This window comes from Aedes aegypti, chromosome 1 (assembly GCF_002204515.2).
Source record: "Aedes aegypti strain LVP_AGWG chromosome 1, AaegL5.0 Primary Assembly, whole genome shotgun sequence".
NCBI classification, from domain to species: Eukaryota; Metazoa; Arthropoda; class Insecta; order Diptera; family Culicidae; genus Aedes; species Aedes aegypti.
Window position 1 is genome coordinate 298,644,110 of NC_035107.1, and position 576,716 is coordinate 299,220,825.

Below are 576,716 nucleotides of genomic sequence, written 5' to 3' on the forward strand. Positions count from 1 at the left end.
ATTCCAACTTATTTCCGAAACAGTCCTTACTCGAAAGCGGATGAGCTTCGATGTCAAAACAATGTTTTCCTTTGGACGTATTCTAATCATAATTATAAATATTTTGTCTCATCTGTTTGTAATTTTTTGAATGAAATCGAGGAATAAAAATTTTAATAAAATTTGATGAAGTGTCGCGGAGCACTTGTTAAGGGTTCGCGGATTACCAAGTGTTTAGGGCAGTTAGATCTGAAAAAAAAAAAATATTCCTTACGAGCTGGGTCTATGAGTTTCCTAACTGTACCCTGGAATACCTACCTTAGGTTTTAGAAGGCTTCTCAGAATTTCAAAAGGATTCTTGAAGATGTCAAGACATTCTTAGCGGACCCTGGGAGTTTCTTGTGGGATCCTGCGAATTTATTAATACAGTCGACTCTCCACAACTCGATATTCTATAAGTCGATATACTCCTTAACTCGATGGATTTTAGGTCCCTTCTAAATTCAATACATCTTGCTCTCCATAAGTTGATATTTCTATAACTCGATATCTCCACCAGTGCTGGGAATGGTAATAGTAGTAGGCTTGAATTTTCGCGAAAATCACGTGGCTCTCCAGTACGATAGTTCAAACATTTGAATCTCATCAAGTAGCCTATGTTTGGTGCACGAATTTTCTAAATCATGAGTGTCATCGAAGGCTCTAAATGCGGGAAATGCAGCGGTAAATAGAACATTTTCCTACAGTAATTCTGGGTTGCCCTTTACAACGGGTGTTTTGCTATTTTCAAGGCTTTTTGCCTACAGCAGCGATAAGCGTGAGTTTCACTGGCTTTGCTGACTGTGATTGGCTTTGCTTGGCTACTGTAGCGTGAATTTCAAGATTTTTCCCAACCCTGATCTCCACTAGTCGATGTCACGTGAGAGGTAAATTTCTCTCCATAACTCGATATCTATTTTAAAATCCTTCTTATTTGGGGTAACTTGGTTTTATTCTTGGTTAGATGTGACTATATTCTTGCATATTGTAATAAAAGTTGAAAAACATGATAATAATAAAAAAATATTGTCAGTACAAATAACGTGATTTTTCCAGCATTTCGAAAAAAATGGTAAATAATAGTTTGTAAAACATTATCAACAAAATAATATTGCTTAATTTCAAAAGTGATCAAATATGTATTGGAAGTATTGTATATCGAGTTATGGAGAGTCGACTGTAGTTATTGGGGATGCTGAGTGGAATATGATAAATCATTAAAACTCTAAAGATCTTTTGGGCGTCCTATGAACTCCTGCCGGGATACTGTGGATTTTTAGTAGTATTTAGAGTATTTTTTGCGAAATCTTGGGTATGTTGAAAAAGTTTCCAGTGGAACTTAAGGAGTGGTAACTTGGGACAAAAAACTTTTGAAAACTTTCTAGAGAGACTTGAGAATTTTCACCAGTACCGCAGCGGAATCTAAAGATTTTAAATGATAATCTTAAAAATTCTAGCTATCCTTTCGGCAAATATAAACTCCTATTGGAATCCTACGCGAAATCCACTCCTAGTAAGATGTTTCAGAGTCCAGCGCGCTCCTCTAGTTTCCTTACGAGCACCTCAAGATTTATTTATTTTAACAAAAGTTTTGAAAGAGGGAAAAGTCTTTTGAGTGATTTTCATTAAAAATATTTCTCAAAGGGGCGCAAAACTTCTTCGAGCTCCTGAAGATTTCTTTCGAGCTCTTGAGGTTTCATATTAAGGTCCTGTAAATTTCCGTTGATTTCATAAGGTAGGTTTATAACATATATTAAGCTCAATTAAAAAAAACCTTTTAAACCTCATTTCAAATATATATTATAAGAAGCTTAATTGTGTATTCTACGGAATTACGGGCCGCATTAGATATAGTTGTTTATGTTTGCCCATTTGACTGCAGTAAATTATCGTATCAGAAACATAAATTATAGAAGCTATTCTAACTTACCGAATTTAGTCAAATTTTAGTTGAGGACCATAAAGTTAAGCTGATTTTTAAATGTTCAATAAATTAAAAAAAACTCTTGCAGTTTTGCAAAACCCAGAGCATCGTATTTTCTTGATAATACATCTTTGTGAAAATATAGTAGTCAACTTTCGTTCGTTGCACTAAACCTGTAGCTCACCTAATGAAAGACTTTCACTAATCGGGCTGAGTCTTCAGCTGTTAAAATATCAAATACAATAGAAATTCAGAGCTACTAACATTAGTAAATTGAGCTGTATATCAAAAAGTGAAGTTTGTCTTGGTTTAAATGGGCGTCATTGATTTCGAAATTTTTGAAAGCAGCTTTTTCGTTCAAAATTAAGAAAACTTACAGAAAAATGTGTTCACTGTATTATATTCTCCAACCGAAACACAGTGAACACATTTTTAACAAATAATTTTTAGTTTTGGACAGAAAAACTGGTTTTGAAGTTTTGATGATGACGATGATTACGATGACGGAGCGTTGAACGTTAAAGCACACCGAACTGGAGTCCAATTTAAACGATATTCACCCAAAGATAGTGCAACGATCGAATTTCGGTGGTCATTTGGCATAAAGTCGTTTGGTATAACGGTCAAGTCGTTTAGCATAATGAGTCTGAAACCAAGGATTTCTTAAGATTACATTCGTTTTTACGTTTCAATTGAATCCCTCTGACGACATCAGGCTTATTTTGGAGTCAATTGATACAAAATGACACTTTATTTAACAATCAAATGCTCTTGATTAAACTAAAGCATATTAGGCAAGTTGTTGCCAATAGAATTTCATTATTTATCCTCAAATTACACTTTTTTTTAAATATTATTCTTCTTTTGAGTTCCGCTATTGAAATAATTTTTTGCACTTATGATTTTGATATATTTAGCACAAATGTACCCTTCTTTCAAACATTGGATGTTCTTCCTAAATATAACGTAACCACTGTAACATCAAATTATTTAAAATTTAAATAAATTTCACCTTCTTTTATACATAGGCTTTCTTTCAATTGTTGATGTCTTTTCGTTTTAGTTTGACGCAATAATCATTGGCGTTCAATCTTCTATTGTTTTAATCATAAATTTTTCCTTCTATTAATAATAGGCTGTTCTTTATATTTATACTGCTATAAGATAAAATTGAGTGAAGCTAATTGTTAACCATTTTTATATTTTGCTATTTTATCAATTCTTGCAAGCTGTGCTGTTAGAATGATCATTACTTTAAAACCTGCAAATATGTCTATATATTAAGAAATCAATCACATGATTTTGATGATTAGGAGTTGTGCTGGAGAAATATTGACCACTTTTTGATTGATGGAAGGCACTTCTCGGACATTATCGACGTCAGAACCTATCGGGGCGCAAACATCGATTCGGACCGCTACCTTGTGACGGTTACAGTGCGCCAAAAACTTTCCATTGTGAACAACATTCGGTACCGACGTCCGCCACAGTACAATCTGGAACGACTCAAGATACCCGAAGTCACAACTGATTACGCGCAAAGCCTTGAAGCAGCACTGCCGGAAGAGGGAGAGTTCACCGAAGACCCTCTTGAGGACTGCTGGAGTTATGTCAAAGCAACCATTAACAACGCAGCGGAAGGTGCCATAGGGTTCATGGAAGGAACATGAGGCATGTTCGTCCACCGGTGTGGTGCGGTATGATGCACCCCGGTGGCTTGTTGTTGGTCACAACAACGCTAATAAGACCGGTAGTCCTCTACGGACATGAGACGTGGACAATGCTCAAAGAGGACCTGCAAGCGCTAGGAGTTTTTGAACGACGTGTGCTTAGGACGATCTTCGGCGGAGTATGTGAGAACGGCATATGGAGGAGAAGAATGAACCACTAGCTTGCGCAACTTTACGGTGAACCCAGAATCCAGAAAGTCGTCAAAGCTGGAAGGGTACGATGAGCGGGACACGTTGTGAGAATGCCGGACAACAATCCCGCAAAAATGGTGTTCACCTCGAATCCGGCCGGTACAAGACGAAGAGGAGCGCAACGAGCTAGGTGGTTTGACCAAGTGGAGCAGGATCTTGGTAGTGTGTGGCGATCGAGAAACTGGAGGTTAGCAGCCATGGATCGAGTTAGTTGGCGTAACATTGTGGCGCAGGTTTTTTTTTTTTTTTTTTAAGTGAAAAATATTATTTCAATCACAATTTTTTCCTTCTTCCGATAATAGACGGTGTTTTTGACTTACACTTCCAAAACTGAAATTATTATTGAAGCGTTCAAAAGTTTTGCCAAAAATATTTTCTTTTAAAAATATGTTGTTCATTTCAGTTATGTTGTGAGAAGAATTTTTTTTTTCCTTTCAATTTAACAATTTAAACGAAAAATAATCTGCTTTCGTAAATAGGCTATTTTTGCATTTTACTGCAACAATAGATCTTTGGATTAGAGTTTTCAATATTTTGTAAATAAGTTTTCCCTTCTTTTACCAAGTAATTTTCATCAAATGTTACGTCTCAACTGGGACAGAGCTTGATCCGCAGTGAAATGTTAACTGCCAACTTTCTTTGCTAGTTTAGTATTTTCAAAATTATATCACAATAAGCTAAAAGATACTCTATGATCTGGGATACAGAGAAAATTATTATTACAAAAATATTTTCCAGTTTAGTTACGTTCTCTAATGCGGCAACCAGGAATTGAACCCAGAACTTCGCGATCGATAGGCCCGTGCGTACACCACGCGCCTATAGCCGCCTTGATGGTTGGTGATGCTAAAACGATACATACATAAGGCAAAATATATGAATTTCGATAGTCTAGTTCACAGCGTTAACAGAAATCGGCTTCAAAGTGCACTATTCCATAGTCTCGACATAACATGATTTCACAAGGATGATGTAACAACATTCTCATAATGTTTTAAATCAATTATTGACGATTGCACGAATTTTTATATTCTAATGAAATTTTTCATGTGCTATAGACAATTTGCACACTCACTAACATCAGCAGGCGTATGCCTCGAAAGCTATGACGTTTCAAAATAATTCCAAGCAATGAAATAGATTGCATGAAAACTACTTTTTAGCTATGTTCATTAGAAAGTAACCAGCATTGGTTTAGAAAAGTGTCTACCGTATTGCCAGCTACACCCCACAAACAAACTTAATTTCCCCTGTCCCTTTTCCTGGGTTCATAAAATCGCGAACGGCAACCAATAGCCAGCAGCTGTAATGGGGATGGGCACATTTTTTGTGAAGATATTATCTGATGATCCACAAGCATCATCTAAATCGTCTTCGGAATCATAGCCGTTTCCGCAGATGCAGGACGTAATCGATTAGCGATTCAGCATTCCTTCTAGCGGAAGAACTTTTAGCAACTTGATTCTCGTCGCCGTCCAACGGCTCACCCATCTATTTCACGTTGAGGATCGAACTTAACTAGTCATCTAGAGGTTTACCGGGTATACATTCTGCACAAGCCATTTTCTTTGGGGCATATCTGGCAATGTGCAGATTGCATTCCTGGACCGAGTAAATTTAGTTCATCAGTTGAAATGTTATGCTAACCATTCTCCAAATCAAAACAAAGACGAAAAAAGTTAGTATCAAAGCATGCTGTCAAACTCTAAAGAACGTGGATGTGTGAGGTGTGCAAATGTTCACTGTGCAAATATTTTCTGCACAATGGACCAGTTCACGAGTTCACTACTTTGACGTTTGAGAGGTGCCGAATTCACTCGTTGCCATGGTCACGTAAATAACACGGCACCGCTCAAATGTCAAATAGTGAACTCGTGCATCGGTCCATAGTCTAATAAGGTGCGAAATGCTCAATATTTAAATATAAAATTTGAAAAAAATGGGTTAAAATTTTGGCACGATTCCGTTTTAGGCAACTGAAAATTTCGGCTTCGTTGCCACAAACGGAATCCCACTGAATTTCATTCTAAGGTTAGCACCATGACTTTTCGAACCCCGATATTTTGGGACACTCTAACGGCACAGTCACCGTAATGAGGAGCGAAGGAGGCAGTGGCCTGACGTGGCGTGGGGCGTTATGCGACATACCTAACAACAATCGAAGCAACCTACTCCGAGTCGTCGACGACGGCGACGACCTGTTGACAACGGCGATGATCAATGTTTTCGCGACTCGGAGGAAAATTGAGGCAAACGGAAAAGAAAATATTTATTGCCATTGTCAAATGGTTGTGTGTTGCCCCCGAGAGAGCTGTCTGTTCTTGTCTATTGTCTTCCTTGCCTTGCCGCCGAAGAGCTCCGGAAGGGGATCTGCGAGTACGGAAGAGGCCAAAGAAACCGGCCGCAATCTGGGTCTGACGTGAGGCGGTGAGAGCAACTCTTATTCATACTTTTCAGCATATCTACCGACTTAATCTGTATTTATTGCTATTATGGCATCATTGATGTTTCATTATGTATTATTTATTGCCGGTTAGGTAGGTATTTATTTCGTTTGACATTTCGAGCGTGTAAGTCGTAAGGGCGGCTGCTCCCGCGGCAGCTAGTTACCTGGAGGGAAGGGTTTTGCTACGATTTTTTGTTGTCAACTTTGTTGTCAGGTGTGGAAGTAGGCTGTGATTGCTACAGATGGGGGCAGAGGCATGGCAGCTGTGCTTCATTTACTCTTATTTTAAAAATATACCCATCAGAACTATGAACGCCTGTTTACCTATTGAGTTGCTCTACAACTCGGGCCCATTTGAAAAAAAAAAAAAAAAATTATTAGACACTACAGTAAGGACCCGATTTTGTCAGCCCCTCGATGAATTTTAGGCTGACAAAATGGGGAACCTGACAAAATCGGGTCATTTTATTTTGTTCCTGTTTTTCAAATTTTTATGTGTTACATGGTTACATAGACTTTTAAGAGGCCGATGGACATGGGCGTAGCTAGTTTTTTTTTATCAGGGGCTCCCCTCTCCCTTATATTGGTAATATCGATTTTTAACACTTAATAAAAGGCATTGTCATTGCTCCCTCTGGCTACGCACATAAGTGCACGACATCAAACATCATCATCAATTTAAATGTAAACGTGGTAGAACATGACGATTACAATTTTTCGACAAATTTAAAATAGGCTGACAAAATCGGGTCAAAAAGCTGACAAAATCGGGGGTAGACAAAATCGGGGGCAGACATAATCGGGGGCTGACAAAATCGGGTCAGTACTGTATTTTGAGTTACCTACGCTGCCGTGAATAGCAAGTCAGTCCCATCTACATTTTTGTCAAAATTGAGTTGAGTTCAGTTTTCAACATATCTTCCAATGCTCTTTCAGCTGCCATAATGAGATAATGAGATTTGTTCAGAAAAAGTAGGAAAAAACAGAAAGTCAAATTATCCCATGATGAAAAGTAATCGCATATCAGTCCCACTACAGATTTCCGCCCCGTGTAACACAGAAATGAATTGTGTTTTGATCATCTTTATATTTTTCTAAGTAAGATATCTTAGTGAAAAGCAAATTCTGAATGTTCCATTAAGATTGTATTGAGCATTTTGCACCTTATTAGACTACTGTGCAGAACATTTTTGCACAGTGAACATTTGCACACCTCACACATCCACGTACTTTTGAGTTTGACAGCATGCTTTGATACTAACTTTTTTCGTCTTTGTTTTGATTTGGGGGAATGATTAGCATTACTTTTCAACCTGAGATTTTCATCCGATGAACTAAATTTTCTTGGTCCAGGAATGCAACACCGATATACCTCTAGATGACCAGTTAAGTTCGATCCTCAACGTGGAATAGTTGGGTGAGCCGTTGGACAGCGATCAGTTGCTAAAAATTCTTCCTCTAGGAGGAATGCTGAATCGCTAATCGATTACGTCCTGCATCTACTCTGATTCCGAAGACGATTTAGATGATGCTATCATTGTGGATCCATCAGACAAAACCTTCACAAAGAAAAAAAAAATATGCCCATCCCCATACAGCTGCTGACTATTGGCTGTCTTTCGCGATTTCAAGAACTCAGGAAAAGGGACAAGGGAAAAGAAGTTTGTTAGTGGGGTGTAGCTGGCAATACTGGTTACTTTCTAATAAACATAACTAAAAAGATGTTTTCATGCAATCTATTTCACTGCTTGGAATCTTTTTGAAACGTCATAAATAGCTTTCGAGGCATACGCCTGCTGGTGTTAGTGAGTGTGTATCTAGCACATGAACAATTTCATAAGAATCTAAAAATTCGTGCAATGGTCAATATTATGTTACAATCCTCTGGAATTTTTTGAATATTCGTATGGAAAAGGAGTTTGGAAACATCACACCCCATTTTCTCAATGCCTAGTTTTTACAGATGGGACTGACTTGCGATTCACGGCAGTACGCCCTTTTAAAGCTGAATATTCCTTGCGGCTCATGAATTTTTCGAAATTGGTGAAGAAATTTTCAACGGCAAGCTTAATCTGAAATGATATTTCTTTTCATATTCATATTTGAAATGACATGGATTTTCATATTCATATTCATACTGCGATCAAAAAATAATGTTTTACTTGTCCATTTCTGGAAAGGAATTTTTCACGCATCGGGATACGCGCTTACGCTTCTTTTCAGGTGCATAGTCCTAATAAAGGCGTAACCATCAAATTCCATGATTTTCAGTATTTCGACATTGAATTTCAATACAAACTATCAATCGACAGCTAATGTTTTCAATCACATGAAATAATTTAATCATGTGAAGAATTTGCATAATTATATCTTTATTAACAGACTCATGCGTTATGAGGCAATTCGGATCCAATTGAAATTATAATTATATGCCAAACCGGTTCAAACCATAAAAAATTAATTTTGAAGAATCCAGCTTTTTACGCTGGCTTTAAAAAACAAGGGATGATTCGATTTTGACATTTCTTGCTCACCTAATTTATAGCTAAATTAAAGCTGGCCATAATCTGCGTTAATTGATTGAATTGTCAAAAATTTTCACAAAATTTGCTATGGACCTATGCACGGGTTCATTATTTGACGTTTTAGCGGTGCCGTGTTATTTATGTGACCATGGAAACTAATGAATTCGGCACCGCTCAAACGTCAAATTGGTCCATGGATTTGGCCGTTTTTACGCATTTATCGATTATATTCATTTTTACAGTATTTTAAGTATATCGTTTAAATTTTATTTCATATTTTAGGTTAGCATGTGGAAAAGTGACTGGTGCTGATGAATTTAATGAGATCGTTGCCCCAATGAATGGATTCCTAGAGTAGGGAAACTATTGCAGAAGAGTGATTTTGCTGGGAGCCCGCCTTGATCTTCCAAAATTAATTTCGAAGAAAATGATGCAGTTTCCGAGTAAAGGCTCCCCCAAATCAACGCTATTTTATACGGCGACAGTGACAAAAAATCGCCGCCATTTCGCTGCAGTTTTATGAGCGTGTCTAAGCCACAGCTACGCGATTTTGCAGCGATTTTCGTCTCTGTGGTCTGGATGGTTCCATATAAGAGTGCTTGCAGCGACAAAACAGCGAAATGCTATCGCTGAAAAAAAAAATCGGGTTGACTTGGGGGAGCGTTAATATTTGCCAAATTCTGTCCCTACAGAAGCAGCTCTTACTATAGACAATAATAATTTTAATAGGTGGTTGCAGCCGTATCCAAAACGTCAGAAACTGGTAATTGACTCCTTTCACCCTGTGATATAATCATGAGGACTTCATACTTATAAAGTCAAACCTTATTTAAAATGGAATGATGTAATATTATAATGAATCTTTTTTTACTGAAAATCTCATTCTGAACTCAATGCTAATCATACTTTTGAAGAGGTTTTTGGGAAATCTAATATGATCAGGCCTATAGAATTAATCGGTCATCACAAAACCTTAGAATTCGGCAGAGCAAACGGTGCTGACGAGAAAACAGTTATGTCAGAAGCAATGAAGATAATTGCCAAGATATATAATTTCTTATCTATTAATTTTTTTCGACATTCTTCTCTACATCCCTGAGATCCCCCTCACAATGACCCGATTGTAGAAAGCAGATTTACGGTTTGTTCTCCAGCTGGTGGCAAATAGCTAATCGATCATTAAGAATTTGGCTCTGCAAAGCGTCACTCAAAATTTGTAGCTCTGGCTAATATTACCTCCAACTCCTTGTTTAGCTGAAATAGATTGCAAAGGTTAAAACATGATTAAAAGGTTCCTACTCAAACAGTCTGAATACACAATTTATAAATTCTCACATTGAAACGTCAACAAATAAAAATATCCTCCAACACAAAGCTTGCTTTGACTTATCTATAAAAATTATAGTGTAGGCCAAGGTATCTAGAAGGGAGGTAGCTCAATGTGTCAGATTTCCTATACCGCCATTTTGAAATGCCAAGTGACAGCTGGCTAGTTTGTTTTGATTGTTTGGATATCAGATGCATGGCGTGACAAAGTAGGTATAGAGTGTTTCTTTCACACCCACATCTGTGTGGTATACGCGGCAAAGTATCTGAATTTACTTCACTGTGTAATGCACTGATAGAAGAATGACTTAACTTACGAGATAAAGTTACAAGAATACAACCGCCATCGTCAGACGGCGGCACCGTGGCTCATCCTCTCTTTCATCGGTAGACCATCGGTGGTGGGTGGCTCTCACCCGCTGCACTATTCGAAATTTTCACATTTACATGCATTACATGCAATTGTAAACCAATTTTTCAAATAATCTGCTTTTCTTCGACACAAAACACCGGAATACTACATTAAAGACAAAAATTTGATTCGCGACAAAATGCTGGAGAAAATTTTCACTTCACTGTGTTTATGTTTGTTGGAATAAACATTCCCTAACAACCCCATAGAAACGGTTGAGTACACAAACCCGCCAGCTAGCCAACTCGCCAGCTGTCACTTCCGCCTTCCCCGCAGCTAACTACACCGCGCACCCACTGACTGCTAAGATCGGTAAACCTGTCATTATAATAATCTTGGTGTAGGCCTAAGACAAGACGTGACAGGTCAAAGTACAAAAACGAAACCAATTGCCTGTCAAAAAAGACCACTTCTCATTGGTCGTTTTGGCAAAGGCCTACTTTCACATCGTTGAGTTGGATTGCAACAGGGCACTTTGTTGCTAGCCCGGCCGTGTTGCTAGTTCATAGATGTAAGTTTCCATCAAAAGTTTGGAAATTTTTGATGGAATCTTTTTGTTTCAAATGTATTTATATTCGTATTAAGTTCAAAGCATGTGCTCCTACAATACCAAGATAATTTAAGAATACCTGATTAAGACCAATATAAATGAAATTGTTTCAATTCTTTCTAAAATTTCACCGGTTTTGAATTTTAAACTGATTTTTTAAAAACATAGCATCCTCTATAGCAATAAATGGATGAAGCGTGCAAGAAACAATCAAATTAGGAGCCTTCTTGATATTTGAATTTGTTCACAAGGTTTGCCTTAAAAGGATACTGGTAACACTGGCTTCTGTATCGTCAAGGTTAGCGACTGAAAAACAACGAGGCAATCTTAGTTGAGCTGTCACGTCCTGTCCTAGGTGTAGGCAAGCAATTTAGGGGGTGATTCAAATTTTATGGCATGTTAGCGTAAAAAGCTGGATATAAGTTTTTGAGTTTACATCATATTACAAAGGGTTTGTGCACCTAAATCCAAAATTAAACCCTCTATAACTCGATATTAAAGAGATCATCGGGTTAGGGAGGTATCGAGTTATAGTACACGAAACCAGTGTTGACGTGATTCATGTGACCATCGAGTTAGCAATTAAAACTAACTTGTACTATGGTTCTCTAACTGGATATCAAAATACGAAATATCGAGTAAGGGTGAACTTACAATAGTTGTATCCAATTTTGTAGAAAAAAATCTATCCAGTTTTTAACGATCGCTATAAAACAATGAGGGGTTGTTAACATTTGATATATCTTGCCTACCGATTTTATAGCTGTGTCTTAGTAGGCTGTTATCTAGGATTGTTGATTCAAATGTCAATTTTTTTCAGCGATCGGTTTCTCGTTTTGTTCGTTTTAATAATGCTTTTCATTTTTAGGTGCCTTCAAAAATACATGTCTATTCTTCAAGCTCAGTTGTGGAATTTGAAGTCAGTCTACGACTCGATGTATTCAAGGTACAAATTAGAATAACGAGCGAAACTAAGGCCACTTTGTATCAAGTCTTTCCGGTGTAAGAAAATCTAGTCCGGCACGTCAACTCTAGTGTAGTTTTCATATAAAAATCACGAACCTACATCTAGTAAAGTAAAAGTTTTTGGATTGTCAAGAGGGATTTGGTTCAATTCTCTAGGTCGGTTAAAAGTCTGTTGAAATTTTGAATATCATACAGTGTGATCCATGCACTTTTATTCACAGCATTGAAATACGCAAGTAAATGAAATAAAATATACAACTTTCCGTCGAGCTATAAGAACAAACTCATTTGCTTTGCTTTAGAGAGAGTTTAATTCCCTAGAATACGTATAATATTTGATTACTAAAAAATATAGTGTTTGTCTTATAACTTACGGTGAAAGACTATGATTACGCCCAAAAACGTAGCAGAACCTCAACAAATTCCAATATACATTATTGGACACGTCTATCTTATCGAGTACCCAACAAAAGTGAAAAGTATACTTTAGTTATTATAGTTTTCGTCAGACGTAATCCTCTTTGAGCCTAAGGTCACGATTTAGATCACCAGTAGGGGTCTAAATGTCCACCACTAAAGACGACCGAAGCTTTGAACATCCATTTCCAACTCATGTCATTTCCCTTAAATAAAGCTGAGTTGTTCCGAAACCTTGATTCCGCTGAAATAAAGATTATTTTGTTCAAAATCATTCGATAAATTAAATACAAATTGAACAAACTATCGAACGCTAAAATAAGTAGACATTTTCTATGTTTTCGTAAATTTTCCGGTCAGGCCCAGCTTGCTGTGATGCTGCCATAATAAATTATGGTGTACGCAGCATAAGTCAAATAGGGGTGATTCAAAATTTTATGGCAGCCAAGCGTAAAAAGCTGGATATGTTGGGTCCATAAATCTGGTTTACCGTGTATCATTTTTAAGTAACAGTTTGGAATTAATTATAAGTGGCGTATGGTAACGGCAAGAACAAAAATTTAGGGCAAAACAGTAGAACTCGTGAAAAAAAGTGTGGTACATCAGTAGCTCAGTGAAGATGTCTTTTTGGTTGAAAAGTTTCTTCAAACTGGATCAGGAATCGAACCCACACTCCGTAGCGCAATACGACTAAATGACTGACATCTCTAGCCGCACGGCTACGAAGCCCACATGGAGATGGGCACAATAACTATGATAAGTGACTTTTTTAAAAATACAAGCTATTTTTTTCAAATCTGAATAATTTTGCAAATATTTTTCAGGATTGTTAATTTGAAAGCAACGTCTTGTGTCTTCTTCTTTAAATTTTTGTGTCTTCATCAACAAAAATTGTAAAGGAACGATACCTATCAGTTTTGCATAATGATTTAAATTTCTATTACCAATCAGGACCTGTCAACCTCCAGTAATCTGTTAACCACAGGAGGGGAAACCGGTGCAGAGGCTCCCAAGCAATTATCCCTATTTGGGACATTTGCTGCGACTGGGATACCCTCATCCCCTCGGGCGGTAATCGGCGCAGCAATCGAAGCCCATAATTTCATCGACAATTCTATTGTTTAGTCACATTTAGTGATAAATTAGCACAGTTGGCATTGGCTGTTTGTCGGAGGATTTGGATGAGGAGTAGGCCGGGAGCTAACGCAACGACATCAAACGCCATGCTTGCTGTGTTTTATTTCGTGTTTTGCTTCTTTTTTTTCCGGTACGTCTTCCGTGCCGACGACGTGTCGAGTGTGAGCTATTTGTAACCATGGTAAAATATATGTACTCCCGGGAACGTTTGCTAAGCACTTTGAACAAGCGTGGTGAGTAATGAACGTTGGGTCGTCCGGGGCGCTATTTATGGCCGTTGTTCGGTGGCGCAGCGCATGATGAGCGGCGGGCTTTTGGAAGACAAAAAATCACGGACTGCGGCACCATTAGGGTTACCAGATGTAGAGTACATACATTTACCCTTTTCTGTCATAAAATGTTGTGTATTTTTCTTTTTGCTAAACGTGCAAAAGTTTACACTTTTCCATGTATTACTAACGACTACCGAACAAATCAAATAACCTGATGAAGAAACAAACCAACAAACAATTTTATTGAATATTAAATCACTAAATTGGTACAATCAGCTCAATAATGATTAGTAAGGATTTGTACGCTCATTGATCTTACACAATACAGGAATGAGTGGCTTAACGGTAGAATAGTTGATAAACAATCAATTAACTTAAGCTTCCTTAGTCCCTAACACAAAGTTACAAATTGTGACTTTGGGTCGTTTTCGATCCGAAAATTCAAACAGCTCGTTAAAATCAGTGTGTTGAACGAATTAAGTTCTGTTGGGCTTAAATGAAAGGCACACATGACACATGTCAAATTTTAGAAACCTGTAGTTTCGTTATATTGTTGAATAGGTATTTACGTGGACTGTGAATAGAGATTCTCAAAATGATTTAGGGTTTCGTTCTACTTCGTCGTAAGAGCTACTATTCGTCGTATCAAACTTAAAATGTTCCACTACGGCGGATATTCCAACTTACCTGCAACATAGATTCGTTTTCCAAATGTAGTTCTATGAAAGCTTTTATGATTCGTCCACCTGTACACCAAAAATGCAATGAAACTAATGTATTTCGATAAATAACTTCAGTTCAATTATCCACTTTACACTTTTTCACCGAAATCGCATGGACGAACACGATTTGAGAGAAATGCTTAGAGATCGACATCAGTCACACCACTTTCCAACACAAGTTTCTTCCTGCTCCCGTGGGTGACTTACTTCGCCGGGCACTTATTTTCACTATGAAAAACCTTCGTACTTCTTCATTGAAGGTTCTCATTCCAATCACACGCCGTAAAACTACAATAAATCTCCAAATTTTACGAAATTTCCTCAACCGCCGCGTATGATTGAGAATGTAAACAAAGTTCTATCCGTCGTACTGAGAAAAAAAGCTTGTGCGCATCAATGTGTGCGCGCCGCTCGACGTAAAAATACTGTTCCTTTGATTGTGTTGCTTTCGCTGTACTGTGAGCAAATTCCATAATTGTACGGTCAAAAGGAATTGTGTTCATATGTTTGGGCTGAATTTTGATGACGAACAATTAATTTTAAAGGAAATTAGTATATTCCAACATGCTGAAGGAATGGAGGGAGATGCCCGTAGATCTGTATAATCTGGTGAAACATTTTATTATAGCGTTGATATATTATGTTTTAACCACTCAATACATCACAGTGAGCCGTAAGTTGTGAGACGAATCTGGAAACTGATTGCGACGGAGTTGAAAACGATACGACGGATTGAGAATACGATAAGATGCACTTTCTTTGCATTATTTCCAAAAACAGATCAAGATTTATCAAAATGTTATTGTACAATGCTAAAGCCGTTTTGAGAAAGAATTGTTTGACATCGGTTTGTATCAGCATCATTCACTGCAATACTGGGAAAATTGCAGTTCTCACTGATCAATGCTTAATACGATGGACACTAGCACATCACCCTATTCATACCCGGTTCCAGAAACCCGGAACATCCGAAAAGTAAATTTCCATCGTAGTTTTGTATATGTAATTCACATCGGTACTATTCGGTGGATGGATATTTTGGCATAAAATTTCTTTGCAATAAGGAACCAATTACCGGTGCAAATACCCCGAAAAATTCGGTCCAGTACGAACCACGTGGAACCGGTTCCTGGCGTCCCGGAAGGTGGCCAATCTGAAAAATTCGATGTAATTACTCGGATTTCCCAACTAACAATTTTAGCGCTATAAGCCAAGATTATTTGCTTTGTGCTGTATAACAGTTGAATTGAAGCAGCGAACGCAACAAAAAATAAAAGCTGTCAAAAATAGAACGATTAGCGTTAATACAGCTGTTACGCAAACGTTTTGCAGCTACAAATCTTAGCTGAATAAATTTCATCAGTTATCGCTTTTGCAGCTTTCACTAAGCTATAACTCAACACCTTGAAGGATAGCAACCTAATGATGTGGAATAAAACTCGCCATCATCAATCCGGCTGCTTCTATACAATATGATTTGTTATGCTGCTCAATATATATTTAAGAAGCGCTTTGTCGTTAGTTATACAGCGAGCATACAGCAGTATGCAGTAAAACAACAACTTGTGGCGCATCTACTCAGCTTGTTGGATGTAAACATTGCGTTTGACGTTTCGCACCCTTTTACAGCCTGATGAAGTGGTGTAAGCGTGACTATGGCATCTTTTACGATCATTATAAAATATTGTGTGAACCGTGTTCGATGTAGAACAAAACGGTGTGTTTTCTTTGCCTTTCGATATAGACTGTGGTGGCAACAAGGACAGCGTCGAGACTTGTGGATGCAGAGATCGTGAGTTCGATTCCAAGCGGTGGCAGGTAACGTTGGGAACATTAAATTCAGATACTTATGATATGAATTCCGAAAGCTGTAAAACAACTTGAAAATAATATTTAATCGATAATACAGCGAAGCTGTATAATAATTATTCAACAGTTGCAAAATGGTTGAGAAAGCGCCTTCCGAAGATGTTACACAGCTATTTGTCGTATAACTGTCGAGATAGAGCAATGATCCATATGAATAAGAGCTGCCAACACAGCTTAAAAGTAGCTGAGTAGTTTCGCCAGATTTGTTGGTAAAAGGATCGCATAGAAGCTTTCGTTCGTATGTACAGCGCCTTTACTCAGCATAAAGCCGTATAAAAAGGCATAGAGAATGTTTACATTTGCACTAAATGTTAGTTGGGTAGGCATGCGACGGCACATACTTCATTATTTTGAATTGCCGTGCCTCTTCTAGTTCAATTATAGATAAATTACCACTTTGGTTACTCTAAACCAACGAAATAACCCAGGAATGACCACCGGAGATACCCGTAGTGTGCGATATTTGGGTTTTTGTACCAAAACTAGGCATGCAACGGTTCATTGTTCATGATTTTGAACACCTGTGACTCTTCTAGTTCAATTATAGCTGAATGAGCACTTGTTCACCATTTACTAACCCATCCTCAACTGAACAGTCACAACTTCGTCATAAACGAGGCTGAGTACACAATAGCTCCGATGTCGTACGAAAACGATCCTGGTTGCTTGGGCCTTCACAATGAATCGCCCTAAAAATGAAGCATGATCCGATAACACCTATACAACAAACCTTATGTGAAAGACTATATTATTTTGTAAAGTCGAACAATGTTTGTGTAATATGCGTTATTATAGTAAGCAAGCATATTCCAAAATAGGATCATTAAGTCCTGTCCCAATTTTAGTACTAAACGCTTAAATTTAGGCCAAAACCACAACTTTACCAAATTTTTTAATGTTTATCGTTGGTCGAAGTCCACCAAAAAATTTGTTCCTGTTTTTGAAATTTTGTCACATTTAAGGGGGCAGGATACGTCATTGATTTAAGAATTATTGTTCCCGTAGGGAAACCAAAATTTTCCAAGAGTAGCTGACTGGTTTCCAGCAACGCTCAAACTTAAATTTTATTCAAGTCATCCAATCATTTTCTACTCATTCGATCTAATTCTACTTACAATAAAGTGATTACCTCTTGCCGTTTTACAAATACTTTTCAATTCAGTTCACCTTGGAACCAAACTACGCTCATTTACCCTAGTACATCCAGTGGTTGTCGTTGTTATCTTGGAATCTATATGCAATCACAACACGGCAACGCGGGTCTACTCAAATCTGAGTTGTTTCAACGCAAAACCGTAGTTGAGCCCAAATTTGGCTAAATTTCCAAGGCCTCCGTTAGGTACTTTGTCTTTGAAGCCAAAAGAAAAATCAACTTAAATTTGGTTTGATTCAACGAAAAATTGAGTTCATTCAACCCAAGCTTGAGAATAATACATTTACCCATATGACGGATTCCATGTCAAATCGGTCAGTCACAGAACTCGACCATCTTCGATTTGGATTAAATTTTGAGCATGGTTTTGGTATGGTAGAATAAGTGTTTTCCATAGAAAAATTAATCATTTTGACTCAAGTGCAACTTTTGAAAATGGCCTATAAATTTTTGCATGCAACCTATTTGATTTTTTTAGTGAAAATGGCCTATTTTGATATTTAAATAATATTTTTTGCATTTAACTCGATAAAATTCGAAAATGGCTACTTTTAGAGAAATTATTCATATAATCATCATGGATTAGAATCATTTCAAGATGCTTACAGTATCATCAGAACGTATTTATTTTGACAAAAATCTAAATTTTAAAAACCGACCAAAAGTTGTTTTCAGAAAAATTGTTTTATTAAAAATGTCTCCTTCATGAAACTTTGTCCCAAGCATCTGTTTACTATCAAGATTCTATGGCAAAAATTTAAAAATATTAAAAATGGGATTTTTATGTAATTTGAAATTTAAGTTTTACTATTGAATTTTCTATGAAAATAAATAAAATACACTACAACTTCTTCATAGAAAATTTTTCTCCAAAATCAACAGTTTCGGAGTTAGAATTTTTCAAATAAGTTGCATGCAAAAATCTATAGGCCATTTTCAAAAGTTACACTTGAGTCAAAATGATCAATTTTTCTATGGAAAACACTTATTCTACCAAACCAAAAACATGTGCACAATTCAGTCCAAATTAAAGACTGTCGAACACGATTTTTATTTTTTTTTTACTTATTCTGGATGGACTTCGTCATATCTGGCTTATTGGGCCGAACTACCCCCAGTGGGTAAGTGCAGCTCTCTCTATTTTTGACAACATTGGTGGGGAAGAGAGAGAATACCGATAGATTTTGGGTTGAGAGAATAATCGAAAATTCATATGAAAATGTGAACATGTTTTCATCGAATATTTTTAAATTTTGAACACTAAAACTGCTTTTGAAGTTTCGATGATGACGATGATTACGATGACGGATTTCGTTTTCCATGTCCTTGTTGTATCAAGTCATCTAGAATGTAGATGGCAGCCCCATCATCAACGTGAAGTAGATAGCGCGACCCCGCTAAGGTAGCATACTGAATTCATTAATCACCACGCAAAATGAAGAAAGAAGAAGAAATGATCTTTATCTTCGGCTACTGACCTGGCAACGAAATAATGACAATGAATGGAAACTTGGTACCTGGATTGTCTGGACGTTATATGAACCCAGACGAGCGAGCCTTTTGGCTCGTGAACTGCAGAAGGTTGGAGTGGGCGTGGCCGCCATTCAAGAAGTGCGGTGGCCTACATCTGGAGAACGTGAATTCCGTGCGGTTGATTCCAACACAACGTTCAAATATAACATCTACCACAGCGGCGGCGATAAGGCAGAGTATGGAGTCGGTTACAAAGTAATTGGGAAGCAGATGAAACGCGTTATGAAATGGAAACCGATTAGCGAGCGAATCTGTGTAATTAGGATACGGGGAAAATTCTTCAACTACAGCCTGATCAACATCTATGCAACGACTCGATGACGTAAAGGACGCGTTCTATGGAGGCCTTGGTAGGGCTTATGGAGAGCACCCAAAACACGACGTGAAAATCGTTCTCAGAGATGCAAACGCTCAGCTCGGAAAAGAGGACTTTTTAGGTCCAATCATCGGTAAGGAGAGCCTTCACTCCGTTACCAATGACAATGGCCATCAGCAGCACCTACTATTCCAAAGGATATTCGGAAGCCCACCTGAAGGCACCCAAATGGTGATATTTGCAACCAGATATACCATATTCAGATGGATGGCCGACATTTCTCAAATGTCAACGATGGTAGGAATTCCAGGAATTCATATATTGACTCGGATCACTATCTCGCTGTCAGTAAATTTAGCGGTTTTCAACTGTAGCGAATACAAGGTTACAGCAAACAATGCAATTCAATATCCAGATATATGAGATCAAAGTGAGCGAATATCTCACAGTCTATGGAATTCAATCCATGGAGTGGTGAGAGAAACAGCACGAGAAGTAATAGGTACTGATCGAAGACGCCCCAGAAGCGGATGGTTTGACGAGGAGTGCTAGAGGGTGACGGATGAAAGGAATGTTGCCAGACGTCGGATTTTAGTGTCTGGTACCTGGCTGAACAGAGAGCGATACAAGGAAGCAAGATCAGCCGAAAAGCGAATCCATCGTAGAAAGAGAAAAGAGTACGATGAAAATGTGACAGCCGAGCCGCAAAACTATATGGAACAGAACGATATGCGACGATTCTGTGAAACTGTAAATGGTATGCGGAGAAAGTCTCTCGTTATGTGCAACGACCGTGAAGGTAATCTGCTGACAGATGAAACGATGGTGGCTGCCAGGTGGAAAGAGCACTTCTAAACGTTACTGAATGGTGGGAACAAAAGAGCATCGGAGAACAGAATAAACATCGAAGATGATGGTCAAGCATTGGAACCTCTATCACCAGATGAGGTTAAGAGGGCGATTAAGGAGCTGAAGAACAACAAAGCTGCTGGGAAGCTGCATGGAATAATTCACCATATACTAAGGAAATGGGAGAAAGAAGAACTACCTGCTACCTAGATTTGCCTTCTCTTATATTGGAGTGCGTCAATTACCGAGGAATAACGGTCCTCAAATCTGGGTACAAAATAATGTCACGTATTCTGTTCAATAGATTGAGACCGCTTGAAGAGTCCTTCGTCGGCAAATACCAAGCTGGTTCTCATGAAGGCCGATCAACGTCCGATCAATTGTTTACCCTGCAACAGATCGTCGATCAATTCCGGGAGTACAACTTGCAGACTCATCATCTGTTTATTGATTTTAAGGCGGCGTACGATTCAGTGAAACCAAACGAAATGTGGGAAATAATGATGGAACATGGTTTTCCGACGAAGCTGATTAGATTGATTCGTGCAATGTTGGAAGGATCGACATCAAGTATACGGGTTGCGGATGAGATTTCAACCTCCTTGGCAATCTTAGACGGATTGAAGCAGGGCGGTGCACTCTTTAACCTTCCGTCAGTCGCTCAAAAAAAAGTTACACCAGCGGTCGCATCGTGTACTGAGTACACGCGGAGCAATTTTGATTGTCTATCTAAAGCTAGGCAAGATAGAGTATTGATGTCTTCGGCAAATTTCTTCAGTTCAGCGGTACCAATCGGTCAGTGGACAAATAAAACTTTGGAAACATCCTCGCCCTTCAGTGGCCATCGGAATGTCTCCCGGGGGAACCGATGAAGTGGACATTTCGCAATGCAACATCTCGAACACAAATATCTCAGGATCTAGATTTTTTAGCAAAATGGTGTCTTCGGCAAAGTTGTTCAGTACATCAAAAACTAACATGTGATAGGCTGCTTGTTTCGGAATTCTGCCACCAGTTGGCGCTAGTGAGCATGTAATTTTTCAAACACGGATATCTCAGGATCCTGATTACCTAGAAAGATGCGGTCTTCGACAAAGTTGTTTAGTAGGTCAAGAACTAATATATTATAGGCCATCTAACTTGAAATTCTGCCAAAAGATGGCGCTAGTGAGCATGCAATATTTCAATCACGAATATCTCAGGATCCCGATTTTTTAGCAAGATGTTTTTTTCGCCAAAGTTGTTCAGTAGTTCATGTGATGGTCTATTTAATTCGGAATTCTTTCACCAGATGGCGCTAGGGCGGCGTCCACAAATTACGTACCGCTTGAAGGAGGGAGGGGGTCGGCTCGAGCGTTGCGACTCATACAAATTAAAACAAAATCCATACGCTTACGCTTTTATAACGGAGGTGGGGAAGGTGTTCAAAAAATTCCAATTTTAGCGTTACGTAGTAAATGGATGCCGCCTAGTGAGCATGACGTTTTTCGAACACAGATACCACAGGATCCCGATAACCAAGAAAGTTGATGTCTTCGACAAAAGTGTTGAGTAGGTCAAGGTCTAGCATGTGATAGACTACCCAACTAGAAATTCTACCACCAGATGGCGCTATTGAGCATGCTGTATACTGATCGCGGCAAGATTAGGGCTGTGCACTTTGAGGATTTATCGGTATCGGCGATATCAAGTTGATTCAATATTGATATCGGCGATATATCGGATTTGACATGATCGATATCGAACCGATATTCGATAATTCTTACAAGATATGACTAAAATCGAAACCGCAAATGTCGGCGATATTCAACATCAACTAATGCATTATGGAGTTCATAACATGAATTTTGTATTGATGTTTAGCTATATTCAACGGATTTCTAAAATTCCATTGAGTGTATCAGGCAAATGGACTATCGAAATACATAGGAACCACTTATGAAAATTCGCCACAATAAATCGGGTTGAAATTCATAGCTTTGCCTTATGAAACAAAAATTTGAAAACAAAAAAATGTTTTCGCGGCAACCTAGAATCGAACCAGGGACCTTGCGATCGATAGGCTCGTGCGTACACCATGCGCCTATCGACGTCTTGATGTGAGTTGATGCTAGAACGAAACATAAAGCGTTTGTATTGCAATAACCGATCCACCTTTCATAAGGCAAAATGTATGCATTTCGATAGTCTAGTTCACAGCGTGTACGGTAACATTTATATAATATAATCAATAAATGTTGTTCTGGTTATCGGATTTGTTATCGGACCGACTAATATCGATATTTGCACAGCCCTACACGGAGAAATATTTTTACCTAATTTCTGAGTTTACTTTACCCAAAATTAAGTATATCGATTATAGCTTCAACCCAAAATCTCTCGGGTTTCTCTTTCTCCCACACGAATGTTGTCAAAAATAGAGAGAGCTGCATCTACCCAATGGGGGTACTTTGGCCCAATAAGCCAAATTTGGGTAAATGCAACTTTTCTTATGTTTGGGTCGAAAGAACTCAATTTTGCGTTAAATCAACCCAAAATTGAGTGTATTTTTCTAATGGAATTAAAGCCAAACTACCTAGTGGGGACCTTGGAAATTTAGCCAAAATTGAGTTATTGGGCTCAACTACGGAATTGCGTTGAAACAACCCAAAATTGGGTCCTAAAATTTTTAATTAAATTTTGTTTTTATTTAATAACATGAAAAAGCATGTTACTGTAACTACTTTAGCATTTTTTCCCGCTCAAATAATGGCTATATCATGTTTAAACTTTAATCTAAAAATTTGGTCCATAAATGAACCTTGACACTTTTGATCATGTTTGACGTTCGCTTAGTCGACAAAAACACCACAGGGGTTTTAGATCGACCACTGGGGTTGTTCCTATCTGACGTTTCGTAAGGGACACTGAAAACAAAATACACCCAAAATTTGAGTTTAAGCCAATGGATGTGACAAAATCTAAAAAAATGTTTTTTGGGCTTAAACCAACGGAAAACATTAGAAAATTGAGTAAACATGTGTTTTTGGCCTAAACTTAAGCGTTTGGCACTAAAATTGAGACAGGGCTTTAGGACCCTATTGAGTTGAATTCCGTCTCCGTGTAGGCAAGATAGTGTCTTCGGCAAAGCTGTTTAGCAGATCAAGGACTAAACATATGATGTGCCGTTTGATTAGGAATTCCTCCACAAAACGGTGCTAGTGATCATTGAATTTTTCAAACGTAGATATCTTTGGGTCCTGATTCCTAAATAAATGTCCTGAGATATCCTCATTACTAAGAAATATAACATCTTCGGCAAAGTTGTTCATTAGATGAAAGCCTAAATGCGAAGGACCTCAAGTTTTAAAATTCATCCAACAGGTGGCGCTAGTGGGCATGATTTATGATTGTTAAAATCTGAGGATCCTGATTACATCGAAAGATGAAGTTTTCAGCTAAATGGTTCAGTAACTATAATCGATATACTTAATTTTGGGTAAAGTAAACTCAAAAATTAGGTAAAAACATTTCTCCGTGTAGTATAATCATATTTTCTGAGTTTATCATTAAAGTCAACGCTCCATGATTGCTCTGATTATTGAAGGGATCATCGAATCATTGTAAAGTCAATATCGAGTAGCGAAAAATAGACTCACGGAGGTTTCACAATATACCAGTGCAGCAAAATTCAATATTATTTATGTTGCTATAAACGAAGCATGCCGAAATTAAACGATCTTTTTGTGACTGAAATAGTAAATCATCCTATAACATTTTGTTATATACATTGTTCATAATTGCTATATCATAACATATTGAAGAAACCCTTTGCATTGGGGTCGAAAACGAATATTACCAGAACCAAACAGTACTTATGTTGTGAAAAATTCGGTTTGCCGATATCTTGGTAGAATATGTTCCGAGATTCGATTTTGAAAATAATCGAATTCTAAGCTCTTGGGTTCTTGGCGAAATGTTTCACTAAGTTCGGAGACATAATGAGGGTGTGTACAGATCTCCATTTACCCGGTCCATCGTATCATGAGAATTTCCGAGATGATTCTACCTGTAAACCGCGTAGATATAGTGCGTTTTATGTAAGAGCTTCTGTGCGTTTTACGAAATCTTTTCCGCAAACACTGGCGTCGGGTAACATAATTCCAAATATAATTGCCCATCAAGTTTAAAAATAATCGGAAACTCGAGATTTTGTTTTAGAAAAAAATTAATCAGGACCTCTAGTGTAGCCTGATGTAAGTATTTGAAACTAGCAGCCCACTGTATTTTAAATTGAATGTGGAAGAATTTCAAGTATATTTTACCCCTCACACGTTGGCCCGTGATATACAGAACAACTTCATCAAAGACATCATTTCTCTAATCAAATTTTATTTTCCTTATCAGGATCCTCATTTCTAATCAAATGGCACAGCACATGTTTAGTCCTTGATCTACTAAACAGCTTTGCTGAAGCTCATGCTATAATATCGCTATCCTAAGATTGCCGCGATCAAAATACAGCATGCTCACTAGTAGAATTTCATGTTGGGTTGCCTATCACATGACCTATCACCTACTCAACACTGCCACGAGATCGTGTATTCAGGGCGACCAGAAACCCGATTCTTACTGGAAAGTGCACTATACACGATCGAGAAAAAGATGTACTTAATTTGTAAGACGTTGTTGATATGTGAAATGAACATATATAATTTACGACACGAATGCACTCTTTGAGTGTAAAGTGTCTTAAATAAACAAAAAAAAAAAAACACTTTTGTTGAAGACGTCAACTTTCTAGATAATCGGGATCCTGAGATATATGTGTTCGAAGAATGTCATGCTCACTTGCGCCATCTGGTGAAAGAATTCCGAATTGAATAGATCATCATATATTAGTCCTTGAACTACTGAACAACTTTGCCGAAAACACCATCTTTCTAAGAAATCAGGATTCTGAGAGATTCGTGATTGAAATATTATATACTCACCAGCGCCATCTGATAGCAGAATTTCAAGTTAGATGGTCTATAATAAGGCTAGTGCATGACCTACTAAACAACTTTGTCGAAGACCGCATCTTTCTATGTAGTCGGGATCCTGAGATATCCGTGTTTGAAAAATTACATGCTCACTAGCGCCAACTGGTGGCAGAATTCCGAAACAAGCGGCCTATCACATGTTAGTCCTTGATCTACTGAACAACTTTGCCGAAGACACCATTTTGCTAAAAAATCTAGATCCTGAGATATTTGTGTTCGAGATGTTGCATTGCGAAATGTCCACTTCATCGGTTCCCCCCGGGGAACAATCCGATGGCCACTGAAGCTGAGGATGTTTTCAAAGTTTCATTTGTCCACTGACCAATTGGTATCGTTGAACTGAAGAAATTTGTCGAAGGCATCAATATTCTATCTTTCCTGGTTTTAGATTTATAATTAAAATGCTCCGCGTGTACTCAGTACACGATGCGACCGCTCGTGTGACGGGCTCAGCAAAAAAAAAGTTACACGAGCGGTCGCACTGGTGTACTGAGTACACGCGTAAAAACTTAGGTTAAAAACACGATGTTTTCGAATACTTTTCGTTGATTTTTTCGAAAAATTTCTTCTGTACAAGCAAGAAGAAGAGTAGATCTTGGAATAGGACCAACACCCGGATCGATTTGAAGAGATTTTCAACGTGTTTTTCGGCTTTTCGCAAAGTGCGTGTACTCAGTACACTAGGGCGACCGACGGTGGGTTAACTTATTTTTCAACATAGCGTTAGAAGGCGCAAGAAGGAGAGCTTGCTTGCATAGAAACGGCACTATTTTTACACGTTCGTATATGAGCAATTCTCGCTGAAACCAGGCCGCCATCGGCACCCATCGTTAGAATTCCAATTTTATGTCACTGATCGCTAGTTTTCGATAAAACTTAAGGGTGGTCCTTTCTGTTTTCTCAAATTGGTGGACCCCTCGTACGCCAGCCAGCTGAACAGTTTGCGAAAAAGCCCATTTTTTGATAAATCTTGGGTATTTCTTCACGGGATATGTCTCATATTTTGCATGGAACACATAGCAAACTTAGTGACATCGTATAGAGAAAGGATATAGCTTTCATTTAAACTCGACAAAATTTCGGCGGCCATTTTGAATTTGGCCGCCATTTTGAATTTTGTTAGAAAAATCGTTTTTTCACCATTAGCGCGCCGCTAGTTTTGAATTCTGAGATCGCCATCAGAAAGCTGAGGAAAAATTGCGTAAGATAGGCTACAGAAACTAGGTGAGCAATGGTATTTACCCTATCAAATGAACGATTTTCTAAATCATGTTATACGATTTTGACGTATATGGCGAGTGCAATCAATAAAAAAATCTTTTTTTGTACAAGAAGAAAAAAGTTTTCTACCTTTGGTGTTTTATTTGAGTCGAGTGAAGAATAAGAATATTATTTTGAGTGAAACAATCTGGCGGCCATCTTGGATTTCGACGCCATCTTGATTTTAGGTAGAAGCATGAATTTTTCACCTTGATAGCACTCAGCATGTTGAATTTAAAGGCTATCAATATAAAAAAGTCACGTATACTCTTCTTCTTATTATTCTTAAATTTTCTGACGTTACGTCCCTACTGGAACCGAGCTTGATACTCAGCCTGTTTTAATCATAAATCCAGGTTATTAAATAGGAATTTTCTTTTATAATGTAATTTCTGACAAAAGAATAATTCTTTGACATATCTTTGAATTCAGTAATAATGAATGTATAAATTCAATAAATGAAAACCGTCCAAAAACATTGATTATATTAAACAAACATTTTTTTACCATATGCATTGTTGTTCATTGAATGAAGTTTATAGATTGCGCATCGGGACATTAGTAAGTCTTGTGGTAATATCTGTAGTTTTAACGTAAAACATTGACAAAAGGGCATTAATATAATCTTAAATTTTGAAGCAAAAAAACATCCTTGATTTTCTGAGCCATAAAGTATTGTTTTTAGTACCGCCCAACATGCATGTCAAAAACAGCGAGATTGAAAGATGAGAAGCAGGTTTTGTTCTAATGTGGGCGTAATGCCGAAACGCAGGTGTATTATTTCAAAGTTGGAAAATCTGGCGGCCAGCTTGGTTTTTAGCAGTTGAATGATATTTTACCATCTCAGTGCTCATCATGTTGAATTATGAGGCCTCCGATAAAAAAACAATCAGATTCTATTTTTTTATCTTATTTTAGCTGTTCAACTGATTGTTCATTTCTATCAATGGTTTTAGACCAAATAAATGAAAGAAATAATGCTATTTTTCAACTCGAAGATATGCAGAAGAATCATTCAGGTAGCAAATAAGCGTTAAAAAATCATATTTGATAATTTGTTTTCAAAGCTAGATAAGCTGAGGGGCTGGCTCTGTTCCAGTAGGGACTTAACGTCAGGGAAAAAAAAGAACAAGAAGAATAATAAGTGTAACGGTAGCATTAAAATTCAACATGTTGAGTGCAATCAAGGTGAAAACTCATTCTACTATATAAAACCAAGATGGCGTCAAAATCTAAGATGGCCGCCAGATTTTTTTCACTCGAAATAATACTCCTATTCTTCATCTGTCTCAAATAATACACCAACGATTGAAAACTTGTTTCTTTGTTGTACAAAAAATAATGTTTGCATTGATTGAACTCGCCATATACGTCAAGAAATTTTTCCTCAGCTTTCTGATGGTGATCTCAGAATTCAAAACTAGCGGTGCGCTAATGGTGAAAAAACGATTTTTCTAACAAAATTCAAAATGGCGGCCAAATTCAAAATGGCCGCCGAAATTTTGTCGAGTTTAAATGAAAGCTATATCCTTTCTCTATACGATGTCACTAAGTTTGCTATGTGTTCCAAGCAAAATATGAGACATATCCCGTGAAGAAATACCCAAGATTTATCAAAAAAATGGTCTTTTTCGCAAACTGTTCAGCTGGCTGGCGTACGAGGTGTCCACTAATTTGAGAAAACAGAAAGGACCACCCTTAAGTTTTATCGAAAACTAGCGATCAGTGACATAAAATTGGAATTCTAACGATGGGTGCCGATGGCGGCCTGGTTTCAGCGAGAATTGCTCATATGCTTCTTGGTTTTGCGGACGATATCGGTATAATCGTGATTGATCGTCGAGCCGTGGAAGAGGCACGTGCCTTTCAGAAAGGAGATTACGCAAATCAGGATCATTATGACTACCACAAAGGCAAAGTACATGGTCGCTGGTAGACATCGTGGGCCTACAGGTGATGTTAGGTGGTGATACTTTTGAAGTAGTTGAAGAATTTGTGTTCTTTGTAAGTCTAATGACTTCTAATAACTTGCGACAATGATGTTATCCCTGAGGTAAAAAAGTATAGTGCAGCTGCAATTAGGGCTTTTTACGGACTTCGTAACTGTGGTAGCTAGAGCTGGTTTATTGAATTTCAATTGAAATATTGCTTGGGTTTCGTTGAGCGTCTATGTTGTATATAAGCACTTCTTAATTTGTGTGTAACAATTGACAGTTTGAATAGCTCGAATGAGCGCGCAAACAGCTTGCAGGCTTGTCTTGTGCTCGAGACTTCAGTTTAGTGAAGATTGTTGTGGATGATGGTGGTGGCAGAAAACGGCAGTGGAATTTTCAGGCCGATGGCCGAATCGGCTGAAAGAAGTGCATGTCAAAAATTCGGACACTACAGTAATCAGCTAAAGGCCCGCAGCTTACAGACGAAAACCAAACTCTCGTTACTCAAGACTCTCTCGATTGCTCTGTACAGTCACGAATCCTAGACGTTGAAAAAGATCGACCGGTGAGCTTTTCTAGTCTTTGAACGTAAAGTGATGAAAACAGTACAAGGCAATAAATTGGACTGTGACATATACCTAGTCTACCGAGAAATGGATATTGTGGAGCGTATAAAACACAACAGTCTGTGGTGGGCTGTGCATGTAGCTCGCATGTCGAAGGAACGTCAAGCTAAACTAACATTCACCAGAGAACCAGGGAGAGACCGGCACCTCCGTGGCAGACCACGCATCAGATGGCTTTTTGCAGTTGAGAAGGTTTCAAGTTCGCTTTAGGTGAAGATGAATCGAAGCCAAACTTTAAACTTTCAAGTGTACAAATCTGGAGCACTAAGCATCCGTTTAAGCTGAAAACTCAATCGATTAGTCATCAGCTGGTGGTGACCAATTGATTAAGTTTTCAGCTCAAACGGGTGTTCTGTCATCAAAATTTGTGCTTGAACATTTGAAGTTTGGCTTTGATTCATCTTCACCTTAGTGACTGGAAGCGATTGGTCCAGGACAGGGTTCAATGGAGAAGGCTTATTTTTATGGCGTAGATTCAAGGAATTGTTGCTCATCAAGTATCAAAAAAGTAAGTCCTTTCTGAACCTCAGTGGTAAAAAAATAGAATCCTTGAAGCATTTTTGTCGACAAAGCAAACGCCCAACATGATCAATGGTGTCGTGTTTCAAATTCGGATCCGTTTGTGAAATTGAACTTTGAATATGGTATTGGCAAAAATAAGATTAAATTTATAGCGAAAAGTTAAAAATTATATCTTCCTGACAAACTAAACTATGATTAAGAGGAAAATAACCATCTTACAAACTTCCAAAATCAGTTTTTTTTGCTCAAAATTGAAGCAATGTTCATGAAAAACTATCATTGCACTGCGCTTGCTATCTGTAATGGGATGATGGATTTTAATGATGATTACCTAAAATTTGAAGAAAAAAACTGGTTTTTGATGTTTGATGATTGCTGATGATTGAATGGAGGATTTTTGAGCCTTAAAATGTACGAAAAGTGGTTGTGGATCAACATTTGTTAATTATTTGCATTATTTAGGCGGGAAAAGTTCATAATTAGTAAATACTTTCATATTTTCAAAGTTAAACTTTTGGCTTCAATAGGCTTCATTTAAGCAACGTCTCTAGAAGTTAAGTAGCCCGTCGTTCATTTTTGCAACCATGTTGACTTTGCGGATCGCAATATAAAAATATTTCAACTCAGTCGTTATATTTAATATTGATTCATACATGGGTAGAAATCAGAATCCAAAAACAAGATAAAAAACTCATGATTTCAGAGTGTTTTCAGCTTATGAAAACACACCATGATTTGGACTCATAATATCATGAGTCAAATGGCCGTAACGTAACACACGCGTTATTCTTTTGTTACGGATTGCTCGGAATCATGAATCACATGTCTGAAATCATAAGCCGCGCATCCGTTTATGATCGACAACATAAAACAAATAAAAAAGCTAGAGAGCGAGATTCGAACCTAGAACCTTCTGATTGAGAGTCCCGTATCACACCACACTACCGCCTTATCATGTTGAAAGGAGATCGAAACGAATGAAATGATGCAATGCATCCGATTAGTGCTGTTACTCTGGATGTTACGCATATGAGGAATCATGATTATGACTCCAGGAACCATCCAAATTATGAATTTCATGACTTGTAAATCATGGTTTGGGAATCAGATTTTTATCCGTGTAGAAGTATCACAAGGTGCGCTTGTATGCTCATATTTTTTAATTTATATCAATGCACAATAAATCACTTTTCATTACTTTTAAAAAGCGAGGCGAATTAGCCAAAATCATCAATTACACGTACAAAAGTCAATAAAGGCCTACTTTGCCAAGGAATTACAAATACAGTAGACACTAGAAAAATTAGGCAAACAATTAGTAAAATGTGCATTTTCAGGTTAAGTGTACTCTCTTGTACTCTTTACATAGTTGAAAAAATGTACTCCTTCCGGTGAGTGTAAATATTGGTAACCCTATTTCTCCATTCACTTGCGGTGGTGCATGGATGATGGTATGGATCCCTTTTCAGTTCAGGCAGCGAAGCGGAAAAGTACCAACAGTAGCTAGCCACGTTACACGAATTCGAATTCCGCTTATGCAAATATGTGCAGCGGAGCGGTGCAGGGACGGCAAAAAGCTACAAAACGATTCGGTCGTAAAATAGTCGAAAGAGCTAATTAGCAGCAAGTCGACCAGGTGGAGTACGTATCGGAAGGGGGCGGTAAACCTATTGGCGGTTGTTGGACTCGATCACGACCGAAGATTTGTATGCGCGCCACAGAAGACGACGAACCGTATTGTGTCAAAAGGATGACAGGGTGCGCTGCGCACCACTGACTGCCAGATAGTAGCAACAGTCCAAGTGTGCCTTGAAGAAGGTTGACAACCCTACACGAAAGCGAATGTCAAAGGTTGCTTAGACAAACAAAAAAATGTAAATCATATCGAAAAGCTCACAGATTGATGAAGCTTACCGGTTTGACATTTCTGGGGATGGCCTACCACCGCGAACAGCTCGAATCTATCCCCACATAGGTCATCCTAATGACGTAGGCACGCAAGACGCTCGTAAAATTGTTTTCCGCGTGCTCGAGCGACCGCGCAACGCGTAGCGTTTCTTTTCGATAAAAGGGCAATAAAATTAGGAAATTAGACAAAAAAGTATAAAACCTCAAAATCTGGTACCGCAACTTTGCGACCTTTCGGGCCTTGCTTCGAGAGTTTGATGGACTGCTTTACATAAATGGTTGCTTTCTCCCGCTCATTCGATCCGTAAATCACATTCGGAGAATAAAACAGTCGAAAATGTGCACTCGGCCATTGGAAGATGACAAATTTACGACGGACTCCACTCAGGTCCAAATGACGGCCGAGGGGACAGAAACAGTCGATCAATTAAAAGCCACTAATCAGTGATCGATATCGGAAGACGACAGATCTTTGTTGAGGTTTCTCACCGACCGGATCTGACCCACTTGGCAGACGGGGACCGTCCGTTACGTGACGTTAACTATTGCCATTACGATCACTGATACGTCGCAACCTACGAAATGAAGACATTAGCGCAAAAATTATCGCCAATATGACCCCCGGGTCCGAAAACTCTCGCTGTCGTAGTAGGCGGTGCGGAATCGTGCAGAAACGTCAAATCGCATCATCATATCGCCTCCAGCCAGCGCTCACTACGACTCACTGGATCTTCATCGATGGCTTTCCATATGTGGCATAAAAGTTTTGACGAGATTATTACCACTTTGGGCTATTAAATTTATGACTTATTTCTTCATTTGAATAATGGGGCCACAAGACGTTTGGACATTGGAAATAATAGCAACGACACCAAACGGCACTCGATAATGATGGCTCTAATGGCGTAATCATCTGTTTGAAAATCCGATTCAATATACATCGATTTGAATACATGTGAATGAATGAAGAATTTTACGAGCATGATGGGCTATCAGCCTTTCAATTTCGTAGAACCATTTCAATGGATTAGTCAAAACTGATTCGATTATGAACAGTAGAACTCATATTGAGTTTTGATTGGAAACCAATGATCAGATGGTCGTAATCTAAAAATATTTGGAATTTAAATACCACTAATTTCAAGTAGTATTTTACTGATTGGCCTTGGTTTGCATTTGATTTGATGGATTTCGCTCTCAGTAGCTTTTGGGAATTTAAGTGACCATTTGCATATGTGTATTAAAAAGTGTGTTTTGTTTTCTACGTGGTACCGATCATTGACATTCTGATTCACAGCATTTCAATTAAGAAAAGGTCATGATCATGGAATCGAACCCAGACACCTTCAGCGAGGCCTAACGGAAACTGCTAAGGCCTAACGAGATTCTGCTATCACGAACTGTCACTGTGAGCCCAGATCTTGAAGATTGGACAAACTTGATAAAAGCGCGTAATTGATCAAAACAAATTTTTGCATTCCAACAAAGTTGACAACAGTCGGTTGAAAATCAATTCCTGCAACACCCAAAAGCAATGCCACGATAGTACCTTTTAATTTGATCGAATATAAAGTAATGAAATACGCATCTTTTTACTGTTTTCCAATCATCATTAAAATTGAATGCACCTAAAACTATGGCCCTTTTTCCAAGTATGTTCAGAAAGATCGAAGGTACACAATAAAAGAAAACTAGCGATTTTTCCCAAGCCTGCCTTGATTGTCGTTGGTGAGCGCGAGTTATCTTGCAATTTGGAAAAGTGTTGTGTCATATTTCGTGTGTAGTTACGGTGCCTCCCTCCCAGGTACTGGGTATCGATGATTGTGGCTAATTCGTCTCACGATTGCGAATTGAAGAAAATCACTTGGTTTTGCACTGACATTGCTGAAAAACTAACAGCATAATTTCTGCATGTAAGCGCAAGTAGTGATACTTTTCTGAATCAATATAATTTAAGACGACTGAGTTTTATCACTTTGAAGTTGCAAGCTGCAAAATCAAAATGGGTGCCAAAACGAATGACGGGAGCCCCATTGGATCATAGCAACCTTGGCATAAATGACAGGATTGAAGCCAGTTTTAATTTTGTTCATTACAATTCCAACCACCGAACAAATCGGACCTTCATATGAACTCTCTACCAATCCACAAGCGATTCTTAAATTCTTACCACGGTCCTAAAGATTTTTGTTTTAAAAGTCAGAAAAATTTGTTATGGACCGATGCACGAGTTCACTTATTTGACGTTTGAGCGGTGCCGAATTCACTGGTTGCCATGGTCACATAAATAACACGGCACCGCTAAAACGTCAAATAGTGAACTCGTGCATAGGTCCATAGTTCAAGATTTCCTCATAGAAATTCCTCTATCGACTGATCCAGAACAACATCCTAAAATCTCGACCGAACTCATTTAGGATTATTTGGAGTTGTTTGGCTTCTGTTGAAATATCTGGAGGCTTCCCCAAGGTGTTGTTTGTTGAAAACTAAAAGGAAACCTTCGAAGATAATAATATAGTGATAACCAATGGAAGATTGATTTTTTGGGAAACAAGGAGGATTTTTTACAGAAATGCTTAAGTAAAGAAATCTTGGTGAAATCCGAGAAAGAATGGGACTCTGCACATAAATCTACCTCTTTCTTTCACTTTTTCATAAAATTTTCAAACCCAGTAGACGCTATAGAAATTTTATCATTATTCTTTGTCCAATATTTCCAGCTGATTCCATAAGAAAAAACATTTAGGTAGTCCGCCAAGGAATTTATGAAAGAATTGCACACTCCGAAAAAAGCATGTGATTTTACGTCTTCTGCATGCACATAAAAGAAGCGAGCCAAATGACGTGAATTTGTGTCACATTTTGAATACGATGGTGTCTGATTCGGGAAATGTCAATCATAGTGGCATCGTTTTCATGTCCTTTATTATATAAAATTACATTTTTTGTTCAATAAATCTCTCAGAACACATGTTTAGGTCATTTCATCACTTACATCATGTGTCATTCAGTCATAATGTGAATAACGTCCGCAGTAATTTTCATTATTTTTAAGAGTGTAGTGTGAAGACCATCGAGGTGGTATCGAATTACAAAACACAACATCATTGCAACTGCAATCAAACTGAAAACTAACTTTTACTATGGTTCTCTAACTCGATATCGAAATACGAACTATTGGGCGATATGAACAAAATGTATTAAAGTTGAGTTTACTACATTTTCGGTAATAAATGCTACATGTGGAACACGAGTGGAACATGTTTGTGTCATTTTACATCACTACACCTTTCGAACATACTACAAACGCGTTGGTATGAAAAAAAAAATAGCATTTACTACAAAGTTACTGGTAGTTAGCTTCAGATGTTGCTACTCATGTATTTTAAGCACGTAGCGGAACAATTGCGAACCCAACCGTCTGTCTTCCGAATGTCCTTTATCTGTTAAACAACTCTGCTGAAGATCGCACCATTATAGGGGAACTTACGTATTGTCGGCAGCCTAAGCAGCTGAACTTTTAAGAGGGCAATTTTACGCAACAATAGAGCACAACAATTAGCAGCAGACACCTCAACTACACTTGAGCACTCTTCATTTATTAATAATTATTCACAAAACCCTTTTTAATTCTTTTAATCTTCTATTTTTCCTCACGAAAGTCACGAGGCACTTGTTCTTTTATCGGCAATGCAATTACTATTGTCGGCAACAAAAATGTTCACTTCGGCAATCCAAAACTGCGCAAAAACTAGTTAATGTATTGGTAACATTTCGTATTTGTTGACAAATCCTGAAATTAAACGTCACTCATTATGTTCTACTTGTTGAAAGGGCCAATGCAGAAAAATACAGACTACACTGAGAATAGAATTGCAGTTATAATTAGAATAGCAGAGAGTCAAATTGAATACACAACGCCACTAAATGTATGCAGACTAAGGCAACGTCCACAAATTACGTAACGCTCGAGGGGTAGGGGGAGTAGGCTCAAACGTTGCGGCTCAAACACATTTTTTTTCATACAAAGACCGTTGCGGAGGGGGGAATGGTTGAAAATTGTACATTTTAACGTTATGTCATCAATGGACGCTGTCTTATTTCGTTTTCATTTATTTTATCGAATATTTTTTGTATTCAATCTCATTATGGCAGCATTTCGGCTGTAAAAATTGCCTTGTCATGGTCTTGCAGCAAGTGCGAATCCAGCCTAGAAGTTGCAGCGTGACGTCATGGTTAATTGATTCATAATATTGTGCTCTGCAAGAAAAATCCACGGAACACGATTATCGGATTACTGGAATTTCAGAGTTCCGTTTGAATGGGTTATACGCATGCCCCCATTCGGCTCATTTTTCAAAACCTCTCAAAACCAAAAATTCTTGTACTCTTATGAATTTGAATCATATTAGAAGAGAAACCTCAAAGTTTGAGCTAAAAATATTAAGATTTGGAGGGGGGCAAGCGTCTTGAAGGTAAATTTTCAAATTATAAAAAAATGGCCTTCAGTGAAGTCACCATAACTTCGGTAATTTCTAACCAATTTTGAAACTGTCAGCTCCATTATCTTAAAAACTGAATTTATGAAAACTTTGTAGAATATCAAATTTGGGTAAAATCAAAACTAGTTTCAATAAAAAGTAGTTTACTCCAAATGTTTCCTCATTTTAATAAAATAATATCTTTGTTTGATCAGAACTTCATGAATACTCAACCGATTCCAAATCTTTTTGCATGGTTTAGAAGCTTACCTAATTAGTTTCATACTTTTCATTCGACACATTTCACTAAAAAAAAATGATTTGACCAAGTTATCTAACAAAAACTGCACAAAACCATGATTTCTTAACAAAAAACGTCAGTTTTTTTATTTTTGTCAGTTAAACAATATTTTCAAAGCTGAAACTGGTTTTCCTCATTTGATAAATCTTTGGAAAGGACTTTTCAATAATTTTTAAATAATTTTGAAACAACAATATTTTTGGTCATGTTAAAAAAATATATGAACTTTTCAACTCGTAATTGAAACAAAATGCTTTATAAACACAAGTTTTGTAGGAAAATGTAATTTCTGGCGAAAACAACATACATAATCCAAAGAAATTTGATTTTTTCTTTAAAAAATCATGTTTTTGGGTAGTTTTTGTGACAAAACCAAGCCAAAATCATTTTTTAGAAACATATTTTGTATGAACAGTATGGAAACAACTATTATTTGCTTCAAAAACATGTACAGTCGAAGCTCGTTATAACGACCATTTTGATAGCGACAAAAGCTCTCTATAGCGACATTTTTCGGTCCCTTGAAAAAGATTTTAATGTTATCACTATTTTCTATAACGACATTTCTCTATCACGACGCTCCCTTGCCATGTCGTTATAACAAGCTTCGACTGTACAAATATGGTCAAACAAATATGAATTTTCCAGTAAAATGATGAAAAATTTCGAGTAAACTACTTTTAACAAAGATTTGTTTCGATTTAAGACAAATTTGATGTTCTTCAAAGTTTTCATAAATTTTATTTTAAAAATAATGATGCTATAAGTTTGGTGAGAAATAACCGAAGTTATGGTAACTTCACTGAAGGCCATTTTTTATAACTGAAAATTCACCTTCAAGACGCATGCGCCACCCCTAAATTGTTAATAGGATAAGAGATAGAATTTAAGTAAAGTACATAATATTAAGTTTTCAGTCTGTGTGACCTGTAGTCAAAGATGGTGAATAAATAAATATTGCGGTTTCTCTTCTAATATGATATGAATTGATAAGAGCACACGAATTTTTGGTTTTGAGAACTTTTGGAAAAAAAAGCCGCACCCTAGTGTCTATGTGCAAAAAATCGCTAAAAGGTAACGCGAAATTGAAAATTCTACAGGCTATTTTCACATTTTTTTTACGTACGTATATTTTTTAACAGTGTATGAGAAAATCAGAATAGGCCCTTTGCAAATCAATGCACTTATGACTTGACACAAAAACATCATCCTCTGATTGCCTGTAGAACAACAGGAGTGTTGCCAAAATAGTTTACCTATCGAAAGACGTATATTTTATATATTTCTTAGTATATTGAAGTTTATGCGCTACAATCTTCAGAAAAGGAAAGTATTGAAAGGCTCAATTATTACCAATGCATGCTTTGTTGCCTAATTCCAATGCATTACATAGTTGTGTTCATTTTTTTTTTCAAAATTCAAAATTAAATCGTGAATAAAAAATACACCGCAATTGAATATGGTTTTCTGGCAACCTATACCCGTAATAAAAAGTTATTGCCGAGGAAAGCAAAGTGCATTAATTTTAATTTGTGATTTAAAGCATAAAAATTCAGTATTTTCGAGTGCTTTATAGACAAATCATAAGTTTAATAGTACATGAATGATCGGTGCGTAGCTTTTGTGACAAATTGGTATTGAAGCGGAGAAATGGACCTTTCAAAGTGGTGAGTTTTTCTTAAGCTGTTCTTGTGTTGTTTAATTCGGCAGCTGACGAATGACGATAATTTCGTAAACATTTATTTCATTCAATGATAAAACCCATGTTATATCATATTTTTGTGAAAGATGAAGTTTACATGGAAGATTACAGTTCAAGGAATATATTGAGTACATTGAAGGTAACTCTTGTTCCGTAGATAAATTTTAACAAGGAAGATGAGTTAGTGCTGCCGAAAATACCCTCAGGGTGCCGAAGTCATCATTTACCCTAGATCATCATCATTTCAAGATTTAGCGTCATGAATGTTCCTGTTTTTAGATGATGCTAAATTTTTCAGGGTGATTCAATATTCAGCTGAGTGTTGCAATACACACAGACAAACAGACTTAATACTGACGAATTTTTATCCATTATCGTTATTCTTCGTGTTTGACGTTTTACACTACCGCCATCTGCAGGCATTGTTGCACGAAACAGTTCTTCGTACAACATGCTCACTAGATGATGATGGTGTGAACTGGGTGATGAATTTTGAAGAAATTTGTTCTAAGTGTTACGTCTGTATTTTTGTGCTTTTTCAATTGATTCCGTGTTTATGACGAGTAGTGCACAGCATGCTATGATCAATCGCGCAACAAACGGAATGTTAGTTATTAAAATGATTATTTCTATAAATTTTGGTTGTAGAGAAACGTTTCTGAAAGGAACTTTCTCGGACAGTTTTTGAAAAGAGGAGTGTACCCTTCCATATGCCGTTTGAAAGAATTGGAATTGACTCCCAATCGCAAAAGCTCCCTTTTCTTCTAAAGGCCACCAAAACTCCACGACTGCTGCGTTCAGTATCGCCTAATTTTTCAACACGCGCACGCTTGGAGGCACCCCGGGAAATCAGATTATGATTTATGAGGTGGCCATGAGGTTCCTCGCCCCAAACCCCCTCTAGAATGTGGGACTTCTGCGGGTGAACACACTCTGCGGGAGCGATGAATCAATCAAGCCCAGCTATGAAGCGCCAAAAGAGTAGGCAAATGGTCTCCGGCCAGGGGGCGCTCCAATCATTTTACAATCAATCAAAGTGGGCACTGCTGATTGGAATCCGCGGAACCTTCCGGGCCCAGATCTCTGACACATAGAGGAGCACTTCGTGAGCCCACCGTTGTCAATTAGGCTTCGTAATTGCTCTAGTTGCACCCCTATGGCCCCTAGGGGCGCCTCGTGAGCGACTTATTGATTTGATTAAATAATCGTTTTTCGGTGTTTGTTGGAGTTTTCGTTGTTTTCGCTACGGGTCATCACCGCCACCACCATGGTGGATATCACGTCGTGCTCGATAATTGCGAACAAAACGGCCTGCTGCGATCCACGGCGGGCGTTGGCCCACAACACCGCTTACTCGGATGCGTTTGGAAACGATCTACTTCCCAACCGTTTGATGGATTGGTTTAACGTTCAGTACGCCACACGCTGCGACCATTTTTGCGGCTGTTTGGGTCAAAACGTGAAAGTCGATCCGATGGTTAGGATAATTGTGTATGGGCGGGGCTTTATTAATTAAATGGTCTAGCAGCTGGGTTTGTAGGTTTGCTGTAAACCTACCATCTCTGACAGGTCTTGATTATGATATCCAAGCGGACCCAATCAGTAAACCAAAGCACATTCCGACCCTAGATCAGGTCCTGCACCGGCATTCACCTGCGATGACAGTTTCATAACGCCCGACAGTGCTGTCGATCGATTTCTCCCAAGTCCATTTTCCAACCTGATTCAGTCGATTCCAAACAGGCAACTCTGCTTCGCACCCAGCAGGATTGCAAATAAGATCTCTGTGAGTGTTTGATTTGTTGAACCTCATTACCTTGGATACCGCCGGTCAGAGCCTATGTTGTTGGTGGACCTGCGTGACGCATGCAGCTTCAGCGGCAGCGACACCCAGCAGCCAAAGAATCTGCTCCAAGCCGTGCACTGTGCTGAGCGCAGTGCACTGATAGCGACAAACATGTGCATTTTTCATTTTACATTTCGTATAATTTATTTTTTGCTCCGCACTTTGACATGCTCTCTCGCGAGTCGCGGAGGAATGTTTTCTGCCGCGGCAGATAATAAAAAAATGCGAACAGTAATATATTAAATCTCAAAAACGTCACGTTTAAGTCAGCGGCTTTTTACTCCCCGGACACACTGACGGACGGCTAAAGCTGAGTTGGCGTAATGTAGTAAAAAAACGACCTGCATCGATACAAGGAGTCACAACTCTGAACCGAACCCAATCGGCCTCTACGTCTCGATCGCCAATCGATTAGAATTCAATTAGAAGGTTGAGCAAATTGTCAGCCTTTTTCGCACTAAACGATTTCCACTTTATTAGGTCAACTAAGGCCACCATCTATCACGGAATGGGAAAATATGTAGAACTAGGACAAATAGTTCAAACATCAGCAAGCTATGAATTTTAACAAATTGCTACATTGTCTCGATGTTGGGAAGCACAAGTTGAATCAATTGAACTGTAATAAGTTTATTTAGGTCCACATGAGCATATGTGATTTCCTTGGCTGAAACTTGTTGCCACAAGAATTTTGTTTCGACAACGCCTCTCCACATCTCGATATCGAAAGGACCATCGAGATATGGAGAGATCGAGAAATAGAACATATTTTTAATGAATACTAGATTGAAACACCGATCCGTTGTTAGGAAAAAAGGAATAATAATAAACAAGCAGACGTCATTTCATGCTCCTTGAGGTTTTAAATCACGAATACCTGGTCTAGTATCCTTTGATACAGTGCTTATCGACATACGGAGAAAAAAAATCAACAAAACCTCATCGATATATGGATATATCGAGATAAGGATGATATCGAGATATGGAGAGAAAATTTATATGCAGATTTATGGGACCGAGAAAATTATCAACATAAGGAGAGATATCGAAACTCCTCCAGTTGCCCCGAACGTTTAGGGTCGCCAGGTCCTCTTCCACTGCGTACAGCCAGCGTATTTGTGGTCTTCCCCGAAGCCACCGACGTCTACCTGGATCCCTGCTCAATATTATTTTCCCAATTCTTTCTTCCGACATTTGCACTAAGTGGCCAGCCCACTGAAGTCTTCCGTATTTTACACGCTTGATAATATTCGCATCTTTGCACACTTGATAAAACTCGTGATTCATGCGTCTGCGCCACACATCATTTTCGAGTTTCCCACCGAGTATTGTCCGCAGCACTTTACGCTCGAAAACACCGAAAGCTTTCCGGTCTGCCTCTTTCAACGTCCACGCTTCGTGCCCGTAGAGAACCACCGGAAGAATCAATGTTTTATACAGGGCGAATTTTGTCTCCGTTTGCAAGCTGCGGGACCTAAGCTGGATACGTAGTCCGTAAAAGACCCTATTCGCATCCGCAATACGTCTTCTGGCTTCGCGGGAAACGTCGTTGAGAGATGAGAGATGAGAGATGAGAGATGAGAAATGGGAGATAAGAGATGAGAGATGAGAGATGAGAGATTAGAGATGAGAGATGAGAGATGAGAGATGAGAGATGAGAGATGAGAGATGAGAGATGAGAGATGAGAGATGAGAGATGAGAGATGAGAGATGAGAGATGAGAGATGAGAGATGAGAGATGAGAGATGAGAGATGAGAGATGAGAGATGAGAGATGAGAGATGAGAGATGAGAGATGAGAGATGAGAGATGAGAGATGAGAGATGAGAGATGAGAGATGAGAGATGAGAGATGAGAGATGAGAGATGAGAGATGAGAGATGAGAGATGAGAGATGAGAGATGAGAGATGAGAGATGAGAGATGAGAGATGAGAGATGAGAGATGAGAGATGAGAGATGAGAGATGAGAGATGAGAGATGAGAGATGAGAGATGAGAGATGAGAGATGAGAGATGAGAGATGAGAGATGAGAGATGAGAGATGAGAGATGAGAGATCAGAGATGAGAGATGAGTGATGAGAGATGAGGGATGAGAGATGAGAGATGAGAGATGAGAGATGAGAGATGAGAGATGAGAGATGAGAGATGAGAGATGAGAGATGAGAGATGAGAGATGAGAGATGAGAAATGAGAGATGAGAGATTAGATATGAGAAATGATTGATGGTTGATAAGGGATGAGAGATGACTCAGGAATCTCCTCATAATCGTGCTCCGAATTCTCCTCGGAATCCTGCTTAGGATTATCCTAAGTGTCATGCTCAGGATTCTCCTCAGAATTTTCCTCAGAATCTTGCTCAGCATTCTCCTCAGAATCCTGCTCAGGATAATCCTCAGAATCCTGCTCAGGATTATGCTCACAATCCTGTTCAGGATTTTCCTCAGAATCCTGCTCAGGATTCTCCTCAGAATCCTGTTCATGATTCTCCTCAGAATCCTGCTCTGGATTCTCCTCAGAATTTTGCTCTGGATTCTCCTCGTAATCCTGCTCAGGATTCTTCTCGGAATCTTGCTCCGGACTCTCCTCAGGATCCTGCGCAGGATTCTTCTCAGAATCCTGTTCAGAATTATCCTAAGAATCCTGCTCAGGATTTTCCTCAGAACCCTGCTCATGATTCTCCTCAGAATCCTGCTCAGGATTCTCCTCAGAATTTTGCTCTAGATTCTTCTCGGAATCCTGCTCAGGATTCTTCTCAAAATCTTGCTCCGAACTCTTCTCAGAATCCTGCTCAGGATTATCCTCAGAATCCTGTTCAGGATTTTCCTCAGAATCCTGCTCAGGATTCTCCTCAGAATCCTGCTCATGATTCTCCTCAGAATCCTGCTCTGGATTCTCCTCAGAATTTTGCTCTGGATTTTCCTCGGAACCCTGCTCAGGATTCTTCTCAGAATCTTGCTCCGGACTCTCCTCAGGATCCTGCGCAGGATTCTTCTCAGAATCCTGTTCAGGATTATCCTAAGAATCCTGTTCAGGATTCTCCTCTGAATCCTATTCATGATTTGCCTCAGAATCTTGCTCCGGATTCTCCTCAGAATCCTGTTTAGGATTGTCCTCAAAATCCTGTTCAGGATTGTCCTCAGAATCCTGTTCAGGATTATTCTCAATATCCTGCATCTGAGGAGAATTCGGAGCAAGATTCTGAGAAGAATCCTTAGCAGGATTCCGAGGAGAATCCGGAGCAAGATTCTGAGAAGACTTCTGAGCAGGATTCTGAGGAGAATTCTGAACAGGATTCAGAGGAGAATCCTGAACAGGATTCTGAGGAGCATCTTGAATAGGATTCTGAGGAGAATCCTGAGCATGATTCCGAAGATAATCCTGAGCAGGATTCCGAGAAGAATCCTGAGCAGGATTCCAAAGAGAATCCGGAGCAAGATTCTGAGCAGAATCTTGAGCAGGATTCTGAGGAGAATCCTGGGTGGGATTCTGAGAAGATTCCAGAACAGGATTCTGAGAAGAATCCTGAGCAGGATTTTGAAAAGAATCCTGAGCAGGATTTTGAAAAGAATCCTGAGCAGGATTTTGAAAAGAATCCTGAGCAGGATTCCGAGGAGAATCCGGAGCAAGATTCTGAGGAGAATTCTGAGCAGGAGCGTAGTCTTTAGCAGGATGAGAATAATCTTTAGCAGGATTTTGAGAAGATTCTTGAGCAAGATATCGAGGATAATCAGGAGCAAGATTCTGGGGAGAATCCTGAGTGGAATTCTGAGGAGAATCCTGAACAGGATTCTGAGGAGAATCTTGAACAGGATTTTGAGGAGAATCCTGGATAGGATTCTGTGGATAATCCTAAGCAGGATCCTTATGATAATCCTGAGCAGGATTCTGAGGAAAATCCTGAGCAGGATTCTGAGAAGAATCCCGAGTGGGATTATGGGGAGAATCTTGTACAGGATTCTGAAGAGAATCCTGAGCAGGATTCTGAGGATAATCCTTAGCAGGATTCTGGGAAGAATCCTGAGCAGCATACCGAGGAGAATCAGGAGCAAGATTATAAGGAGAATCTTGAACAGGAACTTCGTAACGTTTCTTTGGACAAATTTGAAATTAGAAGTTTGGAGCATATTGTAGTCGCGAGAATAAAGACCCGAGAATGTCTGCTGGCGATTCAACAAAAATTCGAGAATGTTTTGCTTCGTTCCTGGAAAACTGAGTTACATCTGCTGATGAGAGATGATTTTCATATTCTTTTATTTTGCTCCGCTCAAACGCCAAATTGAAATGTTAAGCTTGGTGTTTGCAAAGAAGCAACGTCCAGACAATATGTATTAATCGAGACTTTTATTTGGCATTCGAGGTATGAATTGAGATCCTGAGAAAAAAATTCACTCATGTACTAGCGTTAATTTGTCTATAAGAAAAGAAAATTTGATAACAATGATCTTGCGCCAATCCTCTAAATGGTATGTAAGACTAGCCGAGATATGGTATGATTGGTATATGGATTGATGAGATGATTGGTGGGTTAAAGAAGAAATATAATTTAAACAAAGATTTGATTTGATTTGATTTGATGAACAAAATAACTGAATTTTTCTTCAAAAAGTGTGAAAATTCACTATTTCATTTTTCGAAATTTAACTGCGATTTCTTTGCAGCAGAGGGAGAATGTGAGATAAAGAATCCATTGCGTTGAAGTATGACAATAGAATTTATCACAGCAGTCGGTTTCCTATGTGAAGAGCAACTGTCACTTGCACACTTGCATTCATTCTGCACTTGTGAACTGGCACTTGCCTGGGTAAGTTGTGCGTGCATCGCGTGGAGGGTGATTCCTTTTCTATCAATAATTGAAATTCCACAGGAAGGTCCTGACATCCATGACATCGCCCATCAACCATTCACCTGCTTATAAGGGAAAAATAAAACGCCTTGAATTCACTTAACCTAAATATATAACGCATTATCCGGGCAATAGAAGATTGCAACGATTTTTGTCTAAAATTATGAATTATTTTATTTGACATTAGTTCCAATGTTTCAACATAGGATATTCTATGAAACTCATTGGTACCGTCAAACGGGGTAACTTGCAACAATTTTCAACTTCAAAGCTATATGGACGAAAACATTGAGGATTCAGGTGAGACAAAAACCATCTGGTACCCTAATCGCTACGTAAAGAATACCACGCGGTATTAATTTTATCAGTATTTAGTTTTCTGGAATCAGGAGAGACGAAAAATATGCATTTTTAATGCTACCCCTGATGTGGGGTAACATGCAACACACAATGGTACCTGAAGTACACTATTAAAAATGTATCCTATATTGTGTTATTATGGTCATTTAATAATTGTCTACAGTAAAAGCATGACAATTATCAGAAACAGGCTGCTTTTCTCTTAGAAAACTAATTATTATCGATTGTATTATGAGTATTGAATCAATTTGATTGAAAGCTTCATTGGCATTGCATAGGGTGTCTACCCTGGAAAATTCTAGCATATTAAAAGTCTTGACAGTTATTGGAAAGCCATCAAAACGTTTTAATGCAACTTTTTTACAAATACAATGGTATTTTAGGCATTACTTCACAAAACTAATTTTTTAGACATATTTAAATCAAAGCACGTATAACATATTGATATGTAAAATTGGTTTGACACAATTTTCATCATATTTTATGCAAGAGAGTTCCCAATGACTGATCTGTAGGTTAATTTTTTTTGCAGATTTTCTAAATTATTCTTTATTTTCATGAAAAAATAAGACTAAATCTAATAATAATACGATTTATTTAAATTTTTCAAAAATTAATACAAACAGTGTATTGAATTGATTGAGGTACAAACATTTTAATGTTACTGTACAAATATATGTTCAATTTTGTCTTTTCATGTGTTTTCGATGACAAACGGCAGGAAATATCAAACAATTGAGATCAAAATTGCTGTTGCAAGTTACCCCACAAGGGTAGTCAAAAACGTTTTTGAATTTTTATAGTGTTTAAGCAAAAAATTATCAACACTTTTATGTTGTCAATTTGTACACTACTAAGTACTGTAACTAATAGCAAATGCCTCGAATGACATATTTCTACCGTTTGTGTGGTACGAAGAACGTTTTTCAAGATTAGTTTTATACAATCCAAACTTTAATATGATTTTCACCTCCAGCAAACTCACCAAAAAAGAAACGATACCCAAACCCTTGTCAGAACCTTCTGTTGTATACCTAAGGTCAATAAACGGTGGAATAAATCATAATAATTCAACTCAATGCTGAACGAAACGACTATTCGGTTACATGTCGAAGTGTTGCAAGTTGCACCCCTGTTGCAAGATACCCCGTTTGACGGTACTATACCAGGGACGAAACTTCAGAATCATTTTCAAAATTTTATTTTCTTCCTGGTATTGCAACAGCTAGTCCATATTGGTACAGGCAGGCCTGAAAATTTGTTAAATATCAAAAGCTTGTTCCTAAGAAAAAGTTTTGATTTTCAATTAATACGTGGATACAGACATTTTACTTTTTTACATTTGGCTTGAATGTCCTCAATGTGATTTTTGAAAGTTAAATTCTTATCGAGCATGAGTCCTAGATACTTAACTTCATTTGGCCAATTTATTGGAACTTCTCTCATCGTGACAACATGTCTACTTGAAGGTTTCAAATAAAAGCTTTTGGTTTATGTGGAAACATCATTAGTTGAGCTGTTGAAGCATTCTAGATAAGATAGATAGCTCGAGTCTTTGACAAAGTTGATTATAAGGTCAAGGACATCTGATGATCCATATCTGATTCATTTCATTTTCAACTGTTTCAGTTTTGATTCACTCAATGTTCAAATGATTTTGAGGGATTCATATCTGTTCACTTCATTTGTTTGTGTTTCAGGCGTTTTATGTTTGATGAACTTTATGTTCAAGTGATTCAGTTCTGATTCCCATTATATTCTAATGATTCAGGACTGATTCAATTCATATTCAAGTGATTTGGAAGTGATTCACTACATATTCCAGTGATTCATGGAAGATTCGCTCCATATACAAGTGAGTTATGTCGGATGAATTGCACATTCAAGTGATGCAGGTTTGAATTATTTTATGTTCACCTGTTTCAAGTATGAGTATCAGATATTCAAGTAATTCAGGTTAGATTCACCTAGAACTTAGGTCATTCAGTATTGTTTGTTTCACTGCATTTTCCAGTTGCTCAGGTATGATTCACCTCATGCTCATTCACCTGCAGTTTAGAGCTCAATCACTTCATTTTCAAGTGAACCAAGTCTGATTAACTTTATATTCAATTGTTTCAGGTACGATTGACTTCATTTTCTAGAGATCTACTTCATATTTGAGGACATCATTACTAATTCAATTAATCTTTGAGGGATTTCGGTCTTCTTCTTCTTGGCATTACGTCCTCACTGGGACAGAGCCTGCATCTCAGCTTTTAACTGAGAGCTTTCTTTGCCTAAATTGCCATTTTCGCATTCGTATATCGTGTGGCAGGTACGATGATACTCTATGCCCAGGGAAGTCAAGGAAATTTCCATTGCGAAAAGATCCTGAATCGACCGGATATCGAACCCAAACACCTTCAGCATAGCTTTGCTTTGTAGCCGCGGACTCTAACCACTCGGCTAAGGAAGGATTTAGGTCTGATTCACTCATTTATAAGTGATTCATGTCTGATTTATCTAAATCATTTGAAATTGAAATTACTTAATTTTCAAGTAATTAAGTTATGTTTTAATTTTTGTTCAGGTGACTCAGGTCTGATGCTTTTGATTAAATTTTCAAATGATTCAGATCGCAATCTCTTCGTAATCGAGACTGATTCACTATATTCAAATATTTCAGGTCTGTCATACAATCGCCTACCCACATCTCGATATAGAAGGGACCATCGAGATAGGGAGAGATCGAGACAAAGAACAATTTTTTGATGAATACTAGATTGAAAAACACTCCGTTGCCAAGAAAGTAATAAACAAACAGGTGCCAGTTTGCACTCCTCATTTGTTTTGAATCCTAAAACTTTGGTCTAGTAACCTTCGATATTGGTCATATCGACATACGGAGAGAAAACTGGGAACAAACAATCAACAGAAACACATAGAGATATGGAGATATCGAGATAAGGAGGATATCGAGATATGGAGAGAGAAAATGTATGAAAACTGAAGGGACTTATGAAATCTTCGACATAGAGAGAGATATCGAGATGTAGAACGTCGAGATGTGGAGAGTCGACTGTATTCAAGTGAATCATGTTAGATTCGCTCCATATCCAAGTGATTCGTGTTGGATTTATTGCGTATTCAAGTACATCAGGTCTGATTCACATTATAGGTCTGAATAACTTCACATTAAAATAATTCATGGCAGATTCAATTCGAGATTAAGTAGTTTATTTTTGTTAAACTGTATTTTCCAGTGATTCATGTGTTCAAAGCTGTTTAGGACCGATCCACTACATTTTCTAATGATTCAGATCTGATTCATGTTCAAATAAGGTTGATTTAAGGTTGATTCACTTCATTTTCAAGAGATTCTAAACTGGTCTACTTAATTTTTAACTAAGCATATTTAAGAGTTTCAGGTTTGATACACTTCATATTCCGTGATTCAGTCCTGATCTACTTTATTTCCTAGTGATTTGGGTTTAAATCATTGGATATTTAAGACTCCTTGCTTTAAGTCCTTAATTTAATTTGCTGGTACCAACCGGAATCCGGCTTTCCGGATGTCCTTGATACTCTAAACAAATTTGCCGAAGACTCGAGCTTTCTTCTATGTAAATCACAAGAGAGAACTAGCTGAGCACGCTCAATTTTAAATGCTCACTACCGTCACCTAGCGTGGAAATTGCGAACCAAACTGTCTGTCTTCCGAATGTACTTGACTTAAGTGACTAGACGTCCCGCGTTTCGCGGGACAGCGCAATTTTTAAATGGATATTATAGCGTCAAATCTGTTTGTTTGACTGAAAAAGCATCTAGATCATGCTTGAGCCCTAAAATGATTAAAGAATACATATCCAATACGGAAAATGTGTGATTGGGAACGAGATCTGACAGGGTGTCCCGCGTTTCCCGGGACATATATGGTTGCTTTATACTTGACCTTTCGAACAACTTTGTCGAAAACTCGAACTTACTATCTCATGTGGATCACAAGATAGAACTTGCTCAAAATGTTGCGAACCAAACTGTTTGCTTTCCAGATGTCCTTGATCCGCTGAACATTGATTTTTTGCAAATCATAAGGATCTCGAGATACACAATCATAGGGTAAATCGCCAAATGTTGAACGGTTAAGATAAACGTTTTTATGTTATTTGATTTTAATGGAAATTCTGATAGAAAGGTTGCTAAAAAAAGCATTCAACACCGTAGGCGATTGTTTAACATTATTCCTGTTACATTTTTGGTACTGTAATATCCATTTTGAAATAAAAAAAATATATATTTAGAAATATAGTTCTACACCCAATTGTTGAACACATACATAACCCATCTTATCCTAATGTTGAACGATTGTCGCTAAATGTTGACCGCTTTACTCCCGCGTTCATTCAACTTGCAAGTTCGCGCTCCTCGTCGGTTGTGAGGACAGGGTAAGGTCCGCGAACCACTTTCCCTGACCACTCTGGGCTGAGACGGAAGTGGATCGTCCCCTTCGGCACTCCATAGACTTTAGCGGCTTCTGCTAATGTACATTACCTTCGACATTACAGCATCAATCGCGAGATTGAGGTTATACTCCGGATAAATCGGCAGTCGATGCGCAATTTCAATCATGATGTAAACAAACAAACGGTGATGGCATTGATGCCATAGTGAAGATAGTGAAATTCGAAGATAGATTCAGGATATAGCCAGGGTTGCAATTAATTATACTTTACTGAATCGCGTTTTTCATCATTGCAACAGACACCATTATAGGATTTTTTAATAATAATTATTCAACAGATATTTGAAGCAATAAACAATACTATATTGTGTAATGAAATATTCCATTTCAATATAGGTGTTTGCTACGAAAATCAAATATCTGGCAATTCTGTCGAAGAAACCAAGACTGTCATGTTATGCTAGTGTTCAACAAATGGAAAATGTACGTAAAACGAAAGTGCAATTGAAAAAGTTTTTATGTAATTAATAGGTACGAGTAAATTGTACGGATGTTTAGAAAATAACTAAAGCAGACTTTTACTGATATCGTGAATAGGTGCTTAACCCAATATACGTAGTATGTTTTACTACACAGCTTATTTCATAGCAGCCCCAGCTTAAATTTTTTTTCCTAAGGGCCGATTTCTTCACCTTCGCTTAAGCCGTAAACCACGTTTACCCATACGATTAAACCAGGTTTAAGGCCTAAGCGGTGGTGAAGAAACCGCTTATAAGAGAATTGAAATTTTCGTTTCACCTACCGATAAAAATTTTCAATAAATATTTCGTTTAAAAAATTAATGTGCTAATTAAATTTATTGTGTCCAATAGTACAGCTATCTTACAAAATAATCTGTATAATATATTGAAACTGTTTGAAAATGGTTCAATTTCCTGTTTTAACATGGTTTCTACAGATCGTTCAACATTTGGGTAGCGTTCAACAATTAACGCATTACCCTAAATGTTCCTATTTTGAGGTGATGCTAAACTTTTTTGGGGGTGATTCAATATTCAACTGGGTGTTGCAAAACTTATTTTAGTGAGTTCGTAGTTATAACGGGTAGTAAGTCTCGAACAATATTACGCCAATTCACTCGGTTCATGGCCGCTTCTCTCCATCCTCGACTGTGACCCATGCTCTCCAGGTCCTGGTGTACCTGGTCAATCCACCTAGCTCGCTGCGCCCCACGCCTTCTTGTTCCGACCGGATTCGTAGCGAACACCATCTTTACAGGGTTGTTGTCCGGCATTCTTGCAACATGCCCTGCCCAGCGTATCCTTCCAGCTTTAGCTACCTTCACGATACTGAGTTCGCCGTAGAGTTGAGCGATCTCGTGGTTCATCCTTCGCCGCCACACGCCGTTCTCCTGCACGCCGCCGAAGATCGTCCTTAGCACTCGGCGTTCGAAAACCCCAAGAGCTTGCAAATCCTCCTCGAGCATAGTCCACGCCTCATGCCCATAGAGGACTACCGGTCTTATGAGCGTTTTGTACATCGTGCATTTGGTGCGGGGGTGAATCTTTCTTGACCGCAGTTTCTTCTGGTGCCCATAGTAGGCACGACTTCCGCTGATGATGCGCCTTCGTATTTTCCGACTAACATTGTTGTCAGCCGTCAACAAGGATCCGAGATAGACGAACTCGTCCACCACCTCGAAGGTATCCCCGTCTATCGTAACACTGCTTCCTAGGCGGGCCCTGTCGCGCTCAGTTCCGCCAACCAGCATGTACTTTTTTTTTCGACGCATTCACCATTACCCCGACTCTTGTTGCTTCGCGTTTTAGGCGGGTGAACAAATCTGCCACCGTTTCAAATTTTCTCCCAATAATATCCATGTCGTCCGCGAAGCAAACAAATTGTCCGGATCTCGTGAAAATCGTGCCTCGACTGTTAAGTCCGGCTCTCCGCATGACACCTTGAAGCGCAATATTGAACAACAGGCATAAAGTCCGTCGCCCTGTCGTAGTCCCCGCCGAGACTCGAACGAACTGGAGTGTTCGCCCGAGATCTTCACGCAGTTTTGCACACCGTCCATCGTTGCTCTGATCAATCTTGTGAGCTACCCTGGAAAGCTGTTCTCGTCCATGATTTTCCATAGCTCTACGCGGTCGATACTATCGTATGCCGCCTTGAAATCGATGAAAAAATGGTGCGTAGGGACCTGGTACTCACGGCATTTCTGGAGGATTTGCCGCACGGAAAAGATCTAGTCCGTTGTCGAGCTGCCGTCGATGAAACCTGCTTGATAACTTCCCACGAACCTGTTTGCTATAGGTGATAGACGACTGAAGAGAATCTGGGATAGCACTTTGTGGGCGGCGTTTAGGATGGTGATTGCACGATAATTTTCACACTCCAGTTTGTCGCCCTTTTTGTAGATAGGGCATATAACGCCTTGCTTCCACTCTTCCGGTAGTTGTTCCGTTTCCCAGATTCTGACAATCAGCCGATGCAGACAAGCGGCCTACCTGTCCGGGCCCATCTTGATGAGTTCGGCTCCGATACCATCCTTGCCAGCGGCCTTGTTGTTCTTGAGCTGTTGAATGGCATCCTTAACTTCCCCCATCGTGGGAGCTGGTTGGTTTCCGCTGTCCGCTGTGCTGACGTAGCCATCGCCTTCGCTGTCCTGACCTTCTGTACCGGTGTTCTCTGCGCCATTCAGGTGTTCATCGTAGTGCTGCTTCCACCTTTCGATCACCTCGCGTCCGTCCGCTCGCGGCACGAAGCCTTTGCGGGATGTGTTGAGCTTCTGATAGAACTTCCGCGTTTCTTGAGAATGGTACAGCAACTCCATCTCTTGGCATTCCACCTCTTCCAGGCGGCGCTTTTTGTCCCGGAATAGGCGGGTTTGCTGTTTTCGCTTCAGTCTGTATCGTTTCACGTTTTGCCGCGTACCATGCTGCAGCATTGCAGCCCGCGCTGCATTCTTCTCCTCTAAAACCTCCTGGCACTCCTCGTCGAACCAATCGTTTCTTTAGCTCCGTTCCACATATCCGACAATGCTTTCGGCAGCGTCGTTAATGGTTGCTTTGACTGTCCTCCAGCAATCCTCAAGAGGGGCCCTATTGAGCTCGCCCTCATCCGGCAACGCTGCCTCAAGGTTCTGCGCGTACGCATTGGCGACATCCGGTTGTTTCAGCCGCTCGAGATTGTACCGGGGCGGGCGTCGGTACCGTACATCATTGATGACGGATAGTTTTGGGCGCAGTTTCATCTTCACCAGGTAGTGGTCGGCGTCAATGTTAGCGCCACGATAGGTTTTGATGTCGGTTATGTCGGAGAAGTGCCGTCCATCGATCAAAACGTGATCGATTTATGATTCTGTCTGCTGTGATGATCTCCAGGTGTATCGGTATGAAAGGCTGTGCTGGAAGTAGGTGCTACGAATGGCCATGTTCTTGGAGGCGGCAAAATCAATTAGTCGTAGGCCGTTCTCGTTCGTCAGCCGGTGGGCGCTGAACTTTCCAATCGTCGGTCTGAACTCCTCCTCCTGGCCAACCTGAGCGTTCAAATCTCCTATGATGATCTTGACGTCGTGGATTGGACAGCGGTCGTACTCGCGTTCGAGCTGCGCGTAAAATGCGTCCTTGTCATCATCAGTGCTTCCGGAGTGTGGGCTATGCACGTTGATTATGCTGAAGTTAAAAAATCGGCCTTTGATTCTTAACTTGCACATTCGTTCATTGATCGGCCACCACCCGATCACGCGCCTTTGCATATCACCCATCACTATGAAAGCTGTTCCCAGCTCGCGTGTGTTGCCGCAGCTCTGGTAGATGGTATGATTACCTCTAAACGTTCGCACCAATGCACCTGTCCAGCACACCTCCTGCAGCGCTACGATGTCGAAACCGCGGGTCTTCAGTACATCGGAGAGTATGCGAGTACTTCCAATGAAGTTGAATGAAGTTGAAATGAAGTTGAAATGAAGTTTTTCCTTTGTGGGGACATGATACCACTGCGACCATTAATTTGATCTATTGTGGTGTTATCCTCTTTGTTTTTGCCGTACTGTAGAAATATATTACTATATGAAGTAACTATCTCCACAGCTATTGGCGTGCATCCCAATTAGGTACTACATTTCGGATAAAATTTAGTACCTGTTTTGGATGGTAGATTCGAATTTCATTAGGCTCTAGCAGGCCTTTATCTAAATGTTTGCAACGCTTGTGGTATAGTGCAATACACTTGTACAACAAATGTTCAGTGCTCTCGCTTTCTAATTTACAGAAACGACACATATCTTCTTGCAAATTACCTATAATTTTGAGGTAACGTTTGCTGGGGCAGTGGCCTGTTAATAAGCCAGTATAAGTACTTAGATCGTGTTTATTGAGGTTTAATAACCTCTGTGTTTGATAGGCATCTGGTTCAATGAATCGTTTGGACTGGCGAGAGTCCATTGCGTTCTTCCAGTTGAGTTTAATTTTTGCTTTCATCCAGCTCTTTAATTGCATTTTCAGAGCACAAGAGGCCATTCCGAAGAATGGCTGAGGCCCGATAAATTGCATGGAAGAACCTTGTTTTGCTAACTGATCAGCTTTTTCGTTTCCTTCTATTCCGCAATGGCCAGGAACCCAATATAGATTAACCTTATTACGAAAGGACAACTGTTGCAGTTGCTTGGCACACTCCCAAACAAGTCTTGATGTGTAAGTTCTAGACTTCAAAGCGTTCAAGGCTGCTTTGCTATCCGAACACATACATATATTAGCATTCCTATAGCGCCTTTTAAGACAAATGTCAGCGCATTCAAGAATGGCATAAATTTCTGCCTGAAAAACTGTTGGCCAACTTCCCAGTGCATAAGATACATTAACTCCTGGGCCAAACACTCCTGACCCTACCATGTTTTCACCATCAGTGAAAAAAATTAATGATCCATATCGGAAAGTTGGTCCTCCTGTATCCCAATCCTGACAAGTTACATCAGCAACCCAAAAACGATGATCGAAAAAGTTACGCTTCAACATATAATCTTCATTCACTAAGTACACTGGACTTATTTTGAAGTGCTTCAATATAGTCATATGTCCTTTCAGTTCATTATCAGCGCTATCTAAGGACCTTCTGACTCTGATAGCACTCTTAACTGCATCCATTTGTATATAGTCATGAAGTGGAAGAAGATTTAACACTGCGTCCAACGCATTTGATGGGGCGTTTCGTATTGCCCCAGTAATTGAAATAGTAGCAAGCCTTTGTAGTTTGTTTAGCTTAGCTTGAGTAGCGACTTGTTTGGTTTTTTCCCACCAAAAAATAGATGCGTATGAAATAATGGGTTTAACAATGGCCGAATAAATCCAGCATATCATCTTCGGTTTCAAACCCCATTTTTTACCAAAGGTTCTTTTGCAGCCCCAGAAAGCATTTCTTGCTTTTTCTATCTGTTGCTCTATATGCTTATTCCAAACAAGCTTACAATCTAATATAACACCTAAAAAGTTGGCACTTAAAGATAAGGATAGTTTAGCATCTCCTATTTTTAGAGCTGAAATGCAGATTTTACGTCTTCTTGTAAACGGTACTATTGTAGTTTTTTAGGATTTATACTTAATCCTTCATTATTGCACCATGCTAGAGTTAAGTTGAGTGCTGTTTGCATTCGCTCGGAAACAGTTTTATCGAATTTACCGCGGACTATAATAACAATATCATCTGCATACCCAATTACTTCGAATCCTTGATGCTTTAGCTTTATAAGTAGGTCATCAAAAATCAGAGACCAGAGAAGAGGGGAGAGAACTCCCCCTTGTGGACAGCCTTGAACAGCTGTTACCTTTAAAACTGAATCTCCTAGATATGCTGATATTTCCCTTCTAGATAGCATCTCTTCTATCCACACAATAATTTTTTCAGGGAAGCCTCGATTTCTCATGGCGTTTTTCATCGATGTAAAACTGGCATTGTCAAACGCGCCTTCAACATCGAGAAAAGCAGCCAGTAGTATCTCCTTAGTGTTAAAAGTTTTTTCAATTTTTGAAACCAGCGATTTACAGTTCCACGTACCGAGTTTCCAATCGCTAGTCCTTTTTCGTCGCTGTGGTCTTTGCCGATTATTCCGGTCCGTATTCTCTCGTTGACGTTCCAAGACAAGGCAAGGTAATTCAAGGTAATTGAACAGGGTTGAATCCCAAAGAATTCTTCACAAAAGTCCCCAAAAAAGACTCCAAATTCATTGAAGAAATGGAATCATATATGGAGACCTTCTTAACAGTGCTACCAAAAATCTTGGATTTGTATTTTGACTACGGTCCTTGCATTTCACGAAAGCATTGCTCAACCTCAATTTCATAACGACCGCTTTCTTTAACGACCATCGTGAGAAGTGATCAAAATTTAATTTAATTAATAAAGGAATCAACAACTACGTTCAGTCGGCCACCCGCTCAAAACTTACTTCCATCCCATCCAAAGCAGCAGCTGAGAGTTTCAAAAATTAAAATAATGATAGATTGAGCGTTGAAAAATCGCAGTAATGAAGATAATTGGAGCTCTCTCTTCGCATTATTCCCTGATCTAGGCAGCGTCTGCTTGTGATGTGTCCCACTACTCCTTTGGTTCGGTGGATGCAGTTGTTCTTGGGTGAGCCATTGATCATCATCGTAGTAGGCATTGGAAAAATTAATTAGGTCTGGACTGCTCGCAAGATGGACCGCACCGAAACACTGAAGGAAAACTATGCGGAGCAAACGTGAACGAAATCAAAGGCAAGCACACAGGTTGATGATCGAATGGATGATCGCTCGATCGTCGTCTTGGTCCCGTAGTGGTCCAGAAGTGGCGGTCGGAATCCAAGAAAGAGAGAAGCCCAACTGTTGTGACATTTTGAGGTCACCCCGGACACGTGATTGATTCATCTGACTGACGGTTGTTCGGTTGCCGGTTCCGGTCTTTTAATTAGGCTGAACCCAGTCAACTCTCTGTTATTCCAAGGCACGCCAATCCGTGTTTGTTTTCCTCGTGAAACTATGCGCGATCGGTCAAAACCGAAAACGATGAAAATGATTGATTGGTTTTGTGTTTTTCCAGAAGACGGAGGCTCCGGTTTTCGTCCCGTACCGATAGAACACATAGATCATTAGAGCGCTGATGATCTTCGATTCGAGACGGCGCGGCCAGAACTAAGTCGATAATTCCTAGTCCGCGTAGTGATTCGAACCGCTCATCAATTCGACACGGTTTAGCTCAGTCCCGAAATGGTGAACGAAATCAGGGATCAACGATCGCACACGCGTTCTTAAACGGCGCACAGTGGCCAAGTGCTGGCTAAAAATAAAGAAAGTGTACTTCTTCTTGGCATTACGTCTTCACTGGAACAGAGCCTGCTGCTCAGTTTAGTGTTCTTATGCGCACTTCCGCAGTTTTTGACTGAGAGCTTTCTTGGCCATAATTGCCATTTTCGCATACGTATATCGTGTGGCAAATACGAAGGTGTTCTATGCTCAGGGAAGTTTAGGGGATTTCCATTACGAAAAGATCCTGGACCGACCAGGAATCGATCCCAGACACCTTCAGCATGGCTTTGCTTTGTAGTCACTCTAACTCTAACCACTCGGCTAAGGAAGGCCCAAACCGCACATAGAGAATACGAAAAATGTCTCGAAATACTTTTGGCCAGCTAGAATGTCCAAATATCTCATAGTGCTGCGCGAGAGAGTTAGTGTGTGAAAATCCCTTCCAAAGGGGGAATGATCCTTTGATGAACCAGTTTCGGGCCAATGTTGCGCGGGTGGTGAACGGACGGACGGTCCCAGTCCAAAACCGGATGACCCGCCGCCGGGGTCCGAGTTTGATGATTATGATGATTGGTTCGCATATTACTCGCGGCAGGAGCCCAAAAGCGCGGATCGTGGATCCCTCCTGCCGCGGGTGTCGACCACGAAAAATTGGATTTTTATTTAAATTATTGGCCTAATGTTATTGGTTTTTAATTTTTACACGTCTCTATTTTGGACTGCACCCATTCATGATTAGGTACCGTTTTGCCTAGATATGGGTGTATTTTGGTTACTGATTGGGCTGCGGAGCACTCGATTAGCTGCCAGGGGGCGCATCTGCGGTGGGTCTCGCGTGGAACAACCTGATTCCATTTCTCTAATCACTTTCCTGTTGTTTGACTAATTTTCCAATTCGAACTCGTTTTCTTAGTTAGTGTGTTTGCAAACAAAAATTCTCCGCTGGAAACGAGTTCGGATTGAGATATCGATTTGATCTGTGATTGAGTTTCTCGATTGGTTTGAAGAGCAGGTCATGGTTGATACGATGAATGATATGTTCACGTATTGATTTAATCACCTCGATGGTCCTGTAAGAGCTGGTGTTGCTCAAGATTATACAATATTTTAACACCCGTATCAGATTCCGAAAAAGTATGGATATGTTTTCTTCACACTTGCAAAATTGGAAGATTTCTCCTAATGGTTCCAAAACTTAACTTATAATATTCCCACATAAACCAAAAGAAAATTATCTGAAACCTTCAAGTAGACATGTTCTCGTGAGAGGGGTTCCAATAAATTTGTCGGATGAATTTAAGTATCTTGGACTCAAGTTAGATAAAAATTTCTCTATAAAGAATATATAAAAGGCATTCAAGCCAAATGAAAAAAAAATATATAAGATGCCCTCATCTACTTATTCTTAAGAAATTAGTCTTAGGAACAAGCTTCTGATCTTCAAACAAATTTTCAGACCAACCATATTGAAGGCTATACCAATATGGACTAGCTGTTGTAATACCAGAAAGAATGCTTTGTAGAGGGTTCAAAAAAAATAAATCGTGATGATTCTGAAGCTACCTCCCTGGTATAGCACTAATGAGTCAAATAGAATATCCAATGTTGAAACATTGGAACAAATGTCTGATAAAATTATTATTAATTTTAGACAAAAATCGTGGCTATCTTCTATTGCCACGATAAATGCGTTATATATCTAGGTTAAGTTAGGTGAAAGCGTTTTTTTTTTCTCTGATAAACAGGTGAAATTAACTCAACTGTAAAAGTTCTGAACTTCTACGGCAAATGATATGTAATATTTTGTTAAAAAAATGTTATTAAATGCTTAGTTCAGTTTTACCAAACCAGGATAATATTGTTTATCTACACAGAACACATAGATATAAAGAAATAATGTGATGTTTGGAATGACACCAATAAAGAATTAAAAAAAATTACGGTTCTTTCAGTGTTAAATGAAGTCGTTTTGCTTGTATTATCCTCTAAAAGTAGACAAGTTACGTTCAACGTTTAGGATTTTGTTAACAATGTTGGATAAAATAGCCATTTTGTAGGAATTATCATTGAATAATGCATTGAAAATGACTTTACCCAATTTACCAACACATTCAGCCTTATGTTCAAATAATTCACAGATAGTATACAAATTATCTCAGAATTTCCTCATACTATAACCCCACAGTTATGGATCAATTGGTTTTGAGTCCAACCTATAAAATTCAATAAAACAATATAGAAACATTTTAATGTAAAAGCACGAATTGCATCTTTTCAAATTGGAACTTCGGTTAATAGTTTTTTGAGTGCAATCTTCACTTAGGATTGCATAAAAATTATATCAGTTTCTGAAAACTCTATTATGGATTAATTTTCATATTATAGATCAAATTGCTCAAATCAAATTGCTGGAAACAAGGGTAAACTGTGATTTTAGTAACAGACTGGAATTAGGAATGGATCAATAAATAAAACCTGAAAGCGCTTTTCAGATAGTTCACATTTTTGAGAAACCCTTCTGTGACCATTCCACCATGGTAATTGTCCTTGTTTGGAAGCATATTTAATCTCTAAATATTAGAGTGGTTCAAAAAATCGTTTTTGCTCAGTGTGGAGCAGTTTTCGTTCGAATGAGCTCAAATTTTGGGAGGATACCCAGAATTTGATCTAGAATTGAATGAGCGGTGTGGAGCAAAAACGATTTTTGAACCACTCTACTAAATATGTTGCTGCTTAAGTTGTTGTAGTAATTGAGACATGAGCTGTTTTCACTCCACACCAAGTTTTTGACCCATACGTATTTGATAATGAATGAAATTTACTATAGCTTGATGTTTGCTGAGTTTTATCCTATTGCCTGAAAATGTCGAATCCAATGCCTAAAATTACAAAAATCAACATTCTTTGGAAATGGTCCATAGGCGTGGTAAACAATCATTTCCTGACGTATATTATGTATCACTAGTAAGAACTGCTAATATTCAGTATTTAGAATCAAAAATCAAGAAAAATGTTTTCCAAAGATGAATTCATACTGAATACAAGCGAACGAGTAATTTTTATGTTCTACCAATTGAAAGTTACCACTTGTAGGAGCTTATGAATGCTGACGGCATTTCATACAGAAAATTACCATATATCGATAGCTGTGTGGTACCAACTCAACATTTGTCAAAAACACCGTTATTTAGTGGTTGAAAATTGTGCCTAACATTACAAATGGTGGAATCCACCCCAAACCCCACCGGTCGAGGATCTTTTCGTAAAGGAAATTTTCTCGACTTCCCTGGGCATTCAAGTTTCCGTAAGGGAAAAATCTATAGTGTTTAGCATTGAGCCTTAATGCTCGCGGTACCGTAGCCCGGGGTAACATTGATCGAACTGATCCTCCTCGTAAAAAGTTCGAAACAATATGTATCGATGGAACTTCTTCAATGCATGACTGCTGCTTCTCTTTCTTATATTTATGATCTAAGGAAAGGTCGTTAAAATATAGTTTTGTTAATGTGTAAATATTTCTACTTTTCAAAACAACGATTTCCATGATAATGGATGACACTACCAAAGCTCAAAAAGTAAAAGAATTGAGTTTGGCCCTCATATTGTAACCGCTGGTGCCAGATTTGCGGCTTGTTGGTTCCTCCACAAGCTTCCTACTCATTCAACCCACATGTCAGTGGGCATCAAAAACCTTAATCCGACCCTGTAAACAATATGCTGACAGCCTTAGTTGTGCTGACGGCTGCATCAAAGACAAATTAAAGACCTCCATGTCTCATGCAGTTGCCCAACATTTTATGGCCATGAGGTAATCTAGAATGCCGTGCAAAGTGTACTGCGATTTGTCAAACTTGGGTACCTTTTGCACTACCGAGGGACCAAATGCAGTACTAGAAGTGGTACCAAATCTGAGCCCGAGTGTGACGGACCTGGCTGCATCCTTAGATGTCAGTCAAAATGTGCAGAGCCATTAGATTATTTTGTTAGCACTCGTTCCAAGCAGTCGCACTCACACTTATTGAGAGCGGTTTAAGGCAATGAGAATATATACCGAGGTGAGGAAGAAGACATTTAGTGTGCGTGATATCCGTGTACGGTGCAAAATGTTTCACTACTACAAGCGAGCGAGCTTCCATAAGAAGCAATGTAAATTAGTGACGTAGTTATTTTTGTTTACGTTTTTTTCTCTTTACTAATACATAGCCTTTGCTTCTTCTTCCACACCTTAGTATATATTCTCATTGGGTTTAAGGTGAAGATGAATCGAAGCCAAAGTTCAAATTTTCAAGATCACGGATCTGGAGAACAAAACACCCGTTTGAGCTGAAAACTTAATCGATTGGTCACCACCAGCTAGTGACCAATCAATTTAGCTTAAACGGATGTTTGGTTCTCCAGATCCGTGCTCTTGAAAATTTGTACTTTGGCTTCGATTCATCTTCACCTTGTGAAGATCAAAACCATACTGTAGTAGTTGAGATTGGGAATTTGATGTACGCAAAATAATAAATGAATAAATGTGAACCTCTAACCATGACAAACCAAACTAATCGAGCCCCAGCCTTTTCCAACCACGACTTGAATGACAGGCAACCGAATAACGACTAACTGCCCCGTATTTTATTCAAGAGTGGTAGTAGACTGAGCGATGACTTAACACACAGACTACAGACTCGATTAGCCAGTGTAGGGATGTGCAAAATAATTACTACAACCAGAATATAGTCTCTACAGGCCTCATTTAGACTTATACTGGCTTACATAAAATAAATAAATTGTCGATTTTCAATGCTACAACGTTGTTCTGAAAATATCGGAAAGAAAAAGAACCTTTATCGTCTACCTTTCGTTAAAATGAGCACATAGAATGAATAAAATGATATCATAAGTGCGGAAACAATTATAATTTCCATGCCTGATATGTATAACAATGCGATACACGCCACATTCTTACAGAGCATCAAATGACTGGGCGGATACAAACAAAGCAGGCTCCTCTTCGTATAAATAGGGGTACACTGAAGTTCTGGCGTCATTCGTGAAACGGACGCAGAACGTGCAACAACCGGAGCAGCCGAGGAGGAACAGCAATTATAGCAGCAAGATCTTGAGTTGCTACTTGCTGCTATTGTATTCACCGCAAAACGGGCAGAGGCTCGAATTGAGCGCCCATCCGTCGTTGCGTATCAATTCGCAGCGGCCGTGTGCAGCAAACGATGGATTCTTCAGATGACGGTCGCGACACCTACGAGTTAAGTGAGTTGACCTAACCGCTTCGCTGTGTGAATGAGTCTCTGTACGTGCCATAAATTCTTTTGTTCTTTTGACTTTTACTGTGCTGTCTCGCTCTCGCTCACGGGCAACTTGAAAACAACGAATCGCGATGAGAATCTCTCATTCTGTCGAGGATTAGTTTAGATGCGCCGTATAAAAGTAAAAAGTAGGGTTAAGAAAAATTTATATAGTGTGTCTAATGTTCTTGCATTTTTTATAGTTAAAAATCCATTAAGTCAAAAAAGACGTTACAAACAGATTAAAATTGTTTAATTCTAAATTCCTAAATGCTATTAGTACGGCTAGTGTTATTCAGATAATGTTGCTAAATCGTTTAAAAATCCTTCTCAACCATGAAGTCTGCAGCTGTCGCTTGCAAACTTTATCGTACGTATGATTGAATAATCCTGGTAATTGAGCACAAAACTTGAAGATAATGTCTTACCGAGCCGTCTCGTCATGGAAGTCACCCGTAAAGATTTACTGGACAAAAAATGTCAATAAATCACCTAAAGAGTAGATTATCATCTCATCTATTATCATAATTGGGTCCTCATACACTCGTTGTACCAATTATCACCATAGTGGATAGAACACGATTTCCAACTTAAAACGGTAATTTTTTTTTTGCCCATCCGCTAAATTTGTTAATTTGTTTTCACTAGGCAACAAAAATTCAACCATTGAAGTAGTTTTACTGGATGAAAATGTTAATTTCGTAACTTGGGCCTTTTTGCAAACTGCTAAGAAGGTTTAAAATATTCATTTTTCGAAGTATATTGCACAAATGTTCCTATTAAGGACTAGTTATTACCAGAAACACATAGTTCCATCATTCTTGTTAATATTGGTCGTTATATTCTAGTGAACAATAAGAAAAATCTCTTTTTGTTCTTACTATTGCCATATATGGTATTTCTACCCTACTCGTACTGCAAAGATCATCAATTTACAACTTGTTGCGTAAACATTAATTCAACTCCCAACAAGAACTAGTTTCTCCGGATAAGAAGGATTTTTAAATATATATTTCGAGTTATGGAGGGGAATTTAGCTCTCAGAAGACATCGACTAGGGGCGATATCGATTTATAGAGAAATTACGCAATGCTATGTCATTACGCAATTGTTTTGAGTTGTAAAGTGAATTTTCAAACAATGTTCAGAAATTTGCATAATACTGGTGAACGCATCTCAATATGATTTCTGAAACCCATACGCAACTCTTTGCAGAACTTGTTTTTTATAGCACTGTATAGGGTAAATGATCCATTAGTTGTGGGTGTTCCTATAGTTGCAGTAGTGCCATTTTCAATATTTTTTTTAAATTAGCCACAGAACCGACACTGGCAATCGACGCATTGGCTTGTTGATAAACGGAATAGGGGAAGAGCACCAATTTTCAACCCATCACTAATGTTTAACCCATTCATACTGCTTTGTATGAAAATCCGAAAATTGGCACAGACTTCTTGTGGATCGAAAAATAGTGCTTTTTCCCTAGTTGAAAAGAGCGTTCAAATTGTCTTTAAACTGATGAAATGCCACTTAATTGCTAAAACTTTATTTGCTTGTATCAATCGTTGCGGTAGAGTGTTCCTGTAGTAGAGGATCCCATAAGAAAACAATGGAGACCGCAACTATAGGAACAAAAATTAAAAATATACCGCAACTAAAGGAACTGTGTACCAATAGTGGAGGTATTATTTTTCACTGACATGCCGTGGGTTACTGCGGTAAAATCATGTTTCTTATTAGGTCAATGGTTTTTACTTCCCGTTACAACATTAACATGTACATTAATTGCTCTTCTTGAATTAAGGCGGTTAAATGATGTTCAATCGTGCTTAGTTTCTCCGCTATTGGTACATCCACCCTTAATGTACGACGCGTGACAAATTGAGTGTAAACTATTACGTAGTTGCGTAGTAATTAATTAGATGATTCTAAAGTGCATGAAACTGGTAGCAAAACTCGAGTTTTTCAGCACTTAAAACTTCTCTTGAATAATACCTTAATTTTTGTTTCAAATTTTTTCTAAGAATTCTGATTCATCGTGAAAAACACTGAAAAATTTCTTCAAATTTCAACGAAATCATTTTTGTCTAATTTCATCTAATATAAACAGCCAGTACTAGAAAGCATCCTGGAAAATATTTAAGTTAGACTACGCACAATTGTTTTTCTTGAAAATATTTGTAGCATATTAAAAATGTAAAACCAATGTACAAGAGAATTTCAGAATTTTTGTTTTATCTACCCTTTAGATGGGAATTTTAAAGGGTAGATGAAAAAATAATTCTGTAATTGAGAATCTTTTCAAGAGGAGCGTATCACAACAAGTTTCCTACCACCAAGTTGAATCGCACTGACTTCACAAATATTGATCATTTCCAAACTAGCCCCGTCCCAGATGCTTCGGTTTATGGCCTTCGAAAATCCATCGATAAGTCGATTAAATGAACCCCATTAATTAGCCATCATTACACCGAGCTCCGGCCGCCAGTAACCGATCGCTGCAGTGCACAGACCTTGGATCACTTCCAAGCTATAGCATTACAGGTACCAATAACGTAATGCCGAGGTAAGATAAAAACAGTAATAATATGATATGATAAATAATTAATGCGTCCTCGCGTCACTAGGATTCTTCTTTCCCTGGATCAGGTTCTGAACGGATGAATCCACCACTGCACGAGTAGATCGCAATCGAACCGCTCTGATCGCGAATATATTGAGAAGAGTGAAAAAGTAACCCAGCACTTATCAACGGGAGCATTCCAAACGGCAATTGAATAAAAAAAATGATCATAAGAACTTACAGCGTCAAACAAGATCCGTCGAGAATAAAAACTTGGAACTGCATCCGGTTGCCCGGCAGAGCTGTCATTTGCCAGGTAGAACGTAGAACTTCATTCCCAACGCCAAAGCCTGCTTGGATGCTTGAGGTCAAAGGCACCATTACTTTCCCAGGGCCTGCTTCGGTTCTAATCTCGTCCAAAATTTCACACTGACGACTGTCTTCTAATCTGGCACCTGGAGGCACGTTCTAGCGCAGAATAATCGCGGTGTCGAGCAATTTCCGACACCATCCGCGTACCGAGTTCGTGTTGACCTCGGCCACCGATAACTGTACTCCCCACTGCGGCTTCGTCACACATATTGGCGCCGGTTCTGCAGCAGCAGCAGCAAAAACAAACGAAAACCCAGTCAACAGGCAGCGGTTTCTGCTAAATTTCCACATTTCCGTGATTTCGAAAGACGGAAAAGAAGCGCGCATTGCATTTTAGATGAGTCCCGACCCCGTTTCCCTTCGTCGCACAAAACGTTCTTCACCAATCGAAACGTCAGCGAGTCGAGATTCTCCAGGCCTCCTGAGTTGGTTCGCGTGTATGTTTCCTGCTCGTTTTGAGAGACAGAAGAAGATAAGACAAGTGCATAACACAATAACACAGCCAGCGCTTCGGGACCCAAACGAAGCAATCGGGCGCAAAAAAAGAGGTACACAATCCAGTCAGTGGTAACCGAGGCAACCGCCCGACTCGCGTGAATCTGTTCCTTCCTCGAAACGGTGATCCCGAATTTCGTCGCTATGGATGCATCTCCGTCGAAGAAAGACCGATCGGTGCAACATGCATCCTTTGCTTTGCCTGACCTCTCTCTCTTGTTCCGACCACTGAAAAAATAAAATATTCACCACATGTAACACGTGAATCGTGATGAAAATCCGATATGAATCGTGTTGTGTTACGAACATTTCACTCCATTGCTTTTCCCGACCGACCGACTGGCCGAATCGAAGGAATTCCTGCTCGCGGACCTCATTCGGTGCTCAATGGTTACCGAACTGTGTGTGACGAGCGAGAAAGAGCGCGCGCGGAAGCGCATTCCCAATTCGCGAAGCGACCCAATCTCGGATGTTTTATCAGGAACGGAACGGGAGATACTTTCATTCATATGTTCGACGACGACGACCCGCTCGGGACTTGGGACGTGTTCTCGTCCCGATCCGACTTCAACTTCTTCCCTTGGGGCTCGGAATATTAATGTATGAAGCGCACAAAAAAATATTTAGTTGTAAAATGGCACAATAGATAAGATGATGTGCAACGTCGACGATGCCGAAGAGTGTCGCAGCAGGCGAGCATAGGTGGGGAACGAGGTAGGCGGCGAGGCATTTCGGTCGTGTCGCTCGTAAATCGCAGCAACCCGATAAGTCGCGGATGGGGTTGAAATAAAGCTAATGTAATTATGGTGTTTAAGATTAGGTTAGGTTCGTTTGTCGAGAAGATGCTCGAGTCTCGTTGCATTCTCCGTGATGACAGATCGGAGATTTGAAATTGGCTGAAATGTGTCAATGGATTTGCAAATATTTACTTACAAAAGGTGTTGACTGTACAAATAAATAATCAAGGATTCAAAGGGCATCTGTGCCAGTACTGTTTTTAAGATGAAAGAGCTGGAAACCAAACTTATTTAGCACGAAAACTAAGAGGCTCAAATCTTACGAAAGAAGCATTTTAGCTTTGTGCACTAGTAAAAGGCTTAAACTAAGAAGGACCCAAGTCAGCCATTGTGACGGCCATGTTTGGATTCCAAGATGTTTTACCTGAATTTCGCTATCGAAGCCATTACATAATCTGGAAGTGAATTAATAACATAAAATGCAAATATTTGAACAAACCAACGCTCATTCTTTTTAAATAAAGCAGTTTCCATGGTGACACCTTTGGCCCGTCATCATCCTCCATGCTCGAAAAGAGAAAGGAAGGTGTGAATGATTGCGTCCAAATTAACGGGTATTATTTCAATCAATTTACCTTTCCCCTGGTCAACCGTTGCGTTGGTTGATGTGCAGCTGAGGGTCGGCCACTTTCAAAAGCGGACGCGGATATTTTTGACAGTTGTACGGATGCCGCTACCTTCACTGCTCTGAAACTGTCAAATTTCGAAGCAGGCTGCGAGATCGATCTGCAAGTCGCGTCCATCTGGTTCGAGTTGAGTTGTTAAGCAGTTTATTGCAATCTGTTGAGGTCCCTTCCAGTTTGGTTTTGTTGATTTGTTTTTATATTTTGTTTACTGCTGAATCAGTTGAAAGCAAGTGTTGGTTAATGTGAAAGGATTGTACAGAGGTTGCACACATTGTTACAAATAAGTCACAGCAACGGCTGCTCGACATATTCGGTAGTTGCAATAGGATACATTTCAACATGGAAAAACGGGAGCGGGTCATTTGGCATAACGCCATTTGACATAAAGGACATTTGGCATAACGGTCAGTTGGCATAATGGACATATGGCATAATTTTTAACTAAGTGAAAGATGAGGGTCATTTGGCATTACGGACATTTGGCATAATTTCAATATATTTTCTGTACATACTTAAATGGAAGATTTCAGCATTTTATTACCGTTTTATTTTAGTAACAGCTGAATCTGATTTATAATAATTTATTATACTCTTGTCCGGCAAGAATTCAATAGGACTGTAAACTTTGTAGATGTATTTTATACGACTTATGTTGACTTCCAACCCGATGATCTCGCTTACGAACATACGAAATACCGGTGAAGGAAAATATGATGAATTTTTTTCAGAAGCTTCCAAGTTAATCGAAAACAACTGAAAAACAATGTAGTTTTTCTTTATACAGTCGACTCTCCACATCTCGATATCTCTCCCTATGTCGATGATTTTTTCGGTCCCTTCAGGTCCGTCACACTCGGGCTCAGATTGGGTACCACTTCTAGTACTGCATTTGGTCCCTCGGTAGTGCAAAAGGTACACTTTTCACGGCATTCTAGATTACCTTATGAGCCATAAAATTTTGGGCAACTGCAAGGGACATGGTGGTCTTTAATTTGTCTTTGGTCCCTTCGTTCTGCATACATTTTCACTCTCCATATCTCGATATCCTCCTTATCTCGATATCTCCCTATCTCGATGTGATTCTCGTTCCCAATTTTCTCTCCGTATGTCGATATGCCCATTATCAAAAGATACTAGACTTGATTTTAGGGATTCAAAACAATTTGCGAAGACGAAATGACATCTGTTTGTTTCTACAAATGGTTCCTTGAATATCGAGTTATGGAGAGGCGACTGTATATAAATACACGGTTTACCTTTGATTTGATGTGCTCAGGTAGACATGACTTTTGGGAGTTGAGCATGTGCGAATATTCAATTAATATGGATTTATCTCTTATCGTCTATTAGTAAAATCGATTTTAAACAAGATAGAAAAATATCATCTTCTCCTAATTATGATCAGAGGTATTCGAAAGGCTGCAAAATCTTTGGGTGGGAAGATTTAATTTGTCCAGGAGTTCAAAATTGAGATACAAGGCATACAAAATATCAAATTTTAAGATGAAAAACTCAAATAACATGAAAACTATAAGAAATATAACTATGGTATGTTTAGCAAAGTTGTAGCAAATGATAAGTGTAAAAACTTTGTATAACATAGTTGGAAAATAAAACTAAAAAATAAAACATTTAAGAGTGAAAAACGATTTTTTTTATTAACCTTCCTAATGCATTAAGAAAAAGTTACACATTATGCATTAGGGGTCAAAAATGACCCATGACTTCAAAACGCTCTCAAAAATCCATTTTTGAACCGATTTTGGTTCTTTTAGCTTTATATGAAAGATATGGAACTCAAGAATGGAACCCTGGAAGTTGTTTGTCAGCATGGCCATTCTGGGCACAAGGGCACAAGGGAACCTGGAACCTGTTTCAGAAAGATCTGGCGTATATCATATTCAGCAGTTCATACACATGTATGTAACGACGGTTCGAATGTCATGGTTTTTCATTCCGATTTACAAGAGCACCAAGAGGACCAACATTGAGATTTGGCCGGTATTTCGGAGTGTTCCGGAACCGGTTCCGCTAGGGTGTGATGTGGACATTTTCAGACCATCATATAGTACCATCATTCGACGGCTCAAAATACATGATTTTTCATTTAGATGTAAATGGACACCATGCCATATACCTGGCGTTACGCACCTAGTGGAACAGAGCCTGCTTCTCAGCATTTATAAACGGAGAGGTTTGCCATCTGACTATTTTTGCCTATGTATATATGCCAAGGCATGACGATATTGTATACCTGGGAAGTCGAAAAAATGTCCAACCCGAAAGGATCCTCGACCAATGGGAATCGAACCCATGCCCATTAGTTTTATCTTACTGAAAAGCTGCGCGTTTACCGCTGAGGCTATATTGGTCTCTTAAACATAAAGTTATCATACTTGAATATTATTTCCGTTATTACCAAATTAGTAAAAAAAATGTAATATAAGGAATCGAAATCATTCGACATAATTCTAACTTATAACTATTATAACTTTTGACATAAATCGCAATTTTGAGACCTGCTCAAATAGGGCACCAGACATCCTTTTAGGAAAACCTTCAGATATTCCTTCAAGAATCACTCTCTAAATATCTTCAGAGGTTCTTCCAGAGAATTCTCCAGGAATTATTTCGAAAATTCCGTCACGAATAATCTCTACCGTAATTCTTACAGCAATTTCTTCATTAGGGCTTTTGCCAGAGATTGCTCCAGGAAGAAATATTGTTTTCCATGATACATTTTACACCAGTTTTGATAGGGCTCTTGATAGGCTGAATATCTTAGCAATTCCTCCTGGAGTTTCTCCAGGGATTCGATAAGCAATTCGTCCTAGGATTCCTGCAAACAATATTTACAGGCATTTAATTTGGTTTCCGGCATATCGGTCTATTTTACTTGAAGTAAGAGGGAGCATGGAGTAGAAAGCAATGAATACTAGATGGATAGGTACCGTAAGGGAACGGCGAGAGAAATTGGATTAGCTGTTGAAGAGGGCATACCATATAGAACAGTATTACTTGAAACGTCCTTTTTTTTGGCTAACGTCCCCTATGGGAACGGCTTGGCGTGTTGTTCGAATTATACTACCAAGACAGCCAAGACATTTACAGGGATTCCTTTAGAGATTTCGCAAGGAGTTTCTGCAAGAATGTCTCTAGTGATTACTAAAGTAAATTTTTTACTGGAATTCTTCCAGGAGTTTCTCCCAGAAATCCTCCAAGATCTGTTCCAGGAATTCTTTCATGAAAGCTGCGGAATTTCTCCAGATAATTTTTAAGCGATTTTTTCTGGTATTCTTTCAGAGATTCCTCTAGAAAATCAAGGATTCTTGCAGAGAATCTTCAAGGTCACACTATTTTTATGAAGGGATTGTTAGAGTATGTTAATGTTCATATCTTCAAGGTTTCCCCCAGGAATTTCTCTAAGAGTTACACTAGGACATTTTGTTTCAATGCTTACTCAAGATATTTATCTAGTGTTTTTTTCAGAATTTTCTCTAATGATTCCTCCACGGAAACATACAAAGATATCTCCAAGTAGTCCTCTCAAGATGCTTCCAGGAATTATACCAGGAATTTTTACAGGTGTTTCTCAACTTACAAATTCCTCAAGAATTTCTTGAAGGAATTCTCCCAGAGTTACCACAAGGAAAATCGCGACATGAATTATTTTATTAATTTCTCCAGACTGACTGGGACTCGTTCTGAACCACCAACAGGGATTCCTCTAAGAGTTCTTCTTGAAATTCCTTCAGTGATTCTCCTATGAATTCCTGCCGGAATTAAGTCATACATTATGCTAAGAACTACTTCAGGAATTATTTTACGAAAATTTCTACAAATATTCCTCCAGTAAATGCATTACATTGATTTTTTTGTAAAATCTCTTCATGGAATCATGGATTTCTTTAGTAAAACCTCTACAGCGATTCATGCAGAGATTTCTTCAGCTTTTTCATCAGGAATATCACAAAGGAATGCTTTAAAAAAATTCTTAATGATTTCCTCTAGAAATTGTCCAAGGATGGGCTGGTAGACAATCAACTGCACATTTTAATGAAATATGCTTTTCGTCTACGCAGTATTTATTATAAAAAAAAACGGTTAAAAAATAAACAGCGGAGCCAAAAAGCATATTTTATGTTCCAGGGATTTTTTCATGAATTCCTCTAGAGAATTCTTCTAAGAATCCCTCGATTGGCTCTTGCAAGAATTACTTCAGACATTTTTTCCAGGAATTTAACCGGGGATTCTTCAAGGGATTACTCTATTTTTTTTTCTAAAATTACAACGCATTTATCCGCATCGACCAAGGAGTGTGGGTTCGAATCCCACTTCAATTAGGAAAACTTTTCGTTAGGAACGTGTTTCGATTGTGACATTGGGCGTTGCATGCTAGTCCGTGGTCTGTTGTGGTGCTTCTTTCAAAGGACAAAAGGTCCACTGGAAGCATTTACGTGAAGGTGTTTTTTTTAAGGTTTCTCCAGGGATTGCTCTTGGAATCTTTTCAGGACCTCATCTATTTTCTTTCAAACATCTTTTTTGGAGGCCCAAAACGAGTCTCTAAAGAAATTTGAAGGGGAATTCCTGGAAGATTACCTGAAAAAATCCTTAGAAAAATTCATGTAGCGATTTCCTGGATGCATGCCTGAGGGAATTCCTAAAGTAAACTTTTAAGGAATCCCTAAAGGAATTCAAGAAGCTATTTATTGTAGAATCCCTTGATGAATTTCTCCAGGAGAATTTTGGGAGCGATCCCGGAGGAAGTCTCAGGAATAATTCGTAGAAGAATCTCGAGAAGACTACCCGAGAATATTCTGGAGAAACAAATGGAGAAATATCTGGAGTAATGCTTCAAGAAATCGTTGTGTTGTAACTTGGAGGAAGCCTTAAAGACATCACTGCATAAATCCTTGTAGAAATATCCGTGCAGGAATGCTAAGAAGAGTCCCCGACCAGATAGAAGAAACAAGATTATAACAGTTTTGCTCTTATATGATTTTATTATAAGATCAGTTGTTATAAAATATATACCGTTAGTAGTTGGAATAACAAATTTAACGCCAAATAAATATAGAATATAATAAATCCTATTAAAATTATACCAATATGATTACAAAACGTTTTACCGACCTGTCATAACAAAACAACATTATTGCAAATTTTGTTATTGTTCATAACTTTAGATGTTATTTACAACCAACTTACACATGCAATGTAAGAAATACAACAAATGTCATGTAATTATTCTGATACAAAAATATGTGACAAGTTAAGAACAAAGCCATCTTGACAAAGTTATATGAACTTCTGTTAATTTAATAGCTTTTGTTACAATATGTCATAATCTTGTTATGTGATTCTAGACGGGTGTCTGAGAAGCCTGAGTGTCCCAGAAGTAATATCTGAAAAAGTTCCCTGAGGAATCGTTCGAGAAATTCCTGGGAAAATTCTAGTTAAAATTTTACTGGAGGAATCTATGGAGGAATCACTGGAGACATTCCCGCAGTAAGTCTTGGCGAAATCCCTGTACAAATATCCCTGCACAAATTCCTGGAATAATCCTTGGAAAAATCCCTGGAGGAACTCCTGGAAATATTCCTGATGGAATTGCTGGTATTTCTGGAGTTTTATCGGAAACGGTCTGGTAGCGAACAAAATTTGTTTCTTGGAGAAATCTCAGGGTAACCGCTTGTGGAACCCATGGAAAAATCGCTGTAAGGATTACAGTAGAGATTATCTTGGATCTTATGGCTCCTGCACATAAGGCTGCAGCACGTGCACAGAATGCAATCAGTGGATTACAACAAAATGGTATCACAATTATATTAAGATTTGCAACAAATATCAAATTTTATTTCATTTTGTTCATGCACGTTGAGTTGTAAGAATGTCCTTTATATCAAGATTTATTACAAATATCAAATTTTGTTTCCTTTTTGCAAGAAGTACTTTGAATTCATGGAAGTATTTAAACATAATTGAAACAAAACCATATTAACAAAAGCTGCTTCAAATTGGTTACTAGTTAGAACATAATTATAACACATTTTTCATAAAATTTGTGAGAGCAATTGCTTATAACAAATTTTGCTATAATTCAGTAATGAAAAAAAAAAAAACAAAATGAGTTATATTTGTGTTTGATTCAAAACATAATGAGTTACATATTTTGTTTCAGTTTAGTTTAGTTTAGAGTAAATTGTGTTATAATTTTTATTATTTTAACTACTAATAATTAAAAATTATAACATACTTTTTTAGAAAAAACGCGCTAACGGAATAGCAAAATCTGTTTCAACTCTGTTGTAATTCACTGGTCAGGTTACTCTAGCTTTTATTGTATACCTCCCATGTTCCCTGGTCCGTTCAAAATCCAGTTATGCTGAGTTGACTGTATAATCATTTTTTTTTCTAATTTGGCCGAAACGGAAATGATACTCTAATATAATATTTTTATGTTTGGGAAGCCCAGCGGTAAACACGCAGCTTTTCAACTAGACCAAACTAAGGGGCATGGGTTCGATTCCCACCGGACGAGGATCTTTCCGGGTTGGAAATTTTTCCGACTTCCCAGGTATACTATATCATCGTGCTTGCCAAGCGATATACATAGGCAAAAATAGTCAGATGGCAAACCTCTCCGTTAATAAATGCTGAGAAGCAGGCTCTGTTCCACCAGGTGCGTAACGCCAGGTATATGGCATGGTGTCCATTTACATCAGGATGAAAAATCATGTATTTTGAGCCGTCGCATGATGGTACTATATGATGGTCTGAAAATGTCCACATCACACCCTAGCGGAACCGGTTCCGGAATACTCCGAAATACCGGCCAAATCTAAATGTTGGTCCTCTTCGTGTTCTTGTAAATCGGAATGAAAAACTATGAAATTCGAACCGTCGTTATATACATGTGTATGAACTGCTGAATATGATATACGCCAGTTCTTTCTGAAACAGGTTCCAGGTTCCCTTGTGCCCTTGTGGCCAGAATGGCTGACAAACAATTTCCAGGGTTCCTTTCTTGAGTTCCACATGTTTCATATAAAGCTAAAAGAACGAAAATCGGTTAAGAAATGGATTTTTGAGAGCGTTTTAAAGTCATGGGTCATTTTTGACCCTTAATGCATAATGTGTCACTTTTTTTGTAGCGCCGCTCCTAGAGGTCGCTGAAAGCTTCTTTTAGCACGAAAATATTCGTTTTCAAAAGTTAGGAAAAGTCAGAAAATTTCAGATTTGTATCTCTTTTCTCTACAAAGTTACAGCTTATTTACCGTGCCGATTAGCCAAAAATGACCCCAATGCACAAGGAAGGTCAAGAATTGCTCAAGTACAGTGCATGGGCTGGTTTTAGTGGGTCGTCGTTGGTGCGTAGTCTGATTGCAGATTTCCGTCTTGTAAAATAAGTTGGTGACTCCAAACTTTTGCACCGGAGTGCACTTATTGTCTAGCATTTATTTTATTGAAATTTAAAACATAGTAAAAATTCAAGCATGACAAATTAAAAACATGTTTTCCCAAAATTGCGATATTGTTGGAATCTTGTACGACAACTGTATGTATAAATCAACAAATAAACTAGTACAAGGTGTCCGCAAATTAACCGTACAAACTTTGAAGACATGGCTCTATACGATCAAGCATAATAAATTCAATATTCTTGCATGGTTTTAAACATTGGCTTATTATATTCTTAAAAAGTAAGTTTGACACATTTTCGATTTCAAATAATTGCCAAACCAACCCAAATGTATTGAGGTGTCTTAAAGGGAGCTGTTTTTCGAGCTTTATGACGGAAGAGAATTGTCCATGAAACTCACTGGATTTGAACCGTATAATTTTCTATTTCCAGTCTAACTTGAAGCCACTAACCTGTAGATTGCTTCAAATAATAATAGGACATTTAGATTCATCTCTTTTAGGTTTTTAAGATAACACATCTTCAGTATGACTAGCGGCCCTCAGGAAAAACGTCTCCGAAAAATGTAAATTTGCCTATCTCAGTAACAAGCAATCATTTCGAAATGTTTTGAAGTTGTATTTTGGGTTAACATGTATATGTATTATAAAAGGTACATGAACATTGATTTTTCATTGTTTTCAATGCGAGATCACCATTCCAATATTTTGCTGTTCGGATAATTTGCGGACACCCTGTAGTGCTACAAACCAACAATCTTGTTGAGACTGGATTAGTAGTCTGGATTAGTAATCTAATCGTATTGAACGAATGAAATCCACTCAAAGTCAAACCAAAACGTGCGAAACATTTCACCTGATTCACACGACCTGTAGTGTGTTTGACCGCTTCTGCAATCGGAAACCCGCTCCACGCTGCCACGCCAAGCATTTGCATAATATTTCAATATTTCATTATAATATTTCATCGCTCGTGCTTTCGGGGTCCATCCAATATGTGTATTGATAGGAGCGCCCGCGATTCACCGCAGCGCCTTCGGACCCCATATGGATACCACAACTTTATTTACGATTCCTGGCTCATCCAATAACGGAATCCTAGGACTCGATCCGTTGTTGTGGAAGCTGCTGGGCTGGGTGGCCAGAGACGGGAGCTGAATTGTGATTTATAATTTGATATTTCGCACTTCACGAGCGGTGGCGCGGCGGTCGCCAATCAGGAGGGGGTTCCGTTTAATGTGTTTGCTTTTGATGACGAAAACCGGCAGTAGGTCATTCCTAAAGTGCCTCTACGGATGGAAACACGATCGCTAGAAAGTGGGCGTTGTTTTTTTGGTTTGGAAAACAGCAAGCATTGAGCTAATGGCGTGCACTACCTCTCATTTCCTGGATGCTGTTTTAGTACTTTATGGTAATCGAAGTATGCTCTGTATGACTGTGTGCTCGCAGCAGGCTCTACAAATGACTCTCGCTCCAAGAGAGGAGATCAATAATTTTGAACATATTTATTACACGCTGGACCTACGGTGTGGGTCGTGTTTCTAAATCACTCTGCAGAACCTGTAAACATGACTTTTCGAAATCAGTGGATCTGTTCTTTCGTCATCGGGACCCGACCGTGTTGTAAAGCTGTTCAAAATCGACACGCTTGTAAACCAATAAGTGCACTGACAACGACAACCCGGATGGATCTGAAGAAGATCGAACGGACGACGACAACAGCTGTCCAGTATCCTCCAGCAAGTGCCATTAAGATGATCGAAATGCTTCATTTAGCCGAACAAGTCCTACTAGGATGGAATGTGTCCGAGAAAAGTTTCCCACCCCATCTACCAGTTGTTCAAGCAAGCCATGGTTTCACCGTTCTTCATCTCCAATCAGCGCACAGAAACAAATCAATGCCTACTCAGAACCAACCCGCAACTCGCTTTATTTCGAGTGAAATACGTCAAAATTCGCGTGCAATTTTCCTGTTAACCTATTCCCGTCTGTTCGTGACTATCACTCGTCCACCGACTAAATCAGTTTAATAACCTGCCATATAAGGCACTGTAGGGGGCGCCTCACTTGCTGCGGGTCATTATCCGCTCGACCTTTTCCCATTCCTAGCGAATCGGCCCGTTTAAATCTAATTAACCGGAAAAATTTGCCATTCATCAGTCCGGATTTCATATTGTAATGCCCGGCCAAGAGACGACCGAGGACGATCGCAGCGCCCGGAGAATCGAGGAATTTAACCTTCATTAGGCACGTTGTAAGTCTTCCGTTGAGCTTTCGTTGTCGGTATCGGTGGCATCACTTTTCGGGATGGATTTATCTCCGACGACAGATCAGAATGGTTTCATTTAACTGACAATCACTGTGCTTTAGGCTCGGTCCCCGGAACGCGCGTACGGATCGGTGGAACATATTGGGTGCCATCCACGCCGTCGTCCACGTTCATAGGATAGGAGCGATCCGTGTCCTGAGCGATTCACTGCGCCTCGGCGCAATCAGTCCTAAATTGCACTCACGGCGCTTAATTATGTGAATATTGCACATGATGTAGCTTCCACAAAGTAGCAAAGCGGCGTGGCTGCTTTGGGGCTGCGAGGAAGCTTCTAACGGTGGTTTAATCCAGAAAGATGCAAAACGACTTCAGGATGAGATGCGACGATGGCGATGGCGGTGTTATGTCCCGGGTATTCGTGGTTTTCATCTCGCACCCGGGATGCGCTACAGAAACGCAATCAGTTGGGATTGTGGCTTGAGGGTGGTATGCAACGTCGCGCCGGCATGGATGGTAGATTTTCAGATATTCTCAATTTTGCTTATGTTGCATGATAAGATTATCGTCTATAATCACCGATTCTAATTTTGCATCACATTTAGGTATTGCAATGTTGCAAGTTTTGTTTGCAAAGAAATGTTAACATCAAGATTACTATCGATGCATGTTCCATATGTATTCCAGGCGGCTCAAAAATAGTTCAATGTGGAGCTGATTGGATTGAGACAATAGACAATAGAAATATTAGTAGTAGAACGCTAATGGCGTAGTCGTCACAAAACTGATTTCAATTTTTATTACCTTAAATCATGGTTCTTCATTGTTTGTTCTATACCATGATGTTGTTTTGTTTCTTAAAATTAATCTGACACTTTGAGGCTCGGTACTCACGCTGTCAGTTCGTGGCAAACTAGATGTTGGTAACACGAACAGCAACGACATTAGCATTCTTAGGTTAATGCTTCTACTCAATAGACATACAAATATTAGACCGCTATTGTCGCTGCTAATCTTGTGACCAACATCTAGTATGCGCAATTTGGAGGTGGTACTTAAAGTGTCAAACGTCTATCCATAGCAACCTGTTTTTGATATCAAAATATTGATTCTGTCATTTTTGACGTAGGACTACGTCTTTGTTTTCTATATTGGGGTACACTTTAAAAGTACGGAAAATGCGACATGTAACGAAATTAGGGGAGATTTTGAACGTTAATAACTTAGTTGTTTATGAACCAATTATTACGATTTTAGTATCATTCGATCAGAAATGTATCTACGCATCGTTAGCAATATATCCGATAAATGAATTTTGTTGTTAAACTATTGAAAATTTGATAAAAGTTGACCCCTTTCTTATCCAACCAATCACGTTCGAGCACTTTTCGACGGTGTCGCTTCCCACTATAAAAGCAAACGGATCCCTGCTTCTTCCCTCAGTCTTCTTTTTGCGGTCGGACTGTGAACACGGTCGGGCGAGTCATTCTCGCTTTGCTTTTGCACCCGCGTCACAGTCCAGTTTGTGTCGTCGGAAGAGGAAGACGCAAGATTGATTTGCGGCGGCGATGACGATGGCTTGGGCGCTTCTCCGAGCGGCAAACTACTGCTGCTCGGAGAAGCGTCCAAGCCATCGTCGTCGCCGCCGCAAATTTATCCGCGCTCCCAGATTTCGACCCGTGATAAATTCAGCATCGGCGGTCAAGAAGCAAGCCCGTTAGGAGCCAATTATCAGAAGCCCCCAGAGTTGCTGATCCGAGGAGTTGCTGCTAATCGAGCGTCGGAATCGCTCGAGATTCCAAGAGTGAGCATCGTTTCCAGATTTCGACTTGTGCCCGGGGATCCACTGCCCGTTGCTGTTGCTGTTTGCGTTGAGGATTTCCCGTTTGACCATTGCAATCAAGTGCTATTTATCTGCCATCGGACCTTGTCAGGACCATCGAATTTGTGGAGAAGAGTTGAAGGAATAATATTTCCGACCTTATTAGATCTTATATTTCTCAATCAATTTCGCAGCTTCATACAAAATTGAATTTGTCATGAATAATTGACTATTCGTGGACGCTGCTGCAGTGCCGTCTCATAGCATCATGCAATAATTGATTTATTACGAATAATTGACAATACGGCAATTTGAGGATATTTCCGAGGACGCTGCTGCAGTGCCGTCGGGATGCAATAACAGCACAATGTTCATCTTGTACATCCCTTATCCAGACATCAGTTTCATATAGCCTATTTCCCAGATAAGAAAACGAAGAATTTGAAAGGAGGAGCATAATCCGCTATTCTAAGGGTATAAAGCATCCCTCCTTCGTTGAATTCTGTTTCATTCTGTTTTCGCTTTCGAGCTGGTAAGAGCTCCTCCAAACCTGCTCAGCTCCTCGCTACCAGAGGCAAGCTGTTGATCACCAAGCGGCGGCAAGTTTGTACGAGATGGCTGAAGAAAATCGACCAAAGCCGCTTGTTGAAGCGCACATCGTTATCCGCACCGCAAATCTCATCGGGCGAGGAGGATTGCAACCAGTGCGCCGCCAAAATGTGTCCGTGTTACGCAAATTCAACAATTCAATCGGCCCTTTCCAGAGCCAACAAATGTGTTTTAAAGAGTTAATTGTGTAATATTCCGTAATGTGTTTACCACATACTTGCTATAATTTCTTAATTCATCTCATAGCATCATACAATAATTGATTTATTACGAATAATTGACAATACGGCAATTTGAGGATGTTTCCGAGAACGCTGCTGCAGTGCCGTCGGGATGCAATAACAGCATAATGGTAATCTTGTACATCCCTTATCCAGACATCAGTTTCATATAGCCTATTTCCCAGATAAGAAAACGAAGAATTTGAAAGGAGGAGCATCACCTGCTATTCTAAGGGTATAAAGCATCTCTCCTTCGTTGAATTCGGTTTCATTCTGTTTTTGCTTTCGAGCTGGTAAGAGCTCCTCCAAACCTGCTCAGCTCATCGCCACCAGAGGCAAGCTGTTGTACGAGATGGCTGAAGAAAATCGACCAAAGCCGCTTGTTGAAGCGCACATCGTCATCCGCACCGCAAATCTCATCGGGCGAGGATTGAAACCAGTGCGCCGTCAAAATGTGTCCGTGTTACGCAAATTCAACAACTCAATCGGCACTTTTCAGAGCCAACAAATGTGTTTTAAAGAGTTATTTGTATAATATTCCCTAATATGTTTACCACATACTCTTAATTAATCTCATAGCATCATACAATAATTGATTTATTACGAATAATTGACAATACGGCAATTTGGAGCTGTTTCCGAGGATGCTGCTGCAGTGCCGTCAGGTTGCAATAACAGCATAATGCTAATCTGTACATCCCTTACCCAGACATCAGTTTCATATAGCCTATTTCCCAGATAAGAAAACGAAGAATATGAAAGGAGGAGCATCATCTGCTATTCTAAGGGTATAAAGCATCCCTCCTTCGTTGAATCTGGTTTCATTCTGTTTTCGCTTTCGAGCTGGTAAGAGCTCCTCCAAACCTGCTTAGCTCCTCGCCACCAGAGGCAAGCTGTTGTACGAGATGGCTGAAGAAAATCGACCAAAGAGCCGCTTATTGAAGCGCACATCGTCATGCGCATCGCAAATCTCATCGGGCGAGGAGGATTGAAACCAGTGCGCCGTCAAAATGTGTCCGTGTTACGCAAATTCAACAATACAATCGGCCCTTTTCAGAGCCAACAAATGTGTTTCAAAGAGTTATTTGTATAATATTCCCTAATGTGTTTACCACATACTTGCTATAATCTCCTAATTAATCTCATAGCATCATACAATAATTGATTTATTACGAATAATTGACAATACTGCAATTTGAGGATGTTTCCGAGGACGCTGCTGCTGTGCCGTTGGGATGCAATATATTTTCTATTGTTACGTGGTCCTACGTCACCAGTTCGTACAACCCCATAGGGATGTAACCTTATAGTTTTTTTTTCTAGCCTCGGTTGAGCGTGTTGAATGGATCTTTCGTGTGGTTTGAGTGCCTTAGAGAATTTTGACTCTTAATACATTATCGTCTTGGCGTGTGATTAATTTTGAATGGAAGACTATAAAAATACGTTGTTGAGCTGCTGCCAGTTATCCTTGGTTAATCATAAATTTAGTGAAGGCTGAAGGGTAGATTTGAAGTACCAATGCAAATTGCGTTTTTAAACTAAGTAAAGGTATGCTCCCCGGCACACATCAACCTGCAGCATCATGAGTATTGGAGCAAAAAATCCAGTGATATATGACGGGAGGAAAATTAAAGGTGCAGTATCGGCACTGAGTTGAAGTTGTAGTTGCCATGTAGCTGACTGCGGAAACTTGTGAATCGTCTAAGATTCAGCTACGATACAAATTTATTCGACACATTTAGAGCAGTTTTCTCACTCCAATGAAGGAAACCATCGTGTTGTTTTAAGAAGATGCATTCAACTGTCGTTCTTCTTTACTTACAGAAGCACCATAGAGTCCTGTAAGTTGAAAACGTATTGCTTGCATTAGTGGGTTACTTAACAAATCCTGTATAAGTTAGATCCCGACCAATTGAATTTATCGAACAGCGATTCTCATTAGGTTGGTTTTTCTTTCTTAATTGTCCCAGATACTAGGCTCTTTTCACTCGTTTCATTTCCTTTTTCAAATATGAGAAAAATCAAAACAAACGATTTGACAGTTTGAGTACCGGTTGATCGCGTCGGTAGAAATTCAAGGCTACTGTGGTTGATTCATCTATATCACAGCCAATGTATGTAGGAAACAGCGCCTCTAGCGTTCTATTTCTAATACTTCTATTATTGAGACTCGCTTCACTTCGGACTAGACGATATTTTGGCGTTCTAAAGATACGATGAGAACTCCATAAAATCTCATTTTTCCGATGCTCTATTGGCACAGATGTAACATCAAATAGATAAGTTCCATTATTACAGTAAATAATGCAAACATTTTGATACATCGAATGCCTGGGGTACGTTTTCCTGAAACCATTGAAATACACTTGGTTCTATCTGTCTGAACACCGACCAATTGTAACATTAGAATCAAAATCACGTAAGCCACCAGTTGGCTACAAAGGTGACTAGAGTCGGTTAAGACCAAATCAATCATGGATTAGTATGGGAGTCGACGGGTGACATCTGAAATATGCATGCTTGCTTTGATCGACAATTAATACAGACGAGTCACATGAATCAGCTCGATTTACAAAATAGGCCCCTAAGAGTCACTCACTCTTGCGAAACGAGCTAGGATAACAGTAGCTGTTAACAAATTTTGTTCAGTTCCAGTAATATCGTGAATTGATCTAGGAGTGAATATGTTGTGCATCGCATCACCAACCATAGGTTACTCTTAGATCCTTACCTTATCCAACTAACAAAATATCCTTTCCATGTGAAGATGCAGAGGTATATTCGGCTCTAGTAACAATGGTTTTATACAACTAACATTCCTTCCCTTCTCCGACGACGGTTGGGATGTGGCTGACTCTATTATTGTATTTTAAATTTTGAGCCCTCGATTTCTGCACATTGAGAATGGTACGCTAATCCCAAGCCTCTTTCAGTGAATCTCTTCGCAACTTCGATTGTTCTGGTCAATCACGGTTTACCAACTACGAATTGTACGGTCATCTGTGTCCATGCTTAATTTTATCCATCAAAATGTTTTGAAAAACTGTTCGTAGAATTTTTGAAAAAAAAATCTGTTAATTTAACATGTTTATAATTAATGTAAGCTGAAATTTTCAGTTCAGGAAATCACTATTCCTTGACGTGAAAAATGGTTAAATCGCCAGGGTATCGTTGCTACTAAATAAATTACAAAAACTATGACGCAAGTATAACACAATTGACTCTGGAGACTTCTATAAGTAATTTTTGGACACTTACAGAAGGCTTCAGATGATTCCTAAAGAAGACTGCCAAAGTTCTATAAAATACTTCTATAAATTACCAGAAAACTTCTTAATTTTTTTTTCAATTTCAAGGTCTTCCTATTAGCTTTTAGTTGACTTCCAATATAGGTTTTGAGAGACTATAAGAGAAATATTATGTGTCTTCCAGAAGAGGTTTTTTTCTCTGTAGATTTCTGTAGATAAGAGGACCTAAATCCGAAATAGTCTTTAGGAGACTTCGAAAAAATGCTCATTATCAGATAAAACTTCTTCAGACATCCTTCAGCTTCCAGAAAAACTTCAGTTGGCATCATGTCATGAGGTCTTTTGGTAACGGTTTTTATTAATCCACGGTTTTTATAAATCCAAAACAGGCCTCTGGAAACTTCTGAGAGACTTCCATAACAAATATTTTTACAGAGAGTCTATTCTAATTTTTTAGAAGATGATTCTCTAGAATTATGTAATAGACTTATGATAACGCGGACAATGGACAGTACGTCTATCCGATTTGAAAATCGTGCACAGAATCTCGTTTCACGTTTCTGTTCGTAAGAACAGCCTCCTCAACTTCCATCTGTCGGAAAGCCAACAAGAGGAACACATACACATACCAGAACTTGTTCACAGTTCTTCTTGTTTCCTTCTATACACATTCCATTATTCGCGCTAAGCATTTCCAGCGTGAAAGCAAGAGTGTGTGTTGCAAATATCGGACTCACTGGCCTGATAATGCACTAAGAAGAGAAAGCCCGCTACGATTGAATGATGCTTAGCAGTGACCTGAGAGAGAGGAGACAGCTCACTGACAGTTGACATGTTTTCTTGCCTTCTTTGACTTCTTTGTTTAATTCTTGGTCAGATGAACTTATTCTGGTCAAAATCATATTCACATATTGATGTTCACAAAGAAAAAGGATATAAATATATGAAAATCAATAGCAGTTTGCCAACACTCAACTATATTTAGGTACTAGTGGTCCCGGCAAACTTCGTCTTGCCATCAAGTAGGCTGTTGAAAACCGCTATGAATTGTCCCATACAAAATGACAGTTCCGTTCAGTCCCGTTTTTCCTACTTTCCCGGTGAACATCCTGGAACTTTACACAAACACGTCGGAACCCTTGACGAACAAAATGGAAAAAGAATCATCCAAATCCGTTGCCCCGTTCGTGAGCCATTTCGTGACATACAAACACCATTCCATTTTTATTTATATAGATTTAACTTTTTAAAATGTGAAACCATCGAAAAACACCTAGAAATTTTAGGTACGTTTCTTGAGTTTTGACGGTTTTTCACGCTCTGTCCTTCGAATGTGCGGTTCTCCAGTGACAGTCTGTGACAGGTTCCCTTGACTTTTGTGAGCTCGCAATCTAAGCCAGCTGTCTCCTCTCTCTCAGGCAGTGACGTTCTAGTGACGATGCACCCTAAAATATATTGGGGTAATTCGCTAATTGTTGAACGGTACCCAAATGTTGAACGATCTGTAAAAACCATGTTAAAACAGGAAATTGAACCATTTTCAAACAGTTTCAATAAATTATACATATTATTTTGTAAGTTAGCTGTACTATTGCACACAATAAATTTAATTAGCACATTAATCTATTAAACAAAATATTGATTGAAATTTTGTTATCGGTAGGTGAAACGAAAATTGCAATTCTCTTAGAAAAAAATTTAAGCTGGGGCTGCTATGAAATAAGCTGTGTAGTAAAACATACTACGTTTATTGGGTTAAGCACCTATTCACGATATCAGTAAAAGTCTACTTTAGTTATTTTCTAAACATCCGTACAATTTACTCGTACCTATTAATTACATAAAAACATTTTCAATTGCACTTTCGTTTCACGTACATTTTCCATTTGTTGAACACTAGCATAACATGACCGTCTTGGTTTCATCAACAATATTGCCAGATTTTTAATTTTCGTAGCAAACACCTATATTCAAATGGAATGTTGCATTACACAATATATTATTGTTTATTGCTTTAAATATCTGTTGAATAATTATTGCTGGAAACAGGAACAGAAACAGGAAAGTGCTTCGCGGACCTTACCCTGTCCTCACAACCGACGAGGAGCGCGAACTTGCAAGTTGAATGAATGCGGGAGTAAAGCGGTCAACATTTGGCGACAATCGTTCAACATTAGGATAAGATGGGTTATGTATGCGTTCAACAATTGGGTATAGAACTATCTTTCTAAATATATATTTTTTTATTTCAAAATGGACATTAAAGTGCCAAAAAATGTAACAGGAATAATGTTAAACGATCGCCTACAGTATTGAATGCTTTTTTTAGCAACCTTTCTATCAGAATTTCCATTAAAATCAAATAGCATAAAAACGTCTATCTTAACCGTTCAACATTTGGAGATTTACCCTAACGCACGTTATTAGCACCATACTTTCTCAAAGTTTTTGTTGAATCACTCAGATCTTTTTTTCCAAAAACCTCATTCTCACTACACAGACCAGGTCCAAAGTCTTCACGGTGGCAGAGCATCCATTTCGAGTAACTTAAACATCAAACTCTTTTAATCATGCTCTACTTCTAAATTTCAGCATCCAACACACTCCTCAAAAAAAAAAAAAACGCTCTCACCACGGTCTTATCTTAAGATGTTCAACGTTTCTTCTCTTCAAATCTTTCACTTCAAGCTCGTCTCACGACTTAAAAAATTGTTCATTAGTAAACTAAATACACCACAGTGTAACATTTCAAAAAGGATTATCCTTACGTTACATGAATAAAAATAAAAATAAATAAATAAATAAATAAATAAAACTCTATCTCAGGATTATCTCAGAATCCTGCTCGGAATTTTCTCAGAATCCTGGTCAGGATTCTCTCAAAATCTTGGTCAAGATTCTCTCAGAATCCTGCTCAAGATTCTCTCAAAATCCTGCTCAAAATTAAATCAGAATCATGCTCAAGATTCTCTCAGAATCCTGGTCAGGATTCTCTCAGAAACTTGGTAAGGATTCTGTCAGAATCCTGGTCAAGATTCTCTCAGAATCCGGCTTAAGATTCTCTCAGAATCCTGCTTAAGATTCCCTCATAATCTTGCTCAAGATCTCTCAGAAACCTTATCAGGACTCTTTCATAATTCTGTTCAGGACTCTCTCAGAATCCTACTCAGGAATCTCTCAGAACCCTGCTAAGGATTTTCTTATAATGCTGCTCAGGATTCTCTCGGAAATCTAGTAGGGATTATCTCAGAATCCTGCTCAAGATTGTCTCAGAATCCTGGTCAGGATTCTCCCAGAAACTTGGTAAGGATTCTGTCAGAATCCTGGTCAAGATTCTCTCAGAATCCTGCTTAAGATTCTCTCAGAATCCTGCTTAAGATTCCCTCATAATCTTGCTCAAGATTCTCGCAGAATCCTGATCAAAACTCTTTCATAATTCTGGTCAGGACTCTTTCAGAATCCTGCTCAGGACTCTCTCAGAACCCTGCTCTGGATTGTCTCAGAATCCTATTCATGATTTTCTTATAAACCTGCTCAGGATTATTTCAGAAATCTTGTAGGGATTCTCTCAGAATCATGCTCAAGATTGTCTTAGAATTCTGATCAGGATTCTCTCAAAATCCTGTTCAGGCTTCTCTCAGCATCCTGCTCAAGATTTTCTCATTATCTTGCTCAAGATTCTCTTAGAGAATCCTGCTCAGGAATCTCTCAGAATCCTACTCAGTTCCTTTCAGAACCCTGCGTACATTCTCTCAGAACCCTAAGTAGGATTCTCTCCAAATTTTGCTCAAGATTCTCTCAGAATCCTGCCAAAGCTTCTCTCAGAATCCTGGGCGGGATTCTCTCGGAATTCTGCTCAGCACTCTCTTAAGTTCCATCCTGCTCAGGATTTTCTAAGAATCCTGTCAAGGATTGTCCCTGAATCCTGTTCAGGATTTTCTCAGAATCCTGCTTACATTCTCTAAAAATCCTGCTCAAGATTCTCTCAGAATCCTTTTCAGGAGTCTCTTTGTATCCTGTTAAGGATTCTGTTCAAATCTTTTCCAGAATTTTGTTCGAATCCTGTTCAAATTCCGTTTAAAATGCTGTTTGAAGTCCTTGTAGGTTTTTTTAATTCTGTTCAGGTTTCAATTCGATTCCAAAAATCAATTTTGTTTTTTGTTTTGCTTTAAGGTGAAGATGAATCGAAGCCAAACTTGAAATTTTCAAGAGCACGGATCTGCAGAACCAAACTTCCGTTTAAGCTGAAAACTTAATCGATTGGTCACTAGCTGGTGGTAACCAATCGATTAGGTTTTCAGCTCAAACGGATGTTTGGTTCTCCAGATTCGTGCTCTTGAAAATTTGAAGTTTGGCTTCGATTTATCTTCACCTTAAAACACAGCAATATCTGTCTCTCAGTTGCATACCATCCTAGGTTGTGAAACATGCGATTCTCCCAGTTTGGTCCCCTTGTTGAGCAGAAACGCGCAGCCAGACAAAACGTCTTGATCGGCTTCTTTCAACTCGAAACGGCGCGGCGGCAAGCAGCAGTGCTCATCTTCGTTCAGTTTCAGTCGTGCTGATGTCGGCCGAATGATGACGATTCCATCCCTGCCGTCCCATTGCTTCCTTCAGGAGAGGAAGTCTATTGAATTGGAATCGCTTTGCCAAACCGACCCGAAAGAGCACCACAGCACGAATCATCAGAATGGAGCGCGCTTGCCCAAAGAGAGTACTTACCAGAAATTTATTATTCCAATTCATTTGATTTAAATTTCATATTTATAACTAGTTTAACCACTTCTAATAGTGCTCCCGGCGGCGGCGATTGGAGTCCCGGAGCCGAGAGGCATTGGAAGTGATTCCTGTTCGTGTGTACTGGGAAAGGATTCACCGGGCGAGTTGGATGATTGGCTCACGACTTCTGGTGGCGGCTTCTCGCCAAGGCATCTATGAAGGCATCCCGTTTACGGAGCGTGGTGCTATTTAGCATGTCACTTTATGCGGAATGGCAGCGGCGCTGCGACAGCAGCCCTACAAGAACTCTACTCACAGCCACTGCTTCCTAGAAAGCCGATTTAATGAGACTGAAAATTATGGAATTAGACGACGGACGGGAGTAATTATGATTCCCATTTTTCATCCGCTTCAACGCCCAGCAGCCTATCTTGGTGAAGTCTCGGCATGCTTGGATGCAGTTGGATGGGAAATGTACTCGCTCCATACAAAGTAGGCGCAGGGCTCTTAAAAAGGGGAAATTTGTCAGTTAATCAACCGTTCACACGGCTTATTAGATGACATGGAACATTTCACGCACCTGACTCCGAAAAAAAAAAAATAAAGAGAAAAGACCGAAAGGGGCGCAAAACTTCCGAGTCATTCCGCACAATGAAGAGAAGAATTCCGCTGGAACATCCTTCCAGGCAGATCTGGAAGCCGGAGGGCGAAATGATGATGATCATTATGAGTGTATGAAGGGAGGAAGATCCTTGTGTCTTTTGGCTCCCGGGGCGTGTTTTTTAAACTCTCCTCCGCTCCGTTGAGGGTATAATAATTGAGTCTTCTTTCTCCTCCGGGGTCGATTTCTTTGATCTGGAAAGTTTCATGCGATCGGGAGATCGTCGTCGAGAGGCCGTTTTTTTTTGGTAGCATCATCATTATCGTCCAAATTTCCTCCGAGTCCTCCTGCATGAGAAAATTAGTTTCTTTTGTGGCTTATCGTTACCCCGTTTGTTACACTCTGACCATTCCGGAATGCCAGGGTAGTCCTCAGAGCCGACGCGGCAAACCCGTCGCCGAGACTTTTTACTTTACGCTGGCGCTGAAAAAAATGAATCGTCTCTTCGAAATGTGGAGGTTTAAATCTCTTTTCCACTGCCATGCCATTGCCATTCGATTGCCATTCGATTGCTCTTCCGTTGACATTTTATTGCCAATTTATTGAGATTCCTACAAGATATTTCGCTGATATTTCTTCATATGTTTGACAAGAGATTTGCAAAAAATCCTTAAAGTAAATAACCATGTAGTCATCCTTGAGTTTCTCCAAAGACACTTTCAAAAATTTCTCCAGTAAATCAAAAAAGGATTTCCCCCTTAATTTGGTAAACTGTCCTGCACATAATTTTCCCTGTAATTTTCCATGAACACCTCCACAAGTTTCCCTAGAGATGTCTCTTGAAATTTTACCAGTAGTACTGTTTGGATCCTTTCATCCGGAGATTGCGCAAAGGAATTTTCCGAAATTCTTCAAAAAATAAAAATAAATGAACCCTAAGTACAGTAAAACTTCATGTTGATATTGAAGGGACCATCGACACATGGAATTATCGAGTCATGCAACAGAAATTCTTTGGAAAGCTGTTCCACGCCAAATCGGTAAACGATGAAACTCGACTACCTTGGATTCAAATGGAATTTTGCACATAGTTTCGATATAAAAGAATAAGTTTTTTCCACTGGTGGAGAGACCATTTAAAATCAAGAGTAACTTCTGATAAAGGCGTAAGTATTTTTAGCATCACCATTAAAAAAATATGTACCTCGGAAACCGTTTGTTATAGAGAAAAAGTGTCTGAGGAGGGATGGTAGACAATCAAATAGGCTTTGTAAAATAAATAAAAAAAAACTTAAACTTTCATGAAAAATTCGAAATTAAACCTTAAAGCACAAATTGCAAAAAAAGGTATCTTCGATTTTTTTCAATTTTTTTCTAAAAAATTTCAATGTAAAACCAGATGTTTTAAGCACAGTTTCAACATGGTGCAATCTAAAATAAAAAAGTTTTTCTAAGAGCAACTTTTGGTGCATTTCTGAAAATTCAATTTCTGGCCGTAGAAAAGACGTTTTGATGCTGTAATATGATTTTTCATCAAATAAACAATTCAAAATGCTAATAACAATGATCTTCCTAAAACTAGCCGTTTTCTTGATATTTAGGATTAAATTATATTAATATCATAAAACTTAAGAAAATACGCCCGTTTCATAAGTTACTCCAGATGCTCCACCAACAATGTTACGTTTATCTCTTTCCACATTAATATCCCATGTTTTAAGGGCAGTTTCAACATGGTGCAATTTAAAATAAAAAAGTTTTTCTAAGGGCAACTTTTGGTGTATTTCTGAAAATTCAATTTCTATTTATAGAAAAGGCGTTTTGATTCTGCAATATGATTTTTTATCCAAAAACAATTCAAAATTCTAATATCAATGATCTTCCTTTAAGTAACCGGTTCAAGATATTTGGGATTGAATTCTATTAATATAATAAAACTTAAGAAAATACGCCCGTGTCTTGCATTATTCCAGATGCTCCATCAACAATGTTACGTTAATCTCTTCCCACATTATTGGGTATTTCGTTCACCACTGGACTGCGCAGTCAGTTTTCATAAGTGCGAGAGTGTAAATAAAAGTGCGATCCTGCATCAAATCTTGTTGGTGTCTTCAGCGCACTTATTCTACGATTTATAATGAATGAGTGCGCTGAAGACATCAACAAGATTGGATGCAGAATCGCACTTTTATTTTCCTTCCCTCACTTATAAAAACTGACTGCGGAGTCCAGTGGTGAATGAAATGCGCAATAATATCCCATCAACTTTATCTTTGACACTTACACAAATAAACGAATTGTTGAGAAGCAACAATAACAATATGTAACAATATTATTAGCCGCCACCAATCCCTCCAAAATGATCCGTCAAACAAACCAAGACAAATACGGAGGCAATGAAAACAATAGTTGATCAAGCGCTCGGCTCGCTCGGGGCACATTCTCTGTTTCGTTCGAAACACTAGCGGGTACATAGCGATACATACATTCTTCAACTAATGCTTTGTTCTCTTAGTGCTTGAACTAGATTTTTTATATGCGTTTCCTATCTAGGTGTCGTGACCGTACGTCACATCTCGACCACAATCGACACAAGAATGCCCAGAGCCTGATCGTTCCCTGCCTTAATCGTTAGAATAAATAAATAAGGTTAAGAAGTTTAAAGGCGTTTTTCCTTCTTCCCCTCCTTAACATCATTCATATTATCATCTTCCATCGTAATACCACAGGCAAACAGAAGTAACACCTAGAACATTTTTCACAAAATTCTCTCGACCACAAATACTACCACCATCTAGTGAGCTTATTGAACGAAATAACTTTTTGTGCCACATGTCCAACAGGTGGCGGTAGTGTGAAATGTCAAACACGAAGGAAAACTAAGCGCGCGCATCTAGTTGTGAACTTGACAACTGTTGTATTTTAAACTGATCGTTAAATTCGTGGGCGATGGAAATTTATCCAGTGTTACGTCTGTTTGTCTGTGGTAATACTTATATTAATTCTCAACAATATTCCAACAATCATCCTGTATCTTTCGAACCGTCATCCAACCGTCTAAATGTCAAAGAAAAAGTAGATGGGATATTAATGTAGGAAGAGATTGACGTAACATTGTTGATGGAGCATCTGGAATAATGTAAGTAACGGGCGTATTTTCTTAAGTTTTATGATATTAACATAATTCAATCCCAAATATCTTGAAGCGGTAACTTATAGGAAGATCATTGATATTAGAATTTTGAATTGTTTTTGGATAAAAAAATATATTGCAGCATCAAAACGCCTTTTATATAACCAGAAATTGAATTTTCAGAAATACACCAAAAAAAGAAACGGGCTTATTTTCTTAGGTTTTATGATATTAATATAATTGAATCCTAAATATCTAGAAAACGACTAGTTTTAGGAAGATCATTGTTATTCGCATTTTGAATTGTTTTTTGATGAAGAATCATATTACAGCATCAAAACGTCTTTTCTACGACCAGAAATTGAATTTTCAGAAATGCACCAAAAGTTGCTCTTAGAAAAACTTTTTTTATTTTAGATTGCACCATAAAAAAAAATGCTTAAAACATCTGGTTTTACATTGAAATTTTACAGAAAAAATTTGAAAAAAATCGAAGATACCTATTTTTTGCAATTTGTGTTTTAATGTTTAATTTCGATTTTTTCATGAAAATAAAGGTATTTTTTTTCAGTGTATATTTTTTTTTACAAAGCCTATTTGATTGTCTACCATCCCTCCTCAGACACTATTTCTCTATAACAAACGGTTTCCGAGGTACAATTTTTTTTAAATGGTGGTGCCAAAAATACATACGCCCTTATCAGAAGTTACTCTCGATTCTTAACGATCCCTTCTTAATCTTAATCTTAACGATATGAGATAATTTTCGTCTCATATAGTTAATACATATGCGCAGTTTCATCCAAATCGGAATGGTACATGTCAGATTTCAGCATTTTATGGACGCGTGGAACCGCTCTAGTATGGTTCCATTAGTCGATATCGAATCATGAAACATCAACTCATGAATGTTTCACTGAGGTTCTGAAATTTTTTCAAGAATTTTTTTAACGATTCCCGAATAAATCATATAAACATTTTTCCAGAAGTTTACGTTATTTATCCAGGAATCACCTTAAAAATTTTACCATGTATTTTTCCAAGAATTTCGGTTTGATAAATTCCTTTGAGTATTTTGAAATTTTTTGAAGGTATTTTTTTGTCAGTAATCTATGGATTTTTTAACAGATCCTTCGAAGAGCTCCTTTCAGATTTTTTTCAGATATTCTTCCAACAATTAATACATTGCAACTCTCTTTCCTCTCCATACATTCAGTAAATTTCCTTCAGAGATACCTCTTGCAATTTCTCCAAAAAAAAATCTACAATTCCTATTGGCAATTCTCTAGGAATTCCTCCAGAAATTTCTTCATGTTTTGGATTCATTCATAGATTCTTTCTGATGCTCATTTAGGAATAATTCAAAAGTTTTGCCGGTGATTCCTCCCCAAATAGTATAAATAAAATCTTTTGAAATTATACCAAGAAATCTTTTATGAATTCTTCCGAACATTCCTATAAAGGTGCACAGGAAGTAGTGCAGAGATTCCTCTGAGAATTCTTCCAGATATCCCTACAAGGTGTTCCCAAGATTTATCAACGGTTGTCCCACAATTCAAATTTCTCCATCAGCCGAATTGCAACAGGAGTAATTCCAGCGCAACTTCATCGCTCGCAACAATCTACAAGACTGGCGTGTCTTTCATCTCTTCCCGTTTGCTTAGTTTTTCATTGTTACTAAAATTATATGCCCTTCTGTTTAGTTTATATCTTTTCTACATAGTATCCCGCTCAATCCCTACAATCTCCTCCTGATCTACTCCTATAATAATAAGAGTGTTTCTTCTTTCGACTTTCAATAAAATAAATTGATTCATATTATCTTTTTTTCATCCTTTACCGCCCAGTGGATTACAACAAAATTGCAGCATAATTATATCAAGATTTTTAACAAATAACAAATTTTGTTTCATTTTTGTTAGAGGCACATTGAATTGATGGAGGAAATTATAACATAATTAAAACAAATCAGTTATAATAGCATAGGCTGTTTCATCTTTTTTTTTCAATTTAAAACATAATAGAACACAATCTGATATAAAAATTTGAGAGCAATTTTTTATAACAAATTTTGTTATAATATAGCTATGTAAAATTACAAAATGAGTTATATATTTGTTTGATTTGAAACATAATGAGTTACATTTGTTGTACATTGTGTTGGGGCCCAGATAGCCCTAGCGGTAAACGCGCAGCTATTCAGCAAGACCATGCTGAGGGTCGTGGGTTCGAATCCCACCGGTCGAGGATCTTTTCGGGTTGGAAATTTTCTCGACTTCCCAGGGCATAGAGTATCTTCGTACCTGCCACACGATATACGCATGCAAAAATGGTCATTGGCATAGTAAGCTCTCAGTTAATAACTGTGGAAGTGCTCATAAGAACTTTAAGCTGAGAAGCAGGCTCTGTTCCAGTGGGGACGTAACGCCAGAAAGAAGAAGAAGAGTTACATTTTTGTATAATTTTGTTTAAATTATAAGTTTGTTTCTATTTTGTTAAGTGTAGAAGAAATTGTGTTACTAATCAGCCAACATTTTAAAAACGTTTGTTACAAAAAAAGTGCTAACTGAGTAACCAAATCTGTTACAACTCTGTTGTAATCCAATGGTCGGGTTGTTGCCCATGAGTTCTTTCATACTAAAGATATCATACATCCTCACTTCTCACTCATCAGTCCTCATAGCTCACTCCTTATTCCTCATTCCTCATTCCTCATTCTCCACTCCTCATTCCTAATTCCTCAATCTTTGCTCCTCATTGCTCACTCCTCACTCCTCATTCCTCATTTCTCAATCCTCAACCGTCATTACTCACTCCTCATTCCTCGTTCCTCACTTTTCGATAATCATCATCATCATCATCATTATTAATCCTAATTCCTTATTTCTCACTCCACACTCTTCATTTCTCACTCCTCATTCCTTACTCCTCATTCTTCATTCCTGACTCCTCACTCCACATTCTCCACTCTTCATTCTTCACTCCTCATTCCTTACTCTTCATTCCTTACTTCTCATTCCTCAATTCTCATCCCTCACTTTTCACTCCTCCTTCCTTGTTTCTCATTACTTACTCCTCAATCCTCACTGCTCACTCTTCACTCCTCAATCCTCATTCCTCTCTCCTCATTCCTCATTTCTGATTCCTCATTTTTCGCTCCTCATTTCTCATTCCTTGTTCCTCATTCATCACTTCTTATTCCTTACTCATCTCTCATTCCTCAGTCCTTACTCCTCATTTCTAATATTTTATTCCTCATTCCTTACTTTTCATTACTCATTTCTTACTCTTCGTTCCTCATTCCTCACTTCTCACTCCTCATTTCTCGTTACTTACTTCTCATTCCTCATTGCTCACTCCTTATTCCTCATTTCTTACTTTTCATTCTTAAATCCTCACTCCTCACTCCTGACTCTCCACTCCTCATTCCTAATTACTCCTCATCCATCATCACTCCTCACGCCTCAATCGTCATTCCTTACTCCTCATCCCTCGTTCCTCACTCCCTTTCCTTATCAACATCATCATCAGTGTTCTTTAGTCCTCATTGCACACTCCTCATTTCTAACTACTCATTCCTTCCACCTCATTTAACATTCCTCATTCCTCACTCCTCATTCCTTACACCTCATTCCTCATTCCTTACTACTCATTCTTAATTCCTCACTTCTTATTTCTCATTCCTCATCCTCCTCTCCTCATTTCTCACTCCTCATTCCTGATTTCTCATTCCTTACCCCTCATTCCTCAATCCTCATTCCTCGTTCCTCATTTCTTTCTCCTCACTTCTCATTTCTCATACCTCGTTCCCTATTCCTCACTCCTTGATGTATTTCACCACATAACATACCATTAAGCATAACTCAATAAAGTCGGCTTTATATGAAGAATTCTCAAAATACTGTTTTCCAATTGTGTTCCGTCAGTTATTCACTTTGCACTGATTAATACTGTGACGTTCATAAACATAAAATCAACAAATATTTGTACCAAAACATGTCCTCCGCCTAGTGCCGAATATATGACGACTCACCCTGAACGTAAAAACAACAACCAGCATCGACTCTAGTCGTTCTAGTCTGCTGGATAACTTTTCTGACGACAGCAAACTTCTAGCTCAACAGGATATTGAAATATCCTGTTGAGTGGATGGTACGGCCAATTTTGGTACACCAAGATAATACGACATCACTTGGACTTGGTTTCCAATTTTTTTGTACCGAAAACATCAACACTATTTTGAAATTTATAAACCAGTTTCTCGGGAAGTTCTGAAAATGCCTATAAAATTAATCAAAAAACTTAAAAACTATAAACAGTTCAAAGCTCTTTCAGAAGCTTTTGAAAATCACTTTCTGAAGCTTCTGGAAAGCTATTTAAGGAGCTTCTGGTATGCTGTTCTAGAAGTTTCTTGGAAGCCTTTTCTGAAGCTTCTTGGATGCTCTTTCAGAAGCTTCTGGGAAACTTGTTCAAAAGCTTGTGTGAATCTTTTTCAGAAGCTTCTGGGAAGCTTTTTCAGAATCTTCTGGGAAGCTCTTTCAAAAGCTTCTGAGAAGCTCTTTCAGAAGCTTCAGGGAAGCTTTTTCAGAAGCTTCTGGAAAGCTCGTTCAGAAGCTTGTGTGAATCTTTTTTCAGAAGCTTCTGGAGAGTTCTTTCAAAAGCTTCTCGGAAGCTCTTTCAGAAGCTTCAGGGAAGCTCTTTCAGAAGCTTCTGGGAAGCTCTTTCAGAAGCTTCTGGGAAGCTCTTTCAGAAGCTTCTGGGAAGCTCGTTCAGAAGCTTCTGGGAAGCTCGTTCAGAAGTTTGTGTGAATCTTTTAAAGAAGCTTCTGGGAAGCTCTTTCAGAATCTTCTGAGAAGCTCTTTCAAAAGCTTCTGGAAAGCTGTTTCAGAAGCTTCCGGGAAGCTCTTTCAGAATCTTCTGGGAAGCTCTTTCAAAAGCTTCTGAGAAGCTCTTTCAGAAGCTTCTGGGAAGCTTTTTCAGAAACTTCTGGGAAGCTCGTTCAGAAACTTGTGTGAATCTTTTTTCAGATGCTTCTGGGAAGTTCTTTCAAAAGCTTCTCGGAAGCTCTTTCAGAAGCTTCTGGGAAGCTCTTTCAGAAGCTTCTGGGAAGCTCTTTCAGAAGCTTCTTTGAAGCTCGTTCAGAAGCTTGTGTGAATCTTTTTCAGAAGCTTCTGGGAAGCTCTTTCAGAATCTTCTGGGAAGCTCTTTCAAAAGCTTCTGAGAAGCTCTTTAAGAAACTTCTGGGAAGCTCTTTCAAAAGCTCCTGGAAAGCTTTTTCAGAAGTTCCTGGGAAGCTCGTTCGAAAGCTTGTGTGAATCTTTTTCAGAAGCTTCTGGGAAGCTCTTTCAGAATTTCTGAGAAGCTCTTTCAAAAGCTTCTGGGAAGCTCTTTCAGAATCTTCTGGGAAGCTCTTTCAAAAGCTTCCGAGAAGCTCTTTCAGAAGCTTCTGGGAAGCTCTTTCAGAAGATCCTGGGAAGCTCGTTCAGAAGCTTGTGTGAATCTTTTTCAGAAGCTTCTGGGAAGCTCTTTCAGATTCTTCTGAGAAGCTCTTTCAAAAGCTTCTGGGAAGCTCTTTCAGAATCTTCTGGGAAGCTCTTTCAAAAGCTTCCGAGAAGCTCTTTCAGAAGCTTCTGGGATGCTCTTTCAGAAGATCCTGGGAAGCCCGTTCAGAAGCTTGTGTGAATCTTTTTCAGAAGCTTCTGGGAAGCTCTTTCAGAATCTTCTGAGAAGCTCTTTCAAAAGCTTCTGGGAAGCACTTTCAGAAGCTTCTGGGAAACTCTTTCGAAAGGTTCCGAGAAGCACTTTCAGAAGCTTCTGGGAAGCTCTTTCAGAAGCTTCAGGGAAGCTTACTCAGCAGCTTCTAGAAAACACTTTCAGATGCTTTTGCAATAGCTCTTTCAGAGGCTTTCGGAAAGCTTTTTCAGAAGCTTTTGGAAAGCTCTTGCAAAATCTTCTGGGAGGCTCTTTCAGAAGCTTCTTAAAAGCTCTTTCAGAAGCTTCTCAAAAGCTTTTTCTGAAGCTTGTAGAAAACTCTTTCAAAAACTTCTGGGATGCTCTTTCAGGAGCTTCTGGGGCTCTTTCAGAAGCTTTTAGAAAGGTCCTTCAAAAGGTTCTTGGAAGCTCTTTCAGAAGTACCTGGGATGCTATTTTAGAAGTTTCTGGGAAGTTTTCTCACAACCTTTTAGAAAACTCTTTCAGAAGCTTCTTAAAAGCTCTTCCAGAAGGTTCTGAGCAGCTCTTCTAGAAGCTTATAGGAAGCTCTTTAAACACATCTGAAAAGCTTTTTCAGAAGCTTCTGGTTAGCTCTTTCAAAAGCTTCTGGAAATCTCGTTCAGACACTTCTGAAAAACTCCTTCAGAAGATTCTGGAAGGCTCTCTAAGAAGCAGTTTGGGAGCTCTTTCAGAAGCTTCGGGGAAGCTCAGTCAGAAACCTCTGGGAAACTCTTGCAGAAGTCTCTGAGAAGCTTCTGGGAAGCTTTTTCAGAAGCTTTAGAGAAGCTTTTTCAGAAGCTTTAGAGAAGCTTTTTCAGAAGCTTTAGAGAAGCTTTTTCAGAAGCTTTCAGAAGATTTAAGGAAGCTCTTTCAGAAGCTTTTGGGAAGCTCTTTCAAAAAACCCTGGAAGGCTCTTTAAGAAGATTCTGGGAAAAGCAGTTTGGAAGCTCTAGCTCTCTCCAAGAAGCTTCTGAAAAGCTTGTCCAGAAGCTTGTGGGAAGTTCTTCCAGAAGCTTTAGGGAAGCACTCTCAGAAGCTTCTGGGAAGCCATTAAGAAGCATCTGGGAAGCTTTTTCTAAAGCTTCAGGGAAGCTCTTTAAAAATTTCTCAAAAGCTATTTCAGGAGGTTCTGGTCAGCTCTTTCAGAAGCTTCTGAGCAAATCTTTCAGAAGCTTCTGGGACGCTCTCGGAAGCTATTTCAGAAGCTTCCGGGAAGCTATCCCAGAAACTTTTGCGAATCTCTTTCAGAAGCCTCTAGAAAGTTTTCTGAGAAGCTCTTTCTCAGAAGCGTCTAAGCAGATTTTGAAGAAACTTCTGGAAAGCTATTTCAAAAACTCCTGAGAAGCTATTTTAGAAGCGTTCTGTGAAACTATTTCAAAAACTTTTGGGAATTTTTCACAAGCCCATAGAAAGTTATTTAACAAGCTTCAGGGGAGCTCTTTCAGAAGCTCCTGGAAAGCTCTTTCATGAGCTTCTGGAAAACTCTTACAGAAGCTCCTGGAAAGCTCTTTCAGATGTTTTTAGAAAGCTCTTTTAGAAGCTTGTAGAAAGCACTTTTAGGAACTTATGATGAGCTTTTTCTGAAGATTCTGGGAAGCTCTTTCAGGAGCTGCTGGAATACTCTTTTAGAAGCTTTTAGGAAGCTCCTTAAGAAGCTTCTGGGAAGCCCTTTTAGAAGATTCTGGCATGCTCTTTAACAATCAGTTTAGAAGCTTCTTCAGAAGCTTCTAGGAAGCTCAGTCAGAAAGCTCTTGAAAACTCTTGCAGAAATCTCTGTGAAGCTTTTGGGAAGCTCTTTCAGAAGCTTCTGGGAAGCTCTTCATGAAGATTCTGGGGAGCTGTTGCAGAAATTTCAGGGAAGCTTTTTCAGAAGCATATGTGAATCTTTTTCAAAAACTTCTGGCTTTCCGAAGCTTCTGGGAAGCTCTTTCAGAAGCATCTGGAAAGCTCTTTCAGAAGCTTCTGGAAAGCATTTTCAGAAGTTTCTAGAAAGCTCTTTTAGAAGTTTCTAGAAAGATCTTTCAGAAATTTCTTGAAAACTCTTCCAGAAGCTTCTGGTAAGCTCTTTAAGAAGCTTCTGCGATGCTGTTTTAGAAGTTTCTGGTAAACTCTTTCAGAAGCTTTTTGTAAGGCTCATCAGAATTATCTTTTAGGAGTTTCTTCCACAAGCCTCGAGAAAGTTCTGTTAATTGAGCTTCTGGCAACCTATTTCAGAAGCTTCGGTAAATCTCTTTCAGAAGCTTCTGGAAAGCTGTTTCAGATGTCTTAGGGAAGCTTTTTCTTAAGCTTCTGGCAACCAGTTTCAGAAGCTTTTGTCAATCTCTCTATGTTTTGTTCTTTTGGGAACCCATTTCAAAGGCTTACTGAAAAATTTGCTGGAGGTTTGTTGAAAGGCTTGCTGGTAGCATTTTGAAAACCTTCTTGAAAATACTTTTAGGAGTAGCCCGTATGTTCCTTCTGAATGCTCATTAAAAAAACTACTGAAAAAGCACCTCAAAAGCTTCTGCAAAGCTTTTTCCAAAACATGTGGATGGCTGTTTCGAATGTTTCTGGGATGCTGTTCCGTTATGTTTCAGCTACCTTGCACTCAACAATAAACGAAAAAATCAGGATTTTGGGTTTTTATTTGTCTATTTTTAAGATTTGCAAATATTCCTAGAAATACCATGAGACAAACTTATCTCATTTTTTTTTCTAATATTTCCAAACAAGTAGTGTATAAACTGTGGTTTTTCAATTATCCATAAATTTCTCTCAGCTTACTAACTTAATAGCTCTTGAAAGAGTCTCTTCAGAGATGATCCCTTGTATTTGATATCATGATTTTCTTTATTATAGAGGCTTCCAGCCTTAGGCGGGTTCAACTCTTATTCCTTGTATTTCTGCAGTGTTTTTTCCAATACTTCCTCCACATACTCCTTAATGAGATGGGCCTGGTAATCTTCCGGAATTCCCTGTTATTATTTATCTAATTATCCAGCTCATTGAATTTCTTCAATGGCACTTCTAAATATTATTCCAAAAAAAAAATATAATAGTTTTCTCCAGATAACTCAGCAAAAGTGACGTTTGATGTCAGCAGCATCCACAGGGGGTCCTACAAACAAACTTGATTTTTTGCTGACATATTAGCTAAAAATATGTTGCTGACCGCTCGGCTGTGCCGATCTCGGCAAAAAAAAATGAAAATTAAAGATCAACTGAGTGTGTGGGTTCCTCTTCGACTTCGTTCAAAAATTTCACTAGTAATTCTTGATAAAAAATTGATCCAGATATTGATTTTTGCATTCCTTCTTCCTCTTCTTTTTCTTCTTCTTCTTGGCATTACGTCTGCACTGGGACAGAGCCTGCTTCTCATCTTGTGTTCTTATAAGAACTTCCACAGTTATTAACAGAGAGCTTTCTTTGCCAAAGTTGCCATTTTCGCATTCGTATATCGTGTGGCAGGTACGACGATACTCTATGCCCAGGGAAGTCAAAGAAAATTTCCATTACGAAAAGATCCTGGACCGACCGAGAATCGAACTCAGACACCTTCAGCATGGATCCTTCGAAAAACTTTACTCGGATTTTCCTCATGAAGAGTTTCAGTAATTCATCCATAAATTTCTTCACACAGATCGTTCTGAAATTTCTTTACTTGTAGTTCATTGTCAACAACAATATCAGCATTGCAGGCTTCAGTAGTGAAAATATTCTAAAAATTATTTTATCACAGCCGCCGTAAGTACAAAAATGCTCCGGCGCACAGCCCTACCGGTGATGTATAGGGTTATTTTTCCAATTCATTCCCGATCGAGACGCTTTCTGTTCTGTGGCAGCTCCTTCTATTATCCCAAGAAGCTTTTTGTTCTGACGAGCAGATGCGGGCCAGATAGGAAGAAAATTAAAATTCGAAACGCTTATTACGATTAATTGGGAAGATTTCTGGGGTCTGGAATCTAACCTTGCTCGGTTCTCGCTCGGTTGGTCTCGGAGGCCAGAGACTTTGACATCGGCGGCTTCTCAAAGTACTCTCCGGCTCATCAACATTCAGATCACCGTGCAAAGTGGAACGATCCTAGGAAAATTGCCAACCCAACACGGCAACCTCTTCAACTCGATCGTAGTTGGCGTCGTCGGTCGTCGTTGTCTTCATCGAGGTTCGTCGCTCGTCATCGCAGTTTCAATCGCAGTTAGCCGCGCGCCGATCGCATCTTAGAAGAGACAGCAGTTAGTTGTAGTAGGCGGATTCCGTATCAAACTGCCCCTCCAGTTCGAGGCTCCAACATAAGTAGACACGGGAAACCATAACCTGGAACAAAAGTGCCGTTCCAAAAGGGCAAAATCGGTTTAACCCGCTGTCTGTGCCTTGAAGAGTTGTAGCTTTTTTTTAGAAAATATTCAAAAAATAATAGAATAAATGAAAACTTAGATTTCTCGTGACCCATCCAACCCATCAAAAACCTCCTGGGGTCGCGACCCACAGTTTGGGAAACTATACCCTAGCCTATTGAATTTGGGGTCAATATGACTCCAAGGCCCAGACAACGTAACCTCGTTTTAGCACAGACAGAAGGCTAAGAAAGTAATTGCATATTTGCTCATATTTTGCTTCGTTCCTTCTTTTCGCCTTGCTCGTTACATTTTAATCTAGATAAAGAACCATTGCACCGTTTGTTTGTAAATGTTGTGTAAGTGTGTCGGTCCAGGGTCCAAAGAACCAAAGAACCGTTTCGAAGTGAGGTGCGAAAACTTCTCTACCTCCTCCCCCACCCCCACCTTGCGAATCCCGACGAGCAAAAATCAATTTCAGCCCGGTTCGATCCTTGACTAATTTCCAATCGTAAACCCTGATTCGGCGCGGGGCCAACCGTCGGGATCGCAGCAACCCTCCCGATCCCGATAAAAAACAACGCAAAAGCACTTTACCGCCTACTTGGATTCCGTTCCGTGTGTGAGGTCCTCCCTCTCTCTCTCTCTCTCTGTGGACGTTACAGTTTCCGAAGCCAGGACCAGGACCTTATGGGTGGACTCGACCTGGCTTCGTCTCGGTCTCATGCCATTATTTATTACCGCAATCGCAAGGAGTCGGGCGAGATATGAAATTTACGATTTCATTAAGTTTTAATTAACTTTTTTTCTCCCCAAGACCTCAGAGCTGAACAGTGGACTTGCTGCGCGAAGCGCAGCCCTAACTGTCAAATTACAATGGATTTCGAGGCTGTGACTACTACACTGAACGGTATCTCCCGCCACAAATTGAATGATTTTTGGCTCATCCGAGCCCCAAACCTATTTTCAGACACATTCAAGATGATTTTCATCTCTGTGGAAATCATCTGTTTACAAATCGCGCTGAATGAAAATCATCAAATCTTAAAATGAATTTAGGCTTTCTAGAAGATGGATGAAATTGAATGATTTTCATATGAACATGTAATCAAACCCTGCTATGCTAGTTAATCATTTAGAATAATTTGAATTCCAAAAATAATGACCAATATTTGATGGTTTTACGTAAGATTAATAAGTTTATTCTATAGTTAGTATCAAAAACATCATCTAAAATCGCCTGCAGGAGCATAAGCATAGTCCAAACACAGCTCCATGATTCAATCCAAAACATAAGCATTATCTATATCAGCGGGTTGTGGGGTATCAGCGAATCGTGTGTCCTATAGGTTGATAAACACATGCTAAGAAAAGATAATGTTGTACAATTATTACAAACAGCATGCACTTACCTAGTTATATTCGCTCATAAATACCGACCGCACCACGTTGCTACCACCATGTTTGTTTACAGTTTACAAGGATGATTTGATAACTTGGATCATTTGGTATCCATATGTCATTTTAGACGAAAATTGAATGATTTTCGATATGGGACATGGAAGAAATTAAAATCCGTCATAGAATAGATGTTTTTCATCTGTGTTATCATTATTCAAGGATCTACTTATTTTCATTCGTATGTAAATTGAAAATCATCCTAGAATTGGATGATTTTTGTTCAATGGTCGTTGGATGCATCATATGTTCTCACATTCATTCAGTTTGAGGAATATGGAGATTTGCAGCCAAATGAATTAGGAATCATTCAATTTGCGGCGGGAGATTCCGTTCAGTGTAGATTCGTGTGCCCATCGTAGTCATCGTCCTCGAACCAATCGGTAAATTACTCAAATTATCGTTTCTTCTCCGGGTTGTTGCGCGGGAAAATTACCTCGAGACATGGCTTTCGCGTGGTCGAAACAATTAGTTTCACTGGTAATATGCCACACGATCTCCACGATTCAAAATGCTGATTGGATGGGGGATTTCAGTGGAATTAAATTCTAATACAAAATTGAAACTGTCTACACGGGGAATGATGAGTGGTTTCGGTTTGTTCTTATCATGATTTTACTTTGTTTGGTGGTTGAGAAATTGATTGCGGAAGTATCAAATTATATCAATCATCTGCTCTATATGGCCAATGACAATTTGTTTCAGTAGCAGTTTACTGCGGGACCTGTTTGCTTTTCGTTCAACTTGCAATATACATATCTCGCAGAAGCGAGCCCAAAGGAATCGATATTTTTTTATGTAGCTTCGCCATACTACATACTATTCAAGTAATAATTTCGACATTTTATTAGAGTTATGTCTCCTTCTCTCAACTTGCTACAGCAGGGAAACTTGCCAAACATCGACATATTACCAGATTTATGTTTCTTCTAATGTCAAGTAGATTTACTGTGATCCATCAGTTATTGACTGTAGATATTCAACAGCAGGTTCTACCCAGGTAACCATAAGTCGTATATCGGGCTCAATCCCCCATATACGGCTTATATAGTGCTATTTAACGGATTATTAGCATTATATCAGCCGTAAAACAACATTTTGGCCCAATATACGGCTTATTGGTTACCTGGGTAGTGCAAATATGGGTATTGCTTCTGATTGGTAAATGGCTGGGCATGGCGTACCATTGGTACCTAGCGTACCCGAAGGAATAAAATAGACCTGTCTGTGCGTCTGTCCTTAGCCTCCTGCCCAGCAACTCCTGTCCCTACCTTCTCGTGGTACTGGCCGGGGTACGAGCAACCTTAGGAAAGATCGGGTAACCAACTCCGATGGTAACTTTGGTCGTATGCTGACAGGGAAGGGGAAGTCTGCTTCTGCAAACCTGGAGCGTCTGTACTCCATGTTAGGAGCGGCTAACAACAGCGTCTGTTTCCCATGTTACGGGCGGCTGATCATCGTCCAAATGCCAGAGAAGGACTCTAAGCTAAACTGCGCACTATGGCCATCCGATCATTTAGTTGGAATGGTCCTCCGGAAATCTAGGGAGTTGGTGTCAGGTCCTGCAAGCCAACCGTAAAAATACACCAGCACAGGAACGTCAACGAGAGAATACGAACCAAAACAATCAGCAAAGACTACAGGGACGGAAATGGACTAGCGATTGGAAACTCGGTACGTGGAACTGTAAATCTCTCAATATCATCGGAAGTAGAGTTTCCAAATTTCCCGGGATTTGACTTCCCGGGAAACGGGAAATAAAAATGCCATTTCCCGGGAATTCCCGGGATCCCGGGAAATTCTCGAGAACATGAAAATAAAGCAAATTAGATAGATTTGTTTTGATTATTCTTATTTCATGTACCATAAAACGGGGTATCTTTGAGAATGCGGGTAACTTTGATAGTGCGTTACCCACCAAATACAAAACAAAATATAATTTCTGTTAATCGGTTAATCGAAACGGATGCAAAACTAAACAATATCAGTATGACTCTTCATGTAAGAGCAGTTTTCATTTGAATCAATAACATTTGTGGCTTTTTATACGAATATTAAAAATTGGTACGATTTTAGCATTTTCGAAACGCTTACAAACAAGCTGTTCTACGATCACCATTTGATGTAGTTTTGAATAGTTGGTCACTTTATCTTTGACAGCCTAGTTATCATATAACTTGAATATGGTCTCAAATCTGTCAGCGAAAAGCATTTTTACAAACTGTAATCTAAGTCAGAAATTTCCATTTAACGTTAATCGCCTAGAAGTATGCAATGTCCTATAAATGATACGTAATTCATTCAATTTTGTTAGATTTATACTCCATTATCAAAGTAACCCCAAAACAGAAAACCGACTTTCGATTATATGAAAAATAATATATCCATTCAAAATATATCTTTTGGCAAACTTTAATCGGAAGCAAGGATGCCAGTACTTATTTTAAAGATACAAATTATAATTCTTTGGAACTGTGCATGCTGTTTAAGTTTTACGGTATTTATTTATTTTATATCATTACATATGAATGGGATTTTCACTTTTCTGTGAGTAATTCATTCATATTTCTTAAAATAATATGCTGGCTACATTTTGAAAGCTGGTCTTCTCTGCAAAATGTTTCATAATATTGAGCAAAATTCCATGAGGAGCTCATTTTTGATATATTGTATAAAGTTCAAACTATATTTGGCAACATTAAATCAATCTTTCCAAGCCCTAGAATAAAAACCGATTACAGTTTTACGTTGACCGTTATATTGAACGGAATTAATTAAAAACTTTAATAGCCTACACATTTGAATTAGTTTACCGTAATCCGTGAATTTCACCGTAATCTCAACAGTTGAACAGTTCGGTAGAATAGAACACCGTAATTCCATCGAATTTTAACGGATTCCGGTGAAATATTACCGAAAACTGCAAAAATTTTCCGTACTCTGTTAATTTATTTCACTGAACTTTTCAGCTGTTGAGATTACGGTGAAATTCACGGATTCCTGTAAAATAATTTAAGCGTGTAGTCAATTCATGAAAAAGATCCATCGAGAGGTCTTTTATTTTGTTTTGCTTATAATCTTCCTTGGTCAAACAAATCCTCGAAATTTTTAACCATTTGATTACCAAAAACAAAAAATAAACATAATAAAATAACTGGTGATCTAAATATTTAGGACATTTGTTCGTTTGGTTTGAAAAAAAAAATTGTGATATGGTTTTTATTTGGATTTAGGAGAAGCTCCCGGGAAATACGGGAAACAGAAAATCATTTCCCGGGAAACGGGAATCCCGGGAAATGATCCTGGGATTGAAAACTCTAATCGGAAGCACACGCATGTGCTCCGATGTACTGAAGATCCGCGGTGTCAGCACCGTAGCGCTGCAGGAGGTGTGCTGGACAGGTTCGATGGTGCGAACGTTTAGAGGTAATCATACCATCTACCAGAGATGCGGCAACACATATGAGCTGGGAACAGCTTTTATAGAGATGGGTGATATGCAAAGGCGCGTGATCGGATGGTGGCCGATCATCGAAAGAATGTGCAAGTTGAAGATCAAAGGCCGGTTCTTCAACTTCAGTATAATAAACGTGCATAGCCCTCACTCCGAAAGCACTGATGATGATAAAGACGCTTTCTACGCGCAGCTCGAACGCGAGTACGACAGCTGCCCAAGGTTCGGAGATGAACCAGCCTAGGGCTGAAAATCTCCTTAATAAAGCTATAATAATAATAAGCTGCCCAAGCCACGACGTAAAAATCATCATAGGAGATCTAAACTCTCAGGTTGACCAGGAGGAGGAATTCAGACCGACGATTGGCCCACCGGCTGACGAACGAGAATGGCCTACGGCCATTCGTAGCATCTACTTTCAGCACAGCCTCCCGTATCAGTACACCTGGCGATCACCACAGCAGACGGAATCACACATCGAAGAGGGCGAGCTTAACAAAGCCCCTCTTGAAGACTGCTGGAGCATCACAAATGCAGCCATTAACAACGCAGCCGAGAACATCGTCGGGTACGTGGAAAGGAGGACATGTAACGATTGATTCGACGAAGAATGCCGGCAGGTTTATCAGGAGAAGGATGCAGCGCGGATTGTAATGCTGCAGCAAGGAACGCGATTAAACGTGAAGTGATATAAAAGGAAACGAAAGCAGCAAAACCGCCTGTTGTGGCCAACAACAAGCCACCGGGGTGCATCATGCCGCACCACACCGGTGGACGAACATGCCTCATGTTGAGGCCACAAACACTCCATAAATTCTGCCATTCTGGCAACACTGAAACTACTTACATGTAGAGCATACCATAACAATCGAGCATACCTGAAACAAAACAGAAAACATCAGTAGGGTGATGTGCTAGTATCCATCGTATTAAGCATTGATTAGTGAGAACTGCAATTTTCCCAGTATTGCAGTGAATGATGCTGATACAAACCGATGCCAAACAGTTCTTTCTCAAAACGGCTTTAGCATTGTACAATAACATTTTGATAAATCTTGATCTCGTTTTGGAAATAATGCAAAGAAAATGCATCTTACCGTATTCTCAGTCCGTCGTATCGTTTCCAACTCCGTCGCAATCAGTTTCCAGATTCGTCTCACAACTTACGGCTCACTGCGTGTATTGAGTGGTTAAAACACAACATATCAACGCTACAATAAAATGTTTTACTAGAATATATAGATCTACGGACATCTCCCTCCATTCCTTCAGCATGATGGAATATACTAATTTACTTTAAAATTATTTGTTCGTTATCAAAATTCAGCCCGAACATATGAACACAATTCCTTTTGACCGTACAATTATGGCATTTGCTCACAGTACAGCTAAAACAACACAATCAAAGGAACCATATTTTTACGTCGAGGCACACATTGATGCGCACAAGCTTTTTTTTCTCAGTACGACGGATTGAACTTTGTTTACATTCTCAATTATTCGCGGCGGTTGAGGGAATTTCGTAAAATTTGGTGATTTATTGAAGTTTTACGGCGTGTGATTGAAATGAAATCCTTCAGTAAAGAAGTACGAAGGTTTTCCATAGTGAAAATAAGTGCCCGGCGAAGAAAGTCACCCACGGGGGGCGGGAAGAAACTTGTGTTGGAAAGTGGTGTGGCTCAGTCGATCGCTAAGCATTTCTTTCAAATCGTGTTCGTCCATGCTATTTCGGTGAAAAAGTGCAAAGTGGATAATTGAACTGAAGTTATTTACCGATATAAAGTAGTTTTATTGCATTTTTGGTGTACAAGTGTACAAACCATAACAGCTTTCACAATATTACACTTGGATAATGAATCTATGTTGCAGGTAAGTTTGAATATCCGCCAAAGTGGAACATTTAAAGTTTGATACGACGAATAATAGCGCTTACGACGAAGTAGAACAAACCCCTAAACCATTATAATTTCATCATAAGCAATCAACTTACCTTTCGATCTTTCCAAACCGAACACAATCCAACGATTGTTTATTTACATTTTCATTCTCTCTTTTGTATGACAGTTCCAGAATATTCAGTCCGTCAATTGTATAACAGTTTAGACACAACACATTATTGTATATAACAATGCACATCGAGAATATTCTATGCAAGTACAACTCTTTCGTATAATTATTCCCTACCGGATCGTATCCGCGGAAACACCGCCTATTCTAGGACAAAGAGCGCAGTTTGGAAGAAGCAGAATGTGAAGAAATGGAGCAGCTGCATCGTTCACAAAAAACGCGAAAGTTCTACTAGAAGCTCGGTGCATTCCGAAAAGGCTTCGTGCCGCAAGCCGAAATGTGTAGGGATAAGGATGGAAGCATCTTGACGGACGTGGGGTGATTGAAGGGAGGAAGCAGCACTACGATGAACAACACCTGTTGTTGATGCTATGTTTGACCTTGTGTGATGCTGTTTGACGAACCAATTTCTAATGGTTGACGAATCGATCGACCAAAAACAAACAAGTTTGATTTTGCTTAAACCACCGATGCGCGGAGCCAACGAACTGATCGTACTGTCTGTAAGGATGTTGCAGTGTTGCACGAACAACGACATTCATGTGAGAATTCATTTAGAAATTCCTTCCGAAAGTTCAACTGGAATTCCTCATAAGTTTCCACCATGAGTCCCTCAAGGGATTCTATCAGTAGTTCTTCTATTGATTCCTTGAAAAGTTCTTCCAGGGATTCCATAAGGAGAACTTCAAAGGTGGAAGTTATTGTGAGGATCCCACCAGGAACTCCATCAAAAGTTATTCTAAGAAAGTTCTAGGGAGTTTGTCCAGGAATTCCATCAGGAGTTCTTCTAAAGATTCAATCAGAAATCCCACGAAGGATACCATCAAGAGTTTCTCTAGGGATTCCATTGGAAATTCCTCTTGGTATTCCATCGGAAGTTCCTCGAGGAATTCCATCAAAGGTTCTTCTGGAGATTTCATCATATGTTTTTCTAGGGATTCCATCAAGAATTCCTTCAGGGATTCTATCTGGAAGTCCTCTCGAGATTCCATCAAGAACTGCTTCAGGAATTGCACCTGGATTGCATCAGAAGTTCCTCTAGTAATTCCATCAGAAGTTTCTCCAGGGATTACATCAGGAGTTATTCCATAGATTCCATCAGGAGTTTTTTAAGGGATTTCATCAGGAGTTCCTCCAATTATTTTATGTGGAGTTCCTTCAAGAATATCTTTAGGAATAGTGTTTGATCCTACGAACTTGACGCTTGCTCCTGTGAAGGGCGGGCGACGAGGGCAGGATTTAACATGTCGCGCGTCGTTTGCGTAATGAAATGAAGAAGCGCCGCGGATGATTAGCAGTGTTTGATCTATTGATCGCGTCGCTTGCTCTTGCAGGGGCGAGTGATTATCGTACAATATCGTGCATCCGGTTAGGCGTGACTATATAATGGATCGCATCACCAAACATTTGTAACTCCCAGATTTCTACCTTGTCCCACTAACCAAATATTCTTTCTATAACAACTGTGGAAATGCAGAAACAACGGTTGTCTGATGACCATAAGGACGTGGCCGGCGTCGTTATTGACTTTTCAAGTTCGAGCTCTCGATTCGTGCACATTGAGAATGGTAAGCTAGTCCCAAGACCCCTTCAATAAATCCCTGTGCAACTTCGATTGTTCTGGTCAATCACGGTGTAGCAACTACGAATTGTAATGTCATCTATGCTCATGCTCATGCTCAGTTTCTTCAAGAATATCTTTAGGAATTCCTCCAAAGATTCCATCAGGAGTTCCTCCAGGGATTCTATCAGATTACACCTGGAATTCTTCCGAAATACTATTAGGATTTCTTCCAGAAATTATATCAGGAGTTCCTCGAGGAACTCCATCAGAATCCCTTCTAGGGGCATCATAAGGAATTAAACTAGGGATTCTATCAGGAGTTCCATCAGGAATTTTATCAGGCATTCCTCCAGGGATTTCATCAGGATTTCCTCCAACGGTTTCATCTGGAGTTCCGTCAAGAATATCTTTAGGAACTCCTACAAGGATTCTTTCAGGATATTCTCTAGGGATTCTGTCAGGAGTACCTTTAGGGCTTCCATCTGAGTTCTTCTGGAGATTTCATCAGAAGTTTCTATAGGGATTCCATCAAGAAATCTTTTAGAGATTCTACCTGGAATTCCTCCAATGATTCTATCAGGAGTTTCTCCAGTGGAAATTCCTCGAGGTATTCCATCACTATTTGTTCTAGGAATATCATAAGGAGTTCCTCTAGGGATTCTATCAAGAGTTCCATCGGGAATCTTATGAATTCCTCCAGGGATTTCATCAGGAGTTCCTAAAGGGATTTCATCTGGAGTTCATCTAGGGATTTCATCTGGAATTCCTCTATAGATTTTTTCAGAATATCCTTCACAGATTTAGTCTGGAACTCCTCCAGAGATTATATCAGGTGTTCCTCGAAGATATGCTCCAGGATTTCATGTAGAGATTGCATAAGGAGTTCCTCCAGGGTTTCGATCAGGAGTTCTTTCAGGAATCTCATCAGTAATTTCTCCAGTAGTTTCAACAGGAATTTCTATGAAGATTCCATCATAATTCTCTTCATAGATTCCACCTGGAACTCCTCCAAAGATTTCATCAGGAGTTCTTCTGGGGATTAGTAGTTCCTTCAGGGATTTCATTAGCATTTAATTCAGATATTTCAACTGGAATTCCTCACGGGATTCAATCAAAAATTTCTGTAGGGATTCCATCAGGAGTTCCCAAGGGATTCTATGGGAGTTCCTATAGGGATGCAATTAGGAATTCCTACAGGGATAACCACAGAAGTTCTTCTAGGGATTACATCAAAAGTTTCTACAGAGATTCCATCAGGAGTTGCTTCAATGTTCCACCTGGAATTCCTACAGAGGTTCTTTCAGAAGTTTCTTTATCTATAGATTATATCAGGGGTTCCTCAAGGAATTCCATTAGGATTTTTTCTTGGGATTTCATAAGGAGTTCCACCAGGTATATTTTCAGGAATCCCTCCAGGAATTTCATCAGAATTTCCTATAGGAATCCCGTCAGGAGTTCCTTCAGTGATTTCATTAGAGTTCCTCCAGGAATTACATCAGAAGTTCTTCTTGGGATTACAGCAGGTGATCCTCCATGGATTCCATCGAGAGTTCTTCTAGGGATTTTATCATAAATTTCTCCAGGGTTTCCATAAGGAGAATCTTCTGAGATTCCACCTGTAATTTCTACAGATCTTCTATCAAGAGTTTCTCTAATGATTCCATCAGGAGTTCCTTACATCAAAAGTTCAATCAAGGATTCCATCAGTAATTATTATAGATTATATTTAATAGATTTTATAGGGAGTTTCTGCAGGGATTCCATCTGAATTTATTTCATGGATTCCATTTGAAATAATTCTAAGATTTCCTCCGGGAATTCCATCATGAACACCTTCTGGGATTCCATCAGAAGTTTTGTCTGGGATTCTATCAGGAATTCTTTTAAAGGTTCCTTCAGGAATTCCTCAGGTCAGGCTATTTATTTCGGGTTCCTCCCGAAATTTATTAAGGGATTCTACCGGAAATAAATAAATGAAAAAATACTGGAAGGAATTGATGGATAAGTTCCATTATTAGTCTTCCGAGAAATTTCTGGTAGATCCTTGAAGTTATTCCTGCGGTAATCCCAGGACGAATGCTTTGTAGAATCCATTCTAAGACACAAGCAAGTATCTTAGGAAACACTGATTGAATTTATAAAACAATTTACTGAAGATTCCATTGAAGAATAACCTGGGAAAACCTCTCAAAAAATTGCAAGTGAATTCTCTAAAGGAATTCCTGGAAGAAAATTTAGTGGAATCCCTAGTATAACCCATTGATTCCAAGAAAAAAAATAAGAGTAGAATAACTAGAGGGAACCTTGTATCACAGGAACGGCACATTTTTATCCCTCACTCGCACAGACTGCTCTCTTCACTGCCGGACAGTGGGTGTTAGATGGAATACACACACACACTCACACAGACTGCTCTCTAGTGATACCATTTTTTTTTTCATTTACCCTCCGAAATTTTATTTATTTACACATTTAAACTTTTAGGTTTTTTGCAAACTCTAAAGACGAAGCACCTCTAGAGTGCAACACGGACGCCCGATGAGAGAGCAGATACTAGCAAGCATGTAATGCTAAATAGATGATAAAATAAATACATTTCAGATTTAAAATTGAGATATCGAAAGTAATGCTACAGGATACATTATTGGAACATAGTTATAAAATAGAAAGAATTATAAATTTTCCTTTGCGAAAATTTATAAAATATCCATACTTGCACCGCAGGCTTATTAAAGAAGGGATAACATATCGCCTGACTAATTAATTAATCTATATAAATAAAAATGGAGTGATGTTTGTATGTCACGAAATGACTTGAGAACGGGTCAACGGATTGACGTAAGTTTTTCACTGTTACACTCCACAAGGGATGCGACGTGTTCGTGCGAGGAGAAAGTTCAGGAAAGTGTCCAAAATAATTGGGAAAACGGGAGAAGACTAAGGTGTAATTTTGTATGGGGGGATTCTTGACGTTTTCAAACAGCCTACTTGATGGCAAGACGAAGTTTGCCGGGACCACTAGTATGTAATAACTTCTAAAAAGGATAACTTTGCTCAAACTTTTACTCCCACCGAACCATACCGAAGTCGCAACGACCAATTCGACAAAGCAAGCTCTGCTCTATTCCCACAAACCGATCGCGCACTCTTCACCTCTGCTGCGAACGCAGCAACCTACACCTCCACCACCACTATAGCCATTGTCCGACTAATTTTCCCAATTAAAACATGCGTTCCATCCGCCCGCCGCGATTACGACGTTCTGCTCCGCGTTCCAACAACCTTAGTTAGGGCAGAAGAACGCAAGAAGCCGAACACGGACTCGTACAAGGGAATCAATAGCTATTGACTATGGATCACAGCAGCGTCCACCCGCGACTTCTCTCTCCTCAATCGCCCCGAATCGTCGTCTTCGTCATCATCCGAGGGAAGCTACTTATTATCGGCGAGTACCTATTAGACTCCTTTGTGTACATGACTTGCAGGTCGCCCGACTGACTCTCGAGATAGGAGTCCCTCGTGTACTTGCGCGACCATGACGGGGCACAATCAGTGCTGCCTTCGGCCGATTCCAAACGCCAAGAACAAGAATTTTGATGGTTCGGAACACAAAAAAAAAATGAAGTCAAATGGCAGCCTAATAAATGCACACAATAAAAAAAATAAAGGCGAAGTCTTCACAGTCACTTGGGAAGGGGAAGGAATGTTTGTGTGTAATGATTGTGCTTCTAGAAACCCGGAATACCTCTGCATCGCCACAATCACCACGGGAAGGGTGTTCATTAGCGAGAAGGAAAAAATCTGGAAGTCACTTGTGCTCGGTAATGGATAAGGCAGTGAATTATTACAACTCGAACCATACGGTCGTGTATGCTATTTCACTTAGCAAAATATTACCGATAATTCGCGTGTAAACGGTCGGAATTATTCGCAGTTTTCAGCAAATTGTGCTTATTAGTAATATTCCATCACATTCGAAGTGCTAACCATCGATTTTGAGACTTTTTGGTGTAGTTTTGCGATAAATTGCTAGTGTTTTTGTTTACTGAAAAGGTGGCGTGCTTGACTAGCACAGATCCCGTTGGATTTGTGGGCTCTCGTCGTTGAGTTATTTTCAGTGGATTGTAGGTACTGTCTGGGACCATCCAAAAGAAGCGAGCGATTGTAGTGTTGAAGTGAGTTGTTGTATGGAAGGAAGGCCTGATGGAAGGCCGCTCTAGACCACCACCGTGTGATCCACCGGACCTCGCTCGATGCCCGGCATGGATGATTGGGGATGATGAGTTACTGCATACAATTGTACTGCAAATGAAAGTGAGACCCAAAGATAATGAAGGCGCTAATGAGGTTCGACTCCCTACCGACCCGTTTGTTGTTGGCAATGCAGTGCTTTTGGCACTAGGAACAGCAAATGCTCGAAAAGTGTCAGCATCAAAAGAGGCTCGAGGTGCAAGATACATTTTGCGTACCAAATCCAAAATCTTCAGTGAAAAACTTCAGAAGATAACTGAGTTACCTGACGGTACCCCAGTTGAGATCACTCCTCATCCAACGCTTAATTTTGTGCAGGGAATTGTGTATGACCTAGACACAGTCAACCACACCGAGGAAAATATCCTGACAAATCTACAGTCGCAGGGCGTCTGTAAGGTTCGGCGTATTAAGAAACGTGATGGTGAAACCTACCGAAACACGCCACTTTTGGTTCTATCGTTTCAAGGATCTGTGGTGCCACAGCATGTTTATTTTGGACTGCTGCGGATAGCCGTGAGAACGTACTATCCGTCGCCATTACTCTGTTTTCGTTGCGCCAACTACGGACATACAAAAAAGACATGCGACAACGCCAAGTTCCCTCAAATCTGTTTAAACTGTTCCGAGTCTCATACAGATGTTGTTGAATGCCCTAACCCCCCTTATTGTAAAAATTGTCAAGGGAGTCACAAACCAATTTCGCGGGTTTGTCCGATTTATCGGGAAGAGGATGCAATCATTCATACTAAAGTGGATCGCAATTTGTCGTATGCGGAGGCTCGAGCTGATTGGCGTGCAGCCAACAGATCTCGTTCTTATGCCAATACAGTTCAAGATCGATTGCGTCAAGACGACTCTCAGAAGGATAAAATTATTAAAATGCTGCAGGAAGAGGTAGAATCTCTGCGTAACGTAATCCTTGAGCTCAAAACACAAATAGCCAACCTCAGCAACAACAACCAACCCAACGTTTCAACAAGCACTCAAGCACAAGTCCGCAAAGACAACTCGTCGACTGGGAAGGCTCCTACTGTAGCTCTGACACGATTGTGTGCCATGGAACAATATATAAAAGCACACAGCGTTGAAAAACCACAACGATCATCCAGTCCTAACTCGAACCAAAGTATAGATCTGAACGAAAGTATGGAATTTGAAACGACTACGCATAAAAAACGGAAAGGGAACAAAAATAAATCTGAACCGGACTCTCCAGAACGTAAAAAAGGGGTCGCATCCAGTACCAAAAGAAAATAATGGCCCAAGAACCATCATTCAGTAAGCAAAACTTCGCTATTGAGCCGGACACGATTTTTGGACTTTCGGAACACTCTATGATAAATAACTCAACCAACAATACAAATTCACACTCAACTACTGCATCGACGTTTAATAATGTAATTTATGCAACGAATACTGACACGCAAACCGAACAATTTTCGAAAACTACAATTATGGAACACAAGGCTTCTTCAAGATTCATTGCTCCATCAAGGAGCAATTCTGATTCGCCAAGCGCGAGGCTTCCCACGTCAGCCCTGACCAGAGATGTTCCGGACGAGTCCGATGAGCCTCTGGCGGCAGCTGACGTGGATTGCCTACTCACACAGGCAAGTACAAACACGGTGTTTTTTACGGACGAGAACTTTCGGTGTCTTCAACCTATTCCAGGCCCTTCTCATGATGAATGCAACTCACAAGCACCTTCTCCGAACTCCTGCTACCGAACCACTGCAGTAAGGATAGCATCTGATTCGCCAAGCGCGAGGCTCTCCACGTCGGCCCTGACCAGGGATGTTCCAGATATATCTGATGAGCCCCTGGCGGCAGCCGACGTGGCTTGCCTCTATCCACAGGCAAGTAAAATATTCCATTTTCACCATGAAATAGTCTCTCCTCGTATGCGGTTTTTTCCAGATCCGACACAGCTTGACGCATTAGCTTCTCTTCCTCGAGAGGCGTTGGTCAATGCCGAGTTATACGATCATTTCCGACAGGCATTCGTTCTTCCTTCAACCAGCAGTTGTAATAATCGTAGCGGAGTGGCAATATCACCCTCGAACGATAGCAGCAACGCCGCCAATGCAGAGAATCCCACATCGCAACGTGATCAGGAGACGGTTCAGTCAACTCATGACAATTTCTTGGGAATTGTTGTACCGCACGCCTCTCAAAAGCAATTAATGCTTCAATGGAATATAAGAGGTCTATGGGCCAATCACGCAGAATTGTCCAATTATGTCATTCAGAAGAAGCCGATCGTTGTGAATCTCCAAGAAATGAAGACATCAAACACTGAAATCGCACTAAAAGGAAAGTATGACTGGAAGCTGGCCGACCACAATATTCGCAACGGAAAAGGAATTGTAGGATTGGGTGTTCTGAAGGAAGTGCCTCATTGTTTCTACGATTTGCACTCCACCATCCCGATATGTGCTGTTCGGTTACATAGCCCGTATAATGTGACAATTGTTGCGTTTTATTTTCCAAACAATGCAAACGTTAAGGATATTATTGATGGGCTGAATCTGGTCCTGGAAACCACGGATCCTCCGTATGTCATAGGCGGTGACGCAAATGCTGCTCACGAGGCTTGGGGCAGCTCCAAAACATCGGTGAGAGGGCGGTCGTTACTGTCTTGGATTGTGGATAACGACTTTATAGTGCTAAATAATGGTGCTCCAACTTTTCTAAGTGATACGCATTGCTCTTTTTCTTCTATCGACATAACTTTTGCTTCCAAATGTCTCGCTCCCAGATATCTTTGGGAGGTTTTGGAAGACACAATGGGAAGCGATCATTTTCCCATTATAACTTATCTCGACGCAACTACTGCAAAAGAAGGTTGCCGTAAACGATGGCTATACAAAGATGCCAATTGGAAACATTTTGAACAATGTATAGACCAACTCCTTCAACAAAATTGTGATTTGGACATTGTGCAATTAGGTAATCTCATTAGGGAAGCCGCAGAAATGTCAATTCCAAAATCTTCTGGGAAACTAAATGGGAAATCCGAAATTTGGTGGACTAAGGAAGTCGATACAGCTGTCAAGCTACGCCGGAAGGCTCTACGAGCCATGAAACGTCTGAATGCTGACGATCCGTTAAAAGAAGTTTTGAAGAAAAAGTTTCAAATAGCAAGAGCCAATGCCCGAAAAGTTATCCTAAGAGCTAAACAAGCTTCTTGGGAACAATTTTGCGAAACATTTACGCCTTCAACGAGTTCATCACAAATTTGGACAAACTTCAACAGACTTTGTGGAAAGAAAAAAGCCGTTGCTAAAACTATGATCATCAATAAAACGCACGTTACCGATCCAAATGAAATCGTGGAGCACTTTGCGGAAGTTTTCGAATTAAATTCCAGAGCAAACTACAACATTTCTAACGAACATGCTGAGGCTGGAACAAATGAACAATCTTTCTGTACCGTAGAACCATCTGTGTTGGATAATAATTTCACAATGCAAGAATTGCTTCGTGCAATCGATTCAGCAAAAGGGTACTCAGCGGGGATCGACGAAGTGGGCTATCCAATGATCAGGCATTTGCCGCTGCACGGAAAAATGCGAATGTTGATGGCATACAACACATTATGGAACGAAGGTCGTTTTCCTGAGAAATGGAAGGAAGGTATAGTGATACCAATTCCTAAACCTGGACAACCACAACAACATGCAGAAAGTTATCGTCCAATAACTCTCCTTAGTTGCATTGGCAAAATTTACGAACGACTAATCAATCATCGACTCATGGTTCATTTAGAATCAAATGATCTCTTGAACCAAAACCAGCATGCGTTTCGAACTGGAAAGGGAACCAATACCTATTTTGCTGACCTGAATGAGATCATGACCGATGCTCTTAAAAGAAAACTTCATTGTGAGTTTGCCCTGTTGGATCTACGAAAAGCTTACGACACGACATGGCGTCCTCATATTATCCAGCGAGTACGAGAACTGAATCTAGGGATCAATATGACGAAAAGTATTGAAAGCTTCTTGAAAGATAGGAAATTCCGTGTCAGTTTTGGGGGAGCACTATCTTCTTCAAAGACTCAAGAAGATGGAGTCCCACAAGGGTCGGTGTTGTCCGTCACACTCTTCATTATAGCAATGGACACCGTCTTCAACGTGATCCCATCAGGGGTGACAGCACTCATTTACGCCGATGATATTTTATTAGTCACTGTGGGTAAGAAGGTCAGCAGTACCAGAAAGCGTCTAAGCCTTGCTGTTAAAGCCGTTTGTGAGTGGGCAAAATGGATTCATTTTGAAATTTCACCCAACAAGTCTTCACTTCTGCATGTTTGTCGAGAAAAACACAGAAATTGGAAGAAAAACAGGAAGGAAATTAAGATTAATGGAGAGAGCATACCTGACGTCAAAACAGCGAGGATACTGGGAGTTTGGATTGACAGCCGAGTAACTTTCAAAAAGCATTTTAAAAATACTTTGAATGCAATACAAAGTCGGATCAACTTTCTTAAAGCAATAGCAAGTCGTGCAAACAGGGAAGTGATCTGGAAAATAGCTAATGCAACTTGTATCTCCAAATTACTTTACGGGATCGAACTCTTTGGTTTAAGATGTATTGAGCCATACCAATCATCTTTCAATCAACTGATTCGCTTGGCCTCTAGTGCGTTTAGGACTTCACCATCTCTGGCCTTGGCTATTGAGAGTGGGGAACTTCCTTTCAAAGAAAGGGTTGCATTAGCGTACATTCGTAGTTACTGTAAAATTGAAGAAAAAAGCCACCAATATCGAACAGCCTTTCGCGAAAACATCGAGCAACTTTCAACAACCTTCTTTGGGGAAGCTTTCCCTCAAATCAGTAAACTCCATCGTTTTGGACAGCGACCTTGGTATTATGCTCGACCGAAAATTGATTGGACGATAAAAAGGAATTTCAAAGTTGGAGAAGGAGCTCATAAAGCTCGTGCTTTCGTTAACGGACTTTTGAACAGTGAATATAAGCAGTATACGAGAATTTACACCGATGGATCTAAAGATGAAGTAGGTGTCGGATGTGGTGTAATTGGTGTCGATTTCATCATCGAAGGTCAGCTTCCTTCCAGCAGTTCCGTATTTTCAGCAGAAGCAGCCGCATTAGCAATTGCCGTTTACCACGCGGATAACACACCAACAGTTATTTTAACAGATTCTGCAAGCTGTCTTTCTGCTCTCGAAAAAGGAAACATCCTCCATCCGTACATTCAGGCGATTGAGACATTTTCCGAAAACAAACATGTAGTTTTTCTTTGGATTCCTGGTCATTGTGACATATCTGGAAATGTAAAAGCCGATCAAGCAGCAAAAAGGGGTAGAACAGGACTAGCTTTAGAATTTGAAGTACCTGCGAAAGATTTAATATTGTGGGCTAAGCATAAGATGAAAGATATTGTGCAATCTAGATGGATCGGTAATACTACCGATCAATTAGCTTTAGTAAAGAGAAGTATTGGAAAATGGAATGACAAAATGAAGAAGAGCGATCAACGAGTGCTCACCAGGTGTAGGATTGGTCATACGCGCTTAACAAAATGCCACTTGTTTTCAAAAAATGATCCCGATATTTGTGATTTGTGTAACAGTTCTCTAGATGTTAAACATATTTTATTAGAATGCCGAAAATTTGATGATATCAGAAGGAGATTAGGAATCAGCTCGAATATTAGTATAGCTCTAAGTAATGACCAAAATGAAGAAAACAAAATTATAAAGTATCTCAAAAATACCGGATTATATAACCAACTTTAAACTAAAACAGAGGCGAATGAATTGTATTTTAAAGCCTCTTTAATAAATAAAAAAAAAAAAAAATGGATAAGGAGAAACTTACGATATATTTTCTCCACGAGACTATGGAGCATTTTCATTTTCCTTACAGTCGCAAAAACCTTTCGCCTAGTCAAATTCGTCGGGGCAATTTTTCGACCGCGCTTGGTCCGGTTGGAAATTGAAATTTACACGCCGCGAAACACCGTTACAATCGGTAATTGTGTGACCCCTCGGCCGGACAAAATCGGCGGCCAATAATGGCATTGGCGACGGTCGATCAACCTCAACCTGAACCGAAATGACAGCGAAAGGAAATGGACATTTCTCAAATCAATCAATCAAATACCCGAAACCCGAAGCCCGAGTTCAGCGGTTTCGCCGTGTGTACTTTGCTAAATTGAAGTGTAAAATGCAAATTAATCAATTTCTTATCCAAAGGGGAGGAGTCGTTTCTGCTGTCAAAGGATTGCTTTGATAGAGCGCCGAATCGGCAGCGATATTTAAGAGGTATCTTTATTAGGTCAAGTAGGCCTAGGTTCGGCCCACCGTCGACGGGTCCCATGTCAGTCAGTCGGAGTCAGAGTCAGGTGCGTGTCAAAAGTGCAGCAAACCTGTCCGTTCGCTTCTAACGTCTTTTTTTAACGACTGACTTTGAAACGTTCGAAGCTCCTGGGTGTCTAATTTTTATTACCATTCGATGTCAGAAGTTTAGATGATGGGTGAGCACGATCTCCCGGAGAATGCAGCTGCCACTACCAAAACCAGACGGCGCTGCCTAACATCGGGTAGCAAATTGGACGATCATTCGTACAAATGTATGCAAATTAATTCTACCGCTATGAAGCCATTAATGTCCTTTTACCAGCAGTTAATAATAATAATTTTATAACGAGCACTTTTCAAATTGGACTTGGCTTGGGTTTTCTCCCGCGGGGCGCGATGAGCGAACCCGAAAAAACCCCTCGGGGCCCCCTTGGCCAAGCTCTGTGAATGTAAATTTAAACGTTAATGCAGCAACATTTATAAGACTAACTGCATTTCCCCCGGCAGCTTGCTTCGACCAAACGAGAGGACGGCTTTACCGGTGGACAATGTGAGCAATAACGCGAAAATCGCGAGCAAACGAGACAGTAAATGCATGTAAAAATGTTTCTCCTGGGCGGTTTGCTGCGATGCATTGCTCACTAGGGCGGTTCAAATTTCTGAAATGTTCGAAAATTCTGTTTCTCACATCTTTTTCATAATACTGATCATATAAATAAGGTTCTGTCAAAGTTTAACCATGGAAACCAACATTTACTATGGTTATGAATATCGATATACTGAATATCGAGTAAGGGAGAATTGAAAATTTCACCCTTAAACATCCATATAAACCTAATTTGTCTTTGGGCCACCTGAAAATCACGATATAAAATGCTGAAAATCTCACAGAACATTATTTTTATCATCAGAAATGTAACGAAGTTATGGACAAAAGTATTTTCAAACCTTTTTTTAGAATTTGAACCGCCCTAAAGCTCACCTGATCGCGATCCAACTTGCTACAATCTGTACACCGGCTTTTTCCATCCGTAACGCAGCGCAAAAAGTGAGTGTATAAATTTCATACTCTAAGGCTACGTACCTTCTTTACACACATGGCCCACAATCACGGATTGCGTTTCGGTGGGACGACGACATGGTGCTTGAAAGCAGCTCTGAGAAAACAGCTCACAAGTGAGTGCTGACATTGCACAAATCCTGTCCATCGTCGTCGTCGTCGTCGTCTTAGTTGGCGTAGTCGAGGGATTTTGTGGGAAAACAGGTGGATTGCTGCGATTTGAACATGAGTGTTAACGAGGTAGGCAGAAGCATACAAGGAAGGTTTTTAGAAGAAATTGGAAATTATCCGACTGAGGTAGTAATTCTATATATCACATTAAGCTTATTTAACGGATTCCGATCGATTTTCATAATACACTAACCTATAAAAGTCAAGCAAAATTTCCTTTAGAACATTTCCAGCCTTAAGCTAAGTATGCTGTTTCTCTCAAGAAAAGTAAAGAAATTCCTTGACTGAATGGGTCAAGAAATTTCCTACAGAGAGCCCAATAGAAATGACATTACTTCTCAACTGAGTACTTCAATCAGAAAAATATGATTTTCTGAACCATTTCTGGGAAGAAATTTTCCACGCATCGAGATAGGAGTTTGCTTTTCTTCTCAGTAGCAAACCAGCATTGATTAAAATGACATTTTTGCATTGTTGTGCATAAGGCCATCTTCAGCTGAGTGATAAGTTGTATAACAGGGATTCTATCACAAGCCCCGAATTAATTCGTTCAGGACCTCCTCGATGATTCTCAAAGAATTCGCTATGAGGATTCCCTAAGAATCCCTAATAGATATTCTCTCAAAATATCATTAAGAGTTCGCCCAAGGAACTGGTTCGGAATTCTCTCAGAACACCCCCTCCTCCAATGTTTTCTTAGTATACCACCCTGTCAGGGATTAATTCGAATGGGTTCTCAGAGAATTTCAATTAGAGGTTCACTCAAAATTTTCCAGTCGATTCTCTCAAAATCATTTCAATTTGTCAAAATTTCTCCGTGGAATCTCAGTTTGAAATTCTTACCAAGAACACTATCACATTCCCTCAGTAGTTATTATTTTCGAATCTTCATTAGGAATTCTCTCCGAGATTTTTTTTCCAAATTCTTCCAATGGAATCTATCAAATTAAAAACCCTACCGAACCCCTTAAAGGATTATCTCAGAATAAATTCAAAATCCGCTAGGGGCCCAGATAGCCGTAGCGGTAAACGCGCAGATATTCAGCAAGACCAAGCTGAGGGTCGTGGGTTCGAAGCCCACCGGTCAAGGATCTTTTCGGTTGTAAATTTTCTCGACTTCCCAGGGCATAGAGTAGCTTCGTACCTGCCACACGATATACGCATGCAAAAATGGTCATTGGCACAGTAAGCTCTCAGTTGAGCGGTTCCACAGAAAATGACGACTTTTTCCCAAATTTCATTTTTATATTTTTTGATTTGGATGAAATTTTGCACATGCTTTCTTTATGGCCAAAAATGCCTTTTTGAATCATCGGCTCGCCATTTTGACTCAAGCCTTACTTTTGAGAAGGGCCTAAGAAAAAAATCCTTAATAATTTTCAAAAAATTATAACTTAGAAACGATTTGTCCGATCAGTTTGGTGCCTTCCGCAAAGTTTTAGGTTATTGTTGGGACTATCTGGAAAAAATATACACTGTAAAAAAAATGTTTTAATTTTTTGTATATCGTATATAAAGCTTAAAAATAAATTTTCTCAAAAATCGTATTTTTGATTTTTTTTTATTTTTTTATATGTTAAAGTAGACAAAAAATGGAGTCTTTTGCACAGTGGATCAAGATGGAGAAATCATGGACAAAAAAGTTATGATTTTTTGAAAAAAGGTGAATTTGTTGAAAATGGTCATAATAAACTTTTAAAATATTTTTAAACTCGATTTTATGAAAGTTCGCAAAATTTACAACAAAAAAGGTACACGGAAAAATCAGGCTAACTTTTACCGTTTTAAAGATACAGCGATTTTAATACAAAATTATCATATGATTTTCAATTTTCGGTCATTATAATATAACTTAGAAACGGTTTGCCCGATCAGTTTGGAGTCTTCCGCAAAGTTTAAGGTTATTGTGGGGACTATCTGGAAAAAAATATACACTGTAAAAAAAATGTTGTAATTTTTTATGTATCGAAAATAAAGCTTAAAAATCAATTTTCTCAAAAATCGTATTTCTGATTTTTTTTATTTTTTTATATGTTAAAGTAGACAAAAAATGAAGTCTTTTGCACAGTGGGTCAAAATGGAGAAATCATGGACAAAAAAGTTATTCAATATGGTCTAAATAAACTTTTTGAATGTTTTTCGACCCTATTTTATGAAAGTACGCAAAATTTTCAACAAAAAAGGTATATGAGAAAATTTTGCTAATTATTATTATGACCATTTTCAACAAATTCACCTTTTTTTAAAAAAATCATAACTTTTTTGTCCATGATTTCTCCATCTTGACCCACTGTGCAAAAGACTTCATTTTTTGTCTACTTCAACATATAAAAAAATAAAAAAAATCAAAAAACGATTTTTGAGACAATTGATATTTAAGCTGTATTTTCGATATATAAAAAATTACAACATTTTTTTACAGTGTATATTTTTTCCAGATAGTCCCAACAATAACCTAAAACTTTGCGGAAGACACCGAACTGATCGGACAAACTGTTTCTAAGTTATATTATAATGACCGATAATTGAAAATTATATCATAATGTGTATCGGTGTATCTTTAAAACGGTAAAAGTTAGCCTGATTTTTCCGTGTACTTTTTTTGTTGTAAATTTTGCGTACTTTCATAAAATCGAGTTGAAAAATATTTTAAAAGTTTATTATGACCATTTTCAAAAATTCACCTTTTTTTCAAAAAATCATAACTTTTTTGTCCATGATTTCTCCATCTTGACCCACTGTGCAAAAGACTCCATTTTTTGTCTACTTTAACATATAAAAAAATATAAAAAATCAAGAAAACTATTTTTGTGAAAATGGATTTTTAAGTTTTATTTTCTAAATAAAAAAAATTACAAATATTTTTTTACTGTGTATATTTTGTCCAGATAGTTCCAACAATAACCTAAAACTTTGCGGAAGGCACCAAACCGATCAGACAAATAGTTTCTGAGTATTATTTTTTGAAAATTGTTAAGGATTTTTTTCTTAGGCCCTTCTCAAAAGTAACGCTAGGGTAAAAATGGTGAACCGATGATGCAAATAGGCATTTTTTGGGTATAAAGAAAGCATATGCCAAATTTCAGCCAAATCAAAAAATACAAAAGTAAACCGACATTCGAATTCAAATGGAACCGCTCAGTTAATAACTGTGGAAGTGCTCATAAGAACACTAAGCTGAGAAGCAGGCTCTGTCCCAGTAAGAATCTTTATGCCAAGAGGAAGAAGAAAAAGAAGTAATTCAAAATCCGCTCAAAATCTCTTTAAGAGTTCCCTCAGGGATTATCTAAGATTCTATGCGAATCCTCTCATGGATTCTCTCAGAATCCGGAGAGAGATTTTCTCAAAATAGTTTTTAAACTCGATCTCAAAATCCTGAAAAGAATTCTCTCAGAATCCTGGGAGAAACTTTCTCAGAATCTTGAGAAGGATTCTCTCAGAATACTGAAAGGGATTCTCTCAGAATCTCGCGAGGAATCCTCTCAGAATACTGGAAAGGATTCTCTCAGAATCCTGAGAGTGATTCTATTAGAATCCTGAGAGGGATTCTCTCAGAATCCTGAGAGGGATTCTCTCAGAATCCTGAGAGGGATTCTCTCAGAATCCTGAGAGGGATTCTCTCAGAATCCTGAGAGGGATTCTCTCAGAATCCTGAGAGGGATTCTCTCGGAATCCTGAGAGGGATTCTCTCAGAATCCTGAGGGTGATTCTCTCAGATTCCTGAGAGGGATTCTGTCGGGTTCCTGAGAGGGATTCTTTCAGAATCCTGAGAGGGATTTTCTCAGAATCCTGAGAGGGATTCTCACAGAAACCTTAGAGGGATTCTCTCGGATTCTCCCAGAATTCTGAGAGGGATTTTCTCAGAAGCCTGAGAGAGATTCTATCAGAATCCTGTGTTAGATTCTCTCAGATTCGTCAGAGGGATTCTCTCAGAAACCGCGGAGGATTCTCTCAGAATCCGGGGAGGGATTCTCCCAGAACCCTGAGAGGAATCCTCTCAGAATCCTGAGAGGGATTCTCTCAGAATCCTGAGAGGGATTCTCTCAGAATCCTGAGAGGGATTCTCTCAGAATCCTGAGAGGGATTCTCTCAGAATCCTGAGAGGGATTCTCTCAAAATCCTGAAAGGGATTCTCTCAGAATCCTGAAAGGGATTCTCTCAGAATCCTGTCAGAGATTCTCTCAGAATCCTGAGAGGAATTCTTTCAGAATCCTGAAAGGATTTCTCTCAGAATCCCGAAATGGATTCTCTCAGAATACTGAAAGGGATTCTCTCAGAATACTGAGAGGGAATCTCTCAGAATCCTGAGAGGCATTCTCTCATAATGTTAAGAGGGATTCTCGCAGAATCCCATCGAGAACTCTGTCGGAATCCCATCAGGATTTCTCTCAAAATCCTGAAAAGGATTCTCTCAGAACTCTGAGAGTAATTCTCTTAGAATCCTGAGGGATTTTTTCAGATTTATGGGAGAGAACCTCTTTGTATCATGAGAGAGCTTCTCTCAGAATCATGAGAGAGATTCTCTCAGAATCCCATCGGGGAACCTCTCAGAATCCTGTGCAGTATTCTCTCAGAATTCTGAGGGGGATTCTCTCAGAATCCTGAGAGGGATTCTCTCGGAATACTGAGAGGGATTTACTCAGAATCCCATAGTGGATCCTCTCAGAATCCTGAGAGCGATTCTCTCAGAATCCTGAGAGAGATTTTCTCAGAATCCTTAGAGGGATTTTCTCATAATCCTGAGAAGATTATCTCAGAATCCTGAGAGGGATTCTCTAAGAATCCTGGGAGGGATTCACTCAGAATCCTGAGAGGGATTCTCTCAGAATCCTGAGAGAGATTCTCTCAAAATCCTGAGAGGGATTCACTCAGAATCCTAAACGGAATTCTCTCAGAATTCTGAAAGGGATTCTCTCAGAATCCTGAGAGGGATTCTCTCAAAATCCTGAGAGGGACTCACTCAGAATCCTGAGAGGGATTCTCTCAGAATCCTGAAAGGAATTCTCTCAGAATACTGAAAGGGATTCTCTCAGAATCCTGAGAGGGATTCTCTCAGAATACTGAGAGGGATTCTCTCATATTTATGAGAGGGATTCTCTCAGAATCCCATCGGGGATCCTCTCACATTCCTGAGAGGAACTCTCTCAGAATCCTGAAAGGGATGCTCTCAGAATTCCGAGAGGGATTCTCTCAGATTCCTGGTAGAGATCCTCTCTGTATCCAGAGAAAGCTTCTCTCAGAATCATGAGGGAGATTCTCTCAGAATCCCACCAGGGATCCGCTCAGAACCCTGAGAGGGATCCGCTAAGAACCCTGAAACGGATTCTCTCAGAATCCTGGAAGGTATTCTCTCAGAATCCTGAGAGGAATTGTCTCAGAATCCTGAGAGGAATTCTCTCAGAATCCTGAAAGGGATTCTTTCAGAATCCTGAGAGGAATTCTCTTAGATCCGGAGAGTTCTATTGGGAATTCTCTTAAAATCCTATCTTGAATTCTCTCAGAATACCGTGGAGAATTCTCTCGTAATCGCAACAAAGAATCTCTCAGAATTCCACCGAGGATTCTGTCAGCATCCAGAGATAGATTTTCTAAAAATCTTGAGAAAGATTCCTTCAGAATCCTGAGATGGATTCTCTCAGAATCCTGAGAGGGTTTCTTTTCAGAATCCTAGGAGGGATTCTTTTCACAATCCTGAGAGGGAATTTCTCATAATCCTGAGAGGGATTCTCTCAGAAACCTGAGAGGGATTCTCTTAGAATCTTGAGAAGAATCCTTTTAGAATACTCAGAGAGATTATCTCAGAATCCTGAGAGGAATTCTTTTTAAATCCTGAGAGGAATTCTCTCAGAATCCTGAGAGGGATTCTCTTAGAACACTGAGAGGAATTCTCTAAGAATCCTGAGAAGGATTCTCTCAGAATCCTGAGAAGGATTCTCCCAGAATGCTGAGAAGGATTGCTCAGAATCCTGAGAAGGATTCTCCCAGAATCCGAAGAAGGATTCTCCCAGAATCCTGAGAAAGATACTCTTAAAATCCTGAGAGGAATTCTCTGAATCCTGAGGAAAATTCCCTCAGAATTATGTTGGAAACTCTCCCAGTATCCTGGGATCTCTCAGAATTCTGAGAGAGAGATTATCTCAGAATTCCATCAAAAATGATCTCAGAATACCACCGACGATTCTCTCAAATTCGAAAGGCGATTCTCTCAGAATCTCGTCGGGGATTCTCTCGGAATCCCATCGGGGGTTCTCTCAGAATGCCATAAAATATTCTCGCAGAATAACACCGATGATTCTCTCAGAATCCCATCGCCGATTCTCTCAGAATCTCATCGGGGATTTTCTTATATCTCATCAGAGACTTATTCAGAATTCCATCGAAAATACTCTCAGAATAACATCGCGGATTCTCTCGTTATTTCATCGTGAATCCTCTCGAAATATCATCAATGATTCTTCCAAAATTCTCTCAGGTAATCTCACAGATTTCAAACAGAGTTTCCTCAAAAAATTTCTGGATTTTTTCAGATTTTCGTAAGCGATCCTCTTGAAATTCCTTAGGGGATTTTTTACAACCTTTCCCATGGTTCTTGCCCTGTAAGATCCGGTTTATCTGACCAAAAATGTATTTTAGATAATTGTACAAAAAGGTCTGAATATTTGTAGATCATTACAGTGATATGAATAAGTATACAAATAATCGAATAGAATTCTATAATTCAAAATTCGCTATCCGGTTTCCCTTTCAAATCGCAACGTTTCCACCAACCATTTCACATTTCATCCATTTTAACGTCACCTCCGAAAGGCGAACAACCTGCTTCGGCCAGCCTCGTCGTCCTTGAACGGTAGCGAATCCTTTTACCCACACGCACTCACTTTCCCTCCGGGCCGAATACGCAAACCCTGTTTTCATTCAGACATCATCGCATCGAAGTAGGCAGACTATTGCATGTGCACCATGTGTTTTTCCTAGCCTCCATGAGCAAGCATGGCCAACCTGGATGATGATGGACTTTCATTCATCCTTCCACTGCGAAGCTCATTCAGAGCACTACATTTCGGGTCAAAACCAGCCTAATAACCGTTCACTTCTGGGCAACTGTTTTTGATTAGTCCCCCGAGGGAAGATATCCTTTGCGTGATCGCTCTCCTCTAATCGCGCGCTCGGCGATGATGATGCTGATGTTGAAAAGTCAGTGGAACATCCTCCTGGTCTGGCTGGCCGTTTGTCTGTCTGGGCGTGGATCCTTCCTACCGGGAGCAGCCAGACGGAAGAAAATTACTTCTTCGCCACAGTTCGCATGTGGATGAGCTGATTTTTTGTTTTGAGTGCATTCGATCCTAGTGGGTTTCTCTCAAAGGTCGTAAAATGAAATCAACTCTTTCGACACCATAAACGATTGCACGGTGTATCTGGAATCGTTATCAACGAAAAAAATAAATAACTTCAGAAAGAATAAAGAAAATTTTACAAGTTAAAGTTTAGTTGGAAACGGTTTCAATCAAACCGTGACTGCTGGCTCGACTCTGCGGATCTGCAACGAAAAAGCTCGCTCCGATCCCGCGAAGAACAGTTTTATTGTTATATGAGTTTACGAGGTTATATGCGTGATTTTTATTGCGGCAGCGAGTCACAAAAAATTTAGCATCAATTTATCTAGGTGGAATCTGAACTACGGTGAAGAGGCTGCGGAAACGAGGAACCAAGTCAAGTCAAATCATTCAGTCAGTCAGTGTGGGCCGTGGAGCCTATTTTTCCCTTTGATTTGAGTCGCTAATTGCCGTTCTCCGTGGGCGATTTGTGATGTTCTCTTGCCGAAGCACTCTAGCTTGGGGGTTTTGTTTTAGCTAATAAATCACGCCGAGCTAATTTTATTGGGTGTGTTTGATGGATCCTACGCCCGACCTCCGCCCGGTTTATTGGTGAAAATGTCAACCACGACTGTGACACAGAAAGCAGAACAAGCGACCGGATTCAGGTTGTGATGAAACTCTGGTTTTTAATGGAGCTGAATCATCGTCGCAGCATGCCTTGACGATGAGTTTCGCTCACTCCAGGATAGATATGAGTAGGTCAAACATTTTTTGAACACACTATTTGTAAATTTCCACTCAAGAAAAGCAGTAATTTCTGCGGAAGAAATGGTCAAGAAAATTTCTACAGTGAGCTCCATTTGCACTGCGATAAAAATGATTTTCTTGACCATTCCAGGGAACCAAGTTACGCTATTCAGGATCAGTGGCATTTTTAATGTGTAAATACTGGTGCTCTCGTTATTAACAATAACGGCGCCGATTGCGTCCGAATGCAGGTCAATTTGGGGATGGGAGTTTTGTTTTGATAAACGATAAAGATATAATTTGAAATGCATTCGTTCGCATATACATGAATAAGCGATACACAAAGTGCGGTTACTACGCAAACCGCACACGATCTTGATGTCGTTGCTCTGGGAACATGTAACAGATTCAACGGATCAAACACTCAATGCTCGCTAATCACACTTGAAAGGGTCGATCTACCAATACCGCATAGCTAAGAACATATATTCGTATAAAATCGAAACATGAAGCCAGCGGCATTATTTTTACATCACTTCACTTATTTGGCTTTACATCAATTATCTTGATAAATATCGCCAACAATAATTCGCCAATTCAATCGGTTCATGGCCGCTTCTCTCCATCCTCGACTGTGACCCACGCTCTCCAGGTCCTGGTGCACCTAGTCAATCCACCTAGCTCGCTGCGCCCCACGCCTTCTTGTTCCGACCGGATTCGTAGCGAACACCATCTTTACATCTTTGTTGTCCGGCATTCTTGCAACATGCCCTGCCCAGCGTATCCTTCCAGCTTTAGCTACCTTCACGATACTGGGTTCGCCGTAGAGTTGAGCGAGCTCATGGTTCATCCTTCGCCGCCACACGCCGTTCTCCTGTACGCCGCCGAAGATCGTCCTTAGCACTCGGCTTTCGAAAACCCCAAGAGCTTGCAAGTCCTCCTCGAGCATAGCCTCATGCCCGTAGAGGACTACCGGTCTTATGAGCGTTTTGTACATCGTGCATTTGGTGCGGGGGTGAATCTTTCTTGACCGCAGTTTCTTCTGGAGCCCATAGGTGGCACGACTTCCGCTGCGTCTTCGTTTTTCCCGACTAACATTGTTGTCAGCCGTCAACAAGGATCCGAGGTAGACAAACTCGTCCACCACCTCAAAGGTATCTCCGTCTATCGTAACACTGCTTCCTAGGCGGGTCATGTCGCGCTCAGTTCCGCCAACCAGCATGTACTTTGTTTTCAACGCATTCACCACTCTTGTTGCTTCGCGTTTTAGGCGGGTGAACAAGTCTGCCACCGTTTCAAATTTTCTCCCAATAATATCCATGTCGTCCGCGAAGCAAACAAATTGTCCGGATCTCGTGAAAATCGTGCCTCGACTGTTAAGTCCGGCTCTCCGCATAACACCTTCAAGCGCAATATTGAACAACAGGCACGAAAGTCCATCGCCTTGTCGTAGTCTCCGCCGAGACTCGAACGAACTGGAGTGTTCCCCGAGATCTTCACGCAGTTTTGCACACCGTTCATCGTTGCTCTGATCAATCTTGTGAGCTTCCCGGGAAAGCTGTTCTCGTCCATGATTTTCTATAGCTCTACGCGGTCGATACTATCGTATGCCGCCTTGAAATCGATGAACAAATGGTGCGTAGGGACCTGGTACTCACGGCATTTCTGGAGGATTTGCCGCACGGAACAGATCTGGTCCGTTGTCGAGCGGCCGTCGATGAAACCTGCTTGATAACTTCCCACGAACTCGTTTGCTATAGGTGATAGACGACGGAAGAGAATCTGGGATAGCACTTTGTAGGCGGCGTTTAGGATGGTGATTGCACGATAATTTTCACACTCCAGTTTGTCGCCCTTTTTGTAGATAGGGCATTTAACGCCTTGCTTCCACTCCTCCGGTAGTTGTTCCGTTTCCCAGATTCTGACTATCAGCCGATGCAGACAAGCGGCCAACCTGTCCGGGCCCATTTTGATGAGTTCGGCTCCGATACCATTTTTGCCAGCGGCCTTGTTGTTCTTGAGCTGTTGAATGGCATCCTTAACTTCCCCCATCGTGGGAGCTGGTTGGTTTCCGCTGTCCACTGTGCTGACGTAGCCATCGCCTTCGTTGTCCTGACCTTCTGCGCCTGTGTTCTCTGCGCCATTCAGGTGTTCATCGTAGTGCTGCTTCCACCTTTCGATCACCTCGCGTCCGCCCGTCAAGATGCTCCCATCCTTATCCCGGCACATCTCAGCTCGCGGCACGAAGCCTTTGCGGGTATCTCGGTAAAATTTTTGCCGAGATGCAGAAAATATTTTACCGAGATTCGGCTGTTGGATTCTCGGCAATCCGTTTTATCGAAGTCGATTTCAGAAATTAAGTGTGTAAACGACCTAAGGTAGTGAAGACAGTCGAGGAACTGAAGAAAGTATGGGTTTACATGCAAAAAACGGTTGATTCACAGGTTGTGCAGAATCTCATGGCCGGGGTTAAGGCCAAGGTGCGGGCATTTCCGTATGGACTGTTAATAAAATACGAGTTAAATGGTAAAATGAAGTTTAATAGTTATTTCTCAAACCCTGAAGTTTTGATGGCAATCGGATGAAAACTCGAATTTTGCGAATCAATTTTGTGTGTTGCAATTTCATCGTGGACTCCCTTTACTCTATGCCCAAGGCAGTCAAGAATATTTTCATTACGAAAAGATCCTGGACCGACCGGGAATCGAACCCGGAACCCTCAGTATAGTCATGATGAATACCCGCGTTGTCCCCGCGGATACGATCCTGTAGGGAATAATTACACGAAGAGAGATACGTTCGAATTCACGGTTTATTTCAGACTGATTTTCTATAGCTAATGATGTCCTATTTATACTCCACTCTTCCCTATTTACTTGCATGGAATATTCCAGAAGTGTATTGTTGCATACAATAACGTGTTGTGTCTAAACTGTTATACAACCTATTTGTACTGCTGAATCTTCTGGAACTGTCAGAGAATGATACAATACGAAGGTAAACAATAACAATGCTTTTCAATGTTGTGATCTGGAATGATCGAAATGGCAAGTAAATGCTCTGATAAAACTCTAATGTTTTGCTAATGTTTTGTTGTTTTGTTTCAGGTATGCTGAATGAATGATGAGAAACAGGTAAGTAGAGTGTTTTACAGAATAGTGCGGACGTGAAGAGTACGATTTGGGGCCTCAGCATGAGGCATGTTCGTCTGCCGGCGCGGTGTAATGAAAACACCCCGGCAGCTTGCTGATGGCCTCAACACGCGTCTTTACAGCTTCGGCTATGGGGGCCCTATATAACCTGGTAGATTATATAACTGAACTCTGTTTAGCGAAAAAAAAAAACACTGCCACAAGGCCAGATTTGAAGTTCTGAGCTCCAGGATAGTTTGGAAAAGTTTTTGAGATTCTCAGAGGTCAATAGATTCCGTTTGAGTTGAAAATATTATTATTTGCAGCGTTGCCAGATCTACGGAAATTTCCCTAGATCTACGGAATTGTGCACTTTTTACGGATCCGTAAGATAATTCTATGGAAAATGTATATTTTCTACAGAAAGCTACGGAAATTCTCATTATTCTACGGTAATTTACGGATTTTTGCAACGGAAATCTACGGAATTGCAATGCCGGGGATCACTCCCCCCCGCTTATCACATTTCGTCTACGGAATGATTTCCAAAGAAATCTGGCATCGCTGATTATTTCTAGCGCAAGCAACTACTGCTGTAAATTTCGAGAATTGAGCTTCGGGATAGTCTGAACGTCGTAGGATATCCCATGACATGAAAAGGCATGTGAAGCAGTGTTTTTCTTGACATAATAGGTATGTATTACCAAGTACGAGCATCAATTGTATTTACAAAAGGCATTTTAAGCTACTTTTATACTAATTATTCTATTTGTCAGACTTCTGCATGTTCAGGATGTTCTAGGTTGCCAAGTAGGACATTAAGGCATACACCTAAAATTTTTCCCTGACAGCGAAGTATATTTGCAAGGACTTTTCCGAAGACAGTAAATTTTATTTATTGGTAGCCGTATAAAAACGGCCATTTTCCGACTGCGGTCATAAATGACCGTGCCGGCCCCAAAGGGAAAACTTTGATCATTTTAGCGAGAATAGTTACTGGAACAAGGGTATACCTGAACTCCAGGTAAATTGGAGGGCCTGAAATATCACCAACGTTCCTTGAAATTGGTCTGTGAGAAGGTTCAGTGAACATGGTAGATTATATAACTTCACTCAGTTTAGAAGGAAATATAACTGGAAAAATAGTAGACCTGAAGTTCTGAAGTCCTGGGGAAATTTTGAAGGATCTGCAATACCTCAATCGTTCCTTGAAACAGCATATTGATCCATGAAAAGGTTCAGTCAACATAGTAGATTATATAACTTCACTCAGTTTAGAAAGAAAAATTACTAGAACAAGGGAAGACCTGTAGTTCTGAACTCCAGGGTAATTTGGAGGGCCTGGAATACTCCAAACGTTCCTTGAAATATCTTTTTGATTCGTGAGAAAGCTCAGTGAACATTAAATAGCTTCATCGTTCAGTAAGAAACATTACTAGAACAATTGTAGATCTGAATTTTTGAACTCTGGGGTAATCTGGGTGGCTCGGAATACCCCAAACGTTCCTTGAACCAGCTAATTGATCCGTGAGAAAATTCAGTGAACATGTTAGATTTTATAACTTCACTCAGTTTAGCGAGATAAATTACTTGAACAAGTGCAGACCTGAAGTTCTGAACTCCAGGGTAATTTGGAGGGCCTGGAATATCCCAAGCGTTCCTTGAAAGAGCTTATTATTCCATGAGATGGTTTAGTGAGCATGTTAGATTATATAACTTCACTCAGTATAGTGAGATAAATTACTGAAACACATGTAAACCTGAAGTTACGAACACTAGGGTAATTTGGAGGGCCTAGAATACCCCAAACGTTCCTTGAATTAGCCTATTGATCCATGACAAGGTTCAGTAAACTTGGTAAGTTATATATCTTTACTCAGTTTAGCAAGAAAAAATACTGGAATAAGTGTAGACCTGAAGCAAGAAAAAATACTGGAATAAGTGTAGACAAGGTTCAGTAAACATTGTAGATTATATAACTTCACTCAGTTTAGCGAGAATAACTACTGGAATAAGTGTAGACCTGAAGTTATATATCTTTACTCAGTTTAGCAAGAAAAAATACTGGAATAAGTGTAGACCTGAAGTTCTGAACTCCAGGGTAATTTGGAGCACCTATAATATCCCAAACGTTCCTTGAAACAGCCTATTGATGCATGAGAAGGTTTAGTGAACAGGAAAGATTTTATAAATTCACTCAGTTTAGCGAGATAAATTTCTGGAATAAGTGTAGCCCTGAAGTTCTGAACTCCAGGGTAATTTGGAGGGCCCGGAATACTTCCAAACATCCTATTGATACGTGCGAAAGTTCAGTGAACATGGTAGATTATATAACTACACCTAGTTTAGCAAGAAATACTACTGGAATAAATGTAGACATGAACTTCAGATTTCCAGGGTAATTTGGAGGGCCTGGAATACCTCAAACGTTTCTTGAAGTAGCCTTTTGATCCGTGACAAGGTTCAGTAAACATTGTAGATTATATAACTTCACTCAGTTTAGCGAGAATAACTACTGGAATAAGTGTAGACCTGAAGTTCTGAACTCCAGGGTAACTTGGAGGGCCTAGAATATCTCAAACGTTCCTTGAAATTGCTCTTGAGATTCTCAGAGGTTGGTAGATTCTATTTGAATTTGCAATGTTATTGTTTTTAACCCAAACAATTACTGTTACGGTTGTAGATTTCAAAGAGTGTGCTTCAGGACAGTTTGGACGTCCTAGAACATCCCAGGACATAGCAAAACAAGTGAAATAATGTTTTTGTTAAAAGAGTAATTCTGTATTATCTAGCCTGAACATCATTTATGTTCACAAACAGCATTTCACGCTTCGTATGTAGTTATAGTTCAATTTTCCAAACTTCAGGATGTTCAGGATGTTCTAGGTTGTCAATTAGGTCATAAAGGCATATACTTCATATTTTTCTCTGATAAAAGAGTATATTTGGGACAACTTTGCCGAAGACAGTATATACATTTGTTCATTGGTTCTTTTTTTACAGCCTTTTTTGTACTGCGGTCATATATGACCGCGCCGGCCCCAAAGGGTTAATTGTATCCCGGAATACCCGAATTATCACAAGAAATTCAGGTTATTTTATAAGGAGTTTCAGAATAAAATCACTGGAGTGTTTGCTCAAGTAATTTCTGAAACAAATATTTAAAAAACCTCTTTAATAAATTCATTGGATATCTGCTGAACGCATTTATGTAGAAGATTCCATTTATTCTTAAAGGAGTCATAAAAATCTTTGAAGAATTCTTCGGTTCTGGTTAATCTGCTGAGTGAATTCCTGAAACAATCTCAGCAGCAAAATTTGAGCATATTCTTTATTTGTTTTAATTTAACTCAGGGAGCAATCAAGCTACATTTCCGTGTAAATGTATGGATTCAATCCCTAAAAATCATACAAAAATGTTTGTTTATGTCCCTGTATTTACACGCCTGTTTCAAAATATCTTCAGCTCATTCGAAAGCTCATGCAAATGGCATCTTTGGAAATGCCATACTCTTATTACTCCGGATAGTGTCAAGAAATCCTTCTGGAATTTCTTCAGGAGTTCTATCAGGAATTCCTCCAGAGGTTTCTTCAGAAATCCCTCCAGAAGCATTGCAGAAGTTTCTTCAGGAATAATTCCAGGCGTTCCTTCAGGAATTCCTCCAGGAGTTTCTTCAGCAATACCTTCAAGAATTCCTTTAGGAATTCCTCATAAAATTCTTTCAGGAAGTCCTCCAGGAATTCATCCAGAAGTTTCTTCAAGAATTCCTTCAAGAGTTCATTCAAGAATTGCCCCAGGAATTCCTTCAGGAATTCCTCCTGGAGTTCCTCCTTGTATTCCTCTATATATTCCTGCAGGCGTTCCTCCAAGAGTTCCTCGATGGATTTCTCCAGGAGTTTTTCCAGGGATACTGCCTGGAGTTCCTCCATGGATTTCTCCCAGGAGTTGCTGGAATTCTGTAGGAACACCTGAAGGGAATCAACTTTTGGTAGAATCCCTGATAAGAAAATTCTCGGAAGAATCCCCAGAGAAATTTTCAGGTGTATCTTTGTGAAAATTTCCCAGAGGAATCTCCATTTTTATTTTTGTATTAATCCGTGAATGAATTCTCGTAGGAATACTTGAGGAATTCCCGTAGCCATCTTTGAAGGAATTCTCGTTGAATTTTCTTTAGAAAACCTCTACATTTATTCTGGGGATTCCACATAGACTTGTTCAAGTATTCCCAACCATTGTGATTGTGTCCTAGACTACACCCAAGAAATCATTTTGCGAATTAATTCAAGAATAACCTTATATTTTTCAAGGCATTACTCGAAAATTCTTCCATAAATGAATTAATTTTTCAGCATTCATTCAACTAAAAATTACACAATATAAGCATTTATAAATTACTTCAGGTATTCCTCTACAAGTCCATCCACTACAGGCTCGAAACCAAAAATGACTGTACAAACTGTGGCTTCTGTCTTAAATTACTGCAAGGGTTTAAAAAAAAATCTGGAATGATTTTAGAGTTTTTCCCTAAATTTCGTCAGAAATTTTCTAGGGTTCCTTGCAAAACTCAGGCATCAAATATGAATATGGCATCTTCAGGAATGCTTTATGAAATTTCAACCTGGATCATTGTAGTACGATGATAATAATAGTATGAGCGTTGCAATACGCTATTCCACGATGGGCAAAATTTATCCAGATATTTCTCTTCGCGGTTTTAACAGGAATTGTTCCAAAATTCCTTCAGGAGTTCATAAAAAAACAGATTCCAATTATTACTACAGGAATACTTTAAAATTTCTTCTAGTTGAATTTTTTGCATCCCAATATTGACTGTAATTTGTGGTATTGTTATATGCATGCTTGATGGAACCGTCGAATGTTTGCTTTAAGAAAACCTTTGATTAGTTCATGATCGAATCATTGTACTGGATCATCATAGAGTATCATAATGTGTTTTCAAAGCAGTTTATTTTAATAAAAGTTTCAAGTAATTTCTTGAGGAATTCATAAAAGAGGAAGGGTACCTGTAAAATTGCTGAGAAGTATTACCAGAATATTATATACTGGTACGTCAAGAAATAAGATTGGAACAATACCCACATGGTTTCTAGGAACAACCCCCAAATAGTACTTCAGATATGCCAAATTATTTCTACATAGGAACGCTGGTGTGTATTTGAAAGAAAAAAAAACGAAAAGTTTCGCTGCAGAAAAAAATATAAAGTTGAAAGCCCTTCTTATATAATCCAGTAATTGCTAACTGGAGGGAAATCAGATTGATCCAGGAACATCTACTAACCTAGGCAGAAATCGCTATTAACTTGGGGTTTTTGTTTTCGTAAGAAATTTGTTATCAATGTTTGAGGTCGATCTCCATAACCACCCCGTAGTTTCCCTGGTCGAATAACTCCGTTTTTTTTTTCCAAATTGCAGAACATTGCCAAAAATCTAACAAGAATATCAGAAAAAAGTGCGCCAGATATACAAAAACCGCACCGAAAATCTTTAACAAATCCTGCAGTAATTCTTATTTCTGAATTTCCACAGTAACATACATTTTAGAACTGAATCAATAATCTCAATTTGAAAAAAAAAAAAAAACAGAACCGTTTGACAGCTTCATCGTAGTGTGCGTACAATCTCGCATCAAGAAAACCCGGTTCACGCCCGGTAATCACGGTCGCAGTGTGAACAGAGCAAAATGCTCCGTCGCGAAATGCTCTTTAATTCTACCAAATCGAGGTAGGCTTGTAGGTGTAGGTTCTGAGGTAGTGTTTTAAGTTGTTGAAGAATTAGTTTATCTTGGAACACTTGTGACATCTGACAAAGGCGTTTCCCGCGTAGTGAAAAGACGTGTTGCGACAGCGAAAAGAGCCTATTACGGACTACGCAACCAGCTTAGGTCCCGCAACTTGCAATCGGAAACATAATTCGTCCTGTACAATACATTGGCTCTCTACGGGCACGAATCGTGGACGTTGAAAGAGGCAGACCGGAAAGCCTTAGGTGTTTTCGAGCGTGAAGTGCTGTGGACAACACTCGGTGGAAAGCTCGAAAATGGTATGTGGCGCAGACGCAAAGTGTATAAATATGCGAATACTATTGAACATATGAAATACGGCGAACTTCAGTGGGCTGCTCACTTAGTGCGAATGTCGGAAGAAAGAATTACGAAAAAATAAATATTAAGCAGGGAACCAGGTACAGGTCGGCGACTTTGTGGAAGACCACGAATACGCCAGCTGTACGCAGTTGAAGAGGACCTGACGGCCCTGAACATTCGGGGCAGTTGGAGAAGCATCTCCCAAGACTGACGAAGATACCGTTTTGATTCATATTACAGACACTCAATGGGTCTCAATGAAGTATAATTCGTCAGGAAGCATATAAAATAATTATTCTGTATGATTCCTCCACGTTATCGAGCCATCAAAACACTCAACTTTCAAATGGTGCGTGAAGGTTTTGATTCCGCAACATGAATGCTTTTGAATAAATCGAAATTTGTGAACTTTCAATGATTCTTATTCCGGACGCTTCCTTACATTTCTTCCTTACATATTTCGGACATTTTGATCCTTATTCTGGACAGCTCATGAGAATCATAAACGGAAGAGTCAAATCATCAATTGAAATCGTCAAACCACTTAAGAGACGCCTAAGGCAGTTGTGCATTATAAATTTACATAGACATCTATGAAAAATGCTTATTAAAACGAGCCTTAAAAGTGAGAACTTTTTAGCGGTAAAAAATGAAATATTTCGAGGGAAATGTTTCCCATACAAAGTAGAGTGTCCGGAATACAAAGTACAGTTGTCCGTAATATGAACCAGAATGGTAGAGCTCTACAATACGCCCGGTAATGACGTGATGCTACGCTGTAGCCATCAAGATAGATATACCTGTATATATCGCTTCAGTTTTTTGTTCTGGAATTTCTCCACTTGATCATCCATAAATTCCTCTAGTAGTACTTCTAGGGATTGCATATTAGCTTCTTTCTGCAATTTCTTAACGGACTACTGTAGGTACTCTTCCAATCGTCCCTCCAGAGATTCTTTCAAAAATTCTTTAAAAATAAGTCTACCGATTGTTACAGATTTCCTCCAGAGATTCTGAAAGTAGTTCATTTAGGAATTCTTTCAGAAATTCTTCCCGATAGGCTTTAAGAGTTCATTCAGGAATCCCTCCAAAAACTCCTACATGAATCATTACAGGTTCCCAGATATTGCTTTTCGTATTTGTTCAAAACGTTTTCCAGAAGTTTCTTCATGGTATTCAATAAGTTTTTCAGAACTTCCTACATGAATTTCTTGTTTCTTGTTGAATTTCTACTGAGATTTCTGTAAGATGGTTACAAAGCGAAGCCAAACATCTAATTTTTAAGAGCACTAGTCCAGAGAAAATGCTTAGAACTGTAAATCAGGGATACATTTTGAATCGAATATGAGCTTGGCTCTTCAACAGAACACAGTTTGTGGTGTGTTCAGAAAATAAGGAGCAAGCAGAAAAATTTCGATATCAATGAAACCTTAAATCAAAACTTTACGCGTTACAATCAAGCATGCCAGATTTGCAATATTAAGACTTAGAAGTCATACAGTTCAGATTGACCTGAAAATGTATAAACATATGCATATCAATTGATATGCATAAAGTATGCTGATACTTTTTTCAGATGAGTCAGCCAACCAATTTTGTCATTCAAAATTGTGACATGATTTAGCAACAATCATCAACGACGTGTGCAAATTTTAATGACGATCTACTTAGCCTTAAGTTTATCACTTTATTCCATATTTTTTGTGATTCTAGGCTAGATTGCCAATTGCTACATAGCCCATGTTTTTCCTGTTCAAAATCATTTTTCATAATATTTTTACTGCTGTGCATATAATTTGGCCACTCTCATAAGAAGGCATTGCAGATCTTGTTCTCAATTGATTTCTAAGCACGATCAAAGCAAGCGAAGAAAACATCACCTATGTATCGGTCCATGATCGGCAATGTTTCACAAGTTGTCACTAGATCCATGAATAACAGCAGCGAAGACCAAAAGCATTTAAAATCCATTTTTCTTGCGAATTTACCATTGAGGGTAGGTGGTTTCTTTACTGACATGATAGATAATCCCTGAACATCTGATAGCAATAGCTCAAAACTTGGGCTTGTTTAAATGCGTTTAATTATGCACTGTAATCCCTCCCGACATAATCAGAGCTGTAGCATGATGTGTTGCGGATCATGATTGCTACAGAGAGCGACAAGTGAGAGATACTCTCAATTTGCTCAGAATTCTAACTCTGCTCATACGAAATCAATGTTATTAGCCAATTTAGGAGCCGAAGTTAAATATATGAACAAAACTGGTTCGGGTGGCCTATATTGCCCATCATGATTTTCAATGCGATAAAAAGGATTTCCTCAGATTTCATATTTTTCAAACATAATTTGGATTGAAGGCTTTCATTTACGGTATTTGTGGCTTTTAGGGTGGCCAAATACGATGCTTTTTGGATTGGTTTTTAACAAAAAGGATTCCAGTTTATTTCAGCTCCTACTCTATTGATAGAAGAATCTTCTAATCACTAACTGTTAGTAACGAGATAATTTCGTAAGCTGCAGTACGGGACTTTGACTTTTAGTAGCCTTGCTGTTTACAAATTTTGTAGAAAAATAAAAGAGATTTTTTTATTAGTTTAATATTTTTATGCATACAAAAATGGGTTACTTTGTATTACATTTTTTTTCGTGTATGCAATTTTCATTGTTGAAAATCTCCCCTTCCCCTTTCTTTTCCTATCGGGAAGACTCAAATATGGCAATGGCACAGATCTTCCAATTGACAAGGAACGTGCCTCTGGAGTCAGTCTTCAGATATCTGTTATCTGATCTCGGGGCTACAGCCTTGTGGGTGCCTTTTTACTAGAAAACTTTTTTGTACCACAGAATGGACTAAAAGATGATTTATCTAAAATCTTTTATTATCAAATTTTTTGGATGAAGTTCTAATTATCCGCAGCACCCCCCACCTTCGATAATGCGGCCTTACTGATTGATACCTGTTTCTTGTTGGAGCTGAATCATCATCACAGCATGCCTCGGCGTTCCTTAGCCGAGCGGTTAGAGTCCACGGCTACAAAGCAAAGGTGTCTGTTTTCGATTCCCTGTTGTTCCAGGATCTTTTCGTAATGGAAATTTAATGGGCTAAAACTATCATCGTACCTGCCATACGATATTCGAATGCGAAAATAGCAACTTTGGCAAAGAAAGCTCTCAGTTAATAACTGTGGAAGAACACTAAGCTGAGAAGCATGCTTTGTCCCTGTGAGGACGTTATGCCATAAATAAGAAGAAAAAGCATACCTCGGTGGTGGGTTGGCAACTGTGGCAACGCGTGTCACTCATCGAGAAGGCGTACGACAGAAAACTCTCGAAGCCATATGTCATTACGAAAGAATATTCAATCCAAACATCATCTACATCTGCACCACTTGATCACTTGTCATTCCTTAGCCGCTACACTTGTCCACCAAAACCCGCACCCCAATTATGAAAACTATCCACTTCTCATCGTGATCAAATGAATTCATAATCCGGAAAACGGTAGCAGCCGGAAAATTCGACATGTGCAATCGAGCTCGTCATTCATTATCGGATGAGCCGCTGCGCTAACAAAAGAGCACTTGATTACGCCAGAACCGGAACATAACTCATATCCTTTTCCCCCTCCTCTAAACCACAGAATAATCAATTTGGCCCACGAAAGAACGCAATAGAGGAAATTGTAACCGTATGCAGCTAATAAAAATGTTTGCCCTCGCCATAATCCTTGTGGCCGGAGAGATCAAATCGGAGTAGGTACGGAAATGTTCGAAGGGCGAGGGCACCAAGAGAAACAAATATTTATGTTTCTAGGTCATTCCGTTCATCGCAGTAGGCTTGATTCGGGAGAATCGAGAATCCTTTCTCGGTGCTAACTCTGCGTTCTCGTTGTTTCGCTTTTCGTCCCCTCTGGCAAAGTGTGCAACACCATCTGCGAACAGAGAACTATATGAGGTAAGATTCAGAGGGCTTTTTCGATACTGGACAAGTGGTTAATGCAATTTCAGCGTTTTGTGGTGCAATTCGGAAGATGAGTGAGAGAAGCCATGCGATGATAAAAAAATAACTTTCAAATAACACATTGAGGGCATTTAAGCCAAATGTAACAAATATATAAAATGTATGTATCCACTTATTAATAGAAAATCAAAACTTTGTCTTAAGATCATACTTTACATCTTCAAAAAAAAAAAAAAGTTGTATGCTGTACTAATATGGACTAGCTGTTGTAATACTAGGAAGAAACCTCTGCAGAGGATTCAAAATAAAATTTGGAAAATTATCCTGACGCTCCCTCCCTGGTATAGTACTAATGAGTGACATATAATATCCAATGTTGAAACATTGAAACAAATGATGAATAAAATTATTAATAATTTTAGACAAAAATCGTTGCAATTTTTAATTGCCACGATTAATGCTTCATATAGGTTCAGGTTGTTTAAGTTAATTGAATGCGTTTTTTTTTTCTTATAAACAGGTGAAATCAACTCACCTATAAAAATTCTGAACTGATACGGCAAATGTAACTTTTCATTTGCCGTAGCAGTTCAGAATTTTTATAGGTGAGTTGATTTCACCTGTTTATTAGAAAAAAAAACGCCTTCAATAAACTTCAAATAACTTATAGTTGTTATCAAAATGGTAAAAAAGAGCTTAATTCAGTTTCACTAAATTAGAATGATAGTGTTATAAGATATGTTTGGAATGATACTAATAAAAAAGGAATTGTGCAGAATATGTTTTCAGAATGATTTGAAGAACCTCTGCTTAAGTTTTAAGTTACTTCAAATCTTACCAATTATTACGTAACATCCTACAAAATGGGGATCGGCTCCGTCAAACTTAAACAACATTGCCAAAAATTAAACGAGTCCTCCATTCTCCACCATTTCATTTCACCACAATCAGCAGGCAAACAACCTGCGCCCTTTTTTTGCGAGAGACAACATATTATAAATCCCCTCGATGACGACGACGCAGCGTAAGAGGATCATCAAACAACGCAAGGGGTGCGAGACGAGAAACGTGACTTGCTGAGAGGCATTTCACACGCTCCAAACTGCCCACCATATAGGCAACCTCGGCAAACGCATCACAGCAAACCATGCATCAGCCGTCGTCGTCGTCGTCGTCGTCCGTTCCAATCCATTCCATTCACAGGTCCCGGCGACGAGTCCACTCAGCTGCAGCTGAGATCCATTCTGCTCTCCTTCTCGCCTGGAGTAATCCACTTGGCGCGCACAAGTCCCCGATTGCGCAACTCTCCTTTTCCTTCGAGCTAACATCACTCTCACGAGTCACGTTTGTCGGCTTCGCGAGTGCCCCGCGGGTATCCCGTTCTCTCTCGGGAGCACCCGTCCCTAGCGCGAACGGATTATGCTCGTCGTAACGAGAACATATTGTTGGCCCGATGATCGGAAGGGTGAGTTGCATAGCGCTCGCAGCATAAACGGCTCCGCCCCTTGGCGATAACTCTCACCATCCGGCGGCAGCGCGCATTGAGAGCATATGCGGAACTCTCAATGAGTCCCCGGGCTCGGCAGACGGAACGTTCGCACGAATAGACCCAACAGCATTGCCGCGGGTCGTTTGGAGAAACAGTTCACGTTTCAACGCTGTTCGGTTAGTATCGCGCGTGTTTATGCTCCGCGGCGTTTTGTTCTCTGTGAGTGTGTTGATTTTTGGTGCGGGCTGCAACAAACAGCATTGACCCGGGCTTTGACGGAGTTCTGGGCCCATAATCGCAGCAGGCGGGCCGTGCGCTCGGAAGTGAATAGAGAGATAGAGCGCGGCAGCAGTTGACGCGGAATGTGTGTGTGACAATAATCGTAATCATAATCATAGCAGGCTAATTTATTGGATATCTTCCGACTTGTGTATTGTGTGTTGTATTGTTGTTTGGCGCAAAGTGGAGAGGCTCGCTCGTGTAGATGATATGCGCACGAGCGGCGAGGAGTGCAGCGCGACGTTTCTTATCTCGTGATTTCCTTTATTGTATTACTCTGTTGCCGCCCAGAAGCGTCCAGCTTGCCAAGTCTCCAGAGTGTCGTTGATGTGTGAGAAAAGCAATGCAATCGAATTAAATTGTTACTCTTATATCGAAGCGAAGGAAGAAAAGTGCCGTCGGCGATCGTTCCAAGTGAAGGCGCAGGTGATCGCGCTTTCTTACGGATTGTCCTCTGTACTCCTGCGAAGAAGCGAAGCCTGCGACATCAGAAGAAGAGCCGAAGCTTGTAATGACCATGTGTGATAAGTGACGGTCGCCACAGCCTGCTGCGCCATCCAGAGTGTCCTGCGTAAATTATACAGTGTATACAGTGAGTTGATTGGAAAAGTCAATCGAAACGGGGAAGCGAAGTGATTCTCGAATAAAAGTGCCCTCAATTACGTTGGGCGTAATCTAGAGGTGTAGCAGAAAATGATAATAAATTTGGTGGAACCGCTCATTAGTGGGCAAGTGACGACAGTTTGCTGACAAGTGGGCAACGGTGGCACACGATCTAATTGAATTTAAAAACCCCGGTAATGGTTCCGGCGTTTTTCTCAGCGCCTGCTATTGTCGGAATCTAGAAGAAACCCAAAAAACGCCCATGAATCGCAGGAACCGGCACAAGAAGAGGCGGAAGAGTTTCGTGGAGAAGAATGCTGCGGCACATTAGAAGCATAATCAGAGGCCGAAGAAAAATGGGTGTTTAAAACAAGGGGCGTCAAGGAAAGGTTGTGTCGTTTGAAGTGAAGAAAGATCGAGGGTAGCGAACAAGTGATGAATTTAATTCCGTTCGGAACAGCAAACTGCAACAAGTGGAAAAAGTGGTAGCGGAACTGTGCGTTGCGACAACGACGACGAACAACGACTGCTGCCCAAAGGCTGCTCAACGGCTGGATTTAGTGCAAATCTTGGCGGAAGCAGCGAAGGAGGCAGTAGCTGAAGCCGATTGATTGTGCCCTAGTAGGAGGGAGAGGGAAGTTTTGGAAGAAGAAGAAGTTGACAGTTGTATGTCACTGTTCGGTCGGAGGAGTATGGGAAAGATGGCCATCTGTAGTAGGTTACACACGTGGACCAGCGTCTTCATCGTACTGTTTTCTGTGATCTCAATGGTAAGTGTTTTTTTTTGTCACCTGATGAATATTTTAGATATTTTTGCAATTCGGTTGCATATCAGTCTACTTTTTATCAAGGGAACGAACGAAATGCATCATTGCTGAAAAGTACTATTTTTCAGCACTGTTAATTGTGCTGAAAAGTAATTATTTTCAGTTCTGTTTCGCTTTTTGACAAATTTATATCTAAGTGGTCCCACACGCCATTCAACGAATTGCTCGATGACTTCTGATTTTAAATTCGTAGGACGATCCGAATCTGACTCAAGGATTCTGAATTGGAGTTCATATTCCATCATGCGACAGTAGAGTCGGTCTTTGAATACAGAATCAGCTATGCAGGTATGAAAATTTGTAATAGCCATTATGTATCACGCATGTATTCATGGATGTCCGTCCATATGCATTCTCGTGAAGTATGTTTATGCTTCTAGGAATAAATCGAATATAATAACGGCAGTTTTCAAAATGGCAAAAATGTTGCATGCAAACAACTTTTTATCAACGTGTCTAACATACATTCCTTGACCCAAATAAAAACAAAATTTATTTATTTTCAATTTGTGAGATACACGGGGTTCGAATAGCCGTTACGATACACGCACAATTATTCAGTTTAACATGGTCGGTTCAAATCCCGGCAAATGGAGCTTGTTTAGTTGATAACTCATAAGATGATTATTGTACGCAAAGCTAAGGAGCAGGTTCCGCTTCAGTTGAAACGAAGGTTCCCCTTCCTATACTGTAAAGGTAAATATACCACATATTGCAAAAAATATTATGTAACATGTGTGAAATCATCTCTCCTACCCAACTGAAATAGTATGCTTGAATGGTAATAGTAGTAGGCTTGAATTTTCGCGAAAATCACGTGGCTCTCCCAGTACAGTAGTTCAAAAACGCGAATCTCATCAAGTGGCCTATGTTGGGTGCACGAATTTTCTAAATCATGAGTGTCATTGAAGGCTCTAAATGCGGGAAATGCAGCAGGAAATAGAACATTTTTCTACAGTAATTTTGGGTTGCCCTTAGCAACGGGTGTTTTGCAATTTTCAAGGCATTTTGCCTACAGCAGCGATGGCCGTGAGTTTCACTGGTTTCGCCGACTGTGATTGACTTTGTTTGGCTACTGTAGAGTGAATTTCAGATTTTTTCCCAACCCTGATCGAAGCTGCGTAAAGTCGTTAAGAATTAAAACAAAATAAAAGAACTAAAACTAAAAGATTTACAGATATTAGACTTAAAATTCCTCAACTGAGAAACTAACAGAATCCCGCTCAACTTAACTTCCTACCAATTATTTGTTCATTCTCCTTAGAGGGTGAATAATCTCCGATGGAAAACTGCTGCTTTAAGCACTCTCACATAGGATTAATTTTCCTACATTTAATTATTGATTTAGCTGTGGTGTACCTTTTTTATATTTTTATATATTTCACTGTAGATCTATCAAAAATTTAGATTTCAGTAGTAATTTCAAGTTCCTGGCTAAACCATTATGCATTTTTTTTTTAGAAACTGAAGAAGTAAAGAGAAAACTTCACAAAAACATGATGGAAGAAACCTGTGCAAGTTTCCAGTGGTAGTTTGTCACTTGCTGAAACTTTTTGGTTTCCGTAAGGATATACAAATCTTTAAGGTTGCTAAAAAATATAAATTTGGAATAATTTTCATAATCTTCATCCAAAAGTTCCACCTGGAACAGGATTTGAAGTGTTGTGCTGAATCCCCAAATCTTAAAAAAAATCGCAGGAAATCATAAGCATCATATCGGTCATGTCAACCACACTTGTGTTGGGCTTCTCGAGAAATTATCCAAAAATTTGACAACTCTTACTTTGTGTGTCAGGAGCAAAGCTCTCATGACAAATAATCGGAGCCGCATAGACGCCAGCCTTCATTAACTGGTTGAATTGTCCTCTAGTAACAGTTTTACTTTGTCATAGGTCCGTCAAAATTTCCAGTTGACAAGTTATCACCGTTTGTGTTGATCAAACTTTTTTGCTTCTTTTTTCCAGAAGATAGCCACAAACTTGTTTCGAGTAAAGAAGTTTTTTTTACATTTTTACATTTTTGTTTTTCAAATAGTAACTTATGTAGCACACTCAAGTAGTCTCGCGATAAGATTTCTTTCTAGCGTTCGGTTTTGCAGTCTCATTTTTTTCACAAAAAAAGTTCTCAATCCGATCTAACGTTTCAAAAACCTTTGTCGTATCGTAGTAGCGGAAATAATCTTGAAAAGCCAAATTCTCCAGTTACGTATCATATCAGCCAGACTCTCAATTTTTCTAAAGTTCTTTGACATATTCCTGCAGTGATTATTCCAGATTTCTTGGATTAATAATTACAGAGTTTTCTCAAATAATTAAATAATTTCACTAGGTTTTATTTGTCATGAGTCTTTAACCTGATATTAATATTTTTTTTAAGAACGTCATTCATAATTATTATAACGGATTCGGATTCATTAAGTTCCTTTGTGACAATGTTTTCACTTTGTTTGATCTGCAGCTCTTTTAGGAATTTAGGACCGTTGTTGAAAACCTTCCCGAATTTGCATTTAACACAAATACTTTCAAGAAGTTCCTCATATTCTTGAGAGCAAAATTTTTGAATTTTGATGAAATACTTCCGAAGAAAATCGCGAATTCAGCGAAACTGACAAAATGTACACTAGTGCTTTATTGACTTTATTGGAATTTTAGCTTCAATTGTCTATAAGCTGCTCACAAAGTTTTCCCCTATAGGTAGTGTAACTACTAGAAAAACCGAAACTTGTTGAGCACGAAACTTCACTTCATGCAAAACAACATACTTTATTGATTACGGCTATATTTTTGTTTTTCGAAGTGACGGACGAATCTTCAGTAAGCATTTTTTTATTGGTCTAAATAGCGAAAGAAACCTGAGAAAATATGTGTGGTATGCATAGGGGTTTCAAAAATAGGTTTATGAGATGTGAATTTCATTAAGAAAGTTTAAGTTTCAGGATATGTTCTCTATTTAGAATTTTCAATTGCACTTGGAAATTCCTTTTGTTATTTTCTCTTTGTCTGATTTGTCAGATGAGCCCTAATCGCAAATCCTTCCTGACTTGTTATGAGTCGTTGAATACGACAATGAAAATTATGAAAACATTAAGAATAGAATAAATTCAATCAACTGGCAATCACTGATCAGAGATGAAAAACAATATTGAAGTAGATGTTGATATCTTTTATAGCTTACTAAAGCTTTATAGCTCATTAAATATACTTCTCGCGTTGAGTATCAGACAGGCGTATCTGCAGTTTTCGATTTCTCTTCGTCGATTTTCTCTTTGCATTATTACACGAAATTCAATACATTTTCATAACATTTTAAGGTGCAGAACTATGAAGGGTCATGAGTATTTTCTACTGAGTCAACAACAGCAGTCGAAAAAAGATGAAAATCGATGAAGAGAAATTGATTACTGAAGTTACGTCCTTATGATACTGAATGCGAGACTTTGATATATACCTGGATATACCCCTGGACTTATGTGTACAGTTGAACATGGCTATAAATTCTGCACTTGAAGAGTATCATAAAAAAACTGAAAGCGATGTAAAGTCAAGCCTAAGAGTTTACTTAACTATGCTAAAAAAAAGTTAAAAAAAAGTTAAAAGTTTTTCAAGAAAACTCAGGAGAGGACCGGGACGTAAATCATTTTTTATTCTTCCTCTTCAAATGATATTAGTTTACCCCAGATAAATCTACAAGACATTTCATCTGGCTTGAAAGAATTAGATGCTACAGTATTTATGAAAAAAATTTGGAAAAAGTAGCTGTTTACAAATCGGGGAAGAAAGCTCATATTCGTAATCAACGTGGAATCGCTATAATTCCCTGTATTGGATCTTTGACGCTACACGGTGTCTTTGTGGATGAACTTTATTACAAAAAAATAGGTAAGTCTGAAATTTCGAACTAAAAACAATTAGACTTTGCTCTTTCATTTGCGACCAAAATCAAAATAATCGGTCGGGGGGTCCAGAACATTTTTTTTTTTATTTTGTGTGAAGTATTCATGGATATGTGTTTTTGTACCGACACACATTGCGTTGAACATATATACGGGACAAACTGCAAGATCAAACAATTTGAACACCTTGGCTTGGAAGGTAAAGTTGTTCTTGCTCAAAAGAGCTGTAATAAGCATATATGACATATGATATACGCATAATTGCAAAACTGTCTCAAACGTCATTTTAGTTATTGTCCACAAAAAACCTTGAAAATCGTACTTAAATTGGTCATAATGATGTAAGAAGTTATTAGGAAAAATTTTTAATAGGTGAAGATGCATCGATATCAAACCTCGAACTTTCAAGAGCTTGTTTGTAGATTTGTATCTTGAGAACCTGACAACCTTTTGCGTTGAACATTTTATTGATTAGTCGCCTCCAGCGAGTGACCAGTGAGTTACCGGTTGTCTGCTTCTCGAGTCCTCCGATAATTTTGTAAGGCTTGTCACGCATAGCTTAAAACCCTCCCCCCCCCCTTGGAGCGTGACGTAATTTGTGCATGACCCCTAGATACAAAAGTGACTTATCCACCTTTCAAACAACACAATTTCAGTTATTCGAATTAACTAGTAGAGGGCTTCGCATGTGATAAATCTTGTTATAAGGCATGTAATATACTTGCCCCATGGTGCTGAAAAATACGCTAATTAGGATGGTATTTGAGATGTTTCAAATCTTATATTTTTTATGTTATTTTCTTAATGGCACAGTGCTTATGAAAAGATAAGAAAAAAAGATTATGAGGCTAAAATGGGTTTGGGATTTTTGTACTTGTTTGCAGTACTATAACCGCATATTAACCCATCTACCGGCAGCTTCATATTATCAAAATATTCAAATCGCGATAACTTTTTTTGTTTCTCAATATTTTTGAAAAAAATTTCCACAACTTCTCAAAAACTCTCTTATTTTCAGAATCTGTATTGGTTTTGAGCATTGGTCATCTATAGTCGGAGATATTCCTTGGGGGACCGACGCTTAGCCATAACTCTCGTAATTATCTTTGGCTACAGATTTTTTCTCATATTCGGTTATTTGCTTTTCAAAACTGAACTTTGATGAAAGTCTATTGTGAAGAAATTAAACAAATCGGTGTAACTGTTTTTGAGCAATGAGCTTTTATATTTTTGGTACCACTCTAGCCGTAACGAGATCTTGAAAATTTCATAAAACATCATATTGAAATTTTATATGGGAAGTGTCGGTCCCCCAAGGAACACCGAAATATTTTTAAAACCAGTTGACCAATGGTCAATACCGACATAGATTCCAAAGGTAGAAGAGTTTTTTGAGAAGTTGTGAAAAAATGGTGAAAAAATATAGAGAAACAAAAAAGTTATCGCGATTCAAATAGAGGGGTTAAGCTAAATAATAGCAAACAAACTCATGAATACCTCTTCTGCTATCTGTCGAATTGAATTTCTCTCTTCAGCAAGTTTCTTTATAATGGTTTTAAGAAAGAGCTCTTACAATGGGATAATGAGTTTGTATTTACATTACAGTACAAGCGAGTTTGGAACAAACCTCAAAATTTCTTCATAGTAATTTCCATATAAACCTACATTGTCTTTGGGCCACCTTAAATCACCACCTAGAAAGCTGCGAATTTCACAGAACACTATTTTTATAGTAAGGATAGTAAGGAACATATGTGAGATTGAATTCTCAAACATTTTTTAATTTTGAACCGCCCTAATGTACATAAACACATAGATAGGCAAATTCAAACATATGTGCAAGTCTCTCGAAATCAAACAAAAAAAAAAAAATTACTCTGGACCCCCCGACCGATTATTTTGGTTTTAGCAGCAAATTAACGCGAGAAACCTAAACTTTATTGTGGAGAAGTTTCAGACTTACCTATTTTTTTGTAATAAACTTGTTCTACGAAACACACCGTGCGCTAATTATTGATGAAAAAAAATGGTACGGTTATTTTCTGCAAATTTACTACAATTCATCTTTTTTCGATTACTTTTTCAAATCGACGTAAGTCACTTTCAAACGGTTTTGAGAAAATTAATTAAGAAGAAAAACAACCTATTTTCTAAAACTGTTTTAAAAATGAATCAAATTTTTAATATTTTTCGCCGTGTACATCGCATCAATTTTGCATACAATCAGCTTGCATTCTAAAACAGAGGAGTTTCTATTGTTTTACACAACAATTTCATTACAAAATGATAAGCCGTTTTATTCAGTCACTTGCGACGTTTTTAAGCCAGTGTAAAATCGACTCAAGTAGTGTTTTGTTTTGATTCTTGGTTAAGTCACTTTGTCTCTCCATACAACGGAGTGGTGAAAGTAGCGGTTAAATTGTGAAAATTGATAATCTTACTTACGTCGTTTTGTAAATCCGGAATTAAACGATCTAAAAGTAATAAATCGAGTTGGTTTAGAGTGGAACGCCTTAAACCACCCGCAGTTAACTTTGAAAAGGTGCCAGTTATTTTCCATAAAAGGCCAATGCTGAATTCGAAACAATGCCGGATATATTCCAGGTTGTACTGAGGTCAATAGTGTGAAAAATTTGAGAAATGAGACTATTTTTAATTTATTGTAAATGCAACTGATTGTCATGCCATAGTGTAATAAAGGCCTACTTCGGTTAAACACACAAGGAACAATTACATCTAGAACAGGACGTGACAGCTCAACTAAGACTGCCCCGTTGTGTTTCAGTCGATAACTTTGACGATACAAAAGCCAGTGTTACCAGTATCATTTTTAAGCAAATCTTGTGAACAAATTCAAATATAGAGGCCCATAATTTGGTTGATTCTTGTACGAAGCATTCATTTAGTGCAGTAGAGGATGCTCTATTTAAAAACAAATCAGGTTTTAATTCAAGACCGACGATATTTCAGAGAGAATTGACACAATTTCCATTATATTGGTCTCAATTAGCCATTTTTTATGTATTTTAACATTGTGGGAGTACATGCTTTGAACTTTACGTTGAATATAAATAGATTTGAAACAAAAAGGTTTTATTGAAAATTTCCAAATTTTAAATGAAAACTCTAACCAATGAACTAGCAACACGGCCGGGTTAGCAACAAAGTGCCCTGTTGCAATCAAACTCAACGATGTGAAAGTAGGCCTTTGCCAAAACGACCAATGAGAAGTGGTCTTGTTTTGACAGGCAATTGGTTTCATTTTTGTATTTCGACCTGTCCGGTCTTGTCTTAGAATTATATCATTACAACACCATCATACATATAGCAACAAATATGGTCAGTTCTATCAAACGCTTCAACGATCTAAACACTGTGAAAACTTTGTTGCTTACGTTAGGTCAATATTATAACATTGTAGTATTGTATTATGTCTTTTTATGAAGACACATGAAGAGCGTATTAAATCAGTTCAAAAGCAATTACTGTTAGGGCAAATGCACAAATTTTCGACCTCCAAGAATGCTGTAACAATATTCGAATTTACACACAAAGTAGGCCAAAATCATATAAGTGGGGCGAAAACTAATGCTGGGTCGAAAATTTGTACTATTCCTCTATATGCTCTTCGTAAATTGAACTGAACTGCATTCCCTTTCCCATCTTATGAATTAAGATACATGCTCATTCATATTCTTACATTGAAAAAAAAAAAAAACGACGTGTTAACGCTTTGATTTCATTCGTAAACGATATTGATTCGTTCAATTTTCGTACTCCTTTTCGGTAATTGAGGAGGACAAGAACAAGGAAAACAAGCAGAGTTTTTGTGGTACTGTACTTCTCCTTGAACTATTGCGATTTTTTTTTTCGGAAATTTTTAGACGGAAATTCGGAACCAATTTATTGTTCATCATATACATTGTGAACGTTTTTCCTCATAAAATTTGTTCCATGAATGTCTTTACTTAGTTTTTGGATTAGGGAAATTCTCATTATTTGCTGTAAACTTTGTTTATGAACAACTAACTCCTATGATCACGTAGTTAGTGTCAGACTCAAATTGTTAGAGACGATTGTAATTACTAGAAAGCAAGATGGGACATCGGCAGTTTAAAAATTTAGGAAGAACTTCGTTTTAGTAGATCATTACTAAGGCTGAAGGACTACTATCCCTTTATCCGACAGTGGATTTGTCTGTCGCTTGGATCATATTATGTCATATTATTGTGACGTCTTTTTATAGGATTGGTTATCAAACAATCCAAACTTCTCCTCTAAAAGCGTTCTATTTCATTTGAGACCGTTTCTGAGTTTTTATTTCCTTGTTTGTGTTTGTTTACAGCTGTTGAGGATTTTTTTATACGCCAAACCACTGTTTACATGGAGAAACTGTCAAAATGCTTTCAAATTAGCTGAATTGACACGCCTCATGAAAAATCCTATTCCTATTGTAACTCTCCCTTACTCGATATTCCGTACCTAGATATCGAGTTAGAGCTTTTACTATGGTAAAGCTGGTTTTCATGGCTACCTCGATGATCCCTCGTATTCTGTAACTCGACACCTCATCATTTCGATGATTTCTTCAATATCAAGTTATAGAGAATTGGCTTTATTGGCATGATGCATCATGGTTTAAATGCTGATTTTAAAATGCAAGCAAAGAAGGAGTGTGGTACAATACGGAACCATAACTTTAAAATAAGTTCGAAGCTGTCTCAGCTGTATGCTGCATGCCAAAATGAGTTTGTGACCAAACTCAGTGATCAATTAACCATGATCAATATTATGGCATACCCGCAAACCTGAGCTTTTTATGCCGATGTGCATGAATTCATATTTACAGCTTAATAATCCCATTGAAAAGATCAATTTAACGAGTAAGTACTCCACATGCAGCCAAAATTAGCCCAAATGAAGGCCTCAAAGTTGATTACGAAACCAAATAACCGCTCCTTTCGATCATAAAACCACAACATGCAATATTTTATCACTTATTCCGCCCGACTTAAGGTGCTTACCGAGCCGCTCGCTCTCCTTAATCAGTGAAAGTAGTTCTGTTTTTCGAGCGCAAACTTATTGTCCTCGCGCCGCGCAAAACAATCTCCTTCTCAATGTGAGGGCGACCGAAAACCCACCGACCTTAATGGCAAGCATCAGTCCACAAAGAAATAAACGTCCAACAAAAATGACTCAATCTGCCACCCCGAAAGTGCCTTTGGAGCACCCAAAGCGCACCCATTCTCCCCCCGAAAAAGTGAAAGCCTCTTCGACAACAATCCCATTTTTCGCGGCGGCGGCGGCTGCAGTTCGAAATCAGAGCGCATTCACTTGTTGGCATCACAACATCATAATATCGCATCAGTCGCCTACTACGCCGCGACGTGACGTGACACCGAAATTGGGTCACCTTCGCCTCCTGCCTGGCAACCCGAACGACGCACACACGCAGTTATAATCCCAGCAGGCGACCCGACCGACCGATGGCCGGAACGCTGAACTGGGAATAGTGCATTCACTTGAATCCCATTCCCAGTAAACCGCTGCATTTTACGATTCGCGGAGAGCCAATTTTAATGAGTTTCATTTCAATCCGCCATCAATTTTAACTGGATTAATTTTTAACTGCGAGCGAGGTGGACCCGGCCGAACTGTTCCCGGGGTCTCCCATCAGTATTGATGTGTGTGGTTCGCCAAGCCACCGACGTCGTCGTCCTCTGAGTCCAAATCCAACCAGTTCGTGGAGGTTTTTTTTTTTGGTGTGTTATGTTGCGCATGGTTGATCTGCCATTTGGCAACTTCGCCGTTTTCTTCGCCGCACTTGGATCCCGTTGGTGGAACATCTTGTGCCGGGATGTGTTTAATTTTGTGCTTGGCGTGTTTGCGTTGGGCTTTGAGAGACGGAGAGAGAGAGAGAGAAAGGGAGCGAAGATGATAATGAAATCAGCAGACGTTAGCCGCCCCTAACCTGTGTGCGATTTGGGCTTGTGCAGGGTTGCCAGATTGGAAAGTTTGTTTTCAACTGGAAGATAGTTGAGCAATGCGGAAAAAAATGGAACTTTTTCTTCTTCTTTTTGGCATTACGTGCTTCTCAGCTTAGTGTACTTATGAGCACTTCCACAGTTATTAATTGAGAGCTTTGTTTGTCAAAGTGACCATTTTTGCTTTCGTATATCGTGTGACAGCTAGGATGATACTCTATGTCCAGGGAAATCAAGGAAAGATCCTGGACCGACCGGGAATCGGGGCCAGACACCTTCAGCATGGCTTTGCTTTGTAGCCACGGACTCTAACCACTCGGCTAAGGCAAGCCCTCAAATTTGGAAAATATTTCAGTTAAAAACATTTTCAATTTATTATTTTGCGTAATTCCTGGATTGAAAAATATCAATGAGAAGACAATTGAAAAAACTTTTCTAGAGATCTCCTCAAAATTTCTTCCCAGTCTTCCTTGAGATATTCATGAGGAAGTATAGATATTCGTGTAAAAATTCTGTCTCGTGCGGAAAGATTCCATCAGATATTCGTGTAAGAATTCTGTCAAGAATTTCTTTCAGTGCTTTCCGCATTGATTTCTTAAGAATATCTTAAGAATATAAGCATAGCATAAGCATAAGCATAGATGACCGTACAATTCGTAGTTGCTACTCCGTGATTGACCAGAACAATTGAAGTTGCACAGGGAATTAATGAATGGGACTTGGGATTAGCTTACCATTCTTCAATGTGCACAAATCGAGAGCTCAAATTTTAAAAGTCAATAACGGCGCCGGCCACGTCCTTACGGTCATCGGGGAAGGGAAGGAATGTTAGTGTGACTACCGTTGTTACTAGAGACCGGTTCATCTCCACGGTTGTCATGGACAGGATATTAGGTTAGTGGGTAAGGTATAGATCTGGGAGTCACCAATGGTAGGTGATGCGATCCATGATATAATTACGCCTAACCGAATTCGCGAAATAATTCGATAATCGCATTGTATGCCGGACAAGTGTTCATCGCTCGCCCTCGCAAGAGCAAGCGATGCGATCAAGAGATCAAACACAACTAACGGATCACGCCACTTTTCACTTCACCCGACCGACGCGCGACATGTTTGATCCTGCCCTCATCGCCCGCCCCCGCAGGAGCAAGCGTCAAGGTCGAAGGATCAAACACTCCTTTAGAATATCTTAAGAATATTCTTATAAAGTGTTTGAGTATTATTTTAGAGATGTATCAAAGAAATTGACAGATTTTTCATAAAATATCTTACAGTACTCCCCCTAAATGTTTTTTTCCCTCTTGAAATTTCGGATTCGTTCAAGAATCTCTTGAATTGTTTTTAACTCTTGCTACTGATTGAACTTTAGAAAGAATCCTTGGAAAACATGTAGATACCTTTAGAGGAATCTTTTTGAAGAATCCTTGTGGAAAGACTGCCGAATTCATAGAAGAATCTTTGAGAAACAAAACAATGGAATTCTTAGAAAATTTGTAGCCGCAATTTTCTAATGTATGGCCGTAGAAATAAAATGATTTTTTTTAAGGAATAGGTTTTATTGAATATCACGATTAAACGTGCTCTAGCCACTACTTTAGCTAATTTTCCTGCTCAAATAACGTCTAGGTGTATCATATTGGAACATTAATTTAAAAACATGGTTCCAAATTTGAACTTTGACACTTTTGATCATGTTTAACGTTCACTAAATCAACTGGGTTCAACTTTTTAACACTGGGGTTGTTCCCATCTGACATTTCTGAAGGAACACGGAAACCAAAAATAAACCCAACATTTGAGTTTAAACCAAGGGGTGTGATAAAATTGCAAAATTCTAAAAAATGTTATGTGAGCTTTAACCAACGAAAAACATTTAAAACTTGAGTGAACATGTATTTTTGGCCGAAACGTAAGCGTTTGGTACTAAAATTGGGACAGAGCTTTAGCTTTAGCCTGTTCATGGGGCTCCAATTAGAAATTGATGATGTTCGTATGGAAAGACTTAGATAAAAATCCATGAAACCTTATCACAAATCAGAAAAAAAAACAACGAATCATGAACGTAGCCAGAGGGAAGCGAGAGAACAACGTGTCTCCGTGGTGTATAAACAAACCAATTCAATCAAATATACTTATAAATATAAGAAATGTTTAAACGTTTCAAAGATTTTCTCGCTCATGTATCTTACAGAAATTATTGCTGCATGGAAACTTATTTGAGAATTCTTGGAATTGAAGGGAGCTTTGGATATGTACCAAAAATGTCATCAAGAATTATCCACCGATTCCATCCAGAATCCACCAAAGACCTTGTTGAGAATCTATCAACAGTATATTATAAATATGCCCAAGTTTCTGCCTGTGATCTTTTGACAATTGGGTCCAAAATTGTTTGATAAAAATTCTTGTTTTATTTAATAACACGATAGCGCGTGTTCTTGTCACTTCTTTGGCAAATTTTTACTGCTCTAATAACGGCTGTATCATATTTAAGCTCTTGTTTATAAAAAAAATGGGTCCGAAATTGAACCTTAACACTTTTGATCATGTATCATGTTCACTTAGTCGACAAAACTGCCAAAGGGGTTAAACTTTTTAAGACTGGGGTTGTTACTATCTGACATTTTGGAAGGGACACGGAAAACAAAATAAACTCACATTTTGAGTTTAAATCGAAGGGTGTGACAAAATCTCAAAAAACAATAATTTTTGGATTTGAACAAACGAAAAACATTTGAAAATTGAGTTTATGTCTCTGACCTAAACGTAGGCGTTTGATACTGAGACTTAAGACCCTATTGTCAGTAAAACTTAAAGATAAATCTGAATAAATTTTTTGAGACCTCTCAAATTATTTCAGGAATATTTTAAGGTGATACAACTCATATGAAGATAGCCATTACAATGGCCGACTTGTGCCCTACTCACAATTTCGAAGGCGCTTAACTGGAGGAATGATAGGATTACGTTTCAGATATCCTTTTTTACAGCTTTCCGCTAGTGCACAACGCCAATATAAAAAGCACTGTTGTTGGATGCTTCCTGCCCGAGATTAGTGTCTTTGAAGTTTCAGTGTAATCTTGTTAGTTGGATTCCAAGTTTTTTCACCTTACGACAACTGTGTAAAAAATCTCAACGATTTCTTCAAGAATTTTCTTAAGAATCTCCACAATTTTTTTTACAGATTTTTCTCGAGTTTTTGTTAACGAATTTGATAAAATGTTGCAAACAATTTCGAGGGAATTTATCAAACACATTTCCCAAAAATCTTCTAAACAATTTCAAGCGTTTTCCCAAAAGTTTCTCAGGAACTTCTTCAAATATTCATTTAGTAATTCCATTAATCACTTTTTAGGTGATTTCTCTAGAGATTATTCAATAACTTTTTGAAGAGATTCCTTCGTGACTTTTTCATGGAACAACACTCACATTTTTTCTTGTGAATATCCGGAATACTATCTAAGGCTGTTCAGAAATCACTTGAATAAATTATCCAATTTCTTTTCGTGAATGATTTCTCTGATTGCAGATATTTGTCGTGTTTTTTGTTAACAAATTTGAAAAAATGCTACAAAAAATTTGAAGGAAATTTTTGGAATACATTTCCCAAAAATCTTCTGAACCATTTCAAGCGTTTTCCCAAAAGTTTCTCAAGAACTTCTCCTAATATTCATTCAGGAATTCCACTCATTACCTATTGTGGTGACTTCTTTGGAGATAAATCAAAACAATTCCTCAGGGATTCCTACTTGATTTTTTTCCAGGAATAATACCCATTTTTTTTTGGGGATGTGTCTGTAATACTATCAAGGATTGTTCAGAAATCACTTCAATGAATTCATCAATTCCTTTTAGAACAAATCGTCTAAGGACGAGTGAAGTTCAGATCCTCCAACGGATAAAGATTCATAAGATAGTTGACCAAGAGGGATTCTGAGTTGGAATAGGATCGTCTTGTAGACAGTGGAGGTAGAGTTTGTTTGTTCATCCACTAGGAAAGTCGGAGCTTTATGCGGCGATTAGTGCAGGCTTCAGCACATGAAGAATATTCAATATTCAACATATTAATATTGTAAAAAAAATTATGCTTCATCTTATCTGGTCTGTCCTCAATAGCCTACCTAATTGAGAAATACTAAGCTATTTTAAATGCATGTATTCCCATTTGGATTTCCTTGAAATACATTTATTCTTCAAGTAATAATCCAACTGCAACAACATTTTTCGCAATTGCAAAAAATGTTGTATGCAACTCGTTGCTGCAAAATTCTTCTTTTTCAAATCATTGTTTTGCAACTTTTTGCAAAAATAACCATTTTGGTGTAGTCTTCACACTTACCCGAACTAAAATACATTTTTTTTCATAGATGGTTTTTAGTAAGCTTTCAAGTAGTGTTTAAAGATCTGTATAAAATATTGAGAATTTGCAATATATTTCATTCAACGCACATCTTGTGTTTGCACTGAATTCATAGAAAGAAATTCTAGAAGTTTCTTCAGCTAATGCTCTACCCAAGTAACCCAGTAGCACTTTAATTCTCCCTCCGTGCTAATATATGGCTTCTATAGAGCTGGCATGCCCAATTTTAGTCGTATAACAGCTCTATTAGAAATCTCATTGAATCCCACAAGGATGTTTCAATGATTCATATAAATTTGTACCAGAATTCCGGTGGCTTTATTTTTTTTAAGGATCCAACAACAAAAATCAGCATTTATCAAGGAGTTCTTCTTGAAATTTATTTAGCAATTGCTCCTGGCATTACTTCTTGACACGGCTTACAATATTAATGAGGTGATATATTCCGAAATCTGACACCAACTTGACGACGTTTTTTTATCCACCTCGCAGAAATTTGTTGAAAAAATAATCCAGTAATTCAGATTGTATATGCTACGATAGAAATTACATTACATGTTTAGAATAAAACTTGATGCTTACACAAGTAAGTATACTGCCTTGTCATGTGTATGTCGTGACTTTTTTTTGAATCATGTTAGGATTGTTTCAAAGGATACTAGGATTTAGCCGAGAAAGTTGGCAATGATTGCTAAAATGCTGGTAATTAACCTTTTTCTTCCCTGTGGAACTCTCAAAGTCGTCATCAGAAGATTAACCGCACCAACAATCGATCCAGCACATCTTCGTATCACTCATAAGTTTGCCACTATGCCAGAAAAAGTAGTGGGAACAAATTTTTGGAAATGTTTCAAACACCTTCCTCTTTGAAGACAGGTTTTTATCTTCACCTTGAAGACTGGTTTACTACTGACAAGAAAAGGAATCGCCTATTTCGATGCGTGAAAAATCTCTTCCCGGAAATGGTATAGAAAATCACATTTTTCTGACCGCAGTAAGCAGTTGAGCAGAAATATCATTTTAAAGGGGACTCTCTGTAGGACCCATTCTGTCAAGGAATTTCTTAACTTTTCTTGAACGAAACAGTATACTTAGTTGAGTTCTTTTGAAAGTATATCATAAAGGTACTCCACTTGCTGCTACTACTAGATAAGACAGAATATGTTTATGCTTAAGGTGAAGATGAATCGAAGCCAAACCGCAAATTTTCAAGAGCACGGATCTGGAGAACCAAACTCCCGTTTGAGCTGAAAACTTAATCGATTGGTCACCACCAGCGAGTGACCAATCGATTAAGTTTTCAGCTTAAACGGATGTTTGGTTCTCCAGATCCGTGCTCTTGAAAAATTGAGGTTTGGCTTCGATTCATCTTCACCTTAAGAGAGGAATCTTTTGAGGAATTTGCATAGAAATTTTCAACAGTTTAGAAGAAGTTATAAAAAATGACTAAGTAATGTATTGGGTATTGTTTGAAGGAATTTCTGGAGAGCTTTTAAAGGAATTTGTTTGGCGGACCCGAATTTAAATAAGCCATGGGCAACAAATCTGGAAAATGTTTCGGAAGAATTTCTCACTAGTTCTTGGTTAAATTACTATCGAGCAATATTATGGCAAATTTCTGAAACAATATTTCAAAAAATGATTATAAAGTTTCCTGTTGCCATTTATTAAAAGTTCCCTAGATTTTTTATTGTGGAATTTAAAAGAATTCTAAAAATAATTTCTGGGCTACCTTTAGGAGGAATTCCTGCAAATATTTGGAAAGATATTTGTGGAAGAAATAATAATGATTTCCTAGGCTAATCTCTCAAAATTTCTAAAGATAACCTATGCCATTTTTGACATTTCATTAGCAATGTTAGCATTAGCATTAAGCTATTAGCACAAATTCATATGTGTTACACTCCTAGACCATTGTATGAGGCTTGCCTCCTTCAAGACCGTTACCAAAACCAGAGATTTGGGACTTATCTCTGACTCTTCTACAAGATTGACGCTTCCTCCAACTGTCGAGAGCTGTCCTGGCCACGTCCTTGAGAATGCTAGGAAAAAAAAAGGAGGGGTTAATTGAACACCTACTTAAAAAAGATGAAGATAACTCTACGACCTCTTATAGCTGTTACGGGATATTGTGGAGTGTTAGTGGGAAGGGTAGGCAGGCTTGATAATTCTCCTCAACATCATCAAAGTTCGGCGATATACTCTAGAGCAGCGTGCTGCCTTTGCCTCTTTGCGAGGGAGCGAAAAAATGCTAAGCAGAGAGGCAACGAAAAATGAGCGTGGAAGATGCAGCACAAAACACAACAGAGTAAAATTCCATCAAAAAAAGGTACTCTCACAACTCCCCGAGGACTGTCTGTTCGGGCGGCAGACTCAAGAGTCGTTTTGAAGTGTGAGTTATGGTGAGCATCGCAACGAGAGAGAGAGAGTACCTGAACAAAAATCCTCGCATTTTTTTTTGCACTCTCACTCGAATCGCTTGAGGATCTGTGTTGAAAATTTTGAGTTCATATTTTTCTCCTCAGAAAATCGGCAAAATCGCCTCCTCTTTGCCTCGCAGAGGAGTTTCTATCAAGCCTGAGGGTAAGGCCATAGGATACGTTTGCTAGACGTTTTGGCACAAACTCACCAAGTTTCTCCTTCGGAACACCTCTACATCGTTCCTCTCTCAATGAGCACATTGAGATGCACTTGCCATCGCAAAGCATTGATTTCATTTTCTTCGTTAGAAATGTGTAGAAAAAACTTAGATAGAGTTTCCGAAGATTATCCATGAACAATCTCTGAAAAAATCTTTGAAATAATGGATGGAAAATATGCGAAGGAATGAATCCGTGCAGAAATTTGAAGAAGAAATACTGGAGGAGACAACCTTGGCTAATAGATTAAAAAACTTCAAAATAAATGTTATGAGTAAGTTACAAAAACTCATTGGAGGTATTTCAAAAGAAGGCATTGGAGGAACTCAGTAGAAGAAATTGTAAAGAAATTCCGGTAGTCATTGAATTTTTTGTATGAATCTTTAGAGGCATCCAATCGTAATTTTTGAAGGAAGTTTTTGCTAACGTTATTGTAGAATTTCATTACTATTCATCTATTACTGAAGAAGTCAGTGGAAAAGCACTTGGATAAATATTTATGGGAATTTATGAGGCAAGTGGAATTTCAAGTTAAAATCCTGGGGTAATTTCAGGATAACGCTTCAAACGCAGGCGAATTCCAGCTATATTAAATCACGCTCGATACCCATAAATGGGCCAGCCTTTACGTGACACTCACCGCGGATGGAAAGGAATTCCTGAAACAATCCCTAGGAGAATTTCTGGAAGAATCGGATTATTTTCTCGAACAAGCCTTGTATAATGATTAAAAAATTCAAGAAAACTTGTATTAAGAAATTTCTAAAGTTATCTGTGGAGAACTATTGTAATTTCCAGGATTCTGATTTTGCCTAAAATTTTCACCTAATTTAGATTGCTGTGTAATATTACCCTGATAATGACATCACCTGGCATCCCTGTATTCTCGTCCGAAGCAATGGGTCAACGTTTTGGTGCAGCATCCAGCACAAAGCAAGCCATGCATGGGATGAGTTGCTCCAAACACACGACGGCCTGCTCGCACGTCCAGTTTCTTTATATTTTTACGTGTTTTTTTTTCGTAACAGAAGAAAAAAACACGGGGGCAGCGAGTGGACGCGGCAGAGGGCAGCAAAAACGAAGATTCTAATTAAGATAAAATTGAAGGTAAAGGAAAAGATTTCTGGCTGGGTCTGTCTGCGCGCGAAGCATCGTTTCGTCGTCGGCTGCGGTTGCGTGTTTTCGCTGGCATTTTGGAGGTTATGTCTGTGTGCAAGATGGACTTTCGGCTGGAGCGGCGACTGCGATGGGAGCCGAATCCGAAGAGGAAACAAAGATCGATTTTATTTTTCGGATGGAAGTCAGTTTAAAGTTTTTTTTTCTTCTTCGGTATGTGTGATGGAGCGCGGAGGTCGGGAAGGTGCAGATAAGCGGGTGACTGCGGTTCGGGTGGGGGGTTGCCCTGCGACGAGGGTGAACGCGCACGTAATGATTCAACAAATTTTCTGATCGGTCGAGCTGAGATTTTTTAATAAAATCATCTTTATATGAGCGCACTCTTGGATCGGCTATTATTGGCCTGCTTGGATCGTGTTGTTTCTTCTGCAAAGAAACACACACACTTGGCCCAAACTCGCGCGGATGATTCAATCGAAGAGGCTTGAGAATCTTTAACCCGTTCCCTCACCCCTTCCACCGACCCTCGATTGGAATCCGCACCGCTTCGTCTCAGCATTCCTCTTCGGGGCTTTCGTAGCGTGTAGCGACTTCCTTTTTCCGTGCCTTTCGGCGTGGCCATAATTCGTTAATTCTGGTTTTGATTTTATTAAACAATAATAGAAAACAAAATTCTCGCGCCTCGCGCTTCAGGGAAGAACCGAACCAGTCACGGTACGATTTATGACCGAGCGCTTGTAAACCATCGGAATTCGATTCGGGGGCCCTCCGAATCCGAATCACGGTGCGCTCGAAACGAAACGAATCAAAGTAGCCATAATCCAAGCTCAAGCGAACACTTCAACCGACGCCTGCTTCAATCATTATCAAAAGCCTATTGTTCGGTTCGCCGCGTGAATTCGGTGCCCAGTTGATAATCAATTACCGACCCCGTTTAGCACCCCGTTCGGAGAAAGAGCCCCCGCTCTCTATAATCAACCCATCTCATTTCTCCCGAGCGAGCGCGATTTTATAGCTCCAAAATTGCTCATCAAATCGCACCGCTAACGAGAAAGGCTCACTTAGCCGAGCATTGCGTTTGATAATAGTCAACCATCATCTTACACACCGAAGAAAAAAATGGCACAATGCTTCGGGTGGTGGTGCGGCACCCCCCGCGCTCCCCGCGCAAGAAACAAAAGATTCCACCACTTGGCGAGCACAATTGAGCAGCTTCGCACACACAGTACCCGCTCATTACGACCGAGAGCTCGCTCGTTCTGCGTCACCCCTAATCGGCGGGCCCGAATCCGAATCGCCTATCAAATTCGTTTCCCGGTGGGGAGGGGGAGGAGGTTTCAATCATCTGCTCTCGTTAAAATGGCCCTCGCCCATTAGTGGGAATCGCGAGGAGCAAATGCAAATCGCTCAAAGGGAGCAATTTTTTCGATACCTAATCGTTATGGGGCACAAAAAATGAGGGTACCTATAGCGCAGCAGGCTGCGGCTGCTGTTTGAATGGTGGAAACGAATCTTTGTGAAAAAAATGGCAATGATGAGTTGATGCCCCGCGGGAAACTTGGCGGTGAGGTGCATACCGTAGTGTGTAAGCTGGAAGCCATTTTTTTCGGGCGCCTCAGCACAGTTGGCCGTGACATTTGATTGGGTCGATGCTCGGTGTTTTCGATTGTTGACGAAGTCATTGACGAATTTGGACCACAAGTGCAAGATAGAAAATCTCGATGGAGGCGTTTTCCGGCGATGAAATCTACGGAAAGATCTGAATTACAGTGAACTTTATACCTCAATTGTGTCACTCGAAGAAATATTCTGAAGACACGATTAAGAAAACGTTTCTTAGCTCTTAACTCCTCTGACAAGATTATAGAATAGTCAAAGACGAGTAGAGACGTAGTAGTCGGGTTTAGATTAGGTACCACTGCATTCGGTTTCTTGGTACTGCAAAAGGTACCTAAGTTTGACAGATCGCAGTATACTTTTCACGGCATTTTAGACTTTGCTCTATCACTTTATGTGCCATACAATTTTGGGCTACTGCAAGGAACATGGAGGTCTTTATTTTGTCCTTGGATTAGCTGGAAACGATAAATTTAGCTGAAATGATACATTATTAATTGTACTGAAATACGACGATTCTGTGTTCGAAAATAAAATCCGATCGTCGTCTGTTCATAAACACAACCACCTCTGCAAGGTTTTTAGAGGCATAATTCTCAAAGCTTACTTTTTTAAAGCTAGAATCAAATCAACTCCAAAATTACCAACGGTTTAATCAAAATGCCATTCAAAATTAATTCAGGTCAAAGAGAAATGTTTATCAACATTAGGAGCAATTTTCTAGGATAAGGTTATACCATAGGCTCTGTTACTTAAGGTGAAACATCTCGGAATCCAAAGATGGCCGTCGCAATGGCCGTCGCAATGGCCGTCGCAATGGCCGACTTGTGACCCTACTCACGTTTTCAAAGGCACTAAACTGGAGAAACAGTTTGCAAACGTTCCTAATCTTCTTATTTTAAGCTTTTTGCTAGTGCACAAAGCCAACATAAAAAGTACACAGTTGTTGGATGCTTTCTTCGCGAGATTTGTGCCTTTGAAGTTTTAGTGCAATCTTAGAAGTTGATTCCAAACTGTTTCACCTTAAGTACGAAATATTGCAGGTATATCTCCAAGAATTCCCAAAAAGTGTTCTACTGTCGGAATTCTTTGGAAATAGCCCCAAAGATTTTCCCTGAAATAAGCCATAATAATAGTGTCAAAATTTTCTCCACGGATTGCTGGAATGTTTTCAGGAATTCCTTCAAGTTTCAATTCCTCCAAGAAATCATTGGTGGTTTCAAAAAAAGTTGTATGCACTACCCGTCATAAATACGGACTCGCTTGAAAAAGTATTGCAACACACAGCTGAATATTGAGTCACCCTGAAAAGTTTAGCATCACCTCAAAACAGGAACATTCATGATGCTATATCCCGAGATGCTGATGAACTATAATGGTGCGGTCTTCAGCAAAGTTGTTCAGCAGATCAAGGACATTCGGAAAGTGAATTGTTTGGTTCGCAATTTTGCCGCTAGCTGGCACTAGTGAGCATGTACAATTGTGTATTTTAAGCAAGTTTTATCGTGTGATCCATATGGGATAGAATGTTCGAGTTTTTGGCAAAGTTGTTCGGAAAGTAGAGGATATCCGAAAGGTAAACCGTTTGGTCCCTAACAAGCGCTTTTTACTGAATCTCTTTGTTCTAATGAATAACTTTGCCGAAGACTCGAACTTTCTATCTCATCTCCATTTTTCATCATCATAGATAGCTCATGTTGATAATGCTCAATTTGACATGCTCTCTAGCGCCACCTAGCTGAAGACTCAAACTTTCTCTCTCATGTGGTTCACAAGATAGCTCATGTAAAAAATGCTCAAATTGACATGCTCACTAGCGCACCCTAGCGGCAAACGTTCGAACCAAACTGTCTTTCTTCCGAATATCCTTGACTCTCTGAACAATTTTGCCGAAGACTCGAACTTTTTAGCTCATGTGGATCAAGAGATAGAGCATGCATAAAATGCTAAATTTGACATGTTCACCCATCTAGCGGCAAAAATATGAACCAAACTGTTTGCCATCCAGATGTCCCTGAACTGTTGAACAACTTTGCTGAAGGTCACTTTTTTGCTAACCATAAGGATCTCGAGATATTGCAATGTAAATTTACCCGTTTCAAGGAGATGCAGAAACTCATGAAAGAATACGTTCAGAAGCTCTTCCAAGCTTTCCTAACACCATGATCATCGATGGCCGTACAATTTGTAGTTGCTACCAGTGACGGAAACTGGCGAACATAACTGCTGAACCGGAACAAAAACTAAACAAAATTCTCGCAAGTATCAGAGTGCTGATTTACTCTCTTCTTTCGTGCTCGCGAGTAAATGAAGCTTATGTGATTCGCGAACGTTTTCGGAGCTGTTCAGAGTAATTTACGTTTTTGGGAAAACAATCTAAATGACTTCTCCCAGATTTCTGGGTTTCAAGGGTTTTCGACTACAAACTGGCAGTTTACTGTCGATTTGATGGAGATACAATTGATTTGTCTGTTAAGACCGTAAAATATTACACCTTTTTCAGTTAGTCGAGGTTCGCGAAATTTTTGCAGGCGTGGTGTACACTTACTCACACCAAGCATGTTTGCGAGTCTGTCATGTTTGTTTTATCACAAGCATGAAACTAGCTCACCATTTGGGAATCCATCCTCGACTGAACACTCACAATCTCGGGCGGACGGAAACGAATTCGTCAGCTTGGGCCTTCGAAAAGCACTCCTTCCAAGGTTCCTTATACTCTTACAAGCGGTTAAACTCATGACAACCTTTTTTCCTGTGTGGACCTCTTCTCAAGCAATACATCTACATTAATGCAGGATTTTTTAAATATCCAACTTTTCTTTAAGGATTTTTCTAGTAGCTTATTTAGGGTTCGATTGGCAAGTTCTTCCTGGAATTTGTTTTAGAAACTGCGCAGGAGATTCCTACAGTAATTCTCTCTACAGGTTGCTCGACGAATTTCTCTAACGATTTATTCAGTTCCACTTTCAAATACTCAAGAGGCGGTTTTTATGCTTATTAAATTAAACATTCTAGTCCAGACGGCTGTGATTGTCTGGACATTATCATTCAAATTCGAAGCATTTCTGGCAGTATTCATAAGAATTACTTGAGAAAGGATCTTGCTGGGGTTAAAATCGTTCAAAAGGGTCCTTAAACTTTTGATTACATCTTCTTTTTTATGGAATAACACGATAGAGCATGTTCTTCCTATGAATTTGACAAAATTTCCCGCTCAAATTACGTCTATATCATATTTAACCTGTAATTAGAAAAATGGATCCAAATTTGAACCTTGATACGTTTGATCATGGTTTACGTTCACAGTGCGTTCTAAAACGCCACAGGGGTTTTACTTTTTAACACAGGGATTGTTCCTATCTGACATTTCTGAAGGAACACGGAAACAATATACACCTAAAATTTGAGTTTAAACCAAGGGGGTGTGAAAAAATCACAAAAACAAGAAAAAATGTTTTATTTTTGGACATAAACCAACGGAAAACAATTAATAATTGAGTAAACATGTGTTTCTGCCCTAATCTGCAGCGTTTGGGACAAAGCGTTCTTTTTGCAAGTCCTTCCTGAAATTTGTTTTAGAAACTGCCTAGAAGATTGCTTCAGTAATTCTTCTTTAAAAAAATGGATAAACGAATCGTTCTGAAATATGTCTCAAATGGTTCTGTACTACTCTTTCAATAGTTTGCAGTTGGCCTCTCTGGTCCTTCTTCCCACTGCCTTTTTTGGAACGATGTGTAACCATCCAGCTGCGGTGTATTCTTCCAGTCCTTGTACTGGTTACAGATTTCACACAAAGAAACGTTTCACACACTCAATCACCGGAGCGGTTTCATTCGGCCATCCATTGACGAGGTACTGCTTCAAAATTTGGCACGTTTCATCCTTCTTCGTAGCTTGCCGAATCCGCTCCCACAACTCTCGATGTATATCGATGCTCTCCAAGGCGTTTGCAGCCATGAACAAATCCTTTCCGCACTGTTCTGTTTCAATGTCCGCTTTTCCAACTAGCTTTCCTTGCTTTCTAGTCTTCTCTAACTTCCGCTCATCACTTTGTCTGGAGTCCTCGTCAATTAGCTTTACTTATATCGCACTTTTCTGCTTGCTGTTCGAAGCTTCTCGGAATCCATCCGCTTTCTTGAACACTCTGTCTTAGTGGTTTTCTTTGCCACACTATCGACATGTAACTCCATATGCCGGACAGTTCTCTCGGTGTCCTAGCTTGCGGTCAAACTTCTTCCGTGCACTCTTATCTACTTTTGCGATCATGGTTTGGGACCGCAGGCCTCTTGCTCGATGGTCATGACTACCATCCTATCTTCCATCAGTTTCTGGACTTGATAGATGTCGGTCGCACCACCATTTTCAGATTTGTCGTCTTCAAAAGCGCTTTCCGTGCTTCATTCGAGCGAATCCCTACCACGATATGGTCTCTGATGAGGGAATCTTTCAGCTGTCCGTAGTTGCACCTCTCTGCCAGCGTCCGAAGTCGAGCGACACCACGATAAAAAAAAAAACAGTTTCAAGTTACAGCTGAAGTTCCGGGCGCTGCTTAGTAAGTTAACAGAACTCTTGAAAACCTTATTTTTCCCATCTTATTCCGAGAAGCATCTTAGCCAGTTTTCAGGCCTGAAAAGTAGTTCATGAAGATATACTTAAAAACTTCGCAGAGAAGTTCCTAGCAAGATTCACAATCTCGCACTCTATCCACTATACCGTTGCGGTGTTGGTTGGTCAACGCAAAGAGCAATTCTACCAAAGGCTAGATTCTCGAATTGGGTCAGTTACAGAACCAATGCAATCCATTCTTTTCCATTTTTGTTTTCATTGTGATACAGTGCTAGTGATTTCACCAAGAAGCCATTATAAGAGAACTCTGTCATAAGTACGCCTTGGAGTTTCTCTAATAACTTATGTATCTCTCAAAATACACCCGAAAATGATAAAACGTCTGACTACAATACTGGGAATAATTTCCATTGGCGTAGCTAGGATTTTTTTCTGGATGGCCAGCGTGTTCGGATGTCACAAATGTAATATACGTCGCAATAATCATAGTTTTCACAAATATCGTATTTTTCATGGATTTTTAGTAATTATACTTTTTTATGATCCGAATGGAAATAAAAGCATTCCAATTCACATTTAGCGGTTTGATAGATTTCAATTATGATTATGGCCAACGTTACTTTTTAATTAGTTTAATGTACTTGGTTTCTTCAAATAACTTCTTTCGGAGAATTCTTCCAACTAGGAACTTACTATCTCTGATTATTTGTCTTTTGAAAATTCCGCTAAGTACTCCTTTAATGTATCTTTCCCATTTTGTTTTGTTTGATTCATAACGTCTTCTAAGATATTCTTTAGGAATTCTCTCATGTATTTCTGGGATACCTTTAAGCATTTAGCAAACTAGAAATGTTCAGAAATTTAATCAGTCGTTCTTCAAAAATTATCTTCTGAAAAACCTCTTCAGGTCTGATGTAAGTTTTTTCAAAAGTTAACGATTTGCACGGTTTTCCAGAACCAATTCGTAAAAATCTTTCCTGGATTGTGTTGAGTGTTGCTGACATTCATTAAGAAATTTCTATAGGGAATCTTGGAGAATTTTGTTCTAGGAATCCTCCAAGAGAATTTAATTATTTGCTTCAATTGTTTCTACAGATTCTCCTAATAATTTTACATATATTACTCCTTTATTTCCTTGAGTTTATTGAGTGAATTAAACATTAATTCTCAAGTAGATTTCAAGATTGCTTCTATCATGAACATTTGATAAAAATTCTGCATTTTTCAAGTTGTTCTTCCGAACTATGGAAATTTGCACAATATTCCCTAGAATTTCGTTCCAAGTTTCTGCTATAAATACATCGATCATCAGACTCCAAGAAAGTAATAATTTATTCTTGGGATCCTCCATCAATGGCTTCTGGGAATTCATCAGGAATACTACCCTTTCCAAATTCATAAATTAATTCGGCTGTTCCTTCAAACACTATAGTAGTTCTATGATTTTTTTTCTGGAATTTATCTAGGAGTCATTCTATAAATATTTCACGATATTTCTACAGAGCTCTTTTCTGGATTTTTTCATGGAATAATTTCAGTTATTATAATCAGAAATAATACAATACTTTAGTGATTTCTACAGGAATTATGATTAAAAGTGGTGCCAGATGTGAAAACATGCTGTGAGAAGATTAGTAATTTGCAACAGAATTTATGGAGATTTTTATATTTTGCATGAAGGACTTAAAGGCGCGATCAAGATTTATTGAAGGTAAGTTCAGCAATCTAAGCAGTCAGTGATTGCGAAGTGATCAGCTGCAGGGGATGTGGAAGTGACAGCTGGCGAGCTGGTTATGTGGCTGGTTTGTGTACTTTGTTCTTCAATCTACCGTTTCTATGGAATTGTTAAGGGTTGTTTAGTGCTAGTAACAGCAGTTGAATGAAAATTTCCTCGCGCGTTGGAATTTCAACCAAAACAAAGTCGCCAGCTGTCACTTGTTGTTTCAAAATGGCGGATTGAAGAATCTGGCAGAATGGATTTCCTCCCTTCTAGATACCTTTTGCGCGATGTTATTCCTGGCATAATGCCTGAAGAAATGTTTTGTATGATTCAAAGATTATTACCAATGTAAATTTTCAATGGAACTCATTAAAAAAATGTTTGGATTAATATTGTTTTTGTCTTTGAGCAATAGCTGGCGTATTAATTAATTCGAGATTTTTTTTCACATTTTAGCGAAACATCTGGGAGAATTTTTGATGAAACGTCAGCTTGCAGACAAATCTTGCTGACATTATTTTTGACACAATTACTGGCGGTATGCAGAAATTAAAATGGGAATTTAAGAAGTTAGTTTTAGTCAAAACTTTTTTTATCATAACTGTTATCTGATTTTTATTATATTTGTATTCTGAATCTTGGAAGAATTTGTTATTAAGCCTAAGGGAAAAAATTCACGATTTTCATTTCAAATATTTTGATATTATATGGGTATTTTTCGGCAAGAGCATATAAATTAATCTAGTGAAATTGAACAAATTTATTGGGGAACGGTCTCAGAAGCTTCTCGATAATTTATCAGGCGATCTTTTTCTCAGTATGTTGACGGAATTTCTGATGGATATTTGTATTTATTCATTGTGGGAAAATCTATAAGAGAACAGTTGACAAAATTCTGCCAATTTTTATACAGAAATATCGTATAAATTTCTTGTTGAAAATTTTAAAAATCTAAATGGAATAAATAAAAAGTAATTCTTAAAAATCTCATATAAAATGAAATTATATTCTCTTTAATTTTCTTGTTTTAGCTTAAAGCATTCCATTTAGGATTATTCTTGAGTTTTCATTAGAAGTGGCTTCCTCAGAAGTTCTGCCGAAGATTTCTTCAATAATTGCATTTTGAATTACTGCAAGAATACGTCAGTTATTACTTCTCGAAGTTCTCGAAGGCAGATATCTTGCCAGAATTTCTTCATTGAACTTTTGGGTTGTTTAATGATTTATCAGCAATTATTTTAAGCATTCCGCCAACGAATTTTACCATAGTCTAATCCCAAAGAGTTGGTAACTATTCTAAAAAATATTTCCATAAAGCTACATCTAAGAATAACTGTAAAATGAATCTGCTAAGAAATGCTGTGAGAAATTCTTAAACATCCCAAAGAAGATGTTCGCAAATTTCTCTCCGAATGCCTTCATAAGTATATCTGTGAATTCTAGTAGAAACTCAATTTCCATTAATTATTTTGCCAAACGTTCCTATAAGAAGATTTCATTTTCCTAATTCAAGTAATTTAATCAAATTTTCAATAAGGATTCTTAGATACATTGTTATTTAAATGTTACTTATAAATAAATTCTTTTGATGTAGAAGAAAATATTGTTGTAGAGCAATTTTTTAACATATTTGATAAATTTTGTTTTTCATGAACATATTATAAATTATTTTTCATGGCTTTTGTCATAATTCATTAAGAAATTTTTTACTGTCTGGCAAAAAACCTGGAATAATAATGTTTGGATTGAAAATTTTAACCTCCAGCATGTATTATTCTTACACAAGTTTTTGGAAGTTAAAACGTTGTACCTGGGAAAATCATAAGGTTGTATCTAGAGGATTTTTTTTTGTTGAGATAAAAAGTGAAAAAAACTTTTAGGTTTGTAGTAAAGTTTCTGGAACAATTTTCAGAAGTAAATCTTTAGAGCTTTTGATGAAAATCTTCAAAATCAAATATTGGTGGGATTTAGGAACTTCCGGTGGATTTCCTTGAATGATTATAGTAGAAACTTAGGAATACACTACACTTATACACTTTCTGGTGGACGTTCTGATAATATTTGTGAAGGAATTCTTAGTGGAATTTGGAGAAATATTCAAAGGAATACAAAGAAGAGTTTTTTTTTTCGTAAAATATATCCGGTAGAATAATTTAAGCAGTACATTGTGGAATTCCTAGAGGTAACATGTGATATAATTCATGATAGAATATCGATCAGAAATTTCTTAGCATAATATTGGAGGGATTCGAGAGAACAATTTTCGAAAGATTCCGGTACAAAGTTATGGAAAATTATAGTTAAAAGGATTATTGTTCTGGATTGGCACTCCAAATGTTCCATCAATGTTCTTAAATCAGAAAATAAACGAAGACTTGTTTGTGGTTAGTAAGATATATTTGAAATATGTATGGGAATTGTGGGTTTGAGTCTCGCCACGGCTCGTAACATAATGTGGTATAAAGTTACCATAAATACATTTGATGTTGGTTAACATGGTTATATCTGCCTATATTAAACACGTTTCTTTAAAAATATTTTTTTATTTCATATATGATATCCTAAAAAATTTCTGGAGGGGGCCTGGAGGATTCTGGAGGGAGCTAGGCCCCCCTGCCCACCCTGTTCCTACGCCAATGAATAATTTCATATGAGTCGGCTAAAATAATTCTGAAATCTGACTAGAGTGATCTAGGATGTCTTCAAAGAAGTGGTATATAATCTCATGAAGGATCTTTTTTAGTTTTTTAGTTTTTAAAAGCATCTTGAAATATAAGAGGGTTTCCCAGTAGAATAGATTTTCAGCAGGTAATGATTCAGATACTCAGAATGTTTGAAAAAGTTTCGAAAAAGTACTACCTACTCCGAAATTTGTATAGAAGCTTCTCAGCAACAGTTGAAACAGCTCTTCAGAATCTTGTTGTCTGATAAGTTTGCTTTTAGCCTGACTGACTTTTTTTTATTAACGAGATTTTTAGCCCTGGGCTAGTTCATCTCGGGACCAACGGCTTTACTTCCCTTCTGAAGGAAGTCGTCACTATAACTTTTTACGTCATAAGTGACTATGTCGGGAATGGGATTCGATCCCAGGTCCTCGGCGTGAGAGGCGAGTGTTCTAACCACTACATCAGGTCCGTCCCCGAAGTTGCTTTTAGCTCTAAAATGATTTCTCAGAAGTTTCTGCAAAAACTTCTGAACGAGCTTCCTTGAATCTCCCAAAAAGATCTTCCATAAGCTTCTAGAAATGATTTTCTCCATGAGTTCATGTTTTGGATGACCTACCAACGTGCCCATTCTAGTTTCTATTGAAGTCAGTTCTCATCATCCAATACACTATAAATGCTGAGTGTTTTCACAACTTTTGCCTTCAACCCGTCAGATCGCTTCTCGACGTAACTTCATCGGCTTTGGGCGACAACAGTACAACTAATTCACAGCCCATTCTCACCTCTTCATTCTTGCGTTGAAATTCAAATGTGGCATCGCTTCACAAATAACGTCTCCCACTCATCGGTGCTGCGCGCTGATGCAATCCGAAGCGACATGTGACGAGCGATTGCTATTAAGCTATAAAATTCCGTTTCATTTGCTACAAACAATTTAGTGTGTATCGATGTCGGTGGCGGCCGACGACGACGTGCGGCGTCATCCGAAAACCCGATGTCGCAACACACGCGCGCACGGCTTGCTTGACGATCGATGATCCATTGCTATCGGAAAGATATGCTAACTAGATTGCATCGCTGCGCGGTGCGATTGACTGTGTGGGCGTACAGCAGATTCCACGTCGCGTCGGTACGGATCCTCGGATCGGATTGCATGCAAAGCAACGGCTGACCTTTCTCCGTAACCTCACGCTCGGAATGGAATGAATGGGGCGAGATTATCTTTATCGTGCGCTTATCGGCTCTCCGAGTGCGGAACATCGGCTGCTGGTCGCGCTCTTATCCGAGCCGATCATCACGCAATCGGGTCCTAGTTGGCTGGTAGCCGTCCGTCCATCCCATCTAGCAGTGGGGCGGCTGCGCCACTCTAGTGGTATGTGATTAAACTAAAATAAAACAGGAAACGATGTGATAAACGATTGTGGCTCTCCGCTTTCTGCTTCGGCTCCTCAGCGGAGTGTTTATGTTTGCGTCAAGTTTGGCCTCTTTAATCAGCTGACAAATTATGTCTAATCACAAGCTTGCAATTCTCGTGCGTTGATAAGGGTTCAGGAGGGGGCAAGAGGAGAAAGCCCCCGCCCTGGATCCACTTCACAGCGCCAAGTGCAGATTTTGATTTACGGCTGCGGGAAAAGAAGAAGCAGCCATGAACTCCCCCCGAAGGGGATTACTGAAGTAGTGTGTACTTACAGATTACTGCGAACTGCCGACCGACGACGGATCGACGGCCGAGCAGACACAGGTGGATGGATGGCGGGCTCTCCATTAAAGCCGCTGCAGGCTGTGGGTCGTAAATTTAATCCGCAATACATGCGGCGGCGGCCGTCTACGGTACCTGCCTTCCTAAGCACACACAGCCTACTACAGTTTACTGAAGAGAGAGAGCCGGTTCCTGGTTGATGCATACAGCAACGGTTGCGCGATCGGGGCCTGGTAACTGTTCCGGGGTCGATCCAGGGGTTAGGACGCTTCCTTCGGAGCCATGAGAAAATGTTGTTGCGTTGCGTGTCGGTGCGCGGTGGGTCACTCGTTCGGTCGGGCAAATCCGGATCAGCTCTAGAGGGATTCCTGACCTGTTTCGGCGAGGAAAAACAAACAGCGATTTCCGCCGGGGAAGGGCCAACATTTTGCAAAGAGCAGCATTACCGTATTAGGGCAAACTTCACTAGTAAGCCATTTTTGGTTAAAATTCATATCATATTTTGATTTAGTTTGTAAAAACTTGCTTAAGTTTGAACAAAAAAAATCAAATTTGATTAATTGATTGGCAAAAACATGAAGAAACATACACCTGGGAATCCAGGAATCCTTACAAGATTACTAGATATTTGAAAAAGGAAAATATTGTAAGAGCTTTCATGCTTCTGAAAAGATCTTTCAGAAGCTCTTCCTCTAAGCTCATTTAGAATCTTCTGGGAAAATCTTTCAGGAGCTTCTGGGAAGCTTTTTCAAGAGCACTTGGGAAGCTTTTTCAAAAGTTCTGAAAAGCTATTTCAGAAGGTTCTGGAAAGCCCTTTCAGGAGCTTCTGAAAAACTCTTTCAGGAGCTTCTGAAACCTCTTCCAGATGCTTCTGCGAAATTTTCTTCAAACGCTTCAGGAAAACTTTTCACAGGCTTTAGGAAATTCTTTCAGAGGCTTCTGGAAAGTTCTTGCAGAGGTTTCTGGAAAACTCTTTCACAAGCATCTGGAGAGCACTTTCAGAGGCATCTGGGGAGCTCTTACAGAGACTTCTGGGAAGCTTGTTCAGAAACTTCTGGGAAGCTTGTTCAGAAGCTTCTGAGACGCTTCTTGAAACCTCTTGCAGAAGTTTCTTGGAAGCTCATTCAAAAGCTTCTGAGTAGCTGATTCAGAAACAACTGGGAAATTCTTTCAGAAGCTTCTGGAAAGCTTCTGGGAAACTCTTTCTCAAGCTTCTGAGGAGCACTTTCTGGAAATTCTGAGAAACTCCCTCAGAAGCTTCCAAATAGGTCTTTCAGAAGGTATGTTTTTTTTTCTGGGAAGATCTATCAGAGACTTCTGGTAAGCTCTTTCAGAAGCTTCTCAAAAGCTCTTTCAGATGCTTCTGGGAAACTTTCTTCATAAGCTTCAGGGAAACTTTTCACAGGCTTTAGGAAATTCTTTCAGAGGATTCTGGATAGTTCTTGCAGAGGTTTCTGGAAAACTCTTTCACATGCATCTGGGGAGCACTTTCATAGGCATCTGGGAATCTGTCAGAAGCATTTAGGAAGCTCATACAGAAGCTTCTGGGAAGCTCTTTCAGAACCATCTTGGAGAGTCTTTCAGAAGCCTCTGGGACGCTCTTTAAAAAGTTTCTGGCAAGCTCTTTCACAATCTTCGGAAAACTATTTCAGAAGCATCTGGGAAGTTCTTTCGGAAGCTACTTATCAACTTTTACAATAGCTTCTGGGAAACTCTTTCAGAAGCATTAAGCAAGCCCATACAGAAGCATCTGGGAAGTTTTTCAAGAAGCTTTTGAGAAGCTCTTTCAGAAGCTTCTGGAAAGCTCTGTAAGAACCATTAAGGAAGTTCATACAGAAGCATCTGGAAAGCTCTTTCAGAAGCTTCTGGGAAGCTCTTTCATTACTTTAGGAAAACTATTTCAGAAGCTTCTAGTTAACTCTTTCAGAAGCACTTTTAAAAACACCTAGGAGGCTCTATCGGAATCTTCTCGAAAACTATATCAGAATCTTCTGGAAAGCTCTTTCAGAAACTTCTGCGAAGCTCTTTCAGAAGCTTCTGAGAAGCTCTTTCAAAAGTTCTGGGATGCTCTTTCAAAAGCTTCTGATTAACTCAATCAGAAGTTTCTGGGAAACTCTGAAGCATTTAGGAAGCTCATACAGAAGCATCTAGGAAGCTTTTTCAGAAGCTTCTGAGGAGTTGTTTCAGAAGCTTCTGGGAAGGTGTTTCAGAAGCTTCTGGGAAGTTTTTTTTAGTTTCCGGGAAGCTCTTTCAAAGGCTTCTGGGAAGCTTTTCCAGAAACTTCTGTGAAGCTTTTTCAGAAGCTTCTGAGACGCTCTTTCAGATGTTTATGGGAAACTATTTCAGAATCTCCTGGGAAGGTCTTGTAGACGCTTCTAGGAAGCGATTTTAGTAACATCTGGTATGCTTTTTCAGAAGCTTCTGGGAAGCTCCTTCAGAAGTTTCTTGGAAGTCCATTCAGAAGCTTCTGAAGCATCTGGGAAGTTTTTTTTCAGAAGCTTCTGGAAAGCTCTATTGAAAGCTTCTGGGCAGCTCTTTCTTAAGCTTCTGGGAGCACCTTATGAAGCTCCTGAGAAGCTCTTCAAGAAGCACTCAAGAAGTTCCAGAAGATTCTGGTATGCTCTTTCAGTGGGTTCTTGGAAGTACGATCGAAGCCTTCTGGGAAGCTCTTCCAGTGGCTTCTGGTCAGCTCTCTCAGAAGCTTCTGGAAAGCCCTGCAGACGCTTCTAAACAGGTTGTTTAGATGCTTCTGAAAATTAATTTTTAGACCACTTTAATTAGAATCATTTGACACATGTTTTAAGAGTTGCTAGGGAATTTTCTGATTTATGTTGGCTAACGTTTCTGAAATGCATTTCGAATGCTCCTGAGAAATTTCCATATAGATCTAGAATATGAAAAAACTTATTAAGATATGTTCAAGCAAGCTTATATGAAAAAAAAACGCAAGGTTATAAGGAACTTTCTTAAAACATCTCTTTTGTTTTCGTATAGTATGTGAAAAGCTTTTGAAAAGCTTGTTTGAAGCAAAGATTCTTCCAAGCTGTTGTCCAAGCTTATCACGAACGATTGGAGAAATCCAGAAACTGCTCTGAGGTCACCATAGAGCTTTTGAGGCTCGTACATGTAGGTTCAGATACGCTTTTAGAAAGGTGTGATGAAACCTTGTAGAAGCACACTGAGTTCTATGAAAACCCTAAGAAAATTTTTGAGAATCCTTTTTAGCACTTTGCTAGTGCACAATAAGTTATTTTGCAATACTATTTGAAGCTTTTTTGAATATCTTATGAAGTTCTAAGAACTTCTTTGTTGCTTACTCAACTTTCCAAGATTGTGAGCATCTCATATTTTTTGAGAACTTATTGGATAGTTCTCAAAAAACATGAGATGCTCACAATCTGGAAAAGCTGAGTAAGCAACAAAGAAGTTCTTAGAAAATTTTTCGGAATATTTTAATAGACTTTTTTGAAGCTTTCCTACAGCTCAAAAGCAGCTCAAAAAAAGTTTTAAAATGTTTTCAGAAATACTCCGGAGAACCATACCTGAAAACTTCTTAGATTTTCCTGAAAAACTTTTAATATGCTTTTAGGAAATGTGTTAATTGTTTGTAATAACCAAAGCAGCCGTATATCGGGCGAAAACTAATCAGTACGACTAAAATAATGCAAGTATAGAGCTCATCAATGTATCTGCCATAAATCAGCTTAAAGGCCCAATATACGGTTAATTGGTTGGTAAAAGTTTCTGAAAAGTTTTTGGATAGATACACTAGGGAAGCTTCTGGAAAAGCTCATGGAAAACTACAAATATTTTTCATAGAAAGCATTTCATAAGCTGCTAGCTAAGAAAAGTGAAGGAAGCTGTAGCGACCGGCCATTTTTTTCTCACAAAACACGGGTTCTATTGAAACACGTTTTAATCTTCAAACCAAACCAGCAAACTGAGTCTCGAAATTTGACATTTTCTTGACAGCCTACTGCTATTCAAAAGCCTTTTTATTCGCTTTCTGCTCATTTGAGTCTATTCTATGTTTCTATCTTTTTCTATTATATTTCCCTTTGCCGTAAAAAGTGAGGATAAAATAAAATAAAAAGAAAAGTCCCCTGAATGGGTAAGCAAGAGGCTAAGTTAGAGTAAAAACTGTTCCCCGAGAGGATAAAATAAAATAGTTCGCTGAGAGGATATATTAAAATGAATGAGTCCCCTGAGAGAGTAGGCAAAAAAGTCCCCTGAAGGGTACGTAAAATAAAAGAAGCCCCCTGTGAGGGTAAGCAAAAAAATCAAAAGTCCCCTGAGAGGATAAGCTAAAAAGTCCCCTAAGAGGGTGAGCAAAAATAGGCCCCTGAGAGGATTATCGAAAAGAAAATGTCCCCAGAGAGGGTAAGCAAAACAAAAGTCCTCGGTAGGGTAAACGAAAAAAATAAACATGAAAGTCCCCTGAGATGGTAAGCAAAAACAATAAAAAAACAAAAACATAAGTCCCCTGAGAGGGTAAGTTAATATAAAAAGTCCCCTGAGAGGCAAAGTTAGAGTAAAAACTGTTCCCCGGGAGGATAAAATATAAGAAAGTCCCTTGAGAGAGTAATAAAAAAAGTTCCCTGAAGGGTACGTAAAATAAAACAGCCCCCTGTGAGGGTAAGCAAAAAATAAATAAATAAAGAGTTCCCTGAGAGGGTAAGCAAAAAAGGGAATTCCCTGAGAGAGTAAGCAAAAACAAAGTCCCCTATGAGGGTAAGCAAAATACAAATAAAAAGTCCCCTGAGAGGGTAATTGAAAAAAAAAACCCTTGATAGGGTAAGCATAAAAAGGCCCCTGAGAGGGTTATCGAAAATAAAATGTCCTCAGAGAGGGTAAGCAAAACAAAAGTCCTCTGTAGGGTAAACAAAAACAAAATAAAAACGAAAAGTCCCCTGAGAGGGTAAGCAAAAACAGAGAGTCCCCTGAGAGGATAAGCTAAAAAAACCCCTGAGAGGGTAAGCGAAACAAAAAGTTCCCTGAAGCAGTATGCAAAAATATAAATAAATAAAAAGTTCCCTGGGAGGGTAAGCAAAAATAGCCCCCTAAGAAAGTAAGCAAAAAATAAAAAAAAATAAAAGCAAAGTCCCCTGTGACGGTATGCAGACAACATTAAAAAGTCCCCTGAGAGAGTAAACTAAACAAGTCTCCTAAATAAGAATGTCCCCTGAGAGGGTAAACAAAAAATAAAAAATCATCTGGAGGGTAAGCAAAACAATAGAACAGTCCCCTGAGAGGACATGCAAAAAAAAAGAAAGTCCCCTGAGAGTATAAAGAAAAAACAATGAAAAGTCCCCTGAGGGTAAAATAAAAAAATTCTGAGAGGGTAAGCTTAAATGAAAATTAATAGCAAATTCCCTTAGAGGATTGATCATACAATTACACAGAGTCGATCTCCTGAGTGAGGTGGGTAAGCTAGAGTAAAAAAAGTTCCCTGAGAAGAAAAGATGGAGGATTTATTCCTCTGAGGGCAAAATAAAACCGTTGAGAGGGTTAACTAAAAAAATGTCCCCTGAGAGAGTGACTGAAAATGAGAAACAATTTGAGCAAATTTGGATGTATTATTTAATCCAACAGAGTAAATCTCCTGAGTGAATAAGCTAGAGTAAAACGATTCCCCTGAGGAAATAAACTAAAAAAGATATTTTCCCCGAGAGGGTAAGATAACAAAAAATAAGTCCCCTGAGAGGGTACACCGGAATGAAGTGAGTAAGTGAGCTTTCAATGAGAGGGTGGTTTAAACAACAAAAATTAGTCACTCGAAAAAATTCTTTAAAAACAGAATGTCTAATGAAGTGGTTTGTCTATAAAGGTATATAAAACAAAGTGGTTATAACGGAAGAAAAAAAATCTATAAATAATCATTTTAAAATATTAATAAAAATATAAGAAGATCTTGATAAGCTTCCAGAGAGCCTTCGAAAAATATCGGCAAAGTTATTCAGTTATTATTTCTGTAAAGAACAGGCTTTTCCCAACCAGACTTTCAGAAAGCTCTTAAGAAGTAAACTTAGTATTTGGATTTTTGTTTTATTCAAGGAACGCTATCAAGGTGTTGGCAGAAAAATGCCATGGTTATGCTTATTAGTAATGTTTCGCATTGGATATGCATCATGAAGATTTTACACCTCATTTCGATCCCTGTAGATTCAACTTCAGTTCACCGCATTCGCCTCGCGGATCGTTTCCCACACATTCATCCCAATTGAGCTATTTTACGATTCCGTCGGCGATCAGCTCCAATTGTCGCATTTTACGTTTTGCATATCCCCAGAGCTTACTTCGATCGAACTTCAGAGACATCTTCTTCATCTTCCGCCCTTCCAATGCCCCAGCGCGCGTCGATGGTGGCAACCAAGACGACAACTACCATGATGATGTCATCCCTTCCAGGAAATTCTTGACTCTCGGATGCGAACGCATGCATCTCTCCATCGTCTGACGGTGTGGTCTGCTCCTCTACGCCCCGTTAATTGGCCGAAGTCTCGATCGCCCGGAGCAGATTCTCATTTGACTGCCGTTTGTCGCACATCGCCCATCAGCTATCGATCGTTAACATCGATCGGTTGGACGTTGGATGGGATCTCAGGCTAATTAGGAAATTATTCATCGGTTGGTGCTCCGGATTCGATCAGAGTAGTCGTTATCGGATCGGCTTGGTGGCGGCGGAGTGGAGGAAAGATCAATATTTGGACATCGAAGCATGCGCGTTAATTGGGTTGAAGTTGTCGCCGTCGTCGTTGCCGCGGAATTTATGGTTCATTTCAATTCAATCTTCGACGAATTCACAGACGGATTTTCGGGGAGGTTTATAATGAGACCGCCGAGACCCGAGGTGGCGATAATGATCTTCGGCGAATCATCGTCGCGCGATGGTGTTTTCGCGCAAATCAGGGGGCCGGCATGATGGTCATATTTTGTTGCCTCTTATCGAACGCAAGCAGTGCTCACCAATACTATTACGCTATAAGCAATGCAACTGGTGTGAATGTGGGAAAACGAACCTAGGCACACAAAATCTACGTATATTGTTCATCATTATTTCCATTCCAAAGTAAGTTTCATTTCTATTATCGTGAAAAGCACAATGAAGTGTTGTTTTTCTTCTTGCGGTGACGATTTTCATAATCAGAAGAACAATTATCACGATGATAACATTTCGCATCATGAGTTTCCAATACATACGGATGCGAGGAATCGATGGCTAAATGCCATTGCTAACGCGGATAAAACCACTCATAAGAAAACCGAAGACTTGCAATGCATATTCTAACATACCAGCTTTGCGCAGTTTTTGTCTTGTTTGGCGCATTTTGTCCCATTTTCACTCATACGGAAGGTAAACATTCAACAAATATATGAGTGTGCGTGAGAATTGCAACTGGAGTATAAATTTATGCTCCCGATAAGAAGGCACAACAAAACCTGTCAAATACCATATTGAAAAACTATGATGTCATCCCTCTGGCGCAAATGGATTTCGTGAGAAATTGCTCTGAGGCATCGGCTCCAAGGTTCCGGAAACGCTGATCATTGCTGAAAAAATCGAGTAAATGTCGAAAAAAACGTAGTAGGCGATGGTCTTTGTAGGTCGTTATGAAAACGGGGCTACTTGGATCGATACGCAAACGGAATGTTCCGAAATTATTCAAATCAGGTGTGCCAGAATTTAAATCACCTCGTCACTTCCAGACATGCTCGATTTCCGACAATTATCGTGTACGAAGAAAAAACGAGTGTCCGAAGCGTGGTGGGCTATGAAAATTTACGACACCCCGAAATCGAAGCCGAATTGGGAAATCGTGTTTTCGAGCTGTCGTCGTCGTCGGGGAGCTGCTTAGAAATTCCTAGTTGCAAGTGTGAAGTAACAATTTAAATGCAAATGACATTGTGTCGCACCGAGGAGCGAGATGTGTCGAGACATTTTTTTCTATTGAACTTGAATTGCAGCTCTAATGAGACGGGTCTGTCCGCGGACCGGCGCGGAATACTAATCACCTCGCGGAGGGTCTTTCCCACACGAATACACGAGGTATGCGCTGTCCGATCGACCTGACCGTGAGTTCTCGGAACTGCTGCCCGAGCGAGGATCAATAACCTGCCGATTGACTCTTCGTGAGTACTCGGCTGGACATTTAATTACTTCGGGACCTAAAATTTATCGACGACAATAAAGTTCTTTCGAGAAATAAAAATCTACTGCTCACCGAGGTTAAAGGCGACAAAATCCGATCGCATCATCAATCGATCAAATCGCAGTAACCATCGCCGTTCGTCGTAAAAGTGGGTCTCGGTTCCCATCGTCACCATGACAACGGACAAGCTACTCGAACATGGCGGGCGACAAACAGCTGCGCGCGATTGTGGCGCTATCTATGTAGCTGTCAGATTCACCATTGATCGCTCGTCGTCTGAGTCGGAGACCGAGTCTGACGAACCTCGAATCAAACGACCGATCGGATCGGATCGAACCCGTTCCTCACAGCACGTGAGAAAAAATGCTTTGAATCGATCATCTCTCCTGATGGGCGAGGACGGCGGACATGGGGCGGATAAACCTGTTCTTTCCCCCCTCGTCGCATCCTCTTCACCCGCCCAATCGGCAACACTGTTCTAGTTCGTCGCTCATAAAAGGGAGATGACGATGACGACGACCAGCACCAGCGGCAGCGATATCACCGTAAGTAACCATGATAGGCTCCGATCCGAACTCCGACGACATATGTGACGACGATCAAGCACCACACAGAGACCCGAACAGGAAGGAACGAAACAACAATTAAACGTCAGCGGTTGTGGTTTGTTTTGCTCTTCTCGTCCTCGTCGTCGGATCTCCAATCGGATGACCGACGACAAACCAGTTTCGATCGAGCAGCCAGCGGTGCATATTACAACAAGCAAGTGTCGTTCCCCTTGGGCTGTTTGTGTTTGACTTTTTGCATGCATAAATCTGTCAACTGGGGTTTTTTTTTGTCCATCATCGTTCGGGTGCACGCCGCGAGCCTACTTTGATACCACTCGGAACTGGAGCAGTCATCGGCGATGCAAGTTCTACGAAATAGGGTCCTAAAGCCATGTCCCAATTTTTATACCATACGCTTGAGTTAAGGCCAGAACCACATGTTTACTGAATTTTCAAGTTATTTTCGTTGGTTTAAGGCCAAACATATTTATTTAGGTTTTTGAGATTCTATCACATCCTTGCATAAAACTCAAATTTTTGGTATATTTTGTTTTCCGTGTGCCGCTTGAAATGTCAGAAAAATGTCAGCCCCAGTGTTCATACTAAAACCCCTGTGACATTTTTGTCGACAAATCATGATCTAAAGTGTCAAGGTTAATTTTTGGAACCATTTTTTAAATAAAAGTTTAAATTTAAAGTCGTTATTTGAACTGAATAAACTGATAAAATAGTTGCAAGGACATATTATTGAATAAAAACAATAATTCATTTTAAAATGTTGTACTCAATTACCGTAGGTGTACGGATTTGAAGACTACGGCAAATTTGATAGTTTCGTAGACAAAATCAAAGAAAAATAAATTTTGCAATGAGTTTTATAGAATTCGAACTGTTTGTTGAACAGGATTATTATGATAGTTGACATGTTTATGGGTTCATATCTATCTACAAATGGAATGGTGTTTGTATGTCACGAAAATGCATTTGAACGGGGTAAAGAACTAACGTGATCCCTTCACTGCTGCATTCATCAAGGGTTTCGATTTTGCGCAAGGAAAAAGTCCAGGCAAGTCTCCGGAATTATTGAGAAAAACGTGGAAAACTTAATCCATCTCTTTGCATATGAATTTTTCATTGTGTTTTTCAGAAGCTTTAAATTTAAAGGTAAGACAAAGTTTGCCGCTACCACTAGTACTAAATAAAAAAGAAAGGAATGTAAGTTGAAAAGATAATAATGCTAAATGTTTGAGATTGTTTTTCTGATTTCCGCAAAACATACTGTTGAAAATGGCACTCAGTTGAGCCTTAGTTTCAGATTTTCCCAACTTACGAAATGTATTCTCAGAAGGTTTTAGAAGTGCTTCCCAGACACTATTGCGAGAGTATTCCAGAGGCTTAAAGAGCTTCCTAGAAGCTTCTGAAAGAACTCCCCTGAAGCCTCTTGATGACCTTCTCAGTAGCTTCTGAAAAAGCTTCCCAAAGGATGATTTTGAACGAGCTTTCCATATGCTTCCGAAAGAGCTTCTCAAAAGATTCTCAAAAGCTTCTGTACGCGCTTCCCTGAAGCTTCTGAAAGAGCTTCCCAGAAGCTTCTAATAGAGCTGCTCAGAAACTTTTGGAAGAGCTTACCAGAAACATCTGACAGAGCTTCCCAGAAGCATCTGAAAAAGCTTCACAAAAGCTTCTGAACGAACTTACCAGAAGATGTTTCTGAAAGCTTCTCAGAATCTCCTGGAAGACCTTTAAAGTAGATGCTTCTTAAAAAGATTCAAGCTAATTCTCAGAAGGTTCTGTAAAAGCCTTCCCGAAGTTTCTGAAGAGCGTCCCCGCAGCTTCGAAAAGCGCTTCCTAGAAGCTTATGAAAGAGCATTTCAGAAGCTTCTGAAAGAGCTTCTCAGAAATACCTCAAAGGCCTTCCCAGAAGAAGCTTCTGGAAGAGATTCCCAGAAGCTTCCGAAAGAATTTCCCAGAATATGTTTCTGAAAAAGCTTTCCAGAAGTTTCTCAATAGCTTGTAACGGAGGGTGGTAGGTCATTTGGCATAAAGTCGTTTGGCATAATGTCGTTTGGCATAATGTCATTTGGCATAAAGTCGTTTGGCATAATGGTCGTTTGGCATAATGAGTCTGAAACCAAGAATTTCTCAATTTTTGTTTTTACGTTTCTATTGAATCTTTCTGATGACACAAGGCTTGTTTTGGAGTCAATTGATACAAAATGACACTCTATTCAACAATCATTCGCTCTTGAATAAATTTAAGCAAATTAGGAAAGTTATTGCCAATAGTATTTTATTATTTATCCAGAAATTACCCTTCTTTCATATATAACAATTCTTCTTTTGAGTTTCGCTATTGGAACAAATTTTTGCACTGAAGATTTTTATATATTTAGCACAAATTTACCCTTCTATTAATTGTTCTATTTTTTTCCTAAATATGATGTAACCATTATTTTAGGAATGAAAACTGTTGATTTTAAATTTCAATAAATTTCTCCTTCTTTAATGCATAGGCTGTTCTTTGGAGCTATATTTTTTAAGTATTTTTGTATACAACCGACAAAAAGGCGGCAATCGATAACATTGATCTGCTCAAATTATCAGCGAAAAGAGAAATCGCTTACTGCAGTTACTTTGATGGGTTGTGCTACTTTTCCCCGAATGTCGTTTCCCCGAATGCCATTTCCCGAATATCCCATTTCCTCGACTAACCCACTTCCCCGGAAAATTTTTAGCACCCATAATTGTCGTAACTATATACATTTCAGGGGGGTGAACGAACTGACCATCTAATATGCACCCTTCTTTATTTAATTGGCGGTTCTTTCGAGTTTTACCGTCTTCAGCATTTTTGCCAACATACTTCCTTCTTTTGACTGTTTATCATTCTTTCTCGTCACCACTTTTCGGGGGAACCAGTCATTGCCGCAATAATTTTTGGCGTCAATTCTTGTATTGGTTTAATTGTAAATTTTGCCTTCTTTTAAAAATAGGCTGTTCTTTATGTTTATACTGTTTTAAATTTTATTATTTAGTAAAGCTAATTGTGAACCATTTTTATTATCAATTCTTGCCAGATGTGTTTTTAGAATTATAATTATTTCAGAACCTGACAATATTCAATATATACTTTTTTTGGGGCAAACGCGTGATCTCCTTACGAGATATGCTGGGAAATATATTATTTCAATCACAAATTTTCCCTTTTCTCGATAATAGACGGTGTTTTTGATGTACACTTCCAAAATTAGAATTTATATTGAACCGTTGAAAAGTTTTGCCACAAATATTTTCTTTTAAAGATGTGTTGTTCATTTGAGCTGTGCTGTGAAAAGATTTTTTTTTTGCGTCAGAGTCTGAAACATTTTAAACGAAAAATAATCTGCTCTCGTATAAAGGCTATTTTTGCATTAAGTCACATTAATAGATCTTTTGATTAGAGCTTTTGATATTTTGCAAAAAAAAAATCATTCTTTTATCAAGTAATTTTCAGCGAGTGTTACGTCCAAACTGGGACAGAGCTTGATATGCAGCGAAATATTCTATGAACGTTCCCTTGATGAATAACTGCGAACTTTCCTTGCCAATTTACTGTTTTCAAATATGTATATCGCAACAAGTTCAAGGGTACTCTATGTTCTGAGATGTAGAGACCCGTCACGAGTTTTATTTAGTAATGCTCTATAATGTCACAACATTTTTTGAAATTCTTAGCTCGGATAATCTCTGAACGAACACCACGCTTATTTAGAACCTACCAAATTTTTTTGCTGTGGGCTCGGTGGTGTTGATCTCGGCAAAAGCTTAAAAAATGCCGATATTCATTTCAAGTCAATCATTATGCCAAACGGCCATTATGCCAAATGACCATGATGCCAAACGGACATTATGCCAAACGACCATTATGCCAAACGACTTTATGCTAAACGGCTTTATGCCAAACGACCTTATGCCAAACGACTTTATGCCAAACGGGGTACAATCGTAACGGAGCTTTCAAAAAACTTCGGAAAGAACTTCCCAGAAGATGCTTCTGAAATAGCATTCCAGAAGCTTCTCAAAAACTAGTAATGGATCTTCACATGAGCTTTTGAAAGTGCTTCCTAGAAGCCTACTCAGCAACTTCTGAAAGAGCTAATCAGAAACATCTGCAAGAACTTTCCAGAAGCTTTTGAGAGAACTTCTCAGAAGATGTTTCTGAAAGCTTTTCAGAACCTCCTTGAAGACCTTTTCAGAAGATGCTTCCAATAGAACTTTCAAGAAGCTTTTGAAAGAACTTCCTGACGGAAGGTTTCCAGAACCTTTCAGGAAGTTCTTTCCTTCTTTCAGACCTTCTGTAAGAGCTTCCCAAAAGCTTCTGAAAGTGTTTCTCATAAGCTTCTGAAAGAGCTTCGCAGAAACTTCTAAATGAGCTTCTCAGAAGCTTCTGTAAGAGCATCCCGAAAGCTTCCGTAAGATCTTCCTAAAAGCTTCTGTAAGATCTTCCCAGCAGCTTCTGAAAGAACTTCCCAGAAGATGTTTTTGTAACAGCTTTCCATAAGTTCTCTATAGCTTGTAATAGAGCTTTCCAAAAGCTCCGGAAAGATCACCACAGAAGCTTCAGAAAGGGTTTACTAGAAGCTTCTGAAGAGTGTCCCAAAAGCTTCTACGAGAGGTTCTCAGAAGCTCCTGAAAGACCTTGTCGGAAGATGCTTCTGAAAGAGCTTTTCGGAAGCTTGTAATAGAGCTTCTCAGAAGCCTTCCTAAAAGCTCCTAAAAAGCTTCCCAGAAATTTCTGTATGAGCTTCCAAAAAGCCTTTGTAAAAGCTTCTAATAAGCTCCTGTAAGAGCTTCCTAGATGGTTCTGAAAGAGCTTCCCAGTAACTTTTGGAAGAACTTCCCAGTAGCTTTTGGAATAGCTTCCTCGAAACTTCTAGAAGAGCTTCCCCGAAGCTTTTGAAAGTGCTTTTCAGAAGCCTCTGAAACAGCTTTACAGAAGCTTTCCAGATACGCCGAAAGAGGTACACAGAAGCATCTTGAAGAGCTTCCCAGAAATTGAAGACTCTTCCGATACAAAATCACATGAGCTTTTTGAAGTTAATTTTATGATTTTCTGAAATGACATCACAGACCTTCCTTGAACAAGATAAAATATCTCTTAGCAAGTACTTAAATTATTCTATGTTCTTCATGCAAAGCGCCTGAAGAGCTTTAAGCATCATAGAAGCTTTCTAAGAGCTTATTAGGAGATCTCCGAAAGTTTCTAGAAAGATTCTTGTGAACTGCTTTTTAGTCACTTATGGGGTATTTTTCATAGAATCTTGATATTTTCCTAAAATAATTGTGCTAGATTTTAGTAGTTTTCTGTTGAAAGCTTCTCAGAGCATTTCCTAAAATAGTATACACGATTATCTGAAGCTCAATAGGAAATTTTCCAAATGAAGTAACTGTACACATTCAATACGGATTTCATCACCCTCTCATGTCACACCCAAATGATTCCAATTATGTCATTGATTGCCCTCGACCGCCGCCGCCCGATCAGTACCGTTTCGATATCGGTCGATCCCACACCGAAAAACCCATTCACCATGACGTAACGGACCGCGTTGAGCTCCTCTCTTGAACTACATTCGTCACCTTTTCCCGGCTCATTCGGCTCGGGAACCTCGCTCTCTCTCCCCTTCGTCGATCGTCGTGTGTGGCGGCCCGGGCCTGGGCACAGGTTGCTTCGATTCGGACCAATTCTCAGCGCGACAGCAGCAGCAGCTCCGCTTAATCCGCGCGCTCGATCGGCTTACTTTTGCTTTATTGACTCTTGAAAAATCACACATACTTAAAGCGCATATGCCTGTAAGTTAATTAATAATAAATAAATAACTGTTTGTTTATTTAAATTACGGTGCGCTGCAGCGGAGGTACCACAACCAGCAAACCGGTTGTGGCGATCGACGGCGGCGGCCTTATGGGGCTGGTGCGAGGACGTGGCCGACGTCGACGGTGGGAATTTCTGGCGCTGCGCGCGACACGTCCGATCAAGTTTTCGCTCTCACACCCCAGCTCTTCGATGGGGATTGTACGAGGCGGTGCGATTGCACTTGCGAGGCGGAATTTGCATATTTATAGCGGGTTGAGTTGGCGATCAGAGCAGGCTAAGTAGTGTCCAGCGACCGTAGTAACCTAGTTTTTGGCCTGGATTTGGGCAAATTTCGCGAATTTCTTGTGGAACAAGGGCGAACGCATCTCCGCCTTCTAATACCGCTGTTTTCACGCCGTTATCGCTGTGCGATTCAGTTTTAATTAGCGACGTGAATATCATTTAGAAGCTCGTCGACATTCTGTAATTCGCACTCTTGCTGGGCAGTGGCGAGGCGTTTTATGGCTAGTCGTTGAGCGGTTTCCGGGGGCAGATTTATGAACACGCGTCGCCTCCGTTTCGTCTGAATGCCGAGCAGGTTCCCACGGGCATAATCCGGAACGGTTTATTGGGGCGCTGACAGTAGCGTTAACTGCTTCTCCGTTTAGTGAGTAGTGGTATGAGAAGCTATTATTAGGAGTCCAGTTGCTGAACGCACGTGCTGATAAGGGCGTGTGCTAGAACAGCTTATCATCTAAAGGGGAATTGCCGGAATTCCTCGGATTTACCCACTGGAGACACAGAATGGGCAAACTGAGGAATGTTTGGACGGTGACAGATTTGACGAACAATTGACAGATTTGACAGCGCAGTGGCAGCGGCGATTCATTCACTTTCACGGTCGCTCGATTCACTCGAAAAGTCACACCTACGCGCGTCACACAGTCGAACATCCATTACAACGGTTTACATTGTTGTAGCAGCGCGGCCTGCTTTTATTACCCAGCAAGAGCTATACAGCAATAAATTCCACAACCGGACTGTGATTTTCACAGTTTTATCTCATCTTTGTTTTGATTTTCGTTGAAGTCGAACAAAATGCCGCCGTTCGTTGGTTGCCAAGAGCAACGACGACAACTCTATCGCCTTGGACACGACGTCGCCGCCGCCTTCGCCTGCCTGCTATGATCCGCACACGTTTTGTAAGCCGTCAGTAAATGCGACGAAGCAAAATGAAATTACTGCGCTTTCAAGTGCGACGGGGGACTGTACCGGTCTGCCGTTCTTGTCTGCTGGCCGCTGCGTCCCGGTCCGGTGGTGGTCATTTCCCACAATGGCAATTAAAGTGAATCGAAGGAGCGAAAATTAAGAACTGGTCGTCGGTTGCCACCAAGCCTCCAAGCTCTCATAACGCGACAATAAAGTAAAGCAAGCGTTAAATTACTTCTCTCCTCCTGCGTCTGCTTCACGGGACAAGACTTGTTCTTCCAGCCGGTCCCAGACGCAAAGTACCATACAGCAGGTCCATGCTCCTCGTGCGTCCGTCCGTCCCGGTGCGGAGAAATTCTCCAAGAAGGGAACTTGCTTCTTGCGCGCGTCGCTTTTGCGCACTCTTCGTCGGAAGAAGTCCCGCGGTGTCACACAAATTACGAATTCTCCTGGAAATGAGCTATGACCATTTGGAGAGCGTCGTTCTTCGGTGCTCAATTGTTGCGCAATGAAGCGCGACCAAATGGTTCCTCCATGGCCACGAGGTGACGCGGCGGCGGCGACGACTCTCACACACAGCCGCCGCATTCCTCGGTTCGGGTAGTCATCGCCTTCTTTGACGACGACGATGCTGTTGTCATGGCGATGGAACGACCTGCTGCAATCTCGGTTTCGCGCAACGACCAGACCCGAGTCACACCCCGAGAACATATTCGCACTAAAAACGAGGAAAAACGCTGCCTTTTCGGCTCGATCAAGTTACCCGGGGGCGACAACGGGTCCGTCCGAATTTTAGCAACTTTTTCGTTAATCTACACCGTATGACGACGAGGAAACGACGTCTGCTGCGCGAGGGGAACTGACAATAAAAGAGATTTGTGTAATCGCTCTGTTGCGGAGAATCGGATTTCACTGCGAGCACTGCGATTTTCGTTGTCATCGGGTCGCCATTGCCGCCCATCCCACACTTCTCAGCCAGCGTCGGATCGAATTTCCTTCGGCCTTTTGGCTTCGTGCTTTTTATTATTGCACACTAGGTACGTGTCGACGATCAACAGCTCGAGAATTCGGCGAGGCGGCGGCGGCCGTCCTAATTGGACGATTTATGGCACAGTTTTTGTCCGATTTGGGAGCTTTCTAAATTTTTAGAACCGACCGACGACGCACGCACGCCCCCTGTATCTCAAAGGGGGTGGGGGATCCAAGCAGCCGAGGTGGTTGTCATCGCAATCATAAACATCGCCCGAAGGAGCGGATAGAGCAATAAAATTCATCAATCGTGAATAGAGAGAGAGATGGGGAATCGCTATGTGAAATGAATAGAGGCGTCATTAGAGAAAGTGTGGGTGTGAGTGAGCGTGGCCGAGCGACAAGGCGTTTTGGCGTTTTTAATGACTTTGTCATACATCATTTGGTCGGATGCGAGGGCGTGCAGGACGAAGGGGGTAGATGAAGAAGAGGCGGCGGTGGGACTCAAGCTGAGATTGACGTTTGGCGATAAGGAAGCAGCTAACGGCATTTTTTCTTTCTAATACATTCCGATGTGATTTGGTCCAGTAGAAAGCTGATTACTTCCATCAATATTTGAGATTTTATTTACTAAATTCAAGCGGAATTCATGTCAATCAATTATAGAATGTTCAGAATTTGAAGTAAGGATGTTTGAAGGAGGAGTCAAATTGAATGCAAATTTTAAGTGGAAACTGAAAATAATGTATTGAGTTACTATCTAGATCCTTTAGAAAAATCTCAGATAACCAGAATGTACGTATAAAGAAATCATCTTTTGCGTTATGCGATGCTTATATGTGCACAGATTCCGTCAAAAAGCCTTATGCGTATAAAAGTGGAGGCGATAATTCATATGATGGAAATTGACATACAATGCGAGTGTACAGATTTCATAACGACTCATATACGACTTAGTTTATGATAACAAAGTTGATTTGACAGCTGCTACGGATTGATTCGACTATACGTTTGTACGTTTATACAGGAACAACACAAAATGCACTGATGAACTCAGAAAATAGCGTTCTGTGCGATGAAATTCATCAATCAATCAATTTCATTCACCATCTTTGCGACGTAATTTGCACAAGTAAACGACATTTGTCGTCAATTTTTATGCGACTTCTTGTTGTCTGGGATTGAAATATTAGCGTAAAAGTAAAGTTCAAGTAAAAAAAAATAGAATATTTTTGAGCAAAACATCTTAAAGGCTTTCCATTCCTTGTCTTTCAGAGGTTTTTGTAGCATCCCAAGCGCATCCCATAGGCTACTTAGATGCATGTATTTTTGATGCACTTAACATGCTGTTCATAGTTTTTCAATTCTACAAAGCGTTTAAGAAGCTCATGCGACATTTTTGTAGCAAACTGGTGGAACGTTCTATAAAAATAGTGGCTTTTAAGAAACTTCGACGCAGCTGATTCAGCAGCTCTTAAACTCTCTTCCAAACGTGTAAGTAAATTTCAGAAGGTTTTTTATATGTCGTTAAGAGACGTCTTCAGAAGCTATGGAAAAGCACTTAAGGAGCTCTTTCAGATAAAGAAAACTGGTTATTTGGGGTCGCGACTAAGATTAAGAGGCTTATTGAACCAAGCCAACAAATCTTTTAATGCAGCTTAGTAGTTGTATACAAAGCTACCCGAAAGGACTTTAATAAACCTCCGAATTTGTAGATGCATTCTGAGAAACTCCCAAAAAAAAGTGTATTTTAAAAGATTTTGATCATCTCTAGCATATAAAAATATTTATTGATTATTCATGGTAAAAACTTTAAAATAGCTTTGAAATAAAGCATCTGGAAATATCTGAGGAAGTTTTTTCTAAACTTTTCTAATTATTCAGAGTAACCATTTTAATAGATTCAGAGAAGCTCTTGCAGAAGCTTTTAGAAGTCTTTCAGAAGTTTCTGGAAAACTATTTGATAAGCTTCTGGAAAGCTCCTTCGAAAACTTCTGGGAAGCTCTTTCAAAATCATCTAGGAAGCTCTTTTAGGAGCTTCTGGGCAGCTCTTTCGAAATTTTCTGGGATGCTATTTCAGAAGCTTCTGGAAAGCTATTTCAGAAGCTTCAGGGAAGCTTTTTCAAAAGCTTCAGTGAAGCTCTTTCAGAAGCTTGAAGGACGATTTTAAAGAAGCTTCTGAGAAGCTCTTTTAGCAATACCTGGGAAGATTTTTCAAAAGCTACTGGGAAGATTTTTCAGAAGATCTAGAAAGCTCTTTTGATATTTTCTAGGAAGCTTCTCAAAGAGCTTCCCAGAAGCTTCTGAAAAAGCTCTTTTAAAAGCTTCTGGGAAGCTTATTCAGTCGCATCTGGGAAGCTCTTTGCTCTTTCGAAAGCTTCTGGGATTCTCTTTCAGACGCATCTGGGAAGCTCTTTCAGAAACTTCTGCGAAGCTCTTTCTCAAGCTTCTGGGAAGCGCTTTCAGAAGATTCTGTGGAGCTCATTAAGAAGCTTCAGGGAAGCTCCTAAAAGCTTTTCTAAAAGCTTCTGGGAACCTTTTTCACAAGTTTTCAAAAGCTCTTTCAGAAGCTTCTGGGAAGCTCTTTCAAAAACTTCTGGGAAGCTCTTTCAGAAGATTCTGGGAAGCTCTTTCAGAAGCTTCTGGGAAGCACTTTTAAAAGCTTCTGTGATACTCTTTCACAAGCTTCTGGAAAGCTCTTGCAGAAGCTTCCAAAAGCTCTTACAGAAGCTTGTGGGAAGCTCTTTCAGAGCCTTCTGCGGAGCTTTTTCAGAAGCTTCTGGGAAGCTCTTTGAAAAGCTTCTGAAAAACTCTTAAGAAGCTTCTGGGAAGTTCTTACAAAAGCTCCTGCAGGCTCTTCTTAAAGCTTCTGGGAAGCTCTTTCAGAAGCTTCTGGGACGCACCTTCAGACGCTTCTGGGAAGCGCTTTCAAAAACTTCTGAAAATTTATTTCAGAAACTTCTGGGAAGCTCTCTTTTACAAGCTTCTGGGAAGCTCTTGCAAAAACTTCTGGAAATTTCTTTTAGAAACTTCTGGGAAGCTCTTTCAGTAACTTTTGGAAAGCTACTTCAGATGCATCTGGGAAACTTTTTTAGAAGCTTCTGGGAAGTTCTCTCAGAAGCTTCTAGGAAGCTCACTCAGAAGCTTCTAGGAAGCTCTTTTAAAGCTTCAAGGAAGCTTTTTCAAAACTTATGGGAAGCACTTTCTGGGAAGTTTTGCAAAAGCTCTAGGAAGCTTTTCCAGAAGCTTCTGGGAAGCTCTTCCAAAAGCTTCTGGGAAGCTCTTCCAGAAACTTCTGGGAAGCTCTTTCAGAAGCTTCTGGGACGGTTTTTCAAAAGCTCTTTCAGAAGCTTGAAGTACGCTTTTAAAGAAGCTTCTGGGGAGCTCTTTTAGCAACACCTGGGAAGATTTTTCAAAAGCTACTGGGAAGATTTTTCAGAAGATCTCGAAAGCTCTTTCGATATTTTCTAGGAAGCTTATAAAAGAGCTTCCCAGAAGCTTCTGAAAAAGCTTCCCAGAAGCTTCTGAGAAAGCTCTTTCAAAAGCTTCTGGGAAGCTTATTTAGTCGCATCTGGGAAGCTCTTTGCAGTTTCGAAAACTTCTGAGATGCTCTTTCAGAAGATTCTGGGAAGTTTTTTCGGAAGCTTCTGGGAAGCTCTTCAAAATTTTCTGGGAAGCTCTTAACGAGCCTTCTGCGGAGCTTTTTCAGAAGCTTCTGGGAAGCTCTTTCAGAAACTTCTGCGAAGCTCTTTCTCAAGCTCCTGGGAAGCGCTTTCAGAAGATTCTGGGAACCTCTTTCAGAAGCTTCAGGGAAGCTCCTAAAAGCTTTTCTAAAAGCTTCTGGGACCCTTTTTCACAAGTTTCCAAAAGCTCTTTCAGGAGCTTCTAGGAAGCTCTTTCAAAATCTTCTGGGAAGCTCTTTCAGAAGCTTCTGGAAAGCTCTTTCAGAAGCTTTTGGGAAGCACTTTTAGAAGCTTCTGTGAAGCTCTTTCACAAGCTTCTGGAAAGCTCTTTCAGAAGCTTCTGGAAAGCTTTTTCACAAGCTTCCAAAAGCTCTTATAGATGCTTCTGGGAAGCATTTTCAGAGCCTTCTGCTTTTTGAGAAGCTTCTGAAAAACTCTTAAGAAGCTTCTGGGAAGCTCTTTCAAAAGCTCCTGAAGGCTCTTCTTAAAGCTTCTGGGAAGCACTTTCAGAAGCTTCTGGGAAGCGCTTTCAAAAACTTCTGAAAATTTATTTCAGAAACTTCTGGGAAGCTCTCTTTTACAAGCTTCTGGGAAGCTCTTTCAAAAACTTTTGGAAATTTCTTTTAGAAACTTCTAGGAAGCTCTTTCAGTTACTTTTGGAAAGCTATTTCAGATGCATCTGGGAAATTTTTTTAGAACCTTCTGGGAAGCTCTCTCAGAAGCTTCTATAAAGCTCTTTCAGAAGCTTCTTGGAAGCTCTTTTAAAGCTTCAAGGAAGCTTTTTCAAAACTTATGGGAAGCACTTTCAGAAGTTTTTGGGAGACTCTTGCAGATGTTTTTGGAAAAATCTTTCAGAAGATTTTGGGAAGTTTTGCAAAAGCTCTAGGAAGCTTTTCCAGAAGCTTCTGGGAAGCTCTTCCAAAAGCTTCTGGGAAGCTCTTCCAGAAACTTCTGGGAAGCTCTTTCAGAAGCTTCTGGGATGGTTTTTCAAAAGCTTCTTGGAAACCATTTCAGAACCTTCTGGGAAGCTCTTCCAGAAGCTTCAGGGAAGCTTTTTAGAAGCTTCTTGGAAACTTTCAGAAGTTTTTGGGCAGCTCCTTCAGAAGTTTCTAGGAAGCACTTTAAGAAACTTTTGGCTAGCTCCTTCAGTAGCTTCTCTTTAGTTTTTTCAGAAGCTTCTGAGAACCTTTTTCAGAAGCTTCAAGGAAGTTCTTTCAGAAGCTCCTGGAAGCTTTTATAAAAGCTTCTGGGAATGTTTTTTACAAGCTCCCAAAATCTCTTACAGAAGCTCTTTAAGAAGTTTCTGGGAAGTTCTTTCAGAGCCGTCTGTGGAGCTTTTTCAGAATCTTCTGGGAAGCTCTTTGAAAAGCTTCAGGGAAACTCTTAAGAAGCTTCTGCGAAGCTCTTTCCGAAGCTCTTTCAGAAACTTCTGGGAAGCTCTTTTAGAAACTTTTGGGAAGTTCTTTCAGAATTTCTGGGAAGTTATTTAAGAGCTTCTTGGAACGCCAGAAGCTTCTGAAAAGCTTTTGGAAAGCTCTTAATGAGAATCTTTGATGCCATGTTTAATATCACCATCAAATATCAATTGTCTGTATTTGGAGACACTAAGTTACGCAACAATCTCCACTTTCGAAATGTTTTTGTTTTGTTTCACACAATTATTATACATTTTCGCATTGAAGATGACGCGTCTTTTTCTGACAGCGTCAAAACCCGTCACATCCACGATAATGAATTCCGTCCCAATTTTCGCTACTCCCAATGAGCCAAACTCCATCAATCACCGCTCATTCGTCTCTCTCCGTTACGCAACCCATCCGCTAACCATTCCAAAAGTGAAGCGTCTCCGTCTTCATCAGCATAAAACTAAATTCGTCCTCAATTGGCTTTATCCTGAAGCGCCCTCTCTAATCCATCGCTTTGTCGTAATCCATCAAAATCCAGCGCCAGAAGCCTTGGCCAAACCAAAGCAACCCAGTTTCGGACCACTCAGTGGCCATTTAAAATTGCAAATGCCTACTGCCTTCGCACCCGCCAAAAACGGCACGAAGCGGCGTGAGAGTAAACACATCTTGCCGATCTGTCGATCCATCCCGCATCCATCCATCCAAATCAGCTGCCCAAATTGGGCTTCAGCAAACCCGCCGACCGACCGACAACGAGTAACGAGCGAATATCCGAAACTGAAAGCGAAAACCACTCACTCACGATGCACTCGGCGGCGAGTGGAGCTCTTAATTTGAATAATGAAATCATCACACCTCATCATTATTACCGGCCGATGTGTGATTCTCCGACAAGAAGCGGTCTGGGAAAATTTTGCTCAATCACCAAGAGCAGCCGAAAAGGCTCTCTTAACCTTGACTAATTGATACTTGTGTCGAACGTTGGTTGGAGCATCATCGAATTCGTCACCCGAAACGGGACGCCGATGAATTTTTAAATTGCCCGCTACGAGCTAAAATAATAACCGTAACGAGTCGCAGCAGCAGGCCTTGACAAAAGCTCGGGCCGCGAAAGATGACGAAAAGGGCGGACCGACGGTTTTCGGCTCGCGCTCGTGCGACGACCGTGAAAAGTAATGATGATGTCGCGCGCTAAAATATAGGGTTCGAATCGATCGCAGCAAGCGAGACACGATCGCAGCACCCGAGATGACACAAATTTTCTCCGTGATGACGAAACAATAAGGAAAACAAGCAAACGCATACGAACAAACAGCGCGAATGGTCTCGGTGACCGCGAAGCTGATTAAGGTTAATATCTGTAATTATTGGCTAATTAATTGCGGCGTAATAAATAATGATTTTCTTCTGAATTGGTGGGCCTTTTAGGCGATACCAATCTTGATGGTCGTCGCATAAATAATCGCCGCTCGGGTTGCAGCGGGAAAAATGCGGGAACTGTGCCGTTTTGGGGCTGGGAAAGATAAAAAATTAATAACCATTTTTTTCCGTGTCGTTCTCTCGGCAATCGGGACTCTCTCTCTCTCCCCTTTCTTCGCTTTCTTTTGACCCTCATGAGTATGCGTGCCTTAACTAATCGGTGTCTTCTTGTCCGATTTTTTTTCCAGGTTTCCTCGTCGGGCTTCTTCGAGATGCAAATTCTGGAGATAGCCAACACCAATAGCCATCTACTGTCCGGATATTGCTGCGGTCTACCGGCGACGAAGCAGCGATTACAGACGACCGGTAACTCTCCAACGAAAACCCGACTAGCAGGCCTGCGGTTCCATTCTAACCTCAAACATTTTTCTCTGTCGTTTTTTACCCCCACGATAAATAGGATGTCCGGCATGTGCAACGGCTTTTAGGTTGTGTCTCAAAGAGTACCAGGGCACGACGTCATCGAGCAGTGGCCAGCAGCAGCTGAAGTCGCAGAAGCAGCAGGGCAGTAGTAGCGCAGCGGAAGCCCTGCTGCTGGCCGACGAACCGCAAACGGCTGCCTCGTCGGCCATGTATGGGTGTGCCTTTGGCAATGCCAGCACCCCCACGTTAGGGGGCTCGAGCTTCGTCCTGTCCGACTCGGAAGTCGGTCGGGTCACGCTGCCCTTCACGTTCCGGTGGACGGTGAGTCATTGTTTAGAATAATAAGTTGAACAGGGCTAATTGGGGCAGAAAGGTGTTCGTCGCCTGAGTTTTGGGCGGCGAAGTAGGCGTTGATGTTTTTTGTAGGGAAATGGCATGAACATTCTCCTTATAAAAGTAAGAAAATAATCGTTACACCTTATATTTGCTTGAAATTTTTCACTATTGCGCCGAACTGTGACATTGATATCACTCTTCCAAATATTCTTTCCCATTCTGTCAAACTGTATACCGAAAATCGAGTGGAACTGATGAACGTGTCACCATTGCTTATAGAAAAGGTTTCAAATTTGAGCCCATTAGAGGAAGTCGTACGAATTCGTACATTTTGTTCTCATTCCACATCTTGTCATCGAGATAGAGAACCATAGTAAAAGGTATGAATACAGTTTGTTATTGCCAAACAATAGATGACACCTATAACCTTCATTATTGATAAAGTATATCGAAGTCCATGCACCATATAATAGTTTTATACCAACTTGATATGAAAACAGTGCCCCGTACGAAAATGAAATTGAGCCACTGTATATTTCTGGTACCACCCTGGATAAATAAAGATCTTGAAAACTCTAGAAAACCTCATATCGTTATTTTCAGGCTTCTCCAAGAATGCTGAACAGATTTATATGATTTTTTCAGAGTAGCTCTTTATTACCTGGTATTGTTTAGTACAATTTTTTTTTTTTTGATATATTGACCAAAAACACAATGGCCGACAAATACATTTTTTATGAAGAATGTCGGTCCCCCAAAGAACATCGCCAGATCACCAATAATTAATATCGACACTCCTTAAATTAAAAGAGTTTTTTGAGATCTTGTGAGAAAATGGTACAAAAATCTCGAGAAACAAAAAAGCTATCGTGATTTGAATTTTTTTTGACGGTGAAAAAAGAAGCTGCCAGTAGAGGGGTTAAGTTTTGACTATTCATCATAACTTTAACATAACTTTCCTTCAATTTCACTCCACAACAAAATTTATTAATTTTCATTTTAGACTAGATTTTTTTGACAAGAATTGCTCAAGAAAGAAAGTCGATTAATTTAACATATTTCCAAATGCTCATTTTGAAGCTTCTTGAAAATATTTGATAAATTTTTATGACAACGGAAATTTTCATCGAAAGTTTTACATATTTTTAAGCACTTTTAAAAGGCCTTTCAGAAGCTTCAGGATATTTCTCAAAAACTTCTGGAAAGTTCAGTTGGAAGATTCTGGAAAAAGTTTTCAAAGAATTTCGAAAAGCTCTTGCATGAGATTCTGGGATGCTCTTTCACAAATTTCAAGAAAAACGTTATCCCGAAAGCTCTCAGAAGGCATTCCAGGAAAGCCTTTTCATGAAAAGATTGCTCAGAAACTGATGTGAAGCTCTTTCAGGAGCATTTGGGAAACTCTTTCAGTATTTTCTGATAAGCTTTTTCAGAAGCTTCTGGGAAACGCATCTTAAAGCTCAAGGGATGCTAGTCCAAATGCATTCAAAGGGTTCATTCAAAAGCTTTCGGGAAGTTCCTTACGAAGCTTCCAGATTTTTTTTTTGTTGAGCTTCCTGAAAGATCTTTGAGATGCTTTCGGGTAGCTAATAGAGAAACTTCCTGTCAGCTTTTAACGAAGCTTTTCGAAAGATCTTGAGAAAACTTCCAAAAGTTCTTTTCAGTAACTTTTAAGAGGATTGCATTCCAGAAGTTTTTAAAAATCTTTTCCAAACGCTTCTAGAAAGTTGTTCCATTGCTCACTGTGAACTAGGAACTTTATCAAAAGCTCTTTAAAACATTTTTGGGAAGATCTTTTGAAAGGTTCTGGAATCACATTCAAAAGCTTCTGGGAAGCACTCTCAGTAGCTTCTAGGAAGCTCTTCAAAAGTCTTCTGGAAAGCTCTTTCAGGAGTTTCTAGGAAGTTTCTTGGCAGCTCTTTCAGAAGCTTCTTGGCAGCTCTTTCAGAAGCTTCTGAGAAGCTATATCTGGAGCTTCTGAGGAGCTCTTTAAGAAACTTATGCGAAGCTCTGTGAGAAACTGCTGGAAAGCTTTTTAAGATATTTCTGGAAATCTGGTTCAGAAGCTTCCGGGCAACTCTTTCCGAAGCCTATGGAAGCTCTTTTAGAAGCTTCTGGAAAGCTCTTTCATAAGCTTCTGAAAGCTCTTTCAGAAGCTTTTTGTAAGCTCTTTCAGAAGATTCTGGGAAGTAATTGCAGAAGCTTCTGGGAAGTAATTGCAGAGCTTCTGGGCAGCTCTTTCCGAAACTTCTGGGAAACTCTTTCAGAAGCCTCTGGAAAGTTCCTTCAGAAGTATCGGGTAAGCTCTTTCAGAAGCTTCAGTGAAGCTCTTTTTGAAGCACTTTCAGATGCTTCTGGGAAACTCTTTCAGCAGCTTCTGAGAAGCGCTTCCAGAAGCTTCTGGGAAGTTCTCTCAGTAGTTTCTGGGAAGCTCGTTTAAAAGCTTATCTGGCTCCTTAAGGAGCTTCTAAGAAGCTTTTTCAGAAGTTTCTGAGAAGCTCTTTCAGAAACTCCTGGAAAGCTTTTCAAGAAGCCTCTGGAAATCTGTTTCAGAAGCTTCCGGTAAGCTTTTTTAGAAGCTTCTGGAAGTTCTTTCTGAGAAGTTTCTGAGAAGCTTTTGGAGAAGTTTCTGGGATGATCTTTAAGCAGCTGCTGGGGAGCTTTTCAAGAGACTTCTGGGAAGCTTTTTCGGATGCTTCGGGGTAGCTTCTTCAGAAGCTTCAAAAAGCTTTTCCTGAAGCTTCTGGAAGTCGCTTTCAGATGCTTTTGAGAAGCTTTTCCACCAGTTCCTAGGATCTGCGATGCTTTTTGAGAAGCTTCTGGGAACCTCTTTTTAAAGCTTCTGGAAGCCCTTTCAGAAGCTTTCAGGAAGCTTACTGAAAGACTTCTTAGAAGCTTTCTAGAACCTTATGGGAAACTCTAATGGAAGTTTTTAGTAAGCTTTTTCAGAAACATTTTTACAAACTTCAGGGATTCTCTTGCTGGGAACCTCTGTAGCTTCTGGGAAACTCTTGGAGAGAATTCTAAGAAACTCTTGGTGAATCTTCTGGGAAGCACTTGGAGAAGTTTTTGGGAAGTTCTTTCAGAAGTTCATGAGAAGGTCTTAGAAAAGCTTCTGGGAAACTCTAGATGAAGCTTCGGAAAAGCTCTTGGAGAAACTTCTGAAAAGCTTTAGGAGAATATTCTGGGAAGCTCTTGAAAAAGCTTCTGGGAAGCTTTTGGAGAATCTTCTGGGAAGCTCGTGGAAGGCTCTAGGAGAAGCTTATGAGAAGCTCTTTCAAAAGCTTTTGGGATGCTCTTGAAGAAGCTTCTGGAAAGATCTTGGAGAAGCTTTTGGGAAGCTCTTGGAGAAGCATCTGGGAAACTCTTGGAGAATCTTCTGGGAAGCTCTTGGAGAAGCTTCTGGAAGGCTCTAGGAGAAGATTATGGGAAGCTTTATCAATGCTTCTGGAAAGTTCTTGGAGAAGCTTCTCGGAAGCTTTTGGAGAATATTCTGGGAAGCTCTTGGAGAAGCTTCTAGGAAGGTTTTGGAAAAGCTTCTGGAAAGGTTTTGGGAAAGCCTCTTTGAAGCTCTTTCAGAAGCTCGTGGTCAGCACTTGGAGAAGCTTCTGTCAAGCTATAGAAGAAGCTTCTGGGAAGCTTTTGGATAATCTTCTTGGTAGCTTTTGGAGAAGCTTCTGGGAAGGTTTTGGAAAAGCTTTTGTGAAGCTCTTTCAGAAGCTTCTGGAAAACTATTTCAGAAGCTCGTGGGCAGCTTTTGAAGAAGCTTCTGGGAAGCTCTTGGAGAAGCTTTAGGGAAGATTTTGGAGAATCTTCTGGGAAGCTCTTGAAGAAGCTTCTGGGAAGCTTTTGGTGAATCTTCTGGGAAGCTTTTGGATAATCTTCTTAGAAGCTTTTGGAGAAGCTTCTGGGAAGCATTTGGAAAAGCTTCTGTTAAGCTCTTTCAGAAGCTTCTGGAGAACTCTTTCCTAAGCTCCTGGGCAGCTCTTGGATAATCTTTCGGGAAGCTCTTGGAAAAGCTTCTAGGAAGCTCTTGGAGAATCTTGTGGGAAGCTTTTGAAAAAGCTTCTGAGAAGCATTTGGAAATGCTTCTGTGCAGCTCTTTCAGAAGCTTTTGGGAAGCTCTTGGAAAAGCTTTTGGGAATAATTCAAAGAAACTTCTGGGAAGCTCTATTAAAAGCACCTGGGAAGCTCTTTCAAAAGATTATGTGATGCTCTCTCAGAAGCTTTTGGGACGCTCTTGCTGAAACTGTTAAAAAAGCTTCTGGAAATCTCTAACATAATTTTTGTGAAGTTCTTTCAGAAGCTTCTGGGAAGCTCTTTCAGGAGCTTATAGGATGCTTTTACAGAAGATTTTTAGAAGCTTCTGGGAAACTCTTTCAGAAGCTCTTTCAGAAGCTTTTTAAGAAGCTCCCAGAAAACTTTTTCAGAAGTATATGAAAAGTTCTTTGAAAAGCTTTTGGGAAGCTCTTTCAATAGCTTCTGTGAAGTTTTTTTTTCGAAGCTTCTGGAAACCCATAGAGAAGCTTCTGGAAAGCTTTTGGAGAAGCTTCTGGTAAGCAGAAGCTTCAGAGAAGCTGTTTCAGAAGCTTCTGGGATGCTCTGTCAGGATTTTCGGGAAAGCTCTTTCAGAAGCTTTAGGGAAGCATGTTCAGAAGCCTCAGAAAAACTTTTTCGGAAGCTTTGGAGAAGCTTCTGAAAAGCTTTTTCAGATTTCTTTGGGTTACTCTTCCAGAAGCTTCTGGGAAATTCTTGGAGATAGATTTCAGAAGCTCGGAAAGCTTGTGTGAACTTAGTTCGGATGATCTTCAGTAGTTTTTTAATGCTTATTTAATTTTATGTCTGCAAATTTGTACCTAAATAATCCATAAATTTTCTTATCTTGGAGTAAAGCACTATACCTATAATTCTTTCAATAACCAATTGTGTTCGTTCCGCTGGCCGAATCGAACACACGTCACGTCGTCATCATCTCGTGCAGCACCCGATTGTTCTCAGCTTATCCGACAGATGTTCCCTGCTGCTTACCAGCGCCCTTCGGCCACCAACCCTTCCCGATCGGATACCCAGCAGCTCCCACGAGAAACCGCCTTCCCGTCTGAAAAATTGTGTGAATCAAACTTTTCGTGTAAAGAGGCGCTTTTAATTCTCGGCTCCTTCGTGTTCTCGTGCTCACCATGGCAACCTGGGCATCGCCGTCGTTTCGACCATCCCGCCAGACCCATGGCTTGCTATTCGTGTTCGTGCTCTGCATCGCGTCAGATGCCAACCATTGGGGAATAAAGAGATGAAATATAAAATATAGTTGCACAAAAGGCAAAATTTTACGCTGCCGTTCGGGTTCGAACACCATCATCATCTCCGTGCTCCCCTTTTTTTCCGATTTCTGCCACGGCAGCATGGAATCTGATATGATCATCCCTTCACGGTAGGGTGCGGCTTATTTTTTGGAAGTTGTCAAAACCAAAGATTTGGGCGCTGTTGTGAATTCGAATCTTAGTTGCGCAGTTCATAATGGAAGCTTTCCTGTTTTTGCTTTCTCAATCCGATTCCGATTGTTCATAGAGGGTTTGTGGGAACGGATAGCCATCCTAACATAGTTCAGATTTGAGATGACATGACACCTTCCATTGCCGGCCACGCTCATCTTCTCCGTTGCTGAGGTCTAAAAGGCTCTTATAATAGCCTAGGCTTAAGCGCCATTACTTGCTCTTTATTCTCAATCAAACCTTGTGAATTGAATGTCATAAAAGAAAAACCTCAAAGTTAGTTTTTAAGAACATTTTTAATTCTAGTTTTTTAAACTAAATCAAAACGATAATTTAACTACACTCAACCCTCCATAACTCGATATTGAGGGGATCATCGAGCTAGGAATACAAAAAAAATGCAACTGCGATCGAGGTAGCCATGAAAACCAACTTCTACTATGATTCTCTTACTCGACATCGAAATACGAAATATCGAGTAAGGAAGAGTTGACTATATTATTGAGGCTGTTCGCAGATAGCACACGAATGTTTAGTTTTGAGAACTTTCGAAAAATAAGCCGCACCCTACTCCCCAGCGACCTGGACCGGGATTGGAAAATTAGTTCGCGTCGCGCCACTTTGGTTGCTTAGGAAACGCGATTCAGCGAGCGAGCGACCGACCGACCGATGCAAACATGCGATGCAGTTTTAATTCACTTTGCCACGGTCTCCTTCGAGTTGCCGGGGATGGATTCTGAAATTAATAAGGTCTCCCTTTCCCTTCGATGCCGGTTGCTTCTCATGCTGATGAGTGGAAATTGATTGCAACGCCCGCTGGTTGTGGCCCAAAGCTTCGATAGTGGCCACGGAGGCGAATTAATTTTGCGCAAGGGATATTTCATTTTCGAAATTCGAACGGAAAGTTCAAACCCATTTTGCGATGATAAAGCGACGTAGTAGGCGACCGGGGGTTGCTTTGTTGGGTTGCGAAATTTATTGCAGTACTAGATCAGGCGGGGGAACGTTATTGGGTGATCTTCCCGGGGGCCAAGAGGTCAACTGTGTTGGTTTTGTGATGGATGTGATTAGGAGTGAGGCAACTGGCGTGATCTGGTTTCGGGAAAGCAGGCAGTTGGCTTTTGAACTTGTCGGAGGGTTGGGTGAGAGTTTTCCCAGCTTGTTCGTTTAGTTTGTGACAGAGAGGTGAACGGAGCCGAACTTCCGTCATTTCGACAAATCATGCCCGAACTAGCAAAAGGGCAAGAATGATTATTGTATTTTGCTAGTAAATTGGATCTGTAAAACTTGGGTACATTTGCAGTACCAAGGGACGAAATATCTGAACCCATCTGAAATAGCTTCTCAAAAACTTCTGAAAGAGTTTCCCAGAAGTTTCTGAAAGAGCTTCACATGAGCTTCTGAAAGATCTTGCAAGATACTTCTGAAAGAGCTTCCCAGAAGCTACTGACAGAGCCTCTTAGAAGCTTTTGAAAGGGTTCCTAGAAGCTTCAGAAAAAGCTTCCCGAAAGCTACATAAATAATAAAATAATCCCAGATGCCTCCGACAGAGATTTTCCGATAGAGCTTCTTTGAAGCTACTGGGAAACTCTTTCAGAAGCTTCAGAAGAAGCTCTTTAAAAACTTCCCAGAAGCTTCTGGAAAATCTTCTCAGTGTCTTCTGAAAGAACTTCTCAGATGATTATGAAAGAGCTTCCCAAAAGCTTCAGAATGAGCTTCCCAGAATCTTCTGCCAGAGCTTCTCAGAAGCTACTGAAAGGACATGCCAATAGTTTCCGGAAGCTTTTGAAAATATTTCCTGGTAATTTTCGAAACAGCTTTTCATTAGATACTGAAAAAGCTTTCTTGATTCCCTCTTAAACTTTGATTTTCGAATGCTTTTAGAAAAGCATTGGTGAAGCTCTCCAAGAAGCTTTTTCTAACTTTCATCCTATCATTAAAAGTTTCTCGTTTTGCAGAATCTTCGAAGACATTCGAATAAACCACTTTACAACTCTAATTGAAAGGAGGTCATGCCCAGTGCGAGACCGATCAACGCTTGCTCCGTTTATGGCTTCCCTAGCTCCAATCGTCCGTCACCGCGTCATCTAGTTTTCAACTCGTTTGCTCATATCTCACACGTCAATCACCGCTCCGAGCAACTCCTGTTCCTCATTCTACACACACTCTCTTTCTCCCAATCCAATAAAAGAGCACGAGTTTAATTTAAATTTTTCGGAACCCCACCGCGCCGCCAACAAAACAGACAACAGGGAGCTGTCACCCGATTTTTATCGAACCGCATTCAGCTGTTCAACTTTAATTAGATGAGGGGGTCGCCAAATCCAATACTTCTTGGAATCGGTCGTCGTCGTCGTCGTCGTTCGGTCCTGTCCATCCAACTGTCGACGAATTGCCAATCGACGACGGACGACGGACCGGTGACGGATTGACTGACGTACGAAAGGATTTTCTGGAGCGGCGGTTGCGGTTGAGCTCTACGGAAAAATAACGCTTACGGTACTGTCTGTAGAGCATCCACCAGAGCGTAATTACCGGCAAGAACAAGGTTCTCTCGTCCGAAGAACAAACCGAAGCACATCCGCCCATTTCATAATCGGCGAACTAACAAACGGACATCAATCATTCTTCCCACGGATATACGGCGGAATGGCCTACTACCTAGCTACTTGTTCTCGCCGAAGCCCTTTGCCCTCCCGAAATTCGCTCATCCAAGCAACCGTTCGCTGCCACCTGGGAGACAAGATCGCGCTAAATTCACGCCTCTTAACAATTCAATTCCATTGTCGTCGGTCGGTCCGTTGGTCAGTTGAAGGCCCTTCTGCTCCCAGATTGCATTCTTATTGTTGAACTGCACTTGTTCCTCCACTCCAAACCGAAACAATGGGTCCCCAAATAGTTTTTAATAAGATTTTTATTGATATTGATACGACTTTTTAACGGTCCTCGCGGACGAGACTGCGCCCTGGCGGCGGACTGTGGATCCCTTTCCTGAGGGGGCATTTTGCAAATTGCAACTTCATTTCCATAGAATGGGTGTTTAAAAAGCGCTGAACGGTTGGCGGCCACGAGGTTTCGAGGACCCAGAAGGGAGGACGCAGATTTTATGTGTTTGCTTCGCTTACCGGTTCAACTGCGAAACGGAGGAAAAATGTGACGGTCGATTTTGGGTTCACCTTCCCCGCGTGCATATTTATGGACTTTGAGCACCGCAGCAAATGCAGCTCGTCTGTCCATACATACATGTACGTGGGCGTAGCCAGGATGTCCGTCAGGGTGGAGGGGGTTGTAATATCTCGTGGGAGATCGGGTTCTAAATGGTAAATAATCACTTATGACCGAGACTGTGAACTCCTTCTTGCCTCGAGCTTCTCCTGTCAGCTGCACCATCCTCACCTTGGTCAACTGCACATTAATCCAAGCTGCTCCTTGTTATCAAGTTCCTTCAGCTATTGCTAGCTCATCGTGCGATCAGCCAGCGCAGCTCCTGTTCAGCCTCGACCGAATCTTCGCCTTGGTCTTGGTCATCTGGTCCAAGTCACCTCCCGTCTAGGCTCTACCCCCTCGATTATGCCTCCTCGTCCAGGTCCTGATTCATCGTCTAGGTCAAAGACAAATTGAAGACCCCCATGTCCCTTGCAGTTGCCCAAAATTTTATGACTCATAAGGCAATCTAGAATGCCGTTCAAAGTATACTGCGATCTGTCAAACTTGGGTACCTTTTGCACTACCGAGGGACCAAATGCAGTACTAGAAGTGGTACCCAATCTGAGCCCGAGTGGGACGGACCTGGTCTAGGTGCTTCCTCGTGATCCCTCTTTGAAGCCTCGCCTTAACGTCCTCCAGGCCTTCCTGGGCCCATAACCAAAATAATAAACAAAACAAGACTCATGATCCAACCGCAGACTACTGACTGATATCGCTATCACGTCAGCACCTCTCTATTATCCCATGCCTGGGTATATATTACAATTTCATTCGTTCATCTCTATCCTACAATATCTTTACTTCTAGACAACTCCGCTGCATAAACTTCAGACATCTCCGCTGCTGGGTCAACAGAACCAATCTGTAATATCCATAGTCTACCGCTATCAATGCACTGATGAGAAAATGAAGAACAGTGCCTTCCCGGTTTTGGCAACACCCGATTTTGTCTACCCCCGATTTTAGCAACACCCGTTTTTGGAAACAATTTCTTCCCGATTTTGGCAACACATTGAAAAATAGTTCCCATTGATTATTAGGTACCGTAATTTCGGGTGAAATTGATCATTTTTCACGGTTTTTCTCGTCCGTTTTCTATGATGTTGACAATGCCAAACAATTGAATGCAGGAAAACAAGTACGATGGTGAGTCTTATTGACTCATGTACCGAAATTTTCTAACAAATGTCATTTTAGTGCTAAGAAATATCCCTAAAATAAAAAATCGGGAAATCTCATTTCGGGGTGAAATTGATCACTTGTCAACGCGATTATTTGAGGTCCCTGAATCCGAATATGCTTGCTAAATTCTTAACAATACAATAATTATAGAAATAATGAATAGTTAAATTTCAAGAATTACGCAGAAAACGCCCAAATGTATGCAGTTTCCTAAGGAATTTCTCGATATCTAACAGAAATTCAATTATTTCCACCGAATGACCAAATTGGTACGAGTTTTGGTTATGAAATCTGGTTTGGGGATATATCTCAAGCATCTTCACAAACTTTCAGGTTTAAACCATGTTCAAATCCTTGTTTAGAATTAGAAGTTTATGGATGTTCGTCAATATTGCACCGCACATGATATTGGAATGTTACATTATTTTCATAGAAATGAACATTCTTTAACGCAAAATACTTAACAAAACACAATTCAACAATAGTTACGACAAACAACGTTCATTCACTGCAGGTTACATTGATATTTGTGCTCCATTAGGAAGAAATAAAATCGAGTGACACGATGATCAATTTCACCCTACTGATCAATTTCACCAGAATTTACGGTACTGAACCCTTACATTTTGAGTTAAAACAAAGTGAAAATGAAACTTGTGGCGAACATGAGCGATGGCGCGCAATGAAATGTAATCTGGAACGTTGTTATGAGTAGAAAACGCATATTTCAAAGTTATTGTTTAACGTTAAGGAGAAGTCTTATGAACCAGGCAAGCTGTATAAACTATTGCTGAATTGGTTAATAGACATTATACCTTGGCGAAATAGAATGGTAGTCAACAGTAAAAGGAAGTATAAGGTACCCCGGGGCAAGTGGGACATAAAAAAACGATAGTTCAAACAGATTGTTCAATATAATTCAAAAATGTCAATATTTTGCAAATCCAACAACACGGTCACATTTTGGCAACATATTTGCTGGTGTGTGCATGAATTAGATAGACTAGTGACTTGTGAAAACCTTAGCAGAAAGATGGACAATGAGCCGTTAGTCGCAGTTACCTCGCTAAACGGGGCAAGTGGGACACATCCAGTTTCATGCGTCAAACCACATCAGTAAGTCAACCATTGCAATGATAGGATTGATAAATCAGAGATTTTCAATTTTGAGTACATATTTGATGTTCATAAGGGATTAACCATAAAATACGTAACGTTTTAGGAAGAAAATGTAAATGTAAGATTATGTCACATCGCATTTAATTTTGACTGAAAATTCCTCACTTAAAGCGTAAAGAGGTATAAAACATGTTCAAAATATATAATTTATAAGTTATTAATCGAAATGCAGCTCGTAAACCTTCAATAATTGACGAATTTTTAAATATTTTATTATTATTTGTTATTACTGTTATGCATGGCGGAAAACCACTGAATGGGATGGAACTGTTTTTCGCTACTACTGAATTTGGTAGAAATATCAAATAAAGTTAAACAATGATAGTATAGTAATCGTTCTCATGATGTATTTTAAATTCTATTTCTGTCTTCGTTCAATTTTAAACTCATATATCAAAAACAAAAATAAAAGAAAAATATTTAAAAAAAACTAGTCATTTTTCCCCTACTATTTAAGAATTACGTTGTATAAGATTTATTTATTTATTTTTTTTTTTGTTAAAATCATTTCTTTGAATGTTTTAGTGCTACTCTCCAAAAAAATTTTGAAACGTGTAAGAAAAATTTTAATTCTGGTGCTTGTTTCGATATGTCCCACTTACCTCGGGTATAAAGATATTTTGGGGTAAGTCAGACTATAGAAATTTTCATAAGAAATGAAAACAAAATACCTGTTTATCGTAAGCAGCTTGTAACAATACTTGAAGTTGTAGCTCACCGATGGTAATTAGATTTAAAGCACAATTATTTTTTGCGAGAAAATGCAGAACGTGAAACGTGTCACAATTTATCATGCAAGTTGAAAATAGTGCTGAGCTGACAACTGTTACATGGAGCAAATGGTAATAAAAATAACAATAATTTTTGTACTAAATACTTTCCTTATCATTGTATCTTCAACTTTGTAGAAGAATACCCCCTTGAAAAACTTTTCTTTAACGAGCTATACTGGAATGTCCTACTTACCCCTGATTCTCACTTGCCCCGGGGTACCTTAATAAAAGCATCAAATGTTGAGGTGATCAGCTTTACTGTGTTGATCACAAATGTTTTGTTGTTTTGTGTGTGGCAGTTTGAAGAGCTCAAAAATGTTTTTAAATTATCTCGTGATCATTAATTAGTTAATCCGTAAATGGTTTTATTTAATAATTGGTGTAATTTCTATTAGGCATTTCATTACCACTTGTTAAGAAAACATTGCGAAACTTTGATAATAACTCTTGATGACAGTTTGGGAAAATGTTGAGAATGGGTTTTGATGTAGTCATTGAAACACGTATTTAATGGAATTCTAAGAACGAGTAAAAGAAGAGCCTATGTTTAAAATTCTTTGGACATTTTTTAAACTTGTGTGGCTTCCTTCTTTCTGTCGCATTTATCCAACAGGGTGCAGAGCTACTTGGGCACTTCCATGATTCACTTTGGCATGGGGGGTTTTCTTGGTCAAATTGTCTGAAACTTTGCAACAAGGATCGCTTCAATACAACGCATATTTCGGCCACATATGAGCCCAGTAGCTTTCAAAAATCCCACTGCCGAAGTGAATCAACAGTGCCAATAATAGGATCCGGCTCCCTACACGTTTAGGAATTATTTCTAGCATTCTAGACCAGATTGTTGCGTCTTCAGCATTAAAAAGTTTTTCTGACCACAATCTTGCGACTATCGAAGAGAGGCATAGGATAATATTTGGGTGCCTACTCTAGGCACCCCTACAATTTATAATTTCATCAAAAAAATGTTTACTGTAATCAAAAATTTTGAAGCTCACACATTATTATGCAAGAAGGAGAAATTATTAAGGCTAAGTAGCCCGTCATTCGTTTTGACAACCAATGATTAATTTGGCCGTCAATGATTGTTCATTTTGTATCTCTCAATTTCAAAGTGATAAAAATAGGTCAACATAAGTAATATTGATTCAGAAAAGTGCAGAAAGTATGCTGATACTTTTACAGCTATTTTAGTGAAAAAAAAACAAGTTTTCAATTCGCAATAGTGAGACGAATGAGCCACTATCATCAGGCCCGGATTTGGGGGGGTGCCGAGGAGGCAAATCCCCCGGGCCCCCAGATGAAGGGGGCCCCCCGAGAAGAGAATACTGTTCGTTGAATTATTTTTACATTAAACATTTTAAATTGAAAATACAAATCCGATACCATTTCTAACAAAGATATTATGACATGAGATTGTTTTTTAAGTGAGTAGCTAATTTAATACGATGTTTGTCTCATTTTTCCAGTTCCAATGAAAATCCTTTTATGTATTCACTAATGAAAATCATCAAGATTATATCGAAAACTTTCGTGGGTTAATGATAGCAAACTGTCGCAACTTTTTGGAAACTGCCAAAATTACAGTGCTCTTTGTCCTGGAATGATTTGTCAAAGACGAAGATACTCGATAATTCATTGATTTTCTTGATTTTACTATCACAATGCTGAAGCTACTATTATATCAAAAACATCTGAAATCCTACCGGAATTTCGATATTTCCATATTCTAATGTAGTCTTTTCGATTTGTGCCATATTTTAATAAATTTGTATTATTTTTTTTCTTGGTTTTCTTGTAATATATCAAATTTCACTAGAAGCTTAGAATTTACTACAATTTTGACCCAAATCCACATATTTTGTTTGAATATTGCAATTTTCACTGAGAGTTTAGAATGTATCATAATTTTGACCATAATATACATATTTTTGATACAATTATATTTTCCTTGATTCTTAAATTATTAGCTTAATTGATATATTATCAAGGTAATTTTGCTATGGTCACTGCAGGATTTCCGCTTAATGGGCTATTTACAGATACTAAAATTATAATATTTTACTTGCAATAATGATAGGAGATCAAAGATTTCTATACAATTGAACTAATATTTAACGATTTGCTGATTGTTTCAAAAACGACTTTCGTTCAAGTTCATTAAATAGAAATATCTGTAGCAAAATTGTTGAAATAACAAAATAATCTTTGATATTGTTATTCAAGTCTCAATGAAGCATATAGTATTGATTTCAACTGGAACATTTTTAATTTTGAACTTGATTGAGAATTATTCAGTCAAAATTCAATCTCATCATCCATGACTTCTCATGTATTTTATACCGTAAGGGATCGAAATCCGTACACCTTAGAAATGAATCTAAATCCGTCCATATCATACAAGACGCCTACTATTTGTATGGAGTGTATGGATTTTGAGCCTGTATAGATTTCGGTCCCCCACTGTACAGATGATTTATTTTACGCAACATTTACGAAGTGATATGGGTATAGTCAAATTCAAGTATTAATAATTTTTTTTTGGAGTTTTCAGAATATCTTATTTTTATAATATTAAGCTTTCCCGCCCAGATAGCCGTAGCGGTAAACGCGCAGCTAATCAGCAAGACCAAGCTGAGGGTCGTGGGTTCGAATCTCACCGGTCGAGGATCTTTTCGGGTTGGAAATTTTCTCGACTTCCCAGGGCATAGAGTATCATCGTACCTGCCACACGATATACGCATGCAAAAATGGTCATTGGCATAGTAAGTTCTCAGTTAATAACTGTGGAAGTGCTCATAAGAACACTAATCTGGGAAGCAGGCTTTGTCCCAGCCTGGGACACGGTTATATGAAAAATTTAGATTCTCGCTCCAGTCCACTTTTTGGATTGCGTTTAGGTCCCATAAAAACTGTGCAAAATTTCAGCTCGATCGGAGAAACTATATATTTGCGCCAGCCGTTCAAAGTTTGTATGGGATTTACTATGGGAAAACTTACTTTTGCAAAGAAAAATCGCCAGAGGCCGCCCATTGAACTCTATAAAAATTCTGAACACAGATCTCGATAGGTATTTCTACGATGAACAACATTGCCGAAGACCGCAAAGCAATCCGATGCTTGTGTAAAAAGTTATTAAGCATAGACTATTCGGAAATTTTGCCCGATTTTGTTATTATTGTTATTCCTTTACGTGTTAATCAACGTCGCGTTGCCAATAGGTTTTCATTGAATAAGTTTTTTCACAAGTGTCGGATTGTTTCGCGGTCTTCGGCAATATTCTTCATCGTAAAAATACCTATCGAGATCTGTGTTCAGAATTTTTATAGAGATCAATGGGCGACCTCTGGCGATTTTTCTTTGCAAAAGTAAGTTTTCCCATAGTAAATCCCATACAAACTTTGAACGGCTGGCGCAAATATATAGTTTCTCCGATCGAGCTGAAATTTTGCACAGTTATTATGGGACCTAAATGCAATCCAAAAAGTGGACTGGAGCGAGAATCTAAATTTTGTCCCACACTAGTGCTCATAAAGAACACAAAGCTGAGAAGCAGGCTCTGTCCCAGTGGGACGTAACGCCAGAAAGAAGAAGAAGCTTTCCCGCATCCAAGCATTTTGTACCAAGGGCCCCCGTAAAGAGATGTGACCCCGGGCCCCCCGAAGCCCAAATCCGGCACTGACTATCATCGATGATCAGTACAAATTTCAATGACGGCCTACTTCGCCTTAATGTGTACTACAATTTTTGATTCCGCGAAATTTAAGGCAAAGTAGGCCGTCATTGAAATTTGTACACGTCGTTGATGATTGTTGCTAATTCATCTCACGATTTAGATTCAAAGAAAATCAGTTGGTTTTGCACTGACACACCGAAAAAGTATCAGCATACTTTACGCATGTTAGCGCGTACAGTGATACTTTTTCAAGGCAATATAAACTATCACGACTGAGTTATATCACTTTGAAATGCAAGCTGAAAAGTCATCATTGTTGCAAAAATGAATGACGGGCTACTTAGCCTTAAGCTACATTTTTTCTGCTATCGGTTTTCTTTCTTCCGGATATTACAGAAAATCCCACATAAAGTAGAAAATTGCTTTGAATTTGCAAGCAATTTCCTCAAGAATTTGTAAAAAAATCTAACTGTATTCTCGTGAAAAAAAAAAGAAACACAATGAAATGAACGAAAATGAAATACAAACAGCAAAACTTTCAAAAATTTTCAATTCAAATATTACTTCTCACGTTGCTTCAACATATCCGGCACACATTTCTTCTTTATCAAGTTTTACTTTCTAAGAAATTCTTTTCAATCCTCTAATTATTCATTTTGCAACTCTTAGCAAAATCTTACCCGAATCCCACCAAAAGAACATAATGCTTGGTGAGATCTCGTAATTAACTCTATTTAACTACGCCGACGCCAAGTAATTTTTTGCATTTGAATTTTAGTCGATTTTCATAGTTGCAGCCTTCCTTTGGTTCAAACTCTAACATAATATCGTGACGGTCGCAACATTTCAGATTTTTAATTTACACCCAGTATATTGCCGTAAGACGTAGTTAACGTCAAAAGAAGAATGCGCGAAGAAGCAGAAATTGGTCTGCTTTTATAGTGCACTAGCCAACCTAAAGGAATCGTGGAAGACATTATGAACGAGTTTGGTTGCGTAAGAAAGGGGTCGACATTTTCCCAATTTTCGACAGTCTTTCGTCAAAAATCAAAAGTTTTCTCCATATGAGTAAAATGTTGTATAAATTTCCGACCGATTGGTGGGAAAACATTGAAAATCTACCGATAAATGGCTGAGTTATTACCATTAAAAATCTTACATAATTTCGTGACGGTCGCAACATTTTGGATTTTCAATAGGGTAACTACTGTTTATTTCGTTCATAACCGCTAACAGTTGACGCCACCGGTAAAAATTACAGACAACAACCTTTCGAACATTCAGTTTCTCTCACTGGCCGCCGAGCAGCGACACTGATGTTTATATTTCACTCACTGATCGCGCTACGCTGGATTCTCAAATTTCTCAAACTTCCAACACAAGCGCATGGAAGAATGGTAGTCGAGAGCTGTCAAAACGTATGAAAAATAATGAAAAACGTAAATTACTAGCAATTAAGAAACTGGATCGAAAAAGTAGTGATTAGAAATCAAGCGTAATGTGAATAGATAACTTTTTGTGTTTAGTTCATCTGCTTTGGTGCTTTCTCTGCTTCCTTATTTCGATTTTACTACCAATGAAAAAGAGCCATCTATTGCCTTTTCAGTTTTGAATATCGCCCTATTGACACCCAGTATATTGCCGTAAGACGTAGTTAACGTCAAAATAACTCAAAAGTTAAAAAACACTCAAATATGGGTCTTCCGTTTCCTCCGTGTAAGCTTTTGACGTTCCACGTTTGGAAGGATCGTTCGACTACAAGGGAAAATGTAAACCTACGATACACTTTTAGTTGTCAGTTCTATCGCAGAAAGTCCTCATGGGTATCCTTAAAGAAAGCATGAAGTTCACTTAGGCAAATGGACTATCGATAAACATAGTGTTGGCGAGGCCAACTCCGGTCGGGTCGGGTGGACTGTATATCGTTGGTCTGAATTCGGAATGAAAACATAACACCACACTTTTCAATCACTACTCACTACTTTTTATTCCACTATGCACTTTCATTATTTACACTTCACTTTTACTTACGCAATTATACACGCGCGATGGTTACAACAAGACTGATTTTGCTGTCGAAACGTTCACATATTCATAGCAACGCGCACACGTTCTAGAATGTTCGCGTCTTAACGTGTTCGACACGTGTTCTAGACGCGCGTGGAACATTCGCGACGCGTCTGCAATCATCGTTTCGCTGCTGTTGTGGTGAGTTCCTATGAATACCTTGATGACGATGGCAATGATGACGGGAATCAGTCTTCCCAAACGAACACCGAACACGTTGGTTCAGTCGGTTTCGTATGTGTAAAATGAACATCAGTGCAAACGCCGGTTCGAAAACCGGTCCATGTGTACCTCGATTGCAACCGCGGTTCAAATTTTGGTTGCATCGGAGGTTCAGAACGATGACACAAACCGACAGACAGAAAATAGTTCATATCCACGCTTATCAATTTCTACTCATCGTGTCTTGTTGTTTGATATAGTAAAATCCTTGTTTTTTTTTCATAAAGTTACCGTTAGATGTTTTTAAAAGTATTGATCTTAGTTGATCTGCTTAAATGAAACATTTATTCAAGTCTCAAGGGTCTTGCGATTTGAACCAAGAAGTTCCATATATGATCGTAGAAATTTATCCGCGTGGATTTCAACCGTTCCCTGTCAGCCAGCTTTGTGTCATTATTTGAACCCAATTTTGAACCAAAGTTTGAATCGAAGTACACATGTACCGGGTTCGGTTTGATACACTGGTACAGAGACGAAGCGCGTTTGCGGTTCAACACAAGTTGCAAGGTTCAAACCAAAATTGCACATCGGTTCTGTTCACTGACGGGAATCTCTCGCCAAGCACTCACGAGTGTAACTCACGTCAATCTTGGTAACTCGCGATCTCAGTGACGTAGGTAGACTGAGTCACGCTGGGGGCTGTATTCGGTGAGCGTTTTATTGCATTTTGATTGGGTTTGCGAACGGATCGTCGATTGCGCCTTTTCCGCACGTTCCACATACATTCAGGCAAATGGACTATCGAAATGCATTAGAACCACTTATGAAAATTCGCCACTATTGTGGCGGGTTGAAATTCATAGCTTTGCCTTATGAAACTAAATTTTGAAAACAAAAAGGGTTTTCGCGGCAACCTGGAATCGAACAAGGACCTTGTGATCGATAGGCCCGTGCGTATACCACGCGCCAATCGACGCCTTAATGTGAGGTGATGCTTAAACGATATATAAAGCGTTCGTATGGCAATAAACGTTCCACTTTTCATTAGGCAAAATGTATGAATTTTGATAGTCCAGTTCGCTGCGTGTTGATGTGATACAGAATGATCCAAATATCTTGATCTGAATCTTTTTGGCACTCATCCCATCAAAACGACGACCGTATACTTATTTTTATAGGCTTTTTCACGAGACGTTTCAAATCAGCTGATCTCGAAGTATTTTGGCAGTCCTGGGATGACAGTCCCTTGATAGCACCGGTCCTCCACTGATGTTAACAAAGGCCTATATGCCTCTGCACTGTTTTGATTTTGTATGGTATTTTTACCGGCCTTGTTGCTTACAAATTTGATGAAAGAGTGAAAGAGAGAGGTACAACATCATATCCAGCTTTTTACGCTAGCTATAAATCGACAGGGGGTGATTCGATTTTGACAATTCTTACGTACTTATTTTATAGTTTGGTCAAAGTAGGCTATGAATTGAGATTGTTGATTCGACTGTCAAAAATTTTCACTCGTGTTTCCAGAGCATTTGTTTTGCAGATAAGTTTCCTGCTAATTTCAGTATTCAAAAATTCATAATATATTTATAAATTACTAATATAGTACAATTTTAGGCACCATAAAAATCCCGAAGCTTGTGAAAGAAGTAGATATGGCAAAGGCAAACTCCACTGAACAACAGTATACTCCATCGTTATGCTATCTGCCAACCATCTCGACGTTTTCTGCTACCACGGACAGCTTGAAGCTTGAAAAAGTGCATACAAACCACATATATTACAGAAAACATTAGCTAATAAAGTTGTAAACAAATCTCTAGAGCAATTCATAAATAGACAATTCAGGTGCTCAAAACTTGTCCATCTTAATTCAATCCTATATTATAAGCAGCAACACATATTGATCTGAGACGAGACTCGCGAAGACGGTCTTCTTTTTCTGTGATTGCTGATTTTTTTTCTTATTCCACTTTGTGTTTATACTAATTATGCGCATGCTGCTCAAAACCTCACATGAACCTCTCAGCAAAAAATGATTGAGTATGCATCACATCGAATCATAAATAGCCGTTTGAGGGAAATTTCACGCCAGCAAACGTAGCAGACATTAGAAATAATTAATCTTCTGCTTAGATTTATCTGCAACTTTGGAAAAAACTGCTCCGCCGACTGAGGTTTTTAATAACAGTTTACTTTGAACACAATACTTTTCACTTTTACAGCCACAAAAACGGTGGGCTGCATTTGACGTTTCGTGAGAGGGGAATCTGGGCTGCATATGACGTTGATATTTTTCCTCTTCGCGAGTCTCTCTCAGATATTGATTATCCTTATATGACGTGTTTTTTACCATGCAACGTTAGGGCGTTTTCAGGCATGGGCTTTTCCATTAGTTGCATCGCACAGAAATGTGGTTGTGCATATGTTGAGTACAAATAAAATGCTCAACCGTTGGGAAAGGAGAGGTTTACATGTTTATTTCAACAAATAGTAATTAAAAATCGCAATATGGTATGGAGCCAAGAGGGAAATATCTTATGAAATGGCACCTCAACAGACATCAGACTGTTGAATTGTATTTAGTTCCATCTCCTTCTGCTTTTCAATTAGCCCAGGATTATGTTTGTAGTTCCCAAACCACAAAGATGATTCCTATTGATTTGTATCCAATGTCGATCCTTTATTCCGTTGATGGCCGCATATAATGAATCTAAAAGAACAAATATTAAAAAAAAAGTATGAAACTAGTTTTCAATTGTCGTTCTCAACACACAAAAGTGAAAACTTTTCGCGTTCCAGTGTCAACACAACTGTTTTTATTTTTTCAAGCTCAAGTAAGCTCTCTTTGATTCAGATATAAAAAATTATAGTGTTTGCAAGAAATGTCAGGAAGGGGTGATTCAAAAATTATGGCACGCTAGCGTAAAAAACTGGATACAATTTGTTTTTGTTTTCCTCAGCGAAACTTGCACACGCTTTCCAGACTCATCAAAATGCATTTGAAAAAATTACCCAATTTGTTTTTTTTACTCAGATTTAGTGGGTAATATTTCCATATGCATTTGGTGAATCTGGAAAGCGTGTGCAAGTTTCGTTGAGGAAAACAAAAACAAACTGTGTTTGATGAGCGTATACGATTGTTTGTGTGTGTGTCACTAAACTCTTTGGGAGTGGACGTGCGACATCTGAAATCATGCGTGTGCTAGACTAAGGGCGTAAGCCACATGGTCGAATTCTCTTCATCGATCCTCTCTTCTGTGAGTAAGGTGATAAGGTACACATTTTTTAGCAGTTTTTTAATTCAGGATACCAGGCGGTGATGCAATCATGCATCCTAAGAAAAAAAAAATGCCAACAAACTTGCATCTTATCACCTTTATTTACAGAAAAGAGGGTCGATGAAGAGAAATCGATCATGGGACTTACGCCCTTACTCTAGCACACGTTTAAATTATGACTGCTCACTTTGATCGACAATGACTACAGATGAGTCACAATTATGTCAAGCGTGTGCTAGAATAAGGGCGTAAGTCGCATGATCGATTTCTCTTCATCGACCCTCTTTTCTGTAAATAAAGATGACAAGATGCAAGTTTGTCAGCATTTTTTCACCTCAGGACGCAAGATTGCATCGTTGCTTATCGGTCTGAAGTGAAAAAATGGCAACAAACCCGCATCTTGTCACCTTTTTACATGGAAGAGAGGATCGATCAAGAGAAATCGATCATGCGACTTACGCCCTTATTCTAGCACACGCTTGATGTCTTCGATTTAAGTTATAGACCCCTACATATAAAGTTATGATAATTTTGAGTGCCAACAACTTTTCAGGGAGGGGCTAAGATGACCGTAGCGGTAAGCGCGAAACTGTTAAGCAAGATCAAGCTGAGGTTCGTAAACACAAATTCCACTGGTAGAGGACGTTTTCGGATTGAAAATTTTCTCGACTTCCTAAAAAGTATTTTTGTACCTGTCACACGATTCGTGAAAAATTGGAAGTAGGCATACAAGAATTCCTCCAAATATTGATCCATAGATGCCATAGAGAAAACCTCCAACAATAAGTCCAAGAAATCATAAAAAAAAAACTTTTGGGAAAACTCATAAACCAATTCCCTCAGAGAAGTTGTTTGTTTGTTTGTGTATTTATGACACTTTACACCACCCAAGTAACCAATAAGCCGTAAAGTTTGGCAGAAAATCGGTTCTATAGTCGTATAAAAAACATGTCTAACAGGGCTAATAGGAACTATATAGTAAGTAAGGGCTGTTAAAGAGCCACTTTTGGCGAATTATTTGGCTGATATACTGCCTACTCGTACCGTATATCTGGAGCGAGAGATATCAAAATTTTATAGCAGGTTGGTTGAAGAAAAAAGAAAAAAAAAGTTTGTTTATCTCTTGTATTTTTCTCTCTTTCTTTAACCTTTTTCAAGTTATTTTTTTTTTGTTAAGTATCTTAGACTCGAACTGATATTATCCAGGCTCCTATCAGATGATTCGGTCCCCTTTTCCATCTGCTCTATCTATGCTTTTATGAGTTGCTTTGCTCAACATCGTTTATAAGGCAGAGAATTATTGGAGGCTGGAAATACCAGCAGGTTAATTTGGATTAATTTGTACTTTATTGCGAAAGGAGTCAGAAAGGATGTTCCCCATACTTCATATTAAACTCGAGTTTAATATAAAGTATGGGGAATGTTTGGGAGAATGAAAACTTTGAAAAAACCGAAAAAGTATCAAGTATAATTGCTTGCATTCATATTTCCAGGCCTCGTAAAGTAGATAGTAGTCCCTGAAATCCAGATGGCCTCCGGGACCAATACAGCTTGAGTTTCGGCTTGTTTTGCCTTATAAAAGGACTCCCGTCGTTTCGGAGACCATCAGGAAACAGAAGATCACGACAATGCGCAAGTATTTTTCGATAGCAACGATCCTCCTGCTCAATTTGTATCAGCTCTTATTTTGTAATTCTGAATGAATTCAATCATCACGGGATTTGTTTTGGGTGAAGCCATATTTGATCCGATTGACATAAACGTCACGTATACCAGCCTTTCAACAGCATTGACAGCCGTTGTATGTGGCTTGTGGGCACAGGGCTTACAAGCACTGCGGTATGGCATTATATACGCATATACGACTTATTTCAGTGCTCGAAGGTGACAGTACCTAAAAGCACTTGAAAATGTTATATGAAGCCTGTTGGCACTGAAAACCTGTTGAGCGGCTCATATGCCGCCTATGACAGTGCTTATTGGTTACCTGGGCAGAAGGGTGCATTCGTGTCGGACTTTAAAATTCAATTTAATAGTTTACATTATACAGTCGTCTCTTTCTAACTTGATATTGAAGGAAGGATGGTAATAGAAATATTCAATTGTCAAAGTCACGTGATATTCATGACATTTAACAGGCCTGGTTGGTTCCACTGAAAATGCCAGAAAACAAACTTTGTGGAATAACCATAAAAATCAGTAGATTCTTTAACAAAGTGCTGGAACGCTAGAAGTGGTGGCTATCATAAGTTTCAAAGGAGTGTCATTTGGAATATCTGCAGAAGTTTTAAGATGAATCCCTGATGGAATACTTGAAGGTGATTTCTCATAAATGTCAAAGTAATCTCTTATAACTCATGTATGACTCTTAGCAATACTTGGGAAATTAGCTCTGGAAGAATTCCGAGTGATTATAGGAAACACGAATTCAAAGCAGATTATTCACGAGATTCGCATTGGATTTCCAATTGAATCTATAAGGCCCTTAGCAGAAATCTGGGATTTTTCGGACACCAAGAACCATCGAAGGATTTTCTCTTATTTCATTATGATAATCCAATTTAAATTTCCGTAGTACCATTTGCCTGCCCTCTGGCTACACCCATGCATACACACATATCCATACGAACGCGGGTTTATCCTTTCACGCGGTCAGTTTCGTTTCCGAGCAGGAGAATGTTCTCATGGGTCTCGTCGATCGCATAAGAGAAAGAACGTCCGTAGAAAGGAAGAACGAAAAAAAAAAAAACTTTTCGTCTCATTAAAATTCCTCAGCAGGCGAAATACAAATGAATTCGGTTTGGGCCTCCTGCACCTTCACCACCTCCTCCGCCACAGTCGTCCAAGGAGGCCTTGCCCAGTGCTTAGGGTCAAATTTTTCCGGCCTTGCGACATCCTGTCCGGTTCGGCTCGGCTACTAGGATGAAGAGGATGACGACGACGACGACGACAGCCGAGTGAATGAATCCCCGGCAAACGGACGGACGACGTCCCATTCAATCGGCGATGTTATGCTCCCGAACCGAAAATATTCCGAATTCCAGTTTCAGTCCGGCGATGTCGCGCTGCCGAAACGCGAAAGTGGGAAAAATGCTCATTAAAATTCTCCTCGGCCGGCAAAGTTCCCGATCGGCGAACAACACGATGACGAAATACTTCTAATTGATCGGCTCTCGCGGGAGATTTTACCTTTGCTCTTGTTGTAGATGTCGTCGGTTGCACGGCCTAATGGGCGCAATTGAAGTCGCAATTACCCTCTTGTAACTGACGACGACAAACCGAACCCGATCGCAATCGATTGGGGTTTCGAACGAGGGGTATGCCAACAGTGCTTAGAGGAGCGAAGAGTGACAGCTGTCGCAGCAATCGTCGTCGTTGTAGTCGCCTTTGCCACTCCGATTACGCCGCGCCAGGCGTATTTATGGCCGTATCCATGGGAACACGTCGTAAGCTTTTAATACTGAAAATATTTGTTCAACTGCATCTCTAAATCACTTTCTCTCTAATGCGCGAATTGCCATGGCGAAATTTGCATGGCCTACTAGACTGGCAACCGTTCCGTCACCTCCGCTGTCAGGCAGATGAGCTTCAGCGCGTGGATACAAATGTGAACTGTCTGTCATCCTCACTTCCGCCTCTCGTCCCTGATAAAACAGCCAAATCCAATTATGCAGATATCTTCTGGGCCCAGCGTCTTTCCTTTCTCCTGCGAGTTTAATTTTACGACACAAAGGCCTTTAAAAATTCGGCCATATTTGGGGCGGCGGGAAAATTACAATAAAATTCCCATCCGTTTGACAGTCGAACCCGGCGAGCTGACATTTGTCAGCGGACTGTAAATTATGCACGCGAAAAGCGGTGATTAATCGCTTCGACGGCCCGAAGAGGCGCGATCGCGAAAAGAACCGGTTCGTGACTCGTCTTCCCATCATCGCGCGCATAGGTCATTCGGCAGCGGTTATTGGACCTTTTGATCGGAATCGCCCCGAAGTTGGGCTTTCGCCGTGCGGATGAAGCCAATTCGTTGGTTGTTTGTGTTTATTTTTTGGGAGATTAGCTGACACACTTTTCCCTCTATTTTTGGGTGGATTTGTGACGGTGCTATCTGTCAGTTTTATTGGGTTTCTGAAGAGGTTAGATTATTGAATGTGAAATGCTATTATGCAGATGGGACGAAGTTGGCCATGTCGTTGAAAGCTAATAATCACGTTATTAGGGTTGGTTTCTTCTAAAAAAAACACACACAAAGATCAATGATTAGCCGAAATAATCTGTCAGCAATACAATCAAAACATATCGTTTGATCCTTTTCACAAGATGTCCCCTTTTTAAAGGACTGAATTAGCATTTTAAAGATTTGTCCATCAAAATCCTGCATTGCAATTTCAGGAACCATTTGATTAATCTTAAAGAAGCTTTCGATAAACCATTTTGAAACTGTCTATGAAAATTATGTTTTACTCAAGGGCAATTCATCTTGTATTCTATCAAGAGTATCTTTCTGATCCATCTGGGAAGCTCTTCCAGATACCTCATGAAAGCTCTTTCAGAAGCTTCTGGGAAGCTCCTGGGAAGTTCTTTCAAAAGCTTCAGAGAAGCTCTTTCAGACGTTTCAGGGAATCTCTTTCGGAAGCTTCAGGAAAGCTTTTTCAAAAGCCACTGGGAAGCTCTTTCATATAACTCTTGAAAGCTCTTTCAGAAGCTTCTGGGAAGCTCCTGGGAAACTGTCTCAGAAGCTCCTGGGAAGTTCTTTTAGAAGCTTCAGAGAAGCTCTTGCAGAAGTTTCAAGTAATCTTTTTCGGATGCTTCAGGGAAGCTCTTTCAAAAGCCTCTGGGAAGCTCTTTCAGATACCTTTTGAAAGCTCTTTCAGAAGCTTCTGGGAAGTTCTTTCAGAAGCTTAAGAGTAGCTCTTTCAGACGTTTCAGGGAATCTCTTTCGGAAGTTTTTGTGAAGCTCTTTCAGAAGCTTCTGGGAAGCCCTTTCAGAAGATTTTGGGATGCTTTTTCAGACACTCCTGCGAAGCTCTTTCAGAAGCTTCCAGGTAGCTCTTTCAAAAGCCACTGGGAAGCTCTTTCATATAACTCTTGAAAGCTCTTTCAGAAGCTTCTGAGAAGCTGTCACAAAAGCTCCTGGGAAGTTCTTTCAGAAGCATTAGGGAAGCTCTTTCAGACGTTTCAGGGAATCTCTTTCGGAAGGTTCAGAGAAGCTCTTTCAGAAGATTTTGGGATGCTTTTTCAGACGCTTTTGCGAAGCTCTTTCAGAAGCTTCCAGGAAACTCTTCCAAAGGCCTCTGGGAAGCTCTTTAAGATAACTCTTGAAGGCTCTTTCAGAAGCTTCTGGGAAGCTCCTGGGAACCTGGGAAGTTTTTTTGGAAGCTTCAGAGAAGCTCTTGCAGAAGTTTCAGGGAAGCTCTTTCAGAAGCTTCCGGGAAGCTCTTTCAGAAGATTTTGGGAAGGTTTTTCAGACGCTCCTGCAAAGCTCTTTCAAAAGCCTCTGAAAAGCTCTTTCAGATAACTCTTGAAAGCTCTTTCAGAAGCTTCTGGGAAGCTCCTGGGAAGCTGTCTCAGAAGCTTCAAAGAAGCTCTTTCAGACGATTCAGGGAATCTTTTCCGGAAGCTTCAGGAAAGTTCTTTCAAAAGCTTCTGTATAGCTCTTTCAGAAGTTTCTGTGAAGCTTTTTCAGAAGCTTCTGAGTAGCTCTTGCATAAGCTTCTGAGAGGCACAGCACGTAGCTAAATTATTTATCAATGCTTGATTTATCAAGTAACTTAAAGACCGTAAATTTGATTCATGCGATTGCATAGTTTGAGAATTTCTCCAATCGAATAACCTAAATGCCTACCGATGGAAAACAATCGATGAACCTCCATTGAACCGAACAAACCACATTTCATTACCCATAACCCTCGTCAAGCATCGCGAAATTCCTCGGAGTCCCTTTCGACGCCCCTTTGCATTTCGGGTCTTCTTTCCAAGCAAACGCAGCAGGCGAGCCGAGAACTGTAATAACTGAATCACGAAAATCCACTTCACCGAGAAACCAATATTAAAGAGCCACTTTTAGATCAATAACATTATCCCGAATCGTAGTCGGCCGTTGTTCGGTGATGATGATGATGATGGTGGTTACCGAAGATGGCGACGACCGTGCCAGACAATGAAAGCGACAAAAACCCGGAGAGGAAAAATGAATGCTCGGCTCGTCGCTCGGCACCGTCCACCGCTTCGGAATGCTCTTCTATTACATTACATTATATCTTCCATTATTTATGATTTTTACAAAATGGACCGCGCGCGCTCGTTGATCGCAATCTCGGCGCGGCACATCAGCCGAACGAAGTCACGAACGGTGCATTTAGGGTGACCAGGTCGGTGTTAGATCTGTGCCGGGATCACGCCTGGAAGCAGAAGGCTGCCTTAAAACCACGATAAAGCCAAATCGTCCAGGAGGGAATCAGAATTCCGACTGAGTGTCAAACATTTTACGAACTATGGACCCATAACCCTATGATTCCTAATGGACTGGAGGAAGCAGGGTCGGAAATAGCACGCGGATGAGATGCATTGGATAAATCATCGATTCCGCTCGGGTCGCGTCCGTCATCACCGTCCTCCGTCAGAGACGAGGAACGCTGGTCCGAGCGGAAGGAAAGAAAATCGATATTTTACAGATGTATAAAGTAACCTCTGAGCCGCGCGAACTCGCCGATCGCTTTCTTTCGCCTTCCCGGCCTACTACAACTCTGCGCATCGAAGACATGAGGAAGGCCAGCCCAGTACACACGTAAAATGATTTCACAAAAATACAAAATTTATTGCCGCGTGTGTTCGCGCGCGAGTTTACGGTGCAGCAAGTAGAGCGTCCGGGCGGAGCTCTCTGGTCAACTCGGTTCGAGGCAGTGCTTCTGATGCTGAAGCCGTTGCAATCGATCCCAATGGGGGGTCGCACGATAAGCTTCGGAAAGGAGGAGAAATAGGGAGGATGATCGGGTACAGAGCATGATGCATTCGATCGAGTCTCGATTCTGGTATTATTACATCTGTTGCACTGCGCGGGGTTCGATGCCGGAGCCTTACATCGGTACGACGACGACGACTCGGTATAATTGTCCGTGAGCCACCGCGCAGAAAACTCGAATTAGAAGTGCACCGATGAGGAAAAGTATAATTTTATCACATCGCAGCCCGATATATAATTGCGGCCAGACGCCGTCCCGTCCCGCAAACCTACAGGCCGCCGAAGGGTTGTTGTGTAAGGAGCCGCCGCTCGCGCGACTGAAAGAATGTAAACCACCAGAGATAAATTAAAGATGAACTTTCTTCGGCAGAAGGGGCAACGTGCGGTGGAGACTTAGAAATGAAATCACGAACCGATCAACCGATCGACCGTCGAGGAGCTGAAGGAAGAGAAAAATGATAATTGCTTTCCATCGCAGACTCGCGTCCATCGCAATGACCGAGTGAGCGCGAAAAAATGCTGCACAGAATCGATGCGGTACGCCTGTGCCTTCCCCGGCACTTGCTCTTATAGACGCAGCATTGCACTCGGTTGAGCGGTGATTGTTCCATTATCGATGGATAGACGAATGCGAGGTGACACTTGTAGGGTTCACCGCTTGGGCTTTCGGACGGCTTGCTGCGATTGTGCGCTTGGGACGACAGCAGTCAATCAACGCTTACAGGCGTGTGAGGCCTCTGGGGATCGTTATGATCGTTGTAATTGCAGTGTTGCCAGATACATTTGATCGAGAACTGGTAAAAATTTCGATAAAATGCAGACCCTTGACTATCCCGACTCGAAAGAATTCTACATATTACTGCGAACATTCATGCTTCAAATTCTGGTAAAATTGAAGAACGTTCTTAAAATTATTCTGAGAAAAAAAATCTTTATAATCCTGCACAGGATTCGCCGAGAATCAGGATTCAAGAGATAATTCAATCCTGCAAGGCGTTTGAACTGCATTCGCAAAGTCTCTCTCAACAGTACACCCGATTCTGTTTTTGCACGGGAGATGCGTACCGTGCAAAAAAGTTTTTGGTTCAAAATTTTGAAAAACCGTGCAAAAGAAGTAACACCATTTCTCGACGTTTCATGCAAAAATAAGGTTTTGGTGAAAAAAAAATGTATGGAATCATTTTTTTGCACGGCCGTGTAAAAAAAATCCGTGCAAAAACAGAATCGGGTGTAATCACGTTGGAAAAAAATCTTAAACTCTAAGACAATTCTACACAGGGATTGAAAAGCTTTTTGATCAGGGTGAGTGGAAATTTGCGATGCTCAACGACGGTTATTAGTAGTGAAATGTGGTTTGCTCGGATCACTGGAGGTTTATCAATACCATTCCAGAAGCTCTTGAAAAAACTTCCAGGATGCTACTGGGAAAACCTTGTCAGAAGCTTCAAAAAAAGTTTTCAGAAGCTTCTAAAGAAGCTTCTTATAAGCTTTTGAAAGACCTTCTCAGAAGATTTAAAAGGAGCTTCCCAGAAGTTTCTGAAAGATCTTCCCAAAGCTGAATGAGCTTCCCTGAAGCTTAAGAATGAGCTTTCAAAAAGCTTCTGAAAGAGCTCCCCAGAAGCTTCTGAAAGAGCTTCCAAGAAGTTTCTGACAGAGATTCCTAGAAGTCTTTTAAAGAGCTTTCCAATAGCTTCTGAGAGAGCTTTCCAAAAGCTTCTGAAAGAGTTTCCCAGAAGCATCTGAAAGAGCTTTCAAGAAGCTTTTGAAAGAGCTTCCCAGAAGCTTCTGAAAGAGTTTCCCAGAAGCTTCTGAATGAGCTCCCCAGAAGATTTTTAAACAGCTCCACAGAAGCTTCTGAGGGAGCTTCCCCAAAGCTTCTGAAAGAGCTTCATAAATGTTTCTGAAAGAGTTTCCCAGAAGCTTTTGAAAGAGCTTCCCAGAAGCTTCTAAAACAGCTGCACAGAAGCTTCTGGAAGAGTTTCCCAGAAGCTTCTGATAGAGTTTCCCAGAAGCTTCTGATAGAGCTTCCCAGAAGCTTCTGAAAGAGCTCCCCAGAAGCTTCTGAAAGAGCTTTCCAGAAGCTTCTGAAAGAGCTTTCCAGAATCTTCTGAAAGAGCTTCCCCAAAGCTTCTGAAAGAGCTTCATAAATGCTTCTGAAAGAGTTTCCCTGAAGCTTCTGAAAGAGCATCCCAGAAGCTTCTGAAAAAGCCTCAGAAGCTTTAAAAGGAGGTTCCCAGAAGTTTCTGAAAGATCTTCCCAAAGCTGAAAGAGCTCCCCAGAAGCTTCTGAAAAAGCTTCCCAGAAGTTTCTTACAGAGCTTCCCAGAAGTCTTTTAAAGAGCTTTCCAGAAGCTTCTTAGAGAGCATTCCAAAAGCTTCTGAAAGAGTTTCCCAGAAGCTTCTGAAAGAGCTTTCAAGAAGCTTTTGAAAGAGCTTCCAAGAAGCTTCTGAAAGAGTTTCCCAGAAGCTTCTGAAAGAGCTTCCCAGAAGCTTTTAAAACAGCTCAACAGAAGCTTCTGAAAGAGCTTCCCAGAAGCTTCTGAAAGAGCTCCACAGAAGCTTCTGGAAGAGCTTTCCAGAAGCTTTTGAAAGAGCTTTCCAGAATCTTCTGAAAGAGCTTCCCCAAAGCTTCTGAAAGAGCTTCATAAATGCTTCTGAATGAGTTTCCCAAAAGCTTTTGAAAGAGCTTTCAAGAAGCTCCTGAAAGAGCTTCTCAGAAGCTTCTGAAAGAGTTTCCCAGAAGCTTCTGAATGAGCTTCCCAGAAGCTTTTAAAACAGCTGCACAGAAGCTTCTGGAAGAGTTTCCCAGAAGCTTCTGATAGAGTTTCCCAGAAGCTTCTGATAGAGCTTCCAAGAAGCTTCTGAAAGTGCTCCCCAGAAGCTTCTGAAAGAGCTATCCAGAAGCTTCTGAAAGAGCTTTCCAGAATCTTCTGAAAGAGCTTCCCCAAGCTTTTGAAAGAGCTTCATAAATGCTTCTGAAAGAGTTTCCCAGAAGCTTTTGAAAGAGCTTTCAAGAAGCTTCTGAAAGAGCTTCCCAGAAGCTTCTGAAAGAGCTCCCCAGAAGCTTTTAAAACAGCTCCACAGAAGCTTCTGAAAGAGCTTCCCAGAAGTTTCTGAAAGATCTTCCCAAAGCTGAAAGAGCTCCCCAGAAGCTTCTGAAAAACTTCCCAGAAGTTTCTTACAGAGCTTCCCAGAAGTCTTTTAAAGAGCTTTCCAGAAGCTTCTTAGAGAGCATTCCAAAAGCTTCTGAAAGAGTTTCCCAGAAGCTTCTGAAAGAGCTTTCAAGAAGCTTTTGAAAGAGCTTCCAAGAAGCTTCTGAAAGAGTTTCCCAGAAGCTTCTGAAAGAGTTTCCCAGAAGCTTTTAAAACAGCTCAACAGAAGCTTCTGAAAGAGCTTCCCAGAAGCTTCTGAAAGAGCTCCACAGAAGCTTCTGGAAGAGCTTTCCAGAAGCTTTTGAAAGAGCTTTCCAGAATCTTCTGAAAGAGCTTCCCCAAAGCTTCTGAAAGAGCTTCATAAATTCTTCTGAAAGAGTTTCCCAGAAGCTTTTGAAAGAGCTTTCCAGAAGCTTCTAAAGGAGCTTTCCAGAATCTTCTTAAAGAGCTTCCCCAAAGCTTCTAAAAGAGCTTCATAAATGCTTCTGAAAGTGTTTCCCAGGAGCTTCTGAAAGAGCACCCCAGAAGCTTCTGAAAAAGCTTTCCGGAAGCTTCAGGAAGAGCTTTCATGAAGCTTTAGAAAGAGCTTCCCAGGAGCTTCTGAAAGAGCTTTCCTGAAGCTTCTGAAAAAGCTTTCCAGAAGCCTCTGAAAGAGTTTCTCAGAAGCTTCTGAATGGGATTCCCAGAAGCTTCAAAAAGAGCTCCCTTGAAGCTTCAGAAAGAGCTTTCCAGAAACTTCAGAAAGAGTTTCCCATAAGCTTCTGAAAGAGTTTCCAAGAAGCTTCTGAAAGAGCTTTCCTGAAGCTTCTGAAAAAGCTTTCCAGAAGCTTCTGAAAGAGTTTCTCAGAAGCTTCTGAATAAGCTTCTGAATGAGCATCTCAGAAGCTTCAGAATGAGCTTCTCAGACGAAGCTTCAGAACAAGCTTCCCAGAAGCTTCTGAAAGAGATTCCCAGAAGCTTCTGAAAGAGCTTTTCAGAAGCTTCTGAAAGAGCTTCCCAGAAGTTTCTGAAAGAGCTTACCAAACGTCTTTTAAAGAGATTTCCAGAAGCTTCTGAAACAGCTCCCTAGAAGCCTCTGAAAGAGCTTTCCAGCAGCTTTTGAAAGAGCTTCCCAAAAGCTTCTGAAAGAGTTTCCCAGAAGCTTTTGAAAAATCTTTCCAGAAGCTTTTGAAAGCGCTTCCCAGTGGCTTCTGAAAGAGCTTTCCAAAAGCTTCTGAAAGAGCTTTCCAGAAGTTTCTGAAAGTGCTTCCCAGAAGCTTCTGGAAGAGTTTCCCAGTGGCTTTTGAATGAGCTTTCCAGAAGCTTTTGAGAGAGCTTCCCTGAAGCTTCAGAAAAAGCTTCCCAGAAGCTTCTGAAAGAGCTACCCAGAAGCTTCTGAAGGAGCTTCCCAGAAGTTTCTGAAAGAGCTTCCCAAACGCCTTTTAAAGAGATTTCCAGAAGCTTCTGAAACAGCTCTATAGAAGCCTCTGAAAGAGCTTTCCAGCAGCTTTTGAAAGATTTTCCTAGAAGCTTTTGAAAAAGCTTTCCAGAAGCTTTTGAAAGCGCTTCCCAGTGGCTTTTGAAAGCGCTTCCCAGTGGCTTTTGAAAGAGCTTTCCAGAAGCTTCTGAAAGAGCTTTCCAGAAGCTTCTGAAAGAGCTTCCCAGAAGCTTCTAAAAGAGCTATTTAGAAAGTTCTGAAAGAGCTTCTTAGATGCTCCTGGAAGAGGTTCCCAGAAGCTTCTGATGGAGCTTCCCTAATGCTTTTGAAAGAGTTTCCCAGAAGCTTCTGAGCGAGCTTCCCCCTAAAGCTTCTGAAAGAGCTCCTCAAAAGCTTCTGAAAGAGCTTCCCAGAAGCTTTTGAAAGCGCTTACTAGAAGCTTTTGATAGAGCTTCCCAGAAATTTCTGAAAGAGCTCCCAAGAAGATTCTGAAAGAGCTTTTCAGGAAATTCTGAAAGAGCTCCCCAGAAGCTTCTAAAAGAGCTTCCCAGAAACTTCTGAAAGAGCTTCCCAGAATCTTGTGAAAGAGCTTTCCAGAGGCTTCTGAAAGAGCATTCCAAAGGCTTTTAATAGAGCTTCCCCAAAGCTTCTGGAAGAGCTTCCCAAAAGCTTCTGAAAGAGTTTCCCAGACGCTTTTGAAAGAACTTCCCAGTAGCTTCTGAAGGAGCTTCCCAAAAGCTTCTGAAAGAGCTTCTCAGAAGCTTCTGAACTAGCTTCCCAGAAGCTTTTGAAAGAGCTTTCCAGAGGCTTCTGAGAGAGCATTCCAGAGGCTTCTAATAGAGCTTCCCCAAAGCTTCTGAAAGAGCTTCCCAATAGCTTCTGAAAGAAATTCCCAGAAGCTTTTCGAAGAACTGCTCAGTAGCTTCTGAAGGAGCTCCCCAGAAGCTTCTGGAAGAGCTTCCCAGAAGTTACTGAAAGAGCTTCCCAGAAGTTTCTGAAAGAGCTTCCAACAAGAATATGAAAAAGCTTTTCAGAAACTTCTAAAAGAGTTTTTTAGAAAGTTCGTAAAGAGCATCTTAGATGCTCCTGGAAGAGGTTCCCAGAAGCTTCTGATGGAGCTTCTCTAATGCTTTCGAAAGAGTTTCCCAGAAGCTTCTGAGTGAGCTACCTCCTAAAGCTTCTGAAAGAGCTCCTCAAAAGCTTCTGAAAGAGCTTCCCAGAAGTTTCTGAGAGTGCTTCACAGAAGCTTTTGAAAGCGCTTCCTAGAAGCTTCTGAAAGAGCTTTCCAGAAATTTCTGAAAGAGCTCCCCAGAAGCTTCTAAAAGAGCTTCCCAGAAACTTCTGAAAGAGCTTCCCAAAAGCTTGCGAAAGAGCTTCCCAAAAGTTTTCGAAAGAACTTCCCAGTAGCTTCTGAAAGGGCTTTCCAGTAGCTTCTGAAAGAGTTTCCCAGATGCTTCTGAAAGGGCTTCGTAACTCTGGAAGAGCTTCTCAGAAGCTTCTGAAAGAGCCTCCCAGATGCTTCCGAAAGAGTTTTCCAGAAGTCAGAATCTTGACTACCTTCTAAAAGAGCTTCCCTCTGAAAGTTTTACTCAAAAGCTCCTGAAAGATCTTACCAGAGCATTCTGAAAGAGCTTCTCAGAATTTCTTAGAAGAGCTTTCCAAAAGCTGCTGAAAAAGCTTCCCGGGAGTTTTTTAACAGGATCTCGAAAAAAATCTCAACAGAATTCTGAGAGTAGCCTAAGCACCTGATAAAACCCTTAGATGGATCTTGTGGAAATCTTCAGAAGAATGCTGACAGGATTTGATGCAGAGAATAAGACTTTTGAGTGATTATTCTTCTAAAAGATCTTTGATTTCCTGTTTCGAATTGTGGGAGAATCTTGCTCAGGATTCTGATAGAAGTTTTGTCAGTTTTCAGAGTGATTCTTGGAATAAAGTGGGCTGATTTATGAACCTTAGTCAGTCTTTGAGAAGGGGTTTGAATATGTTCTGAATAATTTTGAAAGATCCCTGGTTAGAACTCCGATCTTTGATATCCAGCTGACGATCAGGATAGAATTCTCGAGATTTTCTGCTTTAGTTGACGAAACAGAATCATCTGAAAAGAACTGCGACATAAACGTCTGCAGGATTCCGACATTATAGATATTAGGGATGGTATAAATTTTCACTGAAATCAAAAGCAATAATCTCATTCGAAAACCTAAAACCACGATTCCTGAGGTTTAACAGTCATACCGTGTACCAGACCCCGAAAATCTAAGCTTACTCCGAATGGATCTCCGGCAAACAAAAACATTCCGCCTCGACTCGAATCCCACTTCACCCGGCCTACTTGTTACAATTTTATCCCCTCTCTCTTTCTCTTCCCCAAACACTCATCGCCAAGAAGCCGGGCGCACTTCACCCAAGCGAAAAGTAAACAAACTCAAGTTCTACCACGAGCTCACCTCCCGAAATTTGTCCGTCCGATTTCCATATGAATAGCGAGACCCCCCTCTCGAAAAATGGATTTCATTCTTTGCGCCAACCTCCTCAACCTGACGAACCTGAGAGCACGCCAAGTGCGGGGCTTAACCTCGAGAGGCCAAACTTATCTGGACTCTTCAGGTCACTTCACTTCAGCGCTACACAACAGAGCTTCTTGGAGGAAGGGTTCTGGAGCGCTGCACGTGATGTGTCGCGGTTGATGAATTCCCCCCTGTACACTTGATCTCGTTCTCCGGAATTGAATCGTGGGAATTTGGCACGCACACCCCTGTCAAAACATACGTCATCGGGTACGAGGGGTGATTCACTCGCATCGGAGCAGGCGATGCGCAGGGTTGCTGCGATCCCCAGTCTATTCGGCCGAGGCGATCCAACACGAGAAGCCACTTGTCCGGCGATGATGATGAATAATGAATTAAACGTACTTAATCGAGCATTCACATTTTTTCGGCGTGTGAACGCCATAATGATGATCGCCGACGAAGAGAGCGGCCGAGAGTGAATTGAATCCTACGGTCATAATTTCGCATAATCATCGTCGTCGTTGTCGCTGCTGTCGACAGGGGACGTCGATTCTCCGAACCGAAACGAGTCATTTTCGGAGTCCCATTTGTGCGCCGGGAGATTGTTATTGTTACACTTTCAATGGAACCGAGCCAATGGGCTGACACGGCTCTGACAGGGCTGGACAAGGGCCGAAGCCCCCCGAAGAAGAGGCGGATAGTATGAATAACAAATGAGCTGCCGTTGGGCTTCTGGATTCCGGTTTTTGTGTTCGAATTTCTGGGGGGATGGTTTGAGGGTCAGTGACTGCGAGAGGATCGGAGGATCGCTTCTGGTGTATTCTAACCCATTTCTTTCTCAGGCCACGTCAATCCAACTTGATCGGGTGAGACGAAGGGAGAGAGCGGTAAATATCTCGACCGCCCAATCTTCCGAGGGTGAATTAATTGAAGTGAAATCTAAACCTCGAATGATCTTCGGAGCTGTCAGGAAGGGAAACGATGACGACGAAGAAGCTCCGATTCGAGGCGATGAGGATTCCTCCGGTCGGGTGTTAATGCTCCGCGAGTGAGTGCTCGGAGCTTTTAAATAAATCAACAAATTGACGAACAAGCGAGCGATAAAAATCTTCTCCTTTCAATTCTTTTGGACGTCCATCCGAGGCAAATCACAGTCCCAGAGCGGACAGCTTATGATCATAAAATTTCATTCATAATTTCCTGAATACACGACGTTCGACCATTGTGCGCAGGGGTGGCGAAACAGCGGAAGGGGTCAATCGTTTTGTGCGCTTGGAGCTGTCATTTTCGTTACTCGCATCGCTCACATCGCAGCAGCCCTGCGCGCGCGGGTGCACACGGAAAATGACGATTAGCACGTCGTCGCCGTCGGGGTTCGTGTCACCTCCTTCGGCTCGCGTCGTCACATCTAGGGTTGTCGCAGAATCTCAATTAATCGATTATTTCGTTATCGATTACAGTCCAAGAATGCCAATTAATCGAAATAATCGTCATTTTTCTGTAGAAATGTGTTCTTACCGCTATTTGCATCACTATAATCACTGATTTATCTTCATGTTGCTCCTATTTTGCCGAAATTCAATAATAACAGTAAAAATAATCCCAATAAAGAAGGCGCCTCAAATTATTAGAACTAAACCAATTTTAAAACCATGAAGATGAGATGATGTTTAGTAAATTGTTCCTTGATGTTTTTTCTAATTTCTTTCGAATTAAGATGATTTTTAACATATTATGGATAAATTGATTGTACTTATCGTAATTTATTGGTTCTGCAGTAATCCCTTTCCTATTTCATGTTTTATGCAGAACATAAGCCAGGAGCCCCGAATTTCGAAGGAAACATCTTCCTTGCATTTTTTTTTTAAGAGATTTCCATTAAAAATATGAATAATAGAACTTAAACCATGCAAACATCTAAAATGATACATTCATTGACAACAGAGTAGTTATTTGGCAATTGTTATTATGCGGGTTCAGATTTTCGATGCTCTCCTTGCCTTCCAATGGCGTTTTGTCCTTTCCGCGAACTCCCCATCAGGTTCGATCTATTTCTGCTCAAGCTGAGAGTACCCAAACAAAAATTTACCAGGATTAGCGACTAATTATAATATTTAAAGTATTCACAATTAACGATAAGTTTTCCAGAAATGCCTTCCAAAATGTATTCAGGAATTCCTCCAGAATTTATAAAAAGTTTATGAAAGAGCTTCTGAAAAATCTTCCATAAAGCTTTGGTTCGAGTTTCCCAGAGATTAAAGAAACTGCTTCCGAGAAGCTTCTGAAAAATCTTAGAGATTACAGAAACAGTTTCCCAGACACTTTTGAAAAACGTTATCGTTAGACTATACATTTTAAGACTTAAGCTTTGATTACACAGTGCGTGCAATACACGAACATTTGTGCAAGTTGTACGAATGTTTGCGCGAACTGTATAATGTATGCACGAACTACTAGCAAACATTTTGTAGAGACATTTTCGTGCATTTAAACATGATGGTTCGTCGAAATTATGTCAGGAAAGAATTTCTCCAGAGTCTCTTCCAAAGATTTCTCCAGAGATTTTACTAGAAATTCCACCAAGACAATTTCTCCAGTTATCCAAAAATAAATTTTTCCAGGGATTCCACTTTGGATTTCGTCAGATATTCCGCAAGGAAGAACTTTTAATCGCAACCAGATTTTTTTTTTTCAGACCAGTTCAGATAGGTCCCCAGGAGTACCTTCAGCAATTCATCTGATTCCATCCAGGGATTTCACGAAGAGTTATTCGAGGGATTCTTCCAGGAAAATAGCTAGACGAAATTCACTAGAGATTTCACATGGAGTTTCTTAAGGAGTTCCTGCAGAAATGCCTCCCGTGATTCCTCCATGGATTCTTTCGGTATTATTTTTAATGAGATTCAATCAGAAATAAACCTATGCACGGGTTCACTATGTGACGTGTTATTTACGTGACCATGGAAACGAGTGAATTCGGCACCAAAAGTCACTTCAAAATAATGAACTCGTGCATCGGTCCATTGCTGCAACAACTGGTCCCAGGATTCTTTCAGGTATTTTCAAGCGATTCAAGATTTCTTAAGAAACTCTTCCAGAGACTTCTTCTTTGCAAAAATGTCACCAAGAATTTCTCCAGGAATTCCTCCAGGGGTAGCATTTGGAAAACTGTTTCTAGGACTACTACAGGCATATCTCCAGAAATTCATCCAAGGAAATAATCCAAAGATTGCTTTATGGATCGCTCACACGATCCATCGCTCTAGAATTCCTACAAGAATTATATGTGTAATTACTTCATGAATTCCTCAAGAGTTTCATCCATGATTTCTCCCAGAAATACCTTCAGCGAAATCGTTACGGGAATCACTCCAAGGATTCTCCAATTAATCCTCCGGGGATTTACCCAAAAATTTATCTTGAGAATTGTCCTGAGTATCCAAAATTATTTCCGGGGATTCCTCCCAAAATTCCACTAGAAGTTCCTCCAAGTTTTTTATTTACTAGCGATCCGCAGAAGAACCTCTATATTTTGTGCTAAAACGATCTTTATACATTGCCTCGGACCCTCTTTTCAGGAACCAAAAAAATATCCTGTATAGTACCTTACTTTTTCACCGTAAGCAAAGAAAGGTCCTAAACGCGTCTTGAGTAACGGGTCCATTTAACGTCTTGGAGAATTACTTATTGGAAAAATTCTGAAGATTCGATTCGTTGTAATTGCTTCGAAGCTCTTTTTGGAATTTCTTTACGTATAATTCATAGAATATTTCAACTGGAGATTGCTATATAGATTTACCTAAAAACATTTTGAAATTCATCCAGAAGTGTCATGTTATGCACAAATTACGTCACGCTCCGAGGGGGGGGGAGGGAGTCAAGCCAAGCGTGACAAGCCTTACAAAAATGTTGGAGAACTCATACAAAAAAACGTGACAAAGGGGGGGAGAAGGGGTCAAAAAAGTTGAAATTTAGCGTGACATAATTTGTGTACTCAGGGAAAATCCTGGTCGAATTATTGAAAAATCTCGTGAGAGGATTCTTGTAGGAATCCTTCAATTATCTTAGCAAATGAATGAATGAATTGTCTTTATTACCGAGACTTTCAACCCTTGGCTGGTTCGTCTCTTCGCTTATCTTAGCATTTTTTTTTAATTCATTCAGTTTTTTTTAGTTATTCTCTCAAATTGTTCATAAATAATTAAAATATTTGGATGAGTATCTGAAGAATTCCTATACTACTCGTAAAATTTCATAAACATTTTTAAAAGAATTTTGAAATTTCAATTTATTTAAAAATATTTAAATGAAAACTAGGAAGAATTTGTGAAGCCAACCCTAAAGAAATCTGCGAAAAAAATTCTTTTGGAAGAATTTTTGAAAGATCCCTTCTAAATATATTGTAAAACTCCATTGATTTTAGAGTAATTTTCAGAAGAATACATGGCATTAATTAAAGGAACCCGGAAACGTTTCCTAAGAAAACTTATGAAGCATTCCAGAAATAAGATGTAGAATGTAAGAATTCTCATTAAAAAAAAATTCAAACTGGAACCATTCCTACATTTTCAAATAAAAAATTATTTGTGTTGTTGTTGGTAGATGATGAGAAGCTGTACTGTTAGTTGACTTTATTATTTTTCACGTAAAAATAAAACAAATGAATTCTTCTAGGAACTCATCACAAGATGCACTCAAACATTTCATCTTTATTTAGTGCAGTGATTGTTTATATATTTTCCTGCAAGAATTCCATTAGGATTTTTTTCAATATTTCTTTAGGAATCCTTTAAGAAATTTCACGTGTTTGAGAAATTTCCTTATGAGTCTCTCCAGAGATTTTTTTTTTAATAATTTTAGTAATTCATCCAAGTGTTGTTCAGAAATTCTACCAGAATTTTTCTCCGGTTTTCCTGAACCATTTTCTACAAAAATTGATATGGTTCCTTCCGAGGATTCTTCCAGAAAATACTCCCTCCATCCCTGATATCGTTTGGAGATTATTTTATGAATTTGAAAAATCATTGCACCCCGGCTGGGACAGATCATTCTATCATACTTCCGCTAATCTCTTCCATAGAAAGTTCCCTAGTAAAAACGTTCTAGGCCAATTCATTACAAATTCACTAATGACAAATGCCAGGAATATAAATTACAATAATTCATGAAAAAATCATTGACCGAATCTCTGGAACAATCCACCTAGCAAAAAAAAATTTGGGGAATCGCGAGGAACCATTTTTTTTAAGGAATGTATAGAACAGTTTGTGTAGGAATTCTTGAAAGTATTTATTTAATGAAGAATTCCTATAAGCTTTCAGGAATTAATTGTAGATGTATTCGTGAAAAAAAAAGTCGAGAAATTTTAGAAAATTTTTATGAAGAAATACTTATAGGAATTCGTGAGGAAATCTTCTTTATGAACTTTTAAATCTGTTAACGTTCAAGAATCCGTCATCGTAATGATCGAAATTCCAAAAGCAGTTTTTCCGCTCAAAAGTGGCTCAAACATGGTCGATGAAGATTTATTGACTAGTGTTTCGGTTCAAAAGAATAGTATTTAATGATCACAATTTCATGCAAACGTTTTCGGAAAAAAGGGCTTTTGATGATTTTAAAATTATTGACGCATCCTACTTTAGGATTCATAATAAATTCGTGATCTGCAATGTTCGACTCTTTATATCAAATACATTTAAAAAGACATCTTGACATCTCGAGACATTTTGTTGAATTGAATTGAAGTTGAATTGAAAGTGAGTAATTCATTTCTGAAATAAAAGTCACACTCTAAAAAAATACCAGTAGGTTTTTTGGTTAAATGCCTGGTAGTGGAATTCAAATCATCGTAGAATAAAATCCTAGAGTAGTTTTTCTGTAGCAAACTTAAGGATTTATAATGAAAAATGCTTGAAAGAATTCTTGTAATGTTTTTGAAAGAAATTTGATAAGGAACAATGAAAGCAACAATAGGAAGCATTGGGAGGTTTTCATCAAGATGGGCCCGGACAGGTTGGCCGCTTGTCTGCATCGGCTGATAGTCAGAATCTGGGAAACGGAACAGCTACCGGAGGAGTGGAAGCAAGGCGTTATATGCCCTATCTACAAAAAGGGCGACAAACTGGAGTGTGAAAATTATCGTGCAATCACCATCCTAAACGCCGCCTATAAAGTGCTATCCCAGATTCTCTTCCGTCGTCTATCACCTATAGCAAACGAGTTCGTGGGAAGTTATCAGGCAGGTTTCATCGACGGCCGCTCGACAACGGACCAGATCTTTTCCGTGCGGCAAATCCTCCAGAAATGCCGTTAGTACCAGGTCCCTACGCACCATTTGTTCATCGATTTCAAGGCGGCATACGATAGTATCGACCGCATAGAGCTATGGAAAATCATGGACGAGAACAGCTTTCCCGGGAAGCTCACAAGATTGATCAGAGCAACGATGGACGGTGTGCAAAACTGCGTGAAGATCTCGGGCGAACACTCCAGTTCGTTCGAGTCTCGGCGGGGACTACGACAGGGCGATGGACTTTCGTGCCTGTTGTTCAATATTGCGCTTGAAGGTGTCATGCGGAGAGCCGGACTTAACAGTCGAGGTACGATTTTCACGAGATCCGGACAATTTGTTTGCTTCGCGGACGACATGGATATTATTGGGAGAAAATTTGAAACGGTGGCAGATTTGTTCACCCGCCTGAAACGCGAAGCAACAAGAGTCGGGCTAATGGTGAATGCGTGGAAAACAAAGTACATGCTGGTTGGCGGAACTGAGCGCGACAGGACCCGCCTAGGAAGCAGTGTTACGATAGACGGGGATACCTTCGAGGTGGTGGACGAGTTCGTCTACCTCGGATCCTTGTTGACGGCTGACAACAATGTTAGTCGGGAAATACGGAGGCGCATCATCAGCGGAAGTCGTGCCTACTATGGGCTCCAGAAGAAACTGCGGTCAAGAAAGATTCACCCCCGCACCAAATGCACGATGTACAAAACGCTCATAAGACCGGTAGTCCTCTATGGGCATGAGGCGTGGACTATGCTCGAGGAGGACTTGCAAGCTCTTGGGGTTTTCGAACGCCGAGTGCTAAGGACGATCTTCGGCGGCGTGCAGGAGAACGGCGTGTGGCGGCGAAGGATGAACCACGAGCTCGCTCAACTCTACGGCGAACCCAGTATCGTGAAGGTAGCTAAAGCTGGAAGGATACGCTGGGCAGGGCATGTTGCAAGAATGCCGGACAACAACCCTGTAAAGATGGTGTTCGCCACGAATCCGGTCGGAACAAGAAGGCGTGGGGCGCAGCGAGCTAGGTGGATTGATCAGGTACACCAGGACCTGGAGAGCGTGGGTCACAGGAGAGGATGGAGAGAAGCGGCCATGAACCGAGGGAATTGGCGAAATATTGTTGGCGAGGCTTTATCAAGATAATTGATGTAAAGCCAAATAAGTAAGTAAGGAAGCATTGGAGGAAACTTTTGAAATAAATTGTATATTTATCAATATAAATTTGTAGCAATGCGATGTAGTTAAAATTACAAGATTGACTAGTGTAACTTTTCTTCAGATCTTAGAAAAATTGTCAATGACTTAAGAATGCTCTAAAAATATATTTTGTTTTGATTTCCATGATTTTCCCTTTAACAAAAATATATGTGGTCTTCAAATGGAATCCTGCACAGTTTTTGTAAGTTCGGCCATTCTGGCCACAAGTGAATATTTCAGAAGGAATCGGTCATTGGACAGTTCGAAATTTATGATTTTTTATTCACATTCATGATCGTGATTTCCTGCCAAGCCAGAAAATTTTTATGTAATTTATCATTCGGCGGATCGAAATTCGTGGTTTTCTGTTGCAGAAGAAAAAAATTCTAGCAGTGTCATCAGAGAAAATTCTACAAAAATATTGCTTTATGATTTTCACTAGGGGCTACTCCAGAAATTCCGCCTAGGACCAACAATTCCTCCTGTAATTATACCAGGGATTTCACCAACCATTCCTCCAGGAATGCCACTACATATTCCACCAAGACTTGCTCCAGGTATTCTATCAGGGATTTCATACAAAGCTACACCTTTGTTCATGTTTCCAAAGATTCTTTCCGAATGCTTTCAGATTCCTTCATGCATTTTTTTACTATTTGTTCCAAATACCTTCCAGAGTTTCTTCAATATTTTTCTCCCAGGCTCCCTCAGATTTTTTCCTAGAGATTTTCTTGCGATACCCTAAAAATTCCCTTGAAATTCAGAATCTGTTGAGAATTTCTTCAGGGAGTTCTTTAGAAATATTCTTGAGATTTCTCCAGTAAAACATCAAAGGATTCTTCCTGAAATCGCTCCAGAGTTTCCTTCAAAAATTGTTTATGGTGGTCCTCGAGGAATTTTTGAACAGATTTTTTTTTTCTAGAAATCTTTAGGAAAAATTCCAATGATTCCATTAGGAATTGTTCAATCATTCAATTTGGTTCTCTAGTGATCCCTCAGAATCTTCTTCTAGGATTTTCCTATGAATTCTTTTCAAGGTTCCTCCGAAAAATCTGCAGGCATTTCAAGAATCCCTCCAGGATTTCCTCGATTAATTTTTTTTGTAATACTTCTAGGCATTATTTTTGGACTTCCTTCTGAAATTTTATCAGGGAAGGCTGGTGGTATTTGGCTCGAAATCAATCTATGGATTCCTACAAGAACTCTTCTCGAAATTCACCAGGGAATCGTCCAATTATTTCTACGCAAATCCCACAAGAGGTTTTGCACGGATTTTTTCCTTTAAAAATAAATCCAAAGCTACATCCATAGATTCTTTTAAGAGTTCTTTAAGAATTATGCCAGGGATTTCTTCGGGGATTCCATTTGACATTTATCCAGGGATTTCTCCAAACCTTACTCTAAGAACTGTTCCAGAAATTTTTCCAGGGATTATACCAAGAATTTTTCCCAGAATCATCCAGAATTTCTTCACGGTTTTCCATGAAATCTCCTGATAATTCCTTAAAGGATTCTTCCTGAAATTCTCTCAAGAGTTTCTCTAATAATCTCATCAGTAATTAGGGGTCTTCCTTAGCCGAGTGGTTAGAGTCCGCGGCTAAAAAGCACAGCCATGCTGAAGGTATCTGGGTTCGATTCCCGGTCGGTCCTGGATCTTTTCGTAATGGAAATTTCGTTGACTTCCCTGGGTATAGAGTATCATCGTACCTGCCACACGATACAATACGAATGCGAAAGTGGCAAGTTTGGCAAAGAAAGCTCTCAGTTAATAACTGTGGAAGTGCTCATAACACTAAGCTGAGAAGCAGGCTCTGTCTTAGTGAGGACGTAATGCCAAGAAGATGGAGATCAGTAATTATTTCTGAGATTTTAACATAAGTTACTCCATTGATTCGTGAAGATACATCTGGAAATATCTCCTGGTATTCTGCCAGGATTCTTTTCTTTTCTCCTGAAATGTCTCCAGTTATTCATCCTGGGATTCCTTGAGGGTTTTTTTTTTCACAGAGATTCGTCCAGGGATTTCTCCAGACATTACTCCAGAAATTTCCATTTAGGAAATAATTTAGAAATTTCTCCAATGAATTCCAGAAAAAGTTTTTTTTAAGATACCACAGAAGAAATACTAGAAGGAATGTCTAAGGAATTCCTGGAGGAATTCCCAACGGAATACTCGCAGGAATCCTAAGAGGAACTTTTTGAGGAATCCTTTGAGGAATTCCAAGAAATATTCATGAAAAATCCTTGGATAATTTCTGGTGGTATTTTCGTAAGGAGTTTGAGAGAAGCACTGGAAGTGCGCAAAGAGGACGCCGACGCGAATTACAGTCATTGACAAAAGTTAGTAATCAAATGCTGTTTTTCCAAACAAAACGACCAAGTTTAGGGATCTGTATCTCATCTGGTAGTCCGAATTGGCTGAAATTTGGATAACGAACTACAAATAACCTGAAGTTTTGTATATGCTGAGCTCACTAAGTTTCAGTCATTTCCCGAGGGGTTTCAGAGGGTTGGTCAAAGAGAAACGTAAGCAACCAAGAGATTTTTCGATTTAATTCAAAAACGTTAAGTTTTGGTTGGTTAGTTTCTTCGGAAAAGTTATTCACTTTTGGAAGTGATAAAAACTTGCAGAACACACCAACCACTTTTAACTCACCATTTTTTAATTTAATCCATTAAAACAATTTTTAAAAAATATCTCTCGGTTACATACTTTTCTCTTTGACCAACCCTCTGGAACTCAAAAAAAAAAAAAATTCAATGAGCTCAGTATACACAAAACTTCAGGTTATTAGTAGTTCGTCATCCAAATTTCAGGAATTCATGAAAATGGAATCCTAGAGGATTTTCCGGATGAATTTCTAGTACAATTCTGGTGGAACCATCAAGGATTGCTTTGATAATTACAGCAGAAAATCATGCAGTAATTTTGGAGATAAGCTCTGTGCGACGTCTTAGTGGTATTCCTGTAGGATCTCCGGAAGGAATCCCTGGAGAATTTTCTAGTAGATTGATTGGAAGGAGTTTTATGGCAATCTCTAGAAACTTCATAGATAAATTCCTAGAGGCGTATTGGAAAAAATCCTGAAAGAATAGATTTAGGGAGGTGACATTTACAAGGATTACTCAGCTGTAGATCTTCATCTTAATTGGCTCCGATGTACGAGTGGCAATCAAAAGTCGTAGGTTTAACTTCTGGATCATAAATGTCCATCTATCTTTATGTTTTATTGTAAAATAGTCCTGATGTTCCAGGATTTGGACTGGTCCTGGGAATCCGGATATAACCTTTTTATTGTTGGCTCGCTGGCGATTTCATCAAATAAATAAAAAGTCCTCCAGGTTTCCACCCCGATTTCTGGAATTACTTTTCGGAAGCAGTTTTTTCAGAAATCCCTGAATAAGTTCCTGAAGGGATTCCTGGAGCTATCTTTGAAGGAGCCTCTGGAAAAAAAATCTAGAGTAATCTCTCTAGAGGAATCATCGGTGTAATATTCGTATATGAGCCTATGAAGTGATTCCCGAGGAAATCTCTGGAGAAATTCCTGGAACATAAAATATGCTTTTCGGCTACGCAGTCTTTATAATAAAGACTGCGTAGACGAAAAGCATATTTCATTAAGATATACAGTATATTCTCTACCATCTCATCCCTGGAACTGGAATTTCTACAGAAAACCATTAGAGATTTTCTGAAGCCTCGAAGGAATTTACAAAAAAAACTGGAGAAATCTCTGCCCTTTAGAGATTTTGCTACAGTAATCCCTGGAGTTTAAATAAAGTTAATTATTGAGGGACTCCTGGAGACATCTTTGGAGGAATCCCTGGGGAATCCTTGGAGGTATCCCAGGGAGCATCGCTGTAGAGATTTTGCTTGACAAATCCCTAGATAAATCCCCGGGGAAAACCCCATGTAGATGTGCTTATTCTTACCGTAAGTGATGTGAGACGACTAATTTTAATCAAAAGGGAGCGAGTCGACAATTGTCATCTCATTCGAATGCGCAGAAAAAGCATAAGAGATTTTTCTGAAACCCTGGGACTTTCATTAGAGGAATCCATTGAAATTTAGTTGTAAAAATCCCAAGTGAAATCTTCGGAACCATGAAGAGATTTTCCAAAAAAAACGTAGAGATTTTATTGGAGGAATTTTTGTATGCAATTTCCTATTGTAATTCCTGGATAAATTGTTAGGATAATTTCTGATGACATGTATGCAGGAATTCATGGAAGAAGATGAATTCCAAGAAGAACTCTTAGAAGAAATACAGGGATTCTTGGAAGCTTGGCTTTTTGGAAGCCTAGAACGAATCTCTCGAGAAATTCTTGGGGAATCCCTGTAGGATTATCTGAAGAGATCCTTGGAGTAAATCATCCAGCAAGTAATATCTTGAGTAATGCTTGAAAAGATTATCCTAGTGTTACTCCTGCAACAATTCCTGGAGAGTTCCTTGAAGATATCTTTGCAAGAATCTTTGTAGAGATTTTACTAGAGGAATCCTTAGAGAAGTCCTGATAGATTTTCTAGAGAAATCTCTGATGGAATACAAGGAAAAATCGCTGGAGAAATCTCCGTTAAAATTCCTATAACAAATCCTAGAGGAATCCTTGGAGGAATTTCTGGAAGGATCCCAGTAAAGATTTTCCTGGAGGTATCTATAAAGGAATCACTGGAAACATTCTAGCAGGAACTCCTTACGCAATCTCCAAATAAAGGAATCCCTGTTGAAATATCCCTGCAAAAGTTCCTGGAAGACTACGGGAGAGATTATCTTGGAGAATTTTCTGATAAAATCCCTGGAGGAATCTCCGAATGAATTGCTGGTGACATCTCTGGAAGAGTCTATGGAGATATTTCGGGAGGATTTTTTGAAGAAATCCCTACAGATTTTCTTGGAGGAACCCCATGGAGCCCCATTTTAACTGGTCATTTGATTGCTGACAAAAGTTATGATTCGTCAGCGATTAAAGGCCCAGAACAGTTCTCTAAAATAAACTTTTAGATGAATCCCTGGAGAATTTATTAAAATAGTTGGGTAATCCTAAATATCCTTTAATTCCTTTGGCGATTTTGCTAAAACTATCGCTAGGAGAGTCTCTGGAGAAAACTCTTGAGGAATCCTTTTAGGAATTCATGAAGTAATTGCTTGTGGAATCCCAAAAGAAATTCCTTGTTGAATCCCTTCAGGAATTCCATGTAGAACCTTAGGAGCAATCCGTTGAGAATTTCTGAAGAAATCTCCGGAGTAATTCCTGTTAGATTTTTTTGAGAGGACTACCTGTGAAATACACTGAATGCATCCTCGAAGGCATTTCTGAAGATGTATCTGGAGTAATCCTAAAAGAAGTTGTCCTTGTTTAACGCCAGCAGGAATCCCTGGAGAATCTGCAAGAATCCCAGTCGATATTTTTCTGGAGGAATGCTTGGAGAAGTCTCTGGAAGAATTTGTGGAAAAATCTCTGAAGATACATCATGAGGAATCGCTTGAAAAATACCAGGAAGAATCTCTGGAGGAATCCCTGGACCAATCCTTGAAAAAGTTTATGCAAGCTCGACGAACCAATATATATGTTCGCGCAAACATTCTGCAACTAGCATAAATTTTCATGTATCGCATGCACTGTGTAATCAAAGCTTTACGGTGTTTTAAAGCAAAACGTTACAGTAGCTTGAATTGAACATTTTCCTGTTATAATCGACAAAATAAACGGCGTCAGTCAATCGATCATCTCGATTATTCAGCAATTCAGCTATCGATAAAAAATAAATCGATTAGTGAGTCGATTAATCGATTAATCGAAAAAATCGATTAATTTGCGACAACCCTAGGCCCGGTCTCTGGATGCGAGCGATCGATCGTGCGGGAACGCGCAGGGCCAATAAATTTAATAGATTTGATGAGGTTATAGTTAATTTTCTCCCATTTTTGCGTTTGCCCGTGTGTGGTGTCTATTTTTCGGGTCGCACGTGTGGAGATTCGTGACGGAGAAGATGAGACACCGGAAGGGTTCGTGCGGGAGGCACAAGACGTCGTCCGACGTCCGTTTATTTTGCTTTTATGTCTTGTTTGGTGATCTCTTAATATTTGATGTGATGCTTACCTTCTTCGGAGACGGATGACGAAGCCACGACATCGAGACTTGTCTGGCTGTGTTACGACATGACACAGAAATTTACATTTGTGTCCACTGCGGGTGGAGCGATAGACGTTTTGAAGCTACATCCCGCATCTCCGCGGCGAGGAATGTAGCAATTCGATTTGAATATAATATAATGGGTTTATTATGATTGAATTAAATAGTTTGCTTAGGAAATACTCGGGATACGCTGATATCACCGCAAATGGAAGCGTTTCACAACGCCATTGTCGTAACTCACAGCCTACTTCGTCAATCATCGCCGGTCGAAACGTTTTGACAGGAAGTGACCACTTTCGTTCCGCTTAGCCACCGCATTAGTTCCTCGGAGATTTCTAGGTTACGGCGCAAAGCCCGCATTCAGGTCAGCTTCCACCTCGCGAAAGGGCGAAAGGGAAACCGAACAGCCGACCGGAAGCACTTGTCCGACGTAAGACGGCAGCCCCCGCGAATCGCCTCGTCAACAAACCTCCAGCTCCAGCTTAAATCATCCCATATTTCACTCACGATCCGAGCGCAATTGACTTTCGCTTCAAAACCGCCTTAAAACTCACTCGGGGCGTCGATTCCCATGGCAGCAGCGAAGCAATTAGGCGCGGGATTGATGCTGCTGGGCTAATTATTGGCACTATTTCCGCCACTTTATTGCGCTCGCGATCGAACGCGCCCCGTAAAGATTCACATTTTTTTTTGCACCACGACGATCCGGACCCCGCACATCGCAGTTCCATTTGCCATTTTTCATAACCCACCCCTGCGTTTGTGCGCCCCGTCTTTTTGCCCGCTCCTGAGCCGTCGCGGGCGGGCGGTAGAAAAATGGTAATTGCGAAAAAGTAAAACACCGGCAGCCGCGCACTGCATATAAAACGTACTTAAATGAGCGAAAAATATGGCAAGTCAAACGGAGGAAACCGAGAGGGGGCACTCGACGCGGGGAAACATTCATTTGAAAAATGATAGCTCTTCCAATCCCTGGTTCTGCCGCGTCGCCTCAAATCACTGCTCCTTCGCTGAAGCGTAGGGCGTAGAATCAACAGTGTTTCCAGAGCAATTACAGGCGATTCACGACTTCTGCCTCGTTTATTATTGGTTCGGTGCGGGACGCCCCCTCGTTCGCTTCCATCAAGCGAGCAAGCGTGGAAGTTATGAATATTCATCTCGCATTTCTCCATCGTCGGTGGCTACATGCTGCAGCCAATCAATCCACCGCCAACTACGTCGACTGATGATGCGCAGCAGGCGAAAAGTTTCCTCTCCCAGAAGACGACCTGCTCGCATGCAAATCCACAGTGCATCACTCGACTGCGAAAAGTCGTTGGATCGCAGTAGCTTCTGCCCATCATCATCATCAACGTTGATCGTTCGTTACCGTTGAAGATCGCGTGTAGGATCCCAAAACCGGCAGCCTACTTACTCCGCATCACGCTTTTCTCAGGTGGCGTGCATGCAAAATTTGAACCCTCTCCACCGGACGTATTAATTACGGAAATTTAATAGAAGATATGATACTGTAGCAGCACATGCTCGTTCTTGCGATCAAACGATCGAGGCAAAGAATCTAATGAAGTTTCGCAAAATTGCTCGGACGAAAGTGATCGCCTCCTGTTCAACAGGAGAGCCCGCAAGATCGAGATCACGAACTGACGATCGATTGAGCGAGGAGAGCAGATGCCGCATCGATTATGAAAGTCAGTTGCGCCTGGGCAAGGAGCAAAAGTAGCAGCTGAACACGCCTCATCACTCATTCCTTAGGCCGATGCGGAGGAGGTGCAGCGGCAGAAGAGACGATCGGCAGCAGCGTGGTGAATACGTAATGATCCTTACCGGATCGTGAGAACTTTTGCTGAGACGTCGTCCAACTGCTGCACTGCCGCTACCGACCGACTCGTCTCGATGCAAAAGTGGCGAGACGAAGGATAATTGGTCAATCCGAGAGTGATGCGGTGCGTGAGTGAGTGTGTGTGTGTGGTTTACTGGGATGCAATTTTCGGAAGGAAGGAAACTTACAAATGTTAGGAATTTGGACATCAATAAACGATCAACGATAGTAACGATAGTATTCGATATTGAATTGTGAAACTGATTTTTTTAACCACTTGAACATTTTGAAATTAAATCTTTTCATTATTTTAAGTAGAATTACTTTCAAAATCCTGCTTAGGATTGTTTTAGAATCTTGCTTAGGATTCTTTAAGCAGTTTTGATAGACTCACACTCAAATCTCAATCAATACGCTCTCCCGTGAGAGCAAACTCATTAGAGATCTGCATCGCAAATCTCACGCTTGAGATTTTGATGCAAAATCACTCAATCAACTCATACCGTGAAAAATGATTCAGTCTCAAAACCCGTCAAAAACTCATGAAACCTGTATGTTGTTGCTTACGTTAGAAAGGGTTACTATAATTTTACCAGACTAACAAGAAATTATTGCCGTAAGTGAGTAAACTGTGGAAATACGAGACAATGAGTCAAAAAGATGAGCCAACTGATCCATGACTTTTTGACTGCTGATTTGCGTGATTGACAATTCACGCATGAAAAATCTCAAGCGTGATTTGTGAGAAATTGAATTTTTCACAACACTGTCTCTCAGAATCCAGCTCAGGATTCTAATAGCATCCTCAGGATTCTATCAGAATCCTGCTCAAAATTCTCTCAGAATTCTGCTAAAAATTCTCTCAGAATCCTGTCAGGATTATCTCAGAATTATACTGATGATTCTCTCAGAGTCCTGCTCAGGATTATCTCAGAATCCTGCTCAAGATTCTCTCAGAATCCTGCTCAGGGTTCTCTCAGAATACTACTCAGGATTCACTCAGAGTCCTGCTCAGGATTATCTCAGAATCCTGCTCAAGATTTTCTCAGAATCTTGCTCAGGATTCTCTCAGAATCCTTTATTATTATTATTATTATTATTATTATTATTATTATTATCATCTCTATTAACGAGATTTGCAGCCCGAGGCGAACTCTCAGAATCCTGCTCGGGATTCTCTCAGAATCCTGCTCGGGATTCTCTCAAAATCCTGCTCGGGATTCTCTCAGAATCCTGCTCAAGATTTTCTCAGAATCCTGCTCAGGATTTTCTCAGAATCCTGCTCAGGATTCTCTCAGAATCTTGCTCAGGATTCTCTCAGAATCCTTTATTATTATTATTATTATTATTATCATCTTTATTAACGAGATTTGCAGCTCGAGGCGAACTCTCAGAATCCTGCTCAGGATTCTCTCAGAATCTTGCTCAGTATTGTCTCAGAATCCTGCTCAGGATCCTCTCAGAGTCCTGCTCAGGATTCTCTCAGAATCTTGCTCAGGATTCTCTCAGAATCCAGCTCAGATTTCACACAGAATCCTGCTCAGGATTCTCTCAGAAACCTGTTCGGGATTCTCTCAGAATCCTGCTCAAGATTTTTTCAGAATCCTGCTCAGGATTTTCTCAGAATCCTGCTCAGGATTCTCTCAGAATCTTGCTCAGGATTCTCTCAGAATCCTTTATTATTATTATTATTATTATTATTATCATCTTTATTAACGAGATTTGCAGCTCGAGGCGAACTCTCAGAATCCTGCTCGGGATTCTCTCAGAATCCTGCTCGGGATTCTCTCAAAATCCTGCTCGGGATTCTCTCAGAATCCTGCTCAAGATTTTCTCAGAATCCTGCTCAGGATTTTCTCAGAATTTTGCTCAGGATTCTCTCAGAATCTTGCTCAGGATTCTCTCAGAATCCTTTATTATTATTATTATTATTATTATCATCTTTATTAACGAGATTTGCAGCTCGAGGCGAACTCTCAGAATCCTGCTCAGGATTCTCTCAGAATCTTGCTCAGTATTGTCTCAGAATCCTGCTCAGGATCCTCTCAGAGTCCTGCTCAGGATTCTCTCAGAATCTTGCTCAGGATTCTCTCAGAATCCAGCTCAGATTTCACACAGAATCCTGCTCAGGATTCTCTCAGAAACCTTTTCGGGATTCTCTCAGAATCCTGCTCAAGATTTTCTCAGAATCCTGCTCAGGATTTTCTCAGAATCCTACTCAGATTTCATTCAGAATCCTGCTCAGGATTTTCTCAGAATTCTGCTCAGGATTCTCTCAGAATCCTGTCAGGATTATCTCAGAATCCTGCTCAGATTTCACTTAGAATCCTGTTCAGATTTCACTCAGAATCCTGCTCAGGATTTTCACAGACTCCAGCTCAGGATTTTCTCAGTATCCAGCTCAGGATTCTTTCAGAATCCTGCTCAGGATTCTCTCAGAATCCGGCTCGGGATTCTCTCAGAATCCTGCTCAGGATTCTTTCTGAATCCTGCTCAGGATTCTTTCTGAATCCTGCTCAGGATTCTCTCTGAATCCTGATCAGGATTCTCTCTGAATCCTGCTCAGAATTCTCTCAGAATCCTGCTCAGAATTCTCTCAGAATCCTGCTCAGTGTTCTTTCAGATTCCTGCTCAGGATTCTCTCAAAATCCTGCTCGGGATTACTTTGGGATGCTCTCTGAATCCTGCTCAAGATTCTCTCAGAATCCTGCTCAAGATTCTCTCAGAATTCTTGTTCAATTTTGTTTCCAAACTTCCGAGAAGAAGCTTTCCAAGCTTCTGAGAGGAAGCTTTCCAAGCTTCTGAGAGGAAGCTTTCCAAGCTTCTGAGAGGAAGCTTTCCAAGCTTCTGAGAGGAAGCTTTCCAAGCTTCTGAGAGGAAGCTTTCCAAGCTTCTGAGAGGAAGCTTTCCAAGCTTCTGAGAGGGATCTTTCCAAACTTCTGAGAGGAAGCTTTCCAAGCTTCTGACAGGAAGTTTTCCAAGCTTCTGAGAGGAAGCTTTCCAAGCTTCTGAGAGGAAGCTTTCCAAGCTTCTGAGAGGAAGCTTTCCAAGCTTCTGAGAGGAAGCTTTCCAAGCTTCTGAGAGGAAGCTTTCCAAGCTTCTGAGAGGAAGCTTTCCAAGCTTCTGAGAGGAAGCTTTCCAAGCTTCTGAGAGGAAGCTTTCCAAGCTTCTGAGAGGAAGCTTTCCAAGCTTCTGAGAGGGATCTTTCCAAACTTCTGAGAGGAAGCTTTCCAAGCTTCTGACAGGAAGTTTTCCAAGCTTCTGAGAGGAAGCTTTCCAAGCTTCTGAGAGGAAGCTTTCCAAGCTTCTGAGAGGAAGCTTTCCAAGCTTCTGAGAGGAAGCTTTCCAAGCTTCTGAGAGGAAGCTTTCCAAGCTTCTGAGAGGAAGCTTTCCAAGCTTCTAAGAGGAAGCTTTCCAAGTTTCTAAGAGGAAGCTTTCCAAGTTTCTGAGAGGAAGCTTTCTAAGCTTCTGAGAGGAAGCTTTCCAAGCTTCTGAGAGGAAGCTTTCCAAGCTTCTGAGAAGAAGCTTTCCAAGCTTATGAGAAGAAGCTTTTCAAGCTTCTGAGAGGAAGCCTTCCAAGCTTCTGAGAGGAAGCTTTCCAAGCTTCTGAGAGGAAGCCTTCCAAGCTTCTGAGAGGAAGCTTTCCAAGCTTCTGAGAGGAAGCTTTCCAAGCTTCTGAGAGGAAGCTTTCCAAGCTTCTGAGAGGGAGCTTTCCAAGCTTCTGAGAGGGAGCTTTCCAAGCTTCTGAGAGGGAGCTTTCCAAGCTTCTGAGAGGGAGCTTTCCAAGCTTCTGAGAGGAAGCTTTCCAAGCTTCTGAGAGGTAGCTTTCCAAGCTTCTGAGAGGTAGCTTTTCAAGCTTCTGAGAGGTAGCTTTCCAAGCTTCTTTGAGAAAGCTTTCCAAGCTTCTGAGAGGAAGCTTTCCAAGCTTCTGAGAGGAAGCTTTCCAAGCTTCTGAGAGGAAGCTTTCCAAGCTTCTGAGAGGAAGCTTTCCAAGCTTCTGAGAGGAAGCTTTCCAAGCTTCTGAGAGGAAGCTTTCCAAGCTTCTGAGAGGAAGCTTTCCAAGCTTCTGAGAGGAAGCTTTCCAAGCTTCTGAGAGGAAGCTTTCTAAGCTTCAGAGTGGAAGCTTTCCAAGCTTCTGAGAGGAAGCTTTCCAAGCTTCTGAGAGGAAGCTTTCCAAGCTTCTGAGAGGAAGCTTTCCAAGCTTCTGAGAGGAAGCTTTCCAAGCTTCTGAGAGGAAGCTTTCCAAGCTTCTGAGAGGAAGCTTTCCAAGCTTCTGAGAGGGATCTTTCCAAGCTTCTGAGAGGAAGCTTTCCAAGCTTCTGAGAGGAAGCTTTCCAAACTTCTGAGAGGAAGCTTTTCAAGCTTCTGAGAGGAAGCTTTCCAAGCTTCTGAGAGGAAGCTTTCCAAGCTTCTGAGAGGAAGCTTTCCAAGCTTCTGAGAGGAAGCTTTCCAAGCTTCTGAGAGGAAGCTTTCCAAGCTTCTGAGAGGAAGCTTTCCAAGCTTCTGAGAGGAAGCTTTCCAAGCTTCTGAGAGAAAGCTTTCCAAGCTTCTAAGAGGAAGCTATCCAAGCTTCTGAGCGGAAACTTTCCAAGCTTCTGAGAGGAAGCTTTCCAAGCTTCTGAGAGGAAGCTTTCCAAGCTTCTGAGAGGGATCTTTCCAAACTTCTGAGAGGAAGCTTTTCAAGCTTCTGAGAGGAAGCTTTTCAAGCTTCTGAGAGGAAGCTTTCCAAGCTTCTGAGAGGAAGCTTTCCAAGCTTCTGAGAGGAAGCTTTCCAAGCTTCTGAGAGGAAGCTTTCCAAGCTTCTGAGAGGAAGCTTTCCAAGCTTCTAAGAGGAAGCTATCCAAGCTTCTGAGAGAAAACTTTCCAAGCTTCTGAGAGGAAGCTTTCCAAGCTTCTGAGAGGAAGTTTTCCAAGCTTCAGAGTGGAAGCTTTCCAAGCTTCTGAGAGGAAGTTTTCCAAGCTTCTGAGAGGAAGCTTTTCAAGCTTCTAAGAGGAAGTTTTCCAAGCTTCTGAGAGGAAGCTTTCCAAGCTTCTGAGAGGAAGCTTTCCAAGCTTCTGAGAGGAAGCTTTCCAAGCTTCTGAGAGGAATCTTTCCAAACTTCTAAGAGGAATCTTTTCAAGCTTCTGAGAGGAAGCTTGCCAAGCTTCTGAGAGGAAGCTTGCCAAGCTTCGGAGAGGGATCTTTCCAAGCTTCTGAGAGGAAGCTTTCCAAGCTTCTGAGAGGAAGCTTTCCAAGCTTCTGAGAGGGATTTTTCCAAACTTCTGAGAGGAAGCTTTCCAAGCTTCTGACAGGAAGTTTTCCAAGCTTCTGAGAGGAAGCTTTCCAAGCTTCTGAGAGGGATCTTTCCAAACTTCTGAGAGGAAGCTTTCCAAGCTTCTGGGAGGAAGCTTACCAAGCTTCTGAGAGGAAGTTTTTCAATCTTCTGAGAGGAAGCTTTCCAAGCTTCTGAGAGGGATCTTTCCAAACTTCTGAGAGGAAGCTTTCCAAGCTTCTGGGAGGAAGCTTACCAAGCTTCTGAGAGGGATCTTTCCAAGCTTCTGAGAGGAAGTTTTCCAAGCTTCTGAGAGGGATCTTTCCAAGCTTCTGAGAGGAAGCTTTCCAAGCTTCTGAGAGGAAGCTTTCCATGCTTCTGAGAGGAAGCTTTCCAAGCTTCTGAGAGGGATTTTTCCAAACTTCTGAGAGGAAGCTTTCCAAGCTTCTGACAGGAAGTTTTCCAAGCTTCTGAGAGGAAGCTTTCCAAGCTTCTGAGAGGGATCTTTCCAAACTTCTGAGAGGAAGCTTTCCAAGCTTCTGGGAGGAAGCTTACCAAGCTTCTGAGAGGAAGTTTTTCAAGCTTCTGAGAGGAAGCTTTCCAAGCTTCTGAGAGGGATCTTTCCAAGCTTCTGAGAGGAAGCTTTCCAAGCTTCTGAGAGGAAGCTTTCCAAGCTTCTGAGAGGAAGCTTTCCAAGCTTCTGAGAGGGATTTTTCCAAACTTCTGAGAGGAAGCTTTCCAAGCTTCTGACAGGAAGTTTTCCAAGCTTCTGACAGGAAGTTTTCCAAGCTTCTGAGAGGAAGCTTTCCAAGCTTCTGAGAGGGATCTTTCCAAACTTCTGAGAGGAAGCTTTTCAAGCTTCTGAGAGGAAGCTTTCCAAGCTTCTGAGAGGAAGCTTTCCAAGCTTCTGAGAGGAAGCTTTCCAAGCTTCTGAGAGGAAGCTTTCCAAGCTTCTAAGAGGAAGCTATCCAAGCTTCTGAGAGGAAACTTTCCAAGCTTCTGAGAGGAAGCCTTCCAAGCTTCTGAGAGGAAGTTTTCCAAGCTTCTGAGAGGAAGCTTTCCAAGCTTCTGAGAGGAAGTTTTCCAAGCTTCTGAGAGGAAGCTTTTCAAGCTTCTAAGAGGAAGTTTTCCAAGCTTCTGAGAGGAAGCTTTCCAAGCTTCTGAGAGGAATCTTTCCAAACTTCTAAGAGGAATCTTTTCAAGCTTCTGAGAGGAAGCTTTCCAAGCTTCTGAGAGGGATTTTTCCAAACTTCTGAGAGGAAGCTTTCCAAGCTTCTGACAGGAAGTTTTCCAAGCTTCTGACAGGAAGTTTTCCAAGCTTCTGAGAGGAAGCTTTCCAAGCTTCTGAGAGGGATCTTTCCAAACTTCTGAGAGGAAGCTTTTCAAGCTTCTGAGAGGAAGCTTTCCAAGCTTCTGAGAGGAAGCTTTCCAAGCTTCTGAGAGGAAGCTTTCCAAGCTTCTAAGAGGAAGCTATCCAAGCTTCTGAGAGGAAACTTTCCAAGCTTCTGAGAGGAAGCTTTCCAAGCTTCTGAGAGGAAGTTTTCCAAGCTTCTGAGAGGAAGCTTTCCAAGCTTCTGAGAGGAAGTTTTCCAAGCTTCTGAGAGGAAGCTTTTCAAGCTTCTAAGAGGAAGTTTTCCAAGCTTCTGAGAGGAAGCTTTCCAAGCTTCTGATAGGAAGCTTTCCAAGCTTCTGAGAGGAATCTTTCCAAACTTCTAAGAGGAATCTTTTCAAGCTTCTGAGAGGAAGCTTGCCAAGCTTCTGAGAGGGATCTTTCCAAACTTCTGAGAGGAAGCTTTCCAAGCTTCTGGGAGGAAGCTTACCAAGCTTCTGAGAGAAAGCTTTCCAAGCTTCTGAGAGGAAGCTCTCCCAGCTTTTGAAAGGAAGCTTTCCAAGCTTCTGAGAGGAAGCTTTCCAAGCTTCTGAGAGGGATCTTTCCAAGCTTCTGAGAGGAAGCTTTCCAAGCTTCTGAGAGGAAGCTTTCCAAGCTTCTGAGAGGAAGCTTTCCAAGCTTCTGAGAGGAAGCTTTCCAAGCTTCTGAGAGGGATCTTTCCAAACTTCTGAGAGGAAGCTTACCAAGCTTCTGAGAGGAAGCTTTCCAAGCTTCTGAGAGGAAGCTTTCCAAGCTTCCCAGCTCTCCCAGCTTTTGAAAGGAAGCTTTCCCAGCTCCTGAAAGAAAGCTTTTTAAGATTCTAAGAAGACTCCGGTTATTTATGTTGCATCCCCTTTTTACTTTCCGAATTTAACCTAATTAATTTAAAGGAACTACGCTGAGCTACCTGAAAAAAAACTCATCTCCCTGTGGCCATTAATTTAAATTCCTTTCTTCCGCCCTTTCCCCCTGTTTTGGGACCTACAATCAGCCTCTGCACCGGTGAAAATTTGCATAAGCCAATAGAGAACTGCAAATCTTATCGCCCCTTTGCGATCTTCCCGGCGGATTTGTGCGTTTTTCACCGGATTTTGGAATTTCTCTCGCGCTTCTCTGTTAAGTTTTTTTTTTGCGAAATTCCGCATAAATTACCACCGATGTCTCCGTAGACCATTTAAGCTGCACACGAAAAAACAGCAGAGAAACGAAACACACTCGATGACAAAGTGGATTCCGTCGGATGGATTAATTTGCGACCATCTAAACAACGGCGCTGTCGCATTCGATTTTTCGACTTCTGTCGGATTATCGTCGGAAACGAAAGAAAAGTTGCGAATTTATCAAAGTAGGCTAAAATTATCATTATGACGACGCTAAGTAGACATCGGTAACCGTTAAAATTAGGCTTCCGTGGCAACCGCGCTTTGGACGGGGGTCGTTCTGAAACCCGTTCTAGTTAATTTAATCCGCGGGAGCTCGACGTGGGTGGTTCTCTTCTGGACTTCCGAAAACAATGGGGGAAATTAATTAACCGCCTAGCACGCAACACCCCCAAGCCTCTGGTTGCGTTCAGTTTTCATTGAATTTTAACTAATTGCCCTTGTTTCTAATCGGAGTGTTTCATTTTCTTCTTCTACCTTTCCCAGAAATCGTTCACGCTCATTCTGCAAGCCCTGGACATGTACAACGAGTCCTACCCAAGTAAGTATTCGTGCGATCGGCATCATCGCAGTAGGCAGGGGTGTGAAAAACACATGTTCCCACTGCATCGAACCCTGATCGCGAAAAATCGCACCATTCTGGGTCGATTTCGTGAGCTGTAATTCGTCATTTTTCGCTTAGCGAGAGCGTTAACGGCGAAATTAGCATAAAGATCTTGTTACGTCGCCCTGCGCGGTCGGTTGCCTCTGCGAGTCGATGATGCTCTAATTTGTATGCCCTTGCGAGAAAACCAACATGGATGCTAATTAAGGATTTCTGTTCGTCTTTCCAACAGTTGCCGACCGGTTGATCGAGGAGACTTCGTTCTCCGGTGTCATTCTGCCGTCGCACGAGTGGAATACATTAGATCACACGGGGAAGAACGCCCGGATCACGTATCGGTAAGTTTCGTCCCGTGAAGCAAAGCCCTGCGCATTTTTTTTTCGGGTTAATTTATTTTCCTCTCTTGTTTTTTTGCTCCGAAAACAACAGGGTCCGAGTGCAGTGCGCCGACAACTACTACAACACGACCTGTACGACGTTCTGCCGGCCCCGGAACGACCAGTTCGGGCACTATACCTGCGGCGAGCAGGGCAACAAGGTGTGCCTACCGGGCTGGCAGGGCGCCAACTGTGAGCAAGGTAAGCCCATTTCATAACCAAACAACAGTGACGAACTGACAGTTCGTACGGCGCCGCCGTCGGTGATCGATTAGTAGACAGTGCCGACGCCGCATCAAACAACGGTGGTCAGTTAGCTTGTCGTAACGTCGGTAGTAGGCCATGGTTCACAAATCAAAGCCGATCCGCGGTGGAGAAGAGCTCTGTGCTCGCGACTGTGACTTATGACAGGAGAAATCCGCCGTTGTTGTTTCTTATGTAAAATCGGTCAGAGAAACGAAAGCGCCATGCGGCGTCGCTATCTTTCTCCGAATGGCCCACGATTTGATTGACCCCGAATCGACCCGCGACGAACAACCGCCGTCTACCGAGTTTTACTGCCTCTAATTTCCCAATTTTATTGCTCCTTATCGGGGTAGGGAGATTTCTAGTCGGTCGGCTGCTTTTTTCCGTTAGCTAACGGGTCAAAAGTCATCAATCTAATTAAATGGCCACTCAGGCAAGCATATTTGGCAACACTGCGCCGATCGATCGCCGACCGCGGTGACATCTCGAAAGTCGTAGACACATTTATGATACACCCCTGACTAATTCCGCCTACTAACATAACTTTCTCTTTTGTTTCTTCTCTTCCGAAAAAATCGAACAGCAATCTGCAAGCCGGGATGCGATCAAATTCACGGCAAATGTGACCAGCCCGGGGGATGCGAGTAAGTATACCCAGAAAAACCCACATTATCTCAATTTAATTAGCCCGGAGTGACAATGTTGTACGTCGGAAAACAATCGCAACCGCTCCCGTGACAACACAACCATTAGACAAGTCGATTCGGGCAACTCCGCCTCGGCTCGAGTCCCGACCAATCGCAGTAGGCCGCCCGACCGACTCGATTCGGTAGCTCTAACGGCAACGGAAAACAAGCCATAGACAATCGCGCGCCGATGTTCGCTCGTTCGGTCGTGATCTGGAGCGCTATTGGAAAATATTTTACCCACCCCTGACTCCCGCGCTCCCTCTCCCGCAAATCGCCCGTCTAATTAGCTCTTTCTTCTATTTTACGACCTCCCGATGCACTTTTTTGCATCCAATGTCTTTTTGTCGAATCCGTAACTTGTGTTCGTGTTTAGTTTTGAATTCGCACAAATGGGGGCTTCCGTCGTGAGCTATCCGTGACTTGGAGGCCCCTCCTCCTCCTTGGACGAGACGAGGACGAACCCGTTAAATGGTTTTCGGTTCGCCGTCATCGTGGGCCACGCGGGGGTCACAGCCGAGGAGGAGCCGAACACCATAAATTACAACCACTTTTGCCTACTGTTTGCCGTTTCGTGCCATCGCCCGCGCCTGTGTTCAAACATTCACAAACAGTACTACTCCGAGGAGGACATATATTAGTAGAAACAAATAGCATTGTAACATTACATGGCGTTTGATGTTGTTTTGCGGTGAGAACGGGAGAAGGGGGCGCATTTCAGGAAGAAGAATGGGAGTAATTTATCACGACTCAAATGATCGTAGTAGACAATGGGAGTTTTGGTCGTGGTGCGGTTTTTCGTTTGAAAACTGACATTTGTCGGTTATTGTGGGGAGGATCATGGCTTGCTGCGGTGGGATCGTTTAGTTGAAGAACTGATGTGGTGGGATTTCAGAATTTCGCATCGCGGGATGGAGTTTTCTGAAAAAGCTTCTTGCAAGTAGCCGCAAAAGCTTCTATGAAGCTTTTAAGAGTGCTTTTTCGAAACTTCTGGAAGAGAAACTCTTGGAAGTTTCTCACAAGCCTTTCTAAATGGCTCCCTAAGGCACATAGAAATGTCTCCAAAGAAACTACACTAAAATGATACTACTCAAACACGTCTGCAAAGTATTTCTGAAGGTTCTACAAGGAATATTTCAAAACATTCTTTAACATTTTTCCTGAAGTTTGGTTGCTAAAACTCCTTACTGGAAAAGCTTCCGGTAAGATTTTCAAGAGTCTTTTGGATAGCTCTTCAAGAGGCATCCAGCTAGCTCTTCCAGAGGAAGCTCTGGAAGAGGCTTCTGGGATACCCTTGAGAAACTCTTTTAGAGGCTTCCGAAGGCTTCTGGGAAGCTCTTCGATAGGCTTCTAGGAAGCTGTTTCGGATGATTCTGAGAAGCTATTCAAGAATTTTTTTGCCAGCTCTTTAATGGGATTTTGAAAACCTCTCCCCGAGGCTCGGGGAAGCTCTTTAAGAGGCTTCAGGATGCTCTTCCAGAGGCTTATGGAAGGTCTTCCAGAGGCTTCTGGAAGCTCTTCCAGAGACTTCTGGAAGCTCTTCCAGAAGCTTTTGCAAGCTCTTCCCTAGGCTTCTGGAAGCTTCTCCAGAGGCTTCTGGAAGATCTTCTAGAGGCTTCTTGGAAGCTCTTCCAGAGATTTCTGGGAAACGTTTCCAGAGACTTCTGGAAAGCTTTTCCCGAGACTTCTGGAAAGCTTTTCCCGAGGCTTCTTGAAGCTTTTCCAGAGGCCTTTGGAAGCTCTTCCAGAAGCTTCTGTCAACTCCGATAGAGGCTTCTGAAAGCTCTTACAGAAGCTTCTAGATGCTCTTCCAGAGGCGTCTGGAAGTTCTTCCAAAGGCTTCCGAGAAGCTCTTCCAGAGGCTTCCGAGAAGCTCTTCCAAAGGCTTCCGAGAAGCTCTTCCAGAGGCTTCTGGAAGCTCTTCCAGAGGCTTCTGGAAGCTCTTCCAGAGGCTTCTGGAAGCTCTTCCAGAGGCTTCTGGAAGCTCTTCCAGAGGCTTCTGGAAGCTCTTCCAGAGGCTTCTGGAAGCTCTTCCACAGGCTTATGGAAGCTCTTCTAGAGGCTTCTGGCAACTCTGATAGAGGCTTCTGAAAGCTCTTACAGATGCTTCTAGATGCTCTTCCAGAGGCGTTGGAAGTTCTTCCAAAGGCTTCCGAGACACTCTTCCAGAGGCTTCCGAGAAGCTTTTCCAGAGGCTTCCGAGAAGCTCTTCCAGAGGCTTCTGGAAGCTCTTCCAGAGGCTTCTGGAAGCTCTTCCAGAGGCTTCTGGAAGCTCTTCCAGAGGCTTCTGGAAGCTCTTCCAGAGGCTTCTGGAAGCTCTTCCAGAGGCTTCTTTAAGCTCTTCCAGAGGCTTATGGAAGCTCTTCTAGAGGCTTCTGGCAACTCTGATAGAGGCTTCTGAAAGCTCTTACAGAAGCTTCTAGATACTCTTCCAAAGGCTTCTGGAAGTTCTTCCAGAGGCATCCGAGAAGCTCTTCCAGAGGCTTCCGAGGAGCTCTTTCAGAGGCTTCCGAGAAGCTTTTCCAGAGGCTTCTGAGAAGTTCTTCCAGAGGCTTCTGGAAGTTCTTCCTGAGGCTTCTGGAAGCTCTTCCTGAGGCTTCTGGAAGCTCTTCCTGAGGCTTCTGGTAGCTCTTCCAGAGGCTTCTGGAAGCTCTTCCAGAGGCTTCTGCCAATTCTGCTAGAGGCTTCTGAAAGCTCTTACAGAAGCTTCTAGATACTCTTCCAGATGTGTCTGGAAGCTTTTCCAGAGGCTTCCGAGAAACTCTTCCAGAGACTTTTGGAATGCTCATCCAGAGACATCTGGGAAGCTCTTCCAGAGGCTTCTGGAAAGCGCTACCTGAGGCTTCTGAGAAGCTCTTTAGAGGCTTCTGGGAAGCTCTTTTAGAGGCTTGTGAAAATCTCTTTATTTTAAATGCTCTTCCAGAGACTGCTGAAAAACTCTTCCAGAGGTATCTTGCAAGTTCTTGCAGACGTTTCTGGGAAACTCTTCTCGAGGCTTCTGGGGAGCTTTTTTAGAGGATTCTTCGATTCTCACTCTTCACACCTCACTCTTTATTCCTTATTTTTCACTCTTCACTCCTCATCCCTCATTCCTCACTCCACATCCCTCATCTTTCATTCCTCATTTTTTATTCCTCATTCTTCACTCATCATTCCTCACTTCTCACTCCTCATTTTTCACCTCTCACTCCTCATGCGTAGTTCCTTTATCTTAACTCCTCCTTCCTCATTCCTTGTTACTTACTCCTCACTCCTTATTCCCTATAACTCACTCCTCATTCCTCATTCCTCATTTTTCACTCTCAATTCCTAAATTCCCAATCTACAGACATCACTCCTCATTCCTCGTTCTTCACTCCTCACTCCTCGTTCTTTACTCCTCACTCCTCGATCTTCACTCCTCGTTCTTTACTCCTCACTCCTTGTTACTTACTCATCACTCCTCATTCCTCAATTATTACTACTCACTTCTCATTTCTCATTCCTCACTCCTCATTTCTCATTCCTCACTCCTCATTTCTCATTACTTACACCTCATTCCTCACTCCTCATTGCTCACTTCTCATTCCTCACTCTTCATTCCTCATTCTTCCTTCTTCATTGCTCATTCCTAACTCCTCATTTCTAATTCCTAACTTCTCACTTTTCATTCCTCACTCATCACCCTTCACATTCACTCCTCACTCCTCATTTCTTACTTCTGATCCCTCACTCCTCATTCCTTACTCTTCACTCCTCATTCCATATTCCTCAATTCTTATTCTTCTCTCCTCACTCCTCATTCCTCATCTCTCATTCTGCATTTCTTACTCCTCACTCTTCATTCCTGATTCTTCACCTCCTCACTTCTCATTACTCAATTCTCGTTCCTTATTCCTCACTCCTTACTCTTCACACCTTACCCCTCATTCCTCATTTCTTATTTCTCATCTCTCATTGCTCAGTCCTCATTATTCAATAGGTTTTCCTCACTTATCACATCTTATTAGTCACTCCTCATTTCTTATCTCTCATTTCTTGCTCCTCATTCCATATTCGTCACTCCTCATAGATTTACCCACTCGGGGGAATCGCTTTACCCTTTCGGGGGATTTACTTTACCCTCTCGGGGGAATTACTTTACGATCTTGGGGGAAATGCTTTACCCACTCGGGGGAATTGCTTTACCCACTCGCTGGATTCGCTTTACCCTCTCGGAGAAATTACTTACCCTCTCGGGGGGAATGCTTTACCCACCCGGGGGAATTGCTTTACTCACTCGGGGGAATTACTTAACCTCTCGGGGGAATTGCTTTACCCTCTGAGGGGAATTGCTTTACCCTCTCGGGAGAATTACTTTACGATTTCGGGGGAAATGCTTTACCACCTTGGGGGAATTGCTTTACCCACTCGCTGGATTCGCTTTACCCTCTCGGGGGAAATGCTTTACCCATCCGGGGAATTGCTTTACTCACTCGGGGGAATTGCTCTACCCTCTCGGGGGAATCGCTTTACCATCTCGGGGGATTTACTTTACCCTCTCGGTAATTCCCACTCGCTGGATTCGCTTTACCCTCTCGGGGGAAATGCTTTACCCATCCGGGGAATTGCTTTACTCACTCGGGGGAATTGCTTTACCCACTCGCTGGATTCGCTTTACCCTCTCGGGGGAAATGCTTTACCCATCCGGGGAATTGCTTTACTCACTCGGGGGAATTGCTTTACCCTCTCGGGGGAATTGCTTTACCCTCTCGGGAGAATTACTTTACGATTTCGGGGGAAATGCTTTACCCACTTGGGGGAATTGCTTTACCCACTCGCTGGATTCGCTTTACTCTCTCGGGGGAATTACTTACCCTCTCGGTGGAATTGCTTTACCCACTCAGGGGAATTGCTTTACCCTCTCAGGGGAATTGCTTTACCCTTTCGGGGGAATTACTTTACGATCTCGGAGGAATTGCTTTACCCTCTCTGGGGGAATTGTTTACCCTTTCGGGGGATTTATTTTACCCTCTATGGGGAATTGCTTTACACTCTCGGGGGAATTTCTTTACCCTCTCAGGGGAATTGATTTACAGCGGGGATTCGCTGGTTGGAACACGACTGCCTTCCATCTAACGAATCCGACCCGTTAGTTGGAACGACTGACAGCTGATGAAAATGCTCCAGAAAAACTCTCGGGAAATTACTCAACCCTATCGGGGGAATTTATTTACCATCTCGGGGGAATTACTTTACTTTACCCTCAATACACTTACCAACTGCGCCATTGTAGTGTACGGAGCAACCGGCACATGCAAAGCTAATGACTCGAGCAGCCGGATTGCAGCAGGAGCAATTCCAGCACAACCTCATCGCTCAAAACACTTTACAAGACTGGCGTGTCATTCGTCTCTTCTCTTTTGCTTAGTTTTTCCTTGTTACTGATACTATATGCCCTTCTGCTTAGTTTATATCTTTTCTAATACCCCTCTCAATCCCTACAGGTAGCTCTTCCAGAAGCTTCTGGTAAGCGCTTTCAGACACTTCTAGTATGCTCTTTCCACAAGGCTTCTGGGAAGCTCTTTCAGGCGTTTCTTGGAAGCTCTTCCTAAGGCTTCTGGGAACCTCTTCCAGACGTCTCTGGGAAGCTCTTCCAGATGTTTCTGAAAAACTCTTCCAGAGGCTTGTTGGAAGCTCTTCCAGACGCTTCTGGGTTGCTTTTTCAGAAGATTCTGGAAAGCTTTTCCAGAGGATTTTGGGAAGCTCTTTCAAGCGCATCTAGGAAAATATTCCAGAGGCTTTTGGGAAGCTCTCTTGGAGCGTTTCTTGGAGATTCTTCCTGAGACTTCGGGGAACCTTTTCCAGATGCTTCTGGGAAGCTTTTCCAGAGTCATCTGGGAATCTCTTCCAGGAGCTTTTGGGAAGCTCTTCCAGACGCTTTTGGGAAGCTCTCCTAAAAGTTTCTGTGAACCTCTTTCAAAGTCTTCTAGGAAGCTTTTTCAGAATCTTCTTATCGGATTTTTTTTTTCCAGAGGATTCTGGAAAGCTCTTCCAGAGGTTTCTGAGCAAATCTTTTAGAGGCTTCTGAGAAGCTCTTCCTGAGGCTTCTAGGAAGCTCTTCCTGAGGTTTCTGAAAAGCTCTTTAAGAAGCTTATGGGAAATTCTTCCAGATGCTTATGGGAATCTCTTCCAGAGGCTTCTAGGGAGCTCTTCCAGAGACTTCTGGACAGCTTCAGGAAAGCTCTTCCAAAGGCTTTTGGGAATATTTTCCAGAAGCTTCTGGAAACTCTTCTAAAGCTTTTAGGCAGCTCTTTCAGAGGCTCCTGGGAAGCGATTCCAAAGGCTTCTGGGATATTCTTCTGAAGGCTTTTAAGAGGCTCTGGAAAGCTCTTCCAGAAGCTTGTGGGAAGCTCTTCATCCTGAGGTTTCTGAGAAGCTCTTCCAAAGGCTTAAGGGAAGCTCTTTCAGAGGCTTAAGGGAAGCTCTTTCAGAGGCTTAAGGGAAGCTCTTTCAGAGGCTTCTGTTTAGTTCATCTAATAGCTTTTTGGTAGCTCATCCAGAGGCTTCTAGGAGGTTCTTCCAGAGGCTTCAGGGAAACTCAACCAAAAGCCTCAGAGGCTTCCAGGAAGCTCATCCACTGGCTACTGGGAAGCTCTTCCAGAGGCTTCTACGAAGCTCTTCCAAAGGCTCCTGTGAAGCTCTTCTTAAGACTTCTGGAAAGATCTTCCAGAGGCGTCTAGGAAGTTCTGCCAGATGATTATGGGAAGCTTTTCTAGAGGCTTCGGGACACCTGTTCCAAAGGCTTTTAAGGAGCTCTCCCAGAAGCCTCTGGGAAGCCCTCCCAGAGGCTCTGTGAAACGCTTAAGAAGCTTCTTGCCTGATGTTCTTCCTGAGGCTTTGGAGAAGCAGTATCATGAGCTCCGAACTGCTGGGGACATTAATCTTAACTTTATAAGAAATTTTTAAGTCAGTAATCGCCGTCGATAAAATCTGGCTACCGCTCTGTTCTATAATTCAGCTATTCACCTTGTCGCATCTATTCCACTAAAAATTACAGATCCTGCCGGTTGCCAAGGTGAACTTCTCCAGATAATTCATTTTAAGCTTCGGCCTACTACATACCCGCATCGGATCAGCGCCAGTCGCATCGAACGGAATTCCACCCATACAGCCCAATCATCAGCCGGGATCGATCGAACGGGAAGTTCCAAGGTCTCTAGCCCCGACCACCACCACCGGCCCTTGTCCGCCCCTTTGTTTCCCTTTTATTCGAAGCTCACCAGTAACTAATTGAAAATTAATGGTAAATTACATAGGAGTAATCAAATCTATTAGATAGCAACTTCAAATTTTGACCACTCTCTCTCTCCCTTTCTATCTGTCTGCTTCTCCCTCTTGCTCGCTCATTCTTCGCCGAAGGGGATCATCGGGATTAGCTTCCGAGGGGCGGTGGCGGAGGAGCCGAGCAAGGCTTAGCCGCCGAAAACAGGTTCTACCGGATTTTTTTCTTCTGTTTTCGGTTCTTGTTGAACTCGACGCGCGGAGAAACGCTCATCATCAGCAACAATAACAAAAAGAGTGTGAGAAGCACGGTCTTGAAATCAAAATAATAGCACAACACGGCGAAGTCCACGACCACAACGGGGCCCGAAAGCCCCTGCACAAAACCCAACGATAATGACCTTAACTAATGATAAACACAGTGGGAAGGTGAGTGTGTGTGTGTGTGCGCGCGCAAGGGGGAAAAGGGCGATTAGGTAGATGAGGTGGAGGATTTTTTTTCTTCGGCTCAAGTGAGTAGCGCGTCCGAAATTGGGGAGACGAACGAAATCGAATTAAAACAATGTTACGCCGGCTTCGGTACGGCTTTTGGGACCAACCGAGGGAGCTTCTCGTGCTGTGTGACGTGTCAGAATCCAACCAATTCACAGCGTAATTAATTTTTTCCGATCAATTTCGTCGAAATTCCGAATGGGAGAACTGCTGGAACAGTAGGCCTGACGGAGTGTTCTTGTGGCTACTGCGATGCGAGTGCTTCCTCTGGCAGTGTATGCAAATTCGGCGTGAAGTCCCGAAGATCAAAACAAAAGAGCAGCAGGCCACGATTGTGCGATCGGGCGGGCGAAGCGCGGCGGCGCACACAGAACATCGGACACGTTTTCCACCTCATTATTTCGTAGAAAACACATGCAAAGAGCTTTCCGAAGCCAGTACCTGTTGAACATGGCTCGGCGGTGGTACGAAGAGGACGACGACGACATGCCAATGCGAACCGAGCCGAACGTTTCGGTAGACAATTAAAATAGCTGAAGCCGTGTCTATCAACCATTAGCATTTCACGAGGAAGAAGATGCAAATTTCGCCACTTCTCTTTCACCTGACGACGACGGAGAGTGCGCGCGCGGTAATGCGAGTAGGCCTATCATTTATCATTGTCGACCGACTCCGAAGCGAGAGGCCTTTTTCTGCAAACAAAGAAACAATCGAAGCAGGCTTCGCCTAGCTTCGGCCTAGAATTACGTTGCGTTGACGAAATTCGGTTCGCAATTAGTTTTCGCCGTGCGGTGCAAGGCGACAACGCGAAGGGTCTTTCTCATGACCTCATGGTGGTTAGGGTGCAACGCGACGCGAAGGGTGTCGCCATAAGTCACCTCCCGAGCGAAAAGTGTTAAGGTTCGGCTGGCGGCAGAGAAGTTCACCACTCCGGGGACGGGGCCAGATAAAATAATTAAGGTATTTTGCCCGGTTTGTGCCCGCTGTAACACGATCAATTTTCTCGCTTCCCTTTTCGGCCTTTGGAGAGGAGCAGCGGGCGATTCAGGCGAACCGATAGCCCCGTTGTGTTGTAGCCTATTTGGTGTTTCTTTTAATTAACTGCGTGATTTTAATTGTGACTCTGTTGCTCTTCCCCGTGGTCGAAGGTTTTTGGCGAGAGGCGAAGTGCAAAGCAGGAGATCGCAATTTAAAGATTGGACGAGGGACCCATCCAACTCCGGTTTCTGCTGCATGGGCTTTTGCTGCGAAGCAACCGGCCACGATCCGGGAATGGCACTGGCAAGGAAACGAGGTGAACAAATGAAATATGGTTGTTGCAACTCGATTTCTGTGTTGTGTTTCGGTTTCAATTGAAGTAGGTCCCATCTGTCGATCCATAGGCAACCATAGGCGCGTTGGACGGTAGGCAATTTAAATTGTTCGATTAATTAAGATTCTATACAAAACGTTGTCCTATGTGTTTGTCTGCAAAGAGGGGGAGGAGAAATTGCCACGATCGGTTTGAAGTTCGGAACCGAGCAGTCGAATCGAGGTGATGCTTGTTTTTCTTTTTGGAACAAAGTTCACAACTGGTCATAAGCTAAACATCGACGAAAACGTGATGAGGGGCTCTCTAACTGGTTCTCTAAATCTGGCGAGTCTTGTCGAGGCGTTTGCCAGGTCCGAAAGGGGCACAGTCGTGGAACTGCATAATGGGACAAGGCTTCGCAATTTATAATTCAATTTCCTCTCGTTTGCTTCTCTCTTTCCGCCAAGAGGCTGCGCAGCAATCAACGACCCTATCAGGAGCGTAGAGTCTTCGCAACAACCATAGATCTACCAACGACAAAGTAGGCGCCAACAAAACACGGTGACTCACGCGAAGCGCCCTTTCCGATGGTCATCGTCTAAGTAGGCCTCCTCCTCCGCCTAATAAAGATGTCCAAAGCCTACTAAAATACCCACTTTTCGACGAGCTTATGGAACGAAAAGAAATCTGACTGTTATCTCATAATTTTATGAGCCATTTCACCGTCCGATTCTTGCTGCCCGCATCTCCGCTTCGGGCGGATTATGAGCCCGTTTGATTTTTCCCCTAATACTTTTAATAGCTGTATTAAATTTTATAAGGAAGCAATCATTTCAATGCTTTCTTCTCTCATTTTCTCCCGTTCCGTACCGGTCCGTTTCTGCCGCGGCCACGTCCAAAGAGTACCGTTATGGAAGCGCACTTCGCAAACTCGTAACGCGCTGTCCACGGGAAACATTCTTGACCGCTGATCACATTTTCCGGATATGGTTAATCGAAGCAGGCGTTTACCGCGCAGAAGACGATCCCAAAGCCTCCTTCGCTCGGTTTTCCGCTGGCATCCACTCGATTTAATTAATAGTGCAACATTTTTTGCCTTCCTTCCACCTTAATCGCGTGCAGCAAATCCTCGGCTTAATCCAGGTGGCAAAAACAGGATCCACCAACATTTTCACAAACACTCATGAGCGAATAATTTTTGTATTTCCATATTTTACTCCTCGCGGGTTTCGCCAGCTAAGCGTGACTTCGCTTACTGCGCGACTACTTCAAGGCTTCCTTGGATGCCTCCTTCTCCGGACCATCGGTAATTAAGTTCACCTCTTTGTTCCTCGCAAGCTTCAAGGTAATTTCTTGCCAACTTCACCCCGTCCGAGAAAAACCATTAACATCCGCGCGAGAAATGGAAAACGAAGCAGCTAATAATAAGTAATGATATGTTTATATTTGTACTCTCTTTTTCCCGGAGCCCGGATTCGCGCGCGGCTTGGACAAAACGTTCGCCATTGCTGCTGCCGAACGTTGTTATAAAGTGCATTACATCGTTCACTGGTTGTATAGTTGCAACGTTGCAACAAGCGGTCGTCCTCCTCCGGAAAGCAACGACGACAGTCATTATTATTACATCGGTTTTGCTGCCCGTGGCGTGCTGCGAGCGAACCACAAGAACATTGTTGAAGCCAACACGATTCGCGACCGAAGATAATTCAATTAATTCCGAACCGGAGTCGACTACGGCACGGAATTTTCCCATCAGCAGCGCCTACTTGATAAAACTTCATCGCAGTAAGCCGTCGCCTCGTCAGACTCGTCACAAAAAAGGTGTCACTCCAATTCGGGATCTTAATTGACATCTCCCGGAGCAATTTAGAGTAAACTGTGCGCTGTCGCAAATCACCGACCGATCGATCGTTCGCCGCGATTCGTGTGAATGTAGACCCGAATCGACGGACCGATCGGATTGCGTCGGATCCAGTTCGGGAATGGTGGCGTTTGGCGTTTGTCATCTCTCACATAATTATCGTCCGAAGCTACGAAGGCACGCAGCGCCGCCACTCGGGCAGTCCTTTTACGACATAATTAATTAATTTAATGAATTGGAAACGCGAACTATTTCTCTCCGTGCCAGCGGCGTTCGATCCAAGAGGGCTGGCTGCCAGTTCATTAGGGAGCGATACCGCGTTGCCAGCTCGTTACGAGGCAACGTTGTGTCACCTTGATTAGGACGCGTCATTTCGGTTTTGGGATCATTGGGAATTGAAATACTTTCACACCCCAAACCGAAGCGCGTCGGACTCTGCGGATTTTTGAGCCGCAGATGGCGCTGTACGGGACTTTTGTCCATAAACTCTGTCGTCGATCTCCGTTAGTGGACGTTGTCACATCATCGTGTACACGGAGGCATGTGGCGACTGTTCGCAACTTTGGCGTTAATGGTTGCCAAGGGATACTTAACGGCGCGGTTGGTTGATAGCCTTTTTCGGCGATCAGCGATTGCTGCGATTCGAAAAGTGATTTCCAAATGGAACGCTTTATTTGTAATTAACTTTTCTGATTGCGGTGAATTGATAGGTTGATTCTGGGACAGTTGGAGACATTGTATGAAGTCCGTACAACTTCGATAGAGATATTTGCGTATGACATAGATGGGAAGATTTAGAAGCTATTGGGAAGCTTCTTCAGAAGTCTCTGGAAAGCTCTTTCAGAATCTTCCAGAGAGTTCTATCAGAAGCTTCCGAAAAGCTCTTTCAGAAGCTTCTGGGAAGCTCTTTTAGAAGCTTCCAGGAAACTCCTTCAGAAGTTTCTGGGAAGCTCGTTTAAAAGCTGATTGGTAACTCTTTCAGAGGCTTCTGCTTTGCTCTTTCTGAAGTTTATGGGAAGTTCTTTCAGAAGCTTCTGGAAAGCACTTTGAGAAGCTTCTGGAAAGCACTTTAAGAAGCTTCAAGGAAGCTCTTTCAAAAACTTCTGGACTGCTCTTTCAAAAACTTCTGGACTGCTTCTGGGAACCTTTTTCAGAAGCATCTGGGAAGCCTTTTCAGAAGCTTCTGGGAAGCTCTTTCTGAAGATTCTGGAAAGCTCTTCCAGAGGCTTCTGGGAAGCTCTTTCAGAAGCTTCTGGCAAGCTCTTTCAGAAGATTCTGGAAAGCTCTTCCAGAAGCTTCTGGGAATCACTTTCAGAAGATTCTGGAAAGCTCTTCCAAAAGCTTCTTGGAAGCTCTTTCAGAAGCTTCTGGGAAGCTCTTTCAGAAGATTCTTGAAAGCTCTTTCAGAAGCTTCTGGAAAGCTCTTTCAGAAGATTCTGGGAAGCTCTTCCAGAAGCTTCTGGGAAGCTGTTTAAGTAGCTTCTGGGAAGCTCTTTCAGAAGCTTCTGGGAAGCTCTTTCAGAAGTTTCTGAGAAGCTCTTTCAGAATCTTCTGGGAAGCTCTTTCAGAAGCTTCTGAAAAGCTATTTCAGAAGCTTCTGGGTAGCTCTTTCAGAAGCCTCTGAGAAGCTCTTTCAGAAGCTTCTGGGAAGCTCTTTCAGAAACTTCTGGGAAGCTCTTTCAGAAGCTTCTGGGATGCTCTATCAGAAGCTTCTGAAAAGCTATTTCAGAAGCTTCTGGGTAGCTCTTTCAGAAGCCTCTGAGAAGCTCTTTCAGAAGCTTCTGGGAAGCTCTTTCAGAAACTTCTGGGAAGCTCTTCCAGAAGCTTCTGGGAAGCTGTTTAAGTAGCTTCTGGGAAGCTCTTTCAGAAGCTTCTGGGAAGCTCTTTCAGAAGTTTCTGAGAAGCTCTTTCAGAATCTTCTGGGAAGCTCTTTCAGAAGCTTCTGAAAAGCTATTTCAGAAGCTTCTGGGTAGTTCTTTCAGAAGCCTCTGAGAAGCTCTTTCAGAAGCTTCTGGGAAGCTCTTTCAGAAGCTTCTGGGAAGCTCTTTCAGAAGATTCTTGAAAGCTCTTAAAGAAGCTTCTGGAAAGCTCTTTCAGAAGTTTCTGGGAAGCTCTTTCAGAAGCTTCTGGGGAGCTCTTTCAGAAGCTTCTGGAAAGTTCTTTCGGAAGCTTCTAGGAAGCCTTTTAAGAAGCCTTTGGAAAGCTCTTTCTGAAGCATCTGGGAAGCTCTTTCAGAAGCTTCGTGGAAGCTCTTTCAGAAGCTTCTGGGAAGCTCTTTCAGAAGCTTCTGGGAAGTTCTTTCGGAAGCTTCTAGGAAGCCTTTTAAGAAGCCTCTGGAAAGCTCTTTCTGAAGCATGTGCAAAATTCTTCCAGATGCTTCTGAGAAGCTCTTCCAAAAGCTTCTGGGAAGCTCTTTCAGAAGCTCTTCCATAAGCTTCTGGGAAGTTCTTTCGGAAGCTTCTAGGAAGCCTCTGGGAAAGCTCAGAAGCTTCTGGGAAGCTCATTCATAAGCTTCTGAGAAGCTTTTCCAAAAGCTTCTGGGAAGCTCTTTCAGAAGCTCTTCCAGAAGCTTCTGGGAAGCTCTTCCAGAAGCTTTTGGGAAGCTCTTCCAGAAGCTTCTAAGAAGCTCTTTCAGAAGCTTCTGAGAAGCTCTTCCAGAAGCCTTGGGAAGCTCTTTCATAAGCTTCTGGGAAACTCTTTCAGAAGCTTCTGGGAAGTTGTTTCAGAAGCTTCTAGAAAGTTTTTTTCAAAAGCCCCTTGTTAACTCTTGCAGAAACTACTGAGAAGCTCTTTCAGAAGCCCCTGGAAAGCTTTCTCAGAAGCCCCTGGAAAACTCTTTCAGAAGCTTCTGGAAAGCTTTTTCAGAAGCTTCTGGGAACCTCCTTCAGAAGCTTCTGGGAAGCTCTTCAAGAAACTTATGGGAAGATCTTTCAGAAGCTTTTAGGGAACTCTTTCAGAAGCTTCTGGAGAGCTCTTTCAGAAGCTTCTAGAAAGCTCTTTCAGAAGCCTCTTGGAAGCTCTTTCAGAAGCTTTGGGGAAACTCTTTTAGAAGCTTTTGGGAAGCTCTTCAAAGTCTTCCAGAACCTTCTGGAAAGCTTTTTCAGAAGCTTCTGGGAAGCTCCTCCGGAAGCATCTGGGAAGCTCTTCAAGAAGCTTATGGGAAGCTCTTTCAGAAGCCTTGGGAAGCTCTTTCATAAGCTTCTGGGAAACTCTTTCAGAAGCTTCTGGGAAGCTCTTTCAGAAGCTTCTGGGAAGTTATTTCAGAAACTTCTAGAAAGCTCTTTCTGAATCCTCCTGGAAGCTTTTTCAGAAGCTTTGGGGAAGCTGTTTTGGAAGCTTATGGGAAGCTCTTCAAAGGCTTCTGGAAGCTCTTTCTGAAGCTCCTGGGAAGATCTTTAGCAAAACTTTGACAAAGTTTGACATATCCAAATTTGACATGTTTCTAATGGTTTTCAGCGATGACCTTCTCACATTTACGTAACTCTGCTCCGCCTCACTCATCGCACATGCTACGATTTATACTAACAAAAACACGCCTCGCCAACAAATCACCTCAGCTGCCTCTGGCCCCGGACCCAGAGAAGGGCCCATAAATTGCGTCCACTCTCCGTCGTCCAATTGCGGTGAAGATCGCCCCGCAAGACAATAACTTCTAACAATTGTAAAATAAATTTATGGTTTATCGAATTGTCATCGGCTTCGCTACGTTGCTCCGTGGCGACATTCGTTACTATTTCTCCGGGAATTTCTCTCCTCGCGTTCCGCCGCACGGCGCGAATGGCACCGACCGCCGGAGCCCGAGGTAGAATTAATAATAAATAAACACTTAATCATACATAATTGAACGAGTAAAACATTGTTAAAAAATTTTAATTCTGCAATAAATCTCGGAGCGCGCGCGATGCGGTTTACTGCTGTCTTGCTTGGACGTTGCCGGTGCACGAGGGCGAGGGGGAGCCCGAAGAAGAAACCCGACAATCCAAGTCGGCGAGTCAACGCGAGGGCTGCTGCTGCTTGCTTGCCTGCTGATGGGGGATAACGAGATGCCAACGGGAAAAGCAAACATTGGTTTATTGTTATTGTTGTTGCTGTTGTTTTGTTTATGCTTGGATTGCTTTTCGTTTGCTCCGTTTCTCCTCTCGCGTCCTTCTCCTTCTTCTCCTCAGCGATTGATGGATAGAGTCTTGAATGGGTTAATTGGATTTTTTTTCGGATTTGCGTGACAAAACTAGCGTTCTCCTTTCGTGGTTGGAATCACGAAAGTAAACAGAGCTTCTTTTGTTGTCATCGAATTTGACATTTCTGGCTTTGTGGAGGAATTTTTTCATAATTCGTGGGTAAAGGGAGTGAGGGACAAATAGCTTTCCAACGTGGAATCTCGGAATCGTATCACAACAGCAACATCGGCTTCGGAATCAGAAGTTGCCGCTGCGCGATGATCGCGCGCGGCGGTCAATATTTGACAAGTCATTACCGCCGAGCGTTTCTTTGTTTCGTTTGCGCAGCACCTCCCCTTGACAGCTATGCTCACTGACGCGCGGACGTTTGATCAGTCTTCGGACGGAGGTTTCGGCAAACAATAGCGGTCTTCTTGAGTGTATTTGTGCGCTGCGCGCACTCGCGCTTCGATCGTCTCCCAGCTCTGAGGACGAAGGGCGAAATTTGAATAAATTCTTCCCACGCTTCGAACGAAGTTCGAGCGGATTTGCCGTGGCCTTGCACATTCTCGAGATGGCCAGACTTCTGCCGAATTCCGATAAATCAGCGACCGAATTTCTACGTCCCCAAGACTCTAATTAACCCGAAGATCGCCCCGTCGTCGATCGGTCAATCGAAGCAACCGACGACGGCCGGCGGTCTTGTTGACATTGCGCAGCAGCCGAAAACGAAAACAAATGGCGGCGGTCCGATTCGTGTCGGCACGGCACTCGGCTGTCCAAAAACAGTGACACTTCAACGCTTCGACAAGGGCCACTTCACCTCGTGGGGCCGGTCGGTGTCGCGCGATAGTTTTTAGCTGTCACCTGCGGAGCGTCGCGTGACACGTGATCGAGCATAGCGAGCGAGCTAGTGTCAAAACACACTTGACATTTGTCAAGTGGGGGCGCTCTCACTCTAGCCGTAGATTTTGGGCGATGATTTGTCAGTTTTTTTGTTTATCACCAGATGCTAATAACCGTTTTTTTCTTCTACTTGCAGATGTCGGCCCGGATGGCGGGGGCCGCTTTGTAACGAGTGTATGGTCTACCCGGGCTGTCGCCATGGCTACTGCAATGGTAGCGCCTGGCAGTGCATCTGTGATACCAACTGGGGCGGAATCCTGTGCGATCAAGGTAAGTCTAGAGGGATATCATAAAATTACCAATAATCGATTAGAGGCACGTCTTATCGTTTAGATATACAGTCAACTCTCCATAACTCGATATTGAAGGGACCATCGAGTTAGGGAGGTATTGAGTTACATAACACACAACCAGTGCAACTGCGATCCAAGGGACCATCGGGGTAGCCATGAAAACTTTTACTACGGTCCTCTAACTCAATATCGAGATACGAAATATCGAGTAGGGGAAAGATGACTGTACAATCTAAAAGTATTACGCGATTAATTGAAATATGAGTAAATCGTTCTTGCAGTGTAACATTGAATCTTTTCTTCATAAAATGCGGACTGTATGTGGTAAATCATCGTTTTGTATGAGCAAAAACTGCGTTGCGAAATGGAATTTTCAAGATTGTTTGTATAAAAAATGACGGAAAATGAAAAACAAATGAGGAGCTTTTTTTTAAAGTCTATCTAACGTTAAGAGCTTCTCTTTGTTTACTTTCTTTTTCATCAACATCTAGACCGCGTTTACATCTTCCGATGCCTATTTTTGTATGATTCCCTAGCCAAGGGTATTGTCTTTCGATCTATAGTAAAAAAAAAACTATCCAAAAGCTTCTGTATTGCACTGTCCTTTTTGATACTTAGGTCGTTTAGACCTCCAGCATTCAGCGAGTTGAATGATGATTTTATCTCCATTATAAAAAAATGCTGATCTCTAGCACTTGGTCACTTCAAATTCTCTATTTTTAATAGAGTGTCTTTATTTATAAAAGTGCCCTCAAAAGTCACTTATTTTCTTTTTCTTTTTGTGAATGAATCTCCATGCAACATTCTACTGACTTCAGAGATACCTCCAGATATTCTCACGCGACTATTCCACAGGCTATGCAGCAATTTTTTCAATGATTCGTTGAGAATGAGCTACAGGTATTCTTCTGGTGATTGTACCAGAAGTTTCTTCTGAAATACTCTTAGGAATTCCTCTAGAAATATCTACAGAGATTTTTCCACAATTTTCAGCAAAATTTGTTTGGGAATTCTTCAACATTTCAACGTTTCCAGCAATTATTCGTTACTCATGTTACTTTTCCCATTACGCCTCCAGTTGATACTTCTAAGAAGTATCCTGAACTGCATTCCAGAAGCATCCTCAATAGGATTTGTGAAGGAACTTGAATTGGAATCGAAAAGAATCCCTAAAAGGATTTGTGTGGAATTTGTCTGGATTCAATCACGATCTAGCGGATATAAACAGAATCCTGATCATAATTTAGGTGGATCTGAATTCGCTCTGAATTTTCAATAGAGTTGAGAAAGATTCCTGTCCTCGACGCACGGAATCCCGTCTAAATTCCAGAGTTGTCTGTCTGTCAGTAACGCTTTGAAATGTGTCATCGAAATGTTTCATTGAGCGCTACAACAGCAATTATAGAGCACTGCAACAGTTAATTTTATTATTCGAACAATACAATTGCAAATTGTGGAGCACCACAACAGCTTTTTGACAGAATTTTCTAGAGTTTTGTGGAACAATTCGTAGAAGATTCTAGATTTTTTTACCATTGTCGTGTTTTGTGGTCTGTGATTAAAACGTAAAAAAATCAATCAAGTTGTAGTTCGGTCAAACTTGAATCGGTTTGGGGTTGAAAATGTGATTCAAAACGGGTTTCGCCAGTTCCAACACATGTTCAAAACCGAACTCCACATATTCAAAAGCAAGATAAACATGAATGAGTTTAATGTTTTTGCACTGGATTTTATCGAGTTTTATTAAATTACAGCGAACCCACCATGAGTCGATTTTCCATGATTCGATATCGAATTATGGATTCAAAACTAAATTTTATGCTTGCCATGCTGGTCCCCTATACAGCATTCCGAAGCATTCCTGTTTCACGACTCGATATTTTCATGAGTCGTTCCCTTCATCACAACTGTGATTTTGAAAGACGACACTAAATTTTAATACACTGCAACAGCTATTCAGCAGAATGTTCTAGACTTTTCGATAAGATTCTACTCGCTAATTCATAGAATCGTCTGAATCTTATGAAATGTTTCTCAACATAGGAAACACTACAACAATTATTTCAGATTGGAACATTACAACAGCATTAAAGTCACGTTCTTGAAGGAGTATGGTCAAAACAAAATTAAGGCGATTTTGCGGTCATCACTCATCAGTATCATGTGCTTTGAAGGAGTATACACAGCTTTTCGCTTTAAAATTTCGTTGGAACGTGGCTAGCCACATAGGGTAAGCTAGTATATATATAAAATCCCAGAGTTGTCTGTCTGTCAGTAACGCTTTGAAATGTTTCATCGAAAAGTTTCGTTGAGCACTACAACAGCAATTCAAAAAACAATTTTAATGTAAGAACATTACAATTGCAAATTGTGGACCACTACAATAGCTCTTTGACAGAATATTCTGGAGTTCTCTGGAACTTTGTTTATTTCAATTTGTAGAATATTCTCGAACCCTTTGTCATTGTCGTCTGTTTAATAATTTGGTTGGTGACTAAAACGTGAACAAATCAACTTCAAGCAAATTGTAATTCGGTCGAACTTGAATCGGGTTGGAGTTAAAAATGTGAAATAGGTTTCCACAGTTCCAACTCAGGTTCAAAAACGAGCTGTGGAACCTCTATGAGTCGATGTTCAATGACTCGATGTCGACTCATGGATGCATACTAAAAAAAAAAAAAAAATTATGCTTACTATGATGATCCCTTAAAACAGCTTTCCAAAACATTCCTGTTCCATGACTCGATATTTCCTTGAGTCGATAGTCTTTTCACCACAACTGTGATTTTGGAAAATGACAGTGAAGCATGTTCAGGATTCTGATCGAGTTATGATCAATACTTGTTTCAGTTGAACAATTGAAATACTACACTGCAACAGCTATTCGGGAGAACATGCTAGAATTTTAATTTTTTTTATTTTATTTTATTTCACAACAGAAAAAATACTACAACAGCATATAAGGCTCTAATTGTTTCAAAACAGAACACTACAACAGTTTGTAGGCCACGTGCTCTATGGAGTATGGTCAGTGCATAAATTTAGGCGATTTTGCACTCATCAATATCATGCAATTTGAAAGATTTAATCGTACGTATACGTAGCTTTTAACTTTAAAATTTCGTTGGAACATGGCTAGCCACGTCGGGTAAGCTAGTTTATACATAATTTTGACCAGGATTCTAACAGAACTCCGACTAGGATCCTAACAGTATCCTGACCAAGATTCAAACAGCACCATGACCAGGATTTGAACAAAATTCGAGAAGAATTCTGACTAGGATTCAAACAGAACTGCGATTAGGAATCGAATAGAAACCCGACTGAATTTCGAACAGAATCCCAATTATTACTCGTAAAGGATTCAATCCACGATTTCAATTGTTCAACTGAAACAAGTATTGATCATAACTCGATCAGAATCCTGAACATGCTTCAATCGGTTCAAACAAAATCCTGACCAGAATTTCAACAGAATCCTGACCCAGATTTGAAGAGATCTTTTACCAGGAATCGCACAAAATCTAGACCGCTATCCGAACAGAACCTTGATTAGGATTCGAACAGAGTTTTGTTCAGGATTCTAATACAATGTTATCCAGGATTTTAATAGAATCCTCTTCTGGATTCGAACAGATTCCTCTCAAGTATTCGAACAGAATTCTGTCCATAAATTGAACAATAATTAAGACCGCATGAAACTCATGAAGTCCCTCTAGAAATCTATCTATGAATTCTTAGGCATTTCCTGAAGTTCTTCCAAACATTTTTCGTGTTATTTCTCTTGTCATGTCTCAGTGGATCTTACATTTAAGATTTCACACCAGCAAATAGGACAGCGATTGTTTGAGCAATAACTGAAAAATATTGGTTGATTTTTAGCGGAAAAGAACACTTAGAGAGGATGTTGGATGACACCTTGACAAAATTTTTGGAGGATATTCTGAAGAAAATCTTAACGTAATCGCTGGAGTAATTGACATGGTTATTCGTAGAAAACAAATTGAATTCTTAAAGGTATCTTCAATTGAAATCGTGTGTGAAATACTAAGGAAGTAGCGAACAAACACTAAAGAAATTCCTGTCGAATTTATATCTGACGAAAATAGCCAAATTCCTGAGTAAGTTTCTCTTAAAGTCTTTACAGTCAAACCTCCATGAGTCGATATCTGAAGGGACCATCGACTCATGGAAGTATCGAGTTGTGGAAACAAATGCCTTCGAAAACTGTTTGAGGGGATCATCGCAGTAACCATTAAATTTTGGTTTCAATATGGTTGCATGAGTCGATATCGAGTCATGGAACATCGACTCATGGAGGTATCACTGTAGTAATATCTTGCAAAATACAGCAGGAAAAATCCAATGTACACCGTCTCTAGCTTACACAAAAATATTTCGATTTCAGTAGCATCCACCAAGCTCTCTCTGAAGATTCCAGGAAACTCTTTCGGAAGCTCTTCTAGAATCATCCGTAAAATTCTCCAGAAGTTTCTGGTTAGGGCCGACTTAATTCTTAAAACTGCTAAAAATGTTGAATAAATGATGAGTGATCAGCCCATTTTCGATTTTCAGACAGGCATTGGCCCTTTTCTATAGGGCAAATTGAATTTTGTTAGCGTGCCTTGGCCCAAGGCTAGACCCTTTTGGTTTTCTACGAATGAGCAAGAGAGTGCCATTGGCCTCTCTCCAAGCTAAGGGGTCGTCCATTAATTACGTAAGGGGTTATGGGGGGAGGGGGGGGTTTGAGATTTCTTACGCGCCATACAAATTATATTTGGTTTTCATACAAAAAATCTTACCATGGGGGGAGGGAGGGTCTAAAAACCGCCAAAATTGTCTTACGTAATTAATGGACCGCCCCTAAGGCCAATGACAGTTTGCAAAATTTTCCAATTGTAGGCCCACTTGATGGAGAGAGATCCGATCATTGGCTGTTTCAAGTAGGGGCCATTGAACGATTTAGAAGAAAGTGGTTATTTGCTGTTTTGAAAATCGAGATTATAACGGTAAGTTTTATGTTTATGTTGACGATGTTTGCATAGTTTGTGGGTGTTGGGAGATGCTTTCGAATGATATCAAAACCTGATTGGTTTACAAATTGTTCAATGGCCCTTTAGAATTGTTACGCGAGAAGTCTGTCATCTTGAGCTCGATGCGGCTTCGATCAAAGCTAAATAAAAATCACGATAGGGGTGTTCAGATATTCTCAACAGATCGTGATGTCGATACGTTTCCTTAGGTATTCATTTCTTTTGTAATTAAACTTAAAGTGGATGGAATCCAGTTCCAAAATCGTTAAATGCATTTTTCATAGGGGGCATACCTGATACCAGAACAAGCGTAAGGGGGAAAGCAGATTATTCAATTCCTTAGCATCCCTCATTTTCAACAACATTTCAATTATTACTTTATAGATAATATTCGCTTAAACCAACTTTTCTATCGCATCGAAAAATTTGGAACATCAGGGCACCCTCACAGCATGATGTGAATCCAACAGTGCATTGTACTTCAATATTTTTGTATTTCTTTCTGTTCCTCCCTAACGTATTTGCTCATTCTGTTCCGTTCATTTTGCATTTTGAATAAGAACTGTTTTTGAATGCTTCTCAAAAAACAATATTTTACGTCGAAAAAACTTTTTCCAAGACAAAGCTTTTGAAGGAGTTCCCTAGAAGTTTCTGTAAAATATTCCAAGAGGCTTCTGAATGAGCTTCTGAAGGAGCTTCCCAGAAGTTTCTTAAGGAGCTTTTCAGAAGCTTCTGGAAGAGCTTATCAGAAGCTTCCGGTAGAACTGCCCAGAATCTTTTGAAAGATCTTTTAGGAAGCTTTAGAAAAAGCTTCTCAGAAGCTTCTGGAAGAGTTTTCCAACCTCCTAAAAGGGCTTATCAGAAGCATCGTTAGAGCTTCCCAGAAGTTGATGAAAGAGCTTCCGAGAATCTTCTTAAGGAGCTTCCCAGAAGTTTCTGAAGGAAACCTTTTGAAAGAGCTTCCCAGAAGCTTCTGAAGGAGTTGACTAGAAGCCCCTGAAAGAGTCTCCCAGAAGCTTCTTATAAAGTTCTTCAGAAGCTTCTGATAAAGCTTCCCAACAGCTTCTAAAGGAGCTTCCCAGATGCTTCAGAAGGAGCTTCCCATATTTTGGTGTCTAAGGCAAATTTCTTGTGGCGGAGCCTTGGGGCAATCGGGTATATGGGGTAGCTAACAAGGGAAGGTCACGATGGTGTTACACGGGGTTTTCAACCGGACTATTTTTGTTGGATTCAACATGTCGAAATATGTAAAACCCCAAAGCCTTTTGGGTGATGAGCCAGGGAGATGTAGTATGTTGTTAACAAAATGTTAATAAAATCTTAAATTTGTTTTACCAAATTAGGATGATAGAAGAAATGAATGTAATGTTTGGAATGATACTAATAAAGAAAATAAAAAAAAAACATGTACATCGTAATGTTCTGAATGGCTTCAACGGATGACGCATGAGTTTGGATACTAAGTTCAAATAATGACTTATTCAGTAGGTACAAGAATGTTGACACTTTTGACCGGGTTAAATCCGCTCGATAAAGGTAATAAATACATTATTTAGAAAAGAGATAACTTAACTTTATATAAAATGAGTAGTAGAAAATCGGTAAAATAGAATGGTGTTTGATTTTCGATGATGTTATTACTTTTAATAAAAGTAACATTGTTGCTAAATAAATAACTTAACTCAAGAAAATTGTTTTAGAAAGAACAAAATGTATATTAGGGGTATTCACTTAAAGCTGCGTAAACTTTGTATTTGCGTAATAGATCAATGAATTATTTCAAATGAAATATTCCTGTTCTGACTCAGAGCATTGACAGATCAGATTGTAATAATCTAGTTATCCATGACAACCTATCAAAAACGTCAGACATTTCGTAGATTGTTTTTGTCTGAGAGAGACTCGCGAAGAGGAAAAATATCAACGTCATATGTAGCCCAGATTCCCCTCTCACGAAACGTCAAATGCAGCCCACCGTTTTTATGGCTGAGAATGTGAAAAATATTGTGTTCAAAGTAAACTATTATTAAAAACCTCAGTCGGCTGAGCAGTTTTTTCCAAAGTTGCTTATAAATCTAAGCAGAAGATTAATTATTTCTAATGTCTGCTACGTTTGCTGGCATGAAATTTCACTCAAACGGCTATTTATGATTCGATGTGATGCAAACTCAATCATTTTTTGCTGAGAGGTTCATGTGATGATTTGAACAGCATGCGTATAATTGGTATAAACACAAAGTGGAATAAGAAAAAACACAGCAATCACAGAAAAAGAAGACCGTCTTCGCGAGTCTCGTCTCAGGTTTTTGTAAGAGCTCACTTTAATAAATATTTGTTGGTTTAGTTTAAAAACCGTTAAACAACGTGCCTCGTTCCTTGACCATTACTGAAAATCAAAAACTTTGTTGAATATTAGATAAATGAAGAGCATTATTCCTGATACTCATGTGGTGGTTGGTTAGGAGTCATGCACAAATTATTACATGCTCTAAGGGGAGAAGGAGGAGGTCAAGTCATGTATGATGAAATTTTCAGAGGACTCATACAAAAATCGTGACGATGGGGGGGAGGGAGGGGATTCGTAAAAGTGATATTTAGCATGTCATAATTTATGTACCATGCTTTATAACCCACTGAAACCAATTGATGTGAAACGATGCTGGTATCTTTCAATTGGGTTGGGAATTTACCATTAAACTTTATTACCACGCATGCAGAAACTTAGATACAGCATATTAGTATCATTGATATTGGATGGTAGCTCTATAGGTTACTAAAAATGAGCAGTACATCTTGGCTGTAATGGAAAAATGGATGAAACTTCTAACTACTTATTCTTGATAGAGCTCCCACCGGGATCAGCTCAAGCACTGATCGCTCTCTGGTAATTTCCTGCGAAACTATTGGATAAACCAACTACAATTATAGCTCCAGGCGTCTCATATGCCTCGACATACAATATAGTCAAGATATTGACATGAGAATACCTATTTGTTAACTTTTTTTAAATTCCCGTTTTCGTAAATGGAACGGTGTTTGTTTTTCCAATGATGACAAACGGCAATAAAAAACTCATTCTTGGATTGTAAGACTGCCAAACTCCATCAAGTTGTCTTTGGTTGAAATGTTTCGTGCACAATTAACACATTTCTGTGAAAGATTTAAAATAATCAGTTTAGCACGAAATACGCAAAGAATTACGCAGTTAAGTGAATCCCCCTATTATTTATGTGTGATTTTTTGTGTATTCATACACTAACAAAAGAGGCCATTTGAAATTACAGATCTGACTGTTATTTTTTTAGTTTCAGTTCAGTCATTTAAAACGACAATATTTTCACTTGTCCCACTAGTTTCCATTTTCAATATTTACCTTGAACTTTGGCACAAACATTAAATTTAAATATAGCATAGATTTAGTAGGAAACAATCTGAAAAATATAGTAAATCTTATTCATTTTATTTTTTTTAAGAACCCTCTCTATACGATTTCCTTTACCCATTTGTCACACGGTAGCTTATTTCGATAGTCACTCAAGCAAAATGATTATCTAAATACAGGGACCGGAATCTATTATGATAATTCGTCACACGAAAACGGGTTGAATTTCATAAATTTGCCTGAAGAACCAAAAAATAAAAACAAAATATATACCCGCGTTTATTCAGAATCGAACCAAGGACCTCCCGATTTATAAACCAGTACTAAATCCACGAACCTATCGACGTCTTGATGGGAAGAGTGACAAAAGCAATATATAAAGCGTTTTATATTGCAATATTCATTCCATTCCTCTGACATGTCCACCATCCAATAGGGTCCTAAAATGTTTAATGAAATCTTGTTTTCATTTAATAACACGAAAGAGCATGTTACTGCAACTACTTTAGCAATTTTTCCCGCTCAAATAACGGATATATCACATTAAAACTTTAATTCAAAAATTGGATCCCTGAATGAACCTTGACACTTGAGATCATGTTTGACGTTCGCTTAGTCGACAAAAATACCACAAGGGTTCAACTTTTTAACACCGGGGTTGTTACTTTCTGACATTTCGGAAGGGACACGAAAACAAAATACACCCAAAAATTTGAGTTTAAACCAAGGGGTGTGACAAAATTAAAAAAAATCTTTATAAATGTTTTTTGGACTTAAACCATCGGAAAACATTAGAAAATTGAGTAAACATATGTTTTTGGCCTAAACTTAAGCATTTGGCACTAAAATTGGGACAGGGCTTTAGGACCCTATTGCCGCGTGACCATTTGCCTAAGTGTGCGTTTCCGATGCCATCATTTGGCTTCGGATTGGTTGTGCAATTGTGTGGGTCGGGCGTAAACATTTAGATTGCTCGAATTTTCAAGTCCAATGTGCTCGATTTCAATTGACGGGTTTGCCCGTCTACGCTTAGGAGGCGAATCTTACCATCAATAGGTGGATTTAGCACCTAATACGCTAGGAGGGAAATCCGCCATCCGATTTATTTTGGGTGCAGATGCATTAGAAAGAGCTTCCCAGAAGCTTCTGAAAGCGATTCCCAGAATCTTATGAAAAAGTTTCCCAGAAGCTTCTGAGAGAGCTTTTCAGAAGCTTCTGTAAGAGCGTCCCAGAAGCTTCTGATAGAGCTTCCAAGAAGTTTTCGATGGCGCTTTCCAGAATGTTCTGAAAGAACTTCCTAAATGCTCCAAAAATAGATTCCTGCAAGCTACCGAAGAAGCTTCCCTTCAAGTGTTACTCAAGTTTTAAACTCTTGCAGAAGCTTCCAGGAAACCCTTTCAACAAATTTTAGGGAGCTCTGCACGAAGCTTTGAGAAATTCTGTCCACTTGGAATACATCTTCAATAAATTCAACATACATGAAGCGAGCTGCACAATGTTAATACCTTAGAAATTCGGTCCGGATCTCTCCGATGATCCACTTGAGTTAATTTAATGTTGCTTTGATCAATACGGATTACGGTAGACTGGTTTTCCCAATACAGTTTCATAAAGTACCGTTTCGTCAAAATTGACGTTCCATTATTTGGGAGGTCCAACAATTAACCTCTGCACCCCCCCCCCATCCAGAATTAAGAGCAATGAGTGCGCAATGCATCCGACCATCGAATGAACCCATCAGAAAACCGCACCGGATGCACCGTTTCAAAAGACCAATCGTTACCCAAAAAATTTATAATAACAATCAAAAGAAAGCCCTTTCCACTCCACGATCGTGGATCAAGGATCGCGACCGCCATTGAGTTGATCCACCCGGTAATAATCAGCGTTAATTTCCTTCTCCAATTCCTCCTCGGCCCTCATCGCCTCTCACCGAATGTATGATGATGCGTTACACGCATTATAATGAGAAAAAAGCGATCAATCGATACAAATCTTTCACCGCTGATGCTGCCGACGAAGAAACGCCTCGGCAAAGATTTATTACGAGCGGCGATTAATGGCTTCATTATGAAATTTAACGATCCGTCATTGTTCCATTCGAGCGGTGCGCTATCTGGATCGAGTCAGAATGACAGCTTTCCTGCTCATACTCGCTCTGTCTGGCGGGTTATGGACCCATACCGTCAACGACGACGAGGGGTGTATCACTTACACTTGAGATTTATTCTGGGCAACGAAAGGATTGTGACATGTGTGTGTGATTTATGAATCGTGTAACCGACACTTCCACTTCGGTTGAGGTGACTTTCTGTGCTTGACACGAGATGACAGAATTTCGTCTCCCTGCAGTGCACACGATGAAAAGAATCAACAGCGCGCGATAGGGTTAGGGTTACATCTCGGCTGCACCCCTCGTTTCCGTTCCGAGTTTTTTTTTTCATTTCGCTCTCAATCTGTATCAAATTGTGTTTGCCTTTCCCTTCCGAGTCGAAAAAGTTCGCTTAATTTCGGCTCGGCTGAAATTAAACGATAAATCTGCTGAGGAGCCCCGCTTTTTACGAAACGAAAATAAACGACTCATTAATCGATTTATCGAAATTAAGCGGTTGCTTAATCGCTCTCAATTTCCCTTCTTTTGTTTCGCCTTTCGCGCCACTGTCGTGTCTTTTTCAAACAGAGGGGAAATAATAGCTGTAATTGCTTGCCACACACACTCACAGAAGGCGTTGCGCCTACTGTTGCTATCACCCGATTTAATTGTTTCGCAGTCGAATCACAGTCGGCGCTGCCATTCACCGAAATCCACCGCCGCTAACGAGAAGCAAATCGAAATTGATCCAATTTTTTAGCTTAATGAGTTTGCGATTAATAAATTATGCCGATTCCACGCCGCCAGCAGCGGCGAATGGAAATCAAGTGAATCGCCGAAGAGAACCGCAAGAGAGCGAAAGGAAGGAAAAAAAAAACACGAATGCAAAAGCCGCACACCGCCCTCGTTGGCGGGCATGCGGCGAAAAATGTTTCAAGTTGCAATATATCTTTTTATTATGCCAAAATTGAATCTTATTAATCTGTTAATTAGCTATCATTTTGCATGTCTTTTTTTTTCGTTTTCAGCGGCTTTCGGGGTGGCGGTTACGACTTAATTGATGCGCTAATCGTGCGCTACTGTCAAAGTGACATTTCGAAAGGAGAGAGGCACAAATGTCACGACTTGACCCCGAGATGTCGCAAAATAATCGATTTGCAATCAACCTCTATTAAGCTCGTTCAGAAACTTTCGAAAAGCTCTTTTAGAACCTGGAGAAGAAATCTTTTTCAGAAGATTCCGGAAGGTACTTGCAGAAACTTTCGAGAAGTTCTTTTCAAAGCTTTTTTCAAGACTTCATGAAGTGTTTTACAAGCATTCAAGCTTTCTTTTTGATGCTTTCTAAACAGTCCTTCAGAAGATTTCAGAATGCTCTTTCAGAAGCCTCTTGAAAGCTCTTCAAGAGTTTTGGAAAAAGCTCTCTCAAAACTTACAAGAAAGTTTCTTCAGATGATTTTGAGAAATTGTTTCAGAATTTTTCGATGGAGCTTTCGCAGAAACTTCAGAGAAGTTCTAACAAAAGCTTCTGAGATGCACTTCTAAACGCTTCTGAAAACTTTGTCAGAGACTTCTCTTTAATAGAACTTCAAAGTAGCTCTCAAATAATCTTCAGGGAAACTCTTTCAGAAGCTTCTGGAAGGTTATTTCAGAAGCTTCTGGAATTTTTGAAGGATTATGAAACATCTTCCCAGAAGCTTCTGAAGGAGCTTCCCAGAAGCTTTTAAAGAAGCTTCCCAGAAGCTTCTGGAAAAGCTTTCAAGAAGCTTCTGAAAAAGTTTTTCAGAAGCTTCTGAGAAGCTCTTTCAGAAGCTTCTGAGAAGCTCTTTCAGAAGCTTTTGAAAAGCTCTTTCAGTTACATCTGGAAACCTCTATCAAAAGCTTCTGGGAAACTATTTCAGAAGCTTCTGGAAAGCTCTTCCAGCAGCTTTAAGGAAACTATTTCAGAAGTTTCCAGAAAGCACCTTCAGAAGCCTCTGGGAAGCTTTTTAAGAAGCTTTCGAGAAACTCTTTCAAAAGCTTTTTGAAAACTCTTTCAGTGGTGGAAAGTTCAGAAGCTTCTGAGATGCTTTTTCATAAGCTACTGGAAAGCTCTTTCAGAAACTTCTGGAAAGCTCCTTTAAAACCTTCTGGGAAACTCTTTCAAAAGCTCCTGGGAAGCTATTTCAAAAGCTCGTGAAAAGCTCTCTCAGAAGCTTCTGGGAAGCACTTTCAAGAGCTCCTGGAAAGCTATTTCCAAAGCTCGTGAAAAGCTGTTTCAGAAGCTTCTGGGAAGTACTTTCGGAAGCTTCTGGGAAGCTCTTTCAACAGCTTTCAGGAAACTATTACAGAAGCTTCCAGGAAGCACTTTCAGAAGCTTCTGGGAAGCTTTTTCAGAAGCTTTCGAGAAACTCTTTTAAAACCTTTTGAAAACTCTTTTAGTGGTGGAAAGCTCAGAAGCTTCTGAGATGCTCTTTCATAAGCAACTGAAAAGCTCGTTCAGATGCTTCTGGAAAGCTCTTTTAGAACCTTCTGAGAAGCTCTTTCAAAAGCTCCTGGGAAGCTATTTCAAAAGCTTGTGAAAAGCTATTTCAGAAGCTTCTGGAAAGGTCTTTCAAAAGCTTCTGAATAGTTCTTTTAGAGGCTTTTGGGAAGCTCCTTAAGAAGGTTCTGGGAAGCTCCTTCAGAAGCTTCTAGGAAGCTTCTTCAGAAGCTTCTAGGAAGCTCCTTCTGAAGCTTCTAGGAAGCTCCGTTATAATCTTCTGGTAAGTTTTTCAGAAGCTTGTGGGGAGCTCTTTCAAAAGCTTTTGGGAAGCTCTTTTAGAAGCTCTTAAGAAGCTTCTGGGGAGCTTTTTAAGAAGCGCTTTCAGAAGCTTTTGGGAAGCTCTTTCAGAAGCTTCTGGGAAACTCTTTCAGAAGCTTCTGGCAAGCTCTTTCGGAAGCTTCTGGGAAGCTCCTTTTGAAGCTTCTGGGAAGATGTTTCAGAATCCTTCAAAAAGATCTTTTAGAAGCTTCTGACGAACTTTTTCAGAAGTTTGTGGGAAGCTTTCTCAGAAGCTTCTGGAGAGCTCTTTAATAAACTTCTGGGTAGCTCTTTCAACAGCATGGGTTTCAGAAACTTCTAGAAGACACTTTCAGAAACTTCTGGAAAGCGTTGTTTAACGTTTCCGGGAAGCTCTTCTGACATCTCTCAGGAAGCTCTTTCAAAAAAAAACTTTTTGAAAAAGAAGCTTTTTGTGAAAGCTTTTTTGAAGCTCTTTCAAGCATATGAAGAAAATTCTAGATGAATCTTTCAGAATGTTGTCATTTGAACGGTTTTTTCTTACTGAAAACTCTGTCAAGGACATTAAGTATGGTGTTTCAGAAACTTGATTCACTTCTAACTATATTTTATTATTATTATCATTATTATTATTGGAGCGGCAAAAAACCGATGGTCGTGGAATTCCTTTTGAATCACTTCTCCCAAAGGCACAAAACCTACCCTTCTTTTTTATATTATATCTATAATCTTCGTCATATTTGAGAAATCGTCGGTTTTTTTTTCCAAATTCTCATTTCTGGCTGTAAAAACTATATTTTTGCTTAGATTACCTTATTTCTAGCTCCATGATCACATCCTTAAGGTTTGTACTTAGAATTTCTATGTTTTTCTGCTCAAAATTTTAAAGTTTCTCTTCAAATCTCACAATTTTCCTCTTGAATTTTCTGCAGTAAGCTTTCCATACATATGCATTTTCCAGAAACTCTAGCTATTTTTCAATGCTTCATCTTTAAAATTCCAACTCTGTACCGTTGCATTCTAATGGAATTACTATTTGAGCTCAATATTTCTTTCTTAAATCCCTTTTGACTGTTCTGAATTTGTGGATAATGGAGAATAAGTCTTTCTGATAGACAGTTTATCATATAACCTCGATTATTGCAATAAGAAGAACTGATTTCCATGTTTCAAGGGGCGCTAGAAGCTTTAAAGAAGCTATTAAAAAATCTCCTGAGATGTACAAAATAACTAGTAATCTGTGAAGCTCTTTCAGAAGTTTCTGGATCCTAAAGTCATATCGCGAAGCTTCTTCACAAGTTTCTATGATATTCTTTCAACTTGTTGTGATATATTGAAATAATCAAATGACAAGTTCACACATTCGAAAGGAACTCAATCACCTGTTAGATTGAATTGATCAAAACAGAGCAAAACCAACAAAAAAGTAACAGTAGGCGAACGAAACACCCAACCACTTCAGCTCAATCGCACGCGGCCTACTGCGTGCGCGCACTTGTTCCCACCGAAATAAAAAATCTGTTGTCTATTTTCCCATATGCCAACTTCAGCTACGATTCCGCCGTTTCTTTCCACTTTTCAATTAAAAAACAACTCGAAGGGGTGGCGCTCGCAAACCGGCTCGATTAACCCTCTAGAAATGAATACCCAAAAGCCGAAGGGTTCTCAGACAAGAGTGTACTCGAGAAGAGTACCCTCGGCATTCAGCCAATGATATCCGCTCTCGAAGAATGCAGAGGGTTCGCTGGCGCGCGCGCGTGTAATTGCACGTGTCTGTTTGTTCCTAGAGAAAATACGAACAAGTGTCCGGGACCTATTCACCAACTGTTTTTCCCCTTCCGTTCCGCTTCTTTCCAGATCTCAACTACTGTGGAACGCACGAGCCCTGCATGCACGGGGGAACCTGCGAGAACACCGCTCCGGATCAGTACCGGTGCACCTGTGCCGAGGGCCTGTCGGGGACACGCTGCGAGATCGTGGAACATCCGTGTGCTCCGCAGCCGTGCCGAAATGGCGGGACCTGTACCTTGACCGGAAGTGGTCTGGGTCGCGGTTCGGCGGCGGATGACAAGCTGGCCGCGGCGGAAGCGACGAGCACTACGCCGATCATAGTGCGGGGGATGCGAGGGATGAGTTCGATGGGGAAGCCGTTCGGGAGGAGTAGCGGAAGTGGGGGAGGGGGAGTGAGCGGGGGAGGTGACGGGTCGTCGTCGAGTAAGGAACCATTGTTGCAGCCGCAGCCGGTCAAAGATTTCATCTGTAGCTGCGCGCCCGGATGGACCGGGCCGACCTGCGAGATAAGTGAGTATTCAAGATACAAAAAGGGGGGGATGGGGACCGGGTTCGGGACCATTAATTATCTATGCGTCGTTGTTCGGGTTCGGGTTTTCTCACTTCTCCGTGTGTCCGTCCGGGCAGGAGTAGGAGTCTCCGGGAGAAAAGCTAACTGTAAGCTAATTATTCCAAATTACTAGTTCCAACAAGACGAACCGGTCGGGTACTGTGGTCCAAAAGATGGGGGGCGGGGGAGCCATCAACTTTTAGGGGCTCACACACGCTTATTATTTAATCGTTTTTGATTATTGTTTAAACATTACTGACTTCCTACATTGTTCGATGGGGGAGAGGGGGCTTCGCCGGGGATGAAGCATAGATAAATTCTTTAACGAACGAACATCTTTTTCTACGCCACAGTGATGGAAGAATAAAGTGGATTTATTAGAGATTTCACGGCTTACTTTGGCTTCGGTGTTGGTCGACTTCTTCTTCGAGGCCTTCACATGGCCTGCTCGGTCTGACACGGGCAGCAGCCAGCGAACGTTGCTGAGTTGTGATTAGCTTGCGCTGCATGGGCGTTGCCAGGATTGCCATCAGGGGGACGAACGATCTCGAAGATGTTATTTAAAAAAAACGGGACACATTTTGAAAACTTCCGCATTTTGTGCGTGGATCAGGCATTGCAGAATTCGTTCTCATTTGAGTTTGAAGCAGGGACGAATATACCCTTGCCTATATTGACGCTTGCTGGATAGAATCTTCGTTGATTTTTATTTGTTTTTATCCTCACCTTGACAGCACAACAAAGATTGGCAAAGCGCTTGCCGCAAGATTGTCAGTTTCGTTTTAACCTGCTGATGCTCAACCGCTTTGTGATAATCGGAAACAAAAATGATATTCAATCAAACCAGGTTGTTTTTTTACATTGCTGAACCTCATTGATAATCAATTTTCTAAAACTGACACTCTTTTGCTTCTGATATTCAAAAACACCAGTGATATACGAGCATCTTCATCTACTTTTGTGTCATCTTCATTGATATAATCATATTGGTGGTGGTGCGGTTACTTTGATGGTGGCATAAATGTCAGTGAATTGAGTATGGACCAATGCACGAGTTCACTAATATGACGTTTGAGCGGTGCCGAATTCACTTGTTGCCATGGTCACGTAAATAACACGGCACCGCTCAAACGTCAAATAGTGAACTCATGCATTGGTCTATAGTGTGTATGTTTTTTTTCGTCCCTGGTTTCGATCAAAGCAAGCGAAGAAAAGCATCACATCTATATCAATCCATGGTCAGCAATGATAATTTTTGACACCCACCCGCCCCTTCGTAACGCTTTTTGTATGAATGAAATTTGTATGGACTGTAACATTTCGAGGACACCTACCCACCCCCTTTATCGTGATGAAATTTGTGAACAGGCTCCAAAGAGAGAGCGATGATAAAACTCATTTTTCTCGCTTAGTCACCATTGAGGGTGGGTTGTTTACTTTTTACTCTCAAGTTTGGAGCTTGCTTAGAAGGGTTTTATCAAGCACTGGTATAGTCTTATCGAAAATTCTCGAATATTCTGCTGTAGTGTTTATTATTATTCAATGTCGTCTTTCAAAGTGACAGGTGTAGTGCTCTATTTTTTGTCATTGTGCTCGGAACGTGGCCCAACGGACTTTGAAAGTTTTAAACTACACTGAGGAAACAGAACGTAAGAATTTCATACGAATTTCTTATGGAATAAAGAAATATCTCCATCGATCATTGCGTTCATAATATAAATGGGTATAATATCATAAGATACTCTTATGAAGGTTCATAGATATCAATTATGAAATTCTTTACTACCATTATGTATTTAGGGTCTGTCCCAATTGGGCTATTAAAAATAATTCGGACTTAAACTTGACAGTTCACAAATCATTCCACCCCTGATTTCGATCTGTCAAAAATAAGTCTGCTACAGAGCAGACTTATTTTTGACAGAAGGATAATCATTCGTCCCTTCGAGTTTGTTTACCCACATTTTTGAATCCACTCGTGATTAACGTGTTGGCCATCGGTTCAATTTGCCCGTTCCCTGCAGAATGTAATCAAAACCAAGATGCTAATTCGCATCAAGTAAGTTAACATACGAATAATGATTCTAATCAGAATATTTAATAACGATTAACAGCGTTTTCTTCTATCACAGTGATTGCTGTTGGTTTTGCCAGTTGGTGTAATGGAATCTAATTTTCACCAGGTATGTTTTCTCAAATACTTCCTTCGGTAAATTCTATTGATTCCAATAATCTGATTCCGAATGTTTTCTAATAATAGCTAGTCCTAATGGCTACCGACACATCACGTTACCTCAAGCGCAGCATGATTATTCGCACGACTCCATTCTGGCTGGGATTAAGGGCGCTTACAGCGCTCAGACTTGAATCTGCAGGGTGCGTAGTGCAACAACAGCCAACTTCTGACGTCGCCGCTACAACTGAGCTGCCGGAGATAACTCAAATGGACACGCACCGGTGTCGACAATGTTCGTGACATCCCCGCGCCTCACCCCAACGATTTGAATATTTGATTTCTATTTGAACAGTTGTTATGTAGTATAAAACATACTCAGGTTCTTCAAGCGTGGTCTGGCGGTGTTAAATAAATATTAATTAATTTAACGTGTACTTATTTCATACGTTAACTTTTTCAAATGATTACGTACTCAAAATAATATTTATTCAGAGGTCAATGATTGAATTCGTTATAACATATCACATTGGATACTCAGTATGGAATGCTAACTAGGTTTCATCTGTAGAGTAAAGTGGGGCAAAAGTTCGAGTGGGGCAAGAGTTTTTTTTTAAGATTTCTAGCTCAAATCAAATCAAAACTTAGAAATATCATGGTGGTTCGAATGCTATTGAAGTAAGAGACTTTCACTCCAAATATCATAAAAATCGATTGAGATTTGGGAAAGTTATGGCTATTTGTTGTTTTTCGACATAAATATTGTAATATTTGGTCAAACTTTCGATGCATAGAACCAAATGAAGATAACATATTTTTCAATATTTTATGTAAGGGCGTTTCTAGGCCTATCAGTAGGATGCTTTGACGTGTATTAGTTTTTGCATAAATAGTTGAAATCAATTTTTGGCCCATAGCGGGGCAAAAGTTCGAATCTGCGGGGCAAAAGTTCGACCCATGTATAAGTCCACGGAAAATTTTCAAATATCCCGAAATCTACATATTGTATTGAAATTTAGAGAAATTTGCCTGATCGTGCGAAAAATGTCACAAAAATTTTACATTTCCACTTAGTTTTGCGAAAAATTGCTATTTTTTGGGTGTATTACAATTAACCTTGTTTTGGGCATTTTTTGATGAAAATTTAGTGTGTTTTTTTCGGCAAACATAAGTTTACGGCTGGTATAAAGTATTGATGTTTTGTCTTTTAGCCAACGAACTTTTGCTCCACACTAGATTCGAACTTTTGCCCCACCGGTGATGCAAAAGTTCGTTTAAGACAATCAATTTTGAAACTTTTATAACTAAAAATGGGTAAATAATTTAACACAAGTTTGTTCAGCAAAATTATAGCCAATATGTTGAATGTTCGTTGTATGGCATTTGTTTTCTTTCATCTGCTATTATTTTCCTGGAAACTTTGATTATACCACTAAGGTCGAACTTTTGCCCCACCTTACTCTACTGTATTTTTAACTAGAAACTGTAATACTTTAAGACATAGTATTTAAAACTGTGGGTCGCGACCCCCATTTGGCCAATCTTCGAGAAGCTTCCAGCTTGTTTAAAAATGTATTCGTACCTACATTATTGACTAGTTTCAGTCAATCTGACCGACTGAAATCCCAAAGTCAAACTTAATCATGAATATGCCCAAGTAGTCATTCACCTTATCTTATGCATAATCAATCGTTTCGTTTACTCCGTCTTGTGGTTGAGATCTGTGAAATATCCTAGTTAACCCTGCCGACCAGATAACTGGTGCAACTAGCTATCAACCATAAATGTGGGGGGTTCCTCATCACCTTTAATCAAGGTTGCTTCATCAATTGCAAACAAATGACTATTGATCACGCAGGTTATCTTTGATGGTGATGGGACACTCCTGGCATATTTGCATACCTATTGTTCCTTAGAATCAGTGTATCCAACAGAAATAACAGCAACCACAAATTTGTAAAGCAGAAAATATATTGTAAAGAGTAAACACAATATCTACAAAAGCATCTTGAGTGTCTGTCTCAGCATCTTGGAATAACTTTCCTGAGGCGCCAATTTTTGAATTGGACCAGAGAAAAATTAAATTTGACAGTTCAATGATTAATTGGTGGGGAAAAAATTTTCGAACTGTCAAATTTAAGTTTGATTCAATTTTAATAGCCCAATTGAGACAGACCCTTAGAGAATCGATCTTTGAATTTAGGAAAATAAAGATATTCATAAGATCTCTAATGATAACGACAAGAATTTCTTGTGAATATCGGACATTTTGTGTTTCATAAGAATCTTATGACAGAGAGAAAACCAGTCAAGAAATCAATTCACAAGCGTTCTCTTATGAAATTCGTACGCAATTTCTGGCTCCGTGTATGCCTGACCTGAGAGAGACTCGCAAAGAGGAAAAATATCAACGCCATATGCAGCCCAGATTCCGCTGTCACGAAGCGTCAAATGCAGCCCGTCGTTTGTATGGCTGAAAAAGTGAAAAGTATTGTATTGAAAATAAACTAATATTAAAAACCTCAGTCAGTGGAGCAGTTTTTCCAAAGATGCTGATAAATCTAAACACAAGACTTGTTATTTATAATGTCTACTATGTTTTCTGGCATTAAATTTAATTAAAAATGCCGTTTATGCTTCGGTGTGATGCAAACGCAATATTTTTTTGTTGAGATGATCATGTGAGAGCTTGAACAGCTTGCGCAAGATTGATATAAGCACTGAATGGAATAAGAAAAAAAAAACTCAGCAATCACAGAAAAAGAAGACCGTCTTCGCGAGTCTCGTCTCAGGTTATCATTTTTGAAAGCCTTATACGAAATTTCTGAAAGCCTTACCATTTAGGCAGCCGGGTCAAAACCTGGCTTTTGGTAACATTTAAGGCGCATACACGTCTTGCTAGCATTTAATGAATTGCAGTAAAGGGGTATATACTGCCAATTACTTGTTTTTAAGTGTTTACTGGTTATTTGGGCGTTATGTCACGTCCATCAGAGACATCTTTCAAAATGTTTACCATTAACAGGTAGAGCTGGCTCTCTTCTATCTATTTGTAGAACTAGCTTACCCAGCGTGGCTAGCCACGCTCTAACAAAATTTGGAAGGGGAAAGCTATGCATAATCTTTCGAAGATTGATAATGTTTATGTTTAACTGCAAAATGACAATATGAACTAATAAATTGCTCTGTTCATTATCGTGAACGTGCCCTATAAATATTAAAACACACTCCGTCCCAGTGGAGCTGTAACGTTAGAAGTAGAGGAAAATGGTTGTAATTTTATTACCATGACCCGACATTGACATGCATAATACTAAGGGGCGGTCAATTAATTACGTAAGACAATTTTGGCTGTTTTTAGATCCCCCTGTGTGTGTGTGTGTTTTTTTTTTTTTTTTTCATGCAACTAGGAGTTTAAAAATCTTCATAGACTGGCCTGTATATGTTCATGCTCATGCCAGTGTAATTTTTGGCGCGGTGTGGGATCCACTTAGTGCCTTCCCCACTAAAAACACTCTCCTAGGTATAGTACCATCACCATCACCCTCCGGAACTACCTTCCGGTATTACTTCGAAGGGGAGGACAACGTGCTGAGCGCACCACTTCAATTTGTTATTCTACATGCTGAGCCCTTCGGCTCCTGAGCCCTTCGGCTCCTGAGCCCTTCGACTCCTGTTAGCAGTTTTAAAACCGTTCAACGACGTGCCTCATGCTGAGCCCTTCGGCTCCACTCGTTAGTAATTTGTTAATACCTATTTTCGCCCTTTGGCGACCCGTCAATTTGTTAGTACCTACATGCAACATTCTGAGCCCTTCGGCTCCAGTTTGTGCCAGAGTTGCTTAATATCAATCATATCAGCTGATGGCTGATGGTCTAAAACTATCAATATCACTTGCGAGCTATCAATATCACTTTGATTTGACAACCAACAGCAGTGATGCGACATCGCACTCTAGATCAAAATCACTGCAGAATGAGTGATCACGTGTTTATTATCCATGCTATTAATGTTTTTCAGTGACCAACATATAGTTTCAATCTATCTGCAAAACTGTCGAAAATATCGTACCGATGAATTGCCATTTTATCTGCTTAATTTAAAGCTAAACTTAACCCATCAGTGATATCCATAGTCTATCGCCATCAATGCATTGGTGATGGAGTAGACAGCATGATGTTGATGTGATATGCAATGATCCGATTTGTATCGCAGTCGGCCTGTACAAATCAGCAAATTTTAAGCATTGATAGTGACATCGAGCAACTCTGGTTTGTGCACCACTCTGAGCTCATACAAAGCCCGCACTCGTACGGTTACGGCGACCATCTCCTTTCCATAGTTCAGCTGGTAAGATGCCGAGGTCGGTCCAACGATTCCGGTTGAGCATAACTTCCGGTTCGAAGGCGCCCCGACTATTCAATACCAGCGTTCCGACGTATTCTACTCGACCAGTCCCCGACGGTGGACCTAATCTACACCGACGGAGAGTTCCCCGGCGGTGGAATTTCTCCCGACACCGATTCTTCTACTTCTACGATACGAGCCGACCGGAGGGGTGCCGAAGTCAGTCCAGCGATTCCGGTGGAGCCTAGCTTCCGGTTCACTGGTGCCCCGACGACCCTCAACCGTCGCTATGACACGTCTACTCAACTAGTCCCCGGCGGTGAACCTAGCCTACACCGACGAAGAATTCCCCGGCGATGGAAGTTCTTCCGATACCGATTCTTCTTCTGATGCTGCTACTGCTGCTCTTCAATTTTTTACGGGCCGACCGGTAGGGTGCCGGAGTCAGTCCAGCGATTCCGGTGGAGGCTAACTTCCGGTTCACTGGTGCTCCTACGACCCGGGACCGGTGCTACGTCGCGTCTACTCAGCTAGTCCCCGGCGGTGGATCTAGCCTACTCCGGCGGAGAGTTCCCCGGCAAAGGAATATCTCCCGGAACCGAGCAGTATCACTTTCCCTTCGTCCGCTCTTTTAGAGTGTCGAAAACAGTCCGGCGCCCTTCTTCGTTCGGCAGGGCTGCCTACGTCATCTGACGCTGCTCCTCTCGCCATGTCCGCTGTAGTGTTGACATAATCTGAACAACAGATCGGTTCACCGCGTTCCACTTATCTTCATTACTACACATCTTTAAGACGATATTTTCCACGTTCACGTCGTCTCCGACGATGGCAGTCATTTCGCTTCGCTGCTGTGCAAACCGTGGGCAAGTAAAGACTACGTGCTCTGGTGTTTCTTCTATGTCTCGGCATTCAGGGCACAACGGTGACCTTGCGTGGCCGAACCTGTGCAAGTACTGCTTAAAGCAGCCATGACCAGACAGGAATTGCGTCAGTTGAAAATTAATCTCGCCGTGCGCTCTAGTGGTCCATATCGACACGTTTGGAATCAGTCGGTAAGTCCACCTGCCCTTCTCTGCGTTGTTCCATTGCTGCTGCCATTTACTAAGCGTGTTGGCTCTCGCTCTGTTCCGGCCTCTCCCTGTGGCTCGATCCCTGTAGCACTCGCTATCCTCCTCCAGTAGAAGGCAGATAGGAATCATTCCGGCTATTACGTGCACGGCGTGCGATGATATCGTTCGATACGCACTCGCTACACGCATTGCCATCAGCCTAAACGTACGGTTCAACTGGGCACGATTTCGTCCTGTCTTCAGTGCCGCCGACCACGCTGGAGCTGCATACCGGATGATCGACGTTGACACGCTCGCCAGTAGCCTCCTCTTGCTACTGGTAATCGCAGAATTGTTAGGCATAATTCGGGATAAGGCCGATATCACCTTTGTCGCCTTATTGCAGACGTAGTCGACGTGACTGTTGAAATTCAAACGGTCGTCCAACATCACGCCCAGGTGTTTCACTTCTCGCTTCGAGTTTATGATGCACTCACCGACCATGATGCTCACATTTTGTACTGCCTTCCGGTTACTGATCATAACCAATTCAGTCTTTTGATGGGCCAACGCTAGCTTCTTCTCTCGCATCCAATTTTCCACGGCATCTATCGCCTCCGTTGCCAGTACCTCCACCTCTTCCCGTGATTCGCCGATCACTACAAGCACTACATCGTCCGCAAAACCGACAATCTTGACTCCTCTGGGCAGGTTCAGCTTCAGCACTTCATCGTACATGACATTCCAAAGGGTGGGACCCAAGATGGATCCCTGTGGAACGCCCGCCGTAACCAACAGATTTCTGATCCCGGCATCTGTTTCATATATCAGTGTCCGGTTCTGAAAATAGCTTTTCAGAATCTGACATAGATACTTAGGCACCCTCAACCTGTGCAACGAGTCGGCAATTGCTACCCAGCTGGCGCTGTTGAAAGCGTTTTTAACGTCAAGAGTGACAACCGCACAATATCGGTTCCCTCTCCTCTGCTGCTTCTGTGCCGTCTCCATAGTTTCCACTACCATTCGGATGGCATCTATCGTAGATCTACCTTTCCGGAATCCATACTGCATGTTCGATAGACCGTTCTCGTTCTCCGTATACTTCGTAAGCCTGTTAAGAATCACTCTCTCCAACAGTTTTCCGACAGTATCCAACAAGCATATCGGCCTATATGCAGAAGGATCGCCGGGCGGCTTACCTGGCTTTGGTAGCAGCACCAGCTTTTGTCGCTTCCAAATGTCGGGAAAGTTTCCGTCCTCCATACATTTTTGCAGTGTAGTCCTGAACATGTCTGGATTCTCCTGGATTGCCGTTTTAAGGGCCAAGTTTGGAATCCCGTCCGGACCCGGTGCCTTCTTCACTGGTAAGGCTTTCGATACCACGACCAGTTCCTCGTTCGTTACACGGGTTTCTTCGTCGTGTACATCCTGTTCATCGTGTAGGTGGCCAGACCGTAGGCTCGTGCGTCGGAAAAAGAGTTTCGATAATAACCTTAATTTTCTCCGGACATCTGTCGGGTGGTATTGCTGGACCTTTCATCTTTGCCATGGCCACTTTGTAGGCATTCCCCCACGGGTTTTCGTTGGCATTGCGGTAGAGCTCTTCCAGGCACGCTTTCTTGCTGAGCTTGATTGCCTTGTTGAGTGCGGCCCTTGCCGCCCTATAGGGCAATCTTCTTTCTTCTCTTTCGACGTTGTTGCTAGCCCTCTGCATCCTCCTCCTAGCTTGGAAGCAATGTGCGCGTAGGTCACCGATCGTCGAATTCCACCAGTAGGCTGGTCGTCGACAGTTTCTAGGTTTCCCCATCCTCGGCATAGTTGCATCGCACGCCCGCGATAGGGCTGCAGTCAACTCCTCTGCGCTTAGGTTTACTAAGTTATTCTCACGCCTCATCGCTTCCACGAACACGTCCTTGTTAAAAATCTCTGTTTTCCACCTCCGCTCGTATATCTGGGCTCCACTCGATTCCATCTGCAAACAGCGCCCAAAGCGGTACCGAATCGCTTGGTGGTCGCTGTGGGTGTAATCCTCGCATACTCTCCAGTTCATATCACGTATCATTCCTGGGCTGCAGAAAGTGACATCGATGATAGACTCTCGACCATCCTTACGGTAGGTGGTGGTGGTACCGTCATTGGCGAGATCGACGTTCAACTTAGCTAGGGCCTCCAGAAGGCTGCTCCCCCTTGGGTTCGTGAGGCGGCTGCCCCATTCGACCGCCCAAGCATTGAAGTCTCCAGCTACTACCACTGGTCTTCGGTCGGTTAGCTCTTCCGTCAGTTTGTCCAACATCCGGTTGAACTGTTCGATCGTCCATCGTGGAGGTGCATAACAACTACAGATGAAGACACCGTTGATTTTGGCTATAACGAATCCTTCATCTGCGCAGTGCACCACTTCTTGAATGGGGTATTTTCCCACTGTCCATATCGCTGCAGTTTTGGTTCCGTCTGATATCCAGTTTCCATCTCCGGGTGGAATTTGGTATGGCTCCGAAATTATCGCAACATCGCATCTATGTTCCGCAACAGATTGCCGCAGAAGATGTTGTGCCGTATCACAGTGGTTGAGGTTGATTTGCACTACCTCCACTGGGACTTCGTTGCTCTCGCTCGTTTGGAGGCTGGGCATCTGCTACCGCCTGTAGGGTGTTCGTTATCCCCCGTAGCAGCGCAAATTAGGCATTTCGGAGGCTTCGAGCAATCCTTTGCCTTGTGACCTTCCTCGCCACACCTTCTGCATAGTTTGCTCCTATCAGGCCCTTGGCAATTCCGTGCGAAGTGACCAAAGCCAAAGTGTGTGTGTGTGTGTGTGTGTGTGTGTGTGTGTGTGTGTGTGTGTGTGTGTGTGTGTGTGTGTGTGTGTGTGTGTATACAATCCACCTCCCACTGACCGGCAGTGCTTTTATGGAAGAAAATTGTATGCATGTATTTATTGATACCCTTCGATATCTTTATATCTGCAGACAATTTTAGCCCAGGAGATGAAAGGTGATAGCTCTACTGAAATTCCAACGACCCATTTCAAGAATGGCAGTAAATACACACACATTCTGAGGTCATTTTCATATACAGTAAGCCCCGCATAAAAACACCCAGATATCAAATGGATATCTGAAATATTTTTACACTTCCCGAATCGAAATTAAATTTTCGACCCTGGCACGTATTTAGTTTCGCATGGTAATTGGTAAGTAAATAATAATAAAGAATGATTTTACCAGGATGTAATGCTGTTTCTTCCGTCGCCACACTGTGTTTACCGCAAAATATTACACACTTTTTCACTGCACTACGCACGTAACCTGATCGATTCTGGCCGCATCACCCGCCCCCACAGGAGCAGGCGTCACGGTCAAAGGATCACACACTACTAAACAGGCCCCCCTCTTCTCCCCCCCACTGCACTGCGCGCGAAACACGATTAATCCTGTTTGACCGCTTCACCCGCCCCCGCAGGAGCAAGCGTCACGGTCAAAGGATCACACACCACTCTTGGCGGTTTTTAGATCCCCCTCCCCCAATATTAAGGTTATGTGTATGAAAATTAAAAATAATTTATGTAACGCGTAATAAATTTAAACACAGCCCCCTCCCCCATAAACCCTTACGTATTTAATGGACAACCCCTAATGACCGCCAAATCGCCTAAATTTATGCTCTGACCATACTCTATTGAGCACGTGACCTTAATGCTGTTGTAATGTTCTAGTTTGGAATAATTACAGCTCTAATGCTGTTGTAGTGTTTCTTCAGCTGTGAAACTTTTCGGAAATTCCGGAACATTCTATGAATTATGTCGAATTCGTTTTTGAACCTAGGTTGGAACTGGCGCAACTCATTCTGAATCACAGTTTCAACACTAACCCGATTCAGGTTTGATCGAACTACAATTTTCTTGATGTTTGTTTGTTTATTTGTTGATTACCGACCCAGTACCTAAAAACGAAAACGACATTAGAAAGATTAACCCAACCTCGAATATACTACTGAATAGCTGTTGCAGTGTTCCATAATTTATTGTTGTCGTTCAAAATCACAGTTGTAATGACGCATGAAAGTATCGACTCATAGAACAGGAATGCTTTGGAAAGCTGTTATGGGGGACCATCATAGTAACCATGAAATTTTGATTTTAGTATGTTTTTAGTTTCACTGTAAATTAAATAAAAACTCGATTTGGTGAACAATAATCTGATTCATGTGTATATTGCTTTTCCACATGTCAAACTCGTATTTATAAGTTGGAACTGTTGAAGGGGTTTCTGAATTACATATTTAACCTCAACCAAATCCAAGTTCGACCGAACTAAAATTTGTTAAGATTTGATTACCTAACAACACGTTCAATCGAAGGCACACAAAACAGAGAACGATTCAAGAAAAATTGAGCTTTTCAACCAACACATCATGAACAACAACACATTCTGAAAAACTGCACTTATGTTGATTTCTTTCGCTTTGCAATATGAAGCTTTTCAATGCAACATGAAATTTTTGAAAAATAAGCATATATTGATAGCACAAAATTGATTTTGCAGCATCAGTGAAAATTACACATAGATATATTAAACCAGAAGAGCTCGACTTTTTTTAAAAGAGGAGTTCCCAAAAATGAAAACAACAACTTTTAAAAATTCTAGAACATTCTACGAATGAAGAAGAAATGTGTTCCATGAAATTCTAGAATATTCTGTCAAATAACTGTTGTAGTGCTCTACAATTTGAAATTCCAATGTTATAGCAATCAACTTAACTGTTGTAGTGTTTTAAAATTGCTGTTGTAGCGCTCAGTGAAACTTTTCGGTGAAATATTTCAAAGCGTTACTGACAGACAGACAACTCTGCGATTTTATATATATGATAAGTTTGCTAGAATTAATCGAAATACTCCTTGTGGTTTTGAAAAATTTGTTCCGTTTCTTCACAGGTTTGTCTAGAAATATGACTTTCCTCGCTTTTTTCTATGAAAAAAAACTGAAATTTCAAATGCTGTTGTAATAAAGGCATATTGATCATTGAAATATGGATTGGAAATACACTGAGTAATATACAATCCTGAATGGTATTCGTTGTGGGTGGAATTTTAATACAAATTGAGCATATTTCTTGAAAAATCTTCGGTAAGGTTCTCACAAAATTTTGGACTTGATTTCCACGCAAAACTTTGGCAAAAATTTCACAGAATTTGGGCAGACCTTACAGCAAGTATTACTTCCAAACTCAAGGCATAATTATAATCATAATTATAATCCTTTGCAGGTTCAGGAGATTGTGACAGAACCTTTGGTGGATTTCCAATAGGATTTTTATAAAATCTTCCACAACATTCTTACTATTTGTAACAAAAACCATTAAAGTCAGTTTGTTAACAATATTTTCTTCTAAGGTTGGGATCTGATGATAAAAATCGATTATCTGAGTTAGCTTCTCAAACTGAAACAGCAAGACGTAAATTTTCGTTATTTTAGAATTAAACATTTTTTCTGACCTCGAGATCAAAGAGTCAAAAAGGGAGAGCTTTCTAGCAAACTGACCGATAAGTTAATCAGGATCTACATATCTGGATGCCCCGTGGAATTATACAACTTTATTTTTCTCCCATACTAAGGTGGGCCAGTCTAGTGGTGGGTCACTGGGTCAAGTCGGGTAGAAAAAGATTTTTAGGGACATGCCAAGTTATCTCTATTTATTTCTAACGGCAATCATTTTATATTGTATAAATCATTAAAATCTGATATTCAAAATTATAAATTAATAGTTTTGCACCGTTTAGAATGTACCAGATACGGCCCCTCGGATTTAATGTCCTGAAGAACCGGCTCTAGATTTGTTAGGTATTGATCCGTTTCAAAGTTCCAAAAGAATAGATCGAACATAATAGTTCACTAAAGTGCATTCTCATTAGCTTGACTTAGATGTTAAGATACAAATTGTGCACTTTATCATAAATTTGAGGCATCCCGGGGACCCGAAAATGGTCATTTGTAGGGTCAATCAAATGCAGTTGACATAATTATTCAATTTAATTGATTATCAGAAGGATTACACTGATGCGTTTTTCTTAAAACTCCTTGATATAGTGGCCATATTATATCCGATTCTGGAAATTATCTGTGACTTGAAATTTGCCTACCTCCAGGGGCACAGAAGCACAAAACCCTTGTCACCCGACCTGACCCAGTGACTCACCGCAATAACTCCGGCCACAGGAACATTCCCGAGATTCTTTTACCACTTTTAGAAACTAGAGATGTGTACGAGTATACTGACAAAAAATAATTGAAATCCGTTAAGTACTCGCTGAGCGGTGAGAGTTTTAGTAATTTTTCTTTCACTCAGGCCTATACGGGTTAAGTGTGATGAGCGGCTTTAATCTAAATTGTATGTTTCCAAAGGTACAAATTTCTTTTCCAAAAAGTTTGTTTAAACCTCTGTATCTAAGAGAGAGAGAGAGAGAGGAGACAGCTCACTGACAGTTGGCATGTTTTCTTGCCTTCTTCGACCTTTTTCTTTCATTGGGTTCATGGGTTGTGCACAACGGTCAGATGAACTTATTTTGGTCAAAATTATATTCACTTCTTGTTGTTCACCATGAGAAAGGATATGAATAAAAAAAAAATCAAAAGTTAGTTGCCAACACACAACTATATTTAGTAATTCAACTTTTTAAAATGTGAAATCATCGTAAAACACCTAGAAATTTTAATTTAGTTCACTTGAATCTTGACGGTTTTTCACGCCCTGCCTTTCGAATGTGCGGTTTATCAGTGACAGTTGGTGACAGGTTCCCATGACTTTTGCCAGCTGTCTTCTTTCTCTCAGCTCTGTATTTCAGTTTTATAAAACTTTGCAAAATAATTGAGGCACTTTAAACCCAAGAGACGTAATTGCTTCCAAAATCATGACTCTCACAAAATGTTACATAGTGACCATGAAAATCAAGTTCTCTAAGACCTCAATCCTCTGAGTTAAAAGTTGATCACCAGAGTCTTTTTCTAACTAGTAGAAAACGAAGTCTTTGATCTTTCTAGATTTAGAACATTAACTTAATTAGTAAAAAATGACAAAAATTATCTAACAGAGCGAAGTAGTTAGAATGTATTACAGTAAACAGAAATTGCACTCTCCTGCGAAAAGAATACAAATAACGCTTGTGAGTGCTAAATTCAAGTTCTATATTACTTCTCGATTTTTTCAAGAATCCAATGTTTTTTGTAAGAATGTCTTCAAAACATATTTAACGAAACTCTTTTTTCAGAAAATTGTTGAAAAACAAAATCCAAACATTTGCCCAGAGATACTTTTGAGATTATCTTCTTCAGTTTATTCAAAGATTTGTTCTTAGATTCTTCCAGAATTAACATCAGTAAGATAGATCTAAATACTTCCCTCAGTTCACGGAAATTCCGCCAATGACTCATTCCAGAGTTACATTAATAATTTCATCCAGAATTACTACAGAATTTATCTAGTAATATTTTTCGGAATTCAGTAAATTATATAATGAGGAATTCCTTTCTCTTTATCTGTTCCTAACGTATCCAAAGATATTTTTTGCAGGATCCTCAATTTGTAACATGCATCCCTAGGGAAATCACTAGATTAGTTCCATAACAAAATCTTGCAGCAAAAGTTAGGAAAACTTTTGTATAAATCCTGGAGAAAATTGAAACAGAACTTTTGGAAAAAAAAACATATCAAAATGGAACTTCTGTACAATTTACTGGATTGATTCCTGAAATCCTTTGAAATTCTTAAAAAAAATTTAAAAAAATCCTGAAATAACTGAAATAATTTTTCGAAGAACTTCTGATGGGTACTTCAGAAGAGCTTTAGAAAAAAAAACCTGCCCCTCTCTGGCTACGCCCATGTTGCATTCTCTCTCCTCCACCACCCAAGCCCAGAGAGCTCTTCGACGAGAAAAACGAGTAATAATTGTGAACTTTCTTTCACCAAATCTAATCGAATCTTTTTTCTTAAGCGAAAGGGTGAACGCGACGGACGACGTGTGGGAGATTCTCGGAAAGTCAACGGTCGGAATTCGTCTTCGTCGCCCTCGGAATGAATGTGCGCGGGAAATATATGTTTCTTGACGGAGTTGCGCTTTTGTTGTCAGCTTCTGACGAATTTCTTTTCTTCCTATTGGAAAGACATATTTGTCGGAGCGCGTTCAGGTGTGAATTGTTGTCAACGGGCTTTTTTGAAAAAAAAATCGAGCCTCAATTTGTCTGGATTATCTTCTGAATGGTCTTGCACCACGAAAATCGGGCTCATCATCGGGCACAGTTTAATTCTTGTTTTGAGAACCGCGGCGGATTATGGCAGCTTTGCTCGGGCGAAAACGCGATAAATCGAACTTAGCTGGCCATGATTGTTCGGGTGGAATTAACCACAGCAAATTGATTACCGTGGCGAACTAAGCAAGCGTCGACCAGAACTAGAACCATCGTGACGGGGCTTGGCGCAGTAATTATCCGGTTAGCTATGGTCATCGTCCGGCTAGATAGGGATTTTAGCTGGCGCCGAAACGGTTCGGAATTTTATGCTCTCATGACGTCCATCTGACATAATCATCAGGATGAACACAAAGCAGGGAATGCTGAATTCATAGGAGGATTATATGGGAAAAAATATTTCTTGAAGCAAAATATCTGAAAGAGTTCATGGAAGCCGGAACCTTACAGAAGAACGGAAAAAGCTTATGAAAAAGTTTCAGAACAGCTTCTAGGAAGTTTCTGAAGAGCTTCTAGGATGCTTCTGAAGAGCCTCTCAGAAGCTTCTAAAGAACTTCTTGGAAGCATCTGAAGAGCTTCTAAGAAGCTTTTGAAGAGCTGATAGGAAGCTTCGATGAGCTTTTAGGAAACTTGTGAAGAGCTTCAAGGAAGTTTCTGAAAGAGCTTCTAGAAAGCTTCTGAAAAGCTTCCCAAAAGTTTCTGAGAAGCTTCGAGAAAGTTTCTGCAAAACTAGTAGGAAGCTTCAGAAAAGCTTCTAGGAAATACTCTTAAATAAAACAAACCACTTTGAAACTTTGACTGAATCCTGACTGTTCTCTTCTTATTCACAGACATCGACGAATGCGCGGAAGGACCCTGTCAGAACGGTGGAACCTGCATCGACATGGTCGGGAAATTTCGCTGTGAATGCCCACCGCAATGGACAGGGGAAACCTGCAATATCGGTAAGTTTCACTGCATCCCAGGTCGGCAGACAATCTAACCTCAAACACGTTTTCTTCAAATCTATTCAACAGACGTAGACGAGTGCGAAACGAACGTCGCCTCCGGGCTGGGGCCGTGCATCAACGCCGAGTCCTGCCGGAACCTGCCCGGATCGTTCCAGTGCAGCTGCCTGGAAGGCTGGGGCGGACCGACGTGCGCCCAGAATCTGGATGACTGCGTAGGCCGGTGCAAAAACGGTGCCACCTGCATCGATCTGGTCAACGACTACCACTGTGCGTGCTCCGTCGGGTACACCGGTGAGTATCCAATCAATCCATCAAATACTTCGTCGCCGGTCGGTCGTTCAATCGGTCGTTAGGTAATTGATCGACCGATGGATAGACGACCTCATGCGCAGCCAAAGTAGGCCACGATCACGACGAAATCCTAACCTCCATGGCTTTTTCTCTCTTTCCGTACCACCAGGTCGTGACTGCAGTACCGATATCAACGAGTGCGCCAACTTCCCCTGCCGCAACGGGGGCGAGTGCGTCGATCTGATCGGCAACTTCAAGTGCATCTGCCCGCTCGGCTACTCCGGGACGCTGTGTGAGGTAAGTTTTCGCTTTACTCAAATATTGTCCGGTAAATATGGGCATTTGGTCAGCTCTCTGTTCCATGGTGTTCTCTAGAGCGTTATTATTAAAACAAATATCTCCAGTAATGGAACTACAGTCAACTCTCCATAACTCGATATTGAAGGGACCATTGAGTTAGGGAGGTATCGAGTTATAGAACACAAAATCAGTGCTTATGCGATCTAGTGGACCATCGAGGTAGCCATGAAAGCCAACTTTTGCTATGGTTCTCTAACTCTATATCGATATATGGAGTATCGAGTAAAGGAGAGTTGACTTTAACTTAAATTTTTGGTGGAGATTTTTTTTTTGAAAATAATAGTTTAAAGATCACCGTGTCTCCCCCCGTTCAAAGGCTGATGCAGTATTATTAACAGTTATTAATGGTTTCGTCATTTTCCACCTTTCTTCCCTCTTTGGAGTCGCCTAATCTCCTCTCCATTATGACAGCTGTGTCAGTTTAGTGCGGGGGAGGGCATTGGGGACTGAGAGGAAACCCAACAGCATCGTGACCATTAATCTGAATAAATTCGGTTTGGATTTTTTCGATTCTGTTCAGTCGGAATGAGATGCTTAAAATGCTTCGAAGCGGTGGTAGGAGCCAGAAGCCAGTAGTTTTTTAATCGGTGTACAATGAGCTGAGAATTTGGGGATTGTGATACAGGGGGAATGTCGAGCATTGTGAGCGTTGACATCTAAATAAGCTGGTGAGCGAGCAGGTTGCTTGGATTGGTTCGCTTCGCTGATGAAGGTTCGTTTCTGATCACGCGCATTTAGGTCTTTCTCATTCTCTGGTGGCTGTGAATTAATTGGAACCATTGGGTATCGAAGGTGGCTGTGAAGTTTGGACATTTTGGGACAGCTTTTCAATGTAGAATTTTGATTTACCGTTTTGATTCATATTACGGACAGCTTCAAATTCCGGACACTCTCGTTTGTATGGGAAACATTTCACACGAAATGTTTCAATTTTCGTCGTCCAAAAGTTCTCATTTTCGAGGCTCGTTTTATTAGATTTTTTCCATAAATATCATTGCAAATTTATAATGCCCAACTACCTTAGACGTCTCTTAAGTGGTTGAACGATTTCAATTGATGATTTGACTGTTCCATTAATGATTATCATGAGCTGTCCGTAATTCGAATCAAATCGTCCGGAATATGAGGCAAAAGTGAGGGAGCGTCCGGAATAAGAATCATGAAAAGGCCACACGTTTTGATTTATTTAAAATTATTCAATTTGCGGACGCGTATTCTTTACCCACCATCCGAAAGTTAAGGGCTTCCGACGCTCGATAACGCTAAAAAATCATACAGAATGATTTATTTTGTATGGTCCAAGCTGGGTTATACTTCACTGAGGCCTTAAGTGTCCGTAATATGAATCAAAACGGTACTTCTTTTCTGTTTTAAAATACCCTGCTCCAAAGCTTTACTAGATGCTTCTTAGGACCTTTTGAGAAAACTTATAGAAACATACCTCAGAGGCTGATGTGAAAAAAAAAACTTAGAAAAGCTCTTGGGAATCTCTTCTAGAAGCTTAAACTCTTTCAAAAGCTTCTAAGATGTTCTTACAGAAGCTTTTGGGAAGCTCTTTCAAAAGCTTCTGAGAAGCTCTTTCAGCAGTTTCAGAAGCTCTTTGAGAAACTTTTGTAAGCTCATTCCAAGTAACTTGATGGTAAGCTCTTTCAGAATCTCCTTGGAAGCTCTCTTAGAAGCTTCAGGGTTGCTCCTTAAAAAGCTTCTGAGGAGCTCCTGCAGAAAATTCTGAAAAGCTTTTTCAGAAGCTTCTGGAAAGCTCTTTCAGAAGCTTTGGAGAAGCTGTTTAAGAAGCTTCTGAGCAGCTTTTTTAAATGCTCTCTTTCAGATGCTTCTGAGAAGCTCTTTAAGAAGCTTTTGGTGAGTTCTTTCAGAAGCTTATGTTCAGCTCTCTCTGAAAATCTGTTTCAGAAGTACTTGGGAAGCTCTTTTAGATGCTTCTAGGAAGCTCTTTCAGAAGCTTCTGGGAAGCTTTTTCAGAAGTTTCTTTGAAGTTTTTTCGGAAACTGTTGTGAAGTTTCTTCCAAAGTTTCTGGGAAGCTCATTTAGAAGCTACTTAAAAGCTCTTTCAGAAAATTCTAGGAAGCTTTTTCAGAAGCTTCTGGGAAGCTCTTTCAAAAGCTTCTGAGAAGCACTATCAGAAGCTTTAAGGAAGCTCTTTCAGAAGCTTTTGGGAAGCTCTTTCAGAAGTTTCTGGAAAACGCTCTCAAAAGCTTCTGGGAAGCTCTTTCAGAAGCTTCTGGGATGTTCTTTCAGAAGCTTCTGGGAATCTCTTTCAGAAGCTTCTAAGAAGCTCTTTGAGAAGCTTCTGGGAAGCTCTTTCAGAAGATTTAAGGAAGCTCTTTCAGAAACTTCTGGAAAGCTCTTTCAGAAGCTTCTGGAGAGTTTTCTTGGGAGCTTCTGAAGAGCTCTCTTGGGAGCTTCTGGGAAGCTTTGTCAGAAGGTTCTAGGAAGCTTTGTCAGAAGCTTCTGGGAAGCTTTTTGAGAGGTTTTTGGAAAGTTTTTTCAGAAACTTTTGAGAAGCTCTTTCAGAAGATTTGTGGAAGATTTTTCAGAAGCTTCTGGGAAGCTCTTTCATAAGCATCTGAGAAGCTCTTTCAGAAGCTTCTGGGAAGCTCTTTCAGAAGCTTCTGGGAAGCTCTTTCAAAAGCTTCTGGAAAGCTCTTTCAGAAGCTTCAGGAAAACGCTCGTTCAGAAGCTTTAAGGAAACGCTTTCAGATGCTTCTGGGAGCTCTTTCAGAAGCTTCCGGGAAGCTCTTTCAGGAGCTTCTGGAGAGTTCTCTTGGGAGCTTCTGAAGAGCTCTCTTGGGAGCTTTTGGGAAGCTTTTTAAGAAGCTTCTGGGAAGCTTTTTCAGAGGTTTTTGGAAAGTTTTTTTTTTCAGAATTTTTGGGAAGCTCTTTCAGAAGCTGTGTGGAACATTTTTCAGAAGCTTCTGGGAAGCTCTTTCAGAAGCTTCTGGGAAGCTCTTTCAGAAGCTTCTGAGAAGCTCTTTCAGAAGCTTCTGGGAAGCTTTTTCAGAAGCTTCTGGGAAGCTCTTTCAGAAGCTTCTGGGAAGCTCTTTCAGAAGCTTCTGGGAAGCTCTTTCAGAAGCTTCTGGGAAGCTCTTTCAGATGCTTCTGGAAAGCTCTTTCAGAAGCTTCTAGGAAGCTCTTTCAGATGCTTTTTGATAAGGTTTTGAGAAGCTCTTTAAGAAACTTCTGGGAAGCTCTTTCATAAGCTTCTGTGAAGGTCTTTCAGAAGCTTCTGGAAAGCTCTTTCAGAAGCTTCTGGAAAACGCTCTTTCAGAAGCTTCTAAGAAGTTCTTTCAGAAGCTTCTGGGAAGACCATTCAGAAGCTTTAAGGAAACTCTTTCAGAAGCTTCTGGGAAGCTATTTCAGAAGCTTCTGGGAAGCTCTTTCAGGAGCTTCTGGAGAGCACTCTTGGGAGCTTCTGGGAATCTCTTTCAGAAGTTTCCAAGAAGCTCTTTCAGAAGCTTCTAAAAAGCTCTTTCAGAAACTTCTGGGAAGCTCTTTCAGAAGCTTCTGGGAAGCTCTTTCAGAAACTTCTGGGAAGCTCTTTCAGGAGCTTCTGGAGAGTTCTCTTAGGAGCTTCTGAAGAGCTCTCTTGGGAGCTTCTGGGAAGCTTTTTCAAAAGCTTCTGGGAAGCTTTTTCAGAAGCTTCTGGGAAGCTTTTTCAGAGGTTTTTGGGAAGTTTTTTCAGAAACTTTTGAGAAGCGCTTTCAGAAGCTTTGTGGAACATTTTTCAGAAGGTTCTGGGAAGCTCTTTCAGAAGCTTCTGGGAAGCTCTTTCAGAAGCTTCTGGGAAGCTCTTTCAGAAGCTTCTGGGAAGCTCTTTCAGAAGCTTCTGGGAAGCTCTTTCAGAAGCTTCTGGAAAGCTCTTTCAGAAACTTCTGGGAAGCTCTTTCAGGAGCTTCTGGAGAGTTCTCTTGGGAGCTTCTGAAGAGCTCTCTTGGGAGCTTTTGGGAAGCTTTTTAAGAAGCTTCTGGGAAGCTTTTTCAGAGGTTTTTGGAAAGTTTTTTTTCAGAAACTTTTGGGAAGCTCTTTCAGAAGCTGTGTGGAACATTTTTCAGAAGCTTCTGGGAAGCTCTTTCAGAAGCTTCTGAGAAGCTCTTTCAGAAGCTTCTGGGAAGCTCTTTCAGAAGCTTCTGGGAAGCTCTTTCAGAAGCTTCTGGGAAGCTCTTTCAGAAGCTTCTGGGAAGCTCTTTCAGAAGCTTCTGGGAAGCTCTTTCAGAAGCTTCTGGGAAGCTCTTTCAGAAGCTTCTAGGAAGCTCTTTCAGAAGCTTCTAGGAAGCTCTTTCAGAAGCTTCTAGGAAGCTCTTTCAGAAGCTTCTAGGAAGCTCTTTCAGAAGCTTCTAGGAAGCTCTTTCAGAAGCTTCTAGGAAGCTCTTTCAGAAGCTTCTAGGAAGCTCTTTCAGAAGCTTTTTGAGAAGCTTTTGAGAAGCTTCTAGGAAGCTCTTTCAGAAGCTTTTTGAGAAGCTTTTGAGAAGCTCTTTCAGAAACTTCTGGGAAGCTTTTTCAGGAGCTTCTGGAGAGCACTCTTGGGAGCTTCTGAAGAGCTCTTTTGGGAGCTTCTGGGAATCTCTTTCAGAAGCTTCTAGGAAGTTTTTTCAGAAGCTTCTGGGAAGATCATTCAGAAGCTTTAAGGAAACTCTTTCAGAAGCTTCTGGGATTCTCTTTCAGAAGCTTCTAAGAAGCTCTTTCAGAAGCTTCTAAGAAGCTCTTCCAGAAGCTTCTGGGAAGCTCTTTCAGAAGCTTCTGGGAAGCTTTTTCAGAAACATCTGGGAAGCTCTTTCAGGAGCTTCTGGAGAGTTTTCTTCTTGGGAGCTTCTGGGAAGCTTTTTCAGAAGCTTCTGGGAAGCTCTTTCAGAGGTTTTTGGGAAGTTTTTTCAGAAGCTTTGTGGAACATTTTTTAAAAGCTTTTGGGAAGCTCTTTCAGAAGCTTCTGGGAAGCTCTTTCAGAAGCTTCTGGAAAGTTATTTCATAAGCTTCTGGGAAGCTCTTTCAGAAGCTTCTGGGAAGCTCTTTCAGAAGCTTCTGGAAAGCTCTTTCAGAAGCTTCTGGAAAGTTCTTTCATAAGCTTCTGGGAAGCTCTTTCAGAAGCTTTAAGGAAACTCTTTCAGAAGCTTCTGGGAAGCTCTTTCAGAAGCTTCTGGGAAGCTCTTTCAGAAGCTTCTGGGAAGTTCTTTCAGAAACTTCTGGGAAGCTCTTTCAGGAGCTTCTGGAGAGTTCTCTTGGGAGCTTCTGAAGAGCTCTCTTGGGAGCATCTGGGAATCTCTTTTAGAAGCTTCTAGGAAGTTCTTTCAGAAGCTACTGGGAATCTCTTTCAGAAGCTTCTAAGAAGCTCTTTCAGAAGCTTCTGGGAAGCTCTTTCAGAAGCTTCTGGGAAGCTCTTTCAGGAGCTTCTGGAGAGTACTTCTGGGAGCTTCTGAAGAGCTCTCTTGGGAGCTTCTGGGAAGCTCTTTCAGAAGCTTCTGGGAAGCTCTTTCAGAAGCTTCTGGGAAGCTCTTTCAGAAGCTTCTGGGAAGCTCTTTCAGAAGCTTCTAGGAAGATCTTTCAAAGGATTTTTGAGAAGCTTTTGAGAAGCTCTTTCAGAAACTTCTGGGAAGCTCTTTCATAAGCTTCTGGGAAGCTCTTTCAGAAGCTTCTGGGAAGATCATTCAGAAGCTTTAAGGAAACTCTTTCAGAAGCTTCTGGGAAGCTCTTTCAGAAGCTTCTGATAAGCTCTTTCAGAAGCTTCTGGGAAGCTCTTTCAGAAGCTTCTGGGAAGCTCTTTCAGGAGCTTCTGGAGAGCACTCTTGGGAGCTTATGAAGAGCTTTCTTGGGAGCTTCTGGGAATCTCTTTTAGAAGCTTCTGTGAATCTCTTTCAGAAGCTTTGAAGAAGCTCTTTCAGAAGCTTCTAAGAAGCTTTTTCAGAAGCTTCTGGGAAGCTCTTTCAGGAGCTTCTGGAGAGTTCTCTTGGGAGCTTCTGAAGAGCTTTCTTGGGAGCTCCTGGGAAGCTTCTTCAGAAGCTTCTGGGAAGCTTTTTCAGACGCTTCTGGGAAGCTCTTTCAGAGGTTTTTGGGAAATTTTTTCAGAAACTTCTGAGAAGCGCTTTCAGAAGCTTTGTGGAAGATTTTTCAGAAGCTTCTTGGAAGCTCTTTCAGGAGCTTCTGGGAAGCTCTTTCAGAAGCTTCTGGGAAGCTCATTAAGAAGCTTCTGGGAAGCTTTGTCAGGAGCTCCTGGGAAGCTCTATCAGAAGCTTCTGGGAAGCTATGTCAGATGCTTTTGGAAAACGCTCTCTGAAGCTTCTGCGAAGCTCTTTCAGAAGCTTTATAAAAGCGTATTTACAGGAACTTTTGGGAAGTTCTTTCTGAAGCTTCTTTGAAGCTCTTTTGGTAGCTTCTTTGAAGCATCTGGAAAGCTATGTCAGAAGCTTCTGGAAAGCTCTGTCAGAAGCTTCTGGAAAGCGCTCTCAGAAGCTTCTGGAAAGCTCTTTCCAAATGCTTTTGGGATGCTCCTTTAGAAGCTTCTGGGAAGCTTTTCCAGAAGCTTCAGAAAAACGTACTCAGAAGCTGCTGAGCAGCTGTTGCGAAAGTTTCAGGTGGGCTGTTTTCAAAGCGTCCGGAAAGCTCTTCCGGAAACTTTTTGGAAGTTCTTACAGAAGATTCTGGGAAGCTCTTTCAGAAGCTTCTGGGAAGTTTTTTCAGAAGCTTGTGGGAAGCTCTTCCAGAAGCTTCTACGAAGCTCAATCAAGAGCTTTTAAGAAGCTCTTTCGGAAGCTACTTGAAAACTCTCTCAGAAGCTACTTGGAACCTTCTTCAGAAGCTTCTGGGAAGCTCCCCCAAAAGCTTCTAGGTTGCTTTTTCAGAAGCTTTTGGGAAGCTCCCTCAGCAGCTTCTAGGAAGCTTTTTGAGAAGCTACCGGGAAGCTCTTTCAGAAGCGTCTTAAAAGCTCTGATAGGAGCTTCTGAAAAGTTCAGTTCAGAAGCTCTTGGAAAGCTGTTTCTGAAGCTTCTGGGAAGCTGTTGCATGAGTTTCTGAGAAACTGTTACAGAAGCTTCTGGGAAGCTATTTCAAACCTGGAAAGCTCTTTCAGGAATTTCTGGGTAGCTCTTTCAAAAGCTTCTTTGAAGCTTTTAAGGAGCTTCTAAGAAGTTCTTTAAGAGATCTCTAGGAAGCTCTTTCAAAAGCTATGGGGAGCTTTTTAAGAAGCTTCTAGGAAACACTTTAAGAATCTTTTAGGAAGCTTTTTCGGAAGCTTCTAGGAATCTCTTTCAGAAGCTTCTGGTTAGCAATTTCAGAAGCTTCTGGCAAGCTCTTTCAGAAGCTTCTGGAAAGCTCTTTCGGAAGCTACAGGCATGCTGTTTCAGAAGCTTCCGGAAATCTCTTTCAAAAGCTCCTGGGAAGTACTTTTAGAAGCTTTGAAAAGCTCTTTCAGAAGCTTTCGGGAAGCTCTTTCAGCAGCATCTGGGAAGCTTTCTCGAAAGATTCTAGGAAACAAGTACAGAAGCTTTAGAAAAGCTGTTACTGAAGCTTCTAGTAAGTATTTTCAGAAGCTTTTGAAAAGCTCTTTTAGAAGCTTCTGTGAATCTTTCTAGGAAACTAGAGGGAAGCTATTTTACAAGCTTAAGGAAGTCATATTGGTAGCTTTTGGGAAGCTCTTTTAGAACTTACAGGTATGCTCTTTCAGAAAATTTAAACAGTTTTTTCAGAAGCTTCTGGGATGCACCTCAGCACTCTCAGAAGCTTCTGGGAAGCATTTTCGAATCTTTTGGGAAGCTCTTTCTTATGCTTTTAGGAAGCTCCTTCAGAATTTTTATTGGAAGCGTTTTCAGAAGCATCTGGGAAGCTTCTTCAGAAGGTTCTAGGAAGCTCTTTTAGAAGGTTTTTGGAAGCTCTTTCAGAAGCTGCTTGGAAGTCCTATCTTAATTCACTGGGTTGGATTTCCAGAAGCTTTTTTAAAGTTTTGTCAAAAGCGTTACCGTCATGCTTCCACCATAAATTTTCTCAGCAGTTTTTTCAGTACTTAAACTATCATGGGTCACTCTCTATTATGGGTCGTTTGATTTTGCATTACATTTAAAATAGAGTGACTAATAAACGTGAGTTAGTGACCCATAAAAGTGTGAGCAGTGTTGATCGTATATTTAAAAATGAATCTCTGAATGAATATCAAGTAACATACTCTCATATGTTTACATTCATATTTTAAAAACTTAAAAAGTTTAACAGTTCTTGACTCATAAATTTCAGTTAATTAATTGCACTGCAAAAGCGTAAGAAGACTGCTTTTGTCGGCATCTAACTGAGTCAGAACAATCTGATGAGATTAAATCTTAAAATAAGCACACGTCATTCGCGAGATTTGGGCATTTTCTTCGGTGACGATCAGAACCACTGACTGTCTCGACTGTCAGGCAGGCAGGTGAAAGGACCGTGCATCAAAGCAACCCAGGATCGTTCTTTGTCCGAGTGATTGCACAGATTGCTTCGATTCCAGGGGTGCAAATGGAGCGAGAGAGCAAACCGTAAAAAACAATTCTCATGAATATAAATTCGCGACTCAGAAGCCAGGCCACGCGAGGCGAAGGGATTTCGCTGCGGTTATGAGAGACCTCTCGGGATATTAATTCGCATTTGGAGGGAAAAATAAACAGGCAAACCTGTTTGGGTTTGCACTCATGTCACCTGCGACCACCAGTCGTCGTCGGTCCGTACGTCAGTCTACGTTGGCATAAATGACTAAGGGCAGGGGGAAGAGGGGACAAAACGGACTTAAGTTAACTGACTCAGTTGGACAGACGGACGACTGCAGCAGCAGCAGCAGTAGTAGTAAAAGGCACTTAACATGAGGGCGCTGTTGGCTGCCGTTTTATGCGAGATCGCAACCAACCGCACTGCATCAGCGAGCAAGCGACGGCAGCAGAATGCAGAGTTCAAACCGTTTGAAATGTTGACTGGAGTGACGTTTCAAGATTTAATATATTGTTCGCATTTTTATCATCTTTGTGCTCGGGTTGCTGAGTTGCACGGTGCACTTGTTTCTGCACTGGACTGTTCCCGGCCATCGCGAAGCCTGCTATGATGTGGTTTAGTGTTGCGTGCGGCGATCGGTTTTAGAATTTATTAGCTTGAACTTTCGGCCATTGGTAGATGACCTAGATTCCACTGAGGAGTCGATGAAGGAATGTGAATGTGAAACCCAATCAAAACCGTCACCGCTCTGCTGCTGCTGAAGATGATGATGATGATCGCTGTCAAATTATGCTGGGTGATAAATCACTCCCAAAACCGAAGCCCGTGCAGAGGTGACACTTTCCGAATGAGTTGACAACGATCGAACGAACGCCTACGCGAACATGTTGCGAAGGCGCAGATCATCTTCCCAATCGCGTCGTTAGGTTAATGATCTTATGTGTAGAAAACGCGACCCGGCCTGACGACTCCGGTTGGCAATGAGTGTAGAGTTGATGGCCTACAAATGCTGCTGCCTCTGTCACCGGAACAATACGACAACGCCCTCTCTCTCTCTTCGCTACGTTCGGTCCGAGAGTGGGCCGAAGAGAAGCTTCCCATTGTCAGGGATGAGTGATGTCCCTTCCAAGAGGCGCGTGTGTACGTGTACGGACTGGAACCACGCCAACCAGACGAGCGTTTTTTTGCATCATAATAAGCCGCTGTAATTGCGTGATTTTTCTCTCCGGGAAGCGGCCAACAAAAGAGCGGCATTTTCGAAATAGGTGACAAATAGGTGTCACTTTGTTTGTCGGAAACGGGCGATAGATTCGACTTGCAGCGGATGACAATCGAAGTCGGCGGTGTTGAAAAAAGCAATGAATATTTATTGTCGATTGACACAACAGGCGGGATTTTAAGAAGGCACGTGCCGTTAATCTGTTGAAATAGTTTCGCAATTCGTTCGAATCTCAGTTCAGGACTAATTTGAATGCAAGTATGTTCATGACTGGCGATTTTCATTGACAAAAACGGAATAATTCTCTTCGACAAAATATTTTACAATTCTGAATAGAAAATATCAGTTTCAACAAGGAAAGTACAGCATTTGTTTCTCAAATAACAACCATTCACTTAGATGTCACCGCCGCTTTCAAAAAGGTCCTTGCACGTCTGGTTTTGAATAGAAGAGGTGTACTAGTTTTGGCCACCCTAAGGAAAAATATTGTTTACACATAAATCAAAAGACCTTTGGTTGCTCCGGATAATCGAGTCCGACCTGTACTACGCGTTTTGGTGGGGATTCGTATTCTAAACTTGTAATCAACTCAGTTATTTGGTCACCAAGTAGCTCGGTAGCTTAGTGGGTAAAGCGCTCGTCTAGCATACAAGAGTCCTGGATTCAAATCCAAGCCGAGCACGTGAATGTTTTTCATAATTTGTACATCTTTACCACGCGTAATGAGTTAATTAATTTAAGAAACAACTTATTTTGTGTGAAGGCTGCAAGCATGATCGAAAATTCGAGTAAATTGATATTTAATCCAGCAATTGCAAGCTCGATGAATTTAATTACAAAAAAATAGTATGAATATCATTGAAACATAAAAAGTCCGGATTTTCCATAACATTGTCGACCTGCAGCAAAAATTCCAAGGAGGTACATAGCAGAGGCGCGTCCACGTTCTAAACCATGGGTAGGACAAATATTTTGAACACAGTGAAGCTAAGATAAATGTTAACCCTATGGAATCCTAGACTGGAAATTCAATTTACTGTATTTGAAGGGCTCAAACGCAAAGGGGTGTAAGTGACATTTTAGTAGGTTTTGAGTTGAGGAAATTCTGCTGTTTCCAAACGTTCTAACGATATTTTCAGGTGACTTTTCCGCTGGAGAAATAACATGATTTGGCTTGTTTTTAACTCTCATACAATTAGTACACGCAAATAAAACCGTTCCCAAAAATAGGCACTATCAGTCACGAATCCAGGAACAAGCTTATTTTCGGTTTACGAAAATACACCATGAACATAAATCACAGATTCGGGAACAAAGTTCCACAAATCATCCGTAACACCTGCTGATCTTATCACAGACCGCTTAAAGAAATCATAGAAACGTGATATTTGTTCTGAAAAACAAGAACTCCGTTCACAAGAACCAGAACATTGTTCTGGATCGCGTTCGGCGTTCTGCGATCCGTGATTTCAATGGCCAATTTTGATTTCCCTTCCACTGCCCATTTTATGGAAGATTATTTTAGGACATTTTCTTCAAATTAGCACAAAACTTACCATTATGGCACAATATTTGTAAATAAACAGGTTGTATAACTTTTAACAGCCCAGAAAACTGCATAATTTGAAGGGGTAGCATAAAAAATTGTACGTTGTTTGTCCCATTGAACAGGCAGCAACGCACTCGAAATGAAACGTATCAGCTACGAAATCGTTCCATTTTAGCAGCAGGCTTCTTTTTTAGCAGGAACAACGTCTGGATAAGTCATATTTAAATAATATTCCAGCTGAAAAAAAAAGTTTCTGTCAAAAAATGAACTGCAGTTTTGCACTCGGGTCTGTTTTGTTGACTACTAGGTTTTGCGCATGCGTTATTATGTTTGACAGCGCGCGTGAACAGAGTTCGCGCTGCCAGGAACCAAATCACAAATATTAATTTTTGGATTTACGGTATCGTGATTTTAAAATCATGGTGTTGGGAGCGTTACGAAACAAGGATGCCAGAACTAGTGAAACTAGTGAAAACAGTTCATGAAAATCAAATGTGTTGAATCACGATGACAGGATCTAAATCACGAATCTGCATAAGGTGTGCGTTCTGTTTCCTATGATATTTTGTTCACGAATATCAGAACGGATTTTTTACGTGTATACAATGGAAAATTGCAAAAAAATTTTTTTTTCAAAACTTAGTTTTTTCACTGACACCCCTTAATATATAACCCCCTTATTTTCAACCAGTCGTTACCACAAGAATAAGAAAGCTTTCCGTCTTTACAGGGCTTATAATATGAAATCAGAGACCCATCGCCTGAAAAATTAAGAGAAACTGAAAAGAGACCAAACAGGAATCAAAAATCAAAACGAAACCTAATAGGAGTCAGGAGATAAGAGTTTAACACTTCATAGCATCAGAACAAACATTTTAAGATCCACGACCTTGTTGGAATTACTTGATTTTCTCCCGGAATTTCATCTGACATTTACCAAGATAATTATTAAGATATTCCTAAGGAATTTCTTATTTTGGATGCCTCAACCTTGATTTACCCAAGGAGAACCACGGAAATGGAATTTCTCCAAAGAATCATTGGAACTCCTCCAAAATAACTTTGTGGAACTTTTCAAGAAAGTCTCCTCTAATATTTTATCCAATCCATCTTTTTAGGGGTTTCCTATACAACTGTCTTAGAGAGTTAATATAAGATTTCAACTAGAGATTTATCTAAAGATACCTTCAGCAATTGTTTCAGAGTTATCTGCTGAGATTTCTTCAGAAATTTCTCCTATAATACTTTGAGATTTTCTCAAGTAAGTCTTGAAAGTATTTTTTTCTAGGAATGTCTCCAGAACAATGCCAATGTTTTTTTTTTTTGTGAAGAATTAATCCCTGAGGCACTTCTGAAGAAAATCCTGAAGCAACCTCATATAAAACTAGTGGATGTTTCAAAGTCACTCTTAATGAGCAATGATCTCTGAAATAATGCCTGGGCTCTTGAGGATGTATCAGAATATTTCTTAGATAATTTGCTAAGATAATATTAAAACAAAATCAATCGAATCTTGATATGGCATTTCGCAGGATTTTCTAAAGGGATTTTTCAAAAAACATTGGACAGAATCTCAATGAAAGTTTGTGAAGGAATGAACGAAGGAATTATTGGGAAAACTGTTGTCGTATTATCTGGTGTGAAAACTCAAATAAACTTACAAAAATTGCATGAGATATTTTGGAAAACTTTTTAAAAAACTGCAGGAGTAATATTTGGATGAAATGCTGGAGAACTTCCTAGAAAAAAAAAATGATTCTTTCGAAGAACCCCATAAGGAATTTTGGAGTTCTGGGATAAATCGTGGATGAATTCTTGAAGAAATCCACATGAACAGGCGGCGGAATTCTTGAAGGTTTCTTGAAAAATCCCTCTAAAATAAAACTGGGGAATTCAGTTTAAGGATTAGTGAAAAAAATATCTGGTGGAAATTCTAGGATAGTTTTGGAAAATAAAATCGAGGTAATACCTGAGGGAATTACTGGAGGTCGTACCTTTGGGGTTCTCAAGGAATCCTGGAGCAAATTCTGATGAAATACTTCTAAGCATCCTTTGAAAAATCCTTGGAAGAATATCTTGGATAATTGGTAGAGATTCCTGTGCGAGACCCTGAAATAATCTTAATTAAATCACTATGATAATTCCTGAAGCTTTTCCTCGGGGAATATGAGACAAAATTCTTGACGAGCATGTTGGACCCGTTATAGTCTCTGAAGGTTTTTCTGCAGCCTGTGAAATTTTGCATCAGGATTCAATGCAAGTAGTGTTAGAAAAAAAAAAAAGACTTTAGAGATCATTTTTTAATAAAGACCTAAGAGACCATCCATTAAAAATAGGGACTTTTTACAGACATGCATTAAAATAGGAGCAACTCTCAAAAAAGAAACTTACTATCAGCCCTGTCTGTAGGATCATTTATTGCATCAACTTGTATTATTATTCATATGACAATATATGAATAACCTTTATACTATTATAATTTTTAAATCAATTTTATTAAACAAACTAGTACCAAAAGCTTGTTTTTACAACCAGTCAGGTTTTTCTTATTTCCTAGATAACAAATTGATAAACAGTCAAAATTTTGTTGATTTATGTAGTTTTTTTGCACCCAAGTGACCCCAAAGTGGCTGATAGCAAAAAATTTTATAAGAAAATGAAGATTCTTGAGAAATGTTTCATCGCGCAGAAACTCCATCAATATTTCACTGGAAAATCTTCAACAATCCTGCAAAAACAAACATTCAGAAAATTGTCATAATCTGCTCTAAATATATTTATAAATGATGCCACAAATATCAGTGGGAATTTGATCAAATCATTTTTGAGGAACTAACTGTGGGAGTTCAATAGGAATTGCTTTGAAAATCGTCAAGAAATTCAGCAATACTTTGATAGATTATTTCAAGTCATGAGTGATCGCACTTTCAAAAATCGCTAGCACCATCACACTCGTGTTGTGTATAATATGATGGGACTGGTTTTAGATTAATCCATTACTTCATCCAAAATTCTTCAAGAATCGAAGCATCTTCTAATATTTCTTTATGGAAGTTCCAGAAACTTCTCAAGAATTGCTTCCAGGAACGCTCATGGCAATTTGCCCCAGAATATTTACCGTGTTAACTGTAGATATTTTGAAGAAACCATCCATTGAAAAAAATAATAAAAAAAATAAATAAACAGAAGTGGCATAGATGATTGTTCGATTTGTTTTTCTAACGGTTACAGTAGCTTCTTGTAGCAATTCTTACAATTAGTTTTCCAGGATTTACACTATAGATATTCTCAATCGTTCTCCGAGCTTGTTTGTAGGTATATTGAACAGATGATTAATAGTTTAGATTATCTTTCAAGCTTTCTGCTGATCTTATTTTTTTTCTGAATCATGAGTAGGACAATCCTTTGACTGTCCTACCCAGATATTTTTGTGGGTAGTACATGTCCTACCTGTCCTACCCACTTCCCGCGCCACTGGTACATAGTATGATCTTTGAGACACGTGTAAAGGTTATTTTTGTTTCGAAGTGTAACATGTATTGTAAAGTTCTTGTTGTTTATTCAGTTAATATAATGTTGAATAGGTTCGTCGAAAACATAGAAGTGTACATTCTTAACAACAAGCATCCCTTAATTGAAGCTTCTTGGTTGAAAAATGTTTTGTTAAAAAAATTGTAATAAGAACGGTGTGATAACGTCAGGTAACAATAGCTTCTTAAATATTCCATCATTTCAGCCCTTATTCCCTCTTCTTCGATGTAATTATTGTAAGACATTCCGAAATTTTCAATATATTGCTAATTTTTTCCGATATTCGTCTTCTCTCTCTCTCTAGAATAAGTATCCTTACGCTATGATGTGTGAAATTCTATCATCTTTCAGTCAAAATAGATAACAAAACTAATGAAAGTTTCTTTGTCTAATGTATAACGGGTCGATGGTCTTTTCAAATACGAAATAAACTCGATATTAAGAAGGAACAATAAAGAATTTTGGTACCCTTTTTAGAAGCTTCATTGGAACGTCTTTATTTTGTATATGGTCAAAATGTTATTTTTTTATGTGCAAAAGACTTGGAATGAGAGGAGGAGTTTGAAAACCCCAAAAAAAATTATCATGTGGCTTATGAACCTCCAGCTGTCGCAAGGACGTGGCCGGTTCAACTCTCGATTGTCGAAAGATGTTTCAATCTTGTCAAGCAAACACTCTGCTTAGAAAATGGAAAACGGAATAATTTTTGAAGAAATTGGAACTTGACAAAAACGGAACACACCTGTACTACTTCATTTCTCAAAAAACTTCCAAACAGATTATAAAAAGCGATTAAAAAGCTTTTGGAAAAGTTTATGAAAAAACGTCTTAAAACCTTTTGTATAACGAAAATTTCTCAGAAAATTCTAAAAGAGCATCTAAGAGAACCTGGAATAAAATTTTCAGAAGCATCTGAAAGAGCTTCCTAAAAGCATATGAAAGCGCCTCCCATAAGCTTTCAAAGCAGTTGCTCAGAAGCGTCTGAATCAGCTATCCAAGAGATCCTGGAGGCTTTCAAAAGGGTTTTCCAGAAGCTTCTGAAACATCTTCCAAGAAAATTCTTAAAAAGCTTCCCAGAAGCTTCTGAAAAAGCTTTCCAGCAACCTCTGAAAGAGCTTCCCAGAAGAATCTGAGATAAAACTTTCCATCTGAAAGAGTTTTCCAGAAGCTTCTACAAAAGCTTCCCAAAAGCTTTGGAAAGAGCTTCCAAGAAGCTTCTGTAACAGGTTACCAGAAGCTTCTGAATGGACTTCCCAGAAGCTTCTAAAACAGCTACCCTGAAACTTCCGCAAAAGCTTTCCAGAGGCTTCTGAGTACGTTTCTAAGAAAGTTCAGGAAGAAGTTCCAGAAGCCTCTGAAGGAGCTTATCAGAAGCTTTTGAGAAAGCTTCCTAGGTGTTTTTGAAAGAGCTTCGCAGAAGCTTCTGAAAAACTCTCCAGATGCTTCTGGAAGAGCTTCCCAGAAGCTTCTGTAAGAGCTTTCCAGAAGTTGCTGAAAGAGCTTTCCAGAAGCTTTTAAAAACAGCTTCCCAGAAGCTTCTGAAAGAGCTTCCCAGAAGCTTCTGAGAGCGCTTTCCAGAAGCTTCTGAAATAGCTTTCTAGAAGCTTCTGAAAGAGCTTCAAAGAAGCTGCAGAAAGAGCTTCCAACAAGCTTCTAAAAGAGCTTCCACGAAGATTCTGAAAGAGCTTCCAAGAAGATTCTGAAAGAGCTTCCAAGAAGCTTCAGAAAGCGCTTCCCTGAAGCTTCTGAAAAAGCTTTCCAGAAGCTTCAACAAACAGCTTACCAGAAATTTCTAAAAACAGTTTCCCAGAAGTTTCAGAAACAGCTTCCCAGAAGCTTCTGGAAGAGCTTATAAGAAGCTTCTGCAAGAACTTCCCAGAAACTTCTGAAAGAGATTCCACGAAGATTTTGAAAGTGCTTCCCAGAAGCTTGTGAAAAAGCTTCCTAGAAGCTCCTGAAAGAGCTTTGCAGAAGCTTCTGAAAAAGCTACCCGAAAGCTTATTAAAAAATCTTCTCAGAAGCTACTAGACGAGCTTTCCAAAAGCCTTTGAAAGAGCTTCCCAGGAGCTTCTGAAATAACTTTTCATGAGCTTCTGGATCAACTTCCCAAAAGCTTCTGAAAAAGCTTCCCAGAAGATACTGAAAAAGCTTTCAAAAAGCTTTTGAACGAGCTTCTCAGAAGCTTCTGAAAGAGCTTACCAGAAGCTTCTGGAAGAGCTCTTCCGAATATTTTGAAAGAGTTTCATAGAAGCTTGTGAAAGTGCTTTCTAATTGCTTTTAAAAGAGCTTTTCAGAGGCCTTTGAAAGATTCCCAGAAGTTTCTGGAAGAGCTTCCCAAAAGCCATTGAAACTGCTTCTCAGGAGTTTCTTAAAGAGATTCCCAGAAGCTTCTGAAAAAGCATTCCAAAAGCTTACCAGAAGCTTCTAAAAGTGCTTTTAAAGAAGCTCTTCAGAAGTGTTTGAAAGAACTTCCGAGAAGCTTTTGGAAGTGCTTTCCAGAAGCATTTGAAATCTTTCCAGAAGCTTATGAATAAGCTTCCTGGAAGCTTCTGAAAAAAAAAACATCTCAAAACATTCTGAAAGAGCTTCGCACAAGCATAAGTAAGCTTCAGTAAGAGCATCCCAGAAGCTGCTTAAACAGCTTTCCAGGAACTTCATAAAGAGCTTTTCAAAAGCTTCTTAGAAACTTCTGAACTAGCTTCCTAGAAGCTTCCCAAGCTGCTGAAATAGCTTTTCAGAAGTCTTCAATAGAGCTTCCCAGCATCTGTGAAGCTTTCGAAAGTGCTTTCAAGTCACCTCCGAAAGAGTTTCCTAGAAGCCTCTGATTAAACTTTCCAGAAAGAAACGCCTACCAGAAGTTTATGTGAAAGCTTCCCAAAAGCTTATTAAAAGATTTCTGATACAGGTTTCCAAAAGCCTTTGAAAAAACTGTTCATAAGCATGGAGAAGAAAAGTCCGAGAAGCTTTTGGAAAGCTTGTGAGAAGCTGCTGTAATAACCTCTTAAATACTTCTGAAAGGGGCTAAGAATAACTTTTATACAAATTCTGAAAGAAACTTTCTAAGAGCCTTTAGGAGCGCTTCTGAGAGCCTCCGAGAAGCAATTGAGGTTCTTCAGGAGAGCCTCCAAGATACTGTCAGGGAAGTTGTTGAGAACTCTTAAGGTTTTGGAAAGTCTTTATGAATGGTTTTGTGAACTATCCAGAGGGCTGCTGATATTCCACAAAAAAACTTCTTAGAACCTCCAGAGAGGACTGTCAGTTTTTTAAAATATGAAGTGAGAGTCCACATGATTTTTTTAAGTACCTGAGAACCTACAGAAAAGCATCTGGAAAGCTTCAGGATTGCTTTCAAGAGAAAGTTTGAGTGAGTTAAAAAAATTGTGAGCTTACAAGGACTACTGTAAACAGGCTTTTAACCCTCTAATACCCAAATTTTTTTTTCGATCTAAATATCATTTTGAGTTATCTAAAATCGTTCTAAACACATTTTAGGCAAAGATTTATTTTTATTCGCAAATCTATGAATTTCGGTTTTTATTTTTTTTTTTTAATTTTTATTTTTGGACATCCCTATCCTTTTCCATTTTTTCTTGAAGCTTCTTCTAGTTACTGATTTTTAGCAATGATAAAATTTAAATTTGTACAATACTTTAAAAAATATTAAATTTTAATTTTTTCCTGGATTTTTTTATTTTCCGTGTGATTAACGGAAAAACAGGTTTGAAATTATTTTAACAACACCAAGCTCTTCTTCTGTGACAGGATAATAGTAGAAAAATATGAAAGGTACGTTTTTTTATATTACACGTTAAATGAACCCCGAGCATTTGTAGGTTATATAAAAATACAATTTTTCAAACAATTTTCAAAAATACAAAATAGTTTCAAAAGTCATAAAACCTTTTCTTATATGCGTGTTATGAGTCAAGGTTCAAGCCAAAATTAAAATCAATTTGATTTTCGAGCTTCGAAAAAATACACAAAATTCCAAAGTGTTCGTGTCCAAAGGCGGGGTTGGGTATTAGAGGGTTAAGAAACTTTCCAAATTTCTCAGGAATAATTGCAAGAAGCTGCTGGAATGCTTCCAAATGTTACTTGAAGATTTGTTCTCCAAAATCAAATATGTTTGGATTTGCTTCAAATCTTAAAATATTCGTCTGTATACTCAACAGATTCGATTTCCTCCTACCCTGGGAAGCCTTTCTCCGGTCCCAAAAATAGCACTGACTCATTCGAAGCCGTCCAAGTCGGGGTAATCTCCGCGCAGCCAATGACTTTGTTTAAGCTTCATCAGACAGCCACAATCAATTCCAAATGATTTCACCAGCGGTGTCAAATTTCCTCACGCCACATCCCCCGCAAATCGACTATAGAAAGCTCCCAATTTATCACGTCTCAAACTCGCCGCGGCGAATGACACAGTGTCGTCCCCTCAGATAAATTTACGATATTACCCTCGACGAGGAGCTGTCCGACAACGGGATTAGCGCTAGTAGGCCTACTGCGTCACCACCACGCTCGCTGCGGCTATTGAAGGGCGCCTACTCGGATCCAAACCATCGATGTTCAAAAATAACTTTTTATGCTAATTATTTCGCTGCCGCGCCGTTGATCTGGCCATTGTCGTGTTTCCTCCCGAGATTGCGGTAATGTAGTCGCGACTGTCGCATTAGCAACGGACTTGGCCCGCGAGTCGACCGATGCTGAGTGACAACCGGAGCGAGTAGTCCCGACGAAAATCCGAAAGCGTTCCGATCGCTGTGCCGGATTATCATAACAATGACTCGGATCGGAGGAACAAAGTGGAAAGATCGGAAGCCGTCGTCGCAGGTCCATTTTATCGTGCGCATATCAACTTTTTTCGTTCGTTCGTTGACTTGGATTGATAAAGCTATTAAATTGAAATTTTTACGTCATATTTTCGGGTGGTGGTGCGTTCTGGCGATGACGACGAGCAGCGCTAATAAGATTAGACCCGTTGATGCAAGGGACCTCCAGACCTCGCTCGCCGTAAAGCGTGAGAACAAGCGTTATGACACTTTTCGGGGTGCGATCGGATCGGATCGGATTGGACAACTTTCTTCCCGCCTGGCTGTGTGTGTGCGTGTTTGTCTGTTTGGACCGAACGAGGTGTCAAAATATGAAGTCTCGGCTGATGGGAAAGCCGACTTGAAGGGCGAGCCGCGTCAGATTTTGTTTTAATTGAAATGAGCCGGATGAGAGTAGCATGACAGCTGGGGGGAGGGGGGAATTGTCAGCGATACAAACGGATCAAAGCAGGCGCGAAAGTGAGAAATTTTTAGTGAGTTGGTTTTGAAGTTTGATTTTTTATATTTGTGTTTACTTACAGGAGGCGAAAGACCACTGCACCTCGTCACCGTGCATCGAAGGACGGTGTTTGAACACTCCCGGCGGTTACTACTGTCACTGTCCGCCGGGTCGAGCTGGCAAGCACTGCGAGTACCTAAGGACGCCCTGTGATTCTCCGCCGTGCTTAAACGGTAAGTTTGAATGTTCCTCTAACTTCATTTGTGTCAAGTTTATGGTTCTTTTGGTTCTAAATCTGGTATCTGTCGAATTGTTCCTTGGAGACACTTTCGTACGCAGCGATATTTTAAAGGAGAGGCACAGTATTGTCGATACTAGATGCAATTTTGCAATTTTAGTTGACTGACATCTAGATTTTGGGGGATTATGAGAATTCTACCAAATTTTACCCCATTTATCCGAATGATGCTACCTGAAATACCAGAGTCCAAAAATGTTTGATTAAATCATGTTTTTATTCAATTACACGATAGAACATGTTCCTTGCTACTACGCTGACAAATTTTCCCGCTCATATAACGGTTATATCATACTTAAACTTCAATTTTTAAAATGGGTCTAAAATTGATCCAATGTACTTTTGATCATGTTTGACGTTTACTGTGTGGACAAAAATACCACATAGGTATTCCTTTTTAGCACTGGGGTTGTTCCTATCTGACATTTCGGGAGATACACGGAAAACAAAATACACCCAAAACATGCGTTTAAACAAAATCTTTAAAAAAACGGCAAAAAATGTTTTTTTCTATATTAATCAACCAAACACATTCTAAAAATTGAGTGAATATGTGTTTTTGCCCCACTTCGGTCCAATGGGATTCGAGGTTATGACATTTAAGGCAATGTAACTCGAGGAAATGGATTTATGATTAATAGGGTAGAATCAGCAGAAACGGTAAAATAAACGATCGAAGTAGCCATGGAAAAACATTTTTACTATGAACTATCACTATTACTTGCGAGCTATCAATATCACTTTGATTTGACAACCAACAGCAGTGATGCGACATCGCACTCTAGATCATAATCACATTCCGCAGTGATTACGTGGTAATTATCCATGCTATTACTGTTTTTCAGTGACCAACAAATAGTTTCATTCTATCTGCAACACTGTCAAAAATATCGTACTGATAACTTGCCATTTTAACTTCTTAATTTAAGGCTAAACTTAACCCATCAGTGACATCCATATTCTATCGCCATCAATGCACTTGTGATGGAGTAGACAGCATGATGTTGATGTGATATAGATTGATCCGAATTGTATCGTAGTCGGCCTGTGCAAATCAGCAAATTTGAAGCGTTGATAGTGACAGCGAGCAACTCTGCTGCAAACATGCTTCCTGATGTTTGGCTTGACGTCATTTGACAGCTAATCAGTAAGTTTGATGATCGGTTTTGGGAGATAGCGATAGTTTTGTTTCTTCCCCAAAACTATCGCTGATGATTTCTAGAACAAAAGCTAAACATATCTAAAGACGTCTCAGAGAGGATCAGAAGTTTCTTCTATCTCAAAATATTGTAAATTGCCTACAGATTTGTTTTTCGACTTTTATTAGATTGTTGATGAGTAAATGCAAACATTTCAAATTTTATACTTTCAAAACAGGAACTGAACCCCAAAACTCACAATTTGATTTTTGTTTGTATTTGAAAATCTTAAATATGCTTGGTGCAGTCATTCATAAAATTTTCTAACAAATTTGAAAAATACGCATAAATTATTCTCCATTGTAGAAAAACAATGATATAATAAGCTTAACATAAGAACATTACAAACACCAACCGTGTATTAAGGCGAAGTAGGCCGTCATTGAAATTTGTACGAGTCGTTGATGATAGTTACTACATTATGTCACAATTTCGAATTAAAGAAAACCAATTGGCATTGCACTGATTCATCTGAAAAAGTATCAGCATACTATATGCATGTCAGCGCACATATCACCACTTTTCTGGATCAATATGATCTCTGAGGACTGAGATTTATCACTTTGAAATTGCAAGCTCTTATGTCAACATGGCTGCCAAAACGAATGACTAGCTACTTAGCCTTAATAATGTTCCGACTAAAAATGTTTATTTGAACTGTTCGTCAGAAAGCTTACTTCCCAGAGGAATACCTTTTCAGTGGTTGTATTCCGGGAAAAAACATCAAATATTCTAGAGAAGCTCATTGAGAAGAATCTGGCAAGCTTCTCGGAAAATTTCCAGCAGTAAAATATTGTTGAAAGCCATTCATGAGATTCACAAAAGATTGAAATTAGATCAGCAAATTTCAAGACGAAAAACAGCTGACGACGAAGCTTGTAAACCAACAAGTAAGCTGCAAGTCCAATTATTTTTTTAAACTCCAGAACAATTTTCGACAAACTTGAAAAACTTCCTAGATGCGCATCTGAAATCTTCTCGGAAGCTCTTCCAGAAGCATTGCGGAAGCTATTCTAAATGCTTTTGGAAAGCTCTTCTTCTCTCAAGCCTCAGAAAGAGCTCCTCAAAAGTATCTTAAAATCTTCACTGACAAATTTCCAAGTTATTTATGAAAAAAAAAACATCCCCGTACCTTATAATACCACCACAGATAACAGATATTTATGCTAGACCAAAAAAAATCTGAAAACGTGTGTGAATTTTCAAATTGAAACTCCTTGCAATCACTAGCGCCGCCAAACAGCGAATTGTGTCAATAAGTGGTGAATATCAGTAACTTGAAATATTTCATATTCACCACTCACAGCGTCATGGGAACTTAGCGATGACAGCGCCACCACAATGTTGCTACTTGTGTTGCCATCCAAAATGACCGTTAATTGTCTTACACAGTTTTACAATCGAACTTCAACATCTGTTATCTGTGATACCACTTTCCGGAAAAAAAAAGCTCCATATAATGTGCTGAAAAGACATCGCCAAAATTACCCAAAGGACTACCCAGAAGCTTTTTAAAAAGTTTCGAAGCAGCTGCTGAAAGAGCACCTTGTAGCTTATAAAAAAGCTTCCCAGAGTTTTTGAAAAGATTTTCCACAATGTTATAAAACCGATTCACCGCAGTTTCTGAAAGAGCTACTAAGATAATTCTAAGCTTGCTTCCCTGTCGCATCTTCAAGTGCCTCTCTGAAGCATGCAAAAAAGCTTTCTAGAATCTTCTAAAACAGCACTGAAAAACCAACTGAAAGAGCTTCCCACAGTAGCTTCTTTAAAGTTCACAAGAAGCTTTTTCAGAAGCATTCGTAAAACTCATTTCGAAGCTTCTGATAAGTTCCTTCGGAAACTTTTAGGACGCTCCTTCAGAAGCTTCTGAATAGCTTTTCAGAGACTTTTCTCAAGATTTTCCAAAGGTTTTTGCCAAGCTCTTTCAGAAGATTCTGGGAAGCTCTTTCAGAAGCTTCTAGGAATCTCTTTCAGAAGCTTCCAGGAATCTCTTTCAGAAGCTTCTTATAGGCTCTTTGAGAAATTCTGGTCAGAAACTTCTGGGGTGCTTTTTCATAAGCTTTTGGAATTCTTTTTCAGAAGCTTCTGGGAAGCGCTTTTAGAAGTTTATGGAAAGTTCTTTGAAAAACTTTTGGGATGCTCTTTTCAAAGCTTCTTGGAAGCTCTTTCAGAAGCTTCTGGGAAACTTTGTCAGAAGTTTCTAGAAGCTCCTGGGAAGCGCTTTCAGAAATTTCTGAGAAGCTCTTTCAAAAGCTCCAAGGAAGCTCTTTCAGAAGCTTCTGGGAAGCTTTTTCAGAAGCTTCTGTGATGCTCTGCCAGAAGCTGCGGGAAACTTCTTCAGAAGTTTCTAGGAAGCTCTTTCAGAAGCTCCTGGGAAGCTCTTTCAGAAGTTGTTGCTTCAGAAGAAGCGCTTTCTGAAGCTTCTGGAAAGCTTTTTCCAAAGCTCCTGGGAAACTCTTTCAGAAGTTTCTTGGAAGCTCTTTCAGAAGCTTCAAGAAGCGCTTTCTTAATCTTCTGGGATGCTATTTCAGAAGCTTTTGGGAAGATCTTCTGCGAAGCTCTTTCAAAACCTTCAGGTAAGCTTATTCAAAAGCTTTCAGTAAGCTCTTTCAAAAGCTTGTTTGAAGCGTTTTCTGAAGCTTCTGGGAAGCTCATTTAAGAGCTTCTTCTTAGAAGCGTTTTCTGAAGTTTCTGGGAAACTCTGTCAAAAGCTTCTGGGAAGCTCTTTTAAAAGCATCTGTCAAAAGCTTCTTGGAACTTCCGTCAAAAGCTTCTGCGAGCTCTTTCAGAAGCTTCTGGGAAGCTCTTTTAAAAACTTCTAGGAATCCTTCTCAGAATTTTCTAGGAAGCTCTTTCAAAACATTCTGGGAAGCTCGTTCAGAAGCTTATGGGATGTTCTATCAGAAGCTTTTGGAATGCTCTTTCAGAAATTTCTTGGAAGCTCTTTCAGAAGCTTCTTGGAAACTCCTTTAAAAATTTCTGGGAAGCTATTTCAAAAGATTCTGGTAAGCTCGTTAAGAAGCTTCTGAGATTCTCTTTCAGAAACTTCTGAAAAGCTCTTTCAGAAGCTTCTTGGAAGCTCTTTCAGAAACTTCTTTAAATCGCTTTCAAAAGCTTTTGGGATGCTCTTTCAGAAGCTTTTGGAAAGCTCGTAAAGATGCTTCTGGTAAGCGGTTACAGTGGCTTCTTAGAAGCGCTTTCTTAAGCTTCTGGGAAGCTCTTTCAAAAGCTTCTGCAAAGCTCTTTTAGAAGTTTCTTGGAAGCTCTTTCAGAAGTTTCTTGGAAGCTCTTTCAGAAGCTTCTTGGAAGCTCTTTCAAAAAAATCTGGGAATCTCCTTTTTGACATAAGCTTTTGAAAGGGCTTCTGGGAAACCCTTTCAAAAGCTTCTGGGAAGCCCTTTCAGAAGCTGCTGGGAAGCTCTTTCAAAATTTTCTTAGAAGCTCGCTCAGAAGCCTCTAAGAAGCTTTTAAAAGCTTCTGGGAAGGTTATCAGCTGCTGGGGGGGTCCTTTCAGAAGTTCTGGGAAGCTTTTTAAAAAGCTTATGAGATGCTCTTTTAAAAGCTTCTGGGAAGCTTTTTCAGAAGCATCTAATAAACTCTTTCAGCAGTTTCTGGGATGCTCTTTCAGAAGCTTCTGAGAAGCTCTTTCAAAATCTTCTAGGGAGCCCTTTGAAAAGCTTCTGGGGAGTGCCTGCAAAACATTCTGGGAACCTCATTCAGATGCTTCCGGGATGCTTTTTCAGAAGTTTTTGGAAAGCTCTTTCAGAAGCTTCTGTAAAACTCTTTCAAAAGCTTCTGGGAAGCTCTTTCAAAAGCTTCTGCAAGCTCTGTCAGAAGCTTCTGGGAAGCTCTTTCAAAAACTTCTAGGAAGCCCTCTCAGAAGCTTCTAGGAAGTTCATTCAAAACATTCTGGGAAGCTCGTTCAGAAGCTTATGGGATGTTCTTTCAGAAGCTTTTGGAAAGCTCTTTCAGAAGCTTCTTGGAAGCTCTTTCAGAAGCTTCTGGGAAGCCCTTTCAGAAGCTTCTGGGAAGCTCTTTCAAAATATTCAGGGAAGCTCGTTCAGAAGCCTCTAAGAAGCTTTTTAAAGCTTTTGGGAAGGTCCTTTCAGAAGTTCTGGGAAGCTTTTTAAAAAGCTTATGAAATACTCTTTTAAAAGCTTCTGGGAAGCTCTTTCAGAAGCTTAAGGGAAGCTTTTTCAGAAGCTTCAGAAGCTAGATCACGAAATAAATGTCCTCTTCCAAATAATCAAACAAAAAGTATTTGAATTGATTTTTTGCAATTTCTCATCGTAATCGGCTGTTTTTCATCTCGCCAATCTGTCATGAAACGGCCTACTTTTCTGCACTGAGGTATACAGTGCGGGAATAGTCATTATGCAACTGAAACCAGTGCTGTAATAGTTCATTACGCAACGCTTTCTCATTACGCAGCTGTTTTGAGTTGCGTAATGAGTCATTACACAACAATTTTTCAGAGATTGTAAACTGATGGTGAATGCAATTTGATAACATTTCTTATACCCTCGTGTGGCCTTCTACGAAATTGCAAAAAATGTTATACGCAACTCATTGCAGAACTCGATTTTTACTGCACTCGTCATAATTATCCTACTTGGCAAGCCTCGTAGGATAAATTTACGACTCGTGTTGTAAAAATCATCATTCTGCAACTTGTTCCGTAAACTACAGTGAAACCTCCATGAGTCAATATTGAAGGGACCATCGACTCATGGAAATATCGAGTCATGGAACAGCAATTCTTTGGAAAGCTGCTTCTAGGGACCATCATAGTAACCATGAAATTATGTTTTTAGTATGGTTCCATGAGTCGATATCGAGTCATGGAACATCGACTCATGGAGGTATCACTGTACTACTTCGTAATGACGGTTTCTCAGTGGAAGTTCATGATTAGCAAGTTCAGCCAACTATGCGTTAAGAAATGTTTGCTGATTTCATATTTAAAAATTGCTCTGATATCGAAAGATCAGTTACTGCACTGTATGCCCTCTAAATCTTCAATACAGCTCTATTCACCGAAGGCGACGCAAACCTCTAAGCAAAACAGACATTTGGCAAGGCGTTCGTGAACGAGTAAATTAGCTGTCATAACCTTCTTTGTAACTCACGGAATTCATTCAATTTCACACTGTCTACTTGGATCGATAGAAACACGAGTTGTCCATTCCCCTTCGGCTTCCACCACTGCCAGGTCATGAACTGAACTTTATACATTCTATCCATGAAACGGGGGTCGCATTTCGCTCTCTGATAGGCCGTTTTCCCACATGCGTACCGAACGGAGGGTTAGGTATAGATCGAACCACCCAATCAATGCGTGTCAGAGGAGCGTTCGTTTACACGGGAGCAGCTGTCACACCTCATCATCATCGCGCGACAACGACTTCGACGACGACGACGGACCCTTATGGGAAATCGATCCGCGTGGACGCGTTCGGCACGATCACTGCGCAAATTGGCAGTTTTGACATACAACTTAATATTATACAATCAGCGTGCCGCGAGTTACTTCTGGATGCGTTTACACTGAAAGCTTTGCTTACGTGCATTTAGCTTCTCTAACAAAGGTTCTATATTCAGTTTTGAACGAAGACTGATTCGTATCTGCAAACCTAACCAGAGATCTTTTCAAGGTTCGTGGATAAGATTCAAACCCAAGTAGACTCAAACAAGTACATTCTTTTAAGTTTGAAGTCCATCGGCTTTCTAGAGTTATCCAAGAACTCCATTGAGTGCATGCCTTCAGACAAGCATTACCAGTAATCTCTTGAAGATAAATTAATAACAATTCTTTGCATGAAGAACTAGAGTATGATCGAAGCACTAACCTAGTTCCACATCCACCGAAAGACCACTGATTACGCTTGTAGATCTGAAGACCTGTACTAAATGAGTTTTTGGGTAACCTTCAGCAGTCTTTAAACTCAAAACATAGAGGAACCATTAACATACCCCCGACCCATTTCGTAAAATGAGGTTCCGCTGTAACGGATCGCGCTCGCCCTGAACTCATTGAAAACAATAAGGTGGGCGCGATTCAGGCTGTCGATCACCGCAACGCCGACGACTGAGATCTCCATCGATACGGGATGACAAGTACCAATCCAATCTAAGTAGGCCTCCGCTGCGCAACAAGAAGACTTTCACTTTGTGTGCGGCATGGCATGGCTGGCTTGGCAAGGGGTCCGGCCTCTACAAGGATCAACTACAACCGCAGGCCCGGCGTATCGATCGCTCATCTCTTAATCACGGCCCGATGACGGTGGAACAAGAACTTGCTGTGCGCACTCTGGTGTGCGATGATCCACTATGATAGGTGTAGTATCGTTGACTAGAACATGAGTTGTAATTTGTTCCCCGCCAAGCCAATAGGGTCGAACACGACGACAACAGACCAGCTTCTCGGTCCAGAGGGCCAGATCTCCCGGGGAGGCAACTCTAATTGTGTTTTCGTTTTCGAAATCGACTCCGATAATTGAGAATGTGACGGGGCGGCGGTGGTGGACCAACAAGCTCTGGAAGGTAAAATAATAAATATGTTGTGTGTGTCTCTGTAGCGAAAGGATTTCAAAACCGTTTTACGACCCCCGCTGGGAGATGGAGTTTAAATAGATACACACGCCCGATGCCGCAAGATGGATTACCGCGCGTCTTCGATGACGTCGCATCGCGCCGCTTATCTCAGTGTGCTATGGGTCAGAGTGGATTGGAAATGGCGTTGGCGTAGCCAACTTTGATCGATGGCGCGACGGTGGCAGACCATTGATTGACTTTTACTTGAGGCGTCTTCGATCGATGAAACTTCAGTTTACAAGTTCAAAATGTCCATTCGGAAGAATTTCTCAAGTAGTCCCCAGATTTTGCATAGCTTATGGGAAGTTTCCAAGAAGCTCATGAAATGAGCTAGATTAGATTAGATTGAAAAGATAAGACTGTGGAGAGCATCCAACAAGAACTTCCTATTAACTACTGGGAGAACGTCCGAAAAAATTCTAACCGAACTTACCGACAATATCTAGAAAAGTATTTCATAGAATTCTTTGAAAGCTTTCTAGAATAACTTCAGAGAAGATCCTAACAAAAAAAAAATGCGAATTTATGATTGATTGAGCAATACAACCTACAGTCCTGTTCAGCAAGAGGATGTCGTCGTCATTCAGGTACTTCTGAGCTTTCCGACCAAAATGTTCAACAGCCAGAAAAAGTTCTCCGTTCACTGTTACCATTGATGGAGCTAATCTGTCGACTAAACTTTATAAAACGTCTGGTCTCTTCTTTGCATCTCCTGCCTTAGTGAATCCCGATTGCTGGGAATTTGGAAGCGGTTAGCGAAAGCCTTTTCCGGAGACGACTGCAGAGCAGAACCAACCAGGAGTTCTCGGAGATTGCGGCCAATGACCACGACTTGAGGCAGCTCTCGCAGCTTGTACAAAACGGTGATTGGAGCTTCAGTTGATAGGGCTTCCAGGTTAAAGATTTTTCGGAATTTAAGCCTAATAGATTTGACTGCCGACTTGCAGAGGGGACCTTCAGCTAGACAAGTTTGCAGTAATCGACACCGGTGTTGAAGAACGCACAAGCCGAAGTGTCTCGAACCTTCCGAGGTTGACCCATATGCTGACTTTACGGCTGGGTTCTGACGCAATTGCAGTAGTTAACATACAGTAGTTCTAAGCTACGGAGATACAGAGATCAAAATTACGGATGTTCTATTATACGAATGAATGGATTTGAAGAAACCTTGAGGTTTCGAGAGGTAATCTCTCGAGGTCCGCTTGCCTTTTAGTTCAGACCGTATCGATTTTTTGGCTGAAGCAGTCCTCTTGTACAACCTTCACAAGGCCGATTAGAGCTTGTCGGAGTTCATCGGCGTTGAAGGAGGGTGTGACTGCACTTGCAGAACTGTAGGACGAACGGTTTTGCCTCGATGATTACTGAACTGGAGTGTATATAATTCTAGATGCCACATCAGGTCAAGCTGAGAATTCCTCTACTGACACGATCGAACGATTATCCTCCAAGCTCTCCGTAATATGTGCCAGCAGTTTAGGTGACTGTTCAACGGCAGAGGAAGTCGTCCCCATAGGAGTCTTTGCCGATCTCCACTGGGTTGATAGAATACAACGTGTTCTACACGGTGAAGCCCAACCAAAACTATTGATTGAACGACATTCCTGTACAAGTCTTGCTGAATTAATAATAGATTATTCCGAATTTGGTTATGGTGCTACTTATCTATTCCTCAGGAGCTTCTGGGAAGCTCACTCTGAAGCTTGTGGGAAGCTCATTTAGAAGATTCTGGGAAGCTTTCACAGAAGCTTCTAGGAAACTCTTCCAGAAGCTTCGTGGAAGCTCTTCCAAATGCTTCTGGAAGGCTTTTTCAGAAGCTTCTAGAAAAGCTTCCCCGCTCTTTCAGGAGCTCCAAAGAAGCTCTGTCAGAAGTTGCTGAGAAACTCTTGCAGAAGCTTCTGGGAAGTTCTTGCAGAAGCTTCTGGAAAGCTATGTAAGAAGCGTTTAAGAAGCTCTTGCAAAAGCTTTTGAAAAGCCCTTTCAGAAGCTTCTGGGAAGCTCTCTCTCTTCAGAAACTTCTAGGAAGCTCTTTCAGAAGTCTCTGGGAAGACTTTTCAGGAACTTCTAGGCAACTCTTTCAGAAGCTTCTGAAAAGGTCTTTCAAAAGCTTCTGGGAAGCTTTTTCACAAGCTTTTGTGAATCTCTTTCAAAAGCTTATGAGATGCCCTTTCAGAAGCTTCTGGGAATACTCTTCAGAAGCTTCAGAGTAACTCTTTCAGAAGCTTCTGGGAAGCTCTTTTAGAAGCTTCTGGGAAGCTCTTTCAGAAGCTTCTGGGAAGCTCTTTCAAAAGCTGTTGTGAAGCTCTTTCAAAACTTCTGGAAAGCTCTTTCAGAAGTTTCTGGGAAACTCTTGCAAAAGCTACCTTGAAGCTCTTTCAGGAGAAACTGGGATGCTCTTTCAGATACTTCTGGATAGCTCTTTCAGAAACTTTTGTAAAGCTTTCTCCAGAACCTCCTGGGAAGCTCTTTTAGAAGCTCTTGGGTGCTCTTTCAAAAGCTTCTGGGAAGCTCTTTCAGAAACTTCTGAAAAACTCTTTTAGAAATTCTAGGAAGCTCTTTCAGAAACTTCTGGAAAGCTCTTTCGAAAACTTCTAGAAAAGCTCTTCTAAAAGCTTTTGGGAAGCTCTCTCAGATGTTATTGTTAAGTTCTTTCTGAAGTTTCTGGGTTGGGTGCTCTTTCTGAAGCTTCTGGAAAGCTCTTTCAGAAGCTTCTGGGAAGCTCTTTCCGAAGCATCTGGGAAGATTTTTCAGAAGCTTCTGGGAAGCTCTTTCAGAAGCTTCTGGGAAGCTCTTCCCGAAGCTTCTGAGAAGAACTTGTCGAAGCTTCTGGGAAGCGTTTCCAGAAGCTTCTAGGGAGCTCTGATGGAAAATTTTGGGAAGCTAATTCAGAAGCTTCTGGAAAACTTTCATAATTTTTTGGGAACCTTATTCAGATGCTTCTGGAAAGCTCTTTCAAAAACTTCTGGAAAGCTCATTAAGAAGATTCTGGAAAGCTCTTCCAGATGCTTCTGAAAAGCTCTTTCAGAAACTGCTGGAAAACTCTTTCAGAACCTTCTGGGAAGCTTTTTCCTAAGCTTTTAGGAAGCTCTTTCAGAAGATTTTGAGAAGCTCCTTCAGAAACTTCTGGGATGCTCTTTCAGAAGCTTCTGGGAAGACTTTTCAGAAGCTTCAAAGCAACTCTTTCAGAATCTCTTTCAAAGCTTCTGGGAAGCTCTTTCAGAATCTTCTGGGATGCTTTTCCAAAAGCTCTTTCTGAAGCTTCTGGGAACACTTTTCTGAAGCTTCAGAGCAACTCTTTCAGAAGCTGCTGGGAAACTCTTTCAGAATCTTCTGGGAAGCTTTTGACGTAGGACTACGTCTTTGTTTTCTATATTGGGGTGCACTTTAAAAGTACGGAAAATGAGACATGTAACGAAATTAGGGGAGATTTTGAACGTTAATAACTCAGTTGTTTATGAACCAATTATTACGATTTTAGTATCATTCGATCAGAAATGTATCTACGCATCGTTAGTAATATATCAGATAAGTGAATTTTGTTGTTAAACTATTGAAAATTTGATAAATGTTGACCCCTTTCTTATCCAACCAATCACGTTAGAGCACTTTTCGACGGTGTCGCTTCCCACTATAAAAGCAAACGGGTCCCTGCTTCTTCCCTCAGTCTTCTTTTTGCGGTCGGACTGTGAACACGATTGGGCGAGTCATTCTCGCTTTGCTTTTGCACCCGCGTCACAGTCCAATTTGTGTCGTCGGAAGAGGAAGACGCAAGATTGATTTGCGGCGGCGATGACGATGGCTTGGGCGCTTCTCCGAGCGGCAAACTACTGCTGCTCGGAGAAGCGTCCAAGCCATCGTCGTCGCCGCCGCAAATTTATCCGCGCTCCCAGATTTCGACCCGTGATAAGTTCAGCATCGGTGGTCAAGAAGCAAGCCCGATAGGAACCAGATACCAGAGTTGCTGATCCGAGGAGCTGCTGCTAATCGAGCGTCGGAATCGCTCGAGTTTCCAGATTTCGACACGTGGCCGTGGATCCACTACCCGTTGCTGTTGCTGTTTGCGTTTAGGATTTCCCGTTTGACCATGGCATAATAACTTCCCGCAGTGCTATTTATCTGCCATCGGACCTTATCAGGACCATCAAATTTGTGGAAAAGAGTTGAAGGGATAATATTTCCGACCTTATTAGATCTTATATTTCTCAATCAATCTCGCAGCTTCATACAAAATTTTATTTGTTAAGAATAATTGACTATTCGTGGACGCTGCTGTAGTGCCGTCGGGGTGAGTGCTCAACATTTCACAACGAATGTAACCTAGAGTGGAATTTCCGACAGTGTCTTTGATTTGCCATATTTTATGAGAACACTTCGATTACGAAAATGATCACATGTAACAAAATTGCGACATGTTTAGAATGCTTTCGAAAAGAAATTAAAGAGTTGTTTGTGTAATATTCCCTAATGTGTTTACCACATACTTGCTATAATCTCTTAATTCATCTCATAGCATCATACAATAATTGATTTATTACGAATAATTGACAATACGGCAATTTGAGGATATTTTCGAGGACGCTGCTGCAGTGCCGTCGGGATGCAATAACAGCATAATGCTAATCTTGTACATCCCTTACCCAAACATCAGTTTCATATAGCCTATTTACCAGAAAAGAAAACGAAGAATTTGAAAGGAGGAGCATCACCTGCTATTCTAAGGGTATAAAGCATCCCTCCTTCGTTGAATTCGGTTTCATTCTGTTTTCGCTTTCGAGCTGGTAAGAGCTCCTCCAAACCTGCTCAGCTCCTCGCTACCAGAGGCAAGCTGTTTGTACGAGATGGCTGAAGAAAATCGACCAAAGCCGCTTGTTGAAGCGCACCGCTTGTCAGCACCGCAAATCTCATCGGGCGAGGAGGATTGCAACCAGTGCGCCGTCAAAATGTGTCCGTGTTACGCAAATTCAACAATTCAATCGGCCCTTTTCAGAGCCAACAAATGTGTTTTAAAGAGTTGATTGTGTAATATTCCCTAATTTGTTCGAGATGGCTGAAGAAAATCGACCAAAGCCGCTTGTTGAAGCGCACATCGTCATCAGCACTGCAAATCTCATCGGGCGAGAAGAACGCAACCAGTGCGCCGTCAAAATCAAACTCATCATCTGTGGTGCAGTCAAGAATCAAGCCTGTTAGGTACCATTACCACTATTATTAGGCAAATCAAGCGTCTGGCTAGTGAAATTGCTCAAGATTTCAAACTTGAGCTACATTTTAAGATTTCGACTTCAGCCGTGTGGTCCAATATCTGTTGCTGATGTGTGCCATCCACACGACGAAACATTCAGCTGGTTCGTCGTATAAGCAGAGAACTTGTTCATTGCATTGCATTGAGGATTTTTCGTTTAACCATGGCAATCAACTGATAATATCCTGTAGTGCCATTTATCTATAACAGCATTCGTGCTAACAAAGCCTTTGGCTCTTTTTAGGGCCACCACATGTGCGTAAAAGAGTTATCGGAGTAATATTTCCGACTTAATTTATTACATTGCAAAGCAATGAATAATATTTCTCTCAAACCATAAGAACTACAAAGCGATGACTGGATCTTCTACTGAATCAATACTGTTCTTTCCAATGCTACTGTATATTTCAGAGGAGGTTATTAATATAATTTCATAATGATCATACATCCTGAAGTGAAATTTCACATTTTCATAGATAAATATGACGAATGATTGATCAAATTGCAAATCGTTATATGCATTAATATTTACGAAAGTTTCGAGCACTGAAAACAGTATGAAGTCAAAACGAGCAACAAGAATGACATAAATTCAGTTACATTAACCATCGTGGTCCTACGTCACCAGTTCGTACAACCCCATAGGGATGTACCCTTATAGTTTTTCAGAAGCTTTTGGGAAGCTCTTTCAGAAGCTTTTGAGAAGCTCTTTCAGAAACTTCTGGGATGCTTTTTCTTAAGCTTTTGGGAAGCTCTTTCAGAAATTTTTGAGAAGCTCCTTCAGAAACTTCTGGGTTGCCCTTTCAGAAGCTTCTGGGAAGACTTTTCAGAAGCTTCCAGGCAACTCTTTAAGAAGCTTCTGGGAAGCTCTTTCGATTGCTTTTGTGAAGCTCTTTCAAAGGTTCTGGGAAGCTCTTTCAGGAGCTTCTGGTATGCCTTTTCAGAAGCTTATTGGTAGCTCTTCCAGAAGCTTTTGGGAAGACTTTTCAGAAGCTTCAGAGAAACTCTTTCAAAAGCGCTTGGGAAGCTCTTTCAGAAGCTTCTGGGATGCCCTTTCAGAAGCATCTGGGCAATTTTTTCGGAAGCTTCTGGGAAGACTTTTCAAAAGCTTCCAGCAACTCTTTCAGAAGCTTCTGGGCAATTCTTTAAGAAGCTTCTTGGAAGCTTTTTCAGAAGCTTCTGGAAAGCTCTTTCAGAAGCTTCTGGAAAGCTCACTCAGGAGCTTCTGTGAAACATGTTTAAAAGTTACTGGGAAGCTTTTTCAGAAGCTTTTGTGTAGCTCTTTCAAAAGCTTCTGGGATGCCATTTCAGAAGATTTTGAGAAGCTCCTTCAGAAACTTCTGGGTTGCCCTTTCAGAAGCTTCTGGGAAGACTTTTCAGAAGCTTCCAGGCAACTCTTTAAGAAGCTTCTGGGAAGCTCTTTCAATTGCTTTTGTGAAGCTCTTCCAAAGGTTCTGGGAAGCTCTTTCAGGAGCTTCTGGTATGCCTTTTCAGAAGCTTATTGGAAGCTCTTCCAGAAGCTACTGGGAAGACTTTTCAGAAGCTTCAGAGAAACTCTTTCAAAAGCGCTTGGGAAGCTCTTTCAGAAGCTTCTGGGATGCCCTTTCAGAAGCATCTGGACAATTTTTTCAGAAGCTTCTGGGAATACTTTTCAAAAGCTTCCAGCAACTCTTTCAGAAGCTTCTGGGCAACTTTTTAAAAAGCTGCTTGGAAGCTTTTTCAGAAGCTTCTGGAAAGCTCTTTCAGAAGCTTCTGGAAAGCTCACTCAGGAGCTTCTGTGAAACATGTTTAAAAACTGGGAAGCTTTTTCAGAAGCTTTTGTGAAGCTCTTTCAAAAGCTTCTGGGATGCCCTTTCAGAAGTTTCTGGGAAGCTAATTCAAAAGATTCTGAAAAAACTTTAAGGCGAAGTAGGCCGTCATTGAAATTTGTACGCGTCGTTGATGATTGTTGCTAATTCATCTCACGATTTCGAATTAAAAAAATCAGTTGGTTTTGCACTGACAAAGCTGAAAAAGTATCAGCATACTTTACGCGTACAGTGATAGTCAATATAAACTGTCGATAATGTCGATATCACTTTGAAATATCACGCTGCAAAGTCATCATTGCTGCTAAAACGATTGACGGGCTACTTCGCCTTAAAAGGTTTGAAGGAAGCTCTTTCAAAAGCTATTAGGAAGCTTTTTCAGAAAAAAAGCTTTTTAATAACTCGATTAAATAGGGGACGGACCTGGTGTAGTGGTTAGAACACACGCCTCTCACGCCGAGGACCTGGGATCGAATCCCATTCCCGAGATAGTCACTAAAAATTTCAGTGACGACTTCCTTCGGAAGGGAAGTAAAGCCGTTGTCTCCGAGATGAACTAGCCCAGGGCTAAAAATCTCGTTAATAAAGATAGAAAAAAAAACTCGATGAAATGCTTCTGGAACGCTCTTCCAGTAGCTACTCGGAAGTTGTTTCAGAGGCTTCTGAAAAGTTCTTTCAGAAACTACAGAAAACTGTTTCAAAATATTTTGGGAAGCTCTTCCAGAACTTTCTGGAAAACTCTTTAGGAAGCTTCTGGAAAGCTCTTTCAGAAGCTTCTGAAAGCTCTTTCAAAAGCCTCTAAAAAGCTATTTCAAAAGCTCATGGGAAGTGTTTTCAGAAGCTTCTGGAAAGCTATTCCAGGAGCTTCTGGAGGCTCTTTCAGTAGCTTCTGGGAACCTCTTTCAGGAGCTTTATGGAAGCTCTTTCAGAAGCTTCTGTGAAGCTCTATCAGAAGCTACTGGAAAGCTCTATCAGAAGCTTCTGGGAAGCTCTTTCAGAAGCTTCTGGGAAGTTCTTTCAGAAGCTTCTGAGAAGCTCTTTCATAAGCTTTTGAAAAACTCATGCAGAAGCATCCAGAAAGCTCACTCAGAAGCTTTTTTGAAACTTATTTAAATGTTTCTGGGAAGCTCTTTGCGAAGCTTCTGGGAAGCTCTTTCAGAAGCTTCTGGTAAGATCTTTCAGAAGCTTTTGAGAAGTTCTTTCAGGAGCTCCTCAAGAAGCTTCTGGGAAGCTCTTTCAGAAGCTTCTGGGTAGCTCTTCCAGAAGTTTCTAGGAAGCTTCTTCAGAGGCATTTAGAAAACTTCTTCAAAAGCTTTTGAGAAGGTCTCTAAAAAGCTTATAGGAAGCTCTTTCAGAAGCTACTGGGAAGCTCTTCCAGTGTCTTCTGGGAAGCTCTATGCGAAGTTTCTGGGAAGCTTTTCCAGAAGCTCTCAATAGTCTCTAGGAAGTTCTTCTAGAACCCTCTGGGAAGCTTTTTCAGAAGCTCCTGGAAAACTCTTGCAGAAACTTTTGAGTAGCTCTTTAAAATACTTCTAAGAAGCTCCTTCAAAAATTTCTGGGAATCTCTTTCAGAAGCTTCTGGGAAGCTCTTTCACATGCTTCTGGGAAACTCTTTCTAAAACTTCTGGGAAGCTCTCTCCGAAGTTTATGGGAAGCCCTTTCAGAAGTTTCTGGGAAGATTTTTCAGAAACTTTTGCGAAGATCTTATTCTGGAAGGATTCTGGAAGGACTTTAAGAAGCTTCCGGGAAGCTCTTCCAAAAGCTACTGGGAAGCTTTTTCATAAGTTTCTGGGAAGCTCTTTAAAGTCAGCTTCATATTTCAGTTAACGCCTGCTCTGTTGATTTGCCTCCACCGCAAAGACCCGTCACCACAATCTGTGATGTGACCGCAACGCGATCGCCCAAAGCAAGCCATTCGTCATCTGCGTAACTAGTTAGGGAACCGCCGCCCCATCAGGCCGTGAAATAAAGAAACCCCTCAATGGTCATTTTTCCACCTATTTATCTTGAATAAAAACTCACCGTGTATTTTGCATCCGCTGCCCCTCGTCGCTGCGGGCCCGATCCAGTTAGCACCGAAAATGGATTGCTTGGATTGCCTTCTGCCCATTCTCTACACCACGATTACTCACGCGGGTTGTATTCAAATGATGATCGAGCTCCTGCGGACCGTGTAAAACTAATGACATTATGGCGATTATTCTTGCTCGTGATTGTTTCCTTCTCTCTGTGCCTTCCTCCGAATGGTGTTGCGGAGCGGTGAGGTGAGGTGTGGTGGTGATAAATCGCTTACAACTTATTTATATGCGCCGAGGCAGAAGAAGAACAGCGCAAATTTATATTTGTCATGTCTCATTATTACTCTCACAACACCAACCGGAGGAGCAGAAAAGATGGAACTCCAGCTCATTTGAACGAAACGACTTTGTAGCGCTCTTTTCACACCATGGCGAATGGAATGGCCATTATGCGGAGGAGTGAGAGGGGGAAGGCACTCAGAAATTACCTTATTTATTCAAGTAAATTGAAAAATTAAACACTTTTCTATTTAACGATGTTTGATTTCTTCGCCGTCGTCGTCGTCGACGACGAGTGAGAAATGGGAAAACAAAAGAATGACTTCGTTGAGGGGAAAGAATAGCGAAGGGAAAGGGCTCTCTATGCCTCTCGCTCTGCGTGAGTGTAATTACTGTCGAGGTAAGAATTTTTCCTATGCAGAGCCGAAGACAAATCATACAAAATCTCGTCGCTAGCTTCGGGTGATAAAAACTTGATAAAGTAATCTAGGCAGAAGGAGCCATAGCCGCATCCGTAATTGCATTGTTTGAACAAGCTTTTTCCTCTGCCCCTAGATGGCGCGCCTAATTAAACGAAAAACAGCCACCAGAATTTGTGCAGAAAACGGCGACGGCGCTTCGTAATGAAGCAATTTAGTAATTAATCAACGCCTGCTCCTGGGAACGCTGCTGCTGCTGCAGTCGTCGTTTGACAGTGCGGTCAGGGTTGCCACTTTTCCATGTCCGATTAGAACCAAAATCTACACCACCATATGACCGAATGTAAGTAAATTATCCGGGATTTTTCTCACCGCTTGCTTTGTTGTTTTGTCACCACGCAGATGGCTGTACGATGACGAACGAAACCTCCGGTTCGACGGCGCTGACCCCGTGTAGCGGCCGTGGGAAATGCGAATCCAGCACGTTGGGGTCGAGCTGCGTCTGTCAGACCGGTTTCACCGGGCCCTTCTGCCAGCACAGTAAGTGTTCTTGTTGGGAATTCGGGGAAGGTCGTCGGAAGCTAACTTCTGTTTTTTCTGTTCTTATCTTGTCCTTGTTTAGATGTTAACGAGTGCTTCTCGAATCCGTGCAAGAACAGTGGAATCTGTATCGATGGCGACGCGGATTATACCTGTGAGTGCCCTCCCGGATGGACTGGGAAAAACTGTGCGGATCGTGCCGTGCAGTGTCTTCCCGGGCAGTGTCTGAATGGGGGTTCGTGCATCTTGTCGCCGATCTCCGGCATATCACAGTGTCGGTGTACTCTCGGGTGGGGTGGCCCGTTCTGCAACGAACCCGTGGACCAGTGCCAGGGTCAGCCGTGTCACAACGGAGGAACGTGCGAGTCAGGTCCCGGGTGGTTCCGCTGTCTTTGTGCGCGGGGCTTCTCCGGTCCGGACTGCCGAATCAACGTGAACGAGTGCTCGCCGCAGCCATGTCTCGGTGGAGCCACGTGCAAGGACGGGATCGGAGGCTTCACGTGCCTCTGCCCCGTCGGACGGAGAGGCGTTCGGTGTGAAATTCGTAAGTTCAAGACACTGAATTCACATAGAGTAGTATTCACTGATTTTTTTTTTTCTATTTCCAACAGTTCTTTCGGACCCCTCGTCAGTGTGCTCGAACACGACGACCAACTCTCCGTACGACCCTTTGGTGACGAGCGACTCGTCAACGCCTACTGCGCCGATCGACGAGGGCAACTGCAATTCGTGCGTCTGCGTCAACGGGAAGCCTCGCTGTTCGAACATGTGGTGCGGCCTGCGGAACTGTTTGAACAAAAATCTGTCCAACAGTGCATGCGAAAGTCATCAGGTTTGCGTGCCGGCAGCGCAGGAAAGCTGTCTGGCGCCACCGTGCGCACCCCGTGGAGACTGCCGGACGTTTGAGCCGTCTCGGAGGGTCGCCCCTCCGCGGATACCGGCACCCATCGATTGCTGGCCAAATCAGGTAAGATCACTACGATCCCCTAAGATTGAACAGTTCTTTACTTATGAATGTCTCATCATCCAGGCCACCCTCGGTACACACTGCGCGCGGATATCGATCCTGATGGAGCTGAACCGACTGTCGCGGGGCACTTCCGTTGACGGCATGTGTCATCTGCTACGGCTGCAGCTCGGCGAGAAACTCGTCAAGAGCCCCTCGATCGACGTTACGGTCTTCGTGGTGGTGATGTGCGATCTCAAAACCGGAACCAACGATACGATCGAAGTTACTCTGGTAAGTTTCCAGCCTGCTTTGTCTGCGGAACTTCTCCTAACGATGTCCTAATCTTTTCTTCGCAGTCTACTCCGACGGACACCAGCAACAGTGCGTCCAGCCCTCTGACGGAAGCCGTTCGCCTTCTGGCGGAGATCCTCTCGCGTCAGCAGGGCGTCCAGAACGACTCCTTTCAGACGGACGTGGCCGAGGCAGCTCCACTGACTTCCATCCTGGAGGTCAAGGTGGAAACGGCGCTGATTAACGAAACCAACGCCGGATCGAACTACCTGATAGCGGTAGGCTTCGGCATTGCCATAGTAGCGCTCTGCGTAGGCGCCTTCGTGGCACTCGTCTGGCGCCAAAAGCTCCAAAGCCACAGTGGCTCCGGAACGAATCTCACCCCGCACATGGACCTGTCTCGAAGCCATGAGGAAGAAAAGAGCAACAATCTCCAAAACGAGGAGAACTTCCGGAGGTACGCCAACCCCCTCAAAGGCAGTGCCAGTTCGCTGCGAGGTGCCATGGAACTCAGCCTGAACCCAGCGCCGGAGATCAACCAAATAGCCGGCCCAAGCACGGTCCATCGGTCCCAGCAGCTCTACCCCAGCTGCGGCAACGATGCCGAGTTCGAGAAGGATCCCGAAAAACAAAAGGCCGCCAATCGAAACTCGCACATCCTGCTGCACAAAACGCAAAACTCCGACATCACCAAGAACATTGTCAGCTCGATCGAGAGCCAACACAAAGACTTTGGCAAGCGAAGCATCAACGAGCACACGGCGCCCGGAGGCGTCGCGATGCCCCCTTCCACGCCCAGCAGTGCCTCAGTAGTAATGCCAGTGAATGGCGCAGTAGTGGTAAGTAGCGTAGCAACGGCACCCAGCAGTACGGCGCCTACTGCGATGATTGATTCCGATGTTCTCACCGTACATGTATGAGGCTCTCCAGCTCTCATCAGCCGAGAGCAGTACGGACTAAAAGTGAGATTCTCATTTCTCTGAATAGGACTTATTTTATTTTCTAGAATTTTTAAAAGTATTTATTTGCCTTCCCTCTCACTCATACACACTGAAACAAAAAAACGAACCGCGTAGACTTGATTGTTGACATTAGATAGTGCTTGTGCATCGTGTAAATATAGGACCGAAGGTGGACGATACGCAAAACTGTATGCCGTGAAAGAATGAGTGCATTTTCCGTACTTTGAGAAGCAAGACAAGAATGACATTTAGCAGCCGCGTAGAGTGTACAGTTTAATGTAATGTGATATTAAGTAAGGAGAAGCAATATATTTCTTTAGGTTGATCGAACGAACGAAAGACGGAGAGAGAAGGAGAGAGATCACAATATTTATCGCGTCGTTTGCGCACGCAGACTTAATTCTAGTTAGTTTTTCGTCGCGAAAAAACTGATCCCAGCACACAAATTTCGCTTTATTGAAAAAGCGGAATATTTTGGCGCCATCTGTATAAACGATAAAAACGAACATTAAGTGACACTTAAACGATAACTCATTACAAATCCACAAAAAAAAAGACACGAACGCACTAATTTAAAAGAGTAGGCTTTAAGAATCTCAAAACGAATAGGAAATGAAAAGTTTACACTAAATAAAATAGTTCCTTGTTTAGTTACGGTCGTTTTAGCCTAGAATGCTTGAATAGTTTTAAACAGAAGACAGTGGAAGAAGTAAAAACTTGTACAGAGCGTTAAACAATTAAGTTTTTCCTCCCCTCCCAGTATAGCAAAGAGATTTTCTGAGCAGCGCTCTAGCGATAAATGACACAGACAGACGTACTCAAAACCCGAATGCAGCGGCGATTTTATACAGATAGTTAGATAGCTGCAGCAGATCGGTACGTAGGGTAATCACACGCGGATGACGGAATCCTGACTGTGATCGAATCAAACAATAAAATGTGCATGTATTTATCGCGGCAAACAATAGCTCTCGGTACATTCCGAAATTTTTAAACAACGTTCCCCGATTGTGTAAATAGCACCACTGTAAAAAGATGCATTTCTTAAGGTACTAGAATATTATTTTTATTTGTTTACACGCATCCAAGCCACCCTAGAGAAAACGCAAATCGATCGAAGAAGGCTTCGAAACTGATCGTCAGATATATATTTAAAAAAAGGAGCCGTTTTCTTTTTTATTAAATTCCCAGTACATGGTACTTAAAAAACAGGAAGACTCATTCCAGAATATTACAGCAAGCGGAGAGAAGTGGGAGAGAATAAATCTCGTGAATGCCGTGAAAGAAAGAAAAAAGAAAGCAATAAAAAGATTTTTATATTTCTTGAAAAAAAAAGTTGTTTCATTTTTAGTTTAGATTCCCTCGAAGCACGAGGGGGGAACGATGACTGCTAAATGGTTAAATGTTCGTTTTGCTGATTGCGGTTGCCGTTTTTTCGCCGTTTCACCTTCTGCACCTCCCTTGGCGTGTTCTCTCGTGATGATCGTTTCTTTGCTTCGGTTGCAGTCTTTCTCCGGTTGGTTGGTCGTTTCTTGGAATTGGCAACCTGTTTGGTGCGCTACAAGCTGGCGGTTTGTTCGATGGTTGTTGACTGTGGATGGTTGGAGTAGCTGGGCAGTCCTCGCGTTATGGTGCAAATTTGATGAAAGGTGGTGTGAGAAAAATGTGTTGGGTGTACTTCTGCAAGAATATGGTCGCCCTAAAAATATAAAATTCTGGTAAATCTGTTTTAAATTGACATTGGCTGCAAACATATTTGCAATTCACATTTGATTTCAAATTCAAACTATTCAACCACTTATTTTTGCTGATTTTTAAACTATGTTGAGTATGGTACATATATCACGAGGTTTCTATTCTTGTGTGTAGACAACGATTTCTAATGTAAATGTTTAATGTAAGAAATTCAAAATGGTAATGTAGTAGTCGGAACGTGGGAGGGAGAAACCGATACAAAATTTCTGTACATCAAGGTGAGCCGAGATTTTGCTGTTACGAACTGTCACTATGAGCCCAGATCTCAAAGACAGGACAAACATGACAAAAGCGGGTAATTCATCAAAACATATTTTTGCATTTTATCAAAGTTGACAACACATGGTTGAAAACCATTTCGTGCACATTCTAAAGCTATGCCACGATAGCGTATTTTATTTTGATTGAATATTTTATATTAAAACACGCATTTTTTACTCTTCCTCAAAAAAAGAAAGAGAAAATAAAATGCACAGAAAACGTTGGCCATTTTTACAAATTTGTCCAGAAAGATCGAAAGTGCACAAAAAAAGAAAACCAGCGATTTTTCTCAAGGCTGCCTTGATTGTCGTAGATGAGCTTAAGGGGCCTATTTTGTAAATCGAGCAGATTCATGTGACTCGTCTGTATTCATTGTCGATCAAAGCAAGCATGCATATTTCAGATGTCACCCGTCGACTCCCATAGTAATCCAGTCACATAGAGTGACAACTGTCGAAAATCTCGAGTGACAGAGCTGAGTCGAGTGATTTTTTCGGTCGACAGTGACTCTAGTCGAGTCATTCTGATCGACTCGACTTATAAAATAGACCCCTTAGTTATCTTGCAGTTTGGAATAGTGGTGTTTCATATTTCGTGTGTAGTATCTGTGCCTCCCTCCCAGGTCGGAACCAGAATGGATATCACTTCTAATGCTACACTTGGTCCCTCGGCAACCATGTTTGACAGATCACTGTACTGTACACTGATGGTTTGACCAAGATTGACTCCGCCAAGTTAGTCAAACCCATTTATGTTCGTACGACAACTTGACGAACTTTTTTGCACCTGGGAGAGAGGCACATATACTACTCCAGTTTGCCAACGACAATCGAGGCAGGCTTGGTGGAAATCGCCAGTTTTCATTTGTTGTGTACCTTCGATCTTTCTGGACAAACATTGAAAAAGGGCCACAATTTTCTATGCGTTTAATTTTCAGTTCTATTGAAAACACTACAAAGAGCCTCATCCCAATACGTTATATTCAATTAGAATAAATGGTGCTCTCGTGACGTTACTTATGAATGTGCATGAATGGATTCTGATTTTTGCTACTTTTGATGAAATGCAAAAAAAAACTTTGGTTAATTACGCGCTTTTACCTTGTTTGTCCATTGTTTAAGATCCAGGCTCACAGTGACAGTTGGTGACAGCAAAATCTCGGCTCACTGTGACGTAGAGAAATTTTGTATTGGTTTCTCCCTCCCAGTTTTGCACCAACATTAATGTGACCGGGACGGAGAACATTTTCGATCGTTGATTTTTTGATTGACTGTTGTTCCCGTGAATGCATAGAAGTTGTGCCCGATATGAATCGAATGAAAAAAAAAATCAATACAAAAATTTGAAAAAATGATTCCGCTTTCCAAAGGCTTGAAAATATGTATGAAGAACCAAGAAGTACTAATTAAAAATGTTATTAGTGCGCAAATTTAGCTAATCATCGTTCATTGGCATTTGTCCAATGGCAACATATCTACCACGATTTAATTTTTAGGTTAAGAATTTTCCAGTACAGGGGTAAGGATACCCACAGAATGTCCTGCAAGGAATCGAATTGAATTTCCACTGAGTTTTTTTATCAGTACAGGATTTTTTCTATGAACATTTATTTAGATTTTGAATATCGCCAAGAGATTAAAATCAATTCTAAATTCCAGCAATTCTTCAGTTTTTTCAAGCATTTCTCCTGAAATTCCTTCATAAATTTTACTAGGAATTACTCCAAATTTTCTGGGAAGCTCTTTTAGAAGTTTCTAGGAATGCTCTTTTCGAAGCCCCTGGGAAGCTCTTTCAGGAACTTGTGGGACGCTCTTTCAGAAGCTTCTGGGAAACTCTTTCAGAAACTTCACGGACACTTTTTTAGAAGCTTCTGGGAAGCTTTTTTAGAAACTTCTGGAAGGCTAAGAAGCTTCAAGAAAGCTCTCTCAGAACCTTCTGTGAAGCTCTTTCAGTTTTTGTAAGATCATTTTCGATGTTAAAGGTTTCGACACTAAGGGCCAAACCCCTTCAGCTGATTCAACTGGTTTGACAGTTGGCGATCGATAAGAAGAGAAGAAGAAAACATTGTATGACAGTTTGTAAAGCATAAAACGCAGAGCAAATACACGAAGGGCTGTCTTATTAGCTCAACTACCAAACTAGACACTTGTTGTTTATTTATAAATAAGTAGAAAGTTACAGTGACGGCGAGGATAAAACTTTATCAGTGATGTGAAAGTGAGTGAGTGCGTGAAAAGAAGTAGCTGGGATTTGCATTATAGGAGCACGAGGTTGCTAGCCGGAGCGTCATCAACGGAGTTGGAAAAGACTGCCGGTAGCTACTGTGGTGTTGTTGGGCGTGAGCGTTTCCACAAATCGGGCTTGCTAGCATACAAATCGAGGTGAGTGAAGGTCATTAGGACTATTAAGAAACTATATTGAAAAACGAAAGATTGAGCTAGTTGGAAAGAAGCCATCTCAGTAGCCATTGTTTTTTCTACTCTTGCTGATTGTGCTTTGTGCTATTGTAATACAATTTATAGAAACAGCCGGTCGGGAACGACGCCGTTTATTCAGTCGGTCGCGAGCAACGCCGTTTATCAGCCAGTGTTTTGCGCTATAGCAGCGATACATTTCCTGGAGGATTCGGAAGGCCAATGTACGTAGGCTTGCGGCATATTTAGTGCATGTGTCTGGAGAATTTGGCCACTCGCTGAGCGTACAGAGCTGAAGCAAATCTCGAGCTGCTATACCGGTTTCGCTGGAGTGGACCAGAAACAAGCGTGGTCCATGTGGTGGGAACGAACCAGGACTCCAACCAGGACTCCAAGGATTGAGTGATAATCAACAAGGTAGGACACCATTTTCTTCAGTTCTTTCGGTGGCATTTTGTTTTGTGTATTTTGCTGAGACATCTTTTTGCAACAGACATGGCGCTGATTGGAACGGTAGACCCATATGTTCCCAATACGTCCTTTTCTAATTACGTGGAGCATTTTGAGTATTTTTTTTTTCGGTGAACGCCATTGCAGATGATAAGAAGAAGGATTTATTTATGAATTTATGTGGCATGACAGTATTTAACGAATTGAAATTACTTTACTCTGCAACTGACTTCAAGACATTGACTTATGCAGAAATAACAAAAAAAACTAAAAGAACGTTTTGATAGGGTTGAATCTGAAGTAGTTTTGCGTTACAAATTTCGATGTAGAATGCAAAGTCCGTCGGAATCAGGGGAAAATTATATTTTGGCGGTTAAGTTGTTAGCAGAACAGTGTGATTTTGGTGAGTTCCGTGACTCCGCGATACGTGATCAGTTGATTTACGGTGTGTACGATAAAGATTTGCAACGACAATTGTTAAACGAGGATAATTTGCTTTTAAAAACAGCGGAAAAGCTAATAAAAAATCGGGATCTTGTTTCTTCTAGAGTTATGGCGATTAATGCGGACATTGTGAATTCTGTTAGGTTTCGGTTAGGCCGTCGAGATGCTAGATATGAAAGGCGATATGATGCATATAGAAGGAATGATAGATCGCGAAGCCGGAATCGAGACCGTTATAGCTGGAATGATAGAGGACGTTCAGAATTGGACCGTAAATCTCCCGGCAAAGGAAGATACGCCAATTTCACGTGTTTCTTTTGCAATCAGAAAGGGCATGTACAGAAGAATTGCTACCGGTTTAAAAACAGTCAGAGAGGCACCGTAAATTTCGTCAAGGACAGTGCAGATCGGGAATCAGATTCGGAGAACGTTCATGACTACTTCAAGCGGTTGAGAGTTGAGTACGACACTGAGAACGAATCAACAGGTGATTATCCGTGTTTGATGACCAAATCTATTAATCGCATTAGTGAACCTTGTCTCCTCGATGCTATTATTGAGGGCAGGACTGTGAAAATGTAGGCCGATAGTGGCTCGGCTGTTTCCGTAATCGGTAGAAATGAATTTATCCACCTTTTCAGAAATATCCCTATTAAAGCTAGCCAGAGTAAATTGGTAGTTGTAAACGGATCATCCTTGGAGATATTTGGAGTTGCTGTTGTACAAGTGTCGATTAACAAAAGAGTAGCTCACGTGGAACTGGTGGTATTGAAAACCGTTCACCATGTCATTCCCTTACTAAGAAGAGATTGGTTGGACACTAGACTGATGCAAATTTTGAAGTTTTTGCTCCCCTATGCTTAAACGGTGTCAATCATGATAAAAATCAATCTCCCAAAATTTGAAGTGATTCGGAAAAAAATTGGTTGTGCACAGGCCATTTGAAGTTTCTATGGAAATTACTATGAAAAAGACAAACCTTTTGTGTTCAGTCCTCTAACTGTTTGTAATAATAATCTATGGAAAAGTGAACAAACTCTACTCATGTGAAATTTTCCCAGCTACAACTTTGCCGAAGACCACATTGTGATGGGACGTAAGGATAATTTGTTATTAGTGATAACAAAGTCTAAATCATGCTGAGATGATCATTCAGTTACTTTCAGAGCAACACTGCTGTTTTGCTATAGAACATAGTCACGGTGCCCCGACAGACCGTTATTATGTAAAAAAAATGTCCATCAAATCTGAGCACAGGGCTCGATTCCTGAAGTCATTCTGCACCTCTGGGCCAATTTTTAAAAAAATCCCTAGGAGGAATCTCGAGAAATCTTAATTTGAAGTTTTTTACTTAAAAATTCAATATAATCCATATGAAAATTTTGCAAAAGCACTGAAAAAACCTACAAAAACGCTTAAAAAGTTGGCAAAACTGTTCGCAACTAGTAGACAATTGCTACCGTAGTTAAAATTAGAAATATTTACGACTGGCTCAACTTAATCCACTGCTTAAGGTGAAGATGAATGATAAAATAAATTAAATCGAAGCCAAACCTCAAATTTCCAATAGCACAAATCTTGAGGACCGAACATCTGTTTGGGCTGAAGATTTAATCGATCGGTCACCGCCAGCTTATGACTAGTCGATTAGGTTTTCAGCTTAAACGGATGTTTGGTTTTCCGGATTCGTGATCTTGAAAATTTCGTGTTTGGCTTCGATTTAACTTTTTTTTTCATAGTTTACTGGTTTAAATTTCATTGATTGTTGTTTTCAATATTAAACCGATTGAAAAGTAAACCAAATTAATCAATAATTAACAATGTTGTTATTAAAAAAAGGATCTGAGAATAAATGTAATAATAATAGTTAGCAGATAAGTCATTTGAATACTTTTATAGTCAATGAGAGCTAGTATTACCGGTTATTTCAAATTTTGAATGATTTGGTTACTCTGGTAAGCTCAAGTCAATAACAGAATGATCATACACCGATGTCTTCCCAGGGGTCGCTGAGTTTCACCTGATTGATGCAACTTTTTTTCCGGCATTCGCACTAAACGACCAGCTCATTGAAGTTTGCGTATTTTATTCGCTCAATAGTTTTCACTCCTGTTCTCAAATAAATGTGTTAAGGGAGCCAAGAATAAGCGTTTTATACATGGCAAATTAACTGTGATGTTTCTATTAGGCATGCTTGCATTCATCGTTGCTTTCTTTGCATTATTATTGAAATCTGATTTGGTTTTCGAAACACTTTTCAGTGTTGTACAATAAAGGATCGTGAGGTGTTTTGGAGAAGTTGTTAATGAAATAATGGATCTATGAAGTCCGATATGCCTTTATAAAGCAAGAGTGTAGAAATGTCGTTTCCCTTTGCTCTCGGTTCCCTAAGCTTGTTACGTTATTCTTAAAAGGAGATATTCGCAGCCAGAACACGTGTTTTTACTACAAGGGAAACAATATTATCATACGTATTAAGTGTTATTTGGCTCTTCAACAAATTGATCCACATCTCAATCAAGCACTGCTTCAGCACCAACACATCTGAACCTGATTCTTTCTCTACATGCAACCATACACGTTTGGGTAGAGTAAATGGTATTACAAGCTTATCCTAGTTGTCCATCTTTGAAATAGTGAAACCCTTCTTTACTGAACTGCGATCGATTACAATAAAGTCATGGGTCTGCAAAATCAAGGAGTGTTGAGGACAGCGAATACCCCTCGGCTCGGTGCAATGTAACCCCTTAGGGGGCGAGATAGGAGATGCCAATTTGAAGTTGACATTAATGAATTGTCAGGCAGAATGATAGGCAAAACTGAAGTAGCTATAAACAATTTATTCTCAAGTGAAGCAGAAGATATTTATCAAATTTTAGACTCCCTACATTTATTCATTCTACTGGTGTTCTGTATGTTGTGGTATATTATTCGGACACTAAGTTCTTTAGCGATACTCTGCGGAAAAAGCGAGTTGCTCAAAGACATCCGAAATCACACCAACAAGGAGTATATGTGACAAAACGCAATATTGATCTGTAAACTCAGAAACTCATCTCTTCTTATTCCTAGTAATTTCACAAAACAAAAATAAGCTCCTGGTCTATAATTCTTACACCTGATTGTATTTGTCAGCTTAATCAGCTTTAAGTCTTATTTGTAAGTCTTTGATGTTACCTGCAACAGCTATTTTTTTGTTACTGAGTCGAACGCGACTTAGAAGTAAATATACAGATTGATGTTGAATCCCGAAAAAAAAGAACGAAGTTAAGGGTTGCAGATATACAGAGTGAAAGTCCTAGTGAAATTTATTCTTAAATAGTACTTATTGGGAAATTATTTGAAGTTGTTAATCGTCGAACAATAGCTACATATGCTCGGTGTTCAGACAGATCTGACTAATGGTTTCTATGGTTCAATCGCCGCGAACTTGATTCTCCATTGGTTCATCGATTGGTTTTCGGCGAGAACCAATCGATGAACCAATGGAGAAACAGATCTGACTAGATGACATTTTGGCCTTGCAAATACATATAAGTCAAGGACTCCATCAATTATTATATTTCCAATTCTATTTTGAAACAGATGTTTTTTTTTTTTTCAAATAGATAAGCATATAATGCACATATTGTATTATACTTATACCGAATGCACGGGGTAAGTTTTCCTGAAACCATTAAAAAACACTTGGTTAAGCCTATCTGAACCCCGACCATATGACAATCATGTTTCTCGTGTAGTTATAATCCTGTTGTGGCTGAGAATGTTGAACAAAACATTTTTTATATTAAGTGTTGAGAGCAGTACTCGGTGGAAAACTTGACGTAAACATCAAGAGAAGTACCAGATGTAAAAGAGCAATTTTTATTAAACAAAATAAATACGGCAGACTTTGGTGGGCTGGTCACTCACTATGAAAGTCGTAAAATAAGCTGTCAATTAATAATATTCTGCATTGAATGTTTCACGTTTATCGAACGTTACATCAATTGGATATTGACATTTATTTCTTAGATTTCATTATATTTAACAAAGCTTACTGGTTTAATACATGTAAAAATATACTTAAGCCGATCTGGTAAGTTAAACCAGATGTAAATATTTGTAATTGTAACAACGGTAACAATTGTATACTAGTTGAGAACAGTTTAGCCAACTTTTTGAGCGTTTTTGTAGATTTTTTCAGTGCAATTGCAAAATTTTAATATGGTTTATATTGAGTTTTTAAGTAAAAAACTTCAAATCAAGATTTCTTGAGATTTCTCCTAAGGATTTTTTTAAAAATTGGCCCAGAGGTGCGGAATGACCTCAGGAATCGTGCCCTGTTCTCAGATTTGATGGACATTTTTTTACATAATAACGGTCTGTCGGGGCACCGTGATAGTATCCTGGATTACTTTGATCTATTCTACCCGCCAGGAGCACCACTGTTGCCTGCCGAGCAGTTGGTTAAGCATGCAGAGTTCAAACCCACTTTATGATTAAGAATAGCAATTTATCCTTAAGTCCTATCAAAATGTGGTCTTCAGCAAAGTTGTAGCTGAAAGGATTTCACATGAGCAGAGATTGTTCACTTTTCCATAAAATATTATGTCGAAGAGATAGGGGCCTGAACACAAAAAGTTGGCGTTTTCCATAGTAATCTCCATATAAACTTCAAATGGCATGTGCACAGTCAAATTACTTCCGAATCATTTCAAACTTTGGGAGAATGCTATTTACCATAATATAAATCGTTTAAGCATAGGGGAGCCAACATTTCAAAATTTGCATCACTCTATTGGACACGTTTTGTGATGGATGGCGGCAAAAATTGTGTAGTGTTTTTTTTCCATAAATGGCGCCATAACCAAAGAAGAAACAACACTGAATGAAATTCAGCAGAGGTATAGTAACATTTTTGATGACAACATCTCTTCTCCTATTATTGGTTTTGAAGCAGACTTGGTCCTTCGTGAAGATAAGCCAGTTTTTAGAAAAGCATATGATGTGCCATATCGCTTAAGGGAAAAACTAGTTACTCTGTTAGATAACATGCAAAAAGATGGAATCATCATACCTATAAAAACCAGTCTTTGGGCGTCACCAATTGTAGTGGTGGTTAGGAAGATGAGAGATTGAGGCTAGTAATAGACTGCAAAGTATCTATTAATAAAGTTTTGATACCGAACACATACCCTCTGCATACCACACAAGATTTGTTCGCATCTTTGGCAGGTTGTAAGGTTTTTTGTTCCCTAGATTTATCCAATGCATACACACAGTTAAACTTGTCCGAAAAATCAAGAAAGTTTGTAGTTATTAATACAATCAAGGAACTTTACACTTTTAACAGGCTTCCACAGGGAGCTTCATCCAGTGCAGCCATTTTCTAGCAAGTAATGGACACAATTTTGAAGGATTTAGTTTACGTTTACTGCTACTTGGACGATGTGCTAATTGCTGGGAAAAATATAGAGCAATGTAGGACAAGATTGATTGAAGTATTGAACCGTTTATCAAAGGCAAATATTAAAGTTAACTTTAACAAATGTAAGTTTTTTGTTAGCAGTTTACCCTATTTACGCCATATTATTTCAGACAAAGGGCTTTTACCAAACGTCAATAAACTTCTAATTCTAGACAAGGATTTGGGCATGATATAATCCTGAAAGTTTGTGAGTATACTTAAGAAATATCCCTAAACTAGATTCATAACCAAAACTCGTACCAATTCGCTGATTTGGTTGAAATAAATGAATTTCTGTTAGATATCAGGAAATTCCTTAGGAAATTGCATACTTTTAGGCACTTTCTGCGTTATTCTTGAAATTTAAATATTCATTATTTCTATAAATATTGTATTGTTAAGAATTTGGCAAGCATATTCGGATTCAGGAAGCTAAAATTTATTATGTTGAGTTGTTTTGAAAACTAACAACAATCGCATTGATAAATGATCAATTTCACCCCGAAATGAGATCTCTCGATTTTTTATTTTAGAGATATTTTTTAGAGCTAAAATTACATGTGTTAGGAAATTTCGGTACTTGAGTCAATGAGGCTCACCTTCATACTTGTTTTCCTGCATTCAGTTGTTTGACATTGTCAACATTATAGAAATCAGACACGAAAAACCGTGAAAAGTGATCAATTCCACCCGAAATTACGGTACTTGTTTGAGTGATGGAGATTTTCCGTCTGAAAGGGTTTTCAAGTATAAACCCAAAACTGAGTTGGATTTAGTGAATCCTAAGAAATCATATAAGAAACATTTGATCAAGTCAGACGACATACCTGATGTTTCTGACCAACGTGATGACCGACGTCTTGCCACGTTACCGAATACTGTTATGGAAAATGATTTATTTTCAAAATTGGTGACAGGGGACAAGGTTTATTACAGAAACAACAAAATAACCAGTACAGAAAGATGGTTGGAAGCTGTTTTTATTAAAAGACTTTCTGTTAATATTTTCCAGATCTCGCTGGGGAGTCATCTGATTAGACTGGCCAACCGAGATGAACGTCGGCGCAAGATGGCGCTTCGGAAAGCAGTGGAATTAGAATCCAGACGCGGAGTGAAAAGGCGGCGGATTGAGTCCGAAGATGATCTCCCTTTTCTAGGGGTTTCTCCACCGCCTCCGATACGTAATGAATTACACCCTCAAGCGCTTCAGTTTGATTCCACGAATGCAAAACGACGAATGGCTATCCCAAATCCGATGAACAGTTAAAGAGAACTCAGGCGATCATCCCACATACCGAAGAAAATCAATGATAATATGTTCGTGTACTTCAAGTAATCAGTGAATTGTTTAAAGCTGAGTTCTGATCATTAAATTTTGATTAAGAATAGATTGATAAGATCAAGGTAATGAAGATTGATTGTTAAGTTGAATTCTGATACAAATTTTGAATCTCTTTAAAATATCCAATTTCAAACTAAAGAGGGAAGGTATTGTAAGATCATTTTCGATGTTAAAGGTTTCGACACTAAGGGCCAAACCCCTTCAGCTGATTCTACTGGTTGGACAGTTGGCGATCGATAAGAAGAAAAGAAGAAAACATTGTATGACAGTTTGTAAACTTTCTACTTATTTATAAATAAACAACAAGTGTCTAGTTTGGTAGTTGAGCTAATAAGACAGCCGTTCGTGTATTTGCTCTGCGTTTTATCAGAGCAAATACACGAACGGCTGTCTTATTAGCTCAACTTCCAAACTAGACACTTGTTGTTTATTTATAAATAAGTAGAGAGTTACAGTTTTTAGGAAGGCTCTTTTCGAATCTCCTGGGAAGCTCTTTCAGGAACTTGTGGGACGCTCTTTCAGAAGCTTCTGGGATACTCTTTCAGAAACTTCACGGACACTTTTTAAGAAGCCTCTGGGAAGCTTTTTTAGAAACTTCTGGAAGGCTAAGAAGCTTCAAGAAAGCTCTCTCAGAACCTTCTGGGAAGCTCTTTCAGAAACTTCTGGGAAGCTCGTTCAGAAGTTTTTACTAAGGCTCTTTTCGAAGCTCCTTGGAAGCTCTTTCAGGAACTTCTGGGACGCTCTTTCAGAAACTTCTGGAACGATATTTCAGAAGTTCCTGGGAATCTCTTTCAGAAACTTCAGGGACACTCTTTCAGAAGCTTCTGGGAAGCTTTTTCAGAAGCTAATGAGAGTCTCTTTTAGAAGCATCTACGACGCTCTTTCAGAATTTTCAGACTCACATTCAGAAGCTTTGGGAAAGCTTTTTTAGAAACTTCTGGGAGGCTCAGACGCTTCCAGAAAACTCTTTCAGAAACTTCTGAGAAGCTCTTCCAAAGACTTTTGGGAAGCTCTTTCAGAAGCTTCTTGGCGGCTCTTTTCGAAGCTTACAGGAAGCTCTTGTAGAAGCTTCTGGGAAGCTCTTTCAGAAACTCCTGGGAAGCTCTTTCAGAAACTTCATGGACACTCTTTCAGAAGCTTCTGGGAAACTCTTTCAGAAACTTCACGGACACTCTTTTAGAAACTTCTGGAAGGCTTAGAAGCTTCAAGAAAGCTCTCTCAGAACCTTCTGAGAATCTCTTTCAGAAACTGCAGGGACGCACTTTTAGGAGCTTCTGGGACAATCTTTCAGAAGTTTCTAGGAAGCTTTTTCAAATGCTTCTGGGAAGCTTTTAAGAAACTTCTGGGAAGCTTTTAAGAAACTTCTGGGAGGCCCAGTAGCTTCCAGAAAGCTCTTTCAGAACCTTCTGAAAAGCTTTTCCAGACGCTTCTGGGAGTTCTGGGACACTTTTTTAGAAGCTTCTGGGACGCTCTTTTAGAAGTTTCTCGGAAGCTCTTTCAGAAACTTCAGGGACGCTCCTTCAGAAGCTTTTGGGAAGCTTTTCTAGAAATTTCTGGAAGGCTCAGAAGCTTCCAGAAAGCTCTTTCAGAACCTTTTGAGAAGCTTTTTCAGAAATTGCTTGGATGCACTTTCAGAAGCTTCTGGGGCACTCTTACAGAATCTTCTGGGAAGCCCTTTTAGAAACTTCTGGGAGGTTCTTTCAGAAGCTTCTTGGAAACTCCTTCAGAAGATTCCAGAAATCTCATCCGGAACCTTCTGGGATGCTTTTTCGAAAGCTTTTGGGAAACTATTTTCGAATGTTCTGGGAAGCTCTTTCAGAAATTTCTGGGAAGCTGTTTCAGAAGCTTCTGGGATGTTTTTTCAGAAACTTTTGGGGTGCTCTTTTAGAAGCTTCGGGGATGCTCGTTCAGAAACTTCTGGTAAGCTCTTTCAGAAGCTGCTGGGAAGCTTTTTTAGAAGCTTCTGGGCTTTTCAATAGTAGTAAAGTGCTTCATGATCAGTTGATTTGAAACGTCTCTTTTTCGAATTTTTCCAGCGGTATTTCTACAGGAATTTACAAGGTTTCCTCCAGGAAATTCACCACAGATACTTTCAGAGGTTCTGCCGGGAATTCCTACAAGAATTTCTACTGGGAATTTTACAATAATGTCTATCGATAGTGTTTCTCTAGGAACTATTTCAGAGATCGCACTAGAGCTTTTTCTGGAGATTTACTGAATAATTTAGGTGTTCTTTCAGACATTTCAGCATGCTTTTCTCAATGACAATGACTTCCAAGTGTTTATCCCAGTATTTACAAAAGAATTTCTCCTGATATATCACTGCTAATTTCTTCATTATTTCCATCAAAGTTTCTCCAGAGATTACATGTATTCTTCCAAAAGTTTATTCAAGAATGCTTCCAGGGGTGCCTCTAACGATTCATCCAGGAATTCCTGCACGTATGTCCGTATGAAATCGTTCAAGAAATTTACATAGGGAATCCCCAGATATTCCATAAGAAATTCCACCAGAAGTTTCTCCAGCGATTTCTTCAAGAATTCTTCTAGAGATTGCTCCAAGAATTTTTCCATCGTTTAATTCAGGAGTTTCTGTCAGAAATATTTTGAAGAATCTTCCAGGTATTCAATCAGAAATCGCTTGAGAGATTTCACCAGAAATTTGTTTAGTGAGTCTGCTATATAATTCTTTAGAAATTCCTTCAGGCATTCCTTGAAGAATTTTTCCATGAAATTTTACATAAATTCTCCCAGAAGTTTCTCCCGGTACTTCAACAGGAATACCTACAGATTCTTCATCGCTTATTACTCCACTATTGTATAAGCCTTTGCCGGAGTTTTCTATAGTGATTCTGTTTGTACAAAACACATGGAATTACCCATTTTATCCCTCAAACAAACCCGCACAAATGTAAATAAATATAGTGATTCTGGTGCCTCCACCATAGCAGGACGGATGGACAATTTTATTCCCTTAAATCGAGAAAAACACAATGTAATTAAGGGTCCACCCGTGCGCGATCAGATTCCATAAACTACTTCCTTAGAGATTCTTCCAGGGATCCTTCCAAGGAATTCCACCAGAGATTCTGCGGTAGTTTCTCCAGACATTCCACTAGGAGTTCTTCCTCCAATAATTTCTTTAAAAAATCTCTTAAGGATATTATTAGTAAATGATGAATATTTCTTTTGACGATTTGCAAAAAAATCCTTCAGGTATAGGGTAACGTATATAATTTGGACATGCATATAATTTGGACAGGCTGGTCGTTCTATGCTCATTTACAATGAGATGATGAGGAATTTATATACGGAAAATCATGTATTGCATTAATAATACACTATGCTACTTATCAATGATTGCCATTTTCATAACAATTACAAATTGGCGTAAAAAATATCAAAATTGTAAATTGTATCAACAGAACATCTGTGAAACCTACGAATGCAAGAGGATGTACATTTCAAGAACATACATTGAACGCAATAATAGCGCTTAGAATTGTCATTCATAAAAAGTTTAAAAGCGGAAATATGATAAAATATGTCCAAAATTGAAGCTAAGTTGATCTAAAATCTTAACAGGAGTATATAAGGCATAAATCAGGTGGTGTCCAAAATAGATTACGGTTTTTGTTCAGTTGATATAATTTGGCCATCTGATGAAACGCACTGGAATGTCGCATGCATGTATAATTGCAGGCGTATTTCGTGGATCTGATGAGATTTGCTTGCATTTAATGAAATTATTGATTATCAGTAATATACACATCCAATTAGTGAAAAAATGCATAAGTCACATGTGAACTCTTAGAATATTATGATATGACCGTCTTTTTAAGAAACCATTGAATAGATATTGATATAACGCCTCTGTCCAAATTATATTCACATGAGGGTGTCCAAAATGTATATTTGATGTCCGAAATGTATAACAGACAGGCCGCTAAAAACGCTATTTTGGCAGCTAATGCTACAGTTTGTAAGCTTTTTCTCTCCAGAAACTCAAAGCACAATGATGCATTAAGCATACAAGTATTATAACATAATAAAATAATAGTATCTAAGGCGGTTAATCGATCGCCATTTCCAGACATATCCTTAGCCTGTCCAAAATACATAATTTACCCTACTTCCAAGTCCACGAACAAAGTCATGGTGGATTCTCAGAAAAAAATCTTGATAAAATCGTTTATATCCTCAAACGATTTCATCAAGAATTTCAAGTTGATACTCATATCTTCTCTTCTTCTTTTTTTTTTGGCGTTACGTCCCAACTGGGACAGAGCCTGTTTCTCAGCTTAGTCTTCCTATGCGCACCTCCACAGTTATTACTTAACCGAGAGCTTTCTTTGCTAAAGTAGCCATTTTGCATGTGTGAATCGTGTGGAAGCATGCTTAGGGAGTCGAGACAATTTTCAACCTGAAAAGATCCTCGACCGGTTGGATTCGAACCCACGACCCTCAGCTTGAATTTGCTGAATAGCTGCGCGTTCACCGCTATGGCTATCTGGGCCCCGATATGAAATTCTTGAAAATCATAATTCCCTGCGAGAATACCTAGTACAATCCCTGTGTGAATTCCTGGTAGAATGCCTGTTGGAATGACTTAGATAAATCTAGTGCAATTCTTGGATAAACTTTGGTTAAATGTCTGGAGGAGTTTTAGATGGAATCCCTCTAGGAATAAAAGGTTGAATTCCTGGAGAAATTCAAGATAAAATCCCTGATAAAATTTGCCTGATGAATTCCATGTCGAATCTCTATAGGAATCCGACAAAAATTCACAAATAAATTCGTGGTTGAGAAACAGAGTTTCTTCAGAAACATCTCTGTTGGATAAATTTTCAGGTGTTTCTTCGAAAAATACTGTAAAATGCAATCAGAAAATCTTTAAGGAGATTACTTCAAAAAATCACAACTTAATAATTCAGAGATTTCTAGAAGAATTCCTTCATAGACTCTTCCAGAATTTCCCCAAGGAATAAGTTTGTTAAGAGATTTCTCTCAAAATTCTACCTGGAATTCTTCCGGAAATTTCTCCAAGAGTGTTCAGGATTTTCTTCAGAGATTCCTTTTCACGTTCCTTCAGATATACCCCAAGAAATTTTTTCAAGGATCCATTCAGAAATTCCTGCAGAGATTTTTCCCGGAATTTCTTCAATGACTTGTTCAGAGATTTATCCAGGAATTACCCTTCAAAGTACCCAAAATTTCCATGCAGGATTTGCCTAGGAAATTCTCAAGAATTTTATTAAAAAATTGTTCAAAAAATCCTCCAGGAATTCTGCAGGATATTTCGCCTACCAGGCATTTGTCCAGCGATTTTACCAAAAAATCATCCAGGGATATCACCTGAAGTTTTTCTATGGATTCCACTAAAATTTCCACTAGGGCTTCTACCAGAGAATCCACCAGTGATCGCACCATGAATTCTATGCCATTATGAATTCTTTGAGATATTCTACCGGGAATGTTTCCAGGGGTCACACTACTATTTACTCCAGAGAAATTCTTTGGTATTATTACAGAGCTTATACCAGGAATTCTGAATGAAATTGCATCAGAAATTTTTACATCCACCTGTAACTTCTCCTGAGAATCCAAAGGGAATTCCTTCAGAGATTCTGCCAGCGTTCCGGTTCTGTGGTCCGCCAGCCAGCCATTTTAAAATGAATCACCCCGAATCCCATGTATCACGGGACTCCATCTATACATCTATATATATGCGTCTCACATGGAGAGATACTCTCCAAAGAACAAGTAAATCAAATGACAATACCGTGAAATGGGTTATCTACAAAATTTTTAATTTTTCTTTTTTAAATGTTGAAAATTGATGAGATTTTAGCATTTTTGAATCGCTCACAAACAATTTGTTATAATCAAAATGTGATTAAATTATAAAAAGTTCGTCACTTATCCTTGACAGCCTAGTTATAGTAGAACTTGAATTTGGTCTTGAACCACTTAGCGAAAAGCTTTTGTGCAGTATCTCATCGTAGTAGGCTGTTTTTCATAACGCAAATCTATCATGAAACGATCTACTTTCCAGCACTGAATTATTCAGTATCGTAAGAGTCATTACGCAACTGGTTTATGTTGTGCAATGACTATTACGCAACGCTTTTTATTTACGTATCTATTTTGGCTTGCCTTATGAATCATTACACAACAATTATCAGAAATAGCTAAGTAATGGTGAACGCATCTTGATATGATATCTGATACCACGAGTGGTCTTTAAATAAAAAAAATGTACGCAACTCGTTGCTGAACTTGATTTTTACAACACTCACCGTAATTATCCAACTCGGAAGGCCTCGTTGGATAAAAGTACAACTCGTGCTGTAATAATCATCATACTGCAACTTGTAGCGTAATCGACTACTTACAAATTGGGGCCAATTTGTTAATGAAAGTCAGAAATTTCCATATAACGTTGAACGCCTGAAGATGTGCAATTCCTGTACTGCCCATAACTGCATATTTGTAACATTCGACAAAAGTAGGCATTGAGTTAATGTCATACCAAGTTTGCATTTTATTGCAGTATGGGAGGGAACTGATATTTCAAAAAATCACTAAGAATTCAAAAGTGCTTTTTTGAGGCTGAAATTTTGTACAACTCATATCGCTTATTGGGTGAATAGTCAGAAAATAATTCTGAAATTTCGTTGCCACTGCATTACGAGGCTCATGTAAAATCTCAATGCGACTGTTATGCGGTTACAATTGCCAATGTGACAAAACAACTTGGCATTTTTTTCGAATTTTCTAGAACAATCTCACAGATTTTAGCAAGTTGATCGAAAGTATTTGTAATTTTATGACTCTCCCCGGTATCAACTCGAAATTGTCAAAAATGCCGAATGTGACTGTTATGCAGTTATGGGCAGTGTATGTTTGTTGTAATTTATTGAATACTAGTGGTCCCGGCAAACTTCGTCTTGCCATCAAGTAGGCTGTTGAAAAATGCTATGGATCGTCCCATACAAAATGACAGTTCCGTTCACGCTTGTTTTTCCGACTTTCCCGATGAATATTCTGGGATTTTTATACACACAAACACGTCGGAACACTTGACGAACAAAACGGAAAAAAAAATCATTCAAATCGGTTGACCCGTTCGGAAGCTATTTCGTGACATACAAACACCACTCCATTTTTATTTATATAGATTGATTGAAACATACCTATTTTCATACCAAAAACAATATAATTTTATACTAATTCTCATAGATTTATAATAGTGTTTATCATATTTATTTTAACTTAAACACTTTCGCAGATGTTTTTTTCTTGAAACTTTGTAATCTTATGCGTAAAATCTAATCCTCGTTCTCTATTAAACGCGCAGCTATTCAGCAAGATCAAGCAAGTCGTGAGTTTCAATTCTTCCGGTCGAGGATCTTTTCGGGTGGAAGATTTTCTCGACTTTCAGGGCATACCGTATCTTCGTACCTGCCAAACGGTATAAACATACAAAAATGGTCAATTGACTAACTCTCAGTTCATTGTTGCGAAAGTGCTCATAAGAACACTAAACTGAGAAGCAGACTCTAACCCGGTTGGGACGTAACGCCAGAAACAAGGAGAAGAAGAAGCTATGGATCCGAATTCTGTCTGAGAATAAATGCACTTATTCGAGAAACCTTCCTGCACACTAAACTAGATTTAAAATGCTCCTAATACGCAGTTTTAGCTTCATTTCACCGCTCTTATCGCACACGGCTCAGTCATAATTTACGCCTTGACACTTCAACACATCGTCAACCGACCGCAGATAAGCATCAATAAAGAGCCGTTCTCCTCGCTCAGGTAGGTAACCGACCGCCGAGACATGGCCTACTCAGTGCTGCTCACCGGTGGACCATTTTCTCAGCTCATCATCTGAGGAATGAACGAGCTCGGAGCTTCACAAGCAGGCGCTAAATGAAACTAGATCATCATCAGCGTCATACCGCACTGGGCATTAGGCTACTTGCTCTACCGGCGGAGGAGCGTTCCAGGCCGAACATGTGTGCTGAGATGAAGCTCAATGGAGATAAACGACGGACGGACGGTCGTTTCTGGGATTATCTTCCGCGATGATGATACAGCGCGCAATGGGCCATAAAGTGTCACAAAGATAGGGTAATAACTGAAGACTTAAAAGTAATCTTGTACCTACACGGTGCGGATCGCAACAGTTGGATGGGTCAGGTTCGGACTATTTTTTGTGATTCGCTCTTTTTGACTGAACAAAAAAAAAAAATAAACGAAATAAAAACAACATCGACAATGATAGTGCGATCACAATGTGAATAATCCCCTGCCCGTCATGGATGATTTGATGAACGGGGATGGGGTGAACGAAATTTTGTGGAAGGAAAAGCAGGCGAACCGCAAACTGGGAAACACTTGACACGTCAACGCGAGACTGCAGGCGCGCAGATGTTCGAGAGGGGTTGCGTTGCGTTCGCGCTGCATCGGAAGCAGTGTGGCCAGACTTATCGATTTCTTGATGTAGTTCTGTAGATTTCCGGCTTATTTTCCTATTCATAAGTCGGAGTCAATAAACTGCCGTTATTCAAAATGTTCTATTAAAAACTCACGATTTTTTGAAACTTTTATTTATTTACAAAATTAACTGTACTTTTTATCTCTAATTCCAAACATAACTCATATTTGGAAAAGTGGCAATTTCGAAACAAATTCATATTCTACAGTTATAAGGTTTAATCACCGCATGACTTAATTATTATGAAAATTTATTGGCTTTTTTCGGTAAATACAATACCTATACCCAGAGTGAAAGGGAGTAACGAAAGTAATGAAATGACAAGATGGATAGAATCGCAAGCGAGCGACGAGAGAAATGAATAGAAGTTGAAAACTTGTTTTAACAGAGGGTCATATGTGTGAACAACACAGTCGAAACGACAAATCGTTGCCTAACGTCCTGATCTTGAACGGCTAGATGTTGTAGTGTTGGTCACTACTAACACTAGACAGGCAAAAAATTGTCGCCTCGACCTGTTAACTATATGGTTCGGCGTATGTAACAGTTCTATCGATCGTTGGCATATTTTTGGAGAATGATACGAAATTGACGTTACCTTGCAAATCAGCGGAGATGTGAAAGAAACTTAACGCATTTTAAACTGAACTTCTAATCACCCTACGAACAACGTAAACTCCCCTCTTTCTGATTACGTTTTTGGCGGTTTTGTTTTGAGTCTGCGTTCCGTTTCATAATGTTCCAGTTCGCTTCACTCTGTTCCATGAGCTAACTGACGTTTGAACCATTTTTAGTTTAGTTCCGAGAGAGAGGTTAGCTAGCTTAGATTGCGAGCTCCTAAAAGTCAAGGAAATCAGTCATCAACTGTCACTGGAAAACCGCACATTCGAAGGGCAGAGCGTGAAAAACCATCAAAATTCAAAAAAAACGATATTAAAAATTCTAGATGTTTTCCGAAGATTTTGCATATTAAAAAATTGAAAACCTAAATAAAGTTGTTTGTTGGCAAACTGTTATTGGTTTTATATATTATTAACATTTTTCTTACTGAACAACAAAAAGTGAATATGATTTTGACCAAATCAAGTTCATCTGACAGTTGTGCACAACCTAAGAATTAAATAAAGAAGTCAAAGAAGGCAAGAGAACATGCCAACTGTCATTTAGCTGTCTTCTCTCTCTCAGGTTCAGTTCAAATTGTTTAGTTTACATTAAATACAGAAGAGTTCAAAAGTTTAAAGCGGTTAAACCAACTGGTGCCAAAGATTTGAAAATTAAAACATGGGTTTCCTAATTTTGGAAACAGAAATTCTTCAGAATCATTGGCATGTATTCGCGTAGGTCCTCAACTCCTAAGCAGAATCATTTTTTCATCACAAAAAATATTCAAATCTCGAAAACCTGTTTATATTTTTGCACAATTTTCTCACAAGTTAACGAGAGACTTCTATTTTCAGAATCTGTGTCAGTGTTGACCATCAGTCATTTAGTTTCGAAATTATTCCGGTTTTCTTTGAGGGACCGATAAGTATCTTTGGCCGCAATTTTGTTTTTAGTTTCTTTGAAAAAATCATACAAATCGGTTGATTTGTCTACAAGACATCTAGAAATGATGTTGGATATAGATATGTGGATGTTCGGACCTCTTCAGAGAGACGCACTTGGTTAATTGTGCTTGAATTCTTGAAGCTGAGAAAAATTTATTTCGAGGATGTTTGATCAACTGAAATTATAGCAAACCTACAATTTAGTCTCGTTAACTTGATGAATATCCAACAAACACACGATCTTTCTACCGTACTACAATATGAGCTGACTCCGAATTCACATATCTACCAAACATAGTTTAAATATAGTGATGTACAGAGTTATAATAATTCACATTCATCTAACTTACAAATCGATCCTGATCAATCCAATTCAAATGATGTTATTCTGAATAAACACGTAATAATGTGGAATGAAGGGCAAAAATATGACCAACTAGATTTGTTTTAAGAGAATATCCTTATGAAGAAAATTACTACCGTAAAACGGGGTAACTTTGATAATGCGGGTAACTTTGATAGTGCGAGACCCACAACATATTAAACGAAACAACGAAGTTTCTGTTAATCAGTCAAGCAAAACAAATGCAAAAGTAAAGAGTATTAGTATGACACTTCATGTCAAAGCTATTTTCATTGGAATCAAGTGCATTTGAGGCTTTTTATACGAATATTAAAAATTGACACAATTTTAGCATTTTCGAAACGCTTACAAACAATCTGTTCTACGATCACTATTTGATGTAGTTTTGAATAGTTGGTCACTTATCTTTGACACCCTAGTTATCATAGAACTTGAATACGGTCTCAAATCTCTTAGCGAATAGCATTTTCACAAACTGGGATCATTTTTGTAATCTAAGTCAGAAATTTCCATATAACGTTAAACGCCTAGAGGTATGCAATGCCCTACAAATGTTCGTTATTCATTGAATTTTGTTCGATTCATACTCCATTATCAAAGTTACCCCAAAACAGAAAACCAACTTTCGATTATATGAAAAATTATATATCCATTCATAATAAATCTTTTGGAAATCTATCGACTGCAATCGATAGCTAGGATGCCAGTACTTGTTTTAAAAATAAAAATTATTATTCTTTGAAACAGCATGCATAAATATTCAAGTTTTCTTCGAAAAAACTATCAAAGTTACCCCGTTTTACGGTACCTATTTTACTGACATCTCGCTAGTAATCACTGTCATACGCTCGGCGACATTTGCATGTTGCATGATTCCAAACGGGCAGACTCCGATCGAGGGGTATCTTAGCAGACCTCTTCACCAGTGTTGCCGGATTTGGCAACAAATGACAATAAGTTTTTTTGTGTAGTTTTCAAGGTCTCTTTCGGCCCAACTGGAACCAGAAACATAACCCAAGCAGCACAGTTTGAAACTAATCGGAGTTGTCAATTGTTGAAAATATGACTTACAATTGCACTGAATAGCAACGCAAAAAGCGCAAGAGGTGGAGTCTATTTGCAACATATTTAAGTTATATCAAAATTACTTATTTGTTGCAAAACACTTAAAAGAAAAAAAAAGAAAAAAAAAGTATGAACGAGAATCGAACTTCCGACCTCAAGATCACCAATCTTCTCCTCTACTCTCTGCTCCACCAGCTCTTCGAACATTTGCTTCGCCAATGCACTATAAAAGCGACCACATGGTCCATTAAGGTGAAACATCTCGGAATCCAAAGATGACCGGCACAATGGCCGACTTGTACCCCTACTCACGTTTTCAAATGCACTAAACTGGAGGAACAGTTGGCAAACGATTCTGATCTTCTTATTTTAAGCTTTCTGCTAGTGCACAAAGCCAAAATAAAAAGTGCACTGTTGTTGGATGCTTCATTCGCGAGATTTGTGCCTTTGAAGTTTCCATGCAATCTTAAAAGTTGATTCAAAACGGGTGCACGACGTTAGGCATAAATACGATAGGCATAAATACGATAGGCATAATGGACGTTTGGCATAATGGATGTTTGGCATAATGGACATTAGACATAATGGACGATAGGCATAATTCACAAAATTTGTGTGAAAAGTGAGCTGATTTTTTGGTAATTGTGGAGGGCTTCAAAGATCAAAATTGTGTCCTTTGAAATACCATTGCCTTGCAGTCGTCCCATAGTTGTGAATCCTTTGAGGTCAATTTCTAGGACAAAACTTGATAAAATGCTTAGCATGGAAATGCTGATAATTGCCTTCATTAGCTTTGTGGTAACTTCTGTGACCATAGAGTAAAGCCATGCTGGAGGTATTTTAGTTCGGCTTCAAGTCGATCCAGGATCCTTTGCCATGAAGTGCAAACGTTCATGTGTCGTGTACAAATAAGAATGCAAAATGGCTACCTTGGCAAAGCAAACATTTGGTTAATAACTGTGGAAGTGCTCCTCGAACACTAAGCTAAGAGCTTGGGTTGGGGAGTAATGCCAAGAATATGAATGATGCTGTAACTGCTGCTCATCTTTCGAGTTAGGTCGTACACATTTTATTGACAAATTTTTCATCAGAGATTATCCCTTCTTTAAATTGGAGGCTGTTCTTTATAGTTAAACTGTAGACAAAATTATTGAAGTTTGTGCTGCTAATGTTCAAATCAGATTTTTTTTCTTCTTTTATAATTAAACTGTTCTTTCGAGACATACTTATTCAAAAATTAATATCACTATTGCTCTTAATACTTCCATCATACATTTTCCCTTCTTTGGATCATAGGCTGTTCTTTACACTTATACGGTCAATTTTATGACTGTAAGAAAGGGACCTTCTTCCAACAATATGCAGTTTTGTGGGTTCTTGCTGTTCTAATAGTTATTGGAATTGTTGGTGTAAATATTCCCATTAAAAAATGCACGCCATGCTTAATGCTGAATGCTATGTTATGTTAAATTTGAGATTGACTGTTAAATTGACTTGAAATCAAATTTTACTTTTCAAACACGACGAATTTCAAATATTTTCAAGGTGCTTTTGGCAATACTTTCAAATGTGGCTGATCAAAATTGTTTGAAAACCATCGAAAATTGTTGGCAGAAGAGGCAAAAGAACTGTTTTCATCACATTAAATTGACGAGCAGACTCGGAGTGGGAATGTTACGCTCTTATTGGCGTCACACTACCATAATATTATTCTTGAAGATTATATCGCCTATCCTAACATGCATTTTTTGCTTGACTCTAGATTGCTGTCTACAAGTTAATTATTTGCATTATAAGTACTAATAATTATATGGAAGATTTCCATTCTTTAGAATTAACGCAATTATGTAAGAGAAATGTAAGAAATGGCATTAACTCACCAAACTAAACATCTCTAGAAATAAATAACACTTGCACATTGCAAATAAAGATGGATACTTACAAAAATGGATTGCACTGGACTTTAGAATGATAACAATGACCATGATAATAATCTTCTTCCATATCTTGCGATAATCGATTCATTGTCAAATTTCATAACACTGGAAATTGCAATTTATAACCAACCAATTAACCCACCCCCTCGTAACGCCTTTTGTGTGGATTTTCCACACTTTTTAAGAGCTGTTACATCTTAAAGACACCCACCCACCCCCATCAACGTCATGGAATTTTTAAATGGACCCGAACAATTTTCGATATGAGAAGAGTTTTTGAATTACACACACGCAAGTTATTTTATGCCAAACGTCCATTATGCCTAACGTCCATTATGCCTAATGTCTTTATGCCTAACGTCCATTATGCCTAACATACTTATGCCTAACGTCCTTATGCCTAACGTCTTTATGCCTAATGGGGTATACTCATTCAAAACTGTTTCACCTTAATCAAAGCTTGTTGCTTATAACTTAACTGCACCCTTCGAAATACAAGTTCATTACTGGCGAAATTAGGCCACGCCTGAAATAATCGAAACTTTTCGCAAAAACTTCCGCGCAACGCATGAGAAACCCCTTTTAAACAAACAAACTGTTGCTAGACCATGTTTTCGTTGTTGAATGATATGCAAGGTGCAACTCAACCATATTGCAACTGGATTGAAACAAACAAACTTCTAGCTGTCATACGCGAAGTTTAGTGCAACTTTCTTGCAACTGGGATGAATCTTCTTGCGTTGTGGGTATGGAAACTAAAATTGAATGCAAGTTACGGATGCTTTAAATGAGAGTAATTTGAAACATAACATCAAAACCGGCATTTTGGGAGAAGTTTCAAGAGTTTGTTTGAAAAATTGCTGAAAACATCTTGATAAATTTGACTGTGTTGCTTTTTGCAAGGGGCAGCAAATCATGTCGTTTCAAAAATGTTGAACGTCAAACAAAGAGTGAAATGCATGTTCATTGGAACGGAAATGAAACTTTATGAGCCTTGATATTGATATGCAACCGAACTAGAACCAGGTAAGTTACAGATGCTTTTATTGATACGCGATTAAAACCATTTTTGAAAAGCATTTCTTTGGAAGATGTTTCGCGTGTTACTTGGGAAAGGATCATTACTCAAGAATATTTGCACCAATTTGTTTTATTTTTTAAAACATGCTCTCATCAAATTAATGATTTGAAAAGTAAATAGCCAAATATGAGCATGAGCATGATTGACCGCCCGCAGATGCTACTCTGTTATTGCGAGAACAGCTATACTTACACAGGGAACCAACAGACACTACTCGGGATCAGTAGCATCCTCAATGTGTAAGTACTGGTGCTCTCATTATTATAACAAACAATAACGGCGCCGGCTGCGTCCGAATGCAGGTCCATTTGGGGATGGGAGGGAAATGTTGACGTGTTACTTGCTTTATGGAAGCCGAGGAGTCCTCTGCACTTCCACAAGTAGACACTGGGAGTTTGAATATGGGGAAGGTTTGGGTAGAGGATTGGTTTTGGTAAACGATAAATATATAATTTGAAATGAATGCACCCAACCGTATTCGCGATATTGTTCTATAAAAGCATTGAACGCCGATCAAGTGTTCGTCGCTCGCCCCACTGGAACAAGCGACAAGATCAAAGGATCAAACATTACTAACGCGATCCGTGATACTATTCCACCGTAGTACGCGAACGACGCGCGACATGTTTGATCCTGCCCTCGTCGCCCACCCCCGCAGGAGCAAGCAACCAGGTCCAAAAATCAAACACTACTCTTGAAAATTAAATAGCCAAATATGAGACAAAAAATCAGTAGCCTGAGATATTTACGTGAGTTATAGCTACGCATCGGTTTCTCAAAAAATTTCGAAATATTTTCGGATCCAAATGACCAACGATTTAAATCAGTACAGATTCCAAAAGCAGAAGTGTTTTTTGGGAACTTCTTAAAAACGGTTCAAAAATATCGAAAAAGAATAAAATAGTTACCGTTAAGTCACCAGTCTCCGTGCGACCTGCATTCACCGTGCACACATACAAATTCCTACAGAATATTCATACAATTTTCACAAATTATTCTTTTGTCAGCAATATGAGGTAAAACTGATGGAATGAAGTAGTTCTTGTCACAAAGCCTTCTGAAAAACCTAGTTCTAGTAGTCAAAATCATGTTAATTCTGTTTTATAAGGGGATTTTTTAAAACTCTTAGTAGTTCATCAGCCATTATTTGAAGGATTCTGCGAGAGTTGATCCCTAGAAGTTCCGTCCAGAGTTTCTTCTAACTAGGTAAAATCTGCCAGGCATTTCGCCACAGTTTTTTATTCAAAGATTTCTATGGAATTGTGCCAGGGATTGTTTGAAGAATTTCCTAAGAGATTCGCTCTGGATTTTTGCTCATAGAAATACTCTTCAACTGAAAGCTGTCTCTGGAGAAATCCCTGCAGAATCCTTGGAGGTATTCCAGCAAGAATCACTGTAGAGATTTTTCTTGTGGAATATCTAGAGAAATCTCGGGAAACACCCGTGTAGATTTTTCTGAAGAAATCGCTGGAAGTATCCTTAGAGGAATCCATAGAGAAATATATGTAGAATCTCAGTTGAAATCTCTGGAGGAATTCATGGAGAGATTTTCCAAAAGGAATTAACCTTCCAGTCGTCACGCGGTTTGCCACCATCAGAACCACCGTCCACCACGCTGCTGTTGTGAACGAAAAGCGAGGTTTTTTCAGCAGTGTTGTACAAAATACAACAGCGCGACGACTGAAGTGTTAATGTTGAGATTTTACTTGAGGATTTTTTGTAGATATTTTCCTTTTATAACGCCTAGAGAAATTGTTAGGCTAATTTCTGATAAAATTCCTGCAGAAATTCATAGGAAAATCACTGGAAGAGTTCCAAGAGGAACTCTAGAAGGAATCCTGGGATGATTTTTTGGGGCCCATAATGAATTTCTCGAGAAATCCCTGGGGAATCCCTGTAGGATTATCTGGAGAGATCCTTGGAGTAAATAATGTAGCAACTTTCCTGATGGTTACTCTGAGAGAATTCCTGTATAAATTCTTGAGGACAGAGGCGCGTCCACGTTCGAAACCATGGGTAGGTCAAATATTTTGAGCATAGTGAAATTAAAAAAATGTTAACCCTGGATTGTAAATTGAATGTTACTATATTTAAAAGGCTCAAACGCAAAGGAGTGTAAGTGAGTTGTGGTCAGTTTCGAGTTGAGAAAAAAGAGAAAAGCTTGTTATATTACTCTCATATAAATCGTATAGAATGAAAAATTGCTGAAAAAACTTCAAAATATATTTTTGTCACTGACACCCCATTGCTTCTTACCCCCTTATTTTCATGTTAGTCGTTACCACAAGCTACCGAGTGCCTTGAAATAGTAAATTAGAGACCTATTGCCAGAAAAACGAGACATGGAAAAAACACAAAATGAATCAAAAACAGGCTGAGAAGAGATCAAACATGAACCAAAAAAAAAACAAAACGAAACCTTTTAGGAGCTATCATAGCTTCAGAGTAGATATTTCTTCAAGATCTTAGACTTTTTTTTAGCATTCCTCGTCACATTACGACAAGTATCACTGTATGTGTTTTTCATGATTTTCTCTAGGAATTCTGGTATTTGCCCAAATGTTCAGATATTACTCCAGAAAATGATTATTTCCCAAGGAATTTCTCCATGTTTAGAATATCTCAAGAATTCCACCTGGGTTTTGTTTAGAATATTCTCAAGAAGAACCACAAAAATGGAATTTCTCCAAAGATTGTTTCAGAAATCATCCGAATTCTTTCCAAACTGCTTTAAGAAATTGTCGAAGAAAGTCCCAACTTCTCCAAGATTTTATCCTGCAATCCATTCATCGATTTTCTTGGGGCATCAACCAACATTCAATTAATAACTTCTCCATGACTTTGTAGGGAGATTATTTAAAATTGTCTTTCAGAATTTATATAAGATTTCAACAAGGGATTAATAAAGACAACTTCAGGAATTGTTCTATAGATTCCTTCTAAAATTTCTGCTGAAATTTCTCAAGTAATTCTTCAAGATTTTCAAAATTTCTTAAGAATTTTCCCATAAGTGTTTCCAGGGAAATGCCAGGGAAATGTTTCTGCACAATAAATCCGTGAGGTATATCTTAGTAAAATCCTAGTGTAATCTCTAACAAAAATTGTGTGCGTTTTAAAATGACCATCATGAACAAGGATCTCTGAAATAATCCCTGGACTCTTGAGGAAAGTTTGAAAGATTTTTTAGATAATATGGTAAGATAATCTAAATAAAATAATCGAATCTTGGGAAAGAATTCCGCAGGATTGTCTGAAGATATTTCTCAAAAACACATTTGAATGAATCTATACAATTTTGTCTAGGAGTGATGGAAGAAATTGTTGAAAAAAATGATGTGGTATAAACTAATGTGAAAACTTAAATAAACTTTTAAAGATGGCATGATTTTTTTTTTGAGACAGTTTTTAAGAAATGTTTCGTTAAACTGTAGAAGTAATACTTGGATGAAGTTCTGGAAAAATTTCGAGTAAAAAATAGATTTGTTCAAAAAACTCCTCAAAGAATTTTGAATTTTTAGGAAGAAACGTGGATAAATCCTTGAAGGGATTAACTTAAGGGGTTCTTGCAGGATTTTTTGAAAAAAAAAAACTTAAGTTTTTTTTTCAGATACTCCGGAATAAACCTTTGTGGATTTCCTCGGAAGTAATTCTGTAGAAATCTATAGAAGATCTCCTAGATTAACAACTGTATTAGTGACAACAAAATCTGGAGGAAATTCTAGGACAGTTTTGTAATACCTAAGGATATTAATAGAGATGGTAGCTTTGGAGTTCTCAAGGACTTCCTGGAGCAAATTCTTAAGAAATAATTCTATGCATTTTTTGAAAAATTGAAATCACTGGAAGAATTTCTGGGAGAAATAACAGAGAAATCTTAAAAAAAGAATTTCTGGAGAAATCATGTAGGAGGTCTGATGCTTTCTTTGGAGCCTTTACAATTTAGCATCAGGATTCAATACACACAGAATAAGGAAAAAAATAGACTTTAGAGTCAATTTTGGTTAGAATAGATATTTCAGAGACTTTCCATTAAAATAGAGACTTTTTAGAGACTTGCATTGAGATAAACACCAAGTATCTAAAAAGAAACCTACTACCAGGATCATTCATTGGATCTACCTCTGTTATCATTCATATTAAAAATATGAATATCGTTTATATATTAGTACCATTAGTGTATTTCATAGTTTCTCAGGATTTTTATTATAGGTTTTCTCAATCGTTCTCACGAGCTAGTACTTTTAAGGGCTATGTCTCGCTTTACTAGGCATGAGAATCAAGAAAAACCTTGACGTGTCTTCCATCCTCCATGAGAATAAGTACAACGTCGATCGAGATTGTATTTATATTGAACAGATTAAAATAATTAAAATTGTTTTTCAAGCTTTCTGCTAATCTTTTTTTTTTTTTGGTGGAATCGTGGGTAGGACAATCCTTTGACTGTCCTACCCAGTTGTTTTTGTGCGTAGGACTGTCCTACCCACTTCCCGCGCCACTGCTTGAGGAATTCGTGAGTTGTAGAACACCTGGAGGAATTCCTGGTGAAAACCCTGGAGTGAGTCGATGAAGAACCCTGAAAAAAAAATCTCCGGCAATAGGGTCCTAAAGCCATGTCTCAATTTTAGTGCCAAACGCTTAAGTTTAGGCCAAAACACATATTTACTCAATTTTTTAATGTTTTTCGTTTGTTTTAGATTTTGTCACACCCCTTGGCATAAATTCAAATTTTGGGTGTATTTTGTTTACCGTGTCCCTTCCGAAATGTCAGATAGGAACAACCCCAGTGTTTAAACTGAAAGCCCTGTGGTGTTTTTGTCGACTAATCGAACGTCAAACATGATCAAAAGTGTCAAGGTTCATTTATGGACCCAATTTTTAAATTAAAGTTTCAACATGATATAGCCGTTATTTGAACGGGAAAAATTGCTTATGTAGTTGCAGTAACATGCTTTGTCGTGTTATTAAATAAAAACAAGATTTCATTTAACATTTCAGGACCCTATTCCTAGAAGAATCTTGAGACGACTATTTGGGGATATCTTTGTATGCATCCGTGAAGGAATTCTCAGGAGAAATCACTAGGGAAATGTCTTGAGTAATTCTTGAAAAGATTGCCCTTGTTTTTGAATAGATTTTGAATAGATTTTCCTAGAGGAATCCTTGCAGAAGTTTCTAAAATCTTTATAGAGGAATCTCTGAAGGAATACTAAGCGAAATTGTTTGAAAAACCTCTAGAGAAATCTCCGTTAAAATTCCAGAGTATTCCTCTGAAAATTCCAAAATCAGATCCTAGAGGAATCCTTGAAGGAATTCATGGAAAAATCGTAGAAAAGATTTGACTGAAGGCATCTATGAAGGAATCGCTGGAGACATTTCTGCAGGATCTTCTTGCGAAATCCATGAAAAGAGTGGGAATATCCCTGTTAACATTCCTGGAATAATCCTTGGAGGAACTCCTGGAGAACTTACTGAATGTATTCCTAGAGCCCTACCAGAAACGGCCCAAAATGTCTCATGGCGAACAAAAGTTCTTCTTAGAGAAATCACTGATTGTAGTAGAGATTATCTTGGAGGATGTTTTGATCAAATCCCTGAATGGATCTCCGAATGAATTCTTTAGAAAATACTGGAAGAGTCTGTGGAGATTTTTTGAAAAGAATTTATGAAGGTATCTCAACAGGTTTTCCTGAAGCAACACTTGAAGCCCCATTTGAACTGGTCCCAAAACTGCGATTGCTTTCAAAAGCTATGATTCGTCAGCGATTAAACGTCGTTTTGCTTTTTTGACAATTTTAAGTTTGGGAGGCCCATATAGCAGTAGCGATAAACGCGCAGCTTTTCAGCTAGACCAGGCTGGGTGGCATGGGTTCGAATCCGAGAATCTTTTTGGTTTGGAAATGTTGCCAACTTACCAGAGCATAGAGTACCTTTGTACCTGCCACACGATATACACAAGCAAAGGAAGCTCTCAGTAAATTACCGTAAAAGTTCTCATAAGGACACTAATCCGAGAAGCAGGCTCCTTTCCCGGCATTACGAACAAGATAAATAATTTTATGTTTGATTATTGACATGATGCCCATATAACTTTTTATTGATGCATTAGGAAGAACACAGTTTTTAATCAACTAAACAGCTCTACGAATGACGCCATCTTTAAAAGTAGTCAGGATCCATCCATCCATGTCAGGCTGCTGCTATATTCGCTAAACAAAATATTCATGCTCATTACCACCACCTGGTGGCAAAATCTAGAATTTAATGACTCGAACAATGATAGTCCTTGATCTTCTGAACAACTTTACCGAAGACGTCATTTCTCTAATAGGGGCCGTCCACAAATGACGTAGCATTTTTTCACTGATTTTTTACACCCCCCTCCCCCCTCGTAGCATTTCGTCACAAAAGCTGATACCCCTCTAAGAGAATACGTAGCATATTAAGCACCCCCCCCCCCCTTAATTTTTTTATTTGTTTTCCTCAGCGATTGGGCTAAAACGAAACTTTAAAATCCAGAAATTAAAAGTTTGATTTTAATAACTGACTGAAACGTCAGGATAATCTATCCAATAATAGTTTGATGTAGCGTTGAGCTCAAAAATAATTTCGAAAACAGTTTAAACTAACTTATTTTATGTTTAAGGGCCGATTTCTTCACCTTCGCTTAAGCCGTAAACCACGTTTACCCATACGATTAAACCAGGTTTAAGACCTAAGCGGTGGTGAAGAAACCGCTTATAAGTTACATAATTTTGGTTCGCAGTTTAAATTTAATTTGGTTAAATTTAGGAAGAATTTGATATACTACAAATTACAATTTTGCTATTGTAAAACCTAAAACAAGTTCAAATTGGGGAAACTTAAAAGTAGATGGAGTACCGTGTACCTTTTAATTCCGCTCCTAAATGCTTATCTTTGACAGATACGCGTATTTCCACTACCGCTTGCAGTCTTCTTCAGTGTCAGTTACTCGTATCCACTGAGTGGATCGGTACTCCATCTACTTTTAAGTTTCTCTATTTGAGATTCTGCTCAGAGGATTCGAACATTCATTAAAAAGTTCAAATTGATAAATCTATCATCAATGAGTAAGGGATCAAAATATTTGAAAATATATTAGAGAGAAATTTTGTTGACTGTTAAACGATAAACTTGCGACGATCGACGCGCCATCATATTTCATATAACGGAGGGTATTATAACTAACTTGGAGGTGATGATTTGGAGGTAATTTAGCAATTTGGAGGTTAAAATCCCCTCCAAACACTAGCGATTTTGCGGTGGGATGTTGACGTTTGATGACGAATTAGAGGACTGTTTTTTAATTTAATCCATTCACCAAACAGTGGCTAGATAAAGAAAAATAATAATTGTAATGTTTGAAATTAGCGATTCTTATAAAATTATCTTTATTAGTATTTCAACTATACTTCATCTCCGTCTTTAATACTGAAATATTCTCACACAAATTGAAGACTAACAAGTTCAAGTACACCATCTTCATTGGGAGAACTTGTAAAGAAATACTGGAACAAATTTGTAATGAACAACCTAGAAGAAAATAAAATATACGAAAATCCTGAAAATAATGGTAAATGAGGATTCTAGTAGTCCTGAGAAGATTATCCAGATAATTATTATCCAGGCTGTTCCATCAAGATCACTGATATATTAAAACGAATTGTACAGTTGACTGAGTGGAAATCTCGTGTACCATTGAACGCACTCAAATGTTTTGTTTTACTATATTAACGTTAATATTTATCTAAAAGAGCATATTATTCTCTTTTGAAGAATTAAAGATCCAACAAAAAATGTGAGTGAAAGTAAAACAGTTTATTCTATGTCTTGTTAATAAATAAAGTAAACAATATTTTCCAAGTCAATAAAGCATTGATTTTTCTTAACTTATTAAACTTTTATTTTGTTTCTTTATAAATAAAATAGTTAACACACAAATACAATTTAAAGTTCACAAAACTATTTGAAGTTTCATAAAATCTGTTTGATTGTTAGGAAAACTACAAATTTCTTAAAAAAAATTGAAGTTTATAATATTGATGTTTTGGAGCTAAATCATCATTTTTAACTTATGTTTAAAAATTCAGACAAAAAAAGTTTGATAAAAACTGTTTGTTAAATTTTTCTACTCTTTTCAACGAAATTATTCAAAATGCTACGTCCACAAGTTGGGACCCCTCCCTCCCCCTCGTCACACATCGTCACAAATTCGAAAAGACCCCCCTCCCCCCTAAAATGCTACGTCATTTATGGACGACCCCTAAATAGTCAGGATTCTGAGATATAAGAAAAACAAAATTTCGGTGCCCGTTAGCGCCATCTGGTGGCATAATTCCGCATCTCAATGACCACCGCATGTTAGCCCTTCATCTACTGAACAATTTTGATGAACATCACGGCCCTCTATTTTGATTATTTTTACGGATATCGATCATTTATTAAAAGGATCGTTAATCAGAATTTTAGTCATAAAAAAGTCGTCGTAAAAAGAGGTCAAAGCGTAATATCAATTGATTATAAAACACCCAGAGTCTAAAAAGTTTCAAGATGAACAATTAGTGATGTTTTTTGGAAGTGTCGAATTTATCAAGAAATAGAAAATTGCCTGAAGAAAGTTCGGTTGTAAATTTAGTTTATAGTGTTAGCCATATAGTACCCAACTAACACAGCTAGCTGTATAAAAGTTTAAAATTCACGATTCATACATCTTCGGTTGTATTTTTCTAGCATTATTGGCTCAATAACATACACTTGTACAGCTGAAAAAGCGCAAAAAATGGCGGCTTATATAACATCTTATAGATGTCTCGCAATGAATTTAAAGATGTAGTAAATGTGTTCATAAGTCGATTTATAGACGTATTTCAAACATCATAGAAGTAACGTTTGCATTTACATTCCAGTTAGTTATAATTGGGTGTTTGATCTACAATTAATTCTTGCAAAAGACATGCATATTACAATCACTTACATATGTTGAAATCAAGCTGCATGCAAGTGATATAACTTGGTAAAAACATTTATATTACAGCAAGATGCAAAAGTTGAAATTAAGCTATTTGCAAGCTATCGAACTTGCGGAAAACATTTGTATTACAAACAACTCATGGGTAAATCCAGCTGCATGTAATGTATAGTAAATTAAAAACAACTAAAAGAAAAAAAATCTTCGGAATACATATGGCCTCTTCAACTCGAAAAAAATTCCACTAATGATGAAGCCAATGATCGCCAATTCTAAGTCAAATTACAAAATCGGTTTGATTGAATATAAAATTCAACAATGAGAGTCATGTTTTCAATGCGGTTCAAGATACATGGCGCAACTTTTCATTTAACTCTCCAATAATTCGTGCGCCATCAATGTTAAAGGAAAATGAAATACGAAATCATCAAAATTGCAGTTTTTTTAAAACATTTGTTTTGATAGACAAAACAAACCAATATGGCACAGAGCTTACTGTGCCGTTGAAAAATATTTAGACAGTTAATATTTTCAACACATACTTGTATTGAAATTCAGAAATGATATGGATACTGATTAAATTTATGATAATAAATTAAAATTCTACTGGTCACATTAATTTCACCTAATACTTTTTTAATTTGGAAATTTCCATATTTGAATCAACTAAGCAAAGTAAATTCAGATCTTTGGTCTCAAAGTTTAGGGTATTGCTTACTCGCTTTCACAGATTCATATTTTTGATCGGTACTTTAAAATGCATTCTTTTCTTAACCAATCGTGCTATGATGAAGAAATGTGTTATTATTACGTTTAATTTATGTTTTGACGACAGCCTTATAACATGTTTGCAAATATACTTACAATTTACTTCAGTAATACATTATAAAAGCATATTTACAACATACTCTCAAATGAGTTATTATTGTGTATTTCCATAGTCATTATAACACTAAAATAACTGAATTATAGCTTCTTTTCTAGAAAATCAAAATCAATCCAAACGTCAAAATATTGTTTGTTTGTAAACATTCCGGTGATAATTTTCGCGGCATTCAGAAAAAAAGGCGTTCAATTAAGTTTAACGGGAGTGTGACGAACTGCTGCAAAGGAAATAGGACGTCTTGATACGGCAACAGAACGAATTTATAGAAGTTCAATTGTGGAATTCGAACGAAACAGTCTGAAGTAACGGCAAAAGCAACACGCCTATCGATTGAATGCCGAGGCCACTTGAACATGCTGGTCGTTGAGCCACAGCCACCAATGTAGAACTCCATATATTGTGCATCCGAGTAATCGCTGCAACGTCGCTCAACAGTCGCGTCGCTGGACTGTTGAGCGCTTTGCAGTTTAGTGCTCCAGCGACGCATTGAAATAGCCTGTTTCGCTCGAGCACTAACATGAAAAGTTCGCCAGCGACCAGCGACGTTTTGGTCTGTCGGAATAGTTGAGCGAAGTTTGTGTTCGTTCTTACTATTGTCTGCATTGACAATAGTTTTCAGCTCCCGCAGAACATACCGCTAAAACACCAGCAGACTTGCTTCAAAATGGAGCACAATCATTGCTATTGTGTGACAGAACTTCACAATTATGGAAGTAAACACTGCTAAATAGGAGCGATTAGAAGTTGTTTGAGTCAAAGTGAACAATTTGCTGCTGGCAATCTATGTCGATGTTGACATTTGTGTGAAATCCATTTGATTTGATGATCAATGTCATCAAGTGAGAATTAAGTCTTTATGAAGTTATTTAGATGTACATGGAGCTATAATATTACCTAGACAATTCGTCATTCTTCTAATAAATGGGTTTCTGTTATGTTTTCTGTGAACTGTTCAATAGCTTCAATATTACTCAAGTAGTTATAAATTCCACCAATAGAGCTGTTATATAACATCATTTTCTATCTGCTCTTAGAAAGATGTTTTCGGTGTTACTTGGGTATTATCGGCCTGGTGCATCATATACAAATGAAAAATGGCTACAATATCAAAAAAAGGGGGCCCAAATAGCCGTAGCGGTAAACGCGCAGCTATTCAGCAAGACCAAGCTGAGGGTCGTGGGTTCGAATACCACCGGTCGAGAATCTTTTCGGGTTGGAAATTTTTTCGACTTCCCAGGGCATAGAGTATCTTCGTACCTGCCACACGATATACGCATGCAAAAATGGTCATTGGCATAGTAAGCTCTCCACGGTGCCCCGACAAACCGTTATTATGCAAAAAAAATTGTCCATCAAATCTGAGCACAGGGCTCAATTCCTGAGGTCATTCTGCACCTCTGGGCCAATTTTTAAAAAATCCCTAGGAGGAATCTCGAGAAATGTCGATTTGAAGTTTTTGACTAAAAATTTCAATATAATCCATATTAAAATTTTGCAAAAGCACTGAAAAAAAACTACAAAAACGCTAAAAAAGTTGGCCAAACTGTTCTCAACTAGTATAACATTGTTACCTGTAGGATTCCACATAATAAATAAAACAAGCAAATAACTCTTTAAACAAACAAAAGCACTACTTTTATTCCTTTTTTTCACACTCACTTTCACTTTCACAAGTCACAAGTCTTCCCTCAACAACTTCCTTCTCAAAACTGACCCAATTGTGTTGCCTACCCGTTCACCAGCGCATCTTTTGTCTCCTCGTTCATTCACAACTATCGTTCCGTCCCTCTTTTTCTGACTTCTACCCACGCGTTTATGGAAGCTCAACCGGTGCAAATGTGCTGGATCGTCTTTTGCAGAATCCTTCTCATCAAACTTACACTCTAATAAATTTTCACCTAGATTCATTAAAACTGATTTTATTTATTTTTTATATTTATTTATTCTTCCTACATCCTTCTTCTCCCCTACTCTGATTTCATATCTTTATAATTAATTATGAAAAAGAAAGAGATCGCTAATATATACTCTAGAACGTTAGTTTATATAGTGATGTGACTTCTACCTGAAAATAAAAATAAATAATATTTACGGAAAACAAAACCTAGAAAAAATAAACAAAAATATTTAAAATATAGAAGCATACACAAACATTTGTTTCAAATACACAAACAGCATAGAAAATACATACGATTATTATTTCAATAAAAAAAATACCCAGATATATATTCCCGAACCATAGATAAAAAAAAATATATGAATAACATTTCCTTAAAACTCGGTTGAATATAATACATTTTCTTATAAATATGCATTCCTTTACACACATTATTCTAATTCAATGAACAACTGGTTCGAAACGACCAATCTGCTCAAGATATAAATTTCCTTCGTTCTGATCCACCCTGATCAGACGTCATCTATTAGACGCACCAATCCGCCCAAGAATTGAATTTCATTCAATCTTATCCACCCAGATCCAAGGTCATCTCTCAGATGTATCAAACCACTCACGAATGCTTTTCATTCAATCCGATCAACAAGGATCAAACATCGTCTCTTAGACGCACCGTTCCGATTAAGAAATAAATTTCCTTAGATCTGATCTATCCAGAACAAACTTAATTTCTCAAACGTACCAATCCGCTCAACAATTTGATTCTCTTATATCCTATCCACTCAAATCAAGCGTCATCTCACAAACGCTGAATAAGATTTCCTTCAATCTGATCCATCAGGATCGAACGTCATCTCTCATATTCAACAATTCGCTCAAGAATTGGATATCTCTTCAATCTGATCCAGTCGAATCAAACGTCATCTCTCAGACGCACCAATTCGCTCAAGAATTGGATTTTTCTTCAATCAATTCGAAAATCATTTCTCATATTTAACAATCTTATCAAGAATTAGATTTTCTTCAATCGGATCCACTCGGATCAAACGTAATCTCTTCAGACGCACCAAACCGCTCAAAAATTAGATTTCCCTTCAATCTGATCTATCTGGGTCGAACGTCATCTCTCATATTATTATTATTATTATTATTATTATTATTATTATTATTATTATTGTCTTTATTAACGAGGCTTTCAGCCCGTGGCTGGTTCACCTCGAGAAATCTCTCATCTCTCATATTCAACAATCCGCTCAAGAATTGGATTTCTTTTCAATCTGATCCATCCGGATCGAACGTCATCTCTCATATTCAACAAACCGCTCAAGAATTGGATTTCCTTCGATCTGATCCACTAGGACCAAACGATATCTATCAGTTGCACCTATTCGATCAAGAATTGGATTTCTCTTCAATCGAATTCATCCGGATCGAACGTCATCTCTCATATTCAACAATCCGCTCAAGAATTGGATTTCTCTTCAATCTGATTCACTCGAATCAAACGTCATCTCTCAGACGCACCAATTCGCTCAAGAACTGGGTTTCTCTTCAATCAATTTGTACATTATTTCTCAAATTTAACAATCTTATCAAGAATTAGATTATGTTTAGAATATCTCAAGAATTCCACCTGGGTTTTGTTTAGAATATTCTCAAGAAGAACCACAAAAATGGAATTTCTCCAAAGATTGTTTCAGAAATCATCCGAATTCTTTCCAAACTGCTTTAAGAAATTGTCGAAGAAAGTCCCAACTTCTCCAAGATTTTATCCTGCAATCCATTCATCGATTTTCTTGGGGCATCAACCAACATTCAATTAATAACTTCTCCATGACTTTCTAGGGAGATCATTTAAAATTGTCTTTCAGAATTTATATAAAATTTCAACAAGGGATTAATAAAGACAACTTCAGGAATTGTTCTATAGATTCCTTCTAAAATTTCTGCAGAAATTTCTCAAGTAATTCTTCAAGATTTTCAAAATTTCTAAAGAATTTTCCCATTAGTGTTTCCAGAGAAATGCCAGGGAAATGTTTCTGCACAATAAATCCGTGAGGTATATCTTAGTAAAATCCTAGTGTAATCTCTAACAAAACTTGTGTGCGTTTTAAAATGACCATCATGCACAAGGATCTCTGAAATAATCCCTGGACTCTTGAGGAAGGTTTAAAAGATTTTTTAGATAATATGGTAAGATAGGGGCCCAGATAGCCGTAGCGGTAAACGCGCAGCTATTCAGCAAGACCAAGCTGAGGGTCGTTGGTTCGAATCCCACCGGTCGAGGATCTTTTCGGGTTGGAAATTTTCTTGACTTCCCAGGGCATAGAGTATCTTCTCGTACCTGCCACACGATATACGCATGCAAAAATGGTCATTGGCATAGTAAGCTCTCAGTTAATAACTGTGGCAGTGCTCATAAGAACACTAAGCTGAGAAGCAGGCTCTGTCCCAGTGGGGACGTAATGCCAGAAAAGAAGAAGGGTAAGATAATCGAAAAAAAATAATCGAATCTTGGGAAAAAATTCCGCAGGATTGTCTGAAGATATTTCTCAAAAACACATTTGAATGAATCTATATACAATTTTGTCTAGGAATGATGGAAGAAATTATTGTTAAAAATGCTGTGGTATAAACTAATGTGAAAACTCAAATAAACTTTTGAAGATGGCATGATTTTTTTTGGAGACAGTTTTTAAGAAATGTTTTGTTAAACTGTAGAAGTAATACTTGGATGAAATTCTGGAAAAATTTCGAGTAAAAAATAGATTTGTTCAAAGAACTCCTCAAAGAATTTTGAATTTTTAGGAAGAAACGTGGATAAATTCTTGAAGGGATTAACATAAACAGGCAGAGGAGTTCTTCCAGGATTTTTTGAAAAAAAAAAAAAACTTAAGTTATTTTTCCAGATACTCTGCAATAAACCTTTGTGGATTTCCTCGGAAGTAATTCAGTAGAAATCTATAGTAGATCACCTAGATTAACAACTGTATTAGTGACAAAAAAAATCTGGAGGAAATTCTAGGACAGTTTTGTAATACCTAAGGAAATTAATAGAGGTGGTAGCTTTGGAGTTCTCAAGGATTTTCTGGAGCAAATTCTTAAGAAATAGTTCTAAGCATTTTTTGAAAAAATCGCTGGAAGAATTTCTGGGAGAAATAACAGAGAAATCTTAAAAAAAGAATTTCTGGAGAGATCATGTAGGAGGTCCTGAAAGTAAAATCACCATGATAATTCCTGAAGGTTTGCCTCGGGTAATCTGAGACGAAATTCTTAAAGAGTCTGTTGAACCCGTTACAGTCTCTGATGCTTTCTTTGGAGCCTTTACAATTTAGCATCAGGATTCAATACAAACAGAATAAGGAAAAACATAGACTTTAGAGTCAATTTTGGTTAGAATAGATATTTCAGAGACTTTCCATTAAAATAGAGACTTTTTAGAGACTTGCACTGATATAAACACCAAGTATCTAAAAAGAAACCTACTACCAGGATCATTCATTGGATCAGCCTCAGTTATCATTCATATTAAAAATATGAATATCGTGTATATATTAGTACCTTTAGTTTATTTCAACGTTTCTTAGGATATTCATTATAGATTTTCTCAATCGTTCTCACGAGCTAGTACTTTTAAGGGCTATGTCTCGCTTTACTAGGCATGATAATCAAGAAAAACCTTGACGTGTCTTCCATCCTCCATGAGAATAAGTACAACGTCGATCTTGATTGTATTTATATTGAACAGATTAAAATAATTAAAATTGTTTTTCAAGCTTTCTGCTAATCTTATTTTTTTTGTGGAATCGTGGGTAGGACAATCCTTTGACTGTCCTACCCAGTTGTTTTTGTGCGTAGGACTGTCCTACCCACTTCCCGCGCCACTGCTTGAGGAATTCGTGAGTTGTAGAACACCTGGAGGAATTCCTGGTGAAAACCCTGGAGTGAGTCGATGAAGAACCCTGAAAAAAAAATCTCCGGCAATAGGGTCCTAAAGCCATGTCTCAATTTTAGTGCCAAACGCTTAAGTTTAGGCCAAAACACATATTTACTCAATTTTTTAATGTTTTTCGTTTGTTTTAGATTTTGTCACACCCCTTGGCATAAATTCAAATTTTGGGTGTATTTTGTTTACCGTGTCCCTTCCGAAATGTCAGATAGGAACAACCCCAGTGTTGAAACTGAAAGCCCTGTGGTGTTTTTGTCGACTAATCGAACGTCAAACATGATCAAAAGTGTCAAGGTTCATTTATGGACCCAATTTTTAAATTAAAGTTTCAACATGATATAGCCGTTATTTGAACGGGAAAAATTGCTTATGTAGTTGCAGTAACATGCTTTGTCGTGTTATTAAATAAAAACAAGATTTCATTTAACATTTCAGGACCCTATTCCTAGAAGAATCTTGAGACGACTATTTGGGGATATCTTTGTATGCATCCGTGAAGGAATTCTCAGGAGAAATCACTAGGGAAATGTCTTGAGTAATTCTTGAAAAGATTGCCCTTGTTTTTGAATAGATTTTGAATAGATTTTCCTAGAGGAATCCTTGCAGAAGTTTCTAAAATCTTTATAGAGGAATCTCTGAAGGAATACTAAGCGAAATTGTTTGAAAAACCTCTAGAGAAATCTCCGTTAAAATTCCAGAGTATTCCTCTGAAAATTCCAAAATCAGATAATAGAGGAATCCTTGAAGGAATTCATGGAAAAATCGTAGAAAAGATTTGACTGAAGGCATCTATGAAAGAATCGCTGGAGACATTTCTGCAGGATCTTCTTGCGAAATCCATGAAAAGAGTGGGAATATCCCTGTTAACATTCCTGGAATAATCCTTGAAGGAACTGCTGGAGAACTTACTGCATGTATTCCCAGAGCCCTACCAGAAACGGTCCAAAATGTCTAATGGCGAACAAAAGTTCTTCTTAGAGAAATCACTGAAAGGATTGTAGTAGAGATTATCTTGGAGGATTTTTGATCAAATCCCTGAATGGATCTCCGAATGAATTCTTTAGAGATTACTGGAAGAGTCTGTGGAGACTTTTCGAGAAGAATTTATGAAGGTATCTCTGGAGGTTTTCCTGAAGGAACCCCATTTGAACAGGTCCCAAAATAGCGATTGCTGTCAAAAGTTATGATTCGTCAGTGATTATCTGTTCCAGTGGGTACCTAATGCCAAGCAGAAATAGAAATTGTTTCAAACAATAAATTTACTTGAATTAATAAATATGTACAATCTTTTACTGTTTTATTTGATGAGCGTATCAAACTTGATATCAAACCTACCGATAACGCAGAAAAAAAAACAACCTGGCAACCCTTATCAGAAGTGCTCGGTATGCATTCGACGCAGGGGTGTCACAATTTCACCCTTTCAAATTGGCGCGCGACACTTGAAAGTCATATCCGACATGGATTTTTTCCCCTCTGTCCGAACAAGAGGAAGATAATGATCATCGAGTTCACATTTCCTGCTAGGGAAGGGTGCGGGAAGAGTCTATTAGGAAGGGATTACATTAAACGGATGGGTGCTTTTATAGCACATGGCGAACGGAAGAAGTTTTTCCCAGCCCGCCCTAGCAGACAGCAACCTGTTCGATCGGGATTGAGGTTAAGCTGTAAGTAATTTGATTAGTTACTGAACGATTCAATTTTCCAATAAGCAGCCCGTACTCCAACTACCGTTTTATTCAATCAATGTTCGGATCATCCTCCTAACCTAGAAACGGGTCGGAATTTTAAAGTTCTCCCTATTCGCACGAGCTCAAATCGAGCGTAACTTATCGGAAATTAATGCGAGCCTCTGCTCTCGATTCAGCAAATCATCCTCATCGGAAGCCAATCAATCACGGAACCAGATTGAAAAACGAAATCTAAATATAACATTGAAATGTAGCGTGTAAACATGCGATTCGGGTTTTTTCTTCGTTTGTCTGCCGGATGATGGGTGGATTTCTCCCTTTCTGGTCGCATACCAGTCAAAACATTCATATTTCACGGTTGTTCGCGGATGAAAGTGAATCCAATTGATATCTTTTCTTCTGGATCGGGCTGCGAATGTTCATCATTTTCACTTTCCATTCGCTGGGTGGAGATTACGGTGTTTAGCGAAGTGTTGGAGGCGGCATTCGTCAGGGAAGCAATGCGTTCAACCCTGCGCTCACAAACAGTAGGGTTGCTATGGTGTACAGTGTAAAGGTGCACTGTTGGACGATCAGTAGGCCGGTGACGACGTTGGAGATTATCAGTCCGACGCGGCCTGCTAGATTGGTCAAAGAAATGGCGGTTGCCCTGACCTGCGTCGGGAAGGCGGCTACTTGGATCGAACGGACCAGAACAATGCACATGGCGGCGGCGACAATCTGCACACAGAACAGTGCTGCCACCACGTAGGAATGGGTGATGTACTGGAGTGCGATGCCTGCGCAACCAGCGGTGATCATGTTGATGTAGATCATCGTTTTCTCCGTGAGTTTACTGAGGATTATGGAACTCAGAAGCATATAACCGCCGCACATAAGTCCGGAAAGAAGGGTGTAGATGAAGACTTCCTGCTGTAAAGTGTCATTGCAATCTGAGACATCTATAGGGCTGGTGATGTTAGATGAACTAGCATTGACGGGCGGATTGATTTGAATTATTGAGCAGATCTTAGCTCCAGTCGTCACTTCCGATTTGAACACAATGTTCATTATCTGAGGGAACCAAACTCCAAGACCACCGTACCTAAAATCGTGGATTTTAATTGTAACTATATGAAAGATAATGAAATCATTAAACAACTCACGTAATGTACGCCGTAGCAGTTTGTATGCTGCAGGCCACCAAGTACAAGGAATGTGGAAACTTAGTCAATGGCGAAATTTGCGTCCAAAGATTCCTAAGAATGCTAGACTTTTGTTCCGGTTCAGCCTCCATCGCTACCGGCCGTTTGACATCACACTGAAGCTTCTGCACTGCGAATCGCTCGCGGTAACCTTTGTTCTGCCTGTGAAGCCAACGAAGCGCTTTCAGCGCTTCTCCCGTTTTACCCTGAGACAGCAGAAACTTCGGAGTTTCCGGAAACAGGCAAAATACCAAGCCAGATACAAAACCGGGTAAAGTATTCACCAGGAAAAGCATCCTCCAAGGTCGTATCGTGAAGAACTCAGTAACCTCAATCGTCCATTCGTACGACAGAATCCACCAGCCGAACACTGCCACGTATCCGAATCCCATGCCTCCAAGAGCGCAGGCATAGCCAATCATTTGTCCTCGCTTCGTCGAAGGACAAAACTCTCCCAAGTACACGATGGCCGCCGAAGCAGGAGCTGAAATAAACAGCCCGACTATGAATCGCAACACTACTAGCACTTCAAATTGATTCACGAACGTGGCCACAAAAGAGCAGGCTGCTGCCGCCAGAAGCGTCACCTTCAGAACCGCCTTCCGGCCACGAACATCCGTTTGGTAACCCCAATAGTACGTAGATACCATGATTCCCATGAACACAGCACCGCTAATCACTCCCTTCCGGGACAGATCCAGCTCTAGATCGCACTGGCTAGCTGGCAGGATGATTCCCATGCCCATGGATTCGTTGGCCGAGGCCATCACCGAGAACCCGCATAGCAAGGTCATCCATATCTGTGCTCGACCAAAGCCGGCCTCCTTCAGCGCATCATCGTAGCTGTGACCAATCAGAGCTGTAGGCTGCTTATCTTCGATGCCCGTCAACGGAATCGCTTCCGATTTGTTCTAAATAGGTAAGAAGCGAAGTAGGCGACATACGATTTCAAACAATTTGTGCAGCTCACCTTTTCGGTTGCCATGGATGCGGCAGCTGCGGTCACACTGTTGGTCTGATGAGATTCATTTGGAAAGTGCCCAATGGCACAATTCCGTCCCGGTCGTAGGATGCAAAGTGCAAACACGAAAGATAACGATGCAACGACTGACTGCATCGGAAGCAGAAATCGGCGGATCGGCGACGGTCAAGATAAGACAGGTGAAATTGAGCACCTGTCAAGATAAAAAGGTTCACTAAGGTGATTTAGTGTGCCTTAGGGTGGGTTAGTATTATGTGGAAATAACATTTATCAATTATCTAAGGGATTTATCTAAACGAAAATTTCACAATGTTGTGATCCAGCAATTCCACAACATTCTATTCTTCCAGCTTATCGATAACATCCAGTTTTTTTTTGCAGATCCTCTTTGGGCAATCTCACGGGAATGATCATAGGTCATAGTAATCATAGTTCATTTCTTAGATTGTAAATAAAAACACAGACAAGCTGACGTAACACTACGAACAAGTATGTTCAAATTTCATCTCTCATTTCATCCTTCTGCTTTTCACCCATCTGTAGGCAAATTCCGGCGCCAATTTTTCTTGGAAGAAAAGAAAATTTTCTTGCTGGTGGATTATGGAAGAAAATTTCTTCTCTTCGAAGAAAATGTGCGCCGGAATTCACCTGCTGATCATTCACAAGATCTGCAGAAGATACTAGTGTGAAACTTCAAACACATAGGAAAATGATGCAAGCTGAGGTAAGATACAGGAAATTTAACAAGATTGTTTGAAGTTTGGTTGATGGGAATGTCGTTAATGTTACGTATTTTTGTCTCAGTTATCACTATGCTAAATTGAATACCTGGAACCGTTCAAAAACTGAATATGTTTTCATCAGAGATCATTGTAGCATGTGCATTTCCACATGTCATTAAACCTCGCATAGCAACTGTGTTGCTAAGGAAAATTTCACCGTTGGCACAACGCCGTAAAAATCCAATACGTTCCCATTGCATCGATCTACTTAGGCGACAATCGCAATGTGTGCATAAGTAGACCGATGGCCACCAATTCTGATGTGAGAAGCTCATGTTTCACTTTCCCATGACACGTCGCAAAATAGTTACCAAGCGCCTTTGGCCTTCAACCTGCCTTCTCCATATATCCGCTCTCTGGATATTCTCTGGATGCTATTTTTCACCCGAGATAATAGAAAATGTATTAAAATGCTTCTCTCTATATATATTTTTAAGTGTTTTCCTGGCAAAAATCGTGAAAAACTCAAAAAAACGTTTTTCGCTTTTTTAGTTGTAATTTTGTGTTATTTTCTAGGTCATCTTTCAGGCCGATAAACAACAAAATTTTTGAAACTTTCACCGAGAATCGACTTGTGCACTCCTATAGTTTGTATTTCATGTGAAAAAAGTGTTTAATTTATCCTTAAAAACGTATTGAAGGACTTTATCTTTAATCAACTCGTGGGGAAAAACGGCCACTCCTATTTCATAACACCAAAACAGCCGTTTGAATTCAAATTCCAGTATATGTAATGCCAAGCTGTAGTTACGTGCCAATGTGAACCTTACAAATGCACACTTTTCGAATAAGCATGTGTACTATAATCGAACAATAACATCTGACCAAACGCCCTTATGTATGCAACATATTTGCAAGCATGATTGCGCATGCGTGCGCGCGAACGAATAACGCCGAGATCAGGTGGCGCGTTTTACCCCGCAAAAAATAAAAATGCAACTCTTTAATGAATGTTCGAACCCTCTGAGCAGAATCTCATATAGAGAAACTTAAAAGTAGATGGAGTACCGTGTAGGGTAACTGGGGGTAAAATGCGCCCTCTAAGGAAGGAAGCGTTTTTAACTATGAAGAACGTTATTATAAGACTTTTTTTAATTCATTATCTCATAGACAAACATGTTTTCTATCAAATAGTAGAAACAGCTATCCATTTTCTTTTTTCAGGAGCTAATAAATCAATTTTTATAAAATGCTTGCTTATCTGCATTTTTATTTTTTGCGGGGTAAAACGCGCCACCTGATCTCGGCGTTAGTCGTTCGCGCGCAAGGGGGGGGGGGCGTTTAATCAGATGTTATTGTTCGATTATAGTATACATGCTGATTCGAAAAATGTGCATTTGTAAGGTTCAAATTGGCACGTAACTACAGCTTGGCATTACGTTTGCTGGAATTTGAATTCAAACGGCTGTTTTGGTGTTATGAAGTAGGTGTGGCCGTTTTTCCCCCACGAGTTGATTAAAGTTAAAGTCCTTCAATACGCTTTTTAAGAATAGATTTAACACTTTTTTTGCATGAAATACAAACCATGGAAGTGCACAAGTTGATTCTCGGCGATAGTTTCAAAAGTTTTGTTGTTTATCGGCCTGAAAAATGGCCTAGAAAAAAACACAAAATTACAACGAAAACAGCGAAAAACATTTTTTTGAGTTTTTTACGATTTTTACCAGGAAAACACTTAAAAATATTTATAGAGAAGCATTTTAATACATTTTCCATTATCTCGGATGAAAAACAGCGTCCCAAAGCACGTAGTTCGTTCAAAACAAGGGTGACGCGTTTTACCCCAACGGCGCATTTTACACCCAGTTCCACTACCTTTTAATTCCGCTCCTAAATGCTTACTCGTATCCACTGGATACAAGTAACTGACACTGAAAAAGACTGCAAGTGGTAGTCGAAATACGCGTATCTGTCAAAGATAAGCATTTAGGAGCGGAATTAAAAGGTACACGGTACTCCATCTACTTTTAAGTTTCTCTATAAAAATGCAGATAAGCAAGCATTTTATAAACATTGATTTATTAACTCCAGAAAAAAGAAAATGGGTAGCTGTTTCTACTATTTGATAGAAAACATGTTTGTCTTCGAGATAGTGAGATAGTGTTCATCCAGGGTTGGCCACGCCTTATGTTGTGTTTCTTTTGGTCCCGAAGGGGCAGACGAAATGACAAACTAACTGCTTCTACTTTTACCGATTAATTGCCCACCACCGAGAGGCAGTGCTCCTGCTCGATGGGGGATACTACTTGTAACGACAGCAACTTACAACTAACATTACATAATTAATTTTTTTTTAAATTAAAATGATCCTTTATTTTCTTGTTTGTCTTTCTTACAACTATTTCACATTTGAGGGATTTAGCTTAGCTTTTAATCTCTGAGGACTTTTGTTAAAGGTAACAATTTTGTTTATTTGCTAGTATTTTGCAAGTGTTCGAATTATCGCCTTAGCGATTTGTTTTGTTCGGGAACTTAACTTGACCCCCTAATACCCAAATTTTTATTTTCAATCTAAATATCATTTTTAGTTATTTAAAATCGTTCTTAACACGTTTTGGGCAATGATTTATTTTTATTCGCAAATCTATGAATGTTGGTTTTTGATTTTTATAATTTTTATTTTTGAACATCCCTATCCTTTTTCATTTTTTCAAGAGGCTTCTCTAGTTACTGATTTTTGGCAATAACAATAATTCATGTTTTCACAGTACACCCGATTCTGTTTTTGCACGGGGGATGCGTACCGTGCAAAAAAAGTTTTCAGTTCAAAATTTCAAAAACCGTGCAAAAAAAGTAACACAATTTCTCGACGTTTCATGCAAAAATAAGGTTTTGGCGGAAAAAAATGTATGGAAACTTTTTTTGCACGGCCGTGTAAAAAAAATCCGTGCAAAAACAGAATCGGGTGTACTTTAAAAGATATTAAATTTTTAATTTTTCTCTGGGATTTATTTATTTTCCGTGTAATTAACGGAAGAACAAGTTTTGAAATTATTTTAATACCACCAAGCTCTTCTTCTGTAATAGGTTGATCATAGAAAAATATAAAAGGCACGATTTTTTATATTAAACGTTAAATGAACCCCAGGAATTTGTAAATTATATAAGAATACAATTTTTAAACTTTCAAAAATCCAAAAAAGTTTCAAAAGTCATAAAAAACTTTTTTAATATGCGTGTTATGAGTCAAGGTTTAAACCAAAAATAAAATCATTTTGATTTTCGAGCTACGAAAAAATACACAAAATTCCAAAGTGTACCCCGTCTAAAGGCGGGGTTGGGTATTAGAGGGTTAAAACTAACCTATCTCTTTACTATTTACAACTAGATTTACAATCTACAAAATAAGCAGGTAATTGACAAGTTCATATTCTGAATTGTCGCATTCACTCTTAAATTTGTTTAAATGCTTCTAAATACGTTCATCAATGGGATCTACCCCAGCTTGTTAATGAACTTCCACCATACGGGTGCAAAATGACGATTTAATATAATTTTCAAAGTTTTGTTTTGAGATACTTGAATTCTATGCTTGTGAGTATACGCGCATGATTCCCACACTGGTATTGCATAGTCAATAACAGGTAAAATTATCTGTTTATACAGTGTTAGTTTGTTCCTTGTTGAAAGCCTGGATCTCCGGTTTATCAAAGGGTATAGGCATTTGACGGGAGCTTGGCACTTATTTCTTGTTTTGTCAACGTGAGAACGGAAGAGGAGCTTCGCATCATAAATGACACCTAAGTACAGAACTTCGGGAGACCGATCGTTTTTTTTTCTACAGCAATTTCCACTTTGCAATTTGTAGAAGGAATTAATTTTGGAGATTGTCGATGCAAGAACATAATGGCTTGTGTCTTGGACTCATTAATCTTGATTTTCCATGATTTAGCGTAACTCACAAAGACATCAAGGCTGCGCTAAAGTTTGTTTTTGGGTTCCTTAGGAGTTCTTCCTTTGACGGTAATCGCTGTGTCGTCGGCAAAGAGGAAAACACCACTGCCATCAGGAAGACGAGGGATGTTGGAAGTGTAAATATTATACAGTATTGGCCCTAAAAGGCTGTCTTTTGGGACACCAGCTGGGATAGAAAACTCTTTTGAATTTTTACCATTCAGCGAAACCTTGAAATTGGCTAAGATAGTTTTGAATTATTTTGACGAGATAAGTTGGAACATTCAGGCTAACAAGCTTGTTAACCTAGCCGTCATGCCAGACATTGTCAAACGCCTTTTCAACGTCTAACAATGCCATGGCTGTCGACTTGGATACCGCTTTGTTAGACCTGATAGTGTTTGTCAATCTGAGTAACTGATGCGAAGTGGAATGTCCACAACGAAAGCCAAACTGTTCAGGCATCATGATATTGTTCTCCTCTACTACAGAAGATGGCAAAGAATTAACTTCTCGAACAGTTTGCTCAGGGATAGTAAGAGGCTAATAGGTCTATAACTGGACGATGACGTGGGGTCCTTCCCCGGTTTGAGGATTGGGATGATTGTTGCTAGTTTCCAATCCTTGGGAAAGTAGCACAGCTCTAAGCACCTGTTGAAAACACGGCAAAAGAGTTTGTAGGCTTTGTTGCTCAGTTTTTTCAATACTAGATTGAACATCCCATCGAATCCAGGAGCTTTCATATTTTTAAGGTGTTTTACAGCTGAGCAAATCTGTTCGAGAGTTATTCTTTTTTCGGGCGGAACGACATAATCAGCATTTTCTAGGTGGACAATGCAATCAGCGACCCTATTTTCGAACGGACTAACGATATTTGCACCCAGGTTATGCGACTTCACCAAATGTTCACAAATTGCATCAGCTTTCTCTAAAGGTGTAATGAGTAAGTTGTCCTGAACTTTGAGAGGAGGAATAGGTCATGGCTTGTTTGTAAGAACCTTTGAAATTTTCCAGAATGGTCGTACAAGTACAAGTACAAGTACATGTGCAAATCTCGTATTTCTAATATGCTCTGTACGCTCTCTTATGTGCTTTTTTAGTGCCATCATTTGTAACTTTTTATCCAGACTACCAGTTCTCTGAAACAACAATACCGGGGTGTGATTAAGTATTCAGTGTGGGAATCAATGCTTATGTACTCATCCCTAACAGGAACTCTTCTAACACATTGTTCGTCTGCAGTGTCGATCGCTTGTTGAAGAACCCCCAGCGTGGCATCGATGTCTTCGGTGGTTGTGATGACAGGATCCTCTTCGATTAGGCCATCCACAATACGGTGGAAGGCCACCCAGTTCACACGATGATATTCCTTACGCTGTCCGAGAAGAGCGGCCGCATGTTCAGTACTCACTTCGCATACCACCGGTTGATGGTCGGAACTAAGGTCGTTGATAGTGATAGGCTTGATCGTCACTTGATTCGCCAGGAAGAAATCCAATGTTGATGGAATACCAGCTGGCGAGACGTAAGTTGGGTCGTTAGGGTACACGATGGTGTAGTAGCCAAGTTAAGGATGGTCGAACAAAAGGCAGCCATTTTTATTCCTCTGATGGTTCCCCCAGAGCTTGTAACGGGAATTCAGATCACCACCAACAACAAACTTGGCAGTGGTTCGGGTGATTTTGGCGAGATCATTTTTGAATTGCTGGGAGGTCCGTTGCTATCTTGACACTGGACATTAGACTGCTATTACTTACAAGGGCCCGACTGATGGTGCCACTTCGACACCAAGGCTTTCGATGACAGTAGAGTTGAAGCGCGGAATGATGGAGAAGGTTACACTGTTCCTTACGAGAATCACCTCACCACCCTCCTGAGCTGCGTCGATCCAAACGAACAGTGCACAGTGGTCCAGGAATCAGTTTTACGCGGAAAGATGCATTTTGAACTTTAGAATGAAACATTAGACAAAAACGGTCTTTTACAAAGTTTTTTGTATAAGTTAAGCCCTTTGTTTGGTGTTATTGAAAATTAGGGTGGACCACATTTTCATAGAAATTGTGTAACTAACTTTCTTATTTGTAGAAATTATATTATACATGCTTCAGCAAAGTTGTAGACCATTCAATTTCAAGCAACTTTGCCAAAAAAAGTTTTTTTGTATCTCTTAAATTGACCGATTTAGAGCTTTTTTCCTACAGTGGCATAGGGTGGTCCGAACAAAACTGGTTTTCTGGCTCTAGAGTTTTCAATTCAAATTTCTCATCAAAGTAGTCTATGAGACACTTTTAGAGCTTTAAAAAATGCCTAATTTGGTGAGTAAAGAAACTCGCTATCTCCTTCCGTTTAGGAATTATTGTTGTTTTTTTCTCAAAAACATGCCTACTTTGATTATGAATATCTCTGATTGGGGCAAACATAAAAAATATCTTTTGACGGCATTCGAAAGACAAAATAAAATTGTATATTATATCAAAAAATTTCAGATGTGTTATTTTTGTAACTCTAATAAAATGCCTTGAAAAACAAAGGATTTTAAGCAGAAAAACTTTAATAACTTTTGAAATAATATAGATATCATCAATATTTTTGCATGAAAATTTGCGTTTTGTCAAGTTCTTAAAGTCGTTCATAGACCGTTTTGACGAGTAATCTGAAATAAGAAAGATAGGGCTCTAAAACTATTTTGAAGATTTTCATAGTATGTATTTCTTTATCATTTTGCATTTTGAGCCTGAAAATGAAATTTTAGACAAAAATGATCTTCTACAAAATTGTTTCTAAAAATGTAAGCTTTTATACTGTGTCATTTGAAACTAGGGTGGTGCACAATATCACACATACCATATAATCAATTTTTTTATTTGCAAAAATACTGGTATATGCTCTTAGGCAAAGCGGTAGAACTTGAAATTTTGATCAGCTTTGCCAAAAAAAGTTTTTCTGTAGCTCAAAATTTGACCAATCTAGAGCATTTTTTCCTAATCATAGCAGGGTGGCAGACACGAATGCCATGACAAATGGTAAAGTGTCTTAAATAAAACATAATAATAATAATAGCAGGGTGGTCCAACAAAAATAAGTTTTTCAACTCTAGTTTTTTTAATATTATTTTCTCGTCAATTTCGTCTATGAACGACTTTTAGAACTTAACAAAACGCAAATTTTCATGCAAAAAGATTGTTGATATCTATTTTAATTCAAAAGTTATTAAAGTTTTTGTGATAAAAAATATTTGAATTTCAAGACGTTTTATTTGAGTTACAAAAATAACACATCTGAAATTTTTTGATATAATATACAATTTTATTTTGTCTTTCGAATGTCGTCAAAAGATATTTTTTATGTTTGCTCCAATCAGAGATATTCACAATCAAAGTAGGCATGTTTTTGAGAGAAAAACAACAATAACTCCTAAACGGAAGGAGATAGCGAGTTTCTTCACTCACCAAATTACGCATTTTTCATAGCTCTAAAAGTGTCTCATAGACTACTTTGATGAGAAATTTGAATCGAAAACTCTAGAGCCAGAAAACCAGTTTTGTTCGGACCACCCTATGTCACTGCAGGAAAAAAGCTCTAAATCGGTCAATTTAAGAGATACAAAAAAAAACTTTTTCTGGCAAAGTTGCTTGAAATTGAATGGTCTACAACTTTGCTGAAGCATGTATAATATAATTTCTACAAATAAGAAAGTTAGTTACACAATTTCTATGAAAATGTGGTCCACCCTAATTTTCAATAACACCAAACAAAGGGCTTAACTAATACGAACAACTTTGTAAAAGACCGTTTTTGTCTAATGTTTCATTCTAAAGCTCAAAATGCATCTTTCCGCGTAAAACTGATTCCTGGACCATAGTGCAGTGATGTAACCGTGAATCGAGAAGGCGTCTTTCGGCGTTAGATGAGTCTCGATGATCGTAGCCACATCGATTCATGTTAGGAAAATGGAGAGTTCCAGTTTTTTCGCTCGTACTGAGCGAGCATTCCAGTTGAGAAGCTTGATTGGTTCACGGTCCATATTTGATGACGATGTTAGCCAGAGCATTCAGCTGTTCAGCTTTGGTTCAGCATGAGTAGCAAGCCGCGGTGATTTACATGAAGATTTTCATGAGAATAGCTGATGTTGAGGCTCGATCTGGGGAGGAGGATCGTTAACCACGCTCGCATTCGTCCTGAATTCTGCAGGAGGGGATGGTTGTCGATGGAAGCTCGCATCCTCCTAAGGGAGGGAACGAATTGGGAGTATACTCCGGCAGCTTCGAAGGCTTCCTTCCGGGTTGGTTGGTTGTTGATGCCTTCATTCGGATCTGGAGAAACTCAGCCCTCCTAGGGCACGATCGATCGGTTGCTTGATGCTGACCCTGGCAGTTGGCGCACCGAAGCTTGGCTGTGGCTTCCTGTTCACATTCGTCGGTATGATGCGCGTCACCACATCGGTTCCACCGGCTGTACATGTGACAATTTCGTGCACCATGGTCGATATGGAGGCAGTTTTGGCAATGTGTCACAATGTGTTTTCCTTCAGCGAGTCCGGGTAGCAGTCCGGCAATCCTGTGAGAACCACCTTGAATGGTCGGGAGTCTGCACGGTCGTGTGTGTAAAACTCCGCGTTGGTTGTTGCCAGAAGGGGTTTCACCTTTTCGTAGTCCACTTCAGAGCTGCACGTCACCTTCGTTCCGAACCGGGTTATTTTGAATACCGGACGAACGTCCGACTCGTAGATCCCCGAAAGAGTGATTGACCACCACCAACGGAGGCAGCTTCAGCCTGGCTGAAGCCACTGCCTGCCCGACTGATGTTTTGGTTGCTTCCGCAAGAGTAGCCTTATCACCAGCTGCATCGTTCGTCTCTTCCGCAAGCTTCAGCCTGACAGAGGTCGCCAGTGTATCATCTGTCGGTTCCTTCCCATTTGCAAGCAATGTGAAACGGTTTCCCGCGAGTACCAAGTCACCGTCCATAGCGTCGTCTGACTTCTTCTGCTTCTTCGTGTGCTTGTCCACACCCGATACAGTCGCTGACTGTGACATTTCCACAATCACTAATCACTTTCAACTAGGGTCAGTGTTCCCTTAGTGGACAGTCCCCTATAGTCGCACTAGTGGCTTTTTACGGGCGTTTTGCTATGAATCTTTTCAAAATATTTTTTGACATGAAGGTCAGGAGCTATTTATCTAAGTACCATTGATACACAGCTTGATTTTGTTCAAAAAATGATCGAAATAATTAGTTTTGCTTAAAATTTGAGCTCCTTTGCGCCTATAGTTAACCTATTGTTCCTATAGTAGCACTACTGAGAGAAACTATTTTTTATTATACGAAATAATTAATGACTTAAGTACTTTTTTTACATCAAACAAAAGCTTTTGATCCACACTTTGAAGGAAAAATATAAAAGCTTTGTAAAAATACGGTTTTGATTAGTATTTTGCCAGCACCGTGACGCTAGTGCTACTATAGGAACAGAAATTAGAAATAGTGCTACTATAGGCACATGTATTCCTATAGTGGCACAAGCGATAATAAATGCAAACATATGATTTTTCGCAGTTTTTATATTTTTCCCACAAAACCAAGATAAAAAGCTTTCAGATGATGTAAAAATAATGACGCTAGCGTTATTTTTCGATTTTATACGAATATTTGTTCTTAGCTATGCGGCTTTTGGTACATCGACCCTAGTACATTTTTAATTTTACTTTTTCTAACGACTCAGCGCGCGAAAACAAATGGGCCGACAGGCTAGCATCACGCAGCCCAATGCAAAAGCATGAAAGCAGTTGGGCTGCTTGCTGCTAGCTGGGACAAACGTAGGTTAATTGAACACGTACTGCTGCGCTGCTGCTAGTAGACCTGTGCGCCGAAATATTTTTAATCGGCGGCGGCGTGAGGATATTTTTGTACCGCCGGCGGCGGCGTCATCGGCGTCACGCCGTCTACAAGTTTCGGCGGCGGCGACGGCGGCGTACATCGGCGTGGAGAAAATTGGACATCAGAATTGAAAATTGTCTTCTCTTTCTTTGCGTTACATTCCTACTGGTACAGACCCTAGGATAGCCTACTTCTTAGCTTGGTTTTCTACAAGCACTTCCACAGTTGTTAACTAGGAGCTTTCTTTGCCAAAGTTGCCATTTGCACATTCGTGTCTCGTGTGGCTGGTATGATGATACTTTTTGCCCAAGAGAAGCATGTAAATTTTCTATTATACGAAAAATTCCTGAACTGATCGGGAATCGACCCAGATACCTTCAGCATGGAGTTTTCTTTGTAGCCGCAGGCATAACCATACTTTATGCCCTGAAACGTCGGAAAAATTACGAAAAAAGGTGGGAATTGAACTTACAACCCAACACCCAAGATCATGCTGAATATTTTTGCGTTGAACGCTTGGGAAATTTGGGCGCATAAATATAAACTACAATAAAAACGATGAAACAGTTAATGTACTATCACAATAATTAAAATAATACAGCGATGTAAATTGTTGCTCCGTATTCGCTTATGCGGAATAATCTTTGAAGGATCTTGAAATAATGAATAACCAGGAAAAAAAACTAGAGGAACAAGAAAGAAACTGTATGATTTGTCGGTAAAATTGTGTAAGAAGAATGTTTGGAAATATTTTGCTGGACTTTTAGGAGAACTCTTCGAAAAATTCAAGCAAGAATATTAGAAAAAATCCTTAAAGTAATCCTAAAAAAAAATCAAGAATCTTTTAAAAATTCTAGTAGCAATATACGTGCTGATAATGACTTGCATGGATGATATTCTGGAGAAAACTTTGGATGAACCTCTTCAGCAATACAAGAAAAAATCTTGTAAGTATTATTGTTAGTGATTTAGGAACAATATGTCAAAAAACAAAACGTCGAAAGCGATGAATTTGGAACATTGTTTATTAGACTTCCTTTTTCACATCAGATTCGATTAAATATGATCTGAATAACGTTTTGCACATAATGAATCATTTATTTTTTCGGAAAAGAATCATTCTTACAAGAAATTGCGTTTCCTTTAATTTCTTTCTTTTTGACGTTTTGTCCTTACGGCATTTTAGCATTCGACGTTTTGGGATTCGACGTGTTGTCACCCAACCATTATAAGTATTAGTCAAGGAGTTCTTGGATGAATCTTTAGAGCATATCTTAACGGAAATCATTGCGAAATCCCAAGAGAACAGCTAAAGAATTTCCGCTGAAAAAAAAATGAAGGATGGTTGGAAAATTTTTAGAGAAAGACGTAGATGAGGTTTTACTTTTTTTTGGAAGAATTAATTTGAAGAAATTCATGAACTAGTGCATCATGATCAATTTTGAACAAATTTACATGCGGTATCATATGGCGATATTATGCTTATGCATGTAAAAGGTGATGAGATCTGTTAATTTGCTTCGAGAATTTTGAAAAAAGTAAGAGGTTGTTTCCGAGATACGACCGCCAAATTCACGTTGGATAACGTTAGTTTCTTCTATTTCCTGGTTTGAGACCGTCACGAACCTATGAAAGATTTCTACTGCTAAAAATCTAATCAATTTCCACACTATTTGTTGCATGTCAATTCTGACCTATAATGGACATTTTGTGTTATTATTTGTTTGGTTCGATTAACACTTCAACAATAGAACCAGTCGACGGAAGAAGAAGCATGAGCGGTAACTTTTGCTCTTGCAACAAATATTACGGTTGAACGTTAGATCTACGTACATTTTTGTTTTCCGCTTCCCACTACACGGAACCAAAAATTACGTACGAATTTCATAAGAGAACGCTTGTGAATTGCTTTCTTGAATTGGTTTCCCTCTTTCATAATGAATGATTCTTATGAAACACATAACGTCCGGTAATCACAAGAAGTTCTTGTCGGTGTCATTAGAGATCTTATGAAAATCTCTCTTTTATTAAATTCAAAGAGCGATTCTCTAAATACATAACAGTCCTAAAGAATTCCAAAATTGAAATCTATAATCCTTCGTTAGAGTATCTTATGATATTACACTCATTTGTATTATGAACGCAATAATCGATGGAAGTTCACAAGTTTTTCTTATGAGTCCCATTAGCTGCTTCTTATGTCTTTATTACATTAGAAATTCGTATGAAACTCCTACGTGTTTTTTGATAGAATGTTTTTTCACAAGTGTTACTAATCATTGTCATACGTACACTTATGAATCTCTATTTATAATATTATGTTATTGACATCGCTCCTCGTAATTCATAAGATTTAGGCATGATTTTTTTACAAAAATCGTACTTCATTAGATTGTCTTATGAAAGCTAACGATCAATGCATATGATTACCAAAAAGAGTTTCTTATAAAATTATATCTGTTTATGTTATAAGTATTGTTTCATAAGTCTTTTATGGAATATTATAAGATTCTCGAATGAAAAAAAATACTTCTCATGTCGTTATTCCATAAGAAAATCTTATGTACCTCATACGTTCTATTTCATCAGCGAATAATATTAGTGGTAGAGATTCATAAGTGTGCGTATGACAATGATAAGTAACACTTGTGAAAAAGAGTCAACTTCCTATCAAAACGTAGGAATTTTATACGAATTTCTTATGGAATGAAGACATAAGAAGCAGCTAATGAGACTCATGAGGAACTTGTGAAGTTCCATCGATCATTGCGTTCATAATACAAATGAGTATAATCTCATAAGATTCTCTTATGAAAGATCATAGATTTCAATTATGGAATTCTTTAGGATTATTATGTATTAAGAGAATCGCTCTTTGAATTAAAGCAAAGAGAGATATTCATAAGATCGCTAATGACAACGAGAAGAATTTCTAGTGATTATCGGACGTTTTGTAATTCATTCTTATGAAAGAGGGAAACCCAGTCAAGAAAGCAATTCACAAGCGTTCTCTTATAGAATTAGTACAGTTGCGCTCATATAAAAATCCATAGCCACCATAAAAGAATTAATAGTTTTTTTTTCAAAGATCCTTAAGAAATTTCTTGAAAATGTTCTTGTTGAAATTACCAAAAGAATTTTTGAAATTAAAATATGCGGAATCATGAAGAATTTACTAGAGAATTCTGCTAGAGAATTCAGGAACAATCATTTAAGGGTTTTCCTTGGAAAAAAAAATGAATGAACAATTGACAAATGTCGAAAAAGTATTTTTGGTGGTATTCCAGAAGAAGTCGATAGAGGAAACCCTAGAGTGGTTGCTGAAGGTGAAACATCTCGGAATCAAAACATGGCCAGCACAATGGCTTCTCACCCTACTCACGTTTTCAAAGGCACAAAACTGGAGAAATAGTTGGCAGACGTTCCTGATCTTCTTATTTTAAGCTTTCTGCTAGTGCACAAAGCCAAAATGGAATTATTGGATCAATTCCTTGATGGATTTCTGTAAGAATACCCATAGAAGCAATATTGGATTATTTTGTAGTTCTTTTTTAAAGAAGTAGGTCAAATTTAAAAAACCAAATTTTTCATAGGCGTGAAAATACAAAATCGGCGGCGTAGTGTTGGTCAGCGTATGGCGCGCCGCCGATAACTCATTCGGCGTCGGCGTGACGTAAATTGGATCGGCGGCGGCGGCGTGGCGTGGCGGCGTACAGGTCTACTCTTAAGGCGGTTTGTTTACATTTTTTGATCAGTGAAATAAAAGAAGTACAGTCGTTTACGGGTGATTTCCACGACGGGAAGGTTCGGTAAGGTATTATTTTCAGGTTTTGTGCTCATTTACTATGATTTTTCAATCACACGTTCTAAAATGTTCGCAAGCGGCAGCTGCTGATTTCATGGTAGAGAGGATTGTTTCAGCGATACTCGATTTTTGAGTTTAAGTGTGAGTTTGAGTGCCCAAATTAGGCTCTGGAAGGTTAATGTGAGTTTATTGATACTGTTTTGTATTATATTTTTAATTTTCACTATATTTCGCCTCCTTTTAGAAAATTCAGTTGCTCTCTTGAACTAATTGCAATAAATTGATTTATTGACTACAAAACACAAAATTTCTTGAAAATTTGACGAGCAATCACTTAATTACTTATAAGCGTTGCATTATCATTCACTCTGGACTGCATTGGAGTTCGTTGCGTGCAAATATTCGATAGTCCATAATTGATACACTTTTATATCGTATGCTGGGAACACTATTGCCATAATTGGTACAAATACAACGCTTTTAAAAAAAAATTAGTAGCTTTAGGTCAATTTTTTTAACTGTTTCGCAAGGCTTTGAAATAGTAATTAGTAATTAGTCTGTCCTTTATAACCAAATGTTCGAACAGAGGACCCTCCCGTTTTAAAGTTCCTCTTGGTGTGATTGTACCCATTAGCTAACGGTATGCCGAAGCTGTCAAACTGATTCCATCACTCAAAAGACGTCAACCTTTCGACGTCGGTCATCGTGGATACCGTAGTAGTAGGCCAGTTGCCGTGAAGTGATCGCATTCCACCAGACAGGGCGCACTCAACCGCCACAAAAGAGGCATGCAGACGAAAGGTGTAATAATCGTATCGTTAACATTTCATAAATATTGAAATTCATTCCGTTCACCGCTTTTCGTCTATCCATCCAATCGAGCTTCAAATTGAAGAACAAAGCCTACTGCTCTGCCCGCAGCTGTCAAAAAGCGAATCCGAAAGGATTAGCGCGATCGTTCGAAGGTTCAACGCTGGCTGGCCAAACACGCGCGATCCCCCAACGACTACTAGATTCTGACAAACGAGGTCGATCCTATGCAAGGGGACCCCAAATACCGTTCGAATGCTTTGATTGAAATCAATCAAATTATGTTTTTGGAAACTAACAACACGCAGACAAACAACGCTTGCTTTGGAAACAAACAGCAAGACCACCCGAGCACGCCTACACACCCTTGGGCCATTTTCCCTCCAGGTGATGGACCTCTGATTGGGTTCGAGCTGCGGTGGTTTTAATTGCTTTTTAAAAGTCTAAGGCAGGCACGACCCACGGCAGCGACATCAAACCACAGCACGTGCAATAAATAAAGCGATTCATTCGGTTCGAATCGTGCTTTATTCTGTGGCGAAAGTTCAAAAGGTGGAATGTCTCTCTCGGGCTTATTGCCAAACCCAAAGAAATCATAAATCTCTAATTAGTGATAGATATCGGAATCGGAATGATGTGGGGTGGTGCAGCGCTGCATAGTGGGAAAAATGGACGGCACCATGCTCCATTTCGACTGATTGTGGTATATTCCATGTTGTATGTTTCATGTCGACAGTTTCATTCACCGCAAAAAAATGATATTCTTCTAGAATAAAGAATAGTTACAACTGATTGCAGTTACAACAAAAAACGTAAAACCTCTGTTTTATCTATATCAATATGCCAAAAACGTTATGAGCACAAATCACATATTTTAACATTCACTGGATTCCAAACTATTTTAACTAAAATCCTTGTACTTGTATATACTTGTACTACTTCACGGTTCTAAGTTTTAAATAGATAATTGTTCAAAGCGTTATGTCTGTTTGTCTGTGTGGAGACTGTAGCATTATAAATATATATATTCCAGAAAAAATAGCATTTTTTGAGCAAAACGGGACAAATCGGGAACATTTACAAGATTTTTGTGAATGAAACTGTCACTGTTCTATTCCTTGACGATTTTATCATAAAAATTGAGGATTCTGATAACCGCAATCAAGTGCAATGAATTTGGAACCTTTTTGTTTCCAGATTTACCCACTGTTCACCGGCGGAACAACCCACGGAAAGGGGTCAGCAATTGATGGCGAAACGATTTCACGCCGCCATAAAGAGCGCGCTGCGGGGCGAAGAAATTCGATATACATTCGTCGTCGTCATCGAGGGGTTCTTTACCCGTTTGCCACAAATCTCCGCTTTTTACGACTCCGGCGGCTCGCTGCACTGGGTGAGAATTATTTTTTTCCGAACGATCTTCCTCGCAAAATTGCTGCAAAAGCCTACTGAGAAACATGATCCTTGGGAACTCGCGCAATCTCCAACCGGACGTCCCCTCCGTTTCACGGAACATTCGGCATTTGCGTTAGGAGGAGAAAATATGTTTTTTTTTTCTCTGCTGTTATTCATCAAAGGCGGCTTTGATGAACCTTCCTGGGTTTCCGGTCAACCAGTCGTTCCGCCGAGGAGTGATTCTAATTCAAATTTTGCAGATGATCACTGATGGTGCGTTTGCATAGCAGCGGTCCGTAGCGGAGATGGACCACACAAAAATCGCGAAGAAAGAAGCCAATTTTACGCTTGCTTTAGTTTATTGTCACTTTATGAGGGACCGTTGCTGATCTGGGGTGTGTGAATTCACTTGTGGTTCCTTGGGATTAATCATTGTTACGGTGAAAGAAGCGGTACAGTTTTAGTGCATCGTTCCGCATTCCGCGCGGGGAATTATGGGTTTCGTTTTGGTGCATTGACATTTGGCTTGGGTTTGCGCTAGCGGGTCATGCGCATGTTCGGGATACAAAGTTGCACTGTTGATGATTTTAGAAGATTGCTAGATAGCTTTGATATCTTCCTAAATCGAAGAATTCATCAGAGTACTTGTATCAAAAATAAAATACAGCCGAATTTCAATAACTTAATATTGAATGGATCATCGAGTTGGGGAGGTATTGAATTATTGGCGCATATACTCCAACGAAAGTCGTATTTAGAAGTAACATATGATATAAGTTTTCGGCGTACAAATATTTGTTTCGCTTATATCTCAGTCTAGTGATAAGATGCGAAGAAGACACCCTTCGTAAAATTTGATCATTTGAATGAACCTTATTCACCTAAAACCACATTAGTTCAGAAAACACTCCCAAGGTGGCACTAGTGAACAAACATTTTACTCGCTCATATCTAAGTCCAGAGATTTGATACAAAGATGGTGTATTTTACAAAATTGATCAACCAATGAGAAGAGATGAGACCTACTCGCTCAAAAACTAATGATTTTAAAAACACTCTGAAGATGGTGTTAGTGGGCGAATATTTCATTCGCTTTTATCTCAGTTCAGTTATCAGATCCAAAGTTGATGTCTTCGACAAAGTCTTGCGTTCAGTATCATAAGGGCGATACTGCAGTGTTCGATTTCTCTTCATCTAATTTAATTTCATCTAATAACTTCGCCGGGCGAATGTTTTCAACTGCTATTTTTGATTCAGTAGAAAGTACTCATTGTTACTCAGGAAAATCGGTTGAGTTTTATGTACTGATTCAAAGAGAAAATCGACGAAAATAAATCGATCGTTGCTGATACGCCTGTGTGATACTGAATGCGGAAAGTAGATCAACTAGATGAGACCTATTTGCCTAAATATTTATAAGTTCAAAAATACTCCCAAAATGGCGCATTTTACTCGATTATATCATACAGTCAACTCTCTTTTACTCGATATTGCAGGGACCATCGAGTTAGGGAGGTATCGAGTTACAGAACACAAAACCAATGCAACTACGATCCAAGGGACCATCGAGCTAGCCATGAAAGCCAACTTTTACTATGGTTTTCTAACTCGATATCGAGATACGGAATATAGAGTAAGAGAGAGTTAACTGTAGTTCAGTTGTGAAACGCAAAGTTGGTGTATTCGACAAAGGTGAAAAAATGTTAACATCTACAAAACTTGACACCACACAAAATTACAAGAGGTAGAAAAAAATTGTTTTGGACATGACCTCGGAAAACCCGGTTAATCTCCGGTGTCCGGAGGCCAATATGCATGGCCAGGCAAACTACTGAAACAAGACCATATTTGTCATCGAATGCTTCCAGATGCATCCAATTTCATTTGTTTATCAAAAAGTTATACGTATTTGAATTTTGGGCAAAATTTTGCCAATCCCCTGTAAGTTAATTGCTAGTAGAGCTCTGTGTGATATCTTGGCGGTGATAGTGCAAGTGTAGATCATTTGTTACGATAGGTAATTCAGGTGTTGAATAGTGTGCTAAGTGCAATTTCTGAATGTCCCGTAATGTGCGACGTCCTTTTCGAATAGGTTCGAAGCAAGTTGCAAGGCTCGTCACATAACACCCCCAAGTTAGCGATCGTTTCTGACCCCGCTTTCCAACTTTGTAGTTTTTTTTTTTGCGGCGGTACACGTGGGCCGGAGAGGGCAAGCGTTCCGTCAACCCGCGCCCTTGGCAGGGCGGCAATAGCGAGCAAGTTGGTTTAGGAGTGACATTCATCAATCCAGCAGATTTCCATGCCAACAACAGTAAAGTTCCGTCGAGCGACCTTAACCGGTTTCGAACCGGTGACCCCCGCGTGAGAGGCACGCACGCTACCGACTGAGCCGTTGTTGGTGACGACCACCGATTTGATGGCTGTATATTACGTCGCGTTACGTAATATTTGAATGATCCCTAGTGTGGCCACATCGTTCATTTCGGCCCTACTGTTCGTCCAGTGTATGCGTCGGTAGTCGACAACATAATTTGCACCTCGATGAACACCCACACGACGCACCCTAGTAAATTTACCGCACACGAGAGAGAAAAAGAGAGTTTAGCTAAAGAGTAGAGGGAATGAACTCCTAGAGCTAGGCTTCGAAATAAAATTGTAAATATGAACAAAAATATGAATTGTCGATAAAGTAGAAGTTTAGCATGAAACGAATCTATCATGAACTGAAGGCTAAGAAGCAGGGTTGGGAAAAATCTTGAAATTCACTCTACAGTAGCCAAGCAAAGCCAATCAGTCAGCGAAACCAGTGAAACTCACGCCCATCGCTGCTGTAGGCAAAAGCCTTGAAAACAGCAAATCACCCGTTGCTAAGGGCAACCCAGAATTACTGTAGAAAAATGTTCTATTTCCCGCATTTAGAGCCTTCAATGACACTCATGGTTTAGAAAATTCGTGCACCCAACATAGGCTACTTGATGAGATTCACGTTTTTGAACTACTGTACTGGGAGAGCCACGTGATTTTCGCGAAAATTCAAGTCTACTACTATTACCATTCCCAGCACTGCTAAGAAGTTTGAATTCGAAGTAGATGCGTTTCAATAAAATAAATAAGTACACTGCAGCCCAAGAGTGATTCGAACAGCTTTTCCTTGGGATTAATCTAGAAAGGTAAATGTAGAGGGATTTTCACGTTTCGGGCAGATTTTTTTAGGCATTTTTTAAATATTTACTGGAGCGGTTGACTCCGAATTCAACCAATCTTCGTTCGAGGTGTTCGAGCCTTGTTTTCCCGTTATGATAACCATCGCGCGTACTACTTTGTCGTCGGCGTGAAGTGTCTGCATATTTAAATATACAGTCAACAACGACGACTCTCAGTAGGATCCGTCATCGTTGATTTAGTCTTTGTGTGAGAGTTTTTTTTTGACAAACCATGCACGAAACTAGTAGAACGTGCATTCATTTTTCAATTCCTTTTTCTACACTGATTCTCATTCACCTACTGATATTCGGAGGCGGCAAATTCAATTTCGCTTGTGAAAAAAAATCATTTCCATCAGAATACCCCACAAAAGCATCCGCAATTTGCAAAAGTTGTATTTTTCCTTAAAAGACACTCATGATTCGTCAACTGGAGGCATCACATTGCGTTTTCTTACACTAAATATAAATAATATAAAATTCATTTGTAGTTTTTAATATAAAATTCTCAATTTCAGTGCCTCTAGATGAAATTGAATATTGAAATGACACCAACAGTGTGTGAAACTGAATGTGTGCGTGTGTTTCACCTACTCTCTTTCTCGTCGCATTCGCTCTCATAATCAGATTCAAGGCGGGTTCAGCCTCATTCTGGCTACAGAGTTCAATGAACCAGCCTTGGTATAGAACCTGGGACAAGTAGGTGTAGAAGGGCAGTGTAAATCACTTTTTTGAAAAAACAATCAGAAAAAACAGCAATTTTTCAAGGCTAAGTAGCCCTTTCATTCGTTATGGCAGCCATGTTGATTTTGCAGCTTGCAATTTCAAAATGGCAAAACTCAGTCATCTTAAGTAATATTGATTCAGCAAAGTATCACTACTTGTGCTTACATGCACAAAGTATGCTAATACTTTTTCAGCTATGTCAGTGCAAAACCTGATTGTGAAAGTGATTTTCTTTGATTTGCAATCGTGAGACGAATCAGCCACAATCATCGATACCCAGAATAAATTTCAATGACGGCCTACTTCGCCTTAAAAAAAGCATAATCTATGAAAACAACAAAATACTTAATTTTTTCAACAGCTTGAGCCAAAGTTAAGGATAAAACATGATAAAACGTATGTAAGAATAGCATTTTAGGCCCGAGGTTTTGGTTAGTGCGTCAGTACATTAGGGACTGTTGATGTGGTAAGTTTTTTGAATTTCTGTCCATACAAACATCTTAAAATTAACATGGGCATGGGGTCTTTGGATAGACCTCCCTGCCTCCCTCCATGGATGACCATGTGATTAATGGACGGCCCCTTTGATGATTTTCTCGTTCCATAAATGCCATATAAGGCTTCCACAATAAATTATACTTGTTCTTCAAAGACAGATATAAAATACAAATGCGATTCTCAAAGCATTCCAAGAAGAAGAAAAGTCTATAGAGAATATTTTCAGGCTAGATATTGTGTAATATTTTGGACAGATATCTAGTATATGTCCCATGGTACAAGTTGTCAAGAAAATTATTCCAAGGTTGACTTGATTGAAGACAATTACCAGTATGAATATCATTTCAAGATAATTGTACCATAGTGCGTATATCACCAGTGTGCCGTAAGTTTAAAACGTATAAAGAATTATTGAACAAATAAAAACTGAAACGATCTATCTTGCACAAAGTGGACATTGAATTACAAGACAGCATTTAAGGAATCGCATAAATTTAGGAGAAAAATAAGACAAGGGACACAAATACTCAACTTTTAAAAGATAATATTTTGGACTCAACTCTGAGTTTTTTTTTACTTGGGATCCTTAATAATGAATTGACGAACTAATATTTGTTGAATAAATTATAGCCGAAATTTGCGTCTTGCAAATTATTTTTAATGAAAATTTACAAAAACTGAACAAAACCAAATTTGTTTTATTTTTTCGTACCTTGAAAATTAATAAAAACGATTCTGGGGAATGTCGTTCTGGGGTTTGACTTTCTGAGAAATGTTCTACAACCGTTTTGGACATAAAACAGAAATTTCGCCAAACCGGCCCTCGTGGAACCTGTGCCAGGAACCCTAGAATGGCCACATCTATTCATACCGAGTTTTTTTCTTTTCTAACTGACATGTTCTACCGAATTCATGAAGATTGAGGCGTCGCACAGTGCGTTGGAGATGTGGGACAAAAATCAAAACTGTAAGATCAAGCCATTTGAGCACCTTGGTATGGAAGGGAAAGTTGTTTCTGATCAAAAGAGCTACAATTTGCATAAATGACATATCATAAACTCATATTCGCAAAACTGTCCCAAGCGCCAATTTCAATATTTTCCAAGATAAACCCCGCAATTTGTACTTTTATTGCTCATAATGATGCAAGAAGTTATTTGCAAATACGCCTCTTCTCACTTGTAGCTTCTTCTTCTTCTTCTTTCTGGCGATACGTCCCAACTGGGACAAAGCCTGCTTCTCAGATTAGTGTTCTTATGAGCACTTCCACAGTTATTAACTGAGAGCTTTCTTTGCCGATTGACCTTTTTTGCATGTGCATCGAGAAATCATGCTGAATAGCTGTGCGTTTACCGCTACGGCTATCTGGGCCCCTTACTCACTCGTAGCTGCAAAAGTGATTTATACGCCTTTATGTAAAAAAATATCATTTTTTCTTATTCTTCAGTTTTAATATAAAATTTGAATAAAATAATGGAATCTTCAGTTTTAATATATTATTTAAAGCATTAACTTGCTCTGGTGTAATTTTCCGTTGAGCCGAAACCACATAGCGTTGCAAGATTTTCGGATTTTTCATCACATACAACTTATTTTCATAGGGGGGTCTGAAGCCTTGAGGTTACGCTTTCGCTTCATAAGCGGAAGGTCATGGGTTCGATTCCCAGCCCCTCCACAAAAAAACCCGTCCAGCCACCAGAAGACGCCTCACGGAGGACCGTGCTTTGAGGAGCACATGCATCCTCCGTCAGTATCAGATGGTGACTGAGACAAACTGATCCTCTTCGCAGGCAGCTAGCCTCACTAATAGCACAGCTCTCTCTTACCTGCTCGGTGTGAGAGTAAAAGAGTAGGAGAGAGTGAAACTACATGTAAATATAGATAAGTTGAAAATAGATCTGTATCGATAAAGAAGCTACAGATCAACTGAGTCCGGCACAGCAGTGGCCACGAGCACGGAGTGCCTATAAAAAAAAACTTAGTAAGGACCTTGGGTGTTTTGCGACCCATTTCAAAATTAAAATCAATGTAACTTTTCATTGAAATAACCTAACAAATTTCTGACAATTATTTTATTTGTGGGAATTTTTTTTTTGGGTGAATAAAAATTTTGAATGAGCCCTAGGGGAGCAACCACACTAAAATATAACCATCCAATCATCCTGTTAGCAAAATACATATAAACAAACAAAATTGGGAAGAATTGGACACAGTTAATTTTGTTTTGGGGAATAAATCCAGGTAATTTCATCGTATTGTCCAGATTGGCCACCTTCCGGGACTCAAGGAGCGGATTCCCCATGGACCATACCGGACCAAATTTTTCAGGGGATGTGCGTCGGTGATTGATTCCTTATTACAGAGAAATTTTATGCCAAAATATCCATCAATCGAATAGTACCGATGTGAATAATATATACAACACTGCGATGGAAACTTACTTTTCGGATGTTCCGGGTTTCCAGAACCGGGTATGAATAACTAAATGATTTGATAATCTTAATTTACAGTCCACGTGAATACATATTCAACAATATGAGGACGATTCAGATTTCTTGTTGCATGTCTACATGTTCTCAAAATGAGGGTCTCTAAAGGGACTTTTTTCAGACTTAGCAGGTTCCCGGTGGTCACAGTGACCAAATCCGGATCTCCGGGAGGGTTTCTGAAACTAGACATGTGTGCCTTTTATTTAAGTCCAGCAGAACTACTAAACTCGGTCAACACATTCCGAGCTGAAATAGACCTGAATCACTTGAACATTGAAGTAATCCAGACCTGTATCACTTGAATGTGAAGTTAATCAGACCTGATTCCGGATGTTCTTCACTCTTCACGCTATGTCTGAACCATACGATTATAAAAATCGAATGTACATCGGGTTTTTTTTCTCACTTTAGTTAAGTATTTGGGTTATATTTTTATAATCGAAAAGTTTTAAAATATTCCATCGGTGAAATTTTGATTTTTTCACTTTTTAGCTATTTTTCATACTAAAACCCATGGAAATTTTTTTTTTTTTTCAAAGTATCCGTATTTCATGTAGGTTCGGTGTTCCCTTAGTAGACAGTCCCCTATTGTCACACTAGTAGTTTTTTACGGCCGTTTTGCTACAAATCGTTGCAAAATATTATTAACCTGAAGCTCAGGAACCATTTACCTAAGTACCATTGATACACAACTCGATTTTGTTAAAAAAAGGATCGAAATATAGTTTTGCTTATAATTTTAGCTCCCTTGCATCTATAGGAAACCTATTGTTTCTATAGTAGCCTTACTGAGAAAAATTATTTTTCATAAACTAAATAATTAATTAAATTAGAATTTAATTAGAAATTTTGATCCACTTATTAAAGCAAAAATGTAAAAGTTTTGTAAAAACACGGTTTTGATTTGTATTTTGCTTTGGATTATACGCTATAGTAGCACAAGCGACAATAAACACAAAAAAATGCTTACTGACTTTAAAATGGCTTGCTCAATTTTCACCACCTAATTAAATTTCAATCTTGTTGCTCCCTTGCGACGCCTATGCACCTATTCGTTTCCATCATTTGCTTCTATAGACTCCCTTTAGCTTTGAGTCACATGACCGATACAGCCATAGAACAAAAATAGTTTAAAACAATCACGGTTGAAACCTTCTACTATGTAAAAAAAATGTTTTCGTATTTTCTGTGTTTTTTTTTTACACAACCGTGATAAAAAGCTTTGAGACGTAAAAACAATGCGATTTAATTCGAATATTTGTTCTTAGTTGTTCTTAGTCATGCGGCTTCATCGACTCTATATGTATTTTATACCAGTAAATTTGTTGGTTATTTCTCTTCTTTGTGAGTAATTTATCCGTGTTTCTCTAAAGAAATGTTAGTTTCATTTCAAACGCTAGGCTTCAGAACAACAAAGTTTATAGCATTAAGCAAAAATCCCCGTGGAGTTTATTCTTGATCCAACTAGAGTCTTTATATTAAACATTGTGACTGTTCATCCATGAAAACTTTATGAGCCTACTGAATTCATAGAAAAGATCCCTTGAAAAGTCCTGTAGTTTGTATAGCAAAATTCGTCAAAAACAATATCTATTTTATGAACAACTATTTCATTACAAAAAACAAAAGTATCGAATTATAACTAGTGATGTAGTGAGTTCATTAGTTAGATTTATATGATAAGTAAATGGTGCGATGGTTTTTGGTTTGAAAATAGATAGTAATTTCTTTTTTTAAGCTACCCGGGAAATACGGGAATCCCGGGAAACAGAAAATCATTTCCCGGGAAACGGGATTCCCGAGAAATCTCAATTCCCGGGAAATGTTCCCGAGAATGAGAACTCTATTTCCCACAATCAGTTTAATGGAAATATTCGGATGGCGATGTTGCGGAACTAAAGGTTTGTGTAAGGTAAAAAGGTGTAATACGCCCCCCCCTTAAGGAAAAACTATTCTATCGCAGTAGCAAATGCATCACTTCTAATGTTTTCGGGGTCAATGTATTGCTTATGTAGTTGACCATGCTCTGCACGCAACTTTCTCTTTCCAGATTGCTTCAAAAAAGTGTACAAGATATATTTTTGTAAACGGTCCCAATGTTTACGTTCCAAAACAAACCGGACAATATGCCCCTCTCATAGAAAAAAGGTCCCCAGCGTTGTTGAAATGTTTCCAAGGAGAATTCCACCACCTGCTAAACTTAAAAGGGTTCATTAGCGGTCTTCTTTCGGTAAAAGTTTTTGTGTTAAGTACAATAGTAAAGAATGCGCTTCATTCACCCTGAGGCTTGCTTATCAAAAGCAAAGTTTTAAACCAAAATCCTGATTTTCGATATTTTTAGAATTTCTTTTGATTGTTTATACTTTTCAAAGAACATATATGCGGAACATCATTTTTTCGCGAATATTTAAGATATGTAATCATATTTACATGTGAAAGAAGCCTCAATCCCGTGAAAATGAAGAGGGGCGTATTGCCCCGTTGGGGCATATTACACCGAGTTACCCTACATTGGTAGCTTTAGAACGATAACGTAAATAACTGTAAGGAACAAAATAAGTTAAATATAATATGCATTATTGAAATTTACCCGATGATAGATTGGATGACCTAAAACATGTTTCACTATTCCTTTTTTTTTGTAATTTTCATTTCATTTGTCTAGGTTTGAAAAATAATCGAGCTCTCAGCTGATTGATTTCCGACAAACTGTTTACTATGGAAGTTATTGTGAACTGCAAACAAATGCAACATATGCAGACTCATTTTTTGCCGTTAACGTCAACAATTCAGTCATTGTGGACACCGAAGAAGTCATTGAAAGCCGCTCGAAAGCCAAACCGTCGCCCACTTTCGAAACATCACTTGAAGTGGCTGTCGAGAGCCGATGAGCTTAAGCTCATACTGAAAGCAAATAAAACAATCGGATTTCGGTTTCCTTCCCATCGATTGGGGAGAGAAGACCATCTGGGTCTCCTTTCCTGTCTTTCCCATCAGTCGGCCACCGTTTGACTTGATTGGTTTCGTTTTGATGGAATTACCTACCAATACCTCCCACACCTTTCTTGCTTGCTCTTTTCGGATATGTACCTCGGCTGGCCGCTGTTCAGGCGTGCGTTTCGTCGAGTTCGTGATTTTGCATTGATCGCGCAGCAAGCCGTTTTCGGTCAAATGTCAAGTGGTCGGCTGTCGTCGGTGGCGTCAGAATTGCCGAGTGTAGGTTTTTGGGTTATATCGATAGGTCGAATTTGTGTCACTGTTTCATGCGAAAATTTCCCTTTCGATTTCGCGAAGTGTGCGTTTCGTTGGAATCGAACGTTACAAAGTAAGCACCACATGTGAGAAGAAACGTGGAAGCTGATTTAGTCGCACTCGTCATCATAGTCATCAAGGTTGACCACCGCCGTGCTCTGAGAACCAATCTGGCAGTCATAATTTACAAACTTTTATGTGGCAATCAGACGTTCAGAAGGGGGAAGAGAAAAACCGACTGAGGTTCGTAAAACCAATCAGGCGTGAATGCAGCAGAAAAGAAACTGCCCTTCGCCACTACTGCAACTGCAATATGGAATGTTTGTAGGGGACGGTATTTCAACATGCCGACTTAAGCTTAATAATAAAATATTTACGAGAATTCTTACAAATCATGTGTGCATTTCGTACCACATTGCCCTACGTTCGCAATAAGAAGCGCTTTATAAATGGGTAGCAATTTATCCTGCATCGCTGCATCCCTCTCGCAGCAGCAACGACGCATATGGTGGTGGTGCGACGCGAACGACGGCCTACTACGATCAATACCGATGGAGTGTTTGACTGCGCGCGTGAAGCAAAACGAAGCAGGCTGTGCGAATGAAGAAAAGCATTTCCTTCTTCGTCTTCAGGCGGACGATTGCTTGGGAAAATTAAATGTGGAGAACGAGGGCGCGGAGGATGACTGGGTGGACGGGGTCGATTTGAATGGGACTGCAATTGAAGTGTGTTTGCAATTGGTTACTACAAATGGAGCCTTAATTTGTGTACACAAGTTGCAGTTTGTCTTCCTTTCAATGGTTCCCGTTTAAGATTTATTGTGTAAGGACTTAGGGGTAATTTCTGTTTGCCGTACGTCACTATTCTCTATTTTAGACAGTCTTATGATATTGGAGTCGGTTCTTACGCTAGATGGCGATCCCCTGGATAGCGGGGCTCCAGGAATACTTCACAGGTTGTACCGTAATTTGAGATACATCACAGTCGACTAGTTCACGCGTTGCCATGACAACTTCAGCTATCACTCTTCTTGCGGCAGGAGGAATGTAACGGCAGCACTGATGAACAACATCCCGGACAGGAAGTAGAACGTAAGTGGGCAGTTTTGAGACATCAGCAGTCCTATGACGGCACTTGCGGTAAAGCAGCTCAACCGCCCGACCATGTTGACCAATGAGACGGCCATGCCTCGGACGTGAGTTGGAAAGAGCGATACGGCTCGAGCGTTCACCAGCATGACACAGATGCCTGCGAACATGATCTCCACACAGAAGAGCACTGCAACCAGGTAGCTGTTGGTGAAGAACTGGAGCAAGATTCCGGCAGCTCCCGCTACGACCATGTTGAACACCATCATTGTAGATCCACGGAATCGACGCAGGATCAACGACAGAGTTATACAGTACGTAGCCCCGAATGCTCCGAGCATTGCCGTATAGATGAAGGTCTCCTGTTGAACGCTGGATTCGCAAATCACTGGAAATGGAGAATCTACTGGTGTAGGCTGCTGTAGAACAGAACAGATCTCAGTACCATACGAAGGATTGGACGAGATTTGGTTCATGATTTGAGGGAACCAGAGACCTAAACCACCGTATCTGCAAGAAATTCGAGTTCAACGTGGATTGTGGATACGAACAATGATTCTGAAGAACTTACATGGTGAAGGCACTGGCGCTGTGGACGCAGCAAACAAAGAAGTACTTCAAATATGGAAGCTTCAGCAAAGGTACGGTCTGATCCCTCATCGACTTCAACACTCCCATCATTCCGGATCCTGTCTCCAGTTTGACTTCATCTGCTTCAGTTCGAAGAGCCTCAACCTTGTAGTTTCCTTCGCTTCCAACTCCGTGGTTGATTCGATAGAGCCACTTCAGCACGGTAATCGCTTCATCCTCTCGTCCTTTGGACAGCAGAAACTTCGGACTCTCCGGGAAAAAGAAGAACGTGATTCCTGCCAAAAGTCCGGGAATCGTGTACAAGATGAACAGCAGTCGCCAAGGCTTGTAGGTGATTGAGTCCGTGATGGCGAAACTCCAATCGTATGATAACGTTAACCAGCCGACCACTGAAAAGGTTTGAATTTGTCATCACACGTTAGTTCACTAGCAATCCCAAAGATCAACTTACATGCCACATAAATAATCCCGACGGAGGGCATCACCGATGCGTACGATATCAGCTGAACCCGTCTACTCGGCGTACAGAACTCCCCTAGATAGGCATAAATCGTAGCGGCAGGAGCAGCAATGCACAGTCCTGTGATGAACCGCAGCACCATCAACGATGCAAAATCATTTGCAAAACTCGAGGCAAACGAGCATATCGAAGTGACGATCAAGGCGTACTTTAGAACGACCTGCCGCCCTCGTGTATCCGCCTGGTAACCCCAGAAATACGACGACGCCATAATCCCTACGAAGAAACACCTCTTTCAGTCGAATTAATCCGTTTCCTTCCCTTTCTCACCAAACCCACCTAGAAATATCGCTCCACCGATCATCCCCTTCTCGCCGGGATCCAGCCCCAGGTCGCACTGGCTGGCCGGCAGAATAATGCTCAGTCCCATGGCTTCGTTGATCGAGGCCATGATGGAGAAACCGGACAGCATCACCAGGAATATCTGCGCCCGACCGAATCCGACCAGCTCCAGCGCTTCGTCGTAGGTGTGCGATCGTTTTTGCCATCGCTGAGGAGCCTTGATCGGTTCCACCGAGAAAACCATGCTGACCGAGCAGGGAGGCATTGCTAACGGAACTAGAAGGGAGACGACCACCGCGGTTGAGCTATTCGCGCGAACTGACGTTCCCTGCGGGGACGTTTCTAGGTCTTAAAGATCACCGGTGCAGATCATTGTCGACTGACTGCCTGTGCGAAGTATCGTTATCAGTTTGTTTGCGTTTGTTTCGCGTGGATGTTGGTTGTGAAATGGCATCGTGACGCTGCGGAACGGAATGGGAAGAGAACACGGGCACTTTGATTTTAATAACTCTTCCAGACTAAGACGACAACGGAAGGAAATATGAATGGAAACGTTGTTTGCCGCGCGCCATCACGGTGTGCGTTGATGATTTGTCGGGCGATCTAGCTGGCGCTGATAGGGTAATTAACGCTCCGGGCGATAAGTAAAGGTTGTCATGACAATGCAGGAATCGCTAATCTAGGGTTGAAGATCTTATCGCGCGACGCGCTGCAAAAGTTGGTGATGCAAATTTGACTGCTTGATGATCATGGTTTGGAACATGACCTGTTCTTTTGGAAGATCTTATCGCATTTTTGCGTTTGAAAAAGAAATAAGAAGGCAAAACAGCAACCTTGATGCGTAATCTTTGGTTCTGTAAACAAGTAACTGTCGGCTGCTTTGATAAGTCGGTTTAATTTTTTCGTAGGTGGTTTTGTTACGATGGTAACAAACGCAACAAAATAAAAATTTTTGACGGAGAAAAAATTCCCATACGTGGATACTGATGTGTGTCCGTCATCTTGATTCCATGATAATACCTACTTGTTTTGTGTGCTGTTGTCCGGGTTCATTATGCTACACTTTCTAATGGCTTTCTCGAAGTTCGCGCAAGCCGAGCATAGTGAAGATTCTGCTTGCAAATGCAGGCATGGTCTCCATAGAACTTGACTTTACTGTTTTTCTGGACGTACCGTCTATACGCTGATAGCATTCTACATTATTAGAAAGGAAAGTGCAGATGGGAAAGTATTCTTCTTCTTGGCACTACGTCCTCACTGGGATAGATCCTGCTTCTCAGCGTAGTGTTCAATTAGCACTTCCACAGTTGTTAACTTAGAGCTTTCTTTGCCAAAGTTGCCATTTTCGCATTCGTATGTCGTGTGGCAGGTACGATGATACTCTATGCCCAGGGAAGTCAAGGAAATTTCCATTACGAAAAGATCCTGGACCGAGCGGGAATTGAACCCCCTTCAGCATGGCTTTGCTTTGTTGCCGAAGTTTCCATCCACTCGGCTAAGGAAAGCCCCCAAATGGGAAAGTATACGATGAGTAATCGTAGTGTCAACACTTTATGGAACGTCCCGTTCCATAGCGTTGGGCCAAGAAATGATCCTTCAGAAAGACCCGCTGTCACTTGCCTTGAATTTTGCTTTTTCTTTGTCTTGTACACCAAGACTCTTGTCTGGAAAGTAACTCTTGAGGAACTCTTAGCACCTTCGTGTAGGGTTTCGTTCTACTTCGTCACAAGCGCTATTATTCGTCGTATGTGTTCCACTACGGCGGATATACAAACTTACCTGCAACATAGTTTCATTTTCCAAGTGTAATTTATGAAAGCTGTTATGGTTCATCCAATCGTACACCAAAAATGTAGTTTTATACTGTATTTCGATAAACAACTTTAGTTCAATTATCCACTTTGTAGTTTTACATCTAAATCTGCATGGACGAAGACAACAGATCGAAATCTGATTAGCGATCGACTAAGCCACGCCACATCACAATTCACATTTCTTCCCGCCCCTTCTCCAGGCACTTATATGCAGTATGGAAAATTAAAGAGAAACACGTGGTAACACTAACAAACTGGTGGTTTATTTGAAACTGATTTCTGGTACTGGCGACAGGGTGATATTTATACTACTATGGTTGCTATGCAGTTGTTATATATAATGATCATAGCAACAGGGAAACTAACTGTATATAATATGGAATTCAAATATTACTGAGTTGCTTTGATTTCAACACCCCCTCTCAGTTGTTTCCTTCTAACCCTAACTTACTTCTCAAAGCTATAAACGTTGGAGCGGGCAAGGACTTCGTGAGGATGTCTGCTTGCTGTTTCTGGGTCGGAATGTAAATCAACTTGACCTTCCCTTCGGCAACTGCATTTCGGATGAAATGAAACTTCACGTCGATGTGTTTGACTCTCCTCGTTTCCTCTCGTTCTGCCATCGCAATCGCTCCTTGGTTGTCTTCATAGACCGATACCGGAAACAGTAGGGCATCTTGTCGAAGATCGGCCATTAATCCGGTTAGCCAAATCGTCTCGCTCACGCAGGAACTCATGGCTACGTACTCGGCTTCGGTAGATGACATCGCCACAGTCGACTGCTTCTTCGATGACCAGGCGACAGTGTTTCCGTGCACCTTCAGTAGAAATCCGGAAACGCATTTCCGGTCACATTCGTCGCTTGCGAAGTCGGAGTCCACGTAAGCAGCTATCGTTGGTTCCTTCGGCTTGCTTCTGTAAACTAATCCTAACTTCTTCGTTGCTTGCAGGTATCGTAGGACGCGTTTGGCATGCTTCCAATGTTCTTCACCAGCAGCATCCTGGAACCTCGCCAGGTATCCAACGATGAAACACAGGTCTGGTCGAGAACCCATCATGACGTACATGAGACTACCGATGAGCTCGCGGTAGGGATACTCGCATTTTCCGACTTCTCGCTTCAACTGCAGTCTTGGTTCGGCTGGCGTCTTCACTGGATTGCAGTTTTGCATTCCAAAACGAGCAATTATCGTCTCGATCTGGCTTGTCTGGGACAGTTTCATCAGGCCACGGTCCAAATCCCTGTGGATCTTGATTCCAAGGAAATGGTGCAGCTCCTTCATGTCCGTCATTTCGAATTTCTGCATCAATGTGGTCTTCACACGTTCGATGTCGACCTCATCCACAGCGGCGATCAGGAGGTCGTCAACGTATACCACCAGGTACACAGTGGCATCTCCGCATGCTCGAACGTACAAGCAATAATCGTGCTTCGATCGCACGAAACCCAAGGTCGTCAGAAACTCGTTGAAATGGCTGTTCCAGCACCTGGGCGACTGCTTCAGACCATAAAGTGCACGATGCAGCAAGCACACTTCATAAGGGCGCATCTTCACCCCCTCTGGACACTGCATGTACACCTTCTCCTTGAGCTTCCCGTTCAGGAAAGCGGTCTTGACATCTAGCTGGTGAATATGCATCCCATTCGTCGTTGCTAGTGCCAATAGTGTCCGAATGGTAGTCAACCGGGCCACCGGTGCGAAAGTCTCCTCGTAGTCCACGTGTCTCTTTTGCGCATAGCCCTTAGCTACCAGCCTCGCCTTGTAGCGCGCAGGACGCCCGTCAGCATCCGTCTTCAGGTTGAACACCCACTTGCACGGTACGGGTTGTACCTTGGCAGGGCGTTTGACCACGGTCCACGTTTGGTTCTTCTGCAAAGCCACCAACTCGTCTCGGATTGCTTCCCTCCAGTCAGGCTCGTTCGGATGACCTTTGACATCATTGTAACATTCGGGAACCTGTAGGGAATTCGCACCAGCAGAAAGGGCCTTGTACGTAAGAAAATCTGAAAACCAACCTGGTCTCCTGCACTCCCGACCACTAGACCTCGGAACTTCACCAGTAGTTTTGTTCCTTTCTGATTGTGGTGGGAGTGCGGTTGCACCTTCCTCGTCGTTGTCTTCCACTTCCGTAGCAGAATCTTCGTCGGAATCTTGATCACCAACATCCTCATCGTCGGAGTCACGAGCATCACTTCGAGCTTCTCCAACTGCTTTAATCATCTGCTGCTCTTCAATTTCCCCCTCTTGCTCGGGAGCCGGTGATACGTCCTCCGGAATCACTAATCGTCCGTCGCTCTCACTCGGTGCCTTGAATGGGAATGCTGCTTCGTTGCAGCGGACATCGCGGGCCACAAACATTTTCCGCTTTTCTTGATCCCAAAGACGATATCCAGTTGGTGCGTAACCGAGCATCACACACTTTCGTCCGGTTGGATCCAGCTTACCTCTCTTCTGTTTCGGTACCCAGGAAAACGCTTGGCACCCGAAAACTCGCAGCTTGGTTACATCAGGCTTTTCTCCATGCCACCGTTCAGCAGGTGTTTCCTTACCTTTGATTGCTTCAGTCGGACTTCTGTTGGTAACGTAGACAGCATTCAGGACCGCTTCTCCCCAAAGGTACTTTGGCGCACCCGACTCGGTCAGCATCGCTCGCATTTTCTCCACTATAGTGCGGTTGAAACGTTCCGCCACACCATTTTGCTGCGGGGTGTACCCGACCGTTGACTCCACTTGAATGCCTTTTGCATCATAGTAGGCTAGCTGCTCTTTTGAAAAATACTCACGCCCGAGGTCGCATCGCAAATTTGCAATTTTCGTCCCAAATTTAGCCGTCGCCATCGCTTCATATACCTTGAAATAATCGAACACTTGGTCCTTTCTTTTCAGCAGGTACACGACTCCGAAGTGCGTATAGTCGTCCACAAACGATAGAAAGTAGCGGTATCCATCCGAAGTTGGCGGGGTGATTTGCCCACACACGTCCGTGTGCACGCGCTCCAGGGGCCTTCGAGTTTGCGGTCTTGTACCACAAAACGGTTGTCTTACCATGTTGCTCTCAGCGCAAGCGTCGCAAAATTTTGCATCACCATGGAGACCATCCAGCCCGTCCACCATCGCGGAATTTTTCAGCTTGAGCACATTCTTGAAGCTAAGGTGCCCATACCGCTTATGCCACAGCTGTAGCTCCGTGTTGCTACCGGCTGCCAATGCCGATCCACTTGGCAAACGATTCATCCGCAGATAAAAAAGGTTGCCCTTCGATTTCGCCACACCGATGGTTTCGCCGTCCTTCGTCAAAATGGCACGATCCGGCTTGAATTCCACGTGCACGCCCGCGTTCAGCAACTTTGACAACGACATCAGGTTGTATTTCAGTTGCTTGACGAGCAACACGTGTCCAAACGACAACGTGTACCGATTTTCACCAACGCATAACCTGGCCTTCACGGTACCTTCCTTCGTTGCTACCAGCCTCTCACCATCCTTTGCACTGTCGATATGAAGCGGCACGTGCAGCTCGTGGATCTCCTGGAAGTAACCTTCGTCGCCGACCATGTGGGAACTCGCTCCCGAATCTAGGACCCACTCGATTTCGTCCGGCTTTTCCGACACCTTCGCTCCGGACACAAGCGCCACCGCCTTGTCGATTGGAATCTTCGCTACTTGAGCCCGATCGGAACGATTTTTCACTTTTGGGCAGGCAAACTTCTTATGCCCGATTTCTCCACAGTGGTAGCACTTACCGGCGAATTTCGATGATTGTGGCCGTCGATTTCCGGATCTGGCCGCCAACACCACTCCATCAGACCCGCTCGCAGCACTCGAACCGGATTCTCTTCCAGATCGCTTTTGCTCCTCCGCTAGAAGGCGTGCTTTGACGGTCTCAAGCTTCAGTTGGTCGTCCAAATTTTCCATCGCCGTGGTAACCACATCGTAACTAGGTGGCAACGAAATAAACAGTTGGCTCACCAGGTCGAGCTCCGTAACCGTGGCACCGGCGTTTTTCAGCTGTCTTCCCAGCTCATCGAACCGACGGAAATGGTCCGCCAGGGGGGTTCCTTCCTCCATCCGCAACAACGCCATCGACCGCCGGATGTACGTCTGGGCTGCAAAACCTTTTTTGGCATAGGTATTTGCCAACGACGTCCACATCTCCCTTGCGGTTTGCTTGTCACGAATATATTCCAGATGGCTGTCCGCAATGTATGCCACCAGAAGCGCTTTCGCTTTTTCGTCCTTCTCCAGGAAAGCGGTCCTCGCTGGTTCCTCCACCGGGGGGTCCTCCGTGATGGTTTCCTTCACTCCATGCGCCGAAAGTTGGGTCTCCACCCGGAACTTCCACGTGTCGTAGCCTTCACCGGCAAACTGCACGATTCCTGCTTTCTTCGCACTGGACATCTTGGGGCTGGAACGGCTTCGAGAACTTTTCACTTTTCTCTGGCTCTTAGGTATGGCGTGACTGGGCCCATAACCTAAAGAGAAACACGTGGTAACACTAACAAACTGGTGGTTTATTTGAAACTGATTTCTGGTACTGGCGACAGGGTGATATTTATACTACTATGGTTGCTATGCAGTTGTTATATATAATGATCATAGCAACAGGGAAACTAACTGTATATAATATGGAATTCAAATATTACTGAGTTGCTTTGATTTCAACAAAAATCTTCGTACTTCTTCACTGAATAGCTCTATTCCAATAACACGCCGTAAATAAAAAAAATCATGAAATTCCCTCAACGACTGCATATAATTGAGAACGTAACTGTATTTTGATGGAGCCAATGAATTCTAAGCGAAAATCACATGTTTCGTCATGGAGAGGGATGCTAATAGATCTAAATAATAGTGTTTAACATTGTATTATAGTGTTGTATTTTGGCCACTCACTATATCACAGTGAGCGGTTAGTTGTGAGACGAATCTGAAAACTGATTGCGACAGAAATGAAAACGATACGACGAATTGAAAATACGGCAACATGCAATTTCATTGCATTATTTCCAAAAAGACGATCAAGATTTATCAAAATCTTATTGTACAATGCAAAATCTGTTTTGGGATAGAATTGTTTGGCATCGGTTTGTATCAGCATCATTCACTGCAATACTGGGAAAATTTCAGGTTCTCATAGATAAAAGCTTGACACGATGGATATTAGCACATCACCCTACGGAATAAGCTGATCAGCAACTGAACAAATGAATTAGTTTGCTGCTGTTCAGGGGCTGTCCATTAATTATATGAGGGTTTATGGGGGGAGAGGGAGTCTGAGATTTCTTTCTTCAAAAATCCGAAAATTTTGAAGGGGAGAAAAAAATAATTCATCATTTTTTGACATCAGTTAGGTTAAAAAAACCTTTTTTAATTTTAATTTTTAAAGTAGAAAACGGGTAAAATAATGATCCAGATGACGATTGAAAAAAGTTTCATAACTATCGTCAAAAATTAAGAAAAAGAAAAAATAACTTTTTTTCCATTTTTATTTATTTGTTCCTTATTTATGTACCGCTACGGCTATCTGGGCCCCTAACGACGGATCATGCCCCCTTAAATTTAAAATGCATCATGAGTCCAACAATTTTCAGATATTCTAACCATTTGTAAATATTTTTGCTGGGATCATCTTTTGAGATGCTTATTTATTACCCAACGATGTGAATATGCATCGTAATTTTGACCACTAATTGAACAACTGTCCAAGTAATACAGTCGGGTCTCCTATTAATACTAAAATTGAAGATTTTCTCTGAAATCCCAACGGAACTGGAAATCAAAGGGATCTAAAGTTTTCAAGAATTCCAAAGATTCGGACCAAAGTTTGCAGGGATCCTATTGAAATTTCAGAGATTCTTACAGAAATACCGTCTTGATATCCGAATAATTTCAAAAGATTAATAGTCAGATCAAATACCGGATTTACAATATTCCCAAAAGAATCCCAGACTTGTTATAACAAATCTAGAATGACTATCGGAAACCCAGAATTACTATAGAGATTCCAGGATTCCTAAGGAAAACAGAGAATCTGGGATGTCAGTCAGTCAGTCATTCTTACATAAAATTAAGAATTACTTTGTAATTAGCAGAAATCCATCCGACATCCGAGAATTCCTAAGAAACAACATAATTATCGTAATCCCAAATTGAACATAATTATCGTAATGAGTATCTTCGTACTAGTGATCCTTTATAGAGAGATAAGCGGAAGAAAAATGGAACGATTTGGCAACAGACCAGCAGTGCTGATTTTGTTCGGCGTCGAGAATAATATTGTTTTTCATTCCTGTTCAAGTCTCCACTCAAGCTAGTTAAATAAAATTCCTTTCTACTCTTAAAACTTTGTTCCGGTTATTTCCAACCATCAAGAGGTTATGGGCGACTCACGCAAGGATTCGGTCCACGGGATCCCGCTATTCTCGGGCACCGGTTTCGATAACTGGCGTTTTCGAGTGGAGAAATATTTGAAGTCCGTGAAGCTTTTGGATGTACTCAAGAACGATCCTCCGGCGGAAGTGGCCGTGCTCACGATGTTCCAGGAAAATGACGGTAAGGCAGCGTACCTGCTGATTGCTGATCTCATTCATCCATGACGATCTGCTTGATCTGGTGCGGGACAAGGAGACATCCAAGGAGATTTGGAATAGCCTTGAAACCGTCTACGCTTAGAAGTTCGTCTCATCGCAAACGTTCGTCAGGAAGCAACTTGCGAAGCTGCGGATGTTGGAAGGTGCGTCCGTGAAAGATCACCTGAACATCTTCGAAGAGCTGATCCGCCAACTGAAGCTGGCTTGAGCGAAGCTTGAAGAAAACGATATTATGTCCCAGTTGTTTGCTACCATTGCCGAGTCGTTCGATCCGTTAGTAACGGCGTTGGAAAATCTAGGTGAGGTAAATCTCAAGTTGGATGTTGTTCGCGAGCGACTTCTTGCCGAGGAGCTCAAGAAATCCGACCGGGCGGATTCCTACCAAGAAAATCCTGCAGCATTTCAAGGATCGATGCAAAAGCCTGGTAAGTTCACCGGAAAGTGCAATCGCTGACAGAAGAAGGGACACAAGACCAAGGACTGCCGTGTGAAATTAAAGACGGATAGGCACTCTGAAGCTAACGCTGCTTCTGGAGGCAAGGCGGTGGCTTTCATGACCGGAAGATGTTCCCAAACGCAAGACAAGAAAGTGGTTTCCTTCAAGCTGAATTCCGGAGCGTCAGACCACATTGTAAACGTGAAGCTTTGTTTCGCCGATCATTGTTACGAAGCTGAAGCAACCTGTCGTCATTAACGTGGCGAAGGACGATCAATTCCTGATTTCCAGGCACCGAGGCACGATCAAAGGCGTCAACAAGGAAGGTAATTTTATCAGCCTGAATGATGTCCTTTTCGTACCTGATCTTCGAGCGAACCTGCTATCTGTAAAGAAGTTGGCAAAAGCGGATCTGGATGTCACATTCACGAAAAAGGAAGCAATCCTAAAGCACGGTCGTGATTTGATTGCCAGATGTCCTATGCGGGGAGACTTCTACGAGCTCGATCTCCACGTCAATACCGTGGCGGCCAACATGTGTGGAACTGTGAACGGTAATCTGTGGCATCGTCGACTGGCCCATTTGGGGAGCAAGAGCTTGCAGGCACTCGTCAAGCATGACATGGTAACAGGTATTCTTCAGGATCCAGGTAAATTTGATTTTTGCGATGTTTGTGTTCTCGGAAAGCAGTGCCGAGAACCATTCACGGGTACTAGAGTGCGTGCTGCAAGACCTCTAGAACGAGTGCACTCCGATGTGTGCGGTCCAATCACATCAGCAGCTTGGGATGATTCTCGGTACTTTGTCACCTTTATTGATGATTACACGTGTTCCAGAAGTTCCGAGAGTATAAGGCCATGGCTAGTGCTGCTCTGGGGCATTCGATTTCGAAGTTGACTGTCGATCAAGGGCGCGAGTATTGCTCCAACGATCAACGGGATTTTTACGTTTCCAAGGGGATCCAAGTCGAGCCAACCGCAGCGTACACTCCACAGCAAAATGGGGTATCCGAACGGTTCAATCGGACAATTGTCGAGAAGGTGCGTGCGATGCTGATTGAAGCCAAAGTTCCGAAAAATTTGTGGAATGAAGCGGTCTTAGCGGCGGTATACCTGACAAACAGGAGTCCAACCAACGCGGTATCATGTTCCTGCGGAAATGTGGACTGGTCACAAGCCGGACGTGTGAGCAAATTACGTGTTTTCGGCTGTAAAGCTGCTGAGGATAGAAAATCCGTTAGCGGCTACATCTTCAAGGTTTTTGGGAACACCATGTCCTGGGCCAGCCGCAAGCAACAAACCGTTGCACTGTCGTCATGCGAAGCTGAGTATGCACAAATGGCAAAATTTCGAAACTTTCGGCTCAAATAATGTTAGTCCTTGTGATACTAAGCAACTTTGCCGAAGACGCCATCTTTCTAAGTGGTCAGGTTACTGAGCTATGCGCAAAACAAACATTCCATGTCCACTAGCCCCGCCTGGTGGCGTAATTCCGTATCAGAATGACCACCGCATGTCAGCCCTTGAGCTACTGAACAACTCTTCCGAAGACATCAACCTTCCAAAACATCAGGATCTAGAGATATCATATGTTACAAAATTTTGCATTCTTATCCCTCATGGTTCATATAGTGCAAATCAGAAAAAGCGCCCCTAACGGCCAAGTTCTCAACTAAAAGGATGATCCTCAACTCCTAAAGGTAGATCGTACTTAGCACTGAAACTTCGCCGAAGACAGTACTGTGCTATCTCTTTTGGCATACGAGATTTTCAACAACACCCCCAAAGTGATGAAATCCCATAAGCCCTGGGTCTCCTATAACGCAGATTCCTATTACGCCCCCCAACCATGTGTCTAATAGGAGACCTGACTGTATACACCTATTGAATAAGCATTGTGTAAAATACTTATTCAGCTCTTAATCATGTTCATGCCTAACATTTGTATTAGGCTGAACTGTGGAGAAGCAAAAACGTTAGTTCGACTTTTGAAAATTACTATATAGAATTAAATTATAGAACTATACTGCCCATAAACGCATAATTGTCCCATGTGAATAGGAAATCCAGCAAACATGGGACTGACATGCATTTATGGGCAGTATAGAATTATAGAAGGAAGAAGGTCTTGTTCAGCATATTAGTAAAACATTTCTAATATTGATTCAATTCTTAGTCATTCAAATTCAGGATGCTGAACATTGATTTTAATTAAAATCAGCTTCATGTAGAGCAAAATTGTCGGTCAGCATTCATTAAGATTATTCAATTATAATGAAATATGCATGCTTATTTATGACTATGAATTAATTGTTAGTTGGGATGATAAAAGTCTTCGGATATAATGCTTTCATTTCGCCCAGTGATTTAAAGGGAATGCCAGATTTGTTGCAAATTTACATGACACATCGTGTTAAATTACATCAACATCATATAAATTTATGTCAATTTTCGCGTAATCGGTTTGAGTCCATGCTAGATTACATGTAATTTTACACGATGTGACGTGTAAATTTGCGACATTTCTGGCATTCCCTTCATGTGCATGATTTTACGCTGAAATTTACATGGATTTTTCTTTCTGTGTAAATAGCGTAACTGTAGCATCTTCCTTCAACCCAAAGAGTATATCTCAACATTTGGACATCTGATGTCTCGCCCAAATTCCCACGTTTCGGAATCTCTCTGGCTCTTTTGAGATACCTTTGATGCTTACTAGATATACCTAGACAGAACGGAAATCGTCTTTATCTGTGGTAATCGAACGCCAGCTGTCCTGCTGGACGTCCTATCGATATCATTTACATGCGGTATAACGCAGGTATATGTGCAGCTATCGGAAGAACTTTTAATTAATAAGATCTGATATTAAAAAGAACGAGAAAACATTGAAAACCGCATTCAATGATGACCATTGTGCTACACAAAAGTTGAATGTTTCAAACCAAAATGAACTATTCAATGCTGCATAAGATCATTTTTCAATATTATCGCAAGTAGAGTGTCCATCCCGGGACAAAATATCTCGGGATTTGACAAATTTCGAGATTTCCCGTTTCCCGGGATTTTAGTTCTGACATCCCGGGAATCTCGGGTTTCCCGAAATGTACGGAGAATTTAATTAAAACCACTAAATTTCAATGAAAAACAATGACCTTTTTTCACTCACTATCAAGCCTTGTTTGATAAAATAGAAAAACATCATGAAAAAGAGAATAAACGAATAATTACTTCATGAATAGACCAATTTACCAACTAAGAAACACATATTTTTATTTGTCTTAGCCGTTTTTATAAGCCTATGCTGAGATAGCAAATTTGAAAGTACACCTAATCTGCAGTCAATAATTTTCTGAAATTAACTCTAAGCATGATCTACAATACCTTTAATGATCTTTGATTTACTCTCTTGTTTCGAAGTTTTTATGACTTTTCAAATGTATGAAGCAAATTGCTTTTAAAATTATGGCGTAAGTTTTTACCAGACTTCCAGTCAGGAGGGTTATAGCGAATTTGAAAAAAAATCCATAGCAAACCCGTAAGCTAACTTTTGATTATCATTAGGTTACTTCATCAGAATAAAAAAGTCTTGTTTGAAATGTGATTTGCTGTAATTAATATATTATCTTGGGCAGTTACATTATCTGTTCATTTCATTGAAAAAAAAAAGTTTTGTAAATTTGTACATCGATTTCAACCAAAATGCTAGTTTTACTGAAAATTTCATAAATCTCGACATATTATGACGAATTGATAGATGACTGAACACAAAAGGATGGCGTTTTCCATAGAAATTTCCATATAAACTTCAAATGGCCCGTGCACAGTCAAATTTCTTCCGAATCACTTCAAACTTTGGGAGAATGGTTTTCATCATAATTGACACCGTTTAAGCATAGGGGAGCAAAAATTTCAAAATTTGCATCCCTCTACTGGACACGGTAAATAAAACTGTGTAAATATCTATAAAAACTAAAAATTAAAAAAATAAATAAATAATTTAGATAATTTTAAAATTATCATCGGACATCGAGAACTAGAAAACATAGAATTTTTGTAATGCCAGTAAACCGCCAAATTTGTTCATTCGGACCTGAGAGAGAGGAGACAGCTCACTGACAACTGGCTTGTTTTCTTGGCTTCTTTGATTTCTTCTTTCCATGTTTGGGTTGTGCACAATGGTTCGGAGATCACAAACTGGGTCAAAACCATTTTCACATCCCATTTGTTATCGAAAAGATCATAAAATTAAAAAAATTCCATAGCAATTTGAGCCCAATCGACAATATTCAAATATTCAACGATTTTATATGTGAGAGCACAGGAAAGCAACCTGCATTTTCAATCACATCCAGTTTTAGTTTGGCCAAATTTTGACGATTTTTCACGCTCTGCCCTTCGAATGTGCGGTTTTCCAGTGACAGTTGATGAGTTGGTTCCCTTGACTTTAAGGAGCTCGCAATCTAAGCCAGCTGTCTCCTCTCTCTCAGATTCGGACCACCAGAAGCTGTTGTGAAAATTTGAGCTGAATCAATCAAATAAACTAGCTTGATGTTTGTTTGAAGAAAATGCATCAAATATATGGGAAAACGGTTCCAGTCAGTAATCAAAAATATAAGACCCGTACTTTAAATTTTGGCATAAACCTGTCCTTGTTTCGTTCATAACAGTCCAAAAACTGTTTTCTTCGATACAAAAAACAGTAGTAGAGGGTCTTCTAAGGAACTCTTGGAATTCGCGTGTATCGTGGACCCTCGCTAATTTGAACGGTATCTCATACAAACCATCGGGGTTCATTTTTGATTTGAACTTCAAGTTCCCCGATGAACAACAGAAAACCCTACTTCTAGTTACCATTTCGGTTGTTTTGTTCGGTCCTGTGTTACGTTCTACAAAGTTCGATTTCTATGACGTAAATAGCGATTGAACCATTTTTAATTTGAACAATGGGCAGATTAGCGGGTGCAAGTTTAAAAGTGTTGAGGTTAAATGTGGTCAAACGAGTTATTCCCAAAAATATTGTTTATAAAAATATCATATTCAGCGACAGTGATAACGCGCAGAAGAGATATCCGCAATAAAGATGCAGCATCAAATCAAAGACGAAATGAAGATCTTCTTGTCTCTTAAAGTTGTCCTATATTTTATGTGTGTATAAAACAATAGAGCAAAATCAAAAATGCTGTTAAAAAGTGTATTACGATCTGTCAAACTTGGGTATCAGATGTAGTATCAAGTGAATGTACAGTCGCCTCTCCACATCTAGATATCGAAAGAAAATTTTATTCAATGAATACTAGATGAAAAAACAATTCCATTTTCAGGAAAAAAATTATTTAGGGCTTTCCTTAGCCGAGTGGTTTCGAGTCCGCGACTACAATGTTAAACCATGCTGAAGGTGTCTGAATTCGATTCCTGGTCGGTCCTGGATCTCTTCGTAATGGAAATTCCTTGACTTCCCTGTATAAGTATAATACAGCGCAACAAAAATGACATTTTTGCGTGTCTCAAGGATCATTGTGTCTCTAGTAGATCTGGGGTTGCTGAATCTGATGCCGTTCTCAGAAATATCTCAGCACGTCACAATTTTTAGCTACAGGTCGCCAAAGTTGCATAATACACTGGTTTTATTGATGTTTACATAAAATCTAAAGTATGATTTATCAAACTTTTTTGTAATATAATCTACTAAACATGCTATATAGGACTTGAACTTTCAATTTAGATACAAATTAGTTGAAATTTCACGATAAAATTTAGTTTAAATTGACTTTTTCAACATGCTTTCAGTCTCCATACAAAATTCTTCGTTTCTCTTGCATGGCGAAATACAATACTTTTCTAAACCATCAAAAAATAACTTCACCGCATCAAAAGTATCATAAACTTTCATGATATGTATTGCTATACACATAAAGTTTGAATGCTGTGGCAAATTAAGCAAATAAAATACCTTACAAGCTGGCAAACCTGCATGCAAGTTGGCTGAAATAGTCAATTTTTACATTTTCAACAATTAATATCTCAAACACTAGACGTGCTATGATATTTCTGTAAACGGCAATGGATTCAGCAACCCTTAATTAAGTAAAGAGAGGGGGTAAAGTTAAAAACATATTTTGCATTGAAAATCAAACCTTGCTTCTATCATAATACCAAAGACGAAATTAAGAGATCCATGTTTCTTGCAGTTGCTCAAAATTATATGCCACATAAGGTAATAGAGCAAAATCTAGAATGCCGTGAAAAGTGTACCGCGATCTGTCAAACTTGGGTACCTTTTGGAGTAACAAGGTACCAAATGCAGTACTAGAAGTGGTACCCATTCAACTCAATTAGGGTAAAAACACTAATTTTCCATACGGTTTTGGCCTACTCTGTATGGAAATCCGAAAATTGACAAAGGATGCTTGTAAGCCGAAAATTGGTGCTTTTCCCATACTATGTCTCTATTCGTCTCTGACAGTATAGTTAACTCTCCCTTACTCGTATCGTATCTCGATTTCGAGTTAGAGGACCATAGTAAAAGTTGGTTTTCATGGCTACCTCGATGGTCTCTTGGATCGTATTTGCTCTGGTTTTGTGTTCTATAACTCAGTTCCCTAAACATCGATTTTCGGAGATTTGACTGTAGAGACTATTGGATATTTTGTCTCTAGCCAAGAGCCTAGTATTATTGATTTCACGCAATGTGCGGGCCTGGCCTATACTTGCTTCCCTCCTCAATTAAATTCGAACGCTAGTTTGATCTGTATGTTTTGCAAACACGTTACATAATGCATGAACATTTCTCGTTCATCAGACACACGCTCCAACACCCGCGAGGTGAGAACATAGTGACCCGGTACCAATTTCCAGTCACCAAAAACGGAAGTGACAGTTGCTGTTCACGCTTTCGTAACGAGGGGCACTCCCTTACTGCAGAACAATGACTGCCCAAAGAAAGTGGAAAACTCGTCTTCCATCAATGGTAGTCCTCCTTTGGGTCAACTAGAAGAGCTTCGAACACGACGAACTAGCACCGGTAACAATTGGAAAATAAATCTAAATTTATCGACCTGTCATCGAATCGCCAAGTTCTAGTATTGCTCTATTGCTGCTATTGCCACTATTTTTCCCGTCGTCGGTTGCTCCGACTTCTTCGCGGTTCCAAAGGCTGAAACGAAGAGAATTAGACTGCACCATATATGGCTTTGAGCGCAGATCCTATCGCTTCTCCCTTTGTGCTCCGAGCTTGTTGACAAGCGAACCCCCGCTGCTCATCTATTTCTAATCCCACCATGCCGTACTTTCTTGCGACAACAAATGCTGGAATTAATAACAAATAAATAAACACTTAATCATACATAATTGAACAAGCACAAACATTGTTCAAAAATTTCAATTTTGCAATAAATCTCTGCCACGAACCGAACCCGACCCGGCACACAGTAGGCCAGACCCTAGGGCTTCTCAGAGCATCGACGGCGGTTTCTCACACTAAACGGTAACGATTCGCCGCTTGCTTTGCTCATGTTGCAGTCACCTCGATATCGTGTACCTGCCTGGTTAATAGCAGTAGGCCGCGTTTTGTTCCACCCGAGCGAGCGCCCGACGAGGATTTTTTCTGCATCACCTACTTTGATCCAGCCTCTCCTTCCTCGCCACGCGATCGGTTCGAAAAGGTCCAGGCTCGGCACTACCGAAGTGGCGCGTATCGGGTTTCTCAAGCACATTCCAGCCTTCTGTTTTCCCCACTCGGCCTGTCGGGTCGGTTCGATGCCCAAATGAGCCGCCAAATCAGATCAAGCCGGAGCATTGTTGTTCGAACTGTCCAAAGAGCACAAACAAAATGCCGCACGGAGAACGTTAATCATAGCAGCCCGCGTTGAGAACAAGACGACCACGACGACGACGACGACGACGAAGAAGAAGGTGGGAAGGATCTCATTGAAGCCGGGAGTGTTGTGTAACCTTATAGCTAGTCGCTCGCGTCTCTCCCGTCCGAAGTCAATCATTTCCCCATCGGCGAGCAGCCAACGCCCGCCTCCTGTGATCGATAGAACAATACCATGCGAGCCCCAAAGACGACGGGCTGTCAATTTCGGAGGTTGCTTTCTGATTGCGTTGACTTCTTCACACTATAGCCATTTCGCTGACATCTCGAGTGTTTGAAGCGGTTTTTTTTCTTCTCTCCTTGTCTTGTTATTGGTATAGATCAAAATCAAACCAAACAAAGCGCTTTAACGCCCCTCCGAGAGTTTTCGCAGTTTTTGTCCGTCGGTAATCGGATATTTAGGAATCGAGTGGCCGCCGGCGACCACCGCCACCACGGACGTCACGATCACGCGTGTGGGTCAATATTTGACGAGTCATTACCGTTTGGAGTCATGAACAGAGGGATCGGGCCGGTGCTTGCTTATCTTCTTTGCATTTGGGGGTCTCTCTCTTTCATTGTTGCGGACGTCTTCAAACAAAAAGCGAGACAAACGGGCAGTGTGTATGAGACGGAGAAATTTGAGATATCTGCGGCTACTCTTCCTGTCGCCAGATTTCCCCTCCCTCGTCGGAAGGGATCAGAGTTGACAACAGTCGGACATGTCGTCAACGCAGTCAGGCAAGAAGCAACGCAACTCTCGGCACTTTCGCCGCCGCCTTTGTTTTCCGACGATCGTGCGTTTGTTGTGACAGATTGGACAGCGAGCGGTGCGACAGATTAGCACCTGTGTGAATGTGCGACTTTTTGCACTCTATGCGCAAAACTGTGTGCGCTGTGTGAGGGCTTTGGGGGTCCTAACGAGCTCTCCCCCAGTGGGCGACGCTCCCATTTCATATATCCCAATTAGGGCGAGGACCGCGAGGTCCATGTTCTCACCGCGGGGTTCAAACTCATTAACGAATGCGAGCTGCATGTGAACTGTGCGAAACGTAGTGTGCCATGCAATGCACGATCGTCGCCAACGGCTTGCTTGGATTGAAAACGGTTTGCTCCGTTTGTTGTTTTCCAGGTTTCGTTAAATAAGAGGATTACCCAGTTTTTTTTAAGATATCCAAAAAATGAAGAAATTTCTTATCGCCATGCGGGAAATGGAACTTTGAGGAGTGGCTTGCTGCAATTAAGGTCACCTCAGAGGAGGTGAAATGTAAAAGGAATTGCCCGTCCGAAGGAAGATAATCATTTTTCTTCGCTTTAATTAGCTGGGAGATCATTTCACCGAAGTGAAATGCGACACTTATACACGTTACCATTTTTTCTCCACATTCAAAGAGAAAGAAAGGTGAGAAGCTTATTGACGTTTGTCGCGTTCGGGAGCGCATGAATTTCAATCTGGATTATTTCTGCATCTCGACGACACAGTTAACTCTATCGACACTCTTCATTTTGATGGCTACTGTTTTAGACTACACACGCTTCGCTAACTGTTGAAACTTGACACATCTTAGGATCGATGAGTCGTTTAGATATTTTGTCAAGAATTACCCTCAGCAATACTTTTGGAGTACTGGCATGACTTTCTGTTAACTATCAATAATTTCTATAAAACTACCAAGGAGCTCTTTTGCAGATGCCTACGGAAATTATTGCAAGCGTTATTAAAAAAAATGAAATGCTGTGGGATTCCATTTCAGAATTGCTCATTTATATCTCTAAGAATATGTTGAGTGAATTCTATAAGATTTCGTGATGAAATTCATCTTGCGATTCCTTAAAACGAATCGTTAAAAAGATTTTTTGATAATACTTCAAAGAATTCTTTCTGAAATACTTTAGAAAACCCGATTATCCAAAGAATTCTACAGGAATATTGGATTTCGGAGAAATTCATGAGGATTTTTGATTTTTTCTGAAGTTTCTGTACGGACCCCTCCACGAAGACTATGAAAGTTCTTTTGACTTTTTCAAGAAACAGCTCTAGGATTACCGGGTAATTCATTGAAGATTTCACCAAGACTTCTATCAAATACCAATACAGAGTTTTCTAATGGATTCCTTCAGGAATCAATGCCAAAATCTTTCAGATTGTCACCAAAAATTTCGATAGGTGCACATCTAACTCTCTACAAGTTTTTTCTTCTTTCTGCCGTACGTCCCAACTGAGACAAAGCTCGCTTTTCAGCTAAGTGTTCATATGAGCACTTCCACAGTTCTTAACTGAGAGCTTTCTTTGCCAATCCACCATTTTTGCATTGTACATCATGAGGCAGGTATGAAAATACACTTTGCCCTGGAATGTCAAAAAAAAAATCCTTTACTAAAAGATTCTCAACCAGTGGGAATTGAACCCACGACCCGGAGCATGGTTTGCGCATTTACACATACGGTTATGTGGGTCCCCAAGTATTCCTTCGCTCATTGTTCTGGAAATGTTCCCAGGAATTCAAAAGATGCTACAGAGATGTTTTGTTTTTAAAGTAAAAAAAGATTCAATTTCAGTTTTTTCTGCAGAGTTTACTCCACGGTTTTTCATGCATTATTTACCGCAGAAAATTTTAAGTTCAACTTGAGTTCGGGATATTGTTGTTATTAGTAGCAACCGCGTACGCGCTCAGAATATCGCTAAGTTTTCGAGGTTTTCGTAATTTTTCACTCCGAATTAGCTACTCGACGGTAAGTGGCTAGTATATAATTACGTGACAGGCTAGGCCAGACACCACCAGTAGAACCAACAGGTCATCAATAATTGAACCACGCCACCCGAGCAAAGTCCAACGCCATCAGCAAACCCGACGAATTGTCCCATCAGCAGATTTGAGGTACAAATGCCCGATCGAACAATCGATCGGCCTCTTTTAGTAGTGATCAGTGATAGGTATTAGTCGTTTAAGCAAGTGTAATTAGTGTGTAAGAAGAAAATAAATGTTTTTTTTTATGTTAACCTGAGAGGACATCTCATTATTGGCGCTGTAGCAGTTCGGTAAAGTTAAAAAGACTTGTGTATACAACAGTGGAATAGTAGTGCAACAAACAACTCTACTCAAGTGGTTCCCGCATACGCGTCTGCAGCTGAAGGATTACATCCGCTGATTTGATTTGAGGATCCCCCCGGCACAACGTCAACTTTAACTGAACCAGGACACCCGTGAGTAAATTTTTATCTTTTTGCTTACTGACAAGTTTGGAAAAGTGATTATTTGCTCAAAATCGTTTCGACACTACGAGATAGATCGGACGATTTGTATAGAAACTTTTGATTCGGCACTACGAGATAGATCGATCACTTGTATTGTAGCTCTAACAAGCCACCGAAACACGGTAAGTGAAAGCAACATTAATTCTATACAACACCGTAAGAACGACGCGCTCCAAGTAGACGTCATTCTTACTCATATTCCCCCCTTACAATCAAACCAGCTGGTGCGCATCAGGTTTCGTAAGCATAAAGCAACGTTTGCAGCTACGTTTGCCAAGTACAGTTGAACATTTGATTCGTTTCAATTAATTCAATGCCAAAAACTGCCAGTGGCAAGGCATTGCAACGAGCTCGGAAACAGTTGAATATTGCATTCAAAACTGTTGGAGTTTCGGAATCCGAAGAAAGTTCATTTTCTGACGATTCAGGTGATCTCGCACACATCCCGTTAAAAGACGGAACTAATATTCCGCAAATCTCGAATCTTTTCATTTCCGAATCTGCAGAAATGGAACAGGCCTTAAGCCAAATGATGGAGCAATTACGCCAAATCAACGACAATATTGCTGCAATAACTTACCGGCAAGAAACACAAGAACAAGAAATGCAATCTCTAAGGAATCCACATCAGGGAGCCGAACAACAGGCGACACAAGTACCAAATCGTAGGGTTGAAGATTTCTTCAGGATACCCGACCCTATTAAATCCCTTCCACATTTTGAAGGTAATAGAAAACAGCTTCATGCATGGCTTTCCACAGCCGAAGAAACATTAGACTACTTTAAAGGAGAGGTTAGTCCTCAATTATTTAAAATGTATATGACTGCGGTAACTAACAAAATTGAAGGTAGAGCTAAGGATATTCTATGCTTAGCTGGAAATCCGCAAGACTTCGATTCTGTTAAAAGTATTTTAATCAATGTTTTAGGAGATCGACAAGAATTATCAACTTATAAATGCCAACTATGGCAACATAAGATGACGGAAGGCATGAGTATCCACAAGTATTATCAGAAATCTAAAGAGTTGATACAAAACATAAAAACATTGGCTAAACAAAATGCCACCTATAAAGCTAATTGGGGCGCAATTAATCTTTTCATTGACGAAGATGGTCTCGCTGCATTTATATCTGGCTTGAAAGGGACTTACTTTGGACACGTCCAAGCAGCACGTCCGAAGGATATTGAGGATGCCTATGCATTCCTTTGTAAATTTAAATCTCAAGAAATTGCTGCAAATACAACATTTGACAAACCAAACAAACCTCCTTTTAAAAATGAAAATTCATCAAAAGGCGAGCAACGAAAATTTTCTAAACCAAATTTTCAACAACAACAGCAACAACAAGGCGAAAAAACATATCAACCCAAGCCAACTGATATGGAGGTAGACCCCTCTCTAAGGAGCAGACTGACCTTGAATAGAAAAATTATTAACAATACAGAAATAGAATCGTCGGACCATGAGTATTCAGAAGACGACGAAGATGAAGTTGTTGAAGGGAATGTAAATTTTTGCATGACGACTGCAAATCAAACCATAGGATGAAGAATTTTTTCGATTTCTTACCATACATTTTAGTGACAGATAAAATTAATGGCAACAAAATTCGATTACTTATAGACACCGGAGCCAACAAAAACATTATCAGAGCCGGAATCATTCCCACAAAGAATACAAAAGTTACAACCACGGTGAAAAACATATTCGGAACACAAACCATTAGTAAAAAAGGGAAATTTAATTTGTTAGGTCCAAACATACCGGAACAAACATATCACGAGCTTAAATTTCACGACTTTTTTGATGGTATTATAGGCTCAGAATTTATGTCCAAAACCAAAACTTTTATTGATTTCGACGCAAATAAAATTTCAATAAACCAAGTAGATATCCCCTTCAAGAAATACTATCCATCAAAGAAATACCACTGTTACACAGTGACTGTAGAAACCGACAGAGACGGTGACTGGTATGTTCCATCCTTCCAAAAATTATCAAAAGGAAATTTAATACAACCTGGGGTTTATTCATCATTTAATAACAAAAGCACCATCAAAATTATTTCTACCGGCAAAAAGGCACCTGAGATACCTAAATTAAAATTAAGAGTCAATAATTTTGAAACATTGATTCCAATTCCATCAGATTCAAGTGATACACCTGATAGAGAAACTATAGAACAACTAATAAGAACCGAACATTTGTCAACGTATGAAAAAGAAAAGCTTATTGATACAATTCTAAAAAACCATAAAGTCTTGTTGAGAAGCAATAAAAAACTTACAACTACGACAATAATCAAGCACAAAATTGAAACGAAAGACGATAACCCGGTGTACACAAAGACATATAAGTATCCACATCACTTCAGAAAAGATGTTGAAACACAAATTAAGGAAATGCTTGATAGTGGAATAATTACTCCATCTACTAGCCCTTATTCATCACCAATCTGGGTTGTACCCAAGAAAAAGCACGCTTCAGGCAAACAAAAAATTAGAGTTGTCATCGAAAAATTAATGAAAAAACGGTAAATGACAAGTTTCCGATGCCAGAAATTGAAGATATTCTCGACAATTTAGAAAAATCTCAATACTTTACAACTTTAGATTTGAAATCTGGATTCCATCAGATCGAGATGGATCCCAAGGATCGAGCTAAAACAGCATTCTCCACCACCCAAGGACACTTTGAATTCACCAGAATGCCCTTTGGTCTTAAAAACGCTCCAGCCACCTTTCAAAGAGCTATGAACAATATCCTATCAAATTTTATCGGAAATATTTGCTACGTTTATTTGGATGATATTATTATCATCGGCCACAGTTTGGAAAACCATTTAGAAAACGTTTGTAAAGTTTTGGAACGTCTGACACAATTCAATCTCAAAATTCAATTGGACAAATGCGAGTTTTTACGGAGGGAAACTGAATTTCTTGGACACATTGTTACGCCAGATGGAATTAGACCAAACCCAGATAAAATTCAGAAAATAATCGACTGGAAAATACCAACCAACGAAAAAGAAATTAGGAAATTCCTCGGATTATCTGGTTACTATCGACGGTTTATTAAAGACTACTCCAAAATTTCGAAACCAATGACTAAATACTTAAAAAAGGACACACCTGTCAACACAAAAGATCCAGAATACATTTCATCATTCACAAAATTAAAAGAGACTATTGCCTCCGACCAAATTCTAGCATACCCCGATTTTAACCTGCCTTTCATTTTAACTACGGACGCTAGCGACCTTGCAGTGGGAGCTGTGCTTTCTCAAATACAGGACAAAATAGAAAGACCTATTGCATTTTCTAGTAGGACATTAAATAAAGCAGAGACAAACTACTCAACCATCGAGAAAGAAGCTCTAGCTATTATATGGGCCATAAGAAAATATAAACCATACTTGCTTGGAAATCAATTTAAATTATACACCGATCACAAGCCACTCACTTTCATAAAAACCTCAACAAAAAATAATAGAATACTTAATTGGAGACTCGAACTCGAAAATTATCAATATACGGTTGAATATAAACAAGGAAAGACAAATGTTGTGGCAGATGCCCTTAGTCGAAAAACTGACAACCCTACTGAAATCAATGCAAATATAGAAGAAGGAAATTCTGAAACGACAGAAACCGATATATCTGACGACGAAGAAATTGGACAACATAACGAAAATACTGACGACACTTCCGACGACTTGGAAACTGTTCACTCCGCTGATACTTCCGACGACTACTTCATAAAGTCAACCGAGAGACCAATAAATTATTATAAAAATCAAATCATATTTCGGATATCAAGACTAAACATTGAAGCAACAGAATCACCTTTCACGAATTATAGACGATCCACTATCAGCATGGACCACTTTGACGAGAATTCAATAACAGAATTTCTAAAAAAATACCACAATGGGAAACAAACGGCTATTCTTGTTCCAGAAAATTTAATTAATCTTATTCAACAATCCTACAAAAATCATTTCAGCAGCTCTGGTTATTTCGTTATTACTCATTTTCAAGTAGAAGACGTTAGCAATGAGGATAGGCAAAACCTACTCATCACAAAGGAACACGAGCGAGCGCACCGAGGTATTACAGAAGTGGAAAATCAACTGAAACGAGCCTATTTCTTCCCAAGAATGCATAACAAAATCGCAATCGCAATCAACACCTGTTCAGTATGTAACACTCACAAATACGAACGTAAGCCGTATAACATCAAAATTTCACCAAGGCCAGCTACAAGGAAACCCATGGAGAGAGTGCACATGGATATTTTTTTTATTAACTCCTATAGTTTTCTATCTATGGTTGTTTCTTTTTCAAAATTCACTCAAATGATCCCCATCGAAACTAAAAATTTAGTAGACGTGCGTAACGCATTAACTAGATTTTTCAGTAACTATGGCATACCATTACAAATTGTCACAGATCACGAAACTACCTTTAGATCTATTCAACTCAAAAACTTTCTGAATAATTTAGGAACTTCACTTACTTACGCCTTTTCGTCCGAAAGCAACGGGCAAGTAGAAAAAACGCACTCAACCATAATAGAAATATATAATACTAACAAACATAAATTTCCTGAAATGGACACCCCAGAAATAATTTCAATTTGCATATCTTTATATAATTCCAGCATACATTCATCAACCAAATTCACACCGAACGAAATTCTATTCAACCAAGGCAGCCAAATAGACCCACAACAAATATCAAGGGAAGCCGAAGCTATTTTTTCCAAGGTTAACCGCAATATCGAAAAATCCCGTGAGAAGCAAAAGAAAGGTAACCATAGTAAAGAAGATCCCCCTATTCTACAGGAAGGCCAAAATGTTTTTGTAAAGCCAAACATTAGAAAAAAGTTAGATCCACGAGCAGTGTGTACAACAGCCAATCAAGTCCAGGAAAGAACATTTAAAAATTCTAGGAACATCAAAAGGCATAAGAATAAGATAAAAAGGCCGAAGAAAATTAAAAAAAAAAGTATAATTTTTTATTGTTCGTTTTGTCTTTTATAAAAATATTTGGTCAAAATTTAGAAATTTCTGACTTGCATAAAAATCCGATACTAATTTTAAAAGAACAAAATTGTTACATTCAAACAGGAACCATAAAAATCATACACCCCATTAACCTTACCATAATAGAACAGAATGTAGCTTCATTTTTAGACATTTCAAGAAAAATTGACAGGAGCTTACCTTTATCTAACCTTATTAGTAGGAAAAGTAGGCAGCTAGCAGACAACTTATATAAATTGAAACGAATCAAGAATAGCAGACCAAAACGCTGGGACATCGTAGGAAAAGGCTGGAAATGGCTTGCAGGAAACCCCGACGCAGATGACCTAAGGATTATCAACAAAACCTTCAACGATGTAATTGACCAGTCTAACGAACAAATCAAAATTAATGAAGTTATCAACGAAAGGATTTCCAAGATAACAGACACCATCAACCAACTCACTTCAGTAAACAACGTTTTATTAAAGGAGACCGATGCCCTCACACTATTACTCTCCTTGGATACAATGAACAACATCCTCGAGGAAATCGAAGACACCATCCTGAGAGCTCGTTTATCCCTCTCTAACAGTAAGTTATTAACAATCAAAGAAATTTTCATAATTGAAGCTATAATCAACGAACAAGGAATTACGACCAATTTTCCGGAGGAAGCATTGAGTTACGCAAATCTAAAAACTACAAGCAAAAGCGACATGCTTCTATACATTTTGGAAGTACCTAAAACCGACAGCACATGCGAAGTACTCAAAATTGTACCGTTAATCGTTAACAATACGATCATATCTGAAACACCAAATCACGTTGTGAAATCAGGAAGTAAATTTTATATAACAGAACACCCAGAGAAAGCAATACAGCAACTACACAACACAAAACCTTTCGTAGACAAATGCATAATTCCGATTATTATGGGACTAGAAAGTCACTGTTCTGCATCTATTACGAATCAAACAGATTTTGAGATGTTACCAGGCAACAAACTACTTTCGAATAACGTCAAAAATCAGTACATCGGATCAAACTGCGGCCCACACAACAGAACACTAACAGGAAATTTCTTAATTCATTTCCACAATTGTACGGTTCAAATAAGGAACAATACCTTCACATCAGAGGAAAGACTTAGCCAAACAAGTCAAGTAGCAGGTATATTCCCTGGCTTATCAATCAACAAACACATCATCGATAAGCTCAATCTATCAAGCCTACATTGGGCGACATCAAAGAACCGACATCGGATTGATCATATTCAACTGGAACAATTTGAATTCAGGAAATGGTCTTATGGACTCTTCGGTGGTATCTCAACAACCACGTTAATTATCATAACAATTGCAATTCTCTGTTTCCGTAGGAAAAAAGTCGTATTCACCATCAAGTACCCTAGGAAAAATTATAAGAAGCAGAAAGGAGACAAATCTTCGAAATCGACCGAGGACGTTCGATCTTACCCCCCGGAGGAATTACGTGACAGGCTAGGCCAGACACCACCAGTAGAACCAACAGGTCATCAATAATTGAACCACGCCACCCGAGCAAAGTCCAACGCCATCAGCAAACCCGACGAATTGTCCCATCAGCAGATTTGAGGTACAAAAGCCCGATCGAACAATCGATCGGCCTCTTTTAGTAGTGATCAGTGATAGGTATTAGTCGTTTAAGCAAGTGTAATTAGTGTGTAAGAAGAAAATAAATGTTTTTTTTTATGTTAACCTGAGAGGACATCTCATTATTATATACTAGTGAATCCACTAAAAATTCAATCGATTTCGGTGAAGATTCTAAGCATAATCATCGAAAATACTTCACCCGCGTGCAAAAAAAAACATATACTATCGTTACGTTGTTCAACCGGCACACATTGTTATTCATAGCAATTTTGCAGCTGTGTGTGGCTTGGTGACCCGAGTGTAAATAGGTGTCATAGAGTGAACAAACGGCCTTTTGGTGTTTTGAACAATTTCTCCATCGAAGTGGTAAGGTGTAAAAGTCGCTCATCTTGACCGTTTCGCCGGCATGGAGCCATCATGCCATCATGGACCCAGGGGGCCCTGGAGGGGGTCGTGCCTCCCCAAACAATTGGAAATACGGTGAGTAATTGGGTGCTCGCATTCCAAGTTTTTTGGACCAAGAATGGTACGGCAGGGGCTCTGCAGTACCTGAAGATGAACGCCAAGAGCGAAGCCATACCTCAGGACCCTTTCCTTCTACGGCTATCCGTGGAAAAATATATCGGCGCGCCGATAGATGAAGCATTTAGGGAGAACCGGGGAATCTCGTACGTGCTGAAAGTACGTAGCAAATCGCAATTCAACCGTCTACTCTGAATGCAGAAATTGAACGACGGAACGGAAATCTCGATCACCGAGCACCCGAGTCTCAATCAGCGTAAGTGTGTCGTGTCTAACGTTGACTCAACGGACCTAACCGACCAGTACCTTAAATATGGCTCCTTCACAAATACGCCGACTATAATTCTCACCATCCCGGACTACATAGATTTCGGCTGGACTCGTTGCCGAACCCGCAATTATTACCCTACGCCCATGCAATGCTACCGATGTTGGCGTTTCGGTCATACCAACCTCGCCAACAAGTGCCCCGAATCGTTCCGCATTTGCGGGAAATGCTGCAAAGTCCATCCAGAAAATATGCTTCCGAAAACACCTGATCCAGTGATTGGTCATTCCGCTACCAATGCCGCTAATGCTCCGCGAGAACCGGTTACTACCAACTCGAATCATGCGATCCAATCTTCTGTTGGAATTGTAACACTAACGAACACGCAGTCTCCAGCAAAAAGTGCCCGAATTATGTCAAGGAACTTGCTATCCAGCATATTCGTGTAGAACACAATCTCTCATACCCCCAGGCTCGTCGCGAATATGAAGCACATACTGCAACGGATAAGCGTACTGAAACATTCGCCGGAGCACTAACCTTGAGCAAAGACGCTGAAGTTGAAGAGCTTAAGACTACTGTTAAACAACTGCTTGAGGACTCCAAGAGGAAGGACAAAAGGATTGCGGAGATGGAGCGCGCTTTGTAAACCCGTAGCAACGTCAGCGATCGCCTCGATACAATTCGTGAACACGGCACAATCGAAGAGCTGATTCGTCAAGTTGCCGCACTCACTGCGACAGTTGAGAAACTCCAAAAGGATCTAGTAAGAAAAGACGCAATCATCAAGGATCTTCGAGACGGGAAGGAAACTGAAACTATACCCACCCCTTTGGTTATGTCTATCGCCGAATCTGAGAAAGGAAATGCTTTCTCCCTGTCTTCCAATGATGATACTGTTTTGAAAGAGTCTATCACACAGAAAGTGTCCTTATGGATTGAAGAAATGAAATGTGAGATGAACGAGGAAGCGAGCCTAGAAGAGAAAAACGGAACTCCAAAGGAGAAGAAGCGAAAACAGAAAAAGGAAAGAACCCCAAGCCATGGAGAATTACGTAAGAGACTCAAGTATGGGATCCACCCTTTCGCACAAGTCGGGTAATACTTCAAATTCAAGTATCACTGAACACCTCAATCCACCTAAAAGGACCCACGATACCGAATCCACTAGCGACTCGACCGACACATCCCTCAAGGCCAAGAGGAACTCCAAAATTCACAAGGCCGATGAGGATGTGATGATCGAATAAGCTCTACTCCATTATGCTCAGTCCTCCCATATGACCGACAATGCACTGTAAAAATTACCAAAGACCAAGTCTTTAAGCCGACCATCAACTCTGACGACGAAATCAGCAGTTAGTCGACTGAGCATCAACACAACACGCAACTCATCAATGAACATTCAGCGGAGATCTCGGGTAGCCGGGGCCCCGCCAGTGCGGAAGCTACACCCCCACCGGAACTGTCGGACCACCCTCGACACCCGAGTCCCGCTCTAGCTGTCGGGACGCACAAAGGTTTAACCACCTGTACCCCGGATACCCCAGAGGACGGTCGAGACAAGCAAGGCCCCGTCAGTGCGGAAGCCAAGGTCGTACCGGAACTGGCGGACAACCCTTGCCATCTCGATCGGTCTGGAAGAGGGTCGCACAAGGGTTCTACCCGTTCCCCTTTGGACGCCGAGGGAATGAAAAAACCTGCACGACCACTGATGACCCGAACTATCAGTAGACATTCGGCAGAACAGACCAGCATGAATAATACACCAAAGGCTGATGAGGAGCCTAAATTAGACACCAGGAGATACCCAAAAAGGAACCGCTCAGCACCAGACCGGTACTGTCCGTGTTTATCAAGTACCAAAAACTCAAATCGCTTACACCGCGCTCTCACAGAGGCAGAAGTGACTAATGCGGATATTTATGACAGAAAAGGTTCAAAAACGTGATGCCCGGATCTCTATACCAGTAGCTAGTACCTCCCGCCGGAGACCGCGAGGATTGGCACACGTCTCACATCGAAGAGCAGTTGTTTCTGAACAGGGCATCTTAGGACACTCCGGACCATCACATTTTGGTGTCGGGTTACATCTGCCTTTGGCGAGTGATGAAGCTCTATCTTGTACATTTTCGGAAGATCCCAGAACAGTGAGTGCTGGGTTTGACAATTCCAGTAAAGACGTTATTCGAGGACATAAAGTCTTCGCCGTGCAATGGAACATGAACGGTTACCTAAACAACCTTCCCGACCTGGAAATACTAGTGAACCGTCACCATCCGGTGGTAATTGCATTACAGGAGATTCACCGTACAAATGCCGCCACAATGAACAATACTCTCCGCCGCCAGTATCGATGGTATACAAAAACTGGAATTAACATATACCAATCTGCCGGCATCGGCGTAAGCGCCGAGATCCCGGCCGACCAAATCGACATCGAAACGGACCTCCCTATTGTCGGAGTACGTCTTCCATGGCCTTTCCCTGTATCGGTAGTTTCAATGTACCTCCCCAACGGAAAACTTGTCGAAGATTTTGGAAGAAATATTTCGACAAATTCCAAGCCCGATGATCATCCTGGGGGATGTGAACGGTCATCACCAAGCATGGGGTAGTCCCCACAATAACACCCGCGGCTCCATAGTTGCCGGGCTTGCCAATGAGCTAGATCTTGTCATTCTCAACGATGGCTCAACCACTTTCTCCCGTGGGCGAAAGAAACGGCAGTCGATGTCTCACTGGCCTCAATGGCTATTACACACCGCCTTCTATGGTCAGCTGAACAGGACCTCCGAGGAAGCGATCACACACCAATCTTTCTCAGCCTAGACAGCAACGCTACATCAGAAACAAGTCGCCGTCCTCGATGGCTTTTTGAAACGGCTGACTGGCGTACCTACCGATCTGTACTCGAAGAAAAACTCAACTCCTCTCCGCCGGAATCCATCCAGGACCTCATCAACCAGGTCAGATCTGCCTCTTCCGAAACTATATCGAAGACTAGTCCCAATCCTGGCCGCCGTGCACTCCGTTGGTGGACTAACGAAACCCGTAAAAGTATTAAACTACGTAGGAAAATGCTACGGATTGTTCAAAAACTAAGGAAGAAACTACCACCCGACCATCCTAACCTCCTCCAAGCTATTGAGCAGTACCACACAGCACGTAACACGTGTAGACAGATTATAAGTGAAGCTAAAGAAAATTCCTGGACAGAGTTTTTGGATGGAATAAATGAAGACGAGCCTGCCTCCGAACTCTGGCGACGAATAAATTGCTTCCACGGCAAAAGAAGATCTCAAGGGATGGCCCTCATGGTCGATGGCTGCCTGTCTCGCGACCCAACTGTTATCGCAGATATACTGGCGGATTATTTTCACGGCATTTCCTCCTATCAACAGTACCCAGACGGTTTCCGAGTAGCTCACCCATCTCCGAACGAAGCAATACGACGGTTTGTGGTCCTACCAGACCGCGGCCAGGACTTCAACCTTCCTTTCACCTATAATGAACTCGAGTTCGCCCTCAAGAGGGCAAAGGGGAAATCAGTTGGACCTGACGACATTGGGTATCCGATGCTGAAAAACTTACCCCTTAACGGCAAACTCGCCTTCCTTGATATACTCAACCAACAATGGACTTCCGGAACATTCCCGAAATGTTGGAAACATAGCTTCATGATTGCGATTCCCAAAAATACTGGACCAGCGTCTGAGGTAAAAAAAACTATCGCCCCATAGCTTTCACGAGTTGCGTTGTGAAGATTATGGAAAGAATTGTTAATTGTCGCCTGGTAGCATACCTGGAGGATAATCAGCTAATAGATGATCGGCAGCATGCATTCCGTCCAAGCTTTGGAACGGGAACTTACTTGGCTTCCCTCGGCCAAATCATGGACGAGGCTTTGAAGGTTGGTGAACATATCGAGCAAGCATCTCTTGATCTAGCCAAGGTCTACAACCGGACGTGGACTCCCGGTACTCTCCAAAAGCTAGTAAGTGCTGGAATCTCTGGAAACATTCTAGCGTTTGTTCGGAACTTTTTGGAAGGACGCACCTTTCAAGTTCTCGTAGGAAACCATTGTTCCAAAATCGTCCAAGAAGAAACAGGTGTACCACAGGGCTCCGTTTTGGCGGTCACCCTATTCCTTATGGCTATGGATGGAGGTCGGCTTCGACATGTCGGCTTCGACATGTCGGCGGACAAATGTGTTCGCATCCACGTGTGTGACTCCAGACTTCGCCCCCCTGGTAAAATAAACATCCTAGGCAACCCTATACCTTCCAAAAACTTCGTCAAAATACTTAGTGTAACGATAGATAGAAACTTCTCTTTCCATGCGCACTTCACGAAGGTCAAATCAGCTTGTAAGACCAGGATCAGTATGATCCGAAGTATCTCGGGTAAGCGCACACGCAGTGAAAGGACCACCCGCAAACGAGTAGCTGAAGCTGTTGTCAATAGCCGACTACTATACGGAATAGAGATATCTGGCAGATCCTTCGATGACCTCGTCAAAACCTTATCACCCACGTATAATAATTGTGTCCGTGCGTTATCCGGCCTCCTATCCTCGAGCCCGGCAACTTCCGCATGCGTGGAAGCTGGAATCCTCCCCTTTCGGCACAAGGCAACTATGGCACTATGTTGTCGCGCAGTTGGTTATCTGGAAAGAACCACAGGTAGAGGGCAAGACTGTTTCCTCGCGGAGCAGGCAAACCGTGCCCTTACAGAAGTGGCCAACACCACGCTTCCCTCGGTGGGTGGACTCCATCGTGTTGGACCTAGAAGCTGGTCTGCCAAGGTGATTACTGTAGACGGAACAATCAAAAATCACTTCCGTAGAAACGCCAACCCAGCAGCCGTCCAAAGCTGCTTTCTGGAACGATTATCTGAAGCCCGAATGCCGAAGTTTATTATACAGATGGTTCCAAACTAGTTAATCGTGTTGGAGTTGGAGTTTTTGGCCTTGATACAGAAATATCTATCCGTCTACCAAACCAGTACACCGTCTTCTCTGCAGAGGCAGCAGCAATTTATCTTGCCGCAAAGAATCCGACTGATAAAAGAAAGCTGATCGTCAGTGACTCAGCTAGTGCGATTGCCGCTATCTGCTCTGACACGAGTAAACACCCTTTCATTCAAGCTGCCCAGAACCTAATTGCTGATACCAGAACACAAACAACACTTATGTGGGTCCCCAGTCATTGCGGTGTTTTGGGCAACGAGCATGCTGATAGATTGGCCGCTATGGGCCGTCAAGAAACTTTACTAACGCCTAAAGTACCTGGCGTTGATGCCAAGTTGTGGATAAAACAAATGATTCGAAGTGCCTGGGCTTTGAAATGGGACAAGGATCGGTCATTGTTCTTGAGAAGAATAAAGGCCGACACATCTCTTTGGACTGATACACCAAACTGGATGCCGTGTAGTTCCGGCGTATAGAATAGAACTACGGACGACCTGTTCCGGTGGTAAGAGTCCACCATACGGGGTAACCCCAATTCAAGGTGTGATGCGAAAAACCGTGCTGAGGAATGAATGGTCGAAGGGGTGAAAAAGATGTTCGGCCGTTAACGGAGCCTGTGGGGCACCTGGGCACCCCTCACAGTATTTTGTCCCTTACCGCGTTAATGCAGGGCTCTGGCGTGGTGGACCTCTTTTCCCGTGCTACTCGTGGGATCCAATCATGAATACAAACTTAAACCAAAATCAAAATAATAGTAGTAGTGCAGGTAGTAGCAGTAGTAGGGAAGCGAACCCCTTCGCAAGAAGTGGGTTAGCTAGGTCTCCGTTGAGGAGAGCGGAAGCAGGAGGAGGCAGCAGTGCACGTAGTGCCAGTGCTGGAAACCATATTTCATCCCCGGCTAACGCATCGGGTGAGGTTATGGATGGAGCGTGGTTGATGAGGGCCATCAATAAAAGTAGAGATGGGCTCTCTGCGATGGAAGTGGCTGCACAGCAGCTCGACTCCATAATTGACTTTGCGTCCTCGAAGTCTAACATCAGCAAGGACCTCAAGCAGGCCCTGTTCAGACTTCGTAAGTCGATGTTCGCGGCCAAGCAGAACCATGCTGAACCCATGGCGACTGTGGCTGCGGCAGAACCCGTGGAATTGAAGGTGCCGAAGTCTACCCAGACGGAGCCCTTCGTCTTCGCGGGTAGCCCCAATAGTGCGGAAGCGAATGCTTACAACAAGCAATCGCAGAAGCGCGCGAGGCAGCCGTCAGGGGAGGAGCTACCCGGCGGCGCTCGCAAGGCCAGGCGGATATTAACCCCGAAAACCGGCAGAAGTGCCGGAAAATCGGACCCCAGCCAGGCGTCCCGGAAAGCCGAGAAGGGTGGGCCCGAAAAGGCTGGCCCCTCACGGAGTGATGGGAACAGGGGGTTGCGACCTTTGAGAGGTCCTCAATCACCACAGGTTAGGGCGGATCAGGGAAGGGACGCCCCCTGGACAACCGTAGTGAGAAAGAAGAAGAAGGAGAAGCAGGAAGTTCAGGAGCGCAGGGATACCAGGCCTAAGAAAAGTAGGAGGGTAGGTGCCAAGCGCGAAAAGGGTGATGCGATCATCATCAAGACGGAAGAGTCCAAGTACTCGGAAGTCCTGAAGGCGATGCGCAGTGACGCGAAGCTCGCAGATCTTGGAGCCGACGTACGCAGTGTCAGACGCACTCGTACAGGTGAAATGATTCTCGAGCTTAAGCGCGACAAGGAGCGCAAGGGCGCCGCCTACAAAAGTTTGGCGGAAGAGGTCCTTGGCGAGGGTGTTGAAGTGAGGGCTCTGACGCAGTCAGTGACTCTGAAGGTGATGAACCTTGACGAGATCACCAACGCAGAAGAGCTCGTCACAGCACTGCGGCAACAGTGCGAGATTCAGGTGACCACCGCTGCCGTTCAGCTACGGAAAGGTCCGGCAGGTACTCAGGTGGCCTTAGTACACCTACCTGTGGCGGACGCAAATAAGTCCGCTAAGGTAGGCAAGATCAAGGTTGGTTGGTCAGTATGCTCACTGAACATACATGAGCAACCGGTGATCTGCTTTAGGTGTAGGGAACCAGGACACAAGTCCTGGGGCTGTAAAGGCCCTGATAGGACCAAGTTGTGTAGGCGTTGTGGTGAGGAAGGTCATAAGGCACTAGGCTGCAAGAACCCTCCCAAGTGCTTGATTTGTTCCGGCAAGTCCGTGAACAACAATCATCCAACGGGAGGCTCAAGGTGCCCGACCTTCAAACGAGCCATTAACGAAAAGTCACAGTGCAGGTAACGCAGCTGAACCTGAACCACTGTGACGCAGCTCAGCAACTGCTGTACCAGGCAGTTGCTGAGTGGGGGACGGACATCGCCATCATATCGGACCCATACCGAGTACCCGCCGGCAACGGCAACTGGGTCGTGGATGGATCCGGAAAAATGGCGGCGATATGGACGACGGGTAAATACCCCGTCCAGGAGTTGGTGTCTACTACCTACGAGGGCTTCGTGATCGCCAAGGTGAACGGGGTCCTCTTTTGTAGCTGCTATGCGCCTCCGAGTTGGTCGACCGAGCGGTTCACGCAGATGCTGGACTGCATGACGACCGTGTTGACAGGGCGAAGGCCAGTAGTAATAGCGGGTGACTTCAATGCCTGGGCCGTGGAATGGGGAAGCCGTATCACGAACCAGCGAGGTCAAATCCTGCTAGAGGCACTGGTCGTGCTAGATGTCGATCTGGCTAATGTTGGTACCAAAAGTACCTTCAGCCGAAACGGAGCGGAGTCGATTATCGACGTTACTTTTTGTAGTCCTGGCCTAACGAGTAGTTCGAACTGGAGGGTAGACAATGCCTACACTCACAGCGACCACCTGGCGGTTCGCTACAGTATCGACTACAACAACAGCAGGCAGCGCGTAGAGGAAGCGGCTAGGTCACGGTCAAGCCCTCGTAGGTGGAAGACATCGTACTTCAATGACGAAGTACTTAGGGAGGCGCTCCGTCGTGAGCGTAACCTACTCGGCCTAAGCGGGGACGAACTGGTAGCGGTGCTTTCGCGTGCGTGCGATGCGACCATGCCTAGGAAAGTCCACCCTAGAAATGGGAGACCACCGACGTACTGGTGGACTCAAGCAATTGCGAACCTGCGCCGTGCCTGCCTACGGGCCAGGAGGCGGATGCAGCGAGCACGTACCGAGCAGGAGCGTGAAGAACGACGGGCGGTGTTCACCGCTGCCAAAGTCGCGCTGAAGTCCGAGATAAGGGCAAGCAAAAAGGCCTGCTTTGAGAGACTCTGTCAGAGTGCCAACGCGAACCCGTGGGGTGATGCCTACAGGATCGTTATGGCGAAGACAAGAGGTGCAATTGCTCCTACGGAGCAATCTCCACAGATGCTGGAGGGGATCATCGAGGGGCTCTTTCCGCGCCACAACCCTAGCCCATGGCCTCCTTTTGTAGGACAGCCGGGGATTGGGGCTGGCGATGAGGATAGAGTAACCGATGAGGAACTTGTAGGGATTGCAAAATCCCTAAGCATGGGGAAGGCACCAGGTCCGGACGGAGTTCCAAACCTGGTCCTCAAAGTCGCAATCTTGGAGGCTCCCGGTATGTTCAGATCTGCTATGCAGATATGCCTGGACGAGGGAGTATTTTCAGATGCGTGGAAGAGGCAGAGCCTGGTACTATTGCCAAAGGCGGGGAAACCACCTGGTGACCCGTCGGCGTATAGACCAATATGCTTGATTGACACGGCGGGGAAGGTGCTCGAGAAGATCATCCTCAACAGACTGTTGAGGTACACTGAGAGTGTAAATGGTCTCTCAAGCAACCAGTTCGGCTTCCGGAAAGGGAAGTCCACCGTAGACGCTATTCTGACGGTTAAGAAAACCGCTGAGATAGCACTCCAGCGTAAGAGGAGGGGGATTCGCTACTGCGCAGTAGTGACTCTGGATGTAAGGAATGCATTTAATAGTGCCAGTTGGGCGGCTATTGCCGATGCGCTCCTGCGTCTGGGGATACCCGAGTACCTGTACAAGATTCTCGGAAGTTACTTCCAGAATCGAGTATTAGTCTATGACACAGAGGTGGGTCGGAAGTGCTTTCACATAACCTCAGGAGTCCCGCAAGGTTCCATCCTGGGCCCGGTGTTATGGAATGTCATGTACGACGAGGTGTTGAGATTAAAATTCCCGGCGGGTGTGGTCATCGTTGGCTTTGCCGACGATATTACGCTGGAGGTCTACGGTGAATCGATCGAAGAAGTGGAATTGACTGCAGCCCACTCGATCGCAATTGTGGAGGAGTGGATGAGCTCCAGGAAACTGGAATTGGCTCACCACAAAACTGAGGCGGTTGTTGTCAACAACCGAAAGTCGGTGCAGCAAGCGGTGATCAGTGTAGGCGACTGCACGATCACTTCGAAGCGCTCCGTCAAACACTTGGGGGTGATGATCGACGATAAACTTACCTTCGGTAGCCACGTCGATTATGCCTGCAAGAGAGCCTCCACAGCTATTGTGGCACTGTCCCGGATGATGTCCAATAGCTCTGCGGTGTACGCCAGCAAGCGAAAGCTTCTGGCCAGTGTCGCCTCGTCCATACTGAGGTATGGTGGCCCGGCTTGGGGCACGGCCTTAAGTACCAAGAGCTACCGTAGCAAGCTTGAGAGTACTTATAGGCTAATGTGCCTGAGGGTTGCGAGCGCGTACCGTACCGTGTCACACGATGCACTCTGCGTCATCACCGGTATGGTGCCTATTGGTATCCTTATCATGGAAGACATAGAGTGCTTCGAAATGCGCGGCACAAGAGGCATACGCAGGACTGCCAGACTGGCCTCCATGGTCAAATGGCAGCGTGCGTGGGACAGTTCCACTAAGGGAGTGTGGACTCACAGGTTGATTCCGAGGTTAGATATCTGGGTCAATAGGCGCCATGGGGAAATAACATTCCACCTGACACAGGTCCTTTCGGGCCATGGTTGCTTTAGACAGTATCTACACCGTTTCGGTCATGCGGGTTCTCCCGAATGTCCAGTTTGTGCAGGTTTAGAGGAAACGGCGGAACACGTTTTGTTCGTGTGCCCGCGTTTCCGCACAATGCGTGACCGCATGTTAGCCACATGCGGTCGGGACACGACTCCGGACAATTTGGTCCAGAGGATGTGTGAAGACGAGTTTGGCTGGAATGCCGTTTCATCGGCTATCACCCACATCGTCTCGGAACTGCAAAGGAGGTGGCGAGTGGACTCGAGGAGTGGCTAGTGCAGACGCTAAACAACAGGTGGTCCAAGGGTTCGCAGTCGGCTACGTAGGTCATACCGGTGCCCTACGGTCGAAATCGACCCTTACAGCGATTAAGTGGCCGCGGGGTGAACATCCTGGTAGCGCTGCTGTCGTAGCGCCGGCCTACTGGGTTGGTACGAGCCTCTGGTTGTTCGGGGCAGGTGGAGGCCCCTTCGTCAGCAATCCCAGCTGGTGCTAGCTGATAGGGCCTGAGCCTTCAGTAGGTCAAATTGCGAAGCCCGCAGTATCAGTTCTTGATACCTGCGGTGCAGCTGAGCGCGGGCGTAGTGGTCGACCCTGCCCGCTTTCAGCGGACAACGGGAGGTGAGGACCACCTGGGAAGCTGGCAAAGCGCCAGCATGCTACCTTGGTGGACCCCCCTAAGCGTGTCATCGATGTTCGTTGCTGCATGGCTACGCAGCTAACCTGGAGGATGCGATATGCAATAGCCCCTCTCCGAAGCAATGCCTTCTTGGTGGTCCCGGAGAGACGAAAGGTTTGGCGGCAATGGAAATGGTTTAGTGGGTCGGGGGTGTAGTCCTGTTTACTGCTTGCATGTAGTAAATGGTCCCTAACCCCACACGGCGTCTGTTGAGCAGATTATCCCCCCATTGCTTAGAAAAAAAAAAAGAAAAAAAAAACACCAAACTGGAAAGAACAGAAAGTCCTTTCTCGACTTCGAACAGGGCACTCACGGCTTTCCTACAACATGAGTGGAGGAGGTAGCTTCCGCAAGGCATGTGACTTATGCAAAGTACACAATACTGCTGAGCACGTGATAAGCTGGTGTCCCAAATATGAACTACTACGTAGACAGCACGACATATCATCGACAAGCCAGGCTTTGCAAAATAACACGGTCTACGAAAGAACTCTCATCAACTTCCTTCGGGAAGCAGGACTTTTTTCTGAAATCTTAATCATAAATAGACGATTGAGAAGAAAACGGCAACTGGATTAACAACAGGATCAAAGTGATCGACGCTACGACGAAAAAACTGACCGAAAACAAGACCTGACAAGATGACGATTACCATTGTGAAAGACGGACACGATAAGACCAAGGATGCAAGACTGCCTAAATTATTGATACAAAACTCTGTAACTAATACTTGCTAACTGGTTGTACCCTTAAGGTACCTTCGGTATATTCCTTTTTCTTGAGATGAATCAGCCTAGGGCTGAAAATCTCATAAATAAAGATAATAATAATAATAATAAATTTTAAGTAAGGGACATCTATTAAAATTCTTTGAATTTTGTTTTGTCTCTTGGACCTAGTTCAATCGTTGAATTGGTTACTGAGAGAATTAGATCACACATTCTTTAGTGATACAACAAAGTATTCTTGAAAGAGATTTTTATCTAAGTCAGTGATTCCCAATCTCTATGAATACAGAAAAACGTGCTCATGAAAAATGTGATATTCAATAAGTAATGCACAAGTCCGGAAACCCACAGGCTTGATTCGAATAATAGGTTTTAAGGTCTTCTTTGGAGATTCCTTAAGACATTCCCCTATGCATTTAAAGCTGCGCCACAATCTTCTACAAAGATTCTGAAAAGGGTTCAATTCTGAGAAAATTGAGAGTATATCTCACTTATCGCTCTCTGTAACAATCATGATCTGTAACGCGTCATGAGACATGTAACCTTCAAAAGATTATATTATCTTTGTATTTATTTTTTATATATTTTTACCTATTTTTAATTACTATTATTTCTATATTTACTATTATGATCTCACGGCTTAGATAATATAAGGTATTTAAATAAACAAATTCATGAAATAAAATGAAATATAACTAAAATAAAATTAAGAAAATATATATCGAATTTTCCATTCCTTCTGAACATCCCTATTACGCAATACCCTATCCAACCGTAACGCACCCACACATCGACACCAACGATCGGTGTCGGCAATACGTTCGTCGTCTGACGCACGAAGATGACGAAGACGAAACAACAAAACTGGTTGTCATCCAGATTTCAGCAGCTAATAGTGAACGCCTTGTGTGATCGTTCAAGGCCGGTCCGAAATAGTTTCGTGTGTGATGTGATGTGTGTGACGGATGAAGACATTCCGTGGACAGAGTGCGAAGAGGAAGTTACCGGAGCGCCAAACCTGGCCCCGTGACGTGACACCGAGTAGAAGAACCAAGTGTCTAGCTCCGGCGTGGCAGCGGATTGGAGCAAAGCCCTGCCCGACACAGTCTCTGAGGGGTGAAAACAAGCAACGCCCATTGAGGAAGTGCTGCCGTGTCCCAATCCTAGACCGGTCCAGAAGCTCGAATCGCCTAGTTTTGAAGGTCTCCCGAAACACAGCCAGGATGGAAGATGCCAGCCGCCGTTCAGATCGAATTGCGCCCCTCGCCATCATCACATCCCGGTAAAGTTCATTACTTTCCTCATTTCCCATTTCCATCAAAGAAATTTGTGCATGAATACATGAACAATATGTAATTTAAATGCCCTCTATTGAATGAAGAATGAGCCGTCGCATGCCTACTTTGGTGCTTAAACTTAGTGGTCCCATATTACGGGTTTCCTGGTGGCCATTCTGGTGCTCCAAAAGGACCAGAATAATCATTCATTCATCCTTTTGGAAAAATACATCCAAACATCAAAAATCGTAATGAATTGGGTACAATTCATTTGGTTTTGGGTGATAAATCTGAGTAATTTCATCGAATTGTCCAGATTGGCCACCTTCCGGGACCCCAGGAACCGGTTCCGCATAGACCATACTGCACCGAATTTTTCAGGAGATGTGCGCCGCTAATTGGGATCTTATCACTGAAAACATTATGCCCAAACATCCATCAACCGAATAGTACTGATGTAAATAACATATACAAAACTGCGATGGAAATTTACTTTTCAGATGTTCCGGGTTTCCGGAACCGGGTATGAATAACAAAGTGATTTGAGAATCTCTATTTACAGTCCACGTGAATACCTATTCAACAATATGAGGACGGTTCTCGGTGGCCACAGTGACCAAATCCGGATCTCCGAGAGGGTTTCTGAAACTAGACATGTGTGCCCAACAGAACTTAACACACACTGAATTTTGCGAGCTGTTTGAATTTTCGGGTCGAAAACGACCCTAAGTCACAATTTGTATTTTTTTTTTATTGAAGCTCCCCTAGGGGTCATTCAAAACTTTTGATTCCACAAAAACAAAATTTTCCACAAAAAAAACAATTGTCAGGAAATTTCAAATTGCTAGGTTATTTCAATCAAAAGTGACCTTTGTGATGTTTTGTGCATAAACACATTTTAAAATTTGCATGGACCGTTGGGGCTCAAGATCAAACTGACTGCCCTGAGTTCGAATCCCACCAATCGAGGATCTCTCCAAGTTGGAAATTCTCTCGACATTCCAGTGTATATACCAAGGTATATTGAAGACAGGTACAGCAATCTAAGCAGTCAGTGGATGCCGGGAGTCATGGACAGCAGGGAGAGGAAAATGACAGCTGGCGAGTCGGTGAGCTGGCGAGTTTGTTAATACAATTCTCCCCTCCGATGGTTGCTATCGTTTCCATAGTGTTTATTATTACGATTTGAAAATTGAAAAGGAGTAGAAAATTTCTGGACACAAACGACAGTTTGAGAGTACAGATACCAAATAAATGTGTTTCTTAGATAAGTTTAAAACATAATTTCAGTTGTTCCGTTTCAGGATGCCGTTATTCATCAATGAGGTCCAATGTTGGAAATCAATTAAATTGCCCATTTCAAAGTGAAAACATATGGTTAGTGTATAATAACTTATCTCAAGACTGCTCTGCTTACATTTTTGTCTTGATAAGGTCAGTTTCAGCTGTGGATGATATTATGTATAGCAGAAAAATAACTGAATTTGTCGATTTCAGACTCTGCTTTACAGCGTGCATTTCAAAGATGGAAATTGAATCGAACGAAGCTTTTGATATCATGGAGGATTGTGTTATTTCTACGATAATAAATTTATATTAATATGTTTATGTTTGGAGAGAAATAAACTAGAAGATTCTGGTATTGTGTTCATTAATATATTCTACAAAGGCAAGAAGTTGATAAAAGATCTTTCATCCCTCTATGTTCTTTTTCGCGGTACAATCGACAAAAGTACAGCTATAAAACCATTTATTTCCATTTAAATCGCATGCGCCTTTTCCCAATGTAATTCTCAAATTATCACCGTCACCAACAATATGCCTTTGTTTTTACGGGTAAACTGGTTCAAATCCATTTCGGGTTTTCTTTGGATAAATGTCGTCACCGGTTAACATAAAGTTTTACACTTGGTTGTTGAATGACGTTTTCGAAACGAAATAAAAAATGAGGGGAAAAGGTTGCTAGGATCTCAAGGCTAGGATCTCAGGGGCCCAGATAGCCGTAGCGGTAAACGCGCATTCAGCAAGACCAAGTCGAGGGTCGTGGGTTCGAATCCCACCGGTCGAGGATCTTTTCGGGTTGGTAATTTTCTCGACTTCCCAGAGCATAGAGTATCTTCGTACCTGCCACACGATATACACATACAAAAATGGTCAATTGGCATAGAAAGCTCTCAGTTAATAACTGTGGAAGTGCTCATAAGAACACTAAGCTGAGAAGCAGGCTTTGTCCCAGATGGGACGTAACGCCAGAAAGAAGAAGAAGATCTCAAGGCTCGCTAGCCTGATGGAGCAACATAAACTCGCCAGCTGTCGGATAGATCCCCAAAATGACGGATTGTGCTAAATGACACATTTAATTACCTCCCTTCTAGATAACTTGGTATATACTACACGGAAAAAAAAAAACATTTTACTTAATTTTTGAGTTGACTTTACCCAAAATTAGGTATATCGATTATTCTCTCAACCCAAAATCTCTCGGTATTCTCTCTCTTCCCCACCAATGTTGTCAAAAATAGGGAGAGCTGCACCTACTCAATGGGGGTAGTTTGGCCCAATAAGCCAAATTTGGGTAAAATGCATTATTCTTAAGCTTGGGTTGAATGAACACAATTTCGCGTTGAATCAAACCAAATTTAAGTAAGTTTTTCTTATGGCTTAAAAGGCAAAGTACCTAATGGAGGCCTTGGAAATTTATTCGAATTTGGGTTATTGGGCTCAACTACGGTTTTGCGTTGAAACAACACAAATTTGAGTAGATCCGCGTTGCCGTGTATATTCGCACCAGGCACACGATATACACATGCCAAAATGATTGATTGACAAAAAATGTAATTAGCTAATAACTGTGGAAGTGCTCAACAGGTTACTAAGCTGAGAAGCAGGCTCTGAGCAAACCAAGCCAGAAAAGTTGAAAAAGATGGAACGTCGTATTTGGCCAGACCCCCTAGACTCCATAAATAACCATGTGGTTTATGGACGGCCCCTTGGATGATTTGCCTCGATTCACACTTTCATGGAACGTTCCATCCTCGAGAATGGAATATTGGGGAGCATTGTTCTGGAGTTTAACTTTCAGCAAAGTGTCCTGCAATCCATTTGTGACATCAAGTATCATAAGAAAATTTACAAATACTTATTCTTCTTTTGATTACCATCTCATCATTAATATACAGGTATGTTCCGTTTTTATCACGTTCCGATTTTGTCACGCTCCGATTGTATCACGTTCCGATTTCGTCAACAAATAATTCCGTTTTTATCAACACACAAAAACATATTTTTTTCTTATTACTAAATGTTTAGAATATAAACTAAATACTTGTTTTTAAACAATTTAAATGCTTTTCATAAACGTTGGGCACCTACGATACATGGTGGTAGGTGTCAAGTCATTACTATTCAATAAGGTTTGACTCTTTCTTATCCACTAATCGATTGGCGTTTTCAAACTGAGCATGGTCTGTTGGACAAGATTGACCCATACTTCAACAATCCAGAGTTGCTCTGGCCACGTCCTAGCAACAACTGGAATTTGTGATTAGTTGAATACGTACTTAACCTTTCAGTCGTCGCGCGGTTTGCTACAGCCAGAAGCACTACGCTGATGCTGTGTACGATAAGCGAGGTTTTTTCACCACTGTTGTACAAAATACAACAGCGCGACGACTGAAGTGTTGAGAGAGTTGCAGAGACCTCTCCTTTTTCTTATATAAAATGGCATCAAAGAATTTTCTATGTAAATTGGATAGATATGGAGGCTGTCCATTAATAACGTAAGACATTTTGGGCGGTTTTTCGACCCGGTTTTGGTATTAATTTTTGGATGATGCAATTGTGAATGAACTAAAGAATGTTTGAGCAACGGGAAGACATGATCGAGTTTATTTTATTTTTAATAAGACTATCGACCCTGTCATATTTTAAACATTATCTTCTATCTCTCAAACTCGATAGCATTGCTCAAATCAAAGGAAACAGCCATTGATATTGCGTTTCTTTTGAAAATTTTCCGTTCTGCGGTAGCCGCCAAGTTCTACCGCAGCTGTCAAAGTTCTACCGCAGACTTGAAAATCATTGTATCATTGAACGAAATCATCTAATCAAAGTATCACAGAACAGATGGGAAAGATGACAACAAAAACAGCTGCCAAAATATACGCGAACACTAGCGCACCTGGTGGCGGCGGGCAAGCTTTTTACACTGTAAAGTTTTCGAAAAATGTACTGAATTAGACAAGAAAACTCGTCTAAATATTTTTTGAGATCTCTACTCCAAGGTTGTTGTAAAAGAAAGGTAATCTCCAGAAAAAGTGGAATGGTTTCATTTAGTCTAAGTCTAAGTCTAACGATAGATGGTTTTGAATTTCCTCCCTGTTTTAGTAATAAGATCGTACAATAGTTTATAGAATTGAATTTAAATACGAATGAGATAAATGTTCGTTAAACTCATTTTTTAGATCTTTCAGGAATACCATTAACTTTAATTTAAGTGGGCAGGATCGGTCATTGATTTCGGAATTTTCAAAAGCAGTTTTTTCGTTCTAAAGCCTGATTTGCTGCTTACAAGTAATTTCTCGTTGAAGCATGGAAAATTTTTGCAAGGAATCGATCAAGAATGCGCTTTTTTCTGATCGCAGTACGCAGTTGAAAAGAAATGTCAGTTCAAATGCACGATGTACAAATATTAAGAAGGTGATATCAAGCGTGTGCTAGAATAAGGGCGTAAGTCGCATGATCGATTTCTCTTCATCGATCCTCTCTTCCGTTAATAAAGACGACAAGACGCAAGTTTGTCAGCAGTTTTTCACATCAGGAGGCAAAATTGCATTACTGCCTAGCGTCCTGAAGTGAAAAAATGCCAACAAGCCCGCATCTTGTCACCTTTATTCACAGAAGAGAGGATCGACGAAGAGAAATCGATCATGCGACTTACGTCCTTATTTTAGCACACGCTTGATATATTCTGAAAACTGACAGCTACTTGACGACGTCATTCCAATCCACCTCGAACAAATTTCTTAAAAAATGATCTAGTGGTCCGGAAGGTATATGGTACGATAAGAGTGACGTCACATGTTTACAATCAAACTTGATATTTACAGCCTTGTTAATGTTTATGCCGTGTTCAAATGGGAATCGCTGTGGAAAAAATTCTTCAAGGAATCGGCGAGAAATTTCTTTAGCGATTCCTTTTCAGTAGCAAATCAGGCTTAAATCAAGAAAATTATCAGGAAAATGTGTTCACTGTATTCTATTCTCTAACCAAAATACAGTGAACACATTTTCATCGAATAATTTTTAGTTTTTAACAGAAAAACTGCTTTTGAAGTTTTGATGATGGCGAAGATTTCGATGACGGAGCCTTGAACGTTAATCTGCAATTTTTCCAGAAATTTAAATTACATTTACTGAACACAAAATGGTCAAGTTTGGAAGCATAGACCTCGGCTTCTAGTGCTCCGAATAACTTGAAATTTTAATCGTAGCTCAGACATAACTTTTCCTGAAATAAAATTCACTATTTTTACACACATTGTTGTTCAGTTATTGCAAATATAACATTAAGCAAAAACGGAATATATTTTTTTGGAAACAAGCAATTTTACTGTAAAATTTTATTACCAAACTTGTAATTATCAACAAATGTATCATATTTGCAGAGGAGGATTTATTGGCATTTTCGTCTTAATTTGTGATTTGTTATAACTCAAAAGTTTTTTTGTTTTGTGAGTTTCTGTAAATTTCCAACTGCGCGATTGTCAAGTTATTTACAAGCTGTGGTGAAAACTTCAGGTCAAACGAAGCACTAGTAGCCTTCAAACTTGACAATTGTGTAGTATTGTATTAAGAAAATAATTCCATGCAAATTTCACACAATATTCCAGATTTCGAATTTATTTTTCTTATACAACAATGTGTTTAGTAAGTTATTTTACAATTTGAACATAATTTTCGATAACATTTCCTCAACTTTTTCGGGTCTTTCTTTTCTTTGATGATCAGACTAAGAAGAGAGTAAAGGAAGATTTCTTTAAAACTTACATTTTTTAAATTAAAAATAAATGGTAGGCGACCTAAACGCTTGGTGTATTTGTTCAAGTGTCTCCAGATTTTTTTTTTGCGATTCAGATGATTTTGAACAAAAAAAAAACTTCTCATCAGGTCTATTGATTTTTAATTCGCCTATTTGAATATGTAGAGTAGTTATTCGGTTAATATAGTGATACTTGGGATGTCGGGTCAGCAATTGTACGTAAATTCACCAAAAACTATATTCTAAATTTTTTCTTATATTGTCTCTTCACTCGAAACATTTTGACGTTTGATCGGCCTGCTGGTTTACTAAACTAGGCACATGTTCATCCATTTTAATATCAGTTATACAAACAATAATTATTCTGTACATATTGAGAAAAAAAAACAATGAAGTGGAGTTGGTTTTAGAGTTGGCGACCATTATGATACAACCACAAATCATATTAGAAATATCGGATTAGTTTGGTATCTACGCTCAACATTGCGGTTAAAGGTTGGTTTCCTACTGACAAGAAAAGGAATCGCCTATTTCGATGCGTGGAAAAAAATTTCCCCAGAATTGGTCAAGAGTATCACATTTTTGATCCCAGTACGAAATTGAGAAAAGAAATGTCATTTCAAAGGGGGCTCCCTGTAGGAAATTTCTTGACCCATTCAGTCAGGGAATTTCTTTACTTTTCTTGAGCGAAGCAGCATACTTAGCTTAAGACGCCTAATCGGTTCGATATAATTCCGCACTTCGACCCGCATCTTTTAAGAAATTCGTGGAGATAAATTACCAACGATTAGTATAAATTCCATTTAATAAACTACAGAGACAACAACTAATAAATGCACTATTTGTTTTTAATTTTGGAGAACGCACTCTGGTAGAGTACCAGAATTAGGTAATCGTTTCTCCTCACTGGCTATGAATCAAAAATCAGCCATCAATTGTCCTCTGGATAGCAAATCTGATGCGCTATATAACGTGCCATGACAGGCGGTCTGAGGATTTGGAGAAAAATCTTTTTCATGCATTTCAAACTAATGGTGCCGGTGCAAAATAAAATTGTATTCATTTATATCAATGAAATATAATAACATAACACCACGATAAATTATTCAACCTTGCACTCGTCTAAAAACTTGCACAACAGACTGACAGCTATTTTTTCTGCTTTACTTACATCACAGCAAACCTTTGGTGGAAAACAATAAAGAAAACTCAACTCATAGGAATGAATGAATAATGTCAACCATTGTTTCATTGCACTACACATGAAATTTGAAATGCGTTCATAGATTTCCATGAGAATTGGCTTTGATTCGAACGAAATTTTGTTTGATGATTGCTCATGCTTGAATGGTTGATGCTTGAGCATTACACGATGGAAGAAAAATGTGCACATGATCGAATTTAACGTTTTTTTTTCGATAACAAATTCATTCACCGTGCCGCAAGGCGCTGAAGAAGGTTGGTAGTTGTTGGTTCATGTCAAAAACTCCGGTCCCACATATAGCATGTAACCAGTTGCCATACCATGTTTCTACACTTTCCCAATCCAAAAGGATGTGAAAGCCAATTATCAGGGGAAAACTGTTTATATTTGTAATGCTTAAAGTTTCAGGCCTTTGTTGACAAATGTTCCGATTAAGGTTCAAGGCTTACTGTGATGGCAGATCAATAATGTTTATATAACGTCAAACAAATTATACGAGCGAAGGAAACCATTTTAGACGAAATTAACGTCAATATCCTGCACTCTAAATTCCGATGGGGCAAACAATGTTTTATTCGCCTACTCTTCTACGTACTTCCTCGTATTCTAGCCGAAAATGGCTTTTTGTTCTAAGATGGCTATCTGTTCTGTGAAAGTATGCTAGTAGAGTCCACAGCTTTGGAAAAACAGCGGAAAACAACAATCATCAGCATGATTTCCAAGGTATCATAGCAGCCGATCGATGATGCTTTGTGAAAATCAGTAATGTGACAGCTGCGGTAGCTTTCTCTTCAACCGCAGAACGGAAAGTTATCTCTGAAATTGCAATAATATCCTGTTCCAATGGGTAGGGGGAGAGGGCCTGCAAAACTAAGCAATCCATAAAATTTTGGAATCTCCATGTAATAAGTTTGCATCGAGGAAGAGGGTGAAGGGTTGAAATGGCTGACAATTTGAGAAACTGTTAATACTGGACGTTCCCACGTCACGCACGTTGCCATCTCAAATTTGCTGGGATCTTGATCTTTGAGCAGACATGAACCACTTCCCAAAATGCAGACTAAAAGTTAATTAGGAGTCTTTTACCACCAGCCATAAGCTCATTAATAAAACTTTACAAAAGTATCTAATTTGGTGATGCTTGATCTAGAGTTTATACACTTTTGTGGTTTTGTTGAACTTCTATTTAAATAAAAATGAAATGATGTTTGTATGTCACGAAATGTCTTAAGAACGGGTAAATAGACTTACATGATTATGTCACTGTTGCATTGATCAAGTGTTCCGACGTGTTTAAGTAAAGGAAACGATTTAGAAAATTCTCTGGAATAACTGAGAACTAATCTGTCGTTTTATACGGGAGATTTAATGCCATTTTTCAGCAGCCTACTTGAAACCAAAACAAAATTTGATGGGACCACTAGTATTTAATATCATTTTTACTTAACAAAAACTAGAACTTTAGGTAGTTCATTGCCAGTCTATTCGTGATCTAAAAGATAAAAGGCGATGGTTATGCTGTTCTCGATTGGCGATTAGTGCATCCCGGGCGAAGTTGGTAGTAATAGCTTTAGAAAAAAAATCACCACAATAATTATACTAGATTTTGGCAATTCATTTTATCAGATTTTGGCAATTGAAAGCACAGGAAACCGTTAATATCCATTTCAGTTTGCAAAACTTTCGCACCATAAATCCATATTTAATCGCCAATCGGGTGTGGCCAAAAATGCAAAAAAACTCTCAGCTAATAACTGCGGAAGGTTTTATAAGAACATTAAGCTGAGAAGGAAGCTCTCTCTCAGTTTGAATGTAATGCCATAAAGTGATAGAGTTATGCAGCTAGCGCGTATTGAAACACGTCTTGTTTGAGTGATTTATCAACAGGGAATGAAAAACTTATTTATTCAACATAACAAGTCAACTAGGTTACTATGTTGCACCTTGCTACGCCTATGTTGCTACGATGCTATGCTACTGAGCACGTGGCCTCTCACACTCCTCCTCAACATTGGCCAGCCGTACTCCAATCGCTTCCCTCAGCTGCTTTAGTTTAACTGCTCCCAAAGGCTTGGTTAACAGATTAGCTTCCATCTTATCCGTTGGGCAATATTGGATAGTTACAATTCCGTTCTTCACAAGATCCTTCACATAGCAGTATTTAGTGTCAATATGCTTAGATTTTCGAGTGGTTCTATCTGCAACAGCAAGGGCAATACAGCTTTGATTATCTTCGTTCACACGTACTGGTAACTTCATCAACTCGCCTAGAAGGTCCATCAGCTTGCGCAACCACTGCAGCTCTTGAAGACATTCTGCAAGTGCGATGTATTCCGCCTCAGTACTTGATAACGAAATGCTAGTCTGTTTGCTGCATCTCCAGTTGACAAGACCTCCTCCTAGCTTGAAAATGTAGCCGGTGTTTGACTTTTGCTCACCGATCTCTCCAGCCCAGTCTGCGTCCACGTAGCACTCCATCTCGCATGGCTCTCCTCCACCCAAGTGCAATTCATGGTCCGCTGTGCCTTTGAGATATCGAAGTATTCTTTTTACTTCATTCCAGTCCGCTGTGGTTGGATTTGAAACTCGTCGTCCAAGGATAGAAGTTGCAATTGCCACATCAGGCCTAGTATTGACGGCGATATACAACAAACATCCGATCAGGTTCTGGAACTCTCCTTGGTTCTGCATCAATTCCTCCTCCTATTGTTGTAGAAAGCCGGTCATCATTGGAATTCTCGATGTCTTGGCATTCTCCATTCGGAATCGAGACAAAACTTTTATTATATAGCTTCTTTGATTCAATGAGTATCTTCCATTTTTCTTCCTCACTTGCAGTCCGAGGAAAAAACGTAAATCTCCCAATTCTGTTATCTTAAACTCCTCCTGAAGCGCCGCCACCAATGCTCGATACTCGGATTCCGTTCGTACAACAACGACAATGTCATCTACATAGATCAGCAAATACAAGAATCCATTCTTCGTTCGCCGCACGTAGAGGCATGGATCCGCAGTTGAACTATGGAAGCCCAATTTCTTGAACACTCCGTCGATCCTATGGTTCCATACTCTTGCAGCTTGCTTGAGTCCATACAGACTGCGTCGTAACCTGCACACGTCGTTCACATTGCTGCTCATGAAACCCGGAGGTTGCTTCATATAGATTTCCTCCTGCAGCTCTCCATGCAGATAGGCTGTCTTGATGTCTACATGGCGTACCAGCATCCGGTCCCTGCTTGCTAGCGTCAAAACGGTTCGAAATGTTGCTTGCTTTATAACAGGAGCGAACACTAGATCATAATCTGTTCCGCATTTCTGCGAAAATCCTTGAGCAACTACTCTCGCTTTATATCTTGTCACTTGACCAGTCTCATCTTGCTTCCGCTTGTAGACCCATTTACATCCTATCGCTGTCCGACCAGGTGGTAGCTCGGTAATCTCCCATGTTCCGTTCTCTCGATGTGACGTCATCTCTTCTTTCATTGCAGCCTTCCACTGAACTTGCTCAGCACCAGATACTGCTTCTGCAAACGTCTTGGGTTCAGCTAGATCCACAGCCAGGCTTACCACTTCTTGGAACCTATCAGGCGGCACTCCAATGTTCGGCCGAGTTGATCGTCGTACTACTGCTTGTTTCATCGTGTCATCATTTAGTTGACTCTCGTCACCATCCGATAATGTTTGCTCCGCAAGCTCATAGGCTTCCTCATCATCTTCGACTTCGGGGTCTTCAAACTCATCACGATGTTCAGCTACTTCCGGCACGACGTTTTCCAAATCGGTCAATTGTAGAGGAACTTCTGTTTCTTTAGTTTCATCAATTGCTGGCTTTTCCATGGAACCGTCTGGTATCTTCTTCGCTAATTCGTCCACCTCCAGGAATCTCACATCCCGGCTAATGACTATTTCTCCCGTCTTGGTGTTCAATAATCTGTACGCTTTGCTGTCGGTAGCATATCCAACAAACGTAAGCTTCACTGCCTTCGATTCAAACTTCTTACGTTTTTGCTGTGGTTTCCAAGCATACACTCCGCACCCGAACACCCTCAGGTGGCTTAAATCTGGTTTTCTTCCAAACCATACTTCGAATGGTGTGATGTCAGTCGCTTTCGTCGGAAGTCTGTTCTGCAAATATACTGCTGTATTAACTGCTTCCGCCCAAAACTTCCGCGGTAGTCCAGCGTCGAGCAGCATGCACAGTCCCATCTCATTCAAGCTTCTATTTTTTCGTTCCGCCACGCCGTTTTGCTGGGGTGCATACCCAGCTGTGTATTCTGCCTTGATACCTTCCGAAACGTAGAACTTCCGTAAACTGTGACTCGTGTACTCGCTCCCTCTATCCGATCGAATGGCTTTCGGTTTTCTTCCGAACTGAGTTTCAACAAAACGTACATACTCACGAATCCTGCCTTCAACTTCGGACTTCTCTTTCAAAAAGTATACCATCGTGTAACGGCTGTGATCATCTATCATGGTGAGGTAATATCTGCAACCGCCTTGAGTTTTCGTCATCGGGCCACTCACGTCACTGTGAACGATATCCTAAATCTCCTTTGAAGTTTTCACTGCTTTCTTTGCAAATGTGGGTCGGGCCATTTTCCCTTCGATGCAGCATTCACACGTCAACTGTATACCACAATTCTTAACTTGCATACCAGATACCAAATTCTTCTGTTCGATTTCTCCAAGAACATCCGGATCTCTATGGCCAAGTCTGCGATGCCACAAGTGTTGACAGTCCTTATTGTGTTGACGATTTGCTACCATCAAGGAACGCGATTCTTCTACCGTATTCAGCCGGTACAGACCACTAACTCGATCTGCCGTCGCAATTTCCTCACCATTGAACCACATACTGCATCGATTGGCTTCAAACATAGCACGTACACCTTTTTCCGTGAGCTTCGTGATCGACAACAGGTTTCCTTCAACGTCAGGGGCGTAGATGACCTCAGTCAGCGTAATCTTCACTTCTTTGCCTTTGCTATCGAGACACTGGATCACACAATCTCCTATTCCAGCACTGCCCATAACTGCATATTTGTAACATTCGACAAAAGTAGGCATTGAGTAAATGGAATACCAAGTGTGCATTTTATGGCAGTATGGGAGGAAACTAAAATTTCAAAAAATTACCAGGAACTCAAAAGTGCTTATTTGAGGCTGATATTTTGTACAACTCATATCGCATACTAGGTGAATTTTCAGAAAATAATTCTGATAGAAATTTCATTGCAATTACATTACGAGGCACATTTGTAATCTCAATGTGACTGTTATGCGGTTATAATAACCAATGTGACAAAACAACTTGGTATTTTTTCCAAATTTTCTAGAACAATCTTACAGATTTCAGAAAGTTGATCGAAAGTATTTATCATTTGATGACTCTCCATGGTATTAACTCCAATTTGGCAAAAATGTCGAATGTGACTGTTTTGCAGTTATGGGCAGAGCAGTACGAATCGAGTTTCCATCTGCACCTGTGATTTCCAGACGCGCTGAACTGTCCAAACGCTGGAACGATTTGTGATCATTCGCAAGATGGGATGTCGCGCCGGAGTCCACTATCCAGGATTTCGATGCCTGTCTACGATTTCGCACCATAAACGTAAACGCCTTATTTTGGTCATCTTCATGCACTACTTTCGCCTTTTCCTTGTAGGACCTCTTCTTGGACTTTTCGTTGGAATTCTGCTCCGCAAGATAGGCCCGGAAATCCTTCTTCCAATGACCTTGAATTCCAAAGAAGTAACACGCCACAGATTTTTGCTGCTTACCTCTGCCTCCTATCTTCAAAGCTTGTTCTTCCATTCCGCCCTTCGGTTTGGACTGCTTGTCAGCTTCGTCGATGAGTTTCATCTTCACAAATTCAAGCGTCAGATCTTCTTCTTTACGAGCTTCCAAAGCCGTCGTCAAAGGGTTAAAAGATTCCGGAAGTCCTCGAAGGATAAGTGCGACTTTCAAGCATTCTTGCATCTGGAAACCGGAACTCTCCAGTCTTGAGTAGTTCTTCAGTATATCCGCAAGGTAAGCTTCCATGCTCTCTCCAACACGGTAGTTTTGATTGGTGATCTGCTTCAAAAGAGTTACTTTCTGTCCAAGCGAAGTCTTACTGTGATATTCCTTCAACGCCTTCCAAGTCGATTTTGCCGTCGTTTCTGCCTCGATAATGGTGAATTGACTCTCTTCCACTGTAAGTTGAATTGTAGACAGAGCCTTTTCGTCACCATTCGTCCACGCGTCGGTTACTTCAGCCGGTGCTGTCCCTGGGTCGACAAATTTCCATAATTGCTCCCGTCTCAGCAACGCTTTCACCGCAAACGACAACGACTGATAGTTGGAACTGTTGAGCTTCGGGATTCGTCCCCACTCCATCACAGGATACAGCTGCTACGCTTCTTGACTTTGGATTCCAAAAAAAATCACTCCTACTGGACTTCAAATCTGCCTAGTGGTTTTTATCTGGGCACCATAACCTGATAGAGTTATGCAGCTAGCGCGTATTGAAACACGTCTTGTTTGAGTGATTTATCAACAGGGAATGAAAAACTTATTTATTCAACATAACAAGTCAACTAGGTTACTATGTTGCACCTTGCTTCGCCTATGTTGCAACGATCCCAAGCAGCACATATTGTTACAAGTAGCTTACAGCAACGGCTACTTAACATATTCAATAGTTACAATATGATACATTTGCAACATGGAAAAATACTGCTATGTAACCGAAAAAGCGCAAAAAGTCGAGCCTTATGTAACTTGTTTGTTCGTTACATAAGAAGTTTACAAGCGACTGCTATGTAATTTGTTAATTACGCATGGGTTTTCCTGTGACAAAATAAATGAAACGGCGTTGAAGTTGTTGTTACTTTCTGACAGTTTTGGAACCGAACAACCATTTTAGAATTGAATGTCAATAAAAGTAATACGTATGATTTTCGAACGCGTAATTATTCCCTAGTACATAATAGATTTAACATGCCGATTTGAATTTGTGGTGAAATCAATCATTTTACTTGCTCAAAATTAACGCGCTCATAAAATAGATAATAAATTTAAATTGAATAACACATGACACCTGGATAGTTGAGATATTATTCCATTAGAACTGACACAAAAAAATGGAAATTGACAAATCAGCAGTGTTTTTGATTTTAATTTAATTGTTTGTGAAGATTGTGATTCCAAAATCACATTGTTTCGTGTCCCGCAGTTAGATTTTCTGGGTTGCCTATCATAAATCGCCATTTAATTTCACCTTGCTGCAGAAACACTTCCGACTAACTGTTTGAGGACAGCCAATCTAAAATGATGAAAACTATTAAAAAGCTGTTACGAGAGGCTGCAAATTGTAAATTTAACAATTTTAATTAATCACTGGAAAAATATCTATGAATACAATAACTAGTCATAAAATAGTAAAGTTCTTATATCAAAATTCACAATACGAATAAAAATTTTTGACATGTAGTGTTGGCCACTGTCAGCAAGTTACTCGTTTGTTACACATTAGTTACCCAGAAATCTTATGTTATTTTGAAACTGCTGTGTAACTATACTGAAGCTGCCTATAAATAACACTGCTGTCAATAGGGGAAGGGGTATTAAAATGAACACCTATATGATATCGTCTTGCTTTTAATGGGAAAAACGATGAATTTGCGATAAATCATCAAATAATGTGCAAAAGTCCCCTAAGCCAATTGACTGGAACCTTACAAAAGTATGAAAATTAAATGCTCCGTCCAAGAGAGCACATGGTTTGTGACATGCTCAAATAGCTCGAAAGAAGGCAAATTCAAGCGTGTGCTATAATAAGGGCGCAAGTCGCATGATCAATTTCTCTTCATCGATACTCTCTTTTGTGAATAAAGGTGACAAGATGCGGGTTTGTTAACAATTTTTAACTTCAAGACGCTAGGAAGTGATGCAATCTTGCGTCCTGAGGTGAACGAATAGAATTTAGAAATTGATCAATTTGTGCCAATATTAGGGACTGAGGGTAATATGCCCATGATAAGGAAAATAGCGATTTAGATGTGAAAAACATGCTTTTTTTATCATAATCGGATATACAAATATGTTCTCTATCAAATAGTAGAAACAACATCGATTCATTTGAGTATTTCTAGGGTTAATATATCAATTAAGAAAATGTGTGCTTATGGGTCATCCATAAACCACGTAGTCATTTATTGGGGGAGGGGAGAGATTCTGCCCAATAACCACGGTCCATACAAATTGTAAATTTTGTGTATGGCCAAATGACTACTGGGGTGAAGGTGGGTCTAAAATTGGGAAAAAATAATCGCGTTGTTAATGGTAGCCCCTTGTGCATTTCTGTGCTGTCACTTCAATAGGGTCTAACTAACATGAGTGATTTCTGCATATATAATGCATACTTACAGGCGTTTGTTCTGATGTTGTTGTTCAATAATAGATACATGCTGATGCGAAAAATTTACATTTGTAAGGTACTAATTTGCGCGTTACTTCAGCGTGGTATTACGTTTGGTAGATTTTGATTTCAATAGCTGTTTTGGTGTTATGAATTAGGGGGTGGGAGTTTTGCCCCCATGAGTTGATTGAAGTTTAGGTCCGATAAGTTTTTCAAGGACAAATTTAACATATTTATTGCACGTAACACAAACTATAACAGTGCATAAGTGGACCCTGTGGGAGTTGGAATCCCAGAACGAATTTCAACAAAGAAGACAGTCACTGACTGCTGTCGTCTAAAAGTAATTAAGCTTAACAAAACACAATCATTTACGGGATTGACTGTTTAACGAGAAACTTGCGACGATCGACGCGCCGCAATAATTCGTGAAAGAATTTAGAACTACGTTGGAGATGTTGATTTCGAAATTTTGAAGTAAACATCACCTCCAAACACTAGCGATTTTGCGGTGGAATGTTGACGTTTGATTTGATTACAAATTATCTAGAGGACCCAAACACGTTAACGTTCAAGGATCCGTCATCGTAATCGTCGAAACTTCAACAGCCATTTTTCTGTTCAAAACTGAAATTTACTCGTCGAAAATGTGTTCACTGTGTTTCGGATGGAGAATAAAATACAGTGAACACATGAATATATTCATTATTTTGAACGAAAAAACAGATTTTAAAAATTATCGAGTTGATGACGGATCCTGCCCCTTTAAACGAATTCTCGTCATTCCGTGTCATCGGCTCAAAGATTGGCGTTCCCCACAAAAGTAGTAAAGAGAACATTACAAATGTAACTCGATGTTCTGTGATATGTCTACTCGCAGAAATTGTCCTTCATTTATTAATTTGTTTATTAATTATAACTAGTTCTATCGCACAACATCAACAATTGAGATGTTAATTAACACAGTGACACGAATTAAGACTAAGACAGCCAAATTTTCACATACTTTCATGGTCATTAAAATATTATGGAAATGTTCATTTTACGTTGGAGCAAAACAAACATTTTTGAATTTTTTTTTATCACAGTCCTAAAAAAACTTCTATGAATGATTACAATCCCTTCGAAAACTGTTCTAAAGGTTTCTGCTTCGACATCATGTCATTACGATATTCACCTCATTGAAAAACATCAACACTTCCGTGCCTAAAATTACGTGGTTCTGACTTCAATTTATCTCCGTATCAACAAAAACACTCTTATTCATGCTCTAAAACATCCGTGCGTAACAAAAAATTATTGATTTTTGTTGTTCATTCGTAACAAGTTTGGTGTTCATATTACCATCCTGTTCATTTTTTCACCCCTTCCCTTATGACAAATGGTAAACAAACTTCATGCTGTTACACACCTGTGACTTTGCAATCTGTATGTAACCTAGCGTGATATTTGTTTCTTTGCAACCACAGATTCAATTTCAATGTAACTTATTCATTTTGACAGCTCCAGGTTAAGTTACATGCAAGTAAAAATGCAACACCTATGTAATGTAAACAAAGCGTAAGTTACAATGTAATAGTTTAGTAACCAAAATTGAAAATCATCAATAAGATATGCTACAAATTATCTGAAATGCAACGGCAATGTAATTTGTTTTATTTTTCTAAAATATTGCACTTGTTACTGGTGCTACTTGGGATGCTATGCTACTGAGCACGTGGCCTCTCACATAAAGAAGAAGCAGAAGGATGTGGATGAACAATCCAGCTTTTTACGCCTGGATGCCATAAAATTTTGAATCACCCCCATTTGATGTATGTTGAATACACCATAATTTATTACAGCAGCATCACAGCAAGCTGTGCCTGAATGGAAAATTAATGAAAACATGGAAAACGTCAAAATTTTTCAGCGTTCGATAGTTTGTTCATTAGGGTACGTGTACCAGTTATGGACATAGTGGTTCACTATTTCGCCGCACGTGATAACTTTATTGTCTTCAAATTTTGGAAATGTTTGTGTGTTGTAGTAGATGGATTTAAGATATATCTTGATGGTAAAACATCCAAAAAGATTTAAAATGTGAAACTTGTCAAAATTTCACATATGGCCAAATAGGGAACCACTATGGCCATAACTGGCACACTTACCCTATATAATTTAACGAATGATTTTTAACACAATAATCTCTTTCAGCAGAATCGAGATTCGGAACAACTCTGTCCTATTTAAGGGAAACACATTAGTTCCATGTGGATGTTCGAAGCCTCGACCGTCTGTTGGAATGAGTATATAATAGCCCTACTGGAGAGCTGAACCTCAACCTTTGGCGCAAGGAGGATTACGGCACACGGAAAATAATTAAAGTGGAAATTATAAATTTGTGTGGTGCTCGATAAAATAGAAGTGTCATGTAGTGTATATTGGCATTTGTTGGGTCTCTGATACGTTTGGCGTAATCGGAGAGTATTTCAACGTAAGTTGTAAGACAAACTCTAGATTTGTTACTAAACAAACAAGTATTGTACAAATTTTATAAAATTAAGGTTCCACTTTGACAAATGACTTTGTCCTTGTAGCGCTACATGAGAGGTTTTTTTTTTGTTTTATTTAATTTACATGCAAATTCCAATATTGCGAATAAATGTGAATGGATTGCGTTATATGATATTCAGAATTTCAACAGACTCTTTACCGACCCTAAGAAGTAATCCAAATCCCTCTTGACAATCCGAAACCTTTTACTTTACAAAATGTACGTGGTTTCCATGTGACAGCTGGACTACAGTTGACGTGCTGGACTAGATTTTCTTCCGCTGAATGGACTTGGTACAAACTACTAACGCCGCTCGTTATTCTTATTGTACCTTGAACACATCAAACTATAGAATAACTTCGAATTTTAAAACTGAAGAAGAGACATACATTTTTGAAGGTACCTAAAAATAAAGAATTATTAATGAAACAGATAAAACGAAAATAATGCAAACATTTTAAACCGATTGGTGAAAAATTTGACGGTTGAATCAACAATCCTAGATAACTGCCTACTAAGATACTGCTATAAAATCGGTAGGATAGAAACATCAAATGTGAATAACCCCTTGATGTTTTATAGCGAGCGTAAAAAGCTGGATAGAAAGAGAAGTTGTTTCTTGTTTAATCTCATCTGCAAAAAAAAAAGAAACAATGATTAGCTTGACCCACTTCCTTGTAGTTATTTTTACAAATATGACGCACCTTATGATGCAAAAGACGTTTATGTGATTATCGTTTTAATATTCTATATTAAATTTATTGAAACTCTAACAAAATTAATAATGATTTATTACAATTTCATATTGATTGATAGGAGTCTGCAATCAACTTTCATTACTTATAAACAACCTAAATGCTCCTCACAGCTCCTAAGCATCAATATTGTGCATTTATATGATAAAAATGTGTATTATCCTGACAAAACTGCAATTTTCTTTTCGAATTTGTAGAATATTTTGACTAAGAAAATTATTCCATTTTTGTCACGGTTCCGTTTTTGCCAACTGAAAATTGCCGATCGTGTTGATAAAAACGGAACATACCTGTATAACAATTATAACAATATAACAATCCAAAACTGGAAAATGGTACTCCTCTATTGAAACACTGAAATAATAGGTTCTTTTCAATGACTTATAGGTCCAAATTTTTGCTTGTTTACTTTGCAGCCAAATTTTATAAGTTCATAATTGGAAAATAAAGTTGATGGCTTGTTTTTGAATAAGACCTAAGCATACCAAAGTCTCTCAAATTCACATGATGATCGACATCTGACTAATATAACCTTCTAAATAGCTAATGGAGCAATTGCTTACGAAAGATGGCTTAGCCGGCCTAATTAATCACCCGATATGTCGATCGAAGTCAACCGTGCCAAACGAGTTCTGGATATCCACCTGTCAACCAGCGAAATATATGAACACTGACTTCTTCGCCTACTTAGTTTACAGTTTACTCGCACATGAACATTATGCAAATCATGCCCGACTCGTACCTATTTATTCAAATTACTTTTTAACATGTTAAATGAGCAATATTATTAAACCAGTTATTAAAATAAATTGAAGAAACGCATCGACGTACCTTCGAAATCACTGCCGTTGAGCAATTTTCCCACCCCGTAGTCCTAGCTTGTGTGCACTTGTCAGCGCGCAGGAAGAAAGAACATCAATTTTTAATGCTCGCACATTGAAAGTAACAAGCGAGCCGAGCGGGATTATAGCGCCGTTCGTCCGTCGTTATCGGTCGTGGTTATGAATATTTGCGCACTTTTGCTGATGCATTTTCCCCCCGGCCATCGGGAGCCCTTTCAACCGGTCGAACTGGGTCGTGAATTTCGACATTGCACGGCAAAAAAAAATGATTGTAATATTACGTTTATTTAGTTGCACATCAGTCGAAACGTGAATGCGATGTACAATTACATATGAATATGGAGGATTAACAATCGATAGAAACAGTGCGATAAGTTAACAAAAAAGCTGTTAAAGTTTGACCGCGATCTTCATTTCCGTTTTCGAAAATATCATAGCACGTCACGTTTTTAGTGATATTGGCAGTTGAAAATGCAGAAATTGTCGATTTGCATCCAACTTGTTAAAGGATACTTACTTACAAAGTTCATAATACTTTCCATGCTCTGTTACGCTGTGTTATTAACACAAAGCCATAAATTACGCCTATATTTTTTTTTTGCTGTGTGAAAACGCACGGCCCTCTATCATTCGACATTTCTCTGAATGATTTTTTGCGTTAATTAGTATGCATTGGAAAAATTCAATTTTCTTCTCAGGGTCGGAATCGTTAAAAAGGGGACATTTAAATATCGGGGAATCCGTTTGGACTCGGGAAAAACACTTGCACTCCCATCGTCAGCAGTCGCATCCGCCAGGGGCAGTGATTGATGCCCACTGTTCAGCGCTTGATTCCGTTCGTTCATCGACACCAGAATACATGTACTAATGGCCTCGTTGCGCTGGCCCCGGGGACCTGACCATAAATAACCCCGCTCATTAAGGGGGTACAAATAGTTCAACACTCCTGTGAATCTTCCATCGGAGCCGTGTCGCGCCACTGGATTTGAATTTCAATGCGACCGGATGGCAGCAGGCCATGCGGATAGCTCCACACACGGGCGAAGAATTTTCATTTCAATCTCTTCAAATTAGTCCGCGCATTTGAAGAGGCGACGCCATCAGCCTACTATTCAGGGCTGGTAGCAGTTCTGTGTTAAGAGACTTCGTCACTTTTTTAAAGCAGGTTTGTAAAATATCTTTATTTTTAATGGAGGGTTATTTTTATTTGGAAGCCAAATGGTGTCTAATATTACTTTTTCCAGTTTTTTTTTTTTGATAAATGGTAGTCAAATCTAAGTACTGAACTATACAAATATACGCAAAACGACTATTTTTGATATCTTTTTAACTAACTAACAGCGTTCTTTCTATGATGCTCAATTTTTGTATTAAGGGTAACACTATAAAGAGTTTTTTCTCCACTCTTGCAAATTTCTGTAGATTATAAATCCTCGAGCTGTTCATTGGAATACCTGAAACCTTCGAATTCCACTAAAATTTGTATCCTCTGACGGTGTAGTAAAACAACTTCTTATCAGTTTCAGAGTTAATTCGGGAATGATGTCTAGTCAGTCAAATGTCAGAGAGTATCCTAAGTCATAGACTACTATGATTGGGGTAGCTTAGTATCTAATTATTATATACATATTTATATCATAACATACTATATTCGGTCATCCTGATTCGTCGATGTCCCCATCGACGTCATAATTTGAAATTAAATTGGAATCTGATAACCACATTCGCATATTATTCGGTGAACAAACTGAGCTGAATGGTAAATTTGAAACTTGAAAACCCTCTATGTCTGTGATAAAGTACCGATCATTTGGCAATATTTTCTTTATGATATATGGGCCTCTAAATTTTTTAGATAATTTATTATCAACATTAGTTTTTATAACAATAAAATCACCTTCTTTGTAATTACAAACAGCTTTTCGCTTTCTGTCCACCATTTCTTTATTATAAGCCTGAAGTTTTGTTATATTTTCTTTTGCTTTAGTTCGAACTTCCAATAGATTTTGATTTTGTGATAGAAGTTGATTGTTTTTTACTAAAGTTTCTATATTATTGCTTTCATTGTTTATATTGTTCTGATGTGTACCAAATAATAAAATACTTGGAAAGTTTTTGATAGCTCTATTAAATGTATTATTAAAAACGTATTCTAAGTTTGAAAGTGAAATATTCCATTTAATATTTGTATCATCAATCAATTTGGCTAACATAGGAGTAAGTGTTCTATTAATTCGTTCAGCTTGGCCGTTTGCTTCAGGAGTATATGCTGCTGTTTTAATATGCTCAATACAACGATCCCTACAGAAGTTTGTGAAACATGTAGAGGTGAAACAACTACCTCTATCAGTAACAATTCTTAATGGTCTGCTATAATGGCTGATATATAATTGTAAATTATCAATGACTTCTCTAGAGTTTGTCGTTTTAGTAGGATAAAATTTAACAAATTTTGTGAATGCATCTACAACTACAAGAATGTATTTAAAATTTTTGGATGATCTTAGCTGGATAGGACCATAATGGTCTAAATGAATAGTATGAAATGGAACCTGACCTTTATCAATATTTTTAAGAAATCCTTCTTTCTTCGTATCTGATGGACTATAAAATATACAACTTAAGCAATTATTTATATACTTTTTCACAATTTTTCTCATACTTGAAAACCAATAAAATTTTTTGATTTCTATCATTGTTTTTTCTATACCAATGTGCCCTAACTTATCATGACAAATTCGTATAATACTATCAATCATTGTTTTGGGTACAACTAATAGAAGTCTATGATTGTCTTTCCTAAATAATATTCCATTTTTCATTTCAAAGTTTGGAAAAGTATTAGATTCTAATTGAATTTTAATATTTCTAATCTTATCATCTTGTTCCTGTGCTAGTATAACATTTCTTTCAATGTCCTCAGTAGTCAATATACATATATTCTGCTCTGGACAGCAATCTAATTTCAATTTTTCTGATTTCTTCTCAACTGTATCTATTGGTAATCTACTTAAAGCATCAACATGTTGCATTTTCATTCCATCTCTATACTCTAAACTGTAATTATAATTTTCTAAGAACAATGCCCATCGACTTATTTTAGGATTAATTTCTTTTTTAGCCAAAGTTTGAGCTAAAGCATTACAATCAGTGAAAATTTTGAATTTGATTCCAGACAAATAAACATGAAATCGTTTTAAAGCATGAACTACAGCAAGTGTTTCTAATTCGAAGCTATGTAGCTTTCTTTCATATTCATCAGTTTTTTTACTAAAGAAGCTTACAGGGTGATAATTTCCGTTATTTTGTTTTTGAAGTAAAATCGCACCAAAACCATGCGAGCTTGCATCACAATGTAGTTGCGTTTCCGCTTTTGGATCGTAAATAGCTAAAACTGGCGATGATTGTAATTTATCTCTTAACATTTCAAAAGCTTGGATCTCTTTTTCATTAAAAACAAATTCTGCATTTTTTTTCAATAAATCGTACAATGGCCTGGCAATTGATGCAAAATTTCTTATAAACTTCCTAAAATAACTAGTTAATCCTAAGAATCTCTGAACATCTTTCGCAGTTTTTGGTAATGGAAAATTGGAGATAGACTCAATGTGAGATTTACTTGGTTTCCTTCCCCATTTATCTATAGTGTAGCCTAAATAATCGATTTCATTAAAACAAAACTTACATTTATCAAAATTAAGTTCAAGTAAATTCCTACTTAAAATTTCTAGAACCATCCTTAAAGTTTCAAAGTGCTCTTCTATTGTTTCAGAAGCAATTAAAATGTCATCAATATAGACAACTATTTTTCCTTCATCAATAAGTGGTTTCAAAATTTTATTAATAAATCTTTGAAATACAGCGGGTGCATTACACAAGCCAAAAGGAACTCTTAAATATTCATACTGTCCATTCGGAGTAACAAAAGAGGTGTATTTGGTACATTCAGAAGCAATTTTAATTTGATGAAAACCCGATTTAAGATCCAAAATTGTGTAAACCGATTTACTTTTTAATTTGTCAAAAATGTCTTCTATCAACGGCAAGGGATAATTATCACGGTATGTATCCTTATTTAATTTTCTATAATCAACACACAATCGTATGTCATCGTCTTTCTTAGGAATAACAACAATGGGACTAGCAAATGGAGAATCACTTTCTTTGATGATTCCCAATTTGAGTAGCTCTTCAATTTTTTTATTTACTTTAATTTTATCATTTTGGGAAAGTCTTCTCGGCTTAAAATGAAATGGTGCAGCAGATTTCAGTACTATTTTCATTTCGTAATCTACTTCAGGACAAATAGGTCGTTGAAAGTTAAAGTAATATATTTTTAAGATATGATTCAATGTTGACAAATGATCATCACTTATATCACCTACATACTCATCAGTCTTCAAATTGCAAATTAAATCTATATCTTTTACCTCCAATTCAGCTTTATTTGTGTTGTTTTCAATTTCTTTTTTGAATACGCGAATTTGGCTCTTTTCGATAATTGTTTTCACTCTGGGATCAAGAATAACGTCTCTTCCAATTATTACGTCATAGGGATGTATTGCCGAATCAGGAACAACCAAAAAATTAATTCTGAAAAACAAATTTTGAATTTTTATATTAGTAACCAGTCTACCCACAATCATAAGTCTAGTTCCTCCAATACCCTTGAATTTTTTTTCTGCTAATATAAGGATAGATTTTTCTACATTTCGCTAAACCAAGACGTATTAAACAAACTGGACTTCCTGTATCAAACAATGCTTTTAAATCAATATCAAAATCAGTCAACGTAATATCTACCAATCCGTCGTGCTCTAAGTCGTCTGTCTTGTTTACAATGTCTTGATTTTGAACAACTGCAATCCGGGACGGTCTGTCATATCCAGGCTTTCGTCTGTCATCAGAACTCCATTTGGATGCAGCTCCACTATACGTTGCTCTACTATGGTGGTTTCTTGGCCTCATACATTTCGCAGCTAAATGTCCAGGTAAATGGCAATTGAAGCAAACAGGAGCACTTGAAAACATGTTATTGGGCAGACGAATCGTTTGAAAGGCTTTGAGTAAACTTGAAATTGAAGTAAATCCACTCATTTTGGCTTGATTCTTCAGGTGACGATCAGGAATCCCTTCAATCACGTAGTCAACGAGCTCAACTTCATCCATTTTCAACGGCATGGCAAGATTTCTTTTTTCAATAAAATATTCCAGGAATGTCTCCTCCGTTCTCCACTTCCGTAATTCTAGTTTTCTTCGTATTTCAAAACTTATTGTTACAGTGAAGGTTGCTTGAATAAGATTGAGAACTTCTGAGTAACTCTTCGTGAAAATATCTGACTGAGACGACAGCCAAACCTTTGCGTTGTTCTGCAGATGCTTGAAAACCATTAACTTCATAACTTCTTCTTCCACGTTGAATGTTTTTCTTGTCTGTTCTACGGTACTGATGAAAAAATTTGCATCTTCGTTTGGTAATCCCGAAAAGAACGGCAAGAAAGCAGAAAGTTCATCCAATTTGACGACACGATTTTTAGCTTGATCCAATCCAGTTTCAGTATTACAGTTTTGACCAGTGACTTGACCATCTCCAACTCCACCGACAATCGTACGTTCTCTTCTCATATTCGAATTACTTGGTCCTGCATTCATCATATCGGGTTTATTGATGGCATCTTGAGAAGGAAGACCACTTCCGAGATTCTCTGGTGCTTCATCGTCCGATTTCAAATGGCTACGCAGGAACATTTTGATATCCCACTTCTGATATTTGTAGTAAAACAACTTCTTATCAGTTTCAGAGTTTATTCGGGAATGATGTCTAGTCAGTCAAATGTCAGAGAGTATCCTAAGTCATAGACTACTATGATTGGGGTAGCTTAGTATCTAATTATTATATACATATTTATATCATAACATACTATAGACGGATAAGTGTTTATTTCCAGTAACTTCCACAGGGATTGTTCTAGAAATTCACCAAGGATTTGTTCTAGAGATCATTCGTTTTGTTTGTAACCTGTGGTGGCTATTAAGTAATGTTGAATTGTTTTTGTGTGGAGTGTATATTTTCCGTGTGTTATTTACCCACATTTGAGTGTTTTTAACGTGGTGTGTTTTATGTCACCGTTGTGTTGTTTTGGTTTGAAACATTGGTATTGGTTGGCAACATAATCCAACTCCACGTTGTGGAAATATTTTAATTTGTTCGTTTTTGCATTTAATTTTATTTGAATCGTGTTGTGAGGTCTCCATCTCCAACCAACCAACATGAAGGAACATAACTGTCGAGCACGGTGGCAGGACGGTAAAACGAAGCAAGGTATTATACTCCAAAAAATGACATTTGGCAGTGACGTCATTCCTATCGCAAACTCGGACGAGTGCAAAAGAAAGCAAGGCCTGCTCTCCTTTACTATCCTCAAAAGCTCATGCTTGACGATAGGAATGACGACACATGTTTTGATGGAAAATCGTTGTTTACACGTGGGAATAGCCTACCTTATTGTGTCTACCGTGGGTGGCAGGAGATGGTGACGTTTGTGTGGTGTTGCGTTTTTGGTTGGACGGTGACGTTTGGAAGGGAAAGTGACGAACCCCGAAAGGTAACGGACGCGTTTTTCATTCCGCGGAATTTTCGCCAGAAAAGTCGTGGAGTGTCGGTTCCGTTTCCACATCATCTGTAGGCGGAAATATTGTGCCTCGCCCCGTTGGTGCAGTGAATGTTCTGTACCCTTTGGGTAAGGACCGCCGCCATACTGGGAAGCTTATTGTTAAGGAGCTTTCGCTTCCCGGCGGTCTCGTCAAGCGTCCTACATCCGCCGTTATCACTGTAGGGGCTCAGTCAGTAAAGTTTCTTGCCCCTGTAGTTAATCACCAAGGAGAATGATCAAAGACGCGTACAAAGGGGTGAACTGCGGTTTCTACCAGAGCCTTCTACGGCGAGTAGTTGGTCTGGTGTTAAGACACCAGCATCACTAGGGGGATCAGACAAAGGAGTTTATCTCCTCCTCCTAGCTAATAGTCAATGCTCAAAAGGATGAAGAAGTTAGTAAGGAGAAGAAGAAACCGACGACCATCGCCACCGTTGCTGTTCTTTGAAGGGCCCCAACGAGACCAGTGCCGTAGCATGCATGAGAGGTGGAAGGTCAGAAGCAGGATATAGGTTTTTTTAAATTGCAAAATTATTTATTTTCCATATACTGTCACCTCTGCACATCTTGATATCGAACGGACCATCGAGATAGGGAGAGATCGAGACAAAGATAAAGTGTTTAATGAATACTAGATTGGAAACCACTCCGTTACCAAGGAAATAACAAACAATCAGATGTCACTCCGCGTTGTTAATTTGTTTTGGATCCGGAAAACTTGGTCTAGTAGCCATCGATAATGGTCATATCGACATATGGAGAGAAAATTGGGAACAAAAAATTAACAGCAACACATCGAGATATGGAGATATAGATAATCGAGAAGTGGAGAATCGACTGTATAATCCCATCCGAAATTAAAAGGTGGGTACATCAACCAACTTTAGGTCGCCCTGCCGGGCTGTCAAGTTTTTGTACTGATATCTCCAGTTATTATTCCAGGATTTCCAGAGATTCTTCCAGAAGAATCTACAAAGGCATATTCCGAGGGTTTAAAAGAAATTTGTCCATAAGTTTTTCCTGGAAATATAACGAGAAATTCTTTAGAAGTTCCTTCGCTGATATTTTCAGAATATTTTGCAGCTTTTTTTTAACGCATTTTTCAAGACATCATACTAGAATTATCTCCAAGAACTACATTAAGATTTATTTCCAAGGTTCCACTATGAATTCGCCTAGGAAGTTCTCATGAAGTTCAACTAGTGATTTCTGTAAGATTTTACTCAGTAACCCATGCAGACATTACTTCTGTATTCTCTTCTTAAGATTTCGAGTTTTTTTTTACAAGTAAATGCTTCATGAATTATTCTACTCATTCCAGTAATTCCTCTGATCCTTAATCCACATGTATCTCCAGATAAAACGCCCAAGTTTTTCCAGTAATTCCAAAGTCCTTCAGATAGTTCTTTAGATTTTTTCTAAGTATAATAATTCCAGTTACTATTTTAGCAATTCATCGGGTTTGTTGGCACAGCTGCGTATCACCCCGCGGTAAGTCAACATTCGGTTCACCAAGAGACACGACAACCGCACATCCACTCACCCTGAGCGAAACATAGGCAGCATAGCTGTCATGTATGTAGTGAGTTAGAAAGAAGGGAAAACAAAATGGTAAAAAATAACAATCTAGGGCAGTCGATTGATTTGTTGAAAGTCCGTGAGTGCAATTAATAATTAGAATTCGCTATTAGTTACGGTGTTACTGTAAAAACGGAGGATTTTATTGCTTTATTCGGATACGCAGTGAGTGAATTCAGAGTTATGGGCATCCATGTATATTTATAAAACCATCATTTGATGTTGTAGGGAGACAGAAATCGCGCCGCAATTAACCTGTAAAGAAAGAGGAGCCGAGGAAAAAAAACTATTGATGTAAGTAATTAAATAAGAGAAATAGCCGTTAAAGAAAATTGAAATTACTATGTTGTACGTCTTTTTTACTCGTTTAATAAATCTAGTTTCAAGCTGTTGCTAAATATTGAACTCCAAAAGCACTGCTCTGAGAATTTGGTTTGAATTAGGGTGGTCCAATTCCGAACATTCTTGAAAATTAATAATGTTACGACCAAATCCCAATCCTGAAAAATCAGGTTATAATTGCGCGGCTTGTGACCGTCCTGATAATGAGGAGTCACAAATGGTATTTTGCGACCATTGTCAAAGTTGGTACCATTTCGGATGTGTTGGCATTCATGATATCAAGGACGTTTCGTGGTGCTGTGAAAAGTGCAAAGGAAGTGGAAGTGAAGGCTCCGGTTCGTCTGAGCTGCAAGAGGAGTTGAAGAAGCTTGAAAAGCAGAAGAAGAAGCAGAAGCGGGAACTGGAGAAGGAGAGGATTTTGCACCAGAAGCGAATGGAGGTACAGCGAGAGCTGAACGAAATGCGCGAACAGCTCGATAAGGAGAAACGGGAGACTGAATTGGAGTTCGAAAGGGCGCAGATGGAGAAGAAGATCGCCGAAGAAGAAGCCCACCAAAGGAAACTGGAAGAGATGCGGACAGAGATGGAAGAGAGGCTGCAGCGATTGAAGCTGAAGCGGATTAAAGAGTCGACGGATGGAGAAAAGAAGCAAGAGGAAGTGGTGAACAATGTTGAATCGGGAAACTCGAAGAAGAAAACGCAAAAGTCGATGAAGCCGGAGAAAGTGAAGCCAGGAGAAGAGCTCGAGAAGAAAAAGTCGAGGAAAACGAAGCCTGGAGAAGTGGAACCGGTTGCTGAGAGTACGCGTGATTCTAGAGGAGCCTATCGTAAGCATTCGACGCCGAAAGTTGCTCGAAAGCTCTCCGAGAAGTCGGCTAGGGGTCCACCGAGTCTGCCGGAAAGTTTCTTGATCGGGCGGAATGGAGATTCGACGCCGTTCGGGCATCCAGGGGTTCCCAAGTCGGTCCAAAAAAGGCGCAGTGAGACGATGCGGAAAATAGTAGAGCAAGAGTCGGAAGATGCAACTACTTACGATGAAGAAGAGGAAGAGTCGTCCGAGGAAGATGTAAGAAGCTGCGAGGACGAAGGAGAAATCTCCAGCGAGGACGAAGAGAGCTCCGGGGAGGAGGAAAGTCACGTCGCAAGTGAAGTGGAAAGTTCGGAGACGTCCGAAGATGAAGAGAAGGTGGAGAATTGTCGTCGGAAGCATGGAGAAGCCGAACGAAGTCGAAAAAATCGGCCGTCGAAGGCGCAGTTATCAGCTCGGCAGTTCCTGTCCAGAAAGTTGCCAACGTTTTCTGGCAAACTGGAGAAATGGCCGATGTTTATCAGCAGCTATGAGACGTCGACGAAGGCGTGCGGCTTTTCCGACGTGGAAAACCTGGCGCGGCTGCAAGAATGCTTGAAAGGCGAGGCGCTGGAGGCAGTTAGGAGCAGATTGCTTCTACCTAAATCGGTTCCGAAGATCATTGAGACGCTACGGATGTTGTATGGGCGGCCTGAGCGACTTCTCAACATGTTGCTGTCGAAGGTTCGCAATGCAGCACCACCGAAAGCGGATCGTTTGGCGAGTTTCATCGGATTCGGGGTGGTAGTCCAACAGCTAGCCGATCATCTTGAAGCTACTGGATTGACCACTCATCTGGTGAACCCGATGCTCATACAAGAGCTAACAGAGAAGCTGCCAGCAGGAACGCAGCTTGAATGGGTGCGATATCGTAGGAAGAGCAAAGTGGTGACGCTGCGCACGTTGTCAAACTTCTTGTCGAGCATCGTAAAAGACGCAAGCGAGGTAGTAGCGTATGGAGAAGGGTCCCGATCCGGAGAAGTTGGACTTCGATCCGGAGATTACGGGCCGAAGAAAGGGAAAGCGAGAAGCGGAGCGCGTGATGGCTATGTGCACGCTCACGATGTGGTGGAAAAGAGAAGTTCAAGTCCACCCGCTAGAGAGAGGAAGCCTTGCAGGATTTGCGGCAGAGTGGATCATCGAATCCGGAATTGCGAACGTTTCCGGAGACTTCAGCTCACCGATAGATGGGATGCAGTGCGCAAGTGGAAGTTGTGTCAGCTGTGTCTGAACGAGCACGGATCGGCCGGCTGTAAACTCAGTTTCCGCTGCAATGTCGAAGGATGTAAGGAGCGCCACAATCCTTTGCTTCATTTCACCAGGCCAGCCGCCGGATTGAACTGCAACATCCACGCAATGCAACCGAAGCCTACCGTCATTTTCCGCATGATGCCAGTCACGTTGCACCGTGGAAAGTTTTCAGTGAATACGATTGCGTTCCTGGATGAAGGGTCATCGTACACGCTAGTGGAACAAGCGCTGATCAGCCGATTAGGAGTACGTGGCGTGCCGCAGCCACTCCGAGTGACATGGACCGCCGGAGTTTCCCGGCTCGAGAAGGATTTGCAGTGTGTGAGTCTTTTCATCTCTGCTAGAGGATCCGCGCAGCGGTTCCATATAAAGAACGCCCACACGGTGGAAAGCCTGAAGCTTCCGCACCACACACAGGCCGTGTCGGAAGTGGTGAAACAGTACGCTCACCTTCGAGGAATACCGATTGCAGATTTTCATCAAGCCGCACCGCAGATTCTCATCGGATTGAAAGATATCCATCTGTACGCGCCGCTCGAATCGCGTATTGGCCGACCGGAGGAGCCGATAGCAGTTAGGTCGAAGCTTGGTTGGACCGTCTACGGACCAACTGGCGTTGGTAGTGCGGAAGGAGGAATAGTCGGCCACCATACTTGCAAGGCAGTGACGAATCAGGACCTCCACGACCTGCTCAAAAGCCACTACACTCTGGAGGAGTCCGGCATTTCCGTGGCATTGCTCCCTGAGTCGGAAGAGGACCGAAGAGCGAAGGAGTTATTGAAGAAGACGACAAAGAGAATCGGCGACCGGTTCGAAACAGGCTTGCTGTGGAATGAAGACGATGCTGAGTTTCCCGACAGCTACCCGATGGTAATCAAGCGGCTTTCGTGCCTGGAAAATCGTCTGAGGAAGGACACCGAGCTTTACGCCAAAGTTCGCACCATGGTAGCCGACTATCTAGTGAAAGGGTACGCACACGAAGCGACATCGTCGGAGCTGATGGCTTTCGACTGCAATAAGGTGTGGTACGTGCCGCTGAACATTGTATTCAACCCGAGGAAGAAGAAGTTTCGTCTGGTGTGGGACGCCAGAGCAGAAGTTAAAGGAGTTTCACTGAACTCGAAACTACTAAAGGGTCCGGACATGCTGACTGCCCTGCCGGCGGTGATATGCAAGTTTCGGGAGCGAGAAGTCGGATTCGGTGCTGACATAAAGGAGATGTACCATCAGCTGCGAATCCGAGAAGAAGATAAGCGAGCGCAGAGGTTCCTGTTCCGGAACGATCCATCAGAGAAGCCGACGGTGTACGTGATGGACGTGGCGACGTTTGGTTCTACGAGTTCGCCGTGCTCCGCGCAATACGTAAAGAACCAGAATGCGAAGGAGTTTGCTGGACAGTTTCCTGCAGCGGCGGTGGCTATCGTCGAAAACCATTACGTCGACGATTATTTCGACAGTGCGGACACGGTCGAAGAAGCAGTTGAGCGGGCGAAAGAGGTGCGATACGTCCACTCCAAGGGCGGATTTGAGCTGCGCAATTGGGTCTCTAGCTCCGAGAAGTTCCTGGTGGCCCTCGGAGAACGAAAGGATGATCAATGCGTAAGGTTCAGCGAGGATAAGGAGTCTGGTTCTGAACGAGTATTGGGAATCGTCTGGAACCCGTCCAGCGATGAGTTTTCGTTTTCGACCAAGCTTAGAGAAGATTTGGAGCCTTTCCTGTCCGGCGCGAAGTTGCCGTCGAAGAGAATAGTGATGAGCTGCGTGATGAGTTTGTTCGACCCACTAGGACTGTTGTCTACATTCACTTTCTACGGGAAGCTGCTAATCCAAGACTTGTGGCGTAGCGGTTGCAGCTGGGACCAGCCAATCAACGACGAGTGTGCAGAGGAGTGGAACCGCTGGATCCGGAGACTACCGGAGGTCGAAATGGTTCGGATTCCCCGCTATTACTTCCGTGGCGGACGCTGTCTAGATTACAACAACTTGCAGCTGCACGTTTTTGTGGACGCAAGTGAGGACGCATATGGCGCAGCCGCGTATATCCGCATCGAGACGGCTGATCGACCGTTGTGTTCGCTCGTGATGTCGAGATCGAAGGTTGCACCACTAAAGCACCTCTCGATTCCTCGTTTAGAGCTGCAGGCGGCAGTATTGGGAGCGAGACTAGCGAACTCCGTAAGGGAGATCCTTTCGCTAGAAGTAAAGCAGCAGTTTATGTGGTCTGATTCGAGGACAGTACTGTCGTGGATCCACTGCGACCACCGCCGGTACAAACAGTTCGTGGCGTTCCGGATTGGCGAAATCCATAGCCTGATGAGGCTCTCCGAGTGGCGTTGGGTGCCGACGAAGTTCAACGTGGCCGACGCGTTGACGAAGTGGGATAAAGCGCATAGCCTGCGCTCCGATGGGCCATGGTTCCGTGCCCCAAAGTTCCTCTACCAGCCGGAGGACTGTTGGCCAAAGCAGGAGAGCGTAACACCGAATACTTCCGAGGAAATCCGAGCGTGCCTGCAATTCCACGATGTTTCGGTGACCGAGACTATAATAGACCCGCTGCGGTTTTTGAAGTGGAAGGTGCTGGTTAGGACAGTAGCGTGCGTCTACAGGTTCGTTTCAAACTGCAGACGAAAGCGAGATGGGATGGAGATCGAGGCCGCTCCGGCGTCAACAAGCATAAGGAAGGTAGTGAAGAAGAACGTGCGGTCCATCACCGCGTCATTGAAGCGTGAAGAGTACCAGAGAGCGGAGGCGTACCTTTGGAGGTCGGCTCAAGTCGATTGTTTCGGAGATAAGATCCGGACGATAATTAAGAACCAGCAGCAACCGTGCCGGCAGCAATACCAAGTGGAGAAGTCCAGCAGCCTCTACACTCTAAGTCCCTTCCTGGATGCCGATGGTGTACTACGTATGGAAGGAAGAGTGGCACAAAGGTTGTCACTGCCGTTTGAGTTGCGGTTCCCGATCATTTTGTCGAAGAAGCACCCGGTGACAGATAAGCTGCTTGAGTTCTATCATCAGCAAGTAGCACACGGGGATACAGAAACTGCCGTCAACGAGATTCGGCAGCGCTTCTACATCCAGAACTTACGAGCGGAAGTGAAGCGAATTGGGAAAGCCTGCGTCTGGTGTAAGGTGCAAAAGTGTCGGCCAAGGAATCCGAGAATGGCTCCACTGCCGGAGTCACGCGTCACGCCGAATCTACCACCATTCAGTCATACCGGCATGGACTACTGCGGGCCGGTAACCGTTACGGTCGGTCGCAGGTCGGAGAAGCGGTACATTTGCCTCTTCACGTGTATGACGACGAGAGCTGTTCACCTGGAGATCGCTCACAGCCTGACGACTCAAGCGTGTTTAATGGCCATTCGACGGTTCGTGTGTCGCCGAGGGAAGCCGTTAGAGTTCTACTCGGACAATGGCACGAACTTTCAGGCAGCTAGCAAGGCGATCGTCCAGCAGATCGGTATCGGATGCGAGGATTAATTCACCGATTCACGAACTAGGTGGAATTTCAACCCACCTAGCGCACCTCACATGGGTGGGGTTTGGGAGCGATTGGTTCGCTCCGTGAAGGCAGCGCTAACCGTGTTGAACGATGGGCGGTCCTTGACCGACGAAGTGCTTTTGACGACGATAGCGGAGGCAGAAGACCTCATCAATTCCCGGCCACTAACGTACGTTGGCCTGGAACCAGGAGCGGACGAAGCGTTGACGCCGAACCACTTTGTTCGCGGCGTCGGTGCGATGAACACGGAACATTCCGTTCCACCGTCTAGCGAGGCGGAAGCATTGCGGGACCGGTACAAGCGGTCACAGCGATTGGCAGATAGATTGTGGGCTCGGTGGATATCCGAGTATCTGCCGTCGATCAACCAGCGAGCGAAATGGCACTCCGAGTCGCCGCCATTAACCTGTGGCGACCTGGTATACATCGCTGACGAAGCCGTGCGGAAGAGCTGGATCCGTGGCATCGTGACTGAGGTCTACCCGGGAGCGGACGGCCGAATCCGGCAGGCGATAGTCAAGACCGCAAAGGGTAAGTTTAGGAGGCCGGTGACGAAGCTAGCTGTGCTCGAGGTGCAGGAGAGTAAATCCGGCGCAGCTGAGGAACCTTCACCAGAATTACGGGGAGGGGGAATGTTGGCACAGCTGCGTACCACCCCGCGGTAAGTCAACATTCGGTTCACGAAGAGACACGACAACCGCACATCCACTCACCCTGAGCGAAACATAGGCAGCATAGCTGTCATGTATGTAGTGAGTAAGAGAGAAGGAAAAACAAACTGGTAAAAAATAACAATCTAGGGCAGTCGATTGATTTGTTGAAAGTCCGTGAATGCAATTAATAATTAGAATTCGCTATTAGTTACGGTGTTACTGTAAAAACGGAGGATTTTATTGCTTTATTCGGATACGCAGTGAGTGAATTCAGAGTTATGGGCATCCATGTATATTTATAAAACCATCATTTGATGTTGTAGGGAGACAGAAATCGCGCCGCAATTAACCTGTAAAGAAAGAGGAGCCGAGGAAAAAAAACTATTAATGTAAGTAATTAAATAAGAGAAATAGCCGTTAAAGAAAATTGAAATTACTATATTGTACGTCTTTTTTACTCGTTTAATAAATCTAGTTTCAAGCTGTTGCTAAATATTGAACTCCAAAAGCACTGCTCTGAGAATTTGGTTTGAATTAGGGTGGTCCAATTCCGAACAGGGCTTTTGCATCAATCTAGAAGTTCCTCCAGATGTTCTTGTAGAACTGGTTCAGAAGTAACTTTACAATTTCCCACAGAAATGCATCCCGGATTTTCAAGAGATGAACTCGCCTAAGACTGAAAGCGTCTTCAATCAAGAAAACCAAATCAAATCATCCAGTTTTTTAATTTCCGGACAATTTTTGAAAATATAATGATTGATTGTAAGGACTCTTGAAAAAATACTGTTGCGACTTGCATAAAGTTCCTGCAGGAATATTTATTCGTAAATCACAGGCAGCATTACTACAGGGTGTCCGCAAATTATCCGTACAAACTTTGAAGACATGGCCCTTTACAATCAAGCATAATAAATTCAATATTCTCGCACGGTTTTAAATATTGGCTTATTATATTAATAAGAAATACGTTTGACACATTTCCGATATGATATATTTGCAAAACCAAGCCAAATGTATTAAGCTATCTTAAAATGAGCTGTTTTTCAAGCTTCATGACGGAAGAGAAATGTCCATAGAACTCACTGGATTTGAACCGTATAATTTTTTATTTCCAGTCTAACTTGAAGCTACTAAACTGCAGGTAAGCACAAATAATAATAGGACATTTTGATTCATCTCTTTTAGATTTTAGGGGTAAAACATCTCCAGTATGACTAGCGGCCCTCAGGAAAAACGTCTCCGAAAAAAATAAATGTGTCTATCTCAGTGACAAGCAATCATTTCGAAATTATTTATAGTTGTATTTTGTGTTAACACATAGATGTATTATAAAAGGTACATGGACATAGATTTTTCAATGTTTTCAATGCGAGATCATCTTTCCAATATATTGCTGTTCGTATAATTTGCGGACACCCTGTAGACAATTTGTTAGAGATTCTTCTCGATTAATTTTTGAAGGAAACTCTAGAATAAACCTGGGAGATCAGTTAAAAAATGGCATACCTTACTCATGGAGCACAACCAAACAAGTCGTAACAAGGGACTCTGGAATAGTTTCGAGAAATGTACGTAGAGAAAGTATTGGTCGAATTTGTGAAGGGTCTTTAAAAAAAACTCTTTGAAAAACTCTAGAAGAAGGCCATGATATACTCATTCGATGAATACGCACAAAACGAACAGTCACCAGCGCCGAGCTGGAAAGCTATTGAGGAAATATCTGGAAAGCTTTTTCAGAAACTTCAGAACAGTCTTTTCGAAACCTTTTTGATAGCACCAGCTTTGAAAGCTTTTTAAAAAATCCTCTTCCAAAAGCTTTCTGGAAGTTCTTTCAAAACATTCTGTGAAGCTCTTTCAGAAGTGAAAAGCTTATAAAGAAGCATCTAAAAGCTAATTTAGAAGCATCTGAAGAGTTTTCATGAAGCTTCTGGGAAGTTTTTACAAAAGCTCCTGGGAAGCTTTTTCAGAAGCTCTTTCCGAAGATTCTGGGAAGTTGTTTTTGAAGCTTTTTAAAAGTTTTTTCAGAAGCTTCCGGTAAACTCTTTCAAGAGTTTCTGGGAAGGTCTATCAGAAGCTTCTGGTAAAATCTATCAGTAGCTTCTGGGAAGCTCTTTAAGAAGCTTCTGAATAGCTCTTTAAGGAGCTTCTGGAAAAATCTTTAAAAAGCTTCTGTGAAGCTCTTTCAGAAGCTTTTGTGAAGCTTTTTCAAAAGCTTCGGTGAAATGTTTTCAGAAGCTTGTTTCAAGCTCTACCAGAAACTTCTGGGAAGCTCTTTCAGAAGCTTTTGGGAAGCTCTTTCAGAAGCTTTTGGGAAGCTCTTTTGGAGGCTTCTGGGAAGCTCTTTCGGTAGCTTCTGGGTAGCTCTTACAAAAGCTTCTGGGAAGCTCTTTTAGAAGCTTCTATTAAACTCTTTCAGAAGCTTCTAGGAAGCTCATTCAGAAGCTTAAGAGAACCTTTTCAGAAGCTTCTGGAAGCTTTTTCAGAAGTTTTTTGAAGCTCTTTCAAAAGCTTCTTGAAGCTCTTACAGAAGCTTGTATAGAACTAGAACTATAGAAATTATAGAACCCTTAATAATTTTCAAAAAATTATAACTTAGAAACGGTTTGTCCGATCAGTTTGGTGCCTTCCGCAAAGTTTTAGGTTATTGTTGGGACTATCTGGAAAAATTACACACTGTAAAAATTTTTTTGTAATTTTTTATATATCGAAAATAAAGCTTAAAAATCAATTTTCTCAAAAATCGTATTTTTGATTTTTTTTTTATTTTTTTATATGTTAAAGTAGACAAAAAAATGAAGTCTTTTGCACAGTGGGTCAAGACGGAGAAATCATGGAAAAAAAAGTTATGATTTTTTAAAAATAGGTGAATTTTTGAAAATGGTCATAATAAACTTTTTAAATATTTTTAAACTCGATTTTATGGAAGTACGCAAAATTTACAACAAAAAAGGTATACGGAAAAATCAGGCTAACTTTTACCGTTTTAAAGATACAGCGATTTTAATACAAAATTATGATATTATTTTCAATTTTCGGTCATTATAATGTAACTTAGAAATGGTTTGTCCGATCAGTTTGGTGTCTTCCGCAAAGTTTTAGGTTATTGTTGGGACTATCTGGAAAAAATATACACTGTGAAAAAAAAGGTTGTAATTTTTTTATATATCGAAAATAAAGCTTAAAAATCAATTTTCTCAAAAATCGTATTTTTGATTTTTGTATATGTTTAAGTAGACAAAAAATGAAGTCTTTTGCACAGTGGGTCAAGATGGAGAAATCATGGACAAAAAAGTTATGATTTAAAAAAAGAGGTGAATTTGTTGAAAATGGTCATAATAAACTTTTCAAATGTTTCGGTAGCAATAAGCAAAATTTTCTCATATACCTTTTTTGTTGAAAATTTTACGTACTTTCAAAAAGTTTATTTGGACCATATTGAAAAATCAACCTTTTTTTAAAAAATCATAACTTTTTTGTCCATGATTTCTCCATCTTGACCCACTGGGTAAAATACTTCATTTTTTGTCTACTTTAACATATAAAAAAATAAAAAAAATCAAAAATAAGATTTTTGAGAAAATTGATTTTTAAGCTTTATTTTCGATATATAAAAAAATACAAAGTTTTTTTTTACAGTGTATATTTTTTCCAGATAGTCCCAACAATAACCTAAAACTTTGCAGAAGGCACCAAACTGATCGGACAAACCGTTTCTAAGTTATATTTTAATGACCGAAAATTGAAAATTATATCATAATTTTGTATTAAAATCGCTGTGTCTTTAAAATGGTAAAAGTTAGCCTGATTTTTCCGAATACCTTTTTTATTGTAAATTTTGCGTACTTTCATAAAATCAAGTTTAAAAATATTTAAAAAGTTTTTTATGACCATTTTCAAAAATTCACCTTTTTTTCAAAAAATCATTACTTATTTGTCCATGATTTCTCCATCTTGACCCACTGTGCAAAAGACTTCATTTTTTGTCTACTTTAACATATAAAAAAAAATCAAAAATACGATTTTTGAGAAAATTGATTTTAAGCTTTATTTTCGATATATAAAAAATTACAAAAACTTTTTTTACAGTGTATATTTTTTTTTCAGATAGTCCCAACAATAACCTTAAACTTTGCGGGAGGCACCACACTGATCGGACAAACCGTTTCTAAGTTATATTTTTTTGAAAATTATTAAGGATTTTTTTCTTAGGCCCTTCTCAAAAGTAAGGCTAGAGTCAAAATGGCGAGCCGATGATGCAAAAAGGCATTTTTGGGCATAAAGAAAGCATGTGCAAAATTTCATCCAAATCAAAATATATAAAAATGAAATTTGGGAAAAAAGTCGTCATTTTCTGTGGAACCGCTCTTCTAAGAAACTCTTTCAGAAGCTTCTATGAAGCTCTTTCAGAAGCTCTTAAGGAGCTCTTTCAAAAGCTTTTGGGAAGTTCTTTCCGAAGCTTAAGGGAAGTTCTTCCAGAAGTTTATGGAAAGCTATTTCAGAAGCTTCTGGAAAGCTCATTCAGAAGCTTTTGGGATGCTAATTAAGAAGCTTCAGGGAAGCTCATTCAGAATATTATGGGCAGTTCTTTAAGAATTATCTAGGTTACTCTTTCAGAGGCTTCTAGGGAGCTTTTTCAGAAGCTTCTGGACAGTTCCTTCAGAAGCTTGTGGAAAGCTTTTAGAAGCTTCTGGAAAGCTCATCAAGAATCTTCTAGGCAGCTCTTCCAGAAGCTTCTGGGTAGCTCTTTAAGAAACTTCTCGAAGACTCTTTCAGCAGCATCTGGTAAACTCTTTCAAAAGCTTGAGTGAAGCTCTTTCAGAAGCATTTGTGAAAATTTCTCAGAAGCTTCTGGGAAGTTCTATCAGAAGCTTCTGGGAAACTCTTCCAAGAGCCTCTTTCAGAAGCTCCCGTTAAGCTATTTCAGAAGTTTCTTTCAAGCTCTTCAAGAAGCTTCTGAGAAGCTGTTTTAAAAGCTCATGGGAAGTTCTTCAAGAAGATTTTGAGAAGCTCTTTAAGAAACTTCTGGGAAGCTCTTTAAGAAGCTTTTGAGAAGCTTTTTCCGAAGCTTCAGGAAAGTACTCTCGAAATATTTCGGAAAGCTCGTTCAGAAGTTTTTAGAAAGCTCTTTCAGAAGCTTCTGGAAAGCTCATTCAGAAGCTTCTGGGAAGCTTATTCAGAAGCTTTTGGGCTGCTTATTCAGAAGCTTTGGAAAAGTTCATTCAGAATATTCTGGGCAGCTCTTTGAGGAGCATGTGGGAAACTCTTTCAGAGGTTTCTGGGAAACGTTTTTAGAAGCTTCTGGAAGTTCTTTCAGAAGTTTTTAAAGCTGTTTCAGAACCTTTTGAAAGCTCTGTCAGAAGCATATGAGAGCTCTTTCAGAAGTTTATGGATAGCTCTTTCAGGAGCTTCAGGAAAGCTCTTTCAAAAGCTTTTTTGAAGCTCTTTCAGAAGCTTTTGTGAAATTTTCCCTGGTGTTTTTGTGAACCTCTTTCAAAAGCTTTTTTCAAACTCATCCAGAAACTTCTGGGAAGCTCTTTCAGAAGTTTCTGGAAAGCCCTTTCGAAAGCTTTTTGGAAGCTCTTTAAGAAGCTTCAGGAAAACTCTCACAGGAGCTCATGGGAAGCTCTCTCAGAAGCTTCTAGGAAGCTCTTTCAGAAGCTTTTAGGAAGCGCTTTCAGAAGATTCTTTTTTACCCTTTCAAAAGCTTCTGGGAAGCTCATTCAGAAGCTTCAGAGAAACTTTTCAGAAGCTTTTCAGAAGCTTATGGAAGCTTTTTCAGGAGCTTAGGGGAAAGCTCTTTCAAGAGCTTTTTTGAAACTCTTTCAGAAGCTTACGTAATGCTATCTCAGAAGCGTCTGTAAAGCCTTTCCAGAAGCTTTTTTCAAACTCATCCATAAACTTCTGGGACGCTCTTTCAGAAGTTTCTGGGAAGCTCTTCCGAAAGCTTTTTAGAAGCTCTTTCAGAACCTTTTGAGTAACTCATTCAGGAGCTCCTAGGAAGCTTCAGAGTTCAGAAGATTGGGGGAAGCTTTTCAAAAGCTTTTGGAAGCTCATTAAGAAGTCTTTGGAAGCTCATTTAAAAGCTGTTAGAAGCTCTTTTACAAGCTTCTGGAAAACTTTCATATGAGATTCTGGGTAGCTCTTTTAGGAGCTTATATGAAGCTCTTTCAGAAGCTTATTTCAAGCTCTTCCAGAAGCTTATGAGAAGCTCTTTAAAAAGCTTCTGGAAGCTCTTTCAGAAGTTTTTGGAAGCTTTCCCAGAAGCATATGGAAGCTCTTTCAGATGCTTATGGAAAGCTCTTTCAGAAGCTTATGGAAAGTTCTTTTAAAAACTTTTGTTAAGCTTTTTTAGAAGGTTTTGTGAAGCTTTCTCAGAAGCTTTTGTGAAGCTCTTTCAGAAGCTTTTTTGAAGCTCATCCAGAAAATTCTGGGAAGCTCCTTCAGAAGTTTCTAGAAAGCTTTTTCGAAAGCTTCTTGGAAGCTCTTTCATAAGCTTCTGGTAAGCTCATTCAGAAGCTTTTGGAAGCATTTTCAGAAGTTTCTGAAAGCTCTTCCAGACGCTTTTGGGAAGCTCTTTCCGAAGCTTCAGGAAAGTTTTTTTAAAAGTTTCAAGGAAAGCTCTTGCAGAAGTATTTGGAAGCTCTTTCAGAAGCTTCTGAGAAGCTTTTTCAGAAGTTTCTGCAAAGTAGCAGCATAAAGTAGCTTCTTGATGATTAATTAGCAGCGTCTTGGAAACTCTTTCAAAATTTTCTGAGACTAGCATAAGCTTCTGGAAAGCTCTTTCAGAAGCTTCTAGGAAGCTTTTTCAGAAACCTCTGGAAAGTTCACTTGGAAGCTCCTGGGAAGCTCGTTTGGAAGCTTTTTGAAATTAATTGAAGAAGATTCTGTAAGCTATTCCAGAAGATTCTGGAAACTCTTTCTTAAAATCCTGGGGTGCTCTGGAAAACTTTTCGATATACTACTGCTAAAATCTTTCAGATGCTTCGTTAAGAAGCTTCTGGGAATCTCTTTAATGAGTTTCTGAGCAGCTCTTGCAGAGGCTTCTCGAAAGCTCTTTCAGAAGCTACTGGGGAGCACTTTCAGAAGTTTTTGAGAAGCGCTTTCAGAAGCTTTTGAGAAGCGGTTTCAGAAGCTTCTGGGATGCTCTTTCAGAATTTTCTGGGTAGCTTTTGCAGAAGTTTCTGGAAAGCTCTTTCAAAAGTTCCTGTCAAGCTCATTCAAAAAATATGGGAAGCTCTTTCAGAAGCTTCAGAAATTCTAAAAAGGCTTTCAACAAGCTCTTTAAAAAGCATCTGGGGAATCTAACTCGAGCTTCTGGAATGCTCTTTCAGTAGCTTATGGGAAGTTTTTTTTAGAAGCTTCCGGAAAGCTCTTTCAGCATATTCTGGGAAGCTATTTTGGATGCTTTTGGGAAGCTTCTGAAAAGTTAATTTAGAAACTTCTGGGAAGCTCCTTCAGAAGCTTATGGGAAGCTCTTTCAGAAGTTTTGGGGAGTTTTTAAGAGAATGTTTTGGGAAGCTCCTCCTGAAGCATCACGAAACCATTTTAGAATATTCTGGAAAGCTGTTGTCAGATTATTCTCAATAATACTTCTTATAATCCATTTGCGACATTTTAGTCTTAATGGATTTTTCTTATCTCAACTATATGAACCTGTCAATCTCTTATGTTTTTTTTTTATGATTTTAGATACAAACCTACTACCATCCCTGTACTATGATCCGCCTCATTCAGTCCAGACCAGCTCGGTTGCTCTGGGAGTCCGAATCGGAACCCAAGAAACGTGCTGTATTTATTTCCCATTGAATTGTAAATATTTTTTAATTTGAATAAATGACTCTTTACTGCTTCTGTTCGCTGCGGTTGTCTAAAGCGGTACCACACACTCTCTGTCTCTCTGTAGTTATACTGCAACACTTCGCGCTCCAGAATGCCACCGGGGAAAAATGTTCCGTCGACAATGCAACCGCAGACTCGCCGAGATCCCATTGCCCAAAGCCATGAAGCCAAGAAGTGGGTACGACATGGCGCGACGACCCAGTAGGCGAACAAGGGGGATGACACTGCGGTTTTATTTATGCTGATTGAATCAATCTTGTTCTTGTTACTCGGGCAACCGCCGTGTAGCGCGTAATTGGTAGCATCTCGGGGTTGACATGACAAGCCTACTGTGTGGCTGAGGAGAATACGAGTTTTCCGTCTTCGACTAGAACGTAGACAATGCTGTGGATTGTCAAGTGGACTCAAACGTTTGGATAAGCATATCAATCCATCAGCTGTCATTCTAACGGGAATACTGGAAAAACTTCCTTGCGCAGAAGTCTAATTAGCAAAATTTGCTGCTTCCTCTGGAAAATGAATCATATTGGAAAATTTGCACACTTTGTCATTCTTGAAAGAGCGCCGGTCACGATCTTCCCTTCCACCAGAAAATATGTAAACAAGTCGAGCTACAACAACAGTCTGGAAAAAATGAATCTATGCAAGACAAGCACTGACAAATTAATTATATAGTCATATTAGTTATTGCTGATTGCCTGTTTTCACCGTTTCTCTGTGGAAGACGAGACCGCACCGAGCCCTAGACAAGAAAGATGCAATATGACGATAGAGCAAGCAAACGAACTCAAATGGTGAATGAGGGCCTTCATGACTTTTTAAGGCAAAGAAAAACCCTCCCGATATACAATAAATAAAACCGTCATAAAATTATGGTGATTACGTTCGAAAAAATAACACAAGCGACGAACCCGCTCGGTGAAGCAACTCCACAAAGACCGGGCGACGAGGGCGTTTTCTCCGGATCGAAGCAATCCGTGGACGAGAGGAACAGTACCCGGCTGCACAGAAAAAAAAACTCATCTATCATGACACTCTTTTCTTTTTTATCCATCTGTCAGGGATTCCGTCGAAACGGCAGAGATGATGAGGCGAAGGACAAACGGTTCGATTGCTATCCCCGGGGTCTCTCTCTCACAACCGGACGGACTTTGTGTGGATTTTGTCGTCGCTCGGGGCGCAGCCACAGCTTTACGAATGAATGGTTTTCTAAAAAGGCTCAAATTAATCAAATGACGCTACCGGAATATAATTGTGCCCAGGAGGGGGTATAAAGTGGTGAGACAAGGAAAAGAGGAGTGTTGTGACTGTTCCTTGTTGTCGGTAGTACCGATTGATTGAGGAGATGAAGCAAATTAAGAAATTCATGAGCCGTTGCCATTCCATTACAATTAAATTAAAAGTCCGTTGCCATTCCATTTTATTTTCATTCCATTTCCATTCCATTTCCATTCCATTTCCATTCCATTTCCATTCCATTTCCATTCCATTTCCATTCCATTTCCATTCCATTTCCATTCCATTTCCATTCCATTTCCATTCCATTCCATTTCCATTCCATTTCCATTCCATTTCCATTCCATTTCCATTCCATTTCCATTCCATTTCCATTCCATTTCCATTCCATTTCCATTCCATTTCCATTCCATTTCCATTCCATTTCCATTCCATTTCCATTCCATTTCCATTCCATTTCCATTCCATTTCCATTCCATTTCCATTCCATTTCCATTCCATTTCCATTCCATTTCCATTCCATTTCCATTCCATTTCCATTCCATTTCCATTCCATTTCCATTCCATTTCCATTCCATTTCCATTCCATTTCCATTCCATTTCCATTCCATTTCCATTCCATTTCCATTCCATTTCCATTCCATTTCCATTCCATTTCCATTCCATTTCCATTCCATTTCCATTCCATTTCCATTCCATTTCCATTCCATTTCCATTCCATTTCCATTCCATTTCCATTCCATTTCCATTCCATTTCCATTCCATTTCCATTCCATTTCCATTCCATTTCCATTCCATTTCCATTCCATTTCCATTCCATTTCCATTCCATTTCCATTCCATTTCCATTCCATTTCCATTCCATTTCCATTCCATTTCCATTTCCATTCCATTACTCAAAAGCTCTCCCAGAAACATCGTGGAAGTTCTTCAAAAGCTTCTGGAAAGATCTTTCAGAATTTTCTTTGAAGCGCTTCTGAAGCTTCAGAGATGATCTTTCAGAAACTTCTGGGAAGCTTTTTCAGAAGCACTTAGGAAAGTCTTATAGACGCTTCTAGGAAGCTTTTCCTGAAACTTCATAGAAGCTTTTACGGGAGCTTCTGGGAAGCTTTTTTAGAAGCTTCTGGAAAGCTTTTTTAGAAGCTTCTGGTAAGTTTTATCAGAAGCATCTGGAAATACTATGGAAAACTTTTTCAGTAGCTTATGAGAAGCTCTTTCAAAACCTTCTGGGAAGCAATGTCAGAAACTTCTGGAAAGCTCTTTCAGATACTTCTTTGAATCTTTTTTCGGAAGTTTCTGGGATGCTTTCTCAGATGCTTCTAGCAAGCTCTTTCAGAAGCTTCTGGGAAATTGTTTCAAAAGCTTCTGCAAAGCTCTTTCAGATGCGTCTGGAAATCTCCTTCAGAAGCTTCTGAAAAGCTCTTTCAAAAGCTTCTGGAAAGATCTTTCAAAAGCTTCTGGGAATCTCTTTAAAAAGCTTCTGAGAAGCTCTTTCAGAACCTTATGGGAAGGTTTTCCAGAAGTTTCTGGGATACTTTATCAGAAACTCCTGGGAATATCTTTTAGAAGGTTCTGGAAAGCTTATCCAGGAGCTTCTAGGAAGCTCTTTCAAAAGCTTGTGTAAATCTCTTTCAGAAGCTTCTGGAAAGCTCTTTCAGAAGTTTGTCGAAAGGCCTTTCAGAAGCTTCTAGGAAGCTTTTTTCGAAACTCATTTCGATGCTTTTGGAAAGTTAGTTAAGAAGCTTCTGGAAAACTCATTCAGAAGTTTCTGGTAAGCTCTTTCGAAAGCTATTGGGGTTGTCATCAAAGATTGTACCCCGTTTGGCATAAAGCCGTTTGGCATAAAGTCGTTTGGCATAATGGTCTTTTGGCATAATGGCCGTTTGGCATAATGGTCATTTGGCATAATGGCCGTGTTCGAGTTGATTGAAGATTCCTTGCACTCTGGTTCGCGGTTGTGGAAAAAGTGAGTGAAGATAAGATTTGAATTATCGCCGCCTACTAGATCGCATTACCTGGCTTGGGTTTGATGGTAGAATCATTGTACATAGAGTGCCACTGTCGCGAGTGTGTTTATGCAGTTCTGCAATATTATTCTGATCATGGCTAATAAGAGTAGTATACATAGAGATAATGTGTTTGTGGTTATACATTTATTAACTGTGAAGCGTTCAATCCTCAACATGCTCCCCCTCACCATTATTCCCTTCAAATGGTAACAGACACAACTTAGCAATAGATCTTTTGAGTTCACCCTTTGTTGTCATTAACGTTGCAACCCTGACACGTCCATCCGGTCCGGGATGAACCTTAATAACACGACCTGTGATCCATGTATAGGGTGGCAGATTATCTTCTTTGATAAGACATAACTGTCCCACCAACAAATCTGGTTCTGTGCTGCACATTTTTTTCGTCCTTTGCTGCATAGTGTTGAGATATTCTAGTCTCCACCGTTCCCAGAAACTTTGAAGACTTTTTTGAATCTGTTCATAACGAGTTAACCGATTGGACTTGAGTTCAGCGTAATTTCGATCCGGTGGTGAGTTTATTGGACCTCCAACTAGAAAATGTCCAGGTGTTAACGGATTTGGGTCACGTGGGTCCGATGACATGGGTGAAATTGGCCTTGAATTCAAACAACCTTCTATTTGCTTGAGTAGTGTCAGCATTTCTTCGTAGGTTGGAATAGTGGGACCGAGAACCCGCCGTATGTGCTGCTTCACACTTTTTATTCCTGCTTCCCATATCCCGCCAAATGCTGGTGATCGTGGAGGTATAAATTTCCACTCCACTCCTTGTGTTTTACAAAATTCTTGAATGTCCGGTGCGACTTGATAGTTGAAACTTTCGGCTAATGCCTTGATTTCATTTTTTGACCCCACGAAGTTTGTTGCATTGTCACAGTAAATCGTTTTGGCCCATCCTCGTTGACCTGCAAATCGCCTAAGAGCAGCAATGAAATCTGTCGTTGAGAGTCCGCTTACTAATTCTAAATGAACCGCTCGAGTTCTGAGGCAAATGAATAAAGCAAAATAGATTTTATGCGTTTTTTGAGTCCTGACGAAAACTTCTTTGGCGGTTATTGGCCCACCAAAGTCTATTCCACATGTTTCAAATGGTCTTCCTGGGTTTACTCTTTCAATCGGAAGCTGTCCCATGATCTGACTTATTGGTTTTGGTTTGTTACGAAAGCAGTTCATGCACTGATGAACCACTCGACGTGTGAGATTGCGACCGTGTATAGGCCAATATTTCATCCTCATCGTATAGAGAAGACCTTGACTACCCACGTGCAAATTTTCCACATGCAATTGAACTGCCAGAAGTTGTGCAAGTTTGCATTTAGCTGACAAAATTATTGGGTGCTGTTGATCAAAGCTCACTCCTGCAGCTTGTATCCTTCCACCAACGCGAAGAACCTGGCGATCATCTAGAAATGGTTGAAGAGTTATAAGAGAGCTGGAACTAGGCAAAGGTTTGTTCTTTTGTAACAGCTGTATTTCAGCGGCAAACATTTTATTTTGTGCCTTTCTGGTAAGACACAACTGTGCATCTTCAAGCTCCTGTATCGTCAGCAAACCTTTTGATCTTTCTTGTTCTTTAGTTTTACAATTCCTTCTGAATCGTAAACAGTATGCTGTTACTCTCTGCAGCTTTTTGAGTTTGGAAAAACGATCGAGAAGTGAATACTCCTGTATGTCTTGAGGACATTTCTTTGCGGATCGTTGTGGCTGATTTTGATTCACCAATGTTTTAATTGAGACATTACTCCATGGACTATCGCGATCTCTAAGGAAACCAGGTCCGTTCCACCAAATCGAGCTATCGGACAATTTTAGTGTCGACGTTCCCCTAGATATGAGGTCCGCTGGATTATCATTTGACCGTACATGATTCCAATTTTCAATTGGAGACATCTCGTTGATTTTTTTTACACGGTTGCTAACGAACGTTGGCCTTTTCCTATTTGGATTGTTAATCCAGTCTATTGTGACCATCGAGTCAGTCCAATAATAGATTCCATGTATTTGAACTGATAATGCTTCTCTGACCTTTGCCATTAGTTCTACTAGCAAAGTAGCTGCTCTTAGTTCCATGCGCGGGATAGTTATATCTTCTTTATTAGCTTTTTCACTGCACGGTGCGATCCTGGACTTAGAACAGAGCAAGCTGACATAGACTCCTTCTGCGCAAACAGTCCTAACATAAATAACCGCCCCGTACGCACGTTTGGCTGCGTCTGAAAAGCCATGCAGTTCCACTAAGGTACCCTTGCTTGGTACGTGTCTAGGAAACGATACATGTTGGATTGCATCAACTTGCTTGCAGAACCATATCCATTCTTTTTCAATCTTTTCTGGGAGTTTTTGGTCCCAATCTAGTTTTGCTGACCATATTTCCTGCATTATTAATTTTCCATGCAAAACAATGGGACTGATGACTCCTAGAGGATCAAAAATTTTCTGCACTTCTGACAAGACGTTTCGCTTGGTTATTTTTGCATTCACGTTTACATCAACCTTAAACCCGAACATATCATTTCTTGTTTCCCACTGCATTCCCAGAATCTTAACTGCAGAAGTACTTTCATCCTCCGGTACGATGGACGGGTCGTTAGCCTTCCATTTATGTAGCTCGAATCCTGCACTCTGCAGAACCGTGCTTAGCTCTTCCTTCGTTCGTATTAGCTTTTCTAGTTCGTCGTCTCCAGTTAGCACATCATCCATGTAAAAGTCCATAATTATTACTTGGCTAGTATGCGGGTATTGATCCTCATATTCGAGACTAAGCTGTCTTAGGCAGCGTGCCGCAGCAAAGGGAGCCGAGCATGTTCCATACGTAACGGTATTTAGGCGGTACGTGACGACAGCCTCTTCTGGAGAAAACCTCCATAGTATAAGTTGCAGTTGACGATCACTATCGTGGATCAAAATTTGCCTAAACATTTTTTTGATGTCTGCTGTCATTGCATATCTATGGCACCGGAACCGCAGGAGAATGTTGAACAGATCTTGCTGTATTGTAGGCCCGCTCATCAGAACATCATTCAACGATAGACCTGTTGATGTGTGGGCTGATCCGTTAAACACTGTTCTCAATTTGGTGGTAATGTTGTCAGGTCTAAGTACTGGGTGATGTGGAAAGTAAAAAACTGGGTTATCACTGCTCAAATTCTCTTCTACTTTCTCCATATGTCCTGACGCTAAATAGTCCTCCATGAAGTTGTTGTAATCGGTACGCAGCTGACTATTTTTCTCGAATCGTTTCTCCAATCTGAGCAGCTTATCCAGCGCTAAGGTCTTGGATTCCCCCAGCTGTTCAACACATACTTTTGTGGGTAGTCTCACCACAAATCTACCATCTTCATTTCGTCTGGTCGTATCCACAAACAGTTGTTCACAGATGGTTTCTTCCTCTGACCATTCTTTTACTGTGAGATTGACAGTTTTTTCATGCATAAAATGGTTCAGACTTTCACCTAAGTCCATTCTGGTTATGTTACCTCCAACAATCCATCCCAACGCCGTATTTTGTAAAAGCGGTAATTGTTCACCTGGTTGGTAGGTAGATATAACTTCGTTATTGCACAAAATATATGAGCATTATTTTTATAATTACCGATATCCATGTTTCCATTTCGCAGTATGTCAAACATTACCGATACTCCCAGAAGCATATCCACAGGACGACTCAAGTGAAATTCCGGATCAGCCAATGTTATGTCGCTCAAGTCCCAACCATTTAAGTTCACATCTTGTTCGGGTATTGGCCCAGTTATTGTCTCGGTTACCAAAGATAATATAGTTTTGCAGTAGGATGAGGTTCTGGCTTTGAAGAAGATAGACGTCTTACCCATTACTGGTTGCACTTGTTGGCCAAACCCGACTACATTTACATGGGCTGAACCAATATGACCTCCCAACCTTGTTGCAAAAGCTTTTGTTACAAAATTGGACTGCGACCCTGAGTCCAATAATGCTCGACAAGAAATGGGTGAACCATTTGAATCCCGTACCAAGACCGACGCAGTGGGTAACAGAGTTTTCAGAGTCGATTGATGGAATACATCTGTAGCTGCTGTAATAATTTATTGGAATGAAAAAATATACATGTCATTTACAGAGTGTTACTGAGTTACTCACGCTTGTTCTCCATCTGAACTTTACGATTATTGTTGAAGCTGTTGTTGTTGGTTTGATTTCCACGATGAATCGATGTATGGTGTCTTCTATCACATTTAAGACATCCTCGACTCCGGCATTGCTCTGCTGTGTGGCTTGTTCTCAAACAGTTGAAACATAGGGCAAACCGTTTTACCATTTGTAGTTTCTCGTCGATTGATTTAGCGCTGAATTTCTGGCAACTGGACAGTGCGTGATCCCTGCCGCAGGCAACACATCCGTAAGTTTCGTTTCGTCGATTCACTGTCAAAGCGCGAATTTCGGGTCTTAGGCGTTTCGCTGGTGGTGGTTCTAAAACTTGTCGGGATTTTGATGGTATTGCGTCCAAAACATGGCATCTCTCGTTCACGAATTTCTCCAGTTGCTTGTAACTTGGTTGCGTTGTTCCTGAGGCTGATGACTCCCATTCTTTACGAGTTTCTGAATCCAGTTTATTAGCCATTAGGTGTATCAGAATGGCGTCCCAAGATTCCACAGGTTGCTCCAAAATTTGCAGGCACCGTAGATGTTTTCGAGCCGAATCGAATAAATCTCGCAAGGCTGTTGCTGACTCCATCTCAACTGCCTTCAGCTCAAATAGTTCGCGGGTGTGCTTTTGTATTAGAAGCTTTGGGTTGTTGTACCGCTGCACCAGCAGATCGTAGGCTATCGCGTAGTTTGTTTCAGTGGTTGGCAATGAGTCGATGAGTCCGAGAGCTACTCCTCGTAGAGACAGTTTGAGGTATTCGAATTTCTGGATGGTTGGAAGAGTAGTTCTTTGGTGTATCAATGAATTGTATTTATCAATCCATTCCAGCCAGTTCTCTCCTGAGCCACTAAAAACCGGAAGATCAACTGTTGGAAGTCTCACTGATTCTCTGTTGAAAACACTGGCGCCTTGGATTCTTTTGCCGCAAATCATTTTTTCAAACATCGTCAAGCCCGTTAAATACTTCACCTCGACTTCTGTTCGATTTTCAACTTCATCTGGAATCCATTGCTCAAGCGTACTCTGCATCTGGTCGTACGTTTTGTAGCAATCTTTAAGCATGTCTCTTCTGATTTCCAAAAGGGACGCTTCCCTTTCAAACACTGCAGCTGTCTCAATGATCTGAGAGATGCGCGTGACTGCATGATTTCGCTGAACTACTGCCCTATCAAGATCTGACTGTAATATGGCATATACTGGTTTATCCTGAGGAATCTCCTCCTCACGCTCCTCGCCTTCAATAACCTGCGGATTTTCGGCTGTATCCATGATCTGTTAAGAAAGTAGTTGAAATAGAATAATAGATTCTCGCTAGAATTGTGTCTTGTTTCTTTTTACTCTATTTCCGTATTTTCAGTTTAATGTCACCGAATATTTAATACCGTTAAGATTTTTCCGAACCATAAGTCAAGACATGTGTCTCTTGGCCCGTGTGCCAAACTTAACCTCAATGCAAACTCGAGGTCTGTTTGTAAATTATTCCAACCCGTGTGTTAGAATTCATATCGCTTTTCCATGTACAATTCTTAACCCTTTGACTGACTGATTCCAACCCTCGTGTTGGATTATTTTGGTTGCGTAACACAATTCGCTAATTTGAAAATCATTTTTTCACTCCAACCCACGTGTTGGGAACCGGTGGCAGTCTTATGCCGTTCTGTTTTATTTCAACCCACGTGTTGAAATCCGGTATAACGACCCAAGCGTCGTTCTGTTTTATTTCAACCCTCGTGTTGAAATCCGGTAGCACGACCCAAGCGTCGTTCTGTTTTAGTGGTTTTATTTCAACCCTCGTGTTGAAAAAAATCCGGTAGCACGACCCAAGCGTCGTTTTGCGTATCCAATCCCGCAATTGGATGTTACACTCATCGACCCAAGCGTCGATGATTTCCAACCCGGGTGTTGGACACTTATATTCAATCAATCATACCTATTTGGTGAAAAGCTAAAAGTTACAATTAATTTACCTTTCCGATGTGAAAAATGATCAATCCGGTTCGAAGGACCAAAATGTTCGAGTTGATTGAAGATTCCTTGCACTCTGGTTCGCGGTTGTGGAAAAAGTGAGTGAAGATAAGATTTGAATTATCGCCGCCTACTAGATCGCATTACCTGGCTTGGGTTTGATGGTAGAATCATTGTACATAGAGTGCCACTGTCGCGAGTGTGTTTATGCAGTTCTGCAATATTATTCTGATCATGGCTAATAAGAGTAGTATACATAGAGATAATGTGTTTGTGGTTATACATTTATTAACTGTGAAGCGTTCAATCCTCAACAGGCCGTTTGGCATAATGATTGACTTGAAATAAATATCGGCATTTTTTCAGCTTTTACCGAGATCAACACCACCGAGCCCACAGCAAAAAATTTTGATAGTGTGGTGTTCGTTCAGAGATTATTCGAGCTAAGAATTTCAAAAAATGTTGTGACATTATAGAGCATTACTAAATAAAACTCGTGACGGGTCTCTACATCTCAGAACATAGAGTACCCTTGAGCTTGTTGCGATATACATATTTGAAAACAGTAAATTGGCAAGGAAAGTTCGCAGTTATTCATCAAGGGAACGCTCATAGAATATTTCGCTGCATATCAAGCTCTGTTCCAGTTTGGACGTAACACTCGCTGAAAATTACTTGATAAAAGAATGTTTTTTTTTGCAAAATACCAAAAGCTCTAATCAAAAGATCTATTAATGCGACTTAATGCAAAAATAGCCTTAATACGAGAGCAGATTATTTTTCGTTTAAAATGTTTCAGACTCTAACGCAAAAAAAAATCTTTTCACAGCACAGCTGAAATGAACAACACATCTATAAAAGAAAATATTTGTGGCAAAACTTTTCAACGGTTCAATATAAATTCTAATTTTGGAAGTGTACATCAAAAACACCGTCTATTATCAAGAAAAGGGAAAATTTGTGATTGAAATAAAATATTTTCCAGCATATCTCGTAAGGAGATTACGCGTTTGCCCCAAAAAAAAGTATATATTGAATATTGACAGGTTCCGAATTATAATTCTAACTATGCATCTGGCAAGAATTGATAATAAAAATGGTTCACAATTAGCTTTACTAAATAATAAAATTTATAACAGTATAAACATAAAGAACAGCCTATTTTTAAAAGAAGGCAAAATATACAATTAAACCAATACAAGAATTGACGCCAAAAATTATTGCGGCAATGACTGATTCCCCCGAAAAGTGGTGACGAGAAAGAACGATAAACAGTCAAAAGAAGGAAGTATTCTGTCATTCTCGTCTATACACATGTTGGCAAAAATGCTGAAGACGGTAAAACTCGAAAGAGCCGCCAATGGATCATTAAAATAACAAAAACGTCCGCTATGGAAAGCATAGATAGCGCCACCGTAGCCTTGTGTGTTTGACAGAACAGCGATGCTGTCACAATGTTAAATCCCATATACAGTGGCGCCTTTGTTGTGATGCGGTAAGCACTTGCAAAAACTACCTTCAATGATCCATTAAATAAAGAAGGATGCATATTAGATGGTCAGTTCGTTCACCCCCCTGAAATGTATATAGTAACGACAATTATGGGTGCTAAAAATTTTCCGAGGGAGTGGGCTAGTCGAGGAAACGGGATATTCGTGAAATGACATTCGGGGAAACGACATTCGGGGAAAAGTTGCACAACCCATCAAAGTAACTGCAGTAATCGATTTCTCTTTTCGCTGAAAATTTGAGCAGATCAATGTTATCGATTGCCGCCCTTTTGTCAGTTCTATACAAAAATACTCAAAAAATATAGCTCCAAAGAACAGCCTATGTATAAAAGAAGGAGAAATTTATTGAAATTTAAAATCAACAGTTTTCATACCTATAATGATGATTACATCATATTTAGGAAAAAAATAGAACAATTAATAGAAGGGTAAATTTGTGCTAAATATATAAAAAATTTCAGTGCAAAAATTTGTTCCAATAGTGAAACTAAAAAAAAGAATAAATATATGAAAGAAGGGTAATTTCTGGATAAATAATAAAATACTATTGGCAATAACTTTCCTAATGTGCTTAAATTTATGCAAGAGCGAATGATTGTTGAATAGAGTGCTATTTTGTATCAATTGACTCCAAAACAAGCCTTGTGTCATCAGAAAGATTGAATAGAAACGTAAAAACGAAAATTGAGAAATTCTTGGTTTCAGACTCATTATGCCAAACGACTATTATGCCAAACGTCCATTATGCCAAACAACAATTATGCCAAACGACTATATGCCAAATGACCATTATGCCAAACGACTTTATGCCAAACGGCTTTATGCCAAACGACTTTATGCCAAATGACCTACCACCGTCATCAAAGGATCAAAGTGTGCTGTGTTCAATAGAGGACGTGAAAAAATTTCATCCGTCAAATTTAAGATTTTTTTTTTTTCAATATTTAGTTTTTTGATGATTTTCTGCATTTATTGTGTTATAAAGTTGAACATTTAAGTATATGGACCAAACATTAGTGTGAGCAGTTATTCTTACTGAGGAGCTTTTCCGGAGAAATGTGACTGTTTGATGATTCCGGATCGGAAGAGATACAGCTTTTAGTAGTTCGCTGCTGTGTAAAAAAACGACACTCGGTTAACACAACCAGTGTGCCAGTTTTATTATCCGGATATTATTGATGCAGTTGAAACGTGGAATTATCGACACATGAAAACAGAGTTTCTCCAAGTTAAGGCGTCGGAGCTACGTCGGATCCATCGCACGGAGGCAAAAGAAGTACACCATTGGTTCCCAGAAACGGAAATTTTTGTCTTCGCTGGCCATCGTAAAGCTATCGTTCATTGCTTCAAGTGGAACATACAACCACTGGTGGTAACACAGCGGGATCCAGGATAGCAAACAGACAATAGTTGGTACACAAATGAAATTTGGTAAGATCGTTTCAAATCATTTATATTATAATTTTTAATCACATTTAACACATTGGTGAGCTAAATCATGTATTCATATTCCCATTATTCTTGATTTATTTATTATAATTATCCTGTATAACATGATGTTTCAAATTATGATTGTTATTTATTGTCATTTTAACAGCAATTTGCTTCGATTATTGTATAGTGGGAAAGGGTCGAAATAAGTTTTCTTCTCGTTTCAGAGAGCGAGTAAAGGCGCTTAAGCCAAGGCTCTAGAGCCAGGACATAAGGAGGAAATACCTGTGTCCCATCCCAGGAGAACACACAAGCATGGAGTGCGCATTAACTTTCTTAGCAACGCCACTCCCAACGATCTTACCTATAACCCTAAATCGAAACGGTTGGTACGGTTGTCCCCGTTTCTTCTTTTTAAAACTTGAAAAATTTTCGCCCATCATGTTATTCATTCGTGAATAACCTGATTGTCGTAATTTTTCAGTTGTCTTCAATCTCAAAGTCTGCACAGTGGGCCTGGCCATTTTAATATTTGTATAATATCACAGATATTCTGCAAATATTGATGCTGACAAGAAAATATCTTAACATATCTAGGTATTTCCAGGATGCTTTTCAATATTGGCTGTGCAAGCGCTTAGATTAGATTAGAATGACCTACCACCGTCATCAAAAGCTTCTGGAATGCTCTGTCAGAAGCTTCTCATTCAGGAGCTTTCTGGAAACCCTTTTAGAAAATACTGGGATAATTTTAATAAGCTACTTAAAGACTAATGGAAAGATTTTTCAATATTTTTGAAAACATTTGTGTCATCTAACTCTGTGTAGCTTTTTGAAAGGCTCTTGGGATTTTTAAAGTTTAACTTTCTTTAAGAAACTTTTGATTTTTTTTTTTCCAAAAACTAGTCAGTGGCTTCTGGTATATCTATGCAGGACGTGTTTAACTATTTTTATGATTATCTTGCATTTTGACTCGCCATAAGATAAGCTTATTAGCTTTTCAGAAGCCTACCCAAATGCCAAATTTCACCAAATTGTAGATTTCACTCTGACAATTTCTATTATAATATGTTGTATGTAGACATGCTTAAGACAGCTCTTGTCGTTCTCACCTCGTTAACCTGCAACAAAACCAACTAGTTGCTCGTCAATCATGGCAACCATTGGGATATAAAAGCTAACGGACAAAGGAAAGGAACATCAACGCGGAAATGTCACTTGACGAAAAATCCAAGTAGGTCTTGCCTCGCAGCACATTTAAATGCAAATCAGTACCAATCGGCGGCGCTTCTTCTAAACACCTCCGCAGGCGCGCGTTGCCTCATAAATATTCATGAGCTCTCAGCAACGTCTTCCCGGTGCAGAAAGAGGGGAAAGTCTTCCTCCAGGACCCGGACGAAGATGCACCGGGCAGGCGAAAAACACTTGCGCTTGTTCTTTTGTTGCCAGAAAGGAGTCAAGGAACGACCACGGTGACTCCGCGGCGACAATCGGGAATATAAATAAAAAGACACATTCAGTCAAACGGGACAATTTCAGGTTCAAAGGTAGCCCCCGTGAGAGTTGTGCATGGAACCGAGGAAGACGACCGACCAAGACGTGTCTTCGTGACTTCTGCGCTGAATGGAGACACTTCGAATCAGCCTCCTTATTTTCGCCGGGCGGGATATGGGAAAATGGCCCAACTCTCCTCAACTTTGAATGTTGCGATCCTAGCAGGCGAGCGGTTTCTTTCTTTCTTTTCCAGAAGCGCACACACAAAGAATCCAACTGCCATTGTCGTAGAAAAGAGAGGGTCAGGGAGGGGTTCGTATATGTCCTTGTAATGTGAAATATTAGTGCATGAATAATATTGATGTCCTTACACAAATATTATCAAAACAAGCATTAGTAGGTTATGTAAATCCTTAACGATCTTCCACCTCTAATGCGAAGTAGACCACCCCCCTTGCCGCCCCGAATTTACGCCTATGTGAACAACCAATGAAAGGAGGAGACAGGGGTCAAAGGGAGCGCAAAAAATCGAACAATTGAATGTAAGTACCGTCAGAACAGGGAAACGTACAAAACAGTCCGTATACTAACCGAAAACAACTAAAACATCCCATAAAATATAATAACACGGTTGATTTTGCCTCTTTAATTTCGACGAGAAGAGAATCCACCGCAACCGAGTAGCCTACTGAGATTGGGCGACCGCGACTTCCCTGCACCGTGACCAGGCGACGAACCTCGACGCTTGCACCGCCAACTCGGCTGCGGTGATCTGACAAAGCGAGAATAAAACATTTGTTATATTTTTTATTTATTACATCATCGTTTCGATTTTTTTCCCTTTTCGCTGGTCGAGTTTGTTCTGAGGTTTTCGGAAGATCGGCATGGTGCACCAGTTATTCTGCGGCATTTCATTCTCTTACAAATCGGATGGTTTTTGTGTAACTGTTTGCTGTTGTTGTCGTTTGGTTACAACTCTGCTTTCTGGTCGGCAGAAAGAAATCGCCTTTTTGTCTTCGACTCCTGAGCTGAATCCAGCTGCTACTCGTCGTCGTGATCGATAATCACGAAAATGTAGTTCAAAAGAACTTTTCGAGCGGCGCAGTGATTGTTTTATGGTGCGCTTTTGTTCAGACTGCAACTCTGTAGTGTTGTTCGGATGTTCTCGATTTGGCACCGTCGGAGTACTGTCACAATTTGTAGGTGACCAAAATGGGTTATATTTTCTATGCAAACTAATCATTTAGTACCAAAGTTATTGGTTGTTGCTAGCTTGAATTTCTCAAAAACCTCAAATCTTCCCAGATCTTTTGAAAGGGCTTTCCGGAAGTTATTAAAAAACCTTCGCAAAAGCATTTCAAAGAACTCCCAGAAGCTTTTGAAAGAGCTTCTAATACGCCACTAATATAGCTCTCAAACGCCACTTTCCTAGATGCATCTGAAAGAGCTTCCAAGAAGGTTCACTGAGCTTCTCAAAACTTCTTAAAGAGATTCCTGGAAGCATCTGAATAGCAGTCCAGAAGCTTCTGAAAAAAATATCCAGAAACTTTTGAAAGAGCTGAACGCCGATCGTTCTCAATTGAGGACAATGATTTGCTCAAATAACTTGAAAACGATACAAAATATAATGATTCCATGTTTGGAGAACTTGCTCATAGACCTGATATCATCCACTCAGTGAACATTTTATTTCGGAATTCATTCATTAGGTGGCACTATAGCATGATGTAATGTACCACACCTGCGCATCCAACCCCTTGAAAAAATCGGAAGTCCAACTACATGACAATACATATCTCTCTTGTTTTCGAAGCGATTTCGAAAATTTTTCAGCAATGGAACCGTGGATCGTTCAAGATCATCGTTTATATTAATAGTCTCGAAATAAATGCGGCTACCCAGAGTTATTTTGCCGCTTGGTGACATTAGTGAGTATGTGAAATTGATCCATATGAGGTAGAAAGTTCAAGTCTTCGGAAAAGTTACTCAGAATGCCTGAAAACAGGTTATTTGACTCAAATAGCGCGCAGATAAAAATGAGTATCTATCTCATCATCCAGATAAGATAGAAAGTTCAAGTCTTCAACATAGTTGATTATAAGTTCAAGAACATCCGAATTGCAAACAGTTTGGTTCTAAATTTTGCTGCTAGGTTGCGCTAGTGATCATGTGAAATCAGTGGCGCAACCAAGGGGGAGTTTTGGGGACCAATACCCCCCCCAGAGCAGATTTTTTTTTTCATAAGAATTATAAAATATATTTTTGAAATTTAATACTAAAATCCACAAAACTGGAGCAGTAAGTTGTGTTAACAATTATATTGTTCTAAGTTGTGGCGTTCTTATTTGAAGACCTTCGAGGAGGACTAAATTTTCTCGCTTTTTCTGATAAATAAGCTATAGGTTTTTGAAGAGAAGTTTGTCAAACAAACATATCGAAACCGATTTAAAATATGCATTTTTCATCAAAATTCGATCTTGAAAAAACAAAATCAGTTGGCTCAGCATTTAGCCGAATTTTATGACTTCTAGAGAGCACGTGAATTTCCGGCTAAGCAATTCATTAGTATTTAATGATTACAAATAAAAATCCTAGGAAAGATTAAGGCTCAAGAATCCATCATTCAATCATCAGCAACCATCAAAAACAAAAAAGCAGTTTTTTCGTTCAAATTTAAAGAAATCTTCATGAAAATTTATCATTGCAATCCAGATAGCAAATGTAATGCAATGATCGATCTTGAGCATCGCATAAATTTTGAGCAAAAAACTTGTTTTGAATATTTGTAAAACGATGATGGTTATTTTCCTCTTCATGGTTCCGTTGCTGAAAAATCACACATTTTCGTCTGCAATCTGGAAATGCTTCAATATCTGCAATGCTATTTTACCTTCGGCAAACTGCTAATGATAGTTGTGGAGTTTTGATAATCACCGGGAAAGGAATCACCCTCCACGCGATGCTCAAACATCAATTGTGATACCAAGGCAAGTGCCAGTTCTCAAGGGAAATCAATATCGACAAGATGACAGACATTTGAAGGTATAAAACCGCTTGCTGTGATCAATCTTTTTATCAATTCCCAACGCAGTGGATTCTATATCCCACATTCTCCCTCTGCTCCAAAGTAAGTCAATTGTTTTCAAATTAATAGAAGTCAAATATCTCAAAACTATGATCAATAAAAAAATCATTTTAAAACATATTTTACATTTCAAATTTAGATAAATTTATCTACTAAAAGCTCATTTACTTACATGGATTATTGGGTATAACATGAATCATCCAGCTATCTTGATGATTTTCTAATACCATATAAATTTGTCCATATTCCATGTTCTATCGCAACACTTGTTTCATTGATGTACTTTAAATATCAAATTTGGGATGGTAATATTTCTTGTACCTTTAAAAAAATGTCTTCACTTTAAACCAACTTCCCGTTTTTGCGCTATATTTTTGTTAAAATATTACCACCTGTCATGATTTATTTTATCATGCATTCAACCGCGATTTTGTGGACACTTTTACATTCATAGTTTGATTAATCGTGACATGTTGGTCACACAGCATTCTGATAACAATTCCAAACCGATTCCGGTATGATTGACCATTTAACCAGTATAGCAACAAAAACCTTTCATCATTTTTTCTTGGAACTAGCTATCACACCGCATACTTTTTTATGCATACTGTGATGTGCATTTTTCTTGTTTACTATTTTGTTTATTTGAATATCAATCGCGTGTAACGCTTTACGGAGCCGAAACTCGTTTTTTTTGTATTTTAAGTGTTCTAATTTAGCAAAAAATATATGCAGGAGTCAAATTTCAGAATTACTGTCAATGCACCTGTATGCTCTGCTTATCCAGCAGTCTGAATACATTATTCAAATTTGAAACAAAATAATACATGTTGTCCCGTCAGTAGACTGTTCATGCTTTTTTATCAAACAGACGTTTTTTTAACGCTTACCAAGAGCTAAATTTAAGGATAAAATTCTTCTGTCAGCTACTCTCCTTTTGTGGCAAACAACACTCTTAATTGTTGTTTTTCGGCATTTCGCACAAACAAACAAATTAATTCTCGTATTTTCCTTTTCTCTTAAAATGATATTGTTGGTCATTTACCTTACAACCAACTAGATGCAGTAAGCATATGCTCTGACGTTTGCAGAAAGCAAAACAATATAATTCTTCTTGACAGCAAATTTGCCGGTTCTCTTTCCAACAAAACGCTTCAATGTTTTGGAATTACAATTGCCCATAAAAATATAAAAATTGCCCATATGATATGTAATAATTAAACCTCGCCTCTTTGTAACATTGTCGTGCCTCTTTTCCCACGCAGGCAACCGCTACAAGAATTCAATCGGACACTTGAACAAATCGAACAAACAAAAATTCGGATTCTCGATATACGTTAGCGGACATTGCCGAGGCTCCTCTTTCCTCACGGCAAACAACACGCTGTGATATTACGATCTGACATTTGCACATAGCAAAACAACAAGATCCACGAATTCAACGAAATCATCCTATTCACCAGCGGACATTGCCGGTCTCCACTTCCCCAACGCTAAACAACACGCTCTAGCTTTCTGATCTGACATTTGCACTTAGCAAAATAACAAGATCCGCGAATTCTAGCTTTTCAGCAGCGGACATTGCTTGGGCTCCTCTTCCCCCACAGCAAACAACACGCTGTAAGCTTCTGATCTGACATTTGCAAATAGCAAAACAACAATATCGAATAAATTTCTCTTTTCGGCAGCGGACATTGCCGGGGCACTTTTTCCCACACGACAAACAACTCGCTGTAAGCGTCCGATCTGACATTTGTATCAAGCAAAACAACAAGATCGACCAAATTTCGCTTTTCGGCAGCGGACATTGCCGGGGTTTTTCTTCCCTACGGTAAAAACCACGCTGTAGGCGTCCACACATCAATGCTCTTTTTCGGGTTGTCTCTTCTTTTAACCACAAGCGGGAAATAATCTGCGGACTGTTTCACTTGAGCAACGCGGAAGGGTGATTCCTCCCATTGGAAAAATATGTAAAATAAAAGCCAGGTACCTTTCCACAAATTAGCAGAAAACTGGTAGGATCGCCAATGTGGAGATTTGATAATCACCGGGAAAGGAATCAACCTCCACGCGATGCTCACACAACTCACCAAGGCAAGTGCCAGTTCTCAGAGCATGCATGCATCTAGTATGCAAGTGACAGGAGCGTGTTACTAAGGGAAACCAATATCGACAAGATGACAGACATTTGAAGGTATAAAACCGCTTGCTGTGATCAATCGTTTTATCAATTCCCAACGCAGTGGATTCTATATCCCACAATAGTCGCAATGCTTTTACTGCGGCTTGCGCTGAAGGATCATTCTGTTCGTTGAACAACTTGAAAACGTATGTAAGGAACAGAACAGACGAAGGGTGATTTTCAAAGCCAATGTATGTGCGTGCCTCCAAATGTAGCCTGGAAAAACTTCAGAACAAGCTAAGAAAAATAAAGATCTGAATGATATAAGAATATTTTTATCCAGTTTTGTCATCCCTTTTTAAAAAGTAGAATCTAACATAATATTTGTAAAGAACGAAATGTTCTTTGGAACCCTAAGGGTTTTCCGTGACTAACAAACGTATTTCGGAAAACTTTCACTAGATAAAACAGATTCCCTTTGAGTAGCGTTGTAACTCTATTTTAAAATGTATGTTCGAGGTACAGCCTAATTTTGCAAATGGTGTTAAGTTTTTTGTTCAATGTTAATCTAGCAATATTTTGCAATTTTTCACTTCGAATTTTTTTACACTCATTTCATTTTCCCAAAAACACATTATCTTCATATTCACAAAACCCCCCCTAGAGCCAAATCCTGGTTGCGCTACTGTGTGAAATTGAACATTCATAACTAGTTTCATCTTTTGATCCAAATAAGATAGAAAGATCGAGTGTTCAGATTGATTTATATATTTTAATGTCATACAAATTTCTCATAATTTATAATTAAATAAGTTTTTGGCAAAGTTTTTGAATGATCAAGGTAATCCGAAAGGCAAACAATTTAGCTCGTAATTTTGTCACTAGGTGGCGATAGTGAACACGTTGAATAAAGAATTCCGAGGTTGCCAAGAAAACCAACTTTCACTCTGGATCTTCAACATTTTGTCGAGATATCAAGTTATGGAGGATCGACTGTTATTGAATCTCATGATTTAATAAGATAGAATGTTCATAATGTTGTTCAGATAGCCTTTGGCATTTGGAAGTGGAAATGATTAAGATCAGAATCACATCATATTCAAGTGATTCAGGTCTGATGCATCTTTTGAGGGTATGTTTTACTTCATGTGCGAGTGATTCATGCCTGATGCACATCATATTTAAATTATTGAAGTCAGAAACTCTTCATATCCAAGTGATGCAGGATTGGTTGTCTTTATATCCAAGTGATTCGTGTTGATGCACTCCATACTTTAGTATTCATGTGTTTCAGGTTTAATTCACTAAATAATCAAGTCATTTTTAAATTATTCATTTTCAAGTGATTCGATTCACTCTGTATTTAAGTGATTCTTATCTTTTATTATGTCATTTAGTTTTATTTTACTGCATTTACCAGTTGATCAGGTATGATTCACTCCATGTTCAAGCAGTTTAGGGCTGATTCACTTAATTTTCAACTTCATATTCAAGTAGTACCTGAAAGATTGACTGCATTTTCTAGAGATTCAGGGCCGATTTACTTAATATTTGAGAACATCATTACTGATTCACTCCATCTTTGAGTGATTCAGGTTTGATTTATTCATTTACAAGCGATTCATGTCTGATTTACTTTATGTTCAAGTGTTTAAAGTTTGATTTAATTTATATTTTAGTTATTCGGGTCTGATTTGCTTCATATTTGAGGAACTCAGGACTGATCTACTTCATCGTCATGTGATTCAGGTTTGATTTACTTTATTATAAAATAATTAATTTATGCTTTAATCTCTTCATTTTTTAAATTATTCTTTTTGAAATCTCTCCATAATCGAGACTGATTCGCTATATTCAAATGTTTCAGGCTGTCATGCAATTCAAATCTGATTCACTTTAAATTCAAATGATTCAGAACTGATTCACTCCATAATCAAGTTATTCATGTGGGATTCGCTCCACATCTAAATGATTCGTGTGGGATTCATTGCGTATTCAAGTGCATCAGGTCTGATTAACTTTATAGGTCTAAATTATTTCATATTCACGTTATTCAGGTCTGAATCACTTTATATTCAAGTCTGATTCAGTTCGAGTTTATGTTATTCATTTTAGTTCAACTGCATTTTCCAGTGGTTAATGTCTTCCAATCAGTTAAGTTCATTTTCTAATGATTTAGGTCTTCATGTTCCAATTTTGATGTATTGGAAAACAGGTTCAAAAATAGGGGTTTCCAAAAACTCCTTAGAGAGCTTGCCTGAAGCTTCTGAAAGAGCTTCCTTGAGGATTCAGAACAGGCTTCTCATAAGCTCCTGAATAAGCTTTCCAGAAGCTTCTAAAACAGCTTCCCAGAAGCTTCTGAAAGAGCTTCTCAGAAGCTAAAGAGTTTTTCATAAGTTTCTGAAAGAGCTTCAGAAAAGCTTCTTTAAGCGCCTCCTAGAAGCTTCTGAAAGAATTTTTCAAAAGCTTCTGAAAGAACTTTCCAGGAGCTTCTGAAATACCTTCCCGAAGTTTCTGAAAGAGCTTCCCAGAAACTTTTGAAAGAGTTTTCTAGAAGCTTTTGAAAGAGTTTCCTATAAGCTTCTGAATGTGCTTGCCGGAAGCTTCTGGAAAAGCTTCCCAAAAGCTTTCAAAAGAGCTTCCCAGAAGCTTTTGAAAGAGCTACCCAAAAGATTCTGAAAGAGCTTCCCAAAAGTTGACAAAGCTTCGCATAAGCTTCCTAAAGAGATTCCTAGAGTTTTCTGAAAGTATTCTCAGAAGCTTCTGAAATAGATTTCCAGAAACTTCTGGAAAAGCTTCTTAGAAGCTTCTGAAAGAGCTTTCTAATAGTTTCTGAAAAAGTTTCTGAGAAACCTCTGAAAGAGCTTTCAGAAAGCTCGTGAAAGAACTTCGAGAGCATTCCAGAAACATTAGAAGGAGCTTATCAAAAGCTTCTGTAAGAGCTTCCCAGGATGTTCTGAAAGAGCTTTCCAGTAGCTTTTGAAAATGCTTCTCAGAAGCTTCTAAAAGAGTTTCCAAGAAGCTTCTAAAAGTGGGAAAAAAAACCTTCGCAGTTTCGTAAAAGCTTCTAAAAGAGATTTCCAGAAGCATCTGAAATAGATTCCCAGAAGATTCTGTAATACAATCTCAGAAGCTTCTGAAAGAGCTTCTCAGAATCTTCTTTAAGAGTTTCCCAGAAGCTTCGGAAAGTGCTCTCCAGAATTTTCTGAAAGAGCTTCTCAGAAGCTTCCGGGAATGCTTTTCTCAGAAGCTTCCGGGAAAGCTTTCAAGAAGGTCGTGAAAGAACTTGCAGATCATTCCAGAAGAAAGAGCTTATCAAAACCTTCTGAAAAAGCTTAAGCTTCTGAAAGAGCTTAACGGAAACTTATGAAAGAACTTCCAAGGAGCTTCTTAAAAGGCTTCTGAAAAAGCTGACCAGAAACTTCTGAAAATGCTTCCGAGAAGCTTTTAAAAAAAGTTTTTCAGAATTTTTTGAAAAAGCTTCCCATATTTTTATGAAAAACTTCCCAGAAGCTTCTGAAAGAGCCTCCCAGAAGCTTTTAAAAGAGCTTTTCAGAAGCTTCTAAAAGAACTTTTCAGAAACTTCTGGGAGAGCTTCCGCGAAGCTTCTGAACGACCTTTCGAAATGCTTCTGCAAGAGCTTCCTCAAAAACTTCCTAGTAGCATCTGACAGAGCTTCTTATAAGCTTCCTAAAAGCTTACCCGAAGTTTGTTTAAAAGATCCCCATAAGCTTCTCAATAGCATCCTGGAAACCTCTTCATAAGCTACTGAAATAGCATTCCTGATGGTTCGTGAAGAGTTTTTCAGAAGCTTCTGGGAGAGCTTCCAGTGATCTCGAAAATGAAGAGCTTTCCAGTTGCTTTTGAGAGGACTTCCCAGAAGCTTGGTAGAAAGATTCCCAAGAGCATCTGAAGGAGCTCGTTATAGGCTTTTGAATAAGCTTTAATACGCTTATGAAAAAATTAGTAGATGCTTCTGGACGTTTCTGAAACAGTTCCTTAGGAGCTTCTGAGGCTGTGAACCGTTTCACCAGTTCGTTTAACTTTTAGTTAAAATTTGACAGCTCGATAGTTATTTCCCCTCCGGTTAGAAATAACCCTGCTCTGGAGCATGGTTAAACTTGACATTTCGAAAGTTATTTTTTGCTCCCGTGAAATTGAGAATAACTAACCATCTGTCAACTTCGTTCTGAAATAACTACTCGACTGTCAAAGCTCAAATGGGTCAACTGCGATGTTCAATTTAACCATTTGAGGAGAAAATAACTATCGAAATGTCAAATTTTAACTAATAGTTAAATGAACTGGTGAAACGGTTCACAGCCTGAATGAATTTTTTAGAATGTTTTGAAAGAGCTTCCCGGAACCTTTTGTGACATCTCCATTGAAGCTACTGGGAGAACTTTCCCGAATCTTCTGGAAGAACTGGTCTGATGCTTCTAAATAACTTCTTTGAAAGTTTACTAGATGTTTTTGAATTTGCTTCTCACAATCAGAAGATTCTAAAAAAGCACCCAATAAATATTTTAAAAAGCATCCAGACGCCTCTGGAAGGGCTTTTTTGAAGCTTTCTGTAGAGTTTGTTTGAAGGTTTTTAAAGAGCTTACCTAAAGCTTCTGAAAAAAGTGTTAAAGATCTTGGCAGAAATTACCAAAAAATATTTAATAGTTTTACAGAGATTAGAAATTTTAGAATTGTGTATGGACTACACTGAAAATATCTCTCCATATTTTATCCAAAATCTATTTCGTAAAACAATATTTTTGGCGCTTGGGAGGAACCAGATCCACAGCACCTACAAAACCTGGTGAAAAGCATGCTGAAGCGCCTCAGCAAGTCGTTAAGGCCAAAGGAGGACACATTAACTAATAAATTGCTTTTTGTTTCACTTCAATTAATCTTTTCTGGGGCCAAGAAGGAAGTAGACACTTTTTTTAATTTTAATTTTTTTAATACTAATTGGTTTTTTTGAGTAAAACTCTTTTTTTTTCATCAAAATTTCGTAAGTGCAACATTAAATGAATATCAAAAATAAAATATCAAAAAAGACTTAAGTGTGTTAATTTTAATTTAAACCAAATTAAAATAAAACATCTACTTATATCTTCAAATATCCAAGAAAACAAAATACTTCAATTAAGTTGAACAACAAGTCAGGTAAAAACAACTAAAACTTGGAATTGAATTTCAACCATATTTTTCGTTGTTTCAAACTACAAGTTTTTTTTTGTGATCTTAAACTGATTGGGCTTCTCAAATCTAATCGTATACATTGTGTGTAGAAGATTTGTACCATTATTATAACGTAACCCAACAACGGTTGCAACCCAGCATGGCACTTTAACCAACCACCATGCTCGAATTCCTATTAGATTCCAGCGTCAATAAAATTGTGCACATCCTTAAAAATGTCTTCTCACAGTTTGAGCTGGTTTCACTTGAGGGATCGAAAAAATTGTTGTTCTCCTAATTTTTGTATATAAATTGAGACACCGCGTAACAATGACTTAATTTAAATAAGTGAAAAAATAATGATTTTTATCATTTTCCAGTAGAACAAATTCAGTTTTGCAGAAGAAATTTCTGACAGTGCGCTGGTTCACACTACTATGAAAATAGCATTACAGTCGCATGGTTCTGGTCTTTGATTAACCATCTGTTATACGTTTGATGTATAACAGTGTTCACTACGAAACAGAATCTGATTGGATTTCAAATTTGTTTATTTTTAAAAAGCTGATTATTTGACCAATGGTTATCTAAAGAAAAATTTTCATGAATTTCATGGTTTTATGATATGTTAATTTCAAGCTTTCAATTCACATCTTGTGTGATTTCTGATAATATCATTAATTTTGATACCCACTCTTTCAAATCTGCGATTTGAACCGTTCACAACACATTTTGTTGTTCAAACTGTTCTAAAGCTACCCTCCACCAACTCATACCATCATACAAATTATTATGTCAATAATCAAATCCTTGAGCTGTCAGTCCATCGTTGGCCTCTGCATCGCAACCACACGACGAACACCGTCGCGGTCGATTTCTCCGTTCTTCGTTCTGCGAGAACATCCGAAGTGGCCTACTGCGATTGGCAGCAGCGCTCCTGTCATACTCAACTCCATTGACGACCAGGAAACGGCGACGATGAACGACATCAGCAACATCTACTACGGTCGACTGCCGGAGGATTCGCCGTACGTGAAACCGTTCCGCTTCTACTACACGCAAAATGGGAAGGAGAAGTCGTGGGATCTGCTGAAGGTGCACGATTCCGTTTCGGTCGTGATTTTTAATACGACCCGGCAGAAGCTGGTGCTGGTGAAGCAGTTCCGTCCAGGTAAGTTGGTCGTTGCATATTGAAGTGAATGAACTATAAATTTTATCTGTTGAAGCCGTCTATCACGGGTTGGTATCGGAGGAAGCTGGCGCGGATGGGCGGAGTATTGATATGAAGAAGTACCCGCCCAGTTTGGCGGTGACCTTGGAGCTGTGCGCCGGAATCGTTGATAAGCCAATTCCGCTGGCGGAGATTGCTCGGGAAGAGGTTCTGGAAGAGTGCGGGTATGATGTTCCGGTTGAACGGTTGGAGCAGATCATTAGCTACAGGTCTGGTGTTGGGACGTCCGGAGCACTGCAGGTGATGTTCTACGTGGAAGTTACCGATCAGGATAAGGTCGAGGCGGCAGGAGGAGGAGTTGGAGATGAGATTATCGAAGTGGTGGAACTTAGCTTGGCAGAGGCTTCCAAGCTGATGGAGAAGGGAAGTGTGCTGACCAGTCCACCGGCATTCCTGTTTGGAGTTCTTTGGTTCCTTACCAATCGGGCACCCAAGGCTTAGTGATTAAAACAGAAGGGTTTTATAAGAGTAATAATTTGTTATCTAATTGGTTGACGTATAATAAAATAGGCTTCATGAAATACAAGAAAGTAGTAAGTTACGAATCATTTAAACATGGATCCTTAACGGTTCCCTGGGGTTTGCAATGGTTTTGCGGCCATCGCCAAGTAGCAGGGAGAGATCGTTCGTAGCAGAAGCTGTATTGATGCGATTTTATGAGAGCGAGCTTGTCTTCGGGTTCGGGATATCTGGACGCGATTCCTGAAATAGTATTCAAGATAAGAAATCGTCTTAGAAATGAACAATGGGTAATTCTCGCTGAAATCAGGCCGCTACCGACACATATGGTTAGAATTATAAAAAATTTTCGCTGTTATAATATAATAGGCTCTGTCGGGGATTATCCTGAACAGTCTTCGATATGGAAGTTGCTAGGGATTCTCCAAACATTCTATTTCTATCCAGAATGTTCTGCAGTTTTTTTTATTAATCTGCTTGGAGTTCTTCCACGAATCCATATTAAATACTAGGGATTCCACCAGAAATATTTTTTGGGATACAATCAGGATTTTTATCAAGAATTATTCTAAAAATGATGAGAAACTCTTCAGGCATATTTGTAGGAGTTCATCCTGGCTTCCTTCAAAGATCTTTTAAAAATTATTCAGGATTTTCTCCACTGATTCCTTCATCAATCTATTAAAAAGTGATTTCTTCAGTAATTCTTCAGGGCCAAGAATTTCTCCAGAGAAAGCTATAACATTTTTTCAAAGATTCACTCAGGAGCTCCTTTAGAAGTTAGTTACAAGGATTCCTTTACGCATTACTCAGGAATCACATCACGATAGCTTTGAAAAACTTGTCCAGGGATGCCTCAAGATAATCATAATCAGAAATTCCCCCAGGGATTTCACCAGGGCTTTTGTCAGGGCTTCTTCCTCAAATTCCACCAGGAAATTCTTCAGTGAATCCTTCTAGTATTTTTGCTACACATTCCTCTGGTATTTATCTAATATCTCCCCAAAAGATTTCAACAGTGATTTTCCCAATGCATTCTTCAAGAATTCCACCAAAAAATCATCCATAGTTTCGTTTAAGAATTCCTTCAGCGAAACTTCAGAAACTACCAAACAGATTCTTTCAGGTCTATTCTCCTAGGAATTCCTCTAGAAATTCTTAAAGAGATTGTTCAAGGAATCCCTCCTAAGAAATTACTATAGGGATTCCATAAAAATTCCATCAATAATCTTCCAGTGCTTCTTCCAGTGATTTCCCCAGGAATTCCACCACAGATTCCTCCAGAAAACCTTTCAGAAATTCAACCATACATTCTTCCAGGAATTGCTTCAGGGATTCCTACATGAGTTGCTCTAGAAATTCATTCAAAAATTCCTACAGAATATATCCTACAGAATACACGCAGAAATTAACTCCAGGAATTAGAACAGTGATTCTACCCAGAAGAGCAAGCATTCAAGCATTCCACCAGAAAGCCTTAAGGATTCCACAAGAAATATTGCTCAATAGATTTTTCCAGAAATTAAAAAAAATATATATATGTCGCTTCAGGGATTCAACCAGGGATTTCTTTGAGTAAATTCAGTGAAATCCCTGGATAAATAATCTTTTGCAATTTTGTAGAAGCTTCCTGAAGGGATACCTAGAGTAGAGAAAGGAAGAAATTCTAGTTCAATGCACCACGGAATTCCTGGTAGATTCTCTCGAGGAAATGAAAAGCAAATCATTTGAAGATTTATCTGGTAGAACCATTGGCGAAACTGTGGAAGTTTTTTTTTTTGTGGTGGAACCACTGGCGAAAATCTGGTAAAACTCTGGTGAAATTCCCAGTTTTAACTTTGGAAGAACTCCTGGTAAAATTCTTAAAGTAAACTACTCTTTCGAAAAAATATTGGTGAAATAGGTCGCGAAAATACTAGCGAAGTATCACAAGGAATCTCATCCTTGAGGAACTCCTGGTATAATCTCTGGAGGAATTCCAGGTGAAATCCCTGAACCATAATGAAATCCTCTGAGGAACTACTGATGAAATTCCAAGAAGTACGACTGCTGGAATTCCTAAAGATACTTCTGATAGAATCCCTAAAGAAACTCCTTATGAAATTCGTGAAAGAATTCCTAAATATGTTCTACTGATCTACTGATGGAATCATTGGACAAAATTCTGATGAAATTCCTAGAAAAACTCCTGATAGAATCCTCTCGAGAAATTCCAGGTGAAATCTTTGAAAGAGCTCCTGATGGATCCCTGCAGAAACTTCTGATGGAATATCTAGAGGAACTCCTGATAAAATCCCCAGAGGAGTTCTAGATAAAATCCTTAAAGGAACTCCTGATGGAATGGCTGGAAATATTTCTGATGTAATGCCTGGAGGAACTCCTTATGATATCCCTAGAACCCCTAAAGGTACACCTGATGGAATCCCTATAGGAACTTCTTATGGAATCCTTGGAAGAATTCTTTAACATGTTCCTGAAAGAACTACTGATGGAACTATTGGAAGAACTCCTAATGAAATTCCTAGAAGAACTCCTGATGGAATCCCTTAAGGAACTTCTGATAAAAACCCAAATGGAATTCCATGCAGACCATCTTCGATCCTCTCGGCCTTGTTGGCCCCGAATAGCTACCGCAAAGCTATTCATGCAACGTTTGTGGAAGCTCAAGAACGAAGATAAGTCGCCGTACGAATGGGATCGTCCACTACCAGATAAGCTGCAAGATGAATGGAAGCAGTTTCATGCAACACTCCCGATTCTCGCTGAAATTAAAATTCCCCGCTTCGTATCACTGCCTGATGTTTCTAAAACCGAGCTACATTTCTTCTCCGATGCCTCCGAAGTAGCGTATGGAGCTTGCTGCTACGTCCGTGCGTTGGATGCAGAAGAGGTGAAGGTTCAATTCCACGAAGCTGTATCATAAAGTGCAGCAGTCGATCAAAACCCCAGCAGAAGGCTCTTTCTGGACCGACTCCACCACCGTCATCCAATGGTTGAAATCTCCGGCAAGCCGGTGGAAAACATTTGTTGCAAATCGTGTTTCCACCGATGTTTCTTCTTGGTTCCACGTACCAGGAATAGAAAACCCAGCTAACGAACTGTCCCGTGATCTGCTACCCACGGATCTCATCAACCAAACCATATGGTGGAAGAGCCCGCACTGATTTTTGGAATTCCCAAACCGTTGGCCGATTTTGAACGATCCAGTGGGAGAATCCGCCACAGCCATCAAAGAAGCTCGAAAGGTAACACTCACCACGATCATCGCCTCATAAGATCAACTACCGGATCAGCTGTTCGCCGTGTCATAGCGTACTGTCTGAAGTACATCAAAGCTCTTCGAGGAGCAGTACGAACATCAATCAAGCCAAGTAGCAGCATTCTGTCGACAGTTGACCTTGAAGCCGCCGATCGTGCACTAATTCGTCTTGCCCAATCACAACTCTACTCGGAAGTGCTATCCGCTGGCAAGAAATCGTTGAAGTCCTCCTCGCTCAAGCTGCTAAAGCCTCATGTCCACGATGACGGAATCCTCCGTGTCGGTGGACGCCTTTCGAATGCCGAAATTCCGGAGTGCGTCAAGCAGCCAATCGTTCTATCTGCAAAACATCCCTTGGCACAACTGCTCGCCGAACACTACCACAAGGTTCTGCTCCACGCCGGACCTCAATGATGCTGGCGACAATGCGCCAGAAATATTGGGTCATCGGAGGAAGGAATCTTGTTCGTCGCACGTATCATCATTGCATCAAGTGCTTCCGGAACAAACCCATCCTCATTCAGCAAAGTACAGCAGATCTTCCCAAATCTCGTGTCACTCCGGCACATCCCTTCGCCATCTCCGGTGTCGATTATTGCGGGCCTGTGTTAATCAAGTGGCCCATCCGCAATCGAGTACCAACCAAGGCATACATCGGCATCTTCGTTTGTTTCGCTACAAGAGCTGTACATATTGAGCTGATCACGGATCTCTCCACACGTCGCCAGTCGCGGCCTTGTTTGAGAAATTCACTAGGACAACGGGACCGCCTTCAAGGGAGGAGCTAACGCTATCTATGGAATTTATGAAATGCTGAAGTCCAGTGATGCAGACCGAAATCAGATCCAGACCTGGTGCGCTGAAAGGCAGATCCAGTGGAAGTTCATCCCTCTCCGCGCACCACACTTTGGTGGATTGTGGGAAGCAGCGGTGAAGTCAGCAAAGCACCATCTGCTGCGTGATTACTGAGACGTCCGATTTGAAAACGGTCTTCGGCAAAGTTGTAGCTGATGAATGTATCTCACAGTATCAACGTAGCACTAATCCTCAAGAGCACATGGGCAAACACTATGACCGATTGAATGAATTGCTTGCTTTTCCCATAGTAATTCCCATATAAAATTTAAAGGGCTTGTGCAGTCTCAGCTTTCATCCGAATGAGCTCAAATTTTGGGAGGACACTCAGAATTTGATCTAAAATCGAATGAGCGGTGTGGAGCAAAAACGATTTTTTGAACCACTCTAATGGTTACGTTGCTGGCAGATAGAAATGTGCCTCAACTCGAGGCCGTTGACTCCAATTTCGTCCGATCCCGCTGATTTAGAAGTGCGGACACCCGGTCACTTCCTGGTAGGATGAATCCTTCATGCCGTTCTGGAACCAAGCTGCGTCGATACTCCAGACAACCGGTTGAACAACTGGCCGTTCACCCAGAAGCTGTTCCAGCGTATTTGAGCTCGTTGGTATCCGGAATACCTCGCACAACTCCAATCGCGTGCAACGAAAGGTTGTGAGTCACCAGTCCCGGTCCAGGTGGGCCAAATTGTAATCATCAAGAACGAAAATCTTGTTCCTGTGCAGTGACCGCTTGGAAGAACCACCCAGTTGCATCCAGAGAAAGACGGAGTTTTTCGCGTCGTTACTATGAATACTGCAAATTCCGACGGCGTAGTGAGGCCAGTTGCGAAGGTCGCAATTCTGCCTCTTCCAACGGATGTTGAACAGGAACAATCAACAAGCAACAGTTCCTGATTCTCCAAAGACCGGTAGAGCTGTGCAGAACATGCTAAACGCGCTTTTGAAGCGGTATTAGGTGATTAGCGTTTCAATAACTTATCATGTTTCCGTTCCATCTACCGGGTCTTACATTGTTCTAGTTCGTTCATGCCAACAATTAATCAACTCCGATCGTCGATCGCCGCTGAAATTCATCGCATCAGCCTGATCAAATCCTTCAAGAAGTTCAGCAATCACCAACCCTGAAGTACCTCAAGTATTCTGTAACTACAAAGACCGGTAAAGCAGTCCGAAACTGGCTCAATGCGCATAAAAGTCGCAATCAGGTGATTAGCGTTCCTTTACTTCTAGCCAGATCGTTTGATTGCAGTTCCAGATCATCGTTCCATTCATCTCCATCGTATCTCGTCTTCAATTTACTATCTCGTTCATTGAGTCGTTTTGAATAAAGCGCTGAGGCACGAACAAGAACGGAATTTAAGCTGTGATCCGAAATCGACAGCAGTGGCCAAGGGGCAATCAAATCATTTGATTAATAACGTTTCGGTTGGTGTTCAATTCGTGCAACGTGTGGGGGCGATCTAAGCGATCGAATCTTTGATCGAGTGAAAGTGAAATCATTCTACCTTCGGTGAAGAAGGAGAAGATTCATCGTGAAGCCATCGAGTGATGCTAATTTGTGTTCTACGTTCTTGTGCTCCGTTCGAGGTTCGAACGGGAAGAAAAATCTTCGATCCTGGCACATATAGAGTCCCAGCTTGTTATATAGAAGAAATCCTGATGGAATTCTTTGAGAAATTCTTGATCTAATCTCTGGAGGAACTCCAGGTGGAATCACTGATGGAACTCATTATAGAATCCCTGGGAGAGCTACTGATGAAATTCCCAGAAAAACTCCTGATGTAATTCCTCAAGGTACTCCTGAAATAATCCCTATACAAACTTTTGATGTAATCTTTGGAAGAATATCTAAATATGTTTCTAAAGGAACTCCTGATGGAATCATTGAAAGAACTCCTGATAGAATCCCTTGAGGAATTTCAGGTGAAATTTCTTTGAAGGAACTCCAGAACTCCTGGAGAAATTTCTGATGAAATTACTAGAGGAACTCCTAATGAAATCTCTGGAGGAGTTCCAGGTGGAATCCCTGACCAAACTCTTGATGGAATCCATAGAAAAAATTCTGATGGAATCCCCAGAAGAACGCTTGATGGAATCCCTAGAGAAATTTCCAAAGTTGTACGTGGAAGGAATCTTGATGGAAACCCTGCAGTAACTTCAGATGGAATTCTTCATGAAATTCATGATGGAAGCTTTAGAAGTGCTAGTGATGGAATTCTTTTGCAAACTGCTGTCAAATCCGTAGAATTTCTCCTGATCACTAGAGAAAATACTGATGGAATTCCTGTAGAAACACTAGATGAAATCCCTGAAGGAATTTTTTACGGATTTCCTGGCAGAATTTCTGAAGGATTTCGTGGAGAAATCCTTACAAGAACTTCTGACGGTTACTTCTGAAGTTCTCGTAATGAAATCCTGCAAAAAGCTTTTAAAATAATCTCTAGAGGAACTCCTGATGGAAACCTTAAGGAATTTCAGGTGAAATTTCTGATGGAATCTCTGTAGAAATTCATGGTACAATTCATGTAGGAATTATTTGTCGAAACTGTTGATAGAAGCCAGAAGCTAGAGGCTAGAAGCTGGAAGTTAGTAGAAACTAGACGCTAAAAGCTAGGAGCTAGAAATTGAAGGCCAGGAGCTAGAAGCTAGAAGCTAAAAGCTAAAAGCTAGAGGCCAGGAGCTTGAAGCTAGAAGCAAGAAGCTAAAAGCTAGAAGCAAATGCTAGATGCTAAAGCTAGGAACTAGAAGCTCAAAGTTAGAAGCTAGAAGCTAGACGCAACATGCTAGAAGCTAGAAGCGAGAAGATGGAAGACATAATACAGAAGATAGAAGATAGAAACTAGAAGCTAGAAGCTAGAAGTCAGAAGCCACAAGCAAAAGCTACAAGATAGATGCTAGAAGCCAGAGGCCAGACGCAAAAGCTGGAAACCAGATGCTAGAAGCTAGAAGCGAAAGCTAGAAGCTAGAGGCTAGACGTTAGGAGCTAGCCGCTAGAAGCTAGAAGCCATAAGAAAAAGTTAGAAGCAAGAAGCCAGAAGCAAAAGCTAGAATCTAGAAGCTAGAACCTAGAAGCAAAAGCTAGAAGCAAGAAGCTAGAAGCTAAAAGTAAGGAACTAGTCACTAGAAGCTAGAAGCAAAAACTAGAAGCAAAAGCTAGAATCTAGAGGCAAGAAGCTAGAAGTTAGGAGGTAGCCGCTAGAAGATTTAAGCTAGAAGAAAATGCTAGAAGCTAGAGGCTAGGAGCTAGAAGCTAGAAGCTAGAAGCCAGAAGCAAAAACTAGAAGCTAGAATCTAGAAGCAAAAGCTAGAAGCTAGAGACTAGAAGATGGAAGCTAGCCGCTAGAAGCTAGAAGCAAAAGCAAGAAGCTAGAAGCAAAATCTAGGCGTAAGAAGCTAGAGGCTACGAGCAAAAGCTAGAAGCTGGAAGCTAGACGAAACGAGCTAGCCGCTAGAAGCCATAAGCAAAAGCTGTAAGCCAGATGCTAGAAGCTAGAAGCAAGAAACTAGTAGCGAGAAGCTAGAGGCTAGACGTTAGGAGCTAGCCGCTAGAACCTAGAAGCCAGAAGCAAAAGCTAGAAGCTAGTAGCAAAAGCTAGAAGCAAAAAGCTAGTAGCAAAAGCTAGAAGCAAGAAGCTAGAAACAAAAGCTAAAAGTAAAGTAAGGAACTAGCAATTAGAAGCAAAAGCTAGAAGCTAGAGGCAAGAAACTAGAAGTTAGGAGGTAGCCGCTAGAAGCTAGAAGTTAGAAGCCATAAGCAAAAGCTTAAGATAGATGCTAGAAGCTAGAGGCCAGAAGCAAAAGCTAGAAGCTAGATGCTAGAAGCTAGATGCTAGAAGCTAGGAGCTAGAAGCTAGAAGCAAGAAGCTAGAAGCCAGAAGCAAAAGCTAGAATATAGAAGCTAGAATCTAGAAGCAAAAGCTAGAAGCTAGAGGCTAGAAGTCAAAAGTAAGCAACTAGCCACTAGAAGCTACAAGCAAAAGCTAGAAGTTAGAAGTAAAAACTAGAAGCAAAAGCTAGAAGCTAGAGGCAAGAAGCTAGAAGCTAGCAACTAGAAGCGAGATGCTAGAGGCTAGAAGCTAGAAACAAGAAGCCGGAAGCAAAAGCTATAAGCTAGAAGCAAAAGCTTTAAGCTGGAGGCTAGAAGCTAGAAGCTCGAGGCAAGCAGCCAGAAGTTAGTAGCTAGCCGCTAGAAGCTAGAAGCCAGAAGCTAGAGGTTAGAAGCTAGAAGCAAGAAGCTAGAAGCTAGAAGCCAGATGCTAGAGGCTAGAAGCTAGCAGCTAGAAACTAGAAGCTGTAGGCTAGAAGTTAGAGACTAGAAGCTAGAAGATAGCATTAGAAGATAGAAAATTGAAGATAGAAGAGAGAAGAAAGAAGATAAAAGATAGATTATAGAATATAGAAGATATCAGATTGAATATAGATAGATAGATAGGAAAAGAAAAAAAGGATTTATCAATATCAATCAATGGCATATAAAAGGTTCTCAAATTTAAGTCAACCAAAACACTTCTCTAAACTTGACAAATTCTAGCGTACAGCGACAACAAAATTGAGTTCAAAACATATCTGCCGATGGCGGCCTGATTTCATCGAGAATTACTATACAACAACTAACCTTTTTGGTACGCATATTCAAGCACACCGACAGCTATTTCAATCGAGCATTGCTTGATGCTGCTCAACGGTGGATACAGCAATCCCTTGGACAAATCTTCTTCAGAAACCTTATTGGCAACGACCTCCGCAGCCTTCAGAAAAATATCGTCCGATATGTGATGGATTCCGGATGCAATCACCCCCAAGGCCACTCCCGGGAATACATACGCGTTGTTTCCCTGACCTGTGACGAAGGTCTTTCCGTTGAATTCCACCGGTGGAAATGGAGATCCTGACGCGAATAAGCAACGACCATCCGTAAAGTCGTACGCCTCTTGAGCTGTGCATTCCGCCATGGCCGTTGGATTCGATAAGGCAAATATTATCGGACGTTCATTACAGTCTGCCATGGTTCTGAGAACATCCTTATTGAACGCGCCTGCGGCGGCCGAAGCTCCGATCAGCACAGACGGTTGGACCTTTTTGACAACCTCCAAGAAGTCTTTGGTCGGACATTTGTCTTTAGCGTACCGGATCTTGTGACCCTCCAGCTCCCCTTCTTCTCTTTCTTTCGCCAGCAGCCCTTGTTTGTCAAACATCCAAATTTTCTCCTGAGCTTGATCCTCCGGAATCCCGTCAGATTCCATCGCTCTCACCAAAAGATCAGCAATCCCAATCGCTGCCTCACCCGCTCCTAGGAACAGAAACTTGTGTTCGGACATGCTCCGCCCCACAATCTTCTGCGAAGCCATCAACCCTGCCACCACAATGGCCGCCGTTCCTTGAATGTCATCGTTGAACGTACAGTACGAGTTCCGATATCTATCCAAGAACTTGAACGCGTTCTTATTCCCGAAATCCTCGAACTGAATCAGCGTATTCTGTCCGTACCTCTTCACCACGGCCGCCATGAACTCGTCAATCAACGCGTCGTACTCTTCCCCTCTCACCCGCTTCTGCTTCAACCCAATATACAACGGATCCTGCAGAAACTCCTCGTTGTTCGTCCCCACGTCGATCACCACCGGCAAGCATTGATGTGGCTTCACTCCGGCCAGCGCCGTATACAAGGCCAGCTTTCCCACCGGAATTCCCATCCCTTGCGCGCCCAAATCCCCCAGTCCCAATATGCGTTCCCCATCCGTCACCACGATCGCCCTCACGTCCATCTCGGGCCAGTTCTTCAACACCTCGTAGACATGTCCCCGATCGTTGATCGTCACGAACAACCCGACCGACCGCCGAAAGATAAACCCGAACTTCTGACAGGCCAGCCCCACCGTCGGCGTGTAGACGATCGGCATCATTCGCTCGATGTCTTCGGTGAGCAGCCGGAAGAACAGCTTCTCGTTGCGATCGTGCAGTTCGACCATGTAGACGTACTTGTGCAGGTCTTCCTTGTAGCGGGAGAATGCTAGGCGACAGAGTTCCAGTTGTTCATCAAGGGTGCGAATCTGGGCCGGGAGTAGACCGTGAATGCCGAGCGATTGACGCTCTTCCAGGGTGAAGGCGAGGCCTTTGTTCAGCCTGGGTTCGCGCAGGTGGTCGTAGCCGCGAAGTTGACCCGGCATTATGAGGCCGCCGTTGGAGTCGTTGAAGGTGCGATGGATGATAAACGAGGGGGATTTTGGGAAGAGTCGACGTGTTAGTACAGGAACTCCTCGGGAACGTGACCTACGTGGTGATAGGGGTTGTTGAGACGGTGTTGAATAAAAAGCTGAACCATTACTTACAATACTATTATTATTCGCATTTTTGTAAATGTAATGAGAAATTTGGACAAAATATTGTGATTACTTCTAAATCAAAATATTGATAGATCAAGATGATCGGAATATGCCTTCTTCGATCGTAAATTGATGTCAACATATGTGAAACTTTTTAAACACCATTTCTTCACTGTTTTTGTCTCTCATTTTTTCTTAATACAGTTGAGTATTTTGATTGATTGGAAATTTGTTGTCTTTGACAATTAAGTGCTATTGAGTCGTGAATTGTTCAATTAAGAGTTATTGCGCTAAGTGCACCTTAAAGCACGTGTTGTATACAATAAGCTTGGTTTTAAAATAGGTTCAATATTCAGTACTCTCGTACGATCATTATTGTAAAACAGTTATGTTTACAACAAAGGCACTGTTCACGCCAAATGTGAACGTCCGATCATGATTTTACCCACTATAAAAATTCTCCATACACAGCGTCCCTCCTGTAGAATAGATAGGATAGTAATCTGCAATATCTTCACTGTACCTTCTACCTACTAATTATATTACGTGAATACAGTTTTGAAATCATTACATTCGTGTATTTGTTGTGATTAGAAATCTGAAGAACTTAGTTCCCGCATGTCTACTATGAACACTCAAGTTACTGTACTGTTAACTGCACCCCAGGCCATGAGTCCGGCCAGTGTCTATCAGCGGCGTCAACAGGCACTGCCAGTGGATACAAAATTTACACTGAAAAATGCTACAACTGGTTGTCGAAATACGTGTATCTGTCAAAAGATACGCAATTACGGCGAAATTCAAAGGCGTAATATTCAAATCTACATACAGTCATCTTTCCCTTACTCGATATTCCGTATCTCAGTTGCACTGATTTTGTGTTCTATAACCCGATATCTCCCTAACTCGATGGTCCCTTCAATATCGACTTATGGAGAGTTGACTGTATTTCATTCCCTGTTTTTTTTATTATAAAGTTAATGTTAAGTACCTACGTAAAAATAAATGCACAGTATTTTTACTTTTGAGTAATAGAAACACAATCATTTTGCAAATAAATTCTACCTTGTGTTATAAGGCTTTGATATAAAACCAGAATCAAGTAACGGCAAGAGTAACGGATGTTCTGAAAGAAGAATGATTTCAAAACCTTTTTATCTCTGCAAGAGAATTTCCCTTTGGACTCTCTAAAAATGGGTAGCATGTTTTTTTATCTCGGGTGCTGTCAGTTCAATAGAAGATGGCATCGAAACAAAAAGCCGCAAGCGTTTTACGGGTTTACGTACGTGCCGAAATAAATAAATCGCCCAGTGAAATTTTTTTCGGCTCTCTCGATACCTCGGTACACAAATAATTGCCAGGCCTAGCATACGAAGATAGTCTACGACTATCAGCTAATGAAGGATCCATGCCTGAACAATACTGACAACTTTAAAAGAACGCCTTTCTGAAAATATAATATTTTCAAGAAGAAATGAATTGTACAATTTCAGCAAATGTATTTTTCCATCATTTGGTAAATTTAGCAAAACCATAAATTAAATATAAATATAAATTCCAGGAGACGTTTTTTTTAATTGATAATGCTAAATTTCTCTTCATGAAAATGAAGCACTAACTTCATGAAAATAATTATACCTCTGAATTTTTTTAAAATCAATAGAATAAGGATCAAAATCAGAATAAATTTTAGGGGCAAATCTATTAATCCAATCTTCAGAATATTGGAGAAGAATAATAATTTCTTAAATTTCTAGCAACAGACCAACAAGAAGGTTATCTATCAACATTTTCTATATTTTTTTTTCAATAACTCCTTTTTTTAAATATAGTAATTGAGCTTCTGCTTCATAATATTTAAATAATTTCAACAATCACAATCCCTTCAAAATGAAAGACATATTTTCCTAGAGGAAATTGGAGTAAATTTGTATTTTTGAGATTTTAATAAACATTCAATTATAGTTTCACAAAATTGTTTATAATTATCAAGTGGAGATAAAGAATAATCAAAATAACTTAACGAAAAAGAAATAAGTTCCGAAACTTTTATCCAATTAACATTTTTACATAAATCAGGCTTGAGAGATTGATTAGATGTTTGTCTATTGTCGTTATTACAAATCTCGATCAAAATAGGTAAATAAACACTACCATTACGATCATTAATAATTTACCAAGAAGAAAGGAATGTTAAGCTATTAGAACAAATGGATAAATCAATACATGTATGATAAGCAGGAGGAACAGCAATTCTTTTTTTTTCTATCTTTATTAACGAGTTTTTTAGCCCTGGGCTAGTTCATCTCGGGACCAACGGCTTTACTTCCCTTCCGAAGGAAGTAGTCACTATAACTTTAACGTCATAAGTGACTTTCGGGGATGGGATTCGATCCCAGGTCCTTGGCGTGAGAGGCGTGAGTTCTAACCACTATACCAGGCCCGTCCCCTCGCAATTCTTGTAAATGATCCATCGTTGAGAATATTCAAATTCAATACATTTACCAAATCTATGATCAATTTACCTTTACCATCACTATTCCTACTACCCCTAGCAAAATTTGGCGCATTAAAATCTCCTAATATGTAAAATGGAGAAGGCACATTGTCTAATATAGTCTATATTACACATGACAGAAAATTCCTCATCCAAATGTTTAACAGAAATTGCAATACAGTGAAAATTAATTGGCTTATTCTTTGTTTCTGATATATACAGGATAGGACTAATAAAAGTGGAAGGAGAAATTCTAAGACCGTGAACAGTTTCACCAATTTGTTTAATTTTAGGTAAAATTATTATTGTTCTGATATAACTACTCGACTGTCAAAGCTCAAATAGATCGACCGCGAAGTTCAATTTAACCGTTTGAGGGGTAAACAACTATCTAAATGTCAAATTTTAACTAATAGTTAAACGAACTGGTGAAACGGTTCACATCCTAAATGGTTAACTATTTAAACTAGGAAGATTAGAATGATCATCTTGTTTAGAATTCAGAAATTGAAGATTCAGTTTTCATATCGAGAAAACAGCGGAGAATATAATTAAATAATCAAAAATTAAATAATAATTCAAAGTTAAAACTAAAAAAAAAAAAATTTAAAAATAGGGGAACTAACGTATTATCGGCAGCTTAAACAGCTGAACTTTTAAGAGGGAAATTTTACGTAACAATAGAGCACAACAATTAGCAGGAGACACCTGAACTACGCTTGAGCACTCTTCATTTATTAATTATTATACACAAAACACTATTTTATTATCGTAATCTTCTATTTTTCCTCAGCAAAGTCACGAGGCACTTGTTCTTTTATCGGCAATGCAATTACTATTGTCGGCAATAAAAATGTTCACTTCGGCAATCCAAAACTGCGCAAAAACTAGTTTATGTATTGGTAACATTTTGTTTTTGTTGAAAAATCCTGAAATTAAACGTCACTCATCATGTTCGACTCGTTGAAAGGGCCAATGCAGAAAAATACAGGCTACACTGAGAACAGAATTGCAGTTATAAATAGAATAGCAGAGAGTCAAATTGAATACACAACGCCACTAAATTTATGCAGACTAAGGCGCCGTCCACAAATGACGTAACGCTCTAGGGGGAGGGGGAGTAGACTCAACCGTTGCGGCTCAAACACAAAATTTATTTTTTTCATGCAAAGATGGCCAGACTTCCAAACGGTCCATTTCGAAGCAAATTTCCGTAGGATATATCTTACATCTTCCGTAGGATACAGTTATACATCTCTAGATCGGTGATTTTGATAGGCGTTCCACACACTTTTTATTGCTAAAATATCTTCATTTCGAATACATTAAAAAGAGTTATCTTCATTTATGTTTTGTAAGCGTTATAAATATTATTTGCAAACATGGGTCATGTAAAAAAAAAAATAAACGCTTAAGTGACTTTTATTCACGAACTGGACAATTACTTTGGAAACGTTTTTACAAAAAAAAAAAGTTTCAGGTGTTACAAAACTGAATGATTCTAGTTCAATAAACTTAAAAAATAGTTTATCTTTTAAGCCCAATCGACAAATTTGACAATACCCGGTAGTTTAAAAATGGGTTTTATAAATTACGTTTCTTGCATAGTAAGGAATCTAATATCAAATAATTGACTTCCATAAACAACTGAAATCAATTGCTGTACATAAAAACTATGTTCTTTTGGAACAGCATATTAACTAACCCTTCAATAGGATGAAATTGCTTATAATTGCATTTTAGAAATTGGGCTTGGATATGAGTTCAACAGGAATTCGCAGGATCCTGCAATGAAACTCCAAGCGCCCGATAAGAATCTCCAAACGTCCGTTAAGAACTACAGAAACCCGCTAGAACTCTGAAGTAGCTCGCTAGGAGTCTGCAGAATTTTGCTTAGAATTCTTAGGATCTTGCTTAGGAGCCAGATAGGAACTAAAATCTATCGATGATCTGCTAGGAATTTTGAAGATAGAATTTTAAGATCCCGCTGCGATTTTGCTAAAAATTCTTAAGTTTTCGATCGACATTCTTAGGTCTATCCAGACTGCCACTAGCAATTTCAAAATTTCATTGGAAAACCTTTTCAGAATCCTCAAGATCTTGCCATAGATATTCAAAATACACTTAGAAACCCACAGTATTCCGTTAAAAATTCACAGGCTACCTTAGAATCTTGGGAGTTTACAAGGAATCGACAGATTTTGCACAGCATCCCCAATATACAATCTCAGGATCTCGCAAGAAACCCATAATGTTCGATAGGAATACCCAGATTTTCAGTATATTCAAGAATTCATTGAAAATTCTTAGAAGCCAATTTCAAAAACATAGGATCCCATAAGGATTTTCAAGAATCCAGTTAGACCCATTCATGGGTCACCAAGACACATTTTGATAAGTTCAAGTGGGCCGCATACTTGATTAAAATCTTGATAACTCTAGCCTGAGCAACATTGGTATAGAATGTTGGATCATTTCTTAAAACGGCGTACAGAGTATGTATCATGTTCTTCGCACGGTTTAGTGACCTAAGGGACGATTCAAGTATGACGTCCATAATTTCTAAAGGTTTCTAAACCAACAACACCACCCCAATAAAATGGAGTTTAGACTTATTGACACACATTTGTCATGGTGGCGCTATGAACGGTGTATAGAAGAAGCGGTTTAATCATTTATTTCTCTAGGTGTTGGCAAAGTCATGGATTATATGTTGATACTTCTAAAATGTACTTGAATACAAATGTACTTGAAATACGCAATTTATTTTATGAGATTCCATAAATTGTTGAAAGACAGGATGTTTGCTAGATTTGCTTCTACTGATATCTAAATATGCGATGCATGCAATTCCACAATAATAAAATAGCGATATGAATTTAAATTTTTTTTTTCTTGTGTCAATGCTGCTTTGTTCAAACGAGCTGTTCCAAACCTGAAGAACACTGACTTTTATTAACTGAATCACCTACCGGCACACTCACATGGGCTGGTCATACAGCGTGCATGCCTAAGAAAAGATGCTGTAACTCTAGTTGAGATACTCATAGAGATCAATGACTTTATGAAACGTTGCGACCAAACGACCATCTATAATCAAATAAGCGCATAGTATACTCCTAAAAGTTGATGAGATTTTGGGGAATATCGGTGAAAATTGAGCTCTGAAATGCGGTAAGCGTGAAGCTGGCTTGCTTTTAAAATGACTAAAACAATTGACGCAATAATATTTTCAAAAAATTCAAATTTGGATGATATTTAAAAATGTTGCCAAAAACGGATCCCTTTTGTTGCCAAAATCGGGGGTTGCCAAAAACGGAATCCCTTCTTCTTCTTTCTGGCGTTACGTCCCAACTGGGACAAAGCCTGCTTCTCAGATTAGTGTTCTTATGAGCACTTCCACAGTTATTAACTGAGAGCTTTCTTTGCCGATTGACCATTTTTGCATGTGTATATCGTGTGGCAGGTACGAAGATACTCTATGCCCTGGGAATCGAGAAAATTTCCTTCCTAGATCCTCGACCAGCGGGATTCGAACCCACGACCCTCAGCATGGTCATGCTGAATAGCTGCGCGTTTACCGCTACGGCTATCTGGGCCCCAAAAAACGGAATCCCACTGTACTTGAATTTAAAAGTTGCTTTTGAATGGGTTACATGCATGCCTCTTTTCGCTACTCACACTACTGTTAATTAAGTTACAGCTTATTTTTCAAAAGCTCTCAAAGCCATAAAATCTTGTACTCTTACGAATTCAAATCATATTAGAAGAGAAACCTCAAAGTTTGAGCCAAAAATATTAAGATTTAGAGGGGGCGCAAGCGTCTTGAAGGTAAATCTTCAAGTTATAAAAAATGGCATTCTGTGAAGTCACCATAACTTCGGTAATTTCTAAAAAATTTTGAAACTTTCAGCACCATTATTTTAAAAATTAAATGTATGAAAACTTTGTAGAATATCAAATTTGTGTAAAATCAAGAATAGTTTCAATAAAAAGTAGTTTACACCAAATGTTTCCTCAGTTTACTAAAAAAATATCTTTGTTTGACCATAACTTCATGAATACTCAACCGATTCCAATTCTTTTTGCATGGTTTAGAAGCTTACTTAATTGTTTTCAAACTTTTCATACGCCACATTTCACTAAAAAAATGTTTTGACCAAGTTATTTAACAAAAGCTGCACAAAAACTTGTTTTTTTTTAACGAAAACGCCAGTTTTTTTGTCAGCTAAACAATATGTTTAAAGCTGAAACTGGTTTTCCTCATTTGTTAAACCTTTGAAAAAGACTTGTCAACAATTTTTAAATAATTTTGAAACAATGATATTTTTGCTCATGTTAAAAAATAGATGCACTATTCAACTCGTAATTAAAACAAAATGCTTTATAAACACAAGTTTTATAGGAAAAATGTAATTTTTGGTGAAAAATCTTAAATAATCCAAAGAGGTTCGATTTTTTCTTTAAAAAAATCATGTTTTTGGGTAGTTTTTGTTACAAAACTAAGCCAAAACTATTTAAGAAAAATGTGTTGCATGAACAGTATGGAAACAGCTATGTTTTGCTTCAAATCATGTACATACAAATATTTGAAATCGGTTGAGTATTTATGATGTTATGGTCAAACAAATATGAATTTTTCAGTAAAATGCAGAAAAATTTCGAGAAATATACTTTTAACAAAAGCTGTTTCGATTTAAGTCAAATTTGATGTTCTACAAAGTTTTCATAAATTTAATTAATAAAAAATTCAGAATTGGTTAGAAATAACCGAAGTTATGGTGACTACACTGAAGGCCATTTTTATTACTTGAAAATTCACCTTCAAGCTTGCGCCACCCCTAAATCCTAATATATTTTGCTCAAACTTTGAGGTTTCTCTTCTTATATGATTTGAATTCATAACAGCACACGAATTTTTGGTTTTGAGAACTTTTGAAAAATAAGCCACACCCTAGTGTCAATGCGCAAAAAATCGTGACGCAAAATTGGAAATTATACAGAATTTTTTTTATTTCTTTACGTTCATATTATTCTCAGTGTATGAGAAAATCAAAATTGGCCCTTTGCAAATCGATTCACTTATGATTTGACACAAATACATCATTCTCTGATTGCCTGTAGAACAACAGGAGTGTTGCCAAAATAGTTAACCTATTGAAAGACGTATATTTTATTTGTTTCTCAGTATATTGAAGTTGATGCGCTACAATCTTCAAATAAGAAAGTTTAAAAAAAACTAATTGTTACCAATGCATGCTTTGTTGCCTAATTCTAATAAATTATTTTTTTTTCTGTGAATTTTAATTGTTAATAATGAATACACCGCAATTGAATATGGTTTTCTGGCAACCTGGTCCCGTAATAAAAAGTGATTGCCAAGGAGAGCAAAGTGCATTAATTTTAATTTGTGATTTGAAGCAAAAAAATCAGTATTTTCGAGTGTTTTATAGACGAATTAAAAGTTCAATAGTGCATAAGTGATCGGTGCGTAGCTTTTGTGACAAATTGGTATTGGAGCGGAGAATTGGACATTCAAAGTGGTGAGTTTTTCTTAAGCTGTTATTGTGTTGTTTTATTCGGCAGCTCACAAATGACGATAATTTCGTAAGCATTTATTTCATTCAATGATAAAACCCATGTTATATAATATTTTTGTGAAAGATGAGGTTTACATGGAAGATTATAGTTCTAGGAATATATTGAGTACATTGAAGGTAACTCTTGTTCCGTAGATAAATTTAAACAAGGATGATAAGTGAGTGCTGCCGAAAATACCCTCAGGGTGCCGAAGCCATCATTTACCCTATATGGGGAAAATCAAGCGAAATTCAACATGGCTTTTAAATGTGAGCACAACAATTTCACACTAGTCTTTTGAAGATTATTTTGTCTAGTTTCAATTTTTCTTAACTCTTATCATTATTGGTTTTCTGTCGTTTGACTATCTTGATTTGATGTGACAATACGGAGTAGGGGGAGATCCCCCAGTGCCGGACAGCACCCAATACCGGACAAAGTCGAAACATTGAGAAATCGTGGTCCAATCAAGATGGTGTATTAGTAGAAAAGAAAGCTATTATGTAGACTAATGTTTGCGTAGAATAACACATCCTTGAAATATGTATGCCTTTTTAACAAAGTAGAAAGGTTTGAAAATCTATAAAAAATTGACGTATTCTCTTAATTTTGAGCCTATTTAGTAATTATTTTGAATACGAAAAAATACTTTGGATCACGCAAGCATGATCGAACATAATCCTAATTTGATAGTATGAATGTATTTTGTACCATAATTGAACTAAATATGGACAAATTACAATTTTCGTTAAGCACCTCCTGTCCCTCAGTTTCGGACAGCTTGATTTTTTATATGATATCTTTGTAATTATTGCGTCAGTGTCTCAAAATACTTTCATTTTTCATGGGTTCCGTCGATCATTGTATCAAATATGAAATAAAATTAAGAAGAATGAACATTCAGAACAACATCGTAAAATGTGCTATTTCTCATCATATATGGAAGAGGTTTTTGATAGGCATCTTGCAAACTAAGAAAGACTCAAATTATTCTTGTAAATGTTGCAAATGCATTGAATTGGTAATGATAAACTATTCCTATAGTGTTCACATTCAATGATGTTAAAATTTGCAGAATTCGAGGCATTTCCAGATCGTGTCCGGTATTGGGTGCCACCTTTCAAGATCGATCAATTTGGTGCTAAAATACATCATCAAAATGCATTGTCAAAATTCATATTTATATTTTCAAATTTATTTTTGTACACTATAACTATGATAATATTTATCATAAATGGGTAACACGAGCCCACAAAATCAATAGTTTTCGAATTATGAATTTAGTGGCTTAAGTGTCCGGTACTGGGGGATCTCCCCCTACAAACATATAATAATGAATGTAATGAATACTTTCATTTAGAGACCAATAAAAAAAAATCATTTAAAAAATGAGATACTTCTATGACAATTATAAAAGATTTCAATTTCAAACGATTCACTAGCTAGGCTCAAGTGCCGTATAGCTTGACGAAGCCAATATCACATGATGATAACATAGAATACTGATGTATGAAGAAACACCTCAACCAATTTCAGTCTTCATAGTTAATATTCACTTGAAAATGTATCACTGTACACGCTACAATTCATTAAATATGCTGATACTTTTTTCAGCTGTGTCAGTGCAAAACAAACTGATTATATTTGATTCGAAGGGGCCCAGATAGCCGTAGCGGTAAACGCGCAGCTATTCAGCATGACCATGCTGAGGGTCGTGGGTTCGAATCCCGCTGGTCGAGGATCTTTTCGTAAAGGAAATTTTCTCGATTCCCAGGGCATAGAGTATCTTCGTACCTGCCACACGATATACACATGCAAAAATGGTCAATCGGCAAAGAAAGCTCTCAGTTAATAACTGTGGAAGTGCTCATAATAACACTAATCTGAGAAGCATGCTTTATCCCAGTTGGGACGTAATGCCAAAAAGAAGAAGAAGATATTTGATTCGAAATCGTGAGATGAATTAGCAACAATCATTAACAACGCGTACAAGCTCCAATGACGGCCTACTTCGCCTTAAAATGGGTTAACTATGCGATGATGATAAATAGTAACAAAAAAATCACAATCTGGTCTATCCGAGAAAAAAAAAGAATATGAGAAATCTCTTTCAAGATTTTTTCCAACTTTTGTATGAAGGGGAATCACTGTGCACCGTTTTCCGGCCGATGAACATCATCGACCAATGGTCGATGCGATAGCGTAGCGCCTATAAGTTACTATGGGTGTGTTTCTCACAGACTATTCAGTCCATGGTTGTTATTAAATGAAGGACCTTGCAGTTTCACGCAAAAGGTGATAACGGAGACTTCATTGCAAAATCGTACATCAAACTTTGCTGGATTTTCCTGCAGAATTTATCGTCTCGCATAGGTTATTTCGCCGTCGTACACCGAAGTTCAGGATTCGGAGTCTCCTGCGATGGCTTTCGTCCGTTAACTGGAGGTACAGCGTCTGGCCAAACTCTTTCCTATCCCTTACCGTTAAGAGAGATCCATTATCGTTGTGAGTGGAAATGCTGGGGAACAGGAAGAGTAGAAGTTCACCTGACTGAAGAAGTTTAAGGAATAGATTTTCTGATTATTCGTTATACGGAATAGGATGGAGGTTACTGTTATCCGATCACAGCATATGTTTCTATAAATTACTTGAGAACTTTCGAACACACCTTCTGAAACCATAAGATTCAGTCTTTTTTGTAACCCATGGGAAGCCCTTACACACTTATATTATTTCACCGACCCCAGTAAAACTTTTCGCCGAGAACCCAACAGCTGAGAATTCGGTAATTTTCAATGCCGAATCTCTTTACTTATTTTACCGAGATTTCGTCAACCCTAATTTTTTGCTGAGATTTCGGCGAACGTTACCGAGATTTGGTAAACGTTCACCGAGATCTAGGTGAATTTTTTACCGAGAATCGTCAAATTAATACCGAGATATCAGCTGTTGGGTTCTCGGCGAATCCGTTTAAGTGTGTAGGTTCCCCCAAAAATCCTACACGGAGACGGAATTCAACTCAATTTTGGGTTGTTTCAACGCAATTCCGTAGTTGAGCCCAATAACTCAATTTTGGCTAAATTTCCAAGGTCCCCACTAGGTAGTTTGGCTTTAATTCCATTAGAAAAATATACTCAATTTTGGGTTGATTTAACGCAAAATTGAGTTCTTTCGACCCAAACATAAGAAAAGTTGCATTTACCAAAATTTGGCTTATTGGGCCAAAGTACCCCCATTGGGTAGATGCAGCTCTCTCTATTTTTGACAACATTCGCGTGGGAGAAAGAGAAAACCGAGAGATTTTGGGTTGAAACTATAATCAATATACTTAATTTTGGGTAAAGGAAACTCAAAAATTAGGTAAAAATATTTCTCCGTGTAAGAATCGCTTGGGAACCTCTGTTGACTTTCTGAGAATGTAAGTAACACTTTTTCAATCCCTGTTTATTGTTTGGAAACCACCGACAATCTATAGAGAACCCTCCGGAAACCTTAAAAATCCCTTGCAAATCTGTTCGAAATCCTTGGGAGGCTTTGAAGTGCTCAAAGAATGCTTTTATTCTTTGGTTTTAACTTACTATAATCCTATATTTCTATTTTTTATGTAAATTATAGAGGTTTTAAACCACGCGGTTCATTCGCCTCTTGATTCTTGATTCCGTATTGAAAACCATTGAAAATACGTTTTTTGACACCGCAGGACATATAAAAAACCACAAATTATATCATATTTTCGAATATATTGGGAACCAATGTAACCTGTAAATAATAGCTTGATCGAAAACCTTTCCAGAATAATAACATACAAGCAGACATCATTTCGTGTTTCTAAATTGTTCTGAACCAATAAAATCTAATATAGTAACCAATGATTTACGGAGCAAATATCGTCAATGAAATCATCAAGAACACAGAAAGAATAGAGTGTATGCAGGACGAATGCCGATGAAATCATCGACATATGGAGAAATACTTCAAGATGTGGAAAGTCGACAAATCAGCAGGTTTGCCATCTTAAACTAAAGCTTGGCCCTTTTACAGATCTCTAATCATACTGCCAGTTTGCTAATTATTTTAAGGCATGGAACACATAAATATACATAATCAATGGAGCAGTTGGCTGTGACGATCTCTGCAAATGAAAACGCACAATACTAAGTAAGGGTAACACAATTTTATTGTAGTCACAAATCGCTGGTTAGATAAATGATATTCCTTAATCTTCTTTCCATTTCTTTCCATCGATTCACCTAAACTGCTCTCAAGCGTTCCTTAAACTTAAAATGTCCTATTAGTTGGTAATTCAGTACGGCTTTCCTCCGGGGGGAAATTTTCCCTCATCTTTTCCCTCATTTTATCTGGGTTGTTAAAATTTGATAACAATGCTGACGTAGCGCATCTTTCTTTTTTTTTGTTTCGCTTAGCTAGCTGCGCCTTTCTAATCATAACTAGTTTCTAATTGTCGCCTACTGTGCTGTGGGTTGTTACTCAAACTTTTGTAGATCTTTGGGGTAACGTTAGGGAAAAACTTAATAACATTGTAATTTATCGTTTTTTTTTGCTTGTCAAAGAGGAACATTAGCTGATTTGCAGTAGAGCGCCCCTGGTGTCTACTTAAGAAGAAAACAAAACTTTTCTCGTAATTCTAATGGGTTTAGCGTAAATCGGCGTCGGTATCACAATTGGTGTGTATGAAATTCGAACGAAAAACTTGATGAAATTTCGTCATTGAGCTTGAACAGCCTGAATCGACTGTCGATTCACCTGGCATGGGAAACGACTTTAAGGTAATAAATAAGGATTGAGAGAAACTGAGTTGGTGAAACACGAGGTCAAATTGACGATGAGAGTTAAAATAAAGTTTAATAAATACTGGCTGCGCTTCTGGGAGACCGAGCATCGATCGTTTAAGCTTGCAGCTTCGTTGGGGTGATGGGGCGTTTGGGGGCTTCCTGTTGTGGGGGCCACTTCCAGGTCACGGGCATGGCACTTTCGTAGTTGAAGTTGTACAGATGGGACTTGATGTATGCCAGCTTGTCCTGTGGTTCGGGGTATGTCGAGGCCAGTCCTGGAAGAATGCGAGTTGATTAGTTGTTGCGATCAATGGCGATCGATTGATAGATTTACCTTTCTCGTAAGCATACTTGGTGACTCCAACGGCGATCTCGAGAGAACATTCTCGAATTGCGCTTAGCGGTGGGTAGAGCGAACCCTTGTCCAGATCGTCCTGTGAAACGTGATCGGCAACGGCCTGGGCAGCGATCAAGAAGATATCCTCCGGGATATGGTGCGTTCCGGTGACGATCACGCCCAAGGCAACACCCGGGAAGATGTAGGCGTTATTTCCCTGGCCGGGGCTGAAAGTTTTGCCGCCATATTTTACCGGAGGGAACGGAGATCCCGACGAGAAGATACAACGACCCTGTCGAACATCAATGACATTAGAACTGAATCGATGATATATGATCGATTAAAGGACTTACCTCGGTATTCTCATAGGCAGCTTGTGCTGTGCATTCAGCCTTCGACGTTGGATTCGACAGAGCGAAAATGATAGGACGTGCATTGTTCTTCGCCATGGTTTGCAGAATCTCAGGCGTGAAGGCACCTCCAGCAGCCGAGGCACCAATCAAAACCGAAGGCTTGATCTCGCTAATGAGCTCAGCAAAGTTCTTCATTACGCGATGATCCTTGGCGTAGAATGCCTTGTGACCGCCCAGGCGACCTTCCGGACGACCCTTAGCCAACAGACCGTCAATGTCGAACAACCAGATCTTGTCCCGAGCTTCTTGCAATCCACAACCTTCCGCTTGCATGGCCTTGACTACCAAATCTGCGATACCGATCGCAGCTTCACCCGCTCCCAAGAAGCAGAAGGTATTCTCCGAAATCTTCTTACCGGTGATTCGCTTCGAAGCCAATAGACCTGCTACCGCTACCGAAGCCGTACCTTGGATATCGTCATTGAACGTACAGTACGTATCGCGATATTTATCCAAAAATCTGAATGCATTGTGGTTGCCAAAATCTTCGAACTGGATCAGCGTATTCTGACCGTACCGCTTAACCACAGCTTCCATGAACTCATCAATGAAATCGTCGTACTCCTTACCGGAAACACGTTTGTGACGTAGACCAACATACAGAGGATCCTCCAGCAAATCCTGGTTGTTTGTTCCAACATCAATAACAATTGGCAGACATTGATGCGGAGGAATTCCAGCCAAGGCAGTGTACAGGGCGAGCTTTCCGACCGGAATACCCATACCGCAAGCACCCAAGTCTCCCAACCCGAGAATACGCTCGCCGTCCGTCACAACGATAGCACGCACATCGTGTTCCGGCCAATTACGAAGCACTTCGTAAACATACCCACGATCGTTGATCGTGACGAACAGACCACGGGGTCGTCGGTAGATCAGACCAAACTTCTGACAGGCCAGCCCGACAGTCGGCGTGTACACGATCGGCATCATCTTCTCGACGTCCTCGGAAATCAGCTTGAAGAACAGCTTCTCGTTACGATCCTGCAGATCGACCAGGTACAGGTACTTGTTGAGATCCTCCTGATAGCGTGAGATCGAGATTCGGCACAGCTCGAGCTGTTCCTCCTGGGATTTGAATCGAGCCGGCTGCAACCCGTGGATACCCAGCGTCTGCCGTTCCTCCAGGGTGAAGGCCAAACCCTTGTTCAGCCGAGGATCGCGCAGGTGATCAATGCCCTGTATCATCGAGGGGCTGATGATGTCCCCGGTGACTTCATGGTAGTCCCGGGTTTGTTGTTGCTGGACAATGGCAGTGATGGCGGCCTTCGAGAGGGACCGCTTGGGTGACGCGGTGGCGGCCGAGATCGACTTTAGCGCCGTTGATGCGCCACTTGCTCTGGAATGGAGATAAAGAAGGACAAATTAGAGATAACGGAAAGAAGATATCGGTGGCAAAATGTGTCACCTAAAGCCATCTGTTTGAGTTGACAACAAAGTTGACGGAGGTTGGGACTGGTAAAAGTGATTTGAGATAGGTAGTTTGACGAAATGGTTTCTAAATTTAACCATTCGTTTAGATCGGATCTAGCACGGTGTGAGGCTTGACTCGAAGATGAAAATAGGAATCCAATCGCCAATCGATGTGGTAACCGCGAGAGGGTTTGTACTGTGTGGTAACAGATAGTGTACTGGTTTGAAAGCAAGTTCGAGGTTAAGATGTCAGCTGAGCAAAAGGTTACGTTGAAATACAGGGGACGAATTGGATTGATTTGGATTTTGCTTTGGTGCTGTGGGAAGCTGGTTTATTTAAGAAGATCATGAATCTATTCGGTATTATGAGTGAAAAGTGAACAGTTCTTATCAATCTTGAGCTAATAACTAAACTTATTCAGATTTTATTCAAACTTTGTAACTAAGCTTTTTTAAGAAAAAACAATTTTCACGAAAAAAAATCAATGAAGATAATATTTTTCAACTACCTTCCATCCAATGTTCTTTGATCCTAGTGGATTCATTTTATCTACAGTAAAACCTCCATGAGTAGATGTTCCATTATTCGATATCGACTCATGGAACCATACTTAAAACCAAAAATCACGGTTACTATTTCCGAAGAATATTTGTTCCATGAGTCGATATTTCTATGAGTCGATGGTTCTTTTAATATCGACTTATGGAGAAATTACTGCATATACTTAACACTGATTCAACTCCGATAATACACTGATACGTCCGATAATTCATTCGTGTTCAAGATATGTTTAATTGATCTTAAATCCGTTGAAGTTCGTCAAAATTAGTGGAACTCTAATATTCTCCTATTAACCCATATATGGGGAAAGGCAAAAATACAAAAATGGACTTTTTTAAATTTTGCCGATGAAAGATTTTTTAATACGCCACAAGCTTTTTTTGACTACCAAGGCCAACTTATAGTGGAAAAAGATCGGAGGTTCATGCAAGTTCGATAATATGTGTGTTGCAGCACACCGTGAGGCGTATAGACCATGCTGCTACGTCCGGTCAGAATTCACCGGAGTTATTCGTGTCCGGCTGCTAACATCCACAGCCAATGTGGCTTCTTTGGCCAAAACTCAGACCATTGTACGGTTGGAGTTGTATGGCGCAGTGCTGGCGTCAAACAGGGTAACGCTTGTGAACCGCCCGCTGAGTTACACTTGTGGACTGATTCGTCCACTGTCCTGCACTGTTTGGAATCACCACCATCCTGATGGATAACTTTCGTAGCCACGTTTCCGGTACATCCAATCCAGCTGATCCTCTTTCCCGTGGTGTAAATCCAGTCGAAATCAAACAAAATTCTCTCTGCAGAAATGGCCCTGACTGGCTGAGTGGCCCAATAGCGAATTGCCATCGCTCGATCACACTGGACGTCAGAAGCAAAGGTTAGTGTAGCTATGGTAGCTAGTGTTGATTACAACTTTAATGATCATCTGTTCAGCCGATACTCGAACTTTAGCAAGCTTCGTCGTTCCGTCGCATATTGGATGCGATATTTCCGAGCCTTGAAGGCAACTGCTCACAAAGCTGTGATTGAGCTTTTCGAAACCTTAACCAGCCTCGATATCCGTGAAGCAGACATCGCACTATCACGCTGAGCTCAACGTGAATCTTTCCCAAACGAGATTTACAGTCTACTATCCGGGTAAAGCGTGCCTACACAGTAACCAATGAAATGGTTGAAATCACATATTAACGAGGAAGGTGTCATCAAAGTCGGTGGGAGACTTGGATATGCCGCCGTGTACGATGATCTAAAATACCCGATTGTCCTCTCTTCCAAACATCCACTGTCCAGTCTGTAAGCCAAGCCACGGTGTGCCAGATACCGTTATTAACAGAAAAAAATGTCCAAGAATTTGGCACCCACCATTCGAAAGATATATCACTCAAGCATCTTCTCCGTGAATTTGAAAATATTTTAACGAGTTATCGTGATTTGAAAGTTTTGAGCTATTTTGGAGGGGAAATTCACATGCTTATAAACATTCCCCAACGCTGCATCATTATTAACTTGTAAACCAGCCAAGTTATCACCAGCTTTGCATTAAGCATTCAAAACATGTGATATCCAAGCACCTTCTCTACAAATTTGAAATCATTTGGTCGAGAATATCAGAAGTAACAGTGATTTGAATTTTTATGATTATTTATATGAAGTTTAAATTAGAGCTTATTTATATGCCTTTATTATGAAAGTGTACATAATTTACAAATAAAAATGTCTATACGACAGACCCTCGGCATTCAAGAGATACAGTAGTCAATTATTTCCGCAGTTAGTTTGAGAAAATTTTATAAAAAGACAACATAACTAGAGTACTTTGAAGTTTTGGAGTCATTAAGATTTTTTTTTCAATCGTCTAAAATAGAGTTTGCAACACGCATTTAATAATTGCGACACAAATTAACTAAACAGATTTGCATTCAACTTGTACCTTTCATTGAAGAAAACCAGTGCTTCGTTAAATCACAAGCAAATGGATTCGTTTTTGTTAATTTTGTATCATTTCCGCGCGTTTTGCGGGACAGTGTTTCGTTATGGCCCAAATAAGCATATTGGTGAAACTGAATAATTTGAAAGTGGCACCTTGTTGTTCAGTCAAGTTTGGATTATCAACTGGTGAGATCGCTAAATATGATGGTTCACATATTATTCATGACAGCGAAGGGGATACGTTTATATATGTGTTTGTTTAATTAATAGTCAGTAGGATTTTATTGTATAAATTAACATTGTTTCACGTTTTGCAAAATATGTGAATACAACAAGACTAATATTTTGTTTAGTTCCTTGAATTATTCGATACTACGAGTGTCGACTTTTCTTTTAGATACTGATAGATTACCTTTTTGGATTGATGTTGCATGATTTGCATCATGCAAAATCTTTGAATGGTTCGTCATCAAAGGTATCGTTATATTGAATCTTCAGTCATGTTTTGTGCATATAAATATATATTGAAGAGGCTCTAAAATACAATTCATTCGCCTCCCAACTTTTTATTTTATTTTATTCATTATGTTGTTGAATTCATCTTGTTTTGAGGGAGGTATTACAAGGTATAATCAGTGAAAATGATGTGATGATCCCTGAAGGACTATACTGTAATAAAGCGTTTTGTTAACATGACGAATCTGTAATATAACCCCTTCCAATTTTCCAAACTCCCATTGACTTCTCGTGGAAGTGCAGAGGATTCTAACGACTTCCTCAAAGATAGTAACACGTAAATATTTATTCCAGAACCCCAATTGACCTGTATTCGGATGCAGCAGGACGCGGTATTGCTTAGTACAAGGAATGAGAACTCCATTACTTACACACTAAGAGTGCTGCGGTTAAGGTGATTTTAGAACGAAGCCAGAACTCAAATTTTCAAGAGCACAAGACTTGAGAACCAAACAGCGCTCCGCGTTGAAAATTTATCCCATTGGTCACCACAAGCAAGCCAGTAATTTGATTGATTTTCGACGCGATCTATTGTCATATTCTCCAGTCTTGTGCACTTGAAAATTCGAAGTTTGGCTTCGTTTCATAATAACCTTAATCCTAAGTAGCATCCGTTGGTTCCTTGTGCATGTATTACTTTTGTAATAACGGGGAAGCAACAGTAGGCGGTCAATCATGCTATTAAATCACATTGATCAACAAATTGATTAAAAAATTGTTGCAGTTAGTAGTGGTAAAAGCATTGACCATGGTAATTTAATAATCAAAATATACTTCCAAAACTTCAAAGTACTTTAGTTATGTTGTCTCTAGATAAAGTATACTCAAACTAGCTGGGAAGATGCTTGAATAATACATCTTTTGAATGTCGAGTGTCAGTCGTATGGACATTTTTATTTATAAAATCTGTGCATTAATATAACAAAGCCATAAAAAAGCTCTAATTAGAAATAATGGTAAATATACAAATTACTGTAACTTCTGATTTTCTCGACGAAATGATTTCAAATTTACAGGGAAAATGCTTGGATATCACATGTTTTGAATGCTTAATGCAAAGCTGGTGGTTACTTGGCTTGTTTACAAGTTAATAATGATGCACCGTTGAGGAATATTAATAAGCATGTGAATATCCCATGCAAATAGATCAAAACCTTGAAATCACGATAACTTTCGATTCCCTCGCTAGAATATTTTCAAATTCAAGGAGAAGATGCTTGAATACTATATCTTTCGAATGGTAGGTGCCAAATTCTTGGACATTTTTTTCTGTTAATAACGGTTTCTGGCACACCGTGCAAGCACTACCATCGTATTCTACTACATGCTGGCCCCCAATTGATGCACGCCACCATTTGCCACAAGTTCTAGATCATCGGTGGCCGCAAACTTGTTTGCCGCATGTCTCACCAGTGTCACGCGTGCTACCGAACCTAACCCGCTTTGGTGCAACAGAGCATTGCCGATTTGCTGTCTTCGCGACCATCAAGACCATTCGCCGTTCCCCGAACGCCAGTTTTCCGAATGACCCATTTCTCCGAATGTCATTTCCCCGAATGACCCGTTTCCCCGAAAAGTGTAGCAGTTCAAATAGGTGCTATAATAGTTTTCAGTGGCAGAATGGTGAATTAGAAAGAACTGGCAGCAAACAAAAGAAAGAGGTATTTAGTCATTCTGGTATAGTCCAGAATGTTGCCAAATATGCTGAGCACTAGTAAGAACCGCCAATCAAATAAAGAAGGGTGCATATCAGATGAACAGTACGTTCACGCCCCTGATAGAGTAAAGTGGGGCAAAAGTTCGAGTGGGGTAAGAGTTTCTTTTCAAGATTTCCAGCTCAATTCAAAACAAATCTTATAAAGGTCATGGTGGTTCGAATGCTATTCAAGCAAGAGACTTTCAATCCAAATATCATAAAAATCGATTGGGATTTGGAAAAGTTATTACTGTTTGTTGTTTTTCGACGTGAATATTGTAATTTTTGGTCAAACTTTCGTTGCATGGAACCAATTGAAAATAAAATCTTTTTCAATATTTTATGTAAGGGCGTTTCTAGGCCTATCATAAGGTTGTTTTGAGGTGTATTAGTTTTTGCATAGATGCTTGAAAACAATTTTTGGCCCATATAGGGGCAAAAGTTTGAATCAGCGGGGCAAAAGTTCGACCCATGTATAAAATCACGGAAAGATTTGCAAATTGCCTAAATTCCACATATTATCTTCAAATTCAGTTAAATTTGTCTGATCGTGTGAAAATTGTCACCAAAATTTTACATTTCCACATAGTTTTGTGAAAAACTGCTATTTTTGAGTATACTACAATTAACCCGGTTTTGGGCAATTTTTTGATGAAAATTTAGTGTGTATTTTTAGTCAAACTTAAGTTTACGGCTGGTGTAAAGTATGCCTATCATAAAAGGATCGATATTTTGTGTTTTAGCCAGCGAACTTTTGCCCCACACTAGATTCGAACTCTTGCCCCACCGGTGGGGCAAAAGTTCGAATAAGACAATTAAGTTTGTTTGTTCAGCAAAATTATAGCCAATATGTAGACGGTTCACTGTATGGTATTTGTTTTGTTTTAACTGCTATTGTTTTCCTGGAAACTTTGATTATACCACTAAGGTCGAACTTTTGCACCACCTTACTCTATGTATAAAATTATGACAAATATGAGTGCCAAAAACTTTTCGGGGAAGTGGGCTGTTCGGGGAAACGGAATATGCGGGGAACTGGCATTCGGGGAACTGGCGTTAGGGGAAATGACATTCGGGGAAAAGTAGCACAACCCATGCAAGTTCAGGTTAGATACAAGCTTTTTTACCCTAAATTCATCATGATCATCCGTATTCAAACACTCGCATACAAGCTTGGAAATATCATCATCTGTTGTACTACGATCAACGTTGGTTATAAACAAAGAGAGTACCTTAAAAGGGGTAACTTTGATAGTTTTTTCGAAGTAAACTTGATTATTTATGCATACTAATTCAAAGAATTATTATTTTGTATTTTTAAAACAAGCACTGACATCCTAGCTATCGATTGCCGTTGACAGATTGGCAAAACATTTATTTTGAATGGATATATAATTTTTCATATAATCGAAAGTCGGTTTTCTGTTCTGGGGTAACTTTGATAACGGTGTATAAATCGAACAGAATGGAATGAATTCAGAACATTTATAAGGCATTGCATACCTCTAGGCGTTTAACGTTGTATGGAAAGTTATGACTTATATTAAAAAAATGGTCCCAGTTTGTGAAAATGCGTTTCGCTAAAAGATTTGAGACCATATTTAAGTTCTATGATAAATAAGCTGCCCGAGATAAGTGACCAGTCATATATTAGTTGATAATACACAATTATAACATGTGTGTTACTCGGGATCAAAGATACCCCGTTTTACGGTAGTACAAAGCATCTCTGAAATTATTTCGAGCCTCAAATGTGCCTTTGTCGCTGCTGCTCATAGAATCGCGCGCATTCGTTTCTTCGGTACCGTAATCCGGGGTATCATTGATCAGCGGGGTAACATTGATCGGAATGACTCATCTCGTAAAAAGTTCGTATCATCATTTATTGATGGAACATTTCCAAATCACGAATGGTGCTTCTCTTTCTTATATTCATAAGCTAATGTAAGTGAGGATTTTTGTGAAAATTGCGTTTACATTATGCGTAAATTTGTCAACTTTTCGAAACAATGATTTCAATGGGTAAGGATGACACTACCAAAGATTCATGTCTCACATAACTTCTGCAAATGATATGCGCAAGGAAAATGCGGTTCTTACTAAAAATGGCATCGCCGAAAACGATTCCGTTGTCAAAACTTTCATAAGTATGCTCAATTAGGCAACATTAACGAATTACTGTAAAGAATATAGATTTCCCTTATGAAATTGCCTACCTTTAGGCGTATTCCGTAGTTCTAAGTGTTTTTATTTTAAAATAACTCAAAAAGTAAATGACATGTAAGCATTTGGCTTTCATATTCGGCTTCGGGGGCCATGATTTAAGAAAGTAACGATATTTTCAATATAACCGAACGTTGTTTACATAGGTGATCAATGTTACCCCATATCAGCTAAATCAAAAAATCACTTAAAACATTTTTTTAAACATGCTTTAATCTTTCAAAAAACAAAATGCAGTATACAGTCACAAGCTATGGGTGGCAGTACTTTTTTTAAAAATATAAAATTTGCAACATTAGCATTTTCAAACGAAATATTTAAGAAATATACAAAAAAATGATCAATGTTACCCCGGATTACGGTACCGTCGAACAGAAAATCACTTTTCAATGAAGATAAAACAGGAGTGGATGCTGCTGGTGCCTTCTTACGATCGATAGCAATTAAGCATTTGTTGCACTGCATTATTTTGATCGTGGTCACTCACAAATGTATGAAATAATGACTGTTGATTAAACGGAGCTCTACAGTCAATTGTTTTAGGCTCAATTTAGGCTGATATTCTACGTGCATTCATCACAATACTGCAACTTTGATCAGCAATGATTGGTTTTAGATTTACACACAATTTATGCAGATGCAAAAACACAAATTTTAGCAGAAAAACTAGCAGAGTAAGACAAACAAACAAGCAGTCACAGAAGCAAGCACTCACATGAACAGTGTGTCATGGTTTCCGACACTGATGAAGGGATGGTTGGCTGTGATGGATGCAACAACTGGACATCCAAAACCAAGAAAAGTGGTTCCGAAAAAGCCCTATCGAAGAAGTTGGATTTAAACCGGAAGAAAAGAGCTAAAGGTAAGAAGTCTCGTGCTGTAGATGATGCTTCCAACAAGTCTAGCGCCAAGTCGGATCATCAATCGGACTCGTTGTTCAAAAAGAAGCTGAAAGCCTTGGAAAAGGAGCAACGAGCGAAAGAAAGGGAGATAGAAGAAGAATGCCAACTCTGGGAAAAACGTATGGTTATGGAGCGGATTCTGAAGGAGAATGGAGACCGAGATGCGTCAGCGCGAAATAAAGCAGGAGGAAGAGCTGCTGAAAAAGGCGTTGCGAGAAATAACAAGAGCATTCGGATCGAATGGAGCGCATGCGGAAAGATTACCACGCGAAAATGGCAGATGTGGAGGAGAAGTTGAATAATTCCGTATTACAAAAGATAAGAGTGGAGAAGAAAGATGCCAATCGTATACCGCCAAGGCTGCAGGACGAGGCTAGAGGAATAAAAGGAAAAGGATCTGATTTGCACGAGAAGATGTCGGAGCTCGATGACCAGGAGGAAGAACCCGAACAAGAAAGCTCGGACGGTGATAGCGAAGAATCAACCAGCTCAGAAGAAGAGGAATGCAATGAAGATTGCGAAGAAGAATCCGAGGAGGAATCGGAAATAGAAAGAAGAATGAGAAACAGGTAAACAGGAAAGTGGCATGTCGAACAACTCTGCAACCACCTTGAAGCTACTGACATGAAACAACATCTCGTCAATCCTTTGTTGCTTCAAAATCTGCTGGATAAGCTACCGTCATCTGATAAAAGAGAGTGGGTCCGTTTTAAAAATAATAAACGGAAGGTGAATTTGAGGACCTTTTCCGACTTTTGGTCGCGAAATTAGAACTGTTAAGTCCGACAGAGTAGGCATGAAAGAGAAAGGCGCAGTCTACACCCACAGTACCACAGTACACCAGAACATTCAATGGACCCCGAGCAGAAGAAAATAACTCCTGAATACCAAACTAAGGTATTCCATACCAGATAATTTCCAATACCTACAACCTGAATGAGGTATGAATGAGCCCTGCATAAGAGGTAAAATACCTCAAATAATATCTCAAGTATATTCTACGAACACCAAACTAATAATTAGATCAAGTATTGTAATACCTCAATAATATTTGATGGATTTTCATATAAAAGTGAAATTTTTCAATAGTAGTTCAATACCTCCAGCAGACCTCAATAGCTGTCTAATACCTCAATGAAGTATTTTGTATTGTATTAAAGATTTTTTTCAATACCAGTATAGGGTAGGTGTACCAATTATGGATGCAATATGTCAACAGTACGGATAAAAATCAAGTTTTAACCGCGTTCCTAAAACGTAAGCATGACTTGTTGGTGTTAATTACTAGTTTGAAGCCGTGCGAAGCAGTTGAATTAAACAGTTTCAGTACTAAATTGACTTTAAGCTTCTAAAAAATTGTTTTAAAAAGCGTTGTCTTTGTACCAATTATGGCAATAGCGTTCCTAGCATTCGACATAAAAATGTCCCAATTATGGACTATCGAATATTTGCACGTAATGAACTCAAAAATCATCCAGAGATGACAATAATACAACGCGAATATGTAATGAAGTGATTGCTTATAGAATTTTCCAAAATTTTTGTGTTAAATACATGTTAAATCAATTTATTGCAATGGGTTCATGGGAGCAAATTAATTTTCGAAAAGGAGTCGAAATGTAGTGAGAGGGAAAATTCAAAACTAGAGTGTCACTGAAAACCCCCCTCTACCATGAAATTAGCATCTTCCGCTTTTATACATTTTCGAACGTGTGATTGAAAAATCTTAGCAATTGAGTACAAAACATGAAGATAATGCCTTACTGAACCTTCCCGTCGTGGAAGTCACCAGTAAAACAGCTTTACTTCTTTTATTTCACAGATCAAAAAATGTAAACAAACTGTCTCCAGAGTATCACCATAATTGGGCTTTCATACACTCCTTGTACCAGTTATCGATATAGTGGAAATAACACGATTTCCAGCTTAAAACAGTAGATATGATAGCTCACCAGCTAAATTTATTCATTTGTTCTCACTAGGCAACATACATTATTCGGTTGAAGCAGTTTTTCCGGATGAAAACATACATTTCGTAAGTGGTGCAAACTGCTAAGAAGGTGACAAATGTGTGAGGCAAAATTTTCAAATGTTCATTTTTCGAAGCTTATTGCACGAATGTTCTTATCAAGATTTAGTTACCATCAAAAACAAATAGGTTTATCATTCCTATGAATATAAGGACTTTAGGGCTATGTCTTTTGCCGATCGGATAAAAATCGTGGAGAGGGAAAAAGTTTGTAAAATCTTCCTAAATGAACATGGAAAAGCACCATGCAAGTTTAAAATTCGTTGCGACATTGAAGAATGTGACGAACGTCATCATCCGCTCCTGCATCCAGATGAAACTAGGGTTGTAATGAACACACATTTTCAATTACAAGGTGCAATCCTGTTCCGAATGGTTCCGGTGAAATTGTACTGTGGAAATCGTATGGTGAAGACACTGGCGTTTTTGGACGAAGGAGCGTCAATAACGTTAGTGGAGCGGTCATTGACAGACAAATTGGGCGCAGTAGGAGTTCACGAGCCGCTAACAATCACCTGGACAGCAGACGTCACACGGGATGAAAGAAGCTCAACGAAAATAAACCTCTGGGTATCTGGAAATGAAGAAAAGTTTCTATTGAAGGCAGTGCAGACCATAAAGCAACTTCTGTTGCCACGACTGTCTGTAGATGTTGAAGAAATGAGTGCAGCGTATCCATTCCTTCGTGATGTACCATTTTATTCATATCCAAGTCAGCGACCAGGTATGCTGATTGGCCTGAATAACCTGCATGCTATCGTTCCAATGGAAGCCAAAATTGGTGAGCAAGGAGAACCTATCGCTGAGAAATCCAAACTCGGTTGGGCGGTGTACCGGGCCGATGAAGAAGCCTCGAGAAGGAAATTTTCTGGGATACCATCACAAAGTTTTCAATGAAGATCTACACGATATATTGCGCGATCACTCCCAGTTGTTGACCGGTCCGAATTTGCTCACTCCTTTAACAAGCGTAATCAATCGTTTCCGTGAGCGTCCAATCGGATTCGGAGGCGATATACGTGAAATGTATCACCAGATACTCATACGAGAAGCCGACAAAAGCGCTCAATTATTCGTTTTCCGTAATAGTCCAGATGAAGCGTATACGTCATGGACGTCACTTCGTTCGGATCGAAATGCTCTCCGAGTTTAGCGTAATATGTAAAAAACCGAAATGCTCATGAGTTTGTGGAACGGTTTCCTGAAGCCGCCGACGCGATAGAAAAGAAACACTACGTCGATGATTATGTTGATAGTGTAGACACGGTCGAAGAAACCATCGACAGAGCGAAAGAGGTTCGATTCGTTCATTCGGAAGGCGGTTTCGAAATTAGTAACTGGGTGGCTAACTCCGGCACATTTCTCGATAACTGGGCAAAGAAAAGGCGTCGCAAGCGGTGCATTTCAACCGTGACAATGAGAACGGAACTGAAAGGGTGCTTGGAATCGTCTGGGACCCGAAGTATGATCAATTTTCGTTTTCGATGGAGCATCGACATTATGTGAAACCGTATCTTCTAGAAGGTGTTCGCCCGACAAAGAGAATTGTTCTTAGCAGTGTCATGGGGTTTTTCGACTCGCTAGGTTTGTTCACGCCATTTACAATCCATGGAAAATTAATAGTCCAAGAACTGTGGCGTACTGGTTGCGAGTGGGTTGAAGAGATAGATGATGATTTCCTTGCTGAATGGGATCGATGGACTGGACGATTGCCGAGCGATTCCGAAATTCGCATCCCGCGTTGTTATTTCGATGGCAGCTGTTCAACGTCAATCGATTGCTTGGAGCTTCATGTTTTCACTGATGCCAGCATTCACGCGTATGGTTGCGCGGCATACTTTCGAGCAGTGATTGATGGAATAGTCAAATGTTCGCTGGTTATGTCTCGCAGCGCGGCGTTTTCTCATTAACGTTCAAGTTACTTCACGATGGCGAAGAATAGTCGTACGCTTTGTGGAAAACTGTCGCAGGAAAAGGAGCGGCGAACCAATTCTTGTGTCGAAGGCTTGCAACTCAATGGTGCGATACATAAAAGGAAACCCAAAGCGAATAGTCCAGTCTCTGTGTCAAAAGGAGCTACAAGCAGGCGAAAATGTTCTACTGAAGCAAGCTCAACATGATAGCTTTCCGGAGGAGATCAAGGTGTTGGAAGCTAGACGAGATTTTAGCTCAACGGTGTATATTGACAAATCGAGCTGGCTCTACCCGTTACGTCCGATTCTTGATGCTGACGGAGTCATGGATGGTATGGATGGTAGATTATCTTTATGAGAAGTAGTTCATTCCGACCAAAAGCTCCCGATAATTCTACCCAGGCGCCACGAGGTAACACTTAAGATCATACAGAGCTACCATGAAAAGTTTGGGCATGCAAATCGGGAGACAGTGTTTAACGAACTTCGGCAACGATTCTTTATTTCCAAGCTACCGTCGGTGGTAACGTCAGTCGCAATAGGGTGTTCATGGTGTCGTGTCAATAGGTGTCAACCACAAGTCCCGTTGATGGCACTGCTTCCAGCTCCGCAGCTACGTCCCTTCTGCTCAGTCGGGGTCGACTATCTTGGTCCAATAGAAGTAACAGTTGGTCGACGGAAAGAGAAAAGAGTAGAGTAGAGTATTTGCCCAGTATCAATCGGCGGACGAAGTGGCATGATGAACAAAGGATTCTGAAAGTGGGGAATCTGGTAGTCGTTGTTGATGGAGATCAACTAGCGATGGTTCGGACGGTGAAAGGTATTTTCAGGAGAGCCGTAGCAAACCTGGCAGTGGTTGAAATTCCTGGTAAAACCGGAACTGATGGAACAGAACCGGAGTTACGGGCTGGGGTGTGAAGAACCCACTGAACTGGTTGCACGGTTTAGCTCAATTGCTTGTCTAGATCTATACGATATCATTGGATAACTAGGAAGCTAGGGTTGTGCACCGGCAAGGTCCCAGTTAATACGCTGCGTAATTACTGTATTCAGAATTACCATCTAATTGATAAGAACTAGTACCGTAACGAACCGTGGTAGCCGGCTGATCAAATTCTTATTGCAAGAGGAACAACAGGAGAAACTATCTTGTAAGTCAGAACAAAATTTGTAATAATGTACTTATTTTATGACCATATTAAAATTGCAGTTTTGAGCTGCTTGTAACTTGTAATAAGGCATTATTGTCGGCGTGGTAAGATAAAACGGTATCTCGCAGAGGTTGCATTTTTCTCAAAATCCATGCGAGAAACTTAACTTCGGAAGTGGTGCATTCGATTCGCATTCGGATGCGCTCTTACGCATCCAACTAGCGAAGTAGGGTATCTTGCATGGATATAATAAAAAACATCCATTTTCGGAGAAATGCATTTTCTAATGTTTGACGTAGCTTACAATACCATTCCCAGCCTTGCTGCTGACATTTGATCCCATAGCACTAATTACTACAAAGCGAGAGTGCTACCAAACGTCACACCCTCAATCAACTCTAAATGCTCCTTCTATCATTCATCGCAACACGACACTCTGTTGGCATCATTACTCCAATTAAGTGAATCTATTCGCACGCAAATATCTCTCCATTATCACATCACATGTATCGCCAGCGCTAATATCCATCCACAAACATTGGAGCACAGCCATCCGCAACTGGACTGACGAAGCGTGTATCAACTTCCGCTCACGCTCTGCCAGCTGATATGTTTGTTTGCTCTCCAACTTATCACCTCGGAGATCTGGGACAACCCGAAAGTGATAAAAATCCGTGTAAAGTATCCAACAACAAAGACGTAGCCCCCCGCGAAATGCGCATTCTCAGAATACGCACTCCCACAAACACTACGCTTGTCAGTTAACCGCCGCTCCGTATACAAACGTCATGGCCTACTTCAAGGTCAAAGCATCATCGCTACGCTCTTTGTATATCGCAGTAAGCGACGACGACGACGACTGGATGTCTATGTGGGACTCGTAATTAGGTCACAGCAAGCGGTGGTAAAATAATTGAGAGCTTGCGATTTATTCAAATTGTAGAACAGCAACAATTCTGCATATGACTGTTCCCGGTGCACAGAAGTGACAACTTAAGCGTTCTCTAATTGAAGTGGATCAAGTGCGATACTCTTGTCAGCATATCTGTTTTATTTTTTGCTCAGGGTTACTGATAAAATGTATACAAACAAAACAGGCGACCAGAAGGAGGCACAACCATGTGACGGAATGGAGACGCAGCGTAGTTTGTGTCATGAGGAGTGTGCGCGTGCTTTGAAACTCTCTTTCGCAGGAAACTCGCTCGCTTGCTCACCAGGAAAAACTCAATGAAAGGAAAAAAACATTTCGAACGGTTTTCTACTATTACGTCACCAATCGTTCAGTGGTTTCGTCGGGGGATGATTTTACCCCAGCTCGCCTAATTTGCATGAAATCCAGTCGTGGTTAATTACGCGAAGCCGTAGCAATCGGTAGTTAACCGCTTTGTTTAGCGGAATTCCACGACCACTCCAGGCACGTCTCAATGACACACACACATCCACACAACTGGAATCAATCAAGTAGCCCATCGAATTCCGATTTCCGAAAATTCTGGATGGAGCCCTACTAGATTGGAATCACCAACTCGTCCGAACAAAGTGACACAATTTCAAGGTTTTCACTTAACGTCTACGTGAGGACACTTACATAACTTGTCTCGCTAGCATTTTGTCGCTATTTTTGGGCCTATTTTATCCCCACAGAAACCTTGCACAGGTTGCTTCGATCTGGCACCAATTTCGCACTCCACAAAGAAGAAAAATTTCCGCACACCTTTCACTCTCGGTCGCGTAAAGCTGATTTCGCTTTTGAACTCGACCGGTTCTGCCCGTCTACCGTCGAACACTTTCGGGGACCTTTCCAATTCCTGAAACGTCGCAACACCCGCACAGGACCTTCAGGGTCACTAGCAAAATTTCTCGAAATTTTGCTCCAAAAAACGCGAACCAAACTCACTCCTACCGTTCTACTTTCTGTCTGACACGGCCGTCTCCTGACTAGCGCTAGCTCGCTTGGTCTGCTCTTTGCTTGGATATCAATGAAGGGCGAAAATGCTCTCCCCTTCTCGCGTGGCAGAAAGCACACCGTGTGGGCCATCATCTCAGTAGGCAACGTGCGCGAAATCGTCCTCTCTCGCGAGAGCGAGCAAGCGAACGGGCGAACCCACCATATGTATGAAGAAGAGTATCCATCCGTCCGTCCGTCCGTCGACGCTCCGTTATCCATAACCTGCAACAACGAGCGAGCAGTACAATGTTAGGTACTTTGCAGAACCGGTCCGTTTCGGTTTTGCCAGCTGTCAGCTGGTTGGCAACTACGGTCGCGAAAAAATGGGGGCTTCCTAGGGAATCCATGGTTGGTGAGAAGATCTACGAGTTATGGGGAAAACCAGCTTTTTTACTAGTAAGATGATGTGATCATCGTTAGCTTTACTCACTAGAGCACAAGCATGATCATAGAATACCATGAAATTCTCGTTTTCGCATAAGCATCGTATCGCTTAGTGTATTTTTAAACACCGGCTAATGCTTCCAGTGGACCATGTTGTCCATTAAAGGGTGCACCTTGCTAAACATCTGTTGCAACGCCCAGTAAGGGTATGCGAAATACCGAATGATTCCGTCAAACACGCTTCGAAACGAAATTCCGCGGAATTCCACGGAATTCATACAAGCGGAATTTTTATTTTACGATTTCGTTTCGTTTCGCTAAATTGTAAAAACATTTCCGCAGAAAACTGAAAACAAACGGAATAAAACGGAATTTCGCGAAATTTCGATTTTTATTTCGAACAAAAACGGCATAATAGCAAGCATCAAAGATTTCCGCCACCTGAGTAAATCCAAATCATTGTACAAAGACAAAGAGTGCTAGTGAAATGCAAGCCAGTACGGTCGGAATACACGAATAAGATTCCGGGTGATTGGTGTCGTATTTCATAAAAATAAAAATTATTACGAAACCCCGTGCGATGTCCACGATTGTGCTAACATATGATGATATGATGGAGCCGTTGGTTTTCAGCCAACTAATGGACGAAGACAGAACAGATGAATGCAATTTGTACATTGTTGTATCGGGACACTTTGAGGTTAAGGTGGAAGCGAATCAAAGCCACACTTCAAATCTTAATTCAACATTGAACAGATCTTGTTCATTCCGTGGCCAATCGATCAAGGTTTTAGCTTGAACCGCTGTATGGTTCCTTAGATTTGTGCTCTTGAAATTTGGAGGTATGACTTTCTTTTTTTTTGCTTAAACGAGGAAGATGCGTACATAGACCAATACAACTGCCTGCGTAGTAGTGCAATGTTGACAAAATTCTAATTGTATGCTATGATAACTGTCACAACGTTGCTTTTGTTTGCTGTGAGAAAGCAAACATAAACAGAATTGCTGCGGAGCATTCACATACTTGTTGGACTGACGTTGATCGAAAGCTCAAATGACGTCAAACAAACATCGATACGATTTCATTCTTGGTATTCGCGGCAGTTTGCTTGTAGACCTCTATTAGTTTATTTCAAATAAACTAGGTTTCACGCAGTGCCTGACCAGCTACTCCCCCTCCCCTTTTGTAGCGTACCACAATTACCACAATCACTTATTATTACAAGTATCGGATGCAAAACACGGCAAGGCATGCCATACCAATGAGAATATATAACGAGGTGAGGAAGAAGACATTTAGTGTGCGTTACATCCATGTACGGTGCAAAATGTTTCACATCTACAAGCGAGTGAGCTCCCATAAGAAACCGTCTAAGTTAGTGAAGTAGTTATTTTTGTTTACTTTTTTCTCTTTACTAATACATAGCCATTGCTTCTTCTTCCACACCTTGGTATATATTCTTATTGATGCCATACCATTGCAATTGTTTTAACCTTTACAATACCAAGTACCGTATTCCGGGGGCAAATTGATCACTGGGGCAAATTTGATCAGGTCGGTGCCAAAGCACATTTCTCGCATACTCTGAGATAACGCCCTGAAAGCCATTGGTAGCCACGTGTGTAGCTCGTTGTTTCTGAGCAAAAGAAAGAATAAGCATTCAAACCAACATCACGGCAGGTAGATAATGATCCTTTCTTTCCCATAGCGTTGTTAAATAACATGAAAATTCATTCAAATTCTCAGAATCAACGGTTACCAATGGCTTTTAGGGCGAGATCAGAAGTCATGCGAGATTTCCTCCTAAGATTGCTGAACGTTTCGTTGGAATAACATACATTCCATTTTTTCTAGTTTATAGATGTCTAATGATGATTTTGAACTTCGTGGCCGTGCGGTTAGTGTAACCAAGCATTTAGCCGCATCGCACCAAGAAGTGTGGGTTCGATTCACGCTTTAGGCCGAAAAAAATTTCGTCAGAAACGTATTTCGACTGTGCCACTGGGCGTTGCATGCTA

General features: G+C 40.1%; 6 protein-coding genes and 1 long non-coding RNA gene across 7 annotated transcripts; 2 read left to right on the top strand and 5 right to left on the bottom strand.

Moving 5' to 3' along the window:
- Positions 1–144,364: 144,364 nt before the first annotated feature.
- On the top strand, positions 144,365–350,936 carry LOC5565937 (protein serrate). Its single transcript, XM_021838237.1, has 18 exons — positions 144,365–145,863; positions 199,651–199,768; positions 199,863–200,146; positions 258,921–258,975; positions 259,271–259,376; positions 259,468–259,616; positions 260,245–260,305; positions 276,433–276,566; positions 291,712–292,155; positions 308,832–308,945; positions 309,018–309,242; positions 309,412–309,539; positions 329,706–329,856; positions 347,880–348,017; positions 348,100–348,561; positions 348,629–348,984; positions 349,048–349,257; positions 349,323–350,936. The coding sequence occupies exons 1-18, from the start codon at positions 145,762–145,764 to the stop codon at positions 350,175–350,177; spliced, it is 4,092 nt and encodes a 1,363-aa protein (XP_021693929.1). The 5' UTR covers positions 144,365–145,761; the 3' UTR covers positions 350,178–350,936.
- Positions 350,937–351,667: 731 nt separating this feature from the next.
- LOC110674201 lies at positions 351,668–370,759 on the bottom strand. Its single transcript, XR_002498732.1, has 2 exons — positions 370,508–370,759; positions 351,668–351,918 (listed from the first exon to the last, which is right to left on the bottom strand). It is a non-coding gene; the product is annotated as an uncharacterized LOC110674201 (long non-coding RNA).
- Positions 370,760–394,244: 23,485 nt separating this feature from the next.
- On the bottom strand, positions 394,245–396,557 carry LOC5579490 (synaptic vesicle glycoprotein 2B). The gene is made up of 3 exons (XM_001647738.2): positions 396,395–396,557; positions 395,386–396,335; positions 394,245–395,324 (listed from the first exon to the last, which is right to left on the bottom strand). The coding sequence occupies exons 1-3, from the start codon at positions 396,539–396,541 to the stop codon at positions 394,730–394,732; spliced, it is 1,692 nt and encodes a 563-aa protein (XP_001647788.2). The 5' UTR covers positions 396,542–396,557; the 3' UTR covers positions 394,245–394,729.
- A 27,353-nt stretch (positions 396,558–423,910) lies between these two features.
- LOC5568369 (synaptic vesicle glycoprotein 2B) lies at positions 423,911–425,957 on the bottom strand. The gene is made up of 4 exons (XM_021838238.1): positions 425,613–425,957; positions 425,265–425,549; positions 424,794–425,202; positions 423,911–424,732 (listed from the first exon to the last, which is right to left on the bottom strand). The coding sequence occupies exons 1-4, from the start codon at positions 425,878–425,880 to the stop codon at positions 424,156–424,158; spliced, it is 1,539 nt and encodes a 512-aa protein (XP_021693930.1). The 5' UTR covers positions 425,881–425,957; the 3' UTR covers positions 423,911–424,155.
- Positions 425,958–533,086: 107,129 nt separating this feature from the next.
- On the top strand, positions 533,087–534,040 carry LOC5568367 (uridine diphosphate glucose pyrophosphatase). Its single transcript, XM_001657971.2, has 2 exons — positions 533,087–533,454; positions 533,510–534,040. Exons 1-2 carry the CDS (start codon positions 533,262–533,264, stop codon positions 533,953–533,955), a joined length of 639 nt encoding a protein of 212 aa, XP_001658021.2. The 5' UTR covers positions 533,087–533,261; the 3' UTR covers positions 533,956–534,040.
- On the bottom strand, positions 533,925–544,440 carry LOC5568366 (NADP-dependent malic enzyme). The gene is made up of 3 exons (XM_001657970.2): positions 544,421–544,440; positions 542,707–544,361; positions 533,925–534,216 (listed from the first exon to the last, which is right to left on the bottom strand). The coding sequence occupies exons 1-3, from the start codon at positions 544,438–544,440 to the stop codon at positions 534,053–534,055; spliced, it is 1,839 nt and encodes a 612-aa protein (XP_001658020.2). The 3' UTR covers positions 533,925–534,052.
- A 12,210-nt stretch (positions 544,441–556,650) lies between these two features.
- LOC5568365 (NADP-dependent malic enzyme) lies at positions 556,651–574,315 on the bottom strand. The gene is made up of 4 exons (XM_021838240.1): positions 573,954–574,315; positions 557,975–559,373; positions 557,619–557,913; positions 556,651–557,559 (listed from the first exon to the last, which is right to left on the bottom strand). Exons 1-4 carry the CDS (start codon positions 573,971–573,973, stop codon positions 557,399–557,401), a joined length of 1,875 nt encoding a protein of 624 aa, XP_021693932.1. The 5' UTR covers positions 573,974–574,315; the 3' UTR covers positions 556,651–557,398.
- Positions 574,316–576,716: the final 2,401 nt, after the last annotated feature.

Coding starts and splice junctions, on each gene's coding strand:
- LOC5568367 (XM_001657971.2), top strand. CDS start 533,262: ATGAACGACATCAGCAACATCTACTACGGTCGACTGCCGGAGGATTCG. Junction 533,455..533,509: donor GGTGAAGCAGTTCCGTCCAG/GTAAGTTGGTCG, acceptor TATCTGTTGAAG/CCGTCTATCACGGGTTGGTA.
- LOC5568366 (XM_001657970.2), bottom strand. CDS start 544,440: ATGCGAATAATAATAGTATT. Junction 544,362..544,420: donor ATGCGAATAATAATAGTATT/GTAAGTAATGGT, acceptor ATCACCACGTAG/GTCACGTTCCCGAGGAGTTC. Junction 534,217..542,706: donor TGAATATGCGTACCAAAAAG/GTTAGTTGTTGT, acceptor ATACTATTTCAG/GAATCGCGTCCAGATATCCC.
- LOC5579490 (XM_001647738.2), bottom strand. CDS start 396,541: ATGCAGTCAGTCGTTGCATCGTTATCTTTCGTGTTTGCACTTTGCATC. Junction 396,336..396,394: donor CATCCATGGCAACCGAAAAG/GTGAGCTGCACA, acceptor TTACCTATTTAG/AACAAATCGGAAGCGATTCC. Junction 395,325..395,385: donor ACTGCTACGGCGTACATTAC/GTGAGTTGTTTA, acceptor CCACGATTTTAG/GTACGGTGGTCTTGGAGTTT.
- LOC5568365 (XM_021838240.1), bottom strand. CDS start 573,973: ATGCTAGCGAGACAAGTTAT. Junction 557,914..557,974: donor CTGCCTATGAGAATACCGAG/GTAAGTCCTTTA, acceptor GATGTTCGACAG/GGTCGTTGTATCTTCTCGTC. Junction 557,560..557,618: donor CAAGTATGCTTACGAGAAAG/GTAAATCTATCA, acceptor GCATTCTTCCAG/GACTGGCCTCGACATACCCC.
- LOC5568369 (XM_021838238.1), bottom strand. CDS start 425,880: ATGCCTCCCTGCTCGGTCAGCATGGTTTTCTCGGTGGAACCGATCAAG. Junction 425,203..425,264: donor CGGGATTATTTATGTGGCAT/GTAAGTTGATCT, acceptor AAACCTTTTCAG/TGGTCGGCTGGTTAACGTTA. Junction 424,733..424,793: donor AGCGCCAGTGCCTTCACCAT/GTAAGTTCTTCA, acceptor AATTTCTTGCAG/ATACGGTGGTTTAGGTCTCT.
- LOC5565937 (XM_021838237.1), top strand. CDS start 145,762: ATGTCACTGTTCGGTCGGAGGAGTATGGGAAAGATGGCCATCTGTAGT. Junction 259,377..259,467: donor AACGCCCGGATCACGTATCG/GTAAGTTTCGTC, acceptor CGAAAACAACAG/GGTCCGAGTGCAGTGCGCCG. Junction 308,946..309,017: donor AGGGGAAACCTGCAATATCG/GTAAGTTTCACT, acceptor TCTATTCAACAG/ACGTAGACGAGTGCGAAACG.